We start from the raw sequence: 576,716 nt of genomic DNA, 5'->3' as shown, positions 1-576,716 counted from the left end.
CAATAAAAACTCAAATTGAGTGTCACGCCTAAACCAAAGGACTTATGCACACACTTCAACATGTATTTTGTTCAGGATGACCACCTGAAGCCTAAATGAGCATTAATTTGACCACACAACTCATTCTATGAAGATACATTCAAACTCACAAAACGTGCTCAGCTCCGGCTGAAAAATGCATTTAAAGCAATAAAAACTCAAATTGAGTGTCCCGCCTAAACCAAAGGACTTATGCACACACTTCAACATGTATTTTGTTCAGGATGACCTCCTGAAGCCCATATGAGCATTAATTTGACTACACAACTCATTCCTATAAAGATACATTCAAACTCACAAAACGTGCTCAGCTCGGGCTGAAAATGCATTTAAAGCAATAAAAACTCAAATTGAGTGTCACGCCCAAACCAAAGGACTTATGCACACACTTCAACATGTATTTTGTTCAAGATGTCCTCCTGAAGCCTAAATGAGCATTAATATGATCACACATCTCATTCCTATGAAGATACATTCAAACTCAGAACACGTGCTCAGCTCGGCCCGAAACTGCACTTAAAGCAATAAAAACTGAAATTGAGTATAGTCATGGTACCTGCGTTGAGTTATAATTAGTTCAAGAACAAAGAGAAATTGAATAATTGGCTGAAGAGTACAGTTATACAGTCATATAAATGTAAAATGGTTTCAGGCCTCGGAGACAATAACGGACTTTGGTCAGTAGAGGGCAACATAGACCATAACATGATTCAAGACACATTTTGAAAACTTGTTCCACTCGGCCTGTAAAATGCATTTAAAGCAATAATAACTCAAATTGAGTGTCACTCCCAAACCAAAGGACTTTTGCACACACTTCAATGTATTTAGTTCAGGATGTCCTCCTGAAGCCTAAATGAGCAGTAATTTGACTACACAACTCATTCCTATGAAGATACATTCAAACTCAAAAAACGTGCTCAGCTCAGCAAAAAATGCATTTAAAGCAATAAAAACTCAAATTGAGTGTCACGCCTAAACCAAAGGACTTATGCACACACTTCAACATGTATTTTGTTCAGGATGACCTCCTGAAGCCTAAATGAGCAATAATTTGACCACACAACTCATTCCTATGAAGATACATTCAAAGTCAGAAAGCGCGCTCAGCTCGCGCTGAAAATGCATTTAAAGCAATAAAAACTCAAATTGATTGTCACGCCTAAACCAAAGGACTTATGCACACACTTCAACATGTATTTAGTTCAGGATGACCACCTGAAGCATAAATGAGCATTAATTTGACCACACAACTCATTCCTATGAAGATACATTCAAAGTCAGAAAGCGCGCTCAGCTCGGGCTGAAAATGCATTAAAAGCAATAAAAACTCAAATTGAGTGTCACGCCTAAACCAAAGGGCTTATGCACACACTTCAACATGTATTTAGTTCAGGATGTCCTCCTGAAGCCTAAATGAGCATTAATTTGACTACACAACTCATTCCTATGAAGATACATTCAAACTCACAAAACGTGCTCAGCTCGGGCTGAAAATGCATTTAAAGCAATAAAAACTCAAATTGAGTGTCACGCCTAAACCAAAGGACTTATGCACACACTTCAACATGTATTTTGTTCAGGATGACCACCTGAAGCCTAAATGAGCATTAATATGATCACACATCTCATTCCTATGAAGATACATTCAAACTCAGAACACGTGCTCAGCTCGGCCCGAAACTGCACTTAAAGCAATAAAAACTGAAATTGAGTATAGTCATGGTACCTGCGTTGAGTTATAATTAGTTCAAGAACAAAGAGAAATTGAATAATTGGCTGAAGAGTACAGTTATACAGTCATCCATCCATCCATCCATTTTCCGAACCGCTTGATCCTCACTAGGGTCGCGGGGGGTGCTGGAGCCTATCCCAGCCGTCTTCGGGCAGTAGGCGGGGGACACCCTGAATCAGTTGCCAGCCAATCGCAGGGCACACACAGACGAACAACCATCCACGCCCACACTCACACCTAGGGACAATTTAGAGCGCCCAATCAGCCTGACATGCATGTTTTTGGAATGTGGGAGGAAACCGGAGCACCCGGAGAAAACCCACGCAGGCCCTGGGAGAACATGCAAACTCCACACAGGGAGGCCGGAGCTGGAATCGAACCCGGTACCTCTGCACTGTGAAGCCGACGTGCTAACCACTGGACTACCGGGCCGCCCTGTTATACAGTCATATAAATGTAAAATGGTTTCAGGCCTCGGAGACAATAATAGACTTTGGTCAGTAGAGGGCAACATAGACCATAACATGATTCAAGACACATTTTGAAAACTTGTTCCACTCGGCCTGTAAAATGCATTTAAAGCAATAATAACTCAAATTGAGTGTCACTCCCAAACCAAAGGACTTTTGCACACACTTCAATGTATTTAGTTCAGGATGTCCTCCTGAAGCCTAAATGAGCAGTAATTTGACTACACAACTCATTCCTATGAAGATACATTCAAACTCAAAAAACGTGCTCAGCTCAGCAAAAAATGCATTTAAAGCAATAAAAACTCAAATTGAGTGTCACGCCTAAACCAAAGGACTTATGCACACACTTCAACATGTATTTTGTTCAGGATGACCTCCCGAAGCCTAAATGAGCAATAATTTGACCACACAACTCATTCCTATGAAGATACATTCAAAGTCAGAAAGCGCGCTCAGCTCGCGCTGAAAATGCATTTAAAGCAATAAAAACTCAAATTGATTGTCACGCCTAAACCAAAGGACTTATGCACACACTTCAACATGTATTTAGTTCAGGATGACCACCTGAAGCATAAATGAGCATTAATTTGACCACAAAACTCATTCCTATGAAGATACATTCAAAGTCAGAAAGCGCGCTCAGCTCGGGCTGAAAATGCATTAAAAGCAATAAAAACTCAAATTGAGTGTCACGCCTAAACCAAAGGGCTTATGCACACACTTCAACATGTATTTAGTTCAGGATGTCCTCCTGAAGCCTAAATGAGCATTAATTTGACTACACAACTCATTCCTATGAAGATACATTCAAACTCACAAAACGTGCTCAGCTCGGGCTGAAAATGCATTTAAAGCAATAAAAACTCAAATTGAGTGTCACGCCTAAACCAAAGGACTTATGCACACACTTCAACATGTATTTTGTTCAGGATGACCACCTGAAGCCTAAATGAGCATTAATTTGACCACACAACTCATTCTATGAAGATACATTCAAACTCACAAAACGTGCTCAGCTCGGGCTGAAAATGCATTTAAAGCAATAAAAACTCTAAATGAGTGTCACGCCTAAACCAAAGGACTTATGCACACACTTCAACATGTATTTTGTTCAGGATGACCTCCTCAAGCCTAAATGAGCAATAATTTGACCACACACCTCATTCCTATGAAGATACATTCAAACTCAAAAAACGTGCTCAGCTCGGGCTGAAAATGCATTTAAAGCAATAAAAACTCAAATTGAGTGTCACACCTAAACCAAAGGACTTATGCACACACTTCAACATGTATTTTGTTCAGGATGACCTCCTGAAGCCCATATGAGCATTAATTTGACCACACAACTTATTCCTATGAAGATACATTCAAACTCACAAAACGTGCTCAGCTCGGGCTGAAAATGCATTTAAAGCAATAAAAACTCAAATTGAGTGTCACGCCTAAACCAAAGGATTTATGCACACACTTCAACATGTATTTTGTTCAGGATGACCACCTGAAGCCTAAATGAGCATTAATTTGACCACACAACTCATTCCTATGAAGATACATTCAAACTCACAAAACGTGCTCAGCTCGGGCTGAAAATGCATTTAAAGCAATAAAAACTCAAATTGAGTGTCACGCCGAAACCAAAGGACTTATGCACACACTTCAACATGTATTTTGTTTAGGATGACCTCCTGAAGCCTAAATGAGCAATAATTTGACCACACAACTCATTCCTATGAAGATACATTCAAAGTCAGAAAGCGCGCTCAGCTCGGGCTGAAAATGCATTTAAAGCAATAAAAACTCAAATTGAGTGTCACGCCTAAACCAAAGGACTTATGCACACACTTCAACATGTATTTTGTTCAGGATGACCTCCTGAAGCCTAAATGAGCATTAATTTGACCACACAACTCATTCTATGAAGATACATTCAAACTCACAAAACGTGCTCAGCTCGGGCTGAAAATGCATTTAAAGCAATAAAAACTCAAAATGAGTGTCACGCCTAAACCAAAGGACTTATGCACACACTTCAACATGTATTTTGTTCAGGATGACCACCTGAAGCCTAAATGAGCATTAATTTGACCACACAACTCATTCCTATGAAGATACATTCAAACTCACAAAACGTGCTCAGCTCCGGCTGAAAAATGCATTTAAAGCAATAAAAACTCAAATTGAGTGTCACACCTAAACCAAAGGACTCATGCACACACTTCAACATGTATTTTGTTCAAGATGACCTCCTGAAGCTCAAATGAGCATTAATTTGACTACACAACTCATTCCTATGAAGATACATTCAAACTCACAAAACGTGCTCAGCTCGGGCTGAAAATGCATTTAAAGCAATAAAAACTCAAATTGAGTGTCACACCTAAACCAAAGGACTTATGCACACACTTCGTGTATTTTGTTCAGGATGACCTCCTGAAGCCCATATGAGCATTAATTTGACTACACAACTCATTCCTATAAAGATACATTCAAACTCAGAACACATGCTCAGCTCGGCCCGAAACTGCACTTAAAGCAATAAAAACTGAAATTGAGTATAGTCATGGTACCTGCGTTGAGTTATAATTAGTTCAAGAACAAAGAGAAATTGAATAATTGGCTCAAGAGTACAGTTATACAGTCATATAAATGTAAAATGGTTTCAGGCCTCGGAGACAATAACGGACTTTGGTCAGTAGAGGGCAACATAGACCATAACATGATTCAAGACACATTTTGAAAACTTGTTCCACTCGGCCTGAAAATGCATTTAAAGCAATAAAAACTCAAATTGAGTGTCACTCCCAAATCAAAGGACTTTTGCACACACTTCAATGTATTTAGTTCAGGATGTCCTCCTGAAGCCTAAATGAGCAGTAATTTGACTACACAACTCATTCCTATGAAGATACATTCAAACTCAAAAAACGTGCTCAGCTCAGCAAAAAATGCATTTAAAGCAATAAAAACTCAAATTGAGTGTCACGCCTAAACCAAAGGACTAATGCACACACTTCAACATGTATTTTGTTCAGGATGACCACCTGACGCCTAAATGAGCATTAATTTGACCACACAACTCATTCCTATGAAGATACATTCAAAGTCAGAAAGCGCGCTCAGTTCGGGCTGAATAAGCATTTAAAGCAATAAAAACTCAAATTGAGTGTCACACCTAAACCAAAGGACTTATGCACACACTTCAACATGTATTTTGTTCAGGATGACCTCCTGAAGCCCATATGAGCATTAATTTGACTACACAACTCATTCCTATGAAGATACATTCAAACTCACAAAACGTGCTCAGCTCGGGCTGAAAATGCATTTAAAGCAATAAAAACTCAAAATGAGTGTCACGCCTAAACCAAAGGACTTATGCACACACTTCAACATGTATTTTGTTCAGGATGACCTCCTCAAGCCTAAATGAGCAATAATTTGACCACACACCTCATTCCTATGAAGATACATTCAAACTCAAAAAACATGCTCAGCTCGGGCTGAAAATGCATTTAAAGCAATAAAAACTCAAATTGAGTGTCACGCCTAAACCAAAGGACTTATGCACACACTTCAACATGTATTTTGTTCAGGATGACCTCCTGAAGCCCATATGAGCATTAATTTGACTACATAACTCATTCCTATGAAGATACATTCAAACTCACAAAACGTGCTCAGCTCGGGCTGAAAATGCCTTTAAAGCAATAAAAACTCAAATTGAGTGTCACGCCTAAACCAAAGGACTTATACACACACTTCAACATGTATTTTGTTCAGGATGACCACCTGAAGCCTAAATGAGCATTAATTTGACCACACAACTCATTCTATGAAGATACATTCAAACTCACAAAACGTGCTCAGCTCGGGCTGAAAATGCATTTAAAGCAATAAAAACTCAAAATGAGTGTCACGCCTAAACCAAAGGACTTATGCACACACTTCAACATGTATTTTGTTCAGGATGACCTCCTGAAGCCCATATGAGCATTAATTTGACTACACAACTCATTCCTATAAAGATACATTCAAACTCAGAACACATGCTCAGCTCGGCCCGAAACTGCACTTAAAGCAATAAAAACTGAAATTGAGTATAGTCATGGTACCTGCGTTGAGTTATAATTAGTTCAAGAACAAAGAGAAATTGAATAATTGGCTCAAGAGTACAGTTATACAGTCATATAAATGTAAAATGGTTTCAGGCCTCGGAGACAATAACGGACTTTGGTCAGTAGAGGGCAACATAGACCATAACATGATTCAAGACACATTTTGAAAACTTGTTCCACTCGGCCTGAAAATGCATTTAAAGCAATAAAAACTCAAATTGAGTGTCACTCCCAAACCAAAGGACTTTTGCACACACTTCAATGTATTTAGTTCAGGATGTCCTCCTGAAGCCTAAATGAGCAGTAATTTGACTACACAACTCATTCCTATGAAGATACATTCAAACTCAAAAAACGTGCTCAGCTCAGCAAAAAATGCATTTAAAGCAATAAAAACTCAAATTGAGTGTCACGCCTAAACCAAAGGACTAATGCACACACTTCAACATGTATTTTGTTCAGGATGACCACCTGACGCCTAAATGAGCATTAATTTGACCACACAACTCATTCCTATGAAGATACATTCAAAGTCAGAAAGCGCGCTCAGTTCGGGCTGAATAAGCATTTAAAGCAATAAAAACTCAAATTGAGTGTCACACCTAAACCAAAGGACTTATGCACACACTTCAACATGTATTTTGTTCAGGATGACCTCCTGAAGCCCATATGAGCATTAATTTGACTACACAACTCATTCCTCTGAAGATACATTCAAACTCACAAAACGTGCTCAGCTCGGGCTGAAAATGCATTTAGAGCAATAAAAACTCAAAATGAGTGTCACGCCTAAACCAAAGGACTTATGCACACACTTCAACATGTATTTTGTTCAGGATGACCTCCTCAAGCCTAAATGAGCAATAATTTGACCACACACCTCATTCCTATGAAGATACATTCAAACTCAAAAAACATGCTCAGCTCGGGCTGAAAATGCATTTAAAGCAATAAAAACTCAAATTGAGTGTCACGCCTAAACCAAAGGACTTATGCACACACTTCAACATGTATTTTGTTCAGGATGACCTCCTGAAGCCCATATGAGCATTAATTTGACTACATAACTCATTCCTATGAAGATACATTCAAACTCACAAAACGTGCTCAGCTCGGGCTGAAAATGCCTTTAAAGCAATAAAAACTCAAATTGAGTGTCACGCCTAAACCAAAGGACTTATGCACACACTTCAACATGTATTTTGTTCAGGATGACCACCTGAAGCCTAAATGAGCATTAATTTGACCACACAACTCATTCTATGAAGATACATTCAAACTCACAAAACGTGCTCAGCTCGGGCTGAAAATGCATTTAAAGCAATAAAAACTCAAAATGAGTGTCACGCCTAAACCAAAGGACTTATGCACACACTTCAACATGTATTTTGTTCAGGATGACCTCCTGAAGCCCATATGAGCATTAATTTGACTACACAACTCATTCCTATAAAGATACATTCAAACTCAGAACACATGCTCAGCTCGGCCCGAAACTGCACTTAAAGCAATAAAAACTGAAATTGAGTATAGTCATGGTACCTGCGTTGAGTTATAATTAGTTCAAGAACAAAGAGAAATTGAATAATTGGCTCAAGAGTACAGTTATACAGTCATATAAATGTAAAATGGTTTCAGGCCTCGGAGACAATAACGGACTTTGGTCAGTAGAGGGCAACATAGACCATAACATGATTCAAGACACATTTTGAAAACTTGTTCCACTCGGCCTGAAAATGCATTTAAAGCAATAAAAACTCAAATTGAGTGTCACTCCCAAACCAAAGGACTTTTGCACACACTTCAATGTATTTAGTTCAGGATGTCCTCCTGAAGCCTAAATGAGCAGTAATTTGACTACACAACTCATTCCTATGAAGATACATTCAAACTCAAAAAACGCGCTCAGCTCAGCAAAAAATGCATTTAAAGCAATAAAAACTCAAATTGAGTGTCACGCCTAAACCAAAGGACTAATGCACACACTTCAACATGTATTTTGTTCAGGATGACCACCTGACGCCTAAATGAGCATTAATTTGACCACACAACTCATTCCTATGAAAATACATTCAAAGTCAGAAAGCGCGCTCAGTTCGGGCTGAATAAGCATTTAAAGCAATAAAAACTCAAATTGAGTGTCACACCTAAACCAAAGGACTTATGCACACACTTCAACATGTATTTTGTTCAGGATGACCTCCTGAAGCCCATATGAGCATTAATTTGACTACACAACTCATTCCTATGAAGATACATTCAAACTCACAAAACGTGCTCAGCTCGGGCTGAAAATGCATTTAAAGCAATAAAAACTCAAAATGAGTGTCACGCCTAAACCAAAGGACTTATGCACACACTTCAACATGTATTTTGTTCAGGATGACCTCCTCAAGCCTAAATGAGCAATAATTTGACCACACACCTCATTCCTATGAAGATACATTCAAACTCAAAAAACATGCTCAGCTCGGGCTGAAAATGCATTTAAAGCAATAAAAACTCAAATTGAGTGTCACGCCTAAACCAAAGGACTTATGCACACACTTCAACATGTATTTTGTTCAGGATGACCTCCTGAAGCCCATATGAGCATTAATTTGACTACATAACTCATTCCTATGAAGATACATTCAAACTCACAAAACGTGTTCAGCTCGGGCTGAAAATGCCTTTAAAGCAATAAAAACTCAAATTGAGTGTCACGCCTAAACCAAAGGACTTATGCACACACTTCAACATGTATTTTGTTCAGGATGACCACCTGAAGCCTAAATGAGCATTAATTTGACCACACAACTCATTCTATGAAGATACATTCAAACTCACAAAACGTGCTCAGCTCGGGCTGAAAATGCATTTAAAGCAATAAAAACTCAAAATGAGTGTCACGCCTAAACCAAAGGACTTATGCACACACTTCAACATGTATTTTGTTCAGGATGACCTCCTCAAGCCTAAATGAGCAATAATTTGACCACACAACTCATTCCTATGAAGATACATTCAAACTCACAAAACGTGCTCAGCTCGGGCTGAAAATGCATTTAAAGCAATAAAAACTCAAATTGAGTTTCACGCCTAAACCAAAGGACTTATGCACACACTTCATGTATTTTGTTCAGGATGACCACCTGAAGCCCATATGAGCATTAATTTGACCACACAACTCATGCCTATGAAGATACATTCAAACTCACAAAACGTGCTCAGCTCGGGCTGAAAATGCATTTAAAGCAATAAAAACTCAAATTGAGTGTCACACCTAAACCAAAGGACTTATGCACACACTTCAACATGTATTTTGTTCAGGATGACCTCCTGAAGCCTAAATGAGCAATAATTTGACCACACAACTCATTCCTATGAAGATACATTCAAAGTCAGAAAGCGCGCTCCGCTCGGGCTGAAAATGCATTTAAAGCAATAAAAACTCAAATTGAGTGTCACGCCTAAACCAAAGGACTTTTGCACACACTTCAACATGTATTTAGTTCAGGATGACCACCTGAAGCCTAAATGAGCATTAATTTGACTACACAACTCATTCCTATGAAGATACATTCAAACTCACAAAACGTGCTCAGCTCGGCCTGAAAATGCATTTAAAGCAATAAAAACTCAAATTGAGTGTCACGCCTAAACCAAAGGACTAATGCACACACTTCAACATGTATTTTGTTCAGGATGACCACCTGACGCCTAAATGAGCATTAATTTGACCACACATCTCATTCCTATGAAGATACATTCAAAGTCAGAAAGCGCGCTCAGTTCGGGCTGAATAAGCATTTAAAGCAATAAAAACTCAAATTGAGTGTCACGCCTAAACCAAAGGACTTATGCACACACTTCAACATGTATTTTGTTCAGGATGACCTCCTGAAGCCTAAATGAGCATTAATTTGACCACACAACTCATTCCTATGAAGATACATTCAAACTCACAAAACGTGCTCAGCTCGGGCTGAAAATGCATTTAAAGCAATAAAAACTCAAATTGAGTGTCACGCCTAAACCAAAGGACTTATGCACACACTTCAACATGTATTTTGTTCAGGATGACCACCTGAAGCCTAAATGAGCATTAATATGATCACACATCTCATTCCTATGAAGATACATTCAAACTCAGAACACGTGCTCAGCTCGGCCCGAAACTGCACTTAAAGCAATAAAAACTGAAATTGAGTATAGTCATGGTACCTGCGTTGAGTTATAATTAGTTCAAGAACAAAGAGAAATTGAATAATTGGCTGAAGAGTACAGTTATACAGTCATCCATCCATCCATCCATTTTCCGAACCGCTTGATCCTCACTAGGGTCGCGGGGGGTGCTGGAGCCTATCCCAGCCGTCTTCGGGCAGTAGGCGGGGGACACCCTGAATCAGTTGCCAGCCAATCGCAGGGCACACACAGACGAACAACCATCCACGCCCACACTCACACCTAGGGACAATTTAGAGCGCCCAATCAGCCTGACATGCATGTTTTTGGAATGTGGGAGGAAACCGGAGCACCCGGAGAAAACCCACGCAGGCCCTGGGAGAACATGCAAACTCCACACAGGGAGGCCGGAGCTGGAATCGAACCCGGTACCTCTGCACTGTGAAGCCGACGTGCTAACCACTGGACTACCGGGCCGCCCTGTTATACAGTCATATAAATGTAAAATGGTTTCAGGCCTCGGAGACAATAACGGACTTTGGTCAGTAGAGGGCAACATAGACCATAACATGATTCAAGACACATTTTGAAAACTTGTTCCACTCGGCCTGTAAAATGCATTTAAAGCAATAATAACTCAAATTGAGTGTCACTCCCAAACCAAAGGACTTTTGCACACACTTCAATGTATTTAGTTCAGGATGTCCTCCTGAAGCCTAAATGAGCAGTAATTTGACTACACAACTCATTCCTATGAAGATACATTCAAACTCAAAAAACGTGCTCAGCTCAGCAAAAAATGCATTTAAAGCAATAAAAACTCAAATTGAGTGTCACGCCTAAACCAAAGGACTTATGCACACACTTCAACATGTATTTTGTTCAGGATGACCTCCCGAAGCCTAAATGAGCAATAATTTGACCACACAACTCATTCCTATGAAGATACATTCAAAGTCAGAAAGCGCGCTCAGCTCGCGCTGAAAATGCATTTAAAGCAATAAAAACTCAAATTGATTGTCACGCCTAAACCAAAGGACTTATGCACACACTTCAACATGTATTTAGTTCAGGATGACCACCTGAAGCATAAATGAGCATTAATTTGACCACAAAACTCATTCCTATGAAGATACATTCAAAGTCAGAAAGCGCGCTCAGCTCGGGCTGAAAATGCATTAAAAGCAATAAAAACTCAAATTGAGTGTCACGCCTAAACCAAAGGGCTTATGCACACACTTCAACATGTATTTAGTTCAGGATGTCCTCCTGAAGCCTAAATGAGCATTAATTTGACTACACAACTCATTCCTATGAAGATACATTCAAACTCACAAAACGTGCTCAGCTCGGGCTGAAAATGCATTTAAAGCAATAAAAACTCAAATTGAGTGTCACGCCTAAACCAAAGGACTTATGCACACACTTCAACATGTATTTTGTTCAGGATGACCACCTGAAGCCTAAATGAGCATTAATTTGACCACACAACTCATTCTATGAAGATACATTCAAACTCACAAAACGTGCTCAGCTCGGGCTGAAAATGCATTTAAAGCAATAAAAACTCTAAATGAGTGTCACGCCTAAACCAAAGGACTTATGCACACACTTCAACATGTATTTTGTTCAGGATGACCTCCTCAAGCCTAAATGAGCAATAATTTGACCACACACCTCATTCCTATGAAGATACATTCAAACTCAAAAAACGCGCTCAGCTCGGGCTGAAAATGCATTTAAAGCAATAAAAACTCAAATTGAGTGTCACACCTAAACCAAAGGACTTATGCACACACTTCAACATGTATTTTGTTCAGGATGACCTCCTGAAGCCCATATGAGCATTAATTTGACCACACAACTTATTCCTATGAAGATACATTCAAACTCACAAAACGTGCTCAGCTCGGGCTGAAAATGCATTTAAAGCAATAAAAACTCAAATTGAGTGTCACGCCTAAACCAAAGGATTTATGCACACACTTCAACATGTATTTTGTTCAGGATGACCACCTGAAGCCTAAATGAGCATTAATTTGACCACACAACTCATTCCTATGAAGATACATTCAAACTCACAAAACGTGCTCAGCTCGGGCTGAAAATGCATTTAAAGCAATAAAAACTCAAATTGAGTGTCACGCCGAAACCAAAGGACTTATGCACACACTTCAACATGTATTTTGTTTAGGATGACCTCCTGAAGCCTAAATGAGCAATAATTTGACCACACAACTCATTCCTATGAAGATACATTCAAACTCACAAAACGTGCTCAGCTCCGGCTGAAAAATGCATTTAAAGCAATAAAAACTCAAATTGAGTGTCACACCTAAACCAAAGGACTCATGCACACACTTCAACATGTATTTTGTTCAAGATGACCTCCTGAAGCTCAAATGAGCATTAATTTGACTACACAACTCATTCCTATGAAGATACATTCAAACTCACAAAACGTGCTCAGCTCGGGCTGAAAATGCATTTAAAGCAATAAAAACTCAAATTGAGTGTCACACCTAAACCAAAGGACTTATGCACACACTTCGTGTATTTTGTTCAGGATGACCTCCTGAAGCCCATATGAGCATTAATTTGACTACACAACTCATTCCTATAAAGATACATTCAAACTCAGAACACATGCTCAGCTCGGCCCGAAACTGCACTTAAAGCAATAAAAACTGAAATTGAGTATAGTCATGGTACCTGCGTTGAGTTATAATTAGTTCAAGAACAAAGAGAAATTGAATAATTGGCTCAAGAGTACAGTTATACAGTCATATAAATGTAAAATGGTTTCAGGCCTCGGAGACAATAACGGACTTTGGTCAGTAGAGGGCAACATAGACCATAACATGATTCAAGACACATTTTGAAAACTTGTTCCACTCGGCCTGAAAATGCATTTAAAGCAATAAAAACTCAAATTGAGTGTCACTCCCAAATCAAAGGACTTTTGCACACACTTCAATGTATTTAGTTCAGGATGTCCTCCTGAAGCCTAAATGAGCAGTAATTTGACTACACAACTCATTCCTATGAAGATACATTCAAACTCAAAAAACGTGCTCAGCTCAGCAAAAAATGCATTTAAAGCAATAAAAACTCAAATTGAGTGTCACGCCTAAACCAAAGGACTAATGCACACACTTCAACATGTATTTTGTTCAGGATGACCACCTGACGCCTAAATGAGCATTAATTTGACCACACAACTCATTCCTATGAAGATACATTCAAAGTCAGAAAGCGCGCTCAGTTCGGGCTGAATAAGCATTTAAAGCAATAAAAACTCAAATTGAGTGTCACACCTAAACCAAAGGACTTATGCACACACTTCAACATGTATTTTGTTCAGGATGACCTCCTGAAGCCCATATGAGCATTAATTTGACTACACAACTCATTCCTATGAAGATACATTCAAACTCACAAAACGTGCTCAGCTCGGGCTGAAAATGCATTTAAAGCAATAAAAACTCAAAATGAGTGTCACGCCTAAACCAAAGGACTTATGCACACACTTCAACATGTATTTTGTTCAGGATGATCTCCTCAAGCCTAAATGAGCAATAATTTGACCACACACCTCATTCCTATGAAGACACATTCAAACTCAAAAAACATGCTCAGCTCGGGCTGAAAATGCATTTAAAGCAATAAAAACTCAAATTGAGTGTCACGCCTAAACCAAAGGACTTATGCACACACTTCAACATGTATTTTGTTCAGGATGACCTCCTGAAGCCCATATGAGCATTAATTTGACTACATAACTCATTCCTATGAAGATACATTCAAACTCACAAAACGTGCTCAGCTCGGGCTGAAAATGCCTTTAAAGCAATAAAAACTCAAATTGAGTGTCACGCCTAAACCAAAGGACTTATACACACACTTCAACATGTATTTTGTTCAGGATGACCACCTGAAGCCTAAATGAGCATTAATTTGACCACACAACTCATTCTATGAAGATACATTCAAACTCACAAAACGTGCTCAGCTCGGGCTGAAAATGCATTTAAAGCAATAAAAACTCAAAATGAGTGTCACGCCTAAACCAAAGGACTTATGCACACACTTCAACATGTATTTTGTTCAGGATGACCTCCTGAAGCCCATATGAGCATTAATTTGACTACACAACTCATTCCTATAAAGATACATTCAAACTCAGAACACATGCTCAGCTCGGCCCGAAACTGCACTTAAAGCAATAAAAACTGAAATTGAGTATAGTCATGGTACCTGCGTTGAGTTATAATTAGTTCAAGAACAAAGAGAAATTGAATAATTGGCTCAAGAGTACAGTTATACAGTCATATAAATGTAAAATGGTTTCAGGCCTCGGAGACAATAACGGACTTTGGTCAGTAGAGGGCAACATAGACCATAACATGATTCAAGACACATTTTGAAAACTTGTTCCACTCGGCCTGAAAATGCATTTAAAGCAATAAAAACTCAAATTGAGTGTCACTCCCAAACCAAAGGACTTTTGCACACACTTCAATGTATTTAGTTCAGGATGTCCTCCTGAAGCCTAAATGAGCAGTAATTTGACTACACAACTCATTCCTATGAAGATACATTCAAACTCAAAAAACGTGCTCAGCTCAGCAAAAAATGCATTTAAAGCAATAAAAACTCAAATTGAGTGTCACGCCTAAACCAAAGGACTAATGCACACACTTCAACATGTATTTTGTTCAGGATGACCACCTGACGCCTAAATGAGCATTAATTTGACCACACAACTCATTCCTATGAAGATACATTCAAAGTCAGAAAGCGCGCTCAGTTCGGGCTGAATAAGCATTTAAAGCAATAAAAACTCAAATTGAGTGTCACACCTAAACCAAAGGACTTATGCACACACTTCAACATGTATTTTGTTCAGGATGACCTCCTGAAGCCCATATGAGCATTAATTTGACTACACAACTCATTCCTATGAAGATACATTCAAACTCACAAAACGTGCTCAGCTCGGGCTGAAAATGCATTTAGAGCAATAAAAACTCAAAATGAGTGTCACGCCTAAACCAAAGGACTTATGCACACACTTCAACATGTATTTTGTTCAGGATGACCTCCTCAAGCCTAAATGAGCAATAATTTGACCACACACCTCATTCCTATGAAGATACATTCAAACTCAAAAAACATGCTCAGCTCGGGCTGAAAATGCATTTAAAGCAATAAAAACTCAAATTGAGTGTCACGCCTAAACCAAAGGACTTATGCACACACTTCAACATGTATTTTGTTCAGGATGACCTCCTGAAGCCCATATGAGCATTAATTTGACTACATAACTCATTCCTATGAAGATACATTCAAACTCACAAAACGTGCTCAGCTCGGGCTGAAAATGCCTTTAAAGCAATAAAAACTCAAATTGAGTGTCACGCCTAAACCAAAGGACTTATGCACACACTTCAACATGTATTTTGTTCAGGATGACCACCTGAAGCCTAAATGAGCATTAATTTGACCACACAACTCATTCTATGAAGATACATTCAAACTCACAAAACGTGCTCAGCTCGGGCTGAAAATGCATTTAAAGCAATAAAAACTCAAAATGAGTGTCACGCCTAAACCAAAGGACTTATGCACACACTTCAACATGTATTTTGTTTAGGATGACCTCCTGAAGCCCATATGAGCATTAATTTGACTACACAACTCATTCCTATAAAGATACATTCAAACTCAGAACACATGCTCAGCTCGGCCCGAAACTGCACTTAAAGCAATAAAAACTGAAATTGAGTATAGTCATGGTACCTGCGTTGAGTTATAATTAGTTCAAGAACAAAGAGAAATTGAATAATTGGCTCAAGAGTACAGTTATACAGTCATATAAATGTAAAATGGTTTCAGGCCTCGGAGACAATAACGGACTTTGGTCAGTAGAGGGCAACATAGACCATAACATGATTCAAGACACATTTTGAAAACTTGTTCCACTCGGCCTGAAAATGCATTTAAAGCAATAAAAACTCAAATTGAGTGTCACTCCCAAACCAAAGGACTTTTGCACACACTTCAATGTATTTAGTTCAGGATGTCCTCCTGAAGCCTAAATGAGCAGTAATTTGACTACACAACTCATTCCTATGAAGATACATTCAAACTCAAAAAACGCGCTCAGCTCAGCAAAAAATGCATTTAAAGCAATAAAAACTCAAATTGAGTGTCACGCCTAAACCAAAGGACTAATGCACACACTTCAACATGTATTTTGTTCAGGATGACCACCTGACGCCTAAATGAGCATTAATTTGACCACACAACTCATTCCTATGAAAATACATTCAAAGTCAGAAAGCGCGCTCAGTTCGGGCTGAATAAGCATTTAAAGCAATAAAAACTCAAATTGAGTGTCACACCTAAACCAAAGGACTTATGCACACACTTCAACATGTATTTTGTTCAGGATGACCTCCTGAAGCCCATATGAGCATTAATTTGACTACACAACTCATTCCTATGAAGATACATTCAAACTCACAAAACGTGCTCAGCTCGGGCTGAAAATGCATTTAAAGCAATAAAAACTCAAAATGAGTGTCACGCCTAAACCAAAGGACTTATGCACACACTTCAACATGTATTTTGTTCAGGATGACCTCCTCAAGCCTAAATGAGCAATAATTTGACCACACACCTCATTCCTATGAAGATACATTCAAACTCAAAAAACATGCTCAGCTCGGGCTGAAAATGCATTTAAAGCAATAAAAACTCAAATTGAGTGTCACGCCTAAACCAAAGGACTTATGCACACACTTCAACATGTATTTTGTTCAGGATGACCTCCTGAAGCCCATATGAGCATTAATTTGACTACATAACTCATTCCTATGAAGATACATTCAAACTCACAAAACGTGTTCAGCTCGGGCTGAAAATGCCTTTAAAGCAATAAAAACTCAAATTGAGTGTCACGCCTAAACCAAAGGACTTATGCACACACTTCAACATGTATTTTGTTCAGGATGACCACCTGAAGCCTAAATGAGCATTAATTTGACCACACAACTCATTCTATGAAGATACATTCAAACTCACAAAACGTGCTCAGCTCGGGCTGAAAATGCATTTAAAGCAATAAAAACTCAAAATGAGTGTCACGCCTAAACCAAAGGACTTATGCACACACTTCAACATGTATTTTGTTCAGGATGACCTCCTCAAGCCTAAATGAGCAATAATTTGACCACACAACTCATTCCTATGAAGATACATTCAAACTCACAAAACGTGCTCAGCTCGGGCTGAAAATGCATTTAAAGCAATAAAAACTCAAATTGAGTTTCACGCCTAAACCAAAGGACTTATGCACACACTTCATGTATTTTGTTCAGGATGACCACCTGAAGCCCATATGAGCATTAATTTGACCACACAACTCATGCCTATGAAGATACATTCAAACTCACAAAACGTGCTCAGCTCGGGCTGAAAATGCATTTAAAGCAATAAAAACTCAAATTGAGTGTCACACCTAAACCAAAGGACTTATGCACACACTTCAACATGTATTTTGTTCAGGATGACCTCCTGAAGCCTAAATGAGCAATAATTTGACCACACAACTCATTCCTATGAAGATACATTCAAAGTCAGAAAGCGCGCTCCGCTCGGGCTGAAAATGCATTTAAAGCAATAAAAACTCAAATTGAGTGTCACGCCTAAACCAAAGGACTTTTGCACACACTTCAACATGTATTTAGTTCAGGATGACCACCTGAAGCCTAAATGAGCATTAATTTGACTACACAACTCATTCCTATGAAGATACATTCAAACTCACAAAACGTGCTCAGCTCGGCCTGAAAATGCATTTAAAGCAATAAAAACTCAAATTGAGTGTCACGCCTAAACCAAAGGACTAATGCACACACTTCAACATGTATTTTGTTCAGGATGACCACCTGACGCCTAAATGAGCATTAATTTGACCACACAACTCATTCCTATGAAGATACATTCAAAGTCAGAAAGCGCGCTCAGTTCGGGCTGAATAAGCATTTAAAGCAATAAAAACTCAAATTGAGTGTCACGCCTAAACCAAAGGACTTATGCACACACTTCAACATGTATTTTGTTCAGGATGACCTCCTGAAGCCTAAATGAGCATTAATTTGACCACACAACTCATTCCTATGAAGATACATTCAAACTCACAAAACGTGCTCAGCTCGGGCTGAAAATGCATTTAAAGCAATAAAAACTCAAATTGAGTGTCACGCCTAAACCAAAGGACTTATACACACACTTCAACATGTATTTTGTTCAGGATGACCTCCTGAAGCCTAAATGAGCAATAATTTGACCACACAACTCATTCCTATGAAGATACATTCAAAGTCAGAAAGCGCGCTCAGTTCGGGCTGAATAAGCATTTAGAGCAATAAAAACTCAAATTGAGTGTCACGCCTAAACCAAAGGACTTATGCACACACTTCAACATGTATTTTGTTCAGGATGACCTCTGAAGCCTAAATGAGCATTAATTTGACCACACAACTCATTCCTATGAAGATACATCAAACTCAGAAAACCTGCGCAGTTCGGCCTGAAAATGCATTTCGCAATAAAAACTCAAATTGAGTGTCACGCCTAAACCAAAGGGCTTATGCACACACTTCAACATGTATTTTGTTCAGGATGATCACCTGAAGCCTAAATGAGCATTAATTTGACCACACAACTAATTCCTATGAAGATACATTCAAACTCACAAAACGTGCTCAGCTCGGGCTGAAAATGCATTTAAAGCAATAAAAACCCAAATTGAGTGTCACACCTAAACCAAAGGACTTATGCACACACTTCAACATGTACTTAGTTCAGGATGTCCTCCTGAAGCCTAAATGAGCAATAGTTTGACCACACAACTCATTCCTATGAAGATACATTCAAACTCACAAAACGTGCTCAGCTCGGGCTGAAAATGCATTTAAAGCAATAAAAACTCAAATTGAGTGTCACACCTAAACCAAAGGACTCATGCACACACTTCAACATGTATTTTGTTCAGGATGAACACCTGAAGCCTAAATGAGCATTAATTTGACCACACAACTCATTCCTATGAAGATACATTCAAACTCACAAAACGTGCTCAGCTCGGGCTGAAAATGCATTTAAAGCAATAAAAACTCAAATTGAGTGTCACGCCTAAACCAAAGGACTTATGCACACACTTCAACGTGTATTTTGTTCAGGATGACCTCCGGAAGCCTAAATGAGCAATAATTTGACTACACAACTCATTCCTATGAAGATACATTCAAAGTCAGAAAGCGCGCTCAGCTCGGGCTGAAAATGCATTTAAAGCAATAAAAACTCAAATTGAGTGTCACGCCTAAACCAAAGGACTTATGCACACACTTCAACATGTATTTAGTTCAGGAGGTCATCCTGAAGCCTATATGAGCATTAATTTGACCACACAACTCATTCCTATGAAGATACATTCAAAGTCAGAAAGCGCGCTCATCTCGGGCTGAAATGCATTTAAAGCAATAAAAACTCAAATTGAGTGTAACGCCTAAACCAAAGGACTTATGCACACACTTCAATATGTATTTTGTTCAGGATGACCACCTGAAGCCTAAATGAGCATTAATTTGACCACACAACTCATTCCTATGAAGATACATTCAAAGTCACAAAACGTCCTCAGCTCGGGCTGAAAATGCATTTAAAGCAATAAAAACTCAAATTGAGTGTCACGCCTAAACCAAAGGACTTATGCACACACTTCAACATGTATTTAGTTCAGGAGGTCATCCTGAAGCCTATATGAGCATTAATTTGACCACATAACTCATTCCTATGAAGATACATTCAAACTCACAAAACGTGCTCAGCTCGGGCTGAAAATGCATTTAAAGCAATAAAAACTCAAATTGAGTGTCACGCCTAAACCAAAGGACTTATGCGCACACTTCAACATGTATTTAGTTCAGGAGGTCATCCTGAAGCCTATATGAGCATTAATTTGACCACACAACTCATTCCTATGAAGATACATTCAAACTCACAAAACGTCCTCAGCTCGGGCTGAAAATGCATTTAAAGCAATAAAAACTCAAATTGAGTGTCACGCCTAAACCAAAGGACTTATGCACACACTTCAACATGTATTTTGTTCAGGATGACCTCCTGAAGCCTATATGAGCATTAATTTGACCACATAACTCATTCCTATGAAGATACATTCAAACTCACAAAACGTGCTCAGCTCGGGCTGAAAATGCATTTAAAGCAATAAAAACTCAAATTGAGTGTCACGCCTAAACCAAAGGACTTATGCGCACACTTTAACATCTATTTTGTTCAGGAGGTCATCCTGAAGCCTATATGAGCATTATTTTGACCACATAACTCATTCTTATGAAGATACATTCAAACTCACAAAACGTGCTCAGCTCGGGCTGAAAATGCATTTAAAGCAATAAAAACTCAAATTGAGTGTCACGCCTAAACCAAAGGACTTATGCGCACACTTTAACATCTATTTTGTTCAGGAGGTCATCCTGAAGCCTATATGAGCATTAATTTGACCACATAACTCATTCTTATGAAGATACATTCAAACTCACAAAACGTGCTCAGCTCGGGCTGAAAATGCATTTAAAGCAATAAAAACTCAAATTGAGTGTCACGCCTAAACCAAAGAATTTATGCACACACTTCAACATGTATTTAGTTCAGGAGGTCATCCTGAAGCCTATATGAGCATTAATTTGACCACACAACTCATTCGTATCAAGATACATTCAAACTCACAAAACGTGCTCAGCTCGGGCTGAAAATGCATTCAAAGCAATAAAACCTCAAATTGAGTGTCACGCCTAAACCAAAGGACTTATGCACACACTTCAACATGTATTTAGTTCAGGAGGTCATCCTGAAGCCTATATGAGCATTAATTTGACCACACAACTCATTCCTATGAAGATACATTCAAACTCACAAAACGTGCTCAGCTCGGGCTGAAAATGCATTTAAAGCAATAAAAACTCAAATTGAGTGTCACACCTAAACCAAAGGACTTATGCACACACTTCAACATGTATTTTGTTCAGGATGACCACCTGAAGCCTAAATGAGCATTAATTTGACCACACAACTCATTCCTATGAAGATACATTCAAAGTCAGAAAGCGCGCTCAGCTCGGGCTGAAAATGCATTTAAAGCAATAAAAACTCAAATTGAGTGTCACGCCTAAACCAAAGGACTTATGCACACACTTCAACATGTATTTTGTTCAGGATGACCTCCTGAAGCCTATATGAGCATTAATTTGACCACATAACTCATTCCTATGAAGATACATTCAAACTCACGAAACGTGCTCAGCTCGGGCTGAAAATGCATTTAAAGCAATAAAAACTCAAATTGAGTGTCACGCCTAAACCAAAGGACTTATGCGCACACTTTAACATCTATTTTGTTCAGGAGGTCATCCTGAAGCCTATATGAGCATTAATTTCACCACATAACTCATTCTTATGAAGATACATTCAAACTCACAAAACGTGCTCAGCTCGGGCTGAAAATGCATTTAAAGCAATAAAAACTCAAATTGAGTGTCACGCCTAAACCAAAGGATTTATGCACACACTTCAACATGTATTTAGTTCAGGAGGTCATCCTGAAGCCTATATGAGCATTAATTTGACCACACAACTCATTCCTATCAAGATACATTCAAACTCACAAAACGTGCTCAGCTCAGGCTAAAAATGCATTCAAAGCAATAAAACCTCAAATTGAGTGTCACGCCAAAACCAAAGGACTTATGCACACACTTCAACATGTATTTTGTTCAGGATGACCACCTGAAGCCTAAATGAGCATTATTTTGACCACACAACTCATTCCTATGAAGATACATTCAAAGTCAGAAAGCGCGCTCAGCTCGGGCTGAAAATGCATTTAAAGCAATAAAAACTCAAATTGAGTGTCACGCCTAAACCAAAGGACTTATGCACACACTTTAACATATATTTTGTTCAGGATGACCACCTGAAGCCTAAATGAGCATTAATTTGACCACACAACTCATTCCTATGAAGATACATTCAAAGTCAGAAAGCGCGCTCGGCTCGGGCTGAAAATGCATTTAAAGCAATAAAAACTCAAATTGAGTGTCACGCCTAAACCAAAGGACTTATGCACACACTTCAACATGTATTTAGTTCAGGAGGTCATCCTGAAGCCTATATGAGCATTATTTTGACCACATAACTCATTCCTATGAAGATACATTGAAACTCACAAAACGTGCTCAGCTCGGGCTGAAAATGCATTTAAAGCAATAAAAACTCAAATTGAGTGTCACGCCTAAACCAAAGGACTTATGCGCACACTTTAACATCTATTTTGTTCAGGAAGTCATCCTGAAGCCTATATGAGCATTAATTTGACCACACAACTGATTCCTATCAAGATACATTCAAACTCACAAAACGTGCTCAGCTCGGGCTGAAAATGCATTTAAAGCAATAAAAACTCAAATTGAGTGTCACGCCTAAACCAAAGGACTTATGCACACACTTCAACATGTATTTAGTTCAGGAGGTCATCCTGAAGCCTATATGAGCATTAATTTGACCACATAACTCATTCTTATGAAGATACATTCAAACTCACAAAACGTGCTCAGCTCGGGCTGAAATTGCATTTAAAGCAATAAAAACTCAAATTGAGTGTCACGCCTAAACCAAAGAATTTATGCACACACTTCAACATGTATTTAGTTCAGGAGGTCATCCTGAAGCCTATATGAGCATTAATTTGACCACACAACTCATTCGTATCAAGATACATTCAAACTCACAAAACGTGCTCAGCTCGGGCTGAAAATGCATTCAAAGCAATAAAACCTCAAATTGAGTGTCACGCCTAAACCAAAGGACTTATGCACACACTTCAACATGTATTTAGTTCAGGAGGTCATCCTGAAGCCTATATGAGCATTAATTTGACCACACAACTCATTCCTATGAAGATACATTCAAACTCACAAAACGTGCTCAGCTCGGGCTGAAAATGCATTTAAAGCAATAAAAACTCAAATTGAGTGTCACGCCTAAACCAAAGGACTTATGCACACACTTTAACATATATTTTGTTCAGGATGACCACCTGAAGCCTAAATGAGCATTAATTTGACCACACAACTCATTCCTATGAAGATACATTCAAAGTCAGAAAGCGCGCCGGCTCGGGCTGAAAATGCATTTAAAGCAATAAAAACTCAAATTGAGTGTCACGCCTAAACCAAAGGACTTATGCACACACTTCAACATGTATTTAGTTCAGGAGGTCATCCTGAAGCCTATATGAGCATTATTTTGACCACATAACTCATTCCTATGAAGATACATTGAAACTCACAAAACGTGCTCAGCTCGGGCTGAAAATGCATTTAAAGCAATAAAAACTCAAATTGAGTGTCACGCCTAAACCAAAGGACTTATGCGCACACTTTAACATCTATTTTGTTCAGGAAGTCATCCTGAAGCCTATATGAGCATTAATTTGACCACACAACTGATTCCTATCAAGATACATTCAAACTCACAAAATGTGCTCAGCTCGGGCTGAAAATGCATTTAAAGCAATAAAAACTCAAATTGAGTGTCACGCCTAAACCAAAGGACTTATGCACACACTTCAACATGTATTTAGTTCAGGAGGTCATCCTGAAGCCTATATGAGCATTAATTTGACCACATAACTCATTCTTATGAAGATACATTCAAACTCACAAAACGTGCTCAGCTCGGGCTGAAATTGCATTTAAAGCAATAAAAACTCAAATTGAGTGTCACGCCTAAACCAAAGAATTTATGCACACACTTCAACATGTATTTAGTTCAGGAGGTCATCCTGAAGCCTATATGAGCATTAATTTGACCACACAACTCATTCGTATCAAGATACATTCAAACTCACAAAACGTGCTCAGCTCGGGCTGAAAATGCATTCAAAGCAATAAAACCTCAAATTGAGTGTCACGCCTAAACCAAAGGACTTATGCACACACTTCAACATGTATTTAGTTCAGGAGGTCATCCTGAAGCCTATATGAGCATTAATTTGACCACACAACTCATTCCTATGAAGATACATTCAAACTCACAAAACGTGCTCAGCTCGGGCTGAAAATGCATTTAAAGCAATAAAAACTCAAATTGAGTGTCACACCTAAACCAAAGGACTTATGCACACACTTCAACATGTATTTTGTTCAGGATGACCACCTGAAGCCTAAATGAGCATTAATTTGACCACATAACTCATTCCTATGAAGATACATTCAAACTCACAAAACGTCCTCAGCTCGGGCTGAAAATGCATTTAAAGCAATAAAAACTCAAATTGAGTGTCACGCCTAAACCAAAGGACTTATGCACACACTTCAACATGTATTTAGTTCAGGAGGTCATCCTGAAGCCTATATGAGCATTAATTTGACCACATAACTCATTCCTATGAAGATACATTCAAACTCACAAAACGTCCTCAGCTCGGGCTGAAAATGCATTTAAAGCAATAAAAACTCAAATTGAGTGTCACGCCTAAACCAAAGGACTTATGCACACACTTCAACATGTATTTAGTTCAGGAGGTCATCCTGAAGCCTATATGAGCATTAATTTGACCACATAACTCATTCCTATGAAGATACATTCAAACTCACAAAACGTGCTCAGCTCGGGCTGAAAATGCATTTAAAGCAATAAAAACTCAAATTGAGTGTCACGCCTAAACCAAAGGACTTATGCGCACACTTCAACATGTATTTAGTTCAGGAGGTCATCCTGAAGCCTATATGAGCATTAATTTGACCACACAACTCATTCCTATGAAGATACATTCAAACTCACAAAACGTCCTCAGCTCGGGCTGAAAATGCATTTAAAGCAATAAAAACTCAAATTGAGTGTCACGCCTAAACCAAAGGACTTATGCACACACTTCAACATGTATTTTGTTCAGGATGACCTCCTGAAGCCTATATGAGCATTAATTTGACCACATAACTCATTCCTATGAAGATACATTCAAACTCACAAAACGTGCTCAGCTCGGGCTGAAAATGCATTTAAAGCAATAAAAACTCAAATTGAGTGTCACGCCTAAACCAAAGGACTTATGCACACACTTCAACATGTATTTTGTTCAGGATGACCACCTGAAGCCTAAATGAGCATTATTTTGACCACACAACTCATTCCTATGAAGATACATTCAAAGTCAGAAAGCGCGCTCAGCTCGGGCTGAAAATGCATTTAAAGCAATAAAAACTCAAATTGAGTGTCACGCCTAAACCAAAGGACTTATGCACACACTTTAACATATATTTTGTTCAGGATGACCACCTGAAGCCTAAATGAGCATTAATTTGACCACACAACTCATTCCTATGAAGATACATTCAAAGTCAGAAAGCGCGCTCAGCTCGGGCTGAAAATGCATTTAAAGCAATAAAAACTCAAATTGAGTGTCACGCCTAAACCAAAGGACTTATGCACACACTTCAACATGTATTTAGTTCAGGAGGTCATCCTGAAGCCTATATGAGCATTATTTTGACCACATAACTCATTCCTATGAAGATACATTCAAACTCACAAAACGTGCTCAGCTCGGGCTGAAAATGCATTTAAAGCAATAAAAACTCAAATTGAGTGTCACGCCTAAACCAAAGGACTTATGCGCACACTTTAACATCTATTTTGTTCAGGAAGTCATCCTGAAGCCTATATGAGCATTAATTTGACCACACAACTGATTCCTATCAAGATACATTCAAACTCACAAAACGTGCTCAGCTCGGGCTGAAAATGCATTTAAAGCAATAAAAACTCAAATTGAGTGTCACGCCTAAACCAAAGGACTTATGCACACACTTCAACATGTATTTAGTTCAGGAGGTCATCCTGAAGCCTATATGAGCATTAATTTGACCACATAACTCATTCTTATGAAGATACATTCAAACTCACAAAACGTGCTCAGCTCGGGCTGAAATTGCATTTAAAGCAATAAAAACTCAAATTGAGTGTCACGCCTAAACCAAAGAATTTATGCACACACTTCAACATGTATTTAGTTCAGGAGGTCATCCTGAAGCCTATATGAGCATTAATTTGACCACACAACTCATTCGTATCAAGATACATTCAAACTCACAAAACGTGCTCAGCTCGGGCTGAAAATGCATTCAAAGCAATAAAACCTCAAATTGAGTGTCACGCCTAAACCAAAGGACTTATGCACACACTTCAACATGTATTTAGTTCAGGAGGTCATCCTGAAGCCTATATGAGCATTAATTTGACCACACAACTCATTCCTATGAAGATACATTCAAACTCACAAAACGTCCTCAGCTCGGGCTGAAAATGCATTTAAAGCAATAAAAACTCAAATTGAGTGTCACGCCTAAACCAAAGGACTTATGCACACACTTCAACATGTATTTAGTTCGGGAGGTCATCCTGAAGCCTATATGAGCATTAATTTGACCACACAACTCATTCCTATGAAGATACATTCAAACTCACAAAACGTCCTCAGCTCGGGCTGAAAATGCATTTAAAGCAATAAAAACTCAAATTGAGTGTCACGCCTAAACCAAAGGACTTATGCACACACTTCAACATGTATTTAGTTCAGGAGGTCATCCTGAAGCCTATATGAGCATTAATTTGACCACACAACTCATTCGTATCAAGATACATTCAAACTCACAAAACGTGCTCAGCTCGGGCTGAAAATGCATTCAAAGCAATAAAACCTCAAATTGAGTGTCACGCCTAAACCAAAGGACTTATGCACACACTTCAACATGAATTTTGTTCAGGATGACCACCTGAAGCCTAAATGAGCATTTTTGACCACACAACTCATTCCTATGAAGATACGTTCAAACTCACAAAACATGCTCAGCTCGGGCTGAAAATGCATTTAAAGCAATAAAAACTCAAATTGAGTGTCACGCCTAAACCAAAGGACTTATGCACACACTTCAACGTGTATTTTGTTCAGGATGACCTCCGGAAGCCTAAATGAGCAATAATTTGACTACACAACTCATTCCTATGAAGATACATTCAAAGTCAGAAAGCGCGCTCAGCTCGGGCTGAAAATGCATTTAAAGCAATAAAAACTCAAATTGAGTGTCACGCCTAAACCAAAGGACTTATGCACACACTTCAACATGTATTTAGTTCAGGAGGTCATCCTGAAGCCTATATGAGCATTAATTTGACCACACAACTCATTCCTATGAAGATACATTCAAAGTCAGAAAGCGCGCTCATCTCGGGCTGAAATGCATTTAAAGCAATAAAAACTCAAATTGAGTGTAACGCCTAAACCAAAGGACTTATGCACACACTTCAATATGTATTTTGTTCAGGATGACCACCTGAAGCCTAAATGAGCATTAATTTGACCACACAACTCATTCCTATGAAGATACATTCAAAGTCACAAAACGTCCTCAGCTCGGGCTGAAAATGCATTTAAAGCAATAAAAACTCAAATTGAGTGTCACGCCTAAACCAAAGGACTTATGCACACACTTCAACATGTATTTAGTTCAGGAGGTCATCCTGAAGCCTATATGAGCATTAATTTGACCACATAACTCATTCCTATGAAGATACATTCAAACTCACAAAACGTGCTCAGCTCGGGCTGAAAATGCATTTAAAGCAATAAAAACTCAAATTGAGTGTCACGCCTAAACCAAAGGACTTATGCGCACACTTCAACATGTATTTAGTTCAGGAGGTCATCCTGAAGCCTATATGAGCATTAATTTGACCACACAACTCATTCCTATGAAGATACATTCAAACTCACAAAACGTCCTCAGCTCGGGCTGAAAATGCATTTAAAGCAATAAAAACTCAAATTGAGTGTCACGCCTAAACCAAAGGACTTATGCACACACTTCAACATGTATTTTGTTCAGGATGACCTCCTGAAGCCTATATGAGCATTAATTTGACCACATAACTCATTCCTATGAAGATACATTCAAACTCACAAAACGTGCTCAGCTCGGGCTGAAAATGCATTTAAAGCAATAAAAACTCAAATTGAGTGTCACGCCTAAACCAAAGGACTTATGCGCACACTTTAACATCTATTTTGTTCAGGAGGTCATCCTGAAGCCTATATGAGCATTAATTTGACCACATAACTCATTCTTATGAAGATACATTCAAACTCACAAAACGTGCTCAGCTCGGGCTGAAAATGCATTTAAAGCAATAAAAACTCAAATTGAGTGTCACGCCTAAACCAAAGGACTTATGCGCACACTTTAACATCTATTTTGTTCAGGAGGTCATCCTGAAGCCTATATGAGCATTAATTTGACCACATAACTCATTCTTATGAAGATACATTCAAACTCACAAAACGTGCTCAGCTCGGGCTGAAAATGCATTTAAAGCAATGAAAACTCAAATTGAGTGTCACGCCTAAACCAAAGAATTTATGCACACACTTCAACATGTATTTAGTTCAGGAGGTCATCCTGAAGCCTATATGAGCATTAATTTGACCACACAACTCATTCGTATCAAGATACATTCAAACTCACAAAACGTGCTCAGCTCGGGCTGAAAATGCATTCAAAGCAATAAAACCTCAAATTGAGTGTCACGCCTAAACCAAAGGACTTATGCACACACTTCAACATGTATTTAGTTCAGGAGGTCATCCTGAAGCCTATATGAGCATTAATTTGACCACACAACTCATTCCTATGAAGATACATTCAAACTCACAAAACGTGCTCAGCTCGGGCTGAAAATGCATTTAAAGCAATAAAAACTCAAATTGAGTGTCACGCCTAAACCAAAGGACTTATGCGCACACTTCAACATGTATTTAGTTCAGGAGGTCATCCTGAAGCCTATATGAGCATTATTTTGACCACATAACTCATTCCTATCAAGATACATTCAAACTCACAAAACGTGCTCAGCTCGGGCTGAAAATGCATTTAAAGCAATAAAAACTCAAATTGAGTGTCACGCCTAAACCAAAGGACTTATGCGCACACTTTAACATCTATTTTGTTCAGGAGGTCATCCTGAAGCCTATATGAGCATTAATTTGACCACACAACTCATTCCTATGAAGATACATTCAAACTCACAAAACGTGCTCAGCTCGGGCTGAAAATGCATTTAAAGCAATAAAAACTCAAATTGAGTGTCACGCCTAAACCAAAGGACTTATGCGCACACTTCAACATGTATTTAGTTCAGGAGGTCATCCTGAAGCCTATATGAGCATTATTTTGACCACATAACTCATTCCTATCAAGATACATTCAAACTCACAAAACGTGCTCAGCTCGGGCTGAAAATGCATTTAAAGCAATAAAAACTCAAATTGAGTGTCACGCCTAAACCAAAGGACTTATGCGCACACTTTAACATCTATTTTGTTCAGGAGGTCATCCTGAAGCCTATATGAGCATTAATTTGACCACACAACTCATTCCTATGAAGATACGTTCAAACTCACAAAACATGCTCAGCTCGGGCTGAAAATGCATTTAAAGCAATAAAAACTCAAATTGAGTGTCACGCCTAAACCAAAGGACTTATGCACACACTTCAACGTGTATTTTGTTCAGGATGACCTCCGGAAGCCTAAATGAGCAATAATTTGACTACACAACTCATTCCTATGAAGATACATTCAAAGTCAGAAAGCGCGCTCAGCTCGGGCTGAAAATGCATTTAAAGCAATAAAAACTCAAATTGAGTGTCACGCCTAAACCAAAGGACTTATGCACACACTTCAACATGTATTTAGTTCAGGAGGTCATCCTGAAGCCTATATGAGCATTAATTTGACCACACAACTCATTCCTATGAAGATACATTCAAAGTCAGAAAGCGCGCTCATCTCGGGCTGAAATGCATTTAAAGCAATAAAAACTCAAATTGAGTGTAACGCCTAAACCAAAGGACTTATGCACACACTTCAATATGTATTTTGTTCAGGATGACCACCTGAAGCCTAAATGAGCATTAATTTGACCACACAACTCATTCCTATGAAGATACATTCAAAGTCACAAAACGTCCTCAGCTCGGGCTGAAAATGCATTTAAAGCAATAAAAACTCAAATTGAGTGTCACGCCTAAACCAAAGGACTTATGCACACACTTCAACATGTATTTAGTTCAGGAGGTCATCCTGAAGCCTATATGAGCATTAATTTGACCACATAACTCATTCCTATGAAGATACATTCAAACTCACAAAACGTGCTCAGCTCGGGCTGAAAATGCATTTAAAGCAATAAAAACTCAAATTGAGTGTCACGCCTAAACCAAAGGACTTATGCGCACACTTCAACATGTATTTAGTTCAGGAGGTCATCCTGAAGCCTATATGAGCATTAATTTGACCACACAACTCATTCCTATGAAGATACATTCAAACTCACAAAACGTCCTCAGCTCGGGCTGAAAATGCATTTAAAGCAATAAAAACTCAAATTGAGTGTCACGCCTAAACCAAAGGACTTATGCACACACTTCAACATGTATTTTGTTCAGGATGACCTCCTGAAGCCTATATGAGCATTAATTTGACCACATAACTCATTCCTATGAAGATACATTCAAACTCACAAAACGTGCTCAGCTCGGGCTGAAAATGCATTTAAAGCAATAAAAACTCAAATTGAGTGTCACGCCTAAACCAAAGGACTTATGCGCACACTATAACATCTATTTTGTTCAGGAGGTCATCCTGAAGCCTATATGAGCATTAATTTGACCACATAACTCATTCTTATGAAGATACATTCAAACTCACAAAACGTGCTCAGCTCGGGCTGAAAATGCATTTAAAGCAATAAAAACTCAAATTGAGTGTCACGCCTAAACCAAAGGACTTATGCGCACACTTTAACATCTATTTTGTTCAGGAGGTCATCCTGAAGCCTATATGAGCATTAATTTGACCACATAACTCATTCTTATGAAGATACATTCAAACTCACAAAACGTGCTCAGCTCGGGCTGAAAATGCATTTAAAGCAATAAAAACTCAAATAAAGTGTCACGCCTAAACCAAAGAATTTATGCACACACTTCAACATGTATTTAGTTCAGGAGGTCATCCTGAAGCCTATATGAGCATTAATTTGACCACACAACTCATTCGTATCAAGATACATTCAAACTCACAAAACGTGCTCAGCTCGGGCTGAAAATGCATTCAAAGCAATAAAACCTCAAATTGAGTGTCACGCCTAAACCAAAGGACTTATGCACACACTTCAACATGTATTTAGTTCAGGAGGTCATCCTGAAGCCTATATGAGCATTAATTTGACCACACAACTCATTCCTATGAAGATACATTCAAACTCACAAAACGTGCTCAGCTCGGGCTGAAAATGCATTTAAAGCAATAAAAACTCAAATTGAGTGTCACACCTAAACCAAAGGACTTATGCACACACTTCAACATGTATTTTGTTCAGGATGACCACCTGAAGCCTAAATGAGCATTAATTTGACCACACAACTCATTCCTATGAAGATACATTCAAAGTCAGAAAGCGCGCTCAGCTCGGGCTGAAAATGCATTTAAAGCAATAAAAACTCAAATTGAGTGTCACGCCTAAACCAAAGGACTTATGCACACACTTCAACATGTATTTTCTTTCAGGATGACCTCCTGAAGCCTATATGAGCATTAATTTGACCACATAACTCATTCCTATGAAGATACATTCAAACTCACGAAACGTGCTCAGCTCGGGCTGAAAATGCATTTAAAGCAATAAAAACTCAAATTGAGTGTCACGCCTAAACCAAAGGACTTATGCGCACACTTTAACATCTATTTTGTTCAGGAGGTCATCCTGAAGCCTATATGAGCATTAATTTCACCACATAACTCATTCTTATGAAGATACATTCAAACTCACAAAACGTGCTCAGCTCGGGCTGAAAATGCATTTAAAGCAATAAAAACTCAAATTGAGTGTCACGCCTAGACCAAAGGATTTATGCACACACTTCAACATGTATTTAGTTCAGGAGGTCATCCTGAAGCCTATATGAGCATTAATTTGACCACACAACTCATTCCTATCAAGATACATTCAAACTCACAAAACGTGCTCAGCTCAGGCTAAAAATGCATTCAAAGCAATAAAACCTCAAATTGAGTGTCACGCCAAAACCAAAGGACTTATGCACACACTTCAACATGTATTTTGTTCAGGATGACCACCTGAAGCCTAAATGAGCATTATTTTGACCACACAACTCATTCCTATGAAGATACATTCAAACTCACAAAACGTGCTCAGCTCGGGCTGAAAATGCATTTAAAGCAATAAAAACTCAAATTGAGTGTCACGCCTAAACCAAAGGACTTATGCACACACTTCAACATGTATTTTCTTTCAGGATGACCTCCTGAAGCCTATATGAGCATTAATTTGACCACATAACTCATTCCTATGAAGATACATTCAAACTCACGAAACGTGCTCAGCTCGGGCTGAAAATGCATTTAAAGCAATAAAAACTCAAATTGAGTGTCACGCCTAAACCAAAGGACTTATGCGCACACTTTAACATCTATTTTGTTCAGGAGGTCATCCTGAAGCCTATATGAGCATTAATTTCACCACATAACTCATTCTTATGAAGATACATTCAAACTCACAAAACGTGCTCAGCTCGGGCTGAAAATGCATTTAAAGCAATAAAAACTCAAATTGAGTGTCACGCCTAGACCAAAGGATTTATGCACACACTTCAACATGTATTTAGTTCAGGAGGTCATCCTGAAGCCTATATGAGCATTAATTTGACCACACAACTCATTCCTATCAAGATACATTCAAACTCACAAAACGTGCTCAGCTCAGGCTAAAAATGCATTCAAAGCAATAAAACCTCAAATTGAGTGTCACGCCAAAACCAAAGGACTTATGCACACACTTCAACATGTATTTTGTTCAGGATGACCACCTGAAGCCTAAATGAGCATTATTTTGACCACACAACTCATTCCTATGAAGATACATTCAAAGTCAGAAAGCGCGCTCAGCTCGGGCTGAAAATGCATTTAAAGCAATAAAAACTCAAATTGAGTGTCACGCCTAAACCAAAGGACTTATGCACACACTTTAACATATATTTTGTTCAGGATGACCACCTGAAGCCTAAATGAGCATTAATTTGACCACACAACTCATTCCTATGAAGATACATTCAAAGTCAGAAAGCGCGCTCAGCTCGGGCTGAAAATGCATTTAAAGCAATAAAAACTCAAATTGAGTGTCACGCCTAAACCAAAGGACTTATGCACACACTTCAACATGTATTTAGTTCAGGAGGTCATCCTGAAGCCTATATGAGCATTATTTTGACCACATAACTCATTCCTATGAAGATACATTGAAACTCACAAAACGTGCTCAGCTCGGGCTGAAAATGCATTTAAAGCAATAAAAACTCAAATTGAGTGTCACGCCTAAACCAAAGGACTTATGCGCACACTTTAACATCTATTTTGTTCAGGAAGTCATCCTGAAGCCTATATGAGCATTAATTTGACCACACAACTGATTCCTATCAAGATACATTCAAACTCACAAAACGTGCTCAGCTCGGGCTGAAAATGCATTTAAAGCAATAAAAACTCAAATTGAGTGTCACGCCTAAACCAAAGGACTTATGCACACACTTCAACATGTATTTAGTTCAGGAGGTCATCCTGAAGCCTATATGAGCATTAATTTGACCACATAACTCATTCTTATGAAGATACATTCAAACTCACAAAACGTGCTCAGCTCGGGCTGAAATTGCATTTAAAGCAATAAAAACTCAAATTGAGTGTCACGCCTAAACCAAAGAATTTATGCACACACTTCAACATGTATTTAGTTCAGGAGGTCATCCTGAAGCCTATATGAGCATTAATTTGACCACACAACTCATTCGTATCAAGATACATTCAAACTCACAAAACGTGCTCAGCTCGGGCTGAAAATGCATTCAAAGCAATAAAACCTCAAATTGAGTGTCACGCCTAAACCAAAGGACTTATGCACACACTTCAACATGTATTTAGTTCAGGAGGTCATCCTGAAGCCTATATGAGCATTAATTTGACCACACAACTCATTCCTATGAAGATACATTCAAACTCACAAAACGTCCTCAGCTCGGGCTGAAAATGCATTTAAAGCAATAAAAACTCAAATTGAGTGTCACGCCTAAACCAAAGGACTTATGCACACACTTCAACATGTATTTAGTTCGGGAGGTCATCCTGAAGCCTATATGAGCATTAATTTGACCACACAACTCATTCCTATGAAGATACATTCAAACTCACAAAACGTCCTCAGCTCGGGCTGAAAATGCATTTAAAGCAATAAAAACTCAAATTGAGTGTCACGCCTAAACCAAAGGACTTATGCACACACTTCAACATGTATTTAGTTCAGGAGGTCATCCTGAAGCCTATATGAGCATTAATTTGACCACACAACTCATTCGTATCAAGATACATTCAAACTCACAAAACGTGCTCAGCTCGGGCTGAAAATGCATTCAAAGCAATAAAACCTCAAATTGAGTGTCACGCCTAAACCAAAGGACTTATGCACACACTTCAACATGAATTTTGTTCAGGATGACCACCTGAAGCCTAAATGAGCATTTTTGACCACACAACTCATTCCTATGAAGATACGTTCAAACTCACAAAACATGCTCAGCTCGGGCTGAAAATGCATTTAAAGCAATAAAAACTCAAATTGAGTGTCACGCCTAAACCAAAGGACTTATGCACACACTTCAACGTGTATTTTGTTCAGGATGACCTCCGGAAGCCTAAATGAGCAATAATTTGACTACACAACTCATTCCTATGAAGATACATTCAAAGTCAGAAAGCGCGCTCAGCTCGGGCTGAAAATGCATTTAAAGCAATAAAAACTCAAATTGAGTGTCACGCCTAAACCAAAGGACTTATGCACACACTTCAACATGTATTTAGTTCAGGAGGTCATCCTGAAGCCTATATGAGCATTAATTTGACCACACAACTCATTCCTATGAAGATACATTCAAAGTCAGAAAGCGCGCTCATCTCGGGCTGAAATGCATTTAAAGCAATAAAAACTCAAATTGAGTGTAACGCCTAAACCAAAGGACTTATGCACACACTTCAATATGTATTTTGTTCAGGATGACCACCTGAAGCCTAAATGAGCATTAATTTGACCACACAACTCATTCCTATGAAGATACATTCAAAGTCACAAAACGTCCTCAGCTCGGGCTGAAAATGCATTTAAAGCAATAAAAACTCAAATTGAGTGTCACGCCTAAACCAAAGGACTTATGCACACACTTCAACATGTATTTAGTTCAGGAGGTCATCCTGAAGCCTATATGAGCATTAATTTGACCACATAACTCATTCCTATGAAGATACATTCAAACTCACAAAACGTGCTCAGCTCGGGCTGAAAATGCATTTAAAGCAATAAAAACTCAAATTGAGTGTCACGCCTAAACCAAAGGACTTATGCGCACACTTCAACATGTATTTAGTTCAGGAGGTCATCCTGAAGCCTATATGAGCATTAATTTGACCACACAACTCATTCCTATGAAGATACATTCAAACTCACAAAACGTCCTCAGCTCGGGCTGAAAATGCATTTAAAGCAATAAAAACTCAAATTGAGTGTCACGCCTAAACCAAAGGACTTATGCACACACTTCAACATGTATTTTGTTCAGGATGACCTCCTGAAGCCTATATGAGCATTAATTTGACCACATAACTCATTCCTATGAAGATACATTCAAACTCACAAAACGTGCTCAGCTCGGGCTGAAAATGCATTTAAAGCAATAAAAACTCAAATTGAGTGTCACGCCTAAACCAAAGGACTTATGCGCACACTTTAACATCTATTTTGTTCAGGAGGTCATCCTGAAGCCTATATGAGCATTAATTTGACCACATAACTCATTCTTATGAAGATACATTCAAACTCACAAAACGTGCTCAGCTCGGGCTGAAAATGCATTTAAAGCAATAAAAACTCAAATTGAGTGTCACGCCTAAACCAAAGGACTTATGCGCACACTTTAACATCTATTTTGTTCAGGAGGTCATCCTGAAGCCTATATGAGCATTAATTTGACCACATAACTCATTCTTATGAAGATACATTCAAACTCACAAAACGTGCTCAGCTCGGGCTGAAAATGCATTTAAAGCAATAAAAACTCAAATTGAGTGTCACGCCTAAACCAAAGAATTTATGCACACACTTCAACATGTATTTAGTTCAGGAGGTCATCCTGAAGCCTATATGAGCATTAATTTGACCACACAACTCATTCGTATCAAGATACATTCAAACTCACAAAACGTGCTCAGCTCGGGCTGAAAATGCATTCAAAGCAATAAAACCTCAAATTGAGTGTCACGCCTAAACCAAAGGACTTATGCACACACTTCAACATGTATTTAGTTCAGGAGGTCATCCTGAAGCCTATATGAGCATTAATTTGACCACACAACTCATTCCTATGAAGATACATTCAAACTCACAAAACGTGCTCAGCTCGGGCTGAAAATGCATTTAAAGCAATAAAAACTCAAATTGAGTGTCACGCCTAAACCAAAGGACTTATGCGCACACTTCAACATGTATTTAGTTCAGGAGGTCATCCTGAAGCCTATATGAGCATTATTTTGACCACATAACTCATTCCTATGAAGATACATTCAAACTCACAAAACGTGCTCAGCTCGGGCTGAAAATGCATTTAAAGCAATAAAAACTCAAATTGAGTGTCACGCCTAAACCAAAGGACTTATGCGCACACTTTAACATCTATTTTGTTCAGGAGGTCATCCTGAAGCCTATATGAGCATTAATTTGACCACACAACTCATTCCTATGAAGATACATTCAAACTCACAAAACGTGCTCAGCTCGGGCTGAAAATGCATTTAAAGCAATAAAAACTCAAATTGAGTGTCACGCCTAAACCAAAGGACTTATGCGCACACTTCAACATGTATTTAGTTCAGGAGGTCATCCTGAAGCCTATATGAGCATTATTTTGACCACATAACTCATTCCTATCAAGATACATTCAAACTCACAAAACGTGCTCAGCTCGGGCTGAAAATGCATTCAAAGCAATAAAACCTCAAATTGAGTGTCACGCCTAAACCAAAGGACTTATGCACACACTTCAACATGAATTTTGTTCAGGATGACCACCTGAAGCCTAAATGAGCATTTTTGACCACACAACTCATTCCTATGAAGATACGTTCAAACTCACAAAACATGCTCAGCTCGGGCTGAAAATGCATTTAAAGCAATAAAAACTCAAATTGAGTGTCACGCCTAAACCAAAGGACTTATGCACACACTTCAACGTGTATTTTGTTCAGGATGACCTCCGGAAGCCTAAATGAGCAATAATTTGACTACACAACTCATTCCTATGAAGATACATTCAAAGTCAGAAAGCGCGCTCAGCTCGGGCTGAAAATGCATTTAAAGCAATAAAAACTCAAATTGAGTGTCACGCCTAAACCAAAGGACTTATGCACACACTTCAACATGTATTTAGTTCAGGAGGTCATCCTGAAGCCTATATGAGCATTAATTTGACCACACAACTCATTCCTATGAAGATACATTCAAAGTCAGAAAGCGCGCTCATCTCGGGCTGAAATGCATTTAAAGCAATAAAAACTCAAATTGAGTGTAACGCCTAAACCAAAGGACTTATGCACACACTTCAATATGTATTTTGTTCAGGATGACCACCTGAAGCCTAAATGAGCATTAATTTGACCACACAACTCATTCCTATGAAGATACATTCAAAGTCACAAAACGTCCTCAGCTCGGGCTGAAAATGCATTTAAAGCAATAAAAACTCAAATTGAGTGTCACGCCTAAACCAAAGGACTTATGCACACACTTCAACATGTATTTAGTTCAGGAGGTCATCCTGAAGCCTATATGAGCATTAATTTGACCACATAACTCATTCCTATGAAGATACATTCAAACTCACAAAACGTGCTCAGCTCGGGCTGAAAATGCATTTAAAGCAATAAAAACTCAAATTGAGTGTCACGCCTAAACCAAAGGACTTATGCGCACACTTCAACATGTATTTAGTTCAGGAGGTCATCCTGAAGCCTATATGAGCATTAATTTGACCACACAACTCATTCCTATGAAGATACATTCAAACTCACAAAACGTCCTCAGCTCGGGCTGAAAATGCATTTAAAGCAATAAAAACTCAAATTGAGTGTCACGCCTAAACCAAAGGACTTATGCACACACTTCAACATGTATTTTGTTCAGGATGACCTCCTGAAGCCTATATGAGCATTAATTTGACCACATAACTCATTCCTATGAAGATACATTCAAACTCACAAAACGTGCTCAGCTCGGGCTGAAAATGCATTTAAAGCAATAAAAACTCAAATTGAGTGTCACGCCTAAACCAAAGGACTTATGCGCACACTTTAACATCTATTTTGTTCAGGAGGTCATCCTGAAGCCTATATGAGCATTAATTTGACCACATAACTCATTCTTATGAAGATACATTCAAACTCACAAAACGTGCTCAGCTCGGGCTGAAAATGCATTTAAAGCAATAAAAACTCAAATTGAGTGTCACGCCTAAACCAAAGGACTTATGCGCACACTTTAACATCTATTTTGTTCAGGAGGTCATCCTGAAGCCTATATGAGCATTAATTTGACCACATAACTCATTCTTATGAAGATACATTCAAACTCACAAAACGTGCTCAGCTCGGGCTGAAAATGCATTTAAAGCAATAAAAACTCAAATTGAGTGTCACGCCTAAACCAAAGAATTTATGCACACACTTCAACATGTATTTAGTTCAGGAGGTCATCCTGAAGCCTATATGAGCATTAATTTGACCACACAACTCATTCGTATCAAGATACATTCAAACTCACAAAACGTGCTCAGCTCGGGCTGAAAATGCATTCAAAGCAATAAAACCTCAAATTGAGTGTCACGCCTAAACCAAAGGACTTATGCACACACTTCAACATGTATTTAGTTCAGGAGGTCATCCTGAAGCCTATATGAGCATTAATTTGATCACACAACTCATTCCTATGAAGATACATTCAAACTCACAAAACGTGCTCAGCTCGGGCTGAAAATGCATTTAAAGCAATAAAAACTCAAATTGAGTGTCACACCTAAACCAAAGGACTTATGCACACACTTCAACATGTATTTTGTTCAGGATGACCACCTGAAGCCTAAATGAGCATTAATTTGACCACACAACTCATTCCTATGAAGATACATTCAAAGTCAGAAAGCGCGCTCAGCTCGGGCTGAAAATGCATTTAAAGCAATAAAAACTCAAATTGAGTGTCACGCCTAAACCAAAGGACCTATGCACACACTTCAACATGTATTTTGTTCAGGATGACCTCCTGAAGCCTATATGAGCATTAATTTGACCACATAACTCATTCCTATGAAGATACATTCAAACTCACAAAACGTGCTCAGCTCGGGCTGAAAATGCATTTAAAGCAATAAAAACTCAAATTGAGTGTCACGCCTAAACCAAAGGACTTATGCGCACACTTTAACTTCTATTTTGTTCAGGAGGTCATCCTGAAGCCTATATGAGCATTAATTTCACCACATAACTCATTCTTATGAAGATACATTCAAACTCACAAAACGTGCTCAGCTCGGGCTGAAAATGCATTTAAAGCAATAAAAACTCAAATTGAGTGTCACGCCTAAACCAAAGGATTTATGCACACACTTCAACATGTATTTAGTTCAGGAGGTCATCCTGAAGCCTATATGAGCATTAATTTGACCACACAACTCATTCCTATCAAGATACATTCAAACTCACAAAACGTGCTCAGCTCAGGCTAAAAATGCATTCAAAGCAATAAAACCTCAAATTGAGTGTCACGCCAAAACCAAAGGACTTATGCACACACTTCAACATGTATTTTGTTCAGGATGACCTCCTGAAGCCTAAATTAGCATTAATTTGACCACACAACTCATTCCTATGAAGATACTTCAAACTCAGAAAACTTGCTCATCTCTGCCTGAAAATGCATTTCGCAATAAAAACTCAAATTGAGTGTCACACCTAAACCAAAGGACTTATGCACACACTTCATGTATTTTGTTCAGGATGACCACCTGAAGCCTAAATGAGCATTATTTTGACCACACAACTCATTCCTATCAAGATACATTCAAAGTCAGAAAGCGCGCTCAGCTCGGGCTGAAAATGCATTTAAAGCAATAAAAACTCAAATTGAGTGTCACGCCTAAACCAAAGGACTTATGCACACACTTTAACATATATTTTGTTCAGGATGACCACCTGAAGCCTAAATGAGCATTAATTTGACCACACAACTCATTCCTATGAAGATACATTCAAAGTCAGAAAGCGCGCTCAGCTCGGGCTGAAAATGCATTTAAAGCAATAAAAACTCAAATTGAGTGTCACGCCTAAACCAAAGGACTTATGCACACACTTCAACATGTATTTAGTTCAGGAGGTCATCCTGAAGCCTATATGAGAATTATTTTGACCACATAACTCATTCCTATGAAGATACATTCAAACTCACAAAACGTGCTCAGCTCGGGCTGAAAATGCATTTAAAGCAATAAAAACTCAAATTGAGTGTCACGCCTAAACCAAAGGACTTATGCGCACACTTTAACATCTATTTTGTTCAGGAAGTCATCCTGAAGCCTATATGAGCATTAATTTGACCACACAACTGATTCCTATCAAGATACATTCAAACTCACAAAACGTGCTCAGCTCGGGCTGAAAATGCATTTAAAGCAATAAAAACTCAAATTGAGTGTCACGCCTAAACCAAAGGACTTATGCACACACTTCAACATGTATTTAGTTCAGGAGGTCATCCTGAAGCCTATATGAGCATTAATTTGACCACACAACTCATTCCGATGAAGATACATTCAAACTCACAAAACGTGCTCAGCTCGGGCTGAAAATGCATTTAAAGCAATAAAAACTCAAATTGAGTGTCACACCTAAACCAAAGGACTTATGCACACACTTCAACATGTATTTTGTTCAGGATGACCACCTGAAGCCTAAATGAGCATTAATTTGACCACATAACTCATTCCTATGAAGATACATTCAAACTCACAAAACGTCCTCAGCTCGGGCTGAAAATGCATTTAAAGCAATAAAAACTCAAATTGAGTGTCACGCCTAAACCAAAGGACTTATGCACACACTTCAACATGTATTTAGTTCAGGAGGTCATCCTGAAGCCTATATGAGCATTAATTTGACCACATAACTCATTCCTATGAAGATACATTCAAACTCACAAAACGTGCTCAGCTCGGGCTGAAAATGCATTTAAAGCAATAAAAACTCAAATTGAGTGTCACGCCTAAACCAAAGGACTTATGCGCACACTTCAACATGTATTTAGTTCAGGAGGTCATCCTGAAGCCTATATGAGCATTAATTTGACCACACAACTCATTCCTATGAAGATACATTCAAACTCACAAAACGTCCTCAGCTCGGGCTGAAAATGCATTTAAAGCAATAAAAACTCAAATTGAGTGTCACGCCTAAACCAAAGGACTTATGCACACACTTCAACATGTATTTTGTTCAGGATGACCTCCTGAAGCCTATATGAGCATTAATTTGACCACATAACTCATTCCTATGAAGATACATTCAAACTCACAAAACGTGCTCAGCTCGGGCTGAAAATGCATTTAAAGCAATAAAAACTCAAATTGAGTGTCACGCCTAAACCAAAGGACTTATGCACACACTTCAACATGTATTTTGTTCAGGATGACCACCTGAAGCCTAAATGAGCATTATTTTGACCACACAACTCATTCCTATGAAGATACATTCAAAATCAGAAAGCGCGCTCAGCTCGGGCTGAAAATGCATTTAAAGCAATAAAAACTCAAATTGAGTGTCACGCCTAAACCAAAGGACTTATGCACACACTTTAACATATATTTTGTTCAGGATGACCACCTGAAGCCTAAATGAGCATTAATTTGACCACACAACTCATTCCTATGAAGATACATTCAAAGTCAGAAAGCGCGCTCAGCTCGGGCTGAAAATGCATTTAAAGCAATAAAAACTCAAATTGAGTGTCACGCCTAAACCAAAGGACTTATGCACACACTTCAACATGTATTTAGTTCAGGAGGTCATCCTGAAGCCTATATGAGCATTATTTTGACCACATAACTCATTCCTATGAAGATACATTCAAACTCACAAAACGTGCTCAGCTCGGGCTGAAAATGCATTTAAAGCAATAAAAACTCAAATTGAGTGTCACGCCTAAACCAAAGGACTTATGCGCACACTTTAACATCTATTTTGTTCAGGAAGTCATCCTGAAGCCTATATGAGCATTAATTTGACCACACAACTGATTCCTATCAAGATACATTCAAACTCACAAAACGTGCTCAGCTCGGGCTGAAAATGCATTCAAAGCAATAAAAACTCAAATTGAGTGTCACGCCTAAACCAAAGGACTTATGCACACACTTCAACATGTATTTAGTTCAGGAGGTCATCCTGAAGCCTATATGAGCATTAATTTGACCACACAACTCATTCCTATGAAGATACATTCAAACTCACAAAACGTGCTCAGCTCGGGCTGAAAATGCATTTAAAGCAATAAAAACTCAAATTGAGTGTCACACCTAAACCAAAGGACTTATGCACACACTTCAACATGTATTTTGTTCAGGATGACCACCTGAAGCCTAAATGAGCATTAATTTGACCACATAACTCATTCCTATGAAGATACATTCAAACTCACAAAACGTCCTCAGCTCGGGCTGAAAATGCATTTAAAGCAATAAAAACTCAAATTGAGTGTCACGCCTAAACCAAAGGACTTATGCACACACTTCAACATGTATTTAGTTCAGGAGGTCATCCTGAAGCCTATATGAGCATTAATTTGACCACATAACTCATTCCTATGAAGATACATTCAAACTCACAAAACGTGCTCAGCTCGGGCTGAAAATGCATTTAAAGCAATAAAAACTCAAATTGAGTGTCACGCCTAAACCAAAGGACTTATGCGCACACTTCAACATGTATTTAGTTCAGGAGGTCATCCTGAAGCCTATATGAGCATTAATTTGACCACACAACTCATTCCTATGAAGATACATTCAAACTCACAAAACGTCCTCAGCTCGGGCTGAAAATGCATTTAAAGCAATAAAAACTCAAATTGAGTGTCACGCCTAAACCAAAGGACTTATGCACACACTTCAACATGTATTTTGTTCAGGATGACCTCCTGAAGCCTATATGAGCATTAATTTGACCACATAACTCATTCCTATGAAGATACATTCAAACTCACAAAACGTGCTCAGCTCGGGCTGAAAATGCATTTAAAGCAATAAAAACTCAAATTGAGTGTCACGCCTAAACCAAAGGACTTATGCGCACACTTTAACATCTATTTTGTTCAGGAGGTCATCCTGAAGCCTATATGAGCATTAATTTGACCACATAACTCATTCTTATGAAGATACATTCAAACTCACAAAACGTGCTCAGCTCGGGCTGAAAATGCATTTAAAGCAATAAAAACTCAAATTGAGTGTCACGCCTAAACCAAAGGACTTATGCGCACACTTTAACATCTATTTTGTTCAGGAGGTCATCCTGAAGCCTATATGAGCATTAATTTGACCACATAACTCATTCTTATGAAGATACATTCAAACTCACAAAACGTGCTCAGCTCGGGCTGAAAATGCATTTAAAGCAATAAAAACTCAAATTGAGTGTCACGCCTAAACCAAAGAATTTATGCACACACTTCAACATGTATTTAGTTCAGGAGGTCATCCTGAAGCCTATATGAGCATTAATTTGACCACACAACTCATTCGTATCAAGATACATTCAAACTCACAAAACGTGCTCAGCTCGGGCTGAAAATGCATTCAAAGCAATAAAACCTCAAATTGAGTGTCACGCCTAAACCAAAGGACTTATGCACACACTTCAACATGTATTTAGTTCAGGAGGTCATCCTGAAGCCTATATGAGCATTAATTTGACCACACAACTCATTCCTATGAAGATACATTCAAACTCACAAAACGTGCTCAGCTCGGGCTGAAAATGCATTTAAAGCAATAGAAACTCAAATTGAGTGTCACACCTAAACCAAAGGACTTATGCACACACTTCAACATGTATTTTGTTCAGGATGACCACCTGAAGCCTAAATGAGCATTAATTTGACCACACAACTCATTCCTATGAAGATACATTCAAAGTCAGAAAGCGCGCTCAGCTCGGGCTGAAAATGCATTTAAAGCAATAAAAACTCAAATTGAGTGTCACGCCTAAACCAAAGGACTTATGCACACACTTTAACATGTATTTTGTTCAGGATGACCACCTGAAGCCTAAATGAGCATTAATTTGACCACATAACTCATTCCTATGAAGATACATTCAAACTCACAAAACGTCCTCAGCTCGGGCTGAAAATGCATTTAAAGCAATAAAAACTCAAATTGAGTGTCACGCCTAAACCAAACGACTTATGCACACACTTCAACATGTATTTTGTTCAGGATGACCTCCTGAAGCCTATATGAGCATTAATTTGACCACATAACTCATTCCTATGAAGATACATTCAAACTCACAAAACGTGCTCAGCTCGGGCTGAAAATGCATTTAAAGCAATAAAAACTCAAATTGAGTGTCACGCCTAAACCAAAGGACTTATGCGCACACTTTAACATCTATTTTGTTCAGGAGGTCATCCTGAAGCCTATATGAGCATTAATTTGACCACATAACTCATTCTTATGAAGATACATTCAAACTCACAAAACGTGCTCAGCTCGGGCTGAAAATGCATTTAAAGCAATAAAAACTCAAATTGAGTGTCACGCCTAAACCAAAGGATTTATGCACACACTTCAACATGTATTTAGTTCAGGAGGTCATCCTGAAGCCTATATGAGCATTAATTTGACCACACAACTCATTCCTATCAAGATACATTCAAACTCACAAAACGTGCTCAGCTCAGGCTAAAAATGCATTCAAAGCAATAAAACCTCAAATTGAGTGTCACGCCAAAACCAAAGGACTTATGCACACACTTCAACATGTATTTTGTTCAGGATGACCTCCTGAAGCCTAAATTAGCATTAATTTGACCACACAACTCATTCCTATGAAGATACATTCAAAGTCAGAAAGCGCGCTCAGCTCGGGCTGAAAATGCATTTAAAGCAATAAAAACTCAAATTGAGTGTCACGCCTAAACCAAAGGACTTATGCACACACTTTAACATATATTTTGTTCAGGATGACCACCTGAAGCCTAAATGAGCATTAATTTGACCACACAACTCATTCCTATGAAGATACATTCAAAGTCAGAAAGCGCGCTCAGCTCGGGCTGAAAATGCATTTAAAGCAATAAAAACTCAAATTGAGTGTCACGCCTAAACCAAAGGACTTATGCACACACTTCAACATGTATTTAGTTCAGGAGGTCATCCTGAAGCCTATATGAGCATTATTTTGACCACATAACTCATTCCTATGAAGATACATTCAAACTCACAAAACGTGCTCAGCTCGGGCTGAAAATGCATTTAAAGCAATAAAAACTCAAATTGAGTGTCACGCCTAAACCAAAGGACTTATGCACACACTTCAACATGTATTTAGTTCGGGAGGTCATCCTGAAGCCTATATGAGCATTAATTTGACCACACAACTCATTCCTATGAAGATACATTCAAACTCACAAAACGTCCTCAGCTCGGGCTGAAAATGCATTTAAAGCAATAAAAACTCAAATTGAGTGTCACGCCTAAACCAAAGGACTTATGCACACACTTCAACGTGTATTTTGTTCAGGATGACCTCCGGAAGCCTAAATGAGCAATAATTTGACTACACAACTCATTCCTATGAAGATACATTCAAAGTCAGAAAGCGCGCTCAGCTCGGGCTGAAAATGCATTTAAAGCAATAAAAACTCAAATTGAGTGTCACGCCTAAACCAAAGGACTTATGCACACACTTCAACATGTATTTAGTTCAGGAGGTCATCCTGAAGCCTATATGAGCATTAATTTGACCACACAACTCATTCCTATGAAGATACATTCAAAGTCAGAAAGCGCGCTCATCTCGGGCTGAAATGCATTTAAAGCAATAAAAACTCAAATTGAGTGTAACGCCTAAACCAAAGGACTTATGCACACACTTCAATATGTATTTTGTTCAGGATGACCACCTGAAGCCTAAATGAGCATTAATTTGACCACACAACTCATTCCTATGAAGATACATTCAAAGTCACAAAACGTCCTCAGCTCGGGCTGAAAATGCATTTAAAGCAATAAAAACTCAAATTGAGTGTCACGCCTAAACCAAAGGACTTATGCACACACTTCAACATGTATTTAGTTCAGGAGGTCATCCTGAAGCCTATATGAGCATTAATTTGACCACATAACTCATTCCTATGAAGATACATTCAAACTCACAAAACGTGCTCAGCTCGGGCTGAAAATGCATTTAAAGCAATAAAAACTCATATTGAGTGTCACGCCTAAACCAAAGGACTTATGCGCACACTTCAACATGTATTTAGTTCAGGAGGTCATCCTGAAGCCTATATGAGCATTAATTTGACCACACAACTCATTCCTATGAAGATACATTCAAACTCACAAAACGTCCTCAGCTCGGGCTGAAAATGCATTTAAAGCAATAAAAACTCAAATTGAGTGTCACGCCTAAACCAAAGGACTTATGCACACACTTCAACATGTATTTTGTTCAGGATGACCTCCTGAAGCCTATATGAGCATTAATTTGACCACATAACTCATTCCTATGAAGATACATTCAAACTCACAAAACGTGCTCAGCTCGGGCTGAAAATGCATTTAAAGCAATAAAAACTCAAATTGAGTGTCACGCCTAAACCAAAGGACTTATGCGCACACTTTAACATCTATTTTGTTCAGGAGGTCATCCTGAAGCCTATATGAGCATTAATTTGACCACATAACTCATTCTTATGAAGATACATTCAAACTCACAAAACGTGCTCAGCTCGGGCTGAAAATGCATTTAAAGCAATAAAAACTCAAATTGAGTGTCACGCCTAAACCAAAGGACTTATGCGCACACTTTAACATCTATTTTGTTCAGGAGGTCATCCTGAAGCCTATATGAGCATTAATTTGACCACATAACTCATTCTTATGAAGATACATTCAAACTCACAAAACGTGCTCAGCTCGGGCTGAAAATGCATTTAAAGCAATAAAAACTCAAATTGAGTGTCACGCCTAAACCAAAGAATTTATGCACACACTTCAACATGTATTTAGTTCAGGAGGTCATCCTGAAGCCTATATGAGCATTAATTTGACCACACAACTCATTCGTATCAAGATACATTCAAACTCACAAAACGTGCTCAGCTCGGGCTGAAAATGCATTCAAAGCAATAAAACCTCAAATTGAGTGTCACGCCTAAACCAAAGGACTTATGCACACACTTCAACATGTATTTAGTTCAGGAGGTCATCCTGAAGCCTATATGAGCATTAATTTGACCACACAACTCATTCCTATGAAGATACATTCAAACTCACAAAACGTGCTCAGCTCGGGCTGAAAATGCATTTAAAGCAATAAAAACTCAAATTGAGTGTCACGCCTAAACCAAAGGACTTATGCGCACACTTCAACATGTATTTAGTTCAGGAGGTCATCCTGAAGCCTATATGAGCATTATTTTGACCACATAACTCATTCCTATGAAGATACATTCAAACTCACAAAACGTGCTCAGCTCGGGCTGAAAATGCATTTAAAGCAATAAAAACTCAAATTGAGTGTCACGCCTAAACCAAAGGACTTATGCGCACACTTTAACATCTATTTTGTTCAGGAGGTCATCCTGAAGCCTATATGAGCATTAATTTGACCACACAACTCATTCCTATGAAGATATATTCAAACTCACAAAACGTCCTCAGCTCGGGCTGAAAATGCATTTAAAGCAATAAAAACTCAAATTGAGTGTCACGCCTAAACCAAAGGACTTATGCACACACTTCAACATGTATTTTGTTCAGGATGACCTCCTGAAGCCTATATGAGCATTAATTTGACCACATAACTCATTCCTATGAAGATACATTCAAACTCACAAAACGTGCTCAGCTCGGGCTGAAAATGCATTTAAAGCAATAAAAACTCAAATTGAGTGTCACGCCTAAACCAAAGGACTTATGCACACACTTTAACATCTATTTTGTTCAGGAGGTCATCCTGAAGCCTATATGAGCATTAATTTGACCACATAACTCATTCTTATGAAGATACATTCAAACTCACAAAACGTGCTCAGCTCGGGCTGAAAATGCATTTAAAGCAATAAAAACTCAAATTGAGTGTCACGCCTAAACCAAAGGACTTATGCGCACACTTTAACATCTATTTTGTTCAGGAGGTCATCCTGAAGCCTATATGAGCATTAATTTGACCACACAACTCATTCCTATGAAGATACATTCAAACTCACAAAACGTGCTCAGCTCGGGCTGAAAATGCATTTCAAGCAATAAAAACTCAAATTGAGTGTCACACCTAAACCAAAGGACTTATGCACACACTTCAACATGTATTTTGTTCAGGATGACCACCTGAAGCCTAAATGAGCATTAATTTGACCACACAACTCATTCCTATGAAGATACATTCAAAGTCAGAAAGCGCGCTCAGCTCGGGCTGAAAATGCATTTAAAGCAATAAAAACTCAAATTGAGTGTCACGCCTAAACCAAAGGACTTATGCACACACTTTAACATGTATTTTGTTCAGGATGACCACCTGAAGCCTAAATGAGCATTAATTTGACCACATAACTCATTCCTATGAAGATACATTCAAACTCACAAAACGTCCTCAGCTCGGGCTGAAAATGCATTTAAAGCAATAAAAACTCAAATTGAGTGTCACGCCTAAACCAAAGGACTTATGCGCACACTTTAACATCTATTTTGTTCAGGAGGTCATCCTGAAGCCTATATGAGCATTAATTTGACCACATAACTCATTCTTATGAAGATACATTCAAACTCACAAAACGTGCTCAGCTGGGGCTGAAAATGCATTTAAAGCAATAAAAACTCAAATTGAGTGTCACGCCTAAACCAAAGGATTTATGCACACACTTCAACATGTATTTAGTTCAGGAGGTCATCCTGAAGCCTATATGAGCATTAATTTGACCACACAACTCATTCCTATCAAGATACATTCAAACTCACAAAACGTGCTCAGCTCAGGCTAAAAATGCATTCAAAGCAATAAAACCTCAAATTGAGTGTCACGCCAAAACCAAAGGACTTATGCACACACTTCAACATGTATTTTGTTCAGGATGACCTCCTGAAACCTAAATTAGCATTAATTTGACCACACAACTCATTCCTATGAAGATACATTCAAAGTCAGAAAGCGCGCTCAGCTCGGGCTGAAAATGCATTTAAAGCAATAAAAACTCAAATTGAGTGTCACGCCTAAACCAAAGGACTTATGCACACACTTTAACATATATTTTGTTCAGGATGACCACCTGAAGCCTAAATGAGCATTAATTTGACCACACAACTCATTCCTATGAAGATACATTCAAAGTCAGAAAGCGCGCTCAGCTCGGGCTGAAAATGCATTTAAAGCAATAAAAACTCAAATTGAGTGTCACGCCTAAACCAAAGGACTTATGCACACACTTCAACATGTATTTAGTTCAGGAGGTCATCCTGAAGCCTATATGAGCATTATTTTGACCACATAACTCATTCCATGAAGATACATTCAAACTCACAAAACGTGCTCAGCTCGGGCTGAAAATGCATTTAAAGCAATAAAAACTCAAATTGAGTGTCACGCCTAAACCAAAGGACTTATGCGCACACTTTAACATCTATTTTGTTCAGGAAGTCATCCTGAAGCCTATATGAGCATTAATTTGACCACACAACTGATTCCTATCAAGATACATTCAAACTCACAAAACGTGCTCAGCTCGGGCTGAAAATGCATTTAAAGCAATAAAAACTCAAATTGAGTGTCACGCCTAAACCAAAGGACTTATGCACACACTTCAACATGTATTTTGTTCAGGAGGTCATCCTGAAGCCTATATGAGCATTAATTTGACCACACAACTCATTCCTATGAAGATACATTCAAACTCACAAAACGTCCTCAGCTCGGGCTGAAAATGCATTTAAAGCAATAAAAACTCAAATTGAGTGTCACGCCTAAACCAAAGGACTTATGCACACACTTCAACATGTATTTAGTTCGGGAGGTCATCCTGAAGCCTATATGAGCATTAATTTGACCACACAACTCATTCCTATGAAGATACATTCAAACTCACAAAACGTCCTCAGCTCGGGCTGAAAATGCATTTAAAGCAATAAAAACTCAAATTGAGTGTCACGCCTAAACCAAAGGACTTATGCACACACTTCAACATGTATTTAGTTCAGGAGGTCATCCTGAAGCCTATATGAGCATTAATTTGACCACACAACTCATTCGTATCAAGATACATTCAAACTCACAAAACGTGCTCAGCTCGGGCTGAAAATGCATTCAAAGCAATAAAACCTCAAATTGAGTGTCACGCCTAAACCAAAGGACTTATGCACACACTACAACATGAATTTTGTTCAGGATGACCACCTGAAGCCTAAATGAGCATTTTTGACCACACAACTCATTCCTATGAAGATACATTCAAACTCACAAAACATGCTCAGCTCGGGCTGAAAATGCATTTAAAGCAATAAAAACTCAAATTGAGTGTCACGCCTAAACCAAAGGACTTATGCACACACTTCAACGTGTATTTTGTTCAGGATGACCTCCGGAAGCCTAAATGAGCAATAATTTGACTACACAACTCATTCCTATGAAGATACATTCAAAGTCAGAAAGCGCGCTCAGCTCGGGCTGAAAATGCATTTAAAGCAATAAAAACTCAAATTGAGTGTCACGCCTAAACCAAAGGACTTATGCACACACTTCAACATGTATTTAGTTCAGGAGGTCATCCTGAAGCCTATATGAGCATTAATTTGACCACACAACTCATTCCTATGAAGATACATTCAAAGTCAGAAAGCGCGCTCATCTCGGGCTGAAATGCATTTAAAGCAATAAAAACTCAAATTGAGTGTAACGCCTAAACCAAAGGACTTATGCACACACTTCAATATGTATTTTGTTCAGGATGACCACCTGAAGCCTAAATGAGCATTAATTTGACCACACAACTCATTCCTATGAAGATACATTCAAAGTCACAAAACGTCCTCAGCTCGGGCTGAAAATGCATTTAAAGCAATAAAAACTCAAATTGAGTGTCACGCCTAAACCAAAGGACTTATGCACACACTTCAACATGTATTTAGTTCAGGAGGTCATCCTGAAGCCTATATGAGCATTAATTTGACCACATAACTCATTCCTATGAAGATACATTCAAACTCACAAAACGTGCTCAGCTCGGGCTGAAAATGCATTTAAAGCAATAAAAACTCAAATTGAGTGTCACGCCTAAGCCAAAGGACTTATGCGCACACTTCAACATGTATTTAGTTCAGGAGGTCATCCTGAAGCCTATATGAGCATTAATTTGACCACACAACTCATTCCTATGAAGATACATTCAAACTCACAAAACGTCCTCAGCTCGGGCTGAAAATGCATTTAAAGCAATAAAAACTCAAATTGAGTGTCACGCCTAAACCAAAGGACTTATGCAAACACTTCAACATGTATTTTGTTCAGGATGACCTCCTGAAGCCTATATGAGCCTTAATTTGACCACATAACTCATTCCTATGAAGATACATTCAAACTCACAAAACGTGCTCAGCTCGGGCTGAAAATGCATTTAAAGCAATAAAAACTCAAATTGAGTGTCACGCCTAAACCAAAGGACTTATGCGCACACTTTAACATCTATTTTGTTCAGGAGGTCATCCTGAAGCCTATATGAGCATTAATTTGACCACATAACTCATTCTTATGAAGATACATTCAAACTCACAAAACGTGCTCAGCTCGGGCTGAAAATGCATTTAAAGCAATAAAAACTCAAATTGAGTGTCACGCCTAAACCAAAGGACTTATGCGCACACTTTAACATCTATTTTGTTCAGGAGGTCATCCTGAAGCCTATATGAGCATTAATTTGACCACATAACTCATTCTTATGAAGATACATTCAAACTCACAAAACGTGCTCAGCTCGGGCTGAAAATGCATTTAAAGCAATAAAAACTCAAATTGAGTGTCACGCCTAAACCAAAGAATTTATGCACACACTTCAACATGTATTTAGTTCAGGAGGTCATCCTGAAGCCTATATGAGCATTAATTTGACCACACAACTCATTCGTATCAAGATACATTCAAACTCACAAAACGTGCTCAGCTCGGGCTGAAAATGCATTCAAAGCAATAAAACCTCAAATTGAGTGTCACGCCTAAACCAAAGGACTTATGCACACACTTCAACATGTATTTAGTTCAGGAGGTCATCCTGAAGCCTATATGAGCATTAATTTGACCACACAACTCATTCCTATGAAGATACATTCAAACTCACAAAACGTGCTCAGCTCGGGCTGAAAATGCATTTAAAGCAATAAAAACTCAAATTGAGTGTCACACCTAAACCAAAGGACTTATGCACACACTTCAACATGTATTTTGTTCAGGATGACCACCTGAAGCCTAAATGAGCATTAATTTGACCACACAACTCATTCCTATGAAGATACATTCAAAGTCAGAAAGCGCGCTCAGCTCGGGCTGAAAATGCATTTAAAGCAATAAAAACTCAAATTGAGTGTCACGCCTAAACCAAAGGACTTATGCACACACTTCAACATGTATTTTGTTCAGGATGACCTCCTGAAGCCTATATGAGCATTAATTTGACCACATAACTCATTCCTATGAAGATACATTCAAACTCACGAAACGTGCTCAGCTCGGGCTGAAAATGCATTTAAAGCAATAAAAACTCAAATTGAGTGTCACGCCTAAACCAAAGGACTTATGCGCACACTTTAACATCTATTTTGTTCAGGAGGTCATCCTGAAGCCTATATGAGCATTAATTTGACCACATAACTCATTCTTATGAAGATACATTCAAACTCACAAAACGTGCTCAGCTCGGGCTGAAAATGCATTTAAAGCAATAAAAACTCAAATTGAGTGTCACGCCTAAACCAAAGGACTTATGCGCACACTTTAACATCTATTTTGTTCAGGAGGTCATCCTGAAGCCTATATGAGCATTAATTTGACCACATAATTTATTCTTATGAAGATACATTCAAACTCACAAAACGTGCTCAGCTCGGGCTGAAAATGCATTCAAAGCAATAAAACCTCAAATTGAGTGTCACGCCTAAACCAAAGGACTTATGCACACACTTCAACATGTATTTAGTTCAGGAGGTCATCCTGAAGCCTATATGAGCATTAATTTGACCACACAACTCATTCCTATGAAGATACATTCAAACTCACAAAACGTGCTCAGCTCGGGCTGAAAATGCATTTAAAGCAATAAAAACTCAAATTGAGTGTCACACCTAAACCAAAGGACTTATGCACACACTTCAACATGTATTTTGTTCAGGATGACCACCTGAAGCCTAAATGAGCATTAATTTGACCACACAACTCATTCCTATGAAGATACATTCAAAGTCAGAAAGCGCGCTCAGCTCGGGCTGAAAATGCATTTAAAGCAATAAAAACTCAAATTGAGTGTCACACCTAAACCAAAGGACTTATGCACACACTTCAACATGTATTTTGTTCAGGATGACCACCTGAAGCCTAAATGAGCATTAATTTGACCACACAACTCATTCCTATGAAGATACATTCAAAGTCAGAAAGCGCGCTCAGCTCGGGCTGAAAATGCATTTAAAGCAATAAAAACTCAAATTGAGTGTCACGCCTAAACCAAAGGACTTATGCACACACTTCAACATGTATTTTGTTCAGGATGACCTCCTGAAGCCTATATGAGCATTAATTTGACCACATAACTCATTCCTATGAAGATACATTCAAACTCACGAAACGTGCTCAGCTCGGGCTGAAAATGCATTTAAAGCAATAAAAACTCAAATTGAGTGTCACGCCTAAACCAAAGGACTTATGCGCACACTTTAACATCTATTTTGTTCAGGAGGTCATCCTGAAGCCTATATGAGCATTAATTTGACCACATAACTCATTCTTATGAAGATACATTCAAACTCACAAAACGTGCTCAGCTCGGGCTGAAAATGCATTTAAAGCAATAAAAACTCAAATTGAGTGTCACGCCTAAACCAAAGGACTTATGCGCACACTTTAACATCTATTTTGTTCAGGAGGTCATCCTGAAGCCTATATGAGCATTAATTTGACCACATAATTTATTCTTATGAAGATACATTCAAACTCACAAAACGTGCTCAGCTCGGGCTGAAAATGCATTTAAAGCAATAAAAACTCAAATTGAGTGTCACGCCTAAACCAAAGGACTTATGCACACACTTCAACATGTATTTTGTTCAGGAGGTCATCCTGAAGCCTATATGAGCATTAATTTGACCACACAACTCATTCCTATCAAGATACATTCAAACTCACAAAACGTGCTCAGCTCGGGCTGAAAATGCATTTAAAGCAATAAATACTCAAATTGAGTGTCAGGCCTAAACCAAAGGACTTATGCACACACTTCAACATGTATTTAGTTCAGGAGGTCATCCTGAAGCCTATATGAGCATTATTTTGACCACATAACTCATTCCTATGAAGATACATTCAAACTCACAAAACGTGCTCAGCTCGGGCTGAAAATGCATTTAAAGCAATAAAAACTCAAATTGAGTGTCACGCCTAAACCAAAGGACTTATGCGCACACTTTAACATCTATTTTGTTCAGGAAGTCATCCTGAAGCCTATATGAGCATTAATTTGACCACACAACTGATTCCTATCAAGATACATTCAAACTCACAAAACGTGCTCAGCTCGGGCTGAAAATGCATTTAAAGCAATAAAAACTCAAATTGAGTGTCACGCCTAAACCAAAGGACTTATGCACACACTTCAACATGTATTTAGTTCAGGAGGTCATCCTGAAGCCTATATGAGCATTAATTTGACCACATAACTCATTCTTATGAAGATACATTCAAACTCACAAAACGTGCTCAGCTCGGGCTGAAATTGCATTTAAAGCAATAAAAACTCAAATTGAGTGTCACGCCTAAACCAAAGAATTTATGCACACACTTCAACATGTATTTAGTTCAGGAGGTCATCCTGAAGCCTATATGAGCATTAATTTGACCACACAACTCATTCGTATCAAGATACATTCAAACTCACAAAACGTGCTCAGCTCGGGCTGAAAATGCATTCAAAGCAATAAAACCTCAAATTGAGTGTCACGCCTAAACCAAAGGACTTATGCACACACTTCAACATGTATTTAGTTCAGGAGGTCATCCTGAAGCCTATATGAGCATTAATTTGACCACACAACTCATTCCTATGAAGATACATTCAAACTCACAAAACGTGCTCAGCTCGGGCTGAAAATGCATTTAAAGCAATAAAAACTCAAATTGAGTGTCACACCTAAACCAAAGGACTTATGCACACACTTCAACATGTATTTTGTTCAGGATGACCACCTGAAGCCTAAATGAGCATTAATTTGACCACATAACTCATTCCTATGAAGATACATTCAAACTCACAAAACGTCCTCAGCTCGGGCTGAAAATGCATTTAAAGCAATAAAAACTCAAATTGAGTGTCACGCCTAAACCAAAGGACTTATGCACACACTTCAACATGTATTTAGTTCAGGAGGTCATCCTGAAGCCTATATGAGCATTAATTTGACCACATAACTCATTCCTATGAAGATACATTCAAACTCACAAAACGTGCTCAGCTCGGGCTGAAAATGCATTTAAAGCAATAAAAACTCAAATTGAGTGTCACGCCTAAACCAAAGGACTTATGCGCACACTTCAACATGTATTTAGTTCAGGAGGTCATCCTGAAGCCTATATGAGCATTAATTTGACCACACAACTCATTCCTATGAAGATACATTCAAACTCACAAAACGTCCTCAGCTCGGGCTGAAAATGCATTTAAAGCAATAAAAACTCAAATTGAGTGTCACGCCTAAACCAAAGGACTTATGCACACACTTCAACATGTATTTTGTTCAGGATGACCTCCTGAAGCCTATATGAGCATTAATTTGACCACATAACTCATTCCTATGAAGATACATTCAAACTCACAAAACGTGCTCAGCTCGGGCTGAAAATGCATTTAAAGCAATAAAAACTCAAATTGAGTGTCACGCCTAAACCAAAGGACTTATGCACACACTTCAACATGTATTTTGTTCAGGATGACCACCTGAAGCCTAAATGAGCATTATTTTGACCACACAACTCATTCCTATGAAGATACATTCAAAGTCAGAAAGCGCGCTCAGCTCGGGCTGAAAATGCATTTAAAGCAATAAAAACTCAAATTGAGTGTCACGCCTAAACCAAAGGACTTATGCACACACTTTAACATATATTTTGTTCAGGATGACCACCTGAAGCCTAAATGAGCATTAATTTGACCACACAACTCATTCCTATGAAGATACATTCAAAGTCAGAAAGCGCGCTCAGCTCGGGCTGAAAATGCATTTAAAGCAATAAAAACTCAAATTGAGTGTCACGCCTAAACCAAAGGACTTATGCACACACTTCAACATGTATTTAGTTCAGGAGGTCATCCTGAAGCCTATATGAGCATTATTTTGACCACATAACTCATTCTTATGAAGATACATTCAAACTCACAAAACGTGCTCAGCTCGGGCTGAAAATGCATTTAAAGCAATAAAAACTCAAATTGAGTGTCACGCCTAAACCAAAGGACTTATGTGCACACTTTAACATCTATTTTGTTCAGGAAGTCATCCTGAAGCCTATATGAGCATTAATTTGACCACACAACTGATTCCTATCAAGATACAATCAAACTCACAAAACGTGCTCAGCTCGGGCTGAAAATGCATTTAAAGCAATAAAAACTCAAATTGAGTGTCACGCCTAAACCAAAGGACTTATGCACACACTTCAACATGTATTTAGTTCAGGAGGTCATCCTGAAGCCTATATGAGCATTAATTTGACCACATAACTCATTCTTATGAAGATACATTCAAACTCACAAAACGTGCTCAGCTCGGGCTGAAATTGCATTTAAAGCAATAAAAACTCAAATTGAGTGTCACGCCTAAACCAAAGAATTTATGCACACACTTCAACATGTATTTAGTTCAGGAGGTCATCCTGAAGCCTATATGAGCATTAATTTGACCACATAACTCATTCTTATGAAGATACATTCAAACTCACAAAACGTGCTCAGCTCGGGCTGAAAATGCATTTAAAGCAATAAAAACTCAAATTGAGTGTCACGCCTAAACCAAAGGACTTATGCGCACACTTTAACATCTATTTTGTTCAGGAGGTCATCCTGAAGCCTATATGAGCATTAATTTGACCACATAACTCATTCTTATGAAGATACATTCAAACTCACAAAACGTGCTCAGCTCGGGCTGAAAATGCATTTAAAGCAATAAAAACTCAAATTGAGTGTCACGCCTAAACCAAAGAATTTATGCACACACTTCAACATGTATTTAGTTCAGGAGGTCATCCTGAAGCCTATATGAGCATTAATTTGACCACACAACTCATTCGTATCAAGATACATTCAAACTCACAAAACGTGCTCAGCTCGGGCTGAAAATGCATTCAAAGCAATAAAACCTCAAATTGAGTGTCACGCCTAAACCAAAGGACTTATGCACACACTTCAACATGTATTTAGTTCAGGAGGTCATCCTGAAGCCTATATGAGCATTAATTTGACCACACAACTCATTCCTATGAAGATACATTCAAACTCACAAAACGTGCTCAGCTCGGGCTGAAAATGCATTTAAAGCAATAAAAACTCAAATTGAGTGTCACACCTAAACCAAAGGACTTATGCACACACTTCAACATGTATTTTGTTCAGGATGACCACCTGAAGCCTAAATGAGCATTAATTTGACCACACAACTCATTCCTATGAAGATACATTCAAAGTCAGAAAGCGCGCTCAGCTCGGGCTGAAAATGCATTTAAAGCAATAAAAACTCAAATTGAGTGTCACGCCTAAACCAAAGGACTTATGCACACACTTCAACATGTATTTTGTTCAGGATGACCTCCTGAAGCCTATATGAGCATTAATTTGACCACATAACTCATTCCTATGAAGATACATTCAAACTCACGAAACGTGCTCAGCTCGGGCTGAAAATGCATTTAAAGCAATAAAAACTCAAATTGAGTGTCACGCCTAAACCAAAGAATTTATGCACACACTTCAACATGTATTTAGTTCAGGAGGTCATCCTGAAGCCTATATGAGCATTAATTTGACCACACAACTCATTCGTATCAAGATACATTCAAACTCACAAAACGTGCTCAGCTCGGGCTGAAAATGCATTCAAAGCAATAAAACCTCAAATTGAGTGTCACGCCTAAACCAAAGGACTTATGCACACACTTCAACATGTATTTAGTTCAGGAGGTCATCCTGAAGCCTATATGAGCATTAATTTGACCACACAACTCATTCCTATGAAGATACATTCAAACTCACAAAACGTGCTCAGCTCGGGCTGAAAATGCATTTAAAGCAATAAAAACTCAAATTGAGTGTCACACCTAAACCAAAGGACTTATGCACACACTTCAACATGTATTTTGTTCAGGATGACCACCTGAAGCCTAAATGAGCATTAATTTGACCACACAACTCATTCCTATGAAGATACATTCAAAGTCAGAAAGCGCGCTCAGCTCGGGCTGAAAATGCATTTAAAGCAATAAAAACTCAAATTGAGTGTCACGCCTAAACCAAAGGACTTATGCACACACTTCAACATGTATTTTGTTCAGGATGACCTCCTGAAGCCTATATGAGCATTAATTTGACCACATAACTCATTCCTATGAAGATACATTCAAACTCACGAAACGTGCTCAGCTCGGGCTGAAAATGCATTTAAAGCAATAAAAACTCAAATTGAGTGTCACGCCTAAACCAAAGGACTTATGCGCACACTTTAACATCTATTTTGTTCAGGAGGTCATCCTGAAGCCTATATGAGCATTAATTTCACCACATAACTCATTCCTATGAAGATACATTCAAACTCACAAAACGTGCTCAGCTCGGGCTGAAAATGCATTTAAAGCAATAAAAACTCAAATTGAGTGTCACGCCTAAACCAAAGGACTTATGCGCACACTTTAACATCTATTTTGTTCAGGAAGTCATCCTGAAGCCTATATGAGCATTAATTTGACCACACAACTGATTCCTATCAAGATACATTCAAACTCACAAAACGTGCTCAGCTCGGGCTGAAAATGCATTCAAAGCAATAAAAACTCAAATTGAGTGTCACGCCTAAACCAAAGGACTTATGCACACACTTCAACATGTATTTAGTTCAGGAGGTCATCCTGAAGCCTATATGAGCATTAATTTGACCACACAACTCATTCCTATGAAGATACATTCAAACTCACAAAACGTGCTCAGCTCGGGCTGAAAATGCATTTAAAGCAATAAAAACTCAAATTGAGTGTCACACCTAAACCAAAGGACTTATGCACACACTTCAACATGTATTTTGTTCAGGATGACCACCTGAAGCCTAAATGAGCATTAATTTGACCACATAACTCATTCCTATGAAGATAAATTCAAACTCACAAAACGTCCTCAGCTCGGGCTGAAAATGCATTTAAAGCAATAAAAACTCAAATTGAGTGTCACGCCTAAACCAAAGGACTTATGCACACACTTCAACATGTATTTAGTTCAGGAGGTCATCCTGAAGCCTATATGAGCATTAATTTGACCACATAAATCATTCCTATGAAGATACATTCAAACTCACAAAACGTGCTCAGCTCGGGCTGAAAATGCATTTAAAGCAATAAAAACTCAAATTGAGTGTCACGCCTAAACCAAAGGACTTATGCGCACACTTCAACATGTATTTAGTTCAGGAGGTCATCCTGAAGCCTATATGAGCATTAATTTGACCACACAACTCATTCCTATGAAGATACATTCAAACTCACAAAACGTCCTCAGCTCGGGCTGAAAATGCATTTAAAGCAATAAAAACTCAAATTGAGTGTCACGCCTAAACCAAAGGACTTATGCACACACTTCAACATGTATTTTGTTCAGGATGACCTCCTGAAGCCTATATGAGCATTAATTTGACCACATAACTCATTCCTATGAAGATACATTCAAACTCACAAAACGTGCTCAGCTCGGGCTGAAAATGCATTTAAAGCAATAAAAACTCAAATTGAGTGTCACGCCTAAACCAAAGGACTTATGCGCACACTTTAACATCTATTTTGTTCAGGAGGTCATCCTGAAGCCTATATGAGCATTAATTTGACCACATAACTCATTCTTATGAAGATACATTCAAACTCACAAAACGTGCTCAGCTCGGGCTGAAAATGCATTTAAAGCAATAAAAACTCAAATTGAGTGTCACGCCTAAACCAAAGGACTTATGCGCACACTTTAACATCTATTTTGTTCAGGAGGTCATCCTGAAGCCTATATGAGCATTAATTTGACCACATAACTCATTCTTATGAAGATACATTCAAACTCACAAAACGTGCTCAGCTCGGGCTGAAAATGCATTTAAAGCAATAAAAACTCAAATTGAGTGTCACGCCTAAACCAAAGAATTTATGCACACACTTCAACATGTATTTAGTTCAGGAGGTCATCCTGAAGCCTATATGAGCATTAATTTGACCACACAACTCATTCGTATCAAGATACATTCAAACTCACAAAACGTGCTCAGCTCGGGCTGAAAATGCATTCAAAGCAATAAAACCTCAAATTGAGTGTCACGCCTAAACCAAAGGACTTATGCACACACTTCAACATGTATTTAGTTCAGGAGGTCATCCTGAAGCCTATATGAGCATTAATTTGACCACACAACTCATTCCTATGAAGATACATTCAAACTCACAAAACGTGTTCAGCTCGGGCTGAAAATTCATTTAAAGCAATAAAAACTCAAATTGAGTGTCACGCCTAAACCAAAGGACTTATGCGCACACTTTAACATCTATTTTGTTCAGGAGGTCATCCTGAAGCCTATATGAGCATTAATTTGACCACACAACTCATTCCTATCAAGATACATTCAAACTCACAAAACGTGCTCAGCTCAGGCTAAAAATGCATTCAAAGCAATAAAACCTCAAATTGAGTGTCACGCCAAAACCAAAGGACTTATGCACACACTTCAACATGTATTTTGTTCAGGATGACCTCCTGAAGCCTAAATTAGCATTAATTTGACCACACAACTCATTCCTATGAAGATACATTCAAAGTCAGAAAGCGCGCTCAGCTCGGGCTGAAAATGCATTTAAAGCAATAAAAACTCAAATTGAGTGTCACGCCTAAACCAAAGGACTTATGCACACACTTTAACATATATTTTGTTCAGGATGACCACCTGAAGCCTAAATGAGCATTAATTTGACCACACAACTCATTCCTATGAAGATACATTCAAAGTCAGAAAGCGCGCTCAGCTCGGGCTGAAAATGCATTTAAAGCAATAAAAACTCAAATTGAGTGTCACGCCTAAACCAAAGGACTTATGCACACACTTCAACATGTATTTAGTTCAGGAGGTCATCCTGAAGCCTATATGAGCATTATTTTGACCACATAACTCATTCCTATGAAGATACATTCAAACTCACAAAACGTGCTCAGCTCGGGCTGAAAATGCATTTAAAGCAATAAAAACTCAAATTGAGTGTCACGCCTAAACCAAAGGACTTATGCACACACTTCAACATGTATTTAGTTCGGGAGGTCATCCTGAAGCCTATATGAGCATTAATTTGACCACACAACTCATTCCTATGAAGATACATTCAAACTCACAAAACGTCCTCAGCTCGGGCTGAAAATGCATTTAAAGCAATAAAAACTCAAATTGAGTGTCACGCCTAAACCAAAGGACTTATGCACACACTTCAACGTGTATTTTGTTCAGGATGACCTCCGGAAGCCTAAATGAGCAATAATTTGACTACACAACTCATTCCTATGAAGATACATTCAAAGTCAGAAAGCGCGCTCAGCTCGGGCTGAAAATGCATTTAAAGCAATAAAAACTCAAATTGAGTGTCACGCCTAAACCAAAGGACTTATGCACACACTTCAACATGTATTTAGTTCAGGAGGTCATCCTGAAGCCTATATGAGCATTAATTTGACCACACAACTCATTCCTATGAAGATACATTCAAAGTCAGAAAGCGCGCTCATCTCGGGCTGAAATGCATTTAAAGCAATAAAAACTCAAATTGAGTGTAACGCCTAAACCAAAGGACTTATGCACACACTTCAATATGTATTTTGTTCAGGATGACCACCTGAAGCCTAAATGAGCATTAATTTGACCACACAACTCATTCCTATGAAGATACATTCAAAGTCACAAAACGTCCTCAGCTCGGGCTGAAAATGCATTTAAAGCAATAAAAACTCAAATTGAGTGTCACGCCTAAACCAAAGGACTTATGCACACACTTCAACATGTATTTAGTTCAGGAGGTCATCCTGAAGCCTATATGAGCATTAATTTGACCACATAACTCATTCCTATGAAGATACATTCAAACTCACAAAACGTGCTCAGCTCGGGCTGAAAATGCATTTAAAGCAATAAAAACTCATATTGAGTGTCACGCCTAAACCAAAGGACTTATGCGCACACTTCAACATGTATTTAGTTCAGGAGGTCATCCTGAAGCCTATATGAGCATTAATTTGACCACACAACTCATTCCTATGAAGATACATTCAAACTCACAAAACGTCCTCAGCTCGGGCTGAAAATGCATTTAAAGCAATAAAAACTCAAATTGAGTGTCACGCCTAAACCAAAGGACTTATGCACACACTTCAACATGTATTTTGTTCAGGATGACCTCCTGAAGCCTATATGAGCATTAATTTGACCACATAACTCATTCCTATGAAGATACATTCAAACTCACAAAACGTGCTCAGCTCGGGCTGAAAATGCATTTAAAGCAATAAAAACTCAAATTGAGTGTCACGCCTAAACCAAAGGACTTATGCGCACACTTTAACATCTATTTTGTTCAGGAGGTCATCCTGAAGCCTATATGAGCATTAATTTGACCACATAACTCATTCTTATGAAGATACATTCAAACTCACAAAACGTGCTCAGCTCGGGCTGAAAATGCATTTAAAGCAATAAAAATCAAATTGAGTGTCACGCCTAAACCAAAGGACTTATGCGCACACTTTAACATCTATTTTGTTCAGGAGGTCATCCTGAAGCCTATATGAGCATTAATTTGACCACATAACTCATTCTTATGAAGATACATTCAAACTCACAAAACGTGCTCAGCTCGGGCTGAAAATGCATTTAAAGCAATAAAAACTCAAATTGAGTGTCACGCCTAAACCAAAGAATTTATGCACACACTTCAACATGTATTTAGTTCAGGAGGTCATCCTGAAGCCTATATGAGCATTAATTTGACCACACAACTCATTCGTATCAAGATACATTCAAACTCACAAAACGTGCTCAGCTCGGGCTGAAAATGCATTCAAAGCAATAAAACCTCAAATTGAGTGTCACGCCTAAACCAAAGGACTTATGCGCACACTTCAACATGTATTTAGTTCAGGAGGTCATCCTGAAGCCTATATGAGCATTATTTTGACCACATAACTCATTCCTATGAAGATACATTCAAACTCACAAAACGTGCTCAGCTCGGGCTGAAAATGCATTTAAAGCAATAAAAACTCAAATTGAGTGTCACGCCTAAACCAAAGGACTTATGCGCACACTTTAACATCTATTTTGTTCAGGAGGTCATCCTGAAGCCTATATGAGCATTAATTTGACCACACAACTCATTCCTATGAAGATACATTCAAACTCACAAAACGTCCTCAGCTCGGGCTGAAAATGCATTTAAAGCAATAAAAACTCAAATTGAGTGTCACGCCTAAACCAAAGGACTTATGCACACACTTCAACATGTATTTTGTTCAGGATGACCTCCTGAAGCCTATATGAGCATTAATTTGACCACATAACTCATTCCTATGAAGATACATTCAAACTCACAAAACGTGCTCAGCTCGGGCTGAAAATGCATTTAAAGCAATAAAAACTCAAATTGAGTGTCACGCCTAAACCAAAGGACTTATGCACACACTTTAACATCTATTTTGTTCAGGAGGTCATCCTGAAGCCTATATGAGCATTAATTTGACCACATAACTCATTCTTATGAAGATACATTCAAACTCACAAAACGTGCTCAGCTCGGGCTGAAAATGCATTTAAAGCAATAAAAACTCAAATTGAGTGTCACGCCTAAACCAAAGGACTTATGCGCACACTTTAACATCTATTTTGTTCAGGAGGTCATCCTGAAGCCTATATGAGCATTAATTTGACCACACAACTCATTCCTATGAAGATACATTCAAACTCACAAAACGTGCTCAGCTCGGGCTGAAAATGCATTTCAAGCAATAAAAACTCAAATTGAGTGTCACACCTAAACCAAAGGACTTATGCACACACTTCAACATGTATTTTGTTCAGGATGACCACCTGAAGCCTAAATGAGCATTAATTTGACCACACAACTCATTCCTATGAAGATACATTCAAAGTCAGAAAGCGCGCTCAGCTCGGGCTGAAAATGCATTTAAAGCAATAAAAACTCAAATTGAGTGTCACGCCTAAACCAAAGGACTTATGCACACACTTTAACATGTATTTTGTTCAGGATGACCACCTGAAGCCTAAATGAGCATTAATTTGACCACATAACTCATTCCTATGAAGATACATTCAAACTCACAAAACGTCCTCAGCTCGGGCTGAAAATGCATTTAAAGCAATAAAAACTCAAATTGAGTGTCACGCCTAAACCAAAGGACTTATGCGCACACTTTAACATCTATTTTGTTCAGGAGGTCATCCTGAAGCCTATATGAGCATTAATTTGACCACATAACTCATTCTTATGAAGATACATTCAAACTCACAAAACGTGCTCAGCTGGGGCTGAAAATGCATTTAAAGCAATAAAAACTCAAATTGAGTGTCACGCCTAAACCAAAGGATTTATGCACACACTTCAACATGTATTTAGTTCAGGAGGTCATCCTGAAGCCTATATGAGCATTAATTTGACCACACAACTCATTCCTATCAAGATACATTCAAACTCACAAAACGTGCTCAGCTCAGGCTAAAAATGCATTCAAAGCAATAAAACCTCAAATTGAGTGTCACGCCAAAACCAAAGGACTTATGCACACACTTCAACATGTATTTTGTTCAGGATGACCTCCTGAAACCTAAATTAGCATTAATTTGACCACACAACTCATTCCTATGAAGATACATTGAAAGTCAGAAAGCGCGCTCAGCTCGGGCTGAAAATGCATTTAAAGCAATAAAAACTCAAATTGAGTGTCACGCCTAAACCAAAGGACTTATGCACACACTTTAACATATATTTTGTTCAGGATGACCACCTGAAGCCTAAATGAGCATTAATTTGACCACACAACTCATTCCTATGAAGATACATTCAAAGTCAGAAAGCGCGCTCAGCTCGGGCTGAAAATGCATTTAAAGCAATAAAAACTCAAATTGAGTGTCACGCCTAAACCAAAGGACTTATGCACACACTTCAACATGTATTTAGTTCAGGAGGTCATCCTGAAGCCTATATGAGCATTATTTTGACCACATAACTCATTCCATGAAGATACATTCAAACTCACAAAACGTGCTCAGCTCGGGCTGAAAATGCATTTAAAGCAATAAAAACTCAAATTGAGTGTCACGCCTAAACCAAAGGACTTATGCGCACACTTTAACATCTATTTTGTTCAGGAAGTCATCCTGAAGCCTATATGAGCATTAATTTGACCACACAACTGATTCCTATCAAGATACATTCAAACTCACAAAACGTGCTCAGCTCGGGCTGAAAATGCATTTAAAGCAATAAAAACTCAAATTGAGTGTCACGCCTAAACCAAAGGACTTATGCACACACTTCAACATGTATTTTGTTCAGGAGGTCATCCTGAAGCCTATATGAGCATTAATTTGACCACACAACTCATTCCTATGAAGATACATTCAAACTCACAAAACGTCCTCAGCTCGGGCTGAAAATGCATTTAAAGCAATAAAAACTCAAATTGAGTGTCACGCCTAAACCAAAGGACTTATGCACACACTTCAACATGTATTTAGTTCGGGAGGTCATCCTGAAGCCTATATGAGCATTAATTTGACCACACAACTCATTCCTATGAAGATACATTCAAACTCACAAAACGTCCTCAGCTCGGGCTGAAAATGCATTTAAAGCAATAAAAACTCAAATTGAGTGTCACGCCTAAACCAAAGGACTTATGCACACACTTCAACATGTATTTAGTTCAGGAGGTCATCCTGAAGCCTATATGAGCATTAATTTGACCACACAACTCATTCGTATCAAGATACATTCAAACTCACAAAACGTGCTCAGCTCGGGCTGAAAATGCATTCAAAGCAATAAAACCTCAAATTGAGTGTCACGCCTAAACCAAAGGACTTATGCACACACTACAACATGAATTTTGTTCAGGATGACCACCTGAAGCCTAAATGAGCATTTTTGACCACACAACTCATTCCTATGAAGATACATTCAAACTCACAAAACATGCTCAGCTCGGGCTGAAAATGCATTTAAAGCAATAAAAACTCAAATTGAGTGTCACGCCTAAACCAAAGGACTTATGCACACACTTCAACGTGTATTTTGTTCAGGATGACCTCCGGAAGCCTAAATGAGCAATAATTTGACTACACAACTCATTCCTATGAAGATACATTCAAAGTCAGAAAGCGCGCTCAGCTCGGGCTGAAAATGCATTTAAAGCAATAAAAACTCAAATTGAGTGTCACGCCTAAACCAAAGGACTTATGCACACACTTCAACATGTATTTAGTTCAGGAGGTCATCCTGAAGCCTATATGAGCATTAATTTGACCACACAACTCATTCCTATGAAGATACATTCAAAGTCAGAAAGCGCGCTCATCTCGGGCTGAAATGCATTTAAAGCAATAAAAACTCAAATTGAGTGTAACGCCTAAACCAAAGGACTTATGCACACACTTCAATATGTATTTTGTTCAGGATGACCACCTGAAGCCTAAATGAGCATTAATTTGACCACACAACTCATTCCTATGAAGATACATTCAAAGTCACAAAACGTCCTCAGCTCGGGCTGAAAATGCATTTAAAGCAATAAAAACTCAAATTGAGTGTCACGCCTAAACCAAAGGACTTATGCACACACTTCAACATGTATTTAGTTCAGGAGGTCATCCTGAAGCCTATATGAGCATTAATTTGACCACATAACTCATTCCTATGAAGATACATTCAAACTCACAAAACGTGCTCAGCTCGGGCTGAAAATGCATTTAAAGCAATAAAAACTCAAATTGAGTGTCACGCCTAAGCCAAAGGACTTATGCGCACACTTCAACATGTATTTAGTTCAGGAGGTCATCCTGAAGCCTATATGAGCATTAATTTGACCACACAACTCATTCCTATGAAGATACATTCAAACTCACAAAACGTCCTCAGCTCGGGCTGAAAATGCATTTAAAGCAATAAAAACTCAAATTGAGTGTCACGCCTAAACCAAAGGACTTATGCAAACACTTCAACATGTATTTTGTTCAGGATGACCTCCTGAAGCCTATATGAGCATTAATTTGACCACATAACTCATTCCTATGAAGATACATTCAAACTCACAAAACGTGCTCAGCTCGGGCTGAAAATGCATTTAAAGCAATAAAAACTCAAATTGAGTGTCACGCCTAAACCAAAGGACTTATGCGCACACTTTAACATCTATTTTGTTCAGGAGGTCATCCTGAAGCCTATATGAGCATTAATTTGACCACATAACTTATTCTTATGAAGATACATTCAAACTCACAAAACGTGCTCAGCTCGGGCTGAAAATGCATTTAAAGCAATAAAAACTCAAATTGAGTGTCACGCCTAAACCAAAGGACTTATGCGCACACTTTAACATCTATTTTGTTCAGGAGGTCATCCTGAAGCCTATATGAGCATTAATTTGACCACATAACTCATTCTTATGAAGATACATTCAAACTCACAAAACGTGCTCAGCTCGGGCTGAAAATGCATTTAAAGCAATAAAAACTCAAATTGAGTGTCACGCCTAAACCAAAGAATTTATGCACACACTTCAACATGTATTTAGTTCAGGAGGTCATCCTGAAGCCTATATGAGCATTAATTTGACCACACAACTCATTCGTATCAAGATACATTCAAACTCACAAAACGTGCTCAGCTCGGGCTGAAAATGCATTCAAAGCAATAAAACCTCAAATTGAGTGTCACGCCTAAACCAAAGGACTTATGCACACACTTCAACATGTATTTAGTTCAGGAGGTCATCCTGAAGCCTATATGAGCATTAATTTGACCACACAACTCATTCCTATGAAGATACATTCAAACTCACAAAACGTGCTCAGCTCGGGCTGAAAATGCATTTAAAGCAATAAAAACTCAAATTGAGTGTCACACCTAAACCAAAGGACTTATGCACACACTTCAACATGTATTTTGTTCAGGATGACCACCTGAAGCCTAAATGAGCATTAATTTGACCACACAACTCATTCCTATGAAGATACATTCAAAGTCAGAAAGCGCGCTCAGCTCGGGCTGAAAATGCATTTAAAGCAATAAAAACTCAAATTGAGTGTCACGCCTAAACCAAAGGACTTATGCACACACTTCAACATGTATTTTGTTCAGGATGACCTCCTGAAGCCTATATGAGCATTAATTTGACCACATAACTCATTCCTATGAAGATACATTCAAACTCACGAAACGTGCTCAGCTCGGGCTGAAAATGCATTTAAAGCAATAAAAACTCAAATTGAGTGTCACGCCTAAACCAAAGGACTTATGCGCACACTTTAACATCTATTTTGTTCAGGAGGTCATCCTGAAGCCTATATGAGCATTAATTTGACCACATAACTCATTCTTATGAAGATACATTCAAACTCACAAAACGTGCTCAGCTCGGGCTGAAAATGCATTTAAAGCAATAAAAACTCAAATTGAGTGTCACGCCTAAACCAAAGGACTTATGCGCACACTTTAACATCTATTTTGTTCAGGAGGTCATCCTGAAGCCTATATGAGCATTAATTTGACCACATAATTTATTCTTATGAAGATACATTCAAACTCACAAAACGTGCTCAGCTCGGGCTGAAAATGCATTTAAAGCAATAAAAACTCAAATTGAGTGTCACGCCTAAACCAAAGGACTTATGCACACACTTCAACATGTATTTTGTTCAGGAGGTCATCCTGAAGCCTATATGAGCATTAATTTGACCACACAACTCATTCCTATCAAGATACATTCAAACTCACAAAACGTGCTCAGCTCGGGCTGAAAATGCATTTAAAGCAATAAATACTCAAATTGAGTGTCAGGCCTAAACCAAAGGACTTATGCACACACTTCAACATGTATTTAGTTCAGGAGGTCATCCTGAAGCCTATATGAGCATTATTTTGACCACATAACTCATTCCTATGAAGATACATTCAAACTCACAAAACGTGCTCAGCTCGGGCTGAAAATGCATTTAAAGCAATAAAAACTCAAATTGAGTGTCACGCCTAAACCAAAGGACTTATGCGCACACTTTAACATCTATTTTGTTCAGGAAGTCATCCTGAAGCCTATATGAGCATTAATTTGACCACACAACTGATTCCTATCAAGATACATTCAAACTCACAAAACGTGCTCAGCTCGGGCTGAAAATGCATTTAAAGCAATAAAAACTCAAATTGAGTGTCACGCCTAAACCAAAGGACTTATGCACACACTTCAACATGTATTTAGTTCAGGAGGTCATCCTGAAGCCTATATGAGCATTAATTTGACCACATAACTCATTCTTATGAAGATACATTCAAACTCACAAAACGTGCTCAGCTCGGGCTGAAATTGCATTTAAAGCAATAAAAACTCAAATTGAGTGTCACGCCTAAACCAAAGAATTTATGCACACACTTCAACATGTATTTAGTTCAGGAGGTCATCCTGAAGCCTATATGAGCATTAATTTGACCACACAACTCATTCGTATCAAGATACATTCAAACTCACAAAACGTGCTCAGCTCGGGCTGAAAATGCATTCAAAGCAATAAAACCTCAAATTGAGTGTCACGCCTAAACCAAAGGACTTATGCACACACTTCAACATGTATTTAGTTCAGGAGGTCATCCTGAAGCCTATATGAGCATTAATTTGACCACACAACTCATTCCTATGAAGATACATTCAAACTCACAAAACGTGCTCAGCTCGGGCTGAAAATGCATTTAAAGCAATAAAAACTCAAATTGAGTGTCACACCTAAACCAAAGGACTTATGCACACACTTCAACATGTATTTTGTTCAGGATGACCACCTGAAGCCTAAATGAGCATTAATTTGACCACATAACTCATTCCTATGAAGATACATTCAAACTCACAAAACGTCCTCAGCTCGGGCTGAAAATGCATTTAAAGCAATAAAAACTCAAATTGAGTGTCACGCCTAAACCAAAGGACTTATGCACACACTTCAACATGTATTTAGTTCAGGAGGTCATCCTGAAGCCTATATGAGCATTAATTTGACCACATAACTCATTCCTATGAAGATACATTCAAACTCACAAAACGTGCTCAGCTCGGGCTGAAAATGCATTTAAAGCAATAAAAACTCAAATTGAGTGTCACGCCTAAACCAAAGGACTTATGCGCACACTTCAACATGTATTTAGTTCAGGAGGTCATCCTGAAGCCTATATGAGCATTAATTTGACCACACAACTCATTCCTATGAAGATACATTCAAACTCACAAAACGTCCTCAGCTCGGGCTGAAAATGCATTTAAAGCAATAAAAACTCAAATTGAGTGTCACGCCTAAACCAAAGGACTTATGCACACACTTCAACATGTATTTTGTTCAGGATGACCTCCTGAAGCCTATATGAGCATTAATTTGACCACATAACTCATTCCTATGAAGATACATTCAAACTCACAAAACGTGCTCAGCTCGGGCTGAAAATGCATTTAAAGCAATAAAAACTCAAATTGAGTGTCACGCCTAAACCAAAGGACTTATGCACACACTTCAACATGTATTTTGTTCAGGATGACCACCTGAAGCCTAAATGAGCATTATTTTGACCACACAACTCATTCCTATGAAGATACATTCAAAGTCAGAAAGCGCGCTCAGCTCGGGCTGAAAATGCATTTAAAGCAATAAAAACTCAAATTGAGTGTCACGCCTAAACCAAAGGACTTATGCACACACTTTAACATATATTTTGTTCAGGATGACCACCTGAAGCCTAAATGAGCATTAATTTGACCACACAACTCATTCCTATGAAGATACATTCAAAGTCAGAAAGCGCGCTCAGCTCGGGCTGAAAATGCATTTAAAGCAATAAAAACTCAAATTGAGTGTCACGCCTAAACCAAAGGACTTATGCACACACTTCAACATGTATTTAGTTCAGGAGGTCATCCTGAAGCCTATATGAGCATTATTTTGACCACATAACTCATTCTTATGAAGATACATTCAAACTCACAAAACGTGCTCAGCTCGGGCTGAAAATGCATTTAAAGCAATAAAAACTCAAATTGAGTGTCACGCCTAAACCAAAGGACTTATGTGCACACTTTAACATCTATTTTGTTCAGGAAGTCATCCTGAAGCCTATATGAGCATTAATTTGACCACACAACTGATTCCTATCAAGATACAATCAAACTCACAAAACGTGCTCAGCTCGGGCTGAAAATGCATTTAAAGCAATAAAAACTCAAATTGAGTGTCACGCCTAAACCAAAGGACTTATGCACACACTTCAACATGTATTTAGTTCAGGAGGTCATCCTGAAGCCTATATGAGCATTAATTTGACCACATAACTCATTCTTATGAAGATACATTCAAACTCACAAAACGTGCTCAGCTCGGGCTGAAATTGCATTTAAAGCAATAAAAACTCAAATTGAGTGTCACGCCTAAACCAAAGAATTTATGCACACACTTCAACATGTATTTAGTTCAGGAGGTCATCCTGAAGCCTATATGAGCATTAATTTGACCACATAACTCATTCTTATGAAGATACATTCAAACTCACAAAACGTGCTCAGCTCGGGCTGAAAATGCATTTAAAGCAATAAAAACTCAAATTGAGTGTCACGCCTAAACCAAAGGACTTATGCGCACACTTTAACATCTATTTTGTTCAGGAGGTCATCCTGAAGCCTATATGAGCATTAATTTGACCACATAACTCATTCTTATGAAGATACATTCAAACTCACAAAACGTGCTCAGCTCGGGCTGAAAATGCATTTAAAGCAATAAAAACTCAAATTGAGTGTCACGCCTAAACCAAAGAATTTATGCACACACTTCAACATGTATTTAGTTCAGGAGGTCATCCTGAAGCCTATATGAGCATTAATTTGACCACACAACTCATTCGTATCAAGATACATTCAAACTCACAAAACGTGCTCAGCTCGGGCTGAAAATGCATTCAAAGCAATAAAACCTCAAATTGAGTGTCACGCCTAAACCAAAGGACTTATGCACACACTTCAACATGTATTTAGTTCAGGAGGTCATCCTGAAGCCTATATGAGCATTAATTTGACCACACAACTCATTCCTATGAAGATACATTCAAACTCACAAAACGTGCTCAGCTCGGGCTGAAAATGCATTTAAAGCAATAAAAACTCAAATTGAGTGTCACACCTAAACCAAAGGACTTATGCACACACTTCAACATGTATTTTGTTCAGGATGACCACCTGAAGCCTAAATGAGCATTAATTTGACCACACAACTCATTCCTATGAAGATACATTCAAAGTCAGAAAGCGCGCTCAGCTCGGGCTGAAAATGCATTTAAAGCAATAAAAACTCAAATTGAGTGTCACGCCTAAACCAAAGGACTTATGCACACACTTCAACATGTATTTTGTTCAGGATGACCTCCTGAAGCCTATATGAGCATTAATTTGACCACATAACTCATTCCTATGAAGATACATTCAAACTCACGAAACGTGCTCAGCTCGGGCTGAAAATGCATTTAAAGCAATAAAAACTCAAATTGAGTGTCACGCCTAAACCAAAGAATTTATGCACACACTTCAACATGTATTTAGTTCAGGAGGTCATCCTGAAGCCTATATGAGCATTAATTTGACCACACAACTCATTCGTATCAAGATACATTCAAACTCACAAAACGTGCTCAGCTCGGGCTGAAAATGCATTCAAAGCAATAAAACCTCAAATTGAGTGTCACGCCTAAACCAAAGGACTTATGCACACACTTCAACATGTATTTAGTTCAGGAGGTCATCCTGAAGCCTATATGAGCATTAATTTGACCACACAACTCATTCCTATGAAGATACATTCAAACTCACAAAACGTGCTCAGCTCGGGCTGAAAATGCATTTAAAGCAATAAAAACTCAAATTGAGTGTCACACCTAAACCAAAGGACTTATGCACACACTTCAACATGTATTTTGTTCAGGATGACCACCTGAAGCCTAAATGAGCATTAATTTGACCACACAACTCATTCCTATGAAGATACATTCAAAGTCAGAAAGCGCGCTCAGCTCGGGCTGAAAATGCATTTAAAGCAATAAAAACTCAAATTGAGTGTCACGCCTAAACCAAAGGACTTATGCACACACTTCAACATGTATTTTGTTCAGGATGACCTCCTGAAGCCTATATGAGCATTAATTTGACCACATAACTCATTCCTATGAAGATACATTCAAACTCACGAAACGTGCTCAGCTCGGGCTGAAAATGCATTTAAAGCAATAAAAACTCAAATTGAGTGTCACGCCTAAACCAAAGGACTTATGCGCACACTTTAACATCTATTTTGTTCAGGAGGTCATCCTGAAGCCTATATGAGCATTAATTTCACCACATAACTCATTCCTATGAAGATACATTCAAACTCACAAAACGTGCTCAGCTCGGGCTGAAAATGCATTTAAAGCAATAAAAACTCAAATTGAGTGTCACGCCTAAACCAAAGGACTTATGCGCACACTTTAACATCTATTTTGTTCAGGAAGTCATCCTGAAGCCTATATGAGCATTAATTTGACCACACAACTGATTCCTATCAAGATACATTCAAACTCACAAAACGTGCTCAGCTCGGGCTGAAAATGCATTCAAAGCAATAAAAACTCAAATTGAGTGTCACGCCTAAACCAAAGGACTTATGCACACACTTCAACATGTATTTAGTTCAGGAGGTCATCCTGAAGCCTATATGAGCATTAATTTGACCACACAACTCATTCCTATGAAGATACATTCAAACTCACAAAACGTGCTCAGCTCGGGCTGAAAATGCATTTAAAGCAATAAAAACTCAAATTGAGTGTCACACCTAAACCAAAGGACTTATGCACACACTTCAACATGTATTTTGTTCAGGATGACCACCTGAAGCCTAAATGAGCATTAATTTGACCACATAACTCATTCCTATGAAGATACATTCAAACTCACAAAACGTCCTCAGCTCGGGCTGAAAATGCATTTAAAGCAATAAAAACTCAAATTGAGTGTCACGCCTAAACCAAAGGACTTATGCACACACTTCAACATGTATTTAGTTCAGGAGGTCATCCTGAAGCCTATATGAGCATTAATTTGACCACATAACTCATTCCTATGAAGATACATTCAAACTCACAAAACGTGCTCAGCTCGGGCTGAAAATGCATTTAAAGCAATAAAAACTCAAATTGAGTGTCACGCCTAAACCAAAGGACTTATGCGCACACTTCAACATGTATTTAGTTCAGGAGGTCATCCTGAAGCCTATATGAGCATTAATTTGACCACACAACTCATTCCTATGAAGATACATTCAAACTCACAAAACGTCCTCAGCTCGGGCTGAAAATGCATTTAAAGCAATAAAAACTCAAATTGAGTGTCACGCCTAAACCAAAGGACTTATGCACACACTTCAACATGTATTTTGTTCAGGATGACCTCCTGAAGCCTATATGAGCATTAATTTGACCACATAACTCATTCCTATGAAGATACATTCAAACTCACAAAACGTGCTCAGCTCGGGCTGAAAATGCATTTAAAGCAATAAAAACTCAAATTGAGTGTCACGCCTAAACCAAAGGACTTATGCGCACACTTTAACATCTATTTTGTTCAGGAGGTCATCCTGAAGCCTATATGAGCATTAATTTGACCACATAACTCATTCTTATGAAGATACATTCAAACTCACAAAACGTGCTCAGCTCGGGCTGAAAATGCATTTAAAGCAATAAAAACTCAAATTGAGTGTCACGCCTAAACCAAAGGACTTATGCGCACACTTTAACATCTATTTTGTTCAGGAGGTCATCCTGAAGCCTATATGAGCATTAATTTGACCACATAACTCATTCTTATGAAGATACATTCAAACTCACAAAACGTGCTCAGCTCGGGCTGAAAATGCATTTAAAGCAATAAAAACTCAAATTGAGTGTCACGCCTAAACCAAAGAATTTATGCACACACTTCAACATGTATTTAGTTCAGGAGGTCATCCTGAAGCCTATATGAGCATTAATTTGACCACACAACTCATTCGTATCAAGATACATTCAAACTCACAAAACGTGCTCAGCTCGGTCTGAAAATGCATTCAAAGCAATAAAACCTCAAATTGAGTGTCACGCCTAAACCAAAGGACTTATGCACACACTTCAACATGTATTTAGTTCAGGAGGTCATCCTGAAGCCTATATGAGCATTAATTTGACCACACAACTCATTCCTATGAAGATACATTCAAACTCACAAAACGTGCTCAGCTCGGGCTGAAAATGCATTTAAAGCAATAAAAACTCAAATTGAGTGTCACACCTAAACCAAAGGACTTATGCACACACTTCAACATGTATTTTGTTCAGGATGACCACCTGAAGCCTAAATGAGCATTAATTTGACCACACAACTCATTCCTATGAAGATACATTCAAAGTCAGAAAGCGCGCTCAGCTCGGGCTGAAAATGCATTTAAAGCAATAAAAACTCAAATTGAGTGTCACGCCTAAACCAAAGGACTTATGCACACACTTTAACATGTATTTTGTTCAGGATGACCACCTGAAGCCTAAATGAGCATTAATTTGACCACATAACTCATTCCTATGAAGATACATTCAAACTCACAAAACGTCCTCAGCTCGGGCTGAAAATGCATTTAAAGCAATAAAAACTCAAATTGAGTGTCACGCCTAAACCAAAGGACTTATGCACACACTTCAACATGTATTTTGTTCAGGATGACCTCCTGAAGCCTATATGAGCATTAATTTGACCACATAACTCATTCCTATGAAGATACATTCAAACTCACAAAACGTGCTCAGCTCGGGCTGAAAATGCATTTAAAGCAATAAAAACTCAAATTGAGTGTCACGCCTAAACCAAAGGACTTATGCGCACACTTTAACATCTATTTTGTTCAGGAGGTCATCCTGAAGCCTATATGAGCATTAATTTGACCACATAACTCATTCTTATGAAGATACATTCAAACTCACAAAACGTGCTCAGCTCGGGCTGAAAATGCATTTAAAGCAATAAAAACTCAAATTGAGTGTCACGCCTAAACCAAAGGATTTATGCACACACTTCAACATGTATTTAGTTCAGGAGGTCATCCTGAAGCCTATATGAGCATTAATTTGACCACACAACTCATTCCTATCAAGATACATTCAAACTCACAAAACGTGCTCAGCTCAGGCTAAAAATGCATTCAAAGCAATAAAACCTCAAATTGAGTGTCACGCCAAAACCAAAGGACTTATGCACACACTTCAACATGTATTTTGTTCAGGATGACCTCCTGAAGCCTAAATTAGCATTAATTTGACCACACAACTCATTCCTATGAAGATACATTCAAAGTCAGAAAGCGCGCTCAGCTCGGGCTGAAAATGCATTTAAAGCAATAAAAACTCAAATTGAGTGTCACGCCTAAACCAAAGGACTTATGCACACACTTTAACATATATTTTGTTCAGGATGACCACCTGAAGCCTAAATGAGCATTAATTTGACCACACAACTCATTCCTATGAAGATACATTCAAAGTCAGAAAGCGCGCTCAGCTCGGGCTGAAAATGCATTTAAAGCAATAAAAACTCAAATTGAGTGTCACGCCTAAACCAAAGGACTTATGCACACACTTCAACATGTATTTAGTTCAGGAGGTCATCCTGAAGCCTATATGAGCATTATTTTGACCACATAACTCATTCCTATGAAGATACATTCAAACTCACAAAACGTGCTCAGCTCGGGCTGAAAATGCATTTAAAGCAATAAAAACTCAAATTGAGTGTCACGCCTAAACCAAAGGACTTATGCACACACTTCAACATGTATTTAGTTCGGGAGGTCATCCTGAAGCCTATATGAGCATTAATTTGACCACACAACTCATTCCTATGAAGATACATTCAAACTCACAAAACGTCCTCAGCTCGGGCTGAAAATGCATTTAAAGCAATAAAAACTCAAATTGAGTGTCACGCCTAAACCAAAGGACTTATGCACACACTTCAACGTGTATTTTGTTCAGGATGACCTCCGGAAGCCTAAATGAGCAATAATTTGACTACACAACTCATTCCTATGAAGATACATTCAAAGTCAGAAAGCGCGCTCAGCTCGGGCTGAAAATGCATTTAAAGCAATAAAAACTCAAATTGAGTGTCACGCCTAAACCAAAGGACTTATGCACACACTTCAACATGTATTTAGTTCAGGAGGTCATCCTGAAGCCTATATGAGCATTAATTTGACCACACAACTCATTCCTATGAAGATACATTCAAAGTCAGAAAGCGCGCTCATCTCGGGCTGAAATGCATTTAAAGCAATAAAAACTCAAATTGAGTGTAACGCCTAAACCAAAGGACTTATGCACACACTTCAATATGTATTTTGTTCAGGATGACCACCTGAAGCCTAAATGAGCATTAATTTGACCACACAACTCATTCCTATGAAGATACATTCAAAGTCACAAAACGTCCTCAGCTCGGGCTGAAAATGCATTTAAAGCAATAAAAACTCAAATTGAGTGTCACGCCTAAACCAAAGGACTTATGCACACACTTCAACATGTATTTAGTTCAGGAGGTCATCCTGAAGCCTATATGAGCATTAATTTGACCACATAACTCATTCCTATGAAGATACATTCAAACTCACAAAACGTGCTCAGCTCGGGCTGAAAATGCATTTAAAGCAATAAAAACTCATATTGAGTGTCACGCCTAAACCAAAGGACTTATGCGCACACTTCAACATGTATTTAGTTCAGGAGGTCATCCTGAAGCCTATATGAGCATTAATTTGACCACACAACTCATTCCTATGAAGATACATTCAAACTCACAAAACGTCCTCAGCTCGGGCTGAAAATGCATTTAAAGCAATAAAAACTCAAATTGAGTGTCACGCCTAAACCAAAGGACTTATGCACACACTTCAACATGTATTTTGTTCAGGATGACCTCCTGAAGCCTATATGAGCATTAATTTGACCACATAACTCATTCCTATGAAGATACATTCAAACTCACAAAACGTGCTCAGCTCGGGCTGAAAATGCATTTAAAGCAATAAAAACTCAAATTGAGTGTCACGCCTAAACCAAAGGACTTATGCGCACACTTTAACATCTATTTTGTTCAGGAGGTCATCCTGAAGCCTATATGAGCATTAATTTGACCACATAACTCATTCTTATGAAGATACATTCAAACTCACAAAACGTGCTCAGCTCGGGCTGAAAATGCATTTAAAGCAATAAAAACTCAAATTGAGTGTCACGCCTAAACCAAAGGACTTATGCGCACACTTTAACATCTATTTTGTTCAGGAGGTCATCCTGAAGCCTATATGAGCATTAATTTGACCACATAACTCATTCTTATGAAGATACATTCAAACTCACAAAACGTGCTCAGCTCGGGCTGAAAATGCATTTAAAGCAATAAAAACTCAAATTGAGTGTCACGCCTAAACCAAAGAATTTATGCACACACTTCAACATGTATTTAGTTCAGGAGGTCATCCTGAAGCCTATATGAGCATTAATTTGACCACACAACTCATTCGTATCAAGATACATTCAAACTCACAAAACGTGCTCAGCTCGGGCTGAAAATGCATTCAAAGCAATAAAACCTCAAATTGAGTGTCACGCCTAAACCAAAGGACTTATGCGCACACTTCAACATGTATTTAGTTCAGGAGGTCATCCTGAAGCCTATATGAGCATTATTTTGACCACATAACTCATTCCTATGAAGATACATTCAAACTCACAAAACGTGCTCAGCTCGGGCTGAAAATGCATTTAAAGCAATAAAAACTCAAATTGAGTGTCACGCCTAAACCAAAGGACTTATGCGCACACTTTAACATCTATTTTGTTCAGGAGGTCATCCTGAAGCCTATATGAGCATTAATTTGACCACACAACTCATTCCTATGAAGATACATTCAAACTCACAAAACGTCCTCAGCTCGGGCTGAAAATGCATTTAAAGCAATAAAAACTCAAATTGAGTGTCACGCCTAAACCAAAGGACTTATGCACACACTTCAACATGTATTTTGTTCAGGATGACCTCCTGAAGCCTATATGAGCATTAATTTGACCACATAACTCATTCCTATGAAGATACATTCAAACTCACAAAACGTGCTCAGCTCGGGCTGAAAATGCATTTAAAGCAATAAAAACTCAAATTGAGTGTCACGCCTAAACCAAAGGACTTATGCACACACTTTAACATCTATTTTGTTCAGGAGGTCATCCTGAAGCCTATATGAGCATTAATTTGACCACATAACTCATTCTTATGAAGATACATTCAAACTCACAAAACGTGCTCAGCTCGGGCTGAAAATGCATTTAAAGCAATAAAAACTCAAATTGAGTGTCACGCCTAAACCAAAGGACTTATGCGCACACTTTAACATCTATTTTGTTCAGGAGGTCATCCTGAAGCCTATATGAGCATTAATTTGACCACATAACTCATTCCTATGAAGATACATTCAAACTCACAAAACGTGCTCAGCTCGGGCTGAAAATGCATTTAAAGCAATAAAAACTCAAATTGAGTGTCACGCCTAAACCAAAGGACTTATGCGCACACTTCAACATGTATTTAGTTCAGGAGGTCATCCTGAAGCCTATATGAGCATTAATTTGACCACACAACTCATTCCTATGAAGATACATTCAAACTCACAAAACGTCCTCAGCTCGGGCTGAAAATGCATTTAAAGCAATAAAAACTCAAATTGAGTGTCACGCCTAAACCAAAGGACTTATGCACACACTTCAACATGTATTTTGTTCAGGATGACCTCCTGAAGCCTATATGAGCATTAATTTGACCACATAACTCATTCCTATGAAGATACATTCAAACTCACAAAACGTGCTCAGCTCGGGCTGAAAATGCATTTAAAGCAATAAAAACTCAAATTGAGTGTCACGCCTAAACCAAAGGACTTATGCACACACTTCAACATGTATTTTGTTCAGGATGACCACCTGAAGCCTAAATGAGCATTATTTTGACCACACAACTCATTCCTATGAAGATACATTCAAAGTCAGAAAGCGCGCTCAGCTCGGGCTGAAAATGCATTTAAAGCAATAAAAACTCAAATTGAGTGTCACGCCTAAACCAAAGGACTTATGCACACACTTTAACATATATTTTGTTCAGGATGACCACCTGAAGCCTAAATGAGCATTAATTTGACCACACAACTCATTCCTATGAAGATACATTCAAAGTCAGAAAGCGCGCTCAGCTCGGGCTGAAAATGCATTTAAAGCAATAAAAACTCAAATTGAGTGTCACGCCTAAACCAAAGGACTTATGCACACACTTCAACATGTATTTAGTTCAGGATGACCACCTGAAGCCTAAATGAGCATTAATTTGACCACACAACTCATTCCTATGAAGATACATTCAAAGTCACAAAACGTCCTCAGCTCGGGCTGAAAATGCATTTAAAGCAATAAAAACTCAAATTGAGTGTCACGCCTAAACCAAAGGACTTATGCGCACACTTTAACATCTATTTTGTTCAGGAAGTCATCCTGAAGCCTATATGAGCATTAATTTGACCACACAACTGATTCCTATCAAGATACATTCAAACTCACAAAACGTGCTCAGCTCGGGCTGAAAATGCATTTAAAGCAATAAAAACTCAAATTGAGTGTCACGCCTAAACCAAAGGACTTATGCACACACTTCAACATGTATTTAGTTCAGGAGGTCATCCTGAAGCCTATATGAGCATTAATTTGACCACATAACTCATTCTTATGAAGATACATTCAAACTCACAAAACGTGCTCAGCTCGGGCTGAAAATGCATTTAAAGCAATAAAAACTCAAATTGAGTGTCACGCCTAAACCAAAGGACTTATGCACACACTTCAACATGTATTTTGTTCAGGATGACCTCCTGAAGCCCATATGAGCATTAATGACTACACAACTCATTCCTATGAAGATACATTCAAACTCACAAAACGTGCTCAGCTCAGGCTGAAAATGCATTTAAAGCAATAATAACTCAAATTGAGTGTCACTCCCAAACCAAAGGACTTTTGCACACACTTCAATGTATTTAGTTCAGGATGTCCTCCTGAAGCCTATATGAGCAGTAATTTGACTACACAACTCATTCCTATGAAGATACATTCAAACTCAAAAAACGTGCTCAGCTCGGCAAAAAATGCATTTAAAGCAATAAAAACTCAAATTGAGTGTCACGCCTAAACCAAAGGACTTATGCACACACTTCAACATGTATTTAGTTCAGGATGACCACCTGAAGCCTAAATGAGCATCAATTTGACCACACAACTCATTCCTATGAAGATACATTCAAAGTCAGAAAGCGCACTCAGCTCGGGCTGAAAATGCATTTAAAGCAATAAAAACTCAAATTGAGTGTCACGCCTAAACCAAAGGACTTATGCACTCACTTCAACATATATTTTGTTCAAGATGACCTCCTGAAGCCTAAATGAGCATTCATTTGACGACACAACTCATTCCTATGAAGATACATTCTAACTCACAAAACGTGCTCAGCTCGGCCTGAAAATGCATGTAAAGCAATAAAAACTCAAATTGAGTGTCACGCCCAAACCAAAGGACTTATGCACACACTTCAACATGTATTTTGTTCAAGATGTCCTCCTGAAGCCTAAATGAGCATTAATATGATCACACATCTCATTCCTCTGAAGATACATTCGAACTCAGAACACGTGCTCAGCTCGGCCCGAAACTGCACTTAAAGCAATAAAAACTGAAATTGAGTATAGTCATGGTACCCGCGTTGAGTTATAATTAGTTCAAGAACAAAGAGAAATTGAATAATTGGCTCAAGAGTACAGTTATACAGTAATATAAATGTAAAATGGTTTCAGGCCTCGGAGACAATAACGGACTTTGGTCAGTAGAGGGCAACATAGACCATAACATGATTCAAGACACATTTTGAAAACTTGTTCCACTCGGCCTGAAAATGCATTTAAAGCAATAATAACTCAAATTGAGTGTCACTCCCAAACCAAAGGACTTTTGCACACACTTCAATGTATTTAGTTCAGGATGTCCTCCTGAAGCCTAAATGAGCAGTAATTTGACTACACAACTCATTCCTATGAAGATACATTCAAACTCAAAAAACGTGCTCAGCTCGGCAAAAAATGCATTTAAAGCAATAAAAACTCAAATTGAGTGTCACGCCTAAACCAAAGGACTAATGCACACACTTCAACATGTATTTTGTTCAGGATGACCTCCTGAAGCCTAAATGAGCAATAATTTGACCACACAATTCATTCCTATGAAGATACATTCAAAGTCAGAAAGCGCGCTCAGCTCGGGCTGAAAATGCATTTAAAGCAATAAAAACTCAAATTGAGTGTCACGCCTAAACCAAAGGGCTTATGCACACACTTCAACATGTATTTAGTTCAGGATGTCCTCCTGAAGCCTAAATGAGCATTAATTTGACTACACAACTCATTCCTATGAAGATACATTCAAACTCACAAAACGTGCTCAGCTCGGGCTGAAAATGCATTTAAAGCAATAAAAACTCAAATTGAGTGTCACGCCCAAACCAAAGGACTTATGCACACACTTCAACATGTACTTAGTTCAGGATGTCCTCCTGAAGCCTAAATGAGCATTAATTTGACCACACAACTCATTCCTATGAAGATACATTCAAACTCACAAAACGTGCTCAGCTCGGGCTGAAAATGCATTTAAAGCAATAAAAACTCAAATTGAGTGTCACACCTAAACCAAAGGACTTATGCACACACTTCAACATGTATTTTGTTCAGGATGACCTCCTGAAGCCTAAATGAGCAATAATTTGACCACACAACTCATTCCTATGAAGATACATTCAAAGTCAGAAAGCGCGCTCAGCTCGGGCTGAAAATGCATTTGGGGCAATAAAAACTCAAATTGAGTGTCACGCCTAAACCAAAGGACTTATGCACACACTTCAACATGTATTTAGTTCAGGATGACCACCTGAAGCCTAAATGAGCATTAATTTGACCACACAACTCATTCCTATGAAGATACATTCAAAGTCAGAAAGCGCGCTCAGCTCGGGCTGAAAATGCATTAAAAGCAATAAAAACTCATATTGAGTGTCACGCCTAAACCAAAGGGCTTATGCACACACTTCAACATGTATTTAGTTCAGGATGTCCTCTTGAAGCCTAAATGAGCATTAATTTGACTAAACAACTCATTCCTATGAAGATACATTCAAACTCACAAAACGTGCTCAGCTCGGGCTGAAAATGCATTTAAAGCAATAAAAACTCAAATTGAGTGGCACGCCCAAACCAAAGGACTTATGCACACACTTCAACATGTACTTAGTTCAAGATGTCCTCCTGAAGCCTAAATGAGCATTAATTTGACCACACAACTCATTCCTATGAAGATTCATTCAAACTCACAAAACGTGCTCAGCTCGGGCTGAAAATGCATTTAAAGCAATAAAAACTCAAATTGAGTGTCACGCCTAAACCAAAGGACTTATGCACACACTTCAACATGTATTTAGTTCAGGATGACCACCTGAAGCCTAAATGAGCATTAATTTGACCACACAACTCATTCCTATGAAGATACATTCAAACTCACAAAACGTGCTCAGCTCGGGCTGAAAATGCATTTAAAGCAATAAAAACTCAAATTGAGTGTCACGCCTAAACCAAAGGACTTATGCACACACTTCAACATGTATTTTGTTCAGGATGACCTCCTGAAGCCTAAATGAGCAATAATTTGACCACACAACTCATTCCTATGAAGATACATTCAAACTCAAAAACGTGCTCAGCTCGGGCTGAAAATGCATTTAAAGCAATAAAAACTCAAATTGAGTGTCACGCCCAAACCAAAGGACTTATGCACACACTTCAACATGTATTTAGTTCAGGATGTCCTCTTGAAGCCTAAATGAGCATTAATTTGACCACACAACTCATTCCTATGAAGATACATTCAAAGTCAGAAAGCGCGCTCAGTTCGGGCTGAATAAGCATTTAAAGCAATAAAAACTCAAATTGAGTGTCACGCCTAAACCAAAGGACTTATGCACACATTTAACATGTATTTTGTTCAGGATGACCTCCTGAAGCCTAAATGAGCATTAATTTGACCACACAACTCATTCCTATGAAGATACATTCAAAGTCAGAAAGCGTAATCAGCTCGGGCAGAAAATGCATTTAAAGCAATAAAAACTCAAATTGAGTGTCACGCCTAAACCAAAGGACTTATGCACACATTTAACATGTATTTTGTTCAGGATGACCTCCTGAAGCCTAAATGAGCATTAATTTGACCACACAACTCATTCCTATGAAGATACATTCAAAGTCAGAAAGCGTGCTCAGTTCGGGCTGAATAAGCATTTAAAGCAATAAAAACTCAAATTGAGTGTCACGCCTAAACCAAAGGACTTATGCACACACTTCAACATGTATTTTGTTCAGGATGACCTCCTGAAGCCTAAATGAGCATTAATTTGACCACACAACTCATTCCTATGAAGATACATTCAAAGTCAGAAAGCGCGCTCAGTTCGGGCTGAATAAGCATTTAAAGCAATAAAAACTCAAATTGAGTGTCACACCTAAACCAAAGGACTCATGCACACACTTCAACATGTATTTTGTTCAGGATGACCTCCTGAAGCCCATATGAGCATTAATTTGACCACACAACTCATTCCTATGAAGATACATTCAAACTCACAAAACGTGCTCAGCTCGGGCAGAAAATGCATTTAAAGCAATAAAAACTCAAAATGAGTGTCACGCCTAAACCAAAGGATTTATGCACACACTTCAACATGTATTTTGTTCAGGATGACCACCTGAAGCCTAAATGAGCATTAATTTGACCACACAACTCTTTCCTATGAAGATACATTCAAACTCACAAAACATGCTCAGCTCGGGCTGAAAATGCATTTAAAGCAATAAAAACTCAAATTGAGTGTCACGCCTAAACCAAAGGACTTATGCACACACTTCAACATGTATTTTGTTCAAGATGACCTCCTGAAGCCTAAATGAGCATTCATTTGACAACACAACTCATTCCTATGAAGATACATTCTAACTCACAAAACGTGATCAGCTCGGCCTGAAAATGCATTTAAAGCAATAAAAACTCAAATTTAGTGCCACGCCTAAACCAAAGGACTTATGCACACACTTCAACATGTATTTAGTTCAGGAGATCATCCTGAAGCCTATATGAGCATTAATTTGACCACACAACTCATTCGTATCAAGATACATTCAAACTCACAAAACGTGGTCAGCTCGGGCTAAAAATGCATTTAAAGCAAAAAAACTCAAATTGAGTGTCACGCCTAAACCAAAGGACTTATGCACACACTTCAACATGTATTTTGTTCAGGATGACCTCCTGAAGCCTAAATGAGCATTAATTTGACCACACAACTCATTCCTATGAAGATACATTCAAACTCACAAAACGTGCTCAGCTCGGGCAGAAAATGCATATAAAGCAATAAAAACTCAAATTGAGTGTCACACCTAAACCAACGGACTTATGCACACACTTCAACATGTATTTTGTTCAGGATGACCTCCTGAAGCCCATATGAGCATTAATTTGACTACACAACTCATTCCTATGAAGATACATTCAAACTCACAAAACGTGCTCAGCTCGGGCTGAAAATGCATTTAAAGCAATAAAAACTCAAATTGAGTGTCACGCCTAAACCAAATGACTTATGCACACACTTCAACATGTATTTTGTTCAGGATGACCTCTGAAGCCTAAATGAGCAATAATTTGACCACACAACTCATTCCTATGAAGATACATTCAAACTCACAAAACGTGCTCAGCTCGGCCTGAAAATGCATTTCGCAATAAAAACTCAAATTGAGTGTCACACCTAAACCAAAGGACTTATGCACACACTTCAACATGTATTTTGTTCAAGATGACCTCCTGAAGCCTAAATGAGCATTCATTTGACAACACAACTCATTCCTATGAAGATACATTCTAACTCACAAAACGTGATCAGCTCGGCCTGAAAATGCATTTAAAGCAATAAAAACTCAAATTTAGTGCCACGCCTAAACCAAAGGACTTATGCACACACTTCAACATGTATTTAGTTCAGGAGATCATCCTGAAGCCTATATGAGCATTAATTTGACCACACAACTCATTCGTATCAAGATACATTCAAACTCACAAAACGTGGTCAGCTCGGGCTAAAAATGCATTTAAAGCAAAAAAACTCAAATTGAGTGTCACGCCTAAACCAAAGGACTTATGCACACACTTCAACATGTATTTTGTTCAGGATGACCTCCTGAAGCCTAAATGAGCATTAATTTGACCACACAACTCATTCCTATGAAGATACATTCAAACTCACAAAACGTGCTCAGCTCGGGCAGAAAATGCATATAAAGCAATAAAAACTCAAATTGAGTGTCACACCTAAACCAACGGACTTATGCACACACTTCAACATGTATTTTGTTCAGGATGACCTCCTGAAGCCCATATGAGCATTAATTTGACTACACAACTCATTCCTATGAAGATACATTCAAACTCACAAAACGTGCTCAGCTCGGGCTGAAAATGCATTTAAAGCAATAAAAACTCAAATTGAGTGTCACGCCTAAACCAAATGACTTATGCACACACTTCAACATGTATTTTGTTCAGGATGACCTCTGAAGCCTAAATGAGCAATAATTTGACCACACAACTCATTCCTATGAAGATACATTCAAACTCACAAAACGTGCTCAGCTCGGCCTGAAAATGCATTTCGCAATAAAAACTCAAATTGAGTGTCACACCTAAACCAACGGACTTATGCACACACTTCAACATGTATTTTGTTCAGGATGACCTCCTGAAGCCCATATGAGCATTAATTTGACCACACAACTCATTCCTATGAAGATACATTCAAACTCACAAAACGTGCTCAGCTCGGGCAGAAAATGCATTTAAAGCAATAAAAACTCAAATTGAGTGTCACGCCTAAACCAAAGGACTTATGCACACACTTCAACATGTATTTTGTTCAGGATGACCACCTGAAGCCTAAATGAGCATTAATTTGACCACACAACTCTTTCCTATGAAGATACATTCAAACTCACAAAACATGCTCAGCTCGGGCTGAAAATGCATTTAAAGCAATAAAAACTCAAATTGAGTGTCACGCCTAAACCAAAGGACTTATGCACACACTTCAACATGTATTTTGTTCAAGATGACCTCCTGAAGCCTAAATGAGCATTCATTTGACGACACAACTCATTCCTATGAAGATACATTCTAACTCACAAAACGTGATCAGCTCGGCCTGAAAATGTATTTAAAGCAATAAAAACTCAAATTGAGTGTCACGCCTAAAAAAGGACTTATCACACACTTCAACATGTATTTAGTTCAGGATGACCTCCTGAAGCCCATATGAGCATTAATTTGACCACACAACTCATTCCTATGAAGATATATTCAAACTCACAAAACGTGCTCAGCTCGGGCTGAAAATGCATTTAAAGCAATAAAAACTCAAATTGAGTGTCACGCCTAAACCAAAGGACTTATGCACACACTTCAACATGTATTTTGTTCAAGATGACCTCCTGAAGCCTAAATGAGCATTCATTTGACGACACAACTCATTCCTATGAAGATACATTCAAACTCACAAAACGTGCTCAGCTCGGGCTGAAAATGCATTTAAAGCAATAAAAACTCAAATTGAGTGTCACGCCTAAAAAAGGACTTATCACACACTTCAACATGTATTTAGTTCAGGATGACCTCCTGAAGCCCATATGAGCATTAATTTGACCACACAACTCATTCCTATGAAGATATATTCAAACTCTCAAAACGTGCTCAGCTCGGGCTGAAAATGCATTTAAAGCAATAAAAACTCAAATTGAGTGTCACGCCTAAACCAAAGGACTTATGCACACACTTCAACATGTATTTTGTTCAGGATGACCACCTGAAGCCTAAATGAGCATTAATTTGACCACACAACTCATTCCTATGAAGATACATTCAAACTCACAAAACGTGCTCAGCTCGGGCTGAAAATGCATTTAAAGCAATAAAAACTCAAATTGAGTGTCACACCTAAACCAAAGGACTTATGTACACACTTCAACATGTATTTTGTTCAGGATGACCTCCTGAAGCCCATATGAGCATTAATTTGAGCACACAACTCATTCCTATGAAGATACATTCAAACTCACAAAACGTGCTCAGCTCGGGCTGAAAATGCATTTAAAGCAATAAAAACTCAAATTGTGTGTCACGCCTAAACCAAAGGACTTATGCACACACTTCAACATGTATTTTGTTCAGGATGACCACCTGAAGCCTAAATGAGCATTAATTTGACCACACAACTCATTCCTATGAAGATACATTCAAACTCACAAAACGTGCTCAGCTCGGGCTGAAAATGCATTTAAAGCAATAAAAACTCAAATTGAGTGTCACACCTAAACCAAAGGACTTATGCACACACTTCAACATGTATTTTGTTCAAGATGACCTCCTGAAGCCTAAATGAGCATTCATTTGACGACACAACTCATTCCTATGAAGATACATTCTAACTCACAAAACGTGATCAGCTCGGGCTGAAAATGCATTTAAAGCAATAAAAACTCAAATTGAGTGTCACGCCTAAAAAAGGACTTATCACACACTTCAACATGTATTTAGTTCAGGATGACCTCCTGAAGCCCATATGAGCATTAATTTGACCACACAACTCATTCCTATGAAGATATATTCAAACTCTCAAAACGTGCTCAGCTCGGGCTGAAAATGCATTTAAAGCAATAAAAACTCAAATTGAGTGTCACGCCTAAACCAAAGGACTTATGCACACACTTCAACATGTATTTTGTTCAGGATGACCACCTGAAGCCTAAATGAGCATTAATTTGACCACACAACTCATTCCTATGAAGATACATTCAAACTCACAAAACGTGCTCAGCTCGGGCTGAAAATGCATTTAAAGCAATAAAAACTCAAATTGAGTGTCACACCTAAACCAAAGGACTTATGTACACACTTCAACATGTATTTTGTTCAGGATGACCTCCTGAAGCCCATATGAGCATTAATTTGAGCACACAACTCATTCCTATGAAGATACATTCAAACTCACAAAACGTGCTCAGCTCAGGCTGAAAATGCATTTAAAGCAATAAAAACTCAAATTGTGTGTCACGCCCAAACCAAAGGACTTATGCACACACTTCAACATGTATTTTGTTCAGGATGACCTCCTGAAGCCTATTTGAGCAATAATCTGACCACACAACTCATTCCTATGAAGATACATTCAAAGTCAGAAAGCGCGCTCAGCTTGGGCTGAAAATGCATTTAAAGCAATAAAAACTCAAATTGAGTGTCACGCCTAAACCAAAGGACTTATGCACACACTTCAACATGTATTTAGTTCAGGATGACCACCTGAAGCCTAAATGAACATTAATTTGACCACACAACTCATTCCTATGAAGATACATTCAAACTCACAAAACGTGCTCAGCTCGGGCTGAAAATGCATTTAAAGCAATAAAACTCAAATTGAGTGTCACACCTAAACCAAAGGACTTATGCACACACTTTAACATGTATTTTGTTCAGGATGATCACCTGAAGCCTAAATGAGCATTAATTTGACCACACAACTCATTCCTATGAAGATACATTCAAAGTCAGAAAGCGCGCTCAGCTCGGGCTGAAAATGCATTTAAAGCAATAAAAACTCAAATTGAGTGTCACACCTAAACCAAAGGACTTATTCACACACTTCAACATGTATTTTGTTCAGGATGACCTCCTGAAGCCCATATGAGCATTAATTTGACCACACAACTCATTCCTATGAAGATACATTCAAAGTCAGAACGCGCTCAGCTCGGGCTGAAAATGCATTTAAAGCAATAAAAACTCAAATTGAGTGTCACACCTAAACCAAAGGACTTATGTACACACTTCAACATGTATTTTGTTCAGGATGACCTCCTGAAGCCCATATGAGCATTAATTTGAGCACACAACTCATTCCTATGAAGATACATTCAAACTCACAAAACGTGCTCAGCTCAGGCTGAAAATGCATTTAAAGCAATAAAAACTCAAATTGTGTGTCACGCCCAAACCAAAGGACTTATGCACACACTTCAACATGTATTTTGTTCAGGATGACCTCCTGAAGCCTATTTGAGCAATAATCTGACCACACAACTCATTCCTATGAAGATACATTCAAAGTCAGAAAGCGCGCTCAGCTTGGGCTGAAAATGCATTTAAAGCAATAAAAACTCAAATTGAGTGTCACGCCTAAACCAAAGGACTTATGCACACACTTCAACATGTATTTAGTTCAGGATGACCACCTGAAGCCTAAATGAGCATTAATTTGACCACACAACTCATTCCTATGAAGATACATTCAAACTCACAAAACGTGCTCAGCTCGGGCTGAAAATGCATTTAAAGCAATAAAACTCAAATTGAGTGTCACACCTAAACCAAAGGACTTATGCACACACTTTAACATGTATTTTGTTCAGGATGATCACCTGAAGCCTAAATGAGCATTAATTTGACCACACAACTCATTCCTATGAAGATACATTCAAAGTCAGAAAGCGCGCTCAGCTCGGGCTGAAAATGCATTTAAAGCAATAAAAACTCAAATTGAGTGTCACACCTAAACCAAAGGACTTATTCACACACTTCAACATGTATTTTGTTCAGGATGACCTCCTGAAGCCCATATGAGCATTAATTTGACCACACAACTCATTCCTATGAAGATACATTCAAAGTCAGAACGCGCTCAGCTCGGGCTGAAAATGCATTTAAAGCAATAAAAACTCAAATTGAGTGTCACACCTAAACCAAAGGATTTATGTACACACTTCAACATGTATTTTGTTCAGGATGACCTCCTGAAGCCCATATGAGCATTAATTTGAGCACACAACTCATTCCTATGAAGATACATTCAAACTCACAAAACGTGCTCAGCTCGGGCTGAAAATGCATTTAAAGCAATAAAAACTCAAATTGTGTGTCACGCCCAAACCAAAGGACTTATGCACACACTTCAACATGTATTTTGTTCAGGATGACCTCCTGAAGCCTATTTGAGCAATAATCTGACCACACAACTCATTCCTATGAAGATACATTCAAAGTCAGAAAGCGCGCTCAGCTTGGGCTGAAAATGCATTTAAAGCAATAAAAACTCAAATTGAGTGTCACGCCTAAACCAAAGGACTTATGCACACACTTCAACATGTATTTAGTTCAGGATGACCACCTGAAGCCTAAATGAGCATTAATTTGACCACACAACTCATTCCTATGAAGATACATTCAAACTCACAAAACGTGCTCAGCTCGGGCTGAAAATGCATTTAAAGCAATAAAACTCAAATTGAGTGTCACACCTAAACCAAAGGACTTATTCACACACTTCAACATGTATTTTGTTCAGGATGACCTCCTGAAGCCCATATGAGCATTAATTTGACCACACAACTCATTCCTATGAAGATACATTCAAAGTCAGAACGCGCGCTCAGCTCGGGCTGAAAATGCATTTAAAGCAATAAAAACTCAAATTGAGTGTCACACCTAAACCAAAGGACTTATGCACACACTTCAACATGTATTTTGTTCAGGATGACCACCTGAAGCCTAAATGAGCATTAATTTGACCACACAACACATTCCTATGAAGATACATTCAAACTCACAAAACGTGCTCAGCTCGGGCTGAAAATGCATTTAAAGCAATAAAAACTCAAATTGAGTGTCACACCTAAACCAAAGGACTTATTCACACACTTCAACATGTATTTTGTTCAGGATGACCTCCTGAAGCCCATATGAGCATTAATTTGACCACACAACTCATTCCTATGAAGATACATTCAAAGTCAGAACGCGCGCTCAGCTCGGGCTGAAAATGCATTTAAAGCAATAAAAACTCAAATTGAGTGTCACACCTAAACCAAAGGACTTATGCACACACTTCAACATGTATTTTGTTCAGGATGACCACCTGAAGCCTAAATGAGCATTAATTTGACCACACAACACATTCCTATGAAGATACATTCAAACTCACAAAACGTGCTCAGCTCGGGCTGAAAATGCATTTAAAGCAATAAAAACTCATATTGAGTGTCACACCTAAACCAAAGGACTTATGCACACACTTCAACATGTATTTTGTTCAGGATGACCTCCTGAAGCCCATATGAGAATTAATTTGACCAGACAACTCATTCCTATGAAGATACATTCAAAGTCAGAAAGCGCGCTCAGCTCGGGCTGAAAATGCATTTAAACCAATAAAAACTCAAATTGAGTGTCACGCCCAATCCAAAGGACTTATGCACACACTTCAACATGTACTTAGTTCAGGATTTACTCCTGAAGCCCAAATGAGCATTAATTTGACCACACAACTCATTCCTATGAAGATACATTCAAACTCACAAAACGTGCTCAGCTCGGGCTGAAAATGCATTTTAAAGCAATAAAAACTCAAATTGAGTGTCACGCCTAAACCAAAGGACCTATGCACACACTTCAACATGTATTTTGATCAGGATGACCACCTGAAGCCTAAATGAGCATTAATTTGACCACACAACTCATTCCTATGAAGATACATTCAAACTCAGAACACGTGCTCAGCTCGGCCCGAAACTGCACTTAAAGCAATAAAAACTGAAATTGAGTATAGTCATGGTACCTGCGTTGAGTTATAATTAGTTCAAGAACAAAGAGAAATTGAATAATTGGCTCAAGAGTACAGTTATACAGTCATATAAATGTAAAATGGTTTCAGGCCTCGGAGACAATAACGGAATTTGGTCAGTAGAGGGCAACATAGACCATAACATGATTCAAGACACATTTTGAAAACTTGTTCCACTCGGCCTGAAAATGCATTTAAAGAAATAATAACTCAAATTGAGTGTCACTCCCAAACCAAAGGACTTTTGCACAAACTTCAATGTATTTAGTTCAGGATGTCCTCCTGAAGCCTAAATGAGCAGTAATTCGACTACACAACTCATTCCTATGAAGATACATTCAAACTCAAAAAACGTGCTCAGCTCAGCAAAAAATGCATTTAAAGCAATAAAAACTCAAATTGAGTGTCACGCCTAAACCAAAGGACTTATGCACACACTTCAACATGTATTTTGTTGAGGATGACCTCCTGAAGCCTAAATGAGCAATAATTTGACCACACAACTCATTCCTATGAAGATACATTCAAAGTCAGAAAGCGCGCTCAGCTCGGGCTGAAAATGCATTTAAAGCAATAAAAACTCAAATTGAGTGTCACGCCTAAACCAAATGACTTATGCACACACTTCAACATGTATTTAGTTCAGGATGACCACCTGAAGCATAAATGAGCATTAATTTGACCACACAACTCATTCCTATGAAGATACATTCAAACTCACAAAACGTGCTCAGCTCGGGCTGAAAATGCATTTAAAGCAATAAAAACTCAAATTGAGTGTCACGCCTAAACCAAATGACTTATGCACACACTTCAACATGTATTTTGTTCAGGATGACCTCTGAAGCCTAAATGAGCAATAATTTGACCACACAACTCATTCCTATGAAGATACATTCAAACTCACAAAACGTGCTCAGCTCGGCCTGAAAATGCATTTCGCAATAAAAACTCAAATTGAGTGTCACACCTAAACCAAAGGACTCATGCACACACTTCAACATGTATTTTGTTCAGGATGACCTCCTGAAGCCCATATGAGCATTAATTTGACCACACAACTCATTCCTATGAAGATACATTCAAACTCACAAAACGTGCTCAGCTCGGGCAGAAAATGCATTTAAAGCAATAAAAACTCAAATTGAGTGTCACGCCTAAACCAAAGGACTTATGCACACACTTCAACATGTATTTTGTTCAGGATGACCACCTGAAGCCTAAATGAGCATTAATTTGACCACACAACTCTTTCCTATGAAGATACATTCAACCTCACAAAACATGCTCAGCTCGGGCTGAAAATGCATTTAAAGCAATAAAAACTCAAATTGAGTGTCACGCCTAAACCAAAGGACTTATGCACACACTTCAACATGTATTTTGTTCAAGATGACCTCCTGAAGCCTAAATGAGCATTCATTTGACGACACAACTCATTCCTATGAAGATACATTCTAACTCACAAAACGTGATCAGCTCGGCCTGAAAATGCATTTAAAGCAATAAAAACTCAAATTGAGTGTCACGCCTAAAAAAGGACTTATCACACACTTCAACATGTATTTAGTTCAGGATGACCTCCTGAAGCCCATATGAGCATTAATTTGACCACACAACTCATTCCTATGAAGATATATTCAAACTCACAAAACGTGCTCAGCTCGGGCTGAAAATGCATTTAAAGCAATAAAAACTCAAATTGAGTGTCACGCCTAAACCAAAGGACTTATGCACACACTTCAACATGTATTTTGTTCAAGATGACCTCCTGAAGCCTAAATGAGCATTCATTTGACGACACAACTCATTCCTATGAAGATACATTCAAACTCACAAAACGTGCTCAGCTCGGGCTGAAAATGCATTTAAAGCAATAAAAACTCAAATTGAGTGTCACGCCTAAAAAAGGACTTATCACACACTTCAACATGCATTTAGTTCAGGATGACCTCCTGAAGCCCATATGAGCATTAATTTGACCACACAACTCATTCCTATGAAGATATATTCAAACTCTCAAAACGTGCTCAGCTCGGGCTGAAAATGCATTTAAAGCAATAAAAACTCAAATTGAGTGTCACGCCTAAACCAAAGGACTTATGCACACACTTCAACATGTATTTTGTTCAGGATGACCACCTGAAGCCTAAATGAGCATTAATTTGACCACACAACTCATTCCTATGAAGATACATTCAAACTCACAAAACGTGCTCAGCTCGGGCTGAAAATGCATTTAAAGCAATAAAAACTCAAATTGAGTGTCACACCTAAACCAAAGGACTTATGTACACACTTCAACATGTATTTTGTTCAGGATGACCTCCTGAAGCCCATATGAGCATTAATTTGAGCACACAACTCATTCCTATGAAGATACATTCAAACTCACAAAACGTGCTCAGCTCGGGCTGAAAATGCATTTAAAGCAATAAAAACTCAAATTGTGTGTCACGCCTAAACCAAAGGACTTATGCACACACTTCAACATGTATTTTGTTCAGGATGACCACCTGAAGCCTAAATGAGCATTAATTTGACCACACAACTCATTCCTATGAAGATACATTCAAACTCACAAAACGTGCTCAGCTCGGGCTGAAAATGCATTTAAAGCAATAAAAACTCAAATTGAGTGTCACACCTAAACCAAAGGACTTATGCACACACTTCAACATGTATTTAGTTCAAGATGACCTCCTGAAGCCTAAATGAGCATTCATTTGACGACACAACTCATTCCTATGAAGATACATTCTAACTCACAAAACGTGATCAGCTCGGCCTGAAAATGCATTTAAAGCAATAAAAACTCAAATTGAGTGTCACGCCTAAAAAAGGACTTATCACACACTTCAACATGTATTTAGTTCAGGATGACCTCCTGAAGCCCATATGAGCATTAATTTGACCACACAACTCATTCCTATGAAGATATATTCAAACTCTCAAAACGTGCTCAGCTCGGGCTGAAAATGCATTTAAAGCAATAAAAACTCAAATTGAGTGTCACGCCTAAACCAAAGGACTTATGCACACACTTCAACATGTATTTTGTTCAGGATGACCACCTGAAGCCTAAATGAGCATTCATTTGACGACACAACTCATTCCTATGAAGATACATTCTAACTCACAAAACGTGCTCAGCTCGGGCTGAAAATGCATTTAAAGCAATAAAAACTCAAATTGAGTGTCACACCTAAACCAAAGGACTTATGCACACACTTCAACATGTATTTTGTTCAAGATGACCTCCTGAAGCCTAAATGAGCATTCATTTGACGACACAACTCATTCCTATGAAGATACATTCTAACTCACAAAACGTGATCAGCTCGGCCTGAAAATGCATTTAAAGCAATAAAAACTCAAATTGAGTGTCACGCCTAAAAAAGGACTTATCACACACTTCAACATGTATTTAGTTCAGGATGACCTCCTGAAGCCCATATGAGCATTAATTTGACCACACAACTCATTCCTATGAAGATATATTCAAACTCTCAAAACGTGCTCAGCTCGGGCTGAAAATGCATTTAAAGCAATAAAAACTCAAATTGAGTGTCACGCCTAAACCAAAGGACTTATGCACACACTTCAACATGTATTTTGTTCAGGATGACCACCTGAAGCCTAAATGAGCATTAATTTGACCACACAACTCATTCCTATGAAGATACATTCAAACTCACAAAACGTGCTCAGCTCGGGCTGAAAATGCATTTAAAGCAATAAAAACTCAAATTGAGTGTCACACCTAAACCAAAGGACTTATGTACACACTTCAACATGTATTTTGTTCAGGATGACCTCCTGAAGCCCATATGAGCATTAATTTGAGCACACAACTCATTCCTATGAAGATACATTCAAACTCACAAAACGTGCTCAGCTCAGGCTGAAAATGCATTTAAAGCAATAAAAACTCAAATTGTGTGTCACGCCCAAACCAAAGGACTTATGCACACACTTCAACATGTATTTTGTTCAGGATGACCTCCTGAAGCCTATTTGAGCAATAATCTGACCACACAACTCATTCCTATGAAGATACATTCATAGTCAGAAAGCGCGCTCAGCTTGGGCTGAAAATGCATTTAAAGCAATAAAAACTCAAATTGAGTGTCACGCCTAAACCAAAGGACTTATGCACACACTTCAACATGTATTTAGTTCAGGATGACCACCTGAAGCCTAAATGAACATTAATTTGACCACACAACTCATTCCTATGAAGATACATTCAAACTCACAAAACGTGCTCAGCTCGGGCTGAAAATGCATTTAAAGCAATAAAACTCAAATTGAGTGTCACACCTAAACCAAAGGACTTATGCACACACTTTAACATGTATTTTGTTCAGGATGATCACCTGAAGCCTAAATGAGCATTAATTTGACCACACAACTCATTCCTATGAAGATACATTCAAAGTCAGAAAGCGCGCTCAGCTCGGGCTGAAAATGCATTTAAAGCAATAAAAACTCAAATTGAGTGTCACACCTAAACCAAAGGACTTATTCACACACTTCAACATGTATTTTGTTCAGGATGACCTCCTGAAGCCCATATGAGCATTAATTTGACCACACAACTCATTCCTATGAAGATACATTCAAAGTCAGAACGCGCTCAGCTCGGGCTGAAAATGCATTTAAAGCAATAAAAACTCAAATTGAGTGTCACACCTAAACCAAAGGACTTATGTACACACTTCAACATGTATTTTGTTCAGGATGACCTCCTGAAGCCCATATGAGCATTAATTTGAGCACACAACTCATTCCTATGAAGATACATTCAAACTCACAAAACGTGCTCAGCTCAGGCTGAAAATGCATTTAAAGCAATAAAAACTCAAATTGTGTGTCACGCCCAAACCAAAGGACTTATGCACACACTTCAACATGTATTTTGTTCAGGATGACCTCCTGAAGCCTATTTGAGCAATAATCTGACCACACAACTCATTCCTATGAAGATACATTCAAAGTCAGAAAGCGCGCTCAGCTTGGGCTGAAAATGCATTTAAAGCAATAAAAACTCAAATTGAGTGTCACGCCTAAACCAAAGGACTTATGCACACACTTCAACATGTATTTAGTTCAGGATGACCACCTGAAGCCTAAATGAGCATTAATTTGACCACACAACTCATTCCTATGAAGATACATTCAAACTCACAAAACGTGCTCAGCTCGGGCTGAAAATGCATTTAAAGCAATAAAACTCAAATTGAGTGTCACACCTAAACCAAAGGACTTATTCACACACTTCAACATGTATTTTGTTCAGGATGACCTCCTGAAGCCCATATGAGCATTAATTTGACCACACAACTCATTCCTATGAAGATACATTCAAAGTCAGAACGCGCGCTCAGCTCGGGCTGAAAATGCATTTAAAGCAATAAAAACTCAAATTGAGTGTCACACCTAAACCAAAGGACTTATGCACACACTTCAACATGTATTTTGTTCAGGATGACCACCTGAAGCCTAAATGAGCATTAATTTGACCACACAACACATTCCTATGAAGATACATTCAAACTCACAAAACGTGCTCAGCTCGGGCTGAAAATGCATTTAAAGCAATAAAAACTCAAATTGAGTGTCACACCTAAACCAAAGGACTTATTCACACACTTCAACATGTATTTTGTTCAGGATGACCTCCTGAAGCCCATATGAGCATTAATTTGACCACACAACTCATTCCTATGAAGATACATTCAAAGTCAGAACGCGCGCTCAGCTCGGGCTGAAAATGCATTTAAAGCAATAAAAACTCAAATTGAGTGTCACACCTAAACCAAAGGACTTATGCACACACTTCAACATGTATTTTGTTCAGGATGACCACCTGAAGCCTAAATGAGCATTAATTTGACCACACAACACATTCCTATGAAGATACATTCAAACTCACAAAACGTGCTCAGCTCGGGCTGAAAATGCATTTAAAGCAATAAAAACTCATATTGAGTGTCACACCTAAACCAAAGGACTTATGCACACACTTCAACATGTATTTTGTTCAGGATGACCTCCTGAAGCCCATATGAGAATTAATTTGACCAGACAACTCATTCCTATGAAGATACATTCAAAGTCAGAAAGCGCGCTCAGCTCGGGCTGAAAATGCATTTAAACCAATAAAAACTCAAATTGAGTGTCACGCCCAATCCAAAGGACTTATGCACACACTTCAACATGTACTTAGTTCAGGATTTACTCCTGAAGCCCAAATGAGCATTAATTTGACCACACAACTCATTCCTATGAAGATACATTCAAACTCACAAAACGTGCTCAGCTCGGGCTGAAAATGCATTTTAAAGCAATAAAAACTCAAATTGAGTGTCACGCCTAAACCAAAGGACCTATGCACACACTTCAACATGTATTTTGATCAGGATGACCACCTGAAGCCTAAATGAGCATTAATTTGACCACACAACTCATTCCTATGAAGATACATTCAAACTCAGAACACGTGCTCAGCTCGGCCCGAAACTGCACTTAAAGCAATAAAAACTGAAATTGAGTATTGTCATGGTACCTGCGTTGAGTTATAATTAGTTCAAGAACAAAGAGAAATTGAATAATTGGCTCAAGAGTACAGTTATACAGTCATATAAATGTAAAATGGTTTCAGGCCTCGGAGACAATAACGGAATTTGGTCAGTAGAGGGCAACATAGACCATAACATGATTCAAGACACATTTTGAAAACTTGTTCCACTCGGCCTGAAAATGCATTTAAAGAAATAATAACTCAAATTGAGTGTCACTCCCAAACCAAAGGACTTTTGCACAAACTTCAATGTATTTAGTTCAGGATGTCCTCCTGAAGCCTAAATGAGCAGTAATTCGACTACACAACTCATTCCTATGAAGATACATTCAAACTCAAAAAACGTGCTCAGCTCAGCAAAAAATGCATTTAAAGCAATAAAAACTCAAATTGAGTGTCACGCCTAAACCAAAGGACTTATGCACACACTTCAACATGTATTTTGTTGAGGATGACCTCCTGAAGCCTAAATGAGCAATAATTTGACCACACAACTCATTCCTATGAAGATACATTCAAAGTCAGAAAGCGCGCTCAGCTCGGGCTGAAAATGCATTTAAAGCAATAAAAACTCAAATTGAGTGTCACGCCTAAACCAAATGACTTATGCACACACTTCAACATGTATTTAGTTCAGGATGACCACCTGAAGCATAAATGAGCATTAATTTGACCACACAACTCATTCCTATGAAGATACATTCAAACTCACAAAACGTGCTCAGCTCAGGCTGAAAATGCATTTAAAGCAATAAAAACTCAAATTGTGTGTCACGCCCAAACCAAAGGACTTATGCACACACTTCAAACATGTATTTTGTTCAGGATGACCTCCTGAAGCCTATTTGAGCAATAATCTGACCACACAACTCATTCCTATGAAGATACATTCAAAGTCAGAAAGCGCGCTCAGCTTGGGCTGAAAATGCATTTAAAGCAATAAAAACTCAAATTGAGTGTCACGCCTAAACCAAAGGACTTATGCACACACTTCAACATGTATTTAGTTAAGGATGACCACCTGAAGCCTAAATGAGCATTAATTTGACCACACAACTCATTCCTATGAAGATACATTCAAACTCACAAAACGTGCTCAGCTCGGGCTGAAAATGCATTTAAAGCAATAAAACTCAAATTGAGTGTCACACCTAAACCAAAGGACTTATTCACACACTTCAACATGTATTTTGTTCAGGATGACCTCCTGAAGCCCATATGAGCATTAATTTGACCACACAACTCATTCCTATGAAGATACATTCAAAGTCAGAACGCGCGCTCAGCTCGGGCTGAAAATGCATTTAAAGCAATAAAAACTCAAATTGAGTGTCACACCTAAACCAAAGGACTTATGCACACACTTCAACATGTATTTTGTTCAGGATGACCACCTGAAGCCTAAATGAGCATTAATTTGACCACACAACACATTCCTATGAAGATACATTCAAACTCACAAAACGTGCTCAGCTCGGGCTGAAAATGCATTTAAAGCAATAAAAACTCAAATTGAGTGTCACACCTAAACCAAAGGACTTATTCACACACTTCAACATGTATTTTGTTCAGGATGACCTCCTGAAGCCCATATGAGCATTAATTTGACCACACAACTCATTCCTATGAAGATACATTCAAAGTCAGAACGCGCGCTCAGCTCGGGCTGAAAATGCATTTAAAGCAATAAAAACTCAAATTGAGTGTCACACCTAAACCAAAGGACTTATGTACACACTTCAACATGTATTTTGTTCAGGATGACCTCCTGAAGCCCATATGAGCATTAATTTGAGCACACAACTCATTCCTATGAAGATACATTCAAACTCACAAAACGTGCTCAGCTCGGGCTGAAAATGCATTTAAAGCAATAAAAACTCAAATTGTGTGTCACGCCCAAACCAAAGGACTTATGCACACACTTCAACATGTATTTTGTTCAGGATGACCTCCTGAAGCCTATTTGAGCAATAATCTGACCACACAACTCATTCCTATGAAGATACATTCAAAGTCAGAAAGCGCGCTCAGCTTGGGCTGAAAATGCATTTAAAGCAATAAAAACTCAAATTGAGTGTCACGCCTAAACCAAAGGACTTATGCACACACTTCAACATGTATTTAGTTCAGGATGACCACCTGAAGCCTAAATGAGCATTAATTTGACCACACAACTCATTCCTATGAAGATACATTCAAACTCACAAAACGTGCTCAGCTCGGGCTGAAAATGCATTTAAAGCAATAAAACTCAAATTGAGTGTCACACCTAAACCAAAGGACTTCTGCACACACTTCAACATGTATTTTGTTCAGGATGACCTCCTGAAGCCCATATGAGCATTAATTTGACCACACAACTCATTCCTATGAAGATACATTCAAAGTCAGAACGCGCGCTCAGCTCGGGCTGAAAATGCATTTAAAGCAATAAAAACTCAAATTGAGTGTCACACCTAAACCAAAGGACTTATGCACACACTTCAACATGTATTTTGTTCAGGATGACCACCTGAAGCCTAAATGAGCATTAATTTGACCACACAACACATTCCTATGAAGATACATTCAAACTCACAAAACGTGCTCAGCTCGGGCTGAAAATGCATTTAAAGCAATAAAAACTCATATTGAGTGTCACACCTAAACCAAAGGACTTATGCACACACTTCAACATGTATTTTGTTCAGGATGACCTCCTGAAGCCCATATGAGAATTAATTTGACCAGACAACTCATTCCTATGAAGATACATTCAAAGTCAGAAAGCGCGCTCAGCTCGGGCTGAAAATGCATTTAAACCAATAAAAACTCAAATTGAGTGTCACGCCCAATCCAAAGGACTTATGCACACACTTCAACATGTACTTAGTTCAGGATTTACTCCTGAAGCCCAAATGAGCATTAATTTGACCACACAACTCATTCCTATGAAGATACATTCAAACTCACAAAACGTGCTCAGCTCGGGCTGAAAATGCATTTTAAAGCAATAAAAACTCAAATTGAGTGTCACGCCTAAACCAAAGGACCTATGCACACACTTCAACATGTATTTTGATCAGGATGACCACCTGAAGCCTAAATGAGCATTAATTTGACCACACAACTCATTCCTATGAAGATACATTCAAACTCAGAACACGTGCTCAGCTCGGCCCGAAACTGCACTTAAAGCAATAAAAACTGAAATTGAGTATAGTCATGGTACCTGCGTTGAGTTATAATTAGTTCAAGAACAAAGAGAAATTGAATAATTGGCTCAAGAGTACAGTTATACAGTCATATAAATGTAAAATGGTTTCAGGCCTTGGAGACAATAACGGAATTTGGTCAGTAGAGGGCAACATAGACCATAACATGATTCAAGACACATTTTGAAAACTTGTTCCACTCGGCCTGAAAATGCATTTAAAGAAATAATAACTCAAATTGAGTGTCACTCCCAAACCAAAGGACTTTTGCACAAACTTCAATGTATTTAGTTCAGGATGTCCTCCTGAAGCCTAAATGAGCAGTAATTCGACTACACAACTCATTCCTATGAAGATACATTCAAACTCAAAAAACGTGCTCAGCTCAGCAAAAAATGCATTTAAAGCAATAAAAACTCAAATTGAGTGTCACGCCTAAACCAAAGGACTTATGCACACACTTCAACATGTATTTTGTTGAGGATGACCTCCTGAAGCCTAAATGAGCAATAATTTGACCACACAACTCATTCCTATGAAGATACATTCAAAGTCAGAAAGCGCGCTCAGCTCGGGCTGAAAATGCATTTAAAGCAATAAAAACTCAAATTGAGTGTCACGCCTAAACCAAATGACTTATGCACACACTTCAACATGTATTTAGTTCAGGATGACCACCTGAAGCATAAATGAGCATTAATTTGACCACACAACTCATTCCTATGAAGATACATTCAAACTCAGAACACGTGCTCAGCTCGGCCCGAAACTGCACTTAAAGCAATAAAAACTGAAATTGAGTATAGTCATGGTACCTGCGTTGAGTTATAATTAGTTCAAGAACAAAGAGAAATTGAATAATTGGCTCAAGAGTACAGTTATACAGTCATATAAATGTAAAATGGTTTCAGGCCTCGGAGACAATAACGGACTTTGGTCAGTAGAGGGCAACATAGACCATAACATGATTCAAGACACATTTTGAAAACTTGTTCCACTCGGCCTGAAAATGCATTTAAAGAAAAAATAACTCAAATTGAGTGTCACTCCCAAACCAAAGGACTTTTGCACACACTTCAATTTATTTAGTTCAGGATGTCCTCCTGAAGCCTAAATGAGCAGTAATTTGACTACACAACTCATTCCTATGAAGATACATTCAAACTCAAAAAACGTGCTCAGCTCAGCAAAAAATGCATTTAAAGCAATAAAAACTCAAATTGAGTGTCACGCCTAAACCAAAGGACTTATGCACACACTTCAACATGTATTTTTTTGAGGATGACCTCCTGAAGCCTAAATGAGCAATAATTTGACCACACAACTCATTCCTATGAAGATACATTCAAAGTCAGAAAGCGCGCTCAGCTCGGGCTGAAAATGCATTTAAAGCAATAAAAACTCAAATTGAGTGTCACGCCTAAACCAAAGGGCTTATGCACACACTTCAACATGTATTTAGTTCAGGATGTCCTCCTGAAGCCTAAATGAGCATTAATTTGACTACACAACTCATTCCTATGAAGATACATTCAAACTCACAAAACGTGCTCAGCTCGGGCTGAAAATGCATTTAAAGCAATAAAAACTCAAATTGAGTGTCACGCCTAAACCAAAGGACTTATGCACACACTTCAACATGTATTTTGTTCAGGATGACCTCCTGAAGCCCATATGAGCATTAATTTGACTACACAACTCATTCCTATGAAGATACATTCAAACTCACAAAACGTGCTCAGCTCGGGCTGAAAATGCATTTAAAGCAATAAAAACTCAAATTGAGTGTCATGCCTAAACCAAAGGACTTATGCACACACTTCAACATGTATTTTGTTCAGGATGACCACCTGAAGCCTAAATGAGCATTAATTTGACCACACAACTCATTCCTATGAAGATACATTCAAACTCACAAAACGTGCTCAGCTCGGGCTGAAAATGCATTTAAAGCAATAAAAACTCAAATTGAGTGTCACGCCTAAACCAAAGGACTTATGCACACACTTCAACATGTATTTTGTTTAGGATGACCTCCTCAAGCCTAAATGAGCAATAATTTGACCACACACCTCATTCCTATGAAGATACATTCAAACTCAAAAAACGTGCTCAGCTCGGGCTGAAAATGCATTTAAAGCAATAAAAACTCAAATTGAGTGTCACACCTAAACCAAAGGACTTATGCACACACTTCAACATGTATTTTGTTCAGGATGATCTCCTGAAGCCCATATGAGCATTAATTTGACCACACAACTCATTCCTATGAAGATACATTCAAACTCACAAAACGTGCTCAGCTCGGGCTGAAAATGCATTTAAAGCAATAAAAACTCAAATTGAGTGTCACGCCTAAAAAAGGACTTATCACACACTTCAACATGTATTTAGTTCAGGATGACCTCCTGAAGCCCATATGAGCATTAATTTGACCACAAAACTCATTCCTATGAAGATATATTCAAACTCTCAAAACGTGCTCAGCTCGGGCTGAAAATGCATTTAAAGCAATAAAAACTCAAATTGAGTGTCACGCCTAAACCAAAGGACTTATGCACACACTTCAACATGTATTTTGTTCAGGATGACCTCCTGAAGCCCATATGAGCATTAATTTGACTACACAACTCATTCCTATGAAGATACATTCAAACTCACAAAACGTGCTCAGCTCGGGCTGAAAATGCATTTAAAGCAATAAAACTCAAATTGAGTGACACACCTAAACCAAAGGACTTATTCACACACTTCAACATGTATTTTGTTCAGGATGACCTCCTGAAGCCCATATGAGCATTAATTTGACCACACAACTCATTCCTATGAAGATACATTCAAAGTCAGAACGCGCGCTCAGCTCGGGCTGAAAATGCATTTAAAGCAATAAAAACTCAAATTGAGTGTCACACCTAAACCAAAGGACTTCTGCACACACTTCAACATGTATTTTGTTCAGGATGACCACCTGAAGCCTAAATGAGCATTAATTTGACCACACAACACATTCCTATGAAGATACATTCAAACTCACAAAACGTGCTCAGCTCGGGCTGAAAATGCATTTAAAGCAATAAAAACTCAAATTGAGTGTCACACCTAAACCAAAGGACTTATGCACACACTTCAACATGTATTTTGTTCAGGATGACCTCCTGAAGCCCATATGAGCATTAATTTGACTACACAACTCATTCCTATGAAGATACATTCAAAGTCAGAAAGCGCGCTCAGCTCGGGCTGAAAATGCATTTAAACCAATAAAAACTCAAATTGAGTGTCACGTCCAATCCAAAGGACTTATGCACACACTTCAACATGTACTTAGTTCAGGATGTCCTCCTGAAGCCCAAATGAGCATTAATTTGACCACACAACTCATTCCTATGAAGATACATTCAAACTCAGAAAACGTGCTCAGCTCGGGCTGAAAATGCATTTAAAGCAATAAAAACTCAAATTGAGTGTCACGCCCAAACCAAAGGACTTATGCACACACTTCAACATGTATTTTGTTCAGGATGACCTCCTGAAGCCCATATGAGCATTAATTTGACTACACAACTCATTCCTATGAAGATACATTCAAACTCACAAAACGTGCTCAGCTCGGGCTGAAAATGCATTTAAAGCAATAAAAACTCAAATTGAGTGTCACGCCTAAACCAAAGGACTTATGCACAGACTTCAACATGTATTTTGTTCAGGATGATCTCCTGAAGCCCATATGAGCATTAATTTGACCACACAACTCATTCCTATGAAGATACATTCAAACTCACAAAACGTGCTCAGCTCGGGCTGAAAATGCATTTAAAGCAATAAAAACTCAAATTGAGTGTCACGCCTAAAAAAGGACTTATCACACACTTCAACATGTATTTAGTTCAGGATGACCTCCTGAAGCCCATATGAGCATTAATTTGACCACAAAACTCATTCCTATGAAGATATATTCAAACTCTCAAAACGTGCTCAGCTCGGGCTGAAAATGCATTTAAAGCAATAAAAACTCAAATTGAGTGTCACGCCTAAACCAAAGGACTTATGCACACACTTCAACATGTATTTTGTTCAGGATGACCTCCTGAAGCCCATATGAGCATTAATTTGACTACACAACTCATTCCTATGAAGATACATTCAAACTCACAAAACGTGCTCAGCTCGGGCTGAAAATGCATTTAAAGCAATAAAACTCAAATTGAGTGACACACCTAAACCAAAGGACTTATTCACACACTTCAACATGTATTTTGTTCAGGATGACCTCCTGAAGCCCATATGAGCATTAATTTGACCACACAACTCATTCCTATGAAGATACATTCAAAGTCAGAACGCGCGCTCAGCTCGGGCTGAAAATGCATTTAAAGCAATAAAAACTCAAATTGAGTGTCACACCTAAACCAAAGGACTTCTGCACACACTTCAACATGTATTTTGTTCAGGATGACCACCTGAAGCCTAAATGAGCATTAATTTGACCACACAACACATTCCTATGAAGATACATTCAAACTCACAAAACGTGCTCAGCTCGGGCTGAAAATGCATTTAAAGCAATAAAAACTCAAATTGAGTGTCACACCTAAACCAAAGGACTTATGCACACACTTCAACATGTATTTTGTTCAGGATGACCTCCTGAAGCCCATATGAGAATTAATTTGACCAGACAACTCATTCCTATGAAGATACATTCAAAGTCAGAAAGCGCGCTCAGCTCGGGCTGAAAATGCATTTAAACCAATAAAAACTCAAATTGAGTGTCACGTCCAATCCAAAGGACTTATGCACACACTTCAACATGTACTTAGTTCAGGATGTCCTCCTGAAGCCCAAATGAGCATTAATTTGACCACACAACTCATTCCTATGAAGATACATTCAAACTCACAAAACGTGCTCAGCTCGGGCTGAAAATGCATTTAAAGCAATAAAAACTCAAATTGAGTGTCACGCCCAAACCAAAGGACTTATGCACACACTTCAACATGTATTTTGTTCAGGATGACCTCCTGAAGCCCATATGAGCATTAATTTGACTACACAACTCATTCCTATGAAGATACATTCAAACTCACAAAACGTGCTCAGCTCGGGCTGAAAATGCATTTAAAGCAATAAAAACTCAAATTGAGTGTCACGCCTAAACCAAAGGACTTATGCACACACTTCAACATGTATTTAGTTCAGGATGACCACCTGAAGCCTAAATGAGCATTAATTTGACCACACAACTCATTCCTATGAAGATACATTCAAACTCACAAAACGTGCTCAGCTCGGGCTGAAAATGCATTTTAAAGCAATAAAAACTCAAATTGAGTGTCACGCCTAAACCAAAGGACTTATGCACACACTTCAACATGTATTTTGTTCAGGATGACCACCTGAAGCCTAAATGAGCATTAACTTGACCACACAACTCATTCCTATGAAGATACATTCAAACTCACAAAACGTGCTCAGCTCGGGCTGAAAATGCATTTAAAGCAATAAAAACTCAAATTGAGTGTCACACCTAAACCAAAGGACTTATGCACACACTTCAACATGTATTTTGTTCAGGATGACCTCCTGAAGCCCATATGAGAATTAATTTGACCAGACAACTCATTCCTATGAAGATACATTCAAAGTCAGAAAGCGCGCTCAGCTCGGGCTGAAAATGCATTTAAACCAATAAAAACTCAAATTGAGTGTCACGTCCAATCCAAAGGACTTATGCACACACTTCAACATGTACTTAGTTCAGGATGTCCTCCTGAAGCCCAAATGAGCATTAATTTGACCACACAACTCATTCCTATGAAGATACATTCAAACTCACAAAACGTGCTCAGCTCGGGCTGAAAATGCATTTAAAGCAATAAAAACTCAAATTGAGTGTCACGCCCAAACCAAAGGACTTATGCACACACTTCAACATGTATTTTGTTCAGGATGACCTCCTGAAGCCCATATGAGCATTAATTTGACTACACAACTCATTCCTATGAAGATACATTCAAACTCACAAAACGTGCTCAGCTCGGGCTGAAAATGCATTTAAAGCAATAAAAACTCAAATTGAGTGTCACGCCTAAACCAAAGGACTTATGCACACACTTCAACATGTATTTAGTTCAGGATGACCACCTGAAGCCTAAATGAGCATTAATTTGACCACACAACTCATTCCTATGAAGATACATTCAAACTCACAAAACGTGCTCAGCTCGGGCTGAAAATGCATTTTAAAGCAATAAAAACTCAAATTGAGTGTCACGCCTAAACCAAAGGACTTATGCACACACTTCAACATGTATTTTGTTCAGGATGACCACCTGAAGCCTAAATGAGCATTAACTTGACCACACAACTCATTCCTATGAAGATACATTCAAACTCAGAACACGTGCTCAGCTCGGCCCGAAACTGCACTTAAAGCAATAAAAACTGAAATTGAGTATAGTCATGGTACCTGCGTTGAGTTATAATTAGTTCAAGAACAAAGAGAAATTGAATAATTGGCTCAAGAGTACAGTTATACAGTCATATAAATGTAAAATGGTTTCAGGCCTCGGAGACAATAACGGACTTTGGTCAGTAGAGGGCAACATAGACCATAACATGATTCAAGACACATTTTGAAAACTTGTTCCACTCGGCCTGAAAATGCATTTAAAGAAATAATAACTCAAATTGAGTGTCACTCCCAAACCAAAGGACTTATGCACACACTTCAACATGTATTTTGTTCAAGATGACCTCCTGAAGCCCATATGAGAATTAATTTGACCAGACAACTCATTCCTATGAAGATACATTCAAAGTCAGAAAGCGCGCTCAGCTCGGGCTGAAAATGCATTTAAAGCAATAAAAACTCAAATTGAGTGTCACACCTAAACCAAAGGACTTATGCACACACTTCAACATGTATTTTGTTCAAGATGACCTCCTGAAGCCTAAATGAGCATTCATTTGACGACACAACTCATTCCTATGAAGATACATTCTAACTCACAAAACGTGCTCAGCTCGGGCTGAAAATGCATTTAAAGCAATAAAAACTCAAATTGAGTGTCACACCTAAACCAAAGGACTTCTTCACACACTTCAACATGTATTTTGTTCAGGATGACCTCCTGAAGCCCATATGAGCATTAATTTGACCACACAACTCATTCCTATGAAGATACATTCAAAGTCAGAACGCGCGCTCAGCTCGGGCTGAAAATGCATTTAAAGCAATAAAAACTCAAATTGAGTGTCACACCTAAACCAAAGGACTTCTGCACACACTTCAACATGTATTTTGTTCAGGATGACCACCTGAAGCCTAAATGAGCATTAATTTGACCACACAACACATTCCTATGAAGATACATTCAAACTCACAAAACGTGCTCAGCTCGGGCTGAAAATGCATTTAAAGCAATAAAAACTCAAATTGAGTGTCACACCTAAACCAAAGGACTTATTCACACACTTCAACATGTATTTTGTTCAGGATGACCTCCTGAAGCCCATATGAGCATTAATTTGACCACACAACTCATTCCTATGAAGATACATTCAAAGTCAGAACGCGCGCTCAGCTCGGGCTGAAAATGCATTTAAAGCAATAAAAACTCAAATTGAGTGTCACGCCTAAACCAAAGGACTTATGCACACACTTCAACATGTATTTTGTTTAGGATGACCTCCTCAAGCCTAAATGAGCAATAATTTGACCACACACCTCATTCCTATGAAGATACATTCAAACTCAAAAAACGTGCTCAGCTCGGGCTGAAAATGCATTTAAAGCAATAAAAACTCAAATTGAGTGTCACACCTAAACCAAAGGACTTATTCACACACTTCAACATGTATTTTGTTCAGGATGACCTCCTGAAGCCCATATGAGCATTAATTTGACCACACAACTCATTCCTATGAAGATACATTCAAAGTCAGAACGCGCGCTCAGCTCGGGCTGAAAATGCATTTAAAGCAATAAAAACTCAAATTGAGTGTCACACCTAAACCAAAGGACTTCTGCACACACTTCAACATGTATTTTGTTCAGGATGACCACCTGAAGCCTAAATGAGCATTAATTTGACCACACAACACATTCCTATGAAGATACATTCAAACTCACAAAACGTGCTCAGCTCGGGCTGAAAATGCATTTAAAGCAATAAAAACTCAAATTGAGTGTCACACCTAAACCAAAGGACTTATTCACACACTTCAACATGTATTTTGTTCAGGATGACCTCCTGAAGCCCATATGAGAATTAATTTGACCAGACAACTCATTCCTATGAAGATACATTCAAAGTCAGAAAGCGCGCTCAGCTCGGGCTGAAAATGCATTTAAACCAATAAAAACTCAAATTGAGTGTCACGCCCAATCCAAAGGACTTATGCACACACTTCAACATGTACTTAGTTCAGTATGTCCTCCTGAAGCCCAAATGAGCATTAATTTGACCACACAACTCATTCCTATGAAGATACATTCAAACTCACAAAACGTGCTCAGCTCAGGCTGAAAATGCATTTAAAGCAATAAAAACTCAAATTGAGTGTCACGCCCAAACCAAAGGACTTATGCACACACTTTAACATCTATTTTGTTCAGGATGACCTCCTGAAGCCCATATGAGCATTAATTTGACTACACAACTCATTCCTATGAAGATACATTCAAAGTCAGAAAGCGCGCTCAGCTCGGGCTGAAAATGCATTTAAACCAATAAAAACTCAAATTGAGTGTCACGCCCAATCCAAAGGACTTATGCACACACTTCAACATGTACTTAGTTCAGTATGTCCTCCTGAAGCCCAAATGAGCATTAATTTGACCACACAACTCATTCCTATGAAGATACATTCAAACTCACAAAACGTGCTCAGCTCAGGCTGAAAATGCATTTAAAGCAATAAAAACTCAAATTGAGTGTCACGCCCAAACCAAAGGACTTATGCACACACTTCAACATCTATTTTGTTCAGGATGACCTCCTGAAGCCCATATGAGCATTAATTTGACTACACAACTCATTCCTATGAAGATACATTCAAACTCACAAAACGTGCTCAGCTCGGGCTGAAAATGCATTTAAAGCAATAAAAACTCAAATTGAGTGTCACGCCTAAACCAAAGGACTTATGCACACACTTCAACATGTATTTAGTTCAGGATGACCACCTGAAGCCTAAATGAATATTAATTTGACCACACAACTCATTCCTATGAAGATACATTCAAACTCACAAAACGTGCTCAGCTCGGGCTGAAAATGCATTTTAAAGCAATAAAAACTCAAATTGAGTGTCACGCCTAAACCAAAGGACTTATGCACACACTTCAACATGTATTTTGTTCAGGATGACCACCTGAAGCCTAAATGAGCATTAATTTGACCACACAACTCATTCCTATGAAGATACATTCAAACTCAGAACACGTGCTCAGCTCGGCCCGAAACTGCACTTAAAGCAATAAAAACTGAAATTGAGTATAGTCATGGTACCTGCGTTGAGTTATAATTAGTTCAAGAACAAAGAGAAATTGAATAATTGGCTCAAGAGTACAGTTATACAGTCATATAAATGTAAAATGGTTTCAGGCCTCGGAGACAATAACGGACTTTGGTCAGTAGAGGGCAACATAGACCATAACATGATTCAAGACACATTTTGAAAACTTGTTCCACTTGGCCTGAAAATGCATTTAAAGAAATAATAACTCAAATTGAGTGTCACTCCCAAACCAAATGACTTTTGCACACACTTCAATGTATTTAGTTCAGGATGTCCTCCTGAAGCCTAAATGAGCAGTCATTTGACTACACAACTCATTCCTATGAAGATACATTCAAACTCAAAAAACGTGCTCAGCTCAGCAAAAAATGCATTTAAAGCAATAAAAACTCAAATTGAGTGTCACGCCTAAACCAAAGGACTTATGCACACACTTCAACATGTATTTTGTTCAGGATGACCTCCTGAAGCCTAAATGAGCAATAATTTGACCACACAACTCATTCCTATGAAGATACATTGAAAGTCAGAAAGCGCGCTCAGCTCGGGCTGAAAGTGCATTTAAAGCAATAAAAACTCAAATTGAGTGTCACGCCTAAACCAAAGGACTTATGCACACACTTCAACATGTATTTAGTTCAGGATGACCACCTGAAGCATAAATGAGCATTAATTTGACCACACAACTCATTCCTATGAAGATACATTCAAAGTCAGAAAGCGCGCTCAGCTCGGGCTGAAAATGCATTTAAAGCAATAAAAACTCAAATTGAGTGTCACGCCTAAACCAAACGACTTATGCACACACTTCAACAAGTATTTTGTTCAGGATGACCTCCTGAAGCCTAAATGAGCAATAATTTGACCACACAACTCATTCCTATGAAGATACATTCAAACTCACAAAACGTGCTCAGCTCGGGCTGAAAATGCATTTAAAGCAATAAAAACTCAAATTGAGTGTCACGCCTAAACCAAAGGACTTATGCACACACTTCAACATGTATTTTGTTTAGGATGACCTCCTCAAGCCTAAATGAGCAATAATTTGACCACACACCTCATTCCTATGAAGATACATTCAAACTCAAAAAACGTGCTCAGCTCGGGCTGAAAATGCATTTAAAGCAATAAAAACTCAAATTGAGTGTCACACCTAAACCAAAGGACTTATGCACACACTTCAACATGTATTTTGTTCAGGATGACCTCCTGAAGCCCATATGAGCATTAATTTGACCACACAACTCATTCCTATGAAGATACATTCAAAGTCAGAACGCGCGCTCAGCTCGGGCTGAAAATGCATTTAAAGCAATAAAAACTCAAATTGAGTGTCACACCTAAACCAAAGGACTTCTGCACACACTTCAACATGTATTTTGTTCAGGATGACCACCTGAAGCCTAAATGAGCATTAATTTGACCACACAACACATTCCTATGAAGATACATTCAAACTCACAAAACGTGCTCAGCTCGGGCTGAAAATGCATTTAAATCAATAAAAACTCAAATTGAGTGTCACACCTAAACCAAAGGACTTCTTCACACACTTCAACATGTATTTTGTTCAGGATGACCTCCTGAAGCCCATATGAGCATTAATTTGACCACACAACTCATTCCTATGAAGATACATTCAAAGTCAGAACGCGCGCTCAGCTCGGGCTGAAAATGCATTTAAAGCAATAAAAACTCAAATTGAGTGTCACACCTAAACCAAAGGACTTCTGCACACACTTCAACATGTATTTTGTTCAGGATGACCACCTGAAGCCTAAATGAGCATTAATTTGACCACACAACACATTCCTATGAAGATACATTCAAACTCACAAAACGTGCTCAGCTCGGGCTGAAAATGCATTTAAAGCAATAAAAACTCAAATTGAGTGTCACACCTAAACCAAAGGACTTATTCACACACTTCAACATGTATTTTGTTCAGGATGACCTCCTGAAGCCCATATGAGAATTAATTTGACCAGACAACTCATTCCTATGAAGATACATTCAAAGTCAGAAAGCGCGCTCAGCTCGGGCTGAAAATGCATTTAAACCAATAAAAACTCAAATTGAGTGTCACGCCCAATCCAAAGGACTTATGCACACACTTCAACATGTACTTAGTTCAGTATGTCCTCCTGAAGCCCAAATGAGCATTAATTTGACCAAACAACTCATTCCTATGAAGATACATTCAAACTCACAAAACGTGCTCAGCTCAGGCTGAAAATGCATTTAAAGCAATAAAAACTCAAATTGAGTGTCACGCCCAAACCAAAGGACTTATGCACACACTTCATTATCTATTTTGTTCAGGATGACCTCCTGAAGCCCATATGAGCATTAATTTGACTACACAACTCATTCCTATGAAGATACATTCAAATTCACAAAACGTGCTCAGCTCGGGCTGAAAATGCATTTAAAGCAATAAAAACTCAAATTGAGTGTCACGCCTAAACCAAAGGACTTATGCACACACTTCAACATGTATTTAGTTCAGGATGACCACCTGAAGCCTAAATGAGCATTAATTTGACCACACAACTCATTCCTATGAAGATACATTCAAACTCACAAAACGTGCTCAGCTCGGGCTGAAAATGCATTTTAAAGCAATAAAAACTCAAATTGAGTGTCACGCCTAAACCAAAGGACTTATGCACACACTTCAACATGTATTTTGTTCAGGATGACCACCTGAAGCCTAAATGAGCATTAATTTGACCACACAACTCATTCCTATGAAGATACATTCAAACTCAGAACACGTGCTCAGCTCGGCCCGAAACTGCACTTAAAGCAATAAAAACTGAAATTGAGTATAGTCATGGTACCTGCGTTGAGTTATAATTAGTTCAAGAACAAAGAGAAATTGAATAATTGGCTCAAGAGTACAGTTATACAGTCATATAAATGTAAAATGGTTTCAGGCCTCGGAGACAATAACGGACTTTGGTCAGTAGAGGGCAACATAGACCATAACATGATTCAAGACACATTTTGAAAACTTGTTCCACTTGGCCTGAAAATGCATTTAAAGAAATAATAACTCAAATTGAGTGTCACTCCCAAACCAAAGGACTTTTGCACACACTTCAATGTATTTAGTTCAGGATGTCCTCCTGAAGCCTAAATGAGCAGTAATTTGACTACACAACTCATTCCTATGAAGATACATTCAAACTCAAAAAACGTGCTCAGCTCAGCAAAAAATGCATTTAAAGCAATAAAAACTCAAATTGAGTGTCACGCCTAAACCAAAGGACTTATGCACACACTTCAACATGTATTTTGTTCAGGATGACCTCCTGAAGCCTAAATGAGCAATAATTTGACCACACAACTCATTCCTATGAAGATACATTGAAAGTCAGAAAGCGCGCTCAGCTCGGGCTGAAAATGCATTTAAAGCAATAAAAACTCAAATTGAGTGTCACGCCTAAACCAAAGGACTTATGCACACACTTCAACATGTATTTAGTTCAGGATGACCACCTGAAGCATAAATGAGCATTAATTTGACCACACAACTCATTCCTATGAAGATACATTCAAAGTCAGAAAGCGCGCTCAGCTCGGGCTGAAAATGCATTAAAAGCAATAAAAAGTCAAATTGAGTGTCACGCCTAAACCAAACGACTTATGCACACACTTCAACATGTATTTTGTTCAGGATGACCTCCTGAAGCCTAAATGAGCAATAATTTGACCACACAACTCATTCCTATAAAGATACATTCAAATCCACAAAACGTGCTCAGCTCGGGCTGAAAATGCATTTAAAGCAATAAAAACTCAAATTGAGTGTCACGCCTAAACCAAAGGACTTATGCACACACTTCAACATGTATTTTGTTTAGGATGACCTCCTCAAGCCTAAATGAGCAATAATTTGACCACACACCTCATTCCTATGAAGATACATTCAAACTCAAAAAACGTGCTCAGCTCGGGCTGAAAATGCATTTAAAGCAATAAAAACTCAAATTGAGTGTCACACCTAAACCAAAGGACTTATGCACACACTTCAACATGTATTTTGTTCAGGATGACCTCCTGAAGCCCATATGAGCATTAATTTGACCACACAACTCATTCCTATGAAGATACATTCAAAGTCAGAACGCGCGCTCAGCTCGGGCTGAAAATGCATTTAAAGCAATAAAAACTCAAATTGAGTGTCACACCTAAACCAAAGGACCTCTGCACACACTTCAACATGTATTTTGTTCAGGATGACCACCTGAAGCCTAAATGAGCATTAATTTGACCACACAACACATTCCTATGAAGATACATTCAAACTCACAAAACGTGCTCAGCTCGGGCTGAAAATGCATTTAAAGCAATAAAAACTCAAATTGAGTGTCACACCTAAACCAAAGGACTTATTCACACACTTCAACATGTATTTTGTTCAGGATGACCTCCTGAAGCCCATATGAGCATTAATTTGACCACACAACTCATTCCTATGAAGATACATTCAAAGTCAGAACGCGCGCTCAGCTCGGGCTGAAAATGCATTTAAAGCAATAAAAACTCAAAATGAGTGTCACGCCTAAACCAAAGGACTTCTGCACACACTTCAACATGTATTTTGTTCAGGATGACCACCTGAAGCCTAAATGAGCATTAATTTGACCACACAACACATTCCTATGAAGATACATTCAAACTCACAAAACGTGCTCAGCTCGGGCTGAAAATGCATTTAAAGCAATAAAAACTCAAATTGAGTGTCACACCTAAACCAAAGGACTTATGCACACACTTCAACATGTATTTTGTTCAGGATGATCTCCTGAAGCCCAAATGAGCATTAATTTGACCACACAACTCATTCCTATGAAGATACATTCAAACTCACAAAACGTGCTCAGCTCGGGCTGAAAATGCATTTAAAGCAATAAAAACTCAAAATGAGTGTCACGCCTAAACCAAAGGACTTATGCACACACTTCAACATGTATTTTGTTCAGGATGACCACCTGAAGCCTAAATGAGCATTAATTTGACCACACAACTCATTCCTATGAAGATACATTCAAACTCACAAAACGTGCTCAGCTCAGGCTGAAAATGCATTTAAAGCAATAAAAACTCAATTGAGTGTCACGCCTAAACCAAAGGACTTATGCACACACTTCAACATGTATTTTGTTTAGGATGACCTCCTGAAGCCTAAATGAGCAATCATTTGACCACACAACTCATTCCTATGAAGATACATTCAAACTCACAAAACGTGCTCAGCTCGGGCTGAAAATGCATTTAAAGCAATAAAAACTCAAAATGAGTGTCACGCCTAAACCAAAGGACTTATGCACACACTTCAACATGTATTTTGTTCAGGATGACCTCCTGAAGCCCATATGAGCATTAATTTGACTACACAACTCATTCCTATGAAGATACATTCAAACTCACAAAACGTGCTCAGCTCGGGCTGAAAATGCATTTAAAGCAATAAAAACTCAAATTGAGTGTCACGCCTAAACCAAAGGACTTATGCACACACTTCAACATGTATTTAGTTCAGGATGACCACCTGAAGCCTAAATGAGCATTAATTTGACCACACAACTCATTCCTATGAAGATACATTCAAACTCACAAAACGTGCTCAGCTCGGGCTGAAAATGCATTTAAAGCAATAAAACTCAAATTGAGTGACACACCTAAACCAAAGGACTTATTCACACACTTCAACATGTATTTTGTTCAGGATGACCTCCTGAAGCCCATATGAGCATTAATTTGACCACACAACTCATTCCTATGAAGATACATTCAAAGTCAGAACGCGCGCTCAGCTCGGGCTGAAAATGCATTTAAAGCAATAAAAACTCAAATTGAGTGTCACACCTAAACCAAAGGACTTCTGCACACACTTCAACATGTATTTTGTTCAGGATGACCACCTGAAGCCTAAATGAGCATTAATTTGACCACACAACACATTCCTATGAAGATACATTCAAACTCACAAAACGTGCTCAGCTCGGGCTGAAAATGCATTTAAAGCAAAAAAAACTCAAATTGAGTGTCACGCCTAAACCAAAGGACTTATGCACACACTTCAACATGTATTTTGTTTAGGATGACCTCCTCAAGCCTAAATGAGCAATAATTTGACCACACACCTCATTCCTATGAAGATACATTCAAACTCAAAAAACGTGCTCAGCTCGGGCTGAAAATGCATTTAAAGCAATAAAAACTCAAATTGAGTGTCACACCTAAACCAAAGGACTTATGCACACACTTCAACATGTATTTTGTTCAGGATGATCTCCTGAAGCCCATATGAGCATTAATTTGACCACACAACTCATTCCTATGAAGATACATTCAAACTCACAAAACGTGCTCAGCTCGGGCTGAAAATGCATTTAAAGCAATAAAAACTCAAAATGAGTGTCACGCCTAAACCAAAGGACTTATGCACACACTTCAACATGTATTTTGTTCAGGATGACCACCTGAAGCCTAAATGAGCATTAATTTGACCACACAACTCATTCCTATGAAGATACATTCAAACTCACAAAACGTGCTCAGCTCAGGCTGAAAATGCATTTAAAGCAATAAAAACTCAAATTGAGTGTCACGCCTAAACCAAAGGACTTATGCACACACTTCAACATGTATTTTGTTTAGGATGACCTCCTGAAGCCTAAATGAGAAATAATTTGACCACACAACTCATTCCTATGAAGATACATTCAAACTCACAAAACGTGCTCAGCTCGGGCTGAAAATGCATTTAAAGCAATAAAAACTCAAAATGAGTGTCACGCCTAAACCAAAGGACTTATGCACACACTTCAACATGTATTTTGTTCAGGATGACCTCCTGAAGCCCATATGAGCATTAATTTGACTACACAACTCATTCCTATGAAGATACATTCAAACTCACAAAACGTGCTCAGCTCGGGCTGAAAATGCATTTAAAGCAATAAAAACTCAAATTGAGTGTCACGCCTAAACCAAAGGACTTATGCACACACTTCAACATGTATTTAGTTCAGGATGACCACCTGAAGCCTAAATGAGCATTAATTTGACCACACAACTCATTCCTATGAAGATACATTCAAACTCACAAAACGTGCTCAGCTCGGGCTGAAAATGCATTTAAAGTAATAAAACTCAAATTGAGTGACACACCTAAACCAAAGGACTTATTCACACACTTCAACATGTATTTTGTTCAGGATGACCTCCTGAAGCCCATATGAGCATTAATTTGACCACACAACTCATTCCTATGAAGATACATTCAAAGTCAGAACGCGTGCTCAGCTCGGGCTGAAAATGCATTTAAAGCAATAAAAACTCAAATTGAGTGTCACACCTAAACCAAAGGACTTCTGCACACACTTCAACATGTATTTTGTTCAGGATGACCACCTGAAGCCTAAATGAGCATTAATTTGACCACACAACACATTCCTATGAAGATACATTCAAACTCACAAAACGTGCTCAGCTCGGGCTGAAAATGCATTTAAAGCAATAAAAACTCAAATTGAGTGTTACACCTAAACCAAAGGACTTATGCACACACTTCAACATGTATTTTGTTCAGGATGACCTCCTGAAGCCCATATGAGAATTAATTTGACCAGACAACTCATTCCTATGAAGATACATTCAAAGTCAGAAAGCGCGCTCAGCTCGGGCTGAAAATGCATTTAAACCAATAAAAACTCAAATTGAGTGTCACGCCCAATCCAAAGGACTTATGCACACACTTCAACATGTACTTAGTTCAGTATGTCCTCCTGAAGCCCAAATGAGCATTAATTTGACCACACAACTCATTCCTATGAAGATACATTCAAACTCACAAAACGTGCTCAGCTCGGGCTGAAAATGCATTTAAAGCAATAAAAACTCAATTGAGTGTCACGCCCAAACCAAAGGACTTATGCACACACTTCAACATCTATTTTGTTCAGGATGACCTCCTGAAGCCCATATGAGCATTAATTTGACTACACAACTCATTCCTATGAAGATACATTCAAACTCACAAAACGTGCTCAGCTCGGGCTGAAAATGCATTTAAAGCAATAAAAACTCAAATTGAGTGTCACACCTAAACCAAAGGACTTACGCACACACTTCAACATGTATTTAGTTCAGGATGACCACCTGAAGCCTAAATGAGCATTAATTTGACCACACAACTCATTCCTATGAAGATACATTCAAACTCACAAAACGTGCTCAGCTCGGGCTGAAAATGCATTTTAAAGCAATAAAAACTCAAATTGAGTGTCACGCCTAAACCGAAGGACTTATGCACACACTTCAACATGTATTTTGTTCAGGATGACCACCTGAAGCCTAAATGAGCATTAACTTGACCACACAACTCATTCCTATGAAGATACATTCAAACTCAGAACACGTGCTCAGCTCGGCCCGAAACTGCACTTAAAGCAATAAAAACTGAAATTGAGTATAGTCATGGTACCTGCGTTGAGTTATAATTAGTTCAAGAACAAAGAGAAATTGAATAATTGGCTCAAGAGTACAGTTATACAGTCATATAAATGTAAAATGGTTTCAGGCCTCGGAGACAATAACGGACTTTGGTCAGTAGAGGGCAACATAGACCATAACATGATTCAAGACACATTTTGAAAACTTGTTCCACTCGGCCTGAAAATGCATTTAAAGAAATAATAACTCAAATTGAGTGTCACTCCCAAACCAAAGGACTTTTGCACACACTTCAATGTATTTAGTTCAGGATGTCCTCCTGAAGCCTAAATGAGCAGTAATTTGACTACACAACTCAATCCCACAAAGATACATTCAAACTCAAAAAACGTGCTCAGCTCAGCAAAAAATGCATTTAAAGCAATAAAAACTCAAATTGAGTGTCACGCCTAAACCAAAGGACTTATGCACACACTTCAACATGTATTTTGTTCAGGATGACCACCTGAAGCCTAAATGAGCATTAATTTGACCACACAACTCATTCCTATGAAGATACATTCAAACTCAGAACACGTGCTCAGCTCGGCCCGAAACTGCATTTAAAGTAATAAAAACTGAAATTGAGTATAGTCATGGTACCTGCGTTGAGTTATAATTAGTTCAAGAACAAAGAGAAATTGAATAATTGGCTCAAGAGTACAGTTACACAGTCATATAAATGTAAAATGGTTTCAGGCCTCGGAGACAATAACGGACTTTGGTCAGTAGAGGGCAACATAGACCATAACATGATTCAAGACACATTTTGAAAACTTGTTCCACTTGGCCTGAAAATGCATTTAAAGAAATAACTCAAATTGAGTGTCACTCCCAAACCAAAGGACTTTTGCACACACTTCAATTAATTTAGTTCAGGATGTCCTCCTGAAGCCTAAATGAGCAGTAATTTGACTACACAACTCATTCCTATGAAGATACATTCAAACTCAAAAAACGTGCTCAGCTCAGCAAAAAATGCATTTAAAGCAATAAAAACTCAAATTGAGTGTCACGCCTAAACCAAAGGACTTATGCACACACTTCAACATGTATTTAGTTCAGGATGACCACCTGAAGCATAAATGAGCATTAATTTGACCACACAACTCATTCCTATGAAGATACATTCAAAGTCAGAAAGCGCGCTCAGCTCGGGCTGAAAATGCATTAAAAGCAATAAAAACTCAAATTGAGTGTCACGCCTAAACCAAAGGGCTTATGCACACACTTCAACATGTATTTAGTTCAGGATGTCCTCCTGAAGCCTAAATGAGCATTAATTTGACCACACAACTCATTCCTATGAAGATACATTCAAACTCACAAAACGTGCTCAGCTCGGGCTGAAAATGCATTTAAAGCAATAAAAACTCAAATTGAGTGTCACGCCTAAACCAAAGGACTTATGCACACACTTCAACATGTATTTTGTTTAGGATGACGTCCTCAAGCCTAAATGAGCAATAATTTGACCACACACCTCATTCCTATGAAGATACATTCAAACTCAAAAAACGTGCTCAGCTCGGGCTGAAAATGCATTTAAAGCAATAAAAACTCAAATTGAGTGTCACACCTAAACCAAAGGACTTATGCACACACTTCAACATGTATTTTGTTCAGGATGATCTCCTGAAGCCCATATGAGCATTAATTTGACCACACAACTCATTCCTATGAAGATACATTCAAACTCACAAAACGTGCTCAGCTCGGGCTGAAAATGCATTTAAAGCAATAAAAACTCAAATTGAGTGTCACGCCTAAACCAAAGGACTTATGCACACACTTCAACATGTATTTTGTTCAGGATGACCACCTGAAGCCTAAATGAGCATTAATTTGACCACACAACTCATTCCTATGAAGATACATTCAAACTCACAAAACGTGCTCAGCTCGGGCTGAAAATGCATTTAAAGCAATAAAAACTCAAATTGAGTGTCACGCCTAAACCAAAGGACTTATGCACACACTTCAACATGTATTTTGTTTAGGATGACCTCCTGAAGCCTAAATGAGCAATAATTTGACCACACAACTCATTCCTATGAAGATACATTCAAACTCACAAAACGTGCTCAGCTCGGGCTGAAAATGCATTTAAAGCAATAAAAACTCAAAATGAGTGTCACGCCTAAACCAAAGGACTTATGCACACACTTCAACATGTATTTTGTTCAGGATGACCACCTGAAGCCTAAATGAGCATTAATTTGACCACACAACTCATTCCTATGAAGATACATTCAAACTCACAAAACGTGCTCAGCTCGGGCTGAAAATGCATTTAAAGCAATAAAAACTCAAATTGAGTGTCACACCTAAACCAAAGGACTTATGCACACACTTCAACATGTATTTTGTTCAGGATGACCCCCTGAAGCCCATATGAGCATTAATTTGAGCACACAACTCATTCCTATGAAGATACATTCAAACTCACAAAACGTGCTCAGCTCGGGCTGAAAATGCATTTAAAGCAATAAAAACTCAAATTGAGTGTCACGCCTAAACCAAAGGACTTATGCACACACTTCAACATGTATTTTGTTCAGGATGACCACCTGAAGCCTAAATGAGCATTAATTTGACCACACAACTCATTCCTATGAAGATACATTCAAACTCACAAAACGTGCTGAGCTCGGGCTGAAAATGCATTTAAAGCAATAAAAACTCAAATTGAGTGTCACACCTAAACCAAAGGACTTATGCACACACTTCAACATGTATTTTGTTCAGGATGACCACCTGAAGCCTAAATGAGCATTAATTTGACCACACAACTCATTCCTATGAAGATACATTCAAACTCACAAAACGTGCTCAGCTCGGGCTGAAAATGCATTTAAAGCAATAAAAACTCAAATTGAGTGACACACCTAAACCAAAGGACTTATGCACACACTTCAACATGTATTTTGTTCAGGATGACCTCCTGAAGCCCATATGAGCATTAATTTGACCACACAACTCATTCCTATGAAGATACATTCAAAGTCAGAACGCGCGCTCAGCTCGGGCTGAAAATGCATTTAAAGCAATAAAAACTCAAATTGAGTGTCACACCTAAACCAAAGGACTTCTGCACACACTTCAACATGTATTTTGTTCAGGATGACCACCTGAAGCCTAAATGAGCATTAATTTGACCACACAACACATTCCTATGAAGATACATTCAAACTCACAAAACGTGGTCAGCTCGGGCTGAAAATGCATTTAAAGCAATAAAAACTCAAATTGAGTGTCACGCCTAAACCAAAGGACTTATGCACACACTTCAACATGTATTTTGTTCAGGATGACCACCTGAAGCCTAAATGAGCATTAATTTGACCACACAACTCATTCCTATGAAGATACATTCAAACTCAGAACACGTGCTCAGCTCGGCCCGAAACTGCACTTAAAGCAATAAAAACTGAAATTGAGTATAGTCATGGTACCTGCGTTGAGTTATAATTAGTTCAAGAACAAAGATAAATTGAATAATTGGCTCAAGAGTACAGTTATACAGTCATATAAATGTAAAATGGTTTCAGGCCTCGGAGACAATAACGGACTTTGGTCAGTAGAGGGCAACATAGACCATAACATGATTCAAGACACATTTTGAAAACTTGTTCCACTTGGCCTGAAAATGCATTTAAAGAAATAATAACTCAAATTGAGTGTCACTCCCAAACCAAAGGACTTTTGCACACACTTCAATGTATTTAGTTCAGGATGTCCTCCTGAAGCCTAAATGAGCAGTAATTTGACTACACAACTCATTCCTATGAAGATACATTCAAACTCAAAAAACGTGCTCAGCTCAGCAAAAAATGCATTTAAAGCAATAAAAACTCAAATTGAGTGTCACGCCTAAACCAAAGGACTTATGCACACACTTCAACATGTATTTTGTTCAGGATGACCTCCTGAAGCCTAAATGAGCAATAATTTGACCACACAACTCATTCCTATGAAGATACATTCAAAGTCAGAAAGCGCGCTCAGCTCGGGCTGAAAATGCATTTAAAGCAATAAAAACTCAAATTGAGTGTCACGCCTAAACCAAAGGACTTATGCACACACTTCAACATGTATTTAGTTCAGGATGACCACCTGAAGCATAAATGAGCATTAATTTGACCACACAACTCATTCCTATGAAGATACATTCAAAGTCAGAAAGCGCGCTCAGCTCGGGCTGAAAATGCATTAAAAGCAATAAAAACTCAAATTGAGTGTCACGCCTAAACCAAAGGGCTTATGCACACACTTCAACATGTATTTAGTTCAGGATGTCCTCCTGAAGCCTAAATGAGCATTAATTTGACCACACAACTCATTCCTATGAAGATACATTCAAACTCACAAAACGTGCTCAGCTCGGGCTGAAAATGCATTTAAAGCAATAAAAACTCAAATTGAGTGTCACGCCTAAACCAAAGGACTTATGCACACACTTCAACATGTATTTTGTTCAGGATGACCACCTGAAGCCTAAATGAGCATTAATTTGACCACACAACTCATTCCTATGAAGATACATTCAAACTCACAAAACGTGCTCAGCTCGGGCTGAAAATGCATTTAAAGCAATAAAAACTCAAATTGAGTGTCACGCCTAAACCAAAGGACTTATGCACACACTTCAACATGTATTTTGTTTAGGATGACGTCCTCAAGCCTAAATGAGCAATAATTTGACCACACACCTCATTCCTATGAAGATACATTCAAACTCAAAAAACGTGCTCAGCTCGGGCTGAAAATGCATTTAAAGCAATAAAAACTCAAATTGAGTGTCACACCTAAACCAAAGGACTTGTGCACACACTTCAACATGTATTTTGTTCAGGATGATCTCCTGAAGCCCATATGAGCATTAATTTGACCACACAACTCATTCCTATGAAGATACATTCAAACTCACAAAACGTGCTCAGCTCGGGCTGAAAATGCATTTAAAGCAATAAAAACTCAAATTGAGTGTCACGCCTAAACCAAAGGACTTATGCACACACTTCAACATGTATTTTGTTCAGGATGACCACCTGAAGCCTAAATGAGCATTAATTTGACCACACAACTCATTCCTATGAAGATACATTCAAACTCACAAAACGTGCTCAGCTCGGGCTGAAAATGCATTTAAAGCAATAAAACCTCAAATTGAGTGTCACACCTAAACCAAAGGACTTATGCACACACTTCAACATGTATTTTGTTTAGGATGACCTCCTGAAGCCTAAATGAGCATTAATTTGACCACACAACTCATTCCTAGAAGATACATTCAAACTCACAAAACGTGCTCAGCTCGGGCTGAAAATGCATTTAAAGCAATAAAAACTCAAATTGAGTGTCACACCTAAACCAAAGGACTTATGCACACACTTCAACATGTATTTTGTTCAGGATGACCACCTGAAGCCTAAATGAGCATTAATTTGACCACACAACTCATTCCTATGAAGATACATTCAAACTCACAAAACGTGCTCAGCTCGGGCTGAAAATGCATTTAAAGCAATAAAAACTCAAATTGAGTGTCACACCTAAACCAAAGGACTTATGCACACACTTCAACATGTATTTTGTTCAGGATGACCTCCTGAAGCCCATATGAGCATTAATTTGAGCACACAACTCATTCCTATGAAGATACATTCAAACTCACAAAACGTGCTCAGCTCGGGCTGAAAATGCATTTAAAGCAATAAAACTCAAATTGAGTGACACACCTAAACCAAAGGACTTATTCACACACTTCAACATGTATTTTGTTCAGGATGACCTCCTGAAGCCCATATGAGCATTAATTTGACCACACAACTCATTCCTATGAAGATACATTCAAAGTCAGAACGCGCGCTCAGCTCGGGCTGAAAATGCATTTAAAGCAATAAAAACTCAAATTGAGTGTCACACCTAAACCAAAGGACTTCTGCACACACTTCAACATGTATTTTGTTCAGGATGACCACCTGAAGCCTAAATGAGCAATAATTTGACCACACAACTCATTCCTATGAAAATACATTCAAACTCACAAAACGTGCTCAGCTCGGGCTGAAAATGCATTTAAAGCAATAAAAACTCAAATTGAGTGTCACGCCTAAACCAAAGGACTTATGCACACACTTCAACATGTATTTAGTTCAGGATGACCACCTGAAGCCTAAATGAGCATTAATTTGACCACACAACTCATTCCTATGAAGATACATTCAAACTCACAAAACGTGCTCAGCTCGGGCTGAAAATGCATTTAAAGCAATAAAACTCAAATTGAGTGACACACCTAAACCAAAGGACTTATTCACACACTTCAACATGTATTTTGTTCAGGATGACCTCCTGAAGCCCATATGAGCATTAATTTGACCACACAACTCATTCCTATGAAGATACATTCAAAGTCAGAACGCGCGCTCAGCTCGGGCTGAAAATGCATTTAAAGCAATAAAAACTCAAATTGAGTGTCACACCTAAACCAAAGGACTTCTGCACACACTTCAACATGTATTTTGTTCAGGATGACCACCTGAAGCCTAAATGAGCATTAATTTGACCACACAACACATTCCTATGAAGATACATTCAAACTCACAAAACGTGCTCAGCTCGGGCTGAAAATGCATTTAAAGCAATAAAAACTCAAATTGAGTGTCACACCTAAACCAAAGGACTTATGCACACACGTCATGTATTTTGTTCAGGATGACCTCCTGAAGCCCATATGAGCATTAATTTGACTACACAACTCATTCCTATGAAGATACATTCAAACTCACAAAACGTGCTCAGCTCGGGCTGAAAATGCATTTAAAGCAATAAAAACTCAAATTGAGTGTCACGCCTAAACCAAAGGACTTATGCACACACTTCAACATGTATTTAGTTCAGGATGACCACCTGAAGCCTAAATGAGCATTAATTTGACCACACAACTCATTCCTATGAAGATACATTCAAACTCACAAAACGTGCTCAGCTCGGGCTGAAAATGCATTTAAAGCAATAAAAACTCAAATTGAGTGTCACACCCATACCAAAGGACTTATGCACACACTTCAACATGTATTTTGTTCAAGATGTCCTCCTGAAGCCTAAATGAGCATTAATATGATCACACATCTCATTCCTATGAAGATACATTCAAACTCAGAACACGTGCTCAGCTCGGCCCGAAACTGCACTTAAAGCAATAAAAAACTGAAATTGAGTATAGTCATGGTACCTGCGTTGAGTTATAATTAGTTCAAGAACAAAGAGAAATTGAATAATTGGCTCAAGAGTACAGTTATACAGTCATATAAATGTAAAATGGTTTCAGGCCTCGGAGACAGTAACGGACTTTGGTCAGTAGAGGGCAACATAGACCATAACATGATTCAAGACACATTTTGAAAACTTGTTCCACTCGGCCTGAAAATGCATTTAAAGCAATAAAAACTCAAATTGAGTGTCACACCTAAACCAAAGGACTTATGCACACACTTCAACATGTATTTTGTTCAGGATGATCTCCTGAAGCCCATATGAGCATTAATTTGACCACACAACTCATTCCTATGAAGATACATTCAAACTCACAAAACGTGCTCAGCTCGGGCTGAAAATGCATTTAAAGCAATAAAAACTCAAATTGAGTGTCACGCCTAAACCAAAGGACTTATGCACACACTTCAACATGTATTTTGTTCAGGATGACCACCTGAAGCCTAAATGAGCATTAATTTGACCACACAACTCATTCCTATGAAGATACATTCAAACTCACAAAACGTGCTCAGCTCGGGCTGAAAATGCATTTAAAGCAATAAAAACTCAAATTGAGTGTCACGCCTAAACCAAAGGACTTATGCACACACTTCAACATGTATTTTGTTTAGGATGACCTCCTGAAGCCTAAATGAGCAATAATTTGACCACACAACTCATTCCTATGAAGATACATTCAAACTCACAAAACGTGCTCAGCTCGGGCTGAAAATGCATTTAAAGCAATAAAAACTCAAAATGAGTGTCACGCCTAAACCAAAGGACTTATGCACACACTTCAACATGTATTTTGTTCAGGATGACCACCTGAAGCCTAAATGAGCATTAATTTGACCACACAACTCATTCCTATGAAGATACATTCAAACTCACAAAACGTGCTCAGCTCGGGCTGAAAATGCATTTAAAGCAATAAAAACTCAAATTGAGTGTCACACCTAAACCAAAGGACTTATGCACACACTTCAACATGTATTTTGTTCAGGATGACCCCCTGAAGCCCATATGAGCATTAATTTGAGCACACAACTCATTCCTATGAAGATACATTCAAACTCACAAAACGTGCTCAGCTCGGGCTGAAAATGCATTTAAAGCAATAAAAACTCAAATTGAGTGTCACGCCTAAACCAAAGGACTTATGCACACACTTCAACATGTATTTTGTTCAGGATGACCACCTGAAGCCTAAATGAGCATTAATTTGACCACACAACTCATTCCTATGAAGATACATTCAAACTCACAAAACGTGCTGAGCTCGGGCTGAAAATGCATTTAAAGCAATAAAAACTCAAATTGAGTGTCACACCTAAACCAAAGGACTTATGCACACACTTCAACATGTATTTTGTTCAGGATGACCACCTGAAGCCTAAATGAGCATTAATTTGACCACACAACTCATTCCTATGAAGATACATTCAAACTCACAAAACGTGCTCAGCTCGGGCTGAAAATGCATTTAAAGCAATAAAAACTCAAATTGAGTGACACACCTAAACCAAAGGACTTATGCACACACTTCAACATGTATTTTGTTCAGGATGACCTCCTGAAGCCCATATGAGCATTAATTTGACCACACAACTCATTCCTATGAAGATACATTCAAAGTCAGAACGCGCGCTCAGCTCGGGCTGAAAATGCATTTAAAGCAATAAAAACTCAAATTGAGTGTCACACCTAAACCAAAGGACTTCTGCACACACTTCAACATGTATTTTGTTCAGGATGACCACCTGAAGCCTAAATGAGCATTAATTTGACCACACAACACATTCCTATGAAGATACATTCAAACTCACAAAACGTGGTCAGCTCGGGCTGAAAATGCATTTAAAGCAATAAAAACTCAAATTGAGTGTCACGCCTAAACCAAAGGACTTATGCACACACTTCAACATGTATTTTGTTCAGGATGACCACCTGAAGCCTAAATGAGCATTAATTTGACCACACAACTCATTCCTATGAAGATACATTCAAACTCAGAACACGTGCTCAGCTCGGCCCGAAACTGCACTTAAAGCAATAAAAACTGAAATTGAGTATAGTCATGGTACCTGCGTTGAGTTATAATTAGTTCAAGAACAAAGATAAATTGAATAATTGGCTCAAGAGTACAGTTATACAGTCATATAAATGTAAAATGGTTTCAGGCCTCGGAGACAATAACGGACTTTGGTCAGTAGAGGGCAACATAGACCATAACATGATTCAAGACACATTTTGAAAACTTGTTCCACTTGGCCTGAAAATGCATTTAAAGAAATAATAACTCAAATTGAGTGTCACTCCCAAACCAAAGGACTTTTGCACACACTTCAATGTATTTAGTTCAGGATGTCCTCCTGAAGCCTAAATGAGCAGTAATTTGACTACACAACTCATTCCTATGAAGATACATTCAAACTCAAAAAACGTGCTCAGCTCAGCAAAAAATGCATTTAAAGCAATAAAAACTCAAATTGAGTGTCACGCCTAAACCAAAGGACTTATGCACACACTTCAACATGTATTTTGTTCAGGATGACCTCCTGAAGCCTAAATGAGCAATAATTTGACCACACAACTCATTCCTATGAAGATACATTCAAAGTCAGAAAGCGCGCTCAGCTCGGGCTGAAAATGCATTTAAAGCAATAAAAACTCAAATTGAGTGTCACGCCTAAACCAAAGGACTTATGCACACACTTCAACATGTATTTAGTTCAGGATGACCACCTGAAGCATAAATGAGCATTAATTTGACCACACAACTCATTCCTATGAAGATACATTCAAAGTCAGAAAGCGCGCTCAGCTCGGGCTGAAAATGCATTAAAAGCAATAAAAACTCAAATTGAGTGTCACGCCTAAACCAAAGGGCTTATGCACACACTTCAACATGTATTTAGTTCAGGATGTCCTCCTGAAGCCTAAATGAGCATTAATTTGACCACACAACTCATTCCTATGAAGATACATTCAAACTCACAAAACGTGCTCAGCTCGGGCTGAAAATGCATTTAAAGCAATAAAAACTCAAATTGAGTGTCACGCCTAAACCAAAGGACTTATGCACACACTTCAACATGTATTTTGTTCAGGATGACCACCTGAAGCCTAAATGAGCATTAATTTGACCACACAACTCATTCCTATGAAGATACATTCAAACTCACAAAACGTGCTCAGCTCGGGCTGAAAATGCATTTAAAGCAATAAAAACTCAAATTGAGTGTCACGCCTAAACCAAAGGACTTATGCACACACTTCAACATGTATTTTGTTTAGGATGACGTCCTCAAGCCTAAATGAGCAATAATTTGACCACACACCTCATTCCTATGAAGATACATTCAAACTCAAAAAACGTGCTCAGCTCGGGCTGAAAATGCATTTAAAGCAATAAAAACTCAAATTGAGTGTCACACCTAAACCAAAGGACTTGTGCACACACTTCAACATGTATTTTGTTCAGGATGATCTCCTGAAGCCCATATGAGCATTAATTTGACCACACAACTCATTCCTATGAAGATACATTCAAACTCACAAAACGTGCTCAGCTCGGGCTGAAAATGCATTTAAAGCAATAAAAACTCAAATTGAGTGTCACGCCTAAACCAAAGGACTTATGCACACACTTCAACATGTATTTTGTTCAGGATGACCACCTGAAGCCTAAATGAGCATTAATTTGACCACACAACTCATTCCTATGAAGATACATTCAAACTCACAAAACGTGCTCAGCTCGGGCTGAAAATGCATTTAAAGCAATAAAACCTCAAATTGAGTGTCACACCTAAACCAAAGGACTTATGCACACACTTCAACATGTATTTTGTTTAGGATGACCTCCTGAAGCCTAAATGAGCATTAATTTGACCACACAACTCATTCCTAGAAGATACATTCAAACTCACAAAACGTGCTCAGCTCGGGCTGAAAATGCATTTAAAGCAATAAAAACTCAAATTGAGTGTCACACCTAAACCAAAGGACTTATGCACACACTTCAACATGTATTTTGTTCAGGATGACCACCTGAAGCCTAAATGAGCATTAATTTGACCACACAACTCATTCCTATGAAGATACATTCAAACTCACAAAACGTGCTCAGCTCGGGCTGAAAATGCATTTAAAGCAATAAAAACTCAAATTGAGTGTCACACCTAAACCAAAGGACTTATGCACACACTTCAACATGTATTTTGTTCAGGATGACCTCCTGAAGCCCATATGAGCATTAATTTGAGCACACAACTCATTCCTATGAAGATACATTCAAACTCACAAAACGTGCTCAGCTCGGGCTGAAAATGCATTTAAAGCAATAAAACTCAAATTGAGTGACACACCTAAACCAAAGGACTTATTCACACACTTCAACATGTATTTTGTTCAGGATGACCTCCTGAAGCCCATATGAGCATTAATTTGACCACACAACTCATTCCTATGAAGATACATTCAAAGTCAGAACGCGCGCTCAGCTCGGGCTGAAAATGCATTTAAAGCAATAAAAACTCAAATTGAGTGTCACACCTAAACCAAAGGACTTCTGCACACACTTCAACATGTATTTTGTTCAGGATGACCACCTGAAGCCTAAATGAGCAATAATTTGACCACACAACTCATTCCTATGAAGATACATTCAAACTCACAAAACGTGCTCAGCTCGGGCTGAAAATGCATTTAAAGCAATAAAAACTCAAATTGAGTGTCACGCCTAAACCAAAGGACTTATGCACACACTTCAACATGTATTTAGTTCAGGATGACCACCTGAAGCCTAAATGAGCATTAATTTGACCACACAACTCATTCCTATGAAGATACATTCAAACTCACAAAACGTGCTCAGCTCGGGCTGAAAATGCATTTAAAGCAATAAAACTCAAATTGAGTGACACACCTAAACCAAAGGACTTATTCACACACTTCAACATGTATTTTGTTCAGGATGACCTCCTGAAGCCCATATGAGCATTAATTTGACCACACAACTCATTCCTATGAAGATACATTCAAAGTCAGAACGCGCGCTCAGCTCGGGCTGAAAATGCATTTAAAGCAATAAAAACTCAAATTGAGTGTCACACCTAAACCAAAGGACTTCTGCACACACTTCAACATGTATTTTGTTCAGGATGACCACCTGAAGCCTAAATGAGCATTAATTTGACCACACAACACATTCCTATGAAGATACATTCAAACTCACAAAACGTGCTCAGCTCGGGCTGAAAATGCATTTAAAGCAATAAAAACTCAAATTGAGTGTCACACCTAAACCAAAGGACTTATGCACACACGTCATGTATTTTGTTCAGGATGACCTCCTGAAGCCCATATGAGCATTAATTTGACTACACAACTCATTCCTATGAAGATACATTCAAACTCACAAAACGTGCTCAGCTCGGGCTGAAAATGCATTTAAAGCAATAAAAACTCAAATTGAGTGTCACGCCTAAACCAAAGGACTTATGCACACACTTCAACATGTATTTAGTTCAGGATGACCACCTGAAGCCTAAATGAGCATTAATTTGACCACACAACTCATTCCTATGAAGATACATTCAAACTCACAAAACGTGCTCAGCTCGGGCTGAAAATGCATTTAAAGCAATAAAAACTCAAATTGAGTGTCACACCCATACCAAAGGACTTATGCACACACTTCAACATGTATTTTGTTCAAGATGTCCTCCTGAAGCCTAAATGAGCATTAATATGATCACACATCTCATTCCTATGAAGATACATTCAAACTCAGAACACGTGCTCAGCTCGGCCCGAAACTGCACTTAAAGCAATAAAAAACTGAAATTGAGTATAGTCATGGTACCTGCGTTGAGTTATAATTAGTTCAAGAACAAAGAGAAATTGAATAATTGGCTCAAGAGTACAGTTATACAGTCATATAAATGTAAAATGGTTTCAGGCCTCGGAGACAGTAACGGACTTTGGTCAGTAGAGGGCAACATAGACCATAACATGATTCAAGACACATTTTGAAAACTTGTTCCACTCGGCCTGAAAATGCATTTAAAGCAATAAAAACTCAAATTGAGTGTCACGCCTAAACCAAAGGACTTAGGCACACACTTCAACATGTATTTTGTTCAGGATGACCTCCTGAAGCCTAAATGAGCAATAATTTGACCACACAACTCATTCCTATGAAGATACATTCAAAGTCAGAAAGCGCGCTCAGCTCGCGCTGAAAATGCATTTAAAGCAATAAAAACTCAAATTGAGTGTCACGCCTAAACCAAAGGGCTTATGCACACACTTCAACATGTATTTAGTTCAGGATGTCCTCCTGAAGCCTAAATGAGCATTAATTTGACTACACAACTCATTCCTATGAAGATACATTCAAACTCACAAAACGTTCTCAGCTCGGGCTGAAAATGCATTTAAAGCAATAAAAACTCAAATTGAGTGTCACGCCTAAACCAAAGGACTTATGCACACACTTCAACATGTATTTTGTTCAGGATGACCTCCTGAAGCCCATATGAGCATTAATTTGACTACACAACTCATTCCTATGAAGATACATTCAAACTCACAAAACGTGCTCAGCTCGGGCTGAAAATGCATTTAAAGCAATAAAAACTCAAATTGAGTGTCACGCCAAAACCAAAGGACTTATGCACACACTTCAACATGTATTTTGTTCAGGATGACCACCTGAAGCCTTAATGAGCATTAATTTGACCACACAACTCATTCCTATGAAGATACATTCAAACTCACAAAACGTGCTCAGCTCGGGCTGAAAATGCCTTTAAAGCAATAAAAACTCAAATTGAGTGTCACGCCTAAACCAAAGGACTTATGCACACACATCAACATGTATTTTGTTCAGGATGACCACCTGAAGCCTAAATGAGCATTAATTTGACCACACAACTCATTCTATGAAGATACATTCAAACTCACAAAATGTGCTCAGCTCGGGCTGAAAATGCATTTAAAGCAATAAAAACTCAAAATGAGTGTCACGCCTAAACCAAACGACTTATGCACACACTTCAACATGTATTTTGTTCAGGATGACCTCCTGAAGCCCATATGAGCATTAATTTGACCACACAACTCATTCCTATGAAGATACATTCAAACACACAAAACGTGCTCAGCTCGGGCTGAAAATGCATTTAAAGCAATAAAAACTCAAATTGAGTGTCACGCCTAAACCAAAGGACTTATGCACACACTTCAACATGTATTTTGTTCAGGATGACCACCTGACGCCTAAATGAGCATTAATTTGACCACACAACTCATTCCTATGAAGATACATTCAAACTCACAAAACGTGCTCAGCTCGGGCTGAAAATGCATTTAAAGCAATAAAAACTCAAATTGAGTGTCACGCCTAAACCAAAGGACACACACTTCAACATGTATTTTGTTCAGGATGACCTCCTGAAGCCCATATGAGCATTAATTTGACTACACAACTCATTCCTATGAAGATACATTCAAACTCACAAAACGTGCTCAGCTCGGGCTGAAAATGCCTTTAAAGCAATAAAAACTCAAATTGAGTGTCACGCCTAAACCAAAGGACTTATGCACACACTTCAACATGTATTTTGTTCAGGATGACCACCTGAAGCCTAAATGAGCATTAATTTGACCACACAACTCATTCTATGAAGATACATTCAAACTCACAAAACGTGCTCAGCTCGGGCTGAAAATGCATTTAAAGCAATAAAAACTCAAAATGAGTGTCACGCCTAAACCAAAGGACTTTTGCACACACTTCAACATGTATTTAGTTCAGGATGACCACCTGAAGCCTAAATGAGCATTAATTTGACTACACAACTCATTCCTATGAAGATACATTCAAACTCACAAAACGTGCTCAGCTCGGGCTGAAAATGCATTTAAAGCAATAAAAACTCAAATTGAGTGTCACGCCTAAACCAAAGGACTAATGCACACACTTCAACATGTATTTTGTTCAGGATGACCACCTGACGCCTAAATGAGCATTAATTTGACCACACAACTCATTCCTATGAAGATACATTCAAAGTCAGAAAGCGCGCTCAGTTCGGGCTGAATAAGCATTTAAAGCAATAAAAGCTCAAATTGAGTGTCACGCCTAAACCAAAGGACTAATGCACACACTTCAACATGTATTTTGTTCAGGATGACCTCCTGAAGCCTAAATGAGCATTAATTTGACCACACAACTCATTCCTATGAAGATACATTCAACTCACAAAACGTGCTCAGCTCGGGCTGAAAATGCATTTAAAGCAATAAAAACTCAAATTGAGTGTCACGCCTAAACCAAAGGACTTATGCACACACTTCAACATGTATTTTGTTCAGGATGACATCCTGAAGCCTAAATGAGCAATAATTTGACCACACAACTCATTCCTATGAAGATACATCAAACTCAGAAAACGCGCTCAGTTCGGCCTGAAAATGCATTTCGCAATAAAAACTCAAATTGAGTGTCACGCCTAAACCAAAGGGCTTATGCACACACTTCAACATGTATTTTGTTCAGGATGATCACCTGAAGCCTAAATGAGCATTAATTTGACCACACAACTAATTCCTATGAAGATACATTCAAACTCACAAAACGTGCTCAGCTCGGGCTGAAAATGCATTTAAAGCAATAAAAACCCAAATTGAGTGTCACACCTAAACCAAAGGACTTATGCACACACTTCAACATGTATTTTGTTCAGGATGACCACCTGAAGCCTAAATGAGCATTAATTTGACCACACAACTCATTCCTATGAAGATACATTCAAACTCACAAAACGTGCTCAGCTCGGGCTGAAAATGCATTTAAAGCAATAAAAACTCAAATTGAGTGTCACGCCTAAACCAAAGGACTTATGCACACACTTCAACATGTATTTTGTTCAGGATGACCTCCTGAAGCCTAAATGAGCATTAATTTGACGACACAACTCATTCCTATGAAGATACATTCAAAGTCAGAAAGCGCGCTCAGCTCGGGCTGAAAATGCATTTAAACCAATAAAAACTCAAATTGAGTGTCACGCCCAATCCAAAGGATTTATGCACACACTTCAACATGTACTTAGTTCAGGATGTCCTCCTGAAGCCCAAATGAGCATTAATTTGACCACACAACTCATTCCTATGAAGATACATTCAAACTCACAAAACGTGCTCAGCTCGGGCTGAAAATGCATTTAAAGCAATAAAAACTCAAATTGAGTGTCACACCCAAACCAAAGGACTTATGCACACACTTCAACATGTATTTTGTTCAGGATGACCTCCTGAAGCCCATATGAGCATTAATTTGACTACACAACTCATTCCAATGAAGAACATTCAAACTCACAAAACGTGCTCAGCTCGGGCTGAAAATGCATTTAAAGCAATAAAAACTCAAATTGAGTGTCACGCCTAAACCAAAGGACTTATGCACACACTTCAACATGTATTTAGTTCAGGATGACCACCTGAAGCCTAAATGAGCATTAATTTGACCACACAACTCATTCCTATGAAGATACATTCAAACTCACAAAACCTGCTCAGCTCGGGCTGAAAATGCATTTAAAGCAATAAAAACCCAAATTGAGTGTCACACCTAAACCAAAGGACTTATGCACACACTTCAACATGTATTTTGTTCAGGATGACCACCTGAAGCCTAAATGAGCATTAATTTGACCACACAACTCATTCCTATGAAGATACATTCAAACTCACAAAACGTGCTCAGCTCGGGCTGAAAATGCATTTAAAGCAATAAAAACTCAAATTGAGTGACACACCTAAACCAAAGGACTTATGCACACACTTCAACATGTATTTTGTTCAGGATGACCTCCTGAAGCCCATATGAGCATTAATTTGACCACACAACTCATTCCTATGAAGATACATTCAAAGTCAGAACGCGCGCTCAGCTCGGGCTGAAAATGCATTTAAAGCAATAAAAACTCAAATTGAGTGTCACACCTAAACCAAAGGACTTCTGCACACACTTCAACATGTATTTTGTTCAGGATGACCACCTGAAGCCTAAATGAGCATTAATTTGACCACACAACACATTCCTATGAAGATACATTCAAACTCACAAAACGTGGTCAGCTCGGGCTGAAAATGCATTTAAAGCAATAAAAACTCAAATTGAGTGTCACGCCTAAACCAAAGGACTTATGCACACACTTCAACATGTATTTTGTTCAGGATGACCACCTGAAGCCTAAATGAGCATTAATTTGACCACACAACTCATTCCTATGAAGATACATTCAAACTCAGAACACGTGCTCAGCTCGGCCCGAAACTGCACTTAAAGCAATAAAAACTGAAATTGAGTATAGTCATGGTACCTGCGTTGAGTTATAATTAGTTCAAGAACAAAGATAAATTGAATAATTGGCTCAAGAGTACAGTTATACAGTCATATAAATGTAAAATGGTTTCAGGCCTCGGAGACAATAACGGACTTTGGTCAGTAGAGGGCAACATAGACCATAACATGATTCAAGACACATTTTGAAAACTTGTTCCACTTGGCCTGAAAATGCATTTAAAGAAATAATAACTCAAATTGAGTGTCACTCCCAAACCAAAGGACTTTTGCACACACTTCAATGTATTTAGTTCAGGATGTCCTCCTGAAGCCTAAATGAGCAGTAATTTGACTACACAACTCATTCCTATGAAGATACATTCAAACTCAAAAAACGTGCTCAGCTCAGCAAAAAATGCATTTAAAGCAATAAAAACTCAAATTGAGTGTCACGCCTAAACCAAAGGACTTATGCACACACTTCAACATGTATTTTGTTCAGGATGACCTCCTGAAGCCTAAATGAGCAATAATTTGACCACACAACTCATTCCTATGAAGATACATTCAAAGTCAGAAAGCGCGCTCAGCTCGGGCTGAAAATGCATTTAAAGCAATAAAAACTCAAATTGAGTGTCACGCCTAAACCAAAGGACTTATGCACACACTTCAACATGTATTTAGTTCAGGATGACCACCTGAAGCATAAATGAGCATTAATTTGACCACACAACTCATTCCTATGAAGATACATTCAAAGTCAGAAAGCGCGCTCAGCTCGGGCTGAAAATGCATTAAAAGCAATAAAAACTCAAATTGAGTGTCACGCCTAAACCAAAGGGCTTATGCACACACTTCAACATGTATTTAGTTCAGGATGTCCTCCTGAAGCCTAAATGAGCATTAATTTGACCACACAACTCATTCCTATGAAGATACATTCAAACTCACAAAACGTGCTCAGCTCGGGCTGAAAATGCATTTAAAGCAATAAAAACTCAAATTGAGTGTCACGCCTAAACCAAAGGACTTATGCACACACTTCAACATGTATTTTGTTCAGGATGACCACCTGAAGCCTAAATGAGCATTAATTTGACCACACAACTCATTCCTATGAAGATACATTCAAACTCACAAAACGTGCTCAGCTCGGGCTGAAAATGCATTTAAAGCAATAAAAACTCAAATTGAGTGTCACGCCTAAACCAAAGGACTTATGCACACACTTCAACATGTATTTTGTTTAGGATGACGTCCTCAAGCCTAAATGAGCAATAATTTGACCACACACCTCATTCCTATGAAGATACATTCAAACTCAAAAAACGTGCTCAGCTCGGGCTGAAAATGCATTTAAAGCAATAAAAACTCAAATTGAGTGTCACACCTAAACCAAAGGACTTGTGCACACACTTCAACATGTATTTTGTTCAGGATGATCTCCTGAAGCCCATATGAGCATTAATTTGACCACACAACTCATTCCTATGAAGATACATTCAAACTCACAAAACGTGCTCAGCTCGGGCTGAAAATGCATTTAAAGCAATAAAAACTCAAATTGAGTGTCACGCCTAAACCAAAGGACTTATGCACACACTTCAACATGTATTTTGTTCAGGATGACCACCTGAAGCCTAAATGAGCATTAATTTGACCACACAACTCATTCCTATGAAGATACATTCAAACTCACAAAACGTGCTCAGCTCGGGCTGAAAATGCATTTAAAGCAATAAAACCTCAAATTGAGTGTCACACCTAAACCAAAGGACTTATGCACACACTTCAACATGTATTTTGTTTAGGATGACCTCCTGAAGCCTAAATGAGCATTAATTTGACTACACAACTCATTCCTATGAAGATACATTCAAACTCACAAAACGTGCTCAGCTCGGGCTGAAAATGCATTTAAAGCAATAAAAACTCAAATTGAGTGTCACGCCTAAACCAAAGGACTAATGCACACACTTCAACATGTATTTTGTTCAGGATGACCACCTGACGCCTAAATGAGCATTAATTTGACCACACAACTCATTCCTATGAAGATACATTCAAAGTCAGAAAGCGCGCTCAGTTCGGGCTGAATAAGCATTTAAAGCAATAAAAGCTCAAATTGAGTGTCACGCCTAAACCAAAGGACTAATGCACACACTTCAACATGTATTTTGTTCAGGATGACCTCCTGAAGCCTAAATGAGCATTAATTTGACCACACAACTCATTCCTATGAAGATACATTCAACTCACAAAACGTGCTCAGCTCGGGCTGAAAATGCATTTAAAGCAATAAAAACTCAAATTGAGTGTCACGCCTAAACCAAAGGACTTATGCACACACTTCAACATGTATTTTGTTCAGGATGACATCCTGAAGCCTAAATGAGCAATAATTTGACCACACAACTCATTCCTATGAAGATACATCAAACTCAGAAAACGCGCTCAGTTCGGCCTGAAAATGCATTTCGCAATAAAAACTCAAATTGAGTGTCACGCCTAAACCAAAGGGCTTATGCACACACTTCAACATGTATTTTGTTCAGGATGATCACCTGAAGCCTAAATGAGCATTAATTTGACCACACAACTAATTCCTATGAAGATACATTCAAACTCACAAAACGTGCTCAGCTCGGGCTGAAAATGCATTTAAAGCAATAAAAACCCAAATTGAGTGTCACACCTAAACCAAAGGACTTATGCACACACTTCAACATGTATTTTGTTCAGGATGACCACCTGAAGCCTAAATGAGCATTAATTTGACCACACAACTCATTCCTATGAAGATACATTCAAACTCACAAAACGTGCTCAGCTCGGGCTGAAAATGCATTTAAAGCAATAAAAACTCAAATTGAGTGTCACGCCTAAACCAAAGGACTTATGCACACACTTCAACATGTATTTTGTTCAGGATGACCTCCTGAAGCCTAAATGAGCATTAATTTGACGACACAACTCATTCCTATGAAGATACATTCAAAGTCAGAAAGCGCGCTCAGCTCGGGCTGAAAATGCATTTAAACCAATAAAAACTCAAATTGAGTGTCACGCCCAATCCAAAGGATTTATGCACACACTTCAACATGTACTTAGTTCAGGATGTCCTCCTGAAGCCCAAATGAGCATTAATTTGACCACACAACTCATTCCTATGAAGATACATTCAAACTCACAAAACGTGCTCAGCTCGGGCTGAAAATGCATTTAAAGCAATAAAAACTCAAATTGAGTGTCACACCCAAACCAAAGGACTTATGCACACACTTCAACATGTATTTTGTTCAGGATGACCTCCTGAAGCCCATATGAGCATTAATTTGACTACACAACTCATTCCAATGAAGAACATTCAAACTCACAAAACGTGCTCAGCTCGGGCTGAAAATGCATTTAAAGCAATAAAAACTCAAATTGAGTGTCACGCCTAAACCAAAGGACTTATGCACACACTTCAACATGTATTTAGTTCAGGATGACCACCTGAAGCCTAAATGAGCATTAATTTGACCACACAACTCATTCCTATGAAGATACATTCAAACTCACAAAACCTGCTCAGCTCGGGCTGAAAATGCATTTAAAGCAATAAAAACCCAAATTGAGTGTCACACCTAAACCAAAGGACTTATGCACACACTTCAACATGTATTTTGTTCAGGATGACCACCTGAAGCCTAAATGAGCATTAATTTGACCACACAACTCATTCCTATGAAGATACATTCAAACTCACAAAACGTGCTCAGCTCGGGCTGAAAATGCATTTAAAGCAATAAAAACTCAAATTGAGTGACACACCTAAACCAAAGGACTTATGCACACACTTCAACATGTATTTTGTTCAGGATGACCTCCTGAAGCCCATATGAGCATTAATTTGACCACACAACTCATTCCTATGAAGATACATTCAAAGTCAGAACGCGCGCTCAGCTCGGGCTGAAAATGCATTTAAAGCAATAAAAACTCAAATTGAGTGTCACACCTAAACCAAAGGACTTCTGCACACACTTCAACATGTATTTTGTTCAGGATGACCACCTGAAGCCTAAATGAGCATTAATTTGACCACACAACACATTCCTATGAAGATACATTCAAACTCACAAAACGTGGTCAGCTCGGGCTGAAAATGCATTTAAAGCAATAAAAACTCAAATTGAGTGTCACGCCTAAACCAAAGGACTTATGCACACACTTCAACATGTATTTTGTTCAGGATGACCACCTGAAGCCTAAATGAGCATTAATTTGACCACACAACTCATTCCTATGAAGATACATTCAAACTCAGAACACGTGCTCAGCTCGGCCCGAAACTGCACTTAAAGCAATAAAAACTGAAATTGAGTATAGTCATGGTACCTGCGTTGAGTTATAATTAGTTCAAGAACAAAGATAAATTGAATAATTGGCTCAAGAGTACAGTTATACAGTCATATAAATGTAAAATGGTTTCAGGCCTCGGAGACAATAACGGACTTTGGTCAGTAGAGGGCAACATAGACCATAACATGATTCAAGACACATTTTGAAAACTTGTTCCACTTGGCCTGAAAATGCATTTAAAGAAATAATAACTCAAATTGAGTGTCACTCCCAAACCAAAGGACTTTTGCACACACTTCAATGTATTTAGTTCAGGATGTCCTCCTGAAGCCTAAATGAGCAGTAATTTGACTACACAACTCATTCCTATGAAGATACATTCAAACTCAAAAAACGTGCTCAGCTCAGCAAAAAATGCATTTAAAGCAATAAAAACTCAAATTGAGTGTCACGCCTAAACCAAAGGACTTATGCACACACTTCAACATGTATTTTGTTCAGGATGACCTCCTGAAGCCTAAATGAGCAATAATTTGACCACACAACTCATTCCTATGAAGATACATTCAAAGTCAGAAAGCGCGCTCAGCTCGGGCTGAAAATGCATTTAAAGCAATAAAAACTCAAATTGAGTGTCACGCCTAAACCAAAGGACTTATGCACACACTTCAACATGTATTTAGTTCAGGATGACCACCTGAAGCATAAATGAGCATTAATTTGACCACACAACTCATTCCTATGAAGATACATTCAAAGTCAGAAAGCGCGCTCAGCTCGGGCTGAAAATGCATTAAAAGCAATAAAAACTCAAATTGAGTGTCACGCCTAAACCAAAGGGCTTATGCACACACTTCAACATGTATTTAGTTCAGGATGTCCTCCTGAAGCCTAAATGAGCATTAATTTGACCACACAACTCATTCCTATGAAGATACATTCAAACTCACAAAACGTGCTCAGCTCGGGCTGAAAATGCATTTAAAGCAATAAAAACTCAAATTGAGTGTCACGCCTAAACCAAAGGACTTATGCACACACTTCAACATGTATTTTGTTCAGGATGACCACCTGAAGCCTAAATGAGCATTAATTTGACCACACAACTCATTCCTATGAAGATACATTCAAACTCACAAAACGTGCTCAGCTCGGGCTGAAAATGCATTTAAAGCAATAAAAACTCAAATTGAGTGTCACGCCTAAACCAAAGGACTTATGCACACACTTCAACATGTATTTTGTTTAGGATGACGTCCTCAAGCCTAAATGAGCAATAATTTGACCACACACCTCATTCCTATGAAGATACATTCAAACTCAAAAAACGTGCTCAGCTCGGGCTGAAAATGCATTTAAAGCAATAAAAACTCAAATTGAGTGTCACACCTAAACCAAAGGACTTGTGCACACACTTCAACATGTATTTTGTTCAGGATGATCTCCTGAAGCCCATATGAGCATTAATTTGACCACACAACTCATTCCTATGAAGATACATTCAAACTCACAAAACGTGCTCAGCTCGGGCTGAAAATGCATTTAAAGCAATAAAAACTCAAATTGAGTGTCACGCCTAAACCAAAGGACTTATGCACACACTTCAACATGTATTTTGTTCAGGATGACCACCTGAAGCCTAAATGAGCATTAATTTGACCACACAACTCATTCCTATGAAGATACATTCAAACTCACAAAACGTGCTCAGCTCGGGCTGAAAATGCATTTAAAGCAATAAAACCTCAAATTGAGTGTCACACCTAAACCAAAGGACTTATGCACACACTTCAACATGTATTTTGTTTAGGATGACCTCCTGAAGCCTAAATGAGCATTAATTTGACCACACAACTCATTCCTAGAAGATACATTCAAACTCACAAAACGTGCTCAGCTCGGGCTGAAAATGCATTTAAAGCAATAAAAACTCAAATTGAGTGTCACACCTAAACCAAAGGACTTATGCACACACTTCAACATGTATTTTGTTCAGGATGACCACCTGAAGCCTAAATGAGCATTAATTTGACCACACAACTCATTCCTATGAAGATACATTCAAACTCACAAAACGTGCTCAGCTCGGGCTGAAAATGCATTTAAAGCAATAAAAACTCAAATTGAGTGTCACACCTAAACCAAAGGACTTATGCACACACTTCAACATGTATTTTGTTCAGGATGACCTCCTGAAGCCCATATGAGCATTAATTTGAGCACACAACTCATTCCTATGAAGATACATTCAAACTCACAAAACGTGCTCAGCTCGGGCTGAAAATGCATTTAAAGCAATAAAACTCAAATTGAGTGACACACCTAAACCAAAGGACTTATTCACACACTTCAACATGTATTTTGTTCAGGATGACCTCCTGAAGCCCATATGAGCATTAATTTGACCACACAACTCATTCCTATGAAGATACATTCAAAGTCAGAACGCGCGCTCAGCTCGGGCTGAAAATGCATTTAAAGCAATAAAAACTCAAATTGAGTGTCACACCTAAACCAAAGGACTTCTGCACACACTTCAACATGTATTTTGTTCAGGATGACCACCTGAAGCCTAAATGAGCAATAATTTGACCACACAACTCATTCCTATGAAGATACATTCAAACTCACAAAACGTGCTCAGCTCGGGCTGAAAATGCATTTAAAGCAATAAAAACTCAAATTGAGTGTCACGCCTAAACCAAAGGACTTATGCACACACTTCAACATGTATTTAGTTCAGGATGACCACCTGAAGCCTAAATGAGCATTAATTTGACCACACAACTCATTCCTATGAAGATACATTCAAACTCACAAAACGTGCTCAGCTCGGGCTGAAAATGCATTTAAAGCAATAAAACTCAAATTGAGTGACACACCTAAACCAAAGGACTTATTCACACACTTCAACATGTATTTTGTTCAGGATGACCTCCTGAAGCCCATATGAGCATTAATTTGACCACACAACTCATTCCTATGAAGATACATTCAAAGTCAGAACGCGCGCTCAGCTCGGGCTGAAAATGCATTTAAAGCAATAAAAACTCAAATTGAGTGTCACACCTAAACCAAAGGACTTCTGCACACACTTCAACATGTATTTTGTTCAGGATGACCACCTGAAGCCTAAATGAGCATTAATTTGACCACACAACACATTCCTATGAAGATACATTCAAACTCACAAAACGTGCTCAGCTCGGGCTGAAAATGCATTTAAAGCAATAAAAACTCAAATTGAGTGTCACACCTAAACCAAAGGACTTATGCACACACGTCATGTATTTTGTTCAGGATGACCTCCTGAAGCCCATATGAGCATTAATTTGACTACACAACTCATTCCTATGAAGATACATTCAAACTCACAAAACGTGCTCAGCTCGGGCTGAAAATGCATTTAAAGCAATAAAAACTCAAATTGAGTGTCACGCCTAAACCAAAGGACTTATGCACACACTTCAACATGTATTTAGTTCAGGATGACCACCTGAAGCCTAAATGAGCATTAATTTGACCACACAACTCATTCCTATGAAGATACATTCAAACTCACAAAACGTGCTCAGCTCGGGCTGAAAATGCATTTAAAGCAATAAAAACTCAAATTGAGTGTCACACCCATACCAAAGGACTTATGCACACACTTCAACATGTATTTTGTTCAAGATGTCCTCCTGAAGCCTAAATGAGCATTAATATGATCACACATCTCATTCCTATGAAGATACATTCAAACTCAGAACACGTGCTCAGCTCGGCCCGAAACTGCACTTAAAGCAATAAAAAACTGAAATTGAGTATAGTCATGGTACCTGCGTTGAGTTATAATTAGTTCAAGAACAAAGAGAAATTGAATAATTGGCTCAAGAGTACAGTTATACAGTCATATAAATGTAAAATGGTTTCAGGCCTCGGAGACAGTAACGGACTTTGGTCAGTAGAGGGCAACATAGACCATAACATGATTCAAGACACATTTTGAAAACTTGTTCCACTCGGCCTGAAAATGCATTTAAAGCAATAAAAACTCAAATTGAGTGTCACGCCTAAACCAAAGGACTTAGGCACACACTTCAACATGTATTTTGTTCAGGATGACCTCCTGAAGCCTAAATGAGCAATAATTTGACCACACAACTCATTCCTATGAAGATACATTCAAAGTCAGAAAGCGCGCTCAGCTCGCGCTGAAAATGCATTTAAAGCAATAAAAACTCAAATTGAGTGTCACGCCTAAACCAAAGGGCTTATGCACACACTTCAACATGTATTTAGTTCAGGATGTCCTCCTGAAGCCTAAATGAGCATTAATTTGACTACACAACTCATTCCTATGAAGATACATTCAAACTCACAAAACGTTCTCAGCTCGGGCTGAAAATGCATTTAAAGCAATAAAAACTCAAATTGAGTGTCACGCCTAAACCAAAGGACTTATGCACACACTTCAACATGTATTTTGTTCAGGATGACCTCCTGAAGCCCATATGAGCATTAATTTGACTACACAACTCATTCCTATGAAGATACATTCAAACTCACAAAACGTGCTCAGCTCGGGCTGAAAATGCATTTAAAGCAATAAAAACTCAAATTGAGTGTCACGCCAAAACCAAAGGACTTATGCACACACTTCAACATGTATTTTGTTCAGGATGACCACCTGAAGCCTTAATGAGCATTAATTTGACCACACAACTCATTCCTATGAAGATACATTCAAACTCACAAAACGTGCTCAGCTCGGGCTGAAAATGCCTTTAAAGCAATAAAAACTCAAATTGAGTGTCACGCCTAAACCAAAGGACTTATGCACACACATCAACATGTATTTTGTTCAGGATGACCACCTGAAGCCTAAATGAGCATTAATTTGACCACACAACTCATTCTATGAAGATACATTCAAACTCACAAAATGTGCTCAGCTCGGGCTGAAAATGCATTTAAAGCAATAAAAACTCAAAATGAGTGTCACGCCTAAACCAAACGACTTATGCACACACTTCAACATGTATTTTGTTCAGGATGACCTCCTGAAGCCCATATGAGCATTAATTTGACCACACAACTCATTCCTATGAAGATACATTCAAACACACAAAACGTGCTCAGCTCGGGCTGAAAATGCATTTAAAGCAATAAAAACTCAAATTGAGTGTCACGCCTAAACCAAAGGACTTATGCACACACTTCAACATGTATTTTGTTCAGGATGACCACCTGACGCCTAAATGAGCATTAATTTGACCACACAACTCATTCCTATGAAGATACATTCAAACTCACAAAACGTGCTCAGCTCGGGCTGAAAATGCATTTAAAGCAATAAAAACTCAAATTGAGTGTCACGCCTAAACCAAAGGACACACACTTCAACATGTATTTTGTTCAGGATGACCTCCTGAAGCCCATATGAGCATTAATTTGACTACACAACTCATTCCTATGAAGATACATTCAAACTCACAAAACGTGCTCAGCTCGGGCTGAAAATGCCTTTAAAGCAATAAAAACTCAAATTGAGTGTCACGCCTAAACCAAAGGACTTATGCACACACTTCAACATGTATTTTGTTCAGGATGACCACCTGAAGCCTAAATGAGCATTAATTTGACCACACAACTCATTCTATGAAGATACATTCAAACTCACAAAACGTGCTCAGCTCGGGCTGAAAATGCATTTAAAGCAATAAAAACTCAAAATGAGTGTCACGCCTAAACCAAAGGACTTTTGCACACACTTCAACATGTATTTAGTTCAGGATGACCACCTGAAGCCTAAATGAGCATTAATTTGACTACACAACTCATTCCTATGAAGATACATTCAAACTCACAAAACGTGCTCAGCTCGGGCTGAAAATGCATTTAAAGCAATAAAAACTCAAATTGAGTGTCACGCCTAAACCAAAGGACTAATGCACACACTTCAACATGTATTTTGTTCAGGATGACCACCTGACGCCTAAATGAGCATTAATTTGACCACACAACTCATTCCTATGAAGATACATTCAAAGTCAGAAAGCGCGCTCAGTTCGGGCTGAATAAGCATTTAAAGCAATAAAAGCTCAAATTGAGTGTCACGCCTAAACCAAAGGACTAATGCACACACTTCAACATGTATTTTGTTCAGGATGACCTCCTGAAGCCTAAATGAGCATTAATTTGACCACACAACTCATTCCTATGAAGATACATTCAACTCACAAAACGTGCTCAGCTCGGGCTGAAAATGCATTTAAAGCAATAAAAACTCAAATTGAGTGTCACGCCTAAACCAAAGGACTTATGCACACACTTCAACATGTATTTTGTTCAGGATGACATCCTGAAGCCTAAATGAGCAATAATTTGACCACACAACTCATTCCTATGAAGATACATCAAACTCAGAAAACGCGCTCAGTTCGGCCTGAAAATGCATTTCGCAATAAAAACTCAAATTGAGTGTCACGCCTAAACCAAAGGGCTTATGCACACACTTCAACATGTATTTTGTTCAGGATGATCACCTGAAGCCTAAATGAGCATTAATTTGACCACACAACTAATTCCTATGAAGATACATTCAAACTCACAAAACGTGCTCAGCTCGGGCTGAAAATGCATTTAAAGCAATAAAAACCCAAATTGAGTGTCACACCTAAACCAAAGGACTTATGCACACACTTCAACATGTATTTTGTTCAGGATGACCACCTGAAGCCTAAATGAGCATTAATTTGACCACACAACTCATTCCTATGAAGATACATTCAAACTCACAAAACGTGCTCAGCTCGGGCTGAAAATGCATTTAAAGCAATAAAAACTCAAATTGAGTGTCACGCCTAAACCAAAGGACTTATGCACACACTTCAACATGTATTTTGTTCAGGATGACCTCCTGAAGCCTAAATGAGCATTAATTTGACGACACAACTCATTCCTATGAAGATACATTCAAAGTCAGAAAGCGCGCTCAGCTCGGGCTGAAAATGCATTTAAACCAATAAAAACTCAAATTGAGTGTCACGCCCAATCCAAAGGATTTATGCACACACTTCAACATGTACTTAGTTCAGGATGTCCTCCTGAAGCCCAAATGAGCATTAATTTGACCACACAACTCATTCCTATGAAGATACATTCAAACTCACAAAACGTGCTCAGCTCGGGCTGAAAATGCATTTAAAGCAATAAAAACTCAAATTGAGTGTCACACCCAAACCAAAGGACTTATGCACACACTTCAACATGTATTTTGTTCAGGATGACCTCCTGAAGCCCATATGAGCATTAATTTGACTACACAACTCATTCCAATGAAGAACATTCAAACTCACAAAACGTGCTCAGCTCGGGCTGAAAATGCATTTAAAGCAATAAAAACTCAAATTGAGTGTCACGCCTAAACCAAAGGACTTATGCACACACTTCAACATGTATTTAGTTCAGGATGACCACCTGAAGCCTAAATGAGCATTAATTTGACCACACAACTCATTCCTATGAAGATACATTCAAACTCACAAAACCTGCTCAGCTCGGGCTGAAAATGCATTTAAAGCAATAAAAACCCAAATTGAGTGTCACACCTAAACCAAAGGACTTATGCACACACTTCAACATGTATTTTGTTCAGGATGACCACCTGAAGCCTAAATGAGCATTAATTTGACCACACAACTCATTCCTATGAAGATACATTCAACTCACAAAACGTGCTCAGCTCGGGCTGAAAATGCATTTAAAGCAATAAAAACTCAAATTGAGTGTCACGCCTAAACCAAAGGACTTATGCACACACTTCAACATGTATTTTGTTCAGGATGACATCCTGAAGCCTAAATGAGCAATAATTTGACCACACAACTCATTCCTATGAAGATACATCAAACTCAGAAAACGCGCTCAGTTCGGCCTGAAAATGCATTTCGCAATAAAAACTCAAATTGAGTGTCACGCCTAAACCAAAGGGCTTATGCACACACTTCAACATGTATTTTGTTCAGGATGACCTCCTGAAGCCTAAATGAGCATTAATTTGACGACACAACTCATTCCTATGAAGATACATTCAAAGTCAGAAAGCGCGCTCAGCTCGGGCTGAAAATGCATTTAAACCAATAAAAACTCAAATTGAGTGTCACGCCCAATCCAAAGGATTTATGCACACACTTCAACATGTACTTAGTTCAGGATGTCCTCCTGAAGCCCAAATGAGCATTAATTTGACCACACAACTCATTCCTATGAAGATACATTCAAACTCACAAAACGTGCTCAGCTCGGGCTGAAAATGCATTTAAAGCAATAAAAACTCAAATTGAGTGTCACACCCAAACCAAAGGACTTATGCACACACTTCAACATGTATTTAGTTCAGGATGACCACCTGAAGCCTAAATGAGCATTAATTTGACCACACAACTCATTCCTATGAAGATACATTCAAACTCACAAAACGTGCTCAGCTCGGGCTGAAAATGCATTTTAAAGCAATAAAAACTCAAATTGAGTGTCACGCCTAAACCAAAGGACTTATGCACACACTTCAACATGTATTTTGTTCAGGATGACCACCTGAAGCCTAAATGAGCATTAATTTGACCACACAACTCATTCTATGAAGATACATTCAAACTCACAAAACGTGCTCAGCTCCGGCTGAAAAATGCATTTAAAGCAATAAAAACTCAAATTGAGTGTCCCGCCTAAACCAAAGGACTTATGCACACACTTCAACATGTATTTTGTTCAGGATGACCTCCTGAAGCCCATATGAGCATTAATTTGACTACACAACTCATTCCTATAAAGATACATTCAAACTCACAAAACGTGCTCAGCTCGGGCTGAAAATGCATTTAAAGCAATAAAAACTCAAATTGAGTGTCACGCCCAAACCAAAGGACTTATGCACACACTTCAACATGTATTTTGTTCAAGATGTCCTCCTGAAGCCTAAATGAGCATTAATATGATCACACATCTCATTCCTATGAAGATACATTCAAACTCAGAACACGTGCTCAGCTCGGCCCGAAACTGCACTTAAAGCAATAAAAACTGAAATTGAGTATAGTCATGGTACCTGCGTTGAGTTATAATTAGTTCAAGAACAAAGAGAAATTGAATAATTGGCTGAAGAGTACAGTTATACAGTCATATAAATGTAAAATGGTTTCAGGCCTCGGAGACAATAACGGACTTTGGTCAGTAGAGGGCAACATAGACCATAACATGATTCAAGACACATTTTGAAAACTTGTTCCACTCGGCCTGTAAAATGCATTTAAAGCAATAATAACTCAAATTGAGTGTCACGCCTAAACCAAAGGACTTATGCACACACTTCAACATGTATTTTGTTCAGGATGACCTCCTGAAGCCTAAATGAGCATTAATTTGACGACACAACTCATTCCTATGAAGATACATTCAAAGTCAGAAAGCGCGCTCAGCTCGGGCTGAAAATGCATTTAAACCAATAAAAACTCAAATTGAGTGTCACGCCCAATCCAAAGGATTTATGCACACACTTCAACATGTACTTAGTTCAGGATGTCCTCCTGAAGCCCAAATGAGCATTAATTTGACCACACAACTCATTCCTATGAAGATACATTCAAACTCACAAAACGTGCTCAGCTCGGGCTGAAAATGCATTTAAAGCAATAAAAACTCAAATTGAGTGTCACACCCAAACCAAAGGACTTATGCACACACTTCAACATGTATTTTGTTCAGGATGACCTCCTGAAGCCCATATGAGCATTAATTTGACTACACAACTCATTCCAATGAAGAACATTCAAACTGACAAAACGTGCTCAGCTCGGGCTGAAAATGCATTTAAAGCAATAAAAACTCAAATTGAGTGTCACGCCTAAACCAAAAGACTTATGCACACACTTCAACATGTATTTAGTTCAGGATGACCACCTGAAGCCTAAATGAGCATTAATTTGACCACACAACTCATTCCTATGAAGATACATTCAAACTCACAAAACGTGCTCAGCTCGGGCTGAAAATGCATTTTAAAGCAATAAAAACTCAAATTGAGTGTCACGCCTAAACCAAAGGACTTATGCACACACTTCAACATGTATTTTGTTCAGGATGACCACCTGAAGCCTAAATGAGCATTAATTTGACCACACAACTCATTCTATGAAGATACATTCAAACTCACAAAACGTGCTCAGCTCCGGCTGAAAAATGCATTTAAAGCAATAAAAACTCAAATTGAGTGTCCCGCCTAAACCAAAGGACTTATGCACACACTTCAACATGTATTTTGTTCAGGATGACCTCCTGAAGCCCATATGAGCATTAATTTGACTACACAACTCATTCCTATAAAGATACATTCAAACTCACAAAACGTGCTCAGCTCGGGCTGAAAATGCATTTAAAGCAATAAAAACTCAAATTGAGTGTCACGCCCAAACCAAAGGACTTATGCACACACTTCAACATGTATTTTGTTCAAGATGTCCTCCTGAAGCCTAAATGAGCATTAATATGATCACACATCTCATTCCTATGAAGATACATTCAAACTCAGAACACGTGCTCAGCTCGGCCCGAAACTGCACTTAAAGCAATAAAAACTGAAATTGAGTATAGTCATGGTACCTGCGTTGAGTTATAATTAGTTCAAGAACAAAGAGAAATTGAATAATTGGCTGAAGAGTACAGTTATACAGTCATATAAATGTAAAATGGTTTCAGGCCTCGGAGACAATAACGGACTTTGGTCAGTAGAGGGCAACATAGACCATAACATGATTCAAGACACATTTTGAAAACTTGTTCCACTCGGCCTGTAAAATGCATTTAAAGCAATAATAACTCAAATTGAGTGTCACTCCCAAACCAAAGGACTTTTGCACACACTTCAATGTATTTAGTTCAGGATGTCCTCCTGAAGCCTAAATGAGCAGTAATTTGACTACACAACTCATTCCTATGAAGATACATTCAAACTCAAAAAACGTGCTCAGCTCAGCAAAAAATGCATTTAAAGCAATAAAAACTCAAATTGAGTGTCACGCCTAAACCAAAGGACTTATGCACACACTTCAACATGTATTTTGTTCAGGATGACCTCCTGAAGCCTAAATGAGCAATAATTTGACCACACAACTCATTCCTATGAAGATACATTCAAAGTCAGAAAGCGCGCTCAGCTCGCGCTGAAAATGCATTTAAAGCAATAAAAACTCAAATTGATTGTCACGCCTAAACCAAAGGACTTATGCACACACTTCAACATGTATTTAGTTCAGGATGACCACCTGAAGCATAAATGAGCATTAATTTGACCACACAACTCATTCCTATGAAGATACATTCAAAGTCAGAAAGCGCGCTCAGCTCGGGCTGAAAATGCATTAAAAGCAATAAAAACTCAAATTGAGTGTCACGCCTAAACCAAAGGGCTTATGCACACACTTCAACATGTATTTAGTTCAGGATGTCCTCCTGAAGCCTAAATGAGCATTAATTTGACTACACAACTCATTCCTATGAAGATACATTCAAACTCACAAAACGTGCTCAGCTCGGGCTGAAAATGCATTTAAAGCAATAAAAACTCAAATTGAGTGTCACGCCTAAACCAAAGGACTTATGCACACACTTCAACATGTATTTTGTTCAGGATGACCACCTGAAGCCTAAATGAGCATTAATATGATCACACATCTCATTCCTATGAAGATACATTCAAACTCAGAACACGTGCTCAGCTCGGCCCGAAACTGCACTTAAAGCAATAAAAACTGAAATTGAGTATAGTCATGGTACCTGCGTTGAGTTATAATTAGTTCAAGAACAAAGAGAAATTGAATAATTGGCTGAAGAGTACAGTTATACAGTCATCCATCCATCCATCCATTTTCCGAACCGCTTGATCCTCACTAGGGTCGCGGGGGGTGCTGGAGCCTATCCCAGCCGTCTTCGGGCAGTAGGCGGGGGACACCCTGAATCAGTTGCCAGCCAATCGCAGGGCACACACAGACGAACAACCATCCACGCCCACACTCACACCTAGGGACAATTTAGAGCGCCCAATCAGCCTGACATGCATGTTTTTGGAATGTGGGAGGAAACCGGAGCACCCGGAGAAAACCCACGCAGGCCCTGGGAGAACATGCAAACTCCACACAGGGAGGCCGGAGCTGGAATCGAACCCGGTACCTCTGCACTGTGAAGCCGACGTGCTAACCACTGGACTACCGGGCCGCCCTGTTATACAGTCATATAAATGTAAAATGGTTTCAGGCCTCGGAGACAATAACGGACTTTGGTCAGTAGAGGGCAACATAGACCATAACATGATTCAAGACACATTTTGAAAACTTGTTCCACTCGGCCTGTAAAATGCATTTAAAGCAATAATAACTCAAATTGAGTGTCACTCCCAAACCAAAGGACTTTTGCACACACTTCAATGTATTTAGTTCAGGATGTCCTCCTGAAGCCTAAATGAGCAGTAATTTGACTACACAACTCATTCCTATGAAGATACATTCAAACTCAAAAAACGTGCTCAGCTCAGCAAAAAATGCATTTAAAGCAATAAAAACTCAAATTGAGTGTCACGCCTAAACCAAAGGACTTATGCACACACTTCAACATGTATTTTGTTCAGGATGACCTCCCGAAGCCTAAATGAGCAATAATTTGACCACACAACTCATTCCTATGAAGATACATTCAAAGTCAGAAAGCGCGCTCAGCTCGCGCTGAAAATGCATTTAAAGCAATAAAAACTCAAATTGATTGTCACGCCTAAACCAAAGGACTTATGCACACACTTCAACATGTATTTAGTTCAGGATGACCACCTGAAGCATAAATGAGCATTAATTTGACCACAAAACTCATTCCTATGAAGATACATTCAAAGTCAGAAAGCGCGCTCAGCTCGGGCTGAAAATGCATTAAAAGCAATAAAAACTCAAATTGAGTGTCACGCCTAAACCAAAGGGCTTATGCACACACTTCAACATGTATTTAGTTCAGGATGTCCTCCTGAAGCCTAAATGAGCATTAATTTGACTACACAACTCATTCCTATGAAGATACATTCAAACTCACAAAACGTGCTCAGCTCGGGCTGAAAATGCATTTAAAGCAATAAAAACTCAAATTGAGTGTCACGCCTAAACCAAAGGACTTATGCACACACTTCAACATGTATTTTGTTCAGGATGACCACCTGAAGCCTAAATGAGCATTAATTTGACCACACAACTCATTCTATGAAGATACATTCAAACTCACAAAACGTGCTCAGCTCGGGCTGAAAATGCATTTAAAGCAATAAAAACTCTAAATGAGTGTCACGCCTAAACCAAAGGACTTATGCACACACTTCAACATGTATTTTGTTCAGGATGACCTCCTCAAGCCTAAATGAGCAATAATTTGACCACACACCTCATTCCTATGAAGATACATTCAAACTCAAAAAACGTGCTCAGCTCGGGCTGAAAATGCATTTAAAGCAATAAAAACTCAAATTGAGTGTCACACCTAAACCAAAGGACTTATGCACACACTTCAACATGTATTTTGTTCAGGATGACCTCCTGAAGCCCATATGAGCATTAATTTGACCACACAACTTATTCCTATGAAGATACATTCAAACTCACAAAACGTGCTCAGCTCGGGCTGAAAATGCATTTAAAGCAATAAAAACTCAAATTGAGTGTCACGCCTAAACCAAAGGATTTATGCACACACTTCAACATGTATTTTGTTCAGGATGACCACCTGAAGCCTAAATGAGCATTAATTTGACCACACAACTCATTCCTATGAAGATACATTCAAACTCACAAAACGTGCTCAGCTCGGGCTGAAAATGCATTTAAAGCAATAAAAACTCAAATTGAGTGTCACGCCGAAACCAAAGGACTTATGCACACACTTCAACATGTATTTTGTTTAGGATGACCTCCTGAAGCCTAAATGAGCAATAATTTGACCACACAACTCATTCCTATGAAGATACATTCAAAGTCAGAAAGCGCGCTCAGCTCGGGCTGAAAATGCATTTAAAGCAATAAAAACTCAAATTGAGTGTCACGCCTAAACCAAAGGACTTATGCACACACTTCAACATGTATTTTGTTCAGGATGACCTCCTGAAGCCTAAATGAGCATTAATTTGACCACACAACTCATTCTATGAAGATACATTCAAACTCACAAAACGTGCTCAGCTCGGGCTGAAAATGCATTTAAAGCAATAAAAACTCAAAATGAGTGTCACGCCTAAACCAAAGGACTTATGCACACACTTCAACATGTATTTTGTTCAGGATGACCACCTGAAGCCTAAATGAGCATTAATTTGACCACACAACTCATTCCTATGAAGATACATTCAAACTCACAAAACGTGCTCAGCTCCGGCTGAAAAATGCATTTAAAGCAATAAAAACTCAAATTGAGTGTCACACCTAAACCAAAGGACTCATGCACACACTTCAACATGTATTTTGTTCAAGATGACCTCCTGAAGCTCAAATGAGCATTAATTTGACTACACAACTCATTCCTATGAAGATACATTCAAACTCACAAAACGTGCTCAGCTCGGGCTGAAAATGCATTTAAAGCAATAAAAACTCAAATTGAGTGTCACACCTAAACCAAAGGACTTATGCACACACTTCGTGTATTTTGTTCAGGATGACCTCCTGAAGCCCATATGAGCATTAATTTGACTACACAACTCATTCCTATAAAGATACATTCAAACTCAGAACACATGCTCAGCTCGGCCCGAAACTGCACTTAAAGCAATAAAAACTGAAATTGAGTATAGTCATGGTACCTGCGTTGAGTTATAATTAGTTCAAGAACAAAGAGAAATTGAATAATTGGCTCAAGAGTACAGTTATACAGTCATATAAATGTAAAATGGTTTCAGGCCTCGGAGACAATAACGGACTTTGGTCAGTAGAGGGCAACATAGACCATAACATGATTCAAGACACATTTTGAAAACTTGTTCCACTCGGCCTGAAAATGCATTTAAAGCAATAAAAACTCAAATTGAGTGTCACTCCCAAATCAAAGGACTTTTGCACACACTTCAATGTATTTAGTTCAGGATGTCCTCCTGAAGCCTAAATGAGCAGTAATTTGACTACACAACTCATTCCTATGAAGATACATTCAAACTCAAAAAACGTGCTCAGCTCAGCAAAAAATGCATTTAAAGCAATAAAAACTCAAATTGAGTGTCACGCCTAAACCAAAGGACTAATGCACACACTTCAACATGTATTTTGTTCAGGATGACCACCTGACGCCTAAATGAGCATTAATTTGACCACACAACTCATTCCTATGAAGATACATTCAAAGTCAGAAAGCGCGCTCAGTTCGGGCTGAATAAGCATTTAAAGCAATAAAAACTCAAATTGAGTGTCACACCTAAACCAAAGGACTTATGCACACACTTCAACATGTATTTTGTTCAGGATGACCTCCTGAAGCCCATATGAGCATTAATTTGACTACACAACTCATTCCTATGAAGATACATTCAAACTCACAAAACGTGCTCAGCTCGGGCTGAAAATGCATTTAAAGCAATAAAAACTCAAAATGAGTGTCACGCCTAAACCAAAGGACTTATGCACACACTTCAACATGTATTTTGTTCAGGATGACCTCCTCAAGCCTAAATGAGCAATAATTTGACCACACACCTCATTCCTATGAAGATACATTCAAACTCAAAAAACATGCTCAGCTCGGGCTGAAAATGCATTTAAAGCAATAAAAACTCAAATTGAGTGTCACGCCTAAACCAAAGGACTTATGCACACACTTCAACATGTATTTTGTTCAGGATGACCTCCTGAAGCCCATATGAGCATTAATTTGACTACATAACTCATTCCTATGAAGATACATTCAAACTCACAAAACGTGCTCAGCTCGGGCTGAAAATGCCTTTAAAGCAATAAAAACTCAAATTGAGTGTCACGCCTAAACCAAAGGACTTATACACACACTTCAACATGTATTTTGTTCAGGATGACCACCTGAAGCCTAAATGAGCATTAATTTGACCACACAACTCATTCTATGAAGATACATTCAAACTCACAAAACGTGCTCAGCTCGGGCTGAAAATGCATTTAAAGCAATAAAAACTCAAAATGAGTGTCACGCCTAAACCAAAGGACTTATGCACACACTTCAACATGTATTTTGTTCAGGATGACCTCCTGAAGCCCATATGAGCATTAATTTGACTACACAACTCATTCCTATAAAGATACATTCAAACTCAGAACACATGCTCAGCTCGGCCCGAAACTGCACTTAAAGCAATAAAAACTGAAATTGAGTATAGTCATGGTACCTGCGTTGAGTTATAATTAGTTCAAGAACAAAGAGAAATTGAATAATTGGCTCAAGAGTACAGTTATACAGTCATATAAATGTAAAATGGTTTCAGGCCTCGGAGACAATAACGGACTTTGGTCAGTAGAGGGCAACATAGACCATAACATGATTCAAGACACATTTTGAAAACTTGTTCCACTCGGCCTGAAAATGCATTTAAAGCAATAAAAACTCAAATTGAGTGTCACTCCCAAACCAAAGGACTTTTGCACACACTTCAATGTATTTAGTTCAGGATGTCCTCCTGAAGCCTAAATGAGCAGTAATTTGACTACACAACTCATTCCTATGAAGATACATTCAAACTCAAAAAACGTGCTCAGCTCAGCAAAAAATGCATTTAAAGCAATAAAAACTCAAATTGAGTGTCACGCCTAAACCAAAGGACTAATGCACACACTTCAACATGTATTTTGTTCAGGATGACCACCTGACGCCTAAATGAGCATTAATTTGACCACACAACTCATTCCTATGAAGATACATTCAAAGTCAGAAAGCGCGCTCAGTTCGGGCTGAATAAGCATTTAAAGCAATAAAAACTCAAATTGAGTGTCACACCTAAACCAAAGGACTTATGCACACACTTCAACATGTATTTTGTTCAGGATGACCTCCTCAAGCCTAAATGAGCAATAATTTGACCACACACCTCATTCCTATGAAGATACATTCAAACTCAAAAAACATGCTCAGCTCGGGCTGAAAATGCATTTAAAGCAATAAAAACTCAAATTGAGTGTCACGCCTAAACCAAAGGACTTATGCACACACTTCAACATGTATTTTGTTCAGGATGACCTCCTGAAGCCCATATGAGCATTAATTTGACTACATAACTCATTCCTATGAAGATACATTCAAACTCACAAAACGTGCTCAGCTCGGGCTGAAAATGCCTTTAAAGCAATAAAAACTCAAATTGAGTGTCACGCCTAAACCAAAGGACTTATGCACACACTTCAACATGTATTTTGTTCAGGATGACCACCTGAAGCCTAAATGAGCATTAATTTGACCACACAACTCATTCTATGAAGATACATTCAAACTCACAAAACGTGCTCAGCTCGGGCTGAAAATGCATTTAAAGCAATAAAAACTCAAAATGAGTGTCACGCCTAAACCAAAGGACTTATGCACACACTTCAACATGTATTTTGTTCAGGATGACCTCCTGAAGCCCATATGAGCATTAATTTGACTACACAACTCATTCCTATAAAGATACATTCAAACTCAGAACACATGCTCAGCTCGGCCCGAAACTGCACTTAAAGCAATAAAAACTGAAATTGAGTATAGTCATGGTACCTGCGTTGAGTTATAATTAGTTCAAGAACAAAGAGAAATTGAATAATTGGCTCAAGAGTACAGTTATACAGTCATATAAATGTAAAATGGTTTCAGGCCTCGGAGACAATAACGGACTTTGGTCAGTAGAGGGCAACATAGACCATAACATGATTCAAGACACATTTTGAAAACTTGTTCCACTCGGCCTGAAAATGCATTTAAAGCAATAAAAACTCAAATTGAGTGTCACTCCCAAACCAAAGGACTTTTGCACACACTTCAATGTATTTAGTTCAGGATGTCCTCCTGAAGCCTAAATGAGCAGTAATTTGACTACACAACTCATTCCTATGAAGATACATTCAAACTCAAAAAACGCGCTCAGCTCAGCAAAAAATGCATTTAAAGCAATAAAAACTCAAATTGAGTGTCACGCCTAAACCAAAGGACTAATGCACACACTTCAACATGTATTTTGTTCAGGATGACCACCTGACGCCTAAATGAGCATTAATTTGACCACACAACTCATTCCTATGAAAATACATTCAAAGTCAGAAAGCGCGCTCAGTTCGGGCTGAATAAGCATTTAAAGCAATAAAAACTCAAATTGAGTGTCACACCTAAACCAAAGGACTTATGCACACACTTCAACATGTATTTTGTTCAGGATGACCTCCTGAAGCCCATATGAGCATTAATTTGACTACACAACTCATTCCTATGAAGATACATTCAAACTCACAAAACGTGCTCAGCTCGGGCTGAAAATGCATTTAAAGCAATAAAAACTCAAAATGAGTGTCACGCCTAAACCAAAGGACTTATGCACACACTTCAACATGTATTTTGTTCAGGATGACCTCCTCAAGCCTAAATGAGCAATAATTTGACCACACACCTCATTCCTATGAAGATACATTCAAACTCAAAAAACATGCTCAGCTCGGGCTGAAAATGCATTTAAAGCAATAAAAACTCAAATTGAGTGTCACGCCTAAACCAAAGGACTTATGCACACACTTCAACATGTATTTTGTTCAGGATGACCTCCTGAAGCCCATATGAGCATTAATTTGACTACATAACTCATTCCTATGAAGATACATTCAAACTCACAAAACGTGTTCAGCTCGGGCTGAAAATGCCTTTAAAGCAATAAAAACTCAAATTGAGTGTCACGCCTAAACCAAAGGACTTATGCACACACTTCAACATGTATTTTGTTCAGGATGACCACCTGAAGCCTAAATGAGCATTAATTTGACCACACAACTCATTCTATGAAGATACATTCAAACTCACAAAACGTGCTCAGCTCGGGCTGAAAATGCATTTAAAGCAATAAAAACTCAAAATGAGTGTCACGCCTAAACCAAAGGACTTATGCACACACTTCAACATGTATTTTGTTCAGGATGACCTCCTCAAGCCTAAATGAGCAATAATTTGACCACACAACTCATTCCTATGAAGATACATTCAAACTCACAAAACGTGCTCAGCTCGGGCTGAAAATGCATTTAAAGCAATAAAAACTCAAATTGAGTTTCACGCCTAAACCAAAGGACTTATGCACACACTTCATGTATTTTGTTCAGGATGACCACCTGAAGCCCATATGAGCATTAATTTGACCACACAACTCATGCCTATGAAGATACATTCAAACTCACAAAACGTGCTCAGCTCGGGCTGAAAATGCATTTAAAGCAATAAAAACTCAAATTGAGTGTCACACCTAAACCAAAGGACTTATGCACACACTTCAACATGTATTTTGTTCAGGATGACCTCCTGAAGCCTAAATGAGCAATAATTTGACCACACAACTCATTCCTATGAAGATACATTCAAAGTCAGAAAGCGCGCTCCGCTCGGGCTGAAAATGCATTTAAAGCAATAAAAACTCAAATTGAGTGTCACGCCTAAACCAAAGGACTTTTGCACACACTTCAACATGTATTTAGTTCAGGATGACCACCTGAAGCCTAAATGAGCATTAATTTGACTACACAACTCATTCCTATGAAGATACATTCAAACTCACAAAACGTGCTCAGCTCGGCCTGAAAATGCATTTAAAGCAATAAAAACTCAAATTGAGTGTCACGCCTAAACCAAAGGACTAATGCACACACTTCAACATGTATTTTGTTCAGGATGACCACCTGACGCCTAAATGAGCATTAATTTGACCACACAACTCATTCCTATGAAGATACATTCAAAGTCAGAAAGCGCGCTCAGTTCGGGCTGAATAAGCATTTAAAGCAATAAAAACTCAAATTGAGTGTCACGCCTAAACCAAAGGACTTATGCACACACTTCAACATGTATTTTGTTCAGGATGACCTCCTGAAGCCTAAATGAGCATTAATTTGACCACACAACTCATTCCTATGAAGATACATTCAAACTCACAAAACGTGCTCAGCTCGGGCTGAAAATGCATTTAAAGCAATAAAAACTCAAATTGAGTGTCACGCCTAAACCAAAGGACTTATGCACACACTTCAACATGTATTTTGTTCAGGATGACCACCTGAAGCCTAAATGAGCATTAATATGATCACACATCTCATTCCTATGAAGATACATTCAAACTCAGAACACGTGCTCAGCTCGGCCCGAAACTGCACTTAAAGCAATAAAAACTGAAATTGAGTATAGTCATGGTACCTGCGTTGAGTTATAATTAGTTCAAGAACAAAGAGAAATTGAATAATTGGCTGAAGAGTACAGTTATACAGTCATCCATCCATCCATTTTCCGAACCGCTTGATCCTCACTAGGGTCGCGGGGGGTGCTGGAGCCTATCCCAGCCGTCTTCGGGCAGTAGGCGGGGGACACCCTGAATCAGTTGCCAGCCAATCGCAGGGCACACACAGACGAACAACCATCCACGCCCACACTCACACCTAGGGACAATTTAGAGCGCCCAATCAGCCTGACATGCATGTTTTTGGAATGTGGGAGGAAACCGGAGCACCCGGAGAAAACCCACGCAGGCCCTGGGAGAACATGCAAACTCCACACAGGGAGGCCGGAGCTGGAATCGAACCCGGTACCTCTGCACTGTGAAGCCGACGTGCTAACCACTGGACTACCGGGCCGCCCTGTTATACAGTCATATAAATGTAAAATGGTTTCAGGCCTCGGAGACAATAACGGACTTTGGTCAGTAGAGGGCAACATAGACCATAACATGATTCAAGACACATTTTGAAAACTTGTTCCACTCGGCCTGTAAAATGCATTTAAAGCAATAATAACTCAAATTGAGTGTCACTCCCAAACCAAAGGACTTTTGCACACACTTCAATGTATTTAGTTCAGGATGTCCTCCTGAAGCCTAAATGAGCAGTAATTTGACTACACAACTCATTCCTATGAAGATACATTCAAACTCAAAAAACGTGCTCAGCTCAGCAAAAAATGCATTTAAAGCAATAAAAACTCAAATTGAGTGTCACGCCTAAACCAAAGGACTTATGCACACACTTCAACATGTATTTTGTTCAGGATGACCTCCCGAAGCCTAAATGAGCAATAATTTGACCACACAACTCATTCCTATGAAGATACATTCAAAGTCAGAAAGCGCGCTCAGCTCGCGCTGAAAATGCATTTAAAGCAATAAAAACTCAAATTGATTGTCACGCCTAAACCAAAGGACTTATGCACACACTTCAACATGTATTTAGTTCAGGATGACCACCTGAAGCATAAATGAGCATTAATTTGACCACAAAACTCATTCCTATGAAGATACATTCAAAGTCAGAAAGCGCGCTCAGCTCGGGCTGAAAATGCATTAAAAGCAATAAAAACTCAAATTGAGTGTCACGCCTAAACCAAAGGGCTTATGCACACACTTCAACATGTATTTAGTTCAGGATGTCCTCCTGAAGCCTAAATGAGCATTAATTTGACTACACAACTCATTCCTATGAAGATACATTCAAACTCACAAAACGTGCTCAGCTCGGGCTGAAAATGCATTTAAAGCAATAAAAACTCAAATTGAGTGTCACGCCTAAACCAAAGGACTTATGCACACACTTCAACATGTATTTTGTTCAGGATGACCACCTGAAGCCTAAATGAGCATTAATTTGACCACACAACTCATTCTATGAAGATACATTCAAACTCACAAAACGTGCTCAGCTCGGGCTGAAAATGCATTTAAAGCAATAAAAACTCTAAATGAGTGTCACGCCTAAACCAAAGGACTTATGCACACACTTCAACATGTATTTTGTTCAGGATGACCTCCTCAAGCCTAAATGAGCAATAATTTGACCACACACCTCATTCCTATGAAGATACATTCAAACTCAAAAAACGTGCTCAGCTCGGGCTGAAAATGCATTTAAAGCAATAAAAACTCAAATTGAGTGTCACACCTAAACCAAAGGACTTATGCACACACTTCAACATGTATTTTGTTCAGGATGACCTCCTGAAGCCCATATGAGCATTAATTTGACCACACAACTTATTCCTATGAAGATACATTCAAACTCACAAAACGTGCTCAGCTCGGGCTGAAAATGCATTTAAAGCAATAAAAACTCAAATTGAGTGTCACGCCTAAACCAAAGGATTTATGCACACACTTCAACATGTATTTTGTTCAGGATGACCACCTGAAGCCTAAATGAGCATTAATTTGACCACACAACTCATTCCTATGAAGATACATTCAAACTCACAAAACGTGCTCAGCTCGGGCTGAAAATGCATTTAAAGCAATAAAAACTCAAATTGAGTGTCACGCCGAAACCAAAGGACTTATGCACACACTTCAACATGTATTTTGTTTAGGATGACCTCCTGAAGCCTAAATGAGCAATAATTTGACCACACAACTCATTCCTATGAAGATACATTCAAACTCACAAAACGTGCTCAGCTCCGGCTGAAAAATGCATTTAAAGCAATAAAAACTCAAATTGAGTGTCACACCTAAACCAAAGGACTCATGCACACACTTCAACATGTATTTTGTTCAAGATGACCTCCTGAAGCTCAAATGAGCATTAATTTGACTACACAACTCATTCCTATGAAGATACATTCAAACTCACAAAACGTGCTCAGCTCGGGCTGAAAATGCATTTAAAGCAATAAAAACTCAAATTGAGTGTCACACCTAAACCAAAGGACTTATGCACACACTTCGTGTATTTTGTTCAGGATGACCTCCTGAAGCCCATATGAGCATTAATTTGACTACACAACTCATTCCTATAAAGATACATTCAAACTCAGAACACATGCTCAGCTCGGCCCGAAACTGCACTTAAAGCAATAAAAACTGAAATTGAGTATAGTCATGGTACCTGCGTTGAGTTATAATTAGTTCAAGAACAAAGAGAAATTGAATAATTGGCTCAAGAGTACAGTTATACAGTCATATAAATGTAAAATGGTTTCAGGCCTCGGAGACAATAACGGACTTTGGTCAGTAGAGGGCAACATAGACCATAACATGATTCAAGACACATTTTGAAAACTTGTTCCACTCGGCCTGAAAATGCATTTAAAGCAATAAAAACTCAAATTGAGTGTCACTCCCAAATCAAAGGACTTTTGCACACACTTCAATGTATTTAGTTCAGGATGTCCTCCTGAAGCCTAAATGAGCAGTAATTTGACTACACAACTCATTCCTATGAAGATACATTCAAACTCAAAAAACGTGCTCAGCTCAGCAAAAAATGCATTTAAAGCAATAAAAACTCAAATTGAGTGTCACGCCTAAACCAAAGGACTTATGCACACACTTCAACATGTATTTTGTTCAGGATGACCACCTGACGCCTAAATGAGCATTAATTTGACCACACAACTCATTCCTATGAAGATACATTCAAAGTCAGAAAGCGCGCTCAGTTCGGGCTGAATAAGCATTTAAAGCAATAAAAACTCAAATTGAGTGTCACACCTAAACCAAAGGACTTATGCACACACTTCAACATGTATTTTGTTCAGGATGACCTCCTGAAGCCCATATGAGCATTAATTTGACTACACAACTCATTCCTATGAAGATACATTCAAACTCACAAAACGTGCTCAGCTCGGGCTGAAAATGCATTTAAAGCAATAAAAACTCAAAATGAGTGTCACGCCTAAACCAAAGGACTTATGCACACACTTCAACATGTATTTTGTTCAGGATGATCTCCTCAAGCCTAAATGAGCAATAATTTGACCACACACCTCATTCCTATGAAGATACATTCAAACTCAAAAAACATGCTCAGCTCGGGCTGAAAATGCATTTAAAGCAATAAAAACTCAAATTGAGTGTCACGCCTAAACCAAAGGACTTATGCACACACTTCAACATGTATTTTGTTCAGGATGACCTCCTGAAGCCCATATGAGCATTAATTTGACTACATAACTCATTCCTATGAAGATACATTCAAACTCACAAAACGTGCTCAGCTCGGGCTGAAAATGCCTTTAAAGCAATAAAAACTCAAATTGAGTGTCACGCCTAAACCAAAGGACTTATACACACACTTCAACATGTATTTTGTTCAGGATGACCACCTGAAGCCTAAATGAGCATTAATTTGACCACACAACTCATTCTATGAAGATACATTCAAACTCACAAAACATGCTCAGCTCGGGCTGAAAATGCATTTAAAGCAATAAAAACTCAAAATGAGTGTCACGCCTAAACCAAAGGACTTATGCACACACTTCAACATGTATTTTGTTCAGGATGACCTCCTGAAGCCCATATGAGCATTAATTTGACTACACAACTCATTCCTATAAAGATACATTCAAACTCAGAACACATGCTCAGCTCGGCCCGAAACTGCACTTAAAGCAATAAAAACTGAAATTGAGTATAGTCATGGTACCTGCGTTGAGTTATAATTAGTTCAAGAACAAAGAGAAATTGAATAATTGGCTCAAGAGTACAGTTATACAGTCATATAAATGTAAAATGGTTTCAGGCCTCGGAGACAATAACGGACTTTGGTCAGTAGAGGGCAACATAGACCATAACATGATTCAAGACACATTTTGAAAACTTGTTCCACTCGGCCTGAAAATGCATTTAAAGCAATAAAAACTCAAATTGAGTGTCACTCCCAAACCAAAGGACTTTTGCACACACTTCAATGTATTTAGTTCAGGATGTCCTCCTGAAGCCTAAATGAGCAGTAATTTGACTACACAACTCATTCCTATGAAGATACATTCAAACTCAAAAAACGTGCTCAGCTCAGCAAAAAATGCATTTAAAGCAATAAAAACTCAAATTGAGTGTCACGCCTAAACCAAAGGACTAATGCACACACTTCAACATGTATTTTGTTCAGGATGACCACCTGACGCCTAAATGAGCATTAATTTGACCACACAACTCATTCCTATGAAGATACATTCAAAGTCAGAAAGCGCGCTCAGTTCGGGCTGAATAAGCATTTAAAGCAATAAAAACTCAAATTGAGTGTCACACCTAAACCAAAGGACTTATGCACACACTTCAACATGTATTTTGTTCAGGATGACCTCCTGAAGCCCATATGAGCATTAATTTGACTACACAACTCATTCCTATGAAGATACATTCAAACTCACAAAACGTGCTCAGCTCGGGCTGAAAATGCATTTAGAGCAATAAAAACTCAAAATGAGTGTCACGCCTAAACCAAAGGACTTATGCACACACTTCAACATGTATTTTGTTCAGGATGACCTCCTCAAGCCTAAATGAGCAATAATTTGACCACACACCTCATTCCTATGAAGATACATTCAAACTCAAAAAACATGCTCAGCTCGGGCTGAAAATGCATTTAAAGCAATAAAAACTCAAATTGAGTGTCACGCCTAAACCAAAGGACTTATGCACACACTTCAACATGTATTTTGTTCAGGATGACCTCCTGAAGCCCATATGAGCATTAATTTGACTACATAACTCATTCCTATGAAGATACATTCAAACTCACAAAACGTGCTCAGCTCGGGCTGAAAATGCCTTTAAAGCAATAAAAACTCAAATTGAGTGTCACGCCTAAACCAAAGGACTTATGCACACACTTCAACATGTATTTTGTTCAGGATGACCACCTGAAGCCTAAATGAGCATTAATTTGACCACACAACTCATTCTATGAAGATACATTCAAACTCACAAAACGTGCTCAGCTCGGGCTGAAAATGCATTTAAAGCAATAAAAACTCAAAATGAGTGTCACGCCTAAACCAAAGGACTTATGCACACACTTCAACATGTATTTTGTTCAGGATGACCTCCTGAAGCCCATATGAGCATTAATTTGACTACACAACTCATTCCTATAAAGATACATTCAAACTCAGAACACATGCTCAGCTCGGCCCGAAACTGCACTTAAAGCAATAAAAACTGAAATTGAGTATAGTCATGGTACCTGCGTTGAGTTATAATTAGTTCAAGAACAAAGAGAAATTGAATAATTGGCTCAAGAGTACAGTTATACAGTCATATAAATGTAAAATGGTTTCAGGCCTCGGAGACAATAACGGACTTTGGTCAGTAGAGGGCAACATAGACCATAACATGATTCAAGACACATTTTGAAAACTTGTTCCACTCGGCCTGAAAATGCATTTAAAGCAATAAAAACTCAAATTGAGTGTCACTCCCAAACCAAAGGACTTTTGCACACACTTCAATGTATTTAGTTCAGGATGTCCTCCTGAAGCCTAAATGAGCAGTAATTTGACTACACAACTCATTCCTATGAAGATACATTAAAACTCAAAAAACGCGCTCAGCTCAGCAAAAAATGCATTTAAAGCAATAAAAACTCAAATTGAGTGTCACGCCTAAACCAAAGGACTAATGCACACACTTCAACATGTATTTTGTTCAGGATGACCACCTGACGCCTAAATGAGCATTAATTTGACCACACAACTCATTCCTATGAAAATACATTCAAAGTCAGAAAGCGCGCTCAGTTCGGGCTGAATAAGCATTTAAAGCAATAAAAACTCAAATTGAGTGTCACACCTAAACCAAAGGACTTATGCACACACTTCAACATGTATTTTGTTCAGGATGACCTCCTGAAGCCCATATGAGCATTAATTTGACTACACAACTCATTCCTATGAAGATACATTCAAACTCACAAAACGTGCTCAGCTCGGGCTGAAAATGCATTTAAAGCAATAAAAACTCAAAATGAGTGTCACGCCTAAACCAAAGGACTTATGCACACACTTCAACATGTATTTTGTTCAGGATGACCTCCTCAAGCCTAAATGAGCAATAATTTGACCACACACCTCATTCCTATGAAGATACATTCAAACTCAAAAAACATGCTCAGCTCGGGCTGAAAATGCATTTAAAGCAATAAAAACTCAAATTGAGTGTCACGCCTAAACCAAAGGACTTATGCACACACTTCAACATGTATTTTGTTCAGGATGACCTCCTGAAGCCCATATGAGCATTAATTTGACTACATAACTCATTCCTATGAAGATACATTCAAACTCACAAAACGTGTTCAGCTCGGGCTGAAAATGCCTTTAAAGCAATAAAAACTCAAATTGAGTGTCACGCCTAAACCAAAGGACTTATGCACACACTTCAACATGTATTTTGTTCAGGATGACCACCTGAAGCCTAAATGAGCATTAATTTGACCACACAACTCATTCTATGAAGATACATTCAAACTCACAAAACGTGCTCAGCTCGGGCTGAAAATGCATTTAAAGCAATAAAAACTCAAAATGAGTGTCACGCCTAAACCAAAGGACTTATGCACACACTTCAACATGTATTTTGTTCAGGATGACCTCCTCAAGCCTAAATGAGCAATAATTTGACCACACAACTCATTCCTATGAAGATACATTCAAACTCACAAAACGTGCTCAGCTCGGGCTGAAAATGCATTTAAAGCAATAAAAACTCAAATTGAGTTTCACGCCTAAACCAAAGGACTTATGCACACACTTCATGTATTTTGTTCAGGATGACCACCTGAAGCCCATATGAGCATTAATTTGACCACACAACTCATGCCTATGAAGATACATTCAAACTCACAAAACGTGCTCAGCTCGGGCTGAAAATGCATTTAAAGCAATAAAAACTCAAATTGAGTGTCACACCTAAACCAAAGGACTTATGCACACACTTCAACATGTATTTTGTTCAGGATGACCTCCTGAAGCCTAAATGAGCAATAATTTGACCACACAACTCATTCCTATGAAGATACATTCAAAGTCAGAAAGCGCGCTCCGCTCGGGCTGAAAATGCATTTAAAGCAATAAAAACTCAAATTGAGTGTCACGCCTAAACCAAAGGACTTTTGCACACACTTCAACATGTATTTAGTTCAGGATGACCACCTGAAGCCTAAATGAGCATTAATTTGACTACACAACTCATTCCTATGAAGATACATTCAAACTCACAAAACGTGCTCAGCTCGGCCTGAAAATGCATTTAAAGCAATAAAAACTCAAATTGAGTGTCACGCCTAAACCAAAGGACTAATGCACACACTTTAACATGTATTTTGTTCAGGATGACCACCTGACGCCTAAATGAGCATTAATTTGACCACACAACTCATTCCTATGAAGATACATTCAAAGTCAGAAAGCGCGCTCAGTTCGGGCTGAATAAGCATTTAAAGCAATAAAAACTCAAATTGAGTGTCACGCCTAAACCAAAGGACTTATGCACACACTTCAACATGTATTTTGTTCAGGATGACCTCCTGAAGCCTAAATGAGCATTAATTTGACCACACAACTCATTCCTATGAAGATACATTCAAACTCACAAAACGTGCTCAGCTCGGGCTGAAAATGCATTTAAAGCAATAAAAACTCAAATTGAGTGTCACGCCTAAACCAAAGGACTTATACACACACTTCAACATGTATTTTGTTCAGGATGACCTCCTGAAGCCTAAATGAGCAATAATTTGACCACACAACTCATTCCTATGAAGATACATTCAAAGTCAGAAAGCGCGCTCAGTTCGGGCTGAATAAGCATTTAGAGCAATAAAAACTCAAATTGAGTGTCACGCCTAAACCAAAGGACTTATGCACACACTTCAACATGTATTTTGTTCAGGATGACCTCTGAAGCCTAAATGAGCATTAATTTGACCACACAACTCATTCCTATGAAGATACATCAAACTCAGAAAACCCGCGCAGTTCGGCCTGAAAATGCATTTCGCAATAAAAACTCAAATTGAGTGTCACGCCTAAACCAAAGGGCTTATGCACACACTTCAACATGTATTTTGTTCAGGATGATCACCTGAAGCCTAAATGAGCATTAATTTGACCACACAACTAATTCCTATGAAGATACATTCAAACTCACAAAACGTGCTCAGCTCGGGCTGAAAATGCATTTAAAGCAATAAAAACCCAAATTGAGTGTCACACCTAAACCAAAGGACTTATGCACACACTTCAACATGTACTTAGTTCAGGATGTCCTCCTGAAGCCTAAATGAGCAATAGTTTGACCACACAACTCATTCCTATGAAGATACATTCAAACTCACAAAACGTGCTCAGCTCGGGCTGAAAATGCATTTAAAGCAATAAAAACTCAAATTGAGTGTCACACCTAAACCAAAGGACTCATGCACACACTTCAACATGTATTTTGTTCAGGATGAACACCTGAAGCCTAAATGAGCATTAATTTGACCACACAACTCATTCCTATGAAGATACATTCAAACTCACAAAACGTGCTCAGCTCGGGCTGAAAATGCATTTAAAGCAATAAAAACTCAAATTGAGTGTCACGCCTAAACCAAAGGACTTATGCACACACTTCAACGTGTATTTTGTTCAGGATGACCTCCGGAAGCCTAAATGAGCAATAATTTGACTACACAACTCATTCCTATGAAGATACATTCAAAGTCAGAAAGCGCGCTCAGCTCGGGCTGAAAATGCATTTAAAGCAATAAAAACTCAAATTGAGTGTCACGCCTAAACCAAAGGACTTATGCACACACTTCAACATGTATTTAGTTCAGGAGGTCATCCTGAAGCCTATATGAGCATTAATTTGACCACACAACTCATTCCTATGAAGATACATTCAAAGTCAGAAAGCGCGCTCATCTCGGGCTGAAATGCATTTAAAGCAATAAAAACTCAAATTGAGTGTAACGCCTAAACCAAAGGACTTATGCACACACTTCAATATGTATTTTGTTCAGGATGACCACCTGAAGCCTAAATGAGCATTAATTTGACCACACAACTCATTCCTATGAAGATACATTCAAAGTCACAAAACGTCCTCAGCTCGGGCTGAAAATGCATTTAAAGCAATAAAAACTCAAATTGAGTGTCACGCCTAAACCAAAGGACTTATGCACACACTTCAACATGTATTTAGTTCAGGAGGTCATCCTGAAGCCTATATGAGCATTAATTTGACCACATAACTCATTCCTATGAAGATACATTCAAACTCACAAAACGTGCTCAGCTCGGGCTGAAAATGCATTTAAAGCAATAAAAACTCAAATTGAGTGTCACGCCTAAACCAAAGGACTTATGCGCACACTTCAACATGTATTTAGTTCAGGAGGTCATCCTGAAGCCTATATGAGCATTAATTTGACCACACAACTCATTCCTATGAAGATACATTCAAACTCACAAAACGTCCTCAGCTCGGGCTGAAAATGCATTTAAAGCAATAAAAACTCAAATTGAGTGTCACGCCTAAACCAAAGGACTTATGCACACACTTCAACATGTATTTTGTTCAGGATGACCTCCTGAAGCCTATATGAGCATTAATTTGACCACATAACTCATTCCTATGAAGATACATTCAAACTCACAAAACGTGCTCAGCTCGGGCTGAAAATGCATTTAAAGCAATAAAAACTCAAATTGAGTGTCACGCCTAAACCAAAGGACTTATGCGCACACTTTAACATCTATTTTGTTCAGGAGGTCATCCTGAAGCCTATATGAGCATTATTTTGACCACATAACTCATTCTTATGAAGATACATTCAAACTCACAAAACGTGCTCAGCTCGGGCTGAAAATGCATTTAAAGCAATAAAAACTCAAATTGAGTGTCACGCCTAAACCAAAGGACTTATGCGCACACTTTAACATCTATTTTGTTCAGGAGGTCATCCTGAAGCCTATATGAGCATTAATTTGACCACATAACTCATTCTTATGAAGATACATTCAAACTCACAAAACGTGCTCAGCTCGGGCTGAAAATGCATTTAAAGCAATAAAAACTCAAATTGAGTGTCACGCCTAAACCAAAGAATTTATGCACACACTTCAACATGTATTTAGTTCAGGAGGTCATCCTGAAGCCTATATGAGCATTAATTTGACCACACAACTCATTCGTATCAAGATACATTCAAACTCACAAAACGTGCTCAGCTCGGGCTGAAAATGCATTCAAAGCAATAAAACCTCAAATTGAGTGTCACGCCTAAACCAAAGGACTTATGCACACACTTCAACATGTATTTAGTTCAGGAGGTCATCCTGAAGCCTATATGAGCATTAATTTGACCACACAACTCATTCCTATGAAGATACATTCAAACTCACAAAACGTGCTCAGCTCGGGCTGAAAATGCATTTAAAGCAATAAAAACTCAAATTGAGTGTCACACCTAAACCAAAGGACTTATGCACACACTTCAACATGTATTTTGTTCAGGATGACCACCTGAAGCCTAAATGAGCATTAATTTGACCACACAACTCATTCCTATGAAGATACATTCAAAGTCAGAAAGCGCGCTCAGCTCGGGCTGAAAATGCATTTAAAGCAATAAAAACTCAAATTGAGTGTCACGCCTAAACCAAAGGACTTATGCACACACTTCAACATGTATTTTGTTCAGGATGACCTCCTGAAGCCTATATGAGCATTAATTTGACCACATAACTCATTCCTATGAAGATACATTCAAACTCACGAAACGTGCTCAGCTCGGGCTGAAAATGCATTTAAAGCAATAAAAACTCAAATTGAGTGTCACGCCTAAACCAAAGGACTTATGCGCACACTTTAACATCTATTTTGTTCAGGAGGTCATCCTGAAGCCTATATGAGCATTAATTTCACCACATAACTCATTCTTATGAAGATACATTCAAACTCACAAAACGTGCTCAGCTCGGGCTGAAAATGCATTTAAAGCAATAAAAACTCAAATTGAGTGTCACGCCTAAACCAAAGGATTTATGCACACACTTCAACATGTATTTAGTTCAGGAGGTCATCCTGAAGCCTATATGAGCATTAATTTGACCACACAACTCATTCCTATCAAGATACATTCAAACTCACAAAACGTGCTCAGCTCAGGCTAAAAATGCATTCAAAGCAATAAAACCTCAAATTGAGTGTCACGCCAAAACCAAAGGACTTATGCACACACTTCAACATGTATTTTGTTCAGGATGACCACCTGAAGCCTAAATGAGCATTATTTTGACCACACAACTCATTCCTATGAAGATACATTCAAAGTCAGAAAGCGCGCTCAGCTCGGGCTGAAAATGCATTTAAAGCAATAAAAACTCAAATTGAGTGTCACGCCTAAACCAAAGGACTTATGCACACACTTTAACATATATTTTGTTCAGGATGACCACCTGAAGCCTAAATGAGCATTAATTTGACCACACAACTCATTCCTATGAAGATACATTCAAAGTCAGAAAGCGCGCTCGGCTCGGGCTGAAAATGCATTTAAAGCAATAAAAACTCAAATTGAGTGTCACGCCTAAACCAAAGGACTTATGCACACACTTCAACATGTATTTTGTTCAGGATGACCACCTGAAGCCTAAATGAGCATTATTTTGACCACACAACTCATTCCTATGAAGATACATTCAAAGTCAGAAAGCGCGCTCAGCTCGGGCTGAAAATGCATTTAAAGCAATAAAAACTCAAATTGAGTGTCACGCCTAAACCAAAGGACTTATGCACACACTTTAACATATATTTTGTTCAGGATGACCACCTGAAGCCTAAATGAGCATTAATTTGACCACACAACTCATTCCTATGAAGATACATTCAAAGTCAGAAAGCGCGCTCAGCTCGGGCTGAAAATGCATTTAAAGCAATAAAAACTCAAATTGAGTGTCACGCCTAAACCAAAGGACTTATGCACACACTTCAACATGTATTTAGTTCAGGAGGTCATCCTGAAGCCTATATGAGCATTATTTTGACCACATAACTCATTCCTATGAAGATACATTCAAACTCACAAAACGTGCTCAGCTCGGGCTGAAAATGCATTTAAAGCAATAAAAACTCAAATTGAGTGTCACGCCTAAACCAAAGGACTTATGCGCACACTTTAACATCTATTTTGTTCAGGAAGTCATCCTGAAGCCTATATGAGCATTAATTTGACCACACAACTGATTCCTATCAAGATACATTCAAACTCACAAAACGTGCTCAGCTCGGGCTGAAAATGCATTTAAAGCAATAAAAACTCAAATTGAGTGTCACGCCTAAACCAAAGGACTTATGCACACACTTCAACATGTATTTAGTTCAGGAGGTCATCCTGAAGCCTATATGAGCATTAATTTGACCACATAACTCATTCTTATGAAGATACATTCAAACTCACAAAACGTGCTCAGCTCGGGCTGAAATTGCATTTAAAGCAATAAAAACTCAAATTGAGTGTCACGCCTAAACCAAAGAATTTATGCACACACTTCAACATGTATTTAGTTCAGGAGGTCATCCTGAAGCCTATATGAGCATTAATTTGACCACACAACTCATTCGTATCAAGATACATTCAAACTCACAAAACGTGCTCAGCTCGGGCTGAAAATGCATTCAAAGCAATAAAACCTCAAATTGAGTGTCACGCCTAAACCAAAGGACTTATGCACACACTTCAACATGTATTTAGTTCAGGAGGTCATCCTGAAGCCTATATGAGCATTAATTTGACCACACAACTCATTCCTATGAAGATACATTCAAACTCACAAAACGTCCTCAGCTCGGGCTGAAAATGCATTTAAAGCAATAAAAACTCAAATTGAGTGTCACGCCTAAACCAAAGGACTTATGCACACACTTCAACATGTATTTAGTTCGGGAGGTCATCCTGAAGCCTATATGAGCATTAATTTGACCACACAACTCATTCCTATGAAGATACATTCAAACTCACAAAACGTCCTCAGCTCGGGCTGAAAATGCATTTAAAGCAATAAAAACTCAAATTGAGTGTCACGCCTAAACCAAAGGACTTATGCACACACTTCAACATGTATTTAGTTCAGGAGGTCATCCTGAAGCCTATATGAGCATTAATTTGACCACACAACTCATTCGTATCAAGATACATTCAAACTCACAAAACGTGCTCAGCTCGGGCTGAAAATGCATTCAAAGCAATAAAACCTCAAATTGAGTGTCACGCCTAAACCAAAGGACTTATGCACACACTTCAACATGAATTTTGTTCAGGATGACCACCTGAAGCCTAAATGAGCATTTTTGACCACACAACTCATTCCTATGAAGATACGTTCAAACTCACAAAACATGCTCAGCTCGGGCTGAAAATGCATTTAAAGCAATAAAAACTCAAATTGAGTGTCACGCCTAAACCAAAGGACTTATGCACACACTTCAACGTGTATTTTGTTCAGGATGACCTCCGGAAGCCTAAATGAGCAATAATTTGACTACACAACTCATTCCTATGAAGATACATTCAAAGTCAGAAAGCGCGCTCAGCTCGGGCTGAAAATGCATTTAAAGCAATAAAAACTCAAATTGAGTGTCACGCCTAAACCAAAGGACTTATGCACACACTTCAACATGTATTTAGTTCAGGAGGTCATCCTGAAGCCTATATGAGCATTAATTTGACCACACAACTCATTCCTATGAAGATACATTCAAAGTCAGAAAGCGCGCTCATCTCGGGCTGAAATGCATTTAAAGCAATAAAAACTCAAATTGAGTGTAACGCCTAAACCAAAGGACTTATGCACACACTTCAATATGTATTTTGTTCAGGATGACCACCTGAAGCCTAAATGAGCATTAATTTGACCACACAACTCATTCCTATGAAGATACATTCAAAGTCACAAAACGTCCTCAGCTCGGGCTGAAAATGCATTTAAAGCAATAAAAACTCAAATTGAGTGTCACGCCTAAACCAAAGGACTTATGCACACACTTCAACATGTATTTAGTTCAGGAGGTCATCCTGAAGCCTATATGAGCATTAATTTGACCACATAACTCATTCCTATGAAGATACATTCAAACTCACAAAACGTGCTCAGCTCGGGCTGAAAATGCATTTAAAGCAATAAAAACTCAAATTGAGTGTCACGCCTAAACCAAAGGACTTATGCGCACACTTCAACATGTATTTAGTTCAGGAGGTCATCCTGAAGCCTATATGAGCATTAATTTGACCACACAACTCATTCCTATGAAGATACATTCAAACTCACAAAACGTCCTCAGCTCGGGCTGAAAATGCATTTAAAGCAATAAAAACTCAAATTGAGTGTCACGCCTAAACCAAAGGACTTATGCACACACTTCAACATGTATTTTGTTCAGGATGACCTCCTGAAGCCTATATGAGCATTAATTTGACCACATAACTCATTCCTATGAAGATACATTCAAACTCACAAAACGTGCTCAGCTCGGGCTGAAAATGCATTTAAAGCAATAAAAACTCAAATTGAGTGTCACGCCTAAACCAAAGGACTTATGCGCACACTTTAACATCTATTTTGTTCAGGAGGTCATCCTGAAGCCTATATGAGCATTAATTTGACCACATAACTCATTCTTATGAAGATACATTCAAACTCACAAAACGTGCTCAGCTCGGGCTGAAAATGCATTTAAAGCAATAAAAACTCAAATTGAGTGTCACGCCTAAACCAAAGGACTTATGCGCACACTTTAACATCTATTTTGTTCAGGAGGTCATCCTGAAGCCTATATGAGCATTAATTTGACCACATAACTCATTCTTATGAAGATACATTCAAACTCACAAAACGTGCTCAGCTCGGGCTGAAAATGCATTTAAAGCAATGAAAACTCAAATTGAGTGTCACGCCTAAACCAAAGAATTTATGCACACACTTCAACATGTATTTAGTTCAGGAGGTCATCCTGAAGCCTATATGAGCATTAATTTGACCACACAACTCATTCGTATCAAGATACATTCAAACTCACAAAACGTGCTCAGCTCGGGCTGAAAATGCATTCAAAGCAATAAAACCTCAAATTGAGTGTCACGCCTAAACCAAAGGACTTATGCACACACTTCAACATGTATTTAGTTCAGGAGGTCATCCTGAAGCCTATATGAGCATTAATTTGACCACACAACTCATTCCTATGAAGATACATTCAAACTCACAAAACGTGCTCAGCTCGGGCTGAAAATGCATTTAAAGCAATAAAAACTCAAATTGAGTGTCACGCCTAAACCAAAGGACTTATGCGCACACTTCAACATGTATTTAGTTCAGGAGGTCATCCTGAAGCCTATATGAGCATTATTTTGACCACATAACTCATTCCTATCAAGATACATTCAAACTCACAAAACGTGCTCAGCTCGGGCTGAAAATGCATTTAAAGCAATAAAAACTCAAATTGAGTGTCACGCCTAAACCAAAGGACTTATGCGCACACTTTAACATCTATTTTGTTCAGGAGGTCATCCTGAAGCCTATATGAGCATTAATTTGACCACACAACTCATTCCTATGAAGATACATTCAAACTCACAAAACGTGCTCAGCTCGGGCTGAAAATGCATTTAAAGCAATAAAAACTCAAATTGAGTGTCACGCCTAAACCAAAGGACTTATGCGCACACTTCAACATGTATTTAGTTCAGGAGGTCATCCTGAAGCCTATATGAGCATTATTTTGACCACATAACTCATTCCTATCAAGATACATTCAAACTCACAAAACGTGCTCAGCTCGGGCTGAAAATGCATTCAAAGCAATAAAACCTCAAATTGAGTGTCACGCCTAAACCAAAGGACTTATGCACACACTTCAACATGAATTTTGTTCAGGATGACCACCTGAAGCCTAAATGAGCATTTTTGACCACACAACTCATTCCTATGAAGATACGTTCAAACTCACAAAACATGCTCAGCTCGGGCTGAAAATGCATTTAAAGCAATAAAAACTCAAATTGAGTGTCACGCCTAAACCAAAGGACTTATGCACACACTTCAACGTGTATTTTGTTCAGGATGACCTCCGGAAGCCTAAATGAGCAATAATTTGACTACACAACTCATTCCTATGAAGATACATTCAAAGTCAGAAAGCGCGCTCAGCTCGGGCTGAAAATGCATTTAAAGCAATAAAAACTCAAATTGAGTGTCACGCCTAAACCAAAGGACTTATGCACACACTTCAACATGTATTTAGTTCAGGAGGTCATCCTGAAGCCTATATGAGCATTAATTTGACCACACAACTCATTCCTATGAAGATACATTCAAAGTCAGAAAGCGCGCTCATCTCGGGCTGAAATGCATTTAAAGCAATAAAAACTCAAATTGAGTGTAACGCCTAAACCAAAGGACTTATGCACACACTTCAATATGTATTTTGTTCAGGATGACCACCTGAAGCCTAAATGAGCATTAATTTGACCACACAACTCATTCCTATGAAGATACATTCAAAGTCACAAAACGTCCTCAGCTCGGGCTGAAAATGCATTTAAAGCAATAAAAACTCAAATTGAGTGTCACGCCTAAACCAAAGGACTTATGCACACACTTCAACATGTATTTAGTTCAGGAGGTCATCCTGAAGCCTATATGAGCATTAATTTGACCACATAACTCATTCCTATGAAGATACATTCAAACTCACAAAACGTGCTCAGCTCGGGCTGAAAATGCATTTAAAGCAATAAAAACTCAAATTGAGTGTCACGCCTAAACCAAAGGACTTATGCGCACACTTCAACATGTATTTAGTTCAGGAGGTCATCCTGAAGCCTATATGAGCATTAATTTGACCACACAACTCATTCCTATGAAGATACATTCAAACTCACAAAACGTCCTCAGCTCGGGCTGAAAATGCATTTAAAGCAATAAAAACTCAAATTGAGTGTCACGCCTAAACCAAAGGACTTATGCACACACTTCAACATGAATTTTGTTCAGGATGACCTCCTGAAGCCTATATGAGCATTAATTTGACCACATAACTCATTCCTATGAAGATACATTCAAACTCACAAAACGTGCTCAGCTCGGGCTGAAAATGCATTTAAAGCAATAAAAACTCAAATTGAGTGTCACGCCTAAACCAAAGGACTTATGCGCACACTTTAACATCTATTTTGTTCAGGAGGTCATCCTGAAGCCTATATGAGCATTAATTTGACCACATAACTCATTCTTATGAAGATACATTCAAACTCACAAAACGTGCTCAGCTCGGGCTGAAAATGCATTTAAAGCAATAAAAACTCAAATTGAGTGTCACGCCTAAACCAAAGGACTTATGCGCACACTTTAACATCTATTTTGTTCAGGAGGTCATCCTGAAGCCTATATGAGCATTAATTTGACCACATAACTCATTCTTATGAAGATACATTCAAACTCACAAAACGTGCTCAGCTCGGGCTGAAAATGCATTTAAAGCAATAAAAACTCAAATAAAGTGTCACGCCTAAACCAAAGAATTTATGCACACACTTCAACATGTATTTAGTTCAGGAGGTCATCCTGAAGCCTATATGAGCATTAATTTGACCACACAACTCATTCGTATCAAGATACATTCAAACTCACAAAACGTGCTCAGCTCGGGCTGAAAATGCATTCAAAGCAATAAAACCTCAAATTGAGTGTCACGCCTAAACCAAAGGACTTATGCACACACTTCAACATGTATTTAGTTCAGGAGGTCATCCTGAAGCCTATATGAGCATTAATTTGACCACACAACTCATTCCTATGAAGATACATTCAAACTCACAAAACGTGCTCAGCTCGGGCTGAAAATGCATTTAAAGCAATAAAAACTCAAATTGAGTGTCACACCTAAACCAAAGGACTTATGCACACACTTCAACATGTATTTTGTTCAGGATGACCACCTGAAGCCTAAATGAGCATTAATTTGACCACACAACTCATTCCTATGAAGATACATTCAAAGTCAGAAAGCGCGCTCAGCTCGGGCTGAAAATGCATTTAAAGCAATAAAAACTCAAATTGAGTGTCACGCCTAAACCAAAGGACTTATGCACACACTTCAACATGTATTTTCTTTCAGGATGACCTCCTGAAGCCTATATGAGCATTAATTTGACCACATAACTCATTCCTATGAAGATACATTCAAACTCACGAAACGTGCTCAGCTCGGGCTGAAAATGCATTTAAAGCAATAAAAACTCAAATTGAGTGTCACGCCTAAACCAAAGGACTTATGCGCACACTTTAACATCTATTTTGTTCAGGAGGTCATCCTGAAGCCTATATGAGCATTAATTTCACCACATAACTCATTCTTATGAAGATACATTCAAACTCACAAAACGTGCTCAGCTCGGGCTGAAAATGCATTTAAAGCAATAAAAACTCAAATTGAGTGTCACGCCTAGACCAAAGGATTTATGCACACACTTCAACATGTATTTAGTTCAGGAGGTCATCCTGAAGCCTATATGAGCATTAATTTGACCACACAACTCATTCCTATCAAGATACATTCAAACTCACAAAACGTGCTCAGCTCAGGCTAAAAATGCATTCAAAGCAATAAAACCTCAAATTGAGTGTCACGCCAAAACCAAAGGACTTATGCACACACTTCAACATGTATTTTGTTCAGGATGACCACCTGAAGCCTAAATGAGCATTATTTTGACCACACAACTCATTCCTATGAAGATACATTCAAACTCACAAAACGTGCTCAGCTCGGGCTGAAAATGCATTTAAAGCAATAAAAACTCAAATTGAGTGTCACGCCTAAACCAAAGGACTTATGCACACACTTCAACATGTATTTTCTTTCAGGATGACCTCCTGAAGCCTATATGAGCATTAATTTGACCACATAACTCATTCCTATGAAGATACATTCAAACTCACGAAACGTGCTCAGCTCGGGCTGAAAATGCATTTAAAGCAATAAAAACTCAAATTGAGTGTCACGCCTAAACCAAAGGACTTATGCGCACACTTTAACATCTATTTTGTTCAGGAGGTCATCCTGAAGCCTATATGAGCATTAATTTCACCACATAACTCATTCTTATGAAGATACATTCAAACTCACAAAACGTGCTCAGCTCGGGCTGAAAATGCATTTAAAGCAATAAAAACTCAAATTGAGTGTCACGCCTAGACCAAAGGATTTATGCACACACTTCAACATGTATTTAGTTCAGGAGGTCATCCTGAAGCCTATATGAGCATTAATTTGACCACACAACTCATTCCTATCAAGATACATTCAAACTCACAAAACGTGCTCAGCTCAGGCTAAAAATGCATTCAAAGCAATAAAACCTCAAATTGAGTGTCACGCCAAAACCAAAGGACTTATGCACACACTTCAACATGTATTTTGTTCAGGATGACCACCTGAAGCCTAAATGAGCATTATTTTGACCACACAACTCATTCCTATGAAGATACATTCAAAGTCAGAAAGCGCGCTCAGCTCGGGCTGAAAATGCATTTAAAGCAATAAAAACTCAAATTGAGTGTCACGCCTAAACCAAAGGACTTATGCACACACTTTAACATATATTTAGTTCAGGAGGTCATCCTGAAGCCTATATGAGCATTAATTTGACCACACAACTCATTCGTATCAAGATACATTCAAACTCACAAAACGTGCTCAGCTCGGGCTGAAAATGCATTCAAAGCAATAAAACCTCAAATTGAGTGTCACGCCTAAACCAAAGGACTTATGCACACACTTCAACATGTATTTAGTTCAGGAGGTCATCCTGAAGCCTATATGAGCATTAATTTGACCACACAACTCATTCCTATGAAGATACATTCAAACTCACAAAACGTCCTCAGCTCGGGCTGAAAATGCATTTAAAGCAATAAAAACTCAAATTGAGTGTCACGCCTAAACCAAAGGACTTATGCACACACTTCAACATGTATTTAGTTCGGGAGGTCATCCTGAAGCCTATATGAGCATTAATTTGACCACACAACTCATTCCTATGAAGATACATTCAAACTCACAAAACGTCCTCAGCTCGGGCTGAAAATGCATTTAAAGCAATAAAAACTCAAATTGAGTGTCACGCCTAAACCAAAGGACTTATGCACACACTTCAACATGTATTTAGTTCAGGAGGTCATCCTGAAGCCTATATGAGCATTAATTTGACCACACAACTCATTCGTATCAAGATACATTCAAACTCACAAAACGTGCTCAGCTCGGGCTGAAAATGCATTCAAAGCAATAAAACCTCAAATTGAGTGTCACGCCTAAACCAAAGGACTTATGCACACACTTCAACATGAATTTTGTTCAGGATGACCACCTGAAGCCTAAATGAGCATTTTTGACCACACAACTCATTCCTATGAAGATACGTTCAAACTCACAAAACATGCTCAGCTCGGGCTGAAAATGCATTTAAAGCAATAAAAACTCAAATTGAGTGTCACGCCTAAACCAAAGGACTTATGCACACACTTCAACGTGTATTTTGTTCAGGATGACCTCCGGAAGCCTAAATGAGCAATAATTTGACTACACAACTCATTCCTATGAAGATACATTCAAAGTCAGAAAGCGCGCTCAGCTCGGGCTGAAAATGCATTTAAAGCAATAAAAACTCAAATTGAGTTTCACGCCTAAACCAAAGGACTTATGCACACACTTCAACATGTATTTAGTTCAGGAGGTCATCCTGAAGCCTATATGAGCATTAATTTGACCACACAACTCAGTCCTATGAAGATACATTCAAAGTCAGAAAGCGCGCTCATCTCGGGCTGAAATGCATTTAAAGCAATAAAAACTCAAATTGAGTGTAACGCCTAAACCAAAGGACTTATGCACACACTTCAATATGTATTTTGTTCAGGATGACCACCTGAAGCCTAAATGAGCATTAATTTGACCACACAACTCATTCCTATGAAGATACATTCAAAGTCACAAAACGTCCTCAGCTCGGGCTGAAAATGCATTTAAAGCAATAAAAACTCAAATTGAGTGTCACGCCTAAACCAAAGGACTTATGCACACACTTCAACATGTATTTAGTTCAGGAGGTCATCCTGAAGCCTATATGAGCATTAATTTGACCACATAACTCATTCCTATGAAGATACATTCAAACTCACAAAACGTGCTCAGCTCGGGCTGAAAATGCATTTAAAGCAATAAAAACTCAAATTGAGTGTCACGCCTAAACCAAAGGACTTATGCGCACACTTCAACATGTATTTAGTTCAGGAGGTCATCCTGAAGCCTATATGAGCATTAATTTGACCACACAACTCATTCCTATGAAGATACATTCAAACTCACAAAACGTCCTCAGCTCGGGCTGAAAATGCATTTAAAGCAATAAAAACTCAAATTGAGTGTCACGCCTAAACCAAAGGACTTATGCACACACTTCAACATGTATTTTGTTCAGGATGACCTCCTGAAGCCTATATGAGCATTAATTTGACCACATAACTCATTCCTATGAAGATACATTCAAACTCACAAAACGTGCTCAGCTCGGGCTGAAAATGCATTTAAAGCAATAAAAACTCAAATTGAGTGTCACGCCTAAACCAAAGGACTTATGCGCACACTTTAACATCTATTTTGTTCAGGAGGTCATCCTGAAGCCTATATGAGCATTAATTTGACCACATAACTCATTCTTATGAAGATACATTCAAACTCACAAAACGTGCTCAGCTCGGGCTGAAAATGCATTTAAAGCAATAAAAACTCAAATTGAGTGTCACGCCTAAACCAAAGGACTTATGCGCACACTTTAACATCTATTTTGTTCAGGAGGTCATCCTGAAGCCTATATGAGCATTAATTTGACCACATAACTCATTCTTATGAAGATACATTCAAACTCACAAAACGTGCTCAGCTCGGGCTGAAAATGCATTTAAAGCAATAAAAACTCAAATTGAGTGTCACGCCTAAACCAAAGAATTTATGCACACACTTCAACATGTATTTAGTTCAGGAGGTCATCCTGAAGCCTATATGAGCATTAATTTGACCACACAACTCATTCGTATCAAGATACATTCAAACTCACAAAACGTGCTCAGCTCGGGCTGAAAATGCATTCAAAGCAATAAAACCTCAAATTGAGTGTCACGCCTAAACCAAAGGACTTATGCACACACTTCAACATGTATTTAGTTCAGGAGGTCATCCTGAAGCCTATATGAGCATTAATTTGACCACACAACTCATTCCTATGAAGATACATTCAAACTCACAAAACGTGCTCAGCTCGGGCTGAAAATGCATTTAAAGCAATAAAAACTCAAATTGAGTGTCACGCCTAAACCAAAGGACTTATGCGCACACTTCAACATGTATTTAGTTCAGGAGGTCATCCTGAAGCCTATATGAGCATTATTTTGACCACATAACTCATTCCTATGAAGATACATTCAAACTCACAAAACGTGCTCAGCTCGGGCTGAAAATGCATTTAAAGCAATAAAAACTCAAATTGAGTGTCACGCCTAAACCAAAGGACTTATGCGCACACTTTAACATCTATTTTGTTCAGGAGGTCATCCTGAAGCCTATATGAGCATTAATTTGACCACACAACTCATTCCTATGAAGATACATTCAAACTCACAAAACGTGCTCAGCTCGGGCTGAAAATGCATTTAAAGCAATAAAAACTCAAATTGAGTGTCACGCCTAAACCAAAGGACTTATGCGCACACTTCAACATGTATTTAGTTCAGGAGGTCATCCTGAAGCCTATATGAGCATTATTTTGACCACATAACTCATTCCTATCAAGATACATTCAAACTCACAAAACGTGCTCAGCTCGGGCTGAAAATGCATTCAAAGCAATAAAACCTCAAATTGAGTGTCACGCCTAAACCAAAGGACTTATGCACACACTTCAACATGAATTTTGTTCAGGATGACCACCTGAAGCCTAAATGAGCATTTTTGACCACACAACTCATTCCTATGAAGATACGTTCAAACTCACAAAACATGCTCAGCTCGGGCTGAAAATGCATTTAAAGCAATAAAAACTCAAATTGAGTGTCACGCCTAAACCAAAGGACTTATGCACACACTTCAACGTGTATTTTGTTCAGGATGACCTCCGGAAGCCTAAATGAGCAATAATTTGACTACACAACTCATTCCTATGAAGATACATTCAAAGTCAGAAAGCGCGCTCAGCTCGGGCTGAAAATGCATTTAAAGCAATAAAAACTCAAATTGAGTGTCACGCCTAAACCAAAGGACTTATGCACACACTTCAACATGTATTTAGTTCAGGAGGTCATCCTGAAGCCTATATGAGCATTAATTTGACCACACAACTCATTCCTATGAAGATACATTCAAAGTCAGAAAGCGCGCTCATCTCGGGCTGAAATGCATTTAAAGCAATAAAAACTCAAATTGAGTGTAACGCCTAAACCAAAGGACTTATGCACACACTTCAATATGTATTTTGTTCAGGATGACCACCTGAAGCCTAAATGAGCATTAATTTGACCACACAACTCATTCCTATGAAGATACATTCAAAGTCACAAAACGTCCTCAGCTCGGGCTGAAAATGCATTTAAAGCAATAAAAACTCAAATTGAGTGTCACGCCTAAACCAAAGGACTTATGCACACACTTCAACATGTATTTAGTTCAGGAGGTCATCCTGAAGCCTATATGAGCATTAATTTGACCACATAACTCATTCCTATGAAGATACATTCAAACTCACAAAACGTGCTCAGCTCGGGCTGAAAATGCATTTAAAGCAATAAAAACTCAAATTGAGTGTCACGCCTAAACCAAAGGACTTATGCGCACACTTCAACATGTATTTAGTTCAGGAGGTCATCCTGAAGCCTATATGAGCATTAATTTGACCACACAACTCATTCCTATGAAGATACATTCAAACTCACAAAACGTCCTCAGCTCGGGCTGAAAATGCATTTAAAGCAATAAAAACTCAAATTGAGTGTCACGCCTAAACCAAAGGACTTATGCACACACTTCAACATGTATTTTGTTCAGGATGACCTCCTGAAGCCTATATGAGCATTAATTTGACCACATAACTCATTCCTATGAAGATACATTCAAACTCACAAAACGTGCTCAGCTCGGGCTGAAAATGCATTTAAAGCAATAAAAACTCAAATTGAGTGTCACGCCTAAACCAAAGGACTTATGCGCACACTTTAACATCTATTTTGTTCAGGAGGTCATCCTGAAGCCTATATGAGCATTAATTTGACCACATAACTCATTCTTATGAAGATACATTCAAACTCACAAAACGTGCTCAGCTCGGGCTGAAAATGCATTTAAAGCAATAAAAACTCAAATTGAGTGTCACGCCTAAACCAAAGGACTTATGCGCACACTTTAACATCTATTTTGTTCAGGAGGTCATCCTGAAGCCTATATGAGCATTAATTTGACCACATAACTCATTCTTATGAAGATACATTCAAACTCACAAAACGTGCTCAGCTCGGGCTGAAAATGCATTTAAAGCAATAAAAACTCAAATTGAGTGTCACGCCTAAACCAAAGAATTTATGCACACACTTCAACATGTATTTAGTTCAGGAGGTCATCCTGAAGCCTATATGAGCATTAATTTGACCACACAACTCATTCGTATCAAGATACATTCAAACTCACAAAACGTGCTCAGCTCGGGCTGAAAATGCATTCAAAGCAATAAAACCTCAAATTGAGTGTCACGCCTAAACCAAAGGACTTATGCACACACTTCAACATGTATTTAGTTCAGGAGGTCATCCTGAAGCCTATATGAGCATTAATTTGATCACACAACTCATTCCTATGAAGATACATTCAAACTCACAAAACGTGCTCAGCTCGGGCTGAAAATGCATTTAAAGCAATAAAAACTCAAATTGAGTGTCACACCTAAACCAAAGGACTTATGCACACACTTCAACATGTATTTTGTTCAGGATGACCACCTGAAGCCTAAATGAGCATTAATTTGACCACACAACTCATTCCTATGAAGATACATTCAAAGTCAGAAAGCGCGCTCAGCTCGGGCTGAAAATGCATTTAAAGCAATAAAAACTCAAATTGAGTGTCACGCCTAAACCAAAGGACCTATGCACACACTTCAACATGTATTTTGTTCAGGATGACCTCCTGAAGCCTATATGAGCATTAATTTGACCACATAACTCATTCCTATGAAGATACATTCAAACTCACAAAACGTGCTCAGCTCGGGCTGAAAATGCATTTAAAGCAATAAAAACTCAAATTGAGTGTCACGCCTAAACCAAAGGACTTATGCGCACACTTTAACTTCTATTTTGTTCAGGAGGTCATCCTGAAGCCTATATGAGCATTAATTTCACCACATAACTCATTCTTATGAAGATACATTCAAACTCACAAAACGTGCTCAGCTCGGGCTGAAAATGCATTTAAAGCAATAAAAACTCAAATTGAGTGTCACGCCTAAACCAAAGGATTTATGCACACACTTCAACATGTATTTAGTTCAGGAGGTCATCCTGAAGCCTATATGAGCATTAATTTGACCACACAACTCATTCCTATCAAGATACATTCAAACTCACAAAACGTGCTCAGCTCAGGCTAAAAATGCATTCAAAGCAATAAAACCTCAAATTGAGTGTCACGCCAAAACCAAAGGACTTATGCACACACTTCAACATGTATTTTGTTCAGGATGACCTCCTGAAGCCTAAATTAGCATTAATTTGACCACACAACTCATTCCTATGAAGATACTTCAAACTCAGAAAACTTGCTCATCTCTGCCTGAAAATGCATTTCGCAATAAAAACTCAAATTGAGTGTCACACCTAAACCAAAGGACTTATGCACACACTTCATGTATTTTGTTCAGGATGACCACCTGAAGCCTAAATGAGCATTATTTTGACCACACAACTCATTCCTATCAAGATACATTCAAAGTCAGAAAGCGCGCTCAGCTCGGGCTGAAAATGCATTTAAAGCAATAAAAACTCAAATTGAGTGTCACGCCTAAACCAAAGGACTTATGCACACACTTTAACATATATTTTGTTCAGGATGACCACCTGAAGCCTAAATGAGCATTAATTTGACCACACAACTCATTCCTATGAAGATACATTCAAAGTCAGAAAGCGCGCTCAGCTCGGGCTGAAAATGCATTTAAAGCAATAAAAACTCAAATTGAGTGTCACGCCTAAACCAAAGGACTTATGCACACACTTCAACATGTATTTAGTTCAGGAGGTCATCCTGAAGCCTATATGAGAATTATTTTGACCACATAACTCATTCCTATGAAGATACATTCAAACTCACAAAACGTGCTCAGCTCGGGCTGAAAATGCATTTAAAGCAATAAAAACTCAAATTGAGTGTCACGCCTAAACCAAAGGACTTATGCGCACACTTTAACATCTATTTTGTTCAGGAAGTCATCCTGAAGCCTATATGAGCATTAATTTGACCACACAACTGATTCCTATCAAGATACATTCAAACTCACAAAACGTGCTCAGCTCGGGCTGAAAATGCATTTAAAGCAATAAAAACTCAAATTGAGTGTCACGCCTAAACCAAAGGACTTATGCACACACTTCAACATGTATTTAGTTCAGGAGGTCATCCTGAAGCCTATATGAGCATTAATTTGACCACATAACTCATTCTTATGAAGATACATTCAAACTCACAAAACGTGCTCAGCTCGGGCTGAAATTGCATTTAAAGCAATAAAAACTCAAATTGAGTGTCACGCCTAAACCAAAGAATTTATGCACACACTTCAACATGTATTTAGTTCAGGAGGTCATCCTGAAGCCTATATGAGCATTAATTTGACCACACAACTCATTCGTATCAAGATACATTCAAACTCACAAAACGTGCTCAGCTCGGGCTGAAAATGCATTCAAAGCAATAAAACCTCAAATTGAGTGTCACGCCTAAACCAAAGGACTTATGCACACACTTCAACATGTATTTAGTTCAGGAGGTCATCCTGAAGCCTATATGAGCATTAATTTGACCACACAACTCATTCCGATGAAGATACATTCAAACTCACAAAACGTGCTCAGCTCGGGCTGAAAATGCATTTAAAGCAATAAAAACTCAAATTGAGTGTCACACCTAAACCAAAGGACTTATGCACACACTTCAACATGTATTTTGTTCAGGATGACCACCTGAAGCCTAAATGAGCATTAATTTGACCACATAACTCATTCCTATGAAGATACATTCAAACTCACAAAACGTCCTCAGCTCGGGCTGAAAATGCATTTAAAGCAATAAAAACTCAAATTGAGTGTCACGCCTAAACCAAAGGACTTATGCACACACTTCAACATGTATTTAGTTCAGGAGGTCATCCTGAAGCCTATATGAGCATTAATTTGACCACATAACTCATTCCTATGAAGATACATTCAAACTCACAAAACGTGCTCAGCTCGGGCTGAAAATGCATTTAAAGCAATAAAAACTCAAATTGAGTGTCACGCCTAAACCAAAGGACTTATGCGCACACTTCAACATGTATTTAGTTCAGGAGGTCATCCTGAAGCCTATATGAGCATTAATTTGACCACACAACTCATTCCTATGAAGATACATTCAAACTCACAAAACGTCCTCAGCTCGGGCTGAAAATGCATTTAAAGCAATAAAAACTCAAATTGAGTGTCACGCCTAAACCAAAGGACTTATGCACACACTTCAACATGTATTTTGTTCAGGATGACCTCCTGAAGCCTATATGAGCATTAATTTGACCACATAACTCATTCCTATGAAGATACATTCAAACTCACAAAACGTGCTCAGCTCGGGCTGAAAATGCATTTAAAGCAATAAAAACTCAAATTGAGTGTCACGCCTAAACCAAAGGACTTATGCACACACTTCAACATGTATTTTGTTCAGGATGACCACCTGAAGCCTAAATGAGCATTATTTTGACCACACAACTCATTCCTATGAAGATACATTCAAAATCAGAAAGCGCGCTCAGCTCGGGCTGAAAATGCATTTAAAGCAATAAAAACTCAAATTGAGTGTCACGCCTAAACCAAAGGACTTATGCACACACTTTAACATATATTTTGTTCAGGATGACCACCTGAAGCCTAAATGAGCATTAATTTGACCACACAACTCATTCCTATGAAGATACATTCAAAGTCAGAAAGCGCGCTCAGCTCGGGCTGAAAATGCATTTAAAGCAATAAAAACTCAAATTGAGTGTCACGCCTAAACCAAAGGACTTATGCACACACTTCAACATGTATTTAGTTCAGGAGGTCATCCTGAAGCCTATATGAGCATTATTTTGACCACATAACTCATTCCTATGAAGATACATTCAAACTCACAAAACGTGCTCAGCTCGGGCTGAAAATGCATTTAAAGCAATAAAAACTCAAATTGAGTGTCACGCCTAAACCAAAGGACTTATGCGCACACTTTAACATCTATTTTGTTCAGGAAGTCATCCTGAAGCCTATATGAGCATTAATTTGACCACACAACTGATTCCTATCAAGATACATTCAAACTCACAAAACGTGCTCAGCTCGGGCTGAAAATGCATTCAAAGCAATAAAAACTCAAATTGAGTGTCACGCCTAAACCAAAGGACTTATGCACACACTTCAACATGTATTTAGTTCAGGAGGTCATCCTGAAGCCTATATGAGCATTAATTTGACCACACAACTCATTCCTATGAAGATACATTCAAACTCACAAAACGTGCTCAGCTCGGGCTGAAAATGCATTTAAAGCAATAAAAACTCAAATTGAGTGTCACGCCTAAACCAAAGGACTTATGCGCACACTTTAACATCTATTTTGTTCAGGAGGTCATCCTGAAGCCTATATGAGCATTAATTTGACCACACAACTCATTCCTATGAAGATACATTCAAACTCACAAAACGTGCTCAGCTCGGGCTGAAAATGCATTTCAAGCAATAAAAACTCAAATTGAGTGTCACACCTAAACCAAAGGACTTATGCACACACTTCAACATGTATTTTGTTCAGGATGACCACCTGAAGCCTAAATGAGCATTAATTTGACCACACAACTCATTCCTATGAAGATACATTCAAAGTCAGAAAGCGCGCTCAGCTCGGGCTGAAAATGCATTTAAAGCAATAAAAACTCAAATTGAGTGTCACGCCTAAACCAAAGGACTTATGCACACACTTTAACATGTATTTTGTTCAGGATGACCACCTGAAGCCTAAATGAGCATTAATTTGACCACATAACTCATTCCTATGAAGATACATTCAAACTCACAAAACGTCCTCAGCTCGGGCTGAAAATGCATTTAAAGCAATAAAAACTCAAATTGAGTGTCACGCCTAAACCAAAGGACTTATGCGCACACTTTAACATCTATTTTGTTCAGGAGGTCATCCTGAAGCCTATATGAGCATTAATTTGACCACATAACTCATTCTTATGAAGATACATTCAAACTCACAAAACGTGCTCAGCTGGGGCTGAAAATGCATTTAAAGCAATAAAAACTCAAATTGAGTGTCACGCCTAAACCAAAGGATTTATGCACACACTTCAACATGTATTTAGTTCAGGAGGTCATCCTGAAGCCTATATGAGCATTAATTTGACCACACAACTCATTCCTATCAAGATACATTCAAACTCACAAAACGTGCTCAGCTCAGGCTAAAAATGCATTCAAAGCAATAAAACCTCAAATTGAGTGTCACGCCAAAACCAAAGGACTTATGCACACACTTCAACATGTATTTTGTTCAGGATGACCTCCTGAAACCTAAATTAGCATTAATTTGACCACACAACTCATTCCTATGAAGATACATTCAAAGTCAGAAAGCGCGCTCAGCTCGGGCTGAAAATGCATTCAAAGCAATAAAACCTCAAATTGAGTGTCACGCCTAAACCAAAGGACTTATGCACACACTTCAACATGTATTTAGTTCAGGAGGTCATCCTGAAGCCTATATGAGCATTAATTTGACCACACAACTCATTCCTATGAAGATACATTCAAACTCACAAAACGTGCTCAGCTCGGGCTGAAAATGCATTTAAAGCAATAAAAACTCAAATTGAGTGTCACACCTAAACCAAAGGACTTATGCACACACTTCAACATGTATTTTGTTCAGGATGACCACCTGAAGCCTAAATGAGCATTAATTTGACCACACAACTCATTCCTATGAAGATACATTCAAAGTCAGAAAGCGCGCTCAGCTCGGGCTGAAAATGCATTTAAAGCAATAAAAACTCAAATTGAGTGTCACGCCTAAACCAAAGGACTTATGCACACACTTTAACATGTATTTTGTTCAGGATGACCACCTGAAGCCTAAATGAGCATTAATTTGACCACATAACTCATTCCTATGAAGATACATTCAAACTCACAAAACGTCCTCAGCTCGGGCTGAAAATGCATTTAAAGCAATAAAAACTCAAATTGAGTGTCACGCCTAAACCAAACGACTTATGCACACACTTCAACATGTATTTTGTTCAGGATGACCTCCTGAAGCCTATATGAGCATTAATTTGACCACATAACTCATTCCTATGAAGATACATTCAAACTCACAAAACGTGCTCAGCTCGGGCTGAAAATGCATTTAAAGCAATAAAAACTCAAATTGAGTGTCACGCCTAAACCAAAGGACTTATGCGCACACTTTAACATCTATTTTGTTCAGGAGGTCATCCTGAAGCCTATATGAGCATTAATTTGACCACATAACTCATTCTTATGAAGATACATTCAAACTCACAAAACGTGCTCAGCTCGGGCTGAAAATGCATTTAAAGCAATAAAAACTCAAATTGAGTGTCACGCCTAAACCAAAGGATTTATGCACACACTTCAACATGTATTTAGTTCAGGAGGTCATCCTGAAGCCTATATGAGCATTAATTTGACCACACAACTCATTCCTATCAAGATACATTCAAACTCACAAAACGTGCTCAGCTCAGGCTAAAAATGCATTCAAAGCAATAAAACCTCAAATTGAGTGTCACGCCAAAACCAAAGGACTTATGCACACACTTCAACATGTATTTTGTTCAGGATGACCTCCTGAAGCCTAAATTAGCATTAATTTGACCACACAACTCATTCCTATGAAGATACATTCAAAGTCAGAAAGCGCGCTCAGCTCGGGCTGAAAATGCATTTAAAGCAATAAAAACTCAAATTGAGTGTCACGCCTAAACCAAAGGACTTATGCACACACTTTAACATATATTTTGTTCAGGATGACCACCTGAAGCCTAAATGAGCATTAATTTGACCACACAACTCATTCCTATGAAGATACATTCAAAGTCAGAAAGCGCGCTCAGCTCGGGCTGAAAATGCATTTAAAGCAATAAAAACTCAAATTGAGTGTCACGCCTAAACCAAAGGACTTATGCACACACTTCAACATGTATTTAGTTCAGGAGGTCATCCTGAAGCCTATATGAGCATTATTTTGACCACATAACTCATTCCTATGAAGATACATTCAAACTCACAAAACGTGCTCAGCTCGGGCTGAAAATGCATTTAAAGCAATAAAAACTCAAATTGAGTGTCACGCCTAAACCAAAGGACTTATGCACACACTTCAACATGTATTTAGTTCGGGAGGTCATCCTGAAGCCTATATGAGCATTAATTTGACCACACAACTCATTCCTATGAAGATACATTCAAACTCACAAAACGTCCTCAGCTCGGGCTGAAAATGCATTTAAAGCAATAAAAACTCAAATTGAGTGTCACGCCTAAACCAAAGGACTTATGCACACACTTCAACGTGTATTTTGTTCAGGATGACCTCCGGAAGCCTAAATGAGCAATAATTTGACTACACAACTCATTCCTATGAAGATACATTCAAAGTCAGAAAGCGCGCTCAGCTCGGGCTGAAAATGCATTTAAAGCAATAAAAACTCAAATTGAGTGTCACGCCTAAACCAAAGGACTTATGCACACACTTCAACATGTATTTAGTTCAGGAGGTCATCCTGAAGCCTATATGAGCATTAATTTGACCACACAACTCATTCCTATGAAGATACATTCAAAGTCAGAAAGCGCGCTCATCTCGGGCTGAAATGCATTTAAAGCAATAAAAACTCAAATTGAGTGTAACGCCTAAACCAAAGGACTTATGCACACACTTCAATATGTATTTTGTTCAGGATGACCACCTGAAGCCTAAATGAGCATTAATTTGACCACACAACTCATTCCTATGAAGATACATTCAAAGTCACAAAACGTCCTCAGCTCGGGCTGAAAATGCATTTAAAGCAATAAAAACTCAAATTGAGTGTCACGCCTAAACCAAAGGACTTATGCACACACTTCAACATGTATTTAGTTCAGGAGGTCATCCTGAAGCCTATATGAGCATTAATTTGACCACATAACTCATTCCTATGAAGATACATTCAAACTCACAAAACGTGCTCAGCTCGGGCTGAAAATGCATTTAAAGCAATAAAAACTCATATTGAGTGTCACGCCTAAACCAAAGGACTTATGCGCACACTTCAACATGTATTTAGTTCAGGAGGTCATCCTGAAGCCTATATGAGCATTAATTTGACCACACAACTCATTCCTATGAAGATACATTCAAACTCACAAAACGTCCTCAGCTCGGGCTGAAAATGCATTTAAAGCAATAAAAACTCAAATTGAGTGTCACGCCTAAACCAAAGGACTTATGCACACACTTCAACATGTATTTTGTTCAGGATGACCTCCTGAAGCCTATATGAGCATTAATTTGACCACATAACTCATTCCTATGAAGATACATTCAAACTCACAAAACGTGCTCAGCTCGGGCTGAAAATGCATTTAAAGCAATAAAAACTCAAATTGAGTGTCACGCCTAAACCAAAGGACTTATGCGCACACTTTAACATCTATTTTGTTCAGGAGGTCATCCTGAAGCCTATATGAGCATTAATTTGACCACATAACTCATTCTTATGAAGATACATTCAAACTCACAAAACGTGCTCAGCTCGGGCTGAAAATGCATTTAAAGCAATAAAAACTCAAATTGAGTGTCACGCCTAAACCAAAGGACTTATGCGCACACTTTAACATCTATTTTGTTCAGGAGGTCATCCTGAAGCCTATATGAGCATTAATTTGACCACATAACTCATTCTTATGAAGATACATTCAAACTCACAAAACGTGCTCAGCTCGGGCTGAAAATGCATTTAAAGCAATAAAAACTCAAATTGAGTGTCACGCCTAAACCAAAGAATTTATGCACACACTTCAACATGTATTTAGTTCAGGAGGTCATCCTGAAGCCTATATGAGCATTAATTTGACCACACAACTCATTCGTATCAAGATACATTCAAACTCACAAAACGTGCTCAGCTCGGGCTGAAAATGCATTCAAAGCAATAAAACCTCAAATTGAGTGTCACGCCTAAACCAAAGGACTTATGCACACACTTCAACATGTATTTAGTTCAGGAGGTCATCCTGAAGCCTATATGAGCATTAATTTGACCACACAACTCATTCCTATGAAGATACATTCAAACTCACAAAACGTGCTCAGCTCGGGCTGAAAATGCATTTAAAGCAATAAAAACTCAAATTGAGTGTCACGCCTAAACCAAAGGACTTATGCGCACACTTCAACATGTATTTAGTTCAGGAGGTCATCCTGAAGCCTATATGAGCATTATTTTGACCACATAACTCATTCCTATGAAGATACATTCAAACTCACAAAACGTGCTCAGCTCGGGCTGAAAATGCATTTAAAGCAATAAAAACTCAAATTGAGTGTCACGCCTAAACCAAAGGACTTATGCGCACACTTTAACATCTATTTTGTTCAGGAGGTCATCCTGAAGCCTATATGAGCATTAATTTGACCACACAACTCATTCCTATGAAGATATATTCAAACTCACAAAACGTCCTCAGCTCGGGCTGAAAATGCATTTAAAGCAATAAAAACTCAAATTGAGTGTCACGCCTAAACCAAAGGACTTATGCACACACTTCAACATGTATTTTGTTCAGGATGACCTCCTGAAGCCTATATGAGCATTAATTTGACCACATAACTCATTCCTATGAAGATACATTCAAACTCACAAAACGTGCTCAGCTCGGGCTGAAAATGCATTTAAAGCAATAAAAACTCAAATTGAGTGTCACGCCTAAACCAAAGGACTTATGCACACACTTTAACATCTATTTTGTTCAGGAGGTCATCCTGAAGCCTATATGAGCATTAATTTGACCACATAACTCATTCTTATGAAGATACATTCAAACTCACAAAACGTGCTCAGCTCGGGCTGAAAATGCATTTAAAGCAATAAAAACTCAAATTGAGTGTCACGCCTAAACCAAAGGACTTATGCGCACACTTTAACATCTATTTTGTTCAGGAGGTCATCCTGAAGCCTATATGAGCATTAATTTGACCACACAACTCATTCCTATGAAGATACATTCAAACTCACAAAACGTGCTCAGCTCGGGCTGAAAATGCATTTCAAGCAATAAAAACTCAAATTGAGTGTCACACCTAAACCAAAGGACTTATGCACACACTTCAACATGTATTTTGTTCAGGATGACCACCTGAAGCCTAAATGAGCATTAATTTGACCACACAACTCATTCCTATGAAGATACATTCAAAGTCAGAAAGCGCGCTCAGCTCGGGCTGAAAATGCATTTAAAGCAATAAAAACTCAAATTGAGTGTCACGCCTAAACCAAAGGACTTATGCACACACTTTAACATGTATTTTGTTCAGGATGACCACCTGAAGCCTAAATGAGCATTAATTTGACCACATAACTCATTCCTATGAAGATACATTCAAACTCACAAAACGTCCTCAGCTCGGGCTGAAAATGCATTTAAAGCAATAAAAACTCAAATTGAGTGTCACGCCTAAACCAAAGGACTTATGCGCACACTTTAACATCTATTTTGTTCAGGAGGTCATCCTGAAGCCTATATGAGCATTAATTTGACCACATAACTCATTCTTATGAAGATACATTCAAACTCACAAAACGTGCTCAGCTGGGGCTGAAAATGCATTTAAAGCAATAAAAACTCAAATTGAGTGTCACGCCTAAACCAAAGGATTTATGCACACACTTCAACATGTATTTAGTTCAGGAGGTCATCCTGAAGCCTATATGAGCATTAATTTGACCACACAACTCATTCCTATCAAGATACATTCAAACTCACAAAACGTGCTCAGCTCAGGCTAAAAATGCATTCAAAGCAATAAAACCTCAAATTGAGTGTCACGCCAAAACCAAAGGACTTATGCACACACTTCAACATGTATTTTGTTCAGGATGACCTCCTGAAACCTAAATTAGCATTAATTTGACCACACAACTCATTCCTATGAAGATACATTCAAAGTCAGAAAGCGCGCTCAGCTCGGGCTGAAAATGCATTCAAAGCAATAAAACCTCAAATTGAGTGTCACGCCTAAACCAAAGGACTTATGCACACACTTCAACATGTATTTAGTTCAGGAGGTCATCCTGAAGCCTATATGAGCATTAATTTGACCACACAACTCATTCCTATGAAGATACATTCAAACTCACAAAACGTGCTCAGCTCGGGCTGAAAATGCATTTAAAGCAATAAAAACTCAAATTGAGTGTCACACCTAAACCAAAGGACTTATGCACACACTTCAACATGTATTTTGTTCAGGATGACCACCTGAAGCCTAAATGAGCATTAATTTGACCACACAACTCATTCCTATGAAGATACATTCAAAGTCAGAAAGCGCGCTCAGCTCGGGCTGAAAATGCATTTAAAGCAATAAAAACTCAAATTGAGTGTCACGCCTAAACCAAAGGACTTATGCACACACTTTAACATGTATTTTGTTCAGGATGACCACCTGAAGCCTAAATGAGCATTAATTTGACCACATAACTCATTCCTATGAAGATACATTCAAACTCACAAAACGTCCTCAGCTCGGGCTGAAAATGCATTTAAAGCAATAAAAACTCAAATTGAGTGTCACGCCTAAACCAAACGACTTATGCACACACTTCAACATGTATTTTGTTCAGGATGACCTCCTGAAGCCTATATGAGCATTAATTTGACCACATAACTCATTCCTATGAAGATACATTCAAACTCACAAAACGTGCTCAGCTCGGGCTGAAAATGCATTTAAAGCAATAAAAACTCAAATTGAGTGTCACGCCTAAACCAAAGGACTTATGCGCACACTTTAACATCTATTTTGTTCAGGAGGTCATCCTGAAGCCTATATGAGCATTAATTTGACCACATAACTCATTCTTATGAAGATACATTCAAACTCACAAAACGTGCTCAGCTCGGGCTGAAAATGCATTTAAAGCAATAAAAACTCAAATTGAGTGTCACGCCTAAACCAAAGGATTTATGCACACACTTCAACATGTATTTAGTTCAGGAGGTCATCCTGAAGCCTATATGAGCATTAATTTGACCACACAACTCATTCCTATCAAGATACATTCAAACTCACAAAACGTGCTCAGCTCAGGCTAAAAATGCATTCAAAGCAATAAAACCTCAAATTGAGTGTCACGCCAAAACCAAAGGACTTATGCACACACTTCAACATGTATTTTGTTCAGGATGACCTCCTGAAGCCTAAATTAGCATTAATTTGACCACACAACTCATTCCTATGAAGATACATTCAAAGTCAGAAAGCGCGCTCAGCTCGGGCTGAAAATGCATTTAAAGCAATAAAAACTCAAATTGAGTGTCACGCCTAAACCAAAGGACTTATGCACACACTTTAACATATATTTTGTTCAGGATGACCACCTGAAGCCTAAATGAGCATTAATTTGACCACACAACTCATTCCTATGAAGATACATTCAAAGTCAGAAAGCGCGCTCAGCTCGGGCTGAAAATGCATTTAAAGCAATAAAAACTCAAATTGAGTGTCACGCCTAAACCAAAGGACTTATGCACACACTTCAACATGTATTTAGTTCAGGAGGTCATCCTGAAGCCTATATGAGCATTATTTTGACCACATAACTCATTCCTATGAAGATACATTCAAACTCACAAAACGTGCTCAGCTCGGGCTGAAAATGCATTTAAAGCAATAAAAACTCAAATTGAGTGTCACGCCTAAACCAAAGGACTTATGCACACACTTCAACATGTATTTAGTTCGGGAGGTCATCCTGAAGCCTATATGAGCATTAATTTGACCACACAACTCATTCCTATGAAGATACATTCAAACTCACAAAACGTCCTCAGCTCGGGCTGAAAATGCATTTAAAGCAATAAAAACTCAAATTGAGTGTCACGCCTAAACCAAAGGACTTATGCACACACTTCAACGTGTATTTTGTTCAGGATGACCTCCGGAAGCCTAAATGAGCAATAATTTGACTACACAACTCATTCCTATGAAGATACATTCAAAGTCAGAAAGCGCGCTCAGCTCGGGCTGAAAATGCATTTAAAGCAATAAAAACTCAAATTGAGTGTCACGCCTAAACCAAAGGACTTATGCACACACTTCAACATGTATTTAGTTCAGGAGGTCATCCTGAAGCCTATATGAGCATTAATTTGACCACACAACTCATTCCTATGAAGATACATTCAAAGTCAGAAAGCGCGCTCATCTCGGGCTGAAATGCATTTAAAGCAATAAAAACTCAAATTGAGTGTAACGCCTAAACCAAAGGACTTATGCACACACTTCAATATGTATTTTGTTCAGGATGACCACCTGAAGCCTAAATGAGCATTAATTTGACCACACAACTCATTCCTATGAAGATACATTCAAAGTCACAAAACGTCCTCAGCTCGGGCTGAAAATGCATTTAAAGCAATAAAAACTCAAATTGAGTGTCACGCCTAAACCAAAGGACTTATGCACACACTTCAACATGTATTTAGTTCAGGAGGTCATCCTGAAGCCTATATGAGCATTAATTTGACCACATAACTCATTCCTATGAAGATACATTCAAACTCACAAAACGTGCTCAGCTCGGGCTGAAAATGCATTTAAAGCAATAAAAACTCATATTGAGTGTCACGCCTAAACCAAAGGACTTATGCGCACACTTCAACATGTATTTAGTTCAGGAGGTCATCCTGAAGCCTATATGAGCATTAATTTGACCACACAACTCATTCCTATGAAGATACATTCAAACTCACAAAACGTCCTCAGCTCGGGCTGAAAATGCATTTAAAGCAATAAAAACTCAAATTGAGTGTCACGCCTAAACCAAAGGACTTATGCACACACTTCAACATGTATTTTGTTCAGGATGACCTCCTGAAGCCTATATGAGCATTAATTTGACCACATAACTCATTCCTATGAAGATACATTCAAACTCACAAAACGTGCTCAGCTCGGGCTGAAAATGCATTTAAAGCAATAAAAACTCAAATTGAGTGTCACGCCTAAACCAAAGGACTTATGCGCACACTTTAACATCTATTTTGTTCAGGAGGTCATCCTGAAGCCTATATGAGCATTAATTTGACCACATAACTCATTCTTATGAAGATACATTCAAACTCACAAAACGTGCTCAGCTCGGGCTGAAAATGCATTTAAAGCAATAAAAACTCAAATTGAGTGTCACGCCTAAACCAAAGGACTTATGCGCACACTTTAACATCTATTTTGTTCAGGAGGTCATCCTGAAGCCTATATGAGCATTAATTTGACCACATAACTCATTCTTATGAAGATACATTCAAACTCACAAAACGTGCTCAGCTCGGGCTGAAAATGCATTTAAAGCAATAAAAACTCAAATTGAGTGTCACGCCTAAACCAAAGAATTTATGCACACACTTCAACATGTATTTAGTTCAGGAGGTCATCCTGAAGCCTATATGAGCATTAATTTGACCACACAACTCATTCGTATCAAGATACATTCAAACTCACAAAACGTGCTCAGCTCGGGCTGAAAATGCATTCAAAGCAATAAAACCTCAAATTGAGTGTCACGCCTAAACCAAAGGACTTATGCACACACTTCAACATGTATTTAGTTCAGGAGGTCATCCTGAAGCCTATATGAGCATTAATTTGACCACACAACTCATTCCTATGAAGATACATTCAAACTCACAAAACGTGCTCAGCTCGGGCTGAAAATGCATTTAAAGCAATAAAAACTCAAATTGAGTGTCACGCCTAAACCAAAGGACTTATGCGCACACTTCAACATGTATTTAGTTCAGGAGGTCATCCTGAAGCCTATATGAGCATTATTTTGACCACATAACTCATTCCTATGAAGATACATTCAAACTCACAAAACGTGCTCAGCTCGGGCTGAAAATGCATTTAAAGCAATAAAAACTCAAATTGAGTGTCACGCCTAAACCAAAGGACTTATGCGCACACTTTAACATCTATTTTGTTCAGGAGGTCATCCTGAAGCCTATATGAGCATTAATTTGACCACACAACTCATTCCTATGAAGATATATTCAAACTCACAAAACGTCCTCAGCTCGGGCTGAAAATGCATTTAAAGCAATAAAAACTCAAATTGAGTGTCACGCCTAAACCAAAGGACTTATGCACACACTTCAACATGTATTTTGTTCAGGATGACCTCCTGAAGCCTATATGAGCATTAATTTGACCACATAACTCATTCCTATGAAGATACATTCAAACTCACAAAACGTGCTCAGCTCGGGCTGAAAATGCATTTAAAGCAATAAAAACTCAAATTGAGTGTCACGCCTAAACCAAAGGACTTATGCACACACTTTAACATCTATTTTGTTCAGGAGGTCATCCTGAAGCCTATATGAGCATTAATTTGACCACATAACTCATTCTTATGAAGATACATTCAAACTCACAAAACGTGCTCAGCTCGGGCTGAAAATGCATTTAAAGCAATAAAAACTCAAATTGAGTGTCACGCCTAAACCAAAGGACTTATGCGCACACTTTAACATCTATTTTGTTCAGGAGGTCATCCTGAAGCCTATATGAGCATTAATTTGACCACACAACTCATTCCTATGAAGATACATTCAAACTCACAAAACGTGCTCAGCTCGGGCTGAAAATGCATTTCAAGCAATAAAAACTCAAATTGAGTGTCACACCTAAACCAAAGGACTTATGCACACACTTCAACATGTATTTTGTTCAGGATGACCACCTGAAGCCTAAATGAGCATTAATTTGACCACACAACTCATTCCTATGAAGATACATTCAAAGTCAGAAAGCGCGCTCAGCTCGGGCTGAAAATGCATTTAAAGCAATAAAAACTCAAATTGAGTGTCACGCCTAAACCAAAGGACTTATGCACACACTTTAACATGTATTTTGTTCAGGATGACCACCTGAAGCCTAAATGAGCATTAATTTGACCACATAACTCATTCCTATGAAGATACATTCAAACTCACAAAACGTCCTCAGCTCGGGCTGAAAATGCATTTAAAGCAATAAAAACTCAAATTGAGTGTCACGCCTAAACCAAAGGACTTATGCGCACACTTTAACATCTATTTTGTTCAGGAGGTCATCCTGAAGCCTATATGAGCATTAATTTGACCACATAACTCATTCTTATGAAGATACATTCAAACTCACAAAACGTGCTCAGCTGGGGCTGAAAATGCATTTAAAGCAATAAAAACTCAAATTGAGTGTCACGCCTAAACCAAAGGATTTATGCACACACTTCAACATGTATTTAGTTCAGGAGGTCATCCTGAAGCCTATATGAGCATTAATTTGACCACACAACTCATTCCTATCAAGATACATTCAAACTCACAAAACGTGCTCAGCTCAGGCTAAAAATGCATTCAAAGCAATAAAACCTCAAATTGAGTGTCACGCCAAAACCAAAGGACTTATGCACACACTTCAACATGTATTTTGTTCAGGATGACCTCCTGAAACCTAAATTAGCATTAATTTGACCACACAACTCATTCCTATGAAGATACATTCAAAGTCAGAAAGCGCGCTCAGCTCGGGCTGAAAATGCATTTAAAGCAATAAAAACTCAAATTGAGTGTCACGCCTAAACCAAAGGACTTATGCACACACTTTAACATATATTTTGTTCAGGATGACCACCTGAAGCCTAAATGAGCATTAATTTGACCACACAACTCATTCCTATGAAGATACATTCAAAGTCAGAAAGCGCGCTCAGCTCGGGCTGAAAATGCATTTAAAGCAATAAAAACTCAAATTGAGTGTCACGCCTAAACCAAAGGACTTATGCACACACTTCAACATGTATTTAGTTCAGGAGGTCATCCTGAAGCCTATATGAGCATTATTTTGACCACATAACTCATTCCATGAAGATACATTCAAACTCACAAAACGTGCTCAGCTCGGGCTGAAAATGCATTTAAAGCAATAAAAACTCAAATTGAGTGTCACGCCTAAACCAAAGGACTTATGCGCACACTTTAACATCTATTTTGTTCAGGAAGTCATCCTGAAGCCTATATGAGCATTAATTTGACCACACAACTGATTCCTATCAAGATACATTCAAACTCACAAAACGTGCTCAGCTCGGGCTGAAAATGCATTTAAAGCAATAAAAACTCAAATTGAGTGTCACGCCTAAACCAAAGGACTTATGCACACACTTCAACATGTATTTTGTTCAGGAGGTCATCCTGAAGCCTATATGAGCATTAATTTGACCACACAACTCATTCCTATGAAGATACATTCAAACTCACAAAACGTCCTCAGCTCGGGCTGAAAATGCATTTAAAGCAATAAAAACTCAAATTGAGTGTCACGCCTAAACCAAAGGACTTATGCACACACTTCAACATGTATTTAGTTCGGGAGGTCATCCTGAAGCCTATATGAGCATTAATTTGACCACACAACTCATTCCTATGAAGATACATTCAAACTCACAAAACGTCCTCAGCTCGGGCTGAAAATGCATTTAAAGCAATAAAAACTCAAATTGAGTGTCACGCCTAAACCAAAGGACTTATGCACACACTTCAACATGTATTTAGTTCAGGAGGTCATCCTGAAGCCTATATGAGCATTAATTTGACCACACAACTCATTCGTATCAAGATACATTCAAACTCACAAAACGTGCTCAGCTCGGGCTGAAAATGCATTCAAAGCAATAAAACCTCAAATTGAGTGTCACGCCTAAACCAAAGGACTTATGCACACACTACAACATGAATTTTGTTCAGGATGACCACCTGAAGCCTAAATGAGCATTTTTGACCACACAACTCATTCCTATGAAGATACATTCAAACTCACAAAACATGCTCAGCTCGGGCTGAAAATGCATTTAAAGCAATAAAAACTCAAATTGAGTGTCACGCCTAAACCAAAGGACTTATGCACACACTTCAACGTGTATTTTGTTCAGGATGACCTCCGGAAGCCTAAATGAGCAATAATTTGACTACACAACTCATTCCTATGAAGATACATTCAAAGTCAGAAAGCGCGCTCAGCTCGGGCTGAAAATGCATTTAAAGCAATAAAAACTCAAATTGAGTGTCACGCCTAAACCAAAGGACTTATGCACACACTTCAACATGTATTTAGTTCAGGAGGTCATCCTGAAGCCTATATGAGCATTAATTTGACCACACAACTCATTCCTATGAAGATACATTCAAAGTCAGAAAGCGCGCTCATCTCGGGCTGAAATGCATTTAAAGCAATAAAAACTCAAATTGAGTGTAACGCCTAAACCAAAGGACTTATGCACACACTTCAATATGTATTTTGTTCAGGATGACCACCTGAAGCCTAAATGAGCATTAATTTGACCACACAACTCATTCCTATGAAGATACATTCAAAGTCACAAAACGTCCTCAGCTCGGGCTGAAAATGCATTTAAAGCAATAAAAACTCAAATTGAGTGTCACGCCTAAACCAAAGGACTTATGCACACACTTCAACATGTATTTAGTTCAGGAGGTCATCCTGAAGCCTATATGAGCATTAATTTGACCACATAACTCATTCCTATGAAGATACATTCAAACTCACAAAACGTGCTCAGCTCGGGCTGAAAATGCATTTAAAGCAATAAAAACTCAAATTGAGTGTCACGCCTAAGCCAAAGGACTTATGCGCACACTTCAACATGTATTTAGTTCAGGAGGTCATCCTGAAGCCTATATGAGCATTAATTTGACCACACAACTCATTCCTATGAAGATACATTCAAACTCACAAAACGTCCTCAGCTCGGGCTGAAAATGCATTTAAAGCAATAAAAACTCAAATTGAGTGTCACGCCTAAACCAAAGGACTTATGCAAACACTTCAACATGTATTTTGTTCAGGATGACCTCCTGAAGCCTATATGAGCATTAATTTGACCACATAACTCATTCCTATGAAGATACATTCAAACTCACAAAACGTGCTCAGCTCGGGCTGAAAATGCATTTAAAGCAATAAAAACTCAAATTGAGTGTCACGCCTAAACCAAAGGACTTATGCGCACACTTTAACATCTATTTTGTTCAGGAGGTCATCCTGAAGCCTATATGAGCATTAATTTGACCACATAACTCATTCTTATGAAGATACATTCAAACTCACAAAACGTGCTCAGCTCGGGCTGAAAATGCATTTAAAGCAATAAAAACTCAAATTGAGTGTCACGCCTAAACCAAAGGACTTATGCGCACACTTTAACATCTATTTTGTTCAGGAGGTCATCCTGAAGCCTATATGAGCATTAATTTGACCACATAACTCATTCTTATGAAGATACATTCAAACTCACAAAACGTGCTCAGCTCGGGCTGAAAATGCATTTAAAGCAATAAAAACTCAAATTGAGTGTCACGCCTAAACCAAAGAATTTATGCACACACTTCAACATGTATTTAGTTCAGGAGGTCATCCTGAAGCCTATATGAGCATTAATTTGACCACACAACTCATTCGTATCAAGATACATTCAAACTCACAAAACGTGCTCAGCTCGGGCTGAAAATGCATTCAAAGCAATAAAACCTCAAATTGAGTGTCACGCCTAAACCAAAGGACTTATGCACACACTTCAACATGTATTTAGTTCAGGAGGTCATCCTGAAGCCTATATGAGCATTAATTTGACCACACAACTCATTCCTATGAAGATACATTCAAACTCACAAAACGTGCTCAGCTCGGGCTGAAAATGCATTTAAAGCAATAAAAACTCAAATTGAGTGTCACACCTAAACCAAAGGACTTATGCACACACTTCAACATGTATTTTGTTCAGGATGACCACCTGAAGCCTAAATGAGCATTAATTTGACCACACAACTCATTCCTATGAAGATACATTCAAAGTCAGAAAGCGCGCTCAGCTCGGGCTGAAAATGCATTTAAAGCAATAAAAACTCAAATTGAGTGTCACGCCTAAACCAAAGGACTTATGCACACACTTCAACATGTATTTTGTTCAGGATGACCTCCTGAAGCCTATATGAGCATTAATTTGACCACATAACTCATTCCTATGAAGATACATTCAAACTCACGAAACGTGCTCAGCTCGGGCTGAAAATGCATTTAAAGCAATAAAAACTCAAATTGAGTGTCACGCCTAAACCAAAGGACTTATGCGCACACTTTAACATCTATTTTGTTCAGGAGGTCATCCTGAAGCCTATATGAGCATTAATTTGACCACATAACTCATTCTTATGAAGATACATTCAAACTCACAAAACGTGCTCAGCTCGGGCTGAAAATGCATTTAAATAAATAAAAACTCAAATTGAGTGTCACGCCTAAACCAAAGGACTTATGCGCACACTTTAACATCTATTTTGTTCAGGAGGTCATCCTGAAGCCTATATGAGCATTAATTTGACCACATAATTTATTCTTATGAAGATACATTCAAACTCACAAAACGTGCTCAGCTCGGGCTGAAAATGCATTCAAAGCAATAAAACCTCAAATTGAGTGTCACGCCTAAACCAAAGGACTTATGCACACACTTCAACATGTATTTAGTTCAGGAGGTCATCCTGAAGCCTATATGAGCATTAATTTGACCACACAACTCATTCCTATGAAGATACATTCAAACTCACAAAACGTGCTCAGCTCGGGCTGAAAATGCATTTAAAGCAATAAAAACTCAAATTGAGTGTCACACCTAAACCAAAGGACTTATGCACACACTTCAACATGTATTTTGTTCAGGATGACCACCTGAAGCCTAAATGAGCATTAATTTGACCACACAACTCATTCCTATGAAGATACATTCAAAGTCAGAAAGCGCGCTCAGCTCGGGCTGAAAATGCATTTAAAGCAATAAAAACTCAAATTGAGTGTCACACCTAAACCAAAGGACTTATGCACACACTTCAACATGTATTTTGTTCAGGATGACCACCTGAAGCCTAAATGAGCATTAATTTGACCACATAATTTATTCTTATGAAGATACATTCAAACTCACAAAACGTGCTCAGCTCGGGCTGAAAATGCATTTAAAGCAATAAAAACTCAAATTGAGTGTCACGCCTAAACCAAAGGACTTATGCACACACTTCAACATGTATTTTGTTCAGGAGGTCATCCTGAAGCCTATATGAGCATTAATTTGACCACACAACTCATTCCTATCAAGATACATTCAAACTCACAAAACGTGCTCAGCTCGGGCTGAAAATGCATTTAAAGCAATAAATACTCAAATTGAGTGTCAGGCCTAAACCAAAGGACTTATGCATACACTTCAACATGTATTTAGTTCAGGAGGTCATCCTGAAGCCTATATGAGCATTATTTTGACCACATAACTCATTCCTATGAAGATACATTCAAACTCACAAAACGTGCTCAGCTCGGGCTGAAAATGCATTTAAAGCAATAAAAACTCAAATTGAGTGTCACGCCTAAACCAAAGGACTTATGCGCACACTTTAACATCTATTTTGTTCAGGAAGTCATCCTGAAGCCTATATGAGCATTAATTTGACCACACAACTGATTCCTATCAAGATACATTCAAACTCACAAAACGTGCTCAGCTCGGGCTGAAAATGCATTTAAAGCAATAAAAACTCAAATTGAGTGTCACGCCTAAACCAAAGGACTTATGCACACACTTCAACATGTATTTAGTTCAGGAGGTCATCCTGAAGCCTATATGAGCATTAATTTGACCACATAACTCATTCTTATGAAGATACATTCAAACTCACAAAACGTGCTCAGCTCGGGCTGAAATTGCATTTAAAGCAATAAAAACTCAAATTGAGTGTCACGCCTAAACCAAAGAATTTATGCACACACTTCAACATGTATTTAGTTCAGGAGGTCATCCTGAAGCCTATATGAGCATTAATTTGACCACACAACTCATTCGTATCAAGATACATTCAAACTCACAAAACGTGCTCAGCTCGGGCTGAAAATGCATTCAAAGCAATAAAACCTCAAATTGAGTGTCACGCCTAAACCAAAGGACTTATGCACACACTTCAACATGTATTTAGTTCAGGAGGTCATCCTGAAGCCTATATGAGCATTAATTTGACCACACAACTCATTCCTATGAAGATACATTCAAACTCACAAAACGTGCTCAGCTCGGGCTGAAAATGCATTTAAAGCAATAAAAACTCAAATTGAGTGTCACACCTAAACCAAAGGACTTATGCACACACTTCAACATGTATTTTGTTCAGGATGACCACCTGAAGCCTAAATGAGCATTATTTTGACCACACAACTCATTCCTATGAAGATACATTCAAAGTCAGAAAGCGCGCTCAGCTCGGGCTGAAAATGCATTTAAAGCAATAAAAACTCAAATTGAGTGTCACGCCTAAACCAAAGGACTTATGCACACACTTTAACATATATTTTGTTCAGGATGACCACCTGAAGCCTAAATGAGCATTAATTTGACCACACAACTCATTCCTATGAAGATACATTCAAAGTCAGAAAGCGCGCTCAGCTCGGGCTGAAAATGCATTTAAAGCAATAAAAACTCAAATTGAGTGTCACGCCTAAACCAAAGGACTTATGCACACACTTCAACATGTATTTAGTTCAGGAGGTCATCCTGAAGCCTATATGAGCATTATTTTGACCACATAACTCATTCTTATGAAGATACATTCAAACTCACAAAACGTGCTCAGCTCGGGCTGAAAATGCATTTAAAGCAATAAAAACTCAAATTGAGTGTCACGCCTAAACCAAAGGACTTATGTGCACACTTTAACATCTATTTTGTTCAGGAAGTCATCCTGAAGCCTATATGAGCATTAATTTGACCACACAACTGATTCCTATCAAGATACAATCAAACTCACAAAACGTGCTCAGCTCGGGCTGAAAATGCATTTAAAGCAATAAAAACTCAAATTGAGTGTCACGCCTAAACCAAAGGACTTATGCACACACTTCAACATGTATTTAGTTCAGGAGGTCATCCTGAAGCCTATATGAGCATTAATTTGACCACATAACTCATTCTTATGAAGATACATTCAAACTCACAAAACGTGCTCAGCTCGGGCTGAAATTGCATTTAAAGCAATAAAAACTCAAATTGAGTGTCACGCCTAAACCAAAGAATTTATGCACACACTTCAACATGTATTTAGTTCAGGAGGTCATCCTGAAGCCTATATGAGCATTAATTTGACCACATAACTCATTCTTATGAAGATACATTCAAACTCACAAAACGTGCTCAGCTCGGGCTGAAAATGCATTTAAAGCAATAAAAACTCAAATTGAGTGTCACGCCTAAACCAAAGGACTTATGCGCACACTTTAACATCTATTTTGTTCAGGAGGTCATCCTGAAGCCTATATGAGCATTAATTTGACCACATAACTCATTCTTATGAAGATACATTCAAACTCACAAAACGTGCTCAGCTCGGGCTGAAAATGCATTTAAAGCAATAAAAACTCAAATTGAGTGTCACGCCTAAACCAAAGAATTTATGCACACACTTCAACATGTATTTAGTTCAGGAGGTCATCCTGAAGCCTATATGAGCATTAATTTGACCACACAACTCATTCGTATCAAGATACATTCAAACTCACAAAACGTGCTCAGCTCGGGCTGAAAATGCATTCAAAGCAATAAAACCTCAAATTGAGTGTCACGCCTAAACCAAAGGACTTATGCACACACTTCAACATGTATTTAGTTCAGGAGGTCATCCTGAAGCCTATATGAGCATTAATTTGACCACACAACTCATTCCTATGAAGATACATTCAAACTCACAAAACGTGCTCAGCTCGGGCTGAAAATGCATTTAAAGCAATAAAAACTCAAATTGAGTGTCACACCTAAACCAAAGGACTTATGCACACACTTCAACATGTATTTTGTTCAGGATGACCACCTGAAGCCTAAATGAGCATTAATTTGACCACACAACTCATTCCTATGAAGATACATTCAAAGTCAGAAAGCGCGCTCAGCTCGGGCTGAAAATGCATTTAAAGCAATAAAAACTCAAATTGAGTGTCACGCCTAAACCAAAGGACTTATGCACACACTTCAACATGTATTTTGTTCAGGATGACCTCCTGAAGCCTATATGAGCATTAATTTGACCACATAACTCATTCCTATGAAGATACATTCAAACTCACGAAACGTGCTCAGCTCGGGCTGAAAATGCATTTAAAGCAATAAAAACTCAAATTGAGTGTCACGCCTAAACCAAAGAATTTATGCACACACTTCAACATGTATTTAGTTCAGGAGGTCATCCTGAAGCCTATATGAGCATTAATTTGACCACACAACTCATTCGTATCAAGATACATTCAAACTCACAAAACGTGCTCAGCTCGGGCTGAAAATGCATTCAAAGCAATAAAACCTCAAATTGAGTGTCACGCCTAAACCAAAGGACTTATGCACACACTTCAACATGTATTTAGTTCAGGAGGTCATCCTGAAGCCTATATGAGCATTAATTTGACCACACAACTCATTCCTATGAAGATACATTCAAACTCACAAAACGTGCTCAGCTCGGGCTGAAAATGCATTGAAAGCAATAAAAACTCAAATTGAGTGTCACACCTAAACCAAAGGACTTATGCACACACTTCAACATGTATTTTGTTCAGGATGACCACCTGAAGCCTAAATGAGCATTAATTTGACCACACAACTCATTCCTATGAAGATACATTCAAAGTCAGAAAGCGCGCTCAGCTCGGGCTGAAAATGCATTTAAAGCAATAAAAACTCAAATTGAGTGTCACGCCTAAACCAAAGGACTTATGCACACACTTCAACATGTATTTTGTTCAGGATGACCTCCTGAAGCCTATATGAGCATTAATTTGACCACATAACTCATTCCTATGAAGATACATTCAAACTCACGAAACGTGCTCAGCTCGGGCTGAAAATGCATTTAAAGCAATAAAAACTCAAATTGAGTGTCACGCCTAAACCAAAGGACTTATGCGCACACTTTAACATCTATTTTGTTCAGGAGGTCATCCTGAAGCCTATATGAGCATTAATTTCACCACATAACTCATTCCTATGAAGATACATTCAAACTCACAAAACGTGCTCAGCTCGGGCTGAAAATGCATTTAAAGCAATAAAAACTCAAATTGAGTGTCACGCCTAAACCAAAGGACTTATGCGCACACTTTAACATCTATTTTGTTCAGGAAGTCATCCTGAAGCCTATATGAGCATTAATTTGACCACACAACTGATTCCTATCAAGATACATTCAAACTCACAAAACGTGCTCAGCTCGGGCTGAAAATGCATTCAAAGCAATAAAAACTCAAATTGAGTGTCACGCCTAAACCAAAGGACTTATGCACACACTTCAACATGTATTTAGTTCAGGAGGTCATCCTGAAGCCTATATGAGCATTAATTTGACCACACAACTCATTCCTATGAAGATACATTCAAACTCACAAAACGTGCTCAGCTCGGGCTGAAAATGCATTTAAAGCAATAAAAACTCAAATTGAGTGTCACACCTAAACCAAAGGACTTATGCACACACTTCAACATGTATTTTGTTCAGGATGACCACCTGAAGCCTAAATGAGCATTAATTTGACCACATAACTCATTCCTATGAAGATACATTCAAACTCACAAAACGTCCTCAGCTCGGGCTGAAAATGCATTTAAAGCAATAAAAACTCAAATTGAGTGTCACGCCTAAACCAAAGGACTTATGCACACACTTCAACATGTATTTAGTTCAGGAGGTCATCCTGAAGCCTATATGAGCATTAATTTGACCACATAACTCATTCCTATGAAGATACATTCAAACTCACAAAACGTGCTCAGCTCGGGCTGAAAATGCATTTAAAGCAATAAAAACTCAAATTGAGTGTCACGCCTAAACCAAAGGACTTATGCGCACACTTCAACATGTATTTAGTTCAGGAGGTCATCCTGAAGCCTATATGAGCATTAATTTGACCACACAACTCATTCCTATGAAGATACATTCAAACTCACAAAACGTCCTCAGCTCGGGCTGAAAATGCATTTAAAGCAATAAAAACTCAAATTGAGTGTCACGCCTAAACCAAAGGACTTATGCACACACTTCAACATGTATTTTGTTCAGGATGACCTCCTGAAGCCTATATGAGCATTAATTTGACCACATAACTCATTCCTATGAAGATACATTCAAACTCACAAAACGTGCTCAGCTCGGGCTGAAAATGCATTTAAAGCAATAAAAACTCAAATTGAGTGTCACGCCTAAACCAAAGGACTTATGCGCACACTTTAACATCTATTTTGTTCAGGAGGTCATCCTGAAGCCTATATGAGCATTAATTTGACCACATAACTCATTCTTATGAAGATACATTCAAACTCACAAAACGTGCTCAGCTCGGGCTGAAAATGCATTTAAAGCAATAAAAACTCAAATTGAGTGTCACGCCTAAACCAAAGGACTTATGCGCACACTTTAACATCTATTTTGTTCAGGAGGTCATCCTGAAGCCTATATGAGCATTAATTTGACCACATAACTCATTCTTATGAAGATACATTCAAACTCACAAAACGTGCTCAGCTCGGGCTGAAAATGCATTTAAAGCAATAAAAACTCAAATTGAGTGTCACGCCTAAACCAAAGAATTTATGCACACACTTCAACATGTATTTAGTTCAGGAGGTCATCCTGAAGCCTATATGAGCATTAATTTGACCACACAACTCATTCGTATCAAGATACATTCAAACTCACAAAACGTGCTCAGCTCGGGCTGAAAATGCATTCAAAGCAATAAAACCTCAAATTGAGTGTCACGCCTAAACCAAAGGACTTATGCACACACTTCAACATGTATTTAGTTCAGGAGGTCATCCTGAAGCCTATATGAGCATTAATTTGACCACACAACTCATTCCTATGAAGATACATTCAAACTCACAAAACGTGCTCAGCTCGGGCTGAAAATGCATTTAAAGCAATAAAAACTCAAATTGAGTGTCACGCCTAAACCAAAGGACTTATGCGCACACTTTAACATCTATTTTGTTCAGGAGGTCATCCTGAAGCCTATATGAGCATTAATTTGACCACACAACTCATTCCTATCAAGATACATTCAAACTCACAAAACGTGCTCAGCTCAGGCTAAAAATGCATTCAAAGCAATAAAACCTCAAATTGAGTGTCACGCCAAAACCAAAGGACTTATGCACACACTTCAACATGTATTTTGTTCAGGATGACCTCCTGAAGCCTAAATTAGCATTAATTTGACCACACAACTCATTCCTATGAAGATACATTCAAAGTCAGAAAGCGCGCTCAGCTCGGGCTGAAAATGCATTTAAAGCAATAAAAACTCAAATTGAGTGTCACGCCTAAACCAAAGGACTTATGCACACACTTTAACATATATTTTGTTCAGGATGACCACCTGAAGCCTAAATGAGCATTAATTTGACCACACAACTCATTCCTATGAAGATACATTCAAAGTCAGAAAGCGCGCTCAGCTCGGGCTGAAAATGCATTTAAAGCAATAAAAACTCAAATTGAGTGTCACGCCTAAACCAAAGGACTTATGCACACACTTCAACATGTATTTAGTTCAGGAGGTCATCCTGAAGCCTATATGAGCATTATTTTGACCACATAACTCATTCCTATGAAGATACATTCAAACTCACAAAACGTGCTCAGCTCGGGCTGAAAATGCATTTAAAGCAATAAAAACTCAAATTGAGTGTCACGCCTAAACCAAAGGACTTATGCACACACTTCAACATGTATTTAGTTCGGGAGGTCATCCTGAAGCCTATATGAGCATTAATTTGACCACACAACTCATTCCTATGAAGATACATTCAAACTCACAAAACGTCCTCAGCTCGGGCTGAAAATGCATTTAAAGCAATAAAAACTCAAATTGAGTGTCACGCCTAAACCAAAGGACTTATGCACACACTTCAACGTGTATTTTGTTCAGGATGACCTCCGGAAGCCTAAATGAGCAATAATTTGACTACACAACTCATTCCTATGAAGATACATTCAAAGTCAGAAAGCGCGCTCAGCTCGGGCTGAAAATGCATTTAAAGCAATAAAAACTCAAATTGAGTGTCACGCCTAAACCAAAGGACTTATGCACACACTTCAACATGTATTTAGTTCAGGAGGTCATCCTGAAGCCTATATGAGCATTAATTTGACCACACAACTCATTCCTATGAAGATACATTCAAAGTCAGAAAGCGCGCTCATCTCGGGCTGAAATGCATTTAAAGCAATAAAAACTCAAATTGAGTGTAACGCCTAAACCAAAGGACTTATGCACACACTTCAATATGTATTTTGTTCAGGATGACCACCTGAAGCCTAAATGAGCATTAATTTGACCACACAACTCATTCCTATGAAGATACATTCAAAGTCACAAAACGTCCTCAGCTCGGGCTGAAAATGCATTTAAAGCAATAAAAACTCAAATTGAGTGTCACGCCTAAACCAAAGGACTTATGCACACACTTCAACATGTATTTAGTTCAGGAGGTCATCCTGAAGCCTATATGAGCATTAATTTGACCACATAACTCATTCCTATGAAGATACATTCAAACTCACAAAACGTGCTCAGCTCGGGCTGAAAATGCATTTAAAGCAATAAAAACTCATATTGAGTGTCACGCCTAAACCAAAGGACTTATGCGCACACTTCAACATGTATTTAGTTCAGGAGGTCATCCTGAAGCCTATATGAGCATTAATTTGACCACACAACTCATTCCTATGAAGATACATTCAAACTCACAAAACGTCCTCAGCTCGGGCTGAAAATGCATTTAAAGCAATAAAAACTCAAATTGAGTGTCACGCCTAAACCAAAGGACTTATGCACACACTTCAACATGTATTTTGTTCAGGATGACCTCCTGAAGCCTATATGAGCATTAATTTGACCACATAACTCATTCCTATGAAGATACATTCAAACTCACAAAACGTGCTCAGCTCGGGCTGAAAATGCATTTAAAGCAATAAAAACTCAAATTGAGTGTCACGCCTAAACCAAAGGACTTATGCGCACACTTTAACATCTATTTTGTTCAGGAGGTCATCCTGAAGCCTATATGAGCATTAATTTGACCACATAACTCATTCTTATGAAGATACATTCAAACTCACAAAACGTGCTCAGCTCGGGCTGAAAATGCATTTAAAGCAATAAAAATCAAATTGAGTGTCACGCCTAAACCAAAGGACTTATGCGCACACTTTAACATCTATTTTGTTCAGGAGGTCATCCTGAAGCCTATATGAGCATTAATTTGACCACATAACTCATTCTTATGAAGATACATTCAAACTCACAAAACGTGCTCAGCTCGGGCTGAAAATGCATTTAAAGCAATAAAAACTCAAATTGAGTGTCACGCCTAAACCAAAGAATTTATGCACACACTTCAACATGTATTTAGTTCAGCAGGTCATCCTGAAGCCTATATGAGCATTAATTTGACCACACAACTCATTCGTATCAAGATACATTCAAACTCACAAAACGTGCTCAGCTCGGGCTGAAAATGCATTCAAAGCAATAAAACCTCAAATTGAGTGTCACGCCTAAACCAAAGGACTTATGCGCACACTTCAACATGTATTTAGTTCAGGAGGTCATCCTGAAGCCTATATGAGCATTATTTTGACCACATAACTCATTCCTATGAAGATACATTCAAACTCACAAAACGTGCTCAGCTCGGGCTGAAAATGCATTTAAAGCAATAAAAACTCAAATTGAGTGTCACGCCTAAACCAAAGGACTTATGCGCACACTTTAACATCTATTTTGTTCAGGAGGTCATCCTGAAGCCTATATGAGCATTAATTTGACCACACAACTCATTCCTATGAAGATACATTCAAACTCACAAAACGTCCTCAGCTCGGGCTGAAAATGCATTTAAAGCAATAAAAACTCAAATTGAGTGTCACGCCTAAACCAAAGGACTTATGCACACACTTCAACATGTATTTTGTTCAGGATGACCTCCTGAAGCCTATATGAGCATTAATTTGACCACATAACTCATTCCTATGAAGATACATTCAAACTCACAAAACGTGCTCAGCTCGGGCTGAAAATGCATTTAAAGCAATAAAAACTCAAATTGAGTGTCACGCCTAAACCAAAGGACTTATGCACACACTTTAACATCTATTTTGTTCAGGAGGTCATCCTGAAGCCTATATGAGCATTAATTTGACCACATAACTCATTCTTATGAAGATACATTCAAACTCACAAAACGTGCTCAGCTCGGGCTGAAAATGCATTTAAAGCAATAAAAACTCAAATTGAGTGTCACGCCTAAACCAAAGGACTTATGCGCACACTTTAACATCTATTTTGTTCAGGAGGTCATCCTGAAGCCTATATGAGCATTAATTTGACCACACAACTCATTCCTATGAAGATACATTCAAACTCACAAAACGTGCTCAGCTCGGGCTGAAAATGCATTTCAAGCAATAAAAACTCAAATTGAGTGTCACACCTAAACCAAAGGACTTATGCACACACTTCAACATGTATTTTGTTCAGGATGACCACCTGAAGCCTAAATGAGCATTAATTTGACCACACAACTCATTCCTATGAAGATACATTCAAAGTCAGAAAGCGCGCTCAGCTCGGGCTGAAAATGCATTTAAAGCAATAAAAACTCAAATTGAGTGTCACGCCTAAACCAAAGGACTTATGCACACACTTTAACATGTATTTTGTTCAGGATGACCACCTGAAGCCTAAATGAGCATTAATTTGACCACATAACTCATTCCTATGAAGATACATTCAAACTCACAAAACGTCCTCAGCTCGGGCTGAAAATGCATTTAAAGCAATAAAAACTCAAATTGAGTGTCACGCCTAAACCAAAGGACTTATGCGCACACTTTAACATCTATTTTGTTCAGGAGGTCATCCTGAAGCCTATATGAGCATTAATTTGACCACATAACTCATTCTTATGAAGATACATTCAAACTCACAAAACGTGCTCAGCTGGGGCTGAAAATGCATTTAAAGCAATAAAAACTCAAATTGAGTGTCACGCCTAAACCAAAGGATTTATGCACACACTTCAACATGTATTTAGTTCAGGAGGTCATCCTGAAGCCTATATGAGCATTAATTTGACCACACAACTCATTCCTATCAAGATACATTCAAACTCACAAAACGTGCTCAGCTCAGGCTAAAAATGCATTCAAAGCAATAAAACCTCAAATTGAGTGTCACGCCAAAACCAAAGGACTTATGCACACACTTCAACATGTATTTTGTTCAGGATGACCTCCTGAAACCTAAATTAGCATTAATTTGACCACACAACTCATTCCTATGAAGATACATTCAAAGTCAGAAAGCGCGCTCAGCTCGGGCTGAAAATGCATTTAAAGCAATAAAAACTCAAATTGAGTGTCACGCCTAAACCAAAGGACTTATGCACACACTTTAACATATATTTTGTTCAGGATGACCACCTGAAGCCTAAATGAGCATTAATTTGACCACACAACTCATTCCTATGAAGATACATTCAAAGTCAGAAAGCGCGCTCAGCTCGGGCTGAAAATGCATTTAAAGCAATAAAAACTCAAATTGAGTGTCACGCCTAAACCAAAGGACTTATGCACACACTTCAACATGTATTTAGTTCAGGAGGTCATCCTGAAGCCTATATGAGCATTATTTTGACCACATAACTCATTCCATGAAGATACATTCAAACTCACAAAACGCGCTCAGCTCGGGCTGAAAATGCATTTAAAGCAATAAAAACTCAAATTGAGTGTCACACCTAAACCAAAGGACTTATGCGCACACTTTAACATCTATTTTGTTCAGGAAGTCATCCTGAAGCCTATATGAGCATTAATTTGACCACACAACTGATTCCTATCAAGATACATTCAAACTCACAAAACGTGCTCAGCTCGGGCTGAAAATGCATTTAAAGCAATAAAAACTCAAATTGAGTGTCACGCCTAAACCAAAGGACTTATGCACACACTTCAACATGTATTTTGTTCAGGAGGTCATCCTGAAGCCTATATGAGCATTAATTTGACCACACAACTCATTCCTATGAAGATACATTCAAACTCACAAAACGTCCTCAGCTCGGGCTGAAAATGCATTTAAAGCAATAAAAACTCAAATTGAGTGTCACGCCTAAACCAAAGGACTTATGCACACACTTCAACATGTATTTAGTTCGGGAGGTCATCCTGAAGCCTATATGAGCATTAATTTGACCACACAACTCATTCCTATGAAGATACATTCAAACTCACAAAACGTCCTCAGCTCGGGCTGAAAATGCATTTAAAGCAATAAAAACTCAAATTGAGTGTCACGCCTAAACCAAAGGACTTATGCACACACTTCAACATGTATTTAGTTCAGGAGGTCATCCTGAAGCCTATATGAGCATTAATTTGACCACACAACTCATTCGTATCAAGATACATTCAAACTCACAAAACGTGCTCAGCTCGGGCTGAAAATGCATTCAAAGCAATAAAACCTCAAATTGAGTGTCACGCCTAAACCAAAGGACTTATGCACACACTACAACATGAATTTTGTTCAGGATGACCACCTGAAGCCTAAATGAGCATTTTTGACCACACAACTCATTCCTATGAAGATACATTCAAACTCACAAAACATGCTCAGCTCGGGCTGAAAATGCATTTAAAGCAATAAAAACTCAAATTGAGTGTCACGCCTAAACCAAAGGACTTATGCACACACTTCAACGTGTATTTTGTTCAGGATGACCTCCGGAAGCCTAAATGAGCAATAATTTGACTACACAACTCATTCCTATGAAGATACATTCAAAGTCAGAAAGCGCGCTCAGCTCGGGCTGAAAATGCATTTAAAGCAATAAAAACTCAAATTGAGTGTCACGCCTAAACCAAAGGACTTATGCACACACTTCAACATGTATTTAGTTCAGGAGGTCATCCTGAAGCCTATATGAGCATTAATTTGACCACACAACTCATTCCTATGAAGATACATTCAAAGTCAGAAAGCGCGCTCATCTCGGGCTGAAATGCATTTAAAGCAATAAAAACTCAAATTGAGTGTAACGTCTAAACCAAAGGACTTATGCACACACTTCAATATGTATTTTGTTCAGGATGACCACCTGAAGCCTAAATGAGCATTAATTTGACCACACAACTCATTCCTATGAAGATACATTCAAAGTCACAAAACGTCCTCAGCTCGGGCTGAAAATGCATTTAAAGCAATAAAAACTCAAATTGAGTGTCACGCCTAAACCAAAGGACTTATGCACACACTTCAACATGTATTTAGTTCAGGAGGTCATCCTGAAGCCTATATGAGCATTAATTTGACCACATAACTCATTCCTATGAAGATACATTCAAACTCACAAAACGTGCTCAGCTCGGGCTGAAAATGCATTTAAAGCAATAAAAACTCAAATTGAGTGTCACGCCTAAGCCAAAGGACTTATGCGCACACTTCAACATGTATTTAGTTCAGGAGGTCATCCTGAAGCCTATATGAGCATTAATTTGACCACACAACTCATTCCTATGAAGATACATTCAAACTCACAAAACGTCCTCAGCTCGGGCTGAAAATGCATTTAAAGCAATAAAAACTCAAATTGAGTGTCACGCCTAAACCAAAGGACTTATGCAAACACTTCAACATGTATTTTGTTCAGGATGACCTCCTGAAGCCTATATGAGCATTAATTTGACCACATAACTCATTCCTATGAAAATACATTCAAACTCACAAAACGTGCTCAGCTCGGGCTGAAAATGCATTTAAAGCAATAAAAACTCAAATTGAGTGTCACGCCTAAACCAAAGGACTTATGCGCACACTTTAACATCTATTTTGTTCAGGAGGTCATCCTGAAGCCTATATGAGCATTAATTTGACCACATAACTCATTCTTATGAAGATACATTCAAACTCACAAAACGTGCTCAGCTCGGGCTGAAAATGCATTTAAAGCAATAAAAACTCAAATTGAGTGTCACGCCTAAACCAAAGGACTTATGCGCACACTTTAACATCTATTTTGTTCAGGAGGTCATCCTGAAGCCTATATGAGCATTAATTTGACCACATAACTCATTCTTATGAAGATACATTCAAACTCACAAAACGTGCTCAGCTCGGGCTGAAAATGCATTTAAAGCAATAAAAACTCAAATTGAGTGTCACGCCTAAACCAAAGAATTTATGCACACACTTCAACATGTATTTAGTTCAGGAGGTCATCCTGAAGCCTATATGAGCATTAATTTGACCACACAACTCATTCGTATCAAGATACATTCAAACTCACAAAACGTGCTCAGCTCGGGCTGAAAATGCATTCAAAGCAATAAAACCTCAAATTGAGTGTCACGCCTAAACCAAAGGACTTATGCACACACTTCAACATGTATTTAGTTCAGGAGGTCATCCTGAAGCCTATATGAGCATTAATTTGACCACACAACTCATTCCTATGAAGATACATTCAAACTCACAAAACGTGCTCAGCTCGGGCTGAAAATGCATTTAAAGCAATAAAAACTCAAATTGAGTGTCACACCTAAACCAAAGGACTTATGCACACACTTCAACATGTATTTTGTTCAGGATGACCACCTGAAGCCTAAATGAGCATTAATTTGACCACACAACTCATTCCTATGAAGATACATTCAAAGTCAGAAAGCGCGCTCAGCTCGGGCTGAAAATGCATTTAAAGCAATAAAAACTCAAATTGAGTGTCACGCCTAAACCAAAGGACTTATGCACACACTTCAACATGTATTTTGTTCAGGATGACCTCCTGAAGCCTATATGAGCATTAATTTGACCACATAACTCATTCCTATGAAGATACATTCAAACTCACGAAACGTGCTCAGCTCGGGCTGAAAATGCATTTAAAGCAATAAAAACTCAAATTGAGTGTCACGCCTAAACCAAAGGACTTATGCGCACACTTTAACATCTATTTTGTTCAGGAGGTCATCCTGAAGCCTATATGAGCATTAATTTGACCACATAACTCATTCTTATGAAGATACATTCAAACTCACAAAACGTGCTCAGCTCGGGCTGAAAATGCATTTAAAGCAATAAAAACTCAAATTGAGTGTCACGCCTAAACCAAAGGACTTATGCGCACACTTTAACATCTATTTTGTTCAGGAGGTCATCCTGAAGCCTATATGAGCATTAATTTGACCACATAATTTATTCTTATGAAGATACATTCAAACTCACAAAACGTGCTCAGCTCGGGCTGAAAATGCATTTAAAGCAATAAAAACTCAAATTGAGTGTCACGCCTAAACCAAAGGACTTATGCACACACTTCAACATGTATTTTGTTCAGGAGGTCATCCTGAAGCCTATATGAGCATTAATTTGACCACACAACTCATTCCTATCAAGATACATTCAAACTCACAAAACGTGCTCAGCTCGGGCTGAAAATGCATTTAAAGCAATAAATACTCAAATTGAGTGTCAGGCCTAAACCAAAGGACTTATGCACACACTTCAACATGTATTTAGTTCAGGAGGTCATCCTGAAGCCTATATGAGCATTATTTTGACCACATAACTCATTCCTATGAAGATACATTCAAACTCACAAAACGTGCTCAGCTCGGGCTGAAAATGCATTTAAAGCAATAAAAACTCAAATTGAGTGTCACGCCTAAACCAAAGGACTTATGCGCACACTTTAACATCTATTTTGTTCAGGAAGTCATCCTGAAGCCTATATGAGCATTAATTTGACCACACAACTGATTCCTATCAAGATACATTCAAACTCACAAAACGTGCTCAGCTCGGGCTGAAAATGCATTTAAAGCAATAAAAACTCAAATTGAGTGTCACGCCTAAACCAAAGGACTTATGCACACACTTCAACATGTATTTAGTTCAGGAGGTCATCCTGAAGCCTATATGAGCATTAATTTGACCACATAACTCATTCTTATGAAGATACATTCAAACTCACAAAACGTGCTCAGCTCGGGCTGAAATTGCATTTAAAGCAATAAAAACTCAAATTGAGTGTCACGCCTAAACCAAAGAATTTATGCACACACTTCAACATGTATTTAGTTCAGGAGGTCATCCTGAAGCCTATATGAGCATTAATTTGACCACACAACTCATTCGTATCAAGATACATTCAAACTCACAAAACGTGCTCAGCTCGGGCTGAAAATGCATTCAAAGCAATAAAACCTCAAATTGAGTGTCACGCCTAAACCAAAGGACTTATGCACACACTTCAACATGTATTTAGTTCAGGAGGTCATCCTGAAGCCTATATGAGCATTAATTTGACCACACAACTCATTCCTATGAAGATACATTCAAACTCACAAAACGTGCTCAGCTCGGGCTGAAAATGCATTTAAAGCAATAAAAACTCAAATTGAGTGTCACACCTAAACCAAAGGACTTATGCACACACTTCAACATGTATTTTGTTCAGGATGACCACCTGAAGCCTAAATGAGCATTAATTTGACCACATAACTCATTCCTATGAAGATACATTCAAACTCACAAAACGTCCTCAGCTCGGGCTGAAAATGCATTTAAAGCAATAAAAACTCAAATTGAGTGTCACGCCTAAACCAAAGGACTTATGCACACACTTCAACATGTATTTAGTTCAGGAGGTCATCCTGAAGCCTATATGAGCATTAATTTGACCACATAACTCATTCCTATGAAGATACATTCAAACTCACAAAACGTGCTCAGCTCGGGCTGAAAATGCATTTAAAGCAATAAAAACTCAAATTGAGTGTCACGCCTAAACCAAAGGACTTATGCGCACACTTCAACATGTATTTAGTTCAGGAGGTCATCCTGAAGCCTATATGAGCATTAATTTGACCACACAACTCATTCCTATGAAGATACATTCAAACTCACAAAACGTCCTCAGCTCGGGCTGAAAATGCATTTAAAGCAATAAAAACTCAAATTGAGTGTCACGCCTAAACCAAAGGACTTATGCACACACTTCAACATGTATTTTGTTCAGGATGACCTCCTGAAGCCTATATGAGCATTAATTTGACCACATAACTCATTCCTATGAAGATACATTCAAACTCACAAAACGTGCTCAGCTCGGGCTGAAAATGCATTTAAAGCAATAAAAACTCAAATTGAGTGTCACGCCTAAACCAAAGGACTTATGCACACACTTCAACATGTATTTTGTTCAGGATGACCACCTGAAGCCTAAATGAGCATTATTTTGACCACACAACTCATTCCTATGAAGATACATTCAAAGTCAGAAAGCGCGCTCAGCTCGGGCTGAAAATGCATTTAAAGCAATAAAAACTCAAATTGAGTGTCACGCCTAAACCAAAGGACTTATGCACACACTTTAACATATATTTTGTTCAGGATGACCACCTGAAGCCTAAATGAGCATTAATTTGACCACACAACTCATTCCTATGAAGATACATTCAAAGTCAGAAAGCGCGCTCAGCTCGGGCTGAAAATGCATTTAAAGCAATAAAAACTCAAATTGAGTGTCACGCCTAAACCAAAGGACTTATGCACACACTTCAACATGTATTTAGTTCAGGAGGTCATCCTGAAGCCTATATGAGCATTATTTTGACCACATAACTCATTCTTATGAAGATACATTCAAACTCACAAAACGTGCTCAGCTCGGGCTGAAAATGCATTTAAAGCAATAAAAACTCAAATTGAGTGTCACGCCTAAACCAAAGGACTTATGTGCACACTTTAACATCTATTTTGTTCAGGAAGTCATCCTGAAGCCTATATGAGCATTAATTTGACCACACAACTGATTCCTATCAAGATACAATCAAACTCACAAAACGTGCTCAGCTCGGGCTGAAAATGCATTTAAAGCAATAAAAACTCAAATTGAGTGTCACGCCTAAACCAAAGGACTTATGCACACACTTCAACATGTATTTAGTTCAGGAGGTCATCCTGAAGCCTATATGAGCATTAATTTGACCACATAACTCATTCTTATGAAGATACATTCAAACTCACAAAACGTGCTCAGCTCGGGCTGAAATTGCATTTAAAGCAATAAAAACTCAAATTGAGTGTCACGCCTAAACCAAAGAATTTATGCACACACTTCAACATGTATTTAGTTCAGGAGGTCATCCTGAAGCCTATATGAGCATTAATTTGACCACATAACTCATTCTTATGAAGATACATTCAAACTCACAAAACGTGCTCAGCTCGGGCTGAAAATGCATTTAAAGCAATAAAAACTCAAATTGAGTGTCACGCCTAAACCAAAGGACTTATGCGCACACTTTAACATCTATTTTGTTCAGGAGGTCATCCTGAAGCCTATATGAGCATTAATTTGACCACATAACTCATTCTTATGAAGATACATTCAAACTCACAAAACGTGCTCAGCTCGGGCTGAAAATGCATTTAAAGCAATAAAAACTCAAATTGAGTGTCACGCCTAAACCAAAGAATTTATGCACACACTTCAACATGTATTTAGTTCAGGAGGTCATCCTGAAGCCTATATGAGCATTAATTTGACCACACAACTCATTCGTATCAAGATACATTCAAACTCACAAAACGTGCTCAGCTCGGGCTGAAAATGCATTCAAAGCAATAAAACCTCAAATTGAGTGTCACGCCTAAACCAAAGGACTTATGCACACACTTCAACATGTATTTAGTTCAGGAGGTCATCCTGAAGCCTATATGAGCATTAATTTGACCACACAACTCATTCCTATGAAGATACATTCAAACTCACAAAACGTGCTCAGCTCGGGCTGAAAATGCATTTAAAGCAATAAAAACTCAAATTGAGTGTCACACCTAAACCAAAGGACTTATGCACACACTTCAACATGTATTTTGTTCAGGATGACCACCTGAAGCCTAAATGAGCATTAATTTGACCACACAACTCATTCCTATGAAGATACATTCAAAGTCAGAAAGCGCGCTCAGCTCGGGCTGAAAATGCATTTAAAGCAATAAAAACTCAAATTGAGTGTCACGCCTAAACCAAAGGACTTATGCACACACTTCAACATGTATTTTGTTCAGGATGACCTCCTGAAGCCTATATGAGCATTAATTTGACCACATAACTCATTCCTATGAAGATACATTCAAACTCACGAAACGTGCTCAGCTCGGGCTGAAAATGCATTTAAAGCAATAAAAACTCAAATTGAGTGTCACGCCTAAACCAAAGAATTTATGCACACACTTCAACATGTATTTAGTTCAGGAGGTCATCCTGAAGCCTATATGAGCATTAATTTGACCACACAACTCATTCGTATCAAGATACATTCAAACTCACAAAACGTGCTCAGCTCGGGCTGAAAATGCATTCAAAGCAATAAAACCTCAAATTGAGTGTCACGCCTAAACCAAAGGACTTATGCACACACTTCAACATGTATTTAGTTCAGGAGGTCATCCTGAAGCCTATATGAGCATTAATTTGACCACACAACTCATTCCTATGAAGATACATTCAAACTCACAAAACGTGCTCAGCTCGGGCTGAAAATGCATTTAAAGCAATAAAAACTCAAATTGAGTGTCACACCTAAACCAAAGGACTTATGCACACACTTCAACATGTATTTTGTTCAGGATGACCACCTGAAGCCTAAATGAGCATTAATTTGACCACACAACTCATTCCTATGAAGATACATTCAAAGTCAGAAAGCGCGCTCAGCTCGGGCTGAAAATGCATTTAAAGCAATAAAAACTCAAATTGAGTGTCACGCCTAAACCAAAGGACTTATGCACACACTTCAACATGTATTTTGTTCAGGATGACCTCCTGAAGCCTATATGAGCATTAATTTGACCACATAACTCATTCCTATGAAGATACATTCAAACTCACGAAACGTGCTCAGCTCGGGCTGAAAATGCATTTAAAGCAATAAAAACTCAAATTGAGTGTCACGCCTAAACCAAAGGACTTATGCGCACACTTTAACATCTATTTTGTTCAGGAGGTCATCCTGAAGCCTATATGAGCATTAATTTCACCACATAACTCATTCCTATGAAGATACATTCAAACTCACAAAACGTGCTCAGCTCGGGCTGAAAATGCATTTAAAGCAATAAAAACTCAAATTGAGTGTCACGCCTAAACCAAAGGACTTATGCGCACACTTTAACATCTATTTTGTTCAGGAAGTCATCCTGAAGCCTATATGAGCATTAATTTGACCACACAACTGATTCCTATCAAGATACATTCAAACTCACAAAACGTGCTCAGCTCGGGCTGAAAATGCATTCAAAGCAATAAAAACTCAAATTGAGTGTCACGCCTAAACCAAAGGACTTATGCACACACTTCAACATGTATTTAGTTCAGGAGGTCATCCTGAAGCCTATATGAGCATTAATTTGACCACACAACTCATTCCTATGAAGATACATTCAAACTCACAAAACGTGCTCAGCTCGGGCTGAAAATGCATTTAAAGCAATAAAAACTCAAATTGAGTGTCACACCTAAACCAAAGGACTTATGCACACACTTCAACATGTATTTTGTTCAGGATGACCACCTGAAGCCTAAATGAGCATTAATTTGACCACATAACTCATTCCTATGAAGATACATTCAAACTCACAAAACGTCCTCAGCTCGGGCTGAAAATGCATTTAAAGCAATAAAAACTCAAATTGAGTGTCACGCCTAAACCAAAGGACTTATGCACACACTTCAACATGTATTTAGTTCAGGAGGTCATCCTGAAGCCTATATGAGCATTAATTTGACCACATAACTCATTCCTATGAAGATACATTCAAACTCACAAAACGTGCTCAGCTCGGGCTGAAAATGCATTTAAAGCAATAAAAACTCAAATTGAGTGTCACGCCTAAACCAAAGGACTTATGCGCACACTTCAACATGTATTTAGTTCAGGAGGTCATCCTGAAGCCTATATGAGCATTAATTTGACCACACAACTCATTCCTATGAAGATACATTCAAACTCACAAAACGTCCTCAGCTCGGGCTGAAAATGCATTTAAAGCAATAAAAACTCAAATTGAGTGTCACGCCTAAACCAAAGGACTTATGCACACACTTCAACATGTATTTTGTTCAGGATGACCTCCTGAAGCCTATATGAGCATTAATTTGACCACATAACTCATTCCTATGAAGATACATTCAAACTCACAAAACGTGCTCAGCTCGGGCTGAAAATGCATTTAAAGCAATAAAAACTCAAATTGAGTGTCACGCCTAAACCAAAGGACTTATGCGCACACTTTAACATCTATTTTGTTCAGGAGGTCATCCTGAAGCCTATATGAGCATTAATTTGACCACATAACTCATTCTTATGAAGATACATTCAAACTCACAAAACGTGCTCAGCTCGGGCTGAAAATGCATTTAAAGCAATAAAAACTCAAATTGAGTGTCACGCCTAAACCAAAGGACTTATGCGCACACTTTAACATCTATTTTGTTCAGGAGGTCATCCTGAAGCCTATATGAGCATTAATTTGACCACATAACTCATTCTTATGAAGATACATTCAAACTCACAAAACGTGCTCAGCTCGGGCTGAAAATGCATTTAAAGCAATAAAAACTCAAATTGAGTGTCACGCCTAAACCAAAGAATTTATGCACACACTTCAACATGTATTTAGTTCAGGAGGTCATCCTGAAGCCTATATGAGCATTAATTTGACCACACAACTCATTCGTATCAAGATACATTCAAACTCACAAAACGTGCTCAGCTCGGTCTGAAAATGCATTCAAAGCAATAAAACCTCAAATTGAGTGTCACGCCTAAACCAAAGGACTTATGCACACACTTCAACATGTATTTAGTTCAGGAGGTCATCCTGAAGCCTATATGAGCATTAATTTGACCACACAACTCATTCCTATGAAGATACATTCAAACTCACAAAACGTGCTCAGCTCGGGCTGAAAATGCATTTAAAGCAATAAAAACTCAAATTGAGTGTCACACCTAAACCAAAGGACTTATGCACACACTTCAACATGTATTTTGTTCAGGATGACCACCTGAAGCCTAAATGAGCATTAATTTGACCACACAACTCATTCCTATGAAGATACATTCAAAGTCAGAAAGCGCGCTCAGCTCGGGCTGAAAATGCATTTAAAGCAATAAAAACTCAAATTGAGTGTCACGCCTAAACCAAAGGACTTATGCACACACTTTAACATGTATTTTGTTCAGGATGACCACCTGAAGCCTAAATGAGCATTAATTTGACCACATAACTCATTCCTATGAAGATACATTCAAACTCACAAAACGTCCTCAGCTCGGGCTGAAAATGCATTTAAAGCAATAAAAACTCAAATTGAGTGTCACGCCTAAACCAAAGGACTTATGCACACACTTCAACATGTATTTTGTTCAGGATGACCTCCTGAAGCCTATATGAGCATTAATTTGACCACATAACTCATTCCTATGAAGATACATTCAAACTCACAAAACGTGCTCAGCTCGGGCTGAAAATGCATTTAAAGCAATAAAAACTCAAATTGAGTGTCACGCCTAAACCAAAGGACTTATGCGCACACTTTAACATCTATTTTGTTCAGGAGGTCATCCTGAAGCCTATATGAGCATTAATTTGACCACATAACTCATTCTTATGAAGATACATTCAAACTCACAAAACGTGCTCAGCTCGGGCTGAAAATGCATTTAAAGCAATAAAAACTCAAATTGAGTGTCACGCCTAAACCAAAGGATTTATGCACACACTTCAACATGTATTTAGTTCAGGAGGTCATCCTGAAGCCTATATGAGCATTAATTTGACCACACAACTCATTCCTATCAAGATACATTCAAACTCACAAAACGTGCTCAGCTCAGGCTAAAAATGCATTCAAAGCAATAAAACCTCAAATTGAGTGTCACGCCAAAACCAAAGGACTTATGCACACACTTCAACATGTATTTTGTTCAGGATGACCTCCTGAAGCCTAAATTAGCATTAATTTGACCACACAACTCATTCCTATGAAGATACATTCAAAGTCAGAAAGCGCGCTCAGCTCGGGCTGAAAATGCATTTAAAGCAATAAAAACTCAAATTGAGTGTCACGCCTAAACCAAAGGACTTATGCACACACTTTAACATATATTTTGTTCAGGATGACCACCTGAAGCCTAAATGAGCATTAATTTGACCACACAACTCATTCCTATGAAGATACATTCAAAGTCAGAAAGCGCGCTCAGCTCGGGCTGAAAATGCATTTAAAGCAATAAAAACTCAAATTGAGTGTCACGCCTAAACCAAAGGACTTATGCACACACTTCAACATGTATTTAGTTCAGGAGGTCATCCTGAAGCCTATATGAGCATTATTTTGACCACATAACTCATTCCTATGAAGATACATTCAAACTCACAAAACGTGCTCAGCTCGGGCTGAAAATGCATTTAAAGCAATAAAAACTCAAATTGAGTGTCACGCCTAAACCAAAGGACTTATGCACACACTTCAACATGTATTTAGTTCGGGAGGTCATCCTGAAGCCTATATGAGCATTAATTTGACCACACAACTCATTCCTATGAAGATACATTCAAACTCACAAAACGTCCTCAGCTCGGGCTGAAAATGCATTTAAAGCAATAAAAACTCAAATTGAGTGTCACGCCTAAACCAAAGGACTTATGCACACACTTCAACGTGTATTTTGTTCAGGATGACCTCCGGAAGCCTAAATGAGCAATAATTTGACTACACAACTCATTCCTATGAAGATACATTCAAAGTCAGAAAGCGCGCTCAGCTCGGGCTGAAAATGCATTTAAAGCAATAAAAACTCAAATTGAGTGTCACGCCTAAACCAAAGGACTTATGCACACACTTCAACATGTATTTAGTTCAGGAGGTCATCCTGAAGCCTATATGAGCATTAATTTGACCACACAACTCATTCCTATGAAGATACATTCAAAGTCAGAAAGCGCGCTCATCTCGGGCTGAAATGCATTTAAAGCAATAAAAACTCAAATTGAGTGTAACGCCTAAACCAAAGGACTTATGCACACACTTCAATATGTATTTTGTTCAGGATGACCACCTGAAGCCTAAATGAGCATTAATTTGACCACACAACTCATTCCTATGAAGATACATTCAAAGTCACAAAACGTCCTCAGCTCGGGCTGAAAATGCATTTAAAGCAATAAAAACTCAAATTGAGTGTCACGCCTAAACCAAAGGACTTATGCACACACTTCAACATGTATTTAGTTCAGGAGGTCATCCTGAAGCCTATATGAGCATTAATTTGACCACATAACTCATTCCTATGAAGATACATTCAAACTCACAAAACGTGCTCAGCTCGGGCTGAAAATGCATTTAAAGCAATAAAAACTCATATTGAGTGTCACGCCTAAACCAAAGGACTTATGCGCACACTTCAACATGTATTTAGTTCAGGAGGTCATCCTGAAGCCTATATGAGCATTAATTTGACCACACAACTCATTCCTATGAAGATACATTCAAACTCACAAAACGTCCTCAGCTCGGGCTGAAAATGCATTTAAAGCAATAAAAACTCAAATTGAGTGTCACGCCTAAACCAAAGGACTTATGCACACACTTCAACATGTATTTTGTTCAGGATGACCTCCTGAAGCCTATATGAGCATTAATTTGACCACATAACTCATTCCTATGAAGATACATTCAAACTCACAAAACGTGCTCAGCTCGGGCTGAAAATGCATTTAAAGCAATAAAAACTCAAATTGAGTGTCACGCCTAAACCAAAGGACTTATGCGCACACTTTAACATCTATTTTGTTCAGGAGGTCATCCTGAAGCCTATATGAGCATTAATTTGACCACATAACTCATTCTTATGAAGATACATTCAAACTCACAAAACGTGCTCAGCTCGGGCTGAAAATGCATTTAAAGCAATAAAAACTCAAATTGAGTGTCACGCCTAAACCAAAGGACTTATGCGCACACTTTAACATCTATTTTGTTCAGGAGGTCATCCTGAAGCCTATATGAGCATTAATTTGACCACATAACTCATTCTTATGAAGATACATTCAAACTCACAAAACGTGCTCAGCTCGGGCTGAAAATGCATTTAAAGCAATAAAAACTCAAATTGAGTGTCACGCCTAAACCAAAGAATTTATGCACACACTTCAACATGTATTTAGTTCAGGAGGTCATCCTGAAGCCTATATGAGCATTAATTTGACCACACAACTCATTCGTATCAAGATACATTCAAACTCACAAAACGTGCTCAGCTCGGGCTGAAAATGCATTCAAAGCAATAAAACCTCAAATTGAGTGTCACGCCTAAACCAAAGGACTTATGCGCACACTTCAACATGTATTTAGTTCAGGAGGTCATCCTGAAGCCTATATGAGCATTATTTTGACCACATAACTCATTCCTATGAAGATACATTCAAACTCACAAAACGTGCTCAGCTCGGGCTGAAAATGCATTTAAAGCAATAAAAACTCAAATTGAGTGTCACGCCTAAACCAAAGGACTTATGCGCACACTTTAACATCTATTTTGTTCAGGAGGTCATCCTGAAGCCTATATGAGCATTAATTTGACCACACAACTCATTCCTATGAAGATACATTCAAACTCACAAAACGTCCTCAGCTCGGGCTGAAAATGCATTTAAAGCAATAAAAACTCAAATTGAGTGTCACGCCTAAACCAAAGGACTTATGCACACACTTCAACATGTATTTTGTTCAGGATGACCTCCTGAAGCCTATATGAGCATTAATTTGACCACATAACTCATTCCTATGAAGATACATTCAAACTCACAAAACGTGCTCAGCTCGGGCTGAAAATGCATTTAAAGCAATAAAAACTCAAATTGAGTGTCACGCCTAAACCAAAGGACTTATGCACACACTTTAACATCTATTTTGTTCAGGAGGTCATCCTGAAGCCTATATGAGCATTAATTTGACCACATAACTCATTCTTATGAAGATACATTCAAACTCACAAAACGTGCTCAGCTCGGGCTGAAAATGCATTTAAAGCAATAAAAACTCAAATTGAGTGTCACGCCTAAACCAAAGGACTTATGCGCACACTTTAACATCTATTTTGTTCAGGAGGTCATCCTGAAGCCTATATGAGCATTAATTTGACCACATAACTCATTCCTATGAAGATACATTCAAACTCACAAAACGTGCTCAGCTCGGGCTGAAAATGCATTTAAAGCAATAAAAACTCAAATTGAGTGTCACGCCTAAACCAAAGGACTTATGCGCACACTTCAACATGTATTTAGTTCAGGAGGTCATCCTGAAGCCTATATGAGCATTAATTTGACCACACAACTCATTCCTATGAAGATACATTCAAACTCACAAAACGTCCTCAGCTCGGGCTGAAAATGCATTTAAAGCAATAAAAACTCAAATTGAGTGTCACGCCTAAACCAAAGGACTTATGCACACACTTCAACATGTATTTTGTTCAGGATGACCTCCTGAAGCCTATATGAGCATTAATTTGACCACATAACTCATTCCTATGAAGATACATTCAAACTCACAAAACGTGCTCAGCTCGGGCTGAAAATGCATTTAAAGCAATAAAAACTCAAATTGAGTGTCACGCCTAAACCAAAGGACTTATGCACACACTTCAACATGTATTTTGTTCAGGATGACCACCTGAAGCCTAAATGAGCATTATTTTGACCACACAACTCATTCCTATGAAGATACATTCAAAGTCAGAAAGCGCGCTCAGCTCGGGCTGAAAATGCATTTAAAGCAATAAAAACTCAAATTGAGTGTCACGCCTAAACCAAAGGACTTATGCACACACTTTAACATATATTTTGTTCAGGATGACCACCTGAAGCCTAAATGAGCATTAATTTGACCACACAACTCATTCCTATGAAGATACATTCAAAGTCAGAAAGCGCGCTCAGCTCGGGCTGAAAATGCATTTAAAGCAATAAAAACTCAAATTGAGTGTCACGCCTAAACCAAAGGACTTATGCACACACTTCAACATGTATTTAGTTCAGGATGACCACCTGAAGCCTAAATGAGCATTAATTTGACCACACAACTCATTCCTATGAAGATACATTCAAAGTCACAAAACGTCCTCAGCTCGGGCTGAAAATGCATTTAAAGCAATAAAAACTCAAATTGAGTGTCACGCCTAAACCAAAGGACTTATGCGCACACTTTAACATCTATTTTGTTCAGGAAGTCATCCTGAAGCCTATATGAGCATTAATTTGACCACACAACTGATTCCTATCAAGATACATTCAAACTCACAAAACGTGCTCAGCTCGGGCTGAAAATGCATTTAAAGCAATAAAAACTCAAATTGAGTGTCACGCCTGAACCAAAGGACTTATGCACACACTTCAACATGTATTTAGTTCAGGAGGTCATCCTGAAGCCTATATGAGCATTAATTTGACCACATAACTCATTCTTATGAAGATACATTCAAACTCACAAAACGTGCTCAGCTCGGGCTGAAAATGCATTTAAAGCAATAAAAACTCAAATTGAGTGTCACGCCTAAACCAAAGAATTTATGCACACACTTCAACATGTATTTAGTTCAGGAGGTCATCCTGAAGCCTATATGAGCATTAATTTGACCACACAACTCATTCGTATCAAGATACATTCAAACTCACAAAACGTGCTCAGCTCGGGCTGAAAATGCATTCAAAGCAATAAAACCTCAAATTGAGTGTCACGCCTAAACCAAAGGACTTATGCACACACTTCAACATGTATTTAGTTCAGGAGGTCATCCTGAAGCCTATATGAGCATTAATTTGACCACACAATTCATTCCTATGAAGATACATTCAAACTCACAAAACGTGCTCAGCTCGGGCTGAAAATGCATTTAAAGCAATAAAAACTCAAATTGAGTGTCACACCTAAACCAAAGGACTTATGCACACACTTCAACATGTATTTTGTTCAGGATGACCACCTGAAGCCTAAATGAGCATTAATTTGACCACACAACTCATTCCTATGAAGATACATTCAAAGTCAGAAAGCGCGCTCAGCTCGGGCTGAAAATGCATTTAAAGCAATAAAAACTCAAATTGAGTGTCACGCCTAAACCAAAGGACTTATGCACACACTTCAACATGTATTTTGTTCAGGATGACCTCCTGAAGCCTATATGAGCATTAATTTGACCACATAACTCATTCCTATGAAGATACATTCAAACTCACGAAACGTGCTCAGCTCGGGCTGAAAATGCATTTAAAGCAATAAAAACTCAAATTGAGTGTCACGCCTAAACCAAAGAATTTATGCACACACTTCAACATGTATTTAGTTCAGGAGGTCATCCTGAAGCCTATATGAGCATTAATTTGACCACACAACTCATTCGTATCAAGATACATTCAAACTCACAAAACGTGCTCAGCTCGGGCTGAAAATGCATTCAAAGCAATAAAACCTCAAATTGAGTGTCACGCCTAAACCAAAGGACTTATGCACACACTTCAACATGTATTTAGTTCAGGAGGTCATCCTGAAGCCTATATGAGCATTAATTTGACCACACAACTCATTCCTATGAAGATACATTCAAACTCACAAAACGTGCTCAGCTCGGGCTGAAAATGCATTTAAAGCAATAAAAACTCAAATTGAGTGTCACACCTAAACCAAAGGACTTATGCACACACTTCAACATGTATTTTGTTCAGGATGACCACCTGAAGCCTAAATGAGCATTAATTTGACCACACAACTCATTCCTATGAAGATACATTCAAAGTCAGAAAGCGCGCTCAGCTCGGGCTGAAAATGCATTTAAAGCAATAAAAACTCAAATTGAGTGTCACGCCTAAACCAAAGGACTTATGCACACACTTCAACATGTATTTTGTTCAGGATGACCTCCTGAAGCCTATATGAGCATTAATTTGACCACATAACTCATTCCTATGAAGATACATTCAAACTCACGAAACGTGCTCAGCTCGGGCTGAAAATGCATTTAAAGCAATAAAAACTCAAATTGAGTGTCACGCCTAAACCAAAGGACTTATGCGCACACTTTAACATCTATTTTGTTCAGGAGGTCATCCTGAAGCCTATATGAGCATTAATTTCACCACATAACTCATTCTTATGAAGATACATTCAAACTCACAAAACGTGCTCAGCTCGGGCTGAAAATGCATTTAAAGCAATAAAAACTCAAATTGAGTGTCACGCCTAAACCAAAGGATTTATGCACACACTTCAACATGTATTTAGTTCAGGAGGTCATCCTGAAGCCTATATGAGCATTAATTTGACCACACAACTCATTCCTATCAAGATACATTCAAACTCACAAAACGTGCTCAGCTCAGGCTAAAAATGCATTCAAAGCAATAAAACCTCAAATTGAGTGTCACGCCAAAACCAAAGGACTTATGCACACACTTCAACATGTATTTTGTTCAGGATGACCACCTGAAGCCTAAATGAGCATTATTTTGACCACACAACTCATTCCTATGAAGATACATTCAAAGTCAGAAAGCGCGCTCAGCTCGGGCTGAAAATGCATTTAAAGCAATAAAAACTCAAATTGAGTGTCACGCCTAAACCAAAGGACTTATGCACACACTTTAACATATATTTTGTTCAGGATGACCACCTGAAGCCTAAATGAGCATTAATTTGACCACACAACTCATTCCTATGAAGATACATTCAAAGTCAGAAAGCGCGCTCAGCTCGGGCTGAAAATGCATTTAAAGCAATAAAAACTCAAATTGAGTGTCACGCCTAAACCAAAGGACTTATGCACACACTTCAACATGTATTTAGTTCAGGAGGTCATCCTGAAGCCTATATGAGCATTATTTTGACCACATAACTCATTCCTATGAAGATACATTCAAACTCACAAAACGTGCTCAGCTCGGGCTGAAAATGCATTTAAAGCAATAAAAACTCAAATTGAGTGTCACGCCTAAACCAAAGGACTTATGCGCACACTTTAACATCTATTTTGTTCAGGAAGTCATCCTGAAGCCTATATGAGCATTAATTTGACCACACAACTGATTCCTATCAAGATACATTCAAACTCACAAAACGTGCTCAGCTCGGGCTGAAAATGCATTTAAAGCAATAAAAACTCAAATTGAGTGTCACGCCTAAACCAAAGGACTTATGCACACACTTCAACATGTATTTAGTTCAGGAGGTCATCCTGAAGCCTATATGAGCATTAATTTGACCACATAACTCATTCTTATGAAGATACATTCAAACTCACAAAACGTGCTCAGCTCGGGCTGAAATTGCATTTAAAGCAATAAAAACTCAAATTGAGTGTCACGCCTAAACCAAAGAATTTATGCACACACTTCAACATGTATTTAGTTCAGGAGGTCATCCTGAAGCCTATATGAGCATTAATTTGACCACACAACTCATTCGTATCAAGATACATTCAAACTCACAAAACGTGCTCAGCTCGGGCTGAAAATGCATTCAAAGCAATAAAACCTCAAATTGAGTGTCACGCCTAAACCAAAGGACTTATGCACACACTTCAACATGTATTTAGTTCAGGAGGTCATCCTGAAGCCTATATGAGCATTAATTTGACCACACAACTCATTCCTATGAAGATACATTCAAACTCACAAAACGTGCTCAGCTCGGGCTGAAAATGCATTTAAAGCAATAAAAACTCAAATTGAGTGTCACACCTAAACCAAAGGACTTATGCACACACTTCAACATGTATTTTGTTCAGGATGACCACCTGAAGCCTAAATGAGCATTAATTTGACCACATAACTCATTCCTATGAAGATACATTCAAACTCACAAAACGTCCTCAGCTCGGGCTGAAAATGCATTTAAAGCAATAAAAACTCAAATTGAGTGTCACGCCTAAACCAAAGGACTTATGCACACACTTCAACATGTATTTAGTTCAGGAGGTCATCCTGAAGCCTATATGAGCATTAATTTGACCACATAACTCATTCCTATGAAGATACATTCAAACTCACAAAACGTGCTCAGCTCGGGCTGAAAATGCATTTAAAGCAATAAAAACTCAAATTGAGTGTCACGCCTAAACCAAAGGACTTATGCGCACACTTCAACATGTATTTAGTTCAGGAGGTCATCCTGAAGCCTATATGAGCATTAATTTGACCACACAACTCATTCCTATGAAGATACATTCAAACTCACAAAACGTCCTCAGCTCGGGCTGAAAATGCATTTAAAGCAATAAAAACTCAAATTGAGTGTCACGCCTAAACCAAAGGACTTATGCACACACTTCAACATGTATTTTGTTCAGGATGACCTCCTGAAGCCTATATGAGCATTAATTTGACCACATAACTCATTCCTATGAAGATACATTCAAACTCACGAAACGTGCTCAGCTCGGGCTGAAAATGCATTTAAAGCAATAAAAACTCAAATTGAGTGTCACGCCAAAACCAAAGGACTTATGCACACACTTCAACATGTATTTTGTTCAGGATGACCACCTGAAGCCTAAATGAGCATTATTTTGACCACACAACTCATTCCTATGAAGATACATTCAAAGTCAGAAAGCGCGCTCAGCTCGGGCTGAAAATGCATTTAAAGCAATAAAAACTCAAATTGAGTGTCACGCCTAAACCAAAGGACTTATGCACACACTTTAACATATATTTTGTTCAGGATGACCACCTGAAGCCTAAATGAGCATTAATTTGACCACACAACTCATTCCTATGAAGATACATTCAAAGTCAGAAAGCGCGCTCAGCTCGGGCTGAAAATGCATTTAAAGCAATAAAAACTCAAATTGAGTGTCACGCCTAAACCAAAGGACTTATGCACACACTTCAACATGTATTTAGTTCAGGAGGTCATCCTGAAGCCTATATGAGCATTATTTTGACCACATAACTCATTCCTATGAAGATACATTCAAACTCACAAAACGTGCTCAGCTCGGGCTGAAAATGCATTTAAAGCAATAAAAACTCAAATTGAGTGTCACGCCTAAACCAAAGGACTTATGCGCACACTTTAACATCTATTTTGTTCAGGAAGTCATCCTGAAGCCTATATGAGCATTAATTTGACCACACAACTGATTCCTATCAAGATACATTCAAACTCACAAAACGTGCTCAGCTCGGGCTGAAAATGCATTTAAAGCAATAAAAACTCAAATTGAGTGTCACGCCTAAACCAAAGGACTTATGCACACACTTCAACATGTATTTAGTTCAGGAGGTCATCCTGAAGCCTATATGAGCATTAATTTGACCACATAACTCATTCTTATGAAGATACATTCAAACTCACAAAACGTGCTCAGCTCGGGCTGAAATTGCATTTAAAGCAATAAAAACTCAAATTGAGTGTCACGCCTAAACCAAAGAATTTATGCACACACTTCAACATGTATTTAGTTCAGGAGGTCATCCTGAAGCCTATATGAGCATTAATTTGACCACACAACTCATTCGTATCAAGATACATTCAAACTCACAAAACGTGCTCAGCTCGGGCTGAAAATGCATTCAAAGCAATAAAACCTCAAATTGAGTGTCACGCCTAAACCAAAGGACTTATGCACACACTTCAACATGTATTTAGTTCAGGAGGTCATCCTGAAGCCTATATGAGCATTAATTTGACCACACAACTCATTCCTATGAAGATACATTCAAACTCACAAAACGTGCTCAGCTCGGGCTGAAAATGCATTTAAAGCAATAAAAACTCAAATTGAGTGTCACACCTAAACCAAAGGACTTATGCACACACTTCAACATGTATTTTGTTCAGGATGACCACCTGAAGCCTAAATGAGCATTAATTTGACCACATAACTCATTCCTATGAAGATACATTCAAACTCACAAAACGTCCTCAGCTCGGGCTGAAAATGCATTTAAAGCAATAAAAACTCAAATTGAGTGTCACGCCTAAACCAAAGGACTTATGCACACACTTCAACATGTATTTAGTTCAGGAGGTCATCCTGAAGCCTATATGAGCATTAATTTGACCACATAACTCATTCCTATGAAGATACATTCAAACTCACAAAACGTGCTCAGCTCGGGCTGAAAATGCATTTAAAGCAATAAAAACTCAAATTGAGTGTCACGCCTAAACCAAAGGACTTATGCGCACACTTCAACATGTATTTAGTTCAGGAGGTCATCCTGAAGCCTATATGAGCATTAATTTGACCACACAACTCATTCCTATGAAGATACATTCAAACTCACAAAACGTCCTCAGCTCGGGCTGAAAATGCATTTAAAGCAATAAAAACTCAAATTGAGTGTCACGCCTAAACCAAAGGACTTATGCACACACTTCAACATGTATTTTGTTCAGGATGACCTCCTGAAGCCTATATGAGCATTAATTTGACCACATAACTCATTCCTATGAAGATACATTCAAACTCACGAAACGTGCTCAGCTCGGGCTGAAAATGCATTTAAAGCAATAAAAACTCAAATTGAGTGTCACGCCAAAACCAAAGGACTTATGCACACACTTCAACATGTATTTTGTTCAGGATGACCACCTGAAGCCTAAATGAGCATTATTTTGACCACACAACTCATTCCTATGAAGATACATTCAAAGTCAGAAAGCGCGCTCAGCTCGGGCTGAAAATGCATTTAAAGCAATAAAAACTCAAATTGAGTGTCACGCCTAAACCAAAGGACTTATGCACACACTTTAACATATATTTTGTTCAGGATGACCACCTGAAGCCTAAATGAGCATTAATTTGACCACACAACTCATTCCTATGAAGATACATTCAAAGTCAGAAAGCGCGCTCAGCTCGGGCTGAAAATGCATTTAAAGCAATAAAAACTCAAATTGAGTGTCACGCCTAAACCAAAGGACTTATGCACACACTTCAACATGTATTTAGTTCAGGAGGTCATCCTGAAGCCTATATGAGCATTATTTTGACCACATAACTCATTCCTATGAAGATACATTCAAACTCACAAAACGTGCTCAGCTCGGGCTGAAAATGCATTTAAAGCAATAAAAACTCAAATTGAGTGTCACGCCTAAACCAAAGGACTTATGCGCACACTTTAACATCTATTTTGTTCAGGAAGTCATCCTGAAGCCTATATGAGCATTAATTTGACCACACAACTGATTCCTATCAAGATACATTCAAACTCACAAAACGTGCTCAGCTCGGGCTGAAAATGCATTTAAAGCAATAAAAACTCAAATTGAGTGTCACGCCTAAACCAAAGGACTTATGCACACACTTCAACATGTATTTAGTTCAGGAGGTCATCCTGAAGCCTATATGAGCATTAATTTGACCACATAACTCATTCTTATGAAGATACATTCAAACTCACAAAACGTGCTCAGCTCGGGCTGAAATTGCATTTAAAGCAATAAAAACTCAAATTGAGTGTCACGCCTAAACCAAAGAATTTATGCACACACTTCAACATGTATTTAGTTCAGGAGGTCATCCTGAAGCCTAGATGAGCATTAATTTGACCACACAACTCATTCGTATCAAGATACATTCAAACTCACAAAACGTGCTCAGCTCGGGCTGAAAATGCATTCAAAGCAATAAAACCTCAAATTGAGTGTCACGCCTAAACCAAAGGACTTATGCACACACTTCAACATGTATTTAGTTCAGGAGGTCATCCTGAAGCCTATATGAGCATTATTTTGACCACATAACTCATTCCTATGAAGATACATTCAAACTCACAAAACGTGCTCAGCTCGGGCTGAAAATGCATTTAAAGCAATAAAAACTCAAATTGAGTGTCACGCCTAAACCAAAGGACTTATGCGCACACTTTAACATCTATTTTGTTCAGGAAGTCATCCTGAAGCCTATATGAGCATTAATTTGACCACACAACTGATTCCTATCAAGATACATTCAAACTCACAAAACGTGCTCAGCTCGGGCTGAAAATGCATTTAAAGCAATAAAAACTCAAATTGAGTGTCACGCCTAAACCAAAGGACTTATGCACACACTTCAACATGTATTTAGTTCAGGAGGTCATCCTGAAGCCTATATGAGCATTAATTTGACCACATAACTCATTCTTATGAAGATACATTCAAACTCACAAAACGTGCTCAGCTCGGGCTGAAATTGCATTTAAAGCAATAAAAACTCAAATTGAGTGTCACGCCTAAACCAAAGAATTTATGCACACACTTCAACATGTATTTAGTTCAGGAGGTCATCCTGAAGCCTATATGAGCATTAATTTGACCACACAACTCATTCGTATCAAGATACATTCAAACTCACAAAACGTGCTCAGCTCGGGCTGAAAATGCATTCAAAGCAATAAAACCTCAAATTGAGTGTCACGCCTAAACCAAAGGACTTATGCACACACTTCAACATGTATTTAGTTCAGGAGGTCATCCTGAAGCCTATATGAGCATTAATTTGACCACACAACTCATTCCTATGAAGATACATTCAAACTCACAAAACGTGCTCAGCTCGGGCTGAAAATGCATTTAAAGCAATAAAAACTCAAATTGAGTGTCACACCTAAACCAAAGGACTTATGCACACACTTCAACATGTATTTTGTTCAGGATGACCACCTGAAGCCTAAATGAGCATTAATTTGACCACATAACTCATTCCTATGAAGATACATTCAAACTCACAAAACGTCCTCAGCTCGGGCTGAAAATGCATTTAAAGCAATAAAAACTCAAATTGAGTGTCACGCCTAAACCAAAGGACTTATGCACACACTTCAACATGTATTTAGTTCAGGAGGTCATCCTGAAGCCTATATGAGCATTAATTTGACCACATAACTCATTCCTATGAAGATACATTCAAACTCACAAAACGTGCTCAGCTCGGGCTGAAAATGCATTTAAAGCAATAAAAACTCAAATTGAGTGTCACGCCTAAACCAAAGGACTTATGCGCACACTTCAACATGTATTTAGTTCAGGAGGTCATCCTGAAGCCTATATGAGCATTAATTTGACCACATAACTCATTCTTATGAAGATACATTCAAACTCACAAAACGTGCTCAGCTCGGGCTGAAATTGCATTTAAAGCAATAAAAACTCAAATTGAGTGTCACGCCTAAACCAAAGAATTTATGCACACACTTCAACATGTATTTAGTTCAGGAGGTCATCCTGAAGCCTATATGAGCATTAATTTGACCACACAACTCATTCGTATCAAGATACATTCAAACTCACAAAACGTGCTCAGCTCGGGCTGAAAATGCATTCAAAGCAATAAAACCTCAAATTGAGTGTCACGCCTAAACCAAAGGACTTATGCACACACTTCAACATGTATTTAGTTCAGGAGGTCATCCTGAAGCCTATATGAGCATTAATTTGACCACACAACTCATTCCTATGAAGATACATTCAAACTCACAAAACGTGCTCAGCTCGGGCTGAAAATGCATTTAAAGCAATAAAAACTCAAATTGAGTGTCACACCTAAACCAAAGGACTTATGCACACACTTCAACATGTATTTTGTTCAGGATGACCACCTGAAGCCTAAATGAGCATTAATTTGACCACATAACTCATTCCTATGAAGATACATTCAAACTCACAAAACGTCCTCAGCTCGGGCTGAAAATGCATTTAAAGCAATAAAAACTCAAATTGAGTGTCACGCCTAAACCAAAGGACTTATGCACACACTTCAACATGTATTTAGTTCAGGAGGTCATCCTGAAGCCTATATGAGCATTAATTTGACCACATAACTCATTCCTATGAAGATACATTCAAACTCACAAAACGTGCTCAGCTCGGGCTGAAAATGCATTTAAAGCAATAAAAACTCAAATTGAGTGTCACGCCTAAACCAAAGGACTTATGCGCACACTTCAACATGTATTTAGTTCAGGAGGTCATCCTGAAGCCTATATGAGCATTAATTTGACCACACAACTCATTCCTATGAAGATACATTCAAACTCACAAAACGTCCTCAGCTCGGGCTGAAAATGCATTTAAAGCAATAAAAACTCAAATTGAGTGTCACGCCTAAACCAAAGGACTTATGCACACACTTCAACATGTATTTTGTTCAGGATGACCTCCTGAAGCCTATATGAGCATTAATTTGACCACATAACTCATTCCTATGAAGATACATTCAAACTCACGAAACGTGCTCAGCTCGGGCTGAAAATGCATTTAAAGCAATAAAAACTCAAATTGAGTGTCACGCCAAAACCAAAGGACTTATGCACACACTTCAACATGTATTTTGTTCAGGATGACCACCTGAAGCCTAAATGAGCATTATTTTGACCACACAACTCATTCCTATGAAGATACATTCAAAGTCAGAAAGCGCGCTCAGCTCGGGCTGAAAATGCATTTAAAGCAATAAAAACTCAAATTGAGTGTCACGCCTAAACCAAAGGACTTATGCACACACTTTAACATATATTTTGTTCAGGATGACCACCTGAAGCCTAAATAAGCATTAATTTGACCACACAACTCATTCCTATGAAGATACATTCAAAGTCAGAAAGCGCGCTCAGCTCGGGCTGAAAATGCATTTAAAGCAATAAAAACTCAAATTGAGTGTCACGCCTAAACCAAAGGACTTATGCACACACTTCAACATGTATTTAGTTCAGGAGGTCATCCTGAAGCCTATATGAGCATTATTTTGACCACATAACTCATTCCTATGAAGATACATTCAAACTCACAAAACGTGCTCAGCTCGGGCTGAAAATGCATTTAAAGCAATAAAAACTCAAATTGAGTGTCACGCCTAAACCAAAGGACTTATGCGCACACTTTAACATCTATTTTGTTCAGGAAGTCATCCTGAAGCCTATATGAGCATTAATTTGACCACACAACTGATTCCTATCAAGATACATTCAAACTCACAAAACGTGCTCAGCTCGGGCTGAAAATGCATTTAAAGCAATAAAAACTCAAATTGAGTGTCACGCCTAAACCAAAGGACTTATGCACACACTTCAACATGTATTTAGTTCAGGAGGTCATCCTGAAGCCTATATGAGCATTAATTTGACCACATAACTCATTCTTATGAAGATACATTCAAACTCACAAAACGTGCTCAGCTCGGGCTGAAATTGCATTTAAAGCAATAAAAACTCAAATTGAGTGTCACGCCTAAACCAAAGAATTTATGCACACACTTCAACATGTATTTAGTTCAGGAGGTCATCCTGAAGCCTAGATGAGCATTAATTTGACCACACAACTCATTCGTATCAAGATACATTCAAACTCACAAAACGTGCTCAGCTCGGGCTGAAAATGCATTCAAAGCAATAAAACCTCAAATTGAGTGTCACGCCTAAACCAAAGGACTTATGCACACACTTCAACATGTATTTAGTTCAGGAGGTCATCCTGAAGCCTATATGAGCATTATTTTGACCACATAACTCATTCCTATGAAGATACATTCAAACTCACAAAACGTGCTCAGCTCGGGCTGAAAATGCATTTAAAGCAATAAAAACTCAAATTGAGTGTCACGCCTAAACCAAAGGACTTATGCGCACACTTTAACATCTATTTTGTTCAGGAAGTCATCCTGAAGCCTATATGAGCATTAATTTGACCACACAACTGATTCCTATCAAGATACATTCAAACTCACAAAACGTGCTCAGCTCGGGCTGAAAATGCATTTAAAGCAATAAAAACTCAAATTGAGTGTCACGCCTAAACCAAAGGACTTATGCACACACTTCAACATGTATTTAGTTCAGGAGGTCATCCTGAAGCCTATATGAGCATTAATTTGACCACATAACTCATTCTTATGAAGATACATTCAAACTCACAAAACGTGCTCAGCTCGGGCTGAAATTGCATTTAAAGCAATAAAAACTCAAATTGAGTGTCACGCCTAAACCAAAGAATTTATGCACACACTTCAACATGTATTTAGTTCAGGAGGTCATCCTGAAGCCTATATGAGCATTAATTTGACCACACAACTCATTCGTATCAAGATACATTCAAACTCACAAAACGTGCTCAGCTCGGGCTGAAAATGCATTCAAAGCAATAAAACCTCAAATTGAGTGTCACGCCTAAACCAAAGGACTTATGCACACACTTCAACATGTATTTAGTTCAGGAGGTCATCCTGAAGCCTATATGAGCATTAATTTGACCACACAACTCATTCCTATGAAGATACATTCAAACTCACAAAACGTGCTCAGCTCGGGCTGAAAATGCATTTAAAGCAATAAAAACTCAAATTGAGTGTCACACCTAAACCAAAGGACTTATGCACACACTTCAACATGTATTTTGTTCAGGATGACCACCTGAAGCCTAAATGAGCATTAATTTGACCACATAACTCATTCCTATGAAGATACATTCAAACTCACAAAACGTCCTCAGCTCGGGCTGAAAATGCATTTAAAGCAATAAAAACTCAAATTGAGTGTCACGCCTAAACCAAAGGACTTATGCACACACTTCAACATGTATTTAGTTCAGGAGGTCATCCTGAAGCCTATATGAGCATTAATTTGACCACATAACTCATTCCTATGAAGATACATTCAAACTCACAAAACGTGCTCAGCTCGGGCTGAAAATGCATTTAAAGCAATAAAAACTCAAATTGAGTGTCACGCCTAAACCAAAGGACTTATGCGCACACTTCAACATGTATTTAGTTCAGGAGGTCATCCTGAAGCCTATATGAGCATTAATTTGACCACACAACTCATTCCTATGAAGATACATTCAAACTCACAAAACGTCCTCAGCTCGGGCTGAAAATGCATTTAAAGCAATAAAAACTCAAATTGAGTGTCACGCCTAAACCAAAGGACTTATGCACACACTTCAACATGTATTTTGTTCAGGATGACCTCCTGAAGCCTATATGAGCATTAATTTGACCACATAACTCATTCCTATGAAGATACATTCAAACTCACAAAACGTGCTCAGCTCGGGCTGAAAATGCATTTAAAGCAATAAAAACTCAAATTGAGTGTCACGCCTAAACCAAAGGACTTATGCACACACTTCAACATGTATTTTGTTCAGGATGACCACCTGAAGCCTAAATGAGCATTATTTTGACCACACAACTCATTCCTATGAAGATACATTCAAAGTCAGAAAGCGCGCTCAGCTCGGGCTGAAAATGCATTTAAAGCAATAAAAACTCAAATTGAGTGTCACGCCTAAACCAAAGGACTTATGCACACACTTTAACATATATTTTGTTCAGGATGACCACCTGAAGCCTAAATGAGCATTAATTTGACCACACAACTCATTCCTATGAAGATACATTCAAAGTCAGAAAGCGCGCTCAGCTCGGGCTGAAAATGCATTTAAAGCAATAAAAACTCAAATTGAGTGTCACGCCTAAACCAAAGGACTTATGCACACACTTCAACATGTATTTAGTTCAGGAGGTCATCCTGAAGCCTATATGAGCATTATTTTGACCACATAACTCATTCCTATGAAGATACATTCAAACTCACAAAACGTGCTCAGCTCGGGCTGAAAATGCATTTAAAGCAATAAAAACTCAAATTGAGTGTCACGCCTAAACCAAAGGACTTATGCGCACACTTTAACATCTATTTTGTTCAGGAAGTCATCCTGAAGCCTATATGAGCATTAATTTGACCACACAACTGATTCCTATCAAGATACATTCAAACTCACAAAACGTGCTCAGCTCGGGCTGAAAATGCATTTAAAGCAATAAAAACTCAAATTGAGTGTCACGCCTAAACCAAAGGACTTATGCACACACTTCAACATGTATTTAGTTCAGGAGGTCATCCTGAAGCCTATATGAGCATTAATTTGACCACATAACTCATTCTTATGAAGATACATTCAAACTCACAAAACGTGCTCAGCTCGGGCTGAAATTGCATTTAAAGCAATAAAAACTCAAATTGAGTGTCACGCCTAAACCAAAGAATTTATGCACACACTTCAACATGTATTTAGTTCAGGAGGTCATCCTGAAGCCTATATGAGCATTAATTTGACCACATAACTCATTCTTATGAAGATACATTCAAACTCACAAAACGTGCTCAGCTCGGGCTGAAAATGCATTTAAAGCAATAAAAACTCAAATTGAGTGTCACGCCTAAACCAAAGGACTTATGCGCACACTTTAACATCTATTTTGTTCAGGAGGTCATCCTGAAGCCTATATGAGCATTAATTTGACCACATAACTCATTCTTATAAAGATACATTCAAACTCACAAAACGTGCTCAGCTCGGGCTGAAAATGCATTTAAAGCAATAAAAACTCAAATTGAGTGTCACGCCTAAACCAAAGAATTTATGCACACACTTCAACATGTATTTAGTTCAGGAGGTCATCCTGAAGCCTATATGAGCATTAATTTGACCACACAACTCATTCGTATCAAGATACATTCAAACTCACAAAACGTGCTCAGCTCGGGCTGAAAATGCATTCAAAGCAATAAAACCTCAAATTGAGTGTCACGCCTAAACCAAAGGACTTATGCACACACTTCAACATGTATTTTGTTCAGGATGACCACCTGAAGCCTAAATGAGCATTAATTTGACCACACAACTCATTCCTATGAAGATACATTCAAAGTCAGAAAGCGCGCTCAGCTCGGGCTGAAAATGCATTTAAAGCAATAAAAACTCAAATTGAGTGTCACGCCTAAACCAATTATGCACACACTTCAACATGTATTTTGTTCAGGATGACCTCCTGAAGCCTATATGAGCATTAATTTGACCACATAACTCATTCCTATGAAGATACATTCAAACTCACGAAACGTGCTCAGCTCGGGCTGAAAATGCATTTAAAGCAATAAAAACTCAAATTGAGTGTCACGCCTAAACCAAAGGACTTATGCGCACACTTTAACATCTATTTTGTTCAGGAGGTCATCCTGAAGCCTATATGAGCATTAATTTCACCACATAACTCATTCTTATGAAGATACATTCAAACTCACAAAACGTGCTCAGCTCGGGCTGAAAATGCATTTAAAGCAATAAAAACTCAAATTGAGTGTCACGCCTAAACCAAAGGATTTATGCACACACTTCAACATGTATTTAGTTCAGGAGGTCATCCTGAAGCCTATATGAGCATTAATTTGACCACACAACTCATTCCTATCAAGATACATTCAAACTCACAAAACGTGCTCAGCTCAGGCTAAAAATGCATTCAAAGCAATAAAACCTCAAATTGAGTGTCACGCCAAAACCAAAGGACTTATGCACACACTTCAACATGTATTTTGTTCAGGATGACCACCTGAAGCCTAAATGAGCATTATTTTGACCACACAACTCATTCCTATGAAGATACATTCAAAGTCAGAAAGCGCGCTCAGCTCGGGCTGAAAATGCATTTAAAGCAATAAAAACTCAAATTGAGTGTCACGCCTAAACCAAAGGACTTATGCACACACTTTAACATATATTTTGTTCAGGATGACCACCTGAAGCCTAAATGAGCATTAATTTGACCACACAACTCATTCCTATGAAGATACATTCAAAGTCAGAAAGCGCGCTCAGCTCGGGCTGAAAATGCATTTAAAGCAATAAAAACTCAAATTGAGTGTCACGCCTAAACCAAAGGACTTATGCACACACTTCAACATGTATTTAGTTCAGGAGGTCATCCTGAAGCCTATATGAGCATTATTTTGACCACATAACTCATTCCTATGAAGATACATTCAAACTCACAAAACGTGCTCAGCTCGGGCTGAAAATGCATTTAAAGCAATAAAAACTCAAATTGAGTGTCACGCCTAAACCAAAGGACTTATGCGCACACTTTAACATCTATTTTGTTCAGGAAGTCATCCTGAAGCCTATATGAGCATTAATTTGACCACACAACTGATTCCTATCAAGATACATTCAAACTCACAAAACGTGCTCAGCTCGGGCTGAAAATGCATTTAAAGCAATAAAAACTCAAATTGAGTGTCACGCCTAAACCAAAGGACTTATGCACACACTTCAACATGTATTTAGTTCAGGAGGTCATCCTGAAGCCTATATGAGCATTAATTTGACCACATAACTCATTCTTATGAAGATACATTCAAACTCACAAAACGTGCTCAGCTCGGGCTGAAATTGCATTTAAAGCAATAAAAACTCAAATTGAGTGTCACGCCTAAACCAAAGAATTTATGCACACACTTCAACATGTATTTAGTTCAGGAGGTCATCCTGAAGCCTATATGAGCATTAATTTGACCACACAACTCATTCGTATCAAGATACATTCAAACTCACAAAACGTGCTCAGCTCGGGCTGAAAATGCATTCAAAGCAATAAAACCTCAAATTGAGTGTCACGCCTAAACCAAAGGACTTATGCACACACTTCAACATGTATTTAGTTCAGGAGGTCATCCTGAAGCCTATATGAGCATTAATTTGACCACACAACTCATTCCTATGAAGATACATTCAAACTCACAAAACGTGCTCAGCTCGGGCTGAAAATGCATTTAAAGCAATAAAAACTCAAATTGAGTGTCACACCTAAACCAAAGGACTTATGCACACACTTCAACATGTATTTTGTTCAGGATGACCACCTGAAGCCTAAATGAGCATTAATTTGACCACATAACTCATTCCTATGAAGATACATTCAAACTCACAAAACGTCCTCAGCTCGGGCTGAAAATGCATTTAAAGCAATAAAAACTCAAATTGAGTGTCACGCCTAAACCAAAGGACTTATGCACACACTTCAACATGTATTTAGTTCAGGAGGTCATCCTGAAGCCTATATGAGCATTAATTTGACCACATAACTCATTCCTATGAAGATACATTCAAACTCACAAAACGTGCTCAGCTCGGGCTGAAAATGCATTTAAAGCAATAAAAACTCAAATTGAGTGTCACGCCTAAACCAAAGGACTTATGCGCACACTTCAACATGTATTTAGTTCAGGAGGTCATCCTGAAGCCTATATGAGCATTAATTTGACCACACAACTCATTCCTATGAAGATACATTCAAACTCACAAAACGTCCTCAGCTCGGGCTGAAAATGCATTTAAAGCAATAAAAACTCAAATTGAGTGTCACGCCTAAACCAAAGGACTTATGCACACACTTCAACATGTATTTTGTTCAGGATGACCTCCTGAAGCCTATATGAGCATTAATTTGACCACATAACTCATTCCTATGAAGATACATTCAAACTCACAAAACGTGCTCAGCTCGGGCTGAAAATGCATTTAAAGCAATAAAAACTCAAATTGAGTGTCACGCCTAAACCAAAGGACTTATGCACACACTTCAACATGTATTTTGTTCAGGATGACCACCTGAAGCCTAAATGAGCATTATTTTGACCACACAACTCATTCCTATGAAGATACATTCAAAGTCAGAAAGCGCGCTCAGCTCGGGCTGAAAATGCATTTAAAGCAATAAAAACTCAAATTGAGTGTCACGCCTAAACCAAAGGACTTATGCACACACTTCAACATGTATTTTGTTCAGGATGACCACCTGAAGCCTAAATGAGCATTATTTTGACCACACAACTCATTCGTATCAAGATACATTCAAACTCACAAAACGTGCTCAGCTCGGGCTGAAAATGCATTCAAAGCAATAAAACCTCAAATTGAGTGTCACGCCTAAACCAAAGGACTTATGCACACACTTCAACATGTATTTAGTTCAGGAGGTCATCCTGAAGCCTATATGAGCATTAATTTGACCACACAACTCATTCCTATGAAGATACATTCAAACTCACAAAACGTCCTCAGCTCGGGCTGAAAATGCATTTAAAGCAATAAAAACTCAAATTGAGTGTCACGCCTAAACCAAAGGACTTATGCACACACTTCAACATGTATTTAGTTCGGGAGGTCATCCTGAAGCCTATATGAGCATTAATTTGACCACACAACTCATTCCTATGAAGATACATTCAAACTCACAAAACGTCCTCAGCTCGGGCTGAAAATGCATTTAAAGCAATAAAAACTCAAATTGAGTGTCACGCCTAAACCAAAGGACTTATGCACACACTTCAACATGTATTTAGTTCAGGAGGTCATCCTGAAGCCTATATGAGCATTAATTTGACCACACAACTCATTCGTATCAAGATACATTCAAACTCACAAAACGTGCTCAGCTCGGGCTGAAAATGCATTCAAAGCAATAAAACCTCAAATTGAGTGTCACGCCTAAACCAAAGGACTTATGCACACACTTCAACATGAATTTTGTTCAGGATGACCACCTGAAGCCTAAATGAGCATTTTTGACCACACAACTCATTCCTATGAAGAAACATTCAAACTCACAAAACATGCTCAGCTCGGGCTGAAAATGCATTTAAAGCAATAAAAACTCAAATTGAGTGCCACGCCTAAACCAAAGGACTTATGCACACACTTCAACGTGTATTTTGTTCAGGATGACCTCCGGAAGCCTAAATGAGCAATAATTTGACTACACAACTCATTCCTATGAAGATACATTCAAAGTCAGAAAGCGCGCTCAGCTCGGGCTGAAAATGCATTTAAAGCAATAAAAACTCAAATTGAGTGTCACGCCTAAACCAAAGGACTTATGCACACACTTCAACATGTATTTAGTTCAGGAGGTCATCCTGAAGCCTATATGAGCATTAATTTGACCACACAACTCATTCCTATGAAGATACATTCAAAGTCAGAAAGCGCGCTCATCTCGGGCTGAAATGCATTTAAAGCAATAAAAACTCAAATTGAGTGTAACGCCTAAACCAAAGGACTTATGCACACACTTCAATATGTATTTTGTTCAGGATGACCACCTGAAGCCTAAATGAGCATTAATTTGACCACACAACTCATTCCTATGAAGATACATTCAAAGTCACAAAACGTCCTCAGCTCGGGCTGAAAATGCATTTAAAGCAATAAAAACTCAAATTGAGTGTCACGCCTAAACCAAAGGACTTATGCACACACTTCAACATGTATTTAGTTCAGGAGGTCATCCTGAAGCCTATATGAGCATTAATTTGACCACATAACTCATTCCTATGAAGATACATTCAAACTCACAAAACGTGCTCAGCTCGGGCTGAAAATGCATTTAAAGCAATAAAAACTCAAATTGAGTGTCACGCCTAAACCAAAGGACTTATGCGCACACTTCAACATGTATTTAGTTCAGGAGGTCATCCTGAAGCCTATATGAGCATTAATTTGACCACACAACTCATTCCTATGAAGATACATTCAAACTCACAAAACGTGCTCAGCTCGGGCTGAAAATGCATTTAAAGCAATAAAAACTCAAATTGAGTGTCACGCCTAAACCAAAGGACTTATGCGCACACTTTAACATCTATTTTGTTCAGGAGGTCATCCTGAAGCCTATATGAGCATTATTTTGACCACATAACTCATTCCTATGAAGATACATTCAAACTCACAAAACGTGCTCAGCTCGGGCTGAAAATGCATTTAAAGCAATAAAAACTCAAATTGAGTGTCACGCCTAAACCAAAGGACTTATGCGCACACTTCAACATGTATTTAGTTCAGGAGGTCATCCTGAAGCCTATATGAGCATTATTTTGACCACATAACTCATTCCTATGAAGATACATTCAAACTCACAAAACGTGCTCAGCTCGGGCTGAAAATGCATTTAAAGCAATAAAAACTCAAATTGAGTGTCACGCCTAAACCAAAGGACTTATGCGCACACTTTAACATCTATTTTGTTCAGGAGGTCATCCTGAAGCCTATATGAGCATTAATTTGACCACACAACTCATTCCTATGAAGATACATTCAAACTCACAAAACGTCCTCAGCTCGGGCTGAAAATGCATTTAAAGCAATAAAAACTCAAATTGAGTGTCACGCCTAAACCAAAGGAATTATGCACACACTTCAACATGTATTTTGTTCAGGATGACCTCCTGAAGCCTATATGAGCATTAATTTGACCACATAACTCATTCCTATGAAGATACATTCAAACTCACAAAACGTGCTCAGCTCGGGCTGAAAATGCATTTAAAGCAATAAAAACTCAAATTGAGTGTCACGCCTAAACCAAAGGACTTATGCACACACTTTAACATCTATTTTGTTCAGGAGGTCATCCTGAAGCCTATATGAGCATTAATTTGACCACATAACTCATTCTTATGAAGATACATTCAAACTCACAAAACGTGCTCAGCTCGGGCTGAAAATGCATTTAAAGCAATAAAAACTCAAATTGAGTGTCACGCCTAAACCAAAGGACTTATGCGCACACTTTAACATCTATTTTGTTCAGGAGGTCATCCTGAAGCCTATATGAGCATTAATTTGACCACACAACTCATTCCTATGAAGATACATTCAAACTCACAAAACGTGCTCAGCTCGGGCTGAAAATGCATTTCAAGCAATAAAAACTCAAATTGAGTGTCACACCTAAACCAAAGGACTTATGCACACACTTCAACATGTATTTTGTTCAGGATGACCACCTGAAGCCTAAATGAGCATTAATTTGACCACACAACTCATTCCTATGAAGATACATTCAAAGTCAGAAAGCGCGCTCAGCTCGGGCTGAAAATGCATTTAAAGCAATAAAAACTCAAATTGAGTGTCACGCCTAAACCAAAGGACTTATGCACACACTTTAACATGTATTTTGTTCAGGATGACCACCTGAAGCCTAAATGAGCATTAATTTGACCACATAACTCATTCCTATGAAGATACATTCAAACTCACAAAACGTCCTCAGCTCGGGCTGAAAATGCATTTAAAGCAATAAAAACTCAAATTGAGTGTCACGCCTAAACCAAAGGACTTATGCACACACTTCAGCATGTATTTTGTTCAGGATGACCTCCTGAAGCCTATATGAGCATTAATTTGACCACATAACTCATTCCTATGAAGATACATTCAAACTCACAAAACGTGCTCAGCTCGGGCTGAAAATGCATTTAAAGCAATAAAAACTCAAATTGAGTGTCACGCCTAAACCAAAGGACTTATGCGCACACTTTAACATCTATTTTGTTCAGGAGGTCATCCTGAAGCCTATATGAGCATTAATTTGACCACATAACTCATTCTTATGAAGATACATTCAAACTCACAAAACGTGCTCAGCTCGGGCTGAAAATGCATTTAAAGCAATAAAAACTCAAATTGAGTGTCACGCCTAAACCAAAGGATTTATGCACACACTTCAACATGTATTTAGTTCAGGAGGTCATCCTGAAGCCTATATGAGCATTAATTTGACCACACAACTCATTCCTATCAAGATACATTCAAACTCACAAAACGTGCTCAGCTCAGGCTAAAAATGCATTCAAAGCAATAAAACCTCAAATTGAGTGTCACGCCAAAACCAAAGGACTTATGCACACACTTCAACATGTATTTTGTTCAGGATGACCTCCTGAAACCTAAATTAGCATTAATTTGACCACACAACTCATTCCTATGAAGATACATTCAAAGTCAGAAAGCGCGCTCAGCTCGGGCTGAAAATGCATTTAAAGCAATAAAAACTCAAATTGAGTGTCACGCCTAAACCAAAGGACTTATGCACACACTTTAACATATATTTTGTTCAGGATGACCACCTGAAGCCTAAATGAGCATTAATTTGACCACACAACTCATTCCTATGAAGATACATTCAAAGTCAGAAAGCGCGCTCAGCTCGGGCTGAAAATGCATTTAAAGCAATAAAAACTCAAATTGAGTGTCACGCCTAAACCAAAGGACTTATGCACACACTTCAACATGTATTTAGTTCAGGAGGTCATCCTGAAGCCTATATGAGCATTATTTTGACCACATAACTCATTCCATGAAGATACATTCAAACTCACAAAACGTGCTCAGCTCGGGCTGAAAATGCATTTAAAGCAATAAAAACTCAAATTGAGTGTCACGCCTAAACCAAAGGACTTATGCGCACACTTTAACATCTATTTTGTTCAGGAAGTCATCCTGAAGCCTATATGAGCATTAATTTGACCACACAACTGATTCCTATCAAGATACATTCAAACTCACAAAACGTGCTCAGCTCGGGCTGAAAATGCATTTAAAGCAATAAAAACTCAAATTGAGTGTCACGCCTAAACCAAAGGACTTATGCACACACTTCAACATGTATTTTGTTCAGGAGGTCATCCTGAAGCCTATATGAGCATTAATTTGACCACACAACTCATTCCTATGAAGATACATTCAAACTCACAAAACGTCCTCAGCTCGGGCTGAAAATGCATTTAAAGCAATAAAAACTCAAATTGAGTGTCACGCCTAAACCAAAGGACTTATGCACACACTTCAACATGTATTTAGTTCGGGAGGTCATCCTGAAGCCTATATGAGCATTAATTTGACCACACAACTCATTCCTATGAAGATACATTCAAAGTCAGAAAGCGCGCTCAGCTCGGGCTGAAAATGCATTTAAAGCAATAAAAACTCAAATTGAGTGTCACGCCTAAACCAAAGGACTTATGCACACACTTTAACATATATTTTGTTCAGGATGACCACCTGAAGCCTAAATGAGCATTAATTTGACCACACAACTCATTCCTATGAAGATACATTCAAAGTCAGAAAGCGCGCTCAGCTCGGGCTGAAAATGCATTTAAAGCAATAAAAACTCAAATTGAGTGTCACGCCTAAACCAAAGGACTTATGCACACACTTCAACATGTATTTAGTTCAGGAGGTCATCCTGAAGCCTATATGAGCATTATTTTGACCACATAACTCATTCCATGAAGATACATTCAAACTCACAAAACGTGCTCAGCTCGGGCTGAAAATGCATTTAAAGCAATAAAAACTCAAATTGAGTGTCACGCCTAAACCAAAGGACTTATGCGCACACTTTAACATCTATTTTGTTCAGGAAGTCATCCTGAAGCCTATATGAGCATTAATTTGACCACACAACTGATTCCTATCAAGATACATTCAAACTCACAAAGCGTGCTCAGCTCGGGCTGAAAATGCATTTAAAGCAATAAAAACTCAAATTGAGTGTCACGCCTAAACCAAAGGACTTATGCACACACTTCAACATGTATTTTGTTCAGGAGGTCATCCTGAAGCCTATATGAGCATTAATTTGACCACACAACTCATTCCTATGAAGATACATTCAAACTCACAAAACGTCCTCAGCTCGGGCTGAAAATGCATTTAAAGCAATAAAAACTCAAATTGAGTGTCACGCCTAAACCAAAGGACTTATGCACACACTTCAACATGTATTTAGTTCGGGAGGTCATCCTGAAGCCTATATGAGCATTAATTTGACCACACAACTCATTCCTATGAAGATACATTCAAACTCACAAAACGTCCTCAGCTCGGGCTGAAAATGCATTTAAAGCAATAAAAACTCAAATTGAGTGTCACGCCTAAACCAAAGGACTTATGCACACACTTCAACATGTATTTAGTTCAGGAGGTCATCCTGAAGCCTATATGAGCATTAATTTGACCACACAACTCATTCGTATCAAGATACATACAAACTCACAAAACGTGCTCAGCTCGGGCTGAAAATGCATTCAAAGCAATAAAACCTCAAATTGAGTGTCACGCCTAAACCAAAGGACTTATGCACACACTTCAACATGAATTTTGTTCAGGATGACCACCTGAAGCCTAAATGAGCATTTTTGACCACACAACTCATTCCTATGAAGATACATTCAAACTCACAAAACATGCTCAGCTCGGGCTGAAAATGCATTTAAAGCAATAAAAACTCAAATTGAGTGTCACGCCTAAACCAAAGGACTTATGCACACACTTCAACGTGTATTTTGTTCAGGATGACCTCCGGAAGCCTAAATGAGCAATAATTTGACTACACAACTCATTCCTATGAAGATACATTCAAACTCACAAAGCGTGCTCAGCTCGGGCTGAAAATGCATTTAAAGCAATAAAAACTCAAATTGAGTGTCACGCCTAAACCAAAGGACTTATGCACACACTTCAACATGTATTTTGTTCAGGAGGTCATCCTGAAGCCTATATGAGCATTAATTTGACCACACAACTCATTCCTATGAAGATACATTCAAACTCACAAAACGTCCTCAGCTCGGGCTGAAAATGCATTTAAAGCAATAAAAACTCAAATTGAGTGTCACGCCTAAACCAAAGGACTTATGCACACACTTCAACATGTATTTAGTTCGGGAGGTCATCCTGAAGCCTATATGAGCATTAATTTGACCACACAACTCATTCCTATGAAGATACATTCAAACTCACAAAACGTCCTCAGCTCGGGCTGAAAATGCATTTAAAGCAATAAAAACTCAAATTGAGTGTCACGCCTAAACCAAAGGACTTATGCACACACTTCAACATGTATTTAGTTCAGGAGGTCATCCTGAAGCCTATATGAGCATTAATTTGACCACACAACTCATTCGTATCAAGATACATTCAAACTCACAAAACGTGCTCAGCTCGGGCTGAAAATGCATTCAAAGCAATAAAACCTCAAATTGAGTGTCACGCCTAAACCAAAGGACTTATGCACACACTTCAACATGAATTTTGTTCAGGATGACCACCTGAAGCCTAAATGAGCATTTTTGACCACACAACTCATTCCTATGAAGATACATTCAAACTCACAAAACATGCTCAGCTCGGGCTGAAAATGCATTTAAAGCAATAAAAACTCAAATTGAGTGTCACGCCTAAACCAAAGGACTTATGCACACACTTCAACGTGTATTTTGTTCAGGATGACCTCCGGAAGCCTAAATGAGCAATAATTTGACTACACAACTCATTCCTATGAAGATACATTCAAAGTCAGAAAGCGCGCTCAGCTCGGGCTGAAAATGCATTTAAAGCAATAAAAACTCAAATTGAGTGTCACGCCTAAACCAAAGGACTTATGCACACACTTCAACATGTATTTAGTTCAGGAGGTCATCCTGAAGCCTATATGAGCATTAATTTGACCACACAACTCATTCCTATGAAGATACATTCAAAGTCAGAAAGCGCGCTCATCTCGGGCTGAAATGCATTTAAAGCAATAAAAACTCAAATTGAGTGTAACGCCTAAACCAAAGGACTTATGCACACACTTCAATATGTATTTTGTTCAGGATGACCACCTGAAGCCTAAATGAGCATTAATTTGACCACACAACTCATTCCTATGAAGATACATTCAAAGTCACAAAACGTCCTCAGCTCGGGCTGAAAATGCATTTAAAGCAATAAAAACTCAAATTGAGTGTCACGCCTAAACCAAAGGACTTATGCACACACTTCAACATGTATTTAGTTCAGGAGGTCATCCTGAAGCCTATATGAGCATTAATTTGACCACATAACTCATTCCTATGAAGATACATTCAAACTCACAAAACGTGCTCAGCTCGGGCTGAAAATGCATTTAAAGCAATAAAAACTCAAATTGAGTGTCACGCCTAAACCAAAGGACTTATGCGCACACTTCAACATGTATTTAGTTCAGGAGGTCATCCTGAAGCCTATATGAGCATTAATTTGACCACACAACTCATTCCTATGAAGATACATTCAAACTCACAAAACGTCCTCAGCTCGGGCTGAAAATGCATTTAAAGCAATAAAAACTCAAATTGAGTGTCACGCCTAAACCAAAGGACTTATGCACACACTTCAACATGTATTTAGTTCAGGAGGTCATCCTGAAGCCTATATGAGCATTAATTTGACCACATAACTCATTCCTATGAAGATACATTCAAACTCACAAAACGTGCTCAGCTCGGGCTGAAAATGCATTTAAAGCAATAAAAACTCAAATTGAGTGTCACGCCTAAACCAAAGGACTTATGCGCACACTTCAACATGTATTTAGTTCAGGAGGTCATCCTGAAGCCTATATGAGCATTAATTTGACCACACAACTCATTCCTATGAAGATACATTCAAACTCACAAAACGTCCTCAGCTCGGGCTGAAAATGCATTTAAAGCAATAAAAACTCAAATTGAGTGTCACGCCTAAACCAAAGGACTTATGCACACACTTCAACATGTATTTTGTTCAGGATGACCTCCTGAAGCCTATATGAGCATTAATTTGACCACATAACTCATTCCTATGAAGATACATTCAAACTCACAAAACGTGCTCAGCTCGGGCTGAAAATGCATTTAAAGCAATAAAAACTCAAATTGAGTGTCACGCCTAAACCAAAGGACTTATGCACACACTTCAACATGTATTTTGTTCAGGATGACCACCTGAAGCCTAAATGAGCATTATTTTGACCACACAACTCATTCCTATGAAGATACATTCAAAGTCAGAAAGCGCGCTCAGCTCGGGCTGAAAATGCATTTAAAGCAATAAAAACTCAAATTGAGTGTCACGCCTAAACCAAAGGACTTATGCACACACTTTAACATATATTTTGTTCAGGATGACCACCTGAAGCCTAAATGAGCATTAATTTGACCACATAACTCATTCCTATGAAGATACATTCAAAGTCAGAAAGCGCGCTCAGCTCGGGCTGAAAATGCATTTAAAGCAATAAAAACTCAAATTGAGTGTCACGCCTAAACCAAAGGACTTATGCACACACTTCAACATGTATTTAGTTCAGGAGGTCATCCTGAAGCCTATATGAGCATTATTTTGACCACATAACTCATTCCTATGAAGATACATTCAAACTCACAAAACGTGCTCAGCTCGGGCTGAAAATGCATTTAAAGCAATAAAAACTCAAATTGAGTGTCACGCCTAAACCAAAGGACTTATGCGCACACTTTAACATCTATTTTGTTCAGGAAGTCATCCTGAAGCCTATATGAGCATTAATTTGACCACACAACTGATTCCTATCAAGATACATTCAAACTCACAAAACGTGCTCAGCTCGGGCTGAAAATGCATTTAAAGCAATAAAAACTCAAATTGAGTGTCACGCCTAAACCAAAGGACTTATGCACACACTTCAACATGTATTTAGTTCAGGAGGTCATCCTGAAGCCTATATGAGCATTAATTTGACCACATAACTCATTCTTATGAAGATACATTCAAACTCACAAAACGTGCTCAGCTCGGGCTGAAATTGCATTTAAAGCAATAAAAACTCAAATTGAGTGTCACGCCTAAACCAAAGAATTTATGCACACACTTCAACATGTATTTAGTTCAGGAGGTCATCCTGAAGCCTATATGAGCATTAATTTGACCACACAACTCATTCGTATCAAGATACATTCAAACTCACAAAACGTGCTCAGCTCGGGCTGAAAATGCATTCAAAGCAATAAAACCTCAAATTGAGTGTCACGCCTAAACCAAAGGACTTATGCACACACTTCAACATGTATTTAGTTCAGGAGGTCATCCTGAAGCCTATATGAGCATTAATTTGACCACACAACTCATTCCTATGAAGATACATTCAAACTCACAAAACGTCCTCAGCTCGGGCTGAAAATGCATTTAAAGCAATAAAAACTCAAATTGAGTGTCACGCCTAAACCAAAGGACTTATGCACACACTTCAACATGTATTTAGTTCGGGAGGTCATCCTGAAGCCTATATGAGCATTAATTTGACCACACAACTCATTCCTATGAAGATACATTCAAACTCACAAAACGTCCTCAGCTCGGGCTGAAAATGCATTTAAAGCAATAAAAACTCAAATTGAGTGTCACGCCTAAACCAAAGGACTTATGCACACACTTCAACATGAATTTTGTTCAGGATGACCACCTGAAGCCTAAATGAGCATTTTTGACCACACAACTCATTCCTATGAAGAAACATTCAAACTCACAAAACATGCTCAGCTCGGGCTGAAAATGCATTTAAAGCAATAAAAACTCAAATTGAGTGCCACGCCTAAACCAAAGGACTTATGCACACACTTCAACGTGTATTTTGTTCAGGATGACCTCCGGAAGCCTAAATGAGCAATAATTTGACTACACAACTCATTCCTATGAAGATACATTCAAAGTCAGAAAGCGCGCTCAGCTCGGGCTGAAAATGCATTTAAAGCAATAAAAACTCAAATTGAGTGTCACGCCTAAACCAAAGGACTTATGCACACACTTCAACATGTATTTAGTTCAGGAGGTCATCCTGAAGCCTATATGAGCATTAATTTGACCACACAACTCATTCCTATGAAGATACATTCAAAGTCAGAAAGCGCGCTCATCTCGGGCTGAAATGCATTTAAAGCAATAAAAACTCAAATTGAGTGTAACGCCTAAACCAAAGGACTTATGCACACACTTCAATATGTATTTTGTTCAGGATGACCACCTGAAGCCTAAATGAGCATTAATTTGACCACACAACTCATTCCTATGAAGATACATTCAAAGTCACAAAACGTCCTCAGCTCGGGCTGAAAATGCATTTAAAGCAATAAAAACTCAAATTGAGTGTCACGCCTAAACCAAAGGACTTATGCACACACTTCAACATGTATTTAGTTCAGGAGGTCATCCTGAAGCCTATATGAGCATTAATTTGACCACATAACTCATTCCTATGAAGATACATTCAAACTCACAAAACGTGCTCAGCTCGGGCTGAAAATGCATTTAAAGCAATAAAAACTCAAATTGAGTGTCACGCCTAAACCAAAGGACTTATGCGCACACTTCAACATGTATTTAGTTCAGGAGGTCATCCTGAAGCCTATATGAGCATTAATTTGACCACACAACTCATTCCTATGAAGATACATTCAAACTCACAAAACGTGCTCAGCTCGGGCTGAAAATGCATTTAAAGCAATAAAAACTCAAATTGAGTGTCACGCCTAAACCAAAGGACTTATGCGCACACTTTAACATCTATTTTGTTCAGGAGGTCATCCTGAAGCCTATATGAGCATTATTTTGACCACATAACTCATTCCTATGAAGATACATTCAAACTCACAAAACGTGCTCAGCTCGGGCTGAAAATGCATTTAAAGCAATAAAAACTCAAATTGAGTGTCACGCCTAAACCAAAGGACTTATGCGCACACTTCAACATGTATTTAGTTCAGGAGGTCATCCTGAAGCCTATATGAGCATTATTTTGACCACATAACTCATTCCTATGAAGATACATTCAAACTCACAAAACGTGCTCAGCTCGGGCTGAAAATGCATTTAAAGCAATAAAAACTCAAATTGAGTGTCACGCCTAAACCAAAGGACTTATGCGCACACTTTAACATCTATTTTGTTCAGGAGGTCATCCTGAAGCCTATATGAGCATTAATTTGACCACACAACTCATTCCTATGAAGATACATTCAAACTCACAAAACGTCCTCAGCTCGGGCTGAAAATGCATTTAAAGCAATAAAAACTCAAATTGAGTGTCACGCCTAAACCAAAGGAATTATGCACACACTTCAACATGTATTTTGTTCAGGATGACCTCCTGAAGCCTATATGAGCATTAATTTGACCACATAACTCATTCCTATGAAGATACATTCAAACTCACAAAACGTGCTCAGCTCGGGCTGAAAATGCATTTAAAGCAATAAAAACTCAAATTGAGTGTCACGCCTAAACCAAAGGACTTATGCACACACTTTAACATCTATTTTGTTCAGGAGGTCATCCTGAAGCCTATATGAGCATTAATTTGACCACATAACTCATTCTTATGAAGATACATTCAAACTCACAAAACGTGCTCAGCTCGGGCTGAAAATGCATTTAAAGCAATAAAAACTCAAATTGAGTGTCACGCCTAAACCAAAGGACTTATGCGCACACTTTAACATCTATTTTGTTCAGGAGGTCATCCTGAAGCCTATATGAGCATTAATTTGACCACACAACTCATTCCTATGAAGATACATTCAAACTCACAAAACGTGCTCAGCTCGGGCTGAAAATGCATTTCAAGCAATAAAAACTCAAATTGAGTGTCACACCTAAACCAAAGGACTTATGCACACACTTCAACATGTATTTTGTTCAGGATGACCACCTGAAGCCTAAATGAGCATTAATTTGACCACACAACTCATTCCTATGAAGATACATTCAAAGTCAGAAAGCGCGCTCAGCTCGGGCTGAAAATGCATTTAAAGCAATAAAAACTCAAATTGAGTGTCACGCCTAAACCAAAGGACTTATGCACACACTTTAACATGTATTTTGTTCAGGATGACCACCTGAAGCCTAAATGAGCATTAATTTGACCACATAACTCATTCCTATGAAGATACATTCAAACTCACAAAACGTCCTCAGCTCGGGCTGAAAATGCATTTAAAGCAATAAAAACTCAAATTGAGTGTCACGCCTAAACCAAAGGACTTATGCACACACTTCAGCATGTATTTTGTTCAGGATGACCTCCTGAAGCCTATATGAGCATTAATTTGACCACATAACTCATTCCTATGAAGATACATTCAAACTCACAAAACGTGCTCAGCTCGGGCTGAAAATGCATTTAAAGCAATAAAAACTCAAATTGAGTGTCACGCCTAAACCAAAGGACTTATGCGCACACTTTAACATCTATTTTGTTCAGGAGGTCATCCTGAAGCCTATATGAGCATTAATTTGACCACATAACTCATTCTTATGAAGATACATTCAAACTCACAAAACGTGCTCAGCTCGGGCTGAAAATGCATTTAAAGCAATAAAAACTCAAATTGAGTGTCACGCCTAAACCAAAGGATTTATGCACACACTTCAACATGTATTTAGTTCAGGAGGTCATCCTGAAGCCTATATGAGCATTAATTTGACCACACAACTCATTCCTATCAAGATACATTCAAACTCACAAAACGTGCTCAGCTCAGGCTAAAAATGCATTCAAAGCAATAAAACCTCAAATTGAGTGTCACGCCAAAACCAAAGGACTTATGCACACACTTCAACATGTATTTTGTTCAGGATGACCTCCTGAAACCTAAATTAGCATTAATTTGACCACACAACTCATTCCTATGAAGATACATTCAAAGTCAGAAAGCGCGCTCAGCTCGGGCTGAAAATGCATTTAAAGCAATAAAAACTCAAATTGAGTGTCACGCCTAAACCAAAGGACTTATGCACACACTTTAACATATATTTTGTTCAGGATGACCACCTGAAGCCTAAATGAGCATTAATTTGACCACACAACTCATTCCTATGAAGATACATTCAAAGTCAGAAAGCGCGCTCAGCTCGGGCTGAAAATGCATTTAAAGCAATAAAAACTCAAATTGAGTGTCACGCCTAAACCAAAGGACTTATGCACACACTTCAACATGTATTTAGTTCAGGAGGTCATCCTGAAGCCTATATGAGCATTATTTTGACCACATAACTCATTCCATGAAGATACATTCAAACTCACAAAACGTGCTCAGCTCGGGCTGAAAATGCATTTAAAGCAATAAAAACTCAAATTGAGTGTCACGCCTAAACCAAAGGACTTATGCGCACACTTTAACATCTATTTTGTTCAGGAAGTCATCCTGAAGCCTATATGAGCATTAATTTGACCACACAACTGATTCCTATCAAGATACATTCAAACTCACAAAACGTGCTCAGCTCGGGCTGAAAATGCATTTAAAGCAATAAAAACTCAAATTGAGTGTCACGCCTAAACCAAAGGACTTATGCACACACTTCAACATGTATTTTGTTCAGGAGGTCATCCTGAAGCCTATATGAGCATTAATTTGACCACACAACTCATTCCTATGAAGATACATTCAAACTCACAAAACGTCCTCAGCTCGGGCTGAAAATGCATTTAAAGCAATAAAAACTCAAATTGAGTGTCACGCCTAAACCAAAGGACTTATGCACACACTTCAACATGTATTTAGTTCGGGAGGTCATCCTGAAGCCTATATGAGCATTAATTTGACCACACAACTCATTCCTATGAAGATACATTCAAAGTCAGAAAGCGCGCTCAGCTCGGGCTGAAAATGCATTTAAAGCAATAAAAACTCAAATTGAGTGTCACGCCTAAACCAAAGGACTTATGCACACACTTTAACATATATTTTGTTCAGGATGACCACCTGAAGCCTAAATGAGCATTAATTTGACCACACAACTCATTCCTATGAAGATACATTCAAAGTCAGAAAGCGCGCTCAGCTCGGGCTGAAAATGCATTTAAAGCAATAAAAACTCAAATTGAGTGTCACGCCTAAACCAAAGGACTTATGCACACACTTCAACATGTATTTAGTTCAGGAGGTCATCCTGAAGCCTATATGAGCATTATTTTGACCACATAACTCATTCCATGAAGATACATTCAAACTCACAAAACGTGCTCAGCTCGGGCTGAAAATGCATTTAAAGCAATAAAAACTCAAATTGAGTGTCACGCCTAAACCAAAGGACTTATGCGCACACTTTAACATCTATTTTGTTCAGGAAGTCATCCTGAAGCCTATATGAGCATTAATTTGACCACACAACTGATTCCTATCAAGATACATTCAAACTCACAAAGCGTGCTCAGCTCGGGCTGAAAATGCATTTAAAGCAATAAAAACTCAAATTGAGTGTCACGCCTAAACCAAAGGACTTATGCACACACTTCAACATGTATTTTGTTCAGGAGGTCATCCTGAAGCCTATATGAGCATTAATTTGACCACACAACTCATTCCTATGAAGATACATTCAAACTCACAAAACGTCCTCAGCTCGGGCTGAAAATGCATTTAAAGCAATAAAAACTCAAATTGAGTGTCACGCCTAAACCAAAGGACTTATGCACACACTTCAACATGTATTTAGTTCGGGAGGTCATCCTGAAGCCTATATGAGCATTAATTTGACCACACAACTCATTCCTATGAAGATACATTCAAACTCACAAAACGTCCTCAGCTCGGGCTGAAAATGCATTTAAAGCAATAAAAACTCAAATTGAGTGTCACGCCTAAACCAAAGGACTTATGCACACACTTCAACATGTATTTAGTTCAGGAGGTCATCCTGAAGCCTATATGAGCATTAATTTGACCACACAACTCATTCGTATCAAGATACATTCAAACTCACAAAACGTGCTCAGCTCGGGCTGAAAATGCATTCAAAGCAATAAAACCTCAAATTGAGTGTCACGCCTAAACCAAAGGACTTATGCACACACTTCAACATGAATTTTGTTCAGGATGACCACCTGAAGCCTAAATGAGCATTTTTGACCACACAACTCATTCCTATGAAGATACATTCAAACTCACAAAACATGCTCAGCTCGGGCTGAAAATGCATTTAAAGCAATAAAAACTCAAATTGAGTGTCACGCCTAAACCAAAGGACTTATGCACACACTTCAACGTGTATTTTGTTCAGGATGACCTCCGGAAGCCTAAATGAGCAATAATTTGACTACACAACTCATTCCTATGAAGATACATTCAAAGTCAGAAAGCGCGCTCAGCTCGGGCTGAAAATGCATTTAAAGCAATAAAAACTCAAATTGAGTGTCACGCCTAAACCAAAGGACTTATGCACACACTTCAACATGTATTTAGTTCAGGAGGTCATCCTGAAGCCTATATGAGCATTAATTTGACCACACAACTCATTCCTATGAAGATACATTCAAAGTCAGAAAGCGCGCTCATCTCGGGCTGAAATGCATTTAAAGCAATAAAAACTCAAATTGAGTGTAACGCCTAAACCAAAGGACTTATGCACACACTTCAATATGTATTTTGTTCAGGATGACCACCTGAAGCCTAAATGAGCATTAATTTGACCACACAACTCATTCCTATGAAGATACATTCAAAGTCACAAAACGTCCTCAGCTCGGGCTGAAAATGCATTTAAAGCAATAAAAACTCAAATTGAGTGTCACGCCTAAACCAAAGGACTTATGCACACACTTCAACATGTATTTAGTTCAGGAGGTCATCCTGAAGCCTATATGAGCATTAATTTGACCACATAACTCATTCCTATGAAGATACATTCAAACTCACAAAACGTGCTCAGCTCGGGCTGAAAATGCATTTAAAGCAATAAAAACTCAAATTGAGTGTCACGCCTAAACCAAAGGACTTATGCGCACACTTCAACATGTATTTAGTTCAGGAGGTCATCCTGAAGCCTATATGAGCATTAATTTGACCACACAACTCATTCCTATGAAGATACATTCAAACTCACAAAACGTGCTCAGCTCGGGCTGAAAATGCATTTAAAGCAATAAAAACTCAAATTGAGTGTCACGCCTAAACCAAAGGACTTATGCGCACACTTTAACATCTATTTTGTTCAGGAGGTCATCCTGAAGCCTATATGAGCATTATTTTGACCACATAACTCATTCCTATGAAGATACATTCAAACTCACAAAACGTGCTCAGCTCGGGCTGAAAATGCATTTAAAGCAATAAAAACTCAAATTGAGTGTCACGCCTAAACCAAAGGACTTATGCGCACACTTCAACATGTATTTAGTTCAGGAGGTCATCCTGAGCCTATATGAGCATTATTTTGACCACATAACTCATTCCTATGAAGATACATTCAAACTCACAAAACGTGCTCAGCTCGGGCTGAAAATGCATTTAAAGCAATAAAAACTCAAATTGAGTGTCACGCCTAAACCAAAGGACTTATGCGCACACTTTAACATCTATTTTGTTCAGGAGGTCATCCTGAAGCCTATATGAGCATTAATTTGACCACACAACTCATTCCTATGAAGATACATTCAAACTCACAAAACGTCCTCAGCTCGGGCTGAAAATGCATTTAAAGCAATAAAAACTCAAATTGAGTGTCACGCCTAAACCAAAGGAATTATGCACACACTTCAACATGTATTTTGTTCAGGATGACCTCCTGAAGCCTATATGAGCATTAATTTGACCACATAACTCATTCCTATGAAGATACATTCAAACTCACAAAACGTGCTCAGCTCGGGCTGAAAATGCATTTAAAGCAATAAAAACTCAAATTGAGTGTCACGCCTAAACCAAAGGACTTATGCACACACTTTAACATCTATTTTGTTCAGGAGGTCATCCTGAAGCCTATATGAGCATTAATTTGACCACATAACTCATTCTTATGAAGATACATTCAAACTCACAAAACGTGCTCAGCTCGGGCTGAAAATGCATTTAAAGCAATAAAAACTCAAATTGAGTGTCACGCCTAAACCAAAGGACTTATGCGCACACTTTAACATCTATTTTGTTCAGGAGGTCATCCTGAAGCCTATATGAGCATTAATTTGACCACACAACTCATTCCTATGAAGATACATTCAAACTCACAAAACGTGCTCAGCTCGGGCTGAAAATGCATTTCAAGCAATAAAAACTCAAATTGAGTGTCACACCTAAACCAAAGGACTTATGCACACACTTCAGCATGTATTTTGTTCAGGATGACCTCCTGAAGCCTATATGAGCATTAATTTGACCACATAACTCATTCCTATGAAGATACATTCAAAGTCAGAAAGCGCGCTCAGCTCGGGCTGAAAATGCATTTAAAGCAATAAAAACTCAAATTGAGTGTCACGCCTAAACCAAAGGACTTATGCGCACACTTTAACATCTATTTTGTTCAGGAGGTCATCCTGAAGCCTATATGAGCATTAATTTGACCACATAACTCATTCTTATGAAGATACATTCAAACTCACAAAACGTGCTCAGCTCGGGCTGAAAATGCATTTAAAGCAATAAAAACTCAAATTGAGTGTCACGCCTAAACCAAAGGATTTATGCACACACTTCAACATGTATTTAGTTCAGGAGGTCATCCTGAAGCCTATATGAGCATTAATTTGACCACACAACTCATTCCTATCAAGATACATTCAAACTCACAAAACGTGCTCAGCTCAGGCTAAAAATGCATTCAAAGCAATAAAACCTCAAATTGAGTGTCACGCCAAAACCAAAGGACTTATGCACACACTTCAACATGTATTTTGTTCAGGATGACCTCCTGAAACCTAAATTAGCATTAATTTGACCACACAACTCATTCCTATGAAGATACATTCAAAGTCAGAAAGCGCGCTCAGCTCGGGCTGAAAATGCATTTAAAGCAATAAAAACTCAAATTGAGTGTCACGCCTAAACCAAAGGACTTATGCACACACTTTAACATATATTTTGTTCAGGATGACCACCTGAAGCCTAAATGAGCATTAATTTGACCACACAACTCATTCCTATGAAGATACATTCAAAGTCAGAAAGCGCGCTCAGCTCGGGCTGAAAATGCATTTAAAGCAATAAAAACTCAAATTGAGTGTCACGCCTAAACCAAAGGACTTATGCACACACTTCAACATGTATTTAGTTCAGGAGGTCATCCTGAAGCCTATATGAGCATTATTTTGACCACATAACTCATTCCATGAAGATACATTCAAACTCACAAAACGTGCTCAGCTCGGGCTGAAAATGCATTTAAAGCAATAAAAACTCAAATTGAGTGTCACGCCTAAACCAAAGGACTTATGCGCACACTTTAACATCTATTTTGTTCAGGAAGTCATCCTGAAGCCTATATGAGCATTAATTTGACCACACAACTGATTCCTATCAAGATACATTCAAACTCACAAAACGTGCTCAGCTCGGGCTGAAAATGCATTTAAAGCAATAAAAACTCAAATTGAGTGTCACGCCTAAACCAAAGGACTTATGCACACACTTCAACATGTATTTTGTTCAGGAGGTCATCCTGAAGCCTATATGAGCATTAATTTGACCACACAACTCATTCCTATGAAGATACATTCAAACTCACAAAACGTCCTCAGCTCGGGCTGAAAATGCATTTAAAGCAATAAAAACTCAAATTGAGTGTCACGCCTAAACCAAAGGACTTATGCACACACTTCAACATGTATTTAGTTCGGGAGGTCATCCTGAAGCCTATATGAGCATTAATTTGACCACACAACTCATTCCTATGAAGATACATTCAAAGTCAGAAAGCGCGCTCAGCTCGGGCTGAAAATGCATTTAAAGCAATAAAAACTCAAATTGAGTGTCACGCCTAAACCAAAGGACTTATGCACACACTTTAACATATATTTTGTTCAGGATGACCACCTGAAGCCTAAATGAGCATTAATTTGACCACACAACTCATTCCTATGAAGATACATTCAAAGTCAGAAAGCGCGCTCAGCTCGGGCTGAAAATGCATTTAAAGCAATAAAAACTCAAATTGAGTGTCACGCCTAAACCAAAGGACTTATGCACACACTTCAACATGTATTTAGTTCAGGAGGTCATCCTGAAGCCTATATGAGCATTATTTTGACCACATAACTCATTCCATGAAGATACATTCAAACTCACAAAACGTGCTCAGCTCGGGCTGAAAATGCATTTAAAGCAATAAAAACTCAAATTGAGTGTCACGCCTAAACCAAAGGACTTATGCGCACACTTTAACATCTATTTTGTTCAGGAAGTCATCCTGAAGCCTATATGAGCATTAATTTGACCACACAACTGATTCCTATCAAGATACATTCAAACTCACAAAGCGTGCTCAGCTCGGGCTGAAAATGCATTTAAAGCAATAAAAACTCAAATTGAGTGTCACGCCTAAACCAAAGGACTTATGCACACACTTCAACATGTATTTTGTTCAGGAGGTCATCCTGAAGCCTATATGAGCATTAATTTGACCACACAACTCATTCCTATGAAGATACATTCAAACTCACAAAACGTCCTCAGCTCGGGCTGAAAATGCATTTAAAGCAATAAAAACTCAAATTGAGTGTCACGCCTAAACCAAAGGACTTATGCACACACTTCAACATGTATTTAGTTCGGGAGGTCATCCTGAAGCCTATATGAGCATTAATTTGACCACACAACTCATTCCTATGAAGATACATTCAAACTCACAAAACGTCCTCAGCTCGGGCTGAAAATGCATTTAAAGCAATAAAAACTCAAATTGAGTGTCACGCCTAAACCAAAGGACTTATGCACACACTTCAACATGTATTTAGTTCAGGAGGTCATCCTGAAGCCTATATGAGCATTAATTTGACCACACAACTCATTCGTATCAAGATACATTCAAACTCACAAAACGTGCTCAGCTCGGGCTGAAAATGCATTCAAAGCAATAAAACCTCAAATTGAGTGTCACGCCTAAACCAAAGGACTTATGCACACACTTCAACATGAATTTTGTTCAGGATGACCACCTGAAGCCTAAATGAGCATTTTTGACCACACAACTCATTCCTATGAAGATACATTCAAACTCACAAAACATGCTCAGCTCGGGCTGAAAATGCATTTAAAGCAATAAAAACTCAAATTGAGTGTCACGCCTAAACCAAAGGACTTATGCACACAATTCAACGTGTATTTTGTTCAGGATGACCTCCGGAAGCCTAAATGAGCAATAATTTGACTACACAACTCATTCCTATGAAGATACATTCAAAGTCAGAAAGCGCGCTCAGCTCGGGCTGAAAATGCATTTAAAGCAATAAAAACTCAAATTGAGTGTCACGCCTAAACCAAAGGACTTATGCACACACTTCAACATGTATTTAGTTCAGGAGGTCATCCTGAAGCCTATATGAGCATTAATTTGACCACACAACTCATTCCTATGAAGATACATTCAAAGTCAGAAAGCGCGCTCATCTCGGGCTGAAATGCATTTAAAGCAATAAAAACTCAAATTGAGTGTAACGCCTAAACCAAAGGACTTATGCACACACTTCAATATGTATTTTGTTCAGGATGACCACCTGAAGCCTAAATGAGCATTAATTTGACCACACAACTCATTCCTATGAAGATACATTCAAAGTCACAAAACGTCCTCAGCTCGGGCTGAAAATGCATTTAAAGCAATAAAAACTCAAATTGAGTGTCACGCCTAAACCAAAGGACTTATGCACACACTTCAACATGTATTTAGTTCAGGAGGTCATCCTGAAGCCTATATGAGCATTAATTTGACCACATAACTCATTCCTATGAAGATACATTCAAACTCACAAAACGTGCTCAGCTCGGGCTGAAAATGCATTTAAAGCAATAAAAACTCAAATTGAGTGTCACGCCTAAACCAAAGGACTTATGCGCACACTTCAACATGTATTTAGTTCAGGAGGTCATCCTGAAGCCTATATGAGCATTAATTTGACCACACAACTCATTCCTATGAAGATACATTCAAACTCACAAAACGTCCTCAGCTCGGGCTGAAAATGCATTTAAAGCAATAAAAACTCAAATTGAGTGTCACGCCTAAACCAAAGGACTTATGCACACACTTCAACATGTATTTAGTTCAGGAGGTCATCCTGAAGCCTATATGAGCATTAATTTGACCACATAACTCATTCCTATGAAGATACATTCAAACTCACAAAACGTGCTCAGCTCGGGCTGAAAATGCATTTAAAGCAATAAAAACTCAAATTGAGTGTCACGCCTAAACCAAAGGACTTATGCGCACACTTCAACATGTATTTAGTTCAGGAGGTCATCCTGAAGCCTATATGAGCATTAATTTGACCACACAACTCATTCCTATGAAGATACATTCAAACTCACAAAACGTCCTCAGCTCGGGCTGAAAATGCATTTAAAGCAATAAAAACTCAAATTGAGTGTCACGCCTAAACCAAAGGACTTATGCACACACTTCAACATGTATTTTGTTCAGGATGACCTCCTGAAGCCTATATGAGCATTAATTTGACCACATAACTCATTCCTATGAAGATACATTCAAACTCACAAAACGTGCTCAGCTCGGGCTGAAAATGCATTTAAAGCAATAAAAACTCAAATTGAGTGTCACGCCTAAACCAAAGGACTTATGCACACACTTCAACATGTATTTTGTTCAGGATGACCACCTGAAGCCTAAATGAGCATTATTTTGACCACACAACTCATTCCTATGAAGATACATTCAAAGTCAGAAAGCGCGCTCAGCTCGGGCTGAAAATGCATTTAAAGCAATAAAAACTCAAATTGAGTGTCACGCCTAAACCAAAGGACTTATGCACACACTTTAACATATATTTTGTTCAGGATGACCACCTGAAGCCTAAATGAGCATTAATTTGACCACATAACTCATTCCTATGAAGATACATTCAAAGTCAGAAAGCGCGCTCAGCTCGGGCTGAAAATGCATTTAAAGCAATAAAAACTCAAATTGAGTGTCACGCCTAAACCAAAGGACTTATGCACACACTTCAACATGTATTTAGTTCAGGAGGTCATCCTGAAGCCTATATGAGCATTATTTTGACCACATAACTCATTCCTATGAAGATACATTCAAACTCACAAAACGTGCTCAGCTCGGGCTGAAAATGCATTTAAAGCAATAAAAACTCAAATTGAGTGTCACGCCTAAACCAAAGGACTTATGCGCACACTTTAACATCTATTTTGTTCAGGAAGTCATCCTGAAGCCTATATGAGCATTAATTTGACCACACAACTGATTCCTATCAAGATACATTCAAACTCACAAAACGTGCTCAGCTCGGGCTGAAAATGCATTTAAAGCAATAAAAACTCAAATTGAGTGTCACGCCTAAACCAAAGGACTTATGCACACACTTCAACATGTATTTAGTTCAGGAGGTCATCCTGAAGCCTATATGAGCATTAATTTGACCACATAACTCATTCTTATGAAGATACATTCAAACTCACAAAACGTGCTCAGCTCGGGCTGAAATTGCATTTAAAGCAATAAAAACTCAAATTGAGTGTCACGCCTAAACCAAAGAATTTATGCACACACTTCAACATGTATTTAGTTCAGGAGGTCATCCTGAAGCCTATATGAGCATTAATTTGACCACACAACTCATTCGTATCAAGATACATTCAAACTCACAAAACGTGCTCAGCTCGGGCTGAAAATGCATTCAAAGCAATAAAACCTCAAATTGAGTGTCACGCCTAAACCAAAGGACTTATGCACACACTTCAACATGTATTTAGTTCAGGAGGTCATCCTGAAGCCTATATGAGCATTAATTTGACCACACAACTCATTCCTATGAAGATACATTCAAACTCACAAAACGTCCTCAGCTCGGGCTGAAAATGCATTTAAAGCAATAAAAACTCAAATTGAGTGTCACGCCTAAACCAAAGGACTTATGCACACACTTCAACATGTATTTAGTTCGGGAGGTCATCCTGAAGCCTATATGAGCATTAATTTGACCACACAACTCATTCCTATGAAGATACATTCAAACTCACAAAACGTCCTCAGCTCGGGCTGAAAATGCATTTAAAGCAATAAAAACTCAAATTGAGTGTCACGCCTAAACCAAAGGACTTATGCACACACTTCAACATGAATTTTGTTCAGGATGACCACCTGAAGCCTAAATGAGCATTTTTGACCACACAACTCATTCCTATGAAGAAACATTCAAACTCACAAAACATGCTCAGCTCGGGCTGAAAATGCATTTAAAGCAATAAAAACTCAAATTGAGTGCCACGCCTAAACCAAAGGACTTATGCACACACTTCAACGTGTATTTTGTTCAGGATGACCTCCGGAAGCCTAAATGAGCAATAATTTGACTACACAACTCATTCCTATGAAGATACATTCAAAGTCAGAAAGCGCGCTCAGCTCGGGCTGAAAATGCATTTAAAGCAATAAAAACTCAAATTGAGTGTCACGCCTAAACCAAAGGACTTATGCACACACTTCAACATGTATTTAGTTCAGGAGGTCATCCTGAAGCCTATATGAGCATTAATTTGACCACACAACTCATTCCTATGAAGATACATTCAAAGTCAGAAAGCGCGCTCATCTCGGGCTGAAATGCATTTAAAGCAATAAAAACTCAAATTGAGTGTAACGCCTAAACCAAAGGACTTATGCACACACTTCAATATGTATTTTGTTCAGGATGACCACCTGAAGCCTAAATGAGCATTAATTTGACCACACAACTCATTCCTATGAAGATACATTCAAAGTCACAAAACGTCCTCAGCTCGGGCTGAAAATGCATTTAAAGCAATAAAAACTCAAATTGAGTGTCACGCCTAAACCAAAGGACTTATGCACACACTTCAACATGTATTTAGTTCAGGAGGTCATCCTGAAGCCTATATGAGCATTAATTTGACCACATAACTCATTCCTATGAAGATACATTCAAACTCACAAAACGTGCTCAGCTCGGGCTGAAAATGCATTTAAAGCAATAAAAACTCAAATTGAGTGTCACGCCTAAACCAAAGGACTTATGCGCACACTTCAACATGTATTTAGTTCAGGAGGTCATCCTGAAGCCTATATGAGCATTAATTTGACCACACAACTCATTCCTATGAAGATACATTCAAACTCACAAAACGTGCTCAGCTCGGGCTGAAAATGCATTTAAAGCAATAAAAACTCAAATTGAGTGTCACGCCTAAACCAAAGGACTTATGCGCACACTTTAACATCTATTTTGTTCAGGAGGTCATCCTGAAGCCTATATGAGCATTATTTTGACCACATAACTCATTCCTATGAAGATACATTCAAACTCACAAAACGTGCTCAGCTCGGGCTGAAAATGCATTTAAAGCAATAAAAACTCAAATTGAGTGTCACGCCTAAACCAAAGGACTTATGCGCACACTTCAACATGTATTTAGTTCAGGAGGTCATCCTGAAGCCTATATGAGCATTATTTTGACCACATAACTCATTCCTATGAAGATACATTCAAACTCACAAAACGTGCTCAGCTCGGGCTGAAAATGCATTTAAAGCAATAAAAACTCAAATTGAGTGTCACGCCTAAACCAAAGGACTTATGCGCACACTTTAACATCTATTTTGTTCAGGAGGTCATCCTGAAGCCTATATGAGCATTAATTTGACCACACAACTCATTCCTATGAAGATACATTCAAACTCACAAAACGTCCTCAGCTCGGGCTGAAAATGCATTTAAAGCAATAAAAACTCAAATTGAGTGTCACGCCTAAACCAAAGGAATTATGCACACACTTCAACATGTATTTTGTTCAGGATGACCTCCTGAAGCCTATATGAGCATTAATTTGACCACATAACTCATTCCTATGAAGATACATTCAAACTCACAAAACGTGCTCAGCTCGGGCTGAAAATGCATTTAAAGCAATAAAAACTCAAATTGAGTGTCACGCCTAAACCAAAGGACTTATGCACACACTTTAACATCTATTTTGTTCAGGAGGTCATCCTGAAGCCTATATGAGCATTAATTTGACCACATAACTCATTCTTATGAAGATACATTCAAACTCACAAAACGTGCTCAGCTCGGGCTGAAAATGCATTTAAAGCAATAAAAACTCAAATTGAGTGTCACGCCTAAACCAAAGGACTTATGCGCACACTTTAACATCTATTTTGTTCAGGAGGTCATCCTGAAGCCTATATGAGCATTAATTTGACCACACAACTCATTCCTATGAAGATACATTCAAACTCACAAAACGTGCTCAGCTCGGGCTGAAAATGCATTTCAAGCAATAAAAACTCAAATTGAGTGTCACACCTAAACCAAAGGACTTATGCACACACTTCAACATGTATTTTGTTCAGGATGACCACCTGAAGCCTAAATGAGCATTAATTTGACCACACAACTCATTCCTATGAAGATACATTCAAAGTCAGAAAGCGCGCTCAGCTCGGGCTGAAAATGCATTTAAAGCAATAAAAACTCAAATTGAGTGTCACGCCTAAACCAAAGGACTTATGCACACACTTTAACATGTATTTTGTTCAGGATGACCACCTGAAGCCTAAATGAGCATTAATTTGACCACATAACTCATTCCTATGAAGATACATTCAAACTCACAAAACGTCCTCAGCTCGGGCTGAAAATGCATTTAAAGCAATAAAAACTCAAATTGAGTGTCACGCCTAAACCAAAGGACTTATGCACACACTTCAGCATGTATTTTGTTCAGGATGACCTCCTGAAGCCTATATGAGCATTAATTTGACCACATAACTCATTCCTATGAAGATACATTCAAACTCACAAAACGTGCTCAGCTCGGGCTGAAAATGCATTTAAAGCAATAAAAACTCAAATTGAGTGTCACGCCTAAACCAAAGGACTTATGCGCACACTTTAACATCTATTTTGTTCAGGAGGTCATCCTGAAGCCTATATGAGCATTAATTTGACCACATAACTCATTCTTATGAAGATACATTCAAACTCACAAAACGTGCTCAGCTCGGGCTGAAAATGCATTTAAAGCAATAAAAACTCAAATTGAGTGTCACGCCTAAACCAAAGGATTTATGCACACACTTCAACATGTATTTAGTTCAGGAGGTCATCCTGAAGCCTATATGAGCATTAATTTGACCACACAACTCATTCCTATCAAGATACATTCAAACTCACAAAACGTGCTCAGCTCAGGCTAAAAATGCATTCAAAGCAATAAAACCTCAAATTGAGTGTCACGCCAAAACCAAAGGACTTATGCACACACTTCAACATGTATTTTGTTCAGGATGACCTCCTGAAACCTAAATTAGCATTAATTTGACCACACAACTCATTCCTATGAAGATACATTCAAAGTCAGAAAGCGCGCTCAGCTCGGGCTGAAAATGCATTTAAAGCAATAAAAACTCAAATTGAGTGTCACGCCTAAACCAAAGGACTTATGCACACACTTTAACATATATTTTGTTCAGGATGACCACCTGAAGCCTAAATGAGCATTAATTTGACCACACAACTCATTCCTATGAAGATACATTCAAAGTCAGAAAGCGCGCTCAGCTCGGGCTGAAAATGCATTTAAAGCAATAAAAACTCAAATTGAGTGTCACGCCTAAACCAAAGGACTTATGCACACACTTCAACATGTATTTAGTTCAGGAGGTCATCCTGAAGCCTATATGAGCATTATTTTGACCACATAACTCATTCCATGAAGATACATTCAAACTCACAAAACGTGCTCAGCTCGGGCTGAAAATGCATTTAAAGCAATAAAAACTCAAATTGAGTGTCACGCCTAAACCAAAGGACTTATGCGCACACTTTAACATCTATTTTGTTCAGGAAGTCATCCTGAAGCCTATATGAGCATTAATTTGACCACACAACTGATTCCTATCAAGATACATTCAAACTCACAAAACGTGCTCAGCTCGGGCTGAAAATGCATTTAAAGCAATAAAAACTCAAATTGAGTGTCACGCCTAAACCAAAGGACTTATGCACACACTTCAACATGTATTTTGTTCAGGAGGTCATCCTGAAGCCTATATGAGCATTAATTTGACCACACAACTCATTCCTATGAAGATACATTCAAACTCACAAAACGTCCTCAGCTCGGGCTGAAAATGCATTTAAAGCAATAAAAACTCAAATTGAGTGTCACGCCTAAACCAAAGGACTTATGCACACACTTCAACATGTATTTAGTTCGGGAGGTCATCCTGAAGCCTATATGAGCATTAATTTGACCACACAACTCATTCCTATGAAGATACATTCAAAGTCAGAAAGCGCGCTCAGCTCGGGCTGAAAATGCATTTAAAGCAATAAAAACTCAAATTGAGTGTCACGCCTAAACCAAAGGACTTATGCACACACTTTAACATATATTTTGTTCAGGATGACCACCTGAAGCCTAAATGAGCATTAATTTGACCACACAACTCATTCCTATGAAGATACATTCAAAGTCAGAAAGCGCGCTCAGCTCGGGCTGAAAATGCATTTAAAGCAATAAAAACTCAAATTGAGTGTCACGCCTAAACCAAAGGACTTATGCACACACTTCAACATGTATTTAGTTCAGGAGGTCATCCTGAAGCCTATATGAGCATTATTTTGACCACATAACTCATTCCATGAAGATACATTCAAACTCACAAAACGTGCTCAGCTCGGGCTGAAAATGCATTTAAAGCAATAAAAACTCAAATTGAGTGTCACGCCTAAACCAAAGGACTTATGCGCACACTTTAACATCTATTTTGTTCAGGAAGTCATCCTGAAGCCTATATGAGCATTAATTTGACCACACAACTGATTCCTATCAAGATACATTCAAACTCACAAAGCGTGCTCAGCTCGGGCTGAAAATGCATTTAAAGCAATAAAAACTCAAATTGAGTGTCACGCCTAAACCAAAGGACTTATGCACACACTTCAACATGTATTTTGTTCAGGAGGTCATCCTGAAGCCTATATGAGCATTAATTTGACCACACAACTCATTCCTATGAAGATACATTCAAACTCACAAAACGTCCTCAGCTCGGGCTGAAAATGCATTTAAAGCAATAAAAACTCAAATTGAGTGTCACGCCTAAACCAAAGGACTTATGCACACACTTCAACATGTATTTAGTTCGGGAGGTCATCCTGAAGCCTATATGAGCATTAATTTGACCACACAACTCATTCCTATGAAGATACATTCAAACTCACAAAACGTCCTCAGCTCGGGCTGAAAATGCATTTAAAGCAATAAAAACTCAAATTGAGTGTCACGCCTAAACCAAAGGACTTATGCACACACTTCAACATGTATTTAGTTCAGGAGGTCATCCTGAAGCCTATATGAGCATTAATTTGACCACACAACTCATTCGTATCAAGATACATTCAAACTCACAAAACGTGCTCAGCTCGGGCTGAAAATGCATTCAAAGCAATAAAACCTCAAATTGAGTGTCACGCCTAAACCAAAGGACTTATGCACACACTTCAACATGAATTTTGTTCAGGATGACCACCTGAAGCCTAAATGAGCATTTTTGACCACACAACTCATTCCTATGAAGATACATTCAAACTCACAAAACATGCTCAGCTCGGGCTGAAAATGCATTTAAAGCAATAAAAACTCAAATTGAGTGTCACGCCTAAACCAAAGGACTTATGCACACACTTCAACGTGTATTTTGTTCAGGATGACCTCCGGAAGCCTAAATGAGCAATAATTTGACTACACAACTCATTCCTATGAAGATACATTCAAAGTCAGAAAGCGCGCTCAGCTCGGGCTGAAAATGCATTTAAAGCAATAAAAACTCAAATTGAGTGTCACGCTTAAACCAAAGGACTTATGCACACACTTCAACATGTATTTAGTTCAGGAGGTCATCCTGAAGCCTATATGAGCATTAATTTGACCACACAACTCATTCCTATGAAGATACATTCAAAGTCAGAAAGCGCGCTCATCTCGGGCTGAAATGCATTTAAAGCAATAAAAACTCAAATTGAGTGTAACGCCTAAACCAAAGGACTTATGCACACACTTCAATATGTATTTTGTTCAGGATGACCACCTGAAGCCTAAATGAGCATTAATTTGACCACACAACTCATTCCTATGAAGATACATTCAAAGTCACAAAACGTCCTCAGCTCGGGCTGAAAATGCATTTAAAGCAATAAAAACTCAAATTGAGTGTCACGCCTAAACCAAAGGACTTATGCACACACTTCAACATGTATTTAGTTCAGGAGGTCATCCTGAAGCCTATATGAGCATTAATTTGACCACATAACTCATTCCTATGAAGATACATTCAAACTCACAAAACGTGCTCAGCTCGGGCTGAAAATGCATTTAAAGCAATAAAAACTCAAATTGAGTGTCACGCCTAAACCAAAGGACTTATGCGCACACTTCAACATGTATTTAGTTCAGGAGGTCATCCTGAAGCCTATATGAGCATTAATTTGACCACACAACTCATTCCTATGAAGATACATTCAAACTCACAAAACGTCCTCAGCTCGGGCTGAAAATGCATTTAAAGCAATAAAAACTCAAATTGAGTGTCACGCCTAAACCAAAGGACTTATGCACACACTTCAACATGTATTTAGTTCAGGAGGTCATCCTGAAGCCTATATGAGCATTAATTTGACCACATAACTCATTCCTATGAAGATACATTCAAACTCACAAAACGTGCTCAGCTCGGGCTGAAAATGCATTTAAAGCAATAAAAACTCAAATTGAGTGTCACGCCTAAACCAAAGGACTTATGCGCACACTTCAACATGTATTTAGTTCAGGAGGTCATCCTGAAGCCTATATGAGCATTAATTTGACCACACAACTCATTCCTATGAAGATACATTCAAACTCACAAAACGTCCTCAGCTCGGGCTGAAAATGCATTTAAAGCAATAAAAACTCAAATTGAGTGTCACGCCTAAACCAAAGGACTTATGCACACACTTCAACATGTATTTTGTTCAGGATGACCTCCTGAAGCCTATATGAGCATTAATTTGACCACATAACTCATTCCTATGAAGATACATTCAAACTCACAAAACGTGCTCAGCTCGGGCTGAAAATGCATTTAAAGCAATAAAAACTCAAATTGAGTGTCACGCCTAAACCAAAGGACTTATGCACACACTTCAACATGTATTTTGTTCAGGATGACCACCTGAAGCCTAAATGAGCATTATTTTGACCACACAACTCATTCCTATGAAGATACATTCAAAGTCAGAAAGCGCGCTCAGCTCGGGCTGAAAATGCATTTAAAGCAATAAAAACTCAAATTGAGTGTCACGCCTAAACCAAAGGACTTATGCACACACTTTAACATATATTTTGTTCAGGATGACCACCTGAAGCCTAAATGAGCATTAATTTGACCACATAACTCATTCCTATGAAGATACATTCAAAGTCAGAAAGCGCGCTCAGCTCGGGCTGAAAATGCATTTAAAGCAATAAAAACTCAAATTGAGTGTCACGCCTAAACCAAAGGACTTATGCACACACTTCAACATGTATTTAGTTCAGGAGGTCATCCTGAAGCCTATATGAGCATTATTTTGACCACATAACTCATTCCTATGAAGATACATTCAAACTCACAAAACGTGCTCAGCTCGGGCTGAAAATGCATTTAAAGCAATAAAAACTCAAATTGAGTGTCACGCCTAAACCAAAGGACTTATGCGCACACTTTAACATCTATTTTGTTCAGGAAGTCATCCTGAAGCCTATATGAGCATTAATTTGACCACACAACTGATTCCTATCAAGATACATTCAAACTCACAAAACGTGCTCAGCTCGGGCTGAAAATGCATTTAAAGCAATAAAAACTCAAATTGAGTGTCACGCCTAAACCAAAGGACTTATGCACACACTTCAACATGTATTTAGTTCAGGAGGTCATCCTGAAGCCTATATGAGCATTAATTTGACCACATAACTCATTCTTATGAAGATACATTCAAACTCACAAAACGTGCTCAGCTCGGGCTGAAATTGCATTTAAAGCAATAAAAACTCAAATTGAGTGTCACGCCTAAACCAAAGAATTTATGCACACACTTCAACATGTATTTAGTTCAGGAGGTCATCCTGAAGCCTATATGAGCATTAATTTGACCACACAACTCATTCGTATCAAGATACATTCAAACTCACAAAACGTGCTAAGCTCGGGCTGAAAATGCATTCAAAGCAATAAAACCTCAAATTGAGTGTCACGCCTAAACCAAAGGACTTATGCACACACTTCAACATGTATTTAGTTCAGGAGGTCATCCTGAAGCCTATATGAGCATTAATTTGACCACACAACTCATTCCTATGAAGATACATTCAAACTCACAAAACGTCCTCAGCTCGGGCTGAAAATGCATTTAAAGCAATAAAAACTCAAATTGAGTGTCACGCCTAAACCAAAGGACTTATGCACACACTTCAACATGTATTTAGTTCGGGAGGTCATCCTGAAGCCTATATGAGCATTAATTTGACCACACAACTCATTCCTATGAAGATACATTCAAACTCACAAAACGTCCTCAGCTCGGGCTGAAAATGCATTTAAAGCAATAAAAACTCAAATTGAGTGTCACGCCTAAACCAAAGGACTTATGCACACACTTCAACATGTATTTAGTTCAGGAGGTCATCCTGAAGCCTATATGAGCATTAATTTGACCACACAACTCATTCGTATCAAGATACATTCAAACTCACAAAACGTGCTCAGCTCGGGCTGAAAATGCATTCAAAGCAATAAAACCTCAAATTGAGTGTCACGCCTAAACCAAAGGACTTATGCACACACTTCAACATGAATTTTGTTCAGGATGACCACCTGAAGCCTAAATGAGCATTTTTGACCACACAACTCATTCCTATGAAGAAACATTCAAACTCACAAAACATGCTCAGCTCGGGCTGAAAATGCATTTAAAGCAATAAAAACTCAAATTGAGTGCCACGCCTAAACCAAAGGACTTATGCACACACTTCAACGTGTATTTTGTTCAGGATGACCTCCGGAAGCCTAAATGAGCAATAATTTGACTACACAACTCATTCCTATGAAGATACATTCAAAGTCAGAAAGCGCGCTCAGCTCGGGCTGAAAATGCATTTAAAGCAATAAAAACTCAAATTGAGTGTCACGCCTAAACCAAAGGACTTATGCACACACTTCAACATGTATTTAGTTCAGGAGGTCATCCTGAAGCCTATATGAGCATTAATTTGACCACACAACTCATTCCTATGAAGATACATTCAAAGTCAGAAAGCGCGCTCATCTCGGGCTGAAATGCATTTAAAGCAATAAAAACTCAAATTGAGTGTAACGCCTAAACCAAAGGACTTATGCACACACTTCAATATGTATTTTGTTCAGGATGACCACCTGAAGCCTAAATGAGCATTAATTTGACCACACAACTCATTCCTATGAAGATACATTCAAAGTCACAAAACGTCCTCAGCTCGGGCTGAAAATGCATTTAAAGCAATAAAAACTCAAATTGAGTGTCACGCCTAAACCAAAGGACTTATGCACACACTTCAACATGTATTTAGTTCAGGAGGTCATCCTGAAGCCTATATGAGCATTAATTTGACCACATAACTCATTCCTATGAAGATACATTCAAACTCACAAAACGTGCTCAGCTCGGGCTGAAAATGCATTTAAAGCAATAAAAACTCAAATTGAGTGTCACGCCTAAACCAAAGGACTTATGCGCACACTTCAACATGTATTTAGTTCAGGAGGTCATCCTGAAGCCTATATGAGCATTAATTTGACCACACAACTCATTCCTATGAAGATACATTCAAACTCACAAAACGTGCTCAGCTCGGGCTGAAAATGCATTTAAAGCAATAAAAACTCAAATTGAGTGTCACGCCTAAACCAAAGGACTTATGCGCACACTTTAACATCTATTTTGTTCAGGAGGTCATCCTGAAGCCTATATGAGCATTATTTTGACCACATAACTCATTCCTATGAAGATACATTCAAACTCACAAAACGTGCTCAGCTCGGGCTGAAAATGCATTTAAAGCAATAAAAACTCAAATTGAGTGTCACGCCTAAACCAAAGGACTTATGCGCACACTTCAACATGTATTTAGTTCAGGAGGTCATCCTGAAGCCTATATGAGCATTATTTTGACCACATAACTCATTCCTATGAAGATACATTCAAACTCACAAAACGTGCTCAGCTCGGGCTGAAAATGCATTTAAAGCAATAAAAACTCAAATTGAGTGTCACGCCTAAACCAAAGGACTTATGCGCACACTTTAACATCTATTTTGTTCAGGAGGTCATCCTGAAGCCTATATGAGCATTAATTTGACCACACAACTCATTCCTATGAAGATACATTCAAACTCACAAAACGTCCTCAGCTCGGGCTGAAAATGCATTTAAAGCAATAAAAACTCAAATTGAGTGTCACGCCTAAACCAAAGGAATTATGCACACACTTCAACATGTATTTTGTTCAGGATGACCTCCTGAAGCCTATATGAGCATTAATTTGACCACATAACTCATTCCTATGAAGATACATTCAAACTCACAAAACGTGCTCAGCTCGGGCTGAAAATGCATTTAAAGCAATAAAAACTCAAATTGAGTGTCACGCCTAAACCAAAGGACTTATGCACACACTTTAACATCTATTTTGTTCAGGAGGTCATCCTGAAGCCTATATGAGCATTAATTTGACCACATAACTCATTCTTATGAAGATACATTCAAACTCACAAAACGTGCTCAGCTCGGGCTGAAAATGCATTTAAAGCAATAAAAACTCAAATTGAGTGTCACGCCTAAACCAAAGGACTTATGCGCACACTTTAACATCTATTTTGTTCAGGAGGTCATCCTGAAGCCTATATGAGCATTAATTTGACCACACAACTCATTCCTATGAAGATACATTCAAACTCACAAAACGTGCTCAGCTCGGGCTGAAAATGCATTTCAAGCAATAAAAACTCAAATTGAGTGTCACACCTAAACCAAAGGACTTATGCACACACTTCAGCATGTATTTTGTTCAGGATGACCTCCTGAAGCCTATATGAGCATTAATTTGACCACATAACTCATTCCTATGAAGATACATTCAAAGTCAGAAAGCGCGCTCAGCTCGGGCTGAAAATGCATTTAAAGCAATAAAAACTCAAATTGAGTGTCACGCCTAAACCAAAGGACTTATGCGCACACTTTAACATCTATTTTGTTCAGGAGGTCATCCTGAAGCCTATATGAGCATTAATTTGACCACATAACTCATTCTTATGAAGATACATTCAAACTCACAAAACGTGCTCAGCTCGGGCTGAAAATGCATTTAAAGCAATAAAAACTCAAATTGAGTGTCACGCCTAAACCAAAGGATTTATGCACACACTTCAACATGTATTTAGTTCAGGAGGTCATCCTGAAGCCTATATGAGCATTAATTTGACCACACAACTCATTCCTATCAAGATACATTCAAACTCACAAAACGTGCTCAGCTCAGGCTAAAAATGCATTCAAAGCAATAAAACCTCAAATTGAGTGTCACGCCAAAACCAAAGGACTTATGCACACACTTCAACATGTATTTTGTTCAGGATGACCTCCTGAAACCTAAATTAGCATTAATTTGACCACACAACTCATTCCTATGAAGATACATTCAAAGTCAGAAAGCGCGCTCAGCTCGGGCTGAAAATGCATTTAAAGCAATAAAAACTCAAATTGAGTGTCACGCCTAAACCAAAGGACTTATGCACACACTTTAACATATATTTTGTTCAGGATGACCACCTGAAGCCTAAATGAGCATTAATTTGACCACACAACTCATTCCTATGAAGATACATTCAAAGTCAGAAAGCGCGCTCAGCTCGGGCTGAAAATGCATTTAAAGCAATAAAAACTCAAATTGAGTGTCACGCCTAAACCAAAGGACTTATGCACACACTTCAACATGTATTTAGTTCAGGAGGTCATCCTGAAGCCTATATGAGCATTATTTTGACCACATAACTCATTCCATGAAGATACATTCAAACTCACAAAACGTGCTCAGCTCGGGCTGAAAATGCATTTAAAGCAATAAAAACTCAAATTGAGTGTCACGCCTAAACCAAAGGACTTATGCGCACACTTTAACATCTATTTTGTTCAGGAAGTCATCCTGAAGCCTATATGAGCATTAATTTGACCACACAACTGATTCCTATCAAGATACATTCAAACTCACAAAACGTGCTCAGCTCGGGCTGAAAATGCATTTAAAGCAATAAAAACTCAAATTGAGTGTCACGCCTAAACCAAAGGACTTATGCACACACTTCAACATGTATTTTGTTCAGGAGGTCATCCTGAAGCCTATATGAGCATTAATTTGACCACACAACTCATTCCTATGAAGATACATTCAAACTCACAAAACGTCCTCAGCTCGGGCTGAAAATGCATTTAAAGCAATAAAAACTCAAATTGAGTGTCACGCCTAAACCAAAGGACTTATGCACACACTTCAACATGTATTTAGTTCGGGAGGTCATCCTGAAGCCTATATGAGCATTAATTTGACCACACAACTCATTCCTATGAAGATACATTCAAAGTCAGAAAGCGCGCTCAGCTCGGGCTGAAAATGCATTTAAAGCAATAAAAACTCAAATTGAGTGTCACGCCTAAACCAAAGGACTTATGCACACACTTTAACATATATTTTGTTCAGGATGACCACCTGAAGCCTAAATGAGCATTAATTTGACCACACAACTCATTCCTATGAAGATACATTCAAAGTCAGAAAGCGCGCTCAGCTCGGGCTGAAAATGCATTTAAAGCAATAAAAACTCAAATTGAGTGTCACGCCTAAACCAAAGGACTTATGCACACACTTCAACATGTATTTAGTTCAGGAGGTCATCCTGAAGCCTATATGAGCATTATTTTGACCACATAACTCATTCCATGAAGATACATTCAAACTCACAAAACGTGCTCAGCTCGGGCTGAAAATGCATTTAAAGCAATAAAAACTCAAATTGAGTGTCACGCCTAAACCAAAGGACTTATGCGCACACTTTAACATCTATTTTGTTCAGGAAGTCATCCTGAAGCCTATATGAGCATTAATTTGACCACACAACTGATTCCTATCAAGATACATTCAAACTCACAAAGCGTGCTCAGCTCGGGCTGAAAATGCATTTAAAGCAATAAAAACTCAAATTGAGTGTCACGCCTAAACCAAAGGACTTATGCACACACTTCAACATGTATTTTGTTCAGGAGGTCATCCTGAAGCCTATATGAGCATTAATTTGACCACACAACTCATTCCTATGAAGATACATTCAAACTCACAAAACGTCCTCAGCTCGGGCTGAAAATGCATTTAAAGCAATAAAAACTCAAATTGAGTGTCACGCCTAAACCAAAGGACTTATGCACACACTTCAACATGTATTTAGTTCGGGAGGTCATCCTGAAGCCTATATGAGCATTAATTTGACCACACAACTCATTCCTATGAAGATACATTCAAACTCACAAAACGTCCTCAGCTCGGGCTGAAAATGCATTTAAAGCAATAAAAACTCAAATTGAGTGTCACGCCTAAACCAAAGGACTTATGCACACACTTCAACATGTATTTAGTTCAGGAGGTCATCCTGAAGCCTATATGAGCATTAATTTGACCACACAACTCATTCGTATCAAGATACATTCAAACTCACAAAACGTGCTCAGCTCGGGCTGAAAATGCATTCAAAGCAATAAAACCTCAAATTGAGTGTCACGCCTAAACCAAAGGACTTATGCACACACTTCAACATGAATTTTGTTCAGGATGACCACCTGAAGCCTAAATGAGCATTTTTGACCACACAACTCATTCCTATGAAGATACATTCAAACTCACAAAACATGCTCAGCTCGGGCTGAAAATGCATTTAAAGCAATAAAAACTCAAATTGAGTGTCACGCCTAAACCAAAGGACTTATGCACACACTTCAACGTGTATTTTGTTCAGGAAGTCATCCTGAAGCCTATATGAGCATTAATTTGACCACACAACTGATTCCTATCAAGATACATTCAAACTCACAAAACGTGCTCAGCTCGGGCTGAAAATGCATTTAAAGCAATAAAAACTCAAATTGAGTGTCACGCCTAAACCAAAGGACTTATGCACACACTTCAACATGTATTTTGTTCAGGAGGTCATCCTGAAGCCTATATGAGCATTAATTTGACCACACAACTCATTCCTATGAAGATACATTCAAACTCACAAAACGTCCTCAGCTCGGGCTGAAAATGCATTTAAAGCAATAAAAACTCAAATTGAGTGTCACGCCTAAACCAAAGGACTTATGCACACACTTCAACGTGTATTTTGTTCAGGATGACCTCCGGAAGCCTAAATGAGCAATAATTTGACTACACAACTCATTCCTATGAAGATACATTCAAAGTCAGAAAGCGCGCTCAGCTCGGGCTGAAAATGCATTTAAAGCAATAAAAACTCAAATTGAGTGTCACGCCTAAACCAAAGGACTTATGCACACACTTCAACATGTATTTAGTTCAGGAGGTCATCCTGAAGCCTATATGAGCATTAATTTGACCACACAACTCATTCCTATGAAGATACATTCAAAGTCAGAAAGCGCGCTCATCTCGGGCTGAAATGCATTTAAAGCAATAAAAACTCAAATTGAGTGTAACGCCTAAACCAAAGGACTTATGCACACACTTCAATATGTATTTTGTTCAGGATGACCACCTGAAGCCTAAATGAGCATTAATTTGACCACACAACTCATTCCTATGAAGATACATTCAAAGTCACAAAACGTCCTCAGCTCGGGCTGAAAATGCATTTAAAGCAATAAAAACTCAAATTGAGTGTCACGCCTAAACCAAAGGACTTATGCACACACTTCAACATGTATTTAGTTCAGGAGGTCATCCTGAAGCCTATATGAGCATTAATTTGACCACATAACTCATTCCTATGAAGATACATTCAAACTCACAAAACGTGCTCAGCTCGGGCTGAAAATGCATTTAAAGCAATAAAAACTCAAATTGAGTGTCACGCCTAAACCAAAGGACTTATGCGCACACTTCAACATGTATTTAGTTCAGGAGGTCATCCTGAAGCCTATATGAGCATTAATTTGACCACACAACTCATTCCTATGAAGATACATTCAAACTCACAAAACGTCCTCAGCTCGGGCTGAAAATGCATTTAAAGCAATAAAAACTCAAATTGAGTGTCACGCCTAAACCAAAGGACTTATGCACACACTTCAACATGTATTTAGTTCAGGAGGTCATCCTGAAGCCTATATGAGCATTAATTTGACCACATAACTCATTCCTATGAAGATACATTCAAACTCACAAAACGTGCTCAGCTCGGGCTGAAAATGCATTTAAAGCAATAAAAACTCAAATTGAGTGTCACGCCTAAACCAAAGGACTTATGCGCACACTTCAACATGTATTTAGTTCAGGAGGTCATCCTGAAGCCTATATGAGCATTAATTTGACCACACAACTCATTCCTATGAAGATACATTCAAACTCACAAAACGTCCTCAGCTCGGGCTGAAAATGCATTTAAAGCAATAAAAACTCAAATTGAGTGTCACGCCTAAACCAAAGGACTTATGCACACACTTCAACATGTATTTTGTTCAGGATGACCTCCTGAAGCCTATATGAGCATTAATTTGACCACATAACTCATTCCTATGAAGATACATTCAAACTCACAAAACGTGCTCAGCTCGGGCTGAAAATGCATTTAAAGCAATAAAAACTCAAATTGAGTGTCACGCCTAAACCAAAGGACTTATGCACACACTTCAACATGTATTTTGTTCAGGATGACCACCTGAAGCCTAAATGAGCATTATTTTGACCACACAACTCATTCCTATGAAGATACATTCAAAGTCAGAAAGCGCGCTCAGCTCGGGCTGAAAATGCATTTAAAGCAATAAAAACTCAAATTGAGTGTCACGCCTAAACCAAAGGACTTATGCACACACTTTAACATATATTTTGTTCAGGATGACCACCTGAAGCCTAAATGAGCATTAATTTGACCACATAACTCATTCCTATGAAGATACATTCAAAGTCAGAAAGCGCGCTCAGCTCGGGCTGAAAATGCATTTAAAGCAATAAAAACTCAAATTGAGTGTCACGCCTAAACCAAAGGACTTATGCACACACTTCAACATGTATTTAGTTCAGGAGGTCATCCTGAAGCCTATATGAGCATTATTTTGACCACATAACTCATTCCTATGAAGATACATTCAAACTCACAAAACGTGCTCAGCTCGGGCTGAAAATGCATTTAAAGCAATAAAAACTCAAATTGAGTGTCACGCCTAAACCAAAGGACTTATGCGCACACTTTAACATCTATTTTGTTCAGGAAGTCATCCTGAAGCCTATATGAGCATTAATTTGACCACACAACTGATTCCTATCAAGATACATTCAAACTCACAAAACGTGCTCAGCTCGGGCTGAAAATGCATTTAAAGCAATAAAAACTCAAATTGAGTGTCACGCCTAAACCAAAGGACTTATGCACACACTTCAACATGTATTTAGTTCAGGAGGTCATCCTGAAGCCTATATGAGCATTAATTTGACCACATAACTCATTCTTATGAAGATACATTCAAACTCACAAAACGTGCTCAGCTCGGGCTGAAATTGCATTTAAAGCAATAAAAACTCAAATTGAGTGTCACGCCTAAACCAAAGAATTTATGCACACACTTCAACATGTATTTAGTTCAGGAGGTCATCCTGAAGCCTATATGAGCATTAATTTGACCACACAACTCATTCGTATCAAGATACATTCAAACTCACAAAACGTGCTAAGCTCGGGCTGAAAATGCATTCAAAGCAATAAAACCTCAAATTGAGTGTCACGCCTAAACCAAAGGACTTATGCACACACTTCAACATGTATTTAGTTCAGGAGGTCATCCTGAAGCCTATATGAGCATTAATTTGACCACACAACTCATTCCTATGAAGATACATTCAAACTCACAAAACGTCCTCAGCTCGGGCTGAAAATGCATTTAAAGCAATAAAAACTCAAATTGAGTGTCACGCCTAAACCAAAGGACTTATGCACACACTTCAACATGTATTTAGTTCGGGAGGTCATCCTGAAGCCTATATGAGCATTAATTTGACCACACAACTCATTCCTATGAAGATACATTCAAACTCACAAAACGTCCTCAGCTCGGGCTGAAAATGCATTTAAAGCAATAAAAACTCAAATTGAGTGTCACGCCTAAACCAAAGGACTTATGCACACACTTCAACATGTATTTAGTTCAGGAGGTCATCCTGAAGCCTATATGAGCATTAATTTGACCACACAACTCATTCGTATCAAGATACATTCAAACTCACAAAACGTGCTCAGCTCGGGCTGAAAATGCATTCAAAGCAATAAAACCTCAAATTGAGTGTCACGCCTAAACCAAAGGACTTATGCACACACTTCAACATGAATTTTGTTCAGGATGACCACCTGAAGCCTAAATGAGCATTTTTGACCACACAACTCATTCCTATGAAGAAACATTCAAACTCACAAAACATGCTCAGCTCGGGCTGAAAATGCATTTAAAGCAATAAAAACTCAAATTGAGTGCCACGCCTAAACCAAAGGACTTATGCACACACTTCAACGTGTATTTTGTTCAGGATGACCTCCGGAAGCCTAAATGAGCAATAATTTGACTACACAACTCATTCCTATGAAGATACATTCAAAGTCAGAAAGCGCGCTCAGCTCGGGCTGAAAATGCATTTAAAGCAATAAAAACTCAAATTGAGTGTCACGCCTAAACCAAAGGACTTATGCACACACTTCAACATGTATTTAGTTCAGGAGGTCATCCTGAAGCCTATATGAGCATTAATTTGACCACACAACTCATTCCTATGAAGATACATTCAAAGTCAGAAAGCGCGCTCATCTCGGGCTGAAATGCATTTAAAGCAATAAAAACTCAAATTGAGTGTAACGCCTAAACCAAAGGACTTATGCACACACTTCAATATGTATTTTGTTCAGGATGACCACCTGAAGCCTAAATGAGCATTAATTTGACCACACAACTCATTCCTATGAAGATACATTCAAAGTCACAAAACGTCCTCAGCTCGGGCTGAAAATGCATTTAAAGCAATAAAAACTCAAATTGAGTGTCACGCCTAAACCAAAGGACTTATGCACACACTTCAACATGTATTTAGTTCAGGAGGTCATCCTGAAGCCTATATGAGCATTAATTTGACCACATAACTCATTCCTATGAAGATACATTCAAACTCACAAAACGTGCTCAGCTCGGGCTGAAAATGCATTTAAAGCAATAAAAACTCAAATTGAGTGTCACGCCTAAACCAAAGGACTTATGCGCACACTTCAACATGTATTTAGTTCAGGAGGTCATCCTGAAGCCTATATGAGCATTAATTTGACCACACAACTCATTCCTATGAAGATACATTCAAACTCACAAAACGTGCTCAGCTCGGGCTGAAAATGCATTTAAAGCAATAAAAACTCAAATTGAGTGTCACGCCTAAACCAAAGGACTTATGCGCACACTTTAACATCTATTTTGTTCAGGAGGTCATCCTGAAGCCTATATGAGCATTATTTTGACCACATAACTCATTCCTATGAAGATACATTCAAACTCACAAAACGTGCTCAGCTCGGGCTGAAAATGCATTTAAAGCAATAAAAACTCAAATTGAGTGTCACGCCTAAACCAAAGGACTTATGCGCACACTTCAACATGTATTTAGTTCAGGAGGTCATCCTGAAGCCTATATGAGCATTATTTTGACCACATAACTCATTCCTATGAAGATACATTCAAACTCACAAAACGTGCTCAGCTCGGGCTGAAAATGCATTTAAAGCAATAAAAACTCAAATTGAGTGTCACGCCTAAACCAAAGGACTTATGCGCACACTTTAACATCTATTTTGTTCAGGAGGTCATCCTGAAGCCTATATGAGCATTAATTTGACCACACAACTCATTCCTATGAAGATACATTCAAACTCACAAAACGTCCTCAGCTCGGGCTGAAAATGCATTTAAAGCAATAAAAACTCAAATTGAGTGTCACGCCTAAACCAAAGGAATTATGCACACACTTCAACATGTATTTTGTTCAGGATGACCTCCTGAAGCCTATATGAGCATTAATTTGACCACATAACTCATTCCTATGAAGATACATTCAAACTCACAAAACGTGCTCAGCTCGGGCTGAAAATGCATTTAAAGCAATAAAAACTCAAATTGAGTGTCACGCCTAAACCAAAGGACTTATGCACACACTTTAACATCTATTTTGTTCAGGAGGTCATCCTGAAGCCTATATGAGCATTAATTTGACCACATAACTCATTCTTATGAAGATACATTCAAACTCACAAAACGTGCTCAGCTCGGGCTGAAAATGCATTTAAAGCAATAAAAACTCAAATTGAGTGTCACGCCTAAACCAAAGGACTTATGCGCACACTTTAACATCTATTTTGTTCAGGAGGTCATCCTGAAGCCTATATGAGCATTAATTTGACCACACAACTCATTCCTATGAAGATACATTCAAACTCACAAAACGTGCTCAGCTCGGGCTGAAAATGCATTTCAAGCAATAAAAACTCAAATTGAGTGTCACACCTAAACCAAAGGACTTATGCACACACTTCAGCATGTATTTTGTTCAGGATGACCTCCTGAAGCCTATATGAGCATTAATTTGACCACATAACTCATTCCTATGAAGATACATTCAAAGTCAGAAAGCGCGCTCAGCTCGGGCTGAAAATGCATTTAAAGCAATAAAAACTCAAATTGAGTGTCACGCCTAAACCAAAGGACTTATGCGCACACTTTAACATCTATTTTGTTCAGGAGGTCATCCTGAAGCCTATATGAGCATTAATTTGACCACATAACTCATTCTTATGAAGATACATTCAAACTCACAAAACGTGCTCAGCTCGGGCTGAAAATGCATTTAAAGCAATAAAAACTCAAATTGAGTGTCACGCCTAAACCAAAGGATTTATGCACACACTTCAACATGTATTTAGTTCAGGAGGTCATCCTGAAGCCTATATGAGCATTAATTTGACCACACAACTCATTCCTATCAAGATACATTCAAACTCACAAAACGTGCTCAGCTCAGGCTAAAAATGCATTCAAAGCAATAAAACCTCAAATTGAGTGTCACGCCAAAACCAAAGGACTTATGCACACACTTCAACATGTATTTTGTTCAGGATGACCTCCTGAAACCTAAATTAGCATTAATTTGACCACACAACTCATTCCTATGAAGATACATTCAAAGTCAGAAAGCGCGCTCAGCTCGGGCTGAAAATGCATTTAAAGCAATAAAAACTCAAATTGAGTGTCACGCCTAAACCAAAGGACTTATGCACACACTTTAACATATATTTTGTTCAGGATGACCACCTGAAGCCTAAATGAGCATTAATTTGACCACACAACTCATTCCTATGAAGATACATTCAAAGTCAGAAAGCGCGCTCAGCTCGGGCTGAAAATGCATTTAAAGCAATAAAAACTCAAATTGAGTGTCACGCCTAAACCAAAGGACTTATGCACACACTTCAACATGTATTTAGTTCAGGAGGTCATCCTGAAGCCTATATGAGCATTATTTTGACCACATAACTCATTCCATGAAGATACATTCAAACTCACAAAACGTGCTCAGCTCGGGCTGAAAATGCATTTAAAGCAATAAAAACTCAAATTGAGTGTCACGCCTAAACCAAAGGACTTATGCGCACACTTTAACATCTATTTTGTTCAGGAAGTCATCCTGAAGCCTATATGAGCATTAATTTGACCACACAACTGATTCCTATCAAGATACATTCAAACTCACAAAACGTGCTCAGCTCGGGCTGAAAATGCATTTAAAGCAATAAAAACTCAAATTGAGTGTCACGCCTAAACCAAAGGACTTATGCACACACTTCAACATGTATTTTGTTCAGGAGGTCATCCTGAAGCCTATATGAGCATTAATTTGACCACACAACTCATTCCTATGAAGATACATTCAAACTCACAAAACGTCCTCAGCTCGGGCTGAAAATGCATTTAAAGCAATAAAAACTCAAATTGAGTGTCACGCCTAAACCAAAGGACTTATGCACACACTTCAACATGTATTTAGTTCGGGAGGTCATCCTGAAGCCTATATGAGCATTAATTTGACCACACAACTCATTCCTATGAAGATACATTCAAAGTCAGAAAGCGCGCTCAGCTCGGGCTGAAAATGCATTTAAAGCAATAAAAACTCAAATTGAGTGTCACGCCTAAACCAAAGGACTTATGCACACACTTTAACATATATTTTGTTCAGGATGACCACCTGAAGCCTAAATGAGCATTAATTTGACCACACAACTCATTCCTATGAAGATACATTCAAAGTCAGAAAGCGCGCTCAGCTCGGGCTGAAAATGCATTTAAAGCAATAAAAACTCAAATTGAGTGTCACGCCTAAACCAAAGGACTTATGCACACACTTCAACATGTATTTAGTTCAGGAGGTCATCCTGAAGCCTATATGAGCATTATTTTGACCACATAACTCATTCCATGAAGATACATTCAAACTCACAAAACGTGCTCAGCTCGGGCTGAAAATGCATTTAAAGCAATAAAAACTCAAATTGAGTGTCACGCCTAAACCAAAGGACTTATGCGCACACTTTAACATCTATTTTGTTCAGGAAGTCATCCTGAAGCCTATATGAGCATTAATTTGACCACACAACTGATTCCTATCAAGATACATTCAAACTCACAAAGCGTGCTCAGCTCGGGCTGAAAATGCATTTAAAGCAATAAAAACTCAAATTGAGTGTCACGCCTAAACCAAAGGACTTATGCACACACTTCAACATGTATTTTGTTCAGGAGGTCATCCTGAAGCCTATATGAGCATTAATTTGACCACACAACTCATTCCTATGAAGATACATTCAAACTCACAAAACGTCCTCAGCTCGGGCTGAAAATGCATTTAAAGCAATAAAAACTCAAATTGAGTGTCACGCCTAAACCAAAGGACTTATGCACACACTTCAACATGTATTTAGTTCGGGAGGTCATCCTGAAGCCTATATGAGCATTAATTTGACCACACAACTCATTCCTATGAAGATACATTCAAACTCACAAAACGTCCTCAGCTCGGGCTGAAAATGCATTTAAAGCAATAAAAACTCAAATTGAGTGTCACGCCTAAACCAAAGGACTTATGCACACACTTCAACATGTATTTAGTTCAGGAGGTCATCCTGAAGCCTATATGAGCATTAATTTGACCACACAACTCATTCGTATCAAGATACATTCAAACTCACAAAACGTGCTCAGCTCGGGCTGAAAATGCATTCAAAGCAATAAAACCTCAAATTGAGTGTCACGCCTAAACCAAAGGACTTATGCACACACTTCAACATGAATTTTGTTCAGGATGACCACCTGAAGCCTAAATGAGCATTTTTGACCACACAACTCATTCCTATGAAGATACATTCAAACTCACAAAACATGCTCAGCTCGGGCTGAAAATGCATTTAAAGCAATAAAAACTCAAATTGAGTGTCACGCCTAAACCAAAGGACTTATGCACACACTTCAACGTGTATTTTGTTCAGGATGACCTCCGGAAGCCTAAATGAGCAATAATTTGACTACACAACTCATTCCTATGAAGATACATTCAAAGTCAGAAAGCGCGCTCAGCTCGGGCTGAAAATGCATTTAAAGCAATAAAAACTCAAATTGAGTGTCACGCCTAAACCAAAGGACTTATGCACACACTTCAACATGTATTTAGTTCAGGAGGTCATCCTGAAGCCTATATGAGCATTAATTTGACCACACAACTCATTCCTATGAAGATACATTCAAAGTCAGAAAGCGCGCTCATCTCGGGCTGAAATGCATTTAAAGCAATAAAAACTCAAATTGAGTGTAACGCCTAAACCAAAGGACTTATGCACACACTTCAATATGTATTTTGTTCAGGATGACCACCTGAAGCCTAAATGAGCATTAATTTGACCACACAACTCATTCCTATGAAGATACATTCAAAGTCACAAAACGTCCTCAGCTCGGGCTGAAAATGCATTTAAAGCAATAAAAACTCAAATTGAGTGTCACGCCTAAACCAAAGGACTTATGCGCACACTTCAACATGTATTTAGTTCAGGAGGTCATCCTGAAGCCTATATGAGCATTAATTTGACCACACAACTCATTCCTATGAAGATACATTCAAACTCACAAAACGTCCTCAGCTCGGGCTGAAAATGCATTTAAAGCAATAAAAACTCAAATTGAGTGTCACGCCTAAACCAAAGGACTTATGCACACACTTCAACATGTATTTAGTTCAGGAGGTCATCCTGAAGCCTATATGAGCATTAATTTGACCACATAACTCATTCCTATGAAGATACATTCAAACTCACAAAACGTGCTCAGCTCGGGCTGAAAATGCATTTAAAGCAATAAAAACTCAAATTGAGTGTCACGCCTAAACCAAAGGACTTATGCGCACACTTCAACATGTATTTAGTTCAGGAGGTCATCCTGAAGCCTATATGAGCATTAATTTGACCACACAACTCATTCCTATGAAGATACATTCAAACTCACAAAACGTCCTCAGCTCGGGCTGAAAATGCATTTAAAGCAATAAAAACTCAAATTGAGTGTCACGCCTAAACCAAAGGACTTATGCACACACTTCAACATGTATTTTGTTCAGGATGACCTCCTGAAGCCTATATGAGCATTAATTTGACCACATAACTCATTCCTATGAAGATACATTCAAACTCACAAAACGTGCTCAGCTCGGGCTGAAAATGCATTTAAAGCAATAAAAACTCAAATTGAGTGTCACGCCTAAACCAAAGGACTTATGCACACACTTCAACATGTATTTTGTTCAGGATGACCACCTGAAGCCTAAATGAGCATTATTTTGACCACACAACTCATTCCTATGAAGATACATTCAAAGTCAGAAAGCGCGCTCAGCTCGGGCTGAAAATGCATTTAAAGCAATAAAAACTCAAATTGAGTGTCACGCCTAAACCAAAGGACTTATGCACACACTTTAACATATATTTTGTTCAGGATGACCACCTGAAGCCTAAATGAGCATTAATTTGACCACATAACTCATTCCTATGAAGATACATTCAAAGTCAGAAAGCGCGCTCAGCTCGGGCTGAAAATGCATTTAAAGCAATAAAAACTCAAATTGAGTGTCACGCCTAAACCAAAGGACTTATGCACACACTTCAACATGTATTTAGTTCAGGAGGTCATCCTGAAGCCTATATGAGCATTATTTTGACCACATAACTCATTCCTATGAAGATACATTCAAACTCACAAAACGTGCTCAGCTCGGGCTGAAAATGCATTTAAAGCAATAAAAACTCAAATTGAGTGTCACGCCTAAACCAAAGGACTTATGCGCACACTTTAACATCTATTTTGTTCAGGAAGTCATCCTGAAGCCTATATGAGCATTAATTTGACCACACAACTGATTCCTATCAAGATACATTCAAACTCACAAAACGTGCTCAGCTCGGGCTGAAAATGCATTTAAAGCAATAAAAACTCAAATTGAGTGTCACGCCTAAACCAAAGGACTTATGCACACACTTCAACATGTATTTAGTTCAGGAGGTCATCCTGAAGCCTATATGAGCATTAATTTGACCACATAACTCATTCTTATGAAGATACATTCAAACTCACAAAACGTGCTCAGCTCGGGCTGAAATTGCATTTAAAGCAATAAAAACTCAAATTGAGTGTCACGCCTAAACCAAAGGACTTATGCACACACTTCAACATGTATTTAGTTCGGGAGGTCATCCTGAAGCCTATATGAGCATTAATTTGACCACACAACTCATTCCTATGAAGATACATTCAAACTCACAAAACGTCCTCAGCTCGGGCTGAAAATGCATTTAAAGCAATAAAAACTCAAATTGAGTGTCACGCCTAAACCAAAGGACTTATGCACACACTTCAACATGTATTTAGTTCAGGAGGTCATCCTGAAGCCTATATGAGCATTAATTTGACCACACAACTCATTCGTATCAAGATACATTCAAACTCACAAAACGTGCTCAGCTCGGGCTGAAAATGCATTCAAAGCAATAAAACCTCAAATTGAGTGTCACACCTAAACCAAAGGACTTATGCACACACTTCAACATGAATTTTGTTCAGGATGACCACCTGAAGCCTAAATGAGCATTTTTGACCACACAACTCATTCCTATGAAGAAACATTCAAACTCACAAAACATGCTCAGCTCGGGCTGAAAATGCATTTAAAGCAAAAAAAACTCAAATTGAGTGCCACGCCTAAACCAAAGGACTTATGCACACACTTCAACGTGTATTTTGTTCAGGATGACCTCCGGAAGCCTAAATGAGCAATAATTTGACTACACAACTCATTCCTATGAAGATACATTCAAAGTCAGAAAGCGCGCTCAGCTCGGGCTGAAAATGCATTTAAAGCAATAAAAACTCAAATTGAGTGTCACGCCTAAACCAAAGGACTTATGCACACACTTCAACATGTATTTAGTTCAGGAGGTCATCCTGAAGCCTATATGAGCATTAATTTGACCACACAACTCATTCCTATGAAGATACATTCAAAGTCAGAAAGCGCGCTCATCTCGGGCTGAAATGCATTTAAAGCAATAAAAACTCAAATTGAGTGTAACGCCTAAACCAAAGGACTTATGCACACACTTCAATATGTATTTTGTTCAGGATGACCACCTGAAGCCTAAATGAGCATTAATTTGACCACACAACTCATTCCTATGAAGATACATTCAAAGTCACAAAACGTCCTCAGCTCGGGCTGAAAATGCATTTAAAGCAATAAAAACTCAAATTGAGTGTCACGCCTAAACCAAAGGACTTATGCACACACTTCAACATGTATTTAGTTCAGGAGGTCATCCTGAAGCCTATATGAGCATTAATTTGACCACATAACTCATTCCTATGAAGATACATTCAAACTCACAAAACGTGCTCAGCTCGGGCTGAAAATGCATTTAAAGCAATAAAAACTCAAATTGAGTGTCACGCCTAAACCAAAGGACTTATGCGCACACTTCAACATGTATTTAGTTCAGGAGGTCATCCTGAAGCCTATATGAGCATTAATTTGACCACACAACTCATTCCTATGAAGATACATTCAAACTCACAAAACGAGCTCAGCTCGGGCTGAAAATGCATTTAAAGCAATAAAAACTCAAATTGAGTGTCACGCCTAAACCAAAGGACTTATGCGCACACTTTAACATCTATTTTGTTCAGGAGGTCATCCTGAAGCCTATATGAGCATTATTTTGACCACATAACTCATTCCTATGAAGATACATTCAAACTCACAAAACGTGCTCAGCTCGGGCTGAAAATGCATTTAAAGCAATAAAAACTCAAATTGAGTGTCACGCCTAAACCAAAGGACTTATGCGCACACTTCAACATGTATTTAGTTCAGGAGGTCATCCTGAAGCCTATATGAGCATTATTTTGACCACATAACTCATTCCTATGAAGATACATTCAAACTCACAAAACGTGCTCAGCTCGGGCTGAAAATGCATTTAAAGCAATAAAAACTCAAATTGAGTGTCACGCCTAAACCAAAGGACTTATGCGCACACTTTAACATCTATTTTGTTCAGGAGGTCATCCTGAAGCCTATATGAGCATTAATTTGACCACACAACTCATTCCTATGAAGATACATTCAAACTCACAAAACGTCCTCAGCTCGGGCTGAAAATGCATTTAAAGCAATAAAAACTCAAATTGAGTGTCACGCCTAAACCAAAGGAATTATGCACACACTTCAACATGTATTTTGTTCAGGATGACCTCCTGAAGCCTATATGAGCATTAATTTGACCACATAACTCATTCCTATGAAGATACATTCAAACTCACAAAACGTGCTCAGCTCGGGCTGAAAATGCATTTAAAGCAATAAAAACTCAAATTGAGTGTCACGCCTAAACCAAAGGACTTATGCACACACTTTAACATCTATTTTGTTCAGGAGGTCATCCTGAAGCCTATATGAGCATTAATTTGACCACATAACTCATTCTTATGAAGATACATTCAAACTCACAAAACGTGCTCAGCTCGGGCTGAAAATGCATTTAAAGCAATAAAAACTCAAATTGAGTGTCACGCCTAAACCAAAGGACTTATGCGCACACTTTAACATCTATTTTGTTCAGGAGGTCATCCTGAAGCCTATATGAGCATTAATTTGACCACACAACTCATTCCTATGAAGATACATTCAAACTCACAAAACGTGCTCAGCTCGGGCTGAAAATGCATTTCAAGCAATAAAAACTCAAATTGAGTGTCACACCTAAACCAAAGGACTTATGCACACACTTCAACATGTATTTTGTTCAGGATGACCACCTGAAGCCTAAATGAGCATTAATTTGACCACACAACTCATTCCTATGAAGATACATTCAAAGTCAGAAAGCGCGCTCAGCTCGGGCTGAAAATGCATTTAAAGCAATAAAAACTCAAATTGAGTGTCACGCCTAAACCAAAGGACTTATGCACACACTTTAACATGTATTTTGTTCAGGATGACCACCTGAAGCCTAAATGAGCATTAATTTGACCACATAACTCATTCCTATGAAGATACATTCAAACTCACAAAACGTCCTCAGCTCGGGCTGAAAATGCATTTAAAGCAATAAAAACTCAAATTGAGTGTCACGCCTAAACCAAAGGACTTATGCACACACTTCAGCATGTATTTTGTTCAGGATGACCTCCTGAAGCCTATATGAGCATTAATTTGACCACATAACTCATTCCTATGAAGATACATTCAAACTCACAAAACGTGCTCAGCTCGGGCTGAAAATGCATTTAAAGCAATAAAAACTCAAATTGAGTGTCACGCCTAAACCAAAGGACTTATGCGCACACTTTAACATCTATTTTGTTCAGGAGGTCATCCTGAAGCCTATATGAGCATTAATTTGACCACATAACTCATTCTTATGAAGATACATTCAAACTCACAAAACGTGCTCAGCTCGGGCTGAAAATGCATTTAAAGCAATAAAAACTCAAATTGAGTGTCACGCCTAAACCAAAGGATTTATGCACACACTTCAACATGTATTTAGTTCAGGAGGTCATCCTGAAGCCTATATGAGCATTAATTTGACCACACAACTCATTCCTATCAAGATACATTCAAACTCACAAAACGTGCTCAGCTCAGGCTAAAAATGCATTCAAAGCAATAAAACCTCAAATTGAGTGTCACGCCAAAACCAAAGGACTTATGCACACACTTCAACATGTATTTTGTTCAGGATGACCTCCTGAAACCTAAATTAGCATTAATTTGACCACACAACTCATTCCTATGAAGATACATTCAAAGTCAGAAAGCGCGCTCAGCTCGGGCTGAAAATGCATTTAAAGCAATAAAAACTCAAATTGAGTGTCACGCCTAAACCAAAGGACTTATGCACACACTTCAACATGTATTTAGTTCAGGAGGTCATCCTGAAGCCTATATGAGCATTATTTTGACCACATAACTCATTCCATGAAGATACATTCAAACTCACAAAACGTGCTCAGCTCGGGCTGAAAATGCATTTAAAGCAATAAAAACTCAAATTGAGTGTCACGCCTAAACCAAAGGACTTATGCGCACACTTTAACATCTATTTTGTTCAGGAAGTCATCCTGAAGCCTATATGAGCATTAATTTGACCACACAACTGATTCCTATCAAGATACATTCAAACTCACAAAACGTGCTCAGCTCGGGCTGAAAATGCATTTAAAGCAATAAAAACTCAAATTGAGTGTCACGCCTAAACCAAAGGACTTATGCACACACTTCAACATGTATTTTGTTCAGGAGGTCATCCTGAAGCCTATATGAGCATTAATTTGACCACACAACTCATTCCTATGAAGATACATTCAAACTCACAAAACGTCCTCAGCTCGGGCTGAAAATGCATTTAAAGCAATAAAAACTCAAATTGAGTGTCACGCCTAAACCAAAGGACTTATGCACACACTTCAACATGTATTTAGTTCGGGAGGTCATCCTGAAGCCTATATGAGCATTAATTTGACCACACAACTCATTCCTATGAAGATACATTCAAAGTCAGAAAGCGCGCTCAGCTCGGGCTGAAAATGCATTTAAAGCAATAAAAACTCAAATTGAGTGTCACGCCTAAACCAAAGGACTTATGCACACACTTTAACATATATTTTGTTCAGGATGACCACCTGAAGCCTAAATGAGCATTAATTTGACCACACAACTCATTCCTATGAAGATACATTCAAAGTCAGAAAGCGCGCTCAGCTCGGGCTGAAAATGCATTTAAAGCAATAAAAACTCAAATTGAGTGTCACGCCTAAACCAAAGGACTTATGCACACACTTCAACATGTATTTAGTTCAGGAGGTCATCCTGAAGCCTATATGAGCATTATTTTGACCACATAACTCATTCCATGAAGATACATTCAAACTCACAAAACGTGCTCAGCTCGGGCTGAAAATGCATTTAAAGCAATAAAAACTCAAATTGAGTGTCACGCCTAAACCAAAGGACTTATGCGCACACTTTAACATCTATTTTGTTCAGGAAGTCATCCTGAAGCCTATATGAGCATTAATTTGACCACACAACTGATTCCTATCAAGATACATTCAAACTCACAAAGCGTGCTCAGCTCGGGCTGAAAATGCATTTAAAGCAATAAAAACTCAAATTGAGTGTCACGCCTAAACCAAAGGACTTATGCACACACTTCAACATGTATTTTGTTCAGGAGGTCATCCTGAAGCCTATATGAGCATTAATTTGACCACACAACTCATTCCTATGAAGATACATTCAAACTCACAAAACGTCCTCAGCTCGGGCTGAAAATGCATTTAAAGCAATAAAAACTCAAATTGAGTGTCACGCCTAAACCAAAGGACTTATGCACACACTTCAACATGTATTTAGTTCGGGAGGTCATCCTGAAGCCTATATGAGCATTAATTTGACCACACAACTCATTCCTATGAAGATACATTCAAACTCACAAAACGTCCTCAGCTCGGGCTGAAAATGCATTTAAAGCAATAAAAACTCAAATTGAGTGTCACGCCTAAACCAAAGGACTTATGCACACACTTCAACATGTATTTAGTTCAGGAGGTCATCCTGAAGCCTATATGAGCATTAATTTGACCACACAACTCATTCGTATCAAGATACATTCAAACTCACAAAACGTGCTCAGCTCGGGCTGAAAATGCATTCAAAGCAATAAAACCTCAAATTGAGTGTCACGCCTAAACCAAAGGACTTATGCACACACTTCAACATGAATTTTGTTCAGGATGACCACCTGAAGCCTAAATGAGCATTTTTGACCACACAACTCATTCCTATGAAGATACATTCAAACTCACAAAACATGCTCAGCTCGGGCTGAAAATGCATTTAAAGCAATAAAAACTCAAATTGAGTGTCACGCCTAAACCAAAGGACTTATGCACACACTTCAACGTGTATTTTGTTCAGGATGACCTCCGGAAGCCTAAATGAGCAATAATTTGACTACACAACTCATTCCTATGAAGATACATTCAAAGTCAGAAAGCGCGCTCAGCTCGGGCTGAAAATGCATTTAAAGCAATAAAAACTCAAATTGAGTGTCACGCCTAAACCAAAGGACTTATGCACACACTTCAACATGTATTTAGTTCAGGAGGTCATCCTGAAGCCTATATGAGCATTAATTTGACCACACAACTCATTCCTATGAAGATACATTCAAAGTCAGAAAGCGCGCTCATCTCGGGCTGAAATGCATTTAAAGCAATAAAAACTCAAATTGAGTGTAACGCCTAAACCAAAGGACTTATGCACACACTTCAATATGTATTTTGTTCAGGATGACCACCTGAAGCCTAAATGAGCATTAATTTGACCACACAACTCATTCCTATGAAGATACATTCAAACTCACAAAACGTCCTCAGCTCGGGCTGAAAATGCATTTAAAGCAATAAAAACTCAAATTGAGTGTCACGCCTAAACCAAAGGACTTATGCACACACTTCAACATGTATTTAGTTCAGGAGGTCATCCTGAAGCCTATATGAGCATTAATTTGACCACATAACTCATTCCTATGAAGATACATTCAAACTCACAAAACGTGCTCAGCTCGGGCTGAAAATGCATTTAAAGCAATAAAAACTCAAATTGAGTGTCACGCCTAAACCAAAGGACTTATGCGCACACTTCAACATGTATTTAGTTCAGGAGGTCATCCTGAAGCCTATATGAGCATTAATTTGACCACACAACTCATTCCTATGAAGATACATTCAAACTCACAAAACGTCCTCAGCTCGGGCTGAAAATGCATTTAAAGCAATAAAAACTCAAATTGAGTGTCACGCCTAAACCAAAGGACTTATGCACACACTTCAACATGTATTTTGTTCAGGATGACCTCCTGAAGCCTATATGAGCATTAATTTGACCACATAACTCATTCCTATGAAGATACATTCAAACTCACAAAACGTGCTCAGCTCGGGCTGAAAATGCATTTAAAGCAATAAAAACTCAAATTGAGTGTCACGCCTAAACCAAAGGACTTATGCGCACACTTTAACATCTATTTTGTTCAGGAGGTCATCCTGAAGCCTATATGAGCATTAATTTGACCACATAACTCATTCTTATGAAGATACATTCAAACTCACAAAACGTGCTCAGCTCGGGCTGAAAATGCATTTAAAGCAATAAAAACTCAAATTGAGTGTCACGCCTAAACCAAAGGACTTATGCGCACACTTTAACATCTATTTTGTTCAGGAGGTCATCCTGAAGCCTATATGAGCATTAATTTGACCACATAACTCATTCTTATGAAGATATTCAAACTCACAAAACGTGCTCAGCTCGGGCTGAAAATGCATTTAAAGCAATAAAAACTCAAATTGAGTGTCACGCCTAAACCAAAGAATTTATGCACACACTTCAACATGTATTTAGTTCAGGAGGTTATCCTGAAGCCTATATGAGCATTAATTTGACCACACAACTCATTCGTATCAAGATACATTCAAACTCACAAAACGTGCTCAGCTCGGGCTGAAAATGCATTCAAAGCAATAAAACCTCAAATTGAGTGTCACGCCTAAACCAAAGGACTTATGCACACACTTCAACATGTATTTAGTTCAGGAGGTCATCCTGAAGCCTATATGAGCATTAATTTGACCACACAACTCATTCCTATGAAGATACATTCAAACTCACAAAACGTGCTCAGCTCGGGCTGAAAATGCATTTAAAGCAATAAAAACTCAAATTGAGTGTCACACCTAAACCAAAGGACTTATGCACACACTCCAACATGTATTTTGTTCAGGATGACCACCTGAAGCCTAAATGAGCATTAATTTGACCACACAACTCATTCCTATGAAGATACATTCAAAGTCAGAAAGCGCGCTCAGCTCGGGCTGAAAATGCATTTAAAGCAATAAAAACTCAAATTGAGTGTCACGCCTAAACCAAAGAATTTATGCACACACTTCAACATGTATTTAGTTCGGGAGGTCATCCTGAAGCCTATATGAGCATTAATTTGACCACACAACTCATTCCTATGAAGATACATTCAAACTCACAAAACGTCCTCAGCTCGGGCTGAAAATGCATTTGAAGCAATAAAAACTCAAATTGAGTGTCACGCCTAAACCAAAGGACTTATGCACACACTTCAACATGTATTTAGTTCAGGAGGTCATCCTGAAGCCTATATGAGCATTAATTTGACCACACAACTCATTCGTATCAAGATACATTCAAACTCACAAAACGTGCTCAGCTCGGGCTGAAAATGCATTCAAAGCAATAAAACCTCAAATTGAGTGTCACGCCTAAACCAAAGGACTTATGCACACACTTCAACATGAATTTTGTTCAGGATGACCACCTGAAGCCTAAATGAGCATTTTTGACCACACAACTCATTCCTATGAAGATACATTCAAACTCACAAAACATGCTCAGCTCGGGCTGAAAATGCATTTAAAGCAATAAAAACTCAAATTGAGTGTCACGCCTAAACCAAAGGACTTATGCACACACTTCAACGTGTATTTTGTTCAGGATGACCTCCGGAAGCCTAAATGAGCAATAATTTGACTACACAACTCATTCCTATGAAGATACATTCAAAGTCAGAAAGCGCGCTCAGCTCGGGCTGAAAATGCATTTAAAGCAATAAAAACTCAAATTGAGTGTCACGCCTAAACCAAAGGACTTATGCACACACTTCAACATGTATTTAGTTCAGGAGGTCATCCTGAAGCCTATATGAGCATTAATTTGACCACACAACTCATTCCTATGAAGATACATTCAAAGTCAGAAAGCGCGCTCATCTCGGGCTGAAATGCATTTAAAGCAATAAAAACTCAAATTGAGTGTAACGCCTAAACCAAAGGACTTATGCACACACTTCAATATGTATTTTGTTCAGGATGACCACCTGAAGCCTAAATGAGCATTAATTTGACCACACAACTCATTCCTATGAAGATACATTCAAAGTCACAAAACGTCCTCAGCTCGGGCTGAAAATGCATTTAAAGCAATAAAAACTCAAATTGAGTGTCACGCCTAAACCAAAGGACTTATGCACACACTTCAACATGTATTTAGTTCAGGAGGTCATCCTGAAGCCTATATGAGCATTAATTTGACCACATAACTCATTCCTATGAAGATACATTCAAACTCACAAAACGTGCTCAGCTCGGGCTGAAAATGCATTTAAAGCAATAAAAACTCAAATTGAGTGTCACGCCTAAACCAAAGGACTTATGCGCACACTTCAACATGTATTTAGTTCAGGAGGTCATCCTGAAGCCTATATGAGCATTAATTTGACCACACAACTCATTCCTATGAAGATACATTCAAACTCACAAAACGTCCTCAGCTCGGGCTGAAAATGCATTTAAAGCAATAAAAACTCAAATTGAGTGTCACGCCTAAACCAAAGGACTTATGCACACACTTCAACATGTATTTTGTTCAGGACGACCTCCTGAAGCCTATATGAGCATTAATTTGACCACATAACTCATTCCTATGAAGATACATTCAAACTCACAAAACGTGCTCAGCTCGGGCTGAAAATGCATTTAAAGCAATAAAAACTCAAATTGAGTGTCACGCCTAAACCAAAGGACTTATGCGCACACTTTAACATCTATTTTGTTCAGGAGGTCATCCTGAAGCCTATATGAGCATTAATTTGACCACATAACTCATTCTTATGAAGATACATTCAAACTCACAAAACGTGCTCAGCTCGGGCTGAAAATGCATTTAAAGCAATAAAAACTCAAATTGAGTGTCACGCCTAAACCAAAGGACTTATGCGCACACTTTAACATCTATTTTGTTCAGGAGGTCATCCTGAAGCCTATATGAGCATTAATTTGACCACATAACTCATTCTTATGAAGATATTCAAACTCACAAAACGTGCTCAGCTCGGGCTGAAAATGCATTTAAAGCAATAAAAACTCAAATTGAGTGTCACGCCTAAACCAAAGAATTTATGCACACACTTCAACATGTATTTAGTTCAGGAGGTTATCCTGAAGCCTATATGAGCATTAATTTGACCACACAACTCATTCGTATCAAGATACATTCAAACTCACAAAACGTGCTCAGCTCGGGCTGAAAATGCATTCAAAGCAATAAAACCTCAAATTGAGTGTCACGCCTAAACCAAAGGACTTATGCACACACTTCAACATGTATTTAGTTCAGGAGGTCATCCTGAAGCCTATATGAGCATTAATTTGACCACACAACTCATTCCTATGAAGATACATTCAAACTCACAAAACGTGCTCAGCTCGGGCTGAAAATGCATTTAAAGCAATAAAAACTCAAATTGAGTGTCACACCTAAACCAAAGGACTTATGCACACACTCCAACATGTATTTTGTTCAGGATGACCACCTGAAGCCTAAATGAGCATTAATTTGACCACACAACTCATTCCTATGAAGATACATTCAAAGTCAGAAAGCGCGCTCAGCTCGGGCTGAAAATGCATTTAAAGCAATAAAAACTCAAATTGAGTGTCACGCCTAAACCAAAGGACTTATGCACACACTTCAACATGTATTTTGTTCAGGATGACCTCCTGAAGCCTATATGAGCATTAATTTGACCACATAACTCATTCCTATGAAGATACATTCAAACTCACGAAACGTGCTCAGCTCGGGCTGAAAATGCATTTAAAGCAATAAAAACTCAAATTGAGTGTCACGCCTAAACCAAAGGACTTATGCGCACACTTTAACATCTATTTTGTTCAGGAGGTCATCCTGAAGCCTATATGAGCATTAATTTCACCACATAACTCATTCTTATGAAGATACATTCAAACTCACAAAACGTGCTCAGCTCGGGCTGAAAATGCATTTAAAGCAATAAAAACTCAAATTGAGTGTCACGCCTAAACCAAAGGATTTATGCACACACTTCAACATGTATTTAGTTCAGGAGGTCATCCTGAAGCCTATATGAGCATTAATTTGACCACACAACTCATTCCTATCAAGATACATTCAAACTCACAAAACGTGCTCAGCTCAGGCTAAAAATGCATTCAAAGCAATAAAAACTCAAATTGAGTGTCACGCCTAAACCAAAGGACTTATGCGCACACTTCAACATGTATTTAGTTCAGGAGGTCATCCTGAAGCCTATATGAGCATTAATTTGACCACACAACTCATTCCTATGAAGATACATTCAAACTCACAAAACGTCCTCAGCTCGGGCTGAAAATGCATTTAAAGCAATAAAAACTCAAATTGAGTGTCACGCCTAAACCAAAGGACTTATGCACACACTTCAACATGTATTTTGTTCAGGATGACCTCCTGAAGCCTATATGAGCATTAATTTGACCACATAACTCATTCCTATGAAGATACATTCAAACTCACAAAACGTGCTCAGCTCGGGCTGAAAATGCATTTAAAGCAATAAAAACTCAAATTGAGTGTCACGCCTAAACCAAAGGACTTATGCGCACACTTTAACATCTATTTTGTTCAGGAGGTCATCCTGAAGCCTATATGAGCATTAATTTGACCACATAACTCATTCTTATGAAGATACATTCAAACTCACAAAACGTGCTCAGCTCGGGCTGAAAATGCATTTAAAGCAATAAAAACTCAAATTGAGTGTCACGCCTAAACCAAAGGACTTATGCGCACACTTTAACATCTATTTTGTTCAGGAGGTCATCCTGAAGCCTATATGAGCATTAATTTGACCACATAACTCATTCTTATGAAGATATTCAAACTCACAAAACGTGCTCAGCTCGGGCTGAAAATGCATTTAAAGCAATAAAAACTCAAATTGAGTGTCACGCCTAAACCAAAGAATTTATGCACACACTTCAACATGTATTTGTTCAGGAGGTTATCCTGAAGCCTATATGAGCATTAATTTGACCACACAACTCATTCGTATCAAGATACATTCAAACTCACAAAACGTGCTCAGCTCGGGCTGAAAATGCATTCAAAGCAATAAAACCTCAAATTGAGTGTCACGCCTAAACCAAAGGACTTATGCACACACTTCAACATGTATTTAGTTCAGGAGGTCATCCTGAAGCCTATATGAGCATTAATTTGACCACACAACTCATTCCTATGAAGATACATTCAAACTCACAAAACGTGCTCAGCTCGGGCTGAAAATGCATTTAAAGCAATAAAAACTCAAATTGAGTGTCACACCTAAACCAAAGGACTTATGCACACACTCCAACATGTATTTTGTTCAGGATGACCACCTGAAGCCTAAATGAGCATTAATTTGACCACACAACTCATTCCTATGAAGATACATTCAAAGTCAGAAAGCGCGCTCAGCTCGGGCTGAAAATGCATTTAAAGCAATAAAAACTCAAATTGAGTGTCACGCCTAAACCAAAGAATTTATGCACACACTTCAACATGTATTTAGTTCGGGAGGTCATCCTGAAGCCTATATGAGCATTAATTTGACCACACAACTCATTCCTATGAAGATACATTCAAACTCACAAAACGTCCTCAGCTCGGGCTGAAAATGCATTTAAAGCAATAAAAACTCAAATTGAGTGTCACGCCTAAACCAAAGGACTTATGCACACACTTCAACATGTATTTAGTTCAGGAGGTCATCCTGAAGCCTATATGAGCATTAATTTGACCACACAACTCATTCGTATCAAGATACATTCAAACTCACAAAACGTGCTCAGCTCGGGCTGAAAATGCATTCAAAGCAATAAAACCTCAAATTGAGTGTCACGCCTAAACCAAAGGACTTATGCACACACTTCAACATGAATTTTGTTCAGGATGACCACCTGAAGCCTAAATGAGCATTTTTGACCACACAACTCATTCCTATGAAGATACATTCAAACTCACAAAACATGCTCAGCTCGGGCTGAAAATGCATTTAAAGCAATAAAAACTCAAATTGAGTGTCACGCCTAAACCAAAGGACTTATGCACACACTTCAACGTGTATTTTGTTCAGGATGACCTCCGGAAGCCTAAATGAGCAATAATTTGACTACACAACTCATTCCTATGAAGATACATTCAAAGTCAGAAAGCGCGCTCAGCTCGGGCTGAAAATGCATTTAAAGCAATAAAAACTCAAATTGAGTGTCACGCCTAAACCAAAGGACTTATGCACACACTTCAACATGTATTTAGTTCAGGAGGTCATCCTGAAGCCTATATGAGCATTAATTTGACCACACAACTCATTCCTATGAAGATACATTCAAAGTCAGAAAGCGCGCTCATCTCGGGCTGAAATGCATTTAAAGCAATAAAAACTCAAATTGAGTGTAACGCCTAAACCAAAGGACTTATGCACACACTTCAATATGTATTTTGTTCAGGATGACCACCTGAAGCCTAAATGAGCATTAATTTGACCACACAACTCATTCCTATGAAGATACATTCAAAGTCACAAAACGTCCTCAGCTCGGGCTGAAAATGCATTTAAAGCAATAAAAACTCAAATTGAGTGTCACGCCTAAACCAAAGGACTTATGCACACACTTCAACATGTATTTAGTTCAGGAGGTCATCCTGAAGCCTATATGAGCATTAATTTGACCACATAACTCATTCCTATGAAGATACATTCAAACTCACAAAACGTGCTCAGCTCGGGCTGAAAATGCATTTAAAGCAATAAAAACTCAAATTGAGTGTCACGCCTAAACCAAAGGACTTATGCGCACACTTCAACATGTATTTAGTTCAGGAGGTCATCCTGAAGCCTATATGAGCATTAATTTGACCACACAACTCATTCCTATGAAGATACATTCAAACTCACAAAACGTCCTCAGCTCGGGCTGAAAATGCATTTAAAGCAATAAAAACTCAAATTGAGTGTCACGCCTAAACCAAAGGACTTATGCACACACTTCAACATGTATTTTGTTCAGGATGACCTCCTGAAGCCTATATGAGCATTAATTTGACCACATAACTCATTCCTATGAAGATACATTCAAACTCACAAAACGTGCTCAGCTCGGGCTGAAAATGCATTTAAAGCAATAAAAACTCAAATTGAGTGTCACGCCTAAACCAAAGGACTTATGCGCACACTTTAACATCTATTTTGTTCAGGAGGTCATCCTGAAGCCTATATGAGCATTAATTTGACCACATAACTCATTCTTATGAAGATACATTCAAACTCACAAAACGTGCTCAGCTCGGGCTGAAAATGCATTTAAAGCAATAAAAACTCAAATTGAGTGTCACGCCTAAACCAAAGGACTTATGCGCACACTTTTACATCTATTTTGTTCAGGAGGTCATCCTGAAGCCTATATGAGCATTAATTTGACCACATAACTCATTCTTATGAAGATATTCAAACTCACAAAACGTGCTCAGCTCGGGCTGAAAATGCATTTAAAGCAATAAAAACTCAAATTGAGTGTCACGCCTAAACCAAAGAATTTATGCACACACTTCAACATGTATTTAGTTCAGGAGGTTATCCTGAAGCCTATATGAGCATTAATTTGACCACACAACTCATTCGTATCAAGATACATTCAAACTCACAAAACGTGCTCAGCTCGGGCTGAAAATGCATTCAAAGCAATAAAACCTCAAATTGAGTGTCACGCCTAAACCAAAGGACTTATGCACACACTTCAACATGTATTTAGTTCAGGAGGTCATCCTGAAGCCTATATGAGCATTAATTTGACCACACAACTCATTCCTATGAAGATACATTCAAACTCACAAAACGTGCTCAGCTCGGGCTGAAAATGCATTTAAAGCAATAAAAACTCAAATTGAGTGTCACACCTAAACCAAAGGACTTATGCACACACTCCAACATGTATTTTGTTCAGGATGACCACCTGAAGCCTAAATGAGCATTAATTTGACCACACAACTCATTCCTATGAAGATACATTCAAAGTCAGAAAGCGCGCTCAGCTCGGGCTGAAAATGCATTTAAAGCAATAAAAACTCAAATTGAGTGTCACGCCTAAACCAAAGGACTTATGCACACACTTCAACATGTATTTTGTTCAGGATGACCTCCTGAAGCCTATATGAGCATTAATTTGACCACATAACTCATTCCTATGAAGATACATTCAAACTCACGAAACGTGCTCAGCTCGGGCTGAAAATGCATTTAAAGCAATAAAAACTCAAATTGAGTGTCACGCCTAAACCAAAGGACTTATGCGCACACTTTAACATCTATTTTGTTCAGGAGGTCATCCTGAAGCCTATATGAGCATTAATTTCACCACATAACTCATTCTTATGAAGATACATTCAAACTCACAAAACGTGCTCAGCTCGGGCTGAAAATGCATTTAAAGCAATAAAAACTCAAATTGAGTGTCACGCCTAAACCAAAGGATTTATGCACACACTTCAACATGTATTTAGTTCAGGAGGTCATCCTGAAGCCTATATGAGCATTAATTTGACCACACAACTCATTCCTATCAAGATACATTCAAACTCACAAAACGTGCTCAGCTCAGGCTAAAAATGCATTCAAAGCAATAAAAACTCAAATTGAGTGTCACGCCTAAACCAAAGGACTTATGCGCACACTTCAACATGTATTTAGTTCAGGAGGTCATCCTGAAGCCTATATGAGCATTAATTTGACCACACAACTCATTCCTATGAAGATACATTCAAACTCACAAAACGTCCTCAGCTCGGGCTGAAAATGCATTTAAAGCAATAAAAACTCAAATTGAGTGTCACGCCTAAACCAAAGGACTTATGCACACACTTCAACATGTATTTTGTTCAGGATGACCTCCTGAAGCCTATATGAGCATTAATTTGACCACATAACTCATTCCTATGAAGATACATTCAAACTCACAAAACGTGCTCAGCTCGGGCTGAAAATGCATTTAAAGCAATAAAAACTCAAATTGAGTGTCACGCCTAAACCAAAGGACTTATGCGCACACTTTAACATCTATTTTGTTCAGGAGGTCATCCTGAAGCCTATATGAGCATTAATTTGACCACATAACTCATTCTTATGAAGATACATTCAAACTCACAAAACGTGCTCAGCTCGGGCTGAAAATGCATTTAAAGCAATAAAAACTCAAATTGAGTGTCACGCCTAAACCAAAGGACTTATGCGCACACTTTAACATCTATTTTGTTCAGGAGGTCATCCTGAAGCCTATATGAGCATTAATTTGACCACATAACTCATTCTTATGAAGATATTCAAACTCACAAAACGTGCTCAGCTCGGGCTGAAAATGCATTTAAAGCAATAAAAACTCAAATTGAGTGTCACGCCTAAACCAAAGAATTTATGCACACACTTCAACATGTATTTAGTTCAGGAGGTTATCCTGAAGCCTATATGAGCATTAATTTGACCACACAACTCATTCGTATCAAGATACATTCAAACTCACAAAACGTGCTCAGCTCGGGCTGAAAATGCATTCAAAGCAATAAAACCTCAAATTGAGTGTCACGCCTAAACCAAAGGACTTATGCACACACTTCAACATGTATTTAGTTCAGGAGGTTATCCTGAAGCCTATATGAGCATTAATTTGACCACACAACTCATTCCTATGAAGATACATTCAAACTCACAAAACGTGCTCAGCTCGGGCTGAAAATGCATATAAAGCAATAAAAACTCAAATTGAGTGTCACACCTAAACCAAAGGACTTATGCACACACTCCAACATGTATTTTGTTCAGGATGACCACCTGAAGCCTAAATGAGCATTAATTTGACCACACAACTCATTCCTATGAAGATACATTCAAAGTCAGAAAGCGCGCTCAGCTCGGGCTGAAAATGCATTTAAAGCAATAAAAACTCAAATTGAGTGTCACGCCTAAACCAAAGAATTTATGCACACACTTCAACATGTATTTAGTTCGGGAGGTCATCCTGAAGCCTATATGAGCATTAATTTGACCACACAACTCATTCCTATGAAGATACATTCAAACTCACAAAACGTCCTCAGCTCGGGCTGAAAATGCATTTAAAGCAATAAAAACTCAAATTGAGTGTCACGCCTAAACCAAAGGACTTATGCACACACTTCAACATGTATTTAGTTCAGGAGGTCATCCTGAAGCCTATATGAGCATTAATTTGACCACACAACTCATTCGTATCAAGATACATTCAAACTCACAAAACGTGCTCAGCTCGGGCTGAAAATGCATTCAAAGCAATAAAACCTCAAATTGAGTGTCACGCCTAAACCAAAGGACTTATGCACACACTTCAACATGAATTTTGTTCAGGATGACCACCTGAAGCCTAAATGAGCATTTTTGACCACACAACTCATTCCTATGAAGATACATTCAAACTCACAAAACATGCTCAGCTCGGGCTGAAAATGCATTTAAAGCAATAAAAACTCAAATTGAGTGTCACGCCTAAACCAAAGGACTTATGCACACACTTCAACGTGTATTTTGTTCAGGATGACCTCCGGAAGCCTAAATGAGCAATAATTTGACTACACAACTCATTCCTATGAAGATACATTCAAAGTCAGAAAGCGCGCTCAGCTCGGGCTGAAAATGCATTTAAAGCAATAAAAACTCAAATTGAGTGTCACGCCTAAACCAAAGGACTTATGCACACACTTCAACATGTATTTAGTTCAGGAGGTCATCCTGAAGCCTATATGAGCATTAATTTGACCACACAACTCATTCCTATGAAGATACATTCAAAGTCAGAAAGCGCGCTCATCTCGGGCTGAAATGCATTTAAAGCAATAAAAACTCAAATTGAGTGTAACGCCTAAACCAAAGGACTTATGCACACACTTCAATATGTATTTTGTTCAGGATGACCACCTGAAGCCTAAATGAGCATTAATTTGACCACACAACTCATTCCTATGAAGATACATTCAAAGTCACAAAACGTCCTCAGCTCGGGCTGAAAATGCATTTCAAGCAATAAAAACTCAAATTGAGTGTCACGCCTAAACCAAAGGACTTATGCACACACTTCAACATGTATTTAGTTCAGGAGGTCATCCTGAAGCCTATATGAGCATTAATTTGACCACATAACTCATTCCTATGAAGATACATTCAAACTCACAAAACGTGCTCAGCTCGGGCTGAAAATGCATTTAAAGCAATAAAAACTCAAATTGAGTGTCACGCCTAAACCAAAGGACTTATGCGCACACTTCAACATGTATTTAGTTCAGGAGGTCATCCTGAAGCCTATATGAGCATTAATTTGACCACACAACTCATTCCTATGAAGATACATTCAAACTCACAAAACGTCCTCAGCTCGGGCTGAAAATGCATTTAAAGCAATAAAAACTCAAATTGAGTGTCACGCCTAAACCAAAGGACTTATGCACACACTTCAACATGTATTTTGTTCAGGATGACCTCCTGAAGCCTATATGAGCATTAATTTGACCACATAACTCATTCCTATGAAGATACATTCAAACTCACAAAACGTGCTCAGCTCGGGCTGAAAATGCATTTAAAGCAATAAAAACTCAAATTGAGTGTCACGCCTAAACCAAAGGACTTATGCGCACACTTTAACATCTATTTTGTTCAGGAGGTCATCCTGAAGCCTATATGAGCATTAATTTGACCACATAACTCATTCTTATGAAGATACATTCAAACTCACAAAACGTGCTCAGCTCGGGCTGAAAATGCATTTAAAGCAATAAAAACTCAAATTGAGTGTCACGCCTAAACCAAAGGACTTATGCGCACACTTTTACATCTATTTTGTTCAGGAGGTCATCCTGAAGCCTATATGAGCATTAATTTGACCACATAACTCATTCTTATGAAGATATTCAAACTCACAAAACGTGCTCAGCTCGGGCTGAAAATGCATTTAAAGCAATAAAAACTCAAATTGAGTGTCACGCCTAAACCAAAGAATTTATGCACACACTTCAACATGTATTTAGTTCAGGAGGTTATCCTGAAGCCTATATGAGCATTAATTTGACCACACAACTCATTCGTATCAAGATACATTCAAACTCACAAAACGTGCTCAGCTCGGGCTGAAAATGCATTCAAAGCAATAAAACCTCAAATTGAGTGTCACGCCTAAACCAAAGGACTTATGCACACACTTCAACATGTATTTAGTTCAGGAGGTCATCCTGAAGCCTATATGAGCATTAATTTGACCACACAACTCATTCCTATGAAGATACATTCAAACTCACAAAACGTGCTCAGCTCGGGCTGAAAATGCATTTAAAGCAATAAAAACTCAAATTGAGTGTCACACCTAAACCAAAGGACTTATGCACACACTCCAACATGTATTTTGTTCAGGATGACCACCTGAAGCCTAAATGAGCATTAATTTGACCACACAACTCATTCCTATGAAGATACATTCAAAGTCAGAAAGCGCGCTCAGCTCGGGCTGAAAATGCATTTAAAGCAATAAAAACTCAAATTGAGTGTCACGCCTAAACCAAAGGACTTATGCACACACTTCAACATGTATTTTGTTCAGGATGACCTCCTGAAGCCTATATGAGCATTAATTTGACCACATAACTCATTCCTATGAAGATACATTCAAACTCACGAAACGTGCTCAGCTCGGGCTGAAAATGCATTTAAAGCAATAAAAACTCAAATTGAGTGTCACGCCTAAACCAAAGGACTTATGCGCACACTTTAACATCTATTTTGTTCAGGAGGTCATCCTGAAGCCTATATGAGCATTAATTTCACCACATAACTCATTCTTATGAAGATACATTCAAACTCACAAAACGTGCTCAGCTCGGGCTGAAAATGCATTTAAAGCAATAAAAACTCAAATTGAGTGTCACGCCTAAACCAAAGGATTTATGCACACACTTCAACATGTATTTAGTTCAGGAGGTCATCCTGAAGCCTATATGAGCATTAATTTGACCACACAACTCATTCCTATCAAGATACATTCAAACTCACAAAACGTGCTCAGCTCAGGCTAAAAATGCATTCAAAGCAATAAAAACTCAAATTGAGTGTCACGCCTAAACCAAAGGACTTATGCGCACACTTCAACATGTATTTAGTTCAGGAGGTCATCCTGAAGCCTATATGAGCATTAATTTGACCACACAACTCATTCCTATGAAGATACATTCAAACTCACAAAACGTCCTCAGCTCGGGCTGAAAATGCATTTAAAGCAATAAAAACTCAAATTGAGTGTCACGCCTAAACCAAAGGACTTATGCACACACTTCAACATGTATTTTGTTCAGGATGACCTCCTGAAGCCTATATGAGCATTAATTTGACCACATAACTCATTCCTATGAAGATACATTCAAACTCACAAAACGTGCTCAGCTCGGGCTGAAAATGCATTTAAAGCAATAAAAACTCAAATTGAGTGTCACGCCTAAACCAAAGGACTTATGCGCACACTTTAACATCTATTTTGTTCAGGAGGTCATCCTGAAGCCTATATGAGCATTAATTTGACCACATAACTCATTCTTATGAAGATACATTCAAACTCACAAAACGTGCTCAGCTCGGGCTGAAAATGCATTTAAAGCAATAAAAACTCAAATTGAGTGTCACGCCTAAACCAAAGGACTTATGCGCACACTTTAACATCTATTTTGTTCAGGAGGTCATCCTGAAGCCTATATGAGCATTAATTTGACCACATAACTCATTCTTATGAAGATATTCAAACTCACAAAACGTGCTCAGCTCGGGCTGAAAATGCATTTAAAGCAATAAAAACTCAAATTGAGTGTCACGCCTAAACCAAAGAATTTATGCACACACTTCAACATGTATTTAGTTCAGGAGGTTATCCTGAAGCCTATATGAGCATTAATTTGACCACACAACTCATTCGTATCAAGATACATTCAAACTCACAAAACGTGCTCAGCTCGGGCTGAAAATGCATTCAAAGCAATAAAACCTCAAATTGAGTGTCACGCCTAAACCAAAGGACTTATGCACACACTTCAACATGTATTTAGTTCAGGAGGTTATCCTGAAGCCTATATGAGCATTAATTTGACCACACAACTCATTCCTATGAAGATACATTCAAACTCACAAAACGTGCTCAGCTCGGGCTGAAAATGCATTTAAAGCAATAAAAACTCAAATTGAGTGTCACACCTAAACCAAAGGACTTATGCACACACTCCAACATGTATTTTGTTCAGGATGACCACCTGAAGCCTAAATGAGCATTAATTTGACCACACAACTCATTCCTATGAAGATACATTCAAAGTCAGAAAGCGCGCTCAGCTCGGGCTGAAAATGCATTTAAAGCAATAAAAACTCAAATTGAGTGTCACGCCTAAACCAAAGAATTTATGCACACACTTCAACATGTATTTAGTTCGGGAGGTCATCCTGAAGCCTATATGAGCATTAATTTGACCACACAACTCATTCCTATGAAGATACATTCAAACTCACAAAACGTCCTCAGCTCGGGCTGAAAATGCATTTAAAGCAATAAAAACTCAAATTGAGTGTCACGCCTAAACCAAAGGACTTATGCACACACTTCAACATGTATTTAGTTCAGGAGGTCATCCTGAAGCCTATATGAGCATTAATTTGACCACACAACTCATTCGTATCAAGATACATTCAAACTCACAAAACGTGCTCAGCTCGGGCTGAAAATGCATTCAAAGCAATAAAACCTCAAATTGAGTGTCACGCCTAAACCAAAGGACTTATGCACACACTTCAACATGAATTTTGTTCAGGATGACCACCTGAAGCCTAAATGAGCATTTTTGACCACACAACTCATTCCTATGAAGATACATTCAAACTCACAAAACATGCTCAGCTCGGGCTGAAAATGCATTTAAAGCAATAAAAACTCAAATTGAGTGTCACGCCTAAACCAAAGGACTTATGCACACACTTCAACGTGTATTTTGTTCAGGATGACCTCCGGAAGCCTAAATGAGCAATAATTTGACTACACAACTCATTCCTATGAAGATACATTCAAAGTCAGAAAGCGCGCTCAGCTCGGGCTGAAAATGCATTTAAAGCAATAAAAACTCAAATTGAGTGTCACGCCTAAACCAAAGGACTTATGCACACACTTCAACATGTATTTAGTTCAGGAGGTCATCCTGAAGCCTATATGAGCATTAATTTGACCACACAACTCATTCCTATGAAGATACATTCAAAGTCAGAAAGCGCGCTCATCTCGGGCTGAAATGCATTTAAAGCAATAAAAACTCAAATTGAGTGTAACGCCTAAACCAAAGGACTTATGCACACACTTCAATATGTATTTTGTTCAGGATGACCACCTGAAGCCTAAATGAGCATTAATTTGACCACACAACTCATTCCTATGAAGATACATTCAAAGTCACAAAACGTCCTCAGCTCGGGCTGAAAATGCATTTCAAGCAATAAAAACTCAAATTGAGTGTCACGCCTAAACCAAAGGACTTATGCACACACTTCAACATGTATTTAGTTCAGGAGGTCATCCTGAAGCCTATATGAGCATTAATTTGACCACATAACTCATTCCTATGAAGATACATTCAAACTCACAAAACGTGCTCAGCTCGGGCTGAAAATGCATTTAAAGCAATAAAAACTCAAATTGAGTGTCACGCCTAAACCAAAGGACTTATGCGCACACTTCAACATGTATTTAGTTCAGGAGGTCATCCTGAAGCCTATATGAGCATTAATTTGACCACACAACTCATTCCTATGAAGATACATTCAAACTCACAAAACGTCCTCAGCTCGGGCTGAAAATGCATTTAAAGCAATAAAAACTCAAATTGAGTGTCACGCCTAAACCAAAGGACTTATGCACACACTTCAACATGTATTTTGTTCAGGATGACCTCCTGAAGCCTATATGAGCATTAATTTGACCACATAACTCATTCCTATGAAGATACATTCAAACTCACAAAACGTGCTCAGCTCGGGCTGAAAATGCATTTAAAGCAATAAAAACTCAAATTGAGTGTCACGCCTAAACCAAAGGACTTATGCGCACACTTTAACATCTATTTTGTTCAGGAGGTCATCCTGAAGCCTATATGAGCATTAATTTGACCACATAACTCATTCTTATGAAGATACATTCAAACTCACAAAACGTGCTCAGCTCGGGCTGAAAATGCATTTAAAGCAATAAAAACTCAAATTGAGTGTCACGCCTAAACCAAAGGACTTATGCGCACACTTTAACATCTATTTTGTTCAGGAGGTCATCCTGAAGCCTATATGAGCATTAATTTGACCACATAACTCATTCTTATGAAGATATTCAAACTCACAAAACGTGCTCAGCTCGGGCTGAAAATGCATTTAAAGCAATAAAAACTCAAATTGAGTGTCACGCCTAAACCAAAGAATTTATGCACACACTTCAACATGTATTTAGTTCAGGAGGTTATCCTGAAGCCTATATGAGCATTAATTTGACCACACAACTCATTCGTATCAAGATACATTCAAACTCACAAAACGTGCTCAGCTCGGGCTGAAAATGCATTCAAAGCAATAAAACCTCAAATTGAGTGTCACGCCTAAACCAAAGGACTTATGCACACACTTCAACATGTATTTAGTTCAGGAGGTCATCCTGAAGCCTATATGAGCATTAATTTGACCACACAACTCATTCCTATCAAGATACATTCAAACTCACAAAACGTGCTCAGCTCAGGCTAAAAATGCATTCAAAGCAATAAAAACTCAAATTGAGTGTCACGCCTAAACCAAAGGACTTATGCGCACACTTCAACATGTATTTAGTTCAGGAGGTCATCCTGAAGCCTATATGAGCATTAATTTGACCACACAACTCATTCCTATGAAGATACATTCAAACTCACAAAACGTCCTCAGCTCGGGCTGAAAATGCATTTAAAGCAATAAAAACTCAAATTGAGTGTCACGCCTAAACCAAAGGACTTATGCACACACTTCAACATGTATTTTGTTCAGGATGACCTCCTGAAGCCTATATGAGCATTAATTTGACCACATAACTCATTCCTATGAAGATACATTCAAACTCACAAAACGTGCTCAGCTCGGGCTGAAAATGCATTTAAAGCAATAAAAACTCAAATTGAGTGTCACGCCTAAACCAAAGGACTTATGCGCACACTTTAACATCTATTTTGTTCAGGAGGTCATCCTGAAGCCTATATGAGCATTAATTTGACCACATAACTCATTCTTATGAAGATACATTCAAACTCACAAAACGTGCTCAGCTCGGGCTGAAAATGCATTTAAAGCAATAAAAACTCAAATTGAGTGTCACGCCTAAACCAAAGGACTTATGCGCACACTTTAACATCTATTTTGTTCAGGAGGTCATCCTGAAGCCTATATGAGCATTAATTTGACCACATAACTCATTCTTATGAAGATATTCAAACTCACAAAACGTGCTCAGCTCGGGCTGAAAATGCATTTAAAGCAATAAAAACTCAAATTGAGTGTCACGCCTAAACCAAAGAATTTATGCACACACTTCAACATGTATTTAGTTCAGGAGGTTATCCTGAAGCCTATATGAGCATTAATTTGACCACACAACTCATTCGTATCAAGATACATTCAAACTCACAAAACGTGCTCAGCTCGGGCTGAAAATGCATTCAAAGCAATAAAACCTCAAATTGAGTGTCACGCCTAAACCAAAGGACTTATGCACACACTTCAACATGTATTTAGTTCAGGAGGTCATCCTGAAGCCTATATGAGCATTAATTTGACCACACAACTCATTCCTATGAAGATACATTCAAACTCACAAAACGTGCTCAGCTCGGGCTGAAAATGCATTTAAAGCAATAAAAACTCAAATTGAGTGTCACACCTAAACCAAAGGACTTATGCACACACTCCAACATGTATTTTGTTCAGGATGACCACCTGAAGCCTAAATGAGCATTAATTTGACCACACAACTCATTCCTATGAAGATACATTCAAAGTCAGAAAGCGCGCTCAGCTCGGGCTGAAAATGCATTTAAAGCAATAAAAACTCAAATTGAGTGTCACGCCTAAACCAAAGAATTTATGCACACACTTCAACATGTATTTAGTTCGGGAGGTCATCCTGAAGCCTATATGAGCATTAATTTGACCACACAACTCATTCCTATGAAGATACATTCAAACTCACAAAACGTCCTCAGCTCGGGCTGAAAATGCATTTAAAGCAATAAAAACTCAAATTGAGTGTCACGCCTAAACCAAAGGACTTATGCACACACTTCAACATGTATTTAGTTCAGGAGGTCATCCTGAAGCCTATATGAGCATTAATTTGACCACACAACTCATTCGTATCAAGATACATTCAAACTCACAAAACGTGCTCAGCTCGGGCTGAAAATGCATTCAAAGCAATAAAACCTCAAATTGAGTGTCACGCCTAAACCAAAGGACTTATGCACACACTTCAACATGAATTTTGTTCAGGATGACCACCTGAAGCCTAAATGAGCATTTTTGACCACACAACTCATTCCTATGAAGATACATTCAAACTCACAAAACATGCTCAGCTCGGGCTGAAAATGCATTTAAAGCAATAAAAACTCAAATTGAGTGTCACGCCTAAACCAAAGGACTTATGCACACACTTCAACGTGTATTTTGTTCAGGATGACCTCCGGAAGCCTAAATGAGCAATAATTTGACTACACAACTCATTCCTATGAAGATACATTCAAAGTCAGAAAGCGCGCTCAGCTCGGGCTGAAAATGCATTTAAAGCAATAAAAACTCAAATTGAGTGTCACGCCTAAACCAAAGGACTTATGCACACACTTCAACATGTATTTAGTTCAGGAGGTCATCCTGAAGCCTATATGAGCATTAATTTGACCACACAACTCATTCCTATGAAGATACATTCAAAGTCAGAAAGCGCGCTCATCTCGGGCTGAAATGCATTTAAAGCAATAAAAACTCAAATTGAGTGTAACGCCTAAACCAAAGGACTTATGCACACACTTCAACATGTATTTAGTTCAGGAGGTCATCCTGAAGCCTATATGAGCATTAATTTGACCACACAACTCATTCCTATGAAGATACATTCAAACTCACAAAACGTGCTCAGCTCGGGCTGAAAATGCATTTAAAGCAATAAAAACTCAAATTGAGTGTCACACCTAAACCAAAGGACTTATGCACACACTCCAACATGTATTTTGTTCAGGATGACCACCTGAAGCCTAAATGAGCATTAATTTGACCACACAACTCATTCCTATGAAGATACATTCAAAGTCAGAAAGCGCGCTCAGCTCGGGCTGAAAATGCATTTAAAGCAATAAAAACTCAAATTGAGTGTCACGCCTAAACCAAAGAATTTATGCACACACTTCAACATGTATTTAGTTCGGGAGGTCATCCTGAAGCCTATATGAGCATTAATTTGACCACACAACTCATTCCTATGAAGATACATTCAAACTCACAAAACGTCCTCAGCTCGGGCTGAAAATGCATTTAAAGCAATAAAAACTCAAATTGAGTGTCACGCCTAAACCAAAGGACTTATGCACACACTTCAACATGTATTTAGTTCAGGAGGTCATCCTGAAGCCTATATGAGCATTAATTTGACCACACAACTCATTCGTATCAAGATACATTCAAACTCACAAAACGTGCTCAGCTCGGGCTGAAAATGCATTCAAAGCAATAAAACCTCAAATTGAGTGTCACGCCTAAACCAAAGGACTTATGCACACACTTCAACATGAATTTTGTTCAGGATGACCACCTGAAGCCTAAATGAGCATTTTTGACCACACAACTCATTCCTATGAAGATACATTCAAACTCACAAAACATGCTCAGCTCGGGCTGAAAATGCATTTAAAGCAATAAAAACTCAAATTGAGTGTCACGCCTAAACCAAAGGACTTATGCACACACTTCAACGTGTATTTTGTTCAGGATGACCTCCGGAAGCCTAAATGAGCAATAATTTGACTACACAACTCATTCCTATGAAGATACATTCAAAGTCAGAAAGCGCGCTCAGCTCGGGCTGAAAATGCATTTAAAGCAATAAAAACTCAAATTGAGTGTCACGCCTAAACCAAAGGACTTATGCACACACTTCAACATGTATTTAGTTCAGGAGGTCATCCTGAAGCCTATATGAGCATTAATTTGACCACACAACTCATTCCTATGAAGATACATTCAAAGTCAGAAAGCGCGCTCATCTCGGGCTGAAATGCATTTAAAGCAATAAAAACTCAAATTGAGTGTAACGCCTAAACCAAAGGACTTATGCACACACTTCAATATGTATTTTGTTCAGGATGACCACCTGAAGCCTAAATGAGCATTAATTTGACCACACAACTCATTCCTATGAAGATACATTCAAAGTCACAAAACGTCCTCAGCTCGGGCTGAAAATGCATTTAAAGCAATAAAAACTCAAATTGAGTGTCACGCCTAAACCAAAGGACTTATGCACACACTTCAACATGTATTTAGTTCAGGAGGTCATCCTGAAGCCTATATGAGCATTAATTTGACCACATAACTCATTCCTATGAAGATACATTCAAACTCACAAAACGTGCTCAGCTCGGGCTGAAAATGCATTTAAAGCAATAAAAACTCAAATTGAGTGTCACGCCTAAACCAAAGGACTTATGCGCACACTTCAACATGTATTTAGTTCAGGAGGTCATCCTGAAGCCTATATGAGCATTAATTTGACCACACAACTCATTCCTATGAAGATACATTCAAACTCACAAAACGTCCTCAGCTCGGGCTGAAAATGCATTTAAAGCAATAAAAACTCAAATTGAGTGTCACGCCTAAACCAAAGGACTTATGCACACACTTCAACATGTATTTTGTTCAGGATGACCTCCTGAAGCCTATATGAGCATTAATTTGACCACATAACTCATTCCTATGAAGATACATTCAAACTCACAAAACGTGCTCAGCTCGGGCTGAAAATGCATTTAAAGCAATAAAAACTCAAATTGAGTGTCACGCCTAAACCAAAGGACTTATGCGCACACTTTAACATCTATTTTGTTCAGGAGGTCATCCTGAAGCCTATATGAGCATTAATTTGACCACATAACTCATTCTTATGAAGATACATTCAAACTCACAAAACGTGCTCAGCTCGGGCTGAAAATGCATTTAAAGCAATAAAAACTCAAATTGAGTGTCACGCCTAAACCAAAGGACTTATGCGCACACTTTAACATCTATTTTGTTCAGGAGGTCATCCTGAAGCCTATATGAGCATTAATTTGACCACATAACTCATTCTTATGAAGATATTCAAACTCACAAAACGTGCTCAGCTCGGGCTGAAAATGCATTTAAAGCAATAAAAACTCAAATTGAGTGTCACGCCTAAACCAAAGAATTTATGCACACACTTCAACATGTATTTAGTTCAGGAGGTTATCCTGAAGCCTATATGAGCATTAATTTGACCACACAACTCATTCGTATCAAGATACATTCAAACTCACAAAACGTGCTCAGCTCGGGCTGAAAATGCATTCAAAGCAATAAAACCTCAAATTGAGTGTCACGCCTAAACCAAAGGACTTATGCACACACTTCAACATGTATTTAGTTCAGGAGGTCATCCTGAAGCCTATATGAGCATTAATTTGACCACACAACTCATTCCTATGAAGATACATTCAAACTCACAAAACGTGCTCAGCTCGGGCTGAAAATGCATTTAAAGCAATAAAAACTCAAATTGAGTGTCACACCTAAACCAAAGGACTTATGCACACACTCCAACATGTATTTTGTTCAGGATGACCACCTGAAGCCTAAATGAGCATTAATTTGACCACACAACTCATTCCTATGAAGATACATTCAAAGTCAGAAAGCGCGCTCAGCTCGGGCTGAAAATGCATTTAAAGCAATAAAAACTCAAATTGAGTGTCACGCCTAAACCAAAGAATTTATGCACACACTTCAACATGTATTTAGTTCGGGAGGTCATCCTGAAGCCTATATGAGCATTAATTTGACCACACAACTCATTCCTATGAAGATACATTCAAACTCACAAAACGTCCTCAGCTCGGGCTGAAAATGCATTTAAAGCAATAAAAACTCAAATTGAGTGTCACGCCTAAACCAAAGGACTTATGCACACACTTCAACATGTATTTAGTTCAGGAGGTCATCCTGAAGCCTATATGAGCATTAATTTGACCACACAACTCATTCGTATCAAGATACATTCAAACTCACAAAACGTGCTCAGCTCGGGCTGAAAATGCATTCAAAGCAATAAAACCTCAAATTGAGTGTCACGCCTAAACCAAAGGACTTATGCACACACTTCAACATGAATTTTGTTCAGGATGACCACCTGAAGCCTAAATGAGCATTTTTGACCACACAACTCATTCCTATGAAGATACATTCAAACTCACAAAACATGCTCAGCTCGGGCTGAAAATGCATTTAAAGCAATAAAAACTCAAATTGAGTGTCACGCCTAAACCAAAGGACTTATGCACACACTTCAACGTGTATTTTGTTCAGGATGACCTCCGGAAGCCTAAATGAGCAATAATTTGACTACACAACTCATTCCTATGAAGATACATTCAAAGTCAGAAAGCGCGCTCAGCTCGGGCTGAAAATGCATTTAAAGCAATAAAAACTCAAATTGAGTGTCACGCCTAAACCAAAGGACTTATGCACACACTTCAACATGTATTTAGTTCAGGAGGTCATCCTGAAGCCTATATGAGCATTAATTTGACCACACAACTCATTCCTATGAAGATACATTCAAAGTCAGAAAGCGCGCTCATCTCGGGCTGAAATGCATTTAAAGCAATAAAAACTCAAATTGAGTGTAACGCCTAAACCAAAGGACTTATGCACACACTTCAACATGTATTTAGTTCAGGAGGTCATCCTGAAGCCTATATGAGCATTAATTTGACCACACAACTCATTCCTATGAAGATACATTCAAACTCACAAAACGTGCTCAGCTCGGGCTGAAAATGCATTTAAAGCAATAAAAACTCAAATTGAGTGTCACACCTAAACCAAAGGACTTATGCACACACTCCAACATGTATTTTGTTCAGGATGACCACCTGAAGCCTAAATGAGCATTAATTTGACCACACAACTCATTCCTATGAAGATACATTCAAAGTCAGAAAGCGCGCTCAGCTCGGGCTGAAAATGCATTTAAAGCAATAAAAACTCAAATTGAGTGTCACGCCTAAACCAAAGAATTTATGCACACACTTCAACATGTATTTAGTTCGGGAGGTCATCCTGAAGCCTATATGAGCATTAATTTGACCACACAACTCATTCCTATGAAGATACATTCAAACTCACAAAACGTCCTCAGCTCGGGCTGAAAATGCATTTAAAGCAATAAAAACTCAAATTGAGTGTCACGCCTAAACCAAAGGACTTATGCACACACTTCAACATGTATTTAGTTCAGGAGGTCATCCTGAAGCCTATATGAGCATTAATTTGACCACACAACTCATTCGTATCAAGATACATTCAAACTCACAAAACGTGCTCAGCTCGGGCTGAAAATGCATTCAAAGCAATAAAACCTCAAATTGAGTGTCACGCCTAAACCAAAGGACTTATGCACACACTTCAACATGAATTTTGTTCAGGATGACCACCTGAAGCCTAAATGAGCATTTTTGACCACACAACTCATTCCTATGAAGATACATTCAAACTCACAAAACATGCTCAGCTCGGGCTGAAAATGCATTTAAAGCAATAAAAACTCAAATTGAGTGTCACGCCTAAACCAAAGGACTTATGCACACACTTCAACGTGTATTTTGTTCAGGATGACCTCCGGAAGCCTAAATGAGCAATAATTTGACTACACAACTCATTCCTATGAAGATACATTCAAAGTCAGAAAGCGCGCTCAGCTCGGGCTGAAAATGCATTTAAAGCAATAAAAACTCAAATTGAGTGTCACGCCTAAACCAAAGGACTTATGCACACACTTCAACATGTATTTAGTTCAGGAGGTCATCCTGAAGCCTATATGAGCATTAATTTGACCACACAACTCATTCCTATGAAGATACATTCAAAGTCAGAAAGCGCGCTCATCTCGGGCTGAAATGCATTTAAAGCAATAAAAACTCAAATTGAGTGTAACGCCTAAACCAAAGGACTTATGCACACACTTCAATATGTATTTTGTTCAGGATGACCACCTGAAGCCTAAATGAGCATTAATTTGACCACACAACTCATTCCTATGAAGATACATTCAAAGTCACAAAACGTCCTCAGCTCGGGCTGAAAATGCATTTAAAGCAATAAAAACTCAAATTGAGTGTCACGCCTAAACCAAAGGACTTATGCACACACTTCAACATGTATTTAGTTCAGGAGGTCATCCTGAAGCCTATATGAGCATTAATTTGACCACATAACTCATTCCTATGAAGATACATTCAAACTCACAAAACGTGCTCAGCTCGGGCTGAAAATGCATTTAAAGCAATAAAAACTCAAATTGAGTGTCACGCCTAAACCAAAGGACTTATGCGCACACTTCAACATGTATTTAGTTCAGGAGGTCATCCTGAAGCCTATATGAGCATTAATTTGACCACACAACTCATTCCTATGAAGATACATTCAAACTCACAAAACGTCCTCAGCTCGGGCTGAAAATGCATTTAAAGCAATAAAAACTCAAATTGAGTGTCACGCCTAAACCAAAGGACTTATGCACACACTTCAACATGTATTTTGTTCAGGATGACCTCCTGAAGCCTATATGAGCATTAATTTGACCACATAACTCATTCCTATGAAGATACATTCAAACTCACAAAACGTGCTCAGCTCGGGCTGAAAATGCATTTAAAGCAATAAAAACTCAAATTGAGTGTCACGCCTAAACCAAAGGACTTATGCGCACACTTTAACATCTATTTTGTTCAGGAGGTCATCCTGAAGCCTATATGAGCATTAATTTGACCACATAACTCATTCTTATGAAGATACATTCAAACTCACAAAACGTGCTCAGCTCGGGCTGAAAATGCATTTAAAGCAATAAAAACTCAAATTGAGTGTCACGCCTAAACCAAAGGACTTATGCGCACACTTTAACATCTATTTTGTTCAGGAGGTCATCCTGAAGCCTATATGAGCATTAATTTGACCACATAACTCATTCTTATGAAGATATTCAAACTCACAAAACGTGCTCAGCTCGGGCTGAAAATGCATTTAAAGCAATAAAAACTCAAATTGAGTGTCACGCCTAAACCAAAGAATTTATGCACACACTTCAACATGTATTTAGTTCAGGAGGTTATCCTGAAGCCTATATGAGCATTAATTTGACCACACAACTCATTCGTATCAAGATACATTCAAACTCACAAAACGTGCTCAGCTCGGGCTGAAAATGCATTCAAAGCAATAAAACCTCAAATTGAGTGTCACGCCTAAACCAAAGGACTTATGCACACACTTCAACATGTATTTAGTTCAGGAGGTCATCCTGAAGCCTATATGAGCATTAATTTGACCACACAACTCATTCCTATGAAGATACATTCAAACTCACAAAACGTGCTCAGCTCGGGCTGAAAATGCATTTAAAGCAATAAAAACTCAAATTGAGTGTCACACCTAAACCAAAGGACTTATGCACACACTCCAACATGTATTTTGTTCAGGATGACCACCTGAAGCCTAAATGAGCATTAATTTGACCACACAACTCATTCCTATGAAGATACATTCAAAGTCAGAAAGCGCGCTCAGCTCGGGCTGAAAATGCATTTAAAGCAATAAAAACTCAAATTGAGTGTCACGCCTAAACCAAAGGACTTATGCACACACTTCAACATGTATTTTGTTCAGGATGACCTCCTGAAGCCTATATGAGCATTAATTTGACCACATAACTCATTCCTATGAAGATACATTCAAACTCACGAAACGTGCTCAGCTCGGGCTGAAAATGCATTTAAAGCAATAAAAACTCAAATTGAGTGTCACGCCTAAACCAAAGGACTTATGCGCACACTTTAACATCTATTTTGTTCAGGAGGTCATCCTGAAGCCTATATGAGCATTAATTTCACCACATAACTCATTCTTATGAAGATACATTCAAACTCACAAAACGTGCTCAGCTCGGGCTGAAAATGCATTTAAAGCAATAAAAACTCAAATTGAGTGTCACGCCTAAACCAAAGGATTTATGCACACACTTCAACATGTATTTAGTTCAGGAGGTCATCCTGAAGCCTATATGAGCATTAATTTGACCACACAACTCATTCCTATCAAGATACATTCAAACTCACAAAACGTGCTCAGCTCAGGCTAAAAATGCATTCAAAGCAATAAAACCTCAAATTGAGTGTCACGCCAAAACCAAAGGACTTATGCACACACTTCAACATGTATTTTGTTCAGGATGACCTCCTGAAGCCTAAATTAGCATTAATTTGACCACACAACTCATTCCTATGAAGATACTTCAAACTCAGAAAACTTGCTCATCTCTGCCTGAAAATGCATTTCGCAATAAAAACTCAAATTGAGTGTCACACCTAAACCAAAGGACTTATGCACACACTTCAACATGTATTTTGTTCAGGATGACCACCTGAAGCCTAAATGAGCATTATTTTGACCACACAACTCATTCCTATGAAGATACATTCAAAGTCAGAAAGCGCGCTCAGCTCGGGTTGAAAATGCATTTAAAGCAATAAAAACTCAAATTGAGTGTCACGCCTAAACCAAAGGACTTATGCACACACTTTAACATATATTTTGTTCAGGATGACCACCTGAAGCCTAAATGAGCATTAATTTGACCACACAACTCATTCCTATGAAGATACATTCAAACTCACAAAACGTGCTCAGCTCGGGCTGAAAATGCATTTAAAGCAATAAAAACTCAAATTGAGTGTCACGCCTAAACCAAAGGACTTATGCACACACTTCAACATGTATTTAGTTCAGGAGGTCATCCTGAAGCCTATATGAGCATTATTTTGACCACATAACTCATTCCTATGAAGATACATTCAAACTCACAAAACGTGCTCAGCTCGGGCTGAAAATGCATTTAAAGCAATAAAAACTCAAATTGAGTGTCACACCTAAACCAAAGGACTTATGCGCACACTTTAACATCTATTTTGTTCAGGAAGTCATCCTGAAGCCTATATGAGCATTAATTTGACCACACAACTGATTCCTATCAAGATACATTCAAACTCACAAAACGTGCTCAGCTCGGGCTGAAAATGCATTTAAAGCAATAAAAACTCAAATTGAGTGTCACGCCTAAACCAAAGGACTTATGCACACACTTCAACATGTATTTAGTTCAGGAGGTCATCCTGAAGCCTATATGAGCATTAATTTGACCACATAACTCATTCTTATGAAGATACATTCAAACTCACAAAACGTGCTCAGCTCGGGCTGAAATTGCATTTAAAGCAATAAAAACTCAAATTGAGTGTCACGCCTAAACCAAAGAATTTATGCACACACTTCAACATGTATTTAGTTCAGGAGGTCATCCTGAAGCCTATATGAGCATTAATTTGACCACACAACTCATTCGTATCAAGATACATTCAAACTCACAAAACGTGCTCAGCTCGGGCTGAAAATGCATTCAAAGCAATAAAACCTCAAATTGAGTGTCACGCCTAAACCAAAGGACTTATGCACACACTTCAACATGTATTTAGTTCAGGAGGTCATCCTGAAGCCTATATGAGCATTAATTTGACCACACAACTCATTCCTATGAAGATACATTCAAACTCACAAAACGTGCTCAGCTCGGGCTGAAAATGCATTTAAAGCAATAAAAACTCAAATTGAGTGTCACACCTAAACCAAAGGACTTATGCACACACTTCAACATGTATTTTGTTCAGGATGACCACCTGAAGCCTAAATGAGCATTAATTTGACCACATAACTCATTCCTATGAAGATACATTCAAACTCACAAAACGTCCTCAGCTCGGGCTGAAAATGCATTTAAAGCAATAAGAACTCAAATTGAGTGTCACGCCTAAACCAAAGGACTTATGCACACACTTCAACATGTATTTAGTTCAGGAGGTCATCCTGAAGCCTATATGAGCATTAATTTGACCACATAACTCATTCCTATGAAGATACATTCAAACTCACAAAACGTGCTCAGCTCGGGCTGAAAATGCATTTAAAGCAATAAAAACTCAAATTGAGTGTCACGCCTAAACCAAAGGACTTATGCGCACACTTCAACATGTATTTAGTTCAGGAGGTCATCCTGAAGCCTATATGAGCATTAATTTGACCACATAACTCATTCCTATGAAGATACATTCAAACTCACAAAACGTGCTCAGCTCGGGCTGAAAATGCATTTAAAGCAATAAAAACTCAAATTGAGTGTCACGCCTAAACCAAAGGACTTATGCACACACTTCAACATGTATGTTGTTCAGGATGACCTCCTGAAGCCTATATGAGCATTAATTTGACCACATAACTCATTCCTATGAAGATACATTCAAACTCACAAAACGTGCTCAGCTCGGGCTGAAAATGCATTTAAAGCAATAAAAACTCAAATTGAGTGTCACGCCTAAACCAAAGGACTTATGCACACACTTCAACATGTATGTTGTTCAGGATGACCTCCTGAAGCCTATATGAGCATTAATTTGACCACATAACTCATTCCTATGAAGATACATTCAAACTCACAAAACGTGCTCAGCTCGGGCTGAAAATGCATTTAAAGCAATAAAAACTCAAATTGAGTGTCACGCCTAAACCAAAGGACTTATGCACACACTTCAACATGTATTTTGTTCAGGATGACCACCTGAAGCCTAAATGAGCATTATTTTGACCACACAACTCATTCCTATGAAGATACATTCAAAGTCAGAAAGCGCGCTCAGCTCGGGCTGAAAATGCATTTAAAGCAATAAAAACTCAAATTGAGTGTCAAGCCTAAACCAAAGGACTTATGCACACACTTTAACATATATTTTGTTCAGGATGACCACCTGAAGCCTAAATGAGCATTAATTTGACCACACAACTCATTCCTATGAAGATACATTCAAAGTCAGAAAGCGCGCTCAGCTCGGGCTGAAAATGCATTTAAAGCAATAAAAACTCAAATTGAGTGTCACGCCTAAACCAAAGGACTTATGCACACACTTCAACATGTATTTAGTTCAGGAGGTCATCCTGAAGCCTATATGAGCATTAATTTGACCACATAACTCATTCTTATGAAGATACATTCAAACTCACAAAACGTGCTCAGCTCGGGCTGAAAATGCATTTAAAGCAATAAAAACTCAAATTGAGTGTCACGCCTAAACCAAAGAATTTATGCACACACTTCAACATGTATTTAGTTCAGGAGGTCATCCTGAAGCCTATATGAGCATTAATTTGACCACACAACTCATTCGTATCAAGATACATTCAAACTCACAAAACGTGCTCAGCTCGGGCTGAAAATGCATTCAAAGCAATAAAACCTCAAATTGAGTGTCACGCCTAAACCAAAGGACTTATGCACACACTTCAACATGTATTTAGTTCAGGAGGTCATCCTGAAGCTTATATGAGCATTAATTTGACCACACAACTCATTCCTATGAAGATACATTCAAACTCACAAAACGTGCTCAGCTCGGGCTGAAAATGCATTTAAAGCAATAAAAACTCAAATTGAGTGTCACACCTAAACCAAAGGACTTATGCACACACTTCAACATGTATTTTGTTCAGGATGACCACCTGAAGCCTAAATGAGCATTAATTTGACCACATAACTCATTCCTATGAAGATACATTCAAACTCACAAAACGTCCTCAGCTCGGGCTGAAAATGCATTTAAAGCAATAAAAACTCAAATTGAGTGTCACGCCTAAACCAAAGGACTTATGCACACACTTCAACATGTATTTAGTTCAGGAGGTCATCCTGAAGCCTATATGAGCATTAATTTGACCACATAACTCATTCCTATGAAGATACATTCAAACTCACAAAACGTGCTCAGCTCGGGCTGAAAATGCATTTAAAGCAATAAAAACTCAAATTGAGTGTCACGCCTAAACCAAAGGACTTATGCGCACACTTCAACATGTATTTAGTTCAGGAGGTCATCCTGAAGCCTATATGAGCATTAATTTGACCACACAACTCATTCCTATGAAGATACATTCAAACTCACAAAACGTCCTCAGCTCGGGCTGAAAATGCATTTAAAGCAATAAAAACTCAAATTGAGTGTCACGCCTAAACCAAAGGACTTATGCGCACACTTTAACATCTATTTTGTTCAGGAGGTCATCCTGAAGCCTATATGAGCATTAATTTGACCACATAACTCATTCTTATGAAGATACATTCAAACTCACAAAACGTGCTCAGCTCGGGCTGAAAATGCATTTAAAGCAATAAAAACTCAAATTGAGTGTCACGCCTAAACCAAAGGACTTATGCGCACACTTTAACATCTATTTTGTTCAGGAGGTCATCCTGAAGCCTATATGAGCATTAATTTGACCACATAACTCATTCTTATGAAGATACATTCAAACTCACAAAACGTGCTCAGCTCGGGCTGAAAATGCATTCAAAGCAATAAAACCTCAAATTGAGTGTCACGCCTAAACCAAAGGACTTATGCACACACTTCAACATGTATTTAGTTCAGGAGGTCATCCTGAAGCCTATATGAGCATTAATTTGACCACACAACTCATTCCTATGAAGATACATTCAAACTCACAAAACGTGCTCAGCTCGGGCTGAAAATGCATTTAAAGCAATAAAAACTCAAATTGAGTGTCACACCTAAACCAAAGGACTTATGCACACACTTCAACATGTATTTTGTTCAGGATGACCACCTGAAGCCTAAATGAGCATTAATTTGACCACACAACTCATTCCTATGAAGATACATTCAAAGTCAGAAAGCGCGCTCAGCTCGGGCTGAAAATGCATTTAAAGCAATAAAAACTCAAATTGAGTGTCACGCCTAAACCAAAGGACTTATGCACACACTTTAACATGTATTTTGTTCAGGATGACCACCTGAAGCCTAAATGAGCATTAATTTGACCACATAACTCATTCCTATGAAGATACATTCAAACTCACAAAACGTGCTCAGCTCGGGCTGAAAATGCATTTAAAGCAATAAAAACTCAAATTGAGTGTCACGCCTAAACCAAAGGACTTATGCACACACTTCAACATGTATTTAGTTCAGGAGGTCATCCTGAAGCCTATATGAGCATTAATTTGACCACACAACTCATTCCTATGAAGATACATTCAAACTCACAAAACGTGCTCAGCTCGGGCTGAAAATGCATTTAAAGCAATAAAAACTCAAATTGAGTGTCACACCTAAACCAAAGGACTTATGCACACACTTCAACATGTATTTTGTTCAGGATGACCACCTGAAGCCTAAATGAGCATTAATTTGACCACACAACTCATTCCTATGAAGATACATTCAAAGTCAGAAAGCGCGCTCAGCTCGGGCTGAAAATGCATTTAAAGCAATAAAAACTCAAATTGAGTGTCACGCCTAAACCAAAGGACTTATGCACACACTTTAACATGTATTTTGTTCAGGATGACCACCTGAAGCCTAAATGAGCATTAATTTGACCACATAACTCATTCCTATGAAGATACATTCAAACTCACAAAACGTGCTCAGCTCGGGCTGAAAATGCATTTAAAGCAATAAAAACTCAAATTGAGTGTCACGCCTAAACCAAAGGACTTATGCGCACACTTTAACATCTATTTTGTTCAGGAGGTCATCCTGAAGCCTATATGAGCATTAATTTGACCACATAACTCATTCCTATGAAGATACATTCAAACTCACAAAACGTGCTCAGCTCGGGCTGAAAATGCATTTAAAGCAATAAAAACTCAAATTGAGTGTCACGCCTAAACCAAAGGACTTATGCACACACTTCAACATGTATTTTGTTCAGGATGACCACCTGAAGCCTAAATGAGCATTATTTTGACCACACAACTCATTCCTATGAAGATACATTCAAAGTCAGAAAGCGCGCTCAGCTCGGGCTGAAAATGCATTTAAAGCAATAAAAACTCAAATTGAGTGTCACGCCTAAACCAAAGGACTTATGCACACACTTTAACATATATTTTGTTCAGGATGACCACCTGAAGCCTAAATGAGCATTAATTTGACCACACAACTCATTCCTATGAAGATACATTCAAAGTCAGAAAGCGCGCTCAGCTCGGGCTGAAAATGCATTTAAAGCAATAAAAACTCAAATTGAGTGTCACGCCTAAACCAAAGGACTTATGTGCACACTTCAACATGTATTTAGTTCAGGAGGTCATCCTGAAGCCTATATGAGCATTAATTTGACCACATAACTCATTCTTATGAAGATACATTCAAACTCACAAAACGTGCTCAGCTCGGGCTGAAAATGCATTTAAAGCAATAAAAACTCAAATTGAGTGTCACGCCTAAACCAAAGAATTTATGCACACACTTCAACATGTATTTAGTTCAGGAGGTCATCCTGAAGCCTATATGAGCATTAATTTGACCACACAACTCATTCGTATCAAGATACATTCAAACTCACAAAACGTGCTCAGCTCGGGCTGAAAATGCATTCAAAGCAATAAAACCTCAAATTGAGTGTCACGCCTAAACCAAAGGACTTATGCACACACTTCAACATGTATTTAGTTCAGGAGGTCATCCTGAAGCTTATATGAGCATTAATTTGACCACACAACTCATTCCTATGAAGATACATTCAAACTCACAAAACGTGCTCAGCTCGGGCTGAAAATGCATTTAAAGCAATAAAAACTCAAATTGAGTGTCACACCTAAACCAAAGGACTTATGCACACACTTCAACATGTATTTTGTTCAGGATGACCACCTGAAGCCTAAATGAGCATTAATTTGACCACATAACTCATTCCTATGAAGATACATTCAAACTCACAAAACGTCCTCAGCTCGGGCTGAAAATGCATTTAAAGCAATAAAAACTCAAATTGAGTGTCACGCCTAAACCAAAGGACTTATGCACACACTTCAACATGTATTTAGTTCAGGAGGTCATCCTGAAGCCTATATGAGCATTAATTTGACCACATAACTCATTCCTATGAAGATACATTCAAACTCACAAAACGTGCTCAGCTCGGGCTGAAAATGCATTTAAAGCAATAAAAACTCAAATTGAGTGTCACGCCTAAACCAAAGGACTTATGCGCACACTTCAACATGTATTTAGTTCAGGAGGTCATCCTGAAGCCTATATGAGCATTAATTTGACCACACAACTCATTCCTATGAAGATACATTCAAACTCACAAAACGTCCTCAGCTCGGGCTGAAAATGCATTTAAAGCAATAAAAACTCAAATTGAGTGTCACGCCTAAACCAAAGGACTTATGCGCACACTTTAACATCTATTTTGTTCAGGAGGTCATCCTGAAGCCTATATGAGCATTAATTTGACCACATAACTCATTCTTATGAAGATACATTCAAACTCACAAAACGTGCTCAGCTCGGGCTGAAAATGCATTTAAAGCAATAAAAACTCAAATTGAGTGTCACGCCTAAACCAAAGGACTTATGCGCACACTTTAACATCTATTTTGTTCAGGAGGTCATCCTGAAGCCTATATGAGCATTAATTCGACCACATAACTCATTCTTATGAAGATACATTCAAACTCACAAAACGTGCTCAGCTCGGGCTGAAAATGCATTTAAAGCAATAAAAACTCAAATTGAGTGTCACGCCTAAACCAAAGAATTTATGCACACACTTCAACATGTATTTAGTTCAGGAGGTCATCCTGAAGCCTATATGAGCATTAATTTGACCACACAACTCATTCGTATCAAGATACATTCAAACTCACAAAACGTGCTCAGCTCGGGCTGAAAATGCATTCAAAGCAATAAAACCTCAAATTAAGTGTCACGCCTAAACCAAAGGACTTATGCACACACTTCAACATGTATTTAGTTCAGGAGGTCATCCTGAAGCCTATATGAGCATTAATTTGACCACACAACTCATTCCTATGAAGATACATTCAAACTCACAAAACGTGCTCAGCTCGGGCTGAAAATGCATTTAAAGCAATAAAAACTCAAATTGAGTGTCACACCTAAACCAAAGGACTTATGCACACACTTCAACATGTATTTTGTTCAGGATGACCACCTGAAGCCTAAATGAGCATTAATTTGACCACACAACTCATTCCTATGAAGATACATTCAAAGTCAGAAAGCGCGCTCAGCTCGGGCTGAAAATGCATTTAAAGCAATAAAAACTCAAATTGAGTGTCACGCCTAAACCAAAGGACTTATGCACACACTTTAACATGTATTTTGTTCAGGATGACCACCTGAAGCCTAAATGAGCATTAATTTGACCACATAACTCATTCCTATGAAGATACATTCAAACTCACAAAACGTGCTCAGCTCGGGCTGAAAATGCATTTAAAGCAATAAAAACTCAAATTGAGTGTCACGCCTAAACCAAAGGACTTATGCGCACACTTTAACATCTATTTTGTTCAGGAGGTCATCCTGAAGCCTATATGAGCATTAATTTGACCACATAACTCATTCTTATGAAGATACATTCAAACTCACAAAACGTGCTCAGCTCGGGCTGAAAATGCATTTAAAGCAATAAAAACTCAAATTGAGTGTCACGCCTAAACCAAAGGATTTATGCACACACTTCAACATGTATTTAGTTCAGGAGGTCATCCTGAAGCCTATATGAGCATTAATTTGACCACACAACTCATTCCTATCAAGATACATTCAAACTCACAAAACGTGCTCAGCTCGGGCTGAAAATGCATTCAAAGCAATAAAACCTCAAATTGAGTGTCACGCCAAAACCAAAGGACTTATGCACACACTTCAACATGTATTTTGTTCAGGATGACCTCCTGAAGCCTAAATTAGCATTAATTTGACCACACAACTCATTCCTATGAAGATACTTCAAACTCAGAAAACTTGCTCATCTCTGCCTGAAAATGCATTTCGCAATAAAAACTCAAATTGAGTGTCACGCCTAAACCAAAGGACTTATGCACACACGTCAACATGTATTTTGTTCAGGATGACCTCCCGAAGCCTAAATTAGCATTAATTTGACCACACAACTCATTCCTATGAAGATACTTCAAACTCAGAAAACTTGCTCAGCTCTGCCTGAAAATGCATTTCGCAATAAAAACTCAAATTGAGTGTCACACCTAAACCAAAGGACTTATGCACACACTTCAACATGCATTTTGTTCGGGATGACCACCTGAAGCCTAAATGAGCATTTGACCACACAACTCATTCCTATGAAGATACATTCAAACTCACAAAACATGCTCAGCTCGGGCTGAAAATGCATTTAAAGCAATAAAAACTCAAATTGAGTGTCACGCCAAAACCAAAGGACTTATGCACACACTTCAACGTGTATTTTGTTCAGGATGACCTCCTGAAGCCTAAATGAGCAATAATTTGACTAAACAACTCATTCCTATGAAGATACATTCAAAGTCAGAAAGCGCGCTCAGCTCGGGCTGAAAATGCATTTAAAGCAATAAAAATTCAAATTGAGTGTCACGCCTAAACCAAAGGACTTATGCACACACTTCAACATGTATTTAGTTCAGGATGACCACCTGAAGCCTAAATGAGCATTAATTTGACCACACAACTCATTCCTATGAAGATACATTCAAACTCACAAAACGTGCTCAGCTCGGGCTTAAAATGCATTTAAAGCAATAAAAACTCAAATTGAGTGTCACGCCTAAACCAAAGGACTTATGCACACACTTCAACATGTATTTTGTTCAGGATGTCCTCCTGAAGCCTAAATGAAAATTAATTTGACTACACAACTCATTCCTATGAAGATACATTCAAAGTCAGAAAAGGAGCTCAGCTCGAGCTGAAAATGCATTTAAAGCAATAAAAACTCAAATTGAGAGTCACACCTAAACCAAAGGACCTATGCACACACTTCAACATGTATTTAGTTCAGGATGTCCTCCTGAAGCCTAAGTGAGCATTAATTTGACTACACAACTCATTCCTATGAAGATACATTCAAACTCAGAAAACGTGCTCAGCTCGGGCTGAAAATGCATTTAAAGCAATAAAAACTCAAATTGAGTGTCACGCCTAAACCAAAGGACTTATGCACACACTTCAACATGTATTTTGTTCAGGATGTCCTCCTGACACCTACATGGGCAGTAATTTGACTACACAACTCATTCCTAAGAAGATACATTCAAACTCACAAAACGTGCTCAGCTCGGGCTGAAAATGCATTTAAAGCAATAAAAACTCAAATTGAGTGTCACGCCTAAACCAAAGGACTTATGCACACACTTCAACATGTATTTAGTTCAGGAGGTCATCCTGAAGCCTAAATGAGCATTAATTTGACCACACAACTCATACCTATGAAGATACATTCAAACTCAGAAAGCAAAAGCGTCCGCCTTCGTCGAGAGCCAAGCAAAAAAAAATATATATATATATACTGTATATATATAGTGTTATATTGCCTGTCAATGTTCTGGTCAAAGAATGCCTTCAAACTAAAGTAAAACAGGATTCTTAACCATCCATCCATGAATTTTCCAAACCGGCTTATCTTCACTAGGGTAGCGGGGGGTGCTGGAGCCAATCCCAGCTGTTTTTGGGCAGTAGACAGGGGACACTCTGAACCAGTTGCCAGCCAATTGCAAGGCGCACAGAGACAAATAACCATCCGCGCTCACACTCACACCTAGAAACAATTTAGAGTGTTCTATCAGCCTGCCATGCATGTTTTTGGAATGTGGGAGGAACCCGGACTACCCGGAGAAAGCCCACTCAGGCACAGGGAGAACGTGCAAACTCCACACAGGAAGGCCGCAGAGCCGGCCCGTTATTTTTAATCCCCCAAGCGGCCAGGAGGCCTTTTTCCCGCGCACGCACGGCCGCCGAGCCGGCCCGCTATTATTAAACTCTCACGCCGGCCAGGAGGCCTTTTTCCCGCGCACGCACGGCCGCCGAGCCGGCCCGCTATTCTTAAACTCTCAAGCCGGCCAGGAGGCCTTTTTCCCGCGCACGCACGGCCGCCGAGCCGGCCCGCTATTCTTAAACTCTCAAGCCGGCCAGGAGGCCTTTTTCCCGCGCACGCACGGCCGCCGAGCCGGCCCGCTATTCTTAAACTCTCACGCCGGCCAGGAGGCCTTTTCCCCGGGCACACACGGCCGCCGTGCAGGCCCGCCATTTGCCTACCACACCGCCGTCTGGCGGACACCAGCGGTACCGCCGACCCCTGCCGTTGAAAATGAATGGGGGATTTTTTTTCAATCTCCCAAGCCGGCCACGAGGCCTCTTTCCCGGCCACACTCGCCCGCCGGCCCGGCCCGCTATTCTTAAACTCCCAAGCCGGCCAAGAGGCCTCTTTCCCGGGCACACACGGCCGCCGAGCCGGCCCGCTATTCTTAAACTCTCACGCCGGCCAGGAGGCCTTTTTCCCGGGCACGCACGGCCGCCGAGCCGGCCCGCTATTCTTAAACTCTCACGCCGGCCAGTAGGCCTTTTTCCCGGGCACGCACGGCCGCCGAGCCGGCACGCTATTCTTAAACTCTCAAGCCGGCCAGGAGGCCTCTTTCCCGCGCACACACGGCCGCCGAGCCGGCCCGCTATTATTAAGCTCTCACGCCGGCCAGGAGGCCTTTTTCCCGGGCACGCACGGCCGCCGAGCCGGGCCGCTATTATTAAACTCCCAAGCCGGCCAGGAGGCCTTTTTCCCGGGCACACACGGCCGCCGAGCCGGCCCGCTATTATTAAACTCTCACGCCGGCCAGGAGGCCTTTTTCCCGCGCACGCACGGCCGCCGAGCCGGCCCGCTATTATTAAACTCTCACGCCGGCCAGGAGGCCTTTTTCCCGGGCACGCACGGCCGCCGAGCCGGCCCGTTATTTTTAATCTCCCAAGCCGGCCAGGAGGCCTTTTTCCCGGGCACGCACGGCCGCCGAGCCGGCCCGCTATTCTTAAACTCTCAAGCCGGCCAGGAGGCCTCTTTCCCGGCCACACTCGCCCGCCGAGCCGGTCCGCTATTATTAAACTCTCACGCCGGCCAGGAGGCCTTTTTCCCGGGCACACACGGTCGCCGAGCCGGCCCGTTATTCTTAAACTCTCAAGCCGGCCAGGAGGCCTTTTTCCCGGGCACACACGGCCGCCGAGCCGGCCCGCCTTTTGCCTACCACACCGCCGTCTGGCGGACACCGACCCCTGGTACATCTGCCATTTAAAATGAATGGGGGAATTTTTTCAAACTCCCAAACCGACCAAGAGGCCTCTTTCCCGGCCACACTCGCCCGCCGGGCCGGCCCGCTCTTTACCCCTGGTACCCCCAGCCCTACCCCTGGTACCTCCCCCATTGAAAATGAATGGTGACCCCTGGTACCCCCAGCAACACCCCTGGTACTCCCAGCGGCACCCCTGGTACCCTCAGCCTTACCCCTGGTACCCCCAGCCACCTTCGCCCCTGGTACCCCCAGCCTTAATCCTGGTACCTCCGCCATTGAAAATGAATGGGGGATTTTTTTCAATCTCCCAATCCGACCGAGAGGCCTCCCTCCCGGCCGCACTCGGCCTCCTCGCCGGCCCCTTCCGGCGCTGCAAACTCTAAGTTTTCAATCCGACCGAGAGGCCTCCCTCCCGGCCGCACTCGGCCTCCTCGCCGGCCCCTTCCGGCGCTGCAAACTCTAAGTTTTCAATCCGACCGAGAGGCCTCCCTCCCGGCCGCACTCGGCCTCCTCGCCGGCCCCTTCCGGCGCTGCAAACTCTAAGTTTTCAATCCGACCGAGGGGCACCTCCGCCGGCCACGCTTCGCCTCGTCGCCGGCCCTCTCCTTCCGGGCGGGCCGACCCCTGGTACCTCCGCCGCGGAGGAAAAATATGGGGAATTTTCTCATTCTCCCAATCCGGCCGAGGGGCCCCTCCGCCGGCCACGATTGAGCACACGACCTCGAATCACTCGACCACCGGGCCAACCCTACTGTGAAATTAATAATACAGTAGTAATAAAAATCGGACACTAGGACCATGCTGACTAAGCAGGCATACAGTGGGGGCGTGTTTATGTGAACGTCTTTGGCGCAAATTTGTCGTTGCTCCTTTTGACTGCCATTTTGGTGACCCTGACGTTAAGATGTTTCGGATGACGGATGAAGAGGTGTCTTCTCGGCCACGTCGCGCCGACTCCCGCAACTTGCAGCCGCCGCCTCTGCCGCGAGGCAACCGGAGTTCTGGCAGTGCGACGCGGCTTCGTGGTTTCAACATGTGGAAGCGCGTTTCCACCGACGGGGAATCCTCCCGATGAGCCGAAACATTACATGGTCGTGGCGTCCCTCTACCAGCAGACTACGCGTCGTGCGATGCAGCTCTTGCTGGGGCCTCCACAAGGCGGGAAATACGACGCGCTCAAACAGCTACTGCTCAAGAGGTTCAGTTTGTCGGACTCGGAGAGAGCAGACAGACTCCTTTCCCTTCCGGCCTGGGCGATGAGCACGGCAGTGGATCTGATGGACAAGATGCTGTCGCTGTTTGGCTCGGATGAAGGCGTATTTCTTTTCCCGCGCGGTTTCCTACGCCAGCGACCAGGCCCCGGTGCGCGCGGTGTTGGCTAACTCGGTATGTCTGACGACCGGCAATTATCGGTGTTTGGCTGAAGAAGCGGATCGAGTTATGCTGGCTACACGACAGTTCGCCGTGCAAAGTGCGACGGCCGATCCCCTCCTCGAGGCGACACCAGGCGTTGACCCGACAGTGGTGGCCGAGTGGAAGCGGCGCGAAAAGTTTTCACCGGTCGCTAGAAGCTGCGCTGCGAGCTGCGCTTTCGGACGGTAACTGGGTCGACCACCTTCCGTGGGTTTTGCTCGGGTTACGTACGGCTCCGAAAGAAGATCTTAATGCCGCCCCTGCCGAGTTGGTGCTCGGTTAGCCACTTCGTGTTCCCGGTGAATTTCTACCAGAAGGTTCCGGCGCGCCTTCCTTCCCCTTTTTGTCGGAGGGACCCCTACTAACTCCGACACTGGTTCACCATTTTGTTCCCAAAGTGTTCGTGCCGTCTGCGCTTCTGTCGGCCCGTTTTGTCTTTGTGCGCACTGATGCCCACCGCTCGCCCCTCCAGCCACCGTGGTCACCGTGGCCATTTAGGGTGCTCGAGCACGGTGATAAGAGTTTTGTGATTGATATGGGTGGGCGAAGGGAATGTGTGTCGTTAGATCGGCTCAAACCAGCTCATTTGGTTGCGGGCCATGTGCTGTTGCCGGCCCAGGTCCCTCGCCGTGGTCGTCCTCCGTCGCCCCCAGCCTCACTTCAGCGTGTCGGTGTTGAGTGTCGTTCTCCCACTCGTGTCTCACCTATGCCCCCTGCCCGACTAGTTTCGCCTGCGCCACCAAGAGACGGACTGCGTAGTCGTTGTGGCAGGCTAATAAACCCCCTGTGAAGTTGTCATTTTGATTGTCCTTCTGGGTGTTTGGGGGGGGAGGGGCTGTGTAGCGGATACTAGAACCATGCTTCTCACCCAGCAGGCATATAGTAGGGGGCGTGTTTATGTGAATGTCTTTGGCGCAAAGTGACATTTTATTGTTAAATACATTCACATTTATTACCATGAATACCACAAAAGATACCAATTTTCAGTACGTTGTACTGGATTTGATTCTCAGGAACCGGGAATCGGAACTGACCGGTTTAAATGTGAATGGTACTCATTATACATGCCTCTATAGATCCGCACACGTTTGCTGTTGTCGATGTGATTTTAATTTGTATTTTTTTCCCCCCTCTCAGAAGTTTTTTCCCTGAGTCATGGCAGACAGGAGAGCGGAGAAATCATGTGAAGAAGCCAGCAGATGGTTCGTAAGGCGGGAGTATGAGGCGGTAGTCAGTCACAGCACAGACACCTTGGCGGTCCTTGCTCCCCAAGTCCAATCCACAGGCATCCAGCTCTCAGTGAACCCGCCTTCCGGAAGCCTACGCATCGCTGCGTTTCTTCAGTTGGTGAGTATAGTACCGGTCCAATGCTTTGTCATACACTGTAGAAATTGTGTCCCTGGATGAACACTTTGTCGCTTTTTTATTAAGAAAAATATATTTTCATTTATCATTAATCCTTGGACAGCACAGTGGAATACTATTTGCCACGCATTTGAAACTGGCTTTGAATCTGCTCAGGGCCAGTTGTTGTGGAGTTTGAATGTTCTCCTTGTTCGTTTTCTCTGGATACTCCAGCTTCCTCCAAAAACAAACAAACAAAAGAAAACAAACATGCACATTACTGTAATATATGTATATTACAGTAATGTGCATGTTTGTTTTCTTTTGTTTGTTTGTTTTATTCTCCACATTACTGTAATATACATATATTAGTCCATTTTCAACAGCGCTTGACACTCAATTTGAGTTTTTATTGCTTTAAATGCATTTTCAGCCCGAGCTGAGCACGTTTTGTGAGTTTGAATGTATCTTGATACGAATGAGTTGTGTGGTCAAATTAATGCTCATATAGGCTTCAGGAGGTCATCCTGAACAAAATACATGTTGAAGTGTGTGCATAAGTCCTTTGGTTTAGGCGTGACACTCAATTTGAGTTATTATTGCTTTAAATGCATTTTCAGCCCAAGCTGAACACGTTTTGTGAGTTTGAATGTATCTTGATACGAATGAGTTGTGTGGTCAAAGCAATGCTAATTTAGGCTTCGGGAGGTCATCCTGAACAAAATACATGTTGAAGTGTGTGCATAAGTCCTTTGGTTTAGGCGTGACACTCAATTTGAGTTTTTATTGCTTTAAATGCATTTTCAGCCCGAGCTGAGCATGTTTTGTGAGTTTGAATGTATCTTCATAGGAACGAGTTGTGTAGTCAAATTATTGCTCATTTAGGCTTCAGGAGGTCATCCTGAACAAAATACATGTTGAAGTGTGTGCATAAGTCCTTTGGTTTAGGCGTGACACTCAATTTGAGTTATTATTGCTTTAAATGCATTTTCAGCCCGAGCTGAACACGTTTTGTGAGTTTGAATGTATCTTGATACGAATGAGTTGTGTGGTCAAATTAATGCTCATTTAGCCTTCAGGTGGTCATCCTGAACAAAATACATGTTGAAGTGTGTGCATAAGTCCTTTGGTTTTGGCGTGACACTCAATTTGAGGTTTTATTGCTTTGAATGCATTTTCAGCCCGAGCTGAGCACGTTTTGTGAGTTTGAATGTATCTTGATAGGAATGAGTTGTGTGGTCTAATGCTCATATAGGCTTCAGGATGACCTCCTGAACTAAATACATGTTGAAGTGTGTGCATAAGTCCTTTGGTTTAGACTCAATTTGAGTTTTTATTGCTTTAAATGCATTTTCAGCCCAAGCTGAGCACGTTTTGTGAGTTTGAATGTATCTTGATAGGAATGAGTTGTGTGGTCAAATTAATGCTCATATAGGCTTCACGATGACCTCCTCAAAAAAATACATGTTGAAGTGTGTGCATAAGTCCTTTGGTTTAGGCGTGACACTCAATTTGAGTTTTTAATTGCTTTAAATGCATTTTCAGCCCGAGCTGAGCACGTTTTGTGAGTTTGAATGTATCTTCATAGGAATGAGTTGTGTGGTCAAATTAATGCTCATATAGGCTTCAGGATGACCTCCTGAACTAAATACATGTTGAAGTGTGTGCATAAGTCCTTTGGTTTAGGCGTGACACTCAATTTGAGTTTTTATTGCTTTAAATGCATTTTCAGCCCGAGCTGAGCACGTTTTGTGAGTTTGAATGTATCTTGATAGGAATGAGTTGTGTGGTCAAATTAATGCTCATATAGGCTTCAGGATGACCTCCTGAACTAAATACATGTTGAAGTGTGTGCATAAGTCCTTTGGTTTAGACTCAATTTGAGTTTTTATTGCTTTAAATGCATTTTCAGCCCGAGCTTAGCACGTTTTGTGAGTTTGAATGTATCTTCATAGGAATGAGTTGTGTGGTCAAATTAATGCTCATTTAGGCTTCAGGTGGTCATCCTGAACAAAATACATGTTGAAGTGTGTGCATAAGTCCTTTGGTTTAGGCGTGAGACTCAATTTGAGTTTTTATTGCTTTAAATGCATTTTCAGCCCGAGCTGAGCACGTTTTGTGAGTTTGAATGTATCTTCATAGGAATGAGTTGTGTGGTCAAATAAATGCTCATATAGGCTTCGGGAGGTCATCCTGAACAAAATACATGTTGAAGTGTGTGCATAAGTCCTTTGGTTTAGGCGTGACACTCAATTTGAGGTTTTATTGCTTTGAATGCATTTTCAGCCCGAGCTGAGCGCGCTTTCTGACTTTGAATGTATATCTTCATAGGAATGATTTGCGTCGTCAAATTAATGCTAATTTATGATTCAGGAGGTCATCCTGAACAAAAGACATGTTGAAGTGTGTGGATAAGTCTTTTGGTTTAGGCGTGACACTCAATTTGAGGTTTTATTGCTTTGAATGCATTTTCAGCCCGAGCTGAGCACGTTTTGTGAGTTTGAATGCATCTTGATAGGAATGAGTTGTGTGGTCAAATTAATGCTCATATAGGCTTCAGGATGACCTCCTGAACAAAATACATGTTGAAGTGTGTGCATAAGTCCTTTGGTTTAGGCGTGACACTCAATTTGAGTTTTTATTGCTTTAAATGCATTTTCAGCCAGAGCTGAGCACGTTTTGTGAGTTCGAATGTATCTTCATAGGAATGAGTTGTGTGGTCAAATTAATGGCCATTTAGGCTTCAGGATGACCTCCTGAACTAAATACATGTTGAAGTGTGTGCATAAGTCCTTTGGTTTAGGCATGACACTCAATTTGAGTTTTTATTGCTTTAAATGCATTTTCAGCCCGAGCTGAGCACGTTTTGTGAGTTTGAATGTATCTTCATAGGAATGAGTTGTGTGGTCAAATTAATGCTCATATAGGCTTCAGGATGACCTCCTGAACTAAATACATGAAGTGTGTGCATCAGTCCTTTGGTTTAGGCGTGACACTCAATTTGAGTTTTTATTGCTTTAAATGCATTTTCAGCCCGAGCTGAGCACGTTTTGTGAGTTTGAATGAATCTTCATAGGAATGAGTTATGTGGTCAAATTAATGCTCATATAGGCTTCAGGATGACCTCTTGAACTAAATACATGTTGAAGTGTGTGCATAAGTCCTTTGGTTTAGGTGTGACACTCAATTTGAGTTTTTATTGCTTTAAATGCATTTTCAGCCCGAGCTGAGCACGTTTTGTGAGTTTGAATGTATCTTCATAGGAATGAGTTGTGTGGTCAAATTAATGCTAATTTGGCTTCAGGATGACCTCCTGAACAAAATACATGTTGAAGTGTGTGCATAAGTCCTTTGGTTTAGGCGTGACACTCAATTTGAGTTTTTATTGCTTTAAATGCATTTTCAGCCCGAGCTGAGCACTTTTTGTGAGTTTGAATGTATCTTGATACGAATGAGTTGTGTGGTCAAATTAATGCTCATATAGGCTTCAGGATGACCTCCTGAACTAAATACATGTTGAATTGTGTGCATAAGTCCTTTGGTTTAGGCGTGACACTCAATTTGAGTTTTTATTGCTTTAAATGCATTGTCAGCCAAAGCTGAGCGCGTTTTCTGACTTTGAATGTATCTTCTTAGGAATGATTTGTATAGTCAAATTACTGCCCATTTAGGTGTCAGGAGGTCAACCTGAACAAAATAGATGTTGAAGTGTGTGCATAAGTCTTTTGGTTTAGGCGTGACACTCAGTTTGAGTTTTTATTGCTTTAAATGCATTTTCAGCCCGAGCTGAGCATGTTTTGTGAGTTTGAATGTATCTTCATAGGAATGAGTTGTGTGGTCAAATTAATGCTAATTTGGCTTCAGGATGACCTCCTGAACTAAATACATGTTGAAGTGTGTGCATAAGTCCTTTGGTTTAGGCGTGACACTCAATTTGAGTTTTTATTGCTTTAAATGCATTTTCAGCCCGAGCTGAGCACGTTTTGTGAGTTTGAATGTATCTTGATAGGAATGAGTTGTGTGGTCAAATTAATGCTCATATAGGCTTCAGGCTGACCTCCTCAAAAAAATACATGTTGAAGTGTGTGCATAAGTCCTTTGGTTTAGGCGTGACACTCAATTTGAGTTTTTAATTGCTTTAAATGCATTTTCAGCCCGAGCTGAGCACGTTTTGTGAGTTTGAATGTATCTTCATAGGAATGAGTTGTGTGGTCAAATTAATGCTCATATAGGCTTCAGGATGACCTCCTGAACTAAATACATGTTGAAGTGTGTGCATAAGTCCTTTGGTTTAGGCGTGACACTCAATTTGAGTTTTTATTGCTTTAAATGCATTTTCAGCCCGAGCTGAGCACGTTTTGTGAGTTTGAATGTATCTTGATAGGAATGAGTTTCTGTGGTCAAATTAATGCTCGAATAGGCTTCAGGATGACCTCCTGAACAAAATACATGTTGAAGTGTGTGCATAAGTCCTTTGGTTTAGGCGTGACACTCAATTTGAGTTTTTATTGCTTTAAATGCATTTTCAGCCCGAGCTGAGCGCGCTTTCTGTGTTTGAAGTATCTTCATAGGAATGAGTTGTGTGGTCAAAGCAATGCTAATTTAGGCTTCGGGAGGTCATCCTGAACAAAATACATGTTGAAGTGTGTGCATAAGTCCTTTGGTTTAGGCGTGACACTCAATTTGAGGTTTTATTGCTTTGAATGCATTTTCAGCCCGAGCTGAGCACGTTTTGTGAGTTTGATTGTATCTTCATAGGAATGAGTTGTGTGGTCAAAATAATCCTCATACAGGCTTCAGGATGTCCTCCTGAACTAAATACATGTTGAAGTGCGTGCATAAGTCCTTTGGTTTAGGCGTGACACTCAATTTGAGTTTTTATTGCTTTAAATGCATTTTCAGCCCGAGCTGAGCACGTTTTGTGAGTTTGAATGTATCTTGATACGAATGAGTTGTGTGGTCAAAGCAATGCTAATTTAGGCTTCGGGAGGTCATCCTGAACAAAATACATGTTGAAGTGTGTGCATAAGTCCTTTGGTTTAGGCGTGACACTCAATTTGAGTTTTTATTGCTTTAAATGCATTTTCAGCCCGAGCTGAGCATGTTTTGTGAGTTTGAATGTATCTTCATAGGAACGAGTTGTGTGGTCAAATGAATGCTCATTTAGGCTTCAGGTGGTCATCCTGAACAAAATACATGTGAAAGTGTGTGCATAAGTCCTTTGGTTTAGGTGTGACACTCAATTAGAGTTTTTATTGCTTTAAATGCATTTCCAGCCCGAGCTGAGCGCGCTTTCTGACTTTGAATGTATCTTCATAGGAATGAGTTGTGTAGTCAAATTATTGCTCATTTAGGCTTCAGGAGGTCATCCTGAACAAAATACATGTTGAAGTGTGTGCATAAGTCCTTTGGTTTAGGCGTGACACTCAATTTGAGTTATTATTGCTTTAAATGCATTTTCAGCCCGAGCTGAACACGTTTTGTGAGTTTGAATGTATCTTGATACGAATGAGTTGTGTGGTCAAATTAATGCTCATTTAGCCTTCAGGTGGTCATCCTGAACAAAATACATGTTGAAGTGTGTGCATAAGTCCTTTGGTTTTGGCGTGACACTCAATTTGAGGTTTTATTGCTTTGAATGCATTTTCAGCCCGAGCTGAGCACGTTTTGTGAGTTTGAATGTATCTTGATAGGAATGAGTTGTGTGGTCTAATGCTCTTATAGGCTTCAGGATGACCTCCTGAACTAAATACATGTTGAAGTGTGTGCATAAGTCCTTTGGTTTAGACTCAATTTGAGTTTTTATTGCTTTAAATGCATTTTCAGCCCAAGCTGAGCACGTTTTGTGAGTTTGAATGTATCTTGATAGGAATGAGTTGTGTGGTCAAATTAATGCTCATATAGGCTTCACGATGACCTCCTCAAAAAAATACATGTTGAAGTGTGTGCATAAGTCCTTTGGTTTAGGCGTGACACTCAATTTGAGTTTTTAATTGCTTTAAATGCATTTTCAGCCCGAGCTGAGCACGTTTTGTGAGTTTGAATGTATCTTCATAGGAATGAGTTGTGTGGTCAAATTAATGCTCATATAGGCTTCAGGATGACCTCCTGAACTAAATACATGTTGAAGTGTGTGCATAAGTCCTTTGGTTTAGGCGTGACACTCAATTTGAGTTTTTATTGCTTTAAATGCATTTTCAGCCCGAGCTGAGCACGTTTTGTGAGTTTGAATGTATCTTGATAGGAATGAGTTGTGTGGTCAAATTAATGCTCATATAGGCTTCAGGATGACCTCCTGAACTAAATACATGTTGAAGTGTGTGCATAAGTCCTTTGGTTTAGACTCAATTTGAGTTTTTATTGCTTTAAATGCATTTTCAGCCCGAGCTTAGCACGTTTTGTGAGTTTGAATGTATCTTCATAGGAATGAGTTGTGTGGTCAAATTAATGCTCATTTAGGCTTCAGGTGGTCATCCTGAACAAAATACATGTTGAAGTGTGTGCATAAGTCCTTTGGTTTAGGCGTGAGACTCAATTTGAGTTTTTATTGCTTTAAATGCATTTTCAGCCCGAGCTGAGCACGTTTTGTGAGTTTGAATGTATCTTCATAGGAATGAGTTGTGTGGTCAAATTAATGCTAATTTGGCTTCAGGATGACCTCCTGAACTAAATACATGTTGAAGTGTGTGCATAAGTCCTTTGGTTTAGGCGTGACACTCAATTTGAGTTTTTATTGCTTTAAATGCATTTTCAGCCCGAGCTGAGCACGTTTTGTGAGTTTGAATGTATCTTGATAGGAATGAGTTGTGTGGTCAAATTAATGCTCATATAGGCTTCAGGCTGACCTCCTCAAAAAAATACATGTTGAAGTGTGTGCATAAGTCCTTTGGTTTAGGCGTGACACTCAATTTGAGTTTTTAATTGCTTTAAATGCATTTTCAGCCCGAGCTGAGCACGTTTTGTGAGTTTGAATGTATCTTCATAGGAATGAGTTGTGTGGTCAAATTAATGCTCATATAGGCTTCAGGATGACCTCCTGAACTAAATACATGTTGAAGTGTGTGCATAAGTCCTTTGGTTTAGGCGTGACACTCAATTTGAGTTTTTATTGCTTTAAATGCATTTTCAGCCCGAGCTGAGCACGTTTTGTGAGTTTGAATGTATCTTGATAGGAATGAGTTTCTGTGGTCAAATTAATGCTCGAATAGGCTTCAGGATGACCTCCTGAACAAAATACATGTTGAAGTGTGTGCATAAGTCCTTTGGTTTAGGCGTGACACTCAATTTGAGTTTTTATTGCTTTAAATGCATTTTCAGCCCGAGCTGAGCGCGCTTTCTGTGTTTGAAGTATCTTCATAGGAATGAGTTGTGTGGTCAAAGCAATGCTAATTTAGGCTTCGGGAGGTCATCCTGAACAAAATACATGTTGAAGTGTGTGCATAAGTCCTTTGGTTTAGGCGTGACACTCAATTTGAGGTTTTATTGCTTTGAATGCATTTTCAGCCCGAGCTGAGCACGTTTTGTGAGTTTGATTGTATCTTCATAGGAATGAGTTGTGTGGTCAAAATAATCCTCATACAGGCTTCAGGATGTCCTCCTGAACTAAATACATGTTGAAGTGCGTGCATAAGTCCTTTGGTTTAGGCGTGACACTCAATTTGAGTTTTTATTGCTTTAAATGCATTTTCAGCCCGAGCTGAGCACGTTTTGTGAGTTTGAATGTATCTTGATACGAATGAGTTGTGTGGTCAAATTAATGCTCATATAGGCTTCAGGAGGTCATCCTGAACAAAAATACATGTTGAAGTGTGTGCATAAGTCCTTTGGTTTAGGCGTGACACTCAATTTGAGTTTTTAATTGCTTTAAATGCATTTTCAGCCCGAGCTGAGCACGTTTTGTGAGTTTGAATGTATCTTCATAGGAATGAGTTGTGTGGTCAAATTAATGCTCATATAGGCTTCAGGATGACCTCCTGAACTAAATACATGTTGAAGTGTGTGCATAAGTCCTTTGGTTTAGGCGTGACACTCAATTTGAGTTTTTATTGCTTTAAATGCATTTTCAGCCCGAGCTGAGCACGTTTTGTGAGTTTGAATGTATCTTGATAGGAATGAGTTTCTGTGGTCAAATTAATGCTCGAATAGGCTTCAGGATGACCTCCTGAACAAAATACATGTTGAAGTGTGTGCATAAGTCCTTTGGTTTAGGCGTGACACTCAATTTGAGTTTTTATTGCTTTAAATGCATTTTCAGCCCGAGCTGAGCGCGCTTTCTGTGTTTGAAGTATCTTCATAGGAATGAGTTGTGTGGTCAAAGCAATGCTAATTTAGGCTTCGGGAGGTCATCCTGAACAAAATACATGTTGAAGTGTGTGCATAAGTCCTTTGGTTTAGGCGTGACACTCAATTTGAGGTTTTATTGCTTTGAATGCATTTTCAGCCCGAGCTGAGCACGTTTTGTGAGTTTGATTGTATCTTCATAGGAATGAGTTGTGTGGTCAAAATAATCCTCATACAGGCTTCAGGATGTCCTCCTGAACTAAATACATGTTGAAGTGCGTGCATAAGTCCTTTGGTTTAGGCGTGACACTCAATTTGAGTTTTTATTGCTTTAAATGCATTTTCAGCCCGAGCTGAGCACGTTTTGTGAGTTTGAATGTATCTTGATACGAATGAGTTGTGTGGTCAAATTAATGCTCATATAGGCTTCAGGAGGTCATCCTGAACAAAATACATGTTGAAGTGTGTGCATAAGTCCTTTGGTTTAGGCGTGACACTCAATTTGAGTTATTATTGCTTTAAATGCATTTTCAGCCCAAGCTGAACACGTTTTGTGAGTTTGAATGTATCTTGATACGAATGAGTTGTGTGGTCAAAGCAATGCTAATTTAGGCTTCGGGAGGTCATCCTGAACAAAATACATGTTGAAGTGTGTGCATAAGTCCTTTGGTTTAGGCGTGACACTCAATTTGAGTTTTTATTGCTTTAAATGCATTTTCAGCCCGAGCTGAGCATGTTTTGTGAGTTTGAATGTATCTTCATAGGAACGAGTTGTGTGGTCAAATGAATGCTCATTTAGGCTTCAGGTGGTCATCCTGAACAAAATACATGTTGAAGTGTGTGCATAAGTCCTTTGGTTTAGGTGTGACACTCAATTAGAGTTTTTATTGCTTTAAATGCATTTCCAGCCCGAGCTGAGCGCGCTTTCTGACTTTGAATGTATCTTCATAGGAATGAGTTGTGTAGTCAAATTATTGCTCATTTAGGCTTCAGGAGGTCATCCTGAACAAAATACATGTTGAAGTGTGTGCATAAGTCCTTTGGTTTAGGCGTGACACTCAATTTGAGTTATTATTGCTTTAAATGCATTTTCAGCCCGAGCTGAACACGTTTTGTGAGTTTGAATGTATCTTGATACGAATGAGTTGTGTGGTCAAATTAATGCTCATTTAGCCTTCAGGTGGTCATCCTGAACAAAATACATGTTGAAGTGTGTGCATAAGTCCTTTGGTTTTGGCGTGACACTCAATTTGAGGTTTTATTGCTTTGAATGCATTTTCAGCCCGAGCTGAGCACGTTTTGTGAGTTTGAATGTATCTTGATAGGAATGAGTTGTGTGGTCTAATGCTCATATAGGCTTCAGGATGACCTCCTGAACTAAATACATGTTGAAGTGTGTGCATAAGTCCTTTGGTTTAGACTCAATTTGAGTTTTTATTGCTTTAAATGCATTTTCAGCCCAAGCTGAGCACGTTTTGTGAGTTTGAATGTATCTTGATAGGAATGAGTTGTGTGGTCAAATTAATGCTCATATAGGCTTCACGATGACCTCCTCAAAAAAATACATGTTGAAGTGTGTGCATAAGTCCTTTGGTTTAGGCGTGACACTCAATTTGAGTTTTTAATTGCTTTAAATGCATTTTCAGCCCGAGCTGAGCACGTTTTGTGAGTTTGAATGTATCTTCATAGGAATGAGTTGTGTGGTCAAATTAATGCTCATATAGGCTTCAGGATGACCTCCTGAACTAAATACATGTTGAAGTGTGTGCATAAGTCCTTTGGTTTAGGCGTGACACTCAATTTGAGTTTTTATTGCTTTAAATGCATTTTCAGCCCGAGCTGAGCACGTTTTGTGAGTTTGAATGTATCTTGATAGGAATGAGTTGTGTGGTCAAATTAATGCTCATATAGGCTTCAGGAGGTCAACCTGAACAAAATACATGTTGAAGTGTGTGCATAAGTCCTTTGGTTTAGGCGTGACACTCAATTTGAGTTTTTATTGCTTTAAATGCATTTTCAGCCCGAGCTGAGCACGTTTTGTGAGTTTGAATGAATCTTCATAGGAATGAGTTATGTGGTCAAATTAATGCTCATATAGGCTTCAGGATGACCTCTTGAACTAAATACATGTTGAAGTGTGTGCATAAGTCCTTTGGTTTAGGCGTGACACTCAATTTGAGTTTTTATTGCTTTAAATGCATTTTCAGCCCGAGCTGAGCACGTTTTGTGAGTTTGAATGTATCTTCATAGGAATGAGTTGTGTGGTCAAATTAATGCTCCTTTAGGCTTCAGGTGGTCATCCTGAACAAAATACATGTTGAAGTGTGTGCATAAGTCCTTTGGTTTAGGCGTGACACTCAATTTGAGTTTTTATTGCTTTAAATGCATTTCAGCCCGAGCTGAGCGCGCTTTCTGACTTTGAATGTATATCTTCATAGGAATGAGTTGTGTAGTCAAATTATTGCTCATTTAGGCTTCAGGAGGTCATCCTGAACAAAATACATGTTGAAGTGTGTGCATAAGTCTTTTGGTTTAGGCGTGACACTCATTTTGATTTTTTATTGCTTTAAATGCATTTTCAGCCCGAGCTGAGCATGTTTTGTGAGTTTGAATGTATCTTTATAGGAATGAGTTGTGTGGTCAAATTAATGCTCCTTTAGGCTTCAGGTGGTCATCCTGAAAAAAATACATGTTGAAGTGTGTGCATAAGTCCTTTGGTTTAGGCGTGACACTCAATTTGAGTTTTTATTGCTTTAAATGCATTTCAGCCCGAGCTGAGCGCGATTTTTGACTTTGAATGTATATCTTCATAGGAATGAGTTGTGTAGTCAAATTATTGCTCATTTAGGCTTCAGGAGGTCATCCTGAACAAAATAGATGAAGTTTGTGCAGAAGTCTTTTGGTTTAGGCGTGACACTCAGTTTGAGTTTTTATTGCTTTAAATGCATTTTCAGCCCGAGCTGAGCATGTTTGGTGAGTTTGAATGTATCTTCATAGGAATGAGTTGTGTGGTCAAATTAATGCTAATTTGGCTTCAGGATGACCTCCTGAACTAAATACATGTTGAAATGTGTGCATAAGTCCTTTGGTTTAGGCGTGACACTCAATTTGAGGTTTTATTGCGAAATGCATTTTCAGGCAGAGCTGAACAAGTTTTCTGAGTTTGAAGTATCTTCATAGGAATGAGTTGTGTGGTCAAATTAATGCTCATTTAGGCTTCGGGAGGTCATCCTGAACAAAATACATGTTGAAGTGTGTGCATAAGTCCTTTGGTTTAGGTGGGACACTCAATTTGAGTTTTTATTTCTTTAAATGCATTTTCAGCCCGAGCTGAGCACGTTTTGTGAGTTTGAATGTATCTTCATAGGAATGAGTTGTGTGGTCAAATTAATGCTCATTTGGCTTCAGGATGACCTCCTGAACTAAATACATGTTGAAGTGTGTGCATAAGTCCTTTGGTTTAGGCGTGACACTCAATTTGAGTTTTTATTGCTTTAAATGCTTTTTCAGCCCGAGCTGAGCACGTTTTGTGAGTTTGAATGTATCTTCATAGGAATGAGTTGTGTGGTCAAATTAATGCTCATTTAGGCTTCAGGTGGTCATCCTGAACTAAATACATGTTGAAGTGTGTGCATAAGTCCTTTGGTTTAGGCGTGACACTCAATTTGAGGTTTTATTGCTTTGAATGCATTTTCAGCCCGAGCTGAGCACGTTTTGTGAGTTTGAATGTATCTTCATAAGAATGAGTTATGTGGTCAAATTAATGCTCATATAGGCTTCGGGAGGTCATCCTGAACAAAATACATGTTGAAGTGTGTGCATAAGTCCTTTGGTTTAGGCGTCACACTCAATTTGAGGTTTTATTGCTTTGAATGCATTTTCAGCCCGAGCTGAGCACGTTTTGTGAGTTTGAATGTATCTTCATAGGAATGAGTTGGGTGGTCAAATTAATTCTCATATGGACTTCAGGAGGTCATCCTGAACAAAATACATGTTGAAGTGTGTGCATAAGTCCTTTGGTTTAGGCGTGACACTCAATTTGAGTTTTTATTGCTTTAAATGCATTTTCAGCCCGAGCTGAGCACGTTTTGTGAGTTTGAATGTATCTTCATAGGAATGAGTTGTGTGGTCAAATCAATGCTCACATAGGCTTCGGGAGGTCATCCTGAACAAAATACATGTTGAAGTGTGTGCATAAGTCCTTTGGTTTAGGCGTGACACTCAATTTGAGTTTTTATTGCTTTAAATGAATTTTCAGCCCGAGCTGAGCACGTTTTGTGAGTTTGAATGTATCTTCATAGGAATGAGTTGGGTGGTCAAATTAATGCTTATTTGGGCTTCAGGAGGTCATCCTGAACAAAATACATGTTGAAGTGTGTGCATAAGTCCTTTGGTTTGGGCGTGACACTCAATTTGAGTTTTTATTGCTTTAAATGCATTTTTAGCCCGAGCTGAGCACGTTTTGTGAGTTTGAATGTATCTTCATAGGAATGAGTTGTCTGGTCAAATTAATTCTCATATGGACTTCAGGAGGTCATCCTGAACAAAATACATGTTGAAGTGTGTGCATAAGTCCTTTGGTTTAGGCGTGACACTCAATTTGAGTTTTTATTGCTTTAAATGCATTTTCAGCCCAAGCTGAGCACGTTTTTGAGTTTGAATGTATCTTCATAGGAATGAGTTGTGTGGTCAAATCAATGCTCACATAGGCTTCGGGAGGTCATCCTGAACAAAATACATGTTGAAGTGTGTGCATAAGTCCTTTGGTTTAGGCGTCACACTCAATTTGAGGTTTTATTGCTTTGAATGCATTTTCAGCCCGAGCTGAGCACGTTTTGTGAGTTTGAATGTATCTTGATACGAATGAGTTGTGTGGTCAAATTAATGCTCATATAGGCTTCAAGATGACCTCCTGAACTAAATACATGTTGAAGTGTGTGCATAAGTCCTTTGGTTTAGGCGTGACACTCAATTTGAGTTTTTATTGCTTTAAATGCATTTTCAGCCTGAGCTGAGCACGTTTTGTGAGTTTGAATGTATCTTGATAGGAATGAGTTGTGTGGTCAAATTAATGCTCATATAGGCTTCAGGATGACCTCTTGAACTAAATACATGTTGAAGTGTGTGGATAAGTCCTTTGGTTTAGGCGTGACACTCAATTTAAGTTTTTATTGCTTTAAATGCATTTTCAACCCGAGCTGAGCACGTTTTGTGAGTTTGAATGTATCTTCATAGGAATGAGTTGTGTAGTCAAATTAATGCTCATATGGGCTTCAGGAAGTCATCCTGAACAAAATACATGTTGAAGTGTGTGCATAAGTCCTTTGGTTTAGGTGGGACACTCAATTTGAGTTTTTATTTCTTTAAATGCATTTTCAGCCCGAGCTGAGCACGTTTTGTGAGTTTGAATGTATCTTCATAGGAATGAGTTGTGTGGTCAAATTAATGCTCATTTAGGCTTCAGGTGGTCATCCTGAACTAAATACATGTTGAAGTGTGTGCATAAGTCCTTTGGTTTAGGCGTGACACTCAATTTGAGTTTTTATTGCTTTAAATGCATTTTCAGCCCGAGCTGAGCACGTTTTGTGAGTTTGAATGTATCTTCATAGGAATGAGTTGTGTGGTCAAATTAATGCTCATTTAGGCTTCAGGTGGTCATCCTGAACTAAATACATGTTGAAGTGTGTGCATAAGTCCTTTGGTTTAGGCGTGACACTCAATTTGAGGTTTTATTGCTTTGAATGCATTTTCAGCCCGAGCTGAGCACGTTTTGTGAGTTTGAATGTATCTTCATAAGAATGAGTTATGTGGTCAAATTAATGCTCATATAGGCTTCGGGAGGTCATCCTGAACAAAATACATGTTGAAGTGTGTGCATAAGTCCTTTGGTGTAGGCGTCACACTCAATTTGAGGTTTTATTGCTTTGAATGCATTTTCAGCCCGAGCTGAGCACGTTTTGTGAGTTTGAATGTATCTTCATAGGAATGAGTTGTGTGGTCAAATCAATGCTTATATAGGCTTCGGGAGGTCATCCTGAACAAAATACATGTTGAAGTGTGTGCATAAGTCCTTCGGTTTAGGCGTCACACTCAATTTGAGGTTTTATTGCTTTGAATGCATTTTCAGCCCGAGCTGAGCACGTTTTGTGAGTTTGAATGTATCTTGATAGGAATGAGTTGTGTGGTCAAATTAATGCTCATATAGGCTTCAGGATGACCTCCTGAACTAAATACATGTTGAAGTGTGTGCATAAGTCCTTTGGTTTAGGCGTGACACTCAATTTGAGTTTTTATTGCTTTAAATGCATTTTCAGCCCGAGCTGAGGACGTTTTGTGAGTTTGAATGTATCTTCATAGGAATGAATTGTCTGGTCAAATTAATTCTCATATGGACTTCAGGAGGTCATCCTGAACAAAATACATGTTGAAGTGTGTGCATCAGTCCTTTGGTTTAGGTGTGACACTCAATTTGAGTTTTTATTGCTTTGAATGCATTTTCAGCCCGAGCTGAGCACGTTTTGTGAGTTTGAATGTATCTTGATACGAATGAGTTGTGTGGTCAAATTAATGCTCATATAGGCTTTCAGGAAGTCATCCTGAACAAAATACATGTTGAAGTGTGTGCATAAGTCCTTTGGTTTAGGTTGACCTCTTGAACTAAATACATGTTGAAGTGTGTGCATAAGTACTTTGGTTTAGGCGTGACACTCAATTTGAGGTTTTATTTTTTTGAATGCATTTTCAGCCCGAGCTGAGCACGTTTTGTGAGTTTGAATGTATCTTGATAGGAATGAGTTGTGTGGTCAAATTAATGCTCATATAGGCTTCAGGATGACCTCTTGAACTAAATACATGTTGAAGTGTGTGCATAAGTACTTTGGTTTAGGCGTGACACTCAATTTAAGTTTTTATTGCTTTAAATGCATTTTCAACCCGAGCTGAGCACGTTTTGTGAGTTTGAATGTATCTTCATAGGAATGAGTTGTGTAGTCAAATTAATGCTCATATGGGCTTCAGGAAGTCATCCTGAACAAAATACATGTTGAAGTGTGTGCATAAGTCCTTTGGTTTAGGTGGGACACTCAATTTGAGTTTTTATTTCTTTAAATGCATTTTCAGCCCGAGCTGAGCACGTTTTGTGAGTTTGAATGTATCTTCATAGGAATGAGTTGTGTGGTCAAGTTAATGCTCATTTAGGCTTCAGGTGGTCATCCTGAACTAAATACATGTTGAAGTGTGTGCATAAGTCCTTTGGTTTAGGCGTGACACTCAATTTGAGTTTTTATTGCTTTAAATGCATTTTCAGCCCGAGCTGAGCACGTTTTGTGAGTTTGAATGTATCTTCATAGGAATGAGTTGTGTGGTCAAATTAATGCTCATTTAGGCTTCAGGTGGTCATCCTGAACTAAATACATGTTGAAGTGTGTGCATAAGTCCTTTGGTTTAGGCGTGACACTCAATTTGAGGTTTTATTGCTTTGAATGCATTTTCAGCCCGAGCTGAGCACGTTTTGTGAGTTTGAATGTATCTTCATAAGAATGAGTTATGTGGTCAAATTAATGCTCATATAGGCTTCGGGAGGTCATCCTGAACAAAATACATGTTGAAGTGTGTGCATAAGTCCTTTGGTTTAGGCGTCACACTCAATTTGAGGTTTTATTGCTTTGAATGCATTTTCAGCCCGAGCTGAGCACGTTTTGTGAGTTTGAATGTATCTTCATAGGAATGAGTTGGGTGGTCAAATTAATGCTTATTTAGGCTTCAGGAGGTCATCCTGAACAAAATACATGTTGAAGTGTGTGCATAAGTCCTTTGGTTTAGGCGTGACACTCAATTTGAGTTTTTATTGCTTTAAATGCATTTTTAGCCCGAGCTGAGCACGTTTTGTGAGTTTGAATGTATCTTCATAGGAATGAGTTGTCTGGTCAAATTAATTCTCATATGGACTTCAGGAGGTCATCCTGAACAAAATACATGTTGAAGTGTGTGCATAAGTCCTTTGGTTTAGGCGTGACACTCAATTTGAGTTTTTATTGCTTTAAATGCATTTTCAGCCCGAGCTGAGCACGTTTTGTGAGTTTGAATGTATCTTCATAGGAATGAGTTGTGTGGTCAAATCAATGCTCACATAGGCTTTGGGAGGTCATCCTGAACAAAATACATGTTGAAGTGTGTGCATAAGTCCTTTGGTTTAGGCGTGACACTCAATTTGAGTTTTTATTGCTTTAAATGAATTTTCAGCCCGAGCTGAGCACATTTTGTGAGTTTGAATGTATCTTCATAGGAATGAGTTGGGTGGTCAAATTAATGCTTATTTGGGCTTCAGGAGGTCATCCTGAACAAAATACATGTTGAAGTGTGTGCATAAGTCCTTTGGTTTGGGCGTGACACTCAATTTGAGTTTTTATTGCTTTAAATGCATTTTTAGCCCGAGCTGAGCACGTTTTGTGAGTTTGAATGTATCTTCATAGGAATGAGTTGTCTGGTCAAATTAATTCTCATATGGACTTCAGGAGGTCATCCTGAACAAAATACATGTTGAAGTGTGTGCATAAGTCCTTTGGTTTAGGCGTGACACTCAATTTGAGTTTTTATTGCTTTAAATGCATTTTCAGCCCGAGCTGAGCACGTTTTTGAGTTTGAATGTATCTTCATAGGAATGAGTTGTCTGGTCAAATCAATGCTCACATAGGCTTCGGGAGGTCATCCTGAACAAAATACATGTTGAAGTGTGTGCATAAGTCCTTTGGTTTAGGCGTCACACTCAATTTGAGGTTTTATTGCTTTGAATGCATTTTCAGCCCGAGCTGAGCACGTTTTGTGAGTTTGAATGTATCTTGATACGAATGAGTTGTGTCGTCAAATTAATGCTCATATAGGCTTCAGGATGACCTCCTGAACTAAATACATGTTGAAGTGTGTGCATAAGTACTTTGGTTTAGGCGTGACACTCAATTTGAGTTTTTATAACTTTAAATGCATTTTCAGCCCGAGCTGAGCATGTTTTTGAGTTTGAATGTATCTTCATAAGAATGAGTTATGTGGTCAAATTAATGCTCATATAGGCTTCAGGATGACCTCTTGAACTAAATACATGTTGAAGTGTGTGGATAAGTCCTTTGGTTTAGGCGTGACACTCAATTTAAGTTTTTATTGCTTTAAATGCATTTTCAACCCGAGCTGAGCACGTTATGTGAGTTTGAATGTATCTTCATAGGAATGAGTTGTGTAGTCAAATAAATGCTCATATGGGCTTCAGGAAGTCATCCTGAACAAAATACATGTTGAAGTGTGTGCATAAGTCCTTTGGTTTAGGTGGGACACTCAATTTGAGTTTTTATTTCTTTAAATGCATTTTCAGCCCGAGCTGAGCACGTTTTGTGAGTTTGAATGTATCTTCATAGGAATGAGTTGTGTGGTCAAATTAATGCTCATTTAGGCTTCAGGTGGTCATCCTGAACTAAATACATGTTGAAGTGTGTGCATAAGTCCTTTGGTTTAGGCGTGACACTCAATTTGAGTTTTTATTGCTTTAAATGCATTTTCAGCCCGAGCTGAGCACGTTTTGTGAGTTTGAATGTATCTTCATAGGAATGAGTTGTGTGATCAAATTAATGCTCATTTAGGCTTCAGGTGGTCATCCTGAACTAAATACATGTTGAAGTGTGTGCATAAGTCCTTTGGTTTAGGCGTGACACTCAATTTGAGGTTTTATTGCTTTGAATGCATTTTCAGCCCGAGCTGAGCACGTTTTGTGAGTTTGAATGTATCTTCATAGGAATGAGTTGTGTGGTCAAATCAATGCTTATATAGGCTTCGGGAGGTCATCCTGAACAAAATACATGTTGAAGTGTGTGCATAAGTCCTTCGGTTTAGGCGTCACACTCAATTTGAGGTTTTATTGCTTTGAATGCATTTTCAGCCCGAGCTGAGCACGTTTTGTGAGTTTGAATGTATCTTGATACGAATGAGTTGTGTGGTCAAATTAATGCTCATATAGGCTTCAGGATGACCTCTTGAACTAAATACATGTTGAAGTGTGTGCATAAGTACTTTGGTTTAGGCGTGACACTCAATTTGAGTTTTTATAACTTTAAATGCATTTTCAGCCCGAGCTGAGCACGTTTTGTGAGTTTGAATGTATATTCATAAGAATGAGTTATGTGGTCAAATTAATGCTCATATAGGCTTCAGGATGACCTCTTGAACTAAATACATGTTGAAGTGTGTGCATAAGTCCTTTGGTTTAGGCGTGACACTCAATTTGAGTTTTTTATTGCTTTAAATGCATTTTTAGCCCGAGCTGAGCACGTTTTGTGAGTTTGAATGTATCTTCATAGGAATGAGTTGGGTGGTCAAATTAATGCTTATTTAGGCTTCAGGAGGTCATCCTGAACAAAATACATGTTGAAGTGTGTGCATAAGTCCTTTGGTTTAGGCGTGACACTCAATTTGAGTTTTTATTGCTTTAAATGCATTTTTAGCCCGAGCTGAGCACGTTTTGTGAGTTTGAATGTATCTTCATAGGAATGAGTTGTGTGGTCAAATCAATGCTCATATAGGCTTCAGGAATACCTCTTGAACTAAATACATGTTGAAGTGTGTGCATAAGTCCTTTGGTTTAGGCGTGACACTCAATTTGAGTTTGTATTGCTTTAAATGCATTTTTAGCCCGAGCTGAGCACGTTTTGTGAGTTTGAATGTATCTTCATAGGAATGAGTTGTGTGGTCAAATCAATGCTCATTTAGGCTTCAGGATGACCTCCTGAACTAAATACATGTTGAAGTGTGTGCATAAATCCTTTGGTTTAGGCGTGACACTCAATTTGAGTTTTTATTGCTTTAAATGTATTTTCAGCCCGAGCTGAGCACGTTTTGTGAGTTTGAATGTATCTTGATATGAATGAGTTGTGTGGTCAAATTAATGCTCATATAGGCTTCAGGATGACCTCCTGAACTAAATACATGTTGAAGTGTGTGCATAAGTCCTTTGGTTTAGGCGTGACACTCAATTTGAGTTTTTATTGCTTTAAATGCATTTTCAGCCCGAGCTGAGCACGTTTTGTGAGTTTGAATGTATCTTCATAGGAATGAGTTATGTGGTCAAATTAATGCTCATATAGGCTTCAGGATGACCTCCTGAACTAAATACATGTTGAAGTGTGTGCATAAATCCTTTGGTTTAGGCGTGACACTCAATTTGAGTTTTTATTGCTTTAAATGTATTTTCAGCCCGAGCTGAGCGCGCTTTCTGACTTTGAATGTATCTTCATAGGAATGAGTTGGGTGGTCAAATTAATGCTTATTTGGGCTTCAGGAGGTCATCCTGAACAAAATACATGTTGAAGTGTGTGCATAAGACCTTTGGTTTGGGCGTGACACTCAATTTGAGTTTTTATTGCTTTAAATGCATTTTTAGCCCGAGCTGAGCACGTTTTGTGAGTTTGAATGTATCTTCATAGGAATGAGTTGTCTGGTCAAATTAATTCTCATATGGACTTCAGGAGGTCATCCTGAACAAAATACATGTTGAAGTGTGTGCATAAGTCCTTTGGTTTAGGCGTGACACTCAATTTGAGTTTTTATTGCTTTAAATGCATTTTCAGCCCGAGCTGAGCACGTTTTTGAGTTTGAATGTATCTTCATAGGAATGAGTTGTGTGGTCAAATCAATGCTCACATAGGCTTCGGGAGGTCATCCTGAACAAAATACATGTTGAAGTGTGTGCATAAGTCCTTTGGTTTAGGCGTCACACTCAATTTGAGGTTTTATTGCTTTGAATGCATTTTCAGCCCGAGCTGAGCACGTTTTGTGAGTTTGAATGTATCTTGATACGAATGAGTTGTGTGGTCAAAATAATGCTCATATAGGCTTCAGGATGACCTCCTGAACTAAATACATGTTGAAGTGTGTGCATAAGTCCTTTGGTTTAGGCGTGACACTCAATTTGAGTTTTTATTGCTTTAAATGCATTTTCAGCCTGAGCTGAGCACGTTTTGTGAGTTTGAATGTATCTTGATAGGAATGAGTTGTGTGGTCAAATTAATGCTCATATAGGCTTCAGGATGACCTCTTGAACTAAATACATGTTGAAGTGTGTGCATAAGTACTTTGGTTTAGGCGTGACACTCAATTTGAGTTTTTATAACTTTAAATGCATTTTCAGCCCGAGCTGAGCATGTTTTGTGAGTTTGAATGTATCTTCATAAGAATGAGTTATGTGGTCAAATTAATGCTCATATAGGCTTCAGGATGACCTCTTGAACTAAATACATGTTGAAGTGTGTGGATAAGTCCTTTGGTTTAGGCGTGACACTCAATTTGAGTTTTTTATTGCTTTAAATGCATTTTTAGCCCGAGCTGAGCACGTTTTGTGAGTTTGAATGTATCTTCATAGGAATGAGTTGGGTGGTCAAATTAATGCTTATTTAGGCTTCAGGAGGTCATCCTGAACAAAATACATGTTGAAGTGTGTGCATAAGTCCTTTGGTTTAGGCGTGACACTCAATTTGAGTTTTTATTGCTTTAAATGCATTTTTAGCCCGAGCTGAGCACGTTTTGTGAGTTTGAATGTATCTTCATAGGAATGAGCTGTCTGGTCAAATTAATTCTCATTTGGACTTCAGGAGGTCATCCTGAACAAAATACATGTTGAAGTGTGTGCATAAGTCCTTTGGTTTAGGCGTGACACTCAATTTGAGTTGTTATTGCTTTAAATGCATTTTCAGCCCGAGCTGAGCACGTTTTGTGAGTTTGAATGTATCTTCATAGGAATGAGTTGTGTGGTCAAATCAATGCTCACATAGGCTTCGGGAGGTCATCCTGAACAAAATACATGTTGAAGTGTGTGCATAAGTCCTTTGGTTTAGGCGTGACACTCAATTTGAGTTTTTATTGCTTTAAATGAATTTTCAGCCCGAGCTGAGCACGTTTTGTGAGTTTGAATGTATCTTCATAGGAATGAGTTGTGTGGTCAAATCAATGCTCATATAGGCTTCAGGAATACCTCTTGAACTAAATACATGTTGAAGTGTGTGCATAAGTCCTTTGGTTTAGGCGTGACACTCAATTTGAGTTTGTATTGCTTTAAATGCATTTTTAGCCCGAGCTGAGCACGTTTTGTGAGTTTTAATGTATCTTCATAGGAATGAGTTGTGTGGTCAAATCAATGCTCACATAGGCTTCGGGAGGTCATCCTGAACAAAATACATGAAGTGTGTGCATAAGTCCTTTGGTTTAGGCGTCACACTCAATTTGAGGTTTTATTGCTTTGAATGCATTTTCAGCCCGAGCTGAGCACGTTTTGTGAGTTTGAATGTATCTTGATACGAATGAGTTGTGTGGTCAAATTAATGCTCATATAGGCTTCAGGATGACCTCCTGAACTAAATACATGTTGAAGTGTGTGCATAAGTCCTTTGGTTTAGGCGTGACACTCAATTTGAGTTTTTATTGCTTTAAATGCATTTTCAGCCTGAGCTGAGCACGTTTTGTGAGTTTGAATGTATCTTGATAGGAATGAGTTGTGTGGTCAAATTAATGCTCATATAGGCTTCAGGATGACCTCCTGAACTAAATACATGTTGAAGTGTGTGCATAAGTCCTTTGGTTTAGGCGTCACACTCAATTTGAGGTTTTATTGCTTTGAATGCATTTTCAGCCCGAGCTGAGCACGTTTTGTGAGTTTGAATGTATCTTGATACGAATGAGTTGTGTGGTCAAATTAATGCTCATTTAGGCTTCAGGTGGTCATCCTGAACAAAATACATGTTGAAGTGTGTGCATAAGTCCTTTGGTTTAGGCGTGACACTCAATTTGAGTTTTTATTGCTTTAAATGCATTTTCAGCCCGAGTTGAGCACGTTTTGTGAGTTTGAATGTATCTTCATAGGAATGAGTTGTGTGGTCAAATTAATGCTCATTTAGGCTTCAGGTGGTCATCCTGAACAAAATACATGTTGAAGTGTGTGCATAAGTCCTTTGGTTTAGGCGTGACACTCAATTTGAGTTTTTATTGCTTTAAATGCATTTTCAGCCCGAGCTGAGCACGTTTTGTGAGTTTGAATGTATCTTCATAGGAATGAGTTGTGTGGTCAAATTAATGCTCATATGGGCTTCAGGAGGTCATCCTGAACAAAATACATGTTGAAGTGTGTGCATAAGTCCTTTGGTTTAGGCGTGACACTCAATTTGAGGTTTTATTGCGAAATGCATTTTCAGGCAGAGCTGAGCAAGTTTTCTGAGTTTGAAGTATCTTCATAGGAATGAGTTGTGTGGTCAAATTAATGCTCATTTAGGCTTCGGGAGGTCATCCTGAACAAAATACATGTTGAAGTGTGTGGATAAGTCCTTTGGTTTAGGCGTGACACTCAATTTGAGGTTTTATTGCTTTGAATGCATTTTCAGCCCGAGCTGAGCACGTTTTGTGAGTTTGATTGTATCTTGATAGGAATGAGTTGTGTGGTCAAATTAATGCTCATTTGGCTTCAGGATGACCTCCTGAACTAAATACATGTTGAAGTGTGTGCATAAGTCCTTTGGTTTAGGCGTGACACTCAATTTGAGTTTTTATTGCTTTAAATGCATTTTCAGCCCGAGCTGAGCACGTTTTGTGAGTTTGAATGTATCTTCATAGGAATGAGTTGTGTGGTCAAATTAATGCTCATATGGGCTTCAGGAGGTCATCCTGAACAAAATACATGTTGAAGTGTGTGCATAAGTCCTTTGGTTTAGGCGTGACACTCAATTTGAGTTTTTATTGCTTTAAATGCATTTTCAGCCCGAGCTGAGCACGTTTTGTGAGTTTGAATGTATCTTCATAGGAACGAGTTGTGTGGTCAAATTAATGCTCATATGGGCTTCAGGTGGTCATCCTGAACAAAATACATGTTGAAGTGTGTGCATAAGTCCTTTGGTTTAGGCGTGAGACTCAATTTGAGTTTTTATTGCTTTAAATGCATTTTCAGCCCGAGCTGAGCACGTTTTGTGAGTTTGAATGTATCTTCATAGGAATGAGTTGTGTGGTCAAATTAATGCTCATATGTGCTTCAGGAGGTCATCCTGAACAAAATACATGTTGAAGTGTGTGCATAAGTCCTTTGGTTTAGGCGTGACACTCAATTTGAGTTTTTATTGCTTTAAATGCATTTTCAGCACGAGTTGAGCACGTTTTGTGAGTTTGAATGTATCTTCATGGGAATGAGTTGTGTGGTCAAATAAATGCTCATTTAGGCTTCAGGTGGTCATCCTGAACAAAATACATGTTGAAGTGTGTGCATAAGTCCTTTGGTTTAGGCGTGACACTCAATTTGAGGTTTTATTGCTTTGAATGCATTTTCAGCCCGAGCTGAGCACGTTTTGTGAGTTTGAATGTATCTTGATAGGAATGAGTTGTGTGGTCAAATTAATGCTCATATAGGCTTCGGGAGGTCATCCTGAACAAAATACATGTTGAAGTGTGTGCATAAGTCCTTTGGTTTAGGCGTGACACTCAATTTGTTTTTATTGCTTTAAATGCATTGTCAGCCAAAGCTGAGCACGTTTTCTGACTTTGAATGTATCTTCTTAGGAATGATTTGTATAGTCAAATTACTGCCCATTTAGGTGTCAGGAGGACATCCTGAACAAAATACATGTCAAGTGTGTGCATAAGCCCTTTGGTTTAGGCGTGACACTCAATTTGAGTTTTTATTGCTTTAAATGCATTTTCACTCCGAGCTGAGCACGTTTTGTGAGTTTGAATGTATCTTCAAAGGAATGAGTTGTGTGGTCAAATTAATGCTAATTTATGATTCAGGATGACCTCCTGAACAAAATACATGTTGAAGTGTGTGCATAAGTCCTTTGGTTTAGGCGTGACACTCAATGAGTTTTTATTGCTTTAAATGCATTTTCAGCCCGAGCTGAGCACGTTTTGTGAGTTTGAATGTATCTTCATAGGAATGAGTTGTGTGGTCAAATTAATGCTCATATCTTCAGGATGACCTCCTGAACTAATACATGAAGTGTGTGCATCAGTCCTTTGGTTCAGGCGTGACACTCAATTTGAGTTTTTATTGCTTTAAATGCATTTTCAGCCCGAGCTGAGCACGTTTTGTGAGTTTGAATGAATCTTCATAGGAATGAGTTATGTGGTCAAATTAATGCTCATATAGGCTTCAGGATGACCTCTTGAACTAAATACATGTTGAAGTGTGTGCATAAGTCCTTTGGTTTAGGCGTGACACTCAATTTGAGTTTTTATTGCTTTAAATGCATTTTCAGCCCGAGCTGAGCACGTTTTGTGAGTTTGAATGTATCTTCATAGGAATGAGTTGTGTGGTCAAATTAATGCTCCTTTAGGCTTCAGGTGGTCATCCTGAACAAAATACATGTTGAAGTGTGTGCATAAGTCCTTTGGTTTAGGCGTGACACTCAATTTGAGTTTTTATTGCTTTAAATGCATTTCAGCCAAAGCTGAGCACGTTTTCTGACTTTGAATGTATCTTCTTAGGAATGATTTGTATAGTCAAATTACTGCCCATTTAGGTGTCAGGAGGACATCCTGAACAAAATACATGTCAAGTGTGTGCATAAGCCCTTTGGTTTAGGCGTGACACTCAATTTGAGTTTTTATTGCTTTAAATGCATTTTCACTCCGAGCTGAGCACGTTTTGTGAGTTTGAATGTATCTTCAAAGGAATGAGTTGTGTGGTCAAATTAATGCTAATTTATGATTCAGGATGACCTCCTGAACAAAATACATGTTGAAGTGTGTGCATAAGTCCTTTGGTTTAGGCGTGACACTCAATGAGTTTTTATTGCTTTAAATGCATTTTCAGCCCGAGCTGAGCACGTTTTGTGAGTTTGAATGTATCTTCATAGGAATGAGTTGTGTAGTCAAATTATTGCTCATTTAGGCTTCAGGAGGTCATCCTGAACAAAATACATGTTGAAGTGTGTGCAGAAGTCTTTTGGTTTAGGCGTGACACTCAGTTTGAGTTTTTATTGCTTTAAATGCATTTTCAGCCCGAGCTGAGCATGTTTTGTGAGTTTGAATGTATCTTCATAGGAATGAGTTGTGTGGTCAAATTAATGCTAATTTGGCTTCAGGATGACCTCCTGAACTAAATACATGTTGAAGTGTGTGCATAAGTCCTTTGGTTTAGGCGTGACACTCAATTTGAGGTTTTATTGCGAAATGCATTTTCAGGCAGAGCTGAGCGAGTTTTCTGAGTTTGAAGTATCTTCATAGGAATGAGTTGTGTGGTCAAATTAATGCTCATTTAGGCTTCGGGAGGTCATCCTGAACAAAATACATGTTGAAGTGTGTGGATAAGTCCTTTGGTTTAGGCGTGACACTCAATTTGAGGTTTTATTGCTTTGAATGCATTTTCAGCCCGAGCTGAGCACGTTTTGTGAGTTTGATTGTATCTTGATAGGAATGAGTTGTGTGGTCAAATTAATGCTCATTTGGCTTCAGGATGACCTCCTGAACTAAATACATGTTGAAGTGTGTGCATAAGTCCTTTGGTTTAGGCGTGACACTCAATTTGAGTTTTTATTGCTTTAAATGCATTTTCAGCCCGAGCTGAGCACGTTTTGTGAGTTTGAATGTATCTTCATAGGAATGAGTTGTGTGGTCAAATGAATGCTCATATAGGCTTCAGGATGACCTCCTGAACTAAATACATGTTGAATTGTGTGCATAAGTCCTTTGGTTTAGGCGTGACACTCAATTTGAGTTTTTATTGCTTTAAATGCATTTTCAGCCCGAGCTGAGCACTTTTTGTGAGTTTGAATGTATCTTGATACGAATGAGTTGTGTGGTCAAATTAATGCTCATATAGGCTTCAGGATGACCTCCTGAACTAAATACATGTTGAATTGTGTGCATAAGTCCTTTGGTTTAGGCGTGACACTCAATTTGAGTTTTTATTGCTTTAAATGCATTTTCAGCCCGAGCTGAGCACGTTTTGTGAGATTGAATGTATCTTCTTAGGAATGAGTTGTGTAGTCAAATTACTGCCCATTTAGGTGTCAGGAGGACATCCTGAACAAAATACATGTTGAAGTGTGTGCATAAGTCCTTTGGTTGAGGCGTGACACTCAATTTGAGTTTTTATTGCTTTAAATGCATTTTCAGCCCGAGCTGAGCACGTTTTGTGAGTTTGAATGTATCTTCATAGGAATGAGTTGTGTGGTCAAATTAATGCTCATTTAGGCTTCAGGTGGTCATCCTGAACAAAATACATGTTGAAGTGTGTGCATAAGTCCTTTGGATTAGGCGTGACACTCAATTTGAGTTTTTATTGCTTTAAATGCATTTTCAGCCCGAGTTGAGCGCGCTTTCTGACTTTGAATATATCTTCATAGGAATGAGTTGTGTAGTCAAATTATTGCTCATTTAGGCTTCAGGAGGTCATCCTGAACTAAATACATGTTGAAGTGTGTGCATAAGTCCTTTGGTTTAGGCGTGACACTCAATTTGAGTTTTTATTGCGAAATGCATTTTCAGCCCGAGCTGAGCAAGTTTTCTGAGTTTGAAGTATCTTCATAGGAATGAGTTGTGTGGTCAAATCAATGCTAATTTAGGCTTAGGGAGGTCATCCTGAACAAAATACATGTTGAAATGTGTGCATAAGTCCTTTGGTTTAGGCGTGACACTCAATTTGAGGTTTTATTACTTTGAATGCATTTTCAGCCCTAGCTGAGCACGTTTTGTGAGTTTGATTGTATCTTGATAGGAATGAGTTGTGTGGTCAAATTAATGCTCATATAGGCTTCAGGATGACCTCCTGAACTAAATACATGTTGAAGTGTGTGCATAAGTCCTTTGGTTTAGGCGTGACACTCAATTTGAGTTTTTATTGCGAAATGCATTTTCAGCCCGAGCTGAGCATGTTTTGTGAGTTTGAATGTATCTTCATAGGAATGAGTTGTGTGGTCAAATTAATGCTAATTTGGCTTCAGGATGACCTCCTGAACTAAATACATGTTGAAGTGTGTGCATAAATCCTTTGGTTTAGGTGTGACACTCAATTTGAGTTTTTATTGCGAAATGCATTTTCAGCCCGAGCTGAGCATGTTTTGTGAGTTTGAATGTATCTTCATAGGAATGAGTTGTGTGGTCAAATTAATGCCATTTAGGCTTCAGGTGGTCATCCTGAACAAAATGCATGTTGAAGTGTGTGCATAAGTCCTTTGGTTTAGGTGTGACACTCAATTTGAGTTTTTATTGCGAAATGCATTTTCAGCCCGAGCTGAGCAAGTTTTCTGAGTTTGAAGTATCTTCATAGGAATGAGTTGTGTGGTCAAATCAATGCTAATTTAGGCTTCGGGAGGTCATCCTGAACAAAATACATGTTGAAGTGTGTGCATAAGTCCTTTGGTTTAGGCGTGACACTCAATTTGAGGTTTTATTGCTTTGAATGCATTTTCAGCCCTAGCTGAGCACGTTTTGTGAGTTTGATTGTATCTTGATAGGAATGAGTTGTGTGGTCAAATTAATGCTCATATAGGCTTCAGGATGACCTCCTGAACTAAATACATGTTGAAGTGTGTGCATAAGTCCTTTGGTTTAGGCGTGACACTCAATTTGAGTTTTTATTGCTTTAAATGCATTTTCAGCCCGAGCTGAGCACGTTTTGTGAGTTTGAATGTATCTTGATAGGAATGAGTTGTGTGGTCAAATTAATGCTCATATAGGCTTCAGGATGACCTCCTGAACTAAATACATGTTGAAGTGTGTGCATAAGTCCTTTGGTTTAGGCGTGACACTCAATTTGAGTTTTTATTGCTTTAAATGCATTTTCAGCCCGAGCTGAGCACGTTTTGTGAGTTTGCATGTATCTTGATAGGAATGAGTTGTGTGGTCAAATTAATGCTCATATAGGCTTCAGGATGACCTCCTGAACTAAATACATGTTGAAGTGTGTGCATAAGTCCTTTGGTTTAGGCGTGACACTCAATTTGAGTTTTTATTGCTTTAAATGCATTTTCAGCCCGAGCTGAGCACGTTTTGTGAGTTTGAATGTATCTTGATAGGAATGAGTTGTGTGGTCAAATTAATGCTCATATAGGCTTCAGGTGGTCATCCTGAACTAAATACATGTTGAAGTGTGTGCATAAGTCCTTTGGTTTAGGCGTGACACTCAATTTGAGTTTTTATTGCTTTAAATGCATTTTCAGCCCGAGCTGAGCACGTTTTGTGAGTTTGAATGTATCTTGATAGGAATGAGTTGTGTGGTCAAATTAATGCTCATATAGGCTTCAGGATGACCTCCTGAACTAAATACATGTTGAAGTGTGTGCATAAGTCCTTTGGTTTAGGCGTGACACTCAATTTGAGTTTTTATTGCTTTAAATGCATTTTCAGCCCGAGTTGAGCACGTTTTGTGAGTTTGAATGTATCTTGATAGGAATGAGCTGTGTGGTCAAATTAATGCTCATATAGGCTTCAGGATGACCTCCTGAACTAAATACATGTTGAAGTGTGTGCATAAGTCCTTTGGTTTAGGCGTGACACTCAATTTGAGTTTTTATTGCTTTAAATGCATTTTCAGCCCGAGCTGAGCACGTTTTGTGAGTTTGAATGTATCTTGATAGGAATGAGTTGTGTGGTCAAATTAATGCTCATATAGGCTTCGGGAGGTCATCCTGAACAAAATACATGAATTGTGTGCATAAGTCCTTTGGTTTAGGCGTGACACTCAATTTGAGGTTTTATTGCTTTGAATGCATTTTCAGCCCGAGCTGAGCACGTTTTGTGAGTTTGATTGTATCTTGATAGGAATGAGTTGTGTGGTCAAATTAATGCTCATTTGGCTTCAGGATGACCTCCTGAACTAAATACATGTTGAAGTGTGTGCATAAGTCCTTTGGATTAGGCGTGACACTCAATTTGAGTTTTTATTGCTTTAAATGCATTTTCAGCCCGAGCTGAGCACGTTTTGTGAGTTTGAATGTATCTTCATAGGAATGAGTTGTGTGGTCAAATTAATGCTCATATAGGCTTCAGGATGACCTCCTGAACTAAATACATGTTGAAGTGTGTGCATAAGTCCTTTGGTTTAGGCGTAACACTCAATTTGAGTTTTTATTGCTTTAAATGCATTTTCAGCCCGAGCTGAGCACGTTTTGTGAGTTTGAATGTATCTTGATAGGAATGAGTTGTGTGGTCAAATTAATGCTCATATAGGCTTCAGGATGTCTCCTGAACTAAATACATGTTGAAGTGTGTGCATAAGTCCTTTGGTTTAGGCGTGACACTCAATTTGAGTTTTTATTGCTTTAAATGCATTTTCAGCCCGAGCTGAGCACGTTTTGTGAGTTTGAATGTATCTTCATAGGAATGAGTTGTGTGGTCAAATTAATGCTCATTTAGGCTTCAGGTGGTTATCTTGAACAAAATACATGTTGAAGTGTGTGCATAAGCCCTTTGGTTTAGGCGTGACACTCAATTTGAGTTTTTATTGCTTTAAATGCATTTTCAGCCCGAGCTGAGCACGTTTTCTGACTTTGAATGTATCTTCTTAGGAATGATTTGTATAGTCAAATTACTGCCCATTTAGGTGTCAGGAGGACATCCTGAACAAAATACATGTCAAGTGTGTGCATAAGCCCTTTGGTTTAGGCGTGACACTCAATTTGAGTTTTTATTGCTTTAAATGCATTTTCAGCCCGAGCTGAGCGCGCTTTCTGACTTTGAATGTATCTTCATAGGAATGAGTTGTGTAGTCAAATTATTGCTCATTTAGGCTTCAGGATGACCTCCTGAACTAAATACATGTTGAAGTGTGTGCATAAGTCCTTTGGTTTAGGCGTGACACTCAATTTGAGTTTTTATTGCTTTAAATGCATTTTCAGCCCGAGCTGAGCACGTTTTGTGAGTTTGAATGTATCTTCATAGGAATGAGTTGTGTGGTCAAATAAATGCTCATATTGGCTTCGGGAGGTCATCCTGAACAAAATACATGTTGAAGTGTGTGCATAAGTCCTTTGGTTTAGGTGTGACACTCAATTTGAGGTTTTATTGCTTTGAATGCATTTTCAGCCCGAGCTGAGCGCGCTTTCTGACTTTGAATGTATCTTCATAGGAATGATTTGTGTGGTCAAATTAATGCTAATTTATGATTCAGGAGGTCATCCTGAACAAAAGACATGTTGAAGTGTGTGGATAAGCCCTTTGGTTTAGGCGTGAAACTCAATTTGAGTTTTTATTGCTTTAAATGCATTTTCAGCCCGAGCTGAGCACGTTTTGTGAGTTTGAATGTATCTTCATAGGAATGAGTTGTGTGGTCAAATTAATGCTCATTTAGGCTTCAGGTGGTCATCCTGAACTAAATACATGTTGAAGTGTGTGGATAAGTCCTTTGGTTTAGGCGTGACACTCAATTTGAGTTTTTATTGCTTTAAATGCATTTTCAGCCCGAGCTGAGCACGTTTTGTGAGTTTGAATGTATCTTCATAGGAATGAGTTGTGTGGTCAAATGAATGCTCATATAGGCTTCAGGATGACCTCCTGAACTAAATACATGTTGAAGTGTGTGCATAAGTCCTTTGGTTTAGGTGTGACACTCAATTTGAGTTTTTATTGCTTTAAATGCATTTCCAGCCCGAGCTGAGCGCGCTTTCTGACTTTGAATGTATCTTCATAGGAATGAGTTGTGTAGTCAAATTATTGCTCATTTAGGCTTCAGGAGGTCATCCTGAACAAAATACATGTTGAAGTGTGTGCATAAGTCCTTTGGTTTAGGCGTGACACTCAATTTGAGTTATTATTGCTTTAAATGCATTTTCAGCCCGAGCTGAGCACGTTTTGTGAGTTTGAATGTATCTTGATACGAATGAGTTGTGTGGTCAAATTAATGCTCATTTAGCCTTCAGGTGGTCATCCTGAACAAAATACATGTTGAAGTGTGTGCATAAGTCCTTTGGTTTTGGTGTGACACTCAATTTGAGGTTTTATTGCTTTGAATGCATTTTCAGCCCGAGCTGAGCACGTTTTGTGAGTTTGAATGTATCTTGATAGGAATGAGTTGTGTGGTCAAATTAATGCTCATATAGGCTTCAGGATGACCTCCTGAACTAAATACATGTTGAAGTGTGTGCATAAGTCCTTTGGTTTAGACTCAATTTGAGTTTTTATTGCTTTAAATGCATTTTCAGCCCGAGCTGAGCGCGCTTTCTGACTTTGAATGTATCTTCATAGGAATGAGTTGTGTAGTCAAATTATTGCTCATTTAGGCTTCAGGATGACCTCCTGAACTAAATACATGTTGAAGTGTGTGCATAAGTCCTTTGGTTTAGGCGTGACACTCAATTTGAGTTTTTATTGCTTTAAATGCATTTTCACTCCGAGCTGAGCACGTTTTGTGAGTTTGAATGTATCTTCAAAGGAATGAGTTGTGTGGTCAAATTAATGCTAATTTATGATTCAGGATGACCTCCTGAACAAAATACATGTTGAAGTGTGTGCATAAGTCCTTTGGTTTAGGCGTGACACTCAATTTGAGTTTTTATTGCTTTAAATGCATTTTCAGCCCGAGCTGAGCACGTTTTGTGAGTTTGAATGAATCTTCATAGGAATGAGTTATGTGGTCAAATTAATGCTCATATAGGCTTCAGGATGACCTCTTGAACTAAATACATGTTGAAGTGTGTGCATAAGTCCTTTGGTTTAGGCGTGACACTCAATTTGAGTTTTTATTGCTTTAAATGCATTTTCAGCCCGAGCTGAGCACGTTTTGTGAGTTTGAATGTATCTTCATAGGAATGAGTTGTGTGGTCAAATTAATGCTCCTTTAGGCTTCAGGTGGTCATCCTGAACAAAATACATGTTGAAGTGTGTGCATAAGTCCTTTGGTTTAGGCGTGACACTCAATTTGAGTTTTTATTGCTTTAAATGCATTTCAGCCCGAGCTGAGCGCGCTTTCTGACTTTGAATGTATATCTTCATAGGAATGAGTTGTGTAGTCAAATTATTGCTCATTTAGGCTTCAGGAGGTCATCCTGAACAAAATACATGTTGAAGTGTGTGCATAAGTCTTTTGGTTTAGGCGTGACACTCATTTTGATTTTTTATTGCTTTAAATGCATTTTCAGCCCGAGCTGAGCATGTTTTGTGAGTTTGAATGTATCTTCATAGGAATGAGTTGTGTGGTCAAATTAATGCTCCTTTAGGCTTCAGGTGGTCATCCTGAAAAAAATCCATGTTGAAGTGTGTGCATAAGTCCTTTGGTTTAGGCGTGACACTCAATTTGAGTTTTTATTGCTTTAAATGCATTTCAGCCCGAGCTGAGCGCGCTTTCTGACTTTGAATGTATCTTCATAGGAATGAGTTGTGTGGTCAAATTATTGCTCATTTAGGCTTCAGGAGGTCATCCTGAACAAAATACATGTTGAAGTGTGTGGATAAGTCCTTTGGTTTAGGCGTGACACTCAATATGAGGTTTTATTGCTTTGAATGCATTTTCAGCCCGAGCTGAGCACGTTTTGTGAGTTTGATTGTATCTTGATAGGAATGAGTTGTGTGGTCAAATTAATGCTCATTTGGCTTCAGGATGACCTCCTGAACTAAATACATGTTGAAGTGTGTGCATAAGTCCTTTGGTTTAGGCGTGACACTCAATTTGAGTTTTTATTGCTTTAAATGCATTTTCAGCCCGAGCTGAGCACGTTTTGTGAGTTTGAATGTATCTTCATAGGAATGAGTTGTGTGGTCAAATTAATGCTCATATGGGCTTCAGGAGGTCATCCTGAACAAAATACATGTTGAAGTGTGTGCATAAGTCCTTTGGTTTAGGCGTGACACTCAATTTGAGTTTTTATTGCTTTAAATGCATTTTCAGCCCGAGCTGAGCACGTTTTGTGAGTTTGAATGTATCTTCATAGGAACGAGTTGTGTGGTCAAATTAATGCTCATATGGGCTTCAGGTGGTCATCCTGAACAAAATACATGTTGAAGTGTGTGCATAAGTCCTTTGGTTTAGGCGTGAGACTCAATTTGAGTTTTTATTGCTTTAAATGCATTTTCAGCCCGAGCTGAGCACGTTTTGTGAGTTTGAATGTATCTTCATAGGAATGAGTTGTGTGGTCAAATTAATGCTCATATGTGCTTCAGGAGGTCATCCTGAACAAAATACATGTTGAAGTGTGTGCATAAGTCCTTTGGTTTAGGCGTGACACTCAATTTGAGTTTTTATTGCTTTAAATGCATTTTCAGCACGAGTTGAGCACGTTTTGTGAGTTTGAATGTATCTTCATGGGAATGAGTTGTGTGGTCAAATAAATGCTCATTTAGGCTTCAGGTGGTCATCCTGAACAAAATACATGTTGAAGTGTGTGCATAAGTCCTTTGGTTTAGGCGTGACACTCAATTTGAGGTTTTATTGCTTTGAATGCATTTTCAGCCCGAGCTGAGCACGTTTTGTGAGTTTGAATGTATCTTGATAGGAATGAGTTGTGTGGTCAAATTAATGCTCATATAGGCTTCGGGAGGTCATCCTGAACAAAATACATGTTGAAGTGTGTGCATAAGTCCTTTGGTTTAGGCGTGACACTCAATTTGTTTTTATTGCTTTAAATGCATTGTCAGCCAAAGCTGAGCACGTTTTCTGACTTTGAATGTATCTTCTTAGGAATGATTTGTATAGTCAAATTACTGCCCATTTAGGTGTCAGGAGGACATCCTGAACAAAATACATGTCAAGTGTGTGCATAAGCCCTTTGGTTTAGGCGTGACACTCAATTTGAGTTTTTATTGCTTTAAATGCATTTTCACTCCGAGCTGAGCACGTTTTGTGAGTTTGAATGTATCTTCAAAGGAATGAGTTGTGTGGTCAAATTAATGCTAATTTATGATTCAGGATGACCTCCTGAACAAAATACATGTTGAAGTGTGTGCATAAGTCCTTTGGTTTAGGCGTGACACTCAATGAGTTTTTATTGCTTTAAATGCATTTTCAGCCCGAGCTGAGCACGTTTTGTGAGTTTGAATGTATCTTCATAGGAATGAGTTGTGTGGTCAAATTAATGCTCATATCTTCAGGATGACCTCCTGAACTAATACATGAAGTGTGTGCATCAGTCCTTTGGTTCAGGCGTGACACTCAATTTGAGTTTTTATTGCTTTAAATGCATTTTCAGCCCGAGCTGAGCACGTTTTGTGAGTTTGAATGAATCTTCATAGGAATGAGTTATGTGGTCAAATTAATGCTCATATAGGCTTCAGGATGACCTCTTGAACTAAATACATGTTGAAGTGTGTGCATAAGTCCTTTGGTTTAGGCGTGACACTCAATTTGAGTTTTTATTGCTTTAAATGCATTTTCAGCCCGAGCTGAGCACGTTTTGTGAGTTTGAATGTATCTTCATAGGAATGAGTTGTGTGGTCAAATTAATGCTCCTTTAGGCTTCAGGTGGTCATCCTGAACAAAATACATGTTGAAGTGTGTGCATAAGTCCTTTGGTTTAGGCGTGACACTCAATTTGAGTTTTTATTGCTTTAAATGCATTTCAGCCCGAGCTGAGCGCGCTTTGTGAGTTTGAATGTATCTTCATAGGAATGAGTTGTGTAGTCAAATTATTGCTCATTTAGGCTTCAGGAGGTCATCCTGAACAAAATACATGTTGAAGTGTGTGCAGAAGTCTTTTGGTTTAGGCGTGACACTCAGTTTGAGTTTTTATTGCTTTAAATGCATTTTCAGCCCGAGCTGAGCATGTTTTGTGAGTTTGAATGTATCTTCATAGGAATGAGTTGTGTGGTCAAATTAATGCTAATTTGGCTTCAGGATGACCTCCTGAACTAAATACATGTTGAAGTGTGTGCATAAGTCCTTTGGTTTAGGCGTGACACTCAATTTGAGGTTTTATTGCGAAATGCATTTTCAGGCAGAGCTGAGCAAGTTTTCTGAGTTTGAAGTATCTTCATAGGAATGAGTTGTGTGGTCAAATTAATGCTCATTTAGGCTTCGGGAGGTCATCCTGAACAAAATACATGTTGAAGTGTGTGGATAAGTCCTTTGGTTTAGGCGTGACACTCAATTTGAGGTTTTATTGCTTTGAATGCATTTTCAGCCCGAGCTGAGCACGTTTTGTGAGTTTGATTGTATCTTGATAGGAATGATTTGTGTGGTCAAATTAATGCTCATTTGGCTTCAGGATGACCTCCTGAACTAAATACATGTTGAAGTGTGTGCATAAGTCCTTTGGTTTAGGCGTGACACTCAATTTGAGTTTTTATTGCTTTAAATGCATTTTCAGCCCGAGCTGAGCACGTTTTGTGAGTTTGAATGTATCTTCATAGGAATGAGTTGTGTGGTCAAATGAATGCTCATATAGGCTTCAGGATGACCTCCTGAACTAAATACATGTTGAATTGTGTGCATAAGTCCTTTGGTTTAGGCGTGACACTCAATTTGAGTTTTTATTGCTTTAAATGCATTTTCAGCCCGAGCTGAGCACTTTTTGTGAGTTTGAATGTATCTTGATACGAATGAGTTGTGTGGTCAAATTAATGCTCATATAGGCTTCAGGATGACCTCCTGAACTAAATACATGTTGAATTGTGTGCATAAGTCCTTTGGTTTAGGCGTGACACTCAATTTGAGTTTTTATTGCTTTAAATGCATTTTCAGCCCGAGCTGAGCACGTTTTGTGAGATTGAATGTATCTTCTTAGGAATGAGTTGTGTAGTCAAATTACTGCCCATTTAGGTGTCAGGAGGACATCCTGAACAAAATACATGTTGAAGTGTGTGCATAAGTCCTTTGGTTGAGGCGTGACACTCAATTTGAGTTTTTATTGCTTTAAATGCATTTTCAGCCCGAGCTGAGCACGTTTTGTGAGTTTGACTGTATCTTCATAGGAATGAGTTGTGTGGTCAAATTAATGCTCATTTAGGCTTCAGGTGGTCATCCTGAACAAAATACATGTTGAAGTGTGTGCATAAGTCCTTTGGATTAGGCGTGACACTCAATTTGAGTTTTTATTGCTTTAAATGCATTTTCAGCCCGAGTTGAGCGCGCTTTCTGACTTTGAATATATCTTCATAGGAATGAGTTGTGTAGTCAAATTATTGCTCATTTAGGCTTCAGGAGGTCATCCTGAACTAAATACATGTTGAAGTGTGTGCATAATTCCTTTGGTTTAGGCGTGACACTCAATTTGAGTTTTTATTGCTTTAAATGCATTTTCAGCCCGAGCTGAGCACGTTTTGTGAGTTTGAATGTATCTTCATAGGAATGAGTTATGTGGTCAAATTAATGCTCATATAGGCTTCAGGATGACCTCCTGAACTAAATACATGTTGAAGTGTGTGCATAAATCCTTTGGTTTAGGCGTGACACTCAATTTGAGTTTTTATTGCTTTAAATGTATTTTCAGCCCGAGCTGAGCGCGCTTTCTGACTTTGAATGTATCTTCATAGGAATGAGTTGGGTGGTCAAATTAATGCTTATTTGGGCTTCAGGAGGTCATCCTGAACAAAATACATGTTGAAGTGTGTGCATAAGTCCTTTGGATTAGGCGTCACACTCAATTTGAGGTTTTATTGCTTTGAATGCATTTTCAGCCCGAGCTGAGCACGTTTTGTGAGTTTGAATGTATCTTGATACGAATGAGTTGTGTGGTCAAATTAATGCTCATATAGGCTTCAGGATGACCTCCTGAACTAAATACATGTTGAAGTGTGTGCATAAGTCCTTTGGTTTAGGCGTGACACTCAATTTGAGTTTTTATTGCTTTAAATGCATTTTCAGCCCGAGCTGAGCACGTTTTGTGAGTTTGAATGTATCTCATAGGAATGAGTTGTGTGGTCAAATTAATGCTCATATAGGCTTCAGGATGACCTCCTGAACTAAATACATGTTGAAGTGTGTGCATAAGTCCTTTGGTTGAGGCGTGACACTCAATTTGAGTTTTTATTGCTTTAAATGCATTTTCAGCCCGAGCTGAGCACGTTTTGTGAGTTTGAATGTATCTTCATAGGAATGAGTTGTGTGGTCAAATTAATGCTCATTTAGGCTTCAGGTGGTCATCCTGAACAAAATACATGTTGAAGTGTGTGCATAAGTCCTTTGGATTAGGCGTGACACTCAATTTGAGTTTTTATTGCTTTAAATGCATTTTCAGCCCGAGTTGAGCGCGCTTTCTGACTTTGAATATATCTTCATAGGAATGAGTTGTGTAGTCAAATTATTGCTCATTTAGGCTTCAGGAGGTCATCCTGAACAAAATACATGTTGAAGTGTGTGCATAAGTCCTTTGGTTTAGGCGTGACACTCAGTTTGAGTTTTTATTGCTTTAAATGCATTTTCAGCCCGAGCTGAGCATGTTTTGTGAGTTTGAATGTATCTTCATAGGAATGAGTTGTGTGGTCAAATTAATGCCATTTAGGCTTCAGGTGGTCATCCTGAACAAAATGCATGTTGAAGTGTGTGCATAAGTCCTTTGGTTTAGGTGTGACACTCAATTTGAGTTTTTATTGCGAAATGCATTTTCAGCCCGAGCTGAGCAAGTTTTCTGAGTTTGAAGTATCTTCATAGGAATGAGTTGTGTGGTCAAATCAATGCTAATTTAGGCTTAGGGAGGTCATCCTGAACAAAATACATGTTGAAATGTGTGCATAAGTCCTTTGGTTTAGGCGTGACACTCAATTTGAGGTTTTATTACTTTGAATGCATTTTCAGCCCTAGCTGAGCACGTTTTGTGAGTTTGATTGTATCTTGATAGGAATGAGTTGTGTGGTCAAATTAATGCTCATATAGGCTTCAGGATGACCTCCTGAACTAAATACATGTTGAAGTGTGTGCATAAGTCCTTTGGTTTAGGCGTGACACTCAATTTGAGTTTTTATTGCGAAATGCATTTTCAGCCCGAGCTGAGCATGTTTTGTGAGTTTGAATGTATCTTCATAGGAATGAGTTGTGTGGTCAAATTAATGCTAATTTGGCTTCAGGATGACCTCCTGAACTAAATACATGTTGAAGTGTGTGCATAAATCCTTTGGTTTAGGTGTGACACTCAATTTGAGTTTTTATTGCGAAATGCATTTTCAGCCCGAGCTGAGCATGTTTTGTGAGTTTGAATGTATCTTCATAGGAATGAGTTGTGTGGTCAAATTAATGCCATTTAGGCTTCAGGTGGTCATCCTGAACAAAATGCATGTTGAAGTGTGTGCATAAGTCCTTTGGTTTAGGTGTGACACTCAATTTGAGTTTTTATTGCGAAATGCATTTTCAGCCCGAGCTGAGCAAGTTTTCTGAGTTTGAAGTATCTTCATAGGAATGAGTTGTGTGGTCAAATCAATGCTAATTTAGGCTTCGGGAGGTCATCCTGAACAAAATACATGTTGAAGTGTGTGCATAAGTCCTTTGGTTTAGGCGTGACACTCAATTTGAGGTTTTATTGCTTTGAATGCATTTTCAGCCCTAGCTGAGCACGTTTTGTGAGTTTGATTGTATCTTGATAGGAATGAGTTGTGTGGTCAAATTAATGCTCATATAGGCTTCAGGATGACCTCCTGAACTAAATACATGTTGAAGTGTGTGCATAAGTCCTTTGGTTTAGGCGTGACACTCAATTTGAGTTTTTATTGCTTTAAATGCATTTTCAGCCCGAGCTGAGCACGTTTTGTGAGTTTGAATGTATCTTGATAGGAATGAGTTGTGTGGTCAAATTAATGCTCATATAGGCTTCAGGATGACCTCCTGAACTAAATACATGTTGAAGTGTGTGCATAAGTCCTTTGGTTTAGGCGTGACACTCAATTTGAGTTTTTATTGCTTTAAATGCATTTTCAGCCCGAGCTGAGCACGTTTTGTGAGTTTGCATGTATCTTGATAGGAATGAGTTGTGTGGTCAAATTAATGCTCATATAGGCTTCAGGATGACCTCCTGAACTAAATACATGTTGAAGTGTGTGCATAAGTCCTTTGGTTTAGGCGTGACACTCAATTTGAGTTTTTATTGCTTTAAATGCATTTTCAGCCCGAGCTGAGCACGTTTTGTGAGTTTGAATGTATCTTGATAGGAATGAGTTGTGTGGTCAAATTAATGCTCATATAGGCTTCAGGTGGTCATCCTGAACTAAATACATGTTGAAGTGTGTGCATAAGTCCTTTGGTTTAGGCGTGACACTCAATTTGAGTTTTTATTGCTTTAAATGCATTTTCAGCCCGAGCTGAGCACGTTTTGTGAGTTTGAATGTATCTTGATAGGAATGAGTTGTGTGGTCAAATTAATGCTCATATAGGCTTCAGGATGACCTCCTGAACTAAATACATGTTGAAGTGTGTGCATAAGTCCTTTGGTTTAGGCGTGACACTCAATTTGAGTTTTTATTGCTTTAAATGCATTTTCAGCCCGAGCTGAGCACGTTTTGTGAGTTTGAATGTATCTTGATAGGAATGAGCTGTGTGGTCAAATTAATGCTCATATAGGCTTCAGGATGACCTCCTGAACTAAATACATGTTGAAGTGTGTGCATAAGTCCTTTGGTTTAGGCGTGACACTCAATTTGAGTTTTTATTGCTTTAAATGCATTTTCAGCCCGAGCTGAGCACGTTTTGTGAGTTTGATTGTATCTTGATAGGAATGAGTTGTGTGGTCAAATTAATGCTCATTTGGCTTCAGGATGACCTCCTGAACTAAATACATGTTGAAGTGTGTGCATAAGTCCTTTGGATTAGGCGTGACACTCAATTTGAGTTTTTATTGCTTTAAATGCATTTTCAGCCCGAGCTGAGCACGTTTTGTGAGTTTGAATGTATCTTCATAGGAATGAGTTGTGTGGTCAAATTAATGCTCATATAGGCTTCAGGATGACCTCCTGAACTAAATACATGTTGAAGTGTGTGCATAAGTCCTTTGGTTTAGGCGTAACACTCAATTTGAGTTTTTATTGCTTTAAATGCATTTTCAGCCCGAGCTGAGCACGTTTTGTGAGTTTGAATGTATCTTGATAGGAATGAGTTGTGTGGTCAAATTAATGCTCATATAGGCTTCAGGATGTCTCCTGAACTAAATACATGTTGAAGTGTGTGCATAAGTCCTTTGGTTTAGGCGTGACACTCAATTTGAGTTTTTATTGCTTTAAATGCATTTTCAGCCCGAGCTGAGCACGTTTTGTGAGTTTGAATGTATCTTCATAGGAATGAGTTGTGTGGTCAAATTAATGCTCATTTAGGCTTCAGGTGGTTATCTTGAACAAAATACATGTTGAAGTGTGTGCATAAGCCCTTTGGTTTAGGCGTGACACTCAATTTGAGTTTTTATTGCTTTAAATGCATTTTCAGCCCGAGCTGAGCACGTTTTCTGACTTTGAATGTATCTTCTTAGGAATGATTTGTATAGTCAAATTACTGCCCATTTAGGTGTCAGGAGGACATCCTGAACAAAATACATGTTAAGTGTGTGCATAAGCCCTTTGGTTTAGGCGTGACACTCAATTTGAGTTTTTATTGCTTTAAATGCATTTTCAGCCCGAGCTGAGCGCGCTTTCTGACTTTGAATGTATCTTCATAGGAATGAGTTGTGTAGTCAAATTATTGCTCATTTAGGCTTCAGGATGACCTCCTGAACTAAATACATGTTGAAGTGTGTGCATAAGTCCTTTGGTTTAGGCGTGACACTCAATTTGAGTTTTTATTGCTTTAAATGCATTTTCAGCCCGAGCTGAGCACGTTTTGTGAGTTTGAATGTATCTTCATAGGAATGAGTTGTGTGGTCAAATAAATGCTCATATTGGCTTCGGGAGGTCATCCTGAACAAAATACATGTTGAAGTGTGTGCATAAGTCCTTTGGTTTAGGTGTGACACTCAATTTGAGGTTTTATTGCTTTGAATGCATTTTCAGCCCGAGCTGAGCGCGCTTTCTGACTTTGAATGTATCTTCATAGGAATGATTTGTGTGGTCAAATTAATGCTAATTTATGATTCAGGAGGTCATCCTGAACAAAAGACATGTTGAAGTGTGTGGATAAGCCCTTTGGTTTAGGCGTGAAACTCAATTTGAGTTTTTATTGCTTTAAATGCATTTTCAGCCCGAGCTGAGCACGTTTTGTGAGTTTGAATGTATCTTCATAGGAATGAGTTGTGTGGTCAAATTAATGCTCATTTAGGCTTCAGGTGGTCATCCTGAACTAAATACATGTTGAAGTGTGTGGATAAGTCCTTTGGTTTAGGCGTGACACTCAATTTGAGTTTTTATTGCTTTAAATGCATTTTCAGCCCGAGCTGAGCACGTTTTGTGAGTTTGAATGTATCTTCATAGGAATGAGTTGTGTGGTCAAATGAATGCTCATATAGGCTTCAGGATGACCTCCTGAACTAAATACATGTTGAAGTGTGTGCATAAGTCCTTTGGTTTAGGTGTGACACTCAATTTGAGTTTTTATTGCTTTAAATGCATTTCCAGCCCGAGCTGAGCGCGCTTTCTGACTTTGAATGTATCTTCATAGGAATGAGTTGTGTAGTCAAATTATTGCTCATTTAGGCTTCAGGAGGTCATCCTGAACAAAATACATGTTGAAGTGTGTGCATAAGTCCTTTGGTTTAGGCGTGACACTCAATTTGAGTTATTATTGCTTTAAATGCATTTTCAGCCCGAGCTGAGCACGTTTTGTGAGTTTGAATGTATCTTGATACGAATGAGTTGTGTGGTCAAATTAATGCTCATTTAGCCTTCAGGTGGTCATCCTGAACAAAATACATGTTGAAGTGTGTGCATAAGTCCTTTGGTTTTGGTGTGACACTCAATTTGAGGTTTTATTGCTTTGAATGCATTTTCAGCCCGAGCTGAGCACGTTTTGTGAGTTTGAATGTATCTTGATAGGAATGAGTTGTGTGGTCAAATTAATGCTCATATAGGCTTCAGGATGACCTCCTGAACTAAATACATGTTGAAGTGTGTGCATAAGTCCTTTGGTTTAGACTCAATTTGAGTTTTTATTGCTTTAAATGCATTTTCAGCCCGAGCTGAGCGCGCTTTCTGACTTTGAATGTATCTTCATAGGAATGAGTTGTGTAGTCAAATTATTGCTCATTTAGGCTTCAGGATGACCTCCTGAACTAAATACATGTTGAAGTGTGTGCATAAGTCCTTTGGTTTAGGCGTGACACTCAATTTGAGTTTTTATTGCTTTAAATGCATTTTCACTCCGAGCTGAGCACGTTTTGTGAGTTTGAATGTATCTTCAAAGGAATGAGTTGTGTGGTCAAATTAATGCTAATTTATGATTCAGGATGACCTCCTGAACAAAATACATGTTGAAGTGTGTGCATAAGTCCTTTGGTTTAGGCGTGACACTCAATTTGAGTTTTTATTGCTTTAAATGCATTTTCAGCCCGAGCTGAGCATGTTTTGTGAGTTTGAATGAATCTTCATAGGAATGAGTTATGTGGTCAAATTAATGCTCATATAGGCTTCAGGATGACCTCTTGAACTAAATACATGTTGAAGTGTGTGCATAAGTCCTTTGGTTTAGGCGTGACACTCAATTTGAGTTTTTATTGCTTTAAATGCATTTTCAGCCCGAGCTGAGCACGTTTTGTGAGTTTGAATGTATCTTCATAGGAATGAGTTGTGTGGTCAAATTAATGCTCCTTTAGGCTTCAGGTGGTCATCCTGAACAAAATACATGTTGAAGTGTGTGCATAAGTCCTTTGGTTTAGGCGTGACACTCAATTTGAGTTTTTATTGCTTTAAATGCATTTCAGCCCGAGCTGAGCGCGCTTTCTGACTTTGAATGTATATCTTCATAGGAATGAGTTGTGTAGTCAAATTATTGCTCATTTAGGCTTCAGGAGGTCATCCTGAACAAAATACATGTTGAAGTGTGTGCATAAGTCTTTTGGTTTAGGCGTGACACTCATTTTGATTTTTTATTGCTTTAAATGCATTTTCAGCCCGAGCTGAGCATGTTTTGTGAGTTTGAATGTATCTTCATAGGAATGAGTTGTGTGGTCAAATTAATGCTCCTTTAGGCTTCAGGTGGTCATCCTGAAAAAAATCCATGTTGAAGTGTGTGCATAAGTCCTTTGGTTTAGGCGTGACACTCAATTTGAGTTTTTATTGCTTTAAATGCATTTCAGCCCGAGCTGAGCGCGCTTTCTGACTTTGAATGTATCTTCATAGGAATGAGTTGTGTGGTCAAATTATTGCTCATTTAGGCTTCAGGAGGTCATCCTGAACAAAATACATGTTGAAGTGTGTGCATAAGTCCTTTGGTTTAGGCGTGACACTCAGTTTGAGTTTTTATTGCTTTAAATGCATTTTCAGCCCGAGCTGAGCATGTTTTGTGAGTTTGAATGTATCTTCATAGGAATGAGTTGTGTGGTCAAATTAATGCTCATTTAGGCTTCAGATGGTCATCCTGAACAAAATGCATGTTGAACTGTGTGCATAAGTCCTTTGGTTTAGGTGTGACACTCAATTGTTTTTATTGCGAATCGCATTTTCAGGCAGAGCTGAGCAAGTTTTCTGAGTTTGAAGTATCTTCATAGGAATGAGTTGTGTGGTCAAAGCAATGCTAATTTAGGCTTCGGGAGGTCATCCTGAACAAAATACATGTTGAAGTGAGTGCATAAGTCCTTTGGTTTAGGCGTGACACTCAATTTGAGGTTTTATTGCTTTGAATGCATTTTCAGCCCGAGCTGAGCACGTTTTGTGAGTTTGATTGTATCTTCTTAGGAATGAGTTGTGTGGTCAAAATAATCCTCATACAGGCTTCAGGATGTCCTCCTGAACTAAATACATGTTGAAGTGTGTGCATAAGTCCTTTGGTTTAGGCGTGACACTCAATTTGAGTTTTTATTGCTTTAAATGCATTTTCAGCCCGAGCTGAGCACGTTTTGTGAGTTTGAATGTATCTTCATAGGAATGAGTTGTGTGGTCAAATTAATGCTCATATAGGCTTTAGGATGACCTCCTGAACTAAATACATGTTGAAGTGTGTGCATAAGTCCTTTGGTTTAGACTCAATTTGAGTTTTTATTGCTTTAAATGCATTTTCAGCCCGAGCTTAGCACGTTTTGTGAGTTTGAATGTATCTTCATAGGAATGAGTTGTGTGGTCAAATTAATGCTCATTTAGGCTTCAGGTGGTCATCCTGAACAAAATACATGTTGAAGTGTGTGCATAAGTCCTTTGGTTTAGGCGTGAGACTCAATTTGAGTTTTTATTGCTTTAAATGCATTTTCAGCCCGAGCTGAGCGCGCTTTCTGACTTTGAATGTATCTTCATAGGAATGAGTTGTGTGGTCAAATTATTGCTCATTTAGGCTTCAGGAGGTCATCCTGAACAAAATACATGTTGAAGTGTGTGCATAAGTCCTTTGGTTTAGGCGTGACACTCAATTTGAGTTTTTATTGCTTTAAATGCATTTTCAGCCCGAGCTGAGCACGTTTTGTGTGTTTGAATGTATCTTCATAGGAATGAGTTGTGTGGTCAAATTAATGCTCATATGTGCTTCAGGAGGTCATCCTGAACAAAATACATGTTGAAGTGTGTGCATAAGTCCTTTGGTTTAGGCGTGACACTCAATTTGAGTTTTTATTGCTTTAAATGCATTTTCAGCACGAGTTGAGCACGTTTTGTGAGTTTGAATGTATCTTCATAGGAATGAGTTGTGTGGTCAAATTAATGCTCATTTAGGCTTCAGGTGGTCATCCTGAACAAAATACATGTTGAAGTGTGTGCATAAGTCCTTTGGTTTAGGCGTGACACTCAATTTGAGTTTTTATTGCTTTAAATGCATTTTCAGCCCGAGTTGAGCACGTTTTGTGTGTTTGAATGTATCTTCATAGGAATGAGTTGTGTGGTCAAATTAATGCTCATATGGGCTTCAGGAGGTCATCCTGAACAAAATACATGTTGAAGTGTGTGCATAAGTCCTTTGGTTTAGGCGTGACACTCAATTTGAGTTTTTATTGCTTTAAATGCATTTTCAGCCAGAGCTGAGCACGTTTTGTGAGTTTGAATGTATCGTCATAGGAATGAGTTGTGTGGTCAAATTAATGCTCATATGGGCTTCAGGTGGTCATCCTGAACAAAATACATGTTGAAGTGTGTGCATAAGTCCTTTGGTTTAGGCGTGAGACTCAATTTGAGTTTTTATTGCTTTGAATGCATTTTCAGCCCGAGCTGAGCACGTTTTGTGAGTTTGAATGTATCTTGATAGGAATGAGTTGTGTGGTCAAATTAATGCTCATATAGGCTTCGGGAGGTCATCCTGAACAAAATACATGTTGAAGTGTGTGCATAAGTCCTTTGGTTTAGGCGTGACACTCAATTTGAGGTTTTATTGCTTTGAATGCATTTTCAGCCCGAGCTGAGCGCGCTTTCTGACTTTGAATGTATCTTCATAGGAATGATTTGTGTGGTCAAATTAATGCTAATTTATGATTCAGGAGGTCATCCTGAACAAAAGACATGTTGAAGTGTGTGGATAAGCCCTTTGGTTTAGGCGTGACACTCAATTTGAGTTTTTATTGCTTTAAATGCATTTTCACTCCGAGCTGAGCACGTTTTGTGAGTTTGAATGTATCTTCAAAGGAATGAGTTGTGTGGTCAAATTAATGCTAATTTATGATTCAGGATGACCTCCTGAACAAAATACATGTTGAAGTGTGTGCATAAGTCCTTTGGTTTAGGCGTGACACTCAATTTGAGTTTTTATTGCTTTAAATGCATTTTCAGCCCGAGCTGAGCACGTTTTGTGAGTTTGAATGAATCTTCATAGGAATGAGTTATGTGGTCAAATTAATGCTCATATAGGCTTCAGGATGACCTCTTGAACTAAATACATGTTGAAGTGTGTGCATAAGTCCTTTGGTTTAGGCGTGACACTCAATTTGAGTTTTTATTGCTTTAAATGCATTTTCAGCCCGAGCTGAGCACGTTTTGTGAGTTTGAATGTATCTTCATAGGAATGAGTTGTGTGGTCAAATTAATGCTCCTTTAGGCTTCAGGTGGTCATCCTGAACAAAATACATGTTGAAGTGTGTGCATAAGTCCTTTGGTTTAGGCGTGACACTCAATTTGAGTTTTTATTGCTTTAAATGCATTTCAGCCCGAGCTGAGCGCGCTTTCTGACTTTGAATGTATATCTTCATAGGAATGAGTTGTGTAGTCAAATTATTGCTCATTTAGGCTTCAGGAGGTCATCCTGAACAAAATACATGTTGAAGTGTGTGCATAAGTCTTTTGGTTTAGGCGTGACACTCATTTTGATTTTTTATTGCTTTAAATGCATTTTCAGCCCGAGCTGAGCATGTTTTGTGAGTTTGAATGTATCTTCATAGGAATGAGTTGTGTGGTCAAATTAATGCTCCTTTAGGCTTCAGGTGGTCATCCTGAAAAAAATCCATGTTGAAGTGTGTGCATAAGTCCTTTGGTTTAGGCGTGACACTCAGTTTGAGTTTTTATTGCTTTAAATGCATTTTCAGCCCGAGCTGAGCATGTTTTGTGAGTTTGAATGTATGTTCATAGGAATGAGTTGTGTGGTCAAATTAATGCTAATTTGGCTTCAGGATGACCTCCTGAACTAAATACATGTTGAAGTGTGTGCATAAGTCCTTTGGTTTAGGCGTGACACTCAATTTGAGTTTTTATTGCTTTAAATGCATTTCAGCCCGAGCTGAGCGCGCTTTTTGACTTTGAATGTATATCTTCATAGGAATGAGTTGTGTAGTCAAATTATTGCTCATTTAGGCTTCAGGAGGTCATCCTGAACAAAATACATGTTGAAAGTGTGTGCAGAAGTCTTTTGGTTTCGGCGTGACACTCAGTTTGAGTTTTTATTGCTTTAAATGCATTTTCAGCCCGAGCTGAGCATGTTTTGTGAGTTTGAATGTATCTTCATAGGAATGAGTTGTGTGGTCAAATTAATGCTAATTTGGCTTCAGGATGACCTCCTGAACTAAATACATGTTGAAGTGTGTGCATAAGTCCTTTGGTTTAGGCGTGACACTCAATTTGAGGTTTTATTGCGAAATGCATTTTCAGGCAGAGCTGAGCAAGTTTTCTGAGTTTGAAGTGTCTTCATAGGAATGAGTTGTGTGGTCAAATTAATGCTCATTTAGGCTTCGGGAGGTCATCCTGAACAAAATACATGTTGAAGTGTGTGGATAAGTCCTTTGGTTTAGGCGTGACACTCAGTTTGAGCTTTTATTGCTTTAAATGCATTTTCAGCCCGAGCTGAGCATGTTTTGTGAGTTTGAATGTATCTTCATAGGAATGAGTTGTGTGGTCAAATTAATGCTCATTTAGGCTTCAGATGGTCATCCTGAACAAAATGCATGTTGAACTGTGTGCATAAGTCCTTTGGTTTAGGTGTGACACTCAATTTGAGTTTTTATTGCTTTAAATGCATTTCAGCCCGAGCTGAGCACGCTTTCTGACTTTGAATGTATATCTTCATAGGAATGAGTTGTGTAGTCAAATTATTGCTCATTTAGGCTTCAGGAGGTCATCCTGAACAAAATACATGTTGAAGTGTGTGCATAAGTCTTTTGGTTTAGGCGTGACACTCAGTTTGAGTTTTTATTGCTTTAATTGCATTTTCAGCCCGAGCTGAGCATGTTTTGTGAGTTTGAATGTATCTTCATAGGAATGAGTTGTGTGGTCAAATTAATGCTAATTTGGCTTCAGGATGACCTCCTGAACTAAATACATGTTGAAGTGTGTGCATAAGTCCTTTGGTTTAGGCGTGACACTCAATTTATGTTTTTTTTACTTTAAATGCATTTTCAGCCCGAGCTGAGCACGTTTTGTGAGTTTGAATGTATCTTCATAGGAATGAGTTGTGTGGTCAAATTAATGCTCCTTTAGGCTTCAGGTGGTCATCCTGAACAAAATACATGTTGAAGTGTGTGCATAAGTCCTTTGGTTTAGGCGTGACACTCAATTTGAGTTTTTATTGCTTTAAATGCATTTCAGCCCGAGCTGAGCGCGCTTTCTGACTTTGAATGTATATCTTCATAGGAATGAGTTGTGTAGTCAAATTATTGCTCATTTAGGCTTCAGGAGGTCATCCTGAACAAAATACATGTTGAAGTGTGTGCAGAAGTCTTTTGGTTTAGGCGTGACACTCAGTTTGAGTTTTTATTGCTTTAAATGCATTTTCAGCCCGAGCTGAGCATGTTTTGTGAGTTTGAATGTATCTTCATAGGAATGAGTTGTGTGGTCAAATTAATGCTAATTTGGCTTCAGGATGACCTCCTGAACTAAATACATGTTGAAGTGTGTGCATAAGTCCTTTGGTTTAGGCGTGACACTCAATTTGAGGTTTTATTGCGAAATGCATTTTCAGGCAGAGCTGAGCAAGTTTTCTGAGTTTGAAGTATCTTCATAGGAATGAGTTGTGTGGTCAAATTAATGCTCATTTAGGCTTCGGGAGGTCATCCTGAACAAAATACATGTTGAAGTGTGTGGATAAGTCCTTTGGTTTAGGCGTGACACTCAATTTGAGGTTTTATTGCTTTGAATGCATTTTCAGCCCGAGCTGAGCACGTTTTGTGAGTTTGATTGTATCTTGATAGGAATGAGCTGTGTGGTCAAATTAATGCTCATTTGGCTTCAGATTGACCTCCTGAACTAAATACATGTTGAAGTGTGTGGATAAGTCCTTTGGTTTAGGCGTGACACTCAATTTGAGGTTTTATTGCTTTGAATGCATTTTCAGCCCGAGCTGAGCACGTTTTGTGAGTTTGATTGTATCTTGATAGGAATGAGTTGTGTGGTCAAATTAATGCTCATTTGGCTTCAGATTGACCTCCTGAACTAAATACATGTTGAAGTGTGTGCATAAGTCCTTTGGTTTAGGCGTGACACTCAATTTGAGTTTTTATTGCTTTAAATGCATTTTCAGCCCGAGCTGAGCACGTTTTGTGAGTTTGAATGTATCTTCATAGGAATGAGTTGTGTGGTCAAATGAATGCTCATATAGGCTTCAGGATGACCTCCTGAACTAAATACATGTTGAAGTGTGTGCATAAGTCCTTTGGTTTAGGCGTGACACTCAATTTGAGTTTTTATTGCTTTAAATGCATTTTCAGCCCGAGCTGAGCACGTTTTGTGAGTTTGAATGTATCTTCATAGGAATGAGTTATGTGGTCGAATTAATGCTCATATAGGCTTCAGGATGACCTCTTGAACTAAATACATGTTGAAGTGTGTGCATAAGTCCTTTGGTTTAGGCGTGACACTCAATTTGAGTTTTTATTGCTTTAAATGCATTTTCAGCCCGAGCTGAGCACTTTTTGTGAGTTTGAATGTATCTTGATACGAATGAGTTGTGTGGTCAAATTAATGCTCATATAGGCTTCAGGATGACCTCCTGAACTAAATACATGTTGAATTGTGTGCATAAGTCCTTTGGTTTAGGCGTGACACTCAATTTGAGTTTTTATTGCTTTAAATGCATTTTCAGCCCGAGCTGAGCACGTTTTGTGAGATTGAATGTATCTTCTTAGGAATGAGTTGTGTAGTCAAATTACTGCCCATTTAGGTGTCAGGAGGACATCCTGAACAAAATACATGTTGAAGTGTGTGCATAAGTCCTTTGGTTGAGGCGTGACACTCAATTTGAGTTTTTATTGCTTTAAATGCATTTTCAGCCCGAGCTGAGCACGTTTTGTGAGTTTGAATGTATCTTCATAGGAATGAGTTGTGTGGTCAAATTAATGCTCATTTAGGCTTCAGGTGGTCATCCTGAACAAAATACATGTTGAAGTGTGTGCATAAGTCCTTTGGTTTAGGCGTGACACTCAATTTGAGTTTTTATTGCTTTAAATGCATTTTCAGCCCGAGCTGAGCGCGCTTTCTGACTTTGAATGTATCTTCATAGGAATGAGTTGTGTAGTCAAATTATTGCTCATTTAGGCTTCAGGAGGTCATCCTGAACAAAATACATGTTGAAGTGTGTGCATAAGTCCTTTCGTTTAGGCGTGACACTCAGTTTGAGTTTTTATTGCTTTAAATGCATTTTCAGCCCGAGCTGAGCATGTTTTGTGAGTTTGAATGTATCTTCATAGGAATGAGTTGTGTGGTCAAATTAATGCCATTTAGGCTTCAGGTGGTCATCCTGAACAAAATGCATGTTGAAGTGTGTGCATAAGTCTTTTGGTTTAGGCGTGACACTCAGTTTGAGTTTTTATTGCTTTAATTGTATTTCAGCCCGAGCTGGTTTAGGTGTGACACTCAATTTGAGTTTTTATTGCAAAATGCATTTTCAGCCCGAGCTGAGCAAGTTTTCTGAGTTTGAAGTATCTTCATAGGAATGAGTTGTGTGGTCCAATCAATGCTAATTTAGGCTTCGGGAGGTCATCCTGAACAAAATACATGTTGAAGTGTGTGGATAAGTCCTTTGGTTTAGGCATGACACTCAATTTGAGGTTTTATTGCTTTGAATGCATTTTCAGCCCTAGCTGAGCACGTTTTGTGAGTTTGATTGTATCTTGATAGGAATGAGTTGTGTGGTCAAATTAATGCTCATATAGGCTTCAGGATGACCTCCTGAACTAAATACATGTTGAAGTGTGTGCATAAGTCCTTTGGTTTAGGCGTGACACTCAATTTGAGTTTTTATTGCTTTAAATGCATTTTCAGCCCGAGCTGAGCACGTTTTGTGAGTTTGAATGTATCTTGATAGGAATGAGTTGTGTGGTCAAATTAATGCTCATGTAGGCTTCAGGATGACCTCCTGAACTAAATACATGTTGAAGTGTGTGCATAAGTCCTTTGGTTTAGGCGTGACACTCAATTTGAGTTTTTATTGCTTTAAATGCATTTTCAGCCCGAGCAGAGCACGTTTTGTGAGTTTGCATGTATCTTGATAGGAATGAGTTGTGTGGTCAAATTAATGCTCATATAGGCTTCAGACCTCCTGAACTAAATACATGTTGAAGTGTGTGCATAAGTCCTTTGGTTTAGGCGTGACACTCAATTTGAGTTTTTATTGCTTTAAATGCATTTTCAGCCCGAGCTGAGCACGTTTTGTGAGTTTGAATGTATCTTGATAGGAATGAGTTGTGTGGTCAAATTAATGCTCATATAGGCTTCAGGATGACCTCCTGAACTAAATACATGTTGAAGTGTGTGCATAAGTCCTTTGGTTTAGGCGTGACACTCAATTTGAGTTTTTATTGCTTTAAATGCATTTTCAGCCCGAGCTGAGCACGTTTTGTGAGTTTGAATGTATCTTGATAGGAATGAGTTGTGTGGTCAAATTAATGCTCATATATGCTTCAGGATGACCTCCTGAACTAAATACATGTTGAAGTGTGTGCATAAGTCCTTTGGTTTAGGCGTGACACTCAATTTGAGTTTTTATTGCTTTAAATGCATTTTCAGCCCGAGCTGAGCACGTTTTGTGAGTTTGTGTGGTCAAATTAATGCTCATATAGGCTTCAGGATGACCTCCTGAACTAAATACATGTTGAAGTGTGTGCATAAGTCCTTTGGTTTAGGCGTGACACTCAATTTGAGTTTTTATTGCTTTAAATGCATTTTCAGCCCGAGCTGAGCACGTTTTGTGAGTTTGAATGTATCTTGATAGGAATGAGTTGTGTGGTCAAATTAATGCTCATATAGGCTTCGGGAGGTCATCCTGAACAAAATACATGAATTGTGTGCATAAGTCCTTTGGTTTAGGCGTGACACTCAATTTGAGGTTTTATTGCTTTGAATGCATTTTTAGCCCGAGCTGAGCACGTTTTGTGAGTTTGAATGTATCTTGATACGAATGAGTTGTGTGGTCAAATTAATGCTCATATAGGCTTCAGGATGACCTCCTGAACTAAATACATGTTGAAGTGTGTGCATAAATCCTTTGGATTAGGCGTGACACTCAATTTGAGTTTTTATTGCTTTAAATGCATTTTCAGCCCGAGCTGAGCACGTTTTGTGAGTTTGAATGTATCTTCATAGGAATGAGTTGTTCAGTCAAATTAATGCTCATATGGGCTTCAGGAGGTCATCCTGAACAAAATACATGTTGAAGTGTGTGCATAAGTCCTTTGGTTTAGGCGTGACACTCAATTTGAGTTTTTATTGCTTTAAATGCATTTTCAGCCCGAGCTGAGCACGTTTTGTGAGTTTGAATGTATCTTCATAGGAATGAGTTGTGTGGTCAAATTAATGCTCATATGGGCTTCAGGAGGTCATCCTGAACAAAATACATGTTGAAGTGTGTGCATAAGTCCTTTGGTTTAGGCGTGACACTCAATTTGAGTTTTTATTGCTTTAAATGCATTTTCAGCCCGAGCTGAGCACGTTTTGTGAGTTTGAATGTATCTTCATAGGAATGAGTTGTGTGGTCAAATGAATGCTCATTTAGGCTTCAGGTGGTCATCCTGAACTAAATACCTGTTGAAGTGTGTGCATAAGTCCTTTGGTTTAGGCGTGACAATCAATTTGAGTTTTTATTGCTTTAAATGCTTTTTCAGCCCGAGCTGAGCGCGCTTTCTGACTTTGAATGTATCTTCATAGGAATGAGTTGTGTGGTCAAATTAATGCTCATTTAGGCTTCAGGTGGTCATCCTGAACAAAATACATGTTGAAGTGTGTGCATAAGTCCTTTGGTTTAGGCGTGAGACTCAATTTGAGTTTTTATTGCTTTAAATGCATTTTCAGCCCGAGCTGAGCACGTTTTGTGAGTTTGAATGTATCTTCATAGGAATGAGTTGTGTGGTCAAATTAATGCTCATATGTGCTTCAGGAGGTCATCCTGAACAAAATACATGTTGAAGTGTGTGCATAAGTCCTTTGGTTTAGGCGTGACACTCAATTTGAGTTTTTATTGCTTTAAATGCATTTTCAGCCCGAGCTGAGCACGTTTTGTGAGTTTGAATGTATCTTCATAGGAATGAGTTGTGTGGTCAAATTAATGCTCATTTAGGCTTCAGGTGGTCATCCTGAACTAAATACCTGTTGAAGTGTGTGCATAAGTCCTTTGGTTTAGGCGTGACAATCAATTTGAGTTTTTATTGCTTTAAATGCTTTTTCAGCCCGAGCTGAGCGCGCTTTCTGACTTTGAATGTATCTTCATAGGAATGAGTTGTGTGGTCAAATTATTGCTCATTTAGGCGTCAGGTGGTCATCCTGAACAAAATACATGTTGAAGTGTGTGCATAAGTCCTTTGGTTTAGGCGTGACACTCAATTTGAGTTTTTATTGCTTTAAATGCATTTTCAGCCCGAGCTGAGCACGTTTTGTGAGTTTGAATGTATCTTCATAGAAATGAGTTGTGTGGTCAAATTAATGCTCATTTAGGCTTCAGGTGGTCATCCTAAACTAAATACATGTTGAAGTGTGTGCATAAGTCCTTTGGTTTAGGCGTGACACTCAATTTGAGTTTTTATTGCTTTAAATGCATTTTCAGCCCGAGCTGAGCACGTTTTGTGAGTTTGAATGTATCTTCATAGGAATGAGTTGTTTGGTCAAATTAATGCTCATATGGGCTTCAGGAGGTCATCCTGAACAAAATACATGTTGAAGTGTGTGCATAAGTCCTTTGCTTTAGGCGTGACACTCAGTTTGAGTTTTTATTGCTTTAAATGCATTTTCAGCCCGAGCTGAGCATGTTTTGTGAGTTTGAATGTATCTTCATAGGAATGAGTTGTGTGGTCAAATTAATGCTCATTTAGGCTTCAGATGGTCATCCTGAACAAAATGCATGTTGAATGTGTGCATAAGTCCTTTGGTTTAGGTGTGACACTCAATTTGAGTTTTTATTCCGAATCGCATTTTCAGGCAGAGCTGAGCAAGTTTTCTGAGTTTGAAGTATCTTCATAGGAATTCAGTTGTGTGGTCAAAGCAATGCTAATTTAGGCTTCGGGAGGTCATCCTGAACAAAATACATGTTGAAGTGAGTGCATAAGTCCTTTGGTTTAGGCGTGCCACTCAATTTGAGGTTTTATTGCTTTGAATGCATTTTCAGCCCGAGCTGAGCACGTTTTGTGAGTTTGATTGTATCTTCTTAGGAATGAGTTGTGTGGTCAAAATAATCCTCATACAGGCTTCAGGATGTCCTCCTGAACTAAATACATGTTGAAGTGTGTGCATAAGTCCTTTGGTTTAGGCGTGACACTCAATTTGAGTTTTTATTGCTTTAAATGCATTTTCAGCCCGAGCTGAGCACGTTTTGTGAGTTTGAATGTATCTTGATAGGAATGAGTTGTGTGGTCAAATTAATGCTCATATAGGCTTCAGGATGACCTCCTGAACTAAATACATGTTGAAGTGTGTGCATAAGTCCTTTGGTTTAGACTCAATTTGAGTTTTTATTGCTTTAAATGCATTTTCAGCCCGAGCTTAGCACGTTTTGTGAGTTTGAATGTATCTTCATAGGAATGAGTTGTGTGGTCAAATTAATGCTCATTTAGGCTTCAGGTGGTCATCCTGAACAAAATACATGTTGAAGTGTGTGCATAAGTCCTTTGGTTTAGGCGTGAGACTCAATTTGAGTTTTTATTGCTTTAAATGCATTTTCAGCCCGAGCTGAGCACGTTTTGTGAGTTTGAATGTATCTTCATAGGAATGAGTTGTGTAGTCAAATTAATGCTCATATGGGCTTCAGGAGGTCATCCTGAACAAAACACATGTTGAAGTGTGTGCATAAGTCCTTTGGTTTAGGCGTGACACTCAATTTGAGTTTTTATTGCTTTAAATGCATTTTCAGCCCGAGCTGAGCGCGCTTTCTGACTTTGAATGTATCTTCATAGGAATGAGTTGTGTGGTCAAATTATTGCTCATTTAGGCTTCAGGAGGTCATCCTGAACAAAATACATGTTGAAGTGTGTGCATAAGTCCTTTGGTTTAGGCGTGACACTCAATTTGAGTTTTTATTGCTTTAAATGCATTTTCAGCCCGAGCTGAGCACGTTTTGTGAGTTTGAATGTATCTTGATAGGAATGAGTTGTGTGGTCAAATTAATGCTCATATAGGCTTCAGGATGACCTCCTGAACTAAATACATGTTGAAGTGTGTGCATAAGTCCTTTGGTTTAGGCGTGACACTCAATTTGAGTTTTTATTGCTTTAAATGCATTTTCAGCCCGAGCTGAGCACGTTTTGTGAGTTTGAATGTATCTTGATAGGAATGAGTTGTGTGGTCAAATTAATGCTCATATATGCTTCAGGATGACCTCCTGAACTAAATACATGTTGAAGTGTGTGCATAAGTCCTTTGGTTTAGGCGTGACACTCAATTTGAGTTTTTATTGCTTTAAATGCATTTTCAGCCCGAGCTGAGCACGTTTTGTGAGTTTGTGTGGTCAAATTAATGCTCATATAGGCTTCAGGATGACCTCCTGAACTAAATACATGTTGAAGTGTGTGCATAAGTCCTTTGGTTTAGGCGTGACACTCAATTTGAGTTTTTATTGCTTTAAATGCATTTTCAGCCCGAGCTGAGCACGTTTTGTGAGTTTGAATGTATCTTGATAGGAATGAGTTGTGTGGTCAAATTAATGCTCATATAGGCTTCGGGAGGTCATCCTGAACAAAATACATGAATTGTGTGCATAAGTCCTTTGGTTTAGGCGTGACACTCAATTTGAGGTTTTATTGCTTTGAATGCATTTTTAGCCCGAGCTGAGCACGTTTTGTGAGTTTGAATGTATCTTGATACGAATGAGTTGTGTGGTCAAATTAATGCTCATATAGGCTTCAGGATGACCTCCTGAACTAAATACATGTTGAAGTGTGTGCATAAATCCTTTGGATTAGGCGTGACACTCAATTTGAGTTTTTATTGCTTTAAATGCATTTTCAGCCCGAGCTGAGCACGTTTTGTGAGTTTGAATGTATCTTCATAGGAATGAGTTGTTCAGTCAAATTAATGCTCATATGGGCTTCAGGAGGTCATCCTGAACAAAATACATGTTGAAGTGTGTGCATAAGTCCTTTGGTTTAGGCGTGACACTCAATTTGAGTTTTTATTGCTTTAAATGCATTTTCAGCCCGAGCTGAGCACGTTTTGTGAGTTTGAATGTATCTTCATAGGAATGAGTTGTGTGGTCAAATTAATGCTCATATGGGCTTCAGGAGGTCATCCTGAACAAAATACATGTTGAAGTGTGTGCATAAGTCCTTTGGTTTAGGCGTGACACTCAATTTGAGTTTTTATTGCTTTAAATGCATTTTCAGCCCGAGCTGAGCACGTTTTGTGAGTTTGAATGTATCTTCATAGGAATGAGTTGTGTGGTCAAATGAATGCTCATTTAGGCTTCAGGTGGTCATCCTGAACTAAATACCTGTTGAAGTGTGTGCATAAGTCCTTTGGTTTAGGCGTGACAATCAATTTGAGTTTTTATTGCTTTAAATGCTTTTTCAGCCCGAGCTGAGCGCGCTTTCTGACTTTGAATGTATCTTCATAGGAATGAGTTGTGTGGTCAAATTAATGCTCATTTAGGCTTCAGGTGGTCATCCTGAACAAAATACATGTTGAAGTGTGTGCATAAGTCCTTTGGTTTAGGCGTGAGACTCAATTTGAGTTTTTATTGCTTTAAATGCATTTTCAGCCCGAGCTGAGCACGTTTTGTGAGTTTGAATGTATCTTCATAGGAATGAGTTGTGTGGTCAAATTAATGCTCATATGTGCTTCAGGAGGTCATCCTGAACAAAATACATGTTGAAGTGTGTGCATAAGTCCTTTGGTTTAGGCGTGACACTCAATTTGAGTTTTTATTGCTTTAAATGCATTTTTAGCCCGAGCTGAGCACGTTTTGTGAGTTTGAATGTATCTTCATAGGAATGAGTTGTGTGGTCAAATTAATGCTCATTTAGGCTTCAGGTGGTCATCCTGAACTAAATACCTGTTGAAGTGTGTGCATAAGTCCTTTGGTTTAGGCGTGACAATCAATTTGAGTTTTTATTGCTTTAAATGCTTTTTCAGCCCGAGCTGAGCGCGCTTTCTGACTTTGAATGTATCTTCATAGGAATGAGTTGTGTGGTCAAATTATTGCTCATTTAGGCGTCAGGTGGTCATCCTGAACAAAATACATGTTGAAGTGTGTGCATAAGTCCTTTGGTTTAGGCGTGACACTCAATTTGAGTTTTTATTGCTTTAAATGCATTTTCAGCCCGAGCTGAGCACGTTTTGTGAGTTTGAATGTATCTTCATAGAAATGAGTTGTGTGGTCAAATTAATGCTCATTTAGGCTTCAGGTGGTCATCCTAAACTAAATACATGTTGAAGTGTGTGCATAAGTCCTTTGGTTTAGGCGTGACACTCAATTTGAGTTTTTATTGCTTTAAATGCATTTTCAGCCCGAGCTGAGCACGTTTTGTGAGTTTGAATGTATCTTCATAGGAATGAGTTGTTTGGTCAAATTAATGCTCATATGGGCTTCAGGAGGTCATCCTGAACAAAATACATGTTGAAGTGTGTGCATAAGTCCTTTGCTTTAGGCGTGACACTCAGTTTGAGTTTTTATTGCTTTAAATGCATTTTCAGCCCGAGCTGAGCATGTTTTGTGAGTTTGAATGTATCTTCATAGGAATGAGTTGTGTGGTCAAATTAATGCTCATTTAGGCTTCAGATGGTCATCCTGAACAAAATGCATGTTGAATGTGTGCATAAGTCCTTTGGTTTAGGTGTGACACTCAATTTGAGTTTTTATTCCGAATCGCATTTTCAGGCAGAGCTGAGCAAGTTTTCTGAGTTTGAAGTATCTTCATAGGAATTCAGTTGTGTGGTCAAAGCAATGCTAATTTAGGCTTCGGGAGGTCATCCTGAACAAAATACATGTTGAAGTGAGTGCATAAGTCCTTTGGTTTAGGCGTGCCACTCAATTTGAGGTTTTATTGCTTTGAATGCATTTTCAGCCCGAGCTGAGCACGTTTTGTGAGTTTGATTGTATCTTCTTAGGAATGAGTTGTGTGGTCAAAATAATCCTCATACAGGCTTCAGGATGTCCTCCTGAACTAAATACATGTTGAAGTGTGTGCATAAGTCCTTTGGTTTAGGCGTGACACTCAATTTGAGTTTTTATTGCTTTAAATGCATTTTCAGCCCGAGCTGAGCACGTTTTGTGAGTTTGAATGTATCTTGATAGGAATGAGTTGTGTGGTCAAATTAATGCTCATATAGGCTTCAGGATGACCTCCTGAACTAAATACATGTTGAAGTGTGTGCATAAGTCCTTTGGTTTAGACTCAATTTGAGTTTTTATTGCTTTAAATGCATTTTCAGCCCGAGCTTAGCACGTTTTGTGAGTTTGAATGTATCTTCATAGGAATGAGTTGTGTGGTCAAATTAATGCTCATTTAGGCTTCAGGTGGTCATCCTGAACAAAATACATGTTGAAGTGTGTGCATAAGTCCTTTGGTTTAGGCGTGAGACTCAATTTGAGTTTTTATTGCTTTAAATGCATTTTCAGCCCGAGCTGAGCACGTTTTGTGAGTTTGAATGTATCTTCATAGGAATGAGTTGTGTAGTCAAATTAATGCTCATATGGGCTTCAGGAGGTCATCCTGAACAAAACACATGTTGAAGTGTGTGCATAAGTCCTTTGGTTTAGGCGTGACACTCAATTTGAGTTTTTATTGCTTTAAATGCATTTTCAGCCCGAGCTGAGCGCGCTTTCTGACTTTGAATGTATCTTCATAGGAATGAGTTGTGTGGTCAAATTATTGCTCATTTAGGCTTCAGGAGGTCATCCTGAACAAAATACATGTTGAAGTGTGTGCATAAGTCCTTTGGTTTAGGCGTGACACTCAATTTGAGTTTTTATTGCTTTAAATGCATTTTCAGCCCGAGCTGAGCACGTTTTGTGAGTTTGAATGTATCTTGATAGGAATGAGTTGTGTGGTCAAATTAATGCTCATATAGGCTTCAGGATGACCTCCTGAACTAAATACATGTTGAAGTGTGTGCATAAGTCCTTTGGTTTAGGCGTGACACTCAATTTGAGTTTTTATTGCTTTAAATGCATTTTCAGCCCGAGCTGAGCACGTTTTGTGAGTTTGAATGTATCTTGATAGGAATGAGTTGTGTGGTCAAATTAATGCTCATATATGCTTCAGGATGACCTCCTGAACTAAATACATGTTGAAGTGTGTGCATAAGTCCTTTGGTTTAGGCGTGACACTCAATTTGAGTTTTTATTGCTTTAAATGCATTTTCAGCCCGAGCTGAGCACGTTTTGTGAGTTTGTGTGGTCAAATTAATGCTCATATAGGCTTCAGGATGACCTCCTGAACTAAATACATGTTGAAGTGTGTGCATAAGTCCTTTGGTTTAGGCGTGACACTCAATTTGAGTTTTTATTGCTTTAAATGCATTTTCAGCCCGAGCTGAGCACGTTTTGTGAGTTTGAATGTATCTTGATAGGAATGAGTTGTGTGGTCAAATTAATGCTCATATAGGCTTCGGGAGGTCATCCTGAACAAAATACATGAATTGTGTGCATAAGTCCTTTGGTTTAGGCGTGACACTCAATTTGAGGTTTTATTGCTTTGAATGCATTTTTAGCCCGAGCTGAGCACGTTTTGTGAGTTTGAATGTATCTTGATACGAATGAGTTGTGTGGTCAAATTAATGCTCATATAGGCTTCAGGATGACCTCCTGAACTAAATACATGTTGAAGTGTGTGCATAAATCCTTTGGATTAGGCGTGACACTCAATTTGAGTTTTTATTGCTTTAAATGCATTTTCAGCCCGAGCTGAGCACGTTTTGTGAGTTTGAATGTATCTTCATAGGAATGAGTTGTGTGGTCAAATTAATGCTCATATAGGCTTCAGGATGACCTCCTGAACTAAATACATGTTGAAGTGTGTGCATAAGTCCTTTGGTTTAGGCGTGACACTCAATTTGAGTTTTTATTGCTTTAAATGCATTTTCAGCCCGAGCTGAGCACGTTTTGTGAGTTTGAATGTATCTTCATAGGAATGAGTTGTGTGGTCAAATTAATGCTCATTTAGGCTTCAGGTGGTCATCTTGAACAAAATACATGTTGAAGTGTGTGCATAAGCCCTTTGGTTTAGGCGTGACACTCAATTTGAGTTTTTATTGCTTTAAATGCATTTTCAGCCCGAGCTGAGCACGTTTTCTGACTTTGAATGTATCTTCTTAGGAATGATTTGTATAGTCAAATTACTGCCCATTTAGGTGTCAGGAGGACATCCTGAACAAAATACATGTCAAGTGTGTGCATAAGCCCTTTGGTTTAGGCGTGACACTCAATTTGAGTTTTTATTGCTTTAAATGCATTTTCAGCCCGAGCTGAGCGCGCTTTCTGACTTTGAATGTATCTTCATAGGAATGAGTTGTGTAGTCAAATTATTGCTCATTTAGGCTTCAGGATGACCTCCTGAACTAAATACATGTTGAAGTGTGTGCATAAGTCCTTTGGTTTAGGCGTGACACTCAATTTGAGTTTTTATTGCTTTAAATGCATTTTCAGCCCGAGCTGAGCACGTTTTGTGAGTTTGAATGTATCTTCATAGGAATGAGTTGTGTGGTCAAATAAATGCTCATATTGGTTTCAGGAGGTCATCCTGAACAAAATACATGTTGAAGTGTGTGCATACGTCCTTTGGTTTAGGCGTGACACTCAATTTGAGGTTTTATTGCTTTGAATGCATTTTCAGCCCGAGCTGAGCACGTTTTGTGAGTTTGAATGTATCTTGATAGGAATGAGTTGTGTGGTCAAATTAATGCTCATATAGGCTTCGGGAGGTCATCCTGAACAAAATACATGTTGAAGTGTGTGCATAAGTCCTTTGGTTTAGGTGTGACACTCAATTTGAGGTTTTATTGCTTTGAATGCATTTTCAGCCCGAGCTGAGCGCGCTTTCTGACTTTGAATGTATCTTCATAGGAATGATTTGTGTGGTCAAATTAATGCTAATTTATGATTCAGGAGGTCATCCTGAACAAAAGACATGTTGAAGTGTGTGGATAAGCCCTTTGGTTTAGGCGTGACACTCAATTTGAGTTTTTATTTCTTTAAATGCATTTTCAGCCCGAGCTGAGCACGTTTTGTGAGTTTGAATGTATCTTCATAGGAATGAGTTGTGTGGTCAAATGAATGCTCATACTGGTTTCAGGAGGTCATCCTGAACAAAATACATGTTGAAGTGTGTGCATAAGTCCTTTGGTTTAGGCGTGACACTCAATTTGAGGTTTTATTGCTTTGAATGCATTTTCAGCCCGAGCTGAGCACGTTTTGTGAGTTTGAATGTATCTTGATAGGAATGAGTTGTGTGGTCAAATTAATGCTCATATAGGCTTTGGGAGGTCATCCTCAACAAAATACATGTTGAAGTGTGTGCATAAGTCCTTTGGTTTAGGTGTGACACTCAATTTGAGGTTTTATTGCTTTGAATGCATTTTCAGCCCGAGCTGAGCGCGCTTTCTGACTTTGAATGTATCTTCATAGGAATGATTTGTGTGGTCAAATTAATGCTAATTTATGATTCAGGAGGTCATCCTGAACAAAAGACATGTTGAAGTGTGTGGATAAGCCCTTTGGTTTAGGCGTGAAACTCATTTTGAGTTTTTATTGCTTTAAATGCATTTTCACTCCGAGCTGAGCACGTTTTGTGAGTTTGAATGTATCTTCATAGGAATGAGTTGTGTGGTCAAATTAATGCTCATATGGGCTTCAGGAGGTCATCCTGAACAAAATACATGTTGAAGTGTGTGCATAAGTCCTTTGGTTTAGGCGTGACACTCAATTTGAGTTTTTATTGCTTTAAATGCATTTTCAGCCCGAGCTGAGCACGTTTTGTGAGTTTGAATGTATCTTCATAGGAATGAGTTGTGTGGTCAAATTAATGCTCATTTAGGCTTCAGGTGGTCATCCTGAACTAAATACATGTTGAAGTGTGTGCATAAATCCTTTGGTTTAGGCGTGACACTCAATTTGAGTTTTTATTGCTTTAAATGCTTTTTCAGCCCGAGCTGAGCGCGCTTTCTGACTTTGAATGTATCTTCATAGGAATGAGTTGTGTGGTCAAATTATTGCTCATTTAGGCGTCAGGTGGTCATCCTGAACAAAATACATGTTGAAGTGTGTGCATAAGTCCTTTGGTTTAGGCGTGACACTCAATTTGAGTTTTTATTGCTTTAAATGCATTTTCAGCCCGAGCTGAGCACGTTTTGTGAGTTTGAATGTATCTTCATAGGAATGAGTTGTGTGGTCAAATTAATGCTCATTTAGGCTTCAGGTGGGCATCCTGAACAAAATACATGTTGAAGTGTGTGCATAAGTCCTTTGGTTTAGGCGTGAGACTCAATTTGAGTTTTTATTGCTTAAAATGCATTTTCAGCCCGAGCTGAGCACGTTTTGTGAGTTTGAATGTATCTTCATAGGAATGAGTTGTTCAGTCAAATTAATGCTCATATGGGCTTCAGGAGGTAATCCTGAACAAAATACATGTTGAAGTGTGTGCATAAGTCCTTTGGTTAGGCGTGACACTCAATTTGAGTTTTTATTGCTTTAAATGCATTTTCAGCCCGAGCTGAGCGCGCTTTCATACTTTGAATGTATCTTCATAGGAATGAGTTGTGTGGTCAAATTAATGCTCATGTGGGCTTCAGGAGGTCATCCTGAACAAAATACATGTTGAAGTGTGTGCATAAGTCCTTTGGTTTAGGTGTGACACTCAATTTGAGTTGTTATTGCTTTAAATGCATTTTCAGCCCGAGCTGAGCACGTTTTGTGAGTTTGAATGTATCTTCATAGGAATGAGTTGTGTGGTCAAATTAATGCTCATTTAGGCTTCAGGTGGTCATCCTGAACTAAATACATGTTGAATGTGTGCATAAGTCCTTTGGTTTAGGCGTGACACTCAATTTGAGTTTTTATTGCTTTAAATGCTTTTTCAGCCCGAGCTGAGCGCGCTTTCTGACTTTGAATGTATCTTCATAGGAATGAGTTGTGTGGTCAAATTAATGCTCATTTAGGCTTCAGGTGGTCATCCTGAACAAAATACATGTTGAAGTGTGTGCATAAGTCCTTTGGTTTAGGCGTGACACTCAATTTGAGTTTTTATTGCTTTAAATGCATTTTCAGCCCGAGCTGAGCACGTTTTGTGAGTTTGAATGTATCTTCATAGGAATGAGTTGTGTGGTCAAATTAATGCTCATATGGGCTTCAGGAGGTCATCCTGAACAAAATACATGTTGAAGTTTGTGCATAAGTCCTTTGGTTTAGGCGTGACACTCAATTTGAGTTCTTATTGCTTTAAATGCATTTTCAGCCCGAGCTGAGCACGTTTTGTGAGTTTGAATGTATCTTCATAGGAATGAGTTGTGTGGTCAAATTAATGCTCATTTAGGCTTCAGGTGGTCATCCTGAACTAAATACCTGTTGAAGTGTGTGCATAAGTCCTTTGGTTTAGGCGTGACACTCAATTTGAGTTTTTATTGCTTTAAATGCTTTTTCAGCCCGAGCTGAGCGCGCTTTCTGACTTTGAATGTATCTTCATAGGAATGAGTTGTGTGGTCAAATTATTGCTCATTTAGGCGTCAGGTGGTCATCCTGAACAAAATACATGTTGAAGTGTGTGCATAAGTCCTTTGGTTTAGGCGTGACACTCAATTTGAGTTTTTATTGCTTTAAATGCATTTTCATTCCGAGCTGAGCACGTTTTGTGAGTTTGAATGTATCTTCATAGGAATGAGTTGTTTGGTCAAATTAATGCTCATATGGGCTTCAGGAGGTCATCCTGAACAAAATACATGTTGAAGTGTGTGCATAAGTCCTTTGGTTTAGGCGTGACACTCAATTTGAGTTTTTATTGCTTTAAATGCATTTTCAGCCCGAGCTGAGCGCGCTTTCTGACTTTGAATGTATCTTCATAGGAATGAGTTGTGTGGTCAAATTATTGCTCATTTAGGCTTCAGGAGGTCATCCTGAACAAAATACATGTTGAATTGTGTGCATAAGTCCTTTGGTTTAGGCGTGACACTCAGTTTGAGTTTTTATTGCTTTAAATGCATTTTCAGCCCGAGCTGAGCATGTTTTGTGAGTTTGAATGTATCTTCATAGGAATGAGTTGTGTGGTCAAATTAATGCTCATTTAGGCTTCAGATGGTCATCCTGAACAAAATGCATGTTGAACTGTGTGCATAAGTCCTTTGGTTTAGGTGTGACACTCAATTTGAGTTTTTATTGCGAATCGCATTTTCAGCCCGAGCTGAGCGCGCTTTCTGACTTTGAATGTATCTTCATAGGAATGAGTGTGTGGTCAAATTAATGCTCATTTAGGCTTCAGGTGGTCATCCTGAACAAAATACATGTTGAAGTGTGTGCATAAGTCCTTTGGTTTAGGCGTGACACTCAATTTGAGGTTTTATTGCTTTGAATGCATTTTCAGCCCGAGCTGAGCACGTTTTGTGAGTTTGATTGTATCTTCATAGGAATGAGTTGTGTGGTCAAAATAATCCTCATACAGGCTTCAGGATGTCCTCCTGAACTAAATACATGTTGAAGTGTGTGCATAAGTCCTTTGGTTTAGGCATGACACTCAATTTGAGTTTTTATTGCTTTAAATGCATTTTCAGCCCGAGCTGAGCGCGCTTTCTGACTTTGAATGTATCTTCATAGGAATGAGTTGTGTGGTCAAATTATTGCTCATTTAGGCTTCAGGAGGTCATCCTGAACAAAATACATGTTGAATTGTGTGCATAAGTCCTTTGGTTTAGGCGTGACACTCAGTTTGAGTTTTTATTGCTTTAAATGCATTTTCAGCCCGAGCTGAGCATGTTTTGTGAGTTTGAATGTATCTTCATAGGAATGAGTTGTGTGGTCAAATTAATGCTCATTTAGGCTTCAGATGGTCATCCTGAACAAAATGCATGTTGAACTGTGTGCATAAGTCCTTTGGTTTAGGTGTGACACTCAATTTGAGTTTTTATTGCGAATCGCATTTTCAGCCCGAGCTGAGCGCGCTTTCTGACTTTGAATGTATCTTCATAGGAATGAGTGTGTGGTCAAATTAATGCTCATTTAGGCTTCAGGTGGTCATCCTGAACAAAATACATGTTGAAGTGTGTGCATAAGTCCTTTGGTTTAGGCGTGACACTCAATTTGAGGTTTTATTGCTTTGAATGCATTTTCAGCCCGAGCTGAGCACGTTTTGTGAGTTTGATTGTATCTTCATAGGAATGAGTTGTGTGGTCAAAATAATCCTCATACAGGCTTCAGGATGTCCTCCTGAACTAAATACATGTTGAAGTGTGTGCATAAGTCCTTTGGTTTAGGCATGACACTCAATTTGAGTTTTTATTGCTTTAAATGCATTTTCAGCCCGAGCTGAGCACGTTTTGTGAGTTTGAATGTATCTTGATAGGAATGAGTTGTGTGGTCAAATTAATGCTCATATAGGCTTCAGGATGACCTCCTGAACTAAATACATGTTGAAGTGTGTGCATAAGTCCTTTGGTTTAGGCGTGAGACTCAATTTGAGTTTTTATTGCTTTAAATGCATTTTCAGCCCGAGCTGAGCACGTTTTGTGAGTTTGAATGTATCTTCATAGGAATGAGTTGTGTAGTCAAATTAATGCTCATTTGGGCTTCAGGAGGTCATCCTGAACAAAATACATGTTGAAGTGTGTGCATAAGTCCTTTGGTTTAGGCGTGACACTCAATTTGAGTTTTTATTGCTTTAAATGCATTTTCAGCCCGAGCTGAGCGCGCTTTCTGACTTTGAATGTATCTTCATAGGAATGAGTTGTGTGGTCAAATTATTGCTCATTTAGGCTTCAGGAGGCCATCCTGAACAAAATACATGTTGAAGTGTGTGCATAAGTCCTTTGGTTTAGGCGTGACACTCAATTTGAGTTTTTATTGCTTTAAATGCATTTTCAGCCCGAGCTGAGCACGTTTTGTGTGTTTGAATGTATCTTCATAGGAATGAGTTGTGTGGTCAAATTAATGCTCATATGTACTTCAGGAGGTCATCCTGAACAAAATACATGTTGAAGTGTGTGCATAAGTCCTTTGGTTTAGGCGTGACACTCAATTTGAGTTTTTATTGCTTTAAATGCATTTTCAGCACGAGTTGAGCACGTTTTGTGAGTTTGAATGTATCTTCATAGGAATGAGTTGTGTGGTCAAATAAATGCTCATTTAGGCTTCAGGTGGTCATCCTGAACAAAATACATGAAGTGTGTGCATAAGTCCTTTGGTTTAGGCGTGACACTCAATTTGAGTTTTTATTGCTTTAAATGCATTTTCAGCCCGAGTTGAGCACGTTTTGTGAGTTTGAATGTATCCTCATAGGAATGAGTTGTGTGGTCAAATTAATGCTCATTTAGGCTTCAGGTGGTCATCCTGAACAAAATACATGAAGTGTGTGCATAAGTCCTTTGGTTTAGGCGTGACACTCAATTTGAGTTTTTATTGCTTTAAATGCATTTTCAGCCCGAGCTGAGCACGTTTTGTGAGTTTGAATGTATCTTCATAGGAATGAGTTGTGTGGTCAAATTAATGCTCATATGGGCTTCAGGAGGTCATCCTGAACAAAATACATGTTGAAGTGTGTGCATAAGTCCTTTGGTTTAGGCGTGACACTCAATTTGAGTTTTTATTGCTTTAAATGCATTTTCAGCCCGAGCTGAGCACGTTTTGTGAGTTTGAATGTATCTTCATAGGAATGAGTTGTTCAGTCAAATTAATGCTCATATGGGCTTCAGGAGGTCATCCTGAACAAAATACATGTTGAAGTGTGTGCATAAGTCCTTTGGTTTAGGCGTGACACTCAATTTGAGTTTTTATTGCTTTAAATGCATTTTCAGCCCGAGCTGAGCACGTTTTGTGAGTTTGAATGTATCTTCATAGGAATGAGTTGTGTGGTCAAATTAATGCTCATATGGGCTTCAGGAGGTCATCCTGAACAAAATACATGTTGAAGTGTGTGCATAAGTCCTTTGGTTTAGGCGTGACACTCAATTTGAGTTTTTATTGCTTTAAATGCATTTTCAGCCCGAGCTGAGCACGTTTTGTGAGTTTGAATGTATCTTCATAGGAATGAGTTGTGTGGTCAAATGAATGCTCATTTAGGCTTCAGGTGGTCATCCTGAACTAAATACCTGTTGAAGTGTGTGCATAAGTCCTTTGGTTTAGGCGTGACAATCAATTTGAGTTTTTATTGCTTTAAATGCTTTTTCAGCCCGAGCTGAGCGCGCTTTCTGACTTTGAATGTATCTTCATAGGAATGAGTTGTGTGGTCAAATTAATGCTCATTTAGGCTTCAGGTGGTCATCCTGAACAAAATACATGTTGAAGTGTGTGCATAAGTCCTTTGGTTTAGGCGTGAGACTCAATTTGAGTTTTTATTGCTTTAAATGCATTTTCAGCCCGAGCTGAGCACGTTTTGTGAGTTTGAATGTATCTTCATAGGAATGAGTTGTGTGGTCAAATTAATGCTCATATGTGCTTCAGGAGGTCATCCTGAACAAAATACATGTTGAAGTGTGTGCATAAGTCCTTTGGTTTAGGCGTGACACTCAATTTGAGTTTTTATTGCTTTAAATGCATTTTCAGCCCGAGCTGAGCACGTTTTGTGAGTTTGAATGTATCTTCATAGGAATGAGTTGTGTGGTCAAATTAATGCTCATTTAGGCTTCAGGTGGTCATCCTGAACTAAATACCTGTTGAAGTGTGTGCATAAGTCCTTTGGTTTAGGCGTGACAATCAATTTGAGTTTTTATTGCTTTAAATGCTTTTTCAGCCCGAGCTGAGCGCGCTTTCTGACTTTGAATGTATCTTCATAGGAATGAGTTGTGTGGTCAAATTATTGCTCATTTAGGCGTCAGGTGGTCATCCTGAACAAAATACATGTTGAAGTGTGTGCATAAGTCCTTTGGTTTAGGCGTGACACTCAATTTGAGTTTTTATTGCTTTAAATGCATTTTCAGCCCGAGCTGAGCACGTTTTGTGAGTTTGAATGTATCTTCATAGAAATGAGTTGTGTGGTCAAATTAATGCTCATTTAGGCTTCAGGTGGTCATCCTAAACTAAATACATGTTGAAGTGTGTGCATAAGTCCTTTGGTTTAGGCGTGACACTCAATTTGAGTTTTTATTGCTTTAAATGCATTTTCAGCCCGAGCTGAGCACGTTTTGTGAGTTTGAATGTATCTTCATAGGACTGAGTTGTTTGGTCAAATTAATGCTCATATGGGCTTCAGGAGGTCATCCTGAACAAAATACATGTTGAAGTGTGTGCATAAGTCCTTTGCTTTAGGCGTGACACTCAGTTTGAGTTTTTATTGCTTTAAATGCATTTTCAGCCCGAGCTGAGCATGTTTTGTGAGTTTGAATGTATCTTCATAGGAATGAGTTGTGTGGTCAAATTAATGCTCATTTAGGCTTCAGATGGTCATCCTGAACAAAATGCATGTTGAATGTGTGCATAAGTCCTTTGGTTTAGGTGTGACACTCAATTTGAGTTTTTATTCCGAATCGCATTTTCAGGCAGAGCTGAGCAAGTTTTCTGAGTTTGAAGTATCTTCATAGGAATTCAGTTGTGTGGTCAAAGCAATGCTAATTTAGGCTTCGGGAGGTCATCCTGAACAAAATACATGTTGAAGTGAGTGCATAAGTCCTTTGGTTTAGGCGTGCCACTCAATTTGAGGTTTTATTGCTTTGAATGCATTTTCAGCCCGAGCTGAGCACGTTTTGTGAGTTTGATTGTATCTTCTTAGGAATGAGTTGTGTGGTCAAAATAATCCTCATACAGGCTTCAGGATGTCCTCCTGAACTAAATACATGTTGAAGTGTGTGCATAAGTCCTTTGGTTTAGGCGTGACACTCAATTTGAGTTTTTATTGCTTTAAATGCATTTTCAGCCCGAGCTGAGCACGTTTTGTGAGTTTGAATGTATCTTGATAGGAATGAGTTGTGTGGTCAAATTAATGCTCATATAGGCTTCAGGATGACCTCCTGAACTAAATACATGTTGAAGTGTGTGCATAAGTCCTTTGGTTTAGACTCAATTTGAGTTTTTATTGCTTTAAATGCATTTTCAGCCCGAGCTTAGCACGTTTTGTGAGTTTGAATGTATCTTCATAGGAATGAGTTGTGTGGTCAAATTAATGCTCATTTAGGCTTCAGGTGGTCATCCTGAACAAAATACATGTTGAAGTGTGTGCATAAGTCCTTTGGTTTAGGCGTGAGACTCAATTTGAGTTTTTATTGCTTTAAATGCATTTTCAGCCCGAGCTGAGCACGTTTTGTGAGTTTGAATGTATCTTCATAGGAATGAGTTGTGTAGTCAAATTAATGCTCATATGGGCTTCAGGAGGTCATCCTGAACAAAACACATGTTGAAGTGTGTGCATAAGTCCTTTGGTTTAGGCGTGACACTCAATTTGAGTTTTTATTGCTTTAAATGCATTTTCAGCCCGAGCTGAGCGCGCTTTCTGACTTTGAATGTATCTTCATAGGAATGAGTTGTGTGGTCAAATTATTGCTCATTTAGGCTTCAGGAGGTCATCCTGAACAAAATACATGTTGAAGTGTGTGCATAAGTCCTTTGGTTTAGGCGTGACACTCAATTTGAGTTTTTATTGCTTTAAATGCATTTTCAGCCCGAGCTGAGCACGTTTTGTGTGTTTGAATGTATCTTCATAGGAATGAGTTGTGTGGTCAAATTAATGCTCATATGTGCTTCCGGAGGTCATCCTGAACAAAATACATGTTGAAGTGTGTGCATAAGTCCTTTGGTTTAGGCGTGACACTCAATTTGAGTTTTTATTGCTTTAAATGCATTTTCAGCACGAGTTGAGCACGTTTTGTGAGTTTGAATGTATCTTCATAGGAATGAGTTGTGTGGTCAAATTAATGCTCATTTAGGCTTCAGGTGGTCATCCTGAACAAAATACATGTTGAAGTGTGTGCATAAGTCCTTTGGTTTAGGCGTGACACTCAATTTGAGTTTTTATTGCTTTAAATGCATTTTCAGCCCGAGTTGAGCACGTTTTGTGAGTTTGAATGTATCTTCATAGGAATGAGTTGTGTGGTCAAATTAATGCTCATTTAGGCTTCAGGTGGTCACCCTGAACTAAATACATGTTGAAGTGTGTGCATAAGTCCTTTGGTTTAGGCGTGACACTCAATTCGAGTTTTTATTGCTTTAAATGCATTTTCAGGCCGAGCTGATCACGTTTCGTGAGTTTGAATGTATCTTCATAGGAATGAGTTGTGTAGTCAAATTAATGCTCATATGGGCTTCAGGAGGTCATCCTGAACAAAATACATGTTGAAGTGTGTGCATAAGTCCTTTGGTTTAGGCGTGACACTCAATTTGAGTTTTTATTGCTTTAAATGCATTTTCAGCCCGAGCTGAGCGCGCTTTCTGACTTTGAATGTATCTTCATAGGAATGAGTTGTGTGGTCAAATTAATGCTCATTTAGGCTTCAGGTGGTCATCCTGAACAAAATACATGAAGTGTGTGCATAAGTTCTTTGGTTTAGGCGTGACACTAAATTTGAGTTTTTATTGCTTTAAATGCATTTTCAGCCCGAGCTGAGCACGTTTTGTGAGTTTGAATGTATCTTCATAGGAATGAGTTGTGTGGTCAAATTAATGCTCATTTAGGCTTCAGGTGGTCATCCTGAACAAAATACATGTTGAAGTGTGTGCATAAGTCCTTTGGTTTAGGCGTGACACTCAATTTGAGTTTTTATTGCTTTAAATGCATTTTCAGCCCGAGTTGAGCACGTTTTGTGAGTTTGAATGTATCTTCATAGGAATGAGTTGTGTGGTCAAATTAATGCTCATTTAGGCTTCAGGTGGTCATCCTGAACTAAATACATGTTGAAGTGTGTGCATAAGTCCTTTGGTTTAGGCGTGACACTCAATTTGAGTTTTTATTGCTTTAAATGCATTTTCAGGCCGAGCTGATCACGTTTCGTGAGTTTGAATGTATCTTCATAGGAATGAGTTGTGTAGTCAAATTAATGCTCATATGGGCTTCAAGAGGTCATCCTGAACAAAATACATGTTGAAGTGTGTGCATAGGTCCTTTGGTTTAGGCGTGACACTCAATTTGAGTTTTTATTGCTTTAAATGCATTTTCAGCCCGAGCTGAGCGCGCTTTCTGACTTTGAATGTATCTTCATAGGAATGAGTTGTGTGGTCAAATTAATGCTCATTTAGGCTTCAGGTGGTCATCCTGAACAAAATACATGTTGAAGTGTGTGCATAAGTTCTTTGGTTTAGGCGTGACACTAAATTTGAGTTTTTATTGCTTTAAATGCATTTTCAGCCCGAGCTGAGCACGTTTTGTGAGTTTGAATGTATCTTCATAGGAATGAGTTGTGTGGTCAAATTAATGCTCATATGGGCTTCAGGAGGTCATCCTGAACAAAATACATGTTGAAGTGTGTGCATAAGTCCTTTGGTTTAGGCGTGACACTCAATTTGAGTTTTTATTGCTTTAAATGCATTTTCAGCCCGAGCTGAGCACGTTTTGTGAGTTTGAATGTATCTTCATAGGAATGAGTTGTGTGGTCAAATTAATGCTCATATGGGCTTCAGGTGGTCATCCTGAACAAAATACATGTTGAAGTGTGTGCATAAGTCCTTTGGTTTAGGCGTGAGACTCAATTTGAGTTTTTATTGCTTTAAATGCATTTTCAGCCCGAGCTGAGCGCGCTTTCTGACTTTGAATGTATCTTCATAGGAATGAGTTGTGTGGTCAAATTATTGCTCATTTAGGCGTCAGGTGGTCATCCTGAACAAAATACATGTTGAAGTGTGTGCATAAGTCCTTTGGTTTAGGCGTGACACTCAATTTGAGTTTTTATTGCTTTAAATGCATTTTCAGCCCGAGCTGAGCACGTTTTGTGAGTTTGAATGTATCTTCATAGAAATGAGTTGTGTGGTCAAATTAATGCTCATTTAGGCTTCAGGTGGTCATCCTAAACTAAATACATGTTGAAGTGTGTGCATAAGTCCTTTGGTTTAGGCGTGACACTCAATTTGAGTTTTTATTGCTTTAAATGCATTTTCAGCCCGAGCTGAGCACGTTTTGTGAGTTTGAATGTATCTTCATAGGAATGAGTTGTTTGGTCAAATTAATGCTCATATGGGCTTCAGGAGGTCATCCTGAACAAAATACATGTTGAAGTGTGTGCAAAAGTCCTTTGGTTTAGGTGTGACACTCAATTTGAGTTTTTATTGCTTTAAATGCATTTTCAGCCCGAGCTGAGCACGTTTTGTGAGTTTGAATGTATCCTCATAGGAATGAGTTGTGTGGTCAAATTAATGCTCATTTAGGCTTCAGGTGGTCATCCTGAACAAAATACATGAAGTGTGTGCATAAGTCCTTTGGTTTAGGCGTGACACTCAATTTGAGTTTTTATTGCTTTTAATGCATTTTCAGCCCGAGCTGAGCACGTTTTGTGAGTTTGAATGTATCTTCATAGGAATGAGTTGTGTGGTCAAATTAATGCTCATATGGGCTTCAGGAGGTCATCCTGAACAAAATACATGTTGAAGTGTGTGCATAAGTCCTTTGGTTTAGGCGTGACACTCAATTTGAGTTTTTATTGCTTTAAATGCATTTTCAGCCCGAGCTGAGCACGTTTTGTGAGTTTGAATGTATCTTCATAGGAATGAGTTGTTCAGTCAAATTAATGCTCATATGGGCTTCAGGAGGTCATCCTGAACAAAATACATGTTGAAGTGTGTGCATAAGTCCTTTGGTTTAGGCGTGACACTCAATTTGAGTTTTTATTGCTTTAAATGCATTTTCAGCCCGAGCTGAGCACGTTTTGTGAGTTTGAATGTATCTTCATAGGAATGAGTTGTGTGGTCAAATTAATGCTCATATGGGCTTCAGGAGGTCATCCTGAACAAAATACATGTTGAAGTGTGTGCATAAGTCCTTTGGTTTAGGCGTGACACTCAATTTGAGTTTTTATTGCTTTAAATGCATTTTCAGCCCGAGCTGAGCACGTTTTGTGAGTTTGAATGTATCTTCATAGGAATGAGTTGTGTGGTCAAATGAATGCTCATTTAGGCTTCAGGTGGTCATCCTGAACTAAATACCTGTTGAAGTGTGTGCATAAGTCCTTTGGTTTAGGCGTGACAATCAATTTGAGTTTTTATTGCTTTAAATGCTTTTTCAGCCCGAGCTGAGCGCGCTTTCTGACTTTGAATGTATCTTCATAGGAATGAGTTGTGTGGTCAAATTAATGCTCATTTAGGCTTCAGGTGGTCATCCTGAACAAAATACATGTTGAAGTGTGTGCATAAGTCCTTTGGTTTAGGCGTGAGACTCAATTTGAGTTTTTATTGCTTTAAATGCATTTTCAGCCCGAGCTGAGCACGTTTTGTGAGTTTGAATGTATCTTCATAGGAATGAGTTGTGTGGTCAAATTAATGCTCATATGTGCTTCAGGAGGTCATCCTGAACAAAATACATGTTGAAGTGTGTGCATAAGTCCTTTGGTTTAGGCGTGACACTCAATTTGAGTTTTTATTGCTTTAAATGCATTTTCAGCCCGAGCTGAGCACGTTTTGTGAGTTTGAATGTATCTTCATAGGAATGAGTTGTGTGGTCAAATTAATGCTCATATGGGCTTCAGGAGGTCATCCTGAACAAAATACATGTTGAAGTGTGTGCATAAGTCCTTTGGTTTAGGCGTGACACTCAATTTGAGTTTTTATTGCTTTAAATGCATTTTCAGCCCGAGCTGAGCACGTTTTGTGAGTTTGAATGTATCTTCATAGGAATGAGTTGTGTGGTCAAATTAATGCTCATTTAGGCTTCAGGTGGTCATCCTGAACTAAATACCTGTTGAAGTGTGTGCATAAGTCCTTTGGTTTAGGCGTGACAATCAATTTGAGTTTTTATTGCTTTAAATGCTTTTTCAGCCCGAGCTGAGCGCGCTTTCTGACTTTGAATGTATCTTCATAGGAATGAGTTGTGTGGTCAAATTATTGCTCATTTAGGCGTCAGGTGGTCATCCTGAACAAAATACATGTTGAAGTGTGTGCATAAGTCCTTTGGTTTAGGCGTGACACTCAATTTGAGTTTTTATTGCTTTAAATGCATTTTCAGCCCGAGCTGAGCACGTTTTGTGAGTTTGAATGTATCTTCATAGAAATGAGTTGTGTGGTCAAATTAATGCTCATTTAGGCTTCAGGTGGTCATCCTAAACTAAATACATGTTGAAGTGTGTGCATAAGTCCTTTGGTTTAGGCGTGACACTCAATTTGAGTTTTTATTGCTTTAAATGCATTTTCAGCCCGAGCTGAGCACGTTTTGTGAGTTTGAATGTTTCTTCATAGGAATGAGTTGTTTGGTCAAATTAATGCTCATATGGGCTTCAGGAGGTCATCCTGAACAAAATACATGTTGAAGTGTGTGCATAAGTCCTTTGCTTTAGGCGTGACACTCAGTTTGAGTTTTTATTGCTTTAAATGCATTTTCAGCCCGAGCTGAGCATGTTTTGTGAGTTTGAATGTATCTTCATAGGAATGAGTTGTGTGGTCAAATTAATGCTCATTTAGGCTTCAGATGGTCATCCTGAACAAAATGCATGTTGAATGTGTGCATAAGTCCTTTGGTTTAGGTGTGACACTCAATTTGAGTTTTTATTCCGAATCGCATTTTCAGGCAGAGCTGAGCAAGTTTTCTGAGTTTGAAGTATCTTCATAGGAATTCAGTTGTGTGGTCAAAGCAATGCTAATTTAGGCTTCGGGAGGTCATCCTGAACAAAATACATGTTGAAGTGAGTGCATAAGTCCTTTGGTTTAGGCGTGCCACTCAATTTGAGGTTTTATTGCTTTGAATGCATTTTCAGCCCGAGCTGAGCACGTTTTGTGAGTTTGATTGTATCTTCTTAGGAATGAGTTGTGTGGTCAAAATAATCCTCATACAGGCTTCAGGATGTCCTCCTGAACTAAATACATGTTGAAGTGTGTGCATAAGTCCTTTGGTTTAGGCGTGACACTCAATTTGAGTTTTTATTGCTTTAAATGCATTTTCAGCCCGAGCTGAGCACGTTTTGTGAGTTTGAATGTATCTTGATAGGAATGAGTTGTGTGGTCAAATTAATGCTCATATAGGCTTCAGGATGACCTCCTGAACTAAATACATGTTGAAGTGTGTGCATAAGTCCTTTGGTTTAGACTCAATTTGAGTTTTTATTGCTTTAAATGCATTTTCAGCCCGAGCTTAGCACGTTTTGTGAGTTTGAATGTATCTTCATAGGAATGAGTTGTGTGGTCAAATTAATGCTCATTTAGGCTTCAGGTGGTCATCCTGAACAAAATACATGTTGAAGTGTGTGCATAAGTCCTTTGGTTTAGGCGTGAGACTCAATTTGAGTTTTTATTGCTTTAAATGCATTTTCAGCCCGAGCTGAGCACGTTTTGTGAGTTTGAATGTATCTTCATAGGAATGAGTTGTGTAGTCAAATTAATGCTCATATGGGCTTCAGGAGGTCATCCTGAACAAAACACATGTTGAAGTGTGTGCATAAGTCCTTTGGTTTAGGCGTGACACTCAATTTGAGTTTTTATTGCTTTAAATGCATTTTCAGCCCGAGCTGAGCGCGCTTTCTGACTTTGAATGTATCTTCATAGGAATGAGTTGTGTGGTCAAATTATTGCTCATTTAGGCTTCAGGAGGTCATCCTGAACAAAATACATGTTGAAGTGTGTGCATAAGTCCTTTGGTTTAGGCGTGACACTCAATTTGAGTTTTTATTGCTTTAAATGCATTTTCAGCCCGAGCTGAGCACGTTTTGTGTGTTTGAATGTATCTTCATAGGAATGAGTTGTGTGGTCAAATTAATGCTCATATGTGCTTCCGGAGGTCATCCTGAACAAAATACATGTTGAAGTGTGTGCATAAGTCCTTTGGTTTAGGCGTGACACTCAATTTGAGTTTTTATTGCTTTAAATGCATTTTCAGCCCGAGCTGAGCGCGCTTTCTGACTTTGAATGTATCTTCATAGGAATGAGATGTGTGGTCAAATTAATGCTCATTTAGGCTTCAGGTGGTCATCCTGAACAAAATACATGTTGAAGTGTGTGCATAAGTCCTTTGGTTTAGGCGTGAGACTCAATTTGAGTTTTTATTGCTTTAAATGCATTTTCAGCACGAGTTGAGCACGTTTTGTGAGTTTGAATGTATCTTCATAGGAATGAGTTGTGTGGTCAAATTAATGCTCATATGGGCTTCAGGAGGTCATCCTGAACAAAATACATGTTGAAGTGTGTGCATAAGTCCTTTGGTTTAGGCGTGCCACTCAATTTGAGGTTTTATTGCTTTGAATGCATTTTCAGCCCGAGCTGAGCACGTTTTGTGAGTTTGAATGTATCTTCATAGGAATGAGTTGTGTGGTCAAATTAATGCTCATTTAGGCTTCAGGTGGTCATCCTGAACTAAATACCTGTTGAAGTGTGTGCATAAGTCCTTTGGTTTAGGCGTGACAATCAATTTGAGTTTTTATTGCTTTAAATGCTTTTTCAGCCCGAGCTCAGCGCGCTTTCTGACTTTGAATGTATCTTCATAGGAATGAGTTGTGTGGTCAAATTATTGCTCATTTAGGCGTCAGGTGGTCATCCTGAACAAAATACATGTTGAAGTGTGTGCATAAGTCCTTTGGTTTAGGCGTGCCACTCAATTTGAGGTTTTATTGCTTTGAATGCATTTTCAGCCCGAGCTGAGCACGTTTTGTGAGTTTGAATGTATCTTCATAGGAATGAGTTGTGTGGTCAAATTAATGCTCATTTAGGCTTCAGGTGGTCATCCTGAACTAAATACCTGTTGAAGTGTGTGCATAAGTCCTTTGGTTTAGGCGTGACAATCAATTTGAGTTTTTATTGCTTTAAATGCTTTTTCAGCCCGAGCTCAGCGCGCTTTCTGACTTTGAATGTATCTTCATAGGAATGAGTTGTGTGGTCAAATTATTGCTCATTTAGGCGTCAGGTGGTCATCCTGAACAAAATACATGTTGAAGTGTGTGCATAAGTCCTTTGGTTTAGGCGTGACACTCAATTTGAGTTTTTATTGCTTTAAATGCATTTTCAGCCCGAGCTGAGCACGTTTTGTGTGTTTGAATGTATCTTCATAGGAATGAGTTGTGTGGTCAAATTAATGCTCATATGTGCTTCAGGAGGTCATCCTGAACAAAATACATGTTGAAGTGTGTGCATAAGTCCTTTGGTTTAGGCGTGACACTCAATTTGAGTTTTTATTGCTTTAAATGCATTTTCAGCACGAGTTGAGCACGTTTTGTGAGTTTGAATGTATCTTCATAGGAATGAGTTGTGAGGTCAAATTAATGCTCATTTAGGCTTCAGGTGGTCATCCTGAACAAAATACATGTTGAAGTGTGTGCATAAGTCCTTTGGTTTAGGCGTGACACTCAATTTGAGTTTTTATTGCTTTAAATGCATTTTCAGCCCGAGCTGAGCACGTTTTGTGAGTTTGAATGTATCTTCATAGGAATGAGTTGTGTGGTCAAATTAATGCTCATATGGGCTTCAGGAGGTCATCCTGAACAAAATACATGTTGAAGTGTGTGCATAAGTCCTTTAGTTTAGGCGTGACACTCAATTTGAGTTTTTATTGCTTTAAATGCATTTTCAGCCCGAGCTGAGCACGTTTTGTGAGTTTGAATGTATCTTCATAGAAATGAGTTGTGTGGTCAAATTAATGCTCATTTAGGCTTCAGGTGGTCATCCTGAACTAAATACATGTTGAAGTGTGTGCATAAGTCCTTTGGTTTAGGCGTGACACTCAATTTGAGTTTTTATTGCTTTAAATGCATTTTCAGCCCGAGCTGAGCACGTTTTGTGAGTTTGAATGTATCTTCATAGGAATGAGTTGTTTGGTCAAATTAATGCTCATATGGGCTTCAGGAGGTCATCCTGAACAAAATACATGTTGAAGTGTGTGCATAAGTCCTTTAGTTTAGGTGTGACACTCAATTTGAGTTTTAAATGCATTTTCAGCCCGAGCTGAGCACGTTTTGTGAGTTTGAATGTATCTTCATAGGAATGAGTTGTGTGGTCAAATGAATGCTCATTTAGGCTTCAGGTGGTCATCCTGAACTAAATACATGTTGAATGTGTGAATAAGTCCTTTGGTTTAGGCGTGACACTCAATTTGAGTTTTTATTGCTTTAAATGCTTTTTCAGCCCGAGCTGAGCGCGCTTTCTGACTTTGAATGTATCTTCATAGGAATGAGTTGTGTGGTCAAATTATTGCTCATTTAGGCTTCAGGAGGTCATCCTGAACAAAATACATGTTGAATTGTGTGTATAAGTCCTTTGGTTTAGGCGTGACACTCAATTCGAGTTTTTATTGCTTTAAATGCATTTTCAGCCCGAGCTGAGCACGTTTTGTGAGTTTGAATGTATCTTCATAGGAATGAGTTGTGTGGTCAAATTAATGCTCATTTAGGCTTCAGGTGGTCATCCTGAACAAAATACATGTTGAAGTGTGTGCATAAGTCCTTTGGTTTAGGCGTGACACTCAATTTGAGTTTTTATTGCTTTAAATGCATTTTCAGCCCGAGCTGAGCAGGTTTTGTGAGTTTGAATGTATCTTCATAGGAATGAGTTGTGTAGTCAAATTAATGCTCATATGGGCTTCAGGAGGTCATCCTGAACAAAATACATGTTGAAGTGTGTGCATAAGTCCTTTGGTTTAGGTGTTACACTCAATTTGAGTTTTTATTGCTTTAAATTCATTTTCAGCCCGAGCTGAGCACGTTTTGTGAGTTTGAATGTATCTTCATAGGAATGAGTTGTGTGGTCAAATTAATGCTCATTTAGGCTTCAGGTGGTCATCCTGAACTAAATACATGTTGAAGTGTGTGCATAAGTCCTTTGGTTTAGGCGTGACACTCAATTTGAGTTTTTATTGCTTTAAATGCATTTTCAGCCCGAGCTGAGCACGTTTTGTGAGTTTGAATGTATCTTCATAGGAATGAGTTGTGTGGTCAAATTAATGCTCATTTAGGCTTCAGGTGGTCATCCTGAACTAAATACATGTTGAATGTGTGCATAAGTCCTTTGGTTTAGGCGTGACACTCAATTTGAGTTGTTATTGCTTTAAATGCTTTTTCAGCCCGAGCTGAGCACGTTTTGTGAGTTTGAATGTATCTTCATAGGAATGAGTTGTGTAGTCAAATTAATGCTCATATGGGCTTCAGGAGGTCATCCTGAACAAAATACATGTTGAAGTGTGTGCATAAGTCCTTTGGTTTAGGTGTGACACTCAATTTGAGTTTTTATTGCTTTAAATGCATTTTCAGCCCGAGCTGAGCACGATTTGTGAGTTTGAATGTATCTTCATAGGAATGAGTTGTGTGGTCAAATTAATGCTCATTTAGGCTTCAGGTGGTCGTCCTGAACTAAATACATGTTGAATGTGTGCATAAGTCCTTTGGTTTAGGCGTGACACTCAATTTGAGTTTTTATTGCTTTAAATGCATTTTCAGCCCGAGCTGAGCACGATTTGTGAGTTTGAATGTATCTTCATAGGAATGAGTTGTTTGGTCAAATTAATGCTCATATGGGCTTCAGGTGGTCATCCTGAACTAAATACATGTTGAAGTGTGTGCATAAGTCCTTTGGTTTAGGCGTGTCACTCAATTTGAGTTTTTATTGCTTTAAATGCATTTTCAGCCCGAGCTGAGCGCGCTTTCTGACTTTGAATGTATCTTCATAGGAATGAGTTGTGTAGTCAAATTAATGCTCATTCAGGCTTCAGGAGGCCACCCTGAACAAAATACATGTTGAAGTGTGTGCATAAGTCCTTTGGTTTAGGTGTGACACTCAATTTGAGTTTTTATTGCTTTAAATGCATTTTCAGCCCGAGCTGAGCACGTTTTCTGACTTTGAATGTATCTTCATAGGAATGAGTTGTGTGGTCAAATTAATGCTCATTTAGGCTTCAGGAGGACATCCTGAATTAAATACATGTTCAAGTGTGTGCATAAGTCCTTTGGTTTAGGCGTGACACTCAATTTGAGTTTTTATTGCTTTAAATGCATTTTCAGCCCGAGCTGAGCACGTTTTGTGAGTTTGAATGTATCTTCATAGGAATGAGTTGTGTGGTCAAATTAATGCTCATATAGGCTTCAGGAGGTCATCCTGAACAAAATTTATGTTGAAGTGTGTGCATAAGTCCTTTGGTTTAGGTGTGACACTCAATTTGAGTTTTTATTGCTTTAAATGCATTTTCAGCCCGAGCTGGGCGCGCTTTCTGACTTTGAATATATCTTCATAGGAATGAGTTGTGTGGTCAAATTAATGCTCATTTAGGCTTCAGGAGGCCATCCTGAACAAAATACATGTTGAAGTGTGTGCATAAGTCCTTTGGTTTAGGCGTGCCACTCAATTTGAGGTTTTATTGCTTTGAATGCATTTTCAGCCCGAGCTGAGCACGTTTTGTGAGTTTGAATGTATCTTCATAGGAATGAGTTGTGTGGTCAAATTAATGCTCATTTAGGCTTCAGGTGGTCATCCTGAACTAAATACATGTTGAAGTGTGTGCATAAGTCCTTTGGTTTGGGCGTGACACTCAATTTGAGTTTTTATTGCTTAAATGCATTTTCAGCCCGAGCTGAGCGCGCTTTCTGACTTTGAATGTATCTTCATAGGAATGAGTTGTCTGGTCAAATTAATTCTCATATAGGCTTCAGGAGGTCATCCTGAACAAAATACATGTTGAAGTGTGTGCATAAGTCCTTTGGTTTAGGTGTGACACTCAATTTGAGTTTTTATTGCTTTAAATGCATTTTCAGCCCGAGCTGAGCACGTTTTGTGAGTTTGAATGTATCTTCGTAGGAATGAGTTGTGTGGTCAAATTAATGCTCATTTAGGCTTCAGGAGGTCATCCTGAACTAAATACATGTTGAATGTGTGAATAAGTCCTTTGGTTTAGGCGTGACATACAATTTGAGTTTTTATTGCTTTAAATGCGTTTTCAGCCCGAGCTGAGCGCGCTTTCTGACTTTGAATGTATCTTCATAGGAATGAGTTGTGTAGTCAAATTAATGCTTATATGGGTTTCAGGAGGTCATCCTGAAAAAAATACATGTTGAAGTGTGTGCATAAGTCCTTTGGTTTAGGTGTGACACTCAATTTGAGTTTTTATTGCTTTAAATGCATTTTCAGCCCGAGCTGAGCACGTTTTGTGAGTTTGAATGTATCTTCATAGGAATGAGTTGTGTGGTCAAATTAATGCTCATTTAGGCTTCAGGTGGTCATCCTGAACTAAGTACATGTTGAAGTGTGTGCATAAGTCCTTTGGTTTAGGTGTGACACTCAATTTGAGTTTTTATTGCTTTAAATGCATTTTCAGCCCGAGCTGAGCACGTTTTGTGAGTTTGAATGTATCTTCATAGGAATGAGTTGTGTGGTCAAATTAATGCTCATTTAGGCTTCAGGTGGTCATCCTGAACTAAATACATGTTGAAGTGTGTGCATAAGTCCTTTGGTTTGGGCGTGACACTCAATTTGAGTTTTTATTGCTTAAATGCATTTTCAGCCCGAGCTGAGCGCGCTTTCTGACTTTGAATGTATCTTCATAGGAATGAGTTGTCTGGTCAAATTAATTCTCATATAGGCTTCAGGAGGTCATCCTGAACAAAATACATGTTGAAGTGTGTGCATAAGTCCTTTGGTTTAGGTGTGACACTCAATTTGAGTTTTTATTGCTTTAAATGCATTTTCAGCCCGAGCTGAGCACGTTTTGTGAGTTTGAATGTATCTTCATAGGAATGAGTTGTGTGGTCAAATTAATGCTCATTTAGGCTTCAGGTGGTCATCCTGAACTAAATACATTTTTGAAGTGTGTGCATAAGTCCTTTGGTTTAGGTGTGACACTCAATTTGAGTTTTTATTGCTTTAAATGCATTTTCAGCCCGAGCTGAGCACGTTTTGTGAGTTTGAATGTATCTTCATAGGAATGAGTTGTGTGGTCAAATTAATGCTCATTTAGGCTTCAGGTGGTCATCCTGAACTAAATACATGTTGAAGTGTGTGCATAAGTCCTTTGGTTTAGGTGTGACACTCAATTTGAGTTTTTATTGCTTTAAATGCATTTTCAGCCCGAGCTGAGCGCGCTTTCTGACTTTGAATGTATCTTCATAGGAATGAGTTGTGTGGTCAAATTAATGCTCATATGGGCTTCAGGAGGTCATCCTGAACAAAATACATGTTGAAGTGTGTGAATAAGTCCTTTGGTTTAGGTGTGACACTCAATTTGAGTTTTATTGCTTTAAATGCATTTTCAGCCCGAGCTGAGCACGTTTTGTGAGTTTGAATGTATCTTCATAGGAATGAGTTGTGTGGTCAAATTAATGCTCATTTAGGCTTCAGGTGGTCATCCTGAACTAAATACATGTTGAAGTGTGTGCATAAGTCCTTTGGTTTAGGCGTGACACTCAATTTGAGTTTTTATTGCTTTAAATGCATTTTCAGCCCGAGCTGAAAGCGCTTTCTGACTTTGAATGTATCTTCATAGGAATGAGTTGTGTGGTCAAATTATTGCTCATTTAGGCTTCAGGAGTTCATCCTGAACAAAATACATGTTGAAGTGTGTGCATAAGTCCTTTGGTTCAGGCGTGACACTCAATTTGAGTTTTTATTGCTTTAAATGCATTTTCAGCCCGAGCTGAGCACGTTTTGTGAGTTTGAATGTATCTTCATAGGAATGAGTTGTGTAGTCAAATTAATGCTCATATGGGCTTCAGGTAGTCATCCTGAACAAAATACATGTTGAAGTGTGTGCATAAGTCCTTTGGTTTAGGCGTGACACTCAATTTGAGTTTTTATTGCTTTAAATGCTTTTTCAGCCCGAGCTGAGCGCGCTTTCTGACTTTGAATGTATCTTCATAGGAATGAGTTGTGTAGTCAAATTAATGCTCATATGGGCTTCAGGAGGTCATCCTGAACAAAATACATGTTGAAGTGTGTGCATAAGTCCTTTGGTTTAGGCGTGACACTCAATTTGAGTTTTTATTGCTTTAAATGCTTTTTCAGCCCGAGCTGAGCGCGCTTTCTGACTTTGAATGTATCTTCATAGGAATGAGTTGTGTAGTCAAATTAATGCTCATATGGGCTTCAGGAGGTCATCCTGAACAAAATACATGTTGAAGTGTGTGCATAAGTCCTTTGGTTTAGGCGTGACACTCAATTTGAGTTTTTATTGCTTTAAATGCATTTTCAGCCCGAGCTGAGCACGTTTTGTGAGTTTGAATGTATCTTCATAGGAATGAGTTGTGTAGTCAAATTAATGCTCATATGGGCTCTTCAGGAGGTCATCCTGAACAAAATACATGTTGAAGTGTGTGCATAAGTCCTTTGGTTTAGGCGTGACACTCAATTTGAGTTTTTATTGCTTTAAATGCATTTTCAGCCCGAGCTGAGCACGTTTTGCTAGTTTGAATGTATCTTCATAGGAATGAGTTGTGTGGTCAAATTAATGCTCATTTAGGCTTCAGGTGGTCATCCTGAACTAAATACATGTTGAAGTGTGTGCATAAGTCCTTTGGTTTAGGTGTGACACTCAATTTGAGTTTTTATTGCTTTAAATGCATTTTCAGCCCGAGCTGAGCACGTTTTGTGAGTTTGAATGTATCTTCATAGGAATGAGTTGTGTAGTCAAATTAATTCTCATATGGGCTTCAGGAGGTCATCCTGAACAAAATACATGTTGAAGTGTGTGCATAAGTCCTTTGGTTTAGGTGTGACACTCAATTTGAGTTTTTATTGCTTTAAATGCATTTTCAGCCCGAGCTGAGCACGTTTTGTGAGTTTGAATGTATCTTCATAGGAATGAGTTGTGTGGTCAAATTAATGCTCATTTAGGCTTCAGGTGGTCGTCCTGAACTAAATACATGTTGAATGTGTGCATAAGTCCTTTGGTTTAGGCGTGACACTCAATTTGAGTTTTTATTGCTTTAAATGCATTTTCAGCCCGAGCTGAGCACGATTTGTGAGTTTGAATGTATCTTCATAGGAATGAGTTGTTTGGTCAAATTAATGCTCATATGGGCTTCAGGTGGTCATCCTGAACTAAATACATGTTGAAGTGTGTGCATAAGTCCTTTGGTTTAGGCGTGACACTCAATTTGAGTTTTTATTGCTTTAAATGCATTTTCAGCCCGAGCTGAGCACGTTTTGTGAGTTTGAATGTATCTTCATAGGAATGAGTTGTGTGGTCAAATTAATGCTCATTTAGGCTTCAGGTGGTCATCCTGAACTAAATACATGTTGAAGTGTGTGCATAAGTCCTTTGGTTTAGGTGTGACACTCAATGTGAGTTTTATTGCTTTAAATGCATTTTCAGCCCGAGCTGAGCACGTTTTGTGAGTTTGAATGTATCTTCATAGGAATGAGTTGTTTGGTCAAATTAATGCTCATATGGGCTTCAGGAGGTCATCCTGAACAAAATACATGTTGAAGTGTGTGCATAAGTCCTTTGGTTTAGGTGTGACACTCAATTTGAGTTTTTATTGCTTTAAATGCATTTTCAGCCCGAGCTGAGCACGTTTTGTGAGCTTGAATGTATCTTCATAGGAATGAGTTGTGTAGTCAAATTAATGCTCATATGGGCTTCAGGAGGTCATCCTGAACAAAATACATGTTGAAGTGTGTGCATAAGTCCTTTGGTTTAGGCGTGACACTCAATTTGAGTTTTTATTGCTTTAAATGCATTTTCAGCCCGAGCTGAGCACGTTTTGTGAGTTTGAATGTATCTTCATAGGAATGAGTTGTGTAGTCAAATTAATGCTCATATGGGCTTCAGGAGGTCATCCTGAACAAAATACATGTTGAAGTGTGTGCATAAGTCCTTTGGTTTAGGCGTGACACTCAATTTGAGTTTTTATTGCTTTAAATGCATTTTCAGCCCGAGCTGAGCACGTTTTGCTAGTTTGAATGTATCCTCATAGGAATGAGTTGTGTGGTCAAATTAATGCTCATTTAGGCTTCAGGTGGTCATCCTGAACTAAATACATGTTGAAGTGTGTGCATAAGTCCTTTGGTTTGGGCGTGACACTCAATTTGAGTTTTTATTGCTTTAAATGCATTTTCAGCCCGAGCTGAGCACGTTTTGTGAGTTTGAATGTATCTTCATAGGAATGAGTTGTCTGGTCAAATTAATTCTCATATAGGCTTCAGGAGGTCATCCTGAACAAAATACATGTTGAAGTGTGTGCATAAGTCCTTTGGTTTAGGTGTGACACTCAATTTGAGTTTTTATTGCTTTAAATGCATTTTCAGCCCGAGCTGAGCACGTTTTGTGAGTTTGAATGTATCTTCATAGGAATGAGTTGTGTGGTCAAATTAATGCTCATTTAGGCTTCAGGTGGTCATCCTGAACTAAATACATGTTGAAGTGTGTGCATAAGTCCTTTGGTTTAGGTGTGCCACTCAATTTGAGTTTTTATTGCTTTAAATGCATTTTCAGCCCGAGCTGAGCACGTTTTGTGAGTTTGAATGTATCTTCATAGGAATGAGTTGTGTGGTCAAATTAATGCTCATTTAGGCTTCAGGTGGTCATCCTGAACTAAATACATGTTGAAGTGTGTGCATAAGTCCTTTGGTTTAGGTGTGACACTCAATTTGAGTTTTATTGCTTTAAATGCATTTTCAGCCCGAGCTGAGCACGTTTTGTGAGTTTGAATGTATCTTCATAGGAATGAGTTGTGTGGTCAAATTAATGCTCATTTAGGCTTCAGGTGGTCATCCTGAACTAAATACATGTTGAAGTGTGTGCATAAGTCCTTTGGTTTAGGTGTGACACTCAATTTGAGTTTTTATTGCTTTAAATGCATTTTCAGCCCGAGCTGAGCGCGCTTTCTGACTTTGAATGTATCTTCATAGGAATGAGTTGTGTGGTCAAATTAATGCTCATATGGGCTTCAGGAGGTCATCCTGAACAAAACACATGTTGAAGTGTGTGAATAAGTCCTTTGGTTTAGGTGTGACACTCAATTTGAGTTTTATTGCTTTAAATGCATTTTCAGCCCGAGCTGAGCACGTTTTGTGAGTTTGAATGTATCTTCATAGGAATGAGTTGTGTGGTCAAATTAATGCTCATTTAGGCGTCAGGTGGTCATCCTGAACTAAATACATGTTGAAGTGTGTGCATAAGTCCTTTGGTTTAGGCGTGACACTCAATTTGAGTTTTTATTGCTTTAAATGCATTTTCAGCCCGAGCTGAAAGCGCTTTCTGACTTTGAATGTATCTTCATAGGAATGAGTTGTGTGGTCAAATTATTGCTCATTTAGGCTTCAGGAGTTCATCCTGAACAAAATACATGTTGAAGTGTGTGCATAAGTCCTTTGGTTTAGGCGTGACACTCAATTTGAGTTTTTATTGCTTTAAATGCATTTTCAGCCCGAGCTGAGCACGTTTTGTGAGTTTGAATGTATCTTCATAGAATGAGTTGTGTGGTCAAATTAATGCTCATTTAGGCTTCAGGTGGTCATCCTGAACAAAATACATGTTCAAGTGTGTGCATTAGTCCTTTGGTTTAGGCGTGACACTCAATTTGAGTTTTTATTGCTTTAAATGCATTTTCAGCCCGAGCTGAGCGCGCTTTCTGACTTTGAATGTATCTTCATATGAAAGAGTTGTGTGGTCAAATTATTGCTCATTTAGGCTTCAGGAGGTCATCCTGAACAAAATACATGTTGAAGTGTGTGCATAAGTCCTTTGGTTTAGGCGTGACACTCAATTTGAGTTTTTATTGCTTTTAATGCATTTTCAGCCCGAGCTGAGCACGTTTTGTGTTTTTGAATGTATCTTCATAGGAATGAGTTGTGTGGTCAAATTAATGCTCATTTAGGCGTCAGGTGGTCATCCTGAACTAAATACATGTTGAAGTGTGTGCATAAGTCCTTTGGTTTAGGCGTGACACTCAATTTGAGTTTTTATTGCTTTAAATGCATTTTCAGCCCGAGCTGAAAGCGCTTTCTGACTTTGAATGTATCTTCATAGGAATGAGTTGTGTGGTCAAATTATTGCTCATTTAGGCTTCAGGAGTTCATCCTGAACAAAATACATGTTGAAGTGTGTGCATAAGTCCTTTGGTTTAGGCGTGACACTCAATTTGAGTTTTTATTGCTTTAAATGCATTTTCAGCCCGAGCTGAGCACGTTTTGTGAGTTTGAATGTATCTTCATAGAATGAGTTGTGTGGTCAAATTAATGCTCATTTAGGCTTCAGGTGGTCATCCTGAACAAAATACATGTTCAAGTGTGTGCATTAGTCCTTTGGTTTAGGCGTGACACTCAATTTGAGTTTTTATTGCTTTAAATGCATTTTCAGCCCGAGCTGAGCGCGCTTTCTGACTTTGAATGTATCTTCATATGAAAGAGTTGTGTGGTCAAATTATTGCTCATTTAGGCTTCAGGAGGTCATCCTGAACAAAATACATGTTGAAGTGTGTGCATAAGTCCTTTGGTTTAGGCGTGACACTCAATTTGAGTTTTTATTGCTTTTAATGCATTTTCAGCCCGAGCTGAGCACGTTTTGTGTTTTTGAATGTATCTTCATAGGAATGAGTTGTGTGGTCAAATTAATGCTCATATGGGCTTCAGGAGGTCATCCTGAACAAAATACATGTTGAAGTGTGTGCATAAGTCCTTTGGTTTGGGAGTGACACTCAATTTGAGTTATTATTGCTTTAAATGCATTTTCAGGCCGAGTGGAACAAGTTTTCAAAATGTGTCTTGAATCATGTTATGGTCTATGTTGCCCTCTACTGACCAAAGTCCGTTATTGTCTCCGAGGCCTGAAACCATCTTACATTTATATGACTGTATAACTGTACTCTTGAGCCAATTATTCAATTTCTCTTTGTTCTTGAACTAATTATAACTCAACGCGGGGACCATGACTATACTCAATTTCAGTTTTTATTGCTTTAAGTGCAGTTTCGGGCCGAGCTGAGCACTTGTTCTGAGTTTGAATGTATCTTCATAGGAATGAGATGTGTGATCATATTAATGCTCATTTAGGCTTCAGGAGGACATCTTGAACAAAATACATGTTGAAGTGTGTGCATAAGTCCTTTGGTTTGGGCGTGACACTCAATTTGAGTTTTTATTGCTTTAAATGTATTTTCAGGCCGAGCTGAGCACGTTTTGTGAGTTAAAATGTATCTTCATAGGAATGAGTTGTGTCGTCAAATGAATGCTCATTTAGGCTTCAGGAGGTCACCTTGAACAAAATACATGTTGAAGTGTGTGCATAAGTCCTTTGGTTTAGGCGTGACACTCAATTTGAGTTTTTATTGCTTTAAATGCATTTTCAGCCCGAGCTGAGCACGTTTTGTGAGTTTGAATGTATCTTCATAGGAATGAGTTGTGTGGTCAAATTATTGCTCATTTAGGCTTCTTCAGGTCATCCTGAACAAAATACATGTTGAAGTGTGTGCATAAGTCCTTTGGTTTAGGCATGACACTCAATTTGAGTTTTTATTGCTTTAAATGCATTTTCAGCCAGAGCTGAGCACGTTTTGTGAGTTTGAATGTATCTTCATAGGAATGAGTTGTGTGGTCAAATTAATGCTCATTTAGGCTTCAGGAGGACATCCTGAACAAAATACATGTTGAAGTGTGTGCATAAGTCCTTTGGTTTAGGCGTGACACTCAACTTGAGTTTTTATTGCTTTAAATGCATTTTCAGCCCGAGCTGAGCGTGCTTTCTGACTTTGAATGTATCTTCATAGGAATGAGTTGTGTGGTCAAATTAATGCTCATTTAGGCTTCAGGTGGTCATCCTGAACTAAATACATGTTGAAGTGTGTGCATAAGTCCTTTGGTTTAGGCGTGACACTCAATTTGAGTTTTTATTGCCTTTAATGCATTTTCAGCCCGAGCTGAGCGCGCTTTCTGACTTTGAATGTATCTTCATAGGAATGAGTTGTGTGGTCAAATTAATGCTCATTTAGGCTTCAGGTGGTCGTCCTGAACAAAATACATGTTGAAGTGTGTGCATAAGTCCTTTGGTTTAGGTGTGACACTCAATTTGAGTTTTTATTGCTTTAAATGCATTTTCAGCCCGAGCTGAGCACGTTTTGTGAGTTTGAATGTATCTTCATAGGAATGAGTTGTGTGGTCAAATTAATGCTCATTTAGGCGTCAGGTGGTCATCCTGAACAAAATACATGTTGAAATGTGTCCATAAGTCCTTTGGTTTGGGCGTGACACTCAATTCGAGTTTTTATTGCTTTAAATGCATTTTCAGCCCGAGCTGAACACGTTTTGTGTGTTTGAATGTATCTTCATAGGAATGAGTTGTGTGGTCAAATTAATGCTCATTTAGGCGTCAGGTGGTCATCCTGAACAAAATACATGTTGAAATGTGTCCATAAGTCCTTTGGTTTGGGCGTGACACTCAATTCGAGTTTTTATTGCTTTAAATGCATTTTCAGCCCGAGCTGAACACGTTTTGTGTGTTTGAATGTATCTTCATAGGAATGAGTTGTGTGGTCAAATTAATGCTCATATGGGCTTCAGGAGGTCATCCTGAACAAAATACATGTTGAAGTGTGTGCATAAGTCCTTTGGTTTAGGCGTGACACTCAATTTGAGTTTCTATTGCTTTAAATGCATTTTCAGCCCGAGTTGAGCACGTTTTGTGAGTTTGAATGTATCTTCATAGGAATGAGTTGTGTGGTCAAATTAATGCTCATTTAGGCTTCAGGTGGTCATCCTGAACAAAATACATGTTGAAGTGTGTGCATAAGTCCTTTGGTTTAGGCGTGACACTCAATTTGAGTTTTTATTGCTTTAAATGCATTTTCAGCCCGAGCTGAGCGCGCTTTCTGACTTTGAACTTATCTTCATAGGAATGAGTTGTGTGGTCAAATTATTGCTCATTTAGGCTTGAGGAGGTCATCCTGAACAAAATACATGTTGAAGTTTGTGCACAAGTCCTTTGGTTTAGGTGTGACACTCAATTTGAGTTTTTATTGCTTTAAATGCATTTTCAGCCAGAGCTGAGCACGTTTTGTGAGTTTGAATGTATCTTCATAGGAATGAGTTGTGTGGTCAAATTAATGCTCATATGGGCTTCAGGAGGTCATCCTGAACAAAATACATGTTGAAGTGTGTGCATAAGTCCTTTGGTTTAGGTGTGACACTCAATTTGAGTTTTTATTGCTTTAAATGCATTTTCAGCCCGAGCTGAGCACGTTTTTTGAGTTTGAATGTATCTTCATAGGAATGAGTTGTGTGGTCAAATTATTGCTCATTTAGGCTTGAGGAGGTCATCCTGAACAAAATACATGTTGAAGTGTGTGCATAAGTACTTTGGTTTAGGCGTGACACTCGTTTTGAGTTTTTATTGCTTTAAATGCATTTTCAGCCCGAGCTGAGCACGTTTTGTGAGTTTGAATGTATCTTCATAGAATGAGTTGTGTGGTCAAATTAATGCTCATTTAGGCTTCAGGTGGTCATCCTGAACAAAATACATGTTGAAGTGTGTGCATAAGTCCTTTGGTTTAGGCGTGACACTCAATTTGAGTTTTTATTGCTTTAAATGCATTTTCAGCCCGAGCTGAGCGCGCTTTCTGACTTTGAACTTATCTTCATAGGAATGAGTTGTGTGGTCAAATTATTGCTCATTTAGGCTTCAGGAGGTCATCCTGAACAAAATACATGTTGAAGTGTGTGCCTAAGTCCTTTGGTTTAGGCGTGACTCTCAATTTGAGTTTTCATTGCTTTAATTGCATTTTCAGCCCGAGCTGAGCGCGCTTTCTGACTTTGAACTTATCTTCATAGGAATGAGTTGTGTGGTCAAATTATTGCTCATTTAGGCTTCAGGAGGTCATCCTGAACAAAATACATGTTGAAGTGTGTGCCTAAGTCCTTTGGTTTAGGCGTGACTCTCAATTTGAGTTTTTATTGCTTTAAATGCATTTTCAGCCCGAGCTGAGCGCGATTTCTGACTTTGAATGTATCTTCATAGGAATGAGTTGTGTAGTCAAATTATTGCTCATTTAGGCTTCAGGAGGTGATCCTGAACAAAATACATGTTGAAGTGTGTGCATAAGTCCTTTGGTTTAGGCGTGACACTCAGTTTGAGTTTTTATTGCTTTAAATGCATTTTCAGCCCGAGCTGAGCATGTTTTGTGAGTTTGAATGTATCTTCATAGGAATGAGTTCTGTGGTCAAATTAATGCTCATTTAGGCTTCAGGTGGTCATCCTGAACAAAATGCATGTTGAAGTGTGTGCATAAGTCCTTTGGTTTAGGTGTGACACTCAATTTGAGTTTTTATTGCTTTAAATGCATTTTCAGCCCGAGCTGAGCACGTTTTGTGTGTTTGAATGTATCTTCATAGGAATGAGTTGTGTGGTCAAATTAATGCTCATATGGGCTTCAGGAGGTCATCCTGAACAAAATACATGTTGAAGTGTGTGCATAAGTCCTTTGGTTTAGGCGTGACACTCAATTTGAGTTTTTATTGCTTTTAATGCATTTTCAGCCCGAGCTGAGCGCGCTTTCTGACTTTGAATGTATCTTCATAGGAATGAGTTGTGTGGTCAAATTAATGCTCATTTAGGCTTCAGGTGGTCGTCCTGAACAAAATACATGTTGAAGTGTGTGCATAAGTCCTTTGGTTTAGGTGTGACACTCAATTTGAGTTTTTATTGCTTTAAATGCATTTTCAGCCCGAGCTGAGCACGTTTTGTGAGTTTGAATGTATCTTCATAGGAATGAGTTGTGTGGTCAAATTAATGCTCATTTAGGCTTCAGGAGGACATCCTGAACAAAATACATGTTGAAGTGTGTGCATAAGTCCTTTGGTTTAGGCGTGACACTCAACTTGAGTTTTTATTGCTTTAAATGCATTTTCAGCCCGAGCTGAGCACGTTTTGTGAGTTTGAATGTATCTTCATAGGAATGAGTTGTGTGGTCAAATTAATGCTCATTTAGGCGTCAGGTGGTCATCCTGAACTAAATACATGTTGAGGTGTGTGCATAAGTCCTTTGGTTTAGGCGTGACACTCAATTTGAGTTTTTATTGCCTTTAATGCATTTTCAGCCCGAGCTGAGCGCGCTTTCTGACTTTGAATGTATCTTCATAGGAATGAGTTGTGTGGTCAAATTAATGCTCATTTAGGCTTCAGGTGGTCGTCCTGAACAAAATACATGTTGAAGTGTGTGCATAAGTCCTTTGGTTTAGGTGTGACACTCAATTTGAGTTTTTATTGCTTTAAATGCATTTTCAGCCCGAGCTGAGCACGTTTTGTGAGTTTGAATGTATCTTCATAGGAATGAGTTGTGTGGTCAAATTAATGCTCATTTAGGCGTCAGGTGGTCATCCTGAACAAAATACATGTTGAAATGTGTCCATAAGTCCTTTGGTTTGGGCGTGACACTCAATTCGAGTTTTTATTGCTTTAAATGCATTTTCAGCCCGAGCTGAACACGTTTTGTGTGTTTGAATGTATCTTCATAGGAATGAGTTGTGTGGTCAAATTAATGCTCATTTAGGCGTCAGGTGGTCATCCTGAACAAAATACATGTTGAAATGTGTCCATAAGTCCTTTGGTTTGGGCGTGACACTCAATTCGAGTTTTTATTGCTTTAAATGCATTTTCAGCCCGAGCTGAACACGTTTTGTGTGTTTGAATGTATCTTCATAGGAATGAGTTGTGTGGTCAAATTAATGCTCATATGGGCTTCAGGAGGTCATCCTGAACAAAATACACGTTGAAGTGTGTGCATAAGTCCTTTGGTTTAGGCGTGACACTCAATTTGAGTTTCTATTGCTTTAAATGCATTTTCAGCCCGAGTTGAGCACGTTTTGTGAGTTTGAATGTATCTTCATAGGAATGAGTTGTGTGGTCAAATTAATGCTCATTTAGGCTTCAGGTGGTCATCCTGAACAAAATACATGTTGAAGTGTGTGCATAAGTCCTTTGGTTTAGGCGTGACACTCAATTTGAGTTTTTATTGCTTTAAATGCATTTTCAGCCCGAGCTGAGCGCGCTTTCTGACTTAGAACTTATCTTCATAGGAATGAGTTGTGTGGTCAAATTATTGCTCATTTAGGCTTGAGGAGGTCATGTTGAAGTTTGTGCACAAGTCCTTTGGTTTAGGTGTGACACTCAATTTGAGTTTTTATTGCTTTAAATGCATTTTCAGCCCGAGCTGAGCACGTTTTGTGAGTTTGAATGTATCTTCATAGGAATGAGTTGTGTGGTCAAATTAATGCTCATATGGGCTTCAGGAGGTCATCCTGAACAAAATACATGTTGAAGTGTGTGCATAAGTCCTTTGGTTTAGGTGTGACACTCAATTTGAGTTTTTATTGCTTTAAATGCATTTTCAGCCCGAGCTGAGCACGTTTTTTGAGTTTGAATGTATCTTCATAGGAATGAGTTGTGTAGTCAAATTAATGCTCATTTAGGCTTCAGGAGGTCATCCTGAACAGTACATGTTGAAGTGTGTGCATAAGTCCTTTGGTTTAGGCGTGACACTCAATTTGAGTTTTTATTGCTTTAAATGCATTTTCAGCCCGAGCTGAGCACGTTTTTTGAGTTTGAATGTATCTTCATAGGAATGAGTTGTGTGGTCAAATTATTGCTCATTTAGGCTTTAGGAGGTCATCCTGAACAAAATACATGTCAAAGTGTGTGCATAAATCCTTTGGTTTAGGCGTGACACTCAATTTGAGTTTTTATTGCCTTAAAAGCATTTTCAGCCCGAGCTGAGCACGTTTTGTGAGTTTGAATGTATCTTCATAGGAATGAGTTGTGTGGTCAAATTAATGCTCATTTAGGCTTCAGGTGGTCATCCTGAACTAAATACATGTTGAAGTGTGTGCATAAGTCCTTTGGTTTAGGCGTGACACTCAATTTGAGGTTTTATTGCTTTGAATGCATTTTCAGCCCGAGCTGAGCGCGCTTTCTGACTTTGAATGTATCTTCATAGGAATGAGTTGTGTGGTCAAATTAATGCTCATATAGGCTTCGGGAGGTCATCCTGAACTAAATACATGTTGAAGTGTGTGCATAAGTCCTTTGGTTTAGGCGTGACACTCAATTTGAGTTTTTATTGCTTTAAATGCATTTTCAGCCCGAGCTGAGCACGTTTTGTGAGTTTGAATGTATCTTCATAGAATGAGTTGTGTGGTCAAATTAATGCTCATTTAGGCTTCAGGTGGTCATCCTGAACAAAATACATGTTCAAGTGTGTGCATTAGTCCTTTGGTTTAGGCGTGACACTCAATTTGAGTTTTTATTGCTTTAAATGCATTTTCAGCCCGAGCTGAGCGCGCTTTCTGACTTTGAATGTATCTTCATATGAAAGAGTTGTGTGGTCAAATTATTGCTCATTTAGGCTTCAGGAGGTCATCCTGAACAAAATACATGTTGAAGTGTGTGCATAAGTCCTTTGGTTTAGGCGTGACACTCAATTTGAGTTTTTATTGCTTTTAATGCATTTTCAGCCCGAGCTGAGCACGTTTTGTGTTTTTGAATGTATCTTCATAGGAATGAGTTGTGTGGTCAAATTAATGCTCATATGGGCTTCAGGAGGTCATCCTGAACAAAATACATGTTGAAGTGTGTGCATAAGTCCTTTGGTTTGGGAGTGACACTCAATTTGAGTTATTATTGCTTTAAATGCATTTTCAGGCCGAGTGGAACAAGTTTTCAAAATGTGTCTTGAATCATGTTATGGTCTATGTTGCCCTCTACTGACCAAAGTCCGTTATTGTCTCCGAGGCCTGAAACCATCTTACATTTATATGACTGTATAACTGTACTCTTGAGCCAATTATTCAATTTCTCTTTGTTCTTGAACTAATTATAACTCAACGCGGGGACCATGACTATACTCAATTTCAGTTTTTATTGCTTTAAGTGCAGTTTCGGGCCGAGCTGAGCACTTGTTCTGAGTTTGAATGTATCTTCATAGGAATGAGATGTGTGATCATATTAATGCTCATTTAGGCTTCAGGAGGACATCTTGAACAAAATACATGTTGAAGTGTGTGCATAAGTCCTTTGGTTTGGGCGTGACACTCAATTTGAGTTTTTATTGCTTTAAATGTATTTTCAGGCCGAGCTGAGCACGTTTTGTGAGTTAAAATGTATCTTCATAGGAATGAGTTGTGTCGTCAAATGAATGCTCATTTAGGCTTCAGGAGGTCACCTTGAACAAAATACATGTTGAAGTGTGTGCATAAGTCCTTTGGTTTAGGCGTGACACTCAATTTGAGTTTTTATTGCTTTAAATGCATTTTCAGCCCGAGCTGAGCACGTTTTGTGAGTTTGAATGTATCTTCATAGGAATGAGTTGTGTGGTCAAATTATTGCTCATTTAGGCTTCTTCAGGTCATCCTGAACAAAATACATGTTGAAGTGTGTGCATAAGTCCTTTGGTTTAGGCATGACACTCAATTTGAGTTTTTATTGCTTTAAATGCATTTTCAGCCAGAGCTGAGCACGTTTTGTGAGTTTGAATGTATCTTCATAGGAATGAGTTGTGTGGTCAAATTATTGCTCATTTAGGCTTCAGGAGTTCATCCTGAACAAAATACATGTTGAAGTGTGTGCATAAGTCCTTTGGTTTAGGCGTGACACTCAATTTGAGTTTTTATTGCTTTAAATGCATTTTCAGCCCGAGCTGAGCACGTTTTGTGAGTTTGAATGTATCTTCATAGAATGAGTTGTGTGGTCAAATTAATGCTCATTTAGGCTTCAGGTGGTCATCCTGAACAAAATACATGTTCAAGTGTGTGCATTAGTCCTTTGGTTTAGGCGTGACACTCAATTTGAGTTTTTATTGCTTTAAATGCATTTTCAGCCCGAGCTGAGCGCGCTTTCTGACTTTGAATGTATCTTCATATGAAAGAGTTGTGTGGTCAAATTATTGCTCATTTAGGCTTCAGGAGGTCATCCTGAACAAAATACATGTTGAAGTGTGTGCATAAGTCCTTTGGTTTAGGCGTGACACTCAATTTGAGTTTTTATTGCTTTTAATGCATTTTCAGCCCGAGCTGAGCACGTTTTGTGTTTTTGAATGTATCTTCATAGGAATGAGTTGTGTGGTCAAATTAATGCTCATATGGGCTTCAGGAGGTCATCCTGAACAAAATACATGTTGAAGTGTGTGCATAAGTCCTTTGGTTTGGGAGTGACACTCAATTTGAGTTATTATTGCTTTAAATGCATTTTCAGGCCGAGTGGAACAAGTTTTCAAAATGTGTCTTGAATCATGTTATGGTCTATGTTGCCCTCTACTGACCAAAGTCCGTTATTGTCTCCGAGGCCTGAAACCATCTTACATTTATATGACTGTATAACTGTACTCTTGAGCCAATTATTCAATTTCTCTTTGTTCTTGAACTAATTATAACTCAACGCGGGGACCATGACTATACTCAATTTCAGTTTTTATTGCTTTAAGTGCAGTTTCGGGCCGAGCTGAGCACTTGTTCTGAGTTTGAATGTATCTTCATAGGAATGAGATGTGTGATCATATTAATGCTCATTTAGGCTTCAGGAGGACATCTTGAACAAAATACATGTTGAAGTGTGTGCATAAGTCCTTTGGTTTGGGCGTGACACTCAATTTGAGTTTTTATTGCTTTAAATGTATTTTCAGGCCGAGCTGAGCACGTTTTGTGAGTTAAAATGTATCTTCATAGGAATGAGTTGTGTCGTCAAATGAATGCTCATTTAGGCTTCAGGAGGTCACCTTGAACAAAATACATGTTGAAGTGTGTGCATAAGTCCTTTGGTTTAGGCGTGACACTCAATTTGAGTTTTTATTGCTTTAAATGCATTTTCAGCCCGAGCTGAGCACGTTTTGTGAGTTTGAATGTATCTTCATAGGAATGAGTTGTGTGGTCAAATTATTGCTCATTTAGGCTTCTTCAGGTCATCCTGAACAAAATACATGTTGAAGTGTGTGCATAAGTCCTTTGGTTTAGGCATGACACTCAATTTGAGTTTTTATTGCTTTAAATGCATTTTCAGCCAGAGCTGAGCACGTTTTGTGAGTTTGAATGTATCTTCATAGGAATGAGTTGTGTGGTCAAATTAATGCTCATTTAGGCTTCAGGAGGACATCCTGAACAAAATACATGTTGAAGTGTGTGCATAAGTCCTTTGGTTTAGGCGTGACACTCAACTTGAGTTTTTATTGCTTTAAATGCATTTTCAGCCCGAGCTGAGCGTGCTTTCTGACTTTGAATGTATCTTCATAGGAATGAGTTGTGTGGTCAAATTAATGCTCATTTAGGCTTCAGGTGGTCATCCTGAACTAAATACATGTTGAAGTGTGTGCATAAGTCCTTTGGTTTAGGCGTGACACTCAATTTGAGTTTTTATTGCCTTTAATGCATTTTCAGCCCGAGCTGAGCGCGCTTTCTGACTTTGAATGTATCTTCATAGGAATGAGTTGTGTGGTCAAATTAATGCTCATTTAGGCTTCAGGTGGTCGTCCTGAACAAAATACATGTTGAAGTGTGTGCATAAGTCCTTTGGTTTAGGTGTGACACTCAATTTGAGTTTTTATTGCTTTAAATGCATTTTCAGCCCGAGCTGAGCACGTTTTGTGAGTTTGAATGTATCTTCATAGGAATGAGTTGTGTGGTCAAATTAATGCTCATTTAGGCGTCAGGTGGTCATCCTGAACAAAATACATGTTGAAATGTGTCCATAAGTCCTTTGGTTTGGGCGTGACACTCAATTCGAGTTTTTATTGCTTTAAATGCATTTTCAGCCCGAGCTGAACACGTTTTGTGTGTTTGAATGTATCTTCATAGGAATGAGTTGTGTGGTCAAATTAATGCTCATTTAGGCGTCAGGTGGTCATCCTGAACAAAATACATGTTGAAATGTGTCCATAAGTCCTTTGGTTTGGGCGTGACACTCAATTCGAGTTTTTATTGCTTTAAATGCATTTTCAGCCCGAGCTGAACACGTTTTGTGTGTTTGAATGTATCTTCATAGGAATGAGTTGTGTGGTCAAATTAATGCTCATATGGGCTTCAGGAGGTCATCCTGAACAAAATACATGTTGAAGTGTGTGCATAAGTCCTTTGGTTTAGGCGTGACACTCAATTTGAGTTTCTATTGCTTTAAATGCATTTTCAGCCCGAGTTGAGCACGTTTTGTGAGTTTGAATGTATCTTCATAGGAATGAGTTGTGTGGTCAAATTAATGCTCATTTAGGCTTCAGGTGGTCATCCTGAACAAAATACATGTTGAAGTGTGTGCATAAGTCCTTTGGTTTAGGCGTGACACTCAATTTGAGTTTTTATTGCTTTAAATGCATTTTCAGCCCGAGCTGAGCGCGCTTTCTGACTTTGAACTTATCTTCATAGGAATGAGTTGTGTGGTCAAATTATTGCTCATTTAGGCTTGAGGAGGTCATCCTGAACAAAATACATGTTGAAGTTTGTGCACAAGTCCTTTGGTTTAGGTGTGACACTCAATTTGAGTTTTTATTGCTTTAAATGCATTTTCAGCCCGAGCTGAGCACGTTTTGTGAGTTTGAATGTATCTTCATAGGAATGAGTTGTGTGGTCAAATTAATGCTCATATGGGCTTCAGGAGGTCATCCTGAACAAAATACATGTTGAAGTGTGTGCATAAGTCCTTTGGTTTAGGTGTGACACTCAATTTGAGTTTTTATTGCTTTAAATGCATTTTCAGCCCGAGCTGAGCACGTTTTTTGAGTTTGAATGTATCTTCATAGGAATGAGTTGTGTGGTCAAATTATTGCTCATTTAGGCTTGAGGAGGTCATCCTGAACAAAATACATGTTGAAGTGTGTGCATAAGTACTTTGGTTTAGGCGTGACACTCGTTTTGAGTTTTTATTGCTTTAAATGCATTTTCAGCCCGAGCTGAGCACGTTTTGTGAGTTTGAATGTATCTTCATAGAATGAGTTGTGTGGTCAAATTAATGCTCATTTAGGCTTCAGGTGGTCATCCTGAACAAAATACATGTTGAAGTGTGTGCATAAGTCCTTTGGTTTAGGCGTGACACTCAATTTGAGTTTTTATTGCTTTAAATGCATTTTCAGCCCGAGCTGAGCGCGCTTTCTGACTTTGAACTTATCTTCATAGGAATGAGTTGTGTGGTCAAATTATTGCTCATTTAGGCTTCAGGAGGTCATCCTGAACAAAATACATGTTGAAGTGTGTGCCTAAGTCCTTTGGTTTAGGCGTGACTCTCAATTTGAGTTTTCATTGCTTTAATTGCATTTTCAGCCCGAGCTGAGCGCGCTTTCTGACTTTGAACTTATCTTCATAGGAATGAGTTGTGTGGTCAAATTATTGCTCATTTAGGCTTCAGGAGGTCATCCTGAACAAAATACATGTTGAAGTGTGTGCCTAAGTCCTTTGGTTTAGGCGTGACTCTCAATTTGAGTTTTTATTGCTTTAAATGCATTTTCAGCCCGAGCTGAGCGCGATTTCTGACTTTGAATGTATCTTCATAGGAATGAGTTGTGTAGTCAAATTATTGCTCATTTAGGCTTCAGGAGGTGATCCTGAACAAAATACATGTTGAAGTGTGTGCATAAGTCCTTTGGTTTAGGCGTGACACTCAGTTTGAGTTTTTATTGCTTTAAATGCATTTTCAGCCCGAGCTGAGCATGTTTTGTGAGTTTGAATGTATCTTCATAGGAATGAGTTCTGTGGTCAAATTAATGCTCATTTAGGCTTCAGGTGGTCATCCTGAACAAAATGCATGTTGAAGTGTGTGCATAAGTCCTTTGGTTTAGGTGTGACACTCAATTTGAGTTTTTATTGCTTTAAATGCATTTTCAGCCCGAGCTGAGCACGTTTTGTGTGTTTGAATGTATCTTCATAGGAATGAGTTGTGTGGTCAAATTAATGCTCATATGGGCTTCAGGAGGTCATCCTGAACAAAATACATGTTGAAGTGTGTGCATAAGTCCTTTGGTTTAGGCGTGACACTCAATTTGAGTTTTTATTGCTTTTAATGCATTTTCAGCCCGAGCTGAGCGCGCTTTCTGACTTTGAATGTATCTTCATAGGAATGAGTTGTGTGGTCAAATTAATGCTCATTTAGGCTTCAGGTGGTCGTCCTGAACAAAATACATGTTGAAGTGTGTGCATAAGTCCTTTGGTTTAGGTGTGACACTCAATTTGAGTTTTTATTGCTTTAAATGCATTTTCAGCCCGAGCTGAGCACGTTTTGTGAGTTTGAATGTATCTTCATAGGAATGAGTTGTGTGGTCAAATTAATGCTCATTTAGGCTTCAGGAGGACATCCTGAACAAAATACATGTTGAAGTGTGTGCATAAGTCCTTTGGTTTAGGCGTGACACTCAACTTGAGTTTTTATTGCTTTAAATGCATTTTCAGCCCGAGCTGAGCACGTTTTGTGAGTTTGAATGTATCTTCATAGGAATGAGTTGTGTGGTCAAATTAATGCTCATTTAGGCGTCAGGTGGTCATCCTGAACTAAATACATGTTGAGGTGTGTGCATAAGTCCTTTGGTTTAGGCGTGACACTCAATTTGAGTTTTTATTGCCTTTAATGCATTTTCAGCCCGAGCTGAGCGCGCTTTCTGACTTTGAATGTATCTTCATAGGAATGAGTTGTGTGGTCAAATTAATGCTCATTTAGGCTTCAGGTGGTCGTCCTGAACAAAATACATGTTGAAGTGTGTGCATAAGTCCTTTGGTTTAGGTGTGACACTCAATTTGAGTTTTTATTGCTTTAAATGCATTTTCAGCCCGAGCTGAGCACGTTTTGTGAGTTTGAATGTATCTTCATAGGAATGAGTTGTGTGGTCAAATTAATGCTCATTTAGGCGTCAGGTGGTCATCCTGAACAAAATACATGTTGAAATGTGTCCATAAGTCCTTTGGTTTGGGCGTGACACTCAATTCGAGTTTTTATTGCTTTAAATGCATTTTCAGCCCGAGCTGAACACGTTTTGTGTGTTTGAATGTATCTTCATAGGAATGAGTTGTGTGGTCAAATTAATGCTCATTTAGGCGTCAGGTGGTCATCCTGAACAAAATACATGTTGAAATGTGTCCATAAGTCCTTTGGTTTGGGCGTGACACTCAATTCGAGTTTTTATTGCTTTAAATGCATTTTCAGCCCGAGCTGAACACGTTTTGTGTGTTTGAATGTATCTTCATAGGAATGAGTTGTGTGGTCAAATTAATGCTCATATGGGCTTCAGGAGGTCATCCTGAACAAAATACACGTTGAAGTGTGTGCATAAGTCCTTTGGTTTAGGCGTGACACTCAATTTGAGTTTCTATTGCTTTAAATGCATTTTCAGCCCGAGTTGAGCACGTTTTGTGAGTTTGAATGTATCTTCATAGGAATGAGTTGTGTGGTCAAATTAATGCTCATTTAGGCTTCAGGTGGTCATCCTGAACAAAATACATGTTGAAGTGTGTGCATAAGTCCTTTGGTTTAGGCGTGACACTCAATTTGAGTTTTTATTGCTTTAAATGCATTTTCAGCCCGAGCTGAGCGCGCTTTCTGACTTAGAACTTATCTTCATAGGAATGAGTTGTGTGGTCAAATTATTGCTCATTTAGGCTTGAGGAGGTCATCCTGAACAAAATACATGTTGAAGTTTGTGCACAAGTCCTTTGGTTTAGGTGTGACACTCAATTTGAGTTTTTATTGCTTTAAATGCATTTTCAGCCCGAGCTGAGCACGTTTTGTGAGTTTGAATGTATCTTCATAGGAATGAGTTGTGTGGTCAAATTAATGCTCATATGGGCTTCAGGAGGTCATCCTGAACAAAATACATGTTGAAGTGTGTGCATAAGTCCTTTGGTTTAGGTGTGACACTCAATTTGAGTTTTTATTGCTTTAAATGCATTTTCAGCCCGAGCTGAGCACGTTTTTTGAGTTTGAATGTATCTTCATAGGAATGAGTTGTGTAGTCAAATTAATGCTCATTTAGGCTTCAGGAGGTCATCCTGAACAGTACATGTTGAAGTGTGTGCATAAGTCCTTTGGTTTAGGCGTGACACTCAATTTGAGTTTTTATTGCTTTAAATGCATTTTCAGCCCGAGCTGAGCACGTTTTTTGAGTTTGAATGTATCTTCATAGGAATGAGTTCTGTGGTCAAATTATTGCTCATTTAGGCTTTAGGAGGTCATCCTGAACAAAATACATGTCAAAGTGTGTGCATAAATCCTTTGGTTTAGGCGTGACACTCAATTTGAGTTTTTATTGCCTTAAAAGCATTTTCAGCCCGAGCTGAGCACGTTTTGTGAGTTTGAATGTATCTTCATAGGAATGAGTTGTGTGGTCAAATTAATGCTCATTTAGGCTTCAGGTGGTCATCCTGAACTAAATACATGTTGAAGTGTGTGCATAAGTCCTTTGGTTTAGGCGTGACACTCAATTTGAGGTTTTATTGCTTTGAATGCATTTTCAGCCCGAGCTGAGCGCGCTTTCTGACTTTGAATGTATCTTCATAGGAATGAGTTGTGTGGTCAAATTAATGCTCATATAGGCTTCGGGAGGTCATCCTGAACTAAATACATGTTGAAGTGTGTGCATAAGTCCTTTGGTTTAGGCGTGACACTCAATTTGAGTTTTTATTGCTTTAAATGCATTTTCAGCCCGAGCTGAGCACGTTTTGTGAGTTTGAATGTATCTTCATAGGAATGAGTTGTGTGGTCAAATTAATGCTCATTTAGGCTTCAGGAGGACATCCTGAACTAAATACATGATGAAGTGTGTGCATAAGCCCTTTGGTTTAGGCGTTGACACTCAATTTGAGTTTTTATTGCTTTTAATGCATTTTCAGCCCGAGCTGAGCGCGCTTTCTGACGTTGAATGTATCTTCATAGGAATGAGTTGTGTGGTCAAATTACTGCTCATTTAGGCTTCAGGTGGTCATCCTGAACTAAATACATGTTGAAGTGTGTGCATAAGTCCTTTGGTTTAGGCGTGACACTCAATTTGAGTTTTTATTGCTTTAAATGCATTTTCAGCCCGAGCTGAGCACGTTTTGTGAGTTTGAATGTATCTTCATAGGAATGAGTTGAGTAGTCAAATTAATGCTCATATGGGCTTCAGGAGGTCATCCTGAACAAAATACATGTTGAAGTGTGTGCATAAGTCCTTTGGTTTAGGCGGGAGACTCAATTTGAGTTTTTATTGCTTAAAATGCATTTTCAGCCCGAGCTGAGCACGTTTTGTGAGTTTGAATGTATCTTCATAGGAATGAGTTGTGTGGTCAAATTAATGCTCATTTAGGCTTCAGGAGGACATCCTGAACTAAGTACATGTTGAAGTGTGTGCATAAGTCCTTTGGTTTGGACGTGACACTCAATTTGAGTTTTTATTGCTTAAATGCATTTTCACCCTGAGCTGAGCGCGCTTTCTGACTTTGAATGTATCTTCATAGGAAAGAGTTGTGTGGTCAAATTATTGCTCATTTAGGCTTCAGGAGGTCATCCTGAACAAAATACATGTTGAAGTGTGTGCATAAGTCCTTTGGTTTAGGCGTGACACTCAATTTGAGTTTTTATTGCTTTAAATGCATTTTCAGCCCGAGCTGAGCACGTTTTGTGTTTTTGAATGTATCTTCATAGGAATGAGTTTTGTGGTCAAATTAATGCTCATATGGGCTTCAGGAGGTCATCCTGAACAAAATACATGTTGAAGTGTGTGCATAAGTCCTTTGGTTTAGGCGTGACACTCAATTTGAGTTATTATTGCTTTAAATGCATTTTCAGGCCGAGCTGAGGACGTTTTTTGAGTTTGAATGTATCTTCATAGGAATGAGTTGTGTGGTCAAATTAATGCTCATATGGGCTTCAGGAGGTCATCCTGAACAAAATACATGTTGAAGTGTGTGCATAAGTCCTTTGGTTTAGGCGTGACACTCAATTTGAGTTATTATTGCTTTAAATGCATTTTCAGGCCGAGTGGAACAAGTTTTCAAAATGTGTCTTGAATCATGTTATGGTCTATGTTGCCCTCTACTGACCAAAGTCCGTTATTGTCTCCGAGGCCTGAAACCATCTTACATTTATATGACTGTATAACTGTACTCTTGAGCCAATTATTCAATTTCTCTTTGTTCTTGAACTAATTATAACTCAACGCGGGTACCATGACTATACTCAATTTCAGTTTTTATTGCTTTAAGTGCAGTTTCGGGCCGAGCTGAGCACTTGTTCTGAGTTTGAATGTATCTTCATAGGAATGAGATGTGTGATCATATTAATGCTCATTTAGGCTTCAGGAGGACATCTTGAACAAAATACATGTTGAAGTGTGTGCATAAGTCCTTTGGTTTGGGCGTGACACTCAATTTGAGTTTTTATTGCTTTAAATGCATTTTCAGGCCGAGCTGAGCACTTGTTCTGAGTTTGAATGTATCTTCATAGGAATGAGTTGTGTCGTCAAATGAATGCTCATTTAGGCTTCAGGAGGTCACCTTGAACAAAATACATGTTGAAGTGTGTGCATAAGTCCTTTGGTTTAGGCGTGACACTCAATTTGAGTTTTTATTGCTTTAAATGCATTTTCAGCCCGAGCTGAGCACGTTTTGTGAGTTTGAATGTATCTTCATAGGAATGAGTTGTGTGGTCAAATTATTGCTCATTTAGGCTTCTTCAGGTCATCCTGAACAAAATACATGTTGAAGTGTGTGCATAAGTCCTTTGGTTTAGGCGTGACACTCAATTTGAGTTTTTATTGCTTTAAATGCATTTTCAGCCCGAGCTGAGCACGTTTTGTGAGTTTGAATGTATCTTCATAGGAATGAGTTGTGTGGTCAAATTAATGCTCATTTAGGCTTCAGGAGGACATCCTGAACAAAATACATGTTGAAGTGTGTGCATAAGTCCTTTGGTTTAGGCGTGACACTCAACTTGAGTTTTTATTGCTTTAGATGCATTTTCAGCCCGAGCTGAGCACGTTTTGTGAGTTTGAATGTATCTTCATAGGAATGAGTTGTGTGGTCAAATTAATGCTCATTTAGGCGTCAGGTGGTCATCCTGAACAAAATACATGTTGAAGTGTGTGCATAAGTCCTTTGGTTTGGGCGTGACACTCAATTTGAGTTTTTATTGCTTTAAATGCATTTTCAGCCCGAGCTGAGCACGTTTTGTGTGTTTGAATGTATCTTCATAGGAATGAGTTGTGTGGTCAAATTAATTCTCATATGGGCTTCAGGAGGTCATCCTGAACAAAATACATGTTGAAGTGTGTGCATAAGTCCTTTGGTTTAGGCGTGACACTCAATTTGAGTTTCTATTGCTTTAAATGCATTTTCAGCCCGAGTTGAGCACGTTTTGTGAGTTTGAATGTATCTTCATAGGAATGAGTTGTGTGGTCAAATTAATGCTCATTTAGGCTTCAGGTGGTCATCCTGAACAAAATACATGTTGAAGTGTGTGCATAAGTCCTTTGGTTTAGGCGTGACACTCAATTTGAGTTTTTATTGCTTTAAATGCATTTTCAGCCCGAGCTGAGCACGTTTTGTGAGTTTGAATGTATCTTCATAGGAATGAGTTGTGTGGTCAAATTCATGCTCATATGGGCTTCAGGAGGTCATCCTGAACAAAATACATGTTGAAGTGTGTGCATAAGTCCTTTGGTTTAGGTGTGACACTCAATTTGAGTTTTTATTGCTTTAAATGCATTTTCAGCCCGAGCTAAGCACGTTTTTTGAGTTTGAATGTATCTTCATAGGAATGAGTTGTGTGGTCAAATGATTGCTCATTTAGGCTTGAGGAGGTCATCCTGAGCAAAATACATGTTGAAGTGTGTGCATAAGTCCTTTGGTTTAGGCGTGACACTCGTTTGGAGTTTTTACTGCTTTAAATGCATTTTCAGCCCGAGCTGAGCACATTTTGTGAGTTTGAATGTATCTTCATAGGAATGAGTTCTGTGGTCAAATTAATGCTCATTTAGGTGTCAGGTGGTCATCCTGAACAAAATACATGTTGAAGTGTGTGCATAAGTCCTTTGGTTTGGGCGTGACACTCAATTAATTTTTTATTGCTTTAAATGCATTTTCAGCCCGAGCTGAGCGCGCTTTCTGACTTTGAACTTATCTTCATAGGAATGAGTTGTGTGGTCAAATTATTGCTCCTTTAGGCTTCAGGAGGTCATCCTGAACAAAATACATGTTGAAGTGTGTGCATAAGTCCTTTGGTTTAGGCGTGACACTCAATTTGAGTTTTTATTGCTTTAAATGCATTTTCAGCCCGAGCTGAGCACGTTTTGTGAGTTTGAATGTATCTTCATAGGAATGAGTTGTGTGGTCAAATTAATGCTCATTTAGGCGTCAGGTGGTCATCCTGAACAAAATACATGTTGAAGTGTGTGCATAAGTCCTTTGGTTTAGGTGTGACACTCAATTTGAGTTTTTATTGCTTTTAATGCATTTTCAGCCCGAGCTGAGCACGTTTTGTGAGTTTGAATGTATCTTCATAGGAATGAGTTGTGTAGTCAAATTAATGCTCATTTAGGCTTCAGGTGGTCATCCTGAACTAAATACATGTTGAAGTGTGTGCATAAGTCCTTTGGTTTAGGCGTGACACTCAATTTGAGTTTTTATTGCTTTTAATGCATTATCAGCCCGAGCTGAGCGCGCTTTCTGACTTTGAATGTATCTTCATAGGAATGAGTTGTGTGGTCAAATTATTGCTCATTTAGGCTTCAGGAGGTCATCCTGAACAAAATACATGTTGAAGTGTGTGCATAAGTCCTTTGGTTTAGGCGTGACACTCATTTTGAGTTTTTATTGCTTTAAATGCATTTTCAGCCCGAGCTGAGCACGTTTTGTGAGTTTGAATGTATCTTCATAGAATGAGTTGTGTGGTCAAATTAATGCTCATTTAGGCTTCAGGTGGTCATCCTAAACAAAATACATGTTGAAGTGTGTGCATAAGTCCTTTGGTTTAGGCGTGACACTCAATTTGAGTTTTTATTGCTTTAAATGCATTTTCAGCCCGAGCTGAGCGCGCTTTCTGACTTTGAATGTATCTTCATAGGAAAGAGTTGTGTGGTCAAATTATTGCTCATTTAGGCTTCAGGAGGTCATCCTGAACAAAATACATGTTGAAGTGTGTGCATAAGTCCTTTGGTTTAGGCGTGACACTCAATTTGAGTTTTTATTGCTTTAAATGCATTTTCAGCCCGAGCTGAGCACGTTTTGTGTTTTTGAATGTATCTTCATAGGAATGAGTTGTGTGGTCAAATTAATGCTCATATGGGCTTCAGGAGGTCATCCTGAACAAAATACATATTGAAGTGTGTGCATAAGTCCTTTGGTTTAGGCGTGACACTCAATTTGAGTAAATATTATTGCTTTAAATGCATTTTCAGGCCGAGTGGAACAAGTTTTCAAAATGTGTCCTGAATCATGTTATGGTCTATGTTGCTCTCTACTGACCAAAGTCCGTTATTGTCTCCGAGGCCTGAAACCATCTTACATTTATATGACTGTATAACTGTACTCTTGAGCCAATTATTCAATTTCTCTTTGTTCTTGAACTAATTATAACTCAACGCGGGTACCATGACTATACTCAATTTCAGTTTTTATTGCTTTAAGTGCAGTTTCGGGCCGAGCTGAGCACTTGTTCTGAGTTTGAATGTATCTTCATAGGAATGAGATGTGTGATCATATTAATGCTCATTTAGGCTTCAGGAGGACATCTTGAACAAAATACATGTTGAAGTGTGTGCATAAGTCCTTTGGTTTGGGCGTGACACTCAATTTGAGTTTTTATTGCTTTAAATGCATTTTCAGGCCGAGCTCAGCACGTTTTGTGAGTTAAAATGTATCTTCATAGGAATGAGTTGTGTCGTCAAATGAATGCTCATTTAGGCTTCAGGAGGTCACCTTGAACAAAATACATGTTGAAGTGTGTGCATAAGTCCTTTGGTTTAGGCGTGACACTCAATTTGAGTTTTTATTGCTTTAAATGCATTTTCAGCCCGAGCTGAGCACGTTTTGTGAGTTTGAATGTATCTTCATAGGAATGAGTTGTGTGGTCAAATTATTGCTCATTTAGGCTTCTTCAGGTCATCCTGAACAAAATACATGTTGAAGTGTGTGCATAAGTCCTTTGGTTTAGGCGTGACACTCAATTTGAGTTTTTATTGCTTTAAATGCATTTTCAGCCCGAGCTGAGCACGTTTTGTGAGTTTGAATGTATCTTCATAGGAATGAGTTGTGTGGTCAAATTAATGCTCATTTAGGCTTCAGGAGGACATCCTGAACAAAATACATGTTGAAGTGTGTGCATAAGTCCTTTGGTTTAGGCGTGACACTCAACTTGAGTTTTTATTGCTTTAAATGCATTTTCAGCCCGAGCTGAGCGTGCTTTCTGACTTTGAATGTATCTTCATAGGAATGAGTTGTGTGGTCAAATTAATGCTCATTTAGGCTTCAGGTGGTCATCCTGAACTAAATACATGTTGAAGTGTGTGCATAAGTCCTTTGGTTTAGGCGTGACACTCAATTTGAGTTTTTATTGCTTTAAATGCATTTTCAGCCCGAGCTGAGCGCGCTTTCTGACTTTGAACTTATCTTCATAGGAATGAAATGTGTGGTCAAATTATTGCTCATTTAGGCTTCAGGAGGTCATCCTGAACAAAATACATGTTGAAGTGTGTGCATAAGTCCTTTGGTTTAGGCGTGACACTCAATTTGAGTTTTTATTGCTTTAAATGCATTTTCAGCACGAGCTGAGCGCGCTTTCTGACTTTGAATGTATCTTCATAGGAATGAGTTGTGTGGTCAAATTATTGCTCATTTAGGCTTCAGGAGGTCATCCTGAACAAAATACATGTTGAAGTGTGTGCATAAGTCCTTTGGTTTAGGCGTGACACTCAATTTGAGTTTTTATTGCCTTTAATGCATTTTCAGCCCGAGCTGAGCGCGCTTTCTGACTTTGAATGTATCTTCATAGGAATGAGTTGTGTGGTCAAATTAATGCTCATATAGGCTTCGGGAGGTCATCCTGAACTAAATACATGTTGAAGTGTGTGCATAAGTCCTTTGGTTTAGGCGTGACACTCAATTTGAGTTTTTATTGCTTTAAATGCATTTTCAGCCCGAGCTGAGCACGCTTTCTGACTTTGAATGTATCTTCATAGGAATGAGTTGTGTGGTCAAATTATTGCTCATTTAGGCTTCAGGAGGACATCCTGAACTAAATACATTGAAGTGTGTGCAAAAGTCCTTTGGTTTGGGAGTGACACTCAATTTGAGTTATTATTGCTTTAAATGCATTTTCAGGCCGAGTGGAACAAGTTTTCAAAATGTGTCTTGAATCATGTTATGGTCTATGTTGCCCTCTACTGACCAAAGTCCGTTATTGTCTCCGAGGCCTGAAACCATTTTACATTTATATTACTGTGTAACTGTACTCTTGAGCCAATTATTCAATTTCTCTTTGTTCTTGAACTAATTATAACTCAACGCGGGTACCATGACTATACTCAATTTGAGTTTTTATTGCTTTAAATGCATTTTCAGCCCGAGCTGAGCACGTTTTGTGAGTTTGAATGTATCTTCATAGGAATGAGTTGTGTAGTCAAATTAATGCTCATATGGGCTTCAGGAGGTCATCCCGAACAAAATACATGAAGTGTGTGCATAAGTCCTTTGGTTTAGGCGTGACACTCAATTTGAGTTTTTATTGCTTTAAATGCATTTTCAGCCCGAGCTGAGCGCGCTTTCTGACTTTGAATGTATCTTCATAGGAATGAGTTGTGTAGTCAAATTACTGCTCATTTAGGCTTCAGGAGGACATCCTGAACTAAATACATTGAAGTGTGTGCAAAAGTCCTTTGGTTTGGGAGTGACACTCAATTTGAGTTATTATTGCTTTAAATGCATTTTCAGGCCGAGTGGAACAAGTTTTCAAAATGTGTCTTGAATCATGTTATGGTCTATGTTGCCCTCTACTGACCAAAGTCCGTTATTGTCTCCGAGGCCTGAAACCATTTTACATTTATATGACTGTATAACTGTACTCTTGAGCCAATTATTCAATTTCTCTTTGTTCTTGAATTAATTATAACTCAACGCAGGTACCATGACTATACTCAATTTCAGTTTTTATTGCTTTAAGTGCAGTTTCGGGCCGAGTTGAGCACGTGTTCTGATTTTGAATGTATCTTCATAGGAATGAGATGTGTGATCATATTAATGCTCATTTAGGCTTCAGGAGGACATCTTGAACAAAATACATGTTGAAGTGTGTGCATAAGTCCTTTGGTTTGGGCGTGACACTCAATTTGAGTTTTTATTGCTTTAAATGCATTTTCAGCCCGAGCTGAGCACGTTTTGTGAGTTTGAATGTATCTTTATAGGAATGAGTTGTGTAGTCAAATTAATGCTCATATGGGCTTCAGGAGGTCATCCCGAACAAAATACATGTTGAAGTGTGTGCATAAGTCCTTTGGTTTAGGCGTGACACTCAATTTGAGGTTTTATTGCTTTAAATGCAGTTTCAGCCCGAGCTGAGCGCGCTTTCTGACTTTGAATGTATCTTCATAGGAATGAGTTGTGTGGTCAAATTATTGCTCATTTAGGCTTCAGGAGGTCATCCTGAACAAAATACATGTTGAAGTGTGTGCATAAGTCCTTTGGTTTAGGCGTGAACACTCAATTTGAGTTTTTATTGCTTTAAATGCTTTTTCAGCCCGAGCTGAGCGCACTTTCTGACTTTGAATGTATCTTCATAGGAATGAGTTGTGTGGTCAAATTATTGCTCATTTAGGCTTCAGGAGGTCATCCTGAACAAAATACATGTTGAAGTGTGTGTATACGTCCTTTGGTTTAGGCGTGACACTCAATTTGAGTTTTTATTGCTTTAAATGCATTTTCAGCCCGAGCTGAGCACGTTTTGTGAGTTTGAATGTATCTTCATAGGAATGAGTTGTGTGGTCAAATTAATGCTCATTTAGGCTTCAGGAGGACATCCTGAACTAAATACATGATGAAGTGTGTGCATAAGCCCTTTGGTTTAGGCGTTGACACTCAATTTGAGTTTTTATTGCTTTTAATGCATTTTCAGCCCGAGCTGAGCGCGCTTTCTGACGTTGAATGTATCTTCATAGGAATGAGTTGTGTGGTCAAATTAATGCTCATTTAGGCTTCAGGTGGTCATCCTGAACTAAATACATGTTGAAGTGTGTGCATAAGTCCTTTGGTTTAGGCGTGACACTCAATTTGAGTTTTTATTGCTTTAAATGCATTTTCAGCCCGAGCTGAGCACATTTTGTGAGTTTGAATGTATCTTCATAGGAATGAGTTGAGTAGTCAAATTAATGCTCATATGGGCTTCAGGAGGTCATCCTGAACAAAATACATGTTGAAGTGTGTGCATAAGTCCTTTGGTTTAGGCGGGAGACTCAATTTGAGTTTTTATTGCTTAAAATGCATTTTCAGCCCGAGCTGAGCACGTTTTGTGAGTTTGAATGTATCTTCATAGGAATGAGTTGTGTGGTCAAATTAATGCTCATTTAGGCTTCAGGAGGACATCCTGAACTAAGTACATGTTGAAGTGTGTGCATAAGTCCTTTGGTTTGGACGTGACACTCAATTTGAGTTTTTATTGCTTAAATGCATTTTCACCCTGAGCTGAGCGCGCTTTCTGACTTTGAATGTATCTTCATAGGAAAGAGTTGTGTGGTCAAATTATTGCTCATTTAGGCTTCAGGAGGTCATCCTGAACAAAATACATGTTGAAGTGTGTGCATAAGTCCTTTGGTTTAGGCGTGACACTCAATTTGAGTTTTTATTGCTTTAAATGCATTTTCAGCCCGAGCTGAGCACGTTTTGTGTTTTTGAATGTATCTTCATAGGAATGAGTTGTGTGGTCAAATTAATGCTCATATGGGCTTCAGGAGGTCATCCTGAACAAAATACATGTTGAAGTGTGTGCATAAGTCCTTTGGTTTAGGCGTGACACTCAATTTGAGTTATTATTGCTTTAAATGCATTTTCAGGCCGAGCTGAGGACGTTTTTTGAGTTTGAATGTATCTTCATAGGAATGAGTTGTGTGGTCAAATTAATGCTCATATGGGCTTCAGGAGGTCATCCTGAACAAAATACATGTTGAAGTGTGTGCATAAGTCCTTTGGTTTAGGCGTGACACTCAATTTGAGTTATTATTGCTTTAAATGCATTTTCAGGCCGAGTGGAACAAGTTTTCAAAATGTGTCTTGAATCATGTTATGGTCTATGTTGCCCTCTACTGACCAAAGTCCGTTATTGTCTCCGAGGCCTGAAACCATTTTACATTTATATGACTGTATAACTGTACTCTTGAGCCAATTATTCAATTTCTCTTTGTTCTTGAACTAATTATAACTCAACGCGGGTACCATGACTATACTCAATTTCAGTTTTTATTGCTTTAAGTGCAGTTTCGGGCCGAGCTGAGCACTTGTTCTGAGTTTGAATGTATCTTCATAGGAATGAGATGTGTGATCATATTAATGCTCATTTAGGCTTCAGGAGGACATCTTGAACAAAATACATGTTGAAGTGTGTGCATAAGTCCTTTGGTTTGGGCGTGACACTCAATTTGAGTTTTTATTGCTTTAAATGCATTTTCAGGCCGAGCTGAGCACGTTTTGTGAGTTAAAATGTATCTTCATAGGAATGAGTTGTGTCGTCAAATGAATGCTCATTTAGGCTTCAGGAGGTCACCTTGAACAAAATACATGTTGAAGTGTGTGCATAAGTCCTTTGGTTTAGGCGTGACACTCAATTTGAGTTTTTATTGCTTTAAATGCATTTTCAGCCCGAGCTGAGCACGTTTTGTGAGTTTGAATGTATCTTCATAGGAATGAGTTGTGTGGTCAAATTATTGCTCATTTAGGCTTCTTCAGGTCATCCTGAACAAAATACATGTTGAAGTGTGTGCATAAGTCCTTTGGTTTAGGCGTGACACTCAATTTGAGTTTTTATTGCTTTAAATGCATTTTCAGCCCGAGCTGAGCACGTTTTGTGAGTTTGAATGTATCTTCATAGGAATGAGTTGTGTGGTCAAATTAATGCTCATTTAGGCTTCAGGAGGACATCCTGAACAAAATACATGTTGAAGTGTGTGCATAAGTCCTTTGGTTTAGGCGTGACACTCAACTTGAGTTTTTATTGCTTTAAATGCATTTTCAGCCCGAGCTGAGCACGTTTTGTGAGTTTGAATGTATCTTCATAGGAATGAGTTGTGTGGTCAAATTAATGCTCATTTAGGCGTCAGGTGGTCATCCTGAACAAAATACATGTTGAAGTGTGTGCATAAGTCCTTTGGTTTAGGCGTGACACTCAATTTGAGTTTTTATTGCTTTTAATGCATTTTCAGCCCGAGCTGAGCACGTTTTGTGAGTTTGAATGTATCTTCATAGGAATGAGTTGTGTAGTCAAATTAATGCTCATTTAGGCTTCAGGTGGTCATCCTGAACTAAATACATGTTGAAGTGTGTGCATAAGTCCTTTGGTTTAGGCGTGACACTCAATTTGAGTTTTTATTGCTTTTAATGCATTATCAGCCCAAGCTGAGCGCGCTTTCTGACTTTGAATGTATCTTCATAGGAATGAGTTGTGTGGTCAAATTATTGCTCATTTAGGCTTCAGGAGGTCATCCTGAACAAAATACATGTTGAAGTGTGTGCATAAGTCCTTCCGTTTAGGCGTGACACTCATTTTGAGTTTTTATTGCTTTAAATGCATTTTCAGCCCGAGCTGAGCACGTTTTGTGAGTTTGAATGTATCTTCATAGAATGAGTTGTGTGGTCAAATTAATGCTCATTTAGGCTTCAGGTGGTCATCCTGAACAAAATACATGTTGAAGTGTGTGCATAAGTCCTTTGGTTTAGGCGTGACACTCAATTTGAGTTTTTATTGCTTTAAATGCATTTTCAGCCCGAGCTGAGCGCGCTTTCTGACTTTGAATGTATCTTCATAGGAAAGAGTTGTGTGGTCAAATTATTGCTCATTTAGGCTTCAGGAGGTCATCCTGAACAAAATACATGTTGAAGTGTGTGCATAAGTCCTTTGGTTTAGGCGTGACACTCAATTTGAGTTTTTATTGCTTTAAATGCATTTTCAGCCCGAGCTGAGCACGTTTTGTGTTTTTGAATGTATCTTCATAGGAATGAGTTGTGTGGTCAAATTAATGCTCATATGGGCTTCAGGAGGTCATCCTGAACAAAATACATATTGAAGTGTGTGCATAAGTCCTTTGGTTTAGGCGTGACACTCAATTTGAGTAAATATTATTGCTTTAAATGCATTTTCAGGCCGAGTGGAACAAGTTTTCAAAATGTGTCCTGAATCATGTTATGGTCTATGTTGCTCTCTACTGACCAAAGTCCGTTATTGTCTCCGAGGCCTGAAACCATCTTACATTTATATGACTGTATAACTGTACTCTTGAGCCAATTATTCAATTTCTCTTTGTTCTTGAACTAATTATAACTCAACGCGGGTAGCATGACTATACTCAATTTCAGTTTTTATTGCTTTAAGTGCAGTTTCGGGCCGAGCTGAGCACTTGTTCTGAGTTTGAATGTATCTTCATAGGAATGAGATGTGTGATCATATTAATGCTCATTTAGGCTTCAGGAGGACATCTTGAACAAAATACATGTTGAAGTGTGTGCATAAGTCCTTTGGTTTGGGCGTGACACTCAATTTGAGTTTTTATTGCTTTAAATGCATTTTCAGGCCGAGCTGAGCACGTTTTGTGAGTTAAAATGTATCTTCATAGGAATGAGTTGTGTCGTCAAATGAATGCTCATTTAGGCTTCAGGAGGTCACCTTGAACAAAATACATGTTGAAGTGTGTGCATAAGTCCTTTGGTTTAGGCGTGACACTCAATTTGAGTTTTTATTGCTTTAAATGCATTTTCAGCCCGAGCTGAGCACGTTTTGTGAGTTTGAATGTATCTTCATAGGAATGAGTTGTGTGGTCAAATTATTGCTCATTTAGGCTTCTTCAGGTCATCCTGAACAAAATACATGTTGAAGTGTGTGCATAAGTCCTTTGGTTTAGGCGTGACACTCAATTTGAGTTTTTATTGCTTTAAATGCATTTTCAGCCCGAGCTGAGCACGTTTTGTGAGTTTGAATGTATCTTCATAGGAATGAGTTGTGTGGTCAAATTAATGCTCATTTAGGCTTCAGGAGGACATCCTGAACAAAATACATGTTGAAGTGTGTGCATAAGTCCTTTGATTTAGGCGTGACACTCAACTTGAGTTTTTATTGCTTTAAATGCATTTTCAGCCGGAGCTGAGCGTGCTTTCTGACTTTGAATGTATCTTCATAGGAATGAGTTGTGTGGTCAAATTAATGCTCATTTAGGCTTCAGGTGGTCATCCTGAACTAAATACATGTTGAAGTGTGTGCATAAGTCCTTTGGTTTAGGCGTGACACTCAATTTGAGTTTTTATTGCTTTAAATGCATTTTCAGCCCGAGCTGAGCGCGCTTTCTGACTTTGAACTTATCTTCATAGGAATGAAATGTGTGGTCAAATTATTGCTCATTTAGGCTTCAGGAGGTCATCCTGAACAAAATACATGTTGAAGTGTGTGCATAAGTCCTTTGGTTTAGGCGTGACACTCAATTTGAGTTTTTATTGCTTTAAATGCATTTTCAGCACGAGCTGAGCGCGCTTTCTGACTTTGAATGTATCTTCATAGGAATGAGTTGTGTGGTCAAATTATTGCTCATTTAGGCTTCAGGAGGTCATCCTGAACAAAATACATGTTGAAGTGTGTGCATAAGTCCTTTGGTTTAGGCGTGACACTCAATTTGAGTTTTTATTGCCTTTAATGCATTTTCAGCCCGAGCTGAGCGCGCTTTCTGACTTTGAATGTATCTTCATAGGAATGAGTTGTGTGGTCAAATTAATGCTCATATAGGCTTCGGGAGGTCATCCTGAACTAAATACATGTTGAAGTGTGTGCATAAGTCCTTTGGTTTAGGCGTGACACTCAATTTGAGTTTTTATTGCTTTAAATGCATTTTCAGCCCGAGCTGAGCGCGCTTTCTGACTTTGAATGTATCTTCATAGGAATGAGTTGTGTGGTCAAATTATTGCTCATTTAGGCTTCAGGAGGACATCCTGAACTAAATACATTGAAGTGTGTGCAAAAGTCCTTTGGTTTGGGAGTGACACTCAATTTGAGTTATTATTGCTTTAAATGCATTTTCAGGCCGAGTGGAACAAGTTTTCAAAATGTGTCTTGAATCATGTTAAGGTCTATGTTGCCCTCTACTGACCAAAGTCCGTTATTGTCTCCGAGGCCTGAAACCATTTTACATTTATATTACTGTGTAACTGTACTCTTGAGCCAATTATTCAATTTCTCTTTGTTCTTGAACTAATTATAACTCAACGCGGGTACCATGACTATACTCAATTTGAGTTTTTATTGCTTTAAATGCATTTTCAGCCCGAGCTGAGCACGTTTTGTGAGTTTGAATGTATCTTCATAGGAATGAGTTGTGTAGTCAAATTAATGCTCATATGGGCTTCAGGAGGTCATCCCGAACAAAATACATGAAGTGTGTGCATAAGTCCTTTGGTTTAGGCGTGACACTCAATTTGAGTTTTTATTGCTTTAAATGCATTTTCAGCCCGAGCTGAGCGCGCTTTCTGACTTTGAATGTATCTTCATAGGAATGAGTTGTGTAGTCAAATTACTGCTCATTTAGGCTTCAGGAGGACATCCTGAACTAAATACATTGAAGTGTGTGCAAAAGTCCTTTGGTTTGGGAGTGACACTCAATTTGAGTTATTATTGCTTTAAATGCATTTTCAGGCCGAGTGGAACAAGTTTTCAAAATGTGTCTTGAATCATGTTATGGTCTATGTTGCCCTCTACTGACCAAAGTCCGTTATTGTCTCCGAGGCCTGAAACCATTTTACATTTATATGACTGTATAACTGTACTCTTGAGCCAATTATTCAATTTCTCTTTGTTCTTGAATTAATTATAACTCAACGCAGGTACCATGACTATACTCAATTTCAGTTTTTATTGCTTTAAGTGCAGTTTCGGGCCGAGTTGAGCACGTGTTCTGATTTTGAATGTATCTTCATAGGAATGAGATGTGTGATCATATTAATGCTCATTTAGGCTTCAGGAGGACATCTTGAACAAAATACATGTTGAAGTGTGTGCATAAGTCCTTTGGTTTGGGCGTGACACTCAATTTGAGTTTTTATTGCTTTAAATGCATTTTCAGCCCGAGCTGAGCACGTTTTGTGAGTTTGAATGTATCTTTATAGGAATGAGTTGTGTAGTCAAATTAATGCTCATATGGGCTTCAGGAGGTCATCCCGAACAAAATACATGTTGAAGTGTGTGCATAAGTCCTTTGGTTTAGGCGTGACACTCAATTTGAGGTTTTATTGCTTTAAATGCAGTTTCAGCCCGAGCTGAGCGCGCTTTCTGACTTTGAATGTATCTTCATAGGAATGAGTTGTGTGGTCAAATTATTGCTCATTTAGGCTTCAGGAGGTCATCCTGAACAAAATACATGTTGAAGTGTGTGCATAAGTCCTTTGGTTTAGGCGTGAACACTCAATTTGAGTTTTTATTGCTTTAAATGCTTTTTCAGCCCGAGCTGAGCGCACTTTCTGACTTTGAATGTATCTTCATAGGAATGAGTTGTGTGGTCAAATTATTGCTCATTTAGGCTTCAGGAGGTCATCCTGAACAAAATACATGTTGAAGTGTGTGTATACGTCCTTTGGTTTAGGCGTGACACTCAATTTGAGTTTTTATTGCTTTAAATGCATTTTCAGCCCGAGCTGAGCACGTTTTGTGAGTTTGAATGTATCTTCATAGGAATGAGTTGTGTGGTCAAATTAATGCTCATTTAGGCTTCAGGAGGACATCCTGAACTAAATACATGATGAAGTGTGTGCATAAGCCCTTTGGTTTAGGCGTTGACACTCAATTTGAGTTTTTATTGCTTTTAATGCATTTTCAGCCCGAGCTGAGCGCGCTTTCTGACGTTGAATGTATCTTCATAGGAATGAGTTGTGTGGTCAAATTAATGCTCATTTAGGCTTCAGGTGGTCATCCTGAACTAAATACATGTTGAAGTGTGTGCATAAGTCCTTTGGTTTAGGCGTGACACTCAATTTGAGTTTTTATTGCTTTAAATGCATTTTCAGCCCGAGCTGAGCACATTTTGTGAGTTTGAATGTATCTTCATAGGAATGAGTTGAGTAGTCAAATTAATGCTCATATGGGCTTCAGGAGGTCATCCTGAACAAAATACATGTTGAAGTGTGTGCATAAGTCCTTTGGTTTAGGCGGGAGACTCAATTTGAGTTTTTATTGCTTAAAATGCATTTTCAGCCCGAGCTGAGCACGTTTTGTGAGTTTGAATGTATCTTCATAGGAATGAGTTGTGTGGTCAAATTAATGCTCATTTAGGCTTCAGGAGGACATCCTGAACTAAGTACATGTTGAAGTGTGTGCATAAGTCCTTTGGTTTGGACGTGACACTCAATTTGAGTTTTTATTGCTTAAATGCATTTTCACCCTGAGCTGAGCGCGCTTTCTGACTTTGAATGTATCTTCATAGGAAAGAGTTGTGTGGTCAAATTATTGCTCATTTAGGCTTCAGGAGGTCATCCTGAACAAAATACATGTTGAAGTGTGTGCATAAGTCCTTTGGTTTAGGCGTGACACTCAATTTGAGTTTTTATTGCTTTAAATGCATTTTCAGCCCGAGCTGAGCACGTTTTGTGTTTTTGAATGTATCTTCATAGGAATGAGTTGTGTGGTCAAATTAATGCTCATATGGGCTTCAGGAGGTCATCCTGAACAAAATACATGTTGAAGTGTGTGCATAAGTCCTTTGGTTTAGGCGTGACACTCAATTTGAGTTATTATTGCTTTAAATGCATTTTCAGGCCGAGCTGAGGACGTTTTTTGAGTTTGAATGTATCTTCATAGGAATGAGTTGTGTGGTCAAATTAATGCTCATATGGGCTTCAGGAGGTCATCCTGAACAAAATACATGTTGAAGTGTGTGCATAAGTCCTTTGGTTTAGGCGTGACACTCAATTTGAGTTATTATTGCTTTAAATGCATTTTCAGGCCGAGTGGAACAAGTTTTCAAAATGTGTCTTGAATCATGTTATGGTCTATGTTGCCCTCTACTGACCAAAGTCCGTTATTGTCTCCGAGGCCTGAAACCATTTTACATTTATATGACTGTATAACTGTACTCTTGAGCCAATTATTCAATTTCTCTTTGTTCTTGAACTAATTATAACTCAACGCGGGTACCATGACTATACTCAATTTCAGTTTTTATTGCTTTAAGTGCAGTTTCGGGCCGAGCTGAGCACTTGTTCTGAGTTTGAATGTATCTTCATAGGAATGAGATGTGTGATCATATTAATGCTCATTTAGGCTTCAGGAGGACATCTTGAACAAAATACATGTTGAAGTGTGTGCATAAGTCCTTTGGTTTGGGCGTGACACTCAATTTGAGTTTTTATTGCTTTAAATGCATTTTCAGGCCGAGCTGAGCACGTTTTGTGAGTTAAAATGTATCTTCATAGGAATGAGTTGTGTCGTCAAATGAATGCTCATTTAGGCTTCAGGAGGTCACCTTGAACAAAATACATGTTGAAGTGTGTGCATAAGTCCTTTGGTTTAGGCGTGACACTCAATTTGAGTTTTTATTGCTTTAAATGCATTTTCAGCCCGAGCTGAGCACGTTTTGTGAGTTTGAATGTATCTTCATAGGAATGAGTTGTGTGGTCAAATTATTGCTCATTTAGGCTTCTTCAGGTCATCCTGAACAAAATACATGTTGAAGTGTGTGCATAAGTCCTTTGGTTTAGGCGTGACACTCAATTTGAGTTTTTATTGCTTTAAATGCATTTTCAGCCCGAGCTGAGCACGTTTTGTGAGTTTGAATGTATCTTCATAGGAATGAGTTGTGTGGTCAAATTAATGCTCATTTAGGCTTCAGGAGGACATCCTGAACAAAATACATGTTGAAGTGTGTGCATAAGTCCTTTGGTTTAGGCGTGACACTCAACTTGAGTTTTTATTGCTTTAAATGCATTTTCAGCCCGAGCTGAGCACGTTTTGTGAGTTTGAATGTATCTTCATAGGAATGAGTTGTGTGGTCAAATTAATGCTCATTTAGGCGTCAGGTGGTCATCCTGAACAAAATACATGTTGAAGTGTGTGCATAAGTCCTTTGGTTTAGGCGTGACACTCAATTTGAGTTTTTATTGCTTTTAATGCATTTTCAGCCCGAGCTGAGCACGTTTTGTGAGTTTGAATGTATCTTCATAGGAATGAGTTGTGTAGTCAAATTAATGCTCATTTAGGCTTCAGGTGGTCATCCTGAACTAAATACATGTTGAAGTGTGTGCATAAGTCCTTTGGTTTAGGCGTGACACTCAATTTGAGTTTTTATTGCTTTTAATGCATTATCAGCCCAAGCTGAGCGCGCTTTCTGACTTTGAATGTATCTTCATAGGAATGAGTTGTGTGGTCAAATTATTGCTCATTTAGGCTTCAGGAGGTCATCCTGAACAAAATACATGTTGAAGTGTGTGCATAAGTCCTTCCGTTTAGGCGTGACACTCATTTTGAGTTTTTATTGCTTTAAATGCATTTTCAGCCCGAGCTGAGCACGTTTTGTGAGTTTGAATGTATCTTCATAGAATGAGTTGTGTGGTCAAATTAATGCTCATTTAGGCTTCAGGTGGTCATCCTGAACAAAATACATGTTGAAGTGTGTGCATAAGTCCTTTGGTTTAGGCGTGACACTCAATTTGAGTTTTTATTGCTTTAAATGCATTTTCAGCCCGAGCTGAGCGCGCTTTCTGACTTTGAATGTATCTTCATAGGAAAGAGTTGTGTGGTCAAATTATTGCTCATTTAGGCTTCAGGAGGTCATCCTGAACAAAATACATGTTGAAGTGTGTGCATAAGTCCTTTGGTTTAGGCGTGACACTCAATTTGAGTTTTTATTGCTTTAAATGCATTTTCAGCCCGAGCTGAGCACGTTTTGTGTTTTTGAATGTATCTTCATAGGAATGAGTTGTGTGGTCAAATTAATGCTCATATGGGCTTCAGGAGGTCATCCTGAACAAAATACATATTGAAGTGTGTGCATAAGTCCTTTGGTTTAGGCGTGACACTCAATTTGAGTAAATATTATTGCTTTAAATGCATTTTCAGGCCGAGTGGAACAAGTTTTCAAAATGTGTCCTGAATCATGTTATGGTCTATGTTGCTCTCTACTGACCAAAGTCCGTTATTGTCTCCGAGGCCTGAAACCATCTTACATTTATATGACTGTATAACTGTACTCTTGAGCCAATTATTCAATTTCTCTTTGTTCTTGAACTAATTATAACTCAACGCGGGTAGCATGACTATACTCAATTTCAGTTTTTATTGCTTTAAGTGCAGTTTCGGGCCGAGCTGAGCACTTGTTCTGAGTTTGAATGTATCTTCATAGGAATGAGATGTGTGATCATATTAATGCTCATTTAGGCTTCAGGAGGACATCTTGAACAAAATACATGTTGAAGTGTGTGCATAAGTCCTTTGGTTTGGGCGTGACACTCAATTTGAGTTTTTATTGCTTTAAATGCATTTTCAGGCCGAGCTGAGCACGTTTTGTGAGTTAAAATGTATCTTCATAGGAATGAGTTGTGTCGTCAAATGAATGCTCATTTAGGCTTCAGGAGGTCACCTTGAACAAAATACATGTTGAAGTGTGTGCATAAGTCCTTTGGTTTAGGCGTGACACTCAATTTGAGTTTTTATTGCTTTAAATGCATTTTCAGCCCGAGCTGAGCACGTTTTGTGAGTTTGAATGTATCTTCATAGGAATGAGTTGTGTGGTCAAATTATTGCTCATTTAGGCTTCTTCAGGTCATCCTGAACAAAATACATGTTGAAGTGTGTGCATAAGTCCTTTGGTTTAGGCGTGACACTCAATTTGAGTTTTTATTGCTTTAAATGCATTTTCAGCCCGAGCTGAGCACGTTTTGTGAGTTTGAATGTATCTTCATAGGAATGAGTTGTGTGGTCAAATTAATGCTCATTTAGGCTTCAGGAGGACATCCTGAACAAAATACATGTTGAAGTGTGTGCATAAGTCCTTTGATTTAGGCGTGACACTCAACTTGAGTTTTTATTGCTTTAAATGCATTTTCAGCCGGAGCTGAGCGTGCTTTCTGACTTTGAATGTATCTTCATAGGAATGAGTTGTGTGGTCAAATTAATGCTCATTTAGGCTTCAGGTGGTCATCCTGAACTAAATACATGTTGAAGTGTGTGCATAAGTCCTTTGGTTTAGGCGTGACACTCAATTTGAGTTTTTATTGCTTTAAATGCATTTTCAGCCCGAGCTGAGCGCGCTTTCTGACTTTGAACTTATCTTCATAGGAATGAAATGTGTGGTCAAATTATTGCTCATTTAGGCTTCAGGAGGTCATCCTGAACAAAATACATGTTGAAGTGTGTGCATAAGTCCTTTGGTTTAGGCGTGACACTCAATTTGAGTTTTTATTGCTTTAAATGCATTTTCAGCACGAGCTGAGCGCGCTTTCTGACTTTGAATGTATCTTCATAGGAATGAGTTGTGTGGTCAAATTATTGCTCATTTAGGCTTCAGGAGGTCATCCTGAACAAAATACATGTTGAAGTGTGTGCATAAGTCCTTTGGTTTAGGCGTGACACTCAATTTGAGTTTTTATTGCCTTTAATGCATTTTCAGCCCGAGCTGAGCGCGCTTTCTGACTTTGAATGTATCTTCATAGGAATGAGTTGTGTGGTCAAATTAATGCTCATATAGGCTTCGGGAGGTCATCCTGAACTAAATACATGTTGAAGTGTGTGCATAAGTCCTTTGGTTTAGGCGTGACACTCAATTTGAGTTTTTATTGCTTTAAATGCATTTTCAGCCCGAGCTGAGCGCGCTTTCTGACTTTGAATGTATCTTCATAGGAATGAGTTGTGTGGTCAAATTATTGCTCATTTAGGCTTCAGGAGGACATCCTGAACTAAATACATTGAAGTGTGTGCAAAAGTCCTTTGGTTTGGGAGTGACACTCAATTTGAGTTATTATTGCTTTAAATGCATTTTCAGGCCGAGTGGAACAAGTTTTCAAAATGTGTCTTGAATCATGTTAAGGTCTATGTTGCCCTCTACTGACCAAAGTCCGTTATTGTCTCCGAGGCCTGAAACCATTTTACATTTATATTACTGTGTAACTGTACTCTTGAGCCAATTATTCAATTTCTCTTTGTTCTTGAACTAATTATAACTCAACGCGGGTACCATGACTATACTCAATTTGAGTTTTTATTGCTTTAAATGCATTTTCAGCCCGAGCTGAGCACGTTTTGTGAGTTTGAATGTATCTTCATAGGAATGAGTTGTGTAGTCAAATTAATGCTCATATGGGCTTCAGGAGGTCATCCCGAACAAAATACATGTTGAAGTGTGTGCATAAGTCCTTTGGTTTAGGCGTGACACTCAATTTGAGTTTTTATTGCTTTAAATGCATTTTCAGCCCGAGCTGAGCGCGCTTTCTGACTTTGAATGTATCTTCATAGGAATGAGTTGTGTAGTCAAATTACTGCTCATTTAGGCTTCAGGAAGACATCCTGAACTAAATACATTGAAGTGTGTGCAAAAGTCCTTTGGTTTGGGAGTGACACTCAATTTGAGTTATTATTGCTTTAAATGCATTTTCAGCCCGAGCTGAGCACGTTTTGTGAGTTTGAATGTATCTTCATAGGAATGAGTTGTGTGGTCAAATTAATGCTCATTTAGGCTCCAGGAGGACATCCTGAACAAAATACATGTTGAAGTGTGTGCATAAGTCCTTTGGTTTAGGCGTGACACTCAACTTGAGTTTTTATTGCTTTAAATGCATTTTCAGCCGGAGCTGAGCGTGCTTTCTGACTTTGAATGTATCTTCATAGGAATGAGTTGTGTGGTCAAATTAATGCTCATTTAGGCTTCAGGTGGTCATCCTGAAAAAATACATGTTGAAGTGTGTGCATAAGTCCTTTGGTTTAGGCGTGACACTCAATTTGAGTTTTTATTGCTTTAAATGCATTTTCAGCCCGAGCTGAGCGCGCTTTCTGACTTTGAACTTATCTTCATAGGAATGAAATGTGTGGTCAAATTATTGCTCATTTAGGCTTCAGGAGGTCATCCTGAACAAAATACATGTTGAAGTGTGTGCATAAGTCCTTTGGTTTAGGCGTGACACTCAATTTGAGTTTTTATTGCTTTAAATGCATTTTCAGCACGAGCTGAGCGCGCTTTCTGACTTTGAATGTATCTTCATAGGAATGAGTTGTGTGGTCAAATTATTGCTCATTTAGGCTTCAGGAGGTCATCCTGAACCAAATACATGTTGAAGTGTGTGCATAAGTCCTTTGGTTTAGGCGTGACACTCAATTTGAGTTTTTATTGCCTTTAATGCATTTTCAGCCCGAGCTGAGCGCGCTTTCTGACTTTGAATGTATCTTCATAGGAATGAGTTGTGTGGTCAAATTAATGCTCATATAGGCTTCGGGAGGTCATCCTGAACTAAATACATGTTGAAGTGTGTGCATAAGTCCTTTGGTTTAGGCGTGACACTCAATTTGAGTTTTTATTGCTTTAAATGCATTTTCAGCCCGAGCTGAGCGCGGTTTCTGACTTTGAATGTATCTTCATAGGAATGAGTTGTGTGGTCAAATTATTGCTCATTTAGGCTTCAGGAGGACATCCTGAACTAAATACATTGAAGTGTGTGCAAAAGTCCTTTGGTTTGGGAGTGACACTCAATTTGAGTTATTATTGCTTTAAATGCATTTTCAGGCCGAGTGGAACAAGTTTTCAAAATGTGTCTTGAATCATGTTATGGTCTATGTTGCCCTCTACTGACCAAAGTCCGTTATTGTCTCCGAGGCCTGAAACCATTTTACATTTATATTACTGTGTAACTGTACTCTTGAGCCAATTATTCAATTTCTCTTTGTTCTTGAACTAATTATAACTCAACGCGGGTACCATGACTATACTCAATTTGAGTTTTTATTGCTTTAAATGCATTTTCAGCCCGAGCTGAGCACGTTTTGTCAGTTTGAATGTATCTTCATAGGAATGAGTTGTGTAGTCAAATTAATGCTCATATGGGCTTCAGGAGGTCATCCCGAACAAAATACATGTTGAAGTGTGTGCATAAGTCCTTTGGTTTAGGCGTGACACTCAATTTGAGTTTTTATTGCTTTAAATGCATTTTCAGCCCGAGCTGAGCGCGCTTTCTGACTTTGAATGTATCTTCATAGGAATGAGTTGTGTAGTCAAATTACTGCTCATTTAGGCTTCAGGAGGACATCCTGAACTAAATACATTGAAGTGTGTGCAAAAGTCCTTTGGTTTGGGAGTGACACTCAATTTGAGTTATTATTGCTTTAAATGCATTTTCAGGCCGAGTGGAACAAGTTTTCAAAATGTGTCTTGAATCATGTTATGGTCTATGTTGCCCTCTACTGACCAAAGTCCGTTATTGTCTCCGAGGCCTGAAACCATTTTACATTTATATGACTGTATAACTGTACTCTTGAGCCAATTATTCAATTTCTCTTTGTTCTTGAATTAATTATAACTCAACGCAGGTACCATGACTATACTCAATTTCAGTTTTTATTGCTTTAAGTGCAGTTTCGGGCCGAGTTGAGCACGTGTTCTGAGTTTGAATGTATCTTCATAGGAATGAGATGTGTGATCATATTAATGCTCATTTAGGCTTCAGGAGGACATCTTGAACAAAATACATGTTGAAGTGTGTGCATAAGTCCTTTGGTTTGGGCGTGACACTCAATTTGAGTTTTTATTGCTTTAAATGCATTTTCAGCCCGAGCTGAGCACGTTTTGTGAGTTTGAATGTATCTTTATAGGAATGAGTTGTGTAGTCAAATTAATGCTCATATGGGCTTCAGGAGGTCATCCCGAACAAAATACATGTTGAAGTGTATGCATAAGTCCTTTGGTTTAGGCGTGACACTCAATTTGAGTTTTTATTGCTTTAAATGCAGTTTCAGCCCGAGCTGAGCGCGCTTTCTGACTTTGAATGTATCTTCATAGGAATGAGTTGTGTGGTCAAATTATTGCTCATTTAGGCTTCAGGAGGTCATCCTGAACAAAATACATGTTGAAGTGTGTGCATAAGTCCTTTGGTTTAGGCGTGACACTCAATTTGAGTTTTTATTGCTTTAAATGCTTTTTCAGCCCGAGCTGAGCGCACTTTCTGACTTTGAATGTATCTTCATAGGAATGAGTTGTGTGGTCAAATTATTGCTCATTTAGGCTTCAGGAGGTCATCCTGAACAAAATACATGTTGAAGTGTGTGTATACGTCCTTTGGTTTAGGCGTGACACTCAATTTGAGTTTTTATTGCTTTAAATGCATTTTCAGCCCGAGCTGAGCACGTTTTGTGAGTTTGAATGTATCTTCATAGGAATGAGTTGTGTGGTCAAATTAATGCTCATTTAGGCTTCAGGAGGACATCCTGAACTAAATACATGATGAAGTGTGTGCATAAGCCCTTTGGTTTAGGCGTTGACACTCAATTTGAGTTTTTATTGCTTTTAATGCATTTTCAGCCCGAGCTGAGCGCGCTTTCTGACGTTGAATGTATCTTCATAGGAATGAGTTGTGTGGTCAAATTAATGCTCATTTAGGCTTCAGGTGGTCATCCTGAACTAAATACATGTTGAAGTGTGTGCATAAGTCCTTTGGTTTAGGCGTGACACTCAATTTGAGTTTTTATTGCTTTAAATGCATTTTCAGCCCGAGCTGAGCACGTTTTGTGAGTTTGAATGTATCTTCATAGGAATGAGTTGAGTAGTCAAATTAATGCTCATATGGGCTTCAGGAGGTCATCCTGAACAAAATACATGTTGAAGTGTGTGCATAAGTCCTTTGGTTTAGGCGTGACACTCAATTTGAGTTTTTATTGCTTTAAATGCATTTTCAGCCCGAGCTGAGCACGTTTTGTGAGTTTGAATGTATCTTCATAGGAATGAGTTGTGTGGTCAAATTAATGCTCATTTAGGCTTCAGGAGGACATCTGAACTAAGTACATGTTGAAGTGTGTGCATAAGTCCTTTGGTTTGGGCGTGACACTCAATTTGAGTTTTTATTGCTTTAAATGCATTTTCAGCCCGAGCTGAGCGCGCTTTCTGACGTTGAATGTATCTTCATAGGAATGAGTTGTGTGGTCAAATTAATGCTCATTTAGGCTTCAGGAGGACATCCTGAACTAAATACATGATGAAGTGTGTGCATAAGCCCTTTGGTTTAGGCGTTGACACTCAATTTGAGTTTTTATTGCTTTTAATGCATTTTCAGCCCGAGCTGAGCGCGCTTTCTGACGTTGAATGTATCTTCATAGGAATGAGTTGTGTGGTCAAATTAATGCTCATTTAGGCTTCAGGTGGTCATCCTGAACTAAATACATGTTGAAGTGTGTGCATAAGTCCTTTGGTTTAGGCGTGACACTCAATTTGAGTTTTTATTGCTTTAAATGCATTTTCAGCCCGAGCTGAGCACGTTTTGTGAGTTTGAATGTATCTTCATAGGAATGAGTTGAGTAGTCAAATTAATGCTCATATGGGCTTCAGGAGGTCATCCTGAACAAAATACATGTTGAAGTGTGTGCATAAGTCCTTTGGTTTAGGCGTGACACTCAATTTGAGTTTTTATTGCTTTAAATGCATTTTCAGCCCGAGCTGAGCACGTTTTGTGAGTTTGAATGTATCTTCATAGGAATGAGTTGTGTGGTCAAATTAATGCTCATTTAGGCTTCAGGAGGACATCTGAACTAAGTACATGTTGAAGTGTGTGCATAAGTCCTTTGGTTTGGGCGTGACACTCAATTTGAGTTTTTATTGCTTTAAATGCATTTTCAGCCCGAGCTGAGCACGTTTTGTGAGTTTGAATGTATCTTCATAGGAATGAGTTGTGTAGTCAAATTAATGCTCATTTAGGCTTCAGGAGGACATCCTGAACTAAATACATGATGAAGTGTGTGCATAAGCCCTTTGGTTTAGGCGTGACACTCAATTTGAGTTTTTATTGCTTTTAATGCATTTTCAGCCCGAGCTGAGCGCGCTTTCTGACTTTGAATGTATCTTCATAGGAATGGGTTGTGTGGTCAAATTAATGCTCCTTTAGGCTTCAGGTGGTCATCCTGAACTAAATACATGTTGAAGTGTGTGCATAAGTCCTTTGGTTTAGGCGTGACACTCAATTTGAGTTTTTATTGCTTTAAATGCATTTTCAGCCCGAGCTGAGCGCGCTTTCTGACTTTGAATGTATCTTCATAGGAATGAGTTGTGTAGTCAAATTACTGCTCATTTAGGCTTCAGGAGGACATCCTGAACTAAATACATTGAAGTGTGTGCAAAAGTCCTTTGGTTTGGGAGTGACACTCAATTTGAGTTATTATTGCTTTAAATGCATTTTCAGGCCGAGTGGAACAAGTTTTCAAAATGTGTCTTGAATCATGTTATGGTCTATGTTGCCCTCTACTGACCAAAGTCCGTTATTGTCTCCGAGGCCTGAAACCATTTTACATTTATATGACTGTATAACTGTACTCTTGAGCCAATTATTCAATTTCTCTTTGTTCTTGAACTAATTATAACTCAACGCAGGTACCATGACTATACTCAATTTCAGTTTTTATTGCTTTAAGTGCAGTTTCGGGCCGAGCTGAGCACGTGTTCTGAGTTTGAATGTATCTTCATAGGAATGAGATGTGTGATCATATTAATGCTCATTTAGGCTTCAGGAGGACATCTTGAACAAAATACATGTTGAAGTGTGTGCATAAGTCCATTGGTTTGGGCGTGACACTCAATTTGAGTTTTTATTGCTTTAAATGCATTTTCAGCCCGAGCTGAGCACGTTTTGTGAGTTTGAATGTATCTTTATAGGAATGAGTTGTGTAGTCAAATTAATGCTCATATGGGCTTCAGGAGGTCATCCTGAACAAAATACATGTTGAAGTGTGTGCATAAGTCCTTTGGTTTAGGCGTGACACTCAATTTGAGTTTTTATTGCTTTAAATGCAGTTTCAGCCCGAGCTGAGCGCGCATTCTGACTTTGAATGTATCTTCATAGGAATGAGTTGTGTGGTCAAATTATTGCTCATTTAGGCTTCAGGAGGTCATCCTGAACAAAATACATGTTGAAGTGTGTGCATAAGTCCTTTGGTTTAGGCGTGACACTCAATTTGAGTTTTTATTGCTTTAAATGCTTTTTCAGCCCGAGCTGAGCGCACTTTCTGACTTTGAATGTATCTTCATAGGAATGAGTTGTGTGGTCAAATTATTGCTCATTTAGGCTTCAGGAGGTCATCCTGAACAAAATACATGTTGAAGTGTGTGTATAAGTCCTTTGGTTTAGGCGTGACACTCAATTTGAGTTTTTATTGCTTTAAATGCATTTTCAGCCCGAGCTGAGCACGTTTTGTGAGTTTGAATGTATCTTCATAGGAATGAGTTGTGTGGTCAAATTAATGCTCATTTAGGCTTCAGGAGGACATCTGAACTAAGTACATGTTGAAGTGTGTGCATAAGTCCTTTGGTTTGGGCGTGACACTCAATTTGAGTTTTTATTGCTTTAAATGCATTTTCAGCCCGAGCTGAGCACGTTTTGTGAGTTTGAATGTATCTTCATAGGACTGAGTTGTGTAGTCAAATTAATGCTCATTTAGGCTTCAGGAGGACATCCTGAACTAAATACATGATGAAGTGTGTGCATAAGCCCTTTGGTTTAGGCGTGACACTCAATTTGAGTTTTTATTGCTTTAAATGCATTATCAGCCAGAGCTGAGCGCGCTTTCTGACTTTGAATGTATCTTCATAGGAATGAGTTGTGTGGTCAAATTATTGCTCATTTAGGCTTCAGGTGGTCATCCTGAACTAAATACATGTTGAAGTGTGTGCATAAGTCCTTTGGTTTAGGCGTGAGACTCAATTTGAGTTTTTATTGCTTTAAATGCATTTTCAGCCCGAGCTGAGCACGTTTTGTGAGTTTGAATGTATCTTCATAGGAATGAGTTGTGTAGTCAAATTAATGCTCATATGGGCTTCAGGAGGTCATCCTGAACAAAATACATGTTGAAGTGTGTGCATAAGTCCTTTGGTTTAGGCGTGACACTCAATTTGAGTTTTTATTGCTTTAAATGCATTATCAGCCCGAGCTGAGCGCGCTTTGTGAGTTTGAATGTATCTTCATAGGAATGAGTTGTGTGGTCAAATTAATGGTCATTTAGGCGTCAGGTGGTCATCCTGAACAAAATACATGTTGAAGTGTGTGCATAAGTCCTTTGGTTTAGGCGTGACACTCAATTTGAGTTTTTATTGCTTTAAATGCATTTTCAGCCCGAGCTGAGCACGTTTTGTGTGTTTGAGTGTATCTTCATAGGCATGAGTTGTGTGATCAAATTAATGCTCATTTAGGCTTCAGGAGGTCATCCTGAACAAAATACACGTTGAAGTGTGTGCATAAGTCCTTTGGTTTAGGTGTGACACTCAATTTGAGTTTTTATTGCTTTAAATGCATTTTCAGCCCGAGCTGAGCACGTTTTGTGAGTTTGAATGCATCTTCATGGGCATGAATTGTGTGATCAAATTAATGCTCATTTAGGCTTCAGGTGGTCCTTCTGAACAAAATACATGTTAAAGTGTGTGCATAAATCCTTTGGTTTAGGCGTGACACTCAATTTGAGTTTTTATTGCTTTAAATGCATTTTCAGCCCGAGCTGAGCACGTTTTGTGAGTTTGAATGTATCTTCATAGGAATGAGTTGTGTGGTCAAATTAAAGCTCATATAGGCTTCAGGAGGTCATCCTGAACAAAATACATGTTGAATGTGTGCTTAAGTCCTTTGGTTTAGGTGTGACACTCAATTTGAGTTTTTATTGCTTTAAATGCATTTTCAGCCCGAGCTTGAGCGCGCTTTCTGACTTTGAATGTATCTTCATAGGAATGAGTTGTGTAGTCAAATTAATGCTCATTTAGGCTTCAGGAGGACATCCTGAACAAAATACATGTTGAAGTGTGTGCATAAATCCTCTGGTTTAGGCGTGACACTCAATTTGAGTTTTTATTGCTTTAAATGCATTTTCAGCCCGAGCTGAGCGTGCTTTCTGACTTTGAATGTATCTTCATAGGAATGAGTTGTGTAGTCAAATTAATGCTCTTTTAGGCTTCAGGAGGCCATCCTGAACAAAATACATGTTGAAGTGTGTGCATAAGTCCTTTGGTTTAGGCGTGACACTCAATTTGAGTTTTTATTGCTTTAAATGCATTTTCAGCCCGAGCTGAGCACGTTTTGTGAGTTTGAATGCATCTTCATAGGCATGAATTGTGTGATCAAATTAATGCTCATTTAGGCTTCAGGTGGTCCTTCTGAACAAAATACATGTTAAAGTGTGTGCATAAATCCTTTGGTTTAGGCGTGACACTCAATTTGAGTTTTTATTGCTTTAAATGCATTTTCAGCCCGAGCTGAGCACGTTTTGTGAGTTTGAATGTATCTTCATAGGAATGAGTTGTGTGGTCAAATGAAAGCTCATATAGGCTTCAGGAGGTCATCCTGAACAAAATACATGTTGAATGTGTGCATAAGTCCTTTGGTTTAGGTGTGACACTCAATTTGAGTTTTTATTGCTTTAAATGCATTTTCAGCCCGAGCTTGAGCGCGCTTTCTGACTTTGAATGTATCTTCATAGGAATGAGTTGTGTAGTCAAATTAATGCTCATTTAGGCTTCAGGAGGACATCCTGAACAAAATACATGTTGAAGTGTGTGCATAAATCCTCTGGTTTAGGCGTGACACTCAATTTGAGTTTTTATTGCTTTAAATGCATTTGTAGCCTGAGCTGAGCGCGCTTTCTGACTTTGAATGTATCTTCATAGGAATGAGTTGTGTGGTCAAATGAATGCTCATTTAGGCTTCAGGTGGTCATCCTGAACAAAATACATGTTGAAGTGTGTGCATAAGTCCTTTGGTTTAGGTGTGACACTCAATTTGAGTTTTTATTGCTTTAAATGCATTTTCAGCCCGAGCTGAGCACGTTTTGTGAGTTTGAATGTATCTTCATAGGCATGAGTTGTGTGATCAAATTAATGCTCATTTAGGCTTCAGGAGGTCATCCTGAACAAAATACACGTTGAAGTGTGTGCATAAGTCCTTTGGTAATCAAACAGCACGAAGGTCCGGGACCGAACGGATGCCACCCGCTTGGCCCCGCCGGAGCAGAAGTAAGATCGGGCGGCCCGAGCCCGAGCCCGAGCCCTACCCCTACCCGAACCCGACCGCCCTAAAATGTCCCTCATTGCTTCGGGTTCGGGGCGCACGGCACCCGTACGGCGGAGAGTATCCAGGGTTACCAGTGAAGCGGAGGAACATCTCACGCCCACCCGCGCGAAATGTCGTACCGAGTTGTTTATGCCCACGGCACCGCCGATGCTGCACCGTTTCGGCGCGAGGGACGCTCCAAACGAGGAGTTTGGGTCGAATGTGAATTAAAGTGTTAGGTTTCGTGAGAGATCAATACAAGAACCACACACAGACACCAAAAACGAAGAGGGGTTTTATTGCCAGAAAGTTGGTCAGGTCGAGGTGTAAACAACTGAAAGCTAGTCAAAATGATCACGTTGAGGAGTGCAGAAATGCTGGAGCGTAACGGCGTGGCAGCAGCTAGCTCGGCAGGAAGGATCGCTGACGAACTGGCAACGGGTGGCTGTTCACGCTGTCTTTTATGGTGCAAGTGGCAGATGAGATGAAGACTCGCACGTGTGTAGGGGAGGCAGGTGCACTGATTCGAGAGGCGCCCAGCCCACACTGAAAAAGAGACAAAAAAAGGGAGGGGCGGCACCGTGGACACACAATGGTTTCGAACGCAAAGGGCAGAAAACGTCGGCTTCCAGCCGCGCGACGTTCCGCGAACGAATACTGAATCGTATTGAGACACGTTATCCGTGGCATCATAAACTCCGCGAATTTAAGTCAACATCTCTCTGCTCCCAAATAAAACAATCATCCCTATTCAGTCAACTGTAAACGAAGAAGTCAAGTCTGGGATTTTTTTTATGACCCTCTAAAAATAAGCAACAACATAAAATGTCCGCCCTGTGAACATGAGCTGAAATCGAATCTCAAACCAAATACATGTGAAAGCAAAAAAAATCGAAATATATCAATTTAGAATTCAAAGAACGTCGTGTCCCCATCACACTTTTTAATTGTCTTTTTTCTTTTTTCTTTTTTTTTTGCATCGACACGCCTCAAAATCCTTCTGATGTGAGCGTTTTTAAAAAATCTTGGCTCTTTTGACTTTTTTGGGGGGTTCTTGGGACGGAAAAAATTGACGATGAATTGACAATATTTGCTGCTCAGAGCTGATGCCACGTTGTGTCACTCTTGTGCTTTCTGAAATGCGAGAGCCCTATTTGTCCATGCACGGCCAGCACTTTACGATAGCCTCTGCTGGTGAGAGTTGGCCATTGCAGCCTTCCATATGATTTCCTGTGACCCTCTAAAAATAATGAGATAAAATGTGCGTTGTGTGAACATGAGCTGCGCTTGAAACTACACCCAAATACAAGGAAAAGCAAAAAACAAAAATCTAAACGCACCAATTCAAAAGATAAATGAATGCCACGCCACCATCACACTTTTTCATGATTATTATTACAATTATTATTAATATCACTGCATAGGCAAGGCTCAAAATCCGCCTCATGTGAGCGTTTTTTCAAAAGATTTTCTTAATCTTGCTACTTCGGACTGGGCTTTTTTTTTTGGATATTGGGACAGAGAAACTTTATTATGTATTGACAGTGTTTGCTCTTCATCTCTTTTTCAACCTGGTGGACGCCCTCTCTTTGGCCGAGCATGACCTGATTTGTAGTCAGAAGCCTCATGCATTGCGCCACGAACTCCACGAAATCAAACCACTATTTCTCTGTTCTCCTGTGGGGGAATTTGCCGCTCCCAAAAAGTTATTGTTACCTTTTTCAGTGTGGGATGGGCGCTTCTCTAATCAGTGCACCTGCCTCCCCGACACACCTGCGAGTCATTATCTCATCTGCCACTTGCAGCATAAAAGCCAGCCTGAAGAGCCACCCATTGTCACTTCGTCAGAGATCCTTCCTGCCGTGTCGACGACGCCGTACCGCTCCAGGATTCCTGCACTCCTCGAATTGATCATTTTGACTACCTTTCAGTTGTGACCACCTCGGCCTGTCTCGCTTACTGGCAATAAAACCCTTCTGTGCTTTTTGTGTCTGCGCGTGGTTCCTCTCTTCATCTCTCACGAAGCCGAACACTTTGCTTAACACCCGCGGTTCTCCCAGCGCTCCGCCCCAACATCCTCGTCGGAACAGCCTGAGCGCCGCAGCGGAGCAACTCCGGCTCGGCCGTGGGCAAAAACGGCTCTGTCCGAAATTTCTCACGGGCGGGCGTGAGCTGTTCCTCCGCTTCGCTTATCACACACACCACTCTCGGCCCTACCTGCCCCGCGCAACTCCGGCAGGGCCAAGCGGGTGGCATCGGTTCGGTCCCGGACCTTCGCGCGGTTTGATTCCCAAGTTTTTCTTCCCTTTGATTGCACACCGCGCCCCCTGTCCCTCAAAGCGAGGTGCATCTCTGGCGGAGCCGAGCGGGCAGCAGCTTTGCTCCCGGCAGGTCGTGTTGGTGTGCGCGAGGTCTTCCACCTCTTCGCTTGCAACACTCGCCTTTGCCGGCCCGCCAGGCACGGCGCAGCTCTGGCGGGGCCAAGCGACAGCGTCGGTTAGGTCCCGGGCGCAAAATCAAAAGGGAGGGTCGACACTGTGGACAAACAATGGACCCTAACACAAAGGGCAGAAAACTTCGACGCACACCCGCGCGACATTCTGTGAAGGAAAATACGCCACCCGCCTGACCTCGCCGGAGTTTCGCCGCGCCCGTCGGTCCAACGTTGCCCGGGTTGCAAGCGAAGTGGGTGAAAAGCTCACGGCCATCCTCGCGAAATATCGTACAATGCCGCTGCAAAACACGGCCCGGGCGCGGCTGCTCCTAGCGGATCGCAATGCAGCTCTGATCAGGGGGATCTTGCGGGAAGCCGGGAGGGGCGCGGGTGTCAAGCAACGGGCTAATAAACCTCGTCGAATACGCCCGCGACGGGCCGGTATAGAAGCGATGCCGCCAGTTTGTCCCCGCCGGAGCTCCTCCAAGCCAGGCAGGCCGAAAGTGGCGCGGGTTGACAACACAGGGTCCAAAACTTCAACGCACAACCAAGCGATCGTCCAGCTTTATGCAGCCTTGTACAAATTGTGTTTTCAAATTGTTCGCCCGAAACAGTTTTGTCACTCCCACAAGACAAACAAGCTATTTTTTTTCAGATGGCAGTGGAACTGATGAAGGCCTTCCCCAGACATTCCGTGCATCAATTTTAGAACATTATGTGGCGATGGAAAATAAGAGAACAAGACAATCGTCAGAAATACTGACCACAGCAGGTTTATTGGATGATGATCACCCATGCAAAAAATGTTTAATTGTGGCATCCAGAAATGATGCCAAAGATATATTTTGTTTCAAACTACTTCATGAAGAGGAAGTGTTGATACCAGGGATGAATTCTGAAAGCTTATGAGAAAGTCATTTTTTATGACTTGTACCACAACGAAAAATCTCGTGTTATTCACTGCTCCGATGAAAATAAAATGTCAAGATAAAATTTCAATCCCATATTTACACACTGTGAATTTTAAGTTTAATGTTCACTGATATTCCGTCATGTTGTCGTATTTGTTCTCGCCATGCACTGTGGCATGCTCTAAATGGCAAAACCACCTGGAAAAGGTCCTCTGACAAAACGAGTGATTTTTACAATGGAAGAACACACAATTTATCTTGCATCGACATTGTCTTCATGATGCTTTGCATGCATCATTGAAATTGGGTTGGTTCAAGTAAAAGAAAAAATTTGAATTTTAAAAGCAACTTAGAGTTATCCTGATTGAAATTTCCGAACATATAATCTTGCGATGTTAGGGTTCTCTCCCCCCGGCCCCCTTTTGACGAGACCCAGTGCGAAAGGTGGTACCATGAGCAGTGTCTTGAGAAGAATTTGCATGAATTGAGCGGCCGAAGACTGGTATTGCTGCTGTGAGTGCACATCACAATGTTGGAAGTCATGTAGACCTATATCTAATTTTGTGAGTGTTGTTCTGGAAAAAAATTAATTCTCACAAGAAAATGACAGACATGTCAGCTGCTCAACCCGTATTGTTTTGTGTTTTTTGTTATTGTAAAGTGTCCTTGGGTGTCTTGAAAGGCGCTTATCAATAAAATGTATTATTAGTATTATTATTATTATTAAGTTGCCTACACTGGTAAAGTTTTTTAAAATTTGAGTTTTTATTGCTTTAAATGCATTTTCAGCCCGAGTTGAGCACGTTTTGTGAGTTTGAATGTATCTTCATAGGAATGAGTTGTGTGGTCAAATTAATGCTCATTTAGGCTTCAGGTGGTCATCCTGAACAAAATACATGTTGAAGTGTGTGCATAAGTCCTTTGGTTTAGGCGTGACACTCAATTTGAGTTTTTATTGCTTTAAATGCATTTTCAGCCCGAGCTGAGCACGTTTTGTGAGTTTGAATGTATCTTCATAGGAATCAGTTGTGTGGTCAAATTAATGCTCATTTAGGCTTCAGGTGGTCATCCTGAACAAAATACATGTTGAAGTGTGTGCATAAGTCCTTTGGTTTAGGCGTGACACTCAATTTGAGTTTTTATTGCTTTAAATGCATTTTCAGCCCGAGCTGAGCACGTTTTGTGAGTTTGAATGTAGCTTCATAGGAATTAGTTGTGTGGTCAAATTAATGCTCATTTAGGCTTCAGGTGGTCATCCTGAACTAAATAAATATTGAAGTGTGTGCATAAGTTCTTTGGTTTGGGCGTGACACTCAATTTGAGTTTTTATTGCTTTAAATGCATTTTCAGCCCGAGCTGAGCACTTTTTGTGAGTTTGAATGTATCTTCATAGGAATGAGTTGTGTGGTCAAATTAATGCTCATTTCGGCTTCAGGTGGTCATCCTGAACTAAATACATGTTGAAGTGTGTGCATAAGTCCTTTGGTTTAGGCGTGACACTCCATTTGAGTTTTTATTGCTTTAAATGCATTTTCAGTCCGAGCTGAGCGCGCTTTCTGACTTTGAATGTATCTTCATAGGAATGAGTTGTGTGGTCAAATTATTGCTCATTTAGGCTTCAGGAGGTCATCCTGAACAAAATACATCTTGAAGTGTGTGCATAAGTCCTTCGGTTTAGGCGTGACACTCAATTTGAGTTTTTATTGCTTTAAATGCATTTTCAGCCCGAGCTGAGCACGTTTTGTGAGTTTGAATGTATCTTCATAGGAATGAGTTGTGTGGTCAAATTAATGCTCATTTAGGCTTCAGGTGGTCATCCTGAACAAAATACATGTTGAAGTGTATGCATAAGTCCTTTGGTTTAGGCGTGACACTCAATTTGAGTTTTTATTGCTTTAAATGCATTTTCAGCCCGAGTTGAGCACGTTTTGTGAGTTTGAATGTATCTTCATAGGAATGAGTTGTGTGGTCAAATTAATGCTCATTTAGGCTTCAGGTGGTCATCCTGAACAAAGTACATGTTGAAGTGTGTGCATAAGTCCTTTGGTTTAGGTGTGACACTCAATTTGAGTTTTTATTGCTTTAAATGCATTTTCAGCCCGAGCTGAGCACGTTTTGTGAGTTTGAATGTATCTTCATAGGAATGAGTTGTGTGGTCAAATTAATGCTCATTTAGGCTTCAGGTGGTCATCCTGAACAAAATACATGTTGAAGTGTGTGCATAAGTCCTTTGGTTTAGGCGTGACACTCAATTTGAGTTTTTATTGCTTTAAATGCATTTTCTGCCCGAGCTGAGCATGTTTTGTGAGTTTGAATGTATCTTCATAGGAATGAGTTGTGTGGTCAAATTAATGCTCATATAGGCTTCAGGAGGCCATCCTGAACAAAATACATGTTGAAGTGTGTGCATAATCCTTTGGTTTAGGCGTGACACTCAATTTGAGTTTTTATTGCTTTAAATGCATTTTCAGCCCGAGCTGAGCACGTTTTGTGAGTTTGAATGCATCTTCATAGGCATGAATTGTGTGATCAAATTAATGCTCATTTAGGCTTCAGGTGGTCCTTCTGAACAAAATACATGTTAAAGTGTGTGCATAAATCCTTTGGTTTAGGCGTGACACTCAATTTGAGTTTTTATTGCTTTAAATGCATTTTCAGCCCGAGCTGAGCACGTTTTGTGAGTTTGAATGTATCTTCATAGGAATGAGTTGTGTGGTCAAATTAAAGCTCATATAGGCTTCAGGAGGTCATCCTGAACAAAATACATGTTGAATGTGTGCATAAGTCCTTTGGTTTAGGCGTGACACTCAATTTGAGTTTTTATTGCTTTAAATGCATTTTCAGCCTGAGCTGAGCACGTTTTGTGAGTTTGAATGTATCTTCATAGGAATGAGTTGTGTGGTCAAATTAATTCTCATATGGGCTTCAGGAGGTCATCCTGAACAAAATACATGTTGAAGTGTGTGCATAAGTCCTTTGGTTTAGGCCTTACACTCAATTTGAGTTTTGATTGCTTTAAATGCATTTTCAGCCCGAGCTGAGCACGTTTTGTGAGTTTGAATGTATCTTCATAGGAATGAGTTGTGTGGTCAAATTAATGCTCATTTAGGCTTCAGGTGGTCATCCTGAACAAAATACATGTTGAAGTGTATAAATAAGTCCTTTGGTTTAGGCGTGACACTCAATTTGAGTTTTTATTGCTTTAAATGCATTTTCAGCCCGAGTTGAGCACGTTTTGTGAGTTTGAATGTATCTTCATAGGAATGAGTTGTGTGGTCAAATTAATGCTCATTTAGGCTTCAGGTGGTCATCCTGAACAAAATACATGTTGAAGTGTGTGCATAAGTCCTTTGGTTTAGGCGTGACACTCAATTTGAGTTTTTATTGCTTTAAATGCATTTTCAGCCCGAGCTGAGCATGTTTTGTGAGTTTGAATGTATCTTCATAGGAATGAGTTGTGTGGTCAAATTAATGCTCATATAGGCTTCAGGAGGCCATCCTGAACAAAATACATGTTGAAGTGTGTGCATAATCCTTTGGTTTAGGTGTGACACTCAATTTGAGTTTTTATTGCTTTAAATGCATTTTCATTCCGAGCTGAGCGCGCTTTCTGACTTTGAATGTATCTTCATAGGAATGATTTGTTTCGTCAAATTAATGCTCTTTTAGGCTTCAGGAGGCCATCCTGAACAAAATACATGATGAAGTGTGTGCATAAGTCCTTTGGTTTAGGCGTGACACTCAATTTGAGTTTTTATTGCTTTAAATGCATTTTCAGCCCGAGCTGAGCACGTTTTGTGAGTTTGAATGCATCTTCATAGGCATGAATTGTGTGATCAAATTAATGCTCATTTAGGCTTCAGGTGGTCCTTCTGAACAAAATACATGTTAAAGTGTGTGCATAAATCCTTTGGTTTAGGCGTGACACTCAATTTGAGTTTTGATTGCTTTAAATGCATTTTCAGCCCGAGCTGAGCACGTTTTGTGAGTTTGAATGTATCTTCATAGGAATGAGTTGTGTGGTCAAATTAATGCTCATTTAGGCTTCAGGAGGTCATCCTGAACAAAATACATGTTGAAGTGTGTGCATAAGTCCTTTGGTTGAGGCGTGACACTCAATTTGAGTTTTTATTGCTTTAAATGCATTTTCAGCCCGAGTTGAGCACGTTTTGTGAGTTTGAATGTATCTTCATAGGAATGAGTTGTGTGGTCAAATTAATGCTCATTTAGGCTTCAGGTGGTCATCCTGAACAAAATACATGTTGAAGTGTGTGCATAAGTCCTTTGGTTTAGGCGTGACACTCAATTTGAGTTTTTATTGCTTTAAATGCATTTTCAGCCCGAGCTGAGCACGTTTTGTGAGTTTGAATGTATCTTCATAGGAATGAGTTGTGTGGTCAAATTAATTCTCATATGGGCTTCAGGAGGTCATCCTGAACAAAATACATGTTGAAGTGTGTGCATAAGTCCTTTGGTTTAGGCCTTACACTCAATTTGAGTTTTGATTGCTTTAAATGCATTTTCAGCCCGAGCTGAGCACGTTTTGTGAGTTTGAATGTATCTTCATAGGAATGAGTTGTGTGGTCAAATTAATGCTCATTTAGGCTTCAGGTGGTCATCCTGAACAAAATACATGTTGAAGTGTGTTCATAAGTCCTTTGGTTTAGGTGTGACACTCAATTTGAGTTTTTATTGCTTTAAATGCATTTTCAGCCCGAGCTGAGCACGTTTTGTGAGTTTGAATGTAGCTTCATAGGAATTAGTTGTGTGGTCAAATTAATGCTCATTTAGGCTTCAGGTGGTCATCCTGAACAAAATACATGTTGAAGTGTGTGCATAAGTCCTTTGGTTTAGGCGTGACACTCAATTTGAGTTTTTATTGCTTTAAATGCATTTTCAGCCCGAGCTGAGCATGTTTTGTGAGTTTGAATGTATCTTCATAAGAATGAGTTGTGTGGTCAAATTAATGCTCATTTCGGCTTCAGGTGGTCATCCTGAACTAAATACATGTTGAAGTGTGTGCATAAGTCCTTTGGTTTAGGCGTGACACTCCATTTGAGTTTTTATTGCTTTAAATGCATTTTCAGTCCGAGCTGAGCGCGCTTTCTGACTTTGAATGTATCTTCATAGGAATGAGTTGTGTGGTCAAATTATTGCTCATTTAGGCTTCAGGAGGTCATCCTGAACAAAATACATCTTGAAGTGTGTGCATAAGTCCTTCGGTTTAGGCGTGACACTCAATTTGAGTTTTTATTGCTTTAAATGCATTTTCAGCCCGAGCTGAGCACGTTTTGTGAGTTTGAATGTATCTTCATAGGAATGAGTTGTGTGGTCAAATTAATGCTCATTTAGGCTTCAGGAGATCATCCTGAACAAAATACATGTTGAAGTGTGTGCATAAGTCCTTTGGTTGAGGCGTGACACTCAATTTGAGTTTTTATTGCTTTAAATGCATTTTCAGCCCGAGTTGAGCACGTTTTGTGAGTTTGAATGTATCTTCATAGGAATGAGTTGTGTGGTCAAATTAATGCTCATTTAGGCTTCAGGTGGTCATCCTGAACAAAATACATGTTGAAGTGTGTGCATAAGTCCTTTGGTTTAGGCGTGACACTCAATTTGAGTTTTTATTGCTTTAAATGCATTTTCAGCCCGAGCTGAGCACGTTTTGTGAGTTTGAATGTATCTTCATAGGAATGAGTTGTGTGGTCAAATTAATTCTCATATGGGCTTCAGGAGGTCATCCTGAACAAAATACATGTTGAAGTGTGTGCATAAGTCCTTTGGTTTAGGCGTGACACTCAATTTGAGTTTTGATTGCTTTAAATGCATTTTCAGCCCGAGCTGAGCACGTTTTGTGAGTTTGAATGTATCTTCATAGGAATCAGTTGTGTGGTCAAATTAATGCTCATTTAGGCTTCAGGTGGTCATCCTGAACAAAATACATGTTGAAGTGTGTGCATAAGTCCTTTGGTTTAGGCGTGACACTCAATTTGAGTTTTTATTGCTTTAAATGCATTTTCAGCCCGAGCTGAGCACGTTTTGTGAGTTTGAATGTAGCTTCATAGGAATTAGTTGTGTGGTCAAATTAATGCTCATTTAGGCTTCAGGTGGTCATCCTGAACTAAATAAATATTGAAGTGTGTGCATAAGTTCTTTGGTTTGAGGCGTGACACTCAATTTGAGTTTTTATTGCTTTAAATGCATTTTCAGCCCGAGCTGAGCACTTTTTGTGAGTTTGAATGTATCTTCATAGGAATGAGTTGTGTGGTCAAATTAATGCTCATTTAGGCTTCAGGAGGACATCCTGAACTAAATACATGTTGAAGTGTGTGCATAAGTCCTTTGGTTTAGGCGTGACACTCAATTTGAGTTTTTATTGCTTTAAATGCATTTTCAGCCCGAGTTGAGCACGTTTTGTGAGTTTGAATGTATCTTCATAGGAATGAGTTGTGTGGTCAAATTAAAGCTCATTTAGGCTTCAGGTGGTCATCCTGAACAAAATACATGTTGAAGTGTGTGCATAAGTCCTTTGGTTTAGGCGTGACACTCAATTTGAGTTTTTATTGCTTTAAATGCATTTTCAGCCCGAGCTGAGCATGTTTTGTGAGTTTGAATGTATCTTCATAAGAATGAGTTGTGTGGTCAAATTAATGCTCATTTCGGCTTCAGGTGGTCATCCTGAACTAAATACATGTTGAAGTGTGTGCATAAGTCCTTTGGTTTAGGCGTGACACTCCATTTGAGTTTTTATTGCTTTAAATGCATTTTCAGCCCGAGCTGAGCACGTTTTGTGAGTTTGAATGCATCTTCATAGGCATGAATTGTGTGATCAAATTAATGCTCATTTAGGCTTCAGGTGGTCCTTCTGAACAAAATACATGTTAAAGTGTGTGCATAAATCCTTTGGTTTAGGCGTGACACTCAATTTGAGTTTTTATTGCTTTAAATGCATTTTCAGCCCGAGCTGAGCACGTTTTGTGAGTTTGAATGTATCTTCATAGGAATGAGTTGTGTGGTCAAATTAAAGCTCATATAGGCTTCAGGAGGTCATCCTGAACAAAATACATGTTGAATGTGTGCATAAGTCCTTTGGTTTAGGTGTGACACTCAATTTGAGTTTTTATTGCTTTAAATGCATTTTCAGCCCGAGCTTGAGCGCGCTTTCTGACTTTGAATGTATCTTCATAGGAATGAGTTGTGTAGTCAAATTAATGCTCATTTAGGCTTCAGGAGGACATCCTGAACAAAATACATGTTGAAGTGTGTGCATTAATCCTCTGGTTTAGGCGTGACACTCAATTTGAGTTTTTATTGCTTTAAATGCTTTTGTAGCCTGAGCTGAGCGCGCTTTCTGACTTTGAATGTATCTTCATAGGAATGAGTTGTGTGGTCAAATGAATGCTCATTTAGGCTTCAGGTGGTCATCCTGAACAAAATACATGGTGAAGTGTGTCCATAAGTCCTTTGGTTTAGGTGTGACACTCAATTTGAGTTTTTATTGCTTTAAATGCATTTTCAGCCCGAGCTGAGCACGTTTTGTGAGTTTGAATGTATCTTCATAGGCATGAGTTGTGTGATCAAATTAATGCTCATTTAGGCTTCAGGAGGTCATCCTGAACAAAATACAAGTTGAAGTGTGTGCATAAGTCCTTTGGTAATCAAACAGCACGAAGGTCCGGGACCGAACGGATGCCACCCGCTTGGCCCCGCCGGAGCAGAAGTAAGATCGGGCGGCCCGAGCCCGAGCCCGAGCCCTACCCCTACCCGAACCCGACCGCCCTAAAATGTCCCTCATTGCTTCGGGTTCGGGGCGCACGGCACCCGTACGGCGGAGAGTATCCAGGGTTACCAGTGAAGCGGAGGAACATCTCACGCCCACCCGCGCGAAATGTCGTACCGAGTTGTTTATGCCCACGGCACCGCCGATGCTGCACCGTTTCGGCGCGAGGGACGCTCCAAACGAGGAGTTTGGGTCGAATGTGAATTAAAGTGTTAGGTTTCGTGAGAGATCAATACAAGAACCACACACAGACACCAAAAACGAAGAGGGGTTTTATTGCCAGAAAGTTGGTCAGGTCGAGGTGTAAACAACTGAAAGCTAGTCAAAATGATCACGTTGAGGAGTGCAGAAATGCTGGAGCGTAACGGCGTGGCAGCAGCTAGCTCGGCAGGAAGGATCGCTGACGAACTGGCAACGGGTGGCTGTTCACGCTGTCTTTTATGGTGCAAGTGGCAGATGAGATGAAGACTCGCACGTGTGTAGGGGAGGCAGGTGCACTGATTCGAGAGGCGCCCAGCCCACACTGAAAAAGAGACAAAAAAAGGGAGGGGCGGCACCGTGGACACACAATGGTTTCGAACGCAAAGGGCAGAAAACGTCGGCTTCCAGCCGCGCGACGTTCCGCGAACGAATACTGAATCGTATTGAGACACGTTATCCGTGGCATCATAAACTCCGCGAATTTAAGTCAACATCTCTCTGCTCCCAAATAAAACAATCATCCCTATTCAGTCAACTGTAAACGAAGAAGTCAAGTCTGGGATTTTTTTTATGACCCTCTAAAAATAAGCAACAACATAAAATGTCCGCCCTGTGAACATGAGCTGAAATCGAATCTCAAACCAAATACATGTGAAAGCAAACAAAATCGAAATATATCAATTTAGAATTCAAAGAACGTCGTGTCCCCATCACACTTTTTAATTGTCTTTTTTCTTTTTTCTTTTTTTTTTGCATCGACACGCCTCAAAATCCTTCTGATGTGAGCGTTTTTAAAAAATCTTGGCTCTTTTGACTTTTTTGGGGGGTTCTTGGGACGGAAAAAATTGACGATGAATTGACAATATTTGCTGCTCAGAGCTGATGCCACGTTGTGTCACTCTTGTGCTTTCTGAAATGCGAGAGCCCTATTTGTCCATGCACGGCCAGCACTTTACGATAGCCTCTGCTGGTGAGAGTTGGCCATTGCAGCCTTCCATATGATTTCCTGTGACCCTCTAAAAATAATGAGATAAAATGTGCGTTGTGTGAACATGAGCTGCGCTTGAAACTACACCCAAATACAAGGAAAAGCAAAAAACAAAAATCTAAACGCACCAATTCAAAAGATAAATGAATGCCACGCCACCATCACACTTTTTCATGATTATTATTACAATTATTATTAATATCACTGCATAGGCAAGGCTCAAAATCCGCCTCATGTGAGCGTTTTTTCAAAAGATTTTCTTAATCTTGCTACTTCGGACTGGGCTTTTTTTTTTGGATATTGGGACAGAGAAACTTTATTATGTATTGACAGTGTTTGCTCTTCATCTCTTTTTCAACCTGGTGGACGCCCTCTCTTTGGCCGAGCATGACCTGATTTGTAGTCAGACGCCTCATGCATTGCGCCACGAACTCCACGAAATCAAACCACTATTTCTCTGTTCTCCTGTGGGGGAATTTGCCGCTCCCAAAAAGTTATTGTTACCTTTTTCAGTGTGGGATGGGCGCTTCTCTAATCAGTGCACCTGCCTCCCCGACACACCTGCGAGTCATTATCTCATCTGCCACTTGCAGCATAAAAGCCAGCCTGAAGAGCCACCCATTGTCACTTCGTCAGAGATCCTTCCTGCCGTGTCGACGACGCCGTACCGCTCCAGGATTCCTGCACTCCTCGAATTGATCATTTTGACTACCTTTCAGTTGTGACCACCTCGGCCTGTCTCGCTTACTGGCAATAAAACCCTTCTGTGCTTTTTGTGTCTGCGCGTGGTTCCTCTCTTCATCTCTCACGAAGCCGAACACTTTGCTTAACACCCGCGGTTCTCCCAGCGCTCCGCCCCAACATCCTCGTCGGAACAGCCTGAGCGCCGCAGCGGAGCAACTCCGGCTCGGCCGTGGGCAAAAACGGCTCTGTCCGAAATTTCTCACGGGCGGGCGCGAGCTGTTCCTCCGCTTCGCTTATCACACACACCACTCTCGGCCCTACCTGCCCCGCGCAACTCCGGCAGGGCCAAGCGGGTGGCATCGGTTCGGTCCCGGACCTTCGCGCGGTTTGATTCCCAAGTTTTTCTTCCCTTTGATTGCACACCGCGCCCCCTGTCCCTCAAAGCGAGGTGCATCTCTGGCGGAGCCGAGCGGGCAGCAGCTTTGCTCCCGGCAGGTCGTGTTGGTGTGCGCGAGGTCTTCCACCTCTTCGCTTGCAACACTCGCCTTTGCCGGCCCGCCAGGCACGGCGCAGCTCTGGCGGGGCCAAGCGACAGCGTCGGTTAGGTCCCGGGCGCAAAATCAAAAGGGAGGGTCGACACTGTGGACAAACAATGGACCCTAACACAAAGGGCAGAAAACTTCGACGCACACCCGCGCGACATTCTGTGAAGGAAAATACGCCACCCGCCTGACCTCGCCGGAGTTCCGCCGCGCCCGTCGGTCCAACGTGGCCCGGGTTGCAAGCGAAGTGGGTGAAAAGCTCACGGCCATCCTCGCGAAATATCGTACAATGCCGCTGCAAAACACGGCCCGGGCGCGGCTGCTCCTAGCGGATCGCAATGCAGCTCTGATCAGGGGGATCTTGCGGGAAGCCGGGAGGGGCGCGGGTGTCAAGCAACGGGCTAATAAACCTTGTCGAATACGCCCGCGACGGGCCGGTATAGAAGCGATGCCGCCAGTTTGTCCCCGCCGGAGCTCCTCCAAGCCAGGCAGGCCGAAAGTGGCGCGGGTTGACAACACAGGGTCCAAAACTTCAACGCACAACCAAGCGATCGTCCAGCTTTATGCAGCCTTGTACAAATTGTGTTTTCAAATTGTTCGCCCGAAACAGTTTTGTCACTCCCACAAGACAAACAAGCTATTTTTTTTCAGATGGCAGTGGAACTGATGAAGGCCTTCCCCAGACATTCCGTGCATCAATTTTAGAACATTATGTGGCGATGGAAAATAAGAGAACAAGACAATCGTCAGAAATACTGACCACAGCAGGTTTATTGGATGATGATCACCCATGCAAAAAATGTTTAATTGTGGCATCCAGAAATGATGCCAAAGATATATTTTGTTTCAAACTACTTCATGAAGAGGAAGTGTTGATACCAGGGATGAATTCTGAAAGCTTATGAGAAAGTCATTTTTTATGACTTGTACCACAACGAAAAATCTCGTGTTATTCACTGCTCCGATGAAAATAAAATGTCAAGATAAAATTTCAATCCCATATTTACACACTGTGAATTTTAAGTTTAATATTCACTGATATTCCGTCATGTTGTCGTATTTGTTCTCGCCATGCACTGTGGCATGCTCTAAATGGCAAAACCACCTGGAAAAGGTCCTCTGACAAAACGAGTGATTTTTACAATGGAAGAACACACAATTTATCTTGCATCGACATTGTCTTCATGATGCTTTGCATGCATCATTGAAATTGGGTTGGTTCAAGTAAAAGAAAAAATTTGAATTTTAAAAGCAACTTAGAGTTATCCTGATTGAAATTTCCGAACATATAATCTTGCGATGTTAGGGTTCTCTCCCCCCGGCCCCCTTTTGACGAGACCCAGTGCGAAAGGTGGTACCATGAGCAGTGTCTTGAGAAGAATTTGCATGAATTGAGCGGCCGAAGACTGGTATTGCTGCACATCACAATGTTGGAAGTCATGTAGACCTATATCTAATTTTGTGAGTGTTGTTCTGGAAAAAAATTAATTCTCACAAGAAAATGACAGACATGTCAGCTGCTCAACCCGTATTGTTTTGTGTTTTTTGTTATTGTAAAGTGTCCTTGGGTGTCTTGAAAGGCGCTTATCAATAAAATGTATTATTAGTATTATTATTATTATTAAGTTGCCTACACTGGTAAAGTTTTTTAAAATTTGAGTTTTTATTGCTTTAAATGCATTTTCAGCCCGAGTTGAGCACGTTTTGTGAGTTTGAATGTATCTTCATAGGAATGAGTTGTGTGGTCAAATTAATGCTCATTTAGGCTTCAGGTGGTCATCCTGAACAAAATACATGTTGAAGTGTGTGCATAAGTCCTTTGGTTTAGGCGTGACACTCAATTTGAGTTTTTATTGCTTTAAATGCATTTTCAGCCCGAGCTGAGCACGTTTTGTGAGTTTGAATGTATCTTCATAGGAATCAGTTGTGTGGTCAAATTAATGCTCATTTAGGCTTCAGGTGGTCATCCTGAACAAAATACATGTTGAAGTGTGTGCATAAGTCCTTTGGTTTAGGCGTGACACTCAATTTGAGTTTTTATTGCTTTAAATGCATTTTCAGCCCGAGCTGAGCACGTTTTGTGAGTTTGAATGTAGCTTCATAGGAATTAGTTGTGTGGTCAAATTAATGCTCATTTAGGCTTCAGGTGGTCATCCTGAACAAAATACATGTTGAAGTGTGTGCATAAGTCCTTTGGTTTAGGCGTGACACTCAATTTGAGTTTTTATTGCTTTAAATGCATTTTCAGCCCGAGCTGAGCATGTTTTGTGAGTTTGAATGTATCTTCATAAGAATGAGTTGTGTGGTCAAATTAATGCTCATTTCGGCTTCAGGTGGTCATCCTGAACTAAATACATGTTGAAGTGTGTGCATAAGTCCTTTGGTTTAGGCGTGACACTCCATTTGAGTTTTTATTGCTTTAAATGCATTTTCAGTCCGAGCTGAGCGCGCTTTCTGACTTTGAATGTATCTTCATAGGAATGAGTTGTGTGGTCAAATTATTGCTCATTTAGGCTTCAGGAGGTCATCCTGAACAAAATACATCTTGAAGTGTGTGCATAAGTCCTTTGGTTTAGGCGTGACACTCAATTTGAGTTTTTATTGCTTTAAATGCATTTTCAGCCCGAGCTGAGCATGTTTTGTGAGTTTGAATGTATCTTCATAAGAATGAGTTGTGTGGTCAAATTAATGCTCATTTCGGCTTCAGGTGGTCATCCTGAACAAAATACATGTTGAAGTGTGTGCATAAGTCCTTTGGTTTAGGCGTGACACTCAATTTGAGTTTTTATTGCTTTAAATGCATTTTCAGCCCGAGCTGAGCACGTTTTGTGAGTTTGAATGCATCTTCATAGGCATGAATTGTGTGATCAAATTAATGCTCATTTAGGCTTCAGGTGGTCCTTCTGAACAAAATACATGTTGAAGTGTATGCATAAGTCCTTTGGTTTAGGCGTGACACTCAATTTGAGTTTTTATTGCTTTAAATGCATTTTCAGCCCGAGCTGAGCACGTTTTGTGAGTTTGAATGCATCTTCATAGGCATGAATTGTGTGATCAAATTAATGCTCATTTAGGCTTCAGGTGGTCCTTCTGAACAAAATACATGTTAAAGTGTGTGCATAAATCCTTTGGTTTAGGCGTGACACTCAATTTGAGTTTTTATTGCTTTAAATGCATTTTCATTCCGAGCTGAGCGCGCTTTCTGACTTTGAATGTATCTTCATAGGAATGATTTGTTTAGTCAAATTAATGCTCTTTTAGGCTTCAGGAGGCCATCCTGAACAAAATACATGATGAAGTGTGTGCATAAGTCCTTTGGTTTAGGTGTGACACTCAATTTGAGTTTTTATTGCTTTAAATGCATTTTCAGCCCGAGCTGAGCACGTTTTGTGAGTTTGAATGCATCTTCATAGGCATGAATTGTGTGATCAAATTAATGCTCATTTAGGCTTCAGGTGGTCCTTCTGAACAAAATACATGTTAAAGTGTGTGCATAAATCCTTTGGTTTAGGCGTGACACTCAATTTGAGTTTTTATTGCTTTAAATGCATTTTCAGCCCGAGCTGAGCACGTTTTGTGAGTTTGAATGTATCTTCATAGGAATGAGTTGTGTGGTCAAATTAAAGCTCATATAGGCTTCAGGAGGTCATCCTGAACAAAATACATGTTGAATGTGTGCATAAGTCCTTTGGTTTAGGTGTGACACTCAATTTGAGTTTTTATTGCTTTAAATGCATTTTCAGCCCGAGCTTGAGCGCGCTTTCTGACTTTGAATGTATCTTCATAGGAATGAGTTGTGTAGTCAAATTAATGCTCATTTAGGCTTCAGGAGGACATCCTGAACAAAATACATGTTGAAGTGTGTGCATAAATCCTCTGGTTTAGGCGTGACACTCAATTTGAGTTTTTATTGCTTTAAATGCATTTGTCGCCTGAGCTGAGCGCGCTTTCTGACTTTGAATGTATCTTCATAGGAATGAGTTGTGTGGTCAAATGAATGCTCATTTAGGCTTCAGGTGGTCATCCTGAACAAAATACATGTTGAAGTGTGTCCATAAGTCCTTTGGTTTAGGTGTGACACTCAATTTGAGTTTTTATTGCTTTAAATGCATTTTCAGCCCGAGCTGAGCACGTTTTGTGAGTTTGAATGTATCTTCATAGGCATGAGTTGTGTGATCAAATTAATGCTCATTTAGGCTTCAGGTGGTCATCCTGAACAAAATACATGTTGAAGTGTGTGCATAAGTCCTTTGGTTTAGGCGTGACACTCAATTTGAGTTTTTATTGCTTTAAATGAATTTTCAGCCCGAGCTGAGCACGTTTTGTGAGTTTGAATGTATCTTCATAGGAATGAGTTGTGTGGTCAAATTAATTCTCATATGGGCTTCAGGAGGTCATCCTGAACAAAATACATGTTGAAGTGTGTGCATAAGTCCTTTGGTTTAGGCCTTACACTCAATTTGAGTTTTGATTGCTTTAAATGCATTTTCAGCCCGAGCTGAGCACGTTTTGTGAGTTTGAATGTATCTTCATAGGAATGAGTTGTGTGGTAAATTAATGCTCATTTAGGCTTCAGGTGGTCATCCTGAACAAAATACATGTTGAAGTGTATGCATAAGTCCTTTGGTTTAGGCGTGACACTCAATTTGAGTTTTTATTGCTTTAAATGCATTTTCAGCCCGAGTTGAGCACGTTTTGTGAGTTTGAATGTATCTTCATAGGAATGAGTTGTGTGGTCAAATTAATGCTCATTTAGGCTTCAGGTGGTCATCCTGAACAAAATACATGTTGAAGTGTGTGCATAAGTCCTTTGGTTTAGGCGTGACACTCAATTTGAGTTTTTATTGCTTTAAATGCATTTTCAGCCCGAGCTGAGCACGTTTTGTGAGTTTGAATGTATCTTCATAGGAATGAGTTGTGTGGTCAAATTAATTCTCATATGGGCTTCAGGAGGTCATCCTGAACAAAATACATGTTGAAGTGTGTGCATAAGTCCTTTGGTTTAGGCCTTACACTCAATTTGAGTTTTGATTGCTTTAAATGCATTTTCAGCCCGAGCTGAGCACGTTTTGTGAGTTTGAATGTATCTTCATAGGAATGAGTTGTGTGGTCAAATTAATGCTCATTTAGGCTTCAGGTGGTCATCCTGAACAAAATACATGTTGAAGTGTATGCATAAGTCCTTTGGTTTAGGCGTGACACTCAATTTGAGTTTTTATTGCTTTAAATGCATTTTCAGCCCGAGTTGAGCACGTTTTGTGAGTTTGAATGTATCTTCATAGGAATGAGTTGTGTGGTCAAATTAATGCTCATTTAGGCTTCAGGTGGTCATCCTGAACAAAATACATGTTGAAGTGTGTGCATAAGTCCTTTGGTTTAGGCGTGACACTCAATTTGAGTTTTTATTGCTTTAAATGCATTTTCAGCCCGAGCTGAGCATGTTTTGTGAGTTTGAATGTATCTTCATAGGAATGAGTTGTGTGGTCAAATTAATGCTCATATAGGCTTCAGGAGGCCATCCTGAACAAAATACATGTTGAAGTGTGTGCATAATCCTTTGGTTTAGGTGTGACACTCAATTTGAGTTTTTATTGCTTTAAATGCATTTTCATTCCGAGCTGAGCGCGCTTTCTGACTTTGAATGTATCTTCATAGGAATGATTTGTTTAGTCAAATTAATGCTCTTTTAGGCTTCAGGAGGCCATCCTGAACAAAATACATGATGAAGTGTGTGCATAAGTCCTTTGGTTTAGGTGTGACACTCAATTTGAGTTTTTATTGCTTTAAATGCATTTTCAGCCCGAGCTGAGCACGTTTTGTGAGTTTGAATGCATCTTCATAGGCATGAATTGTGTGATCAAATTAATGCTCATTTAGGCTTCAGGTGGTCCTTCTGAACAAAATACATGTTAAAGTGTGTGCATAAATCCTTTGGTTTAGGCGTGACACTCAATTTGAGTTTTTATTGCTTTAAATGCATTTTCAGCCCTAGCTGAGCACGTTTTGTGAGTTTGAATGTATCTTCATAGGAATGAGTTGTGTGGTCAAATTAAAGCTCATATAGGCTTCAGGAGGTCATCCTGAACAAAATACATGTTGAATGTGTGCATAAGTCCTTTGGTTTAGGTGTGACACTCAATTTGAGTTTTTATTGCTTTAAATGCATTTTCAGCCTGAGCTTGAGCGCGCTTTCTGACTTTGAATGTATCTTCATAGGAATGAGTTGTGTAGTCAAATTAATGCTCATTTAGGCTTCAGGAGGACATCCTGAACAAAATACATGTTGAAGTGTGTGCATAAATCCTCTGGTTTAGGCGTGACACTCAATTTGAGTTTTTATTGCTTTAAATGCATTTGTAGCCTGAGCTGAGCGCGCTTTCTGACTTTGAATGTATCTTCATAGGAATGAGTTGTGTGGTCAAATGAATGCTCATTTAGGCTTCAGGTGGTCATCCTGAACAAAATACATGTTGAAGTGTGTGCATAAGTCCTTTGGTTTAGGTGTGACACTCAATTTGAGTTTTTATTGCTTTAAATGCATTTTCAGCCCGAGCTGAGCACGTTTTGTGTGTTTGAATGTATCTTCATAGGCATGAGTTGTGTGATCAAATTAATGCTCATTTAGGCTTCAGGAGGTCATCCTGAACAAAATACAAGTTGAAGTGTGTGCATAAGTCCTTTGGTAATCAAACAGCACGAAGGTCCGGGACCGAACGGATGCCACCCGCTTGGCCCCGCCGGAGCAGAAGTAAGATCGGGCGGCCCGAGCCCGAGCCCGAGCCCTACCCCTACCCGAACCCGACCGCCCTAAAATGTCCCTCATTGCTTCGGGTTCGGGGCGCACGGCACCCGTACGGCGGAGAGTATCCAGGGTTACCAGTGAAGCGGAGGAACATCTCACGCCCACCCGCGCGAAATGTCTTACCGAGTTGTTTATGCCCACGGCACCGCCGATTCTGCACCGTTTCGGCGCGAGGGACGCTCCAAACGAGGAGTTTGGGTCGAATGTGAATTAAAGTGTTAGGTTTCGTGAGAGATCAATACAAGAACCACACACAGACACCAAAAACGAAGAGGGGTTTTATTGCCAGAAAGTTGGTCAGGTCGAGGTGTAAACAACTGAAAGCTAGTCAAAATGATCACGTTGAGGAGTGCAGAAATGCTGGAGCGTAACGGCGTGGCAGCAGCTAGCTCGGCAGGAAGGATCGCTGACGAACTGGCAACGGGTGGCTGTTCACGCTGTCTTTTATGGTGCAAGTGGCAGATGAGATGAAGACTCGCACGTGTGTAGGGGAGGCAGGTGCACTGATTCGAGAGGCGCCCAGCCCACACTGAAAAAGAGACAAAAAAAGGGAGGGGCGGCACCGTGGACACACAATGGTTTCGAACGCAAAGGGCAGAAAACGTCGGCTTCCAGCCGCGCGACGTTCCGCGAACGAATACTGAATCGTATTGTGACACGTTATCCGTGGCATCATAAACTCCGCGAATTTAAGTCAACATCTCTCTGCTCCCAAATAAAACAATCATCCCTATTCAGTCAACTGTAAACGAAGAAGTCAAGTCTGGGATTTTTTTTATGACCCTCTAAAAATAAGCAACAACATAAAATGTCCGCCCTGTGAACATGAGCTGAAATCGAATCTCAAACCAAATACATGTGAAAGCAAAAAAAATCGAAATATATCAATTTAGAATTCAAAGAACGTCGTGTCCCCATCACACTTTTTAATTCTTTTTTCTTTTTTCTTTTTTTTTTTGCATCGACACGCCTCAAAATCCTTCTGATGTGAGCGTTTTTAAAAAATCTTGGCTCTTTTGACTTTTTTGGGGGGTTCTTGGGACGGAAAAAATTGACGATGAATTGACAATATTTGCTGCTCAGAGCTGATGCCACGTTGTGTCACTCTTGTGCTTTCTGAAATGCGAGAGCCCTATTTGTCCATGCACGGCCAGCACTTTACGATAGCCTCTGCTGGTGAGAGTTGGCCATTGCAGCCTTCCATATGATTTCCTGTGACCCTCTAAAAATAATGAGATAAAATGTGCGTTGTGTGAACATGAGCTGCGCTTGAAACTACACCCAAATACAAGGAAAAGCAAAAAACAAAAATCTAAACGCACCAATTCAAAAGATAAATGAATGCCACGCCACCATCACACTTTTTCATGATTATTATTACAATTATTAATATCACTGCATAGGCAAGGCTCAAAATCCGCCTCATGTGAGCGTTTTTTCAAAAGATTTTCTTAATCTTGCTACTTCGGACTGGGCTTTTTTTTTTGGATATTGGGACAGAGAAACTTTATTATGTATTGACAGTGTTTGCTCTTCATCTCTTTTTCAACCTGGTGGACGCCCTCTCTTTGGCCGAGCATGACCTGATTTGTAGTCAGACGCCTCATGCATTGCGCCACGAACTCCACGAAATCAAACCACTATTTCTCTGTTCTCCTGTGGGGGAATTTGCCGCTCCCAAAAAGTTATTGTTACCTTTTTCAGTGTGGGATGGGCGCTTCTCTAATCAGTGCACCTGCCTCCCCGACACACCTGCGAGTCATTATCTCATCTGCCACTTGCAGCATAAAAGCCAGCCTGAAGAGCCACCCATTGTCACTTCGTCAGAGATCCTTCCTGCCGTGTCGACGACGCCGTACCGCTCCAGGATTCCTGCACTCCTCGAATTGATCATTTTGACTACCTTTCAGTTGTGACCACCTCGGCCTGTCTCGCTTACTGGCAATAAAACCCTTCTGTGCTTTTTGTGTCTGCGCGTGGTTCCTCTCTTCATCTCTCACGAAGCCGAACACTTTGCTTAACACCCGCGGTTCTCCCAGCGCTCCGCCCCAACATCCTCGTCGGAACAGCCTGAGCGCCGCAGCGGAGCAACTCCGGCTCGGCCGTGGGCAAAAACGGCTCTGTCCGAAATTTCTCACGGGCGGGCGCGAGCTGTTCCTCCGCTTCGCTTATCACACACACCACTCTCGGCCCTACCTGCCCCGCGCAACTCCGGCAGGGCCAAGCGGGTGGCATCGGTTCGGTCCCGGACCTTCGCGCGGTTTGATTCCCAAGTTTTTCTTCCCTTTGATTGCACACCGCGCCCCCTGTCCCTCAAAGCGAGGTGCATCTCTGGCGGAGCCGAGCGGGCAGCAGCTTTGCTCCCGGCAGGTCGTGTTGGTGTGCGCGAGGTCTTCCACCTCTTCGCTTGCAACACTCGCCTTTGCCGGCCCGCCAGGCACGGCGCAGCTCTGGCGGGGCCAAGCGACAGCGTCGGTTAGGTCCCGGGCGCAAAATCAAAAGGGAGGGTCGACACTGTGGACAAACAATGGACCCTAACACAAAGGGCAGAAAACTTCGACGCACACCCGCGCGACATTCTGTGAAGGAAAATACGCCACCCGCCTGACCTCGCCGGAGTTTCGCCGCGCCCGTCGGTCCAACGTGGCCCGGGTTGCAAGCGAAGTGGGTGAAAAGCTCACGGCCATCCTCGCGAAATATCGTACAATGCCGCTGCAAAACACGGCCCGGGCGCGGCTGCTCCTAGCGGATCGCAATGCAGCTCTGATCAGGGGGATCTTGCGGGAAGCCGGGAGGGGCGCGGGTGTCAAGCAACGGGCTAATAAACCTCGTCGAATACGCCCGCGACGGGCCGGTATAGAAGCGATGCCGCCAGTTTGTCCCCGCCGGAGCTCCTCCAAGCCAGGCAGGCCGAAAGTGGCGCGGGTTGACAACACAGGGTCCAAAACTTCAACGCACAACCAAGCGATCGTCCAGCTTTATGCAGCCTTGTACAAATTGTGTTTTCAAATTGTTCGCCCGAAACAGTTTTGTCACTCCCACAAGACAAACAAGCTATTTTTTTTCAGATGGCAGTGGAACTGATGAAGGCCTTCCCCAGACATTCCGTGCATCAATTTTAGAACATTATGTGGCGATGGAAAATAAGAGAACAAGACAATCGTCAGAAATACTGACCACAGCAGGTTTATTGGATGATGATCACCCATGCAAAAAATGTTTAATTGTGGCATCCAGAAATGATGCCAAAGATATATTTTGTTTCAAACTACTTCATGAAGAGGAAGTGTTGATACCAGGGATGAATTCTGAAAGCTTATGAGAAAGTCATTTTTTATGACTTGTACCACAACGAAAAATCTCGTGTTATTCACTGCTCCGATGAAAATAAAATGTCAAGATAAAATTTCAATCCCATATTTACACACTGTGAATTTTAAGTTTAATGTTCACTGATATTCCGTCATGTTGTCATATTTGTTCTCGCCATGCACTGTGGCATGCTCTAAATGGCAAAACCACCTGGAAAAGGTCCTCTGACAAAACGAGTGATTTTTACAATGGAAGAACACACAATTTATCTTGCATCGACATTGTCTTCATGATGCTTTGCATGCATCATTGAAATTGGGTTGGTTCAAGTAAAAGAAAAAATTTGAATTTTAAAAGCAACTTAGAGTTATCCTGATTGAAATTTCCGAACATATAATCTTGCGATGTTAGGGTTCTCTCCCCCCGGCCCCCTTTTGACGAGACCCAGTGCGAAAGGTGGTACCATGAGCAGTGTCTTGAGAAGAATTTGCATGAATTGAGCGGCCGAAGACTGGTATTGCTGCTGTGAGTGCACATCACAATGTTGGAAGTCATGTAGACCTATATCTAATTTTGTGAGTGTTGTTCTGGAAAAAAATTAATTCTCACAAGAAAATGACAGACATGTCAGCTGCTCAACCCGTATTGTTTTGTGTTTTTTGTTATTGTAAAGTGTCCTTGGGTGTCTTGAAAGGCGCTTATCAATAAAATGTATTATTAGTATTATTATTATTATTAAGTTGCCTACACTGGTAAAGTTTTTTAAAATTTGAGTTTTTATTGCTTTAAATGCATTTTCAGCCCGAGTTGAGCACGTTTTGTGAGTTTGAATGTATCTTCATAGGAATGAGTTGTGTGGTCAAATTAATGCTCATTTAGGCTTCAGGTGGTCATCCTGAACAAAATACATGTTGAAGTGTGTGCATAAGTCCTTTGGTTTAGGCGTGACACTCAATTTGAGTTTTTATTGCTTTAAATGCATTTTCAGCCCGAGCTGAGCACGTTTTGTGAGTTTGAATGTATCTTCATAGGAATCAGTTGTGTGGTCAAATTAATGCTCATTTAGGCTTCAGGTGGTCATCCTGAACAAAATACATGTTGAAGTGTGTGCATAAGTCCTTTGGTTTAGGCGTGACACTCAATTTGAGTTTTTATTGCTTTAAATGCATTTTCAGCCCGAGCTGAGCACGTTTTGTGAGTTTGAATGTAGCTTCATAGGAATTAGTTGTGTGGTCAAATTAATGCTCATTTAGGCTTCAGGTGGTCATCCTGAACTAAATAAATATTGAAGTGTGTGCATAAGTTCTTTGGTTTGGGCGTGACACTCAATTTGAGTTTTTATTGCTTTAAATGCATTTTCAGCCCGAGCTGAGCACGTTTTGTGAGTTTGAATGTATCTTCATAGGCATGAGTTGTGTGATCAAATTAATGCTCATTTAGGCTTCAGGAGGACATCCTGAACTAAATACATGTTGAAGTGTGTGCATAATCCTTTGGTTTAGGTGTGACACTCAATTTGAGTTTTTATTGCTTTAAATGCATTTTCAGCCCGAGCTGAGCGCGCTTTCTGACTTTGAATGTATCTTCATAGGAATGATTTGTTTAGTCAAATTAATGCTCTTTTAGGCTTCAGGAGGCCATCCTGAACAAAATACATGAAGTGTGTGCATAAGTCCTTTGGTTTAGGTGTGACACTCAATTTGAGTTTTTATTGCTTTAAATGCATTTTCAGCCCGAGCTGAGCACGTTTTGTGAGTTTGAATGCATCTTCATAGGCATGAATTGTGTGATCAAATTAATGCTCATTTAGGCTTCAGGTGGTCCTTCTGAACAAAATACATGTTAAAGTGTGTGCATAAATCCTTTGGTTTAGGCGTGACACTCAATTTGAGTTTTTATTGCTTTAAATGCATTTTCAGCCCGAGCTGAGCACGTTTTGTGAGTTTGAATGTATCTTCATAGGAATGAGTTGTGTGGTCAAATTAAAGCTCATATAGGCTTCAGGAGGTCATCCTGAACAAAATACATGTTGAATGTGTGCATAAGTCCTTTGGTTTAGGTGTGACACTCAATTTGAGTTTTTATTGCTTTAAATGCATTTTCAGCCCGAGCTTGAGCGCGCTTTCTGACTTTGAATGTATCTTCATAGGAATGAGTTGTGTAGTCAAATTAATGCTCATTTAGGCTTCAGGAGGACATCCTGAACAAAATACATGTTGAAGTGTGTGCATAAATCCTCTGGTTTAGGCGTGACACTCAATTTGAGTTTTTATTGCTTTAAATGCATTTGTAGCCTGAGCTGAGCGCGCTTTCTGACTTTGAATGTATCTTCATAGGAATGAGTTGTGTGGTCAAATGAATGCTCATTTAGGCTTCAGGTGGTCATCCTGAACAAAATACATGTTGAAGTGTGTGCATAAGTCCTTTGGTTTAGGTGTGACACTCAATTTGAGTTTTTATTGCTTTAAATGCATTTTCAGCCCGAGCTGAGCACGTTTTGTGAGTTTGAATGTATCTTCATAGGCATGAGTTGTGTGATCAAATTAATGCTCATTTAGGCTTCAGGAGGTCATCCTGAACAAAATACAAGTTGAAGTGTGTGCATAAGTCCTTTGGTAATCAAACAGCACGAAGGTCCGGGACCGAACGGATGCCACCCGCTTGGCCCCGCCGGAGCAGAAGTAAGATCGGGCGGCCCGAGCCCGAGCCCGAGCCCTACCCCTACCCGAACCCGACCGCCCTAAAATGTCCCTCATTGCTTCGGGTTCGGGGCACACGGCACCCGTACGGCGGAGAGTATCCAGGGTTACCAGTGAAGCGGAGGAACATCTCACGCCCACCCGCGCGAAATGTCGTACCGAGTTGTTTATGCCCACGGCACCGCCGATGCTGCACCGTTTCGGCGCGAGGGACGCTCCAAACGAGGAGTTTGGGTCGAATGTGAATTAAAGTGTTAGGTTTCGTGAGAGATCAATACAAGAACCACACACAGACACCAAAAACGAAGAGGGGTTTTATTGCCAGAAAGTTGGTCAGGTCGAGGTGTAAACAACTGAAAGCTAGTCAAAATGATCACGTTGAGGAGTGCAGAAATGCTGGAGCGTAACGGCGTGGCAGCAGCTAGCTCGGCAGGAAGGATCGCTGACGAACTGGCAACGGGTAGCTGTTCACGCTGTCTTTTATGGTGCAAGTGGCAGATGAGATGAAGACTCGCACGTGTGTAGGGGAGGCAGGTGCACTGATTCGAGAGGCGCCCAGCCCACACTGAAAAAGAGACAAAAAAAGGGAGGGGCGGCACCGTGGACACACAATGGTTTCGAACGCAAAGGGCAGAAAACGTCGGCTTCCAGCCGCGCGACGTTCCGCGAACGAATACTGAATCGTATTGAGACACGTTATCCGTGGCATCATAAACTCCGCGAATTTAAGTCAACATCTCTCTGCTCCCAAATAAAACAATCATCCCTATTCAGTCAACTGTAAACGAAGAAGTCAAGTCTGGGATTTTTTTTATGACCCTCTAAAAATAAGCAACAACATAAAATGTCCGCCCTGTGAACATGAGCTGAAATCGAATCTCAAACCAAATACATGTGAAAGCAAAAAAAATCGAAATATATCAATTTAGAATTCAAAGAACGTCGTGTCCCCATCACACTTTTTAATTGTCTTTTTTCTTTTTTCTTTTTTTTTTGCATCGACACGCCTCAAAATCCTTCTGATGTGAGCGTTTTTAAAAAATCTTGGCTCTTTTGACTTTTTTGGGGGGTTCTTGGGACGGAAAAAATTGACGATGAATTGACAATATTTGCTGCTCAGAGCTGATGCCACGTTGTGTCACTCTTGTGCTTTCTGAAATGCGAGAGCCCTATTTGTCCATGCACGGCCAGCACTTTACGATAGCCTCTGCTGGTGAGAGTTGGCCATTGCAGCCTTCCATATGATTTCCTGTGACCCTCTAAAAATAATGAGATAAAATGTGCGTTGTGTGAACATGAGCTGCGCTTGAAACTACACCCAAATACAAGGAAAAGCAAAAAACAAAAATCTAAACGCACCAATTCAAAAGATAAATGAATGCCACGCCACCATCACACTTTTTCATGATTATTATTACAATTATTATTAATATCACTGCATAGGCAAGGCTCAAAATCCGCCTCATGTGAGCGTTTTTTCAAAAGATTTTCTTAATCTTGCTACTTCGGACTGGGCTTTTTTTTTTGGATATTGGGACAGAGAAACTTTATTATGTATTGACAATGTTTGCTCTTCATCTCTTTTTCAACCTGGTGGACGCCCTCTCTTTGGCCGAGCATGACCTGATTTGTAGTCAGACGCCTCATGCATTGCGCCACGAACTCCACGAAATCAAACCACTATTTCTCTGTTCTCCTGTGGGGGAATTTGCCGCTCCCAAAAAGTTATTGTTACCTTTTTCAGTGTGGGATGGGCGCTTCTCTAATCAGTGCACCTGCCTCCCCGACACACCTGCGAGTCATTATCTCATCTGCCACTTGCAGCATAAAAGCCAGCCTGAAGAGCCACCCATTGTCACTTCGTCAGAGATCCTTCCTGCCGTGTCGACGACGCCGTACCGCTCCAGGATTCCTGCACTCCTCGAATTGATCATTTTGACTACCTTTCAGTTGTGACCACCTCGGCCTGTCTCGCTTACTGGCAATAAAACCCTTCTGTGCTTTTTGTGTCTGCGCGTGGTTCCTCTCTTCATCTCTCACGAAGCCGAACACTTTGCTTAACACCCGCGGTTCTCCCAGCGCTCCGCCCCAACATCCTCGTCGGAACAGCCTGAGCGCCGCAGCGGAGCAACTCCGGCTCGGCCGTGGGCAAAAACGGCTCTGTCCGAAATTTCTCACGGGCGGGCGTGAGCTGTTCCTCCGCTTCGCTTATCACACACACCACTCTCGGCCCTACCTGCCCCGCGCAACTCCGGCAGGGCCAAGCGGGTGGCATCGGTTCGGTCCCGGACCTTCGCGCGGTTTGATTCCCAAGTTTTTCTTCCCTTTGATTGCACACCGCGCCCCCTGTCCCTCAAAGCGAGGTGCATCAGGTCGTGTTGGTGTGCGCGAGGTCTTCCACCTCTTCGCTTGCAACACTCGCCTTTGCCGGCCCGCCAGGCACGGCGCAGCTCTGGCGGGGCCAAGCGACAGCGTCGGTTAGGTCCCGGGCGCAAAATCAAAAGGGAGGGTCGACACTGTGGACAAACAATGGACCCTAACACAAAGGGCAGAAAACTTCGACGCACACCCGCGCGACATTCTGTGAAGGAAAATACGCCACCCGCCTGACCTCGCCGGAGTTTCGCCGCGCCCGTCGGTCCAACGTGGCCCGGGTTGCAAGCGAAGTGGGTGAAAAGCTCACGGCCATCCTCGCGAAATATCGTACAATGCCGCTGCAAAACACGGCCCGGGCGCGGCTGCTCCTAGCGGATCGCAATGCAGCTCTGATCAGGGGGATCTTGCGGGAAGCCGGGAGGGGCGCGGGTGTCAAGCAACGGGCTAATAAACCTCGTCGAATACGCCCGCGACGGGCCGGTATAGAAGCGATGCCGCCAGTTTGTCCCCGCCGGAGCTCCTCCAAGCCAGGCAGGCCGAAAGTGGTGCGGGTTGACAACACAGGGTCCAAAACTTCAACGCACAACCAAGCGATCGTCCAGCTTTATGCAGCCTTGTACAAATTGTGTTTTCAAATTGTTCGCCCGAAACAGTTTTGTCACTCCCACAAGACAAACAAGCTATTTTTTTTCAGATGGCAGTGGAACTGATGAAGGCCTTCCCCAGACATTCCGTGCATCAATTTTAGAACATTATGTGGCGATGGAAAATAAGAGAACAAGACAATCGTCAGAAATACTGACCACAGCAGGTTTATTGATCACCCATGCAAAAAATGTTTAATTGTGGCATCCAGAAATGATGCCAAAGATATATTTTGTTTCAAACTACTTCATGAAGAGGAAGTGTTGATACCAGGGATGAATTCTGAAAGCTTATGAGAAAGTCATTTTTTATGACTTGTACCACAACGAAAAATCTCGTGTTATTCACTGCTCCGATGAAAATAAAATGTCAAGATAAAATTTCAATCCCATATTTACACACTGTGAATTTTAAGTTTAATGTTCACTGATATTCCGTCATGTTGTCGTATTTGTTCTCGCCATGCACTGTGGCATGCTCTAAATGGCAAAACCACCTGGAAAAGGTCCTCTGACAAAACGAGTGATTTTTACAATGGAAGAACACACAATTTATCTTGCATCGACATTGTCTTCATGATGCTTTGCATGCATCATTGAAATTGGGTTGGTTCAAGTAAAAGAAAAAATTTGAATTTTAAAAGCAACTTAGAGTTATCCTGATTGAAATTTCCGAACATATAATCTTGCGATGTTAGGGTTCTCTCCCCCCGGCCCCCTTTTGACGAGACCCAGTGCGAAAGGTGGTACCATGAGCAGTGTCTTGAGAAGAATTTGCATGAATTGAGCGGCCGAAGACTGGTATTGCTGCTGTGAGTGCACATCACAATGTTGGAAGTCATGTAGACCTATATCTAATTTTGTGAGTGTTGTTCTGGAAAAAAATTAATTCTCACAAGAAAATGACAGACATGTCAGCTGCTCAACCCGTATTGTTTTGTGTTTTTTGTTATTGTAAAGTGTCCTTGGGTGTCTTGAAAGGCGCTTATCAATAAAATGTATTATTAGTATTATTATTATTATTAAGTTGCCTACACTGGTAAAGTTTTTTAAAATTTGAGTTTTTATTGCTTTAAATGCATTTTCAGCCCGAGTTGAGCACGTTTTGTGAGTTTGAATGTATCTTCATAGGAATGAGTTGTGTGGTCAAATTAATGCTCATTTAGGCTTCAGGTGGTCATCCTGAACAAAATACATGTTGAAGTGTGTGCATAAGTCCTTTGGTTTAGGCGTGACACTCAATTTGAGTTTTTATTGCTTTAAATGCATTTTCAGCCCGAGCTGAGCACGTTTTGTGAGTTTGAATGTATCTTCATAGGAATCAGTTGTGTGGTCAAATTAATGCTCATTTAGGCTTCAGGTGGTCATCCTGAACAAAATACATGTTGAAGTGTGTGCATAAGTCCTTTGGTTTAGGCGTGACACTCAATTTGAGTTTTTATTGCTTTAAATGCATTTTCAGCCCGAGCTGAGCACGTTTTGTGAGTTTGAATGTAGCTTCATAGGAATTAGTTGTGTGGTCAAATTAATGCTCATTTAGGCTTCAGGAGGACATCCTGAACTAAATACATGTTGAAGTGTGTGCATAAGTCCTTTGGTTTAGGCGTGACACTCAATTTGAGTTTTTATTGCTTTAAATGCATTTTCAGCCCGAGTTGAGCACGTTTTGTGAGTTTGAATGTATCTTCATAGGAATGAGTTGTGTGGTCAAATTAATGCTCATTTAGGCTTCAGGTGGTCATCCTGAACTAAATAAATATTGAAGTGTGTGCATAAGTTCTTTGGTTTGGGCGTGACACTCAATTTGAGTTTTTATTGCTTTAAATGCATTTTCAGCCCGAGCTGAGCACTTTTTGTGAGTTTGAATGTATCTTCATAGGAATGAGTTGTGTGGTCAAATTAATGCTCATTTAGGCTTCAGGAGGACATCCTGAACTAAATACATGTTGAAGTGTGTGCATAAGTCCTTTGGTTTAGGCGTGACACTCAATTTGAGTTTTTATTGCTTTAAATGCATTTTCAGCCCGAGTTGAGCACGTTTTGTGAGTTTGAATGTATCTTCATAGGAATGAGTTGTGTGGTCAAATTAATGCTCATTTAGGCTTCAGGTGGTCATCCTGAACAAAATACATGTTGAAGTGTGTGCATAATAAGTCCTTTGGTTTAGGCGTGACACTCAATTTGAGTTTTTATTGCTTTAAATGCATTTTCAGCCCGAGCTGAGCATGTTTTGTGAGTTTGAATGTATCTTCATAAGAATGAGTTGTGTGGTCAAATTAATGCTCATTTCGGCTTCAGGTGGTCATCCTGAACTAAATACATGTTGAAGTGTGTGCATAAGTCCTTTGGTTTAGGCGTGACACTCCATTTGAGTTTTTATTGCTTTAAATGCATTTTCAGCCCGAGCTGAGCACGTTTTGTGAGTTTGAATGCATCTTCATAGGCATGAATTGTGTGATCAAATTAATGCTCATTTAGGCTTCAGGTGGTCCTTCTGAACAAAATACATGTTAAAGTGTGTGCATAAATCCTTTGGTTTAGGCGTGACACTCAATTTGAGTTTTTATTGCTTTAAATGCATTTTCAGCCCGAGCTGAGCACGTTTTGTGAGTTTGAATGTATCTTCATAGGAATGAGTTGTGTGGTCAAATTAAAGCTCATATAGGCTTCAGGAGGTCATCCTGAACAAAATACATGTTGAATGTGTGCATAAGTCCTTTGGTTTAGGTGTGACACTCAATTTGAGTTTTTATTGCTTTAAATGCATTTTCAGCCCGAGCTTGAGCGCGCTTTCTGACTTTGAATGTATCTTCATAGGAATGAGTTGTGTAGTCAAATTAATGCTCATTTAGGCTTCAGGTGGTCATCCTGAACTAAATACATGTTGAAGTGTGTGCATAAGTCCTTTGGTTTAGGCGTGACACTCCATTTGAGTTTTTATTGCTTTAAATGCATTTTCAGTCCGAGCTGAGCGCGCTTTCTGACTTTGAATGTATCTTCATAGGAATGAGTTGTGTGGTCAAATTATTGCTCATTTAGGCTTCAGGAGGTCATCCTGAACAAAATACATCTTGAAGTGTGTGCATAAGTCCTTCGGTTTAGGCGTGACACTCAATTTGAGTTTTTATTGCTTTAAATGCATTTTCAGCCCGAGCTGAGCACGTTTTGTGAGTTTGAATGTATCTTCATAGGAATGAGTTGTGTGGTCAAATTAATGCTCATTTAGGCTTCAGGTGGTCATCCTGAACAAAATACATGTTGAAGTGTGTGCATAAGTCCTTTGGTTTAGGCGTGACACTCAATTTGAGTTTTTATTGCTTTAAATGCATTTTCAGCCCGAGCTGAGCACGTTTTGTGAGTTTGAATGTAGCTTCATAGGAATTAGTTGTGTGGTCAAACTATTGCTCATTTAGGCTTCAGGAGGTCATCCTGAACAAAATACACGTTGAAGTGTGTGCATAAGTCCTTTGGTTGAGGCGTGACACTCAATTTGAGTTTTTATTGCTTTAAATGCATTTTCAGCCCGAGTTGAGCACGTTTTGTGAGTTTGAATGTATCTTCATAGGAATGAGTTGTGTGGTCAAATTAATTCTCATATGGGCTTCAGGAGGTCATCCTGAACAAAATACATGTTGAAGTGTGTGCATAAGTCCTTTGGTTTAGGCGTGACACTCAATTTGAGTTTTTATTGCTTTAAATGCATTTTCAGCCCGAGCTGAGCACGTTTTGTGAGTTTGAATGTATCTTCATAGGAATGAGTTGTGTGGTCAAATTAATTCTCATATGGGCTTCAGGAGGTCATCCTGAACAAAATACATGTTGAAGTGTGTGCATAAGTCCTTTGGTTTAGGCCTTACACTCAATTTGAGTTTTGATTGCTTTAAATGCATTTTCAGCCCGAGCTGAGCACGTTTTGTGAGTTTGAATGTATCTTCATAGGAATGAGTTGTGTGGTCAAATTAATGCTCATTTAGGCTTCAGGTGATCATCCTGAACAAAATACATGTTGAAGTGTATGCATAAGTCCTTTGGTTTAGGCGTGACACTCAATTTGAGTTTTTATTGCTTTAAATGCATTTTCAGCCCGAGTTGAGCACGTTTTGTGAGTTTGAATGTATCTTCATAGGAATGAGTTGTGTGGTCAAATTAATGCTCATTTAGGCTTCAGGTGGTCATCCTGAACAAAATACATGTTGAAGTGTGTGCATAAGTCCTTTGGTTTAGGCGTGACACTCAATTTGAGTTTTTATTGCTTTAAATGCATTTTCAGCCCGAGCTGAGCATGTTTTGTGAGTTTGAATGTATCTTCATAGGAATCAGTTGTGTGGTCAAATTAATGCTCATTTAGGCTTCAGGTGGTCATCCTGAACAAAATACATGTTGAAGTGTGTGCATAAGTCCTTTGGTTTAGGCGTGACACTCAATTTGAGTTTTTATTGCTTTAAATGCATTTTCAGCCCGAGCTGAGCACGTTTTGTGAGTTTGAATGTAGCTTCATAGGAATTAGTTGTGTGGTCAAATTAATGCTCATTTAGGCTTCAGGTGGTCATCCTGAACAAAATACATGTTGAAGTGTGTGCATAAGTCCTTTGGTTTAGGCGTGACACTCAATTTGAGTTTTTATTGCTTTAAATGCATTTTCAGCCCGAGCTGAGCATGTTTTGTGAGTTTGAATGTATCTTCATAAGAATGAGTTGTGTGGTCAAATTAATGCTCATTTCGGCTTCAGGTGGTCATCCTGAACTAAATACATGTTGAAGTGTGTGCATAAGTCCTTTGGTTTAGGCGTGACACTCCATTTGAGTTTTTATTGCTTTAAATGCATTTTCAGTCCGAGCTGAGCGCGCTTTCTGACTTTGAATGTATCTTCATAGGAATGAGTTGTGTGGTCAAATTATTGCTCATTTAGGCTTCAGGAGGTCATCCTGAACAAAATACATCTTGAAGTGTGTGCATAAGTCCTTCGGTTTAGGCGTGACACTCAATTTGAGTTTTTATTGCTTTAAATGCATTTTCAGCCCGAGCTGAGCACGTTTTGTGAGTTTGAATGTATCTTCATAGGAATGAGTTGTGTGGTCAAATTAATGCTCATTTAGGCTTCAGGTGGTCATCCTGAACAAAATACATGTTGAAGTGTGTGCATAAGTCCTTTGGTTTAGGCGTGACACTCAATTTGAGTTTTTATTGCTTTAAATGCATTTTCAGCCCGAGCTGAGCACGTTTTGTGAGTTTGAATGTATCTTCATAGGAATCAGTTGTGTGGTCAAATTAATGCTCATTTAGGCTTCAGGTGGTCATCCTGAACAAAATACATGTTGAAGTGTGTGCATAAGTCCTTTGGTTTAGGCGTGACACTCAATTTGAGTTTTTATTGCTTTAAATGCATTTTCAGCCCGAGCTGAGCACGTTTTGTGAGTTTGAATGTAGCTTCATAGGAATTAGTTGTGTGGTCAAATTAATGCTCATTTAGGCTTCAGGTGGTCATCCTGAACTAAATAAATATTGAAGTGTGTGCATAAGTTCTTTGGTTTGGGCGTGACACTCAATTTGAGTTTTTATTGCTTTAAATGCATTTTCAGCCCGAGCTGAGCACTTTTTGTGAGTTTGAATGTATCTTCATAGGAATGAGTTGTGTGGTCAAATTAATGCTCATTTAGGCTTCAGGAGGACATCCTGAACTAAATACATGTTGAAGTGTGTGCATAAGTCCTTTGGTTTAGGCGTGACACTCAATTTGAGTTTTTATTGCTTTAAATGCATTTTCAGCCCGAGTTGAGCACGTTTTGTGAGTTTGAATGTATCTTCATAGGAATGAGTTGTGTGGTCAAATTAATGCTCATTTAGGCTTCAGGTGGTCATCCTGAACAAAATACATGTTGAAGTGTGTGCATAAGTCCTTTGGTTTAGGCGTGACACTCAATTTGAGTTTTTATTGCTTTAAATGCATTTTCAGCCCGAGCTGAGCATGTTTTGTGAGTTTGAATGTATCTTCATAAGAATGAGTTGTGTGGTCAAATTAATGCTCATTTCGGCTTCAGGTGGTCATCCTGAACTAAATACATGTTGAAGTGTGTGCATAAGTCCTTTGGTTTAGGCGTGACACTCCATTTGAGTTTTTATTGCTTTAAATGCATTTTCAGTCCGAGCTGAGCGCGCTTTCTGACTTTGAATGTATCTTCATAGGAATGAGTTGTGTGGTCAAATTATTGCTCATTTAGGCTTCAGGAGGTCATCCTGAACAAAATACATCTTGAAGTGTGTGCATAAGTCCTTCGGTTTAGGCGTGACACTCAATTTGAGTTTTTATTGCTTTAAATGCATTTTCAGCCCGAGCTGAGCACGTTTTGTGAGTTTGAATGTATCTTCATAGGAATGAGTTGTGTGGTCAAATTAATGCTCATTTAGGCTTCAGGTGGTCATCCTGAACAAAATACATGTTGAAGTGTATGCATAAGTCCTTTGGTTTAGGCGTGACACTCAATTTGAGTTTTTATTGCTTTAAATGCATTTTCAGCCCGAGTTGAGCACGTTTTGTGAGTTTGAATGTATCTTCATAGGAATGAGTTGTGTGGTCAAATTAATGCTCATTTAGGCTTCAGGTGGTCATCCTGAACAAAATACATGTTGAAGTGTGTGCATAAGTCCTTTGGTTTAGGTGTGACACTCAATTTGAGTTTTTATTGCTTTAAATGCATTTTCAGCCCGAGCTGAGCACGTTTTGTGAGTTTGAATGTATCTTCATAGGAATGAGTTGTGTGGTCAAATTAATGCTCATTTAGGCTTCAGGTGGTCATCCTGAACAAAATACATGTTGAAGTGTGTGCATAAGTCCTTTGGTTTAGGCGTGATACTCAATTTGAGTTTTTATTGCTTTAAATGCATTTTCAGCCCGAGCTGAGCATGTTTTGTGAGTTTGAATGTATCTTCATAGGAATGAGTTGTGTGGTCAAATTAATGCTCATATAGGCTTCAGGAGGCCATCCTGAACAAAATACATGTTGAAGTGTGTGCATAATCCTTTGGTTTAGGCGTGACACTCAATTTGAGTTTTTATTGCTTTAAATGCATTTTCAGCCCGAGCTGAGCACGTTTTGTGAGTTTGAATGCATCTTCATAGGCATGAATTGTGTGATCAAATTAATGCTCATTTAGGCTTCAGGTGGTCCTTCTGAACAAAATACATGTTAAAGTGTGTGCATAAATCCTTTGGTTTAGGCGTGACACTCAATTTGAGTTTTTATTGCTTTAAATGCATTTTCAGCCCGAGCTGAGCACGTTTTGTGAGTTTGAATGTATCTTCATAGGAATGAGTTGTGTGGTCAAATTAAAGCTCATATAGGCTTCAGGAGGTCATCCTGAACAAAATACATGTTGAATGTGTGCATAAGTCCTTTGGTTTAGGCGTGACACTCAATTTGAGTTTTTATTGCTTTAAATGCATTTTCAGCCCGAGCTGAGCACGTTTTGTGAGTTTGAATGTATCTTCATAGGAATGAGTTGTGTGGTCAAATTAATTCTCATATGGGCTTCAGGAGGTCATCCTGAACAAAATACATGTTGAAGTGTGTGCATAAGTCCTTTGGTTTAGGCCTTACACTCAATTTGAGTTTTTATTGCTTTAAATGCATTTTCAGCCCGAGTTGAGCACGTTTTGTGAGTTTGAATGTATCTTCATAGGAATGAGTTGTGTGGTCAAATTAATGCTCATTTAGGCTTCAGGTGGTCATCCTGAACAAAATACATGTTGAAGTGTGTGCATAAGTCCTTTGGTTTAGGCGTGACACTCAATTTGAGTTTTTATTGCTTTAAATGCATTTTCAGCCCGAGCTGAGCATGTTTTGTGAGTTTGAATGTATCTTCATAGGAATGAGTTGTGTGGTCAAATTAATGCTCATATAGGCTTCAGGAGGCCATCCTGAACAAAATACATGTTGAAGTGTGTGCATAATCCTTTGGTTTAGGTGTGACACTCAATTTGAGTTTTTATTGCTTTAAATGCATTTTCATTCCGAGCTGAGCGCGCTTTCTGACTTTGAATGTATCTTCATAGGAATGATTTGTTTAGTCAAATTAATGCTCTTTTAGGCTTCAGGAGGCCATCCTGAACAAAATACATGATGAAGTGTGTGCATAAGTCCTTTGGTTTAGGCGTGACACTCAATTTGAGTTTTTATTGCTTTAAATGCATTTTCAGCCCGAGCTGAGCACGTTTTGTGAGTTTGAATGCATCTTCATAGGCATGAATTGTGTGATCAAATTAATGCTCATTTAGGCTTCAGGTGGTCCTTCTGAACAAAATACATGTTAAAGTGTGTGCATAAATCCTTTGGTTTAGGCGTGACACTCAATTTGAGTTTTGATTGCTTTAAATGCATTTTCAGCCCGAGCTGAGCACGTTTTGTGAGTTTGAATGTATCTTCATAGGAATGAGTTGTGTGGTCAAATTAATGCTCATTTAGGCTTCAGGAGGTCATCCTGAACAAAATACATGTTGAAGTGTGTGCATAAGTCCTTTGGTTGAGGCGTGACACTCAATTTGAGTTTTTATTGCTTTAAATGCATTTTCAGCCCGAGTTGAGCACGTTTTGTGAGTTTGAATGTATCTTCATAGGAATGAGTTGTGTGGTCAAATTAATGCTCATTTAGGCTTCAGGTGGTCATCCTGAACAAAATACATGTTGAAGTGTGTGCATAAGTCCTTTGGTTTAGGCGTGACACTCAATTTGAGTTTTTATTGCTTTAAATGCATTTTCAGCCCGAGCTGAGCACGTTTTGTGAGTTTGAATGTATCTTCATAGGAATGAGTTGTGTGGTCAAATTAATTCTCATATGGGCTTCAGGAGGTCATCCTGAACAAAATACATGTTGAAGTGTGTGCATAAGTCCTTTGGTTTAGGCGTGACACTCAATTTGAGTTTTGATTGCTTTAAATGCATTTTCAGCCCGAGCTGAGCACGTTTTGTGAGTTTGAATGTATCTTCATAGGAATGAGTTGTGTGGTCAAATTAATGCTCATTTAGGCTTCAGGTGGTCATCCTGAACAAAATACATGTTGAAGTGTGTTCATAAGTCCTTTGGTTTAGGTGTGACACTCAATTTGAGTTTTTATTGCTTTAAATGCATTTTCAGCCCGAGCTGAGCACGTTTTGTGAGTTTGAATGTATCTTCATAGGAATCAGTTGTGTGGTCAAATTAATGCTCATTTAGGCTTCAGGTGGTCATCCTGAACAAAATACATGTTGAAGTGTGTGCATAAGTCCTTTGGTTTAGGCGTGACACTCAATTTGAGTTTTTATTGCTTTAAATGCATTTTCAGCCCGAGCTGAGCACGTTTTGTGAGTTTGAATGTATCTTCATAGGAATCAGTTGTGTGGTCAAATTAATGCTCATTTAGGCTTCAGGTGGTCATCCTGAACAAAATACATGTTGAAGTGTGTGCATAAGTCCTTTGGTTTAGGCGTGACACTCAATTTGAGTTTTTATTGCTTTAAATGCATTTTCAGCCCGAGCTGAGCACGTTTTGTGAGTTTGAATGTAGCTTCATAGGAATTAGTTGTGTGGTCAAATTAATGCTCATTTAGGCTTCAGGTGGTCATCCTGAACAAAATACATGTTGAAGTGTGTGCATAAGTCCTTTGGTTTAGGCGTGACACTCAATTTGAGTTTTTATTGCTTTAAATGCATTTTCAGCCCGAGCTGAGCATGTTTTGTGAGTTTGAATGTATCTTCATAAGAATGAGTTGTGTGGTCAAATTAATGCTCATTTCGGCTTCAGGTGGTCATCCTGAACTAAATACATGTTGAAGTGTGTGCATAAGTCCTTTGGTTTAGGCGTGACACTCCATTTGAGTTTTTATTGCTTTAAATGCATTTTCAGTCCGAGCTGAGCGCGCTTTCTGACTTTGAATGTATCTTCATAGGAATGAGTTGTGTGGTCAAATTATTGCTCATTTAGGCTTCAGGAGGTTATCCTGAACAAAATACATCTTGAAGTGTGTGCATAAGTCCTTCGGTTTAGGCGTGACACTCAATTTGAGTTTTTATTGCTTTAAATGCATTTTCAGCCCGAGCTGAGCACGTTTTGTGAGTTTGAATGTATCTTCATAGGAATGAGTTGTGTGGTCAAATTAATGCTCATTTAGGCTTCAAGAGATCATCCTGAACAAAATACATGTTGAAGTGTGTGCATAAGTCCTTTGGTTGAGGCGTGACACTCAATTTGAGTTTTTATTGCTTTAAATGCATTTTCAGCCCGAGCTGAGCACGTTTTGTGAGTTTGAATGTATCTTCATAGGAATGAGTTGTGTGGTCAAATTAATTCTCATATGGGCTTCAGGAGGTCATCCTGAACAAAATACATGTTGAAGTGTGTGCATAAGTCCTTTGGTTTAGGCGTGACACTCAATTTGAGTTTTGATTGCTTTAAATGCATTTTCAGCCCGAGCTGAGCACGTTTTGTGAGTTTGAATGTATCTTCATAGGAATCAGTTGTGTGGTCAAATTAATGCTCATTTAGGCTTCAGGTGGTCATCCTGAACAAAATACATGTTGAAGTGTGTGCATAAGTCCTTTGGTTTAGGCGTGACACTCAATTTGAGTTTTTATTGCTTTAAATGCATTTTCAGCCCGAGCTGAGCACGTTTTGTGAGTTTGAATGTAGCTTCATAGGAATTAGTTGTGTGGTCAAATTAATGCTCATTTAGGCTTCAGGTGGTCATCCTGAACTAAATAAATATTGAAGGTTGTGCATAAGTTCTTTGGTTTGGGCGTGACACTCAATTTGAGTTTTTATTGCTTTAAATGCATTTTCAGCCCGAGCTGAGCACTTTTTGTGAGTTTGAATGTATCTTCAGAGGAATGAGTTGTGTGGTCAAATTAATGCTCATTTAGGCTTCAGGAGGACATCCTGAACAAAATACATGTTGAAGTGTGTGCATAAATCCTCTGGTTTAGGCGTGACACTCAATTTGAGTTTTTATTGCTTTAAATGCATTTGTAGCCTGAGCTGAGCGCGCTTTCTGACTTTGAATGTATCTTCATAGGAATGAGTTGTGTGGTCAAATGAATGCTCATTTAGGCTTCAGGTGGTCATCCTGAACAAAATACATGTTGAAGTGTGTGCATAAGTCCTTTGGTTGAGGCGTGACACTCAATTTGAGTTTTTATTGCTTTAAATGCATTTTCAGCCCGAGTTGAGCACGTTTTGTGAGTTTGAATGTATCTTCATAGGAATGAGTTGTGTGGTCAAATTAATGCTCATTTAGGCTTCAGGTGGTCATCCTGAACAAAATACATGTTGAAGTGTGTGCATAAGTCCTTTGGTTGAGGCGTGACACTCAATTTGAGTTTTTATTGCTTTAAATGCATTTTCAGCCCGAGCTGAGCACGTTTTGTGAGTTTGAATGTATCTTCATAGGAATGAGTTGTGTGGTCAAATTAATGCTCATTTAGGCTTCAGGTGGTCATCCTGAACTAAATACATGTTGAAGTGTGTGCATAAGTCCTTTGGTTTAGGCCTTACACTCAATTTGAGTTTTGATTGCTTTAAATGCATTTTCAGCCCGAGCTGAGCACGTTTTGTGAGTTTGAATGTATCTTCATAGGAATGAGTTGTGTGGTCAAATTAATGCTCATTTAGGCTTCAGGTGGTCATCCTGAACAAAATACATGTTGAAGTGTGGTCATAAGTCCTTTGGTTTAGGTGTGACACTCAATTTGAGTTTTTATTGCTTTAAATGCATTTTCAGCCCGAGCTGAGCACGTTTTGTGAGTTTGAATGTATCTTCATAGGAATGAGTTGTGTGGTCAAATTAATGCTCATTTAGGCTTCAGGTGGTCATCCTGAACAAAATACATGTTGAAGTGTGTGCATAAGTCCTTTGGTTTAGGCGTGACACTCAATTTGAGTTTTTATTGCTTTAAATGCATTTTCAGCCCGAGCTGAGCACGTTTTGTGAGTTTGAATGTATCTTCATAGGAATCAGTTGTGTGGTCAAATTAATGCTCATTTAGGCTTCAGGTGGTCATCCTGAACAAAATACATGTTGAAGTGTGTGCATAAGTCCTTTGGTTTAGGCGTGACACTCAATTTGAGTTTTTATTGCTTTAAATGCATTTTCAGCCCGAGCTGAGCACGTTTTGTGAGTTTGAATGTAGCTTCGAAGGAATTAGTTGTGTGGTCAAATTAATGCTCATTTAGGCTTCAGGTGGTCATCCTGAACAAAATACATGTTGAAGTGTGTGCATAAGTCCTTTGGTTTAGGCGTGACACTCAATTTGAGTTTTTATTGCTTTAAATGCATTTTCAGCCCGAGCTGAGCATGTTTTGTGAGTTTGAATGTATCTTCATAAGAATGAGTTGTGTGGTCAAATTAATGCTCATTTCGGCTTCAGGTGGTCATCCTGAACTAAATACATGTTGAAGTGTGTGCATAAGTCCTTTGGTTTAGGCGTGACACTCCATTTGAGTTTTTATTGCTTTAAATGCATTTTCAGTCCGAGCTGAGCGCGCTTTCTGACTTTGAATGTATCTTCATAGGAATGAGTTGTGTGGTCAAATTATTGCTCATTTAGGCTTCAGGAGGTCATCCTGAACAAAATACATCTTGAAGTGTGTGCATAAGTCCTTCGGTTTAGGCGTGACACTCAATTTGAGTTTTTATTGCTTTAAATGCATTTTCAGCCCGAGCTGAGCACGTTTTGTGAGTTTGAATGTATCTTCATAGGAATGAGTTGTGTGGTCAAATTAATGCTCATTTAGGCTTCAGGTGGTCATCCTGAACAAAATACATGTTGAAGTGTGTGCATAAGTCCTTTGGTTTAGGCGTGACACTCAATTTGAGTTTTTATTGCTTTAAATGAATTTTCAGCCCGAGCTGAGCACGTTTTGTGAGTTTGAATGTATCTTCATAGGAATGAGTTGTGTGGTCAAATTAATTCTCATATGGGCTTCAGGAGGTCATCCTGAACAAAATACATGTTGAAGTGTGTGCATAAGTCCTTTGGTTTAGGCCTTACACTCAATTTGAGTTTTGATTGCTTTAAATGCATTTTCAGCCCGAGCTGAGCACGTTTTGTGAGTTTGAATGTATCTTCATAGGAATGAGTTGTGTGGTCAAATTAATGCTCATTTAGGCTTCAGGTGGTCATCCTGAACAAAATACATGTTGAAGTGTATGCATAAGTCCTTTGGTTTAGGCGTGACACTCAATTTGAGTTTTTATTGCTTTAAATGCATTTTCAGCCCGAGTTGAGCACGTTTTGTGAGTTTGAATGTATCTTCATAGGAATGAGTTGTGTGGTCAAATTAATGCTCATTTAGGCTTCAGGTGGTCATCCTGAACAAAATACATGTTGAAGTGTGTGCATAAGTCCTTTGGTTTAGGCGTGACACTCAATTTGAGTTTTTATTGCTTTAAATGCATTTTCAGCCCGAGCTGAGCACGTTTTGTGAGTTTGAATGTATCTTCATAGGAATGAGTTGTGTGGTCAAATTAATTCTCATATGGGCTTCAGGAGGTCATCCTGAACAAAATACATGTTGAAGTGTGTGCATAAGTCCTTTGGTTTAGGCCTTACACTCAATTTGAGTTTTGATTGCTTTAAATGCATTTTCAGCCCGAGCTGAGCACGTTTTGTGAGTTTGAATGTATCTTCATAGGAATGAGTTGTGTGGTCAAATTAATGCTCATTTAGGCTTCAGGTGGTCATCCTGAACAAAATACATGTTGAAGTGTATGCATAAGTCCTTTGGTTTAGGCGTGACACTCAATTTGAGTTTTTATTGCTTTAAATGCATTTTCAGCCCGAGTTGAGCACGTTTTGTGAGTTTGAATGTATCTTCATAGGAATGAGTTGTGTGGTCAAATTAATGCTCATTTAGGCTTCAGGTGGTCATCCTGAACAAAATACATGTTGAAGTGTGTGCATAATCCTTTGGTTTAGGTGTGACACTCAATTTGAGTTTTTATTGCTTTAAATGCATTTTCATTCCGAGCTGAGCGCGCTTTCTGACTTTGAATGTATCTTCATAGGAATGATTTGTTTAGTCAAATTAATGCTCTTTTAGGCTTCAGGAGGCCATCCTGAACAAAATACATGATGAAGTGTGTGCATAAGTCCTTTGGTTTAGGTGTGACACTCAATTTGAGTTTTTATTGCTTTAAATGCATTTTCAGCCCGAGCTGAGCACGTTTTGTGAGTTTGAATGCATCTTCATAGGCATGAATTGTGTGATCAAATTAATGCTCATTTAGGCTTCAGGTGGTCCTTCTGAACAAAATACATGTTAAAGTGTGTGCATAAATCCTTTGGTTTAGGCGTGACACTCAATTTGAGTTTTTATTGCTTTAAATGCATTTTCAGCCCGAGCTGAGCACGTTTTGTGAGTTTGAATGTATCTTCATAGGAATGAGTTGTGTGGTCAAATTAAAGCTCATATAGGCTTCAGGAGGTCATCCTGAACAAAATACATGTTGAATGTGTGCATAAGTCCTTTGGTTTAGGTGTGACACTCAATTTGAGTTTTTATTGCTTTAAATGCATTTTCAGCCCGAGCTTGAGCGCGCTTTCTGACTTTGAATGTATCTTCATAGGAATGAGTTGTGTAGTCAAATTAATGCTCATTTAGGCTTCAGGAGGACATCCTGAACAAAATACATGTTGAAGTGTGTGCATAAATCCTCTGGTTTAGGCGTGACACTCAATTTGAGTTTTTATTGCTTTAAATGCATTTGTAGCCTGAGCTGAGCGCGCTTTCTGACTTTGAATGTATCTTCATAGGAATGAGTTGTGTGGTCAAATGAATGCTCATTTAGGCTTCAGGTGGTCATCCTGAACAAAATACATGTTGAAGTGTGTCCATAAGTCCTTTGGTTTAGGTGTGACACTCAATTTGAGTTTTTATTGCTTTAAATGCATTTTCAGCCCGAGCTGAGCACGTTTTGTGAGTTTGAATGTATCTTCATAGGCATGAGTTGTGTGATCAAATTAATGCTCATTTAGGCTTCAGGAGGTCATCCTGAACAAAATACAAGTTGAAGTGTGTGCATAAGTCCTTTGGTAATCAAACAGCACGAAGGTCCGGGACCGAACGGATGCCACCCGCTTGGCCCCGCCGGAGCAGAAGTAAGATCGGGCGGCCCGAGCCCGAGCCCGAGCCCTACCCCTACCCGAACCCGACCGCCCTAAAATGTCCCTCATTGCTTCGGGTTCGGGGCGCACGGCACCCGTACGGCGGAGAGTATCCAGGGTTACCAGTGAAGCGGAGGAACATCTCACGCCCACCCGCGCGAAATGTCGTACCGAGTTGTTTATGCCCACGGCACCGCCGATGCTGCACCGTTTCGGCGCGAGGGACGCTCCAAACGAGGAGTTTGGGTCGAATGTGAATTAAAGTGTTAGGTTTCGTGAGAGATCAATACAAGAACCACACACAGACACCAAAAACGAAGAGGGGTTTTATTGCCAGAAAGTTGGTCAGGTCGAGGTGTAAACAACTGAAAGCTAGTCAAAATGATCACGTTGAGGAGTGCAGAAATGCTGGAGCGTAACGGCGTGGCAGCAGCTAGCTCGGCAGGAAGGATCGCTGACGAACTGGCAACGGGTGGCTGTTCACGCTGTCTTTTATGGTGCAAGTGGCAGATGAGATGAAGACTCGCACGTGTGTAGGGGAGGCAGGTGCACTGATTCGAGAGGCGCCCAGCCCACACTGAAAAAGAGACAAAAAAAGGGAGGGGCGGCACCGTGGACACACAATGGTTTCGAACGCAAAGGGCAGAAAACGTCGGCTTCCAGCCGCGCGACGTTCCGCGAACGAATACTGAATCGTATTGAGACACGTTATCCGTGGCATCATAAACTCCGCGAATTTAAGTCAACATCTCTCTGCTCCCAAATAAAACAATCATCCCTATTCAGTCAACTGTAAACGAAGAAGTCAAGTCTGGGATTTTTTTTATGACCCTCTAAAAATAAGCAACAACATAAAATGTCCGCCCTGTGAACATGAGCTGAAATCGAATCTCAAACCAAATACATGTGAAAGCAAAAAAAATCGAAATATATCAATTTAGAATTCAAAGAACGTCGTGTCCCCATCACACTTTTTAATTGTCTTTTTTCTTTTTTCTTTTTTTTTTTGCATCGACACGCCTCAAAATCCTTCTGATGTGAGCGTTTTTAAAAAATCTTGGCTCTTTTGACTTTTTTGGGGGGTTCTTGGGACGGAAAAAATTGACGATGAATTGACAATATTTGCTGCTCAGAGCTGATGCCACGTTGTGTCACTCTTGTGCTTTCTGAAATGCGAGAGCCCTATTTGTCCATGCACGGCCAGCACTTTACGATAGCCTCTGCTGGTGAGAGTTGGCCATTGCAGCCTTCCATATGATTTCCTGTGACCCTCTAAAAATAATGAGATAAAATGTGCGTTGTGTGAACATGAGCTGCGCTTGAAACTACACCCAAATACAAGGAAAAGCAAAAAACAAAAATCTAAACGCACCAATTCAAAAGATAAATGAATGCCACGCCACCATCACACTTTTTCATGATTATTATTACAATTATTATTAATATCACTGCATAGGCAAGGCTCAAAATCCGCCTCATGTGAGCGTTTTTTCAAAAGATTTTCTTAATCTTGCTACTTCGGACTGGGCTTTTTTTTTTGGATATTGGGACAGAGAAACTTTATTATGTATTGACAGTGTTTGCTCTTCATCTCTTTTTCAACCTGGTGGACGCCCTCTCTTTGGCCGAGCATGACCTGATTTGTAGTCAGACGCCTCATGCATTGCGCCACGAACTCCACGAAATCAAACCACTATTTCTCTGTTCTCCTGTGGGGGAATTTGCCGCTCCCAAAAAGTTATTGTTACCTTTTTCAGTGTGGGGTGGGCGCTTCTCTAATCAGTGCACCTGCCTCCCCGACACACCTGCGAGTCATTATCTCATCTGCCACTTGCAGCATAAAAGCCAGCCTGAAGAGCCACCCATTGTCACTTCGTCAGAGATCCTTCCTGCCGTGTCGACGACGCCGTACCGCTCCAGGATTCCTGCACTCCTCGAATTGATCATTTTGACTACCTTTCAGTTGTGACCACCTCGGCCTGTCTCGCTTACTGGCAATAAAACCCTTCTGTGCTTTTTGTGTCTGCGCGTGGTTCCTCTCTTCATCTCTCACGAAGCCGAACACTTTGCTTAACACCCGCGGTTCTCCCAGCGCTCCGCCCCAACATCCTCGTCGGAACAGCCTGAGCGCCGCAGCGGAGCAACTCCGGCTCGGCCGTGGGCAAAAACGGCTCTGTCCGAAATTTCTCACGGGCGGGCGCGAGCTGTTCCTCCGCTTCGCTTATCACACACACCACTCTCGGCCCTACCTGCCCCGCGCAACTCCGGCAGGGCCAAGCGGGTGGCATCGGTTCGGTCCCGGACCTTCGCGCGGTTTGATTCCCAAGTTTTTCTTCCCTTTGATTGCACACCGCGCCCCCTGTCCCTCAAAGCGAGGTGCATCTCTGGCGGAGCCGAGCGGGCAGCAGCTTTGCTCCCGGCAGGTCGTGTTGGTGTGCGCGAGGTCTTCCACCTCTTCGCTTGCAACACTCGTCTTTGCCGGCCCGCCAGGCACGGCGCAGCTCTGGCGGGGCCAAGCGACAGCGTCGGTTAGGTCCCGGGCGCAAAATCAAAAGGGAGGGTCGACACTGTGGACAAACAATGGACCCTAACACAAAGGGCAGAAAACTTCGACGCACACCCGCGCGACATTCTGTGAAGGAAAATACGCCACCCGCCTGACCTCGCCGGAGTTTCGCCGCGCCCGTCGGTCCAACGTTGCCCGGGTTGCAAGCGAAGTGGGTGAAAAGCTCACGGCCATCCTCGCGAAATATCGTACAATGCCGCTGCAAAACACGGCCCGGGCGCGGCTGCTCCTAGCGGATCGCAATGCAGCTCTGATCAGGGGGATCTTGCGGGAAGCCGGGAGGGGCGCGGGTGTCAAGCAACGGGCTAATAAACCTCGTCGAATACGCCCGCGACGGGCCGGTATAGAAGCGATGCCGCCAGTTTGTCCCCGCCGGAGCTCCTCCAAGCCAGGCAGGCCGAAAGTGGCGCGGGTTGACAACACAGGGTCCAAAACTTCAACGCACAACCAAGCGATCGTCCAGCTTTATGCAGCCTTGTACAAATTGTGTTTTCAAATTGTTCGCCCGAAACAGTTTTGTCACTCCCACAAGACAAACAAGCTATTTTTTTTCAGATGGCAGTGGAACTGATGAAGGCCTTCCCCAGACATTCCGTGCATCAATTTTAGAACATTATGTGGCGATGGAAAATAAGAGAACAAGACAATCGTCAGAAATACTGACCACAGCAGGTTTATTGGATGATGATCACCCATGCAAAAAATGTTTAATTGTGGCATCCAGAAATGATGCCAAAGATATATTTTGTTTCAAACTACTTCATGAAGAGGAAGTGTTGATACCAGGGATGAATTCTGAAAGCTTATGAGAAAGTCATTTTTTATGACTTGTACCACAACGAAAAATCTCGTGTTATTCACTGCTCCGATGAAAATAAAATGTCAAGATAAAATTTCAATCCCATATTTACACACTGTGAATTTTAAGTTTAATGTTCACTGATATTCCGTCATGTTGTCGTATTTGTTCTCGCCATGCACTGTGGCATGCTCTAAATGGCAAAACCACCTGGAAAAGGTCCTCTGACAAAACGAGTGATTTTTACAATGGAAGAACACACAATTTATCTTGCATCGACATTGTCTTCATGATGCTTTGCATGCATCATTGAAATTGGGTTGGTTCAAGTAAAAGAAAAAATTTGAATTTTAAAAGCAACTTAGAGTTATCCTGATTGAAATTTCCGAACATATAATCTTGCGATGTTAGGGTTCTCTCCCCCCGGCCCCCTTTTGACGAGACCCAGTGCGAAAGGTGGTACCATGAGCAGTGTCTTGAGAAGAATTTGCATGAATTGAGCGGCCGAAGACTGGTATTGCTGCTGTGAGTGCACATCACAATGTTGGAAGTCATGTAGACCTATATCTAATTTTGTGAGTGTTGTTCTGGAAAAAAATTAATTCTCACAAGAAAATGACAGACATGTCAGCTGCTCAACCCGTATTGTTTTGTGTTTTTTGTTATTGTAAAGTGTCCTTGGGTGTCTTGAAAGGCGCTTATCAATAAAATGTATTATTAGTATTATTATTATTATTAAGTTGCCTACACTGGTAAAGTTTTTTAAAATTTGAGTTTTTATTGCTTTAAATGCATTTTCAGCCCGAGTTGAGCACGTTTTGTGAGTTTGAATGTATCTTCATAGGAATGAGTTGTGTGGTCAAATTAATGCTCATTTAGGCTTCAGGTGGTCATCCTGAACAAAATACATGTTGAAGTGTGTGCATAAGTCCTTTGGTTTAGGCGTGACACTCAATTTGAGTTTTTATTGCTTTAAATGCATTTTCAGCCCGAGCTGAGCACGTTTTGTGAGTTTGAATGTATCTTCATAGGAATCAGTTGTGTGGTCAAATTAATGCTCATTTAGGCTTCAGGTGGTCATCCTGAACAAAATACATGTTGAAGTGTGTGCATAAGTCCTTTGGTTTAGGCGTGACACTCAATTTGAGTTTTTATTGCTTTAAATGCATTTTCAGCCCGAGCTGAGCACGTTTTGTGAGTTTGAATGTAGCTTCATAGGAATTAGTTGTGTGGTCAAATTAATGCTCATTTAGGCTTCAGGTGGTCATCCTGAACTAAATAAATATTGAAGGTTGTGCATAAGTTCTTTGGTTTGGGCGTGACACTCAATTTGAGTTTTTATTGCTTTAAATGCATTTGTAGCCTGAGCTGAGCGCGCTTTCTGACTTTGAATGTATCTTCATAGGAATGAGTTGTGTGGTCAAATGAATGCTCATTTAGGCTTCAGGTGGTCATCCTGAACAAAATACATGTTGAAGTGTGTGCATAAGTCCTTTGGTTGAGGCGTGACACTCAATTTGAGTTTTTATTGCTTTAAATGCATTTTCAGCCCGAGTTGAGCACGTTTTGTGAGTTTGAATGTATCTTCATAGGAATGAGTTGTGTGGTCAAATTAATGCTCATTTAGGCTTCAGGTGGTCATCCTGAACAAAATACATGTTGAAGTGTGTGCATAAGTCCTTTGGTTGAGGCGTGACACTCAATTTGAGTTTTTATTGCTTTAAATGCATTTTCAGCCCGAGCTGAGCACGTTTTGTGAGTTTGAATGTAGCTTCATAGGAATGAGTTGTGTGGTCAAATTAATGCTCATTTAGGCTTCAGGTGGTCATCCTGAACTGAATACATGTTGAAGTGTGTGCATAAGTCCTTTGGTTTAGGCGTGACACTCAATTTGAGTTTTTATTGCTTTAAATGCATTTTCAGCCCGAGCTGAGCACGTTTTGTGAGTTTGAATGTATCTTCATAAGAATGAGTTGTGTGGTCAAATTAATTCTCATATGGGCTTCAGGAGGTCATCCTGAACAAAATACATGTTGAAGTGTGTGCATAAGTCCTTTGGTTTAGGCCTTACACTCAATTTGAGTTTTGATTGCTTTAAATGCATTTTCAGCCCGAGCTGAGCACGTTTTGTGAGTTTGAATGTATCTTCATAGGAATGAGTTGTGTGGTCAAATTAATGCTCATTTAGGCTTCAGGTGGTCATCCTGAACAAAATACATGTTGAAGTGTGTTCATAAGTCCTTTGGTTTAGGTGTGACACTCAATTTGAGTTTTTATTGCTTTAAATGCATTTTCAGCCCGAGCTGAGCACGTTTTGTGAGTTTGAATGTATCTTCATAGGAATGAGTTGTGTGGTCAAATTAATGCTCATTTAGGCTTCAGGTGGTCATCCTGAACAAAATACATGTTGAAGTGTGTGCATAAGTCCTTTGGTTTAGGCGTGACACTCAATTTGAGTTTTTATTGCTTTAAATGCATTTTCAGCCCGAGCTGAGCACGTTTTGTGAGTTTGAATGTATCTTCATAGGAATCAGTTGTGTGGTCAAATTAATGCTCATTTAGGCTTCAGGTGGTCATCCTGAACAAAATACATGTTGAAGTGTGTGCATAAGTCCTTTGGTTTAGGCGTGACACTCAATTTGAGTTTTTATTGCTTTAAATGCATTTTCAGCCCGAGCTGAGCACGTTTTGTGAGTTTGAATGTAGCTTCGAAGGAATTAGTTGTGTGGTCAAATTAATGCTCATTTAGGCTTCAGGTGGTCATCCTGAACAAAATACATGTTGAAGTGTGTGCATAAGTCCTTTGGTTTAGGCGTGACACTCAATTTGAGTTTTTATTGCTTTAAATGCATTTTCAGCCCGAGCTGAGCATGTTTTGTGAGTTTGAATGTATCTTCATAAGAATGAGTTGTGTGGTCAAATTAATGCTCATTTCGGCTTCAGGTGGTCATCCTGAACTAAATACATGTTGAAGTGTGTGCATAAGTCCTTTGGTTTAGGCGTGACACTCCATTTGAGTTTTTATTGCTTTAAATGCATTTTCAGTCCGAGCTGAGCGCGCTTTCTGACTTTGAATGTATCTTCATAGGAATGAGTTGTGTGGTCAAATTATTGCTCATTTAGGCTTCAGGAGGTCATCCTGAACAAAATACATCTTGAAGTGTGTGCATAAGTCCTTCGGTTTAGGCGTGACACTCAATTTGAGTTTTTATTGCTTTAAATGCATTTTCAGCCCGAGCTGAGCACGTTTTGTGAGTTTGAATGTATCTTCATAGGAATGAGTTGTGTGGTCAAATTAATGCTCATTTAGGCTTCAGGTGGTCATCCTGAACAAAATACATGTTGAAGTGTGTGCATAAGTCCTTTGGTTTAGGCGTGACACTCAATTTGAGTTTTTATTGCTTTAAATGAATTTTCAGCCCGAGCTGAGCACGTTTTGTGAGTTTGAATGTATCTTCATAGGAATGAGTTGTGTGGTCAAATTAATTCTCATATGGGCTTCAGGAGGTCATCCTGAACAAAATACATGTTGAAGTGTGTGCATAAGTCCTTTGGTTTAGGCCTTACACTCAATTTGAGTTTTGATTGCTTTAAATGCATTTTCAGCCCGAGCTGAGCACGTTTTGTGAGTTTGAATGTATCTTCATAGGAATGAGTTGTGTGGTCAAATTAATGCTCATTTAGGCTTCAGGTGGTCATCCTGAACAAAATACATGTTGAAGTGTATGCATAAGTCCTTTGGTTTAGGCGTGACACTCAATTTGAGTTTTTATTGCTTTAAATGCATTTTCAGCCCGAGTTGAGCACGTTTTGTGAGTTTGAATGTATCTTCATAGGAATGAGTTGTGTGGTCAAATTAATGCTCATTTAGGCTTCAGGTGGTCATCCTGAACAAAATACATGTTGAAGTGTGTGCATAAGTCCTTTGGTTTAGGCGTGACACTCAATTTGAGTTTTTATTGCTTTAAATGCATTTTCAGCCCGAGCTGAGCACGTTTTGTGAGTTTGAATGTATCTTCATAGGAATGAGTTGTGTGGTCAAATTAATTCTCATATGGGCTTCAGGAGGTCATCCTGAACAAAATACATGTTGAAGTGTGTGCATAAGTCCTTTGGTTTAGGCCTTACACTCAATTTGAGTTTTGATTGCTTTAAATGCATTTTCAGCCCGAGCTGAGCACGTTTTGTGAGTTTGAATGTATCTTCATAGGAATGAGTTGTGTGGTCAAATTAATGCTCATTTAGGCTTCAGGTGGTCATCCTGAACAAAATACATGTTGAAGTGTATGCATAAGTCCTTTGGTTTAGGCGTGACACTCAATTTGAGTTTTTATTGCTTTAAATGCATTTTCAGCCCGAGTTGAGCACGTTTTGTGAGTTTGAATGTATCTTCATAGGAATGAGTTGTGTGGTCAAATTAATGCTCATTTAGGCTTCAGGTGGTCATCCTGAACAAAATACATGTTGAAGTGTGTGCATAATCCTTTGGTTTAGGTGTGACACTCAATTTGAGTTTTTATTGCTTTAAATGCATTTTCATTCCGAGCTGAGCGCGCTTTCTGACTTTGAATGTATCTTCATAGGAATGATTTGTTTAGTCAAATTAATGCTCTTTTAGGCTTCAGGAGGCCATCCTGAACAAAATACATGATGAAGTGTGTGCATAAGTCCTTTGGTTTAGGTGTGACACTCAATTTGAGTTTTTATTGCTTTAAATGCATTTTCAGCCCGAGCTGAGCACGTTTTGTGAGTTTGAATGCATCTTCATAGGCATGAATTGTGTGATCAAATTAATGCTCATTTAGGCTTCAGGTGGTCCTTCTGAACAAAATACATGTTAAAGTGTGTGCATAAATCCTTTGGTTTAGGCGTGACACTCAATTTGAGTTTTTATTGCTTTAAATGCATTTTCAGCCCGAGCTGAGCACGTTTTGTGAGTTTGAATGTATCTTCATAGGAATGAGTTGTGTGGTCAAATTAAAGCTCATATAGGCTTCAGGAGGTCATCCTGAACAAAATACATGTTGAATGTGTGCATAAGTCCTTTGGTTTAGGTGTGACACTCAATTTGAGTTTTTATTGCTTTAAATGCATTTTCAGCCCGAGCTTGAGCGCGCTTTCTGACTTTGAATGTATCTTCATAGGAATGAGTTGTGTAGTCAAATTAATGCTCATTTAGGCTTCAGGAGGACATCCTGAACAAAATACATGTTGAAGTGTGTGCATAAATCCTCTGGTTTAGGCGTGACACTCAATTTGAGTTTTTATTGCTTTAAATGCATTTGTAGCCTGAGCTGAGCGCGCTTTCTGACTTTGAATGTATCTTCATAGGAATGAGTTGTGTGGTCAAATGAATGCTCATTTAGGCTTCAGGTGGTCATCCTGAACAAAATACATGTTGAAGTGTGTCCATAAGTCCTTTGGTTTAGGTGTGACACTCAATTTGAGTTTTTATTGCTTTAAATGCATTTTCAGCCCGAGCTGAGCACGTTTTGTGAGTTTGAATGTATCTTCATAGGCATGAGTTGTGTGATCAAATTAATGCTCATTTAGGCTTCAGGAGGTCATCCTGAACAAAATACAAGTTGAAGTGTGTGCATAAGTCCTTTGGTAATCAAACAGCACGAAGGTCCGGGACCGAACGGATGCCACCCGCTTGGCCCCGCCGGAGCAGAAGTAAGATCGGGCGGCCCGAGCCCGAGCCCGAGCCCTACCCCTACCCGAACCCGACCGCCCTAAAATGTCCCTCATTGCTTCGGGTTCGGGGCGCACGGCACCCGTACGGCGGAGAGTATCCAGGGTTACCAGTGAAGCGGAGGAACATCTCACGCCCACCCGCGCGAAATGTCGTACCGAGTTGTTTATGCCCACGGCACCGCCGATGCTGCACCGTTTCGGCGCGAGGGACGCTCCAAACGAGGAGTTTGGGTCGAATGTGAATTAAAGTGTTAGGTTTCGTGAGAGATCAATACAAGAACCACACACAGACACCAAAAACGAAGAGGGGTTTTATTGCCAGAAAGTTGGTCAGGTCGAGGTGTAAACAACTGAAAGCTAGTCAAAATGATCACGTTGAGGAGTGCAGAAATGCTGGAGCGTAACGGCGTGGCAGCAGCTAGCTCGGCAGGAAGGATCGCTGACGAACTGGCAACGGGTGGCTGTTCACGCTGTCTTTTATGGTGCAAGTGGCAGATGAGATGAAGACTCGCACGTGTGTAGGGGAGGCAGGTGCACTGATTCGAGAGGCGCCCAGCCCACACTGAAAAAGAGACAAAAAAAGGGAGGGGCGGCACCGTGGACACACAATGGTTTCGAACGCAAAGGGCAGAAAACGTCGGCTTCCAGCCGCGCGACGTTCCGCGAACGAATACTGAATCGTATTGAGACACGTTATCCGTGGCATCATAAACTCCGCGAATTTAAGTCAACATCTCTCTGCTCCCAAATAAAACAATCATCCCTATTCAGTCAACTGTAAACGAAGAAGTCAAGTCTGGGATTTTTTTTATGACCCTCTAAAAATAAGCAACAACATAAAATGTCCGCCCTGTGAACATGAGCTGAAATCGAATCTCAAACCAAATACATGTGAAAGCAAAAAAAATCGAAATATATCAATTTAGAATTCAAAGAACGTCGTGTCCCCATCACACTTTTTAATTGTCTTTTTTCTTTTTTTTTTTTTTTTTGCATCGACACGCCTCAAAATCCTTCTGATGTGAGCGTTTTTAAAAAATCTTGGCTCTTTTGACTTTTTTGGGGGGTTCTTGGGACGGAAAAAATTGACGATGAATTGACAATATTTGCTGCTCAGAGCTGATGCCACGTTGTGTCACTCTTGTGCTTTCTGAAATGCGAGAGCCCTATTTGTCCATGCACGGCCAGCACTTTACGATAGCCTCTGCTGGTGAGAGTTGGCCATTGCAGCCTTCCATATGATTTCCTGTGACCCTCTAAAAATAATGAGATAAAATGTGCGTTGTGTGAACATGAGCTGCGCTTGAAACTACACCCAAATACAAGGAAAAGCAAAAAACAAAAATCTAAACGCACCAATTCAAAAGATAAATGAATGCCACGCCACCATCACACTTTTTCATGATTATTATTACAATTATTAATATCACTGCATAGGCAAGGCTCAAAATCCGCCTCATGTGAGCGTTTTTTCAAAAGATTTTCTTAATCTTGCTACTTCGGACTGGGCTTTTTTTTTTGGATATTGGGACAGAGAAACTTTATTATGTATTGACAGTGTTTGCTCTTCATCTCTTTTTCAACCTGGTGGACGCCCTCTCTTTGGCCGAGCATGACCTGATTTGTAGTCAGACGCCTCATGCATTGCGCCACGAACTCCACGAAATCAAACCACTATTTCTCTGTTCTCCTGTGGGGGAATTTGCCGCTCCCAAAAAGTTATTGTTACCTTTTTCAGTGTGGGATGGGCGCTTCTCTAATCAGTGCACCTGCCTCCCCGACACACCTGCGAGTCATTATCTCATCTGCCACTTGCAGCATAAAAGCCAGCCTGAAGAGCCACCCATTGTCACTTCGTCAGAGATCCTTCCTGCCGTGTCGACGACGCCGTACCGCTCCAGGATTCCTGCACTCCTCGAATTGATCATTTTGACTACCTTTCAGTTGTGACCACCTCGGCCTGTCTCGCTTACTGGCAATAAAACCCTTCTGTGCTTTTTGTGTCTGCGCGTGGTTCCTCTCTTCATCTCTCACGAAGCCGAACACTTTGCTTAACACCCGCGGTTCTCCCAGCGCTCCGCCCCAACATCCTCGTCGGAACAGCCTGAGCGCCGCAGCGGAGCAACTCCGGCTCGGCCGTGGGCAAAAACGGCTCTGTCCGAAATTTCTCACGGGCGGGCGCGAGCTGTTCCTCCGCTTCGCTTATCACACACACCACTCTCGGCCCTACCTGCCCCGCGCAACTCCGGCAGGGCCAAGCGGGTGGCATCGGTTCGGTCCCGGACCTTCGCGCGGTTTGATTCCCAAGTTTTTCTTCCCTTTGATTGCACACCGCGCCCCCTGTCCCTCAAAGCGAGGTGCATCTCTGGCGGAGCCGAGCGGGCAGCAGCTTTGCTCCCGGCAGGTCGTGTTGGTGTGCGCGAGGTCTTCCACCTCTTCGCTTGCAACACTCGCCTTTGCCGGCCCGCCAGGCACGGCGCAGCTCTGGCGGGGCCAAGCGACAGCGTCGGTTAGGTCCCGGGCGCAAAATCAAAAGGGAGGGTCGACACTGTGGACAAACAATGGACCCTAACACAAAGGGCAGAAAACTTCGACGCACACCCGCGCGACATTCTGTGAAGGAAAATACGCCACCCGCCTGACCTCGCCGGAGTTTCGCCGCGCCCGTCGGTCCAACGTGGCCCGGGTTGCAAGCGAAGTGGGTGAAAAGCTCACGGCCATCCTCGCGAAATATCGTACAATGCCGCTGCAAAACACGGCCCGGGCGCGGCTGCTCCTAGCGGATCGCAATGCAGCTCTGATCAGGGGGATCTTGCGGGAAGCCGGGAGGGGCGCGGGTGTCAAGCAACGGGCTAATAAACCTCGTCGAATACGCCCGCGACGGGCCGGTATAGAAGCGATGCCGCCAGTTTGTCCCCGCCGGAGCTCCTCCAAGCCAGGCAGGCCGAAAGTGGCGCGGGTTGACAACACAGGGTCCAAAACTTCAACGCACAACCAAGCGATCGTCCAGCTTTATGCAGCCTTGTACAAATTGTTTTCAAATTGTTCGCCCGAAACAGTTTTGTCACTCCCACAAGACAAACAAGCTATTTTTTTTCAGATGGCAGTGGAACTGATGAAGGCCTTCCCCAGACATTCCGTGCATCAATTTTAGAACATTATGTGGCGATGGAAAATAAGAGAACAAGACAATCGTCAGAAATACTGACCACAGCAGGTTTATTGGATGATGATCACCCATGCAAAAAATGTTTAATTGTGGCATCCAGAAATGATGCCAAAGATATATTTTGTTTCAAACTACTTCATGAAGAGGAAGTGTTGATACCAGGGATGAATTCTGAAAGCTTATGAGAAAGTCATTTTTTTATGACTTGTACCACAACGAAAAATCTCGTGTTATTCACTGCTCCGATGAAAATAAAATGTCAAGATAAAATTTCAATCCCATATTTACACACTGTGAATTTTAAGTTTAATGTTCACTGATATTCCGTCATGTTGTCGTATTTGTTCTCGCCATGCACTGTGGCATGCTCTAAATGGCAAAACCACCTGGAAAAGGTCCTCTGACAAAACGAGTGATTTTTACAATGGAAGAACACACAATTTATCTTGCATCGACATTGTCTTCATGATGCTTTGCATGCATCATTGAAATTGGGTTGGTTCAAGTAAAAGAAAAAATTTGAATTTTAAAAGCAACTTAGAGTTATCCTGATTGAAATTTCCGAACATATAATCTTGCGATGTTAGGGTTCTCTCCCCCCGGCCCCCTTTTGACGAGACCCAGTGCGAAAGGTGGTACCATGAGCAGTGTCTTGAGAAGAATTTGCATGAATTGAGCGGCCGAAGACTGGTATTGCTGCTGTGAGTGCACATCACAATGTTGGAAGTCATGTAGACCTATATCAAATTTTGTGAGTGTTGTTCTGGAAAAAAATTAATTCTCACAAGAAAATGACAGACATGTCAGCTGCTCAACCCGTATTGTTTTGTGTTTTTTGTTATTGTAAAGTGTCCTTGGGTGTCTTGAAAGGCGCTTATCAATAAAATGTATTATTAGTATTATTATTATTATTAAGTTGCCTACACTGGTAAAGTTTTTTAAAATTTGAGTTTTTATTGCTTTAAATGCATTTTCAGCCCGAGTTGAGCACGTTTTGTGAGTTTGAATGTATCTTCATAGGAATGAGTTGTGTGGTCAAATTAATGCTCATTTAGGCTTCAGGTGGTCATCCTGAACAAAATACATGTTGAAGTGTGTGCATAAGTCCTTTGGTTTAGGCGTGACACTCAATTTGAGTTTTTATTGCTTTAAATGCATTTTCAGCCCGAGCTGAGCACGTTTTGTGAGTTTGAATGTATCTTCATAGGAATCAGTTGTGTGGTCAAATTAATGCTCATTTAGGCTTCAGGTGGTCATCCTGAACAAAATACATGTTGAAGTGTGTGCATAAGTCCTTTGGTTTAGGCGTGACACTCAATTTGAGTTTTTATTGCTTTAAATGCATTTTCAGCCCGAGCTGAGCACGTTTTGTGAGTTTGAATGTAGCTTCATAGGAATTAGTTGTGTGGTCAAATTAATGCTCATTTAGGCTTCAGGTGGTCATCCTGAACTAAATAAATATTGAAGGTTGTGCATAAGTTCTTTGGTTTGGGCGTGACACTCAATTTGAGTTTTTATTGCTTTAAATGCATTTTCAGCCCGAGCTGAGCACTTTTTGTGAGTTTGAATGTATCTTCAGAGGAATGAGTTGTGTGGTCAAATTAATGCTCATTTAGGCTTCAGGAGGACATCCTGAACAAAATACATGTTGAAGTGTGTGCATAAATCCTCTGGTTTAGGCGTGACACTCAATTTGAGTTTTTATTGCTTTAAATGCATTTGTAGCCTGAGCTGAGCGCGCTTTCTGACTTTGAATGTATCTTCATAGGAATGAGTTGTGTGGTCAAATGAATGCTCATTTAGGCTTCAGGTGGTCATCCTGAACAAAATACATGTTGAAGTGTGTGCATAAGTCCTTTGGTTGAGGCGTGACACTCAATTTGAGTTTTTATTGCTTTAAATGCATTTTCAGCCCGAGTTGAGCACGTTTTGTGAGTTTGAATGTATCTTCATAGGAATGAGTTGTGTGGTCAAATTAATGCTCATTTAGGCTTCAGGTGGTCATCCTGAACAAAATACATGTTGAAGTGTGTGCATAAGTCCTTTGGTTGAGGCGTGACACTCAATTTGAGTTTTTATTGCTTTAAATGCATTTTCAGCCCGAGCTGAGCACGTTTTGTGAGTTTGAATGTAGCTTCATAGGAATGAGTTGTGTGGTCAAATTAATGCTCATTTAGGCTTCAGGTGGTCATCCTGAACTGAATACATGTTGAAGTGTGTGCATAAGTCCTTTGGTTTAGGCGTGACACTCAATTTGAGTTTTTATTGCTTTAAATGCATTTTCAGCCCGAGCTGAGCACGTTTTGTGAGTTTGAATGTATCTTCATAAGAATGAGTTGTGTGGTCAAATTAATTCTCATATGGGCTTCAGGAGGTCATCCTGAACAAAATACATGTTGAAGTTTGTGCATAAGTCCTTTGGTTTAGGCCTTACACTCAATTTGAGTTTTGATTGCTTTAAATGCATTTTCAGCCCGAGCTGAGCACGTTTTGTGAGTTTGAATGTATCTTCATAGGAATGAGTTGTGTGGTCAAATTAATGCTCATTTAGGCTTCAGGTGGTCATCCTGAACAAAATACATGTTGAAGTGTGTTCATAAGTCCTTTGGTTTAGGTGTGACACTCAATTTGAGTTTTTATTGCTTTAAATGCATTTTCAGCCCGAGCTGAGCACGTTTTGTGAGTTTGAATGTATCTTCATAGGAATGAGTTGTGTGGTCAAATTAATGCTCATTTAGGCTTCAGGTGGTCATCCTGAACAAAATACATGTTGAAGTGTGTGCATAAGTCCTTTGGTTTAGGCGTGACACTCAATTTGAGTTTTTATTGCTTTAAATGCATTTTCAGCCCGAGCTGAGCACGTTTTGTGAGTTTGAATGTATCTTCATAGGAATCAGTTGTGTGGTCAAATTAATGCTCATTTAGGCTTCAGGTGGTCATCCTGAACAAAATACATGTTGAAGTGTGTGCATAAGTCCTTTGGTTTAGGCGTGACACTCAATTTGAGTTTTTATTGCTTTAAATGCATTTTCAGCCCGAGCTGAGCACGTTTTGTGAGTTTGAATGTAGCTTCGAAGGAATTAGTTGTGTGGTCAAATTAATGCTCATTTAGGCTTCAGGTGGTCATCCTGAACAAAATACATGTTGAAGTGTGTGCATAAGTCCTTTGGTTTAGGCGTGACACTCAATTTGAGTTTTTATTGCTTTAAATGCATTTTCAGCCCGAGCTGAGCATGTTTTGTGAGTTTGAATGTATCTTCATAAGAATGAGTTGTGTGGTCAAATTAATGCTCATTTCGGCTTCAGGTGGTCATCCTGAACTAAATACATGTTGAAGTGTGTGCATAAGTCCTTTGGTTTAGGCGTGACACTCCATTTGAGTTTTTATTGCTTTAAATGCATTTTCAGTCCGAGCTGAGCGCGCTTTCTGACTTTGAATGTATCTTCATAGGAATGAGTTGTGTGGTCAAATTATTGCTCATTTAGGCTTCAGGAGGTCATCCTGAACAAAATACATCTTGAAGTGTGTGCATAAGTCCTTCGGTTTAGGCGTGACACTCAATTTGAGTTTTTATTGCTTTAAATGCATTTTCAGCCCGAGCTGAGCACGTTTTGTGAGTTTGAATGTATCTTCATAGGAATGAGTTGTGTGGTCAAATTAATGCTCATTTAGGCTTCAGGTGGTCATCCTGAACAAAATACATGTTGAAGTGTGTGCATAAGTCCTTTGGTTTAGGCGTGACACTCAATTTGAGTTTTTATTGCTTTAAATGAATTTTCAGCCCGAGCTGAGCACGTTTTGTGAGTTTGAATGTATCTTCATAGGAATGAGTTGTGTGGTCAAATTAATTCTCATATGGGCTTCAGGAGGTCATCCTGAACAAAATACATGTTGAAGTGTGTGCATAAGTCCTTTGGTTTAGGCCTTACACTCAATTTGAGTTTTGATTGCTTTAAATGCATTTTCAGCCCGAGCTGAGCACGTTTTGTGAGTTTGAATGTATCTTCATAGGAATGAGTTGTGTGGTCAAATTAATGCTCATTTAGGCTTCAGGTGGTCATCCTGAACAAAATACATGTTGAAGTGTATGCATAAGTCCTTTGGTTTAGGCGTGACACTCAATTTGAGTTTTTATTGCTTTAAATGCATTTTCAGCCCGAGTTGAGCACGTTTTGTGAGTTTGAATGTATCTTCATAGGAATGAGTTGTGTGGTCAAATTAATGCTCATTTAGGCTTCAGGTGGTCATCCTGAACAAAATACATGTTGAAGTGTGTGCATAAGTCCTTTGGTTTAGGCGTGACACTCAATTTGAGTTTTTATTGCTTTAAATGCATTTTCAGCCCGAGCTGAGCACGTTTTGTGAGTTTGAATGTATCTGCATAGGAATGAGTTGTGTGGTCAAATTAATTCTCATATGGGCTTCAGGAGGTCATCCTGAACAAAATACATGTTGAAGTGTGTGCATAAGTCCTTTGGTTTAGGCCTTACACTCAATTTGAGTTTTGATTGCTTTAAATGCATTTTCAGCCCGAGCTGAGCACGTTTTGTGAGTTTGAATGTATCTTCATAGGAATGAGTTGTGTGGTCAAATTAATGCTCATTTAGGCTTCAGGTGGTCATCCTGAACAAAATACATGTTGAAGTGTATGCATAAGTCCTTTGGTTTAGGCGTGACACTCAATTTGAGTTTTTATTGCTTTAAATGCATTTTCAGCCCGAGTTGAGCACGTTTTGTGAGTTTGAATGTATCTTCATAGGAATGAGTTGTGTGGTCAAATTAATGCTCATTTAGGCTTCAGGTGGTCATCCTGAACAAAATACATGTTGAAGTGTGTGCATAATCCTTTGGTTTAGGTGTGACACTCAATTTGAGTTTTTATTGCTTTAAATGCATTTTCATTCCGAGCTGAGCGCGCTTTCTGACTTTGAATGTATCTTCATAGGAATGATTTGTTTAGTCAAATTAATGCTCTTTTAGGCTTCAGGAGGCCATCCTGAACAAAATACATGATGAAGTGTGTGCATAAGTCCTTTGGTTTAGGTGTGACACTCAATTTGAGTTTTTATTGCTTTAAATGCATTTTCAGCCCGAGCTGAGCACGTTTTGTGAGTTTGAATGCATCTTCATAGGCATGAATTGTGTGATCAAATTAATGCTCATTTAGGCTTCAGGTGGTCCTTCTGAACAAAATACATGTTAAAGTGTGTGCATAAATCCTTTGGTTTAGGCGTGACACTCAATTTGAGTTTTTATTGCTTTAAATGCATTTTCAGCCCGAGCTGAGCACGTTTTGTGAGTTTGAATGTATCTTCATAGGAATGAGTTGTGTGGTCAAATTAAAGCTCATATAGGCTTCAGGAGGTCATCCTGAACAAAATACATGTTGAATGTGTGCATAAGTCCTTTGGTTTAGGTGTGACACTCAATTTGAGTTTTTATTGCTTTAAATGCATTTTCAGCCCGAGCTTGAGCGCGCTTTCTGACTTTGAATGTATCTTCATAGGAATGAGTTGTGTAGTCAAATTAATGCTCATTTAGGCTTCAGGAGGACATCCTGAACAAAATACATGTTGAAGTGTGTGCATAAATCCTCTGGTTTAGGCGTGACACTCAATTTGAGTTTTTATTGCTTTAAATGCATTTGTAGCCTGAGCTGAGCGCGCTTTCTGACTTTGAATGTATCTTCATAGGAATGAGTTGTGTGGTCAAATGAATGCTCATTTAGGCTTCAGGTGGTCATCCTGAACAAAATACATGTTGAAGTGTGTCCATAAGTCCTTTGGTTTAGGTGTGACACTCAATTTGAGTTTTTATTGCTTTAAATGCATTTTCAGCCCGAGCTGAGCACGTTTTGTGAGTTTGAATGTATCTTCATAGGCATGAGTTGTGTGATCAAATTAATGCTCATTTAGGCTTCAGGAGGTCATCCTGAACAAAATACAAGTTGAAGTGTGTGCATAAGTCCTTTGGTAATCAAACAGCACGAAGGTCCGGGACCGAACGGATGCCACCCGCTTGGCCCCGCCGGAGCAGAAGTAAGATCGGGCGGCCCGAGCCCGAGCCCGAGCCCTACCCCTACCCGAACCCGACCGCCCTAAAATGTCCCTCATTGCTTCGGGTTCGGGGCGCACGGCACCCGTACGGCGGAGAGTATCCAGGGTTACCAGTGAAGCGGAGGAACATCTCACGCCCACCCGCGCGAAATGTCGTACCGAGTTGTTTATGCCCACGGCACCGCCGATGCTGCACCGTTTCGGCGCGAGGGACGCTCCAAACGAGGAGTTTGGGTCGAATGTGAATTAAAGTGTTAGGTTTCGTGAGAGATCAATACAAGAACCACACACAGACACCAAAAACGAAGAGGGGTTTTATTGCCAGAAAGTTGGTCAGGTCGAGGTGTAAACAACTGAAAGCTAGTCAAAATGATCACGTTGAGGAGTGCAGAAATGCTGGAGCGTAACGGCGTGGCAGCAGCTAGCTCGGCAGGAAGGATCGCTGACGAACTGGCAACGGGTGGCTGTTCACGCTGTCTTTTATGGTGCAAGTGGCAGATGAGATGAAGACTCGCACGTGTGTAGGGGAGGCAGGTGCACTGATTCGAGAGGCGCCCAGCCCACACTGAAAAAGAGACAAAAAAAGGGAGGGGCGGCACCGTGGACACACAATGGTTTCGAACGCAAAGGGCAGAAAACGTCGGCTTCCAGCCGCGCGACGTTCCGCGAACGAATACTGAATCGTATTGAGACACGTTATCCGTGGCATCATAAACTCCGCGAATTTAAGTCAACATCTCTCTGCTCCCAAATAAAACAATCATCCCTATTCAGTCAACTGTAAACGAAGAAGTCAAGTCTGGGATTTTTTTTATGACCCTCTAAAAATAAGCAACAACATAAAATGTCCGCCCTGTGAACATGAGCTGAAATCGAATCTCAAACCAAATACATGTGAAAGCAAAAAAAATCGAAATATATCAATTTAGAATTCAAAGAACGTCGTGTCCCCATCACACTTTTTAATTGTCTTTTTTCTTTTTTTTTTTTTTTTTGCATCGACACGCCTCAAAATCCTTCTGATGTGAGCGTTTTTAAAAAATCTTGGCTCTTTTGACTTTTTTGGGGGGTTCTTGGGACGGAAAAAATTGACGATGAATTGACAATATTTGCTGCTCAGAGCTGATGCCACGTTGTGTCACTCTTGTGCTTTCTGAAATGCGAGAGCCCTATTTGTCCATGCACGGCCAGCACTTTACGATAGCCTCTGCTGGTGAGAGTTGGCCATTGCAGCCTTCCATATGATTTCCTGTGACCCTCTAAAAATAATGAGATAAAATGTGCGTTGTGTGAACATGAGCTGCGCTTGAAACTACACCCAAATACAAGGAAAAGCAAAAAACAAAAATCTAAACGCACCAATTCAAAAGATAAATGAATGCCACGCCACCATCACACTTTTTCATGATTATTATTACAATTATTAATATCACTGCATAGGCAAGGCTCAAAATCCGCCTCATGTGAGCGTTTTTTCAAAAGATTTTCTTAATCTTGCTACTTCGGACTGGGCTTTTTTTTTTGGATATTGGGACAGAGAAACTTTATTATGTATTGACAGTGTTTGCTCTTCATCTCTTTTTCAACCTGGTGGACGCCCTCTCTTTGGCCGAGCATGACCTGATTTGTAGTCAGACGCCTCATGCATTGCGCCACGAACTCCACGAAATCAAACCACTATTTCTCTGTTCTCCTGTGGGGGAATTTGCCGCTCCCAAAAAGTTATTGTTACCTTTTTCAGTGTGGGATGGGCGCTTCTCTAATCAGTGCACCTGCCTCCCCGACACACCTGCGAGTCATTATCTCATCTGCCACTTGCAGCATAAAAGCCAGCCTGAAGAGCCACCCATTGTCACTTCGTCAGAGATCCTTCCTGCCGTGTCGACGACGCCGTACCGCTCCAGGATTCCTGCACTCCTCGAATTGATCATTTTGACTACCTTTCAGTTGTGACCACCTCGGCCTGTCTCGCTTACTGGCAATAAAACCCTTCTGTGCTTTTTGTGTCTGCGCGTGGTTCCTCTCTTCATCTCTCACGAAGCCGAACACTTTGCTTAACACCCGCGGTTCTCCCAGCGCTCCGCCCCAACATCCTCGTCGGAACAGCCTGAGCGCCGCAGCGGAGCAACTCCGGCTCGGCCGTGGGCAAAAACGGCTCTGTCCGAAATTTCTCACGGGCGGGCGCGAGCTGTTCCTCCGCTTCGCTTATCACACACACCACTCTCGGCCCTACCTGCCCCGCGCAACTCCGGCAGGGCCAAGCGGGTGGCATCGGTTCGGTCCCGGACCTTCGCGCGGTTTGATTCCCAAGTTTTTCTTCCCTTTGATTGCACACCGCGCCCCCTGTCCCTCAAAGCGAGGTGCATCTCTGGCGGAGCCGAGCGGGCAGCAGCTTTGCTCCCGGCAGGTCGTGTTGGTGTGCGCGAGGTCTTCCACCTCTTCGCTTGCAACACTCGCCTTTGCCGGCCCGCCAGGCACGGCGCAGCTCTGGCGGGGCCAAGCGACAGCGTCGGTTAGGTCCCGGGCGCAAAATCAAAAGGGAGGGTCGACACTGTGGACAAACAATGGACCCTAACACAAAGGGCAGAAAACTTCGACGCACACCCGCGCGACATTCTGTGAAGGAAAATACGCCACCCGCCTGACCTCGCCGGAGTTTCGCCGCGCCCGTCGGTCCAACGTGGCCCGGGTTGCAAGCGAAGTGGGTGAAAAGCTCACGGCCATCCTCGCGAAATATCGTACAATGCCGCTGCAAAACACGGCCCGGGCGCGGCTGCTCCTAGCGGATCGCAATGCAGCTCTGATCAGGGGGATCTTGCGGGAAGCCGGGAGGGGCGCGGGTGTCAAGCAACGGGCTAATAAACCTCGTCGAATACGCCCGCGACGGGCCGGTATAGAAGCGATGCCGCCAGTTTGTCCCCGCCGGAGCTCCTCCAAGCCAGGCAGGCCGAAAGTGGCGCGGGTTGACAACACAGGGTCCAAAACTTCAACGCACAACCAAGCGATCGTCCAGCTTTATGCAGCCTTGTACAAATTGTTTTCAAATTGTTCGCCCGAAACAGTTTTGTCACTCCCACAAGACAAACAAGCTATTTTTTTTCAGATGGCAGTGGAACTGATGAAGGCCTTCCCCAGACATTCCGTGCATCAATTTTAGAACATTATGTGGCGATGGAAAATAAGAGAACAAGACAATCGTCAGAAATACTGACCACAGCAGGTTTATTGGATGATGATCACCCATGCAAAAAATGTTTAATTGTGGCATCCAGAAATGATGCCAAAGATATATTTTGTTTCAAACTACTTCATGAAGAGGAAGTGTTGATACCAGGGATGAATTCTGAAAGCTTATGAGAAAGTCATTTTTTTATGACTTGTACCACAACGAAAAATCTCGTGTTATTCACTGCTCCGATGAAAATAAAATGTCAAGATAAAATTTCAATCCCATATTTACACACTGTGAATTTTAAGTTTAATGTTCACTGATATTCCGTCATGTTGTCGTATTTGTTCTCGCCATGCACTGTGGCATGCTCTAAATGGCAAAACCACCTGGAAAAGGTCCTCTGACAAAACGAGTGATTTTTACAATGGAAGAACACACAATTTATCTTGCATCGACATTGTCTTCATGATGCTTTGCATGCATCATTGAAATTGGGTTGGTTCAAGTAAAAGAAAAAATTTGAATTTTAAAAGCAACTTAGAGTTATCCTGATTGAAATTTCCGAACATATAATCTTGCGATGTTAGGGTTCTCTCCCCCCGGCCCCCTTTTGACGAGACCCAGTGCGAAAGGTGGTACCATGAGCAGTGTCTTGAGAAGAATTTGCATGAATTGAGCGGCCGAAGACTGGTATTGCTGCTGTGAGTGCACATCACAATGTTGGAAGTCATGTAGACCTATATCAAATTTTGTGAGTGTTGTTCTGGAAAAAAATTAATTCTCACAAGAAAATGACAGACATGTCAGCTGCTCAACCCGTATTGTTTTGTGTTTTTTGTTATTGTAAAGTGTCCTTGGGTGTCTTGAAAGGCGCTTATCAATAAAATGTATTATTAGTATTATTATTATTATTAAGTTGCCTACACTGGTAAAGTTTTTTAAAATTTGAGTTTTTATTGCTTTAAATGCATTTTCAGCCCGAGTTGAGCACGTTTTGTGAGTTTGAATGTATCTTCATAGGAATGAGTTGTGTGGTCAAATTAATGCTCATTTAGGCTTCAGGTGGTCATCCTGAACAAAATACATGTTGAAGTGTGTGCATAAGTCCTTTGGTTTAGGCGTGACACTCAATTTGAGTTTTTATTGCTTTAAATGCATTTTCAGCCCGAGCTGAGCACGTTTTGTGAGTTTGAATGTATCTTCATAGGAATCAGTTGTGTGGTCAAATTAATGCTCATTTAGGCTTCAGGTGGTCATCCTGAACAAAATACATGTTGAAGTGTGTGCATAAGTCCTTTGGTTTAGGCGTGACACTCAATTTGAGTTTTTATTGCTTTAAATGCATTTTCAGCCCGAGCTGAGCACGTTTTGTGAGTTTGAATGTAGCTTCATAGGAATTAGTTGTGTGGTCAAATTAATGCTCATTTAGGCTTCAGGTGGTCATCCTGAACTAAATAAATATTGAAGGTTGTGCATAAGTTCTTTGGTTTGGGCGTGACACTCAATTTGAGTTTTTATTGCTTTAAATGCATTTTCAGCCCGAGCTGAGCACTTTTTGTGAGTTTGAATGTATCTTCAGAGGAATGAGTTGTGTGGTCAAATTAATGCTCATTTAGGCTTCAGGAGGACATCCTGAACAAAATACATGTTGAAGTGTGTGCATAAATCCTCTGGTTTAGGCGTGACACTCAATTTGAGTTTTTATTGCTTTAAATGCATTTGTAGCCTGAGCTGAGCGCGCTTTCTGACTTTGAATGTATCTTCATAGGAATGAGTTGTGTGGTCAAATGAATGCTCATTTAGGCTTCAGGTGGTCATCCTGAACAAAATACATGTTGAAGTGTGTGCATAAGTCCTTTGGTTGAGGCGTGACACTCAATTTGAGTTTTTATTGCTTTAAATGCATTTTCAGCCCGAGTTGAGCACGTTTTGTGAGTTTGAATGTATCTTCATAGGAATGAGTTGTGTGGTCAAATTAATGCTCATTTAGGCTTCAGGTGGTCATCCTGAACAAAATACATGTTGAAGTGTGTTCATAAGTCCTTTGGTTTAGGTGTGACACTCAATTTGAGTTTTTATTGCTTTAAATGCATTTTCAGCCCGAGCTGAGCACGTTTTGTGAGTTTGAATGTATCTTCATAAGAATGAGTTGTGTGGTCAAATTAATTCTCATATGGGCTTCAGGAGGTCATCCTGAACAAAATACATGTTGAAGTTTGTGCATAAGTCCTTTGGTTTAGGCCTTACACTCAATTTGAGTTTTGATTGCTTTAAATGCATTTTCAGCCCGAGCTGAGCACGTTTTGTGAGTTTGAATGTATCTTCATAGGAATGAGTTGTGTGGTCAAATTAATGCTCATTTAGGCTTCAGGTGGTCATCCTGAACAAAATACATGTTGAAGTGTGTTCATAAGTCCTTTGGTTTAGGTGTGACACTCAATTTGAGTTTTTATTGCTTTAAATGCATTTTCAGCCCGAGCTGAGCACGTTTTGTGAGTTTGAATGTATCTTCATAGGAATGAGTTGTGTGGTCAAATTAATGCTCATTTAGGCTTCAGGTGGTCATCCTGAACAAAATACATGTTGAAGTGTGTGCATAAGTCCTTTGGTTTAGGCGTGACACTCAATTTGAGTTTTTATTGCTTTAAATGCATTTTCAGCCCGAGCTGAGCACGTTTTGTGAGTTTGAATGTATCTTCATAGGAATCAGTTGTGTGGTCAAATTAATGCTCATTTAGGCTTCAGGTGGTCATCCTGAACAAAATACATGTTGAAGTGTGTGCATAAGTCCTTTGGTTTAGGCGTGACACTCAATTTGAGTTTTTATTGCTTTAAATGCATTTTCAGCCCGAGCTGAGCACGTTTTGTGAGTTTGAATGTAGCTTCGAAGGAATTAGTTGTGTGGTCAAATTAATGCTCATTTAGGCTTCAGGTGGTCATCCTGAACAAAATACATGTTGAAGTGTGTGCATAAGTCCTTTGGTTTAGGCGTGACACTCAATTTGAGTTTTTATTGCTTTAAATGCATTTTCAGCCCGAGCTGAGCATGTTTTGTGAGTTTGAATGTATCTTCATAAGAATGAGTTGTGTGGTCAAATTAATGCTCATTTCGGCTTCAGGTGGTCATCCTGAACTAAATACATGTTGAAGTGTGTGCATAAGTCCTTTGGTTTAGGCGTGACACTCCATTTGAGTTTTTATTGCTTTAAATGCATTTTCAGTCCGAGCTGAGCGCGCTTTCTGACTTTGAATGTATCTTCATAGGAATGAGTTGTGTGGTCAAATTATTGCTCATTTAGGCTTCAGGAGGTCATCCTGAACAAAATACATCTTGAAGTGTGTGCATAAGTCCTTCGGTTTAGGCGTGACACTCAATTTGAGTTTTTATTGCTTTAAATGCATTTTCAGCCCGAGCTGAGCACGTTTTGTGAGTTTGAATGTATCTTCATAGGAATGAGTTGTGTGGTCAAATTAATGCTCATTTAGGCTTCAGGTGGTCATCCTGAACAAAATACATGTTGAAGTGTGTGCATAAGTCCTTTGGTTTAGGCGTGACACTCAATTTGAGTTTTTATTGCTTTAAATGAATTTTCAGCCCGAGCTGAGCACGTTTTGTGAGTTTGAATGTATCTTCATAGGAATGAGTTGTGTGGTCAAATTAATTCTCATATGGGCTTCAGGAGGTCATCCTGAACAAAATACATGTTGAAGTGTGTGCATAAGTCCTTTGGTTTAGGCCTTACACTCAATTTGAGTTTTGATTGCTTTAAATGCATTTTCAGCCCGAGCTGAGCACGTTTTGTGAGTTTGAATGTATCTTCATAGGAATGAGTTGTGTGGTCAAATTAATGCTCATTTAGGCTTCAGGTGGTCATCCTGAACAAAATACATGTTGAAGTGTATGCATAAGTCCTTTGGTTTAGGCGTGACACTCAATTTGAGTTTTTATTGCTTTAAATGCATTTTCAGCCCGAGTTGAGCACGTTTTGTGAGTTTGAATGTATCTTCATAGGAATGAGTTGTGTGGTCAAATTAATGCTCATTTAGGCTTCAGGTGGTCATCCTGAACAAAATACATGTTGAAGTGTGTGCATAAGTCCTTTGGTTTAGGCGTGACACTCAATTTGAGTTTTTATTGCTTTAAATGCATTTTCAGCCCGAGCTGAGCACGTTTTGTGAGTTTGAATGTATCTGCATAGGAATGAGTTGTGTGGTCAAATTAATTCTCATATGGGCTTCAGGAGGTCATCCTGAACAAAATACATGTTGAAGTGTGTGCATAAGTCCTTTGGTTTAGGCCTTACACTCAATTTGAGTTTTGATTGCTTTAAATGCATTTTCAGCCCGAGCTGAGCACGTTTTGTGAGTTTGAATGTATCTTCATAGGAATGAGTTGTGTGGTCAAATTAATGCTCATTTAGGCTTCAGGTGGTCATCCTGAACAAAATACATGTTGAAGTGTATGCATAAGTCCTTTGGTTTAGGCGTGACACTCAATTTGAGTTTTTATTGCTTTAAATGCATTTTCAGCCCGAGTTGAGCACGTTTTGTGAGTTTGAATGTATCTTCATAGGAATGAGTTGTGTGGTCAAATTAATGCTCATTTAGGCTTCAGGTGGTCATCCTGAACAAAATACATGTTGAAGTGTGTGCATAATCCTTTGGTTTAGGTGTGACACTCAATTTGAGTTTTTATTGCTTTAAATGCATTTTCATTCCGAGCTGAGCGCGCTTTCTGACTTTGAATGTATCTTCATAGGAATGATTTGTTTAGTCAAATTAATGCTCTTTTAGGCTTCAGGAGGCCATCCTGAACAAAATACATGATGAAGTGTGTGCATAAGTCCTTTGGTTTAGGTGTGACACTCAATTTGAGTTTTTATTGCTTTAAATGCATTTTCAGCCCGAGCTGAGCACGTTTTGTGAGTTTGAATGCATCTTCATAGGCATGAATTGTGTGATCAAATTAATGCTCATTTAGGCTTCAGGTGGTCCTTCTGAACAAAATACATGTTAAAGTGTGTGCATAAATCCTTTGGTTTAGGCGTGACACTCAATTTGAGTTTTTATTGCTTTAAATGCATTTTCAGCCCGAGCTGAGCACGTTTTGTGAGTTTGAATGTATCTTCATAGGAATGAGTTGTGTGGTCAAATTAAAGCTCATATAGGCTTCAGGAGGTCATCCTGAACAAAATACATGTTGAATGTGTGCATAAGTCCTTTGGTTTAGGTGTGACACTCAATTTGAGTTTTTATTGCTTTAAATGCATTTTCAGCCCGAGCTTGAGCGCGCTTTCTGACTTTGAATGTATCTTCATAGGAATGAGTTGTGTAGTCAAATTAATGCTCATTTAGGCTTCAGGAGGACATCCTGAACAAAATACATGTTGAAGTGTGTGCATAAATCCTCTGGTTTAGGCGTGACACTCAATTTGAGTTTTTATTGCTTTAAATGCATTTGTAGCCTGAGCTGAGCGCGCTTTCTGACTTTGAATGTATCTTCATAGGAATGAGTTGTGTGGTCAAATGAATGCTCATTTAGGCTTCAGGTGGTCATCCTGAACAAAATACATGTTGAAGTGTGTCCATAAGTCCTTTGGTTTAGGTGTGACACTCAATTTGAGTTTTTATTGCTTTAAATGCATTTTCAGCCCGAGCTGAGCACGTTTTGTGAGTTTGAATGTATCTTCATAGGCATGAGTTGTGTGATCAAATTAATGCTCATTTAGGCTTCAGGAGGTCATCCTGAACAAAATACAAGTTGAAGTGTGTGCATAAGTCCTTTGGTAATCAAACAGCACGAAGGTCCGGGACCGAACGGATGCCACCCGCTTGGCCCCGCCGGAGCAGAAGTAAGATCGGGCGGCCCGAGCCCGAGCCCGAGCCCTACCCCTACCCGAACCCGACCGCCCTAAAATGTCCCTCATTGCTTCGGGTTCGGGGCGCACGGCACCCGTACGGCGGAGAGTATCCAGGGTTACCAGTGAAGCGGAGGAACATCTCACGCCCACCCGCGCGAAATGTCGTACCGAGTTGTTTATGCCCACGGCACCGCCGATGCTGCACCGTTTCGGCGCGAGGGACGCTCCAAACGAGGAGTTTGGGTCGAATGTGAATTAAAGTGTTAGGTTTCGTGAGAGATCAATACAAGAACCACACACAGACACCAAAAACGAAGAGGGGTTTTATTGCCAGAAAGTTGGTCAGGTCGAGGTGTAAACAACTGAAAGCTAGTCAAAATGATCACGTTGAGGAGTGCAGAAATGCTGGAGCGTAACGGCGTGGCAGCAGCTAGCTCGGCAGGAAGGATCGCTGACGAACTGGCAACGGGTGGCTGTTCACGCTGTCTTTTATGGTGCAAGTGGCAGATGAGATGAAGACTCGCACGTGTGTAGGGGAGGCAGGTGCACTGATTCGAGAGGCGCCCAGCCCACACTGAAAAAGAGACAAAAAAAGGGAGGGGCGGCACCGTGGACACACAATGGTTTCGAACGCAAAGGGCAGAAAACGTCGGCTTCCAGCCGCGCGACGTTCCGCGAACGAATACTGAATCGTATTGAGACACGTTATCCGTGGCATCATAAACTCCGCGAATTTAAGTCAACATCTCTCTGCTCCCAAATAAAACAATCATCCCTATTCAGTCAACTGTAAACGAAGAAGTCAAGTCTGGGATTTTTTTTATGACCCTCTAAAAATAAGCAACAACATAAAATGTCCGCCCTGTGAACATGAGCTGAAATCGAATCTCAAACCAAATACATGTGAAAGCAAAAAAAATCGAAATATATCAATTTAGAATTCAAAGAACGTCGTGTCCCCATCACACTTTTTAATTGTCTTTTTTCTTTTTTTTTTTTTTTTTGCATCGACACGCCTCAAAATCCTTCTGATGTGAGCGTTTTTAAAAAATCTTGGCTCTTTTGACTTTTTTGGGGGGTTCTTGGGACGGAAAAAATTGACGATGAATTGACAATATTTGCTGCTCAGAGCTGATGCCACGTTGTGTCACTCTTGTGCTTTCTGAAATGCGAGAGCCCTATTTGTCCATGCACGGCCAGCACTTTACGATAGCCTCTGCTGGTGAGAGTTGGCCATTGCAGCCTTCCATATGATTTCCTGTGACCCTCTAAAAATAATGAGATAAAATGTGCGTTGTGTGAACATGAGCTGCGCTTGAAACTACACCCAAATACAAGGAAAAGCAAAAAACAAAAATCTAAACGCACCAATTCAAAAGATAAATGAATGCCACGCCACCATCACACTTTTTCATGATTATTATTACAATTATTAATATCACTGCATAGGCAAGGCTCAAAATCCGCCTCATGTGAGCGTTTTTTCAAAAGATTTTCTTAATCTTGCTACTTCGGACTGGGCTTTTTTTTTTGGATATTGGGACAGAGAAACTTTATTATGTATTGACAGTGTTTGCTCTTCATCTCTTTTTCAACCTGGTGGACGCCCTCTCTTTGGCCGAGCATGACCTGATTTGTAGTCAGACGCCTCATGCATTGCGCCACGAACTCCACGAAATCAAACCACTATTTCTCTGTTCTCCTGTGGGGGAATTTGCCGCTCCCAAAAAGTTATTGTTACCTTTTTCAGTGTGGGATGGGCGCTTCTCTAATCAGTGCACCTGCCTCCCCGACACACCTGCGAGTCATTATCTCATCTGCCACTTGCAGCATAAAAGCCAGCCTGAAGAGCCACCCATTGTCACTTCGTCAGAGATCCTTCCTGCCGTGTCGACGACGCCGTACCGCTCCAGGATTCCTGCACTCCTCGAATTGATCATTTTGACTACCTTTCAGTTGTGACCACCTCGGCCTGTCTCGCTTACTGGCAATAAAACCCTTCTGTGCTTTTTGTGTCTGCGCGTGGTTCCTCTCTTCATCTCTCACGAAGCCGAACACTTTGCTTAACACCCGCGGTTCTCCCAGCGCTCCGCCCCAACATCCTCGTCGGAACAGCCTGAGCGCCGCAGCGGAGCAACTCCGGCTCGGCCGTGGGCAAAAACGGCTCTGTCCGAAATTTCTCACGGGCGGGCGCGAGCTGTTCCTCCGCTTCGCTTATCACACACACCACTCTCGGCCCTACCTGCCCCGCGCAACTCCGGCAGGGCCAAGCGGGTGGCATCGGTTCGGTCCCGGACCTTCGCGCGGTTTGATTCCCAAGTTTTTCTTCCCTTTGATTGCACACCGCGCCCCCTGTCCCTCAAAGCGAGGTGCATCTCTGGCGGAGCCGAGCGGGCAGCAGCTTTGCTCCCGGCAGGTCGTGTTGGTGTGCGCGAGGTCTTCCACCTCTTCGCTTGCAACACTCGTCTTTGCCGGCCCGCCAGGCACGGCGCAGCTCTGGCGGGGCCAAGCGACAGCGTCGGTTAGGTCCCGGGCGCAAAATCAAAAGGGAGGGTCGACACTGTGGACAAACAATGGACCCTAACACAAAGGGCAGAAAACTTCGACGCACACCCGCGCGACATTCTGTGAAGGAAAATACGCCACCCGCCTGACCTCGCCGGAGTTTCGCCGCGCCCGTCGGTCCAACGTTGCCCGGGTTGCAAGCGAAGTGGGTGAAAAGCTCACGGCCATCCTCGCGAAATATCGTACAATGCCGCTGCAAAACACGGCCCGGGCGCGGCTGCTCCTAGCGGATCGCAATGCAGCTCTGATCAGGGGGATCTTGCGGGAAGCCGGGAGGGGCGCGGGTGTCAAGCAACGGGCTAATAAACCTCGTCGAATACGCCCGCGACGGGCCGGTATAGAAGCGATGCCGCCAGTTTGTCCCCGCCGGAGCTCCTCCAAGCCAGGCAGGCCGAAAGTGGCGCGGGTTGACAACACAGGGTCCAAAACTTCAACGCACAACCAAGCGATCGTCCAGCTTTATGCAGCCTTGTACAAATTGTGTTTTCAAATTGTTCGCCCGAAACAGTTTTGTCACTCCCACAAGACAAACAAGCTATTTTTTTTCAGATGGCAGTGGAACTGATGAAGGCCTTCCCCAGACATTCCGTGCATCAATTTTAGAACATTATGTGGCGATGGAAAATAAGAGAACAAGACAATCGTCAGAAATACTGACCACAGCAGGTTTATTGGATGATGATCACCCATGCAAAAAATGTTTAATTGTGGCATCCAGAAATGATGCCAAAGATATATTTTGTTTCAAACTACTTCATGAAGAGGAAGTGTTGATACCAGGGATGAATTCTGAAAGCTTATGAGAAAGTCATTTTTTATGACTTGTACCACAACGAAAAATCTCGTGTTATTCACTGCTCCGATGAAAATAAAATGTCAAGATAAAATTTCAATCCCATATTTACACACTGTGAATTTTAAGTTTAATGTTCACTGATATTCCGTCATGTTGTCGTATTTGTTCTCGCCATGCACTGTGGCATGCTCTAAATGGCAAAACCACCTGGAAAAGGTCCTCTGACAAAACGAGTGATTTTTACAATGGAAGAACACACAATTTATCTTGCATCGACATTGTCTTCATGATGCTTTGCATGCATCATTGAAATTGGGTTGGTTCAAGTAAAAGAAAAAATTTGAATTTTAAAAGCAACTTAGAGTTATCCTGATTGAAATTTCCGAACATATAATCTTGCGATGTTAGGGTTCTCTCCCCCCGGCCCCCTTTTGACGAGACCCAGTGCGAAAGGTGGTACCATGAGCAGTGTCTTGAGAAGAATTTGCATGAATTGAGCGGCCGAAGACTGGTATTGCTGCTGTGAGTGCACATCACAATGTTGGAAGTCATGTAGACCTATATCTAATTTTGTGAGTGTTGTTCTGGAAAAAAATTAATTCTCACAAGAAAATGACAGACATGTCAGCTGCTCAACCCGTATTGTTTTGTGTTTTTTGTTATTGTAAAGTGTCCTTGGGTGTCTTGAAAGGCGCTTATCAATAAAATGTATTATTAGTATTATTATTATTATTAAGTTGCCTACACTGGTAAAGTTTTTTAAAATTTGAGTTTTTATTGCTTTAAATGCATTTTCAGCCCGAGTTGAGCACGTTTTGTGAGTTTGAATGTATCTTCATAGGAATGAGTTGTGTGGTCAAATTAATGCTCATTTAGGCTTCAGGTGGTCATCCTGAACAAAATACATGTTGAAGTGTGTGCATAAGTCCTTTGGTTTAGGCGTGACACTCAATTTGAGTTTTTATTGCTTTAAATGCATTTTCAGCCCGAGCTGAGCATGTTTTGTGAGTTTGAATGTATCTTCATAGGAATCAGTTGTGTGGTCAAATTAATGCTCATTTAGGCTTCAGGTGGTCATCCTGAACAAAATACATGTTGAAGTGTGTGCATAAGTCCTTTGGTTTAGGCGTGACACTCAATTTGAGTTTTTATTGCTTTAAATGCATTTTCAGCCCGAGCTGAGCACGTTTTGTGAGTTTGAATGTAGCTTCATAGGAATTAGTTGTGTGGTCAAATTAATGCTCATTTAGGCTTCAGGTGGTCATCCTGAACAAAATACATGTTGAAGTGTGTGCATAAGTCCTTTGGTTTAGGCGTGACACTCAATTTGAGTTTTTATTGCTTTAAATGCATTTTCAGCCCGAGCTGAGCATGTTTTGTGAGTTTGAATGTATCTTCATAAGAATGAGTTAGGTGGTCAAATTAATGCTCATTTCGGCTTCAGGTGGTCATCCTGAACTAAATACATGTTGAAGTGTGTGCATAAGTCCTTTGGTTTAGGCGTGACACTCCATTTGAGTTTTTATTGCTTTAAATGCATTTTCAGTCCGAGCTGAGCGCGCTTTCTGACTTTGAATGTATCTTCATAGGAATGAGTTGTGTGGTCAAATTATTGCTCATTTAGGCTTCAGGAGGTCATCCTGAACAAAATACATCTTGAAGTGTGTGCATAAGTCCTTCGGTTTAGGCGTGACACTCAATTTGAGTTTTTATTGCTTTAAATGCATTTTCAGCCCGAGCTGAGCACGTTTTGTGAGTTTGAATGTATCTTCATAGGAATGAGTTGTGTGGTCAAATTAATGCTCATTTAGGCTTCAGGAGGTCATCCTGAACAAAATACATGTTGAAGTGTGTGCATAAGTCCTTTGGTTGAGGCGTGACACTCAATTTGAGTTTTTATTGCTTTAAATGCATTTTCAGCCCGAGTTGAGCACGTTTTGTGAGTTTGAATGTATCTTCATAGGAATGAGTTGTGTGGTCAAATTAATGCTCATTTAGGCTTCAGGTGGTCATCCTGAACAAAATACATGTTGAAGTGTGTGCATAAGTCCTTTGGTTTAGGCGTGACACTCAATTTGAGTTTTTATTGCTTTAAATGCATTTTCAGCCCGAGCTGAGCACGTTTTGTGAGTTTGAATGTATCTTCATAGGAATGAGTTGTGTGGTCAAATTAATTCTCATATGGGCTTCAGGAGGTCATCCTGAACAAAATACATGTTGAAGTGTGTGCATAAGTCCTTTGGTTTAGGCCTTACACTCAATTTGAGTTTTGATTGCTTTAAATGCATTTTCAGCCCGAGCTGAGCACGTTTTGTGAGTTTGAATGTATCTTCATAGGAATGAGTTGTGTGGTCAAATTAATGCTCATTTAGGCTTCAGGTGGTCATCCTGAACAAAATACATGTTGAAGTGTGTTCATAAGTCCTTTGGTTTAGGTGTGACACTCAATTTGAGTTTTTATTGCTTTAAATGCATTTTCAGCCCGAGCTGAGCACGTTTTGTGAGTTTGAATGTATCTTCATAGGAATGAGTTGTGTGGTCAAATTAATGCTCATTTAGGCTTCAGGTGGTCATCCTGAACAAAATACATGTTGAAGTGTGTGCATAAGTCCTTTGGTTTAGGCGTGACACTCAATTTGAGTTTTTATTGCTTTAAATGCATTTTCAGCCCGAGCTGAGCACGTTTTGTGAGTTTGAATGTATCTTCATAGGAATCAGTTGTGTGGTCAAATTAATGCTCATTTAGGCTTCAGGTGGTCATCCTGAACAAAATACATGTTGAAGTGTGTGCATAAGTCCTTTGGTTTAGGCGTGACACTCAATTTGAGTTTTTATTGCTTTAAATGCATTTTCAGCCCGAGCTGAGCACGTTTTGTGAGTTTGAATGTAGCTTCATAGGAATTAGTTGTGTGGTCAAATTAATGCTCATTTAGGCTTCAGGTGGTCATCCTGAACTAAATAAATATTGAAGTGTGTGCATAAGTTCTTTGGTTTGGGCGTGACACTCAATTTGAGTTTTTATTGCTTTAAATGCATTTTCAGCCCGAGCTGAGCACTTTTTGTGAGTTTGAATGTATCTTCATAGGAATGAGTTGTGTGGTCAAATTAATGCTCATTTAGGCTTCAGGAGGACATCCTGAACTAAATACATGTTGAAGTGTGTGCATAAGTCCTTTGGTTTAGGCGTGACACTCAATTTGAGTTTTTATTGCTTTAAATGCATTTTCAGCCCGAGTTGAGCACGTTTTGTGAGTTTGAATGTATCTTCATAGGAATGAGTTGTGTGGTCAAATTAATGCTCATTTAGGCTTCAGGTGGTCATCCTGAACAAAATACATGTTGAAGTGTGTGCATAAGTCCTTTGGTTTAGGCGTGACACTCAATTTGAGTTTTTATTGCTTTAAATGCATTTTCAGCCCGAGCTGAGCATGTTTTGTGAGTTTGAATGTATCTTCATAAGAATGAGTTGTGTGGTCAAATTAATGCTCATTTCGGCTTCAGGTGGTCATCCTGAACTAAATACATGTTGAAGTGTGTGCATAAGTCCTTTGGTTTAGGCGTGACACTCCATTTGAGTTTTTATTGCTTTAAATGCATTTTCAGTCCGAGCTGAGCGCGCTTTCTGACTTTGAATGTATCTTCATAGGAATGAGTTGTGTGGTCAAATTATTGCTCATTTAGGCTTCAGGAGGTCATCCTGAACAAAATACATCTTGAAGTGTGTGCATAAGTCCTTCGGTTTAGGCGTGACACTCAATTTGAGTTTTTATTGCTTTAAATGCATTTTCAGCCCGAGCTGAGCACGTTTTGTGAGTTTGAATGTATCTTCATAGGAATGAGTTGTGTGGTCAAATTAATGCTCATTTAGGCTTCAGGTGGTCATCCTGAACAAAATACATGTTGAAGTGTATGCATAAGTCCTTTGGTTTAGGCGTGACACTCAATTTGAGTTTTTATTGCTTTAAATGCATTTTCAGCCCGAGTTGAGCACGTTTTGTGAGTTTGAATGTATCTTCATAGGAATGAGTTGTGTGGTCAAATTAATGCTCATTTAGGCTTCAGGTGGTCATCCTGAACAAAATACATGTTGAAGTGTGTGCATAAGTCCTTTGGTTTAGGTGTGACACTCAATTTGAGTTTTTATTGCTTTAAATGCATTTTCAGCCCGAGCTGAGCACGTTTTGTGAGTTTGAATGTATCTTCATAGGAATGAGTTGTGTGGTCAAATTAATGCTCATTTAGGCTTCAGGTGGTCATCCTGAACAAAATACATGTTGAAGTGTGTGCATAAGTCCTTTGGTTTAGGCGTGATACTCAATTTGAGTTTTTATTGCTTTAAATGCATTTTCAGCCCGAGCTGAGCATGTTTTGTGAGTTTGAATGTATCTTCATAGGAATGAGTTGTGTGGTCAAATTAATGCTCATATAGGCTTCAGGAGGCCATCCTGAACAAAATACATGTTGAAGTGTGTGCATAATCCTTTGGTTTAGGCGTGACACTCAATTTGAGTTTTTATTGCTTTAAATGCATTTTCAGCCCGAGCTGAGCACGTTTTGTGAGTTTGAATGCATCTTCATAGGCATGAATTGTGTGATCAAATTAATGCTCATTTAGGCTTCAGGTGGTCCTTCTGAACAAAATACATGTTAAAGTGTGTGCATAAATCCTTTGGTTTAGGCGTGACACTCAATTTGAGTTTTTATTGCTTTAAATGCATTTTCAGCCCGAGCTGAGCACGTTTTGTGAGTTTGAATGTATCTTCATAGGAATGAGTTGTGTGGTCAAATTAAAGCTCATATAGGCTTCAGGAGGTCATCCTGAACAAAATACATGTTGAATGTGTGCATAAGTCCTTTGGTTTAGGCGTGACACTCAATTTGAGTTTTTATTGCTTTAAATGCATTTTCAGCCCGAGCTGAGCATGTTTTGTGAGTTTGAATGTATCTTCATAGGAATGAGTTGTGTGGTCAAATTAATTCTCATATGGGCTTCAGGAGGTCATCCTGAACAAAATACATGTTGAAGTGTGTGCATAAGTCCTTTGGTTTAGGCCTTACACTCAATTTGAGTTTTTATTGCTTTAAATGCATTTTCAGCCCGAGTTGAGCACGTTTTGTGAGTTTGAATGTATCTTCATAGGAATGAGTTGTGTGGTCAAATTAATGCTCATTTAGGCTTCAGGTGGTCATCCTGAACAAAATACATGTTGAAGTGTGTGCATAAGTCCTTTGGTTTAGGCGTGACACTCAATTTGAGTTTTTATTGCTTTAAATGCATTTTCAGCCCGAGCTGAGCATGTTTTGTGAGTTTGAATGTATCTTCATAGGAATGAGTTGTGTGGTCAAATTAATGCTCATATAGGCTTCAGGAGGCCATCCTGAACAAAATACATGTTGAAGTGTGTGCATAATCCTTTGGTTTAGGTGTGACACTCAATTTGAGTTTTTATTGCTTTAAATGCATTTTCATTCCGAGCTGAGCGCGCTTTCTGACTTTGAATGTATCTTCATAGGAATGATTTGTTTAGTCAAATTAATGCTCTTTTAGGCTTCAGGAGGCCATCCTGAACAAAATACATGATGAAGTGTGTGCATAAGTCCTTTGGTTTAGGCGTGACACTCAATTTGAGTTTTTATTGCTTTAAATGCATTTTCAGCCCGAGCTGAGCACGTTTTGTGAGTTTGAATGCATCTTCATAGGCATGAATTGTGTGATCAAATTAATGCTCATTTAGGCTTCAGGTGGTCCTTCTGAACAAAATACATGATGAAGTGTGTGCATAAGTCCTTTGGTTTAGGCGTGACACTCAATTTGAGTTTTTATTGCTTTAAATGAATTTTCAGCCCGAGCTGAGCACGTTTTGTGAGTTTGAATGTATCTTCATAGGAATGAGTTGTGTGGTCAAATTAATTCTCATATGGGCTTCAGGAGGTCATCCTGAACAAAATACATGTTGAAGTGTGTGCATAAGTCCTTTGGTTTAGGCCTTACACTCAATTTGAGTTTTGATTGCTTTAAATGCATTTTCAGCCCGAGCTGAGCACGTTTTGTGAGTTTGAATGTATCTTCATAGGAATGAGTTGTGTGGTCAAATTAATGCTCATTTAGGCTTCAGGTGGTCATCCTGAACAAAATACATGTTGAAGTGTATGCATAAGTCCTTTGGTTTAGGCGTGACACTCAATTTGAGTTTTTATTGCTTTAAATGCATTTTCAGCCCGAGTTGAGCACGTTTTGTGAGTTTGAATGTATCTTCATAGGAATGAGTTGTGTGGTCAAATTAATGCTCATTTAGGCTTCAGGTGGTCATCCTGAACAAAATACATGTTGAAGTGTGTGCATAAGTCCTTTGGTTTAGGCGTGACACTCAATTTGAGTTTTTATTGCTTTAAATGCATTTTCAGCCCGAGCTGAGCACGTTTTGTGAGTTTGAATGTATCTTCATAGGAATGAGTTGTGTGGTCAAATTAATTCTCATATGGGCTTCAGGAGGTCATCCTGAACAAAATACATGTTGAAGTGTGTGCATAAGTCCTTTGGTTTAGGCCTTACACTCAATTTGAGTTTTGATTGCTTTAAATGCATTTTCAGCCCGAGCTGAGCACGTTTTGTGAGTTTGAATGTATCTTCATAGGAATGAGTTGTGTGGTCAAATTAATGCTCATTTAGGCTTCAGGTGGTCATCCTGAACAAAATACATGTTGAAGTGTATGCATAAGTCCTTTGGTTTAGGCGTGACACTCAATTTGAGTTTTTATTGCTTTAAATGCATTTTCAGCCCGAGTTGAGCACGTTTTGTGAGTTTGAATGTATCTTCATAGGAATGAGTTGTGTGGTCAAATTAATGCTCATTTAGGCTTCAGGTGGTCATCCTGAACAAAATACATGTTGAAGTGTGTGCATAATCCTTTGGTTTAGGTGTGACACTCAATTTGAGTTTTTATTGCTTTAAATGCATTTTCATTCCGAGCTGAGCGCGCTTTCTGACTTTGAATGTATCTTCATAGGAATGATTTGTTTAGTCAAATTAATGCTCTTTTAGGCTTCAGGAGGCCATCCTGAACAAAATACATGATGAAGTGTGTGCATAAGTCCTTTGGTTTAGGTGTGACACTCAATTTGAGTTTTTATTGCTTTAAATGCATTTTCAGCCCGAGCTGAGCACGTTTTGTGAGTTTGAATGCATCTTCATAGGCATGAATTGTGTGATCAAATTAATGCTCATTTAGGCTTCAGGTGGTCCTTCTGAACAAAATACATGTTAAAGTGTGTGCATAAATCCTTTGGTTTAGGCGTGACACTCAATTTGAGTTTTTATTGCTTTAAATGCATTTTCAGCCCGAGCTGAGCACGTTTTGTGAGTTTGAATGTATCTTCATAGGAATGAGTTGTGTGGTCAAATTAAAGCTCATATAGGCTTCAGGAGGTCATCCTGAACAAAATACATGTTGAATGTGTGCATAAGTCCTTTGGTTTAGGTGTGACACTCAATTTGAGTTTTTATTGCTTTAAATGCATTTTCAGCCCGAGCTTGAGCGCGCTTTCTGACTTTGAATGTATCTTCATAGGAATGAGTTGTGTAGTCAAATTAATGCTCATTTAGGCTTCAGGAGGACATCCTGAACAAAATACATGTTGAAGTGTGTGCATAAATCCTCTGGTTTAGGCGTGACACTCAATTTGAGTTTTTATTGCTTTAAATGCATTTGTAGCCTGAGCTGAGCGCGCTTTCTGACTTTGAATGTATCTTCATAGGAATGAGTTGTGTGGTCAAATGAATGCTCATTTAGGCTTCAGGTGGTCATCCTGAACAAAATACATGTTGAAGTGTGTCCATAAGTCCTTTGGTTTAGGTGTGACACTCAATTTGAGTTTTTATTGCTTTAAATGCATTTTCAGCCCGAGCTGAGCACGTTTTGTGAGTTTGAATGTATCTTCATAGGCATGAGTTGTGTGATCAAATTAATGCTCATTTAGGCTTCAGGAGGTCATCCTGAACAAAATACAAGTTGAAGTGTGTGCATAAGTCCTTTGGTAATCAAACAGCACGAAGGTCCGGGACCGAACGGATGCCACCCGCTTGGCCCCGCCGGAGCAGAAGTAAGATCGGGCGGCCCGAGCCCGAGCCCTACCCCTACCCGAACCCGACCGCCCTAAAATGTCCCTCATTGCTTCGGGTTCGGGGCGCACGGCACCCGTACGGCGGAGAGTATCCAGGGTTACCAGTGAAGCGGAGGAACATCTCACGCCCACCCGCGCGAAATGTCGTACCGAGTTGTTTATGCCCACGGCACCGCCGATGCTGCACCGTTTCGGCGCGAGGGACGCTCCAAACGAGGAGTTTGGGTCGAATGTGAATTAAAGTGTTAGGTTTCGTGAGAGATCAATACAAGAACCACACACAGACACCAAATACGAAGAGGGGTTTTATTGCCAGAAAGTTGGTCAGGTCGAGGTGTAAACAACTGAAAGCTAGTCAAAATGATCACGTTGAGGAGTGCAGAAATGCTGGAGCGTAACGGCGTGGCAGCAGCTAGCTCGGCAGGAAGGATCGCTGACGAACTGGCAACGGGTGGCTGTTCACGCTGTCTTTTATGGTGCAAGTGGCAGATGAGATGAAGACTCGCACGTGTGTAGGGGAGGCAGGTGCACTGATTCGAGAGGCGCCCAGCCCACACTGAAAAAGAGACAAAAAAAGGGAGGGGCGGCACCGTGGACACACAATGGTTTCGAACGCAAAGGGCAGAAAACGTCGGCTTCCAGCCGCGCGACGTTCCGCGAACGAATACTGAATCGTATTGAGACACGTTATCCGTGGCATCATAAACTCCGCGAATTTAAGTCAACATCTCTCTGCTCCCAAATAAAACAATCATCCCTATTCAGTCAACTGTAAACGAAGAAGTCAAGTCTGGGATTTTTTTTATGACCCTCTAAAAATAAGCAACAACATAAAATGTCCGCCCTGTGAACATGAGCTGAAATCGAATCTCAAACCAAATACATGTGAAAGCAAAAAAAATCGAAATATATCAATTTAGAATTCAAAGAACGTCGTGTCCCCATCACACTTTTTAATTGTCTTTTTTCTTTTTTTTTTTTTTTTTGCATCGACACGCCTCAAAATCCTTCTGATGTGAGCGTTTTTAAAAAATCTTGGCTCTTTTGACTTTTTTGGGGGGTTCTTGGGACGGAAAAAATTGACGATGAATTGACAATATTTGCTGCTCAGAGCTGATGCCACGTTGTGTCACTCTTGTGCTTTCTGAAATGCGAGAGCCCTATTTGTCCATGCACGGCCAGCACTTTACGATAGCCTCTGCTGGTGAGAGTTGGCCATTGCAGCCTTCCATATGATTTCCTGTGACCCTCTAAAAATAATGAGATAAAATGTGCGTTGTGTGAACATGAGCTGCGCTTGAAACTACACCCAAATACAAGGAAAAGCAAAAAACAAAAATCTAAACGCACCAATTCAAAAGATAAATGAATGCCACGCCACCATCACACTTTTTCATGATTATTATTACAATTATTAATATCACTGCATAGGCAAGGCTCAAAATCCGCCTCATGTGAGCGTTTTTTCAAAAGATTTTCTTAATCTTGCTACTTCGGACTGGGCTTTTTTTTTTGGATATTGGGACAGAGAAACTTTATTATGTATTGACAGTGTTTGCTCTTCATCTCTTTTTCAACCTGGTGGACGCCCTCTCTTTGGCCGAGCATGACCTTATTTGTAGTCAGACGCCTCATGCATTGCGCCACGAACTCCACGAAATCAAACCACTATTTCTCTGTTCTCCTGTGGGGGAATTTGCCGCTCCCAAAAAGTTATTGTTACCTTTTTCAGTGTGGGATGGGCGCTTCTCTAATCAGTGCACCTGCCTCCCCGACACACCTGCGAGTCATTATCTCATCTGCCACTTGCAGCATAAAAGCCAGCCTGAAGAGCCACCCATTGTCACTTCGTCAGAGATCCTTCCTGCCGTGTCGACGACGCCGTACCGCTCCAGGATTCCTGCACTCCTCGAATTGATCATTTTGACTACCTTTCAGTTGTGACCACCTCGGCCTGTCTCGCTTACTGGCAATAAAACCCTTCTGTGCTTTTTGTGTCTGCGCGTGGTTCCTCTCTTCATCTCTCACGAAGCCGAACACTTTGCTTAACACCCGCGGTTCTCCCAGCGCTCCGCCCCAACATCCTCGTCGGAACAGCCTGAGCGCCGCAGCGGAGCAACTCCGGCTCGGCCGTGGGCAAAAACGGCTCTGTCCGAAATTTCTCACGGGCGGGCGCGAGCTGTTCCTCCGCTTCGCTTATCACACACACCACTCTCGGCCCTACCTGCCCCGCGCAACTCCGGCAGGGCCAAGCGGGTGGCATCGGTTCGGTCCCGGACCTTCGCGTGGTTTGATTCCCAAGTTTTTCTTCCCTTTGATTGCACACCGCGCCCCCTGTCCCTCAAAGCGAGGTGCATCTCTGGCGGAGCCGAGCGGGCAGCAGCTTTGCTCCCGGCAGGTCGTGTTGGTGTGCGCGAGGTCTTCCACCTCTTCGCTTGCAACACTCGCCTTTGCCGGCCCGCCAGGCACGGCGCAGCTCTGGCGGGGCCAAGCGACAGCGTCGGTTAGGTCCCGGGCGCAAAATCAAAAGGGAGGGTCGACACTGTGGACAAACAATGGACCCTAACACAAAGGGCAGAAAACTTCGACGCACACCCGCGCGACATTCTGTGAAGGAAAATACGCCACCCGCCTGACCTCGCCGGAGTTTCGCCGCGCCCGTCGGTCCAACGTGGCCCGGGTTGCAAGCGAAGTGGGTGAAAAGCTCACGGCCATCCTCGCGAAATATCGTACAATGCCGCTGCAAAACACGGCCCGGGCGCGGCTGCTCCTAGCGGATCGCAATGCAGCTCTGATCAGGGGGATCTTGCGGGAAGCCGGGAGGGGCGCGGGTGTCAAGCAACGGGCTAATAAACCTCGTCGAATACGCCCGCGACGGGCCGGTATAGAAGCGATGCCGCCAGTTTGTCCCCGCCGGAGCTCCTCCAAGCCAGGCAGGCCGAAAGTGGCGCGGGTTGACAACACAGGGTCCAAAACTTCAACGCACAACCAAGCGATCGTCCAGCTTTATGCAGCCTTGTACAAATTGTTTTCAAATTGTTCGCCCGAAACAGTTTTGTCACTCCCACAAGACAAACAAGCTATTTTTTTTCAGATGGCAGTGGAACTGATGAAGGCCTTCCCCAGACATTCCGTGCATCAATTTTAGAACATTATGTGGCGATGGAAAATAAGAGAACAAGACAATCGTCAGAAATACTGACCACAGCAGGTTTATTGGATGATGATCACCCATGCAAAAAATGTTTAATTGTGGCATCCAGAAATGATGCCAAAGATATATTTTGTTTCAAACTACTTCATGAAGAGGAAGTGTTGATACCAGGGATGAATTCTGAAAGCTTATGAGAAAGTCATTTTTTATGACTTGTACCACAACGAAAAATCTCGTGTTATTCACTGCTCCGATGAAAATAAAATGTCAAGATAAAATTTCAATCCCATATTTACACACTGTGAATTTTAAGTTTAATGTTCACTGATATTCCGTCATGTTGTCGTATTTGTTCTCGCCATGCACTGTGGCATGCTCTAAATGGCAAAACCACCTGGAAAAGGTCCTCTGACAAAACGAGTGATTTTTACAATGGAAGAACACACAATTTATCTTGCATCGACATTGTCTTCATGATGCTTTGCATGCATCATTGAAATTGGGTTGGTTCAAGTAAAAGAAAAAATTTGAATTTTAAAAGCAACTTAGAGTTATCCTGATTGAAATTTCCGAACATATAATCTTGCGATGTTAGGGTTCTCTCCCCCCGGCCCCCTTTTGACGAGACCCAGTGCGAAAGGTGGTACCATGAGCAGTGTCTTGAGAAGAATTTGCATGAATTGAGCGGCCGAAGACTGGTATTGCTGCTGTGAGTGCACATCACAATGTTGGAAGTCATGTAGACCTATATCTAATTTTGTGAGTGTTGTTCTGGAAAAAAATTAATTCTCACAAGAAAATGACAGACATGTCAGCTGCTCAACCCGTATTGTTTTGTGTTTTTTGTTATTGTAAAGTGTCCTTGGGTGTCTTGAAAGGCGCTTATCAATAAAATGTATTATTAGTATTATTATTATTATTAAGTTGCCTACACTGGTAAAGTTTTTTAAAATTTGAGTTTTTATTGCTTTAAATGCATTTTCAGCCCGAGTTGAGCACGTTTTGTGAGTTTGAATGTATCTTCATAGGAATGAGTTGTGTGGTCAAATTAATGCTCATTTAGGCTTCAGGTGGTCATCCTGAACAAAATACATGTTGAAGTGTGTGCATAAGTCCTTTGGTTTAGGCGTGACACTCAATTTGAGTTTTTATTGCTTTAAATGCATTTTCAGCCCGAGCTGAGCACGTTTTGTGAGTTTGAATGTATCTTCATAGGAATCAGTTGTGTGGTCAAATTAATGCTCATTTAGGCTTCAGGTGGTCATCCTGAACAAAATACATGTTGAAGTGTGTGCATAAGTCCTTTGGTTTAGGCGTGACACTCAATTTGAGTTTTTATTGCTTTAAATGCATTTTCAGCCCGAGCTGAGCACGTTTTGTGAGTTTGAATGTAGCTTCATAGGAATTAGTTGTGTGGTCAAATTAATGCTCATTTAGGCTTCAGGTGGTCATCCTGAACTAAATAAATATTGGAGTGTGTGCATAAGTTCTTTGGTTTGGGCGTGACACTCAATTTGAGTTTTTATTGCTTTAAATGCATTTTCAGCCCGAGCTGAGCACTTTTTGTGAGTTTGAATGTATCTTCATAGGAATGAGTTGTGTGGTCAAATTAATGCTCATTTAGGCTTCAGGAGGACATCCTGAACTAAATACATGTTGAAGTGTGTGCATAAGTCCTTTGGTTTAGGCGTGACACTCAATTTGAGTTTTTATTGCTTTAAATGCATTTTCAGCCCGAGTTGAGCACGTTTTGTGAGTTTGAATGTATCTTCATAGGAATGAGTTGTGTGGTCAAATTAATGCTCATTTAGGCTTCAGGTGGTCATCCTGAACAAAATACATGTTGAAGTGTGTGCATAAGTCCTTTGGTTTAGGCGTGACACTCAATTTGAGTTTTTATTGCTTTAAATGCATTTTCAGCCCGAGCTGAGCATGTTTTGTGAGTTTGAATGTATCTTCATAAGAATGAGTTGTGTGGTCAAATTAATGCTCATTTCGGCTTCAGGTGGTCATCCTGAACAAAATACATGTTGAAGTGTGTGCATAAGTCCTTTGGTTTAGGCGTGACACTCAATTTGAGTTTTTATTGCTTTAAATGCATTTTCAGCCCGAGCTGAGCACGTTTTGTGAGTTTGAATGCATCTTCATAGGCATGAATTGTGTGATCAAATTAATGCTCATTTAGGCTTCAGGTGGTCCTTCTGAACAAAATACATGTTGAAGTGTATGCATAAGTCCTTTGGTTTAGGCGTGACACTCAATTTGAGTTTTTATTGCTTTAAATGCATTTTCAGCCCGAGCTGAGCACGTTTTGTGAGTTTGAATGCATCTTCATAGGCATGAATTGTGTGATCAAATTAATGCTCATTTAGGCTTCAGGTGGTCCTTCTGAACAAAATACATGTTAAAGTGTGTGCATAAATCCTTTGGTTTAGGCGTGACACTCAATTTGAGTTTTTATTGCTTTAAATGCATTTTCATTCCGAGCTGAGCGCGCTTTCTGACTTTGAATGTATCTTCATAGGAATGATTTGTTTAGTCAAATTAATGCTCTTTTAGGCTTCAGGAGGCCATCCTGAACAAAATACATGATGAAGTGTGTGCATAAGTCCTTTGGTTTAGGTGTGACACTCAATTTGAGTTTTTATTGCTTTAAATGCATTTTCAGCCCGAGCTGAGCACGTTTTGTGAGTTTGAATGCATCTTCATAGGCATGAATTGTGTGATCAAATTAATGCTCATTTAGGCTTCAGGTGGTCCTTCTGAACAAAATACATGTTAAAGTGTGTGCATAAATCCTTTGGTTTAGGCGTGACACTCAATTTGAGTTTTTATTGCTTTAAATGCATTTTCAGCCCGAGCTGAGCACGTTTTGTGAGTTTGAATGTATCTTCATAGGAATGAGTTGTGTGGTCAAATTAAAGCTCATATAGGCTTCAGGAGGTCATCCTGAACAAAATACATGTTGAATGTGTGCATAAGTCCTTTGGTTTAGGTGTGACACTCAATTTGAGTTTTTATTGCTTTAAATGCATTTTCAGCCCGAGCTTGAGCGCGCTTTCTGACTTTGAATGTATCTTCATAGGAATGAGTTGTGTAGTCAAATTAATGCTCATTTAGGCTTCAGGAGGACATCCTGAACAAAATACATGTTGAAGTGTGTGCATAAATCCTCTGGTTTAGGCGTGACACTCAATTTGAGTTTTTATTGCTTTAAATGCATTTGTCGCCTGAGCTGAGCGCGCTTTCTGACTTTGAATGTATCTTCATAGGAATGAGTTGTGTGGTCAAGAGAAAGCTCATTTAGGCTTCAGGTGGTCATCCTGAACAAAATACATGTTGAAGTGTGTCCATAAGTCCTTTGGTTTAGGTGTGACACTCAATTTGAGTTTTTATTGCTTTAAATGCATTTTCAGCCCGAGCTGAGCACGTTTTGTGAGTTTGAATGTATCTTCATAGGCATGAGTTGTGTGATCAAATTAATGCTCATTTAGGCTTCAGGTGGTCATCCTGAACAAAATACATGTTGAAGTGTGTGCATAAGTCCTTTGGTTTAGGCGTGACACTCAATTTGAGTTTTTATTGCTTTAAATGAATTTTCAGCCCGAGCTGAGCACGTTTTGTGAGTTTGAATGTATCTTCATAGGAATGAGTTGTGTGGTCAAATTAATTCTCATATGGGTTCAGGAGGTCATCCTGAACAAAATACATGTTGAAGTGTGTGCATAAGTCCTTTGGTTTAGGCCTTACACTCAATTTGAGTTTTGATTGCTTTAAATGCATTTTCAGCCCGAGCTGAGCACGTTTTGTGAGTTTGAATGTATCTTCATAGGAATGAGTTGTGTGGTCAAATTAATGCTCATTTAGGCTTCAGGTGGTCATCCTGAACAAAATACATGTTGAAGTGTATGCATAAGTCCTTTGGTTTAGGCGTGACACTCAATTTGAGTTTTTATTGCTTTAAATGCATTTTCAGCCCGAGTTGAGCACGTTTTGTGAGTTTGAATGTATCTTCATAGGAATGAGTTGTGTGGTCAAATTAATGCTCATTTAGGCTTCAGGTGGTCATCCTGAACAAAATACATGTTGAAGTGTGTGCATAAGTCCTTTGGTTTAGGCGTGACACTCAATTTGAGTTTTTATTGCTTTAAATGCATTTTCAGCCCGAGCTGAGCACGTTTTGTGAGTTTGAATGTATCTTCATAGGAATGAGTTGTGTGGTCAAATTAATTCTCATATGGGCTTCAGGAGGTCATCCTGAACAAAATACATGTTGAAGTGTGTGCATAAGTCCTTTGGTTTAGGCCTTACACTCAATTTGAGTTTTGATTGCTTTAAATGCATTTTCAGCCCGAGCTGAGCACGTTTTGTGAGTTTGAATGTATCTTCATAGGAATGAGTTGTGTGGTCAAATTAATGCTCATTTAGGCTTCAGGTGGTCATCCTGAACAAAATACATGTTGAAGTGTATGCATAAGTCCTTTGGTTTAGGCGTGACACTCAATTTGAGTTTTTATTGCTTTAAATGCATTTTCAGCCCGAGTTGAGCACGTTTTGTGAGTTTGAATGTATCTTCATAGGAATGAGTTGTGTGGTCAAATTAATGCTCATTTAGGCTTCAGGTGGTCATCCTGAACAAAATACATGTTGAAGTGTGTGCATAAGTCCTTTGGTTTAGGCGTGACACTCAATTTGAGTTTTTATTGCTTTAAATGCATTTTCAGCCCGAGCTGAGCATGTTTTGTGAGTTTGAATGTATCTTCATAGGAATGAGTTGTGTGGTCAAATTAATGCTCATATAGGCTTCAGGAGGCCATCCTGAACAAAATACATGTTGAAGTGTGTGCATAATCCTTTGGTTTAGGTGTGACACTCAATTTGAGTTTTTATTGCTTTAAATGCATTTTCATTCCGAGCTGAGCGCGCTTTCTGACTTTGAATGTATCTTCATAGGAATGATTTGTTTAGTCAAATTAATGCTCTTTTAGGCTTCAGGAGGCCATCCTGAACAAAATACATGATGAAGTGTGTGCATAAGTCCTTTGGTTTAGGTGTGACACTCAATTTGAGTTTTTATTGCTTTAAATGCATTTTCAGCCCGAGCTGAGCACGTTTTGTGAGTTTGAATGCATCTTCATAGGCATGAATTGTGTGATCAAATTAATGCTCATTTAGGCTTCAGGTGGTCCTTCTGAACAAAATACATGTTAAAGTGTGTGCATAAATCCTTTGGTTTAGGCGTGACACTCAATTTGAGTTTTTATTGCTTTAAATGCATTTTCAGCCCTAGCTG

The sequence above is a fragment of the Hippocampus guttulatus genome, chromosome 16, assembly GCF_054856545.1.
Source record: "Hippocampus guttulatus isolate MCC_2025c chromosome 16, RoL_Hgut_1.0, whole genome shotgun sequence".
In the NCBI taxonomy this organism is placed as follows: Eukaryota; Metazoa; Chordata; class Actinopteri; order Syngnathiformes; family Syngnathidae; genus Hippocampus; species Hippocampus guttulatus.
Note: the sequence above shows the minus strand (reverse complement) of the source record.